The following is a 552,674-nucleotide window of genomic DNA, read 5'->3' on the forward strand; positions in this document are numbered from 1 at the left end:
ATCCCCTATGTGGAAGGATTTGGCAATAGGGTGGGATGGTGGGGGGGAAGGGGAGTGCGGAAGGAGGGGAGGGAGAGGGAACTGGGATTGACATGTAAAACAAGCTATTTAAAATAAATAAAAAATTATTTCTAATGATATTCTGCTATACTCATAGTTTGGTGCCGAGCCCAACTGTCATCAGTGAGGCTTCACCCAGCAACTGATGGGAACAGATGCAGAGAACCACAGCCGAACATTAGGCCAAACTCAGGGAATCCTGCAGAAGAGGAGGAGGAAGGATTGTAAGACCCACAAAGAAACCCATAGAACCAACTACCTGGGCCCATAGAGGCTCACAGAGACTGAACTGACAACCAGGGAGCCCCCATGGGACTGTCCTAGGTTCTTTCTATATTAGAGCTGTGTAACTTGGTCTTCGTGTGAGACTCCTAACTGTGAGAGCAGGGCCTGTCTCTTACTTGGTTGTCTGCTTTTGGGACCCATTCCTCCTGCCAAATTGCCTCATCTAGCCCTACTAGAAGAAGAGGTGCCTAGTCTCACTACAACTTAATATAACCATGGCTGTCTGATATCCATGGGATGCCAGCCTATATGAATCTTAAGAGAAACAGTGGAGGAGGAGCAAATGGCAGGAAGGGGAAAAGTGGGGGTAAGGAACTCTGAAGAGAGGAGCTAGGAGAAACTTTGGTTGGAATGTAAAAACAAATAAATAAAAAGAAAGAAATAAAATGATTTTACACAAAAAGAAAGAAATGATGATGAAGATTCTTCTTCATCCTATAGTATAGACGCATGAATCTTTGGGTCTGAACCCTTCACATACCTGACTGTAGTCTCTGCTGCTTGAATGAGGTCAGGCTGTCACCCATTTCTTCTTCATCTGGGTTCTTAGTAGGAATCATCACATGTGGCTTCCTAGACACAGAGATTTTTTTCCCTCAGATGTCAGGAGAAACAGGAAACCAGGACTGTGTACATGATATCCTGACATAAAATCCAACTCATCTGAATTTGAACTCATGCTTCTTCCCTGAAACAGAATTCTATGAAGGCCCCCATCTTCCCAGGCATCAATGTTGCCTGAACAAGTTCATCTCAACCCTTTCTTTGCTTTAATTTGAATGTGTCCCCCAATGTTTACTTATTAGAAAATTAATCCGCAATGCCACAGGGCTGATAGGATGAAGGAGAAGACACAATGAGGTCACGAGTGCTCTGCCTTCATGAAGGGGTTAATGTCATCATCATAGGAGCGGATTCCTGTGGCCTGACAGGACTTGTCATTAAAGCCAGCTTGGCCTCTCACTCTCATCCTTCCCAGCTGCACAATCAGATGGAAGAGGAAGAAGGGATTCTCTAGATGCAGGGTCCATGCCCTGGCCCTTACCTCTATCCAGAACTGCAAGAAATAATCTCAGTTCTTTATGTTTGGTGCCCAGTGTCAGACATTGTGTCATAGCTGCACAAAACAAATAATCACTCACCCTGAATTCTAATTACCTAGACAGTACCTTCTAACTTCTAATTTCTCTCCTTTCTGTTCTCCATTCTCCCCCTCTGCAGACTCCATTCTTGTCCCAGGATGGAGTGAGCATTGTCCTGAACCACTGCAGCATCCTCTGGCAGGTATCCCTGCTTCTGATCTGGTCCCTTCTAGCCCATTTTCTACATAGTATCTGACCACAAAAAGTGGGTGGAGATTCCATTTCATGACTCTTGAAGTGCTGAAATGCCTCTAATTTCCTCTGGGAGAAACAGAAGGTTCTTAGGATGGTTCACAGTTCTTTCTGCGACTCCTATCCCCCTCCAGGCCCTCCTATGTCACCCTTTCCTGCTCAAATCTAGACCAGTGGCTCTCAAATCACTGTGCTTAAATGTCACCTGGACAGGTGGCTAAATTAGAAAGCTCACTGAGGAATCCTAGCACTCGGGAGGCAGAGGCAGGCGGATCTCTGTGAGTTCGAGGCCGGGCCAGACCGATAGCCTCTGAAACAATACAGAGAAACTCTGTCTCGTAAAAACCAAAAAAACTGGGTACTGGTATGCAGAAGACTGCAGATAGATCCATGTTTATCGCCTTGTACAAAACTTAAGTCCAAATGGATCAAAGATCTCAACATAAATCCAGCCACCCTGAAACTTTTAGGAGAGAAAGTGGGAGATACTCTTCAACAAGTTGGTACAGGAGACCACTTCCTAAACCTAACACCAGTAGCACAGCCACTGAGATCGACAATTAACAAATGGGACCTTCTGAAACTAAATAGCTTCTGTAAGGCAAAGGACACAGTCAAAAAGACAAAAAGGCAGGCCACAGAATGGGAAAAGATATTCACTAACCCTACATCTGACAGAGGGCTAATCTCCAAAATTTACAAAGAACTCGAGAAGCAAGTCTCCAAAACACCAAAGGATCCAATAAAAAGGTGGGGTACAGAACTAAATAGAGAATTCTCAATAGAGGAGGCTAAAATGGCCAAGAGACACTTAAGAAAGTGCTCAACATCCTTAGCCATCAGGGAAATGCAAATCAAAACAACTCTGAGATACCATCTTACTCCTGTCAGAATGGCTAGAATCAAAAACACCGAAGACAATTTATGCTGGAGAGGATGTGGTGAGAGAGGAACACTCCTCCACTGCTGGTGGGAGTGCCGACTCATACAGCCTCTTTGGAAATCAGTATGGAGATTCCTCAGGAAAATGGGAATTAATCTACCACTAGACCCAGCAATTCCACTCTTAGGCATTTATCCAAATGAGGCAGGTTCATACAACAAGGGCATCTGCTCCACTATGTTCATAGCAGCATTGTTTGTAATAGCCAGAACCTGGAAGCAACCTAGATGCCCCTCAACTGAAGAGTGGATAGAGAAAATGTGGTACATTTACACAATGGGGTATTACTCAGCAGGAAAAAACAATGGAATCTTGAAATTCGCAGGGAAATGGATAGCACTGGAAGAAACCATCCTGAGTGAGGTAACCCAGTCGCAAAAAGACAAACATGGTATGTACTCACTCATATATGGATTTTAGACATGGATCAGGATAGTGCCAGTCTGCACTTCCACAGATAGAGAGTCTGGGAAACAGGAAAGAACCTAAAAGATATGCATATATGCATAGTACCCAAGAGAAGAGGATTGAGACAAGATCCTCTGAATGGATGGGGAACACGGCGAGGGGTGGGGGGAGTGGGACCCGGGAAGAATAGAGGGGGTAAAGAGGAAGGGAGTTGGTCATGGGGGAACAGGAAGCTGAGGGGGTGGGGGTAGAATAGGGGGAAGAGGGAATCATAGGATCGAAGACAGATCAGGCACCAGAGTGACCTCGAGTGATCCAAAGGTATAACATCAATTGGCAAGCTAAGCAATAGTGGAGGGACCACCTCGAATGCCCATTCCTGATAATGAACTTGATGTCTATAACCATCCGGGAGCCTTCATCCTGTGACTGATGGAAGCAGAGGCAAACACACAACTAATCACTGAACTGAACCCAAGGAACCCAGTGACAGAGAGAGAGGAGTGATGAGCAAATTGGCAAAGAATGGGCTGGCAAAACCAGCAGAGACAGCTGATCTGAACAGGGGAGTGCTCTTGGACCCCAGACCGACAGTGGGGAGGCCAGCATGGGACTGATTTGGACCCCTCAAATGTGAGTGTCAGTGAGAAGGCCTGGGCAACCTATGGGGCCCTGAGCTGTGGATCAGTGTCTATCCCTGGTATACAAACTATCTTCATGTGCCTATAGCACAAAGAGAGATGCTCTCTCAGCCTGGACTCTTAGGGGAGTGCCTTGACCCTACCAAGAGTAAAATGACAGACTCTAGATATCCCCTATGTGGGAGGATTTGGCAATAGGGTGGGAGGGAGGGGGGGAAGGGGAGTGCGGGAAGAGGGGAGGGAGAGGGAACTGGGATTGACATGTAAAACAAGCTATTTAAAATTAAAATAAAAAATGATAAAAAAAAGAAAGCTCACTGAGGAATCTGCTCCATCAAAGACTCTGAGTCAGCAGGGATGGAGTGGAGCCTAAGAACTTGCATTTCTGTGGAGCTCTCAGGTGATGGCAAAGGAGTACAGATAGTCTCACACATGGTTTCCTGTTCCTCAGTGGAGCTGCTCTCTCTGCTTCCTGATCCTCTGCCTCTGCTTGGAAATTTCTTCTTCTTGGATCAACCCCATATTTCTCATCTTTGGGAGCTCACCTCAGCTTTGGGTGAGGTCAGACAGCCAACCACTGCATTCACAGGGTTTTCAGGTATAATTCTGTGGGCTGTGGGGGAGCAAGTGTCCCTCACTGCTGGTATCCAGTAATAAAAAATGATGGGCCATGTCTGCCTTGTTCATTGATGTGCCCTCAGACCCGAAAACAGAGTATGATGCACAGTTGGTCTTTCTAGAATATTTGTTCAATGAATGGATGACTGTCCTATGTCTATAGGACCCTTCATTTCCCATGTGGCACAACAAGTAGGAACTTGAGGACAGATGGGGTTCGTGAAATTAACTAAACTGGGAGAGAACATGGGGCTTCAGCACAGCTCCTAGGGATGGAAAATGACTTTCCTGACCTGAGGCTTTATATCCCACAGTACAGTGTGTGTGTGTGTGTGCGCACGTGTGTGTGTGTGCGTGTGTACATACTCATGTGTGTATGAGTGCATGTGAGCATGGTGGTTTGGACAGTGATAGCCATAGTGTTTTGCTTTTCTCTTAGAGTTTTTCCTGTATCTTTTTAAAGTGTGGTTTCTGTTTTCAGTGTTGCAGTGGTTGGGTTTACTGGTGCCTACCATTGTCACACTTACTGTACCCAGAGGACTTAACCACTAACTTACCTTTCATATATACTCTTTTTTTTCCTGTGGAAGAACTTATGTAGGCATGTTATATGATTACATTTTTATTAAAAAAGGAAAAAAATCATACAATCTCCCAACACACAGAACCCTTCCTCACTTTGGTTGCTGTGGTTCCCTGGTTTCTTCCTGGCTCATTTTGTCTTTCCTATAGCTTCAGGACCCTTTTCCCACCTCAGCTCTGGAGCAGACACATAGGGCCTGGTTTGGCCAGTAGGAGTTCTGTGTCCACCACTTACCATGTGCTGGAGATGAGCAGCTGTGGATTCTCTGCCTCCAGAGCCCTGAGCTCCATCATCACCTGGTCACTGAGAGGGGCCTGGTCCAGCCTGCAAGCACAAGAGGGGGCTGCTTGTTCTGGGATCCACCACAGGATCATGAGACCTCAGGGTCCAGGATACTGGATCTGTTGTCTGTAGATGGAGTCAGTGAGGAGACTTATTAAGGCTTCTTCTTGAGCCAAAACCAGGACAAAGGATGGAGAGCAGCAGGGTGAGCAGATGGAGATGTGGAGATCTGAATCCTGAGTGAGGACCTTTGGAACATTCCAGAACTGAAATGAGGAGCTGGCCCTTTATAACCTTCCACACAGGTCAGTCATTGGAAACAGACTGTCCCAGGGAAGGGAACATGGCCATAGATGAGGGAACTCAGGTTGACAAAGAGCCACAGAGTAGCCATCATCATTCCTAGTAGCTGGAGGTCATGTCCCTAACTCCATTAGGGATTCTGTACAGAGTATTTCCACAAGCCCTTATAGTGAAATCCCATGGCCCCCCAAGTCTCCAAGCCACTTTCTGTTCCAGAGCTTTCCCCAACTCTGCCTTTTCCTGGGCTGTTGTCCACAGGTCGGCCCAACCAAGCGCTATTTCTCTATCAGACCTCAGAAAAGCCCTCCTGGGTCATTCAATAAAGCAGGTCTTCTCAGAGCATTGGATTCTCATCATACTGTTGACCTTACAGCATTCAACAGAGCTTGTCAATACTGAATCATGGCTCATAGGTGACCTATGTCTGTCTCTTCCCACACAGCTTTAGGAGGACAGAGCCACATGTGTTTGATTGTATCCCTCGTGCCTGGACCAGGGCTTGGCACACAGGGGCCTGATATGAATGCATGCATGCTTCATGAATGAATAAATAATAGTAGCACTGTCCTGGAATAAGGCAAACCTGGGAGTCTGCTAGGATAATAGCCTTGCTAATGCAAATAATTGTACAATGCTACCCACCTGGTATCATCTTTGTTTTTACATATGTATATATTGTGTCATTATAAGCCATGGGATGGGTATGACATTCCATTTGATAGATGAGGAAACTGAGAAGAAAGTGACTTACCCAAGTCTCAGGGTGTTAGTGGCACAGCTGGTCAGGAGTCAGGCTGTCTACACATTATCTGTTCCTTTTTTCCTATGTCTTGTCATCTAGTAACACAACTGTGTCCCTTCCCCTGCCTCCTGCCCAGAGGGACTCTTGGGGGTCTTACTTACCTCAGGATTCTGAGATTGCAGGCAGGATTCCTGAGCCCCTCACACAGTAGCCTCACACCATGGTCACCCAGGTCATTCAGCTGCAGGTCTAGCTCAGTCAGGCTGGATCTGGCCTTGAGCACTGAGGCCAGGTCCTCACAGTGTCTGGATGTGAGGCCACAGTTGACAAGCCTGCGTGGGAGATGCTCACCATCAGCTCTCCAGGGCTCACTGCTCTTGGGAACTGAGCTCAGGTCTCCTTTGGTGAGCCTGGCACGCTGTGTTAGCAGTGCTCAGCTCTCTGGGGTTCCTTTTCTAGTCTGGGTGTGTAATTCCATGCTTCCCACAGCTGAGCATAAGGAGCAGTGGAGAACAGCTTGGGGACCACTGCTCTGTTGCTCCTGGCAATGGCAGAGCTCCACGAGGCCCAGGACAACTCACTGGTCTATTTCAAGAGCCATTTCAAGTGACATTCACCAGACATAGAATAGGACATGATCTCACTTGCCATGTGAAATCTTAGTAAAGATGACATCTATAGAAACAGAGTAGAAGGCTGGTTACAATAGCAGAGAGCAGGAGGAAATGGGGAGATGTTGTCCTTGGGTCTGGAGCTTTCTTCCTTCCTGCTTCACTTAGCCTCTTCCTCTGTGTTCTTCAGTTCTCCTGTGGCCACTTCCTCAGGAAGTTTGCTCCACTGGAGACTTTATGGGTCTGTTTTTAGCAATAGCTAGTGGGGCTCCTTGATGAATGTCAGTCTCCCATGGTCCCCAACAACAGAACCCATTTATTTATCATAACATTCTGACCTCTGTTACAAGTGCGATCAAGAGGGTTTGGTGAATGTTTGATGAGTACCAAGCCTCATCCTAGATTCCGCTTTTGTGTCTGCTCTACTGCTGTCCATCCCTGCTTCAGAGGAGAACCCAGGCCAGACTCACCACAGTGTCTTTAGGTGGCATCCAGGGTATCTCAGGATCCTACAGAGATTCAGTAGTGCAAAGAAGCTCAGTGGATTTCCACTTAGGTCCAATTCCTCCAGGCTTCCTGTGAACTCAAGTGTAGAAAAGAGAACCTGCCAACTGGCATTAGTGATTGGGGTCCACCTGGACCTGAGGGAGACAGACACAGAGAAAAGGAGGGAGAAGGTATGAGGGATGTGACTCATGTATGCATGATCTGAGGTGCACAGCCCCACACAACAGATTAGGTTTCTCTTGCCTGAGCACCAGGCCTCCATATGTCACCCCCAGCTTCTACATGCCTCTTCGCCCCAACATCTGGGTCCTCTCCTCTGGGTGGTTCCTCACCTACATCCTTATCATAGCATGCTGTGTGTTCATTTTGTGTGTCTGTTTCTGACTCAGTCTAGGTGTCCCATAGGGTATGAACAGGTGAATGACATATTTTCTTTTTAGTCGATAGTGCCCAGCACAGGGCCTGGTACGATGGAGGACCTTGGTAATTCAGATAGCTGTCTTCCTTTTCATGTGAATGTACCTGGTCTCCTTTGGAATACAATTCTTTTTTTTTTTTTTTTTTGGTTTTACGAGATAGGGTTTCTCTGTATTGTTTTGGAGGCTGTCGGTCCAGCCTGGCCTCGAACTCACAGAGATCCGCCTGCCTCTGCCTCCCGAGTGCTGGGATTAAAGGAGTGTGCCACCACCGCCCGGCTTCCTTTGGAATACAATTCTAAAGTCTCATAAAAGAAAACTGGAAAGGGGAGATGGGAAGAGAGCTCAGGAGAGGTGGTTGAGAACAACTGTGTGATGGGATGTTGACCATCATTATAAACATGGTTATAAACACCACAGATACGTTGATTCACATGTCCCCCACATCTTTTCAAGAGGAGGGGGAAATGGAGAGATAGATAGATAGAGGCAGGGAGAGACAGAGACACACAAGGAGACAGAGAGAGACAGACAGAGAGGTAAATATACACAGACAGACATAGGCAGAGAGTCAGAAAGAGACACATATATAGAGAGACAAACAGATATACACACAGACACAGAGAGACAGACAGACACTCAGAGTGAGAGACTGAGAGAGAGAAATCATCCTGAGTGATAAGGCATTCCTTTAATGCTAGAAACCAAGCATACAAAGGCAGGAGAATGGTGAATTCTAGGCCTGACTAAGCTACAAATCTGAAGGGGCTGGGAGTAGTTCTGTGCCTGATGTGTGCAACATTAGATCCTAAACACTCCAAACAAAACAATGAAACACACTAAAACCCCTCACGGATCTCAAAACACATATTAGAAATGGCCAACTTTGGATGAAACAGAAAGTATATGATGTTTTAACTTTACAAAATCAAAGAATGTTAGGGAAACCAAACACTAAACTTTTAAAAAGCTTCATTTATTCTTTACTTTATATGTGTGCTTGCATGCTGCTTCTCTGTGTGCATTATATGCATGCAGGAGCCTGCAGAGGCTAGAAGCAGGCACTGAATCCCCTGGGACTGTAGTTAAAGGTGGCTGTGAGCCAGCTTCGTGGTGCTGGGAATGGACGCACCCCCTCTGAAAGTGGTCTCAAATGCAGAGCCACCTGCCGAGCTTTCACAGGACGGCGGTTTTGATGCATGTTAAGTATTTACACTGACTGAAAAAGGAACTTCAGAATGTGCTATTCAAAGAACATGAGGCGCCATTTATGAGCCATAATACAGAAGTTGCTCACCCTGCTAGTTTTGATTCCTTGACTTTGGTCAAGGTCCGTCTCTGTTTTCCTTGTGCACAATGGCCTCCTTTAGGATCTCCCTGTGCTTTGTCTGACTTTTCCCCTCAATTTTACTTTCTCACTAGCAGCCAATACCTTTCCTTTTTCCATGGGGTTGTCCCCAGACTCCTAAGGCCACTGTCCTTTGCAAGCAGGCTGGCGTTCCTCACTGGTCTCTGTCTCTGTGCCTACTCAGAATTCTTCTGAAGCTCCACAGCAGGCCACTCTACTTGTAACCTCTGTATCAAGACCCTTCAAGGCTCACTTTTTATGACCATAGACACCAAGAAACAACTTATACTGGCCAAGAACAGGAAAAAATCCAATTCACTAAGGTATTCTCCTGAGGCAATATCAGAAGATTATTCAGAAAGGTAATGTACTAGACCTTTAGTAACCAGAGAAGACAGCCTTGACTCATAAAGAAAATAAATGTGAATATAAGATAAGAGATATTGTGTGGCTCACTGTTCCCATATAAAAGCATATAGAGAAAAGATTAAAGGGCATATCACATTTTTTTTCTTTCATGTTGTGGATCAAACCCAGGTCTTGGGCGTATTAGGTGTGGTGTTTTGAATGAGATGTAACCCAGTCATGGGCATTTGAATGCTTGGTCCTCAATTGGTGGAACTCTTTGGGGGAGCTTAGAAGGTGTGGCATTGTGGGAGGAACTATGTCACTGGGGGTAGGATTTAAAATTTCAAAGCCTTGAGACATTCCTAGCACACTCTTTCTGCTTCCTGCTTGTGGTTCAAGAAATGGGCTCTCAGTGCTGCCCCAGTACAACCCTTCCCTCTGCCATGGACCCCATCCCTCTGGACCATAAGCCCAAATAAACTCTTCTATAAGTTGCCTTGGCCATGGTGTTTTAACACAGCAAAAGAAAACTAGCCAACACACCAGGCAATCTCTTTACTAAATGAGTAACTATGTAGCCCAGGCTGGCCTGGGACTTCCTTCTTTCTGAGTTTGGGAAGACAGGTGTGCACGACCAAGCTCAGCTACCCCAATTCTTAATGCTTTCCTCTCTGAGGAATGGAATTCTGGAGGATATTAATTTTTGTTGTTTTGATAACTGATAAAATTCTCACTCTTCTACAGTAAGCATGTGTCTTTTAGTTCATCCTATTAATTTAAAATGAGAGTCATTTAGATTACTTCCTATATGTGTGAAACACAGCTTGATTACATTATTCTCTTTGACCCATTTTCTTTTCTCTCCTCATCCTCTTCCTGTTCTCTAACCTTTGATCTACTACTTTTAAGTTATTTGTTTTTCACATAGCTCTTACTGTGTTCAGACTGGTGACAAAGTCCTCAACTCTAGATAACTGGTATGTTCCTGGTTATTGTATGAGTCATGCCCTATGTAATTAGGGTATGTGTCTGTCTTCTCTCCCAGTGTTGAAATCCTTAAGGCAGAAACTGAATTTTTCCTCTTGTGATTGACTGGCAGGGCCTGGCATGAAATCAGTGTTTAATGAATCATTTATAGAGGAGAGAGACAGACATTGATCTGGGGTCACCACTTCTGCATAGTGGTAGGGGGAACCTGGAAGGAGAGATTTACATTGGCGCTAAGATTGGTGGGAAGTTAGGAGTCCTTCAGGCAGAGTGCCAGGGCCACACCATCTTCACTGACACATACAAGGAAGTCTCTGGGCAGGGAAAACATTAGGATGGTCACACATATGCCTCCTGAGGTTAGTAGGAAGTCACTGTCACTGGGGATATGGGATGGTGAGTGTAGGAGCTGAATGAGTGGTTTCTCATAAGTAAAAGATGCTAAGAGAGAGTACCAGGAACTGTGGGCCAATTGAACCTCGTGAAGTGTGAAGATTTGAATCAGAGCAGGTGGGTGGTCCTCACTGAGGCATAGGGAGAGATAAAAGCTCATAGCCCCAACACATAGCACACAGAGGCAAGCAGAGAAAGTGGTCAGATTCAGCAGCTGGATGTCACTGGTGACCTGCATCCTGCTGCCCTGGATCCAGCTAAGAGTGCTGCTGGTGCTGAGAACATGTGTGCTCATGGGATCCACAGGGAAGCTGGAGAGAGGGCTGTGTCTGGATACTCACAGAACCATCCTAGGGGCAGTTCGCATTGGTCCCTGCTGTTCACAACTATTCATCTGAAGCCTCTTCATATGGCGGCAGAACTTAATGCAGAAAGTGACCACCATGAGGTCCATGTCTGTCTGGACCACCATGTACTTCACTCCTGTCTGGAACACTGGGTGTGTCACATCCACTGGGGCATGCAACCTTGTTCCTTGATAAGTGTGCATCACTTCTGTCAGGACCTCCTCATCCTGGATCTCATACAGACAATGGAGTAAATGCAGAGAATATGGTTGATGACAAAGGGTTTCCTCTAGGAGGTGCCACCTCAGGTTCAACTTTGTCTCTGAATTCAACTTGCAGGTAAAGATCTTCTCTATTTCTCTAATCCCCTGTTTACTCAAAAGACCAAATAGGAAGCCCATGGTGGGTGCCTCAAGCAGGTCATGTCTCCCATATAATTTCTTCAGTTGTTCTACAATACTTTCCACATAACCACTTCTCTCATTATAATGTAAAATGTAGGACATTGTTGCAAAGAACTCCTGGAGATACAAGTGTGCAAAGCTGTAACTCAGAGAGCTAGGATGCTTCTGCAGGACACCCATCTTCAGGAAAGAGGCAATGCCATCCTTAGTTAACCCTTGGATCTGAAGATCTATTTCACTGAACTGGGTCTTTCTTCTCCTGATCCCCTCAGCAGCCAGTGAGCATAACTCCCTGAGCTGGGTCCCCAGGGCACCACCTGGAAGAGTCTGGGAAAGGTATTTCAGGCAGAGGTCTGTGGTGGTCCGTGAGGTCAGTGAGAGGTTTCTCCCCTGCTCCATCTGCTGCTTCAGGCAAGAGCAGACTAGCCAGGACACCCAGGGCACCACACACAGTGTTGAGAGCACTGGGTTTGATTTAATCAAGCTAAAAGCTGCAGTTGCTTCTCTTTTCTCTGTGAAATATTTGTAGATATATTTCTTCTGTCCAGACTTGGAGAAGCCTAGAACTTCCACCCAACGTGGCTGCCCCAAAGAAGGAATGAACTTTTGGAGATCTGTGGTCCGAGCTGTGAGGAGCAAGGACGCCCCAGGCAGGACAGATTTCCCCAGCAAACTTCCCAGCAGTCTGTGCACTGGCTGTGGCTGATTCCAGTGCAGACAGAGCTCAGGATTCTTCTCCTCCAATACCCAAGCTGGCTCATCTATGCCATCCAGGATGAAGAGCAGCTTCTCAGGGTGAGACAGGATCTTTCTGATGGGAGCTGCGGGCACAGGCTGGTCTTTGCTTATGAGCTCAGTCAGACTCAGCTGCTTGCACTGGGCCAGCTCTCTGCAGCTGAAGTAGAAGACATGCTGGAAGCGATGCCTGTAGACCTGGCCTTCCTCCCAGGCTCTCCTCACCTGCTTGGCTAGTGTTGACTTCCCAATCCCAGCAGCTCCCTCTAATATGACTAATTGAGGCTCTTCTTGGGTATCTGGAGTTGGGCGAAATAAGTCTTGGATCTCAATCAGATGTTTTCTATCCTCTCCTTTGCTTTTATGCCAGCTTTTCCTGGCTAAGGTCTCCAACCTTCTTGGATAAGATTTTTGTAGAAGTAGTAGCTTTGTGAAATTTTGGAGCAAATCCTTTGTTTTCCAGGACTCAGTCTGGTAAAGATTCTCTCTTCTTCCAATCTGATGCTTGTCTGAAATGAATCATAAATTAGGGAAGAAAGATGGAGCACAAGTGTACACAGTAGAATTATTTTTTTGATTCTTTCCTTTCTTTCTTCCTTTCACCCTTCAATAGCTGGATGAATTTAGGCATCTGTCTAAGCTGTACAACAGACTGATTGTGGGTGCTGGAATGTCCTGAACAGTGCAGTGCAAATAGTGTGAGCTTTAGAACAGAAGTACCTCCTTCAAGTTGTCACTCGACCTATAATAATTCTGTATGACCTTCATCCACACACAAGATAATTGTAAGTGTTTGCTCTGTGTCAATCCTGGTCTTGGGTCTGAGAATAAAGGGAGAGTTCACAGACACAACTCATTCAGTCTATGCAATGATCCACCAGCTCCCCTGAGCTCAGTTTTCCCATCTGTAATTTTGGGGCTGTGGTTTCTCCTGCAGGAGGTCATGGAGTACTGGGGGGGGATTTCAGACAGCGGAGTCAATTTCTGCTCCTGACAGATCCCATTGGGTCCCCACTGTTGCCATCCTGACAACACAATTTTGTAAGTTCTGAGATTGTGGGTCTGAAGGCATAATCTTGGGATGCTTTATAGTTTGTGTTTCAGGTCATGGACTTGCCTCTGTCCCCAGGACTGGCAGCCCCAGGCTTATTTTGTACTGCCTTCCAGATATTAATGGTAACAACAAGCCTTGTTTGTGGCTCCTGTTTGGATGTATTTTTGTTCCCACTGAAACTCATGTAGAAACTCACTTGCCAGTGTAGCAGTAAGAGGATAAGGGTCTAGTGTGTTTGGAGTCATAGGGGCAGGGCCCTTATTAATTGATCAATGCTTTTGTTTTAAGAATGGGCACGCTTTCAGGGGAAGGGGTTCCTTTTCTTCCTGCAGGCACTGGCTTGCCTGTATACTTTTTTTTAGCTAGACAATTTAGCAAACTTTTATTGAAGCCTACATTGTGGTACAGAAATAAATTTCAAACTGACTAAAAGTTCAACACCAATGAAGAGAAACTATGGCACCGAAACTTCCCCTTCAGTAATCACACTAGGATCACTATTCCAAAACTTCCCCTCCTGTAATCACACTAGGATCACTATTCCAAAACTTCCCCTCCTGTAATCACACTAAGATCACTATTCCAAAACTTCCCCTCCTGTAATCACACTAGGATCACTATTCCAAAACTTCCCCTCTTGTAATCACACTAGGATCACTATTCCAAAACTTCCCCTCCTGTAATCACACTAGGATCACTATTCCAAAACTTCCCCTCCTGTAATCACACTAGGATCACTATTCCAAAACTTCCCCTCCTGTAATCACACTAAGATCACTATTCCAAAACTTCCCCTCCTGTAATCACACTAGGATCACTATTCCAAAACTTCCCCTCTTGTAATCACACTAGGATCACTATTCCAAAACTTCCCCTCGTGTAATCACACTAGGATCACTATTCCAAAACTTCCCCTCCTGTAATCACACTAGGATCACTATTCCAAAACTTCCCCTCGTGTAATCACACTAGGATCACTATTCCAAAACTTCCCCTCCTGTAATCACACTAAGATCACTATTCCAAAACTTCCCCTCCTGTAATCACACTAGGATCACTATTCCAAAACTTCCCCTCCTGTAATCACACTAGGATCACTATTCCAAAACTTCCCCTCTTGTAATCACACTAGGATCACTATTCCAAAACTTCCCCTCCTGTAATCACACTAGGATCACTATTCCAAAACTTCCCCTCCTGTAATCACACTAGGATCACTATTCCAAAACTTCCCCTCCTGTAATCACACTAGGATCACTATTCCAAAACTTCCCCTCCTGTAATCACACTAGGATCACTATTCCAAAACTTCCCCTCCTGTAATCACACTAGGATCACTATTCAATCTATAGTTTGTTTTCTAAGTTTTCCCCCTATGCAAATTTCAACATTAGAATTCATAAATTCTACCAGATTGGGGAATCAGACCTCAAACCAACAAAATCTACTGGGTTACAAAATCCAGATTAAGTAAGCACCGGTACTTTAAATGGCAGTTCAAAACATTAGGTGCTATGCTCAATACAGAATCAAACAGATAAAGCTGACTGGAGGCTTTCCCAGGGAAGCATTCAGTCAAAAACATGTTTAAAGTAAAAATCTAGATAAGTTCCAACCACTTGATTCCAAATCAAGTAGATTCAATTTTTAGAAATGCTAAAAATGTGTTTCATTGTAAAGGAACAAAACATCACTGATCAGTTCAGAAACTACCAAGAAAACAGTACAAGGGCAATAGAAAATTCAGTCCATTTTGCTCTTCTCCCAGCTGTATAGATGCCATAATATTGCAAATGCCATGAACATGCTGACCCTTGAAAGCCTGTATTTCTAGTTCCCTTACCTATTTCAGAATATTCTGTTGTTTTGTGTGTTCATACATTTGCTACCTGGCTGAGTAACCTGGATAGTCCTCACTCTGGGCAGTCATTCATTTGATCATGTGAACACCATGGTAAAAGAAGACCACACAGGAATGGGTGAAGTCAGAACAGCTCACAGGAGTCACAAAAACACACAACTTCTAAGTCACAGATGGAAACGCTACAGACTCTCCTTGGAGTCAATTTTTCCTTTAGTAGAAGTCGGTAGCAACAGGTTAAAAGTTGACTGCATGTACTGGGGTCAGAATGTCCAGGATCAAATATCTGCTTTGACTTAGTGGACTTCCTCCTGTCACTCACTACTTAATAAGTTTGTGAAAGCATGGCAGGAACTCCATTAAAGTTGATTAAAGTGCACTGCATAGCCTACTGTTTTCATAAAGTGATTTTTTAAGTGGGTTCTCCCTGCTAACCACACCTGGAGAGAAAATTCTTTTCATTTGATACATTTAGTTTTGTCATTTATCTTTCACAGTTCATGTCAATAAGAAGGCAAATTCTTATGTCTAAAAAAAAATAAGCCAGGTACCATCTCCAAACTCCCTCCAGCGGGGTACTTGTAAGCCCAGTGTAACAGTGTATTGATTTAATGGGGGGGGTGGGTTGAAGGAAGAGGGAAAGAAAGACACAGTTGGTGAGAGAAGAAATCAATCATAGGGCTATAAATACAGGAACAACTACTAAATGGTAGAATACAAAACAATAACTGGAATCAGCATTTTCTTGCAAGGACTCAGCTTGTAGAAGAAAACCTTTAATCACCATAGCATAAAACACCTATATGAAGTAAAAATGGGTTTTGAAGCCGGGCGGTGGTGGCACACGCCTTTAATCCCAGCACTCGGGATTAAACTCTGTGAGTTTGAGTCCAGGCTGGACCAACAGCCTCCAAAACAATACAGAGAAACCCTGTCTTGTAAAACCAAAAAAGAAAAAAAATTGGTTTTGAAAAACGTTAGTAGAGAATATGCTCTAGAAAGTGGAGGTAAAGATGTAAAAATTTTGGCAGCAATTTAATAGAACAGTCACAGATGGTCAGGTGAGGCCAGCATGTAATGAGGACGAAAGCTTTGTCTGTGGGGGATTCTGGACGATGCCTGCAGAAGTATTGCACTATACATAAAGCAAACTGAATCATTTTCACAAGTGTTGTAAAGATTCATACAATCAAAGTTCTTTTCTACACGCACTTGAATTCCATAGCAAGAGTGGCTTAGAACACCTAAACACAGAAGAGAGCACTCATGCAAGATATCTAACTCCTTGATATAATAATGCATACACTTCAAAATGGTTACACCCAGGGCTTTCTGCAACCACATGGTGGTGCCCATGAAATACCTGGCCCCCACAATCAACATCTAGAAAGCAGCCAGGACCACCTGTGTGTTTTCTCTTTTTGCGATTTTTCTTCTTCATTTTTCTTAATCAACTCTGCTGTTGTTGCTGCTTCTCAGCAAAACTGGTAAAAGCAAGATTATAATTATTGAACATAGCACTCTGGCAATTAAGACGTTTAAAACCTTTAATCTTCTGGGGGTGAAGAAAGCACTGTGCAACATTTAGAACTCTGATCAACAACCTTTCTGATCAGGTCATCATAGGAGGCCCTTCTTAGGTTTGTTTTGACGCTAACATAAGAGAATTCTGGTTCTGCAGTGACCTGAATAGTTCAATATGTCCCATCTGATTTCATTCCATTCATTGAGTAGCCACAAGGATTGAACAGTGTGGCATCCACGACAGAGCCTGGTATCAGATCACAAATTGCACTCTCACAAGTGACATCCTTTGTAGTCCCACCACCTTTCATGTAGAACTGGTCCATAACAGCTGGGTCGAGCTCACTCATCAGAATTGCCAGGGTTTGATCTGGCTGATTGATTACTTGGCTCTCTGGGAAATCCAAAGTATATAAGTACCAACAGTCAGAAATCATATGTCCCATACAATATGCGGCTCCATTTGGGAAAACTGCATTAAGAAACTCCATTTCTTCCTGGAAATTTTGGTGTGGGTACCCTTGGTGAGAAGGCTTCATGAAATTCTTACGAGAATAAAAGAAGCTTTGAATGGAGTCAAACCCATTGTAATCCCTAGCAAGCTTCAACAGGGGAGCCGGTGCTTTCAGTAACTGGGTGGTACCACATCTCTTCAAAATCAAACATCTCTTGGAGACAAACATACGTCTTCATCACACGTATGATTGAGCATTGCACATCCTTCAAAAGGAAATCCCACACAGATCTCAAGATGGTGCCAAGATCCCCAGATCCCTGGCTTGTGTCGGAATGCTGCCTGGAGAACCAGATCCCTTGCAGTTTCTCCGTCCCTTTGGAAAAGTGTGCAGCTTCTATCACCATGAGACTAGTGAACAACCAACAACCACAGAAAATATACTAGATTAAATCTCTTCTTCCACTGCTCCCACCACCGATTGGGATGTTCCAGCTACGTTACTAAAGTTCAGGTTCCTTTTTTTGCTATAATTTTATATTAACTTAAAAAAACTAATAAAAATTTCACAGATGTTTTTGCGAGCAAAATTTAAACATGAGTTTGTTGGAAATAGAGGCAGATATAGTTCAGTCTCTTGTAGTCTGTTGCTTTCCCATTAGAGAAATTTGAGTCAGTGCTAGCTAATTTTGCTAGCCACACTGTGTAAGTCTCGTTTTTTTAAAAGCTGAGCAGTCATAGTCTCTACTTGGACTTCCAGACACCAGAACTATAATTTAAAATACATGTTCTAAATAAACAACAAAAACCAAACCACTGGGCATGATGTAGTCCTATAATTCATCCTGTAATTGATAATATGTAACAGAGAAGCCATTTCAACCACCCTGCATGCCAGGAACCTCTAATCCAATGAGCTGTTCAGTTACAGTGACTTCTTATTCCTCAAATCTTCATAGTTGCAATTTTTGTTTCCAAGGCTACTGAATTCCACAGATGTTATTGCATTTGTGTGTTTCTATAGATGCCTCAAGTCCTTCCTATTTTTCTTTTTCCCTTTCTGTTCTGAATGGGGGAGTGGTGGGACTGATTAAGTGAGTTGATGTCTTTTAAGCCTGGGTCATATTTTAAGTCCCTGGATTCTACAAGCTTACTTCAAGCTGGCAGTAGAAGGAATGCTTATTTTCCGAGTGTAGCTCAGATTGTGAAGGTGGTATCTTCTGCTGCGCAGAGGCAGTATTGCTCAAGGTCAGGCCCTTGGCACTCATAGTCTGTACTCTCCTGGCTTTAGAGTAGCTGCCCTCATTGCTCTGATGTCAGAGAGAGGGTGACAGAGGTGTGAAGTGTGTGAATTGCGACAGTGAAGGCTGAATACAGTTCTTCGACTTCTCTATGCCTTGCTTTCCTTGTCCCCAAGGTGAGAAAACAGCCATTTCCCTCTCAAGTGTGTGTGTGTGGGTGGGGGGGGGAGGATTTAAGCACAAGTGGGCAGCCAGTGAAGCCCTGGACACAGGGCCTGACGTGAGTGGGTTCTCAGCAAACACCTGATGACCCTGTGACCAATGGGAAGTGAGTGATGAGGGATCCTGTGCTAATGGATTCTCCTGCCTGTCAGTTCCCTGCCCAGAGAGCCAGCTGTGTTCTTGTGCTGGCAAAGACACTGTCCTCAACTCCAAGAGCCTGGTGGTAGTGGTGCCCTGCCCAGCAGTGAGATTCCAGGGACAGGATTTCTAGGGTGGTGCCAAGGGCTTCCAGGTCTGGGGTGCTACACCTGTGCACATTTCCCCAGGGGACTGAATCTTTGCTCACACCTTTGTGGCTCCTTAAGGAGCTCATCTCACCTGAGCAGTGAATTTCATCTTTCAGCTGGAGGCCACCTTGTCCTAACAGCATCCTGATTGCAGTGCTACAGGTTGGGAGGAGGTTCCCAGTTCTCAGACAACCCCTTTGATGGTTGACTCGTGGTCTAGAAATTCATGGTCTGGGGATGTGGCTATAAAAGTTTGGTGAAGGTGTTGAGTATGGCTTCCCCAGTGAGAAAGAACAGGGAAGAAACAGCCAGTTCCCCGACACCCACTGTGCTTCAGACACTTACATTTTGAACTCTTACAATAATCCTGTGAGATGGCATGAGGGCTAGTATTGTCAATGTCACAGAAACAAGGCACCTAGCAGAAATGTCCCGGGGAGGACATGTGATGGATAGGTTATGTGGCACTATTTGAGGCCTGGAGTCTTGGACCGAATAAAAAGATAAAGTGAGCTGAGCACCAGCATTTGGTGGGGGATGCTCTTCTGTATATATCTTTTTCTTATTGGTTGATGTACAAGTACAAGAAGCTTACAGAACACCAAATAGACTGGACCACAAAAGAGTCTCCTTGCCACATAATAATTAAAACACCAAATATACAAAGTAAAGAAAGAATATTAAGAGCAGAAAAGGAAAAAGACCAAGTAACATATAAAGGCAGACCTGTCAGAATTACACCTGATTTCTTAATGGAAACTCTGGAAGCTAGAAGGTCCTGGATACATGTTCTACAAACACTAAGAGACCACGGATGACATCCCAGACTACTATACCCAGAAAAGCTTTCTATTACTTAGATGGAGAAAACAAGACATTCCATGACAAAACTGTATTTAAACAATACATATCCATAAATCCAGTCCGACAGAGAGTACTGGAAGGGAAACTCCAACCCAGGGAAGTTAACAATACTCACAAAAATGCAGGCAATAGATAATCCCACTTTACCAAAAGCCAAAAGAAAAAATGGATGGGGGAGTATCCACACATAATGCCACCACCACCACCAAACCCAAAACAAACAAGAATTAACAATCAATGGTTATTAATATCCCTCAATATCAATGGTCTTAACTCACCTATAAAAAGACACAGGCTACTAACAGAATGGATAGGAAGACAGAATCCATACTTTTGTTGCATACAAGAAGCATACCTCAACTTCAAAGACCGATGTAAACTCAGAGCAAATGGTTGTGAAGATATTTTCCAATCAAATGGACCTAAGAAACTAGCTATTATAGCTATCCTAATATCTAACAAATTAGACTTCAAACTAAAATTAATCAAAAGAGATGAAGAAGGTCATTTCATATTCATCACAGGAAAAATCCATTAAGATGAAGTCTCAATTCTGAAAATCTATGTAACAAATACAAAGGCACCCACATTTGTAAAAGAGACATTACTAAAACTAAAATCATATGTAAAACCCCACACACTTATAGTGGGAGACTTCAACATCCCACTCTCACCACTGGACAGGATTACCAGACAAACTTAACAAAGAACAAAGGAACTAACAGAAGCCATGAATCAATTGGGTTTAAAAGATATCTATTGAACATTCCATCCAAACACAAAGGAATACACCTTTTTCTCAGTGCCACTTGGAACCTACTCTAAAATCGACCACATACTCGGCAACAAAACAAACCTCAACAGATAAAAAGAGATTGGAATGACCCCACATATCTTATATGCTATAAAGTTAGAATTCACCACCAACACAAATTGCAGACACCTTACAAACTCAAGGAAATTGAACGATGTGCAATTGCATCATTCCTGGGTGAAGGAAGAAACAAAGAAAGAAATTAAAGACTTCCTAGAATTCAATGAAAATGAAGACACAACATACCTAAACTTATGGGACACTTGGAAAGCAGTGCTAAGAGGAAATTCATAGCACTAAGTGCCCACATGAAGAAACTGGAGAATAGTTACACTAGAGAATTAATGGCACAACTGAAAGCTCTAGAACAAAAAGAAGCAAACTCATCCTGGAGGAGTAGACCCCAGGAAATAATCAAATTGCGGGCTGAAATCAATAAACTTAAAACCAAGAAAATAATACAAATAATCAATGAAACAAAGAGTTAGTTCTTGGAGAAAATCAACAAGATAGACAAACCTTTATACAAACTTACCAAGAGGCAGAGAGTGAACATGCAAATTAACAAAATCAGAAATGAAAAGGGGAACATAACAACGGACACTGAGGAAATCCAGAGATTCATCAGGTCACACTTTGAAAACCTGTACTCCACAAAATTGGAAAATTTAAAGGAAATGGAAAAATTTCTAGATATATATCACTTACCAAAATTAAATCAAGAACAGATAAGCAATTTAAATAGATGTATAACCCCTTATGAAATAGAAGCTGTCATCAAAAGTCTCCCAACCCAAAAAACCTCAGGGCTAGATGGTTTCACTGCAGAAGTCTACCAGAGTTCGAAGAGCTAGTACCAATACTCCTCAAAGTGTTCTACACAATAGAAACAGAAGGTTCATTGCCAAACTCTTTTTATGAGGCTACAATTATCTTGGTACCCAAACCACACAAAGTCACAACTAAAAAAGAGAACTACAGACCAATATTCCTCATGAACATTGATGCAAAAATACTCAATAAAATACTGGCAAATCGAATCCAAGAACACATCAGAAAAGTCATCCACCATGATCAATTAGGCTTTATCCCAGGGATGTAGGAATGGTTCAACATAAGAAAATCCATTAATATAATTCGCCATATAAACAAACTCCAAAAGAAAAACCACATGATCATCCCACTAGATGCTGAAAAAGTCTGACAAAATCCAACACAAATTCATGATAAAGGTCTTGGAGAGATCAGGGATAACAGGAACATAACTAAACATGATAAAGGTAATATACAGCAAGCCCACAGTCAACATCAAACTAAATGGAGAGAAACTAAACTTAATTCCTCTAAAACCAGGAACAAGACAAGGCTGTCCACTTTCTCCATATCTCTTCAATATTGTACTTGAAGTCCTAGCTAGAGCAACAAGATGACAAAGGAGATCAAGGGGATAGAAATTGGAAAGGAAGATGTCAAACTTTCACTATTTGCAGATGATATGATAGTATACTTAAGTGACCCTAAAAATTCTACCAGGGAACTCCTACAGTTGATAAACACCTGCAGCAAAGTGGGAGGATACAAGATTAACTGAAAAAAGTCAGTAGCCCTTCTATATATAGATGATAAATGGGCTGAGAAAGAAATCAGAGAAGCATCACTCTTTACAGTTGCCACAAACAACATAGAATATCTTGGGGGTAACTCTAACCAAACATGTGAAAGACCTGTATGACAAGAACTTTGGGTCTTTAAAGAAAGAAATAAAAGAAGATACCAGAAAATGGAAAGATCCCATGCTATTGGATAGGTAGTATCAACATAGTAAAAATGGCAGTCTTATCAAAAGCAATCTACAGATTCAATGCAATCCCCATCAAAATATCTGCACAATTCTTCACAGACCTTAAAAGAACAATACTCAATTTCTTATGGAAAAACAAAAAACCCAGGATAGCCAAAACAACCCTGTACAATAAAGGAACTTCCTAAGGTATCACCACTCCCGATTTCAAACTCTACTATAGAGCAATAGTAATGAAAATAGCTTGGTATTGTCACAAAAACAGACATGTAGACCAATGGAATAGAATTGAAAACCCTGATATTAATCCACACAGCTTTGATCGCCTGATTTTTGACAAAGAACCTAAAATTATACAATGGAAAAAAGAAAGCATCTTCAACAAATGGTGCTGGCATAACTGGATGCTGACATGAAGAAAATTGCAGATATATCCTTATCTATTGCCATGCACAAAACTTAAGTTCAAGTGGGTCAAAGACCTCAAAATAAATCCAATCACACGGAACCTCTTAGAAGAGAAAGTGGGAAGTACCCTTGAACAAATTGGTACAGGAAGTCACTTCCTGAACATAATGCCAGCAGCACAGACACTGAGATTGACAATTAATAAATGGGACCTCCTGAAACTGAGAAGCTTCTGTAAGGCAAATGGCACAGCCAACAAGATAAAATGGCAGCCCCCAGAATGGGAAAGATTTTCCCCAACCCTACATCAGACATATGGCTGACTTCTAAAATATACAAAGAACTCAAGAAGCTAGTCACTAAAACACCAAATAATCCAATAAAAAGTGGGGTACAGAACCAAATAGTGAATTCTCAATAGAGGAATCTAAAATGGCTGAAAGACACATAAGAACATGCTCAACATCCTTAGCCATCAGGGAAATGCAAATCAAAACAACTCTGAGATACCACCATACACCTGTCAGAATGGCTAAAATAAAATACCAATGACAGTTTATGCTGGAGAGGATGTGAAGAAAGGGGAACACCCCCCTTCATTGCTTGTGGGAATGCAAAATTGTACAACCACTTTGGAAATCAGTATGTTGGTTTCTCAGGATAATGGAAATCAGTCTATCACAAGATCCAGCAATTTCACTCTTGGGCATATACCCAAAAGATGCACATTCATACAACAAGGATGTCTGTTCAACTGTGTTCATAACAGAGATTTTTTTGTAATAGCCAGAACCTGGAAGCAACTTAGATGCCCCTCAACCAAAGAATGGATGGAGAAAATGTGGTACATTTACAAAATGGAGTACTATGCAGTTGGAAAAAACAATGAAATCTTGAAATTCACAGGAAAATGGATGGAACTGGAAGAAACCATCCTGAGTGAGGGAACACCATCTCAGAAAGACGCCCAGCCTGCAGGGCCAATCAACAGGGACCCTAGGGGAGGGGGTGAGAATGGGGGGACAGGAGATTTGAGAGACGGAGACAAGACAGGATTCTGATCAAGTCTCATTTATTAAAGTATCAACAGGACTTAAGTAGGGCAAGTGGCAGAAGGGCGGGGAGCAGAAGTTCTCCTTCGCAGGGTATATTGCAAGGAGACAAATCTTGTGGCTGGGGCAGTTGGGACTGCAGGCAGGCCTTGATGATATGCTTTACAGGAAGATAAGCAGAGATGGAAAAATAGAAACTTAACTAAGTGTTAGTCTCTAAGAGTGCAGTAGGAATATTAAGATGGCTTTTATTATGCTATCCTTATTTAGGGCCCTCCACAGAAAGACAAACATGTTATGTACTCACTCATATATGGATATTAGACATAGAGCAAAGAACTACCAACCTACAATCCACACTTGCAGAGAAGCTAAGAAACAAGGAGGACCCTAAGAGAGACATTCATGGTCCCCTGGAAAAGGTGAAAGGATCAAGAGCTCCTGAGAAAATTGGGAGCACAGGAGGATGGGGGAGGGAGGAAAAGGGGAAGTGGAGCGGGGAGGAGAACATGACTGATCAGGAAGATTGAGTTGGGGGAAGAATAGAGGAGAGCAACAAAAGAGGTACCTTAATAGAGGGAGCCATTATAGGTTTAAAGAGAAATCTGGCACTAGGGAAATGTCCAGAGACCCACAAGGATAACCACAACTAAGAATCTAAGCAATAGTGGAGAGGCTACCTTAAACGCCCTTTCCGTATAATGAATTGATGACTACCTAGAGCCTTCATCAGGTAGCTGATGGAAGCAGAAGCAGACACCCACAGCTAAGCACCGAACTCGTAGAATCCAGTTATAAAGAGGAAGGAGGGATGAGCAAAGGGGTCAAGACTATGCTGGAGAAACCCAGAGAAACAGCTGACCTGACAAAATGACACTACACAGACCCCACTCATAAAGCTGGGGAACCAGTATTGAACTGAACCAAGCCTTCTGAATGTGGGAGTCACTTAGCAGGCCTGGATAGTCCATGGGAACTCTGACAGTGGAGCCAGTATTTATCCCTAGTACACAAATGGACTTTGGGAGCCCATTCCCCATGAGGGATACTCTCTTAGCCTAGATACATAGGGGAGGTCCTAGGCCCTTTCCCAAATGATGTGACAGACTTTGTTGATTCCCCATGGAAGGCCTCACCCTTCCTGAGGAGTGGATGGGGTATGGGATGGGGAGTAGGTGGGAGTATGGGAGGATGGGAGGGAGAGGGAACTGGGATTGATATGTAAAATAAGATTGTTTCTAAATTTAAAAAATTTACAGTAAGAAAGGCTTCAACAATTAAAACTTCAAATCCCTGAATAAACAGATTGAGGAAAACAGTAGAAAATGGAAAGCAGCCCCATACTTGTAGATTGGTAGAATATAGTGAAAATGACCTCTTTACCAAAAGCTATGAACAGATTCAATGCAATCCCAATTAAAATGACAACAACATCTGTTAGAAAGTTTTAAACATTTTTTCCTTTTTAAGAAAGATTATTTTATTTCATGTGTAGGAGTATCTTGCCTACATGTATGTGCATGTATTATGTTTGTGCCTGGAGCCCATGGAGGTCAAAAGAGAACACTGAATCTGAAACTTGAGTTACAGATGGTTGTGAGTCACTGCGTGGGTGCTGGGAGCTAACGTTGGACCCTCTGCAAGAACAAAAAGCGCCCTTAACCACGGAACAATTTCTCCAGTCTTTGCACCCACCATTGCCTCCCCCTTTTGAGGTATAGTATGTACATAGCTCTGACTGTCCAGAAACTAACTGTGCACACCAGCCTGGCAATGAACTCTCAAAGATCCAACTTCTTCTGTCTCCTGAGTACTGGGTTTACAGATATGTTCCTCCATGCCTACTTTACTACAACATTCTTCACAGAAACAGAAAAAAAATCCTGAAATTCATATGGAGTCACAAAAGATCCCAGGGCGCCAAAGCAATCCTGAGCAAAACACTGCTGGTGGGATTACTGTCCCAAGTTTCAAGTCTTATTACAGTATTATAAAGGAAATCATTACTTGGCAGGTAAATGGATGTTTCTAGAAAATACTATGTTAAGTGTGGTAACCTAGGCCTAGGAAGACACACTCATGTTCTCTCTCACTTGTGGTTCCTAGCTTCAAATCTTCAGATGTTATCGTGTAACCTGGACTTACTGCAGAAACAAGGGAAGAGAAAAGGGACCATGGGGTGGGAAGGATCTCTAGAGACGGGAATGGAATGATACAGGTTTTATGAAGGGGAAATGGGAAAAATGAAGTGGGGGGTTTAACTGGGGAGAGGTGAGGGAGGAAAATGTAGAAGTAGAGTGAGGAAGGATAAACAGTGCTAAGGATATTTCTTAGGGAAACACATTGCTTTATGTATACTTAAAAATTACATACAGTACTTCTAAGTGTATGCATATACACATATGTACACACATGTGCACACATATTAATGAAGATATTCCATTTGGGATGATATTGCTTCATGAAAGCCATAGACTATCTAATATAACCTCTAGAAAAAGGTATTAGAAACCTTTTCAGCTGTTAGTCTAGGGAGTACAGGGGTGTCCTAAAACAATAGTGGCAATTGCTGTTGCCATTAGTTGTCTCTTAAAAGTTGAATGTAAGTCCTTATTGCTGAAAACACCTTACACTTTGACACAGGGCTTAGATTCAAAGTATATCTGATCCAGAAGCCTTCTCCCTGAGGACCAGCTTTCTTTGTTCTTCAAGCTTCAATAGCATGCCCTCTTATCCACAAAGGTCTTACCCATCATCAAGAAGCTTCTTTTGAAGCAGATGGAGACCATTACATACAGTCATAACTGGCTAAAATACAGAGAATAGTTGACTGGTGAGATAAACAACTCCACTGATACATCTACAATACAACTCTTACATATAATGTTCAGGGAACATTGTGGAAGAGGAGGGAGAAAGATTGTAAGAGTCAGAAAACTAGGAAGTTTCCTGTAAGTTTGTGTCTAAAGATATGGCAGGGAAGCTGCACCCATTAAATATCAACAGTGTGGCTGCTTAAAGAAGACATGACCAATGACCATACCAGTTGATATTATATTGTGAATGGGAGCATCTCACAGTCCCCATCCCTAGATGAGGCAGGGTCCTTCCCTCTTTGTAGGTCCTTCTGAAGGGAAGAGAACTTCTTGGAATTCCAAGACCTGCACAATCTTGTGATTTCAGAACTCACTCATATTTTGAGTTGAATTGTGGGTGCCATGTGGACTAGGCTCACTGCTGACCATCATGGGTTTCCAATTTCTTTATGTGCAACTTGAGCACTACAGAGCCAAGAGGGATTATTTCTAGCCTGTGGCTCTTAGCATTCCTCAATAGTTCCTCCGACCTTCTATTTTAGTTACCTGTCCGTGGTCCCCATACAGGTGGAGGCTCACCTGTGAAGAACCACCATCCAAGTCGACTAGAAGCCCCAACCCCAGGTGTCAGCTCAGCTTACATTTGGTTCTGAATCCAGACTCCTTGGGTCCCATTTAACAAGCCCCTACCTGACATCAGCGTTTGTCTCAGATTTTCAAGGCTTGAGCTCAGTAGCTGTAAGGAGCCTTCGAGGATATTGTGATCCATGAAGTGTTTCGTCGTTGAGCTTGGAAATGATGAAAAAAGGCCTATGGGAAGAGACATTGTGTGATTGTCAGAGAAGCAGCAGTAGGAGTCAGGGTAGCAAGGCTGGGATCCTATCTGTTTACCCTCATACCCTTCTCTACTCTCCAGGAGAGAATGATGCTCTTACACATGCTGAAGTGTCACGTTCCTGCACTGTAAACATGAAGTTCACACAATATGTTGGTCTACTCTAGTCCCTTGTGTGAATCTCCATTCCTCTCTGAGCCTCAACTCCCTCATGTGGGTGTCCTACGTTATATCCCACAAGAATAGGTAGCATCTTACTGTGTACTTTAGGTTTGACTTGAGCTCACATTCTTCCTGCATTAATTTCATTCATTCTGATACTTTAGGAATGTGTCCAAGACCAATTAGCCTTTCTATTTTTATGACCTTCTGTTTTTTTAGTGTTTGATTTAAAACTTCCATGTGTATATACTGTTCATTAGACAGAGAGATTCTGAGAAACTTCTTGAGTGCTCAGGTACATATTTCAAATAGTAGTTGACAGTTATTAAGTGACATTCTAGGGAGGAAGGTGAGAAACTTCAAAACACAATTTTGATACACACATAAATTTGAGCATGAAAGTTCTGGATTGAGTAGAATTGCTTTAATGGAACAAGTTGGAATCTGGGAATAGTGAGGGAAAGAAATGAGAGAAGGAAACTGTTGGTAGGATAGGAAGAAGCTTTGTAGCAAGAGAGACATGAACAGACTAATCTCTGCTACAATATCATCAGTGGAGTCTTCCCCATGTCCAAGAACCCACCTGTGCGCAGCGTGAACGCGTGAGATCTGCACCTGTCGGAGAGGTGCAGTGGATCGAAGGGGGAGCAATGTGACTGCTCAGATAATGAAACTGAGACACTGTCTGTCGAATGGCTTTTTCTAAGACACACGTCATATGATGCCGAGGTGACAACTATGTTGACGGCTTTTGACTTTGTATTCTTCATTCTCAAGCCTTGTTGTGCATTGGTTAAGAATGAACTTGGAAGGGAAATATAAGAGCTAGACGTGGGCAAGATTTTCACAGAGTCACAGCAGGAGCCCACTTATATTTTGGTCTGAACTGTAGGTGCCATTTGGGCTAGGTTCACTGCTGACTTCCATGGGTTCCAGTTTCTTCATTGTCAAATGCAACTTCAGAACTACAGAGCCCAGTGGTATCATTTTTAGCCTGTGACTCTTAACATTTCTCCAAGGCTCCTCTGACCTTACATTTAAGTTGCCTGTCCCAGGTCCCCATACAGGGAGAGGCTCACCTGTGAAGAACAACCATCTCTGTGTGAACTAGAAGTCCCATTCCCAGCTGCCAGCTCAGCTTATGTTTAGTTCTGAATCCAGACTAGTCAGCTTCCCATTTAAAAAGCACCTTACCTGACATCAGAATTTCATCCAGATTTTCAAGACTTGTATTCAGTAGTTTTAAGGAGTCTTGGAGTGTAGTGGGATCCATGTAGAGCATGATTGATAAGCCTGGAAACAATGAAGAAATGGCATTGACAAGAGTCAGTGGTTGTGTGGCTGTCAGAGAAGCAGGGTCGAAGTCAGAGTAACTAAACTGGGGTCCTACCCCCTTACCCCCATACCCTTCTCACAGCCTCATGATGAGAATGATGCTTTTACATTTGCTGCAGGCACACGGTCCTGCTCTGGGACCATGAAGTTCACACACATTGCTTGTCTACTCTAGTCCTTTGTGTGAGTCTCTATTCTCCTCTGAGCCTCAGCTCCCTCATGAGGGTCTCTGACCTTCTGGCCAACAGGGATAGGTATCATCTTACGTGTAGTTCAGGTTTGCCTTGAATTCAGATTCATCCTACTTTAATTTCATTGGTTCTCATACTTTAGGGATATGTGTGGATCAGCTAGTGTTATTTTTGAAGACTTATAATTTTTCTTAGTGTTTGATAAAAATTCAAGGTATATATAGTATCCATCAGATAGAGAGATTCTGAGAAACTTCTTATGGACTGAGGAACATGTTTTGAAAAGTAGTTTACAGCTACTAAGTGGCATGCCAGGGAGAGGAAGGTATGAGGCTTTAAGTCACAGTTTTGATACGCAATGAAAATGGGCATGGCAGTTTGGGATGCAGTAGAGTTGTTTTAATGGAACAACTTGGAAGCTGAGAATAGTGAGGAAAAGAAATGAGAGAAGGAAACTTATGGCAGCCTAGGAGGAAGCTTTGTGGGGAGAGAGTCAGGAACAGTCTAGATGGTTACAATATCATCAGTGGAGTCTTCCATAAGCCCCATGTGCCAGGGCCTTCTTGGGGGCAGCATGAACACGTGATATCTGCACCTGTCGGAGAGGTGGCAGTGGAGCAAATGGGGAGGAATGTGAATGCTCAGATAATGAAACTGAGACACAGACTGTGGAATGGACTTTTCTAGGATACACATTAAGTGATGTTGAGGTGACAACTAGGTTCAATGGCTTTTGACTCTTTAGCCTTCATTCTCATGGCTTAATGTTGGAAGGGAAGACATTGGAGGAAGAGACATAGGTTAGTCCTGTGGGCAGGACTTTCACAGAGTAGCAGGAGAATGAAAATGGAGGAAATCATTTCCAGGGCTCCTGTTGTTCTATATTAAAGCCCTGCATGTGTATCTATGTGCTGTGAGCACGGATAAGTTAACATCTTCTCTAGACCTTGTGCATTGGAGAGAGGTGGCTACTTTGATGCCTGAGAAGGGGAAGAGGGAAGGGTGTGGTCTGTGTAAGTTGAAATAAGGGAAGTCAGACTGCAGCTGAGGCAGGAGCCTTCTTCTACTTTGGGGTTCATCTCAAGGGTGACCCTCTTGGAACTTCAGACCTGCATGAGCTGAATTCTGGGTGCCATTTGGCCTACGCTCACTGCTGACCCCATGGGTACCAGTTTCTTCATTGTCAAATGCAACTTCAGCACTGCAGAGGCAGAAGGCATTGTTTCTAGCCTGTGACACTTAACATTCCTCCATGTCTCCTCTGACCTTTTATTTTAGTTGCCTGTCCCAGGTTCCCAAACAAGGAGAGGCTCACCTGTAAAAAACCTCCATATATGTGGACTAGAAGTCCCATCCCCAGTTGCCAGCTTAATTTACATTTAGTTATGAATACAAACTTCTCAGGTTCCCATTTAACAAGCCCCTTACCTGGCATTAGGATTTCTCTCATATTTTCAAGTTCTGAGCTCAGTCGTCGTAAGTAGATTTTGATGAAAGTGGCATCCGTGAAACATGTAATTTCCGAGGCTGGAAATGATGAAAAAAGGTCGTGGGAAGAGACAGTGGTGTGTGATTGACAGAGAACCAGCAGTAGGAGTCAGGGTAGCAATGCTTGGGTCCTATCTGCCTATCGTTACACTCTTCTCCACATTCCCATAGTGAAAATGATGCTCTTACACCTGCTTCAGGGACACGGTCCTGCACTGGGACCATGATGGTCTCACACCTATGCTGGTCTACTCTAGTCCTATGTGTGAGGCTCAATTCCATTCTGAGCCTCAGCTCCCTCAGGTGGGTCTCTTGACCTGTTTCACAGGGATAGGCAGCATCTTAATGTGTAGTTCAAACTTGCCTCAAACACAGTTTCTTCTTGCATTAATTTCACATGTTCAGAGTTTATAGGAATATTTCCACTACCAGTCAGTATCTTATTTTTGAAGCCTTATGATTTTCTTTAGTAGTTAATCTAAAACGTCAAGGTGGATATAGTATCCATCAGATAGCAATTCTGAGAAATGTCTTGGGAACTCAGGAAGATATTTCAAACAATAGCTAACAGTTATTAAGTGGCATTCTTAGAAGGAAGGTGAGAGTGTTTAAAACACTGTTTTGATACACAAAGAAATCTGAACATGTAAGTTCTGGATGGAATGGAATTGTTTTAATGGAACAACTTGGAAGCTGGGAATAGTGAGGAAAAGAAATGAGAGAAGGAAACTGTTGATAGCATAGGAGGAAGCTTTGTGGGGAGCGAGACATGAACAGTGTAATCTGCTACAATATCATCAGTGGAGTCTCCCTAAGCCCCATGTGCAAGTACCTTCTTATGTGCAGCTTGAAGATGTGAGATCTGCACATGTTGCTGAGTTGGCATCTGAACAAAGGGTGAGCTGTGTCAATGCTCAGATATTGAAACTGAGACACAGACTTGGAATGGCTTTTTCTAAGACGCACATTAAATGATGCCTAGGTGACAACCAGGGAAAATGGCTTTTGACTCTGTAGTCTTCTTCATTCTCAAGGCTTAACATAAGCTTGGGAAAGTATGGGCTTTGAATGGAAAGAAAAGGGTTAGGTGTGGACAGGACTTTCACGGGCTAGAGCAGGATGAGGAGGAAGAACTCATTTCCCAGGCTCTTGTTCTAGATTCTATTCCTGTGTCTGTGTCTATGGTCTGTGAACTTATACAAGTCAACCTCTTTCTCCAAAACGTTTGCACTGGAAGGCAGTGACTACTTTGATGTTGGAGAAGAGAAAGAGGCCAGGATGTTGTCTGCATAAGTTGAAATATTGGAAGTCCTGAGGCAGGAGCCTACCCTCTCCTTGGTGCCACGTACAGGAAGAGACCTTCCTGGAACTTCTGGAGCTGCAGTAACCCTGGGATTTCAGTTCCCTCATATATAAATATTGGTTTTACGAGACAGGGTTTCTCTGTATTGTTTTGGAGGCTGTCAGACCAGACCAGCCTCGAACTCACAGAGATCCGCCTGCCTCTGCCTCCCAAGTGCTGGGATTAAAGGCGTGCGCCACCACCGCCCGGCTTCCCTCTTATATTTTGAGTTGAACTCCAGGTGCCATTTGGACTAGGCTCACTGCCGATCCCCATGATTTCCTTCATGTGTCAAATGCAGCTTCAATACAGCACAGTCCAGAGGCATTATTTCTAGTCTGATATGCTTAACATCCCTCCATGTCTACTTTGACCTTCCATTTTAGTTGCTTGTCCTAGGTTCCCATAGAACTATCGTCTATGTCTCTAGAAGTTGCATTCCCAGCTGCCAGTTCAGCTTGTTAGGTTCTGAATCAAGAGTCCTCAGGTTCTCATTTAACACTATCCTTACCTGACATTACAATGTGTCTCAGATTTCTGAGGTTTGAGCTCAGTAGCTGTAAGGAGCCTCGGAGCAGAGTGGGATCCACGTTAGGTGTGAATGCTGATCCTAAAAGATGAAGGTTCATGGAAAGGGACAGTCATTATGTGATTGTTAGAGAAGCAGCAGTAGAAGTCAGGGTAGCAAGGCTGGGGTCTTACCTGCTTACCCTCATACCCTTCTCCATCACGGAGAGAATGATGCTCTTATACCTGTAGCAGGGACACAGTCTTGTTTTGGCACCATGAAGTTCTCACACATATGCTGGTCTACTCTAGTCTTCTGTATGAGTCTCCTTCCCTCTCTGAGCCTCAGCTCCCTCATGTGGGTCTCTGACTTTATGTCCCACAGGGATAGGTAGCATCTTATGTGTAGTTCAAACTCGCCTCAATCTCAGACTCGTCTTGCATTAATTTTGTTCATGCTGTCATTATAGGAATATATCCATGACCAGTAGTAACCTTATTTTTGATGCCTGTGATTCCTTAGTGTTTGATACAAAACTTCAATGAGAGTGCACTGTCCATTAGTCAGAGAAATTCTGAGACAATTCTTGTGGGCTCAGGTAAATATTTCAAATAGTAGCTGACAGTTATTGAGTGGCATCTTAGAGAGGAAGATGAGTGTTTGAAACACTGTTTTGATGCACAATGAAAATGAGCTTGGCACAAACATGACGAACATCCCACCATCTTAAATCTTGTAATTCATATCACAGCTTCTAGACTAACTTAACTCACTTGTCCTTTTTTCCAGCACAAAAGGTGTTATCTATACTGTTAGGCATCACTACATATACAAGATACAATAATAAATAATGATAATACTCTGATTTGATCTATTTTGCATATAAGTTTGAAGTACAGACAATTGATAATAAATATAAACTTATTGAAAAAAAAGAAAATGAGCTTGGAAGTTCAGGATGGAGTGGAATTGTTTTAATGAAACAACTTATAATCTTGGAATAGTGAGCAAAATAAATGAGAGAAGGAAACTTACGGCAGTCTAGGAAGAACCTTTGTGGAGAAAGAGACATGAACAGTAACCTAAGCCTCAATATCATCAGTGGAGTCTTCCCTAAGTGCCTGTGCAAGGGCCTTCTTGTGTGCATCTTGAAGATGTGAGATCTACAATTGTTGGAGAGGTGTCAGCAGAACAAAGGATGAGCAGTATCAATGCTCAGATAATGAAACAGAGATACCCTCTGTGGAATGACTTTTTCTAAGACACACATTAAATGATATTGAGGTGACAACTAGGGGCAATGGCATTAACTTGTTGTCTTCATTCTCAAGGCTTATTGAGGAAGAGACAAGGGTCAGGTGTGGGCAGGACTCACAGAGTAGCAGCATGATGAAGGAGGAGGGAGCCATTTCTCTTATTGCTGTAGATTCTAGCCCTGCATGTATCTTTATTTGCTGTGAACCAGGACAAATTAACCTCTTTCTTTTTTTATATATATTATTTTCCAGTTTAAATTTAGATAAGAAACAAGGTTGCTTCACAAGTCAGTTCCAGGTCCCTCTCCCATTCCCTCCCCTCCTCCCGTACCCTCCCCCCAACCCCCCCCCCCGTTATCCCCTCATTCCCCCAGGGAGGGTGAGGCCCTCCATGCGGGTGTCCATAGTCTGTCATTTCATATAGGGCAGGGCCTAGACCCTTCCCCAAGAGTTCAGGGTGAGAGTGCACCTCACATTGTTCTATGGGAGTCCAAAGTCCGTGTGTATACTTGGGATGGGTACTGATCTGCTGGCCAAGGCTCAATAGATTACCTAGGCCTCCTCACTGACACCCAGATTCAGGGGGTCTTGATCAGTCCCGTGCTGGATTCAAGAGTTAACCTTTGTCTGGTCAGCTGTTTCTGGGGGTTAAGCCAGCCCAGTCTTAATCCCTTTGATCATCAGTCCTCCCTCTCTGTTACTGGCTTTCTTGAGTTCAGCTCAGTACTTAACCAAGGGAGTCTGCCTCTTCTTCTTCGACCAGCCACTAAATGAAGTTTCTGTTTCCCAGACTCTCTGGCCATAGGATTGTAGGCTGGCATCCCCAGATCTATGTCTAAAATCCATATATGAGAGAGTACATGCCATGTTTCTCTTTTTGTGACTGGGTTTTTTTTTTTTGGTTTTTATGAAACAGGATTTCTCTGTATTGTTTTGGAGGCTGTCGGTCCAGCCTGGCCTCGAACTCACAGAGATCCGCCTGCCTCTGCCTCCCGAGTGCTGGGATTAAAGGCGTGTGCCACCACCACCTGGCAAGTTAACCTCTTTCTTAAGACCTCATTCACAGGAAAGAGGTGGCTACTTTGACGATTGAAAAGAGGAAAAGACAAGCCTGTGTAAGTTGAAATAGTAGAAGTCAGGCTGAAGCTGAGGCAGCAGCCTACCCTCTCCTTGGTGCCATTTACAGGAAGAGACCTTCTTGGAACTTCTGGAGCTGCAGCATCCCTGGGATTTCAGAACCCACTCATATTTTTTTCTGAACTCTGGGTACCACTTGGGCTAAACTCACTGCTGACTGCCGTGGTTTCCAGTGTCTTCATGTGTCAAATGCAACTTCAGCCCTGCAGAGCCCAGAGGCATCATTTCTAGCCTGTGACTCCTAGCATTCCTCCACGACTCCTCTTATCTTCTACTTGAGTTGCCTGTCCCAGGTCCCCAAAGAGGTGGAGACTCACCTGTGAAGAACCACCGTCTATGTTGACTAGAAGTCACATTTCCAGCTGTCAGCACAGATATATTTGGTTCTGAATCCTGACCAATCAGTTTCCCATTAAACACATTCCTTACCTGACATCAGAATGCATCTCACTTTTCTAATGCTTGAGCACAGAAGTTGTAAGGAGCTTTCGAGGGTACTGTGGCCCGTATAGCGTGTGATTGCTGATCCTGATGGAGAAAGGGCCATGGGAAGAGAAAGTGGTTGTGTGATTGTTAGAGAACCAGTAGTAGGAGTCAGGGTAGCAAGGTTGGGATCCTTCCTGCTTACTCTCTTATCTTTCTCTGCTCTCTCATGGAGAGAATGATGCTCTTACACCTGCTGCAGGGACATGGGAAAATGAAGTTCACACACCTATGCTGATCTACTCTAGTCCTCTTTGTGAGTCTTCATTCTTTGCTGTGCTTCAGTCCCCTCAAATGGGTTTCTGAGTTTCTATCCCAGAGGGCCAGGTACGATCCTACTGTGTAGTTCAGGCTTGCCTGGAACTCAGATTCTTCCTGCTATAATTTCATACATTCTGAGATTATAAGAATATGTCCATGACCAATTAGTAATCTTATTTTTGAAGCCATATATTTTTTTCTTAGTGTTTGATATGAAACTTCAAGGTGAAAATAGTGTCCACCAGACAAAGTGATTCTGAGAAAGTTCTTCAGGACTTAGGGACACATTTCAACTAATAGCTGGTAGCTACTAAGTAGCATCCTAGGGATGCAGGTGAGAGTCTTTAAAACACAGGTTTGATACACAATGAAATTTGAGCATGGAATTTTGTGATGGTGTGGAAGTGTTTCAACAGAACAACTTGAAATCTGGGAATAATGAAGACAAAACTGGTGGTAGCATAGGAGGATCCTCTGTGAGAGAGACATGAACATGAGGACGACTCAGTGGAACTCACTGGGGTCAGCCACTCAGCTGCACAGCAATCTATGGTGAAGTTAGTAAAGACAGGTATATAGAAAGGTAAGCTCCCAGAGAATAGATAGATGGGATGATTTATGTTAGGAAAAGCTGGCTGGACACAACCCATGCTAAGGTCATGCTTTCATCAGTCAGAATGAGACTCTGGATTTACTTGGGAGCTGGGTAGCAGGCCTCCCAAAGGGCCAAACAGTAAAGAAACAACCTATAACAGAGATTCTGACAAATTTCTTTGAGGCTGAAGCACACATTTCAAGTAATTACTGATGTTAGTAAGTGACATCCTTGGGAGGAAAGTGAGAATCTTTAAAACATAGTTTTATATCACAATGAAATGAAATGTAATCATGGAAGTTCATGTTGGTGTGGAATTGTTTTGAATGGAACAACAGGGAAGTTGTGTGAGACACATGCAATTCCTTTTAAAATGTCCTTAGATACAATGGCTTTATTCCTGTCACTAAGTAAAATCAGCATGACCATCAAAGGCAATGGACTTTGATTCTATAATCCACATTTTAGCTTTATGAGGGGTAAAAAGAATGAACTTTGACACTGAAGACAAGGATTAGGCAGGACTTTCACATTTCAGCAGGAGGTTGAAAGAAGTCCAGGGACCGAGTGTTCTAGACTCCAGTCCTGCTATGTGCTGTGAGCATGGACAAGTTAACTCCTCTCTCTATGGAGTTGGATCCTCTGTTGCTTAAGAAGAGGAAGAGGCAGGGGTGTGTGTTGAGGCATAATATTTTTGTACATTGTGATGATGTGTCCTTGCCAAGGTGTTTTCTGGTTGGTTTAATAAAGAGATGAATGGCCAATAGCATGGGCCAAAGAGGTTAAGTGGTACTTCAAGGTAGAGAGGAAGAAGAAGACATGAATCTAGGTGCAAGAGAGTTGCCAGAAGAAACGGGGACCAAATAGGAGGTGCATGATGCAAGACAGATAAAAAGCCATGAGGCTTTAATCCCAGCATTTGGGAGGCAGAGGCAGGTGGATCTCTGTGAGTTCAAGGCCAGCCTGGTCTATAGAGAGAGTTCCCAGACAGCCTCCAAATAATACAGAGAAACCCTATCTCGAAAAACAAAACAAAAAGCCATGAGGCAAAACAGATTAATATAAATGTGTTAATTTAAGGTATAAGATCTAGTAGGGCAAGCCTAAGCTGTAGGTTGAGATTTTATGATTAATAATAAGTCTCTGTGTCTTTTTTCTTTTTCTTTTTTTTTTGTGAGCTCAAAGCCAAAAGAAAAATCTATCTACAGGGTGGCTAGGGTAAGTGAAAATGAAATCAAGGAAGTCAGTAGAAGAAAAAAAAACTGAAGCTGAGGTAGGACCTCTTCTCAGGGTCCATCTCAGGAAAAGAAACCTTCTTGGATCTCTAGGACCTCCAAGACACCACACTCCCACTTCAGTGCCCACTCATACTTGGAGCGCAACTCTGGGTGCCAGTTTGGCTAGGCTCAACATGCCGACACTCACGGTTTCCAGTTTGTCCTTGTTTCAAATGCAACTTCAGCATTGCATAGCCCAGGTGGAACATTTCTAGTCTGTGACTCTTAGCCTTCCATCATGGCTTCTCTGCTTTTATTTAAGTTCCTTATTCAGGTTCCCATACAGGTGGGAACCTTATGTTGTGACGAACTGCTGTGTAAGTGAACTTTAAGTTCCTTTCACACCTCCAATATTAGTTATCTTTATTTCTGCATACAGATTGCTCAAGTTCCCACTTTACAAGTTTTTTCTTTCAGTCTGTGAGTGATTTGAGATTCAAGGTCTAGCCCAGTAGTTCCAGTGAGATGATCTGGCTAAGGAACTCCATGTTAAGACCCCACCCCCACCCATAGCCTGAAATGAAGAACAGCCTCTGGGAAGGGAACAGTTGTGTGGTTGTCAGAGAGGCAGAGGTAGGAGTCAGGGGATCCAGCTTGTGCCCTTCCACCTTAACCCCCATAGCCTTCTTCAGTGTCACATAGGAAGAATGATGCTTTCAGAGTTTCTGTTGAGAAATGGTCCTGTTCTGGGGCCATGAAGTTCACACATCTGTCCTGTCTCTACACTACTCTTTGGTGGGGATCTTTAGTCTTCTCTGTGAGCCTCAGCTCTCTCATGAGTGGCCCTCAGCTTCTGTCCCACAGGGCTGCAAACAACAATGACATCTACAGCAGCAATTGCGTGGATTTGTACTTATAGTAGTGGAACATTAATTGAATATTGTGCTGCTTCATATTCAATGTGGATTATCACTTTACTCCCACAGCCCAAGGAAACAGGTTTTTACCCTCTTCTTGTTTCCCAGATGGAGACATGGAGGCTGAGGGCTCTAAAGTGACTTGTCCAAGAGGGTATTGCCATGACTGCAGTCTACCTCTGCCCAGCTCTAAACTCAGGTCTTGTAACTCAAGTGTCACCAACCCCTTTTTTTTCTGGGAGCTGGCTGGAACCCTGTGCTCACCTCTCTTAGAGCCATTCTGACTGCCAGCCTCTCCCCACTTCTGCATCTTCAGAGTGCTCCTCCCCAGGGCCCTGAGGATGTACTTCTGCAGAAGAGGGTGGGGCGCTCAGGTTCACTTAGGGTTTCTACATGTCTCCTGGGTCCAGACTCCTCTGGGCTTGTGAATGTTTCTGACAGAGGTTAGCCTGCTATGGAAACACTGACAGGAGGGCTCAGTGAGGATGAAGGGGTCACAGTAGTTGTGGGTTGGGGTACTTGGTGTACTTACCTAGCATCCAGTCCTTCTCTGACTTGGCTTTGATCCTCTGCATCTTCAGGATCATCCGCTTCCTCTTGTCATGGATGGGGTCCAAGACCGGTTGACCCTTATGCTGAGCCTCCTCAGTGCCATCCACTGTCTTGAACTGAGCTTCTTCCATGGTGACAGAGCCCTCAGACAATGCTTGGCTGTGCAGCTCACACTGGTCCTGCTTCACGTCTCCCTTCTGATGCTGCTCCAAACAGGAGGCCAGGGCATCCTTGTCTCTGATGGCCGTTTCTGCTCTGGGAAAGGATGTGTGATCAGGATTGATGGAGGAGAGTTGGAAATAAAAGAAAGGGCAGAGCAGCATCTACAGGGACAGACTGTCCTGTGATTAGAACCCCTGAAGGACTCCAGTCTCTCCTGGGGATGGAGACTGTGTGTTCAGGTGCAGGGGCTTGGGCTTTATAGGGCAGAAGAGGGAACTCTGGGAGGAAGGTTTATCAGTGGATGCGTTCTTTACAGTTTCATGAATGATGCCATCGGATGTTCTCATTACTGTGCTGGCCTCTCCTGTCAGGCAGGTGTGCTAATCATTATGCTGAATTGGGGGGGCACTTAGCTTGTCTAAAGTTTCTTCTTTTAGGTCATGAAGGTCATTTATCTGACCCGAGGTCTGATGAAAGGAATGGGAGTAGTCTCTCCTCGCCTGTTTCCTGCTGAAGGGGCATGATGTAGATGGGGCTAGGCTCTGTCCCTAGGGCTTAATAGGGCAAAGGTTGGGTTGACTTTGTGAACCAGCAAAGGAGTTTTAACTTGATCTACCACAGTAAATTCTGTGATTGCCACCATTTTCTCCTGGAGAAACCTTTGGAAACAACTAATAGACAGGGGCCACAGTGAATAAGATGAGTCTGAAGACAGGGGACCCAGTCAGCCCCTAGCCGGGGTAACCATTGTCCTAATGTGGACCTAGTGATAGCAGTGATTTGATCAGGAGGAACTTGTGTAAAACTTTTAAAGATAGGGTAAAATGCATATAAAGATAAGGAGGATTGGAGTGATGAAGGGAAGGAGCCAGAGTGGAGGGAAGGAAAGCCCATCCTTAGGAAGATGACTGTCACTGAATCTTTCTCTGGTCCTTAATTAAGTCTTTGACCCTCTCGACCAGCTTGGGTTTGTTTGTGTAGAAGCAGCCCTGTTCCTGGAGGAGATCACAGTTCCCACCACTAGCAGCAGACAGGAGATCTAGGTCTCCTAACTTTGAGAACCACAGTAGCAAAAACTTGCCTCAAGCATAGCTGTGGAAAGTGATGGAGAGGGAGGAGTGGGAAAGTGGGCATCTGGAGAATGGAGGGTGGGGAAATGGAGGGATGGGAAAGTAAGAAGAAGGAAGGATACAGGACATGGAGCAAAACAGCTTGGAAGATTAGAGGATGCTAATCAAGGGAGAAGGAGGAAAGGGGTGTTGGGATTACAGGGACAGGAGCATGAGAGGATAGGAAGACAGAGATGGAGGATACAGGGATGGAATGTGCAGGACACTCACTATTCTGTGTACCTCATCTTCATCCTTTCCTAGTGTCCCACTCGAAGGAGATCAATCCTTCAGACATCACTGTGACAGAGGGTGAGGTGGGGAGAGGTAGCACGGAGGGGGACTCAAGAGTCCAGTTTAAGTTCAGGGTAGGCCCTATGAAGGAATCTTTAGAAGACTCCTTTCCCTGGCACCACATGGGGGTGGGGTAGGAAATCCAGAGACAGCTAAGCTGGAAGGACAAACTACTCAGAGAAAACCAAAGAGCCACATGGACAAGTGTGTGGGGAGGTTAACCTGACCCAAGACTTTCTCAGAGGCTCTGATGAAAGGACAAATGGAACATTAGATTTGTGTCCTTGTCCAGGAGTGGACTTGGTGAGGCTGGTCTGATAGTGGAGCCAGTGCCTTGGAGGAATTGAAGTTGTAGTTTCTGGGGACCCAACTCGTCCCCCAGGCTTGTGGTTATCAGCCCTAAGGCAGCAGTGTCTGAGAGATTCTGTTGTTTTCCCAAGCGTTGTCTGACTTAGCTCTATGCTGACCTTTGTCATCTTCCCTTCCAAACAGCCTATGTGATGCTGTACTTTTTAATAAAGTTGCATGGCATAAGCCATGAGATCATGCAAGACATACTACTCTCAGCTATTGCTTTTACCTTCTTTATTTACATTTCTCGTCTTCCCTATTAATAATACCTTGTCGTTCATGACCCTTGTTCCTGCAGCTTCAGGTCAGACAGGAGAGAGGAGGGTGCAGGATAGCCTATGACAGGAGCAGGCACATGAGGCATACAGGTGAATCCAGCAACCTCCCACCCACCAGAGTGGGCCATTAGAGTCTCTGTTGGTCCCACTACTCACCCTGCTCTTCTACTGATGTGTGCGTCCCTGGCCAAGGCTCCTCGGCTGGAAATCATCTTCTGTGAAAGTGAAAGAGACTCTGGCTCCTCCAGGAAGTCAGGCATCAGAGTCTGCGCAGACGCTCTTCCTCTGAATCCTGGGAGTGGAGGTTGAAAGTTATTCAGCTCATTTCCTGTTGCGAATTTTCTGCAAGTGCCTGGGCTGGACAGTCAGGCTTGAGAGCTTCCTCCATTCTTGCAGAGGCCCCGCCTCCTGAGTGCAGGACTCAATGTCTGAGCCTCACTTCTACTAAAGTGGGGCCTCCCAGGTTTGCCACAGGTCCCAGTTCGGCAGAAGCTCCTGGATCTCCCAGATTTGTGGATCTCAGCTCTCTCCCTCCTCCCTGTACCCTGCCCAGCCCACAGGCTCTTCATTTCAGGGAGTGGCTCTCAGGCCCCCAAAGGGGGTCATTCTCACTCCTGGACTCTCCTAATCTTAAATCTGGTATTTGAATCCCACTAACATCTTTTTTTCCTTTTTGGGGTGTGGTATATATTGTTTTAAATTAGATCATCTTTGTTATTCAAGAAAAACATCATAATTTCAAGCTGTGTTTCTGTCATACGAAAACATTGTCAGGATACATGATTACTGTAAAACATCACAGTTGGTTTCATAAATCTTATTCTGTGACCCCAGTAGTTTGAAAACCACACACTTGCTACATGTGCTTTGTAGAACCATTTCTAACTTCTCTTGAACTATTTAGACTTAAGACAAGGAATGAAACATTAAATAAAATTAAATTTCTTGATTTTAATAGCCTGGTAATATGTTTTAAATGGCAGTTCATTATATATTTTTTCACACTCAGTTTGTATCTGCATCATGTGTGTAGCCTCATTTGCATTTGCTCAAATATTTGTTGACGAACTGTTGTGTAATTTTCCTGGGAGATGTAAAATTGGCATCGACCTCTAACTTCTGATCTCTCCACTGCCCAAAGAATGACACATTATCTCAGAGACATTTACAGGAACCCCTCTGCTGAAGTTGCTCCACCGTTTCCCACCAAGCTCTTATCTTTGGGCCTGTCTGCTCTAGAATTAGTATAACCTTCGGTTCCCAGTGCCACCTAGTGTCAAAACAGCAGAGGTGACTCCAGGCTCACAAAGCTTGGGCTCATGTATAGTCTGCCCTTGCCTTTTTCAGGAGTTCTGCTATTTGGGCAAGCACTGCCTATCTTGGGAAGGTTTGCTTGTTTCGCTACAGTCAGGTATGTTGGGAGCCACAGTCAGGCTTGCTGCACAATGGAGATGACAAGGATTCAGAGGCCTGGGTCGTTCACCAGCTGTGCCCAGACCAAGCGTATCTGCCACATCTGGAAGGAAGCACAGCACACTGGTTAAAGTGAAACATACTTCCTGCATGACCACAGCTTTTCATGCAACACGAACCTGTGGCAGCTCCTGCCACTAGAGCCTATGGACAACTGTATAGGATGAAGAATTGACATTGTGATGAAATGGTAAAAAAGTTATTGGTACACTTCTAGGATCTGATGACTTTGTCAATATGGTGTTGGAAGATGCCACAGTTGGAAATAAACCAGAAAGAAGAAGGATACAAAATTAGACCAGTTGGTACTAAATGGAAATTATGTGACAGTACAGGCTCCTGGAGGAGAAGAGCCTGAAGTAGCAATGGATTTCCTTGAGTTATGCTAGAGTCTGTTTTCTTTTAAACTGTTAATATTTAGATCCCACAAAGGGAAGTTTCCATTAAAGGGAAGTATTTTGAACTGTGTATCAGGTCCAAAGTAATTCCTTCTCCCAATTTCTTTTTTTAAAATTTTCTTTTAGGGTTCAGTCGACTTTATTGATTAAACAATAAAAGGTTAAGGAAACCACGTTACCTGTGACTCCCGAGGCATTATCTGCAGACGTGAAAATCACTTTCCCTTCCCCCAATTTCTAATGCCCATTTTACTCCTAGGGACCATTGCTTGGCACATGCCGATTCTCGAGACCATGCGAATATACATAGTTCGTGGTACTGCCAGAAATCATGTAGAAGCCCATGATCCATGCTCTCACTGTCTGTAAAGGGCAAGGAAGCTACTTTTGCAGTGGTATTGATGACTGAGAATGCACAGCTGAGGAAGAGGGACATAGAAGGCTTCTGTGACAACCCTACCACCACTCTACCACCCCCAAAAGTAATAGCAATGTAAAAAAAAAGTAAGGTCTGGTTCTCCATAATTGGTGAGTTCTGCTGGGAGTGTGGGTGAAGGTCTCAGTTTTCTTTCAGCGGGTGGCCACTAGGAGTTTGACCATGCTCCAGTGAGTATATGGGCAACAGAAATTGGACTCATATTTTCCTCTTCTCTCTCTCTTTTTCTTTTTTATTCCTCCGTTCTTTTTTGTCTCTTTCTCTCTCTCATTCTTTCTTTCTTCTTTTTTTTGTGGGAGAGGCCATGGGGGTGGGGATGAACATGGGAGACTGGGAAGTAAGCGTAATTGGGGTGATTTGTGGAAATTCCCTAATAATCAATGCAAATACATAGAAAAAACAAAAAGGAACCTGTGTGAGGCTTCAGGAGCCAAAGATTATGGTTTTTAATTTTGTAATGTTTCTTCGCGAAGACACAAAATGTTAAATAAAAAAATTCTGTGATGTAAGGAAGAGCCAGGCAAGAAAGTACAGCCACCTCCACCACCACCCACTAACAAAGGAGGTTCCCTCAGATCCCTGTGGTGACTACTGGTGTCAGGTCACACTGATAAACATGTTTTACTGAGAGCTAAGCCATAGTTGGTAACCTGACACAAAACAGTGCTCATCAATGGGTATTTATAGAAAAAAACTGTTCCCCCAACAGACAGCCACTTAAGTAAATAGTTTGCATTTTGCAATCTAATGTCAAATAAGTTTCCCATATGTAAGAGACTGACTTTACAACATTTAAAAATGACAAACCCTTAATCATCTTACAGTTCAGTTTTTAGAAGTTTTACTGTGTTTTAATTGTGTTTAATTATCATTAACATGAAAGGTGTAAACTTGTCAAAAACTCCTTTGTTTTCATTGTGTAAATTGTATTTCTCCCAAACCAGTGGCTTGTGGTGGATGAAAGTGGACTGTAAAATCTCCATTTGTAAACACTTACTGTTCCTTTGGACTTATTAAAGATCTGACCCTTGCTGCAGAGTCAGGAGTCTCTTGGTGACACCACAGTGTGTTTGCACTAAAATGACCATAGCTATGCAGGCTGCACAGATCGATTCTTGAGACCCCAGCACAGAAAAGGCGTCATAACATTTCTTGGAAGGAAAATTCATACTGACACATTCTGTTCTCAACTATTTTCTGTGAATGTGCCCATATCTGACTGAATCCGCAAATCCTTGGCCACTGTCCAGGTGACATGTCCTCTGGAGGAGTCAAGTTGAGAACCTCAGTTAGGGAGACTGTGTCAGTGTGGATTTGTTGATAGACACCGAGTCTGTCCTGTCCTGGCTTGTTTCTCAGAGCATCCTAAGGGCACCAGTGAGGAGGCATGAGTTACCTACAGCACCCAGTGATCTACATTCCCCCAAAAAGCCAGGAAGAAAGTGATGTGAACTTGTTTTTATATGACAATAATTGATGATATCAAATTTAGTAGACCTAAATATATTTTATTTTTATGGATTTTAAGAAGCTAAGAATTAAATTTATGTGTATAAATTGATACTGTTGTTGGTTGTTTTTACTCTTAGTCCTTATGGCTCTTTCTGGGGGTCCTGCCACCCAGCTCCCAAGTAAATAACACGGAAGGTTATTCTTATAAATGCCTGGCCTTAGATTGCCTTGTTTCTATCTGGCATTTCCTAACCTAAGTTATCCAGTCTTCCTTTTGCCTCTGGGGTTTTACCTTTCTCTGTGTTTATATATCTTTTCTTTATTTCTTTATTTCCTACTTATGCTCTGTAGCTGGATAGCTGACCCCTGAATCCTTCTTCCCCCTCCTCCTCTCTCTCTTTCTCTCTCTCTCTGTGAGACAGGGTTTCTCTGTGTAACAGTCCTGGCTGTCCTGGAACTCACTTTTTAGACCAGGCTGGCCTGGAACTCACTGAGATCCACCTGCCTCTGCTATGATTAAAAACTCCTCTGTCTTTGATTCTTCTTTCCAGATGTCTTCTCTTATTATTTATTCTCGTTTCCTTCCAGCCACACTTATCCTTTCTCCTGCCTTGCTATTGGCCATTCAGCTGTTTATTAGACCAATCAGGTGTTTTAGACAGGCAAAATAACACAGTTTCAGAGTTAAACAAATGCAATATAAAAGAATGCAACACATCTTTGCATCATTAAAACAAATGTTCCACAGCATAAACAAATGTAACACATTCAACTAATATTCTACAACATGATAATTTATCATTTTCTCTTATTTTTTAGATAAACCCAGTGTTATATCTGTTGTACACATTTAATAACCTTGACTTTGCATGTAACACTTAATTTGTTTAGTTTTATTTCTAAAATCCTAATGAAGTCAAGATAGCATAAAGGGAGGTCAAAACTTGGAATTATCTCTTGTCAAATATAACCCTGGAGGGTAAAGGTGAGAAGTCTGTGCAGAAGTTGCCTGCCTGTGGCTCAGTGAAGGGCAGGTACTGTGTTCTGAGACAGAGAGAGGGGGAGAGATTCAGAGATTCACACAGGCAGAGCTAGGACACCTGCAGAGTCCAGAGGAGAAGATGGGAGGCACAAAGAAGCCAGGGTAACAATTCTGGCCTTGGGCCTGGCAGGGAGCATAACAGAAGCTTGATCCAGAGGGAAGCCTGGTGGCCTGGGGGATGAGACTGGCAGGCCTATCATTTTGGCAAACACACAGCTTGAGCCCCAGGTCCTACTCTGGCAGATAGGTGATCAGTAGAGAGTCCCATTTTGTCCTTGTTTTATAACAATTAAAAATTGTGTGAAAAAATGTGTCTGTGTGTGAGTGTGTGTGCATGCGTTTTTGAAAGTGCATCTGTCTGATGTGGGTGCTGGAAATAGAACTCTAATCATCTGCAAGTGCTCTTAATCACAGAGCCTTCTGTCTGCCCCCCATTTTAAAATTTACATAAGTTCCTTTGCCTGCCTGCCTCCCTCCCTCCTCCCACCCTCACTCCTTCCCTCCCTCTCTCCCTTTCTCTCTGCCTTCCTCCATCCCTCCATCCCTCTCTCCTCCCTCTACCTCTTTCTTTCTTTCGACAGGGTTTCTCTGTGTATATGTTGTGGATATCCTGGAAGTTACTTTGTGGACCAGGCTGACCTTGAACTCACAGAGATCCACCTGACTCTACCTCCCAAGTCCTGATACTAAAGGCATTCACCACCATCCCTGATAACACACAAGGTATTCCCATCAGGGAATCAGATAGGCTGTCTATAGATTTTCCTTTTTCCTTCTGTTCTTTTAGTTCCAACCACCGGTCTCATCCCCAGTGCTACAGCAGCTCTTATATGATGACCTCTCTTCACTGTCCCTTTCTTTCCTCATTTCAAGGGGACTAAATTAGCAAATCCTGGTGAACACTCTGATCTCTTCCTCACTGTGAACTCACTTGCTGGCTCCACTGGAAGTTTTCTGGATGCTTATCCCACATGAATGCCCCGGCCCTCGGGGTCATCAACGGGGACCCTAGGGGAGGGAGTGAGAATGGGGGGACAAGAGACGCAAGAGACAGAGACAAGACAGTATTCTGATCAAGTCTCGTTTATTGAAAGTACTAACAGGGCTTAAGTAACGCAGGTAGCAGAAGGACAGAGGAGCAGAAGTTTTCCTTGGCAGGGTATGTTCCAAGGACACGAGTCTGCAGCTGGGGGAGTCTGGAGTACTGGCCAGGTGGCAGAAGGGTGGGAGAGCCTGGACTGCAGGCCTTGAAAATATGCTGTACAGGAAGATAAGCAGGCACAGAAAAATAGAAACTTAACTAAATGTTAGTCTCTAAGAATACAGTAGGAATATTAAGATGGCTTCTATTATGCTATCCTTATTTAGGGTCCTCCACACATGAACATCTGGCTGGGGAAGACCAAGAGGGAACATCTGGGCCCCCAAGAAGTGCTCTGGAAACCAGGCCCTCAGAAAGACAACTCAGATGTTTATTGGTTTATAGATTTAAACATATGGCCAAAGGAAGGTCAGGCAGAGCCAGGACTCAAGGGAGAGTGCTAACCTCTCAGCCACCAACATGCCAGGATCACACAGAGACCCTGTGAGCCTTTTTAAGGAGGTCCATGATCAGGTAAGGATGGGTCTCCTTCAGAGCTTGGTAAACTAGGTCTTTGCAGGCCCCAGTCCAGGACCGGCTGAGGCTAAAGAGCTTCCTCATCTTGTCTTGGTTGGTGGCTTCAGCCCGCACTGCCTCATACTCCTCTTCACTCAGCACCTGATCAAGCAGCTTGTCCAAGACAGGGTCCACGGATGTCACTCTGGCCACCAGCTGCTCCCGATGCTGGTCCAGGAAGTGTAGTGAGGCAGGAGCATCTAGGGGTGAAGTCGGAACTGGCACTGAGCATAGAAAGGCTCCTCCAGTTCTCCCACTGGCTGCCCACTTCTTGCTCTATTCAGGCATCTCATCTGCACCCTTGGCTCCCTTCTTCCTCTGGAAGGTCATAGGAAAAAATATCTGTGTAGGAGGAAGTCTGATGCCGCCATTAAACATGTGACTTACTAAGTCTATGCCGCCATTAAACATGTGACTTACTAGAGGCGCATACAGATGAGGTAATAAAAGGGCGGTTTACCACACCGCTAACCACACCCACTTTAGGCAGGACTAAAGACGTATACGGCTGGACGTAAAGACGTATACGTACGTAGGGGGGAACTACGTCACTAGCCAGGCCCACTTTTGGGCATGGCTAGGGGCGTTACGGGGGAAGGCATAAAAGACAGCGCACAGGAAGTCTCGCTCTCTTTTCCTGGAGTTCGGCTTCCGGTCCAGTCGCTAGCTGAGATCTGCTGGGCTTCTCGGGGTTTGGTATCTTGTGAGTAATTTTCTATATAAAATACTTAGCCTTATTTTCAGTAATTGTGTGTCGCGTATCGTTACAGCGTCCGTAAAGCCAACATATCTGTACCTTCCTGAGGCCAGCTATTAGTCTGACACTCTGCCTAACCATGAGGAGGTGTTCTTGGTGGGGTGTTCATTTTGGAAGTGGCGGAGTTATTGTCAACAGGGGTTACAGCAAGGGGCATGAGAGGAACTCTGCCCTGGGCATGCACCTCTCCTACTTGTTCTGGTGAGGTTTGCAAAGTGAGGCTCCCCCTTTTTTTACTGCCCTTCTCTCAAGGATCTGATGATCTTCCAGCAGAATATTTTTGGTTTATCTGTCCTCATATAGTTGTTAGTTACCTTTGCGGGCTTCACGGAACATGAGCAGTGCAGGTCTGAGGTCCCCTGGAAGAAAGGAGAGATGATGCATCTGTAATGATGCCTGTCACCAACACTCAGTATCTTTGTGACTCCCCTTCTCTTGTGCCTGAGATTTTGAGAATGAGCTACAAAAATTTGGATACAATCATGAAGGCGAACATTTCCTTACTAATAGGGAACCTAAGCACCAGGCCTATCATCAATGAGATAGCAGACATGTGAGCGAGCAATGGACATTTATCCCACATGATTACAACCTGAATTTTATCCAAGACTGAATTCCCTGTGGAGAACTAACTAAGTCCTTGTTGGCTTAAATCATTTGACATTTGATTCTGGATCACAAACCATTTTCTTGTCTTTGTTTGACCTTGTACACCAACACGCCACAAATGTGTGTTCTTGATTTGAGGGCAGAATCAAGAGGAAGCAAGACTGACATCATGGGAACAGTGAGTGAATTTTAGAATCAAGTGGAGGAGGTTAATAAATTTCAGCTCATAAATAAGCCCCAAAGTTTTGAGAAGACTCTAAATTCACTGTGTTCTAACAGTTTAGGAAAGTTATCTCAAGGACCCAGTTTGTAGTATTGGAAGCCCTGGTTCCATTTGTATAAAGGATGATATTTCTTACATTCCATGCTAGCTGGACCATCTTAATGCATCCATGCTTGTAGATAAACTGGAACATCTAATGAAGAAAGTGACTGAGTGACAGTGAATTTAAAAATCAAAACGAGGCCTCAGCAGCTTATGAAACCTTGGAGAGTAGATCAGTATTAATTCCTGGCATACAAATGTACTCTGGGAGCCCATTCCACACGGAGGGATGCCCTCTGAGCCTGGACACACAGGGGAGGGCCTAGGCCCTGTCCGGGATTATATGATGGACTCTGAAAATCTCTCATGGAAGGCTTTACCCTCCCTGGGTAGCAGAAAAGAGATGGAGTGGGATGGGGGGTTGGGAGGAATGGGGGGCCAGGGGAGGAGGGGAGGGAAAGGGAACTGAGAGTTACATGTGTAAAAAGTTAAATAAAATATAAATAAATAAAAAAGGAAAAAATCAAAATGTAAGATTGGGGACAAAGAGTGGCATGATTATAATCTTCCATATTTTAATACTTTCCAACATGGAAGGGACTAGGTGTTAACAAGTCAAAGAATAGAATTAACAAAACCACGAGGAAGATATTGGCTAAATAATGGAAAATTGCAACATTGCCCCTAAACTAAGCATCACACTATGAGGTGGATATGAACAGTATTTAGCCTTTCTAATCATCCTACCAGTTATTCATTCTGATCTTCAGTTTATAGTTGAGGAAGGTCAGACTCAAATGAGGTAAGTCATTTTCCAAGACTACCTGAAGAGTAAATGCTGGAGTAAGATTCAAACTCTGTCCTGATACTGGGGTAGTCCAGTTCCCCACCAGTGGCTCATTCAAACCAAGGCTGAGCAAAGCCTATTATTTAACCACATGTGTAGCCTGTTTCTAGAAGCTCAGGAATAGGAACCACACTGTTTGACAGCTGACTGGGGCTGGGTATCCCCAGATACTCTGATAAGGGGAACTAGGTTTTGGCGTTGTGGTTGCTAGACTAAGACTGTACTGTCATTTCACTTAAGAAAATTTCATTTTTTGGTTTTCTCTTGGCATTATAACCTTGAAAATATGAATGAGTTACTAGCCAACAATAAAATAAAACAATACAATTTTTTGGAGGGACACATAACCATGGAAATGAAAGCACTCTCTAAAAAACTTTAAGATATATATGACAGGAAGCAATTGAAGAAGGCCTTCGAAGATGGAAAGACGTTCCTTGTCCCATGCTCATTGTTTGGAAGAATTAATATTGTGAAAATAGCCACCCAATTAAAAGCACACTACATAATAAGTGTAGTCCCAATCAATATGCCAGGGACATTCTTCACAAATACTATGGGAAAAATACTAAGGTGCATCTGGAACCACTAAAGATGTAGGATGTCCAAGGCAATTCTGATCAAAAACAGTTTTATGGAAAGCTTCATCACACTTGATTTCAAACCAATATTACAGCCATAGTAGTAAAATCGGTATGGCATTGGCACAAAAGGACGTGCAGATCAACAGAATAGAATAGAAACCTAGATAAAAGTCCACACGACCATAGACACATGACCTTCAACAAAGAACCCAAAAATGCACTTTGGAGAAAAGACAGCCTATTAAACAAATGGTTCTCGAAAACTAGATAGCACTGTGTGGAAGAATTAAACTAGATGCCTATATCTCACCTTAAAAAGTCAACACTAAATGATCAAAGATCTTAATGTGGGACCCAATACCCTGGACCTTGTATAGCAAAAGTAGAGAAAACATTTCAACACAGCAACGTAAGTCAGGATTGTGTGAATCAGACTCTGGCAGCACTGAGAGTATATATAGTACTTGATAAATTGGATGTCAGGACACACAAAAAAATTCTGAAAAAAGAAACTCAACTGAGTGAAAATGCAGTGAAGAATGGGAGAAACTGTTTTCCAGCTAATATCTGACAGATTAGTAACAGGGATTATATATGGAACTGAAAACCTAACCAAGAAAATAGCACAATTCTGAGATTTGCCCTAGGATAAGTAACAATAGAATTCTTAAAGGAGGAAATGCACATGGCTAGGAAGCACTTAGCTATTAGGGAAATACAGGTTAAAACACTTATGATTCTGACATAACCTCTAGGCTCTAACTGCCCAGAGCATATCAGTACTCCATCCCCACCTACGGAAGCCCCAGACACCTGGGGGTAACCTCCCCAGACCTCAAACCATCCTGCACCACATCTGCTGCCATTGAAGCTTTGGCCCTTCCCCCAATGGGAGAGGTGAGTGTCTGGGTCACAGGCTGCAGGTCCCTAACCTCTAGGCCCTAATCACTCTGGACATGTGGCTCTCCCTACCAGTACCCACTGAAGCCCCAGAGACCTGGGGGCAGCCTCCCCACATTCCTAACCATCCTGTACTGCATCTGTCACCATTGGAGCCTTGGATACACCCACACTGGAAGAGCATCTGCCACCATTGGAGCCTTGGACCCATCCCCACCAAGAGAGGAAGAGGGACTTCCTAAGCCACAGGCCCCACCTACACCAGTTGGAGGAAGAAAGACCCCCTGAACCACAAACCTCACCCGCACCCACTAGAGGAAGAGACGGTAGACAACAATATAAGAATACATTCAACAACATTAAGAGCAATATGACACCACTCAACAACATTAAGAGCAATATGACACTACCAGAAACTAAGGGTTCTATTCCAGCAAGACCTGAACATCCCAACACAGACAGAGCAGAAGAAAGCAACCTAAAAATACTTTAAGAAGATGATAGAGTTCCTTAAAGAGGAAATGAGAAACTCCCTTAAAGAAATGGAAGAAAAGACAAATAAACAAATGGAAGAAAAGGAGGAAAAGACAGACAAAAAAGGAAGATATTATCAAATCCTGCAAAGAAAGCCAAGAAAGCTAAGAAAAAGCAATCAAACCTGTGAAGGAAATAGGACAAAGAGGTCAAGACTTGAGGCAATAAAGAAAACAGAAATTGAGGGAATGCTGGAAATGGAAAATATGGGTAAATGATTAGAAACTATAGGTGCAAGCATAACCAACAGAATACAAGAGATGGAAGATAGAATCTCAGGTATTGAAGATACAATAGCGAAAATAGTTTCATTGACCAAAGAAAATGTTAAGTTCAACAAATTCTTAACACAAAATATTCAGGAAATCTGGAACACTGTGACAAAAAAACAAATGTATGAATAATAGGTATAGAAGTTGAAGATTTAATCTCACTTGTATGTGGAATCAAAAAAAGACTGAACTCACAAAAACAGAATAGATTAAGAGTTACAAGGGATTTGGAGGGTGATAGAAAATGGAGGAATGGTAGTCAAAGGATAGAAACTTTCAGTGAAAATGTTTCAGTTCTGAAAGCCAAGTATATGGGATAGTGTCACAAAATGTAGTGAAGCCTGCATTTCCTAAGAGCATAGAAATGACCTTTTCTTTGCATGTATGTGACTTTTTAAAACCTAAACTATGTAGTTGTGCTAATTAGCTTGAATGTGATCATTATTGTAAAATGTATACACTTATCAAAGCATTATTTTGCAAATGAAACATAAAAAGAATCACTTTGTATACCTTAAATATGTACTTATTAATCATAATTCAATAAATATAGAAAAACTAAAAAAGAAGTTGAAGAAGTCCAGCTCAAAGGCACAGAAAACATGTTCAAGAAAATCACAGGAGAAAACTTTCCCAACCTAAAGAAGAACATGCTGATGAAAGTACAAGAAGCTTGCAGAACACCAAATAGACTAGACCACAAAAAAGTTTCCTACTCACATAATAATCAAAACACCAAACATACAGAATAAAGAAAGAATATTAAGAGCTGCAAAGGAAAAGAGGCCAAGTAACATACAAAGGCAGACCTATCAGAATTACACCTCACTTCTCAATGGAAACTCTGAAAGCAAGAAGGTCCTAGATAGATGTTCTACAGACACTAAGAGACCTTGAATGCTAGCCCAGACTACTATATGCAGCAAAGTTTTCAATTCTATAGATGGAGAAAAAAAATTTCCTGACAAAACCAGATTTAAACAATACATATCCACAAACTCAGCCCTAAAAAAAGTATTGGAAGGAAAACTCTAACTCAAGAAAGTTAGCTACACCCACAAAAATGTAGGCAAAAGAAAATCCCACATTACCAAAACCCCCCAAAAAAGGGAAACACACACACACAATACCACCACCACCACAAAATCCAAAAATAACAGTAATTAACAATCACTGGTCATTAATATCTCTTAAGACCAGAGATCTCAATTTGCCTATAAAATGACACAGGCAAACAAAATGGATCCAAAGATAGAATCCATTCTTCTGCATACAAGAAACACACCTCAACTTCAAAGACAGTAAAGGGTTGTAAAAATATTTTCCAATCAAATGGACCTAAGAAACAAGCTGGTGTAGTTATTCTAGTACCTAACAAATTAGACTTTAAACTAAAATCAATCAAAAGAGATGAAGAAGGATATTCCATATTTGTCACAGGAAAAATCCACCAAGATGAAGTCTCAATTCAGAACATCTATGCCTCAAATACAAGGGCACTCAGATTTGTAAAAGAAGCATTACTCAAGCTTAAATCACACATAAAACCCCACACACTAATAATGGGACACTTAAACACTCCATTCGCACCACTAGACAGAACTACCAAACAGAAACTTAACACAGAAATAAAGGAACTAACAGAAGTTATGATTCAGTTGGGTTTAACAGACATCTATAGAACATTCCATCCAAACACAAGAGAATATATCTTCTTTCAGCATCTCATGGAACCTTCTCTAAAACTGATCACGTACTTGGCAACAAAGCAAACCTTAACAGATACAAAAACTAGAATAACCTCTCTTCTAAGCATGGCGAGACCATGGCCATCATGAACTCATAGCACTTGCATCTACTGTCTCTGAACCCACGCAAGTAGGGCCTGCCCATCAGTCAGCTATGCTTGGGGAAGCAGATCACAGGGACAGTACCACTAACTGCTGAAATATTGACAATTAATAGATTATGGGAAAAGGGATGTATACCATTTGTCTGTACCCACTGGTGAATTCCCTCAGTTCTATTGGGTAGTTCAAAACCCACAAGCACGCAGATCATCCTAGTTAAACTCTGAGAAACACAAAGCGACACTTTCTGAATGTGGGGAAGAGATTTGTAGAAGCTGGCAGAAGGAGGGAGGTAAAATGGTGTTCAGGGTGGAGTTAATAGAATGCATTATATGCATATATAAAATTGTCAAAACAGAAAACATGTATGGATTAAGCCTGAGAATCTCATGATGGCAAAGTCCCTTCATTTTAACTGTTCACATTTAAATATGAACTGGTGTCAGATGTCTGAAAATCTGTCATTTCTAGGGCACTGGGGAAAGAAATCAGGATATAGGACTGAGAAAATGGGGCTTAGGATATGCTGTGGTTTGTATGTGCTATTTTCCCTGATGAATGACCATGTGTTGAAGGATTAGTCCTGTAGAGGTGACTGCATATGAGGACTGTGATATTAAGAATGAACACACACAGCAGTGCATTCATAATTGCATGAGTCCTGAGAATGGCATTGGAAACCACATGAGAGTACAGTTGGAGGACTTGGGTCGCAGGAGGCATGTCCTGTGAGGAGTATCTTGCATGGGCTTCCTGCCTCTTCCTTCTCCTCCTTCTCTCCTCTCTCCCTGTCCTTTCCTCTGCCCCACCTCCTCTTCTGTTCTCCTTCTCTTCGCTTCAACTTTTCCTTCTCCTCTCCTCCCCGCTTGCTCTCACTCTAACTCTAACTACCTGATTGGGATCTAGCAAAGCCCACATGACTAATCTATTTGGTGGCACCAAGAATTAATGACAGCTTACCTTTCCCTACTCATTGCCTTTCTTCAACCTTTTGGGTATTTGGACCTAAAGTAATTTTACCTGGTTTCAGCAAGGCTTCCCATATGAGATTCTTATGCTTCTTGTCTCTGATTTGCAGATTAATTTCTGAACCCATGTGACCAACGTGGATCTCAGAGAAGAGCTGGGATTCCCCAGGGCTCCTGTAGCAGAGCTCTAGTTCCTGGACAGTGAAGAAGAGTGAGAGGGGGAGGGAAAAGGAGAGGGAGAAGGGGAGGGAGAGGGAAAGCAGGAGGGAGAGGGAGAGGGAAATTGTGTGAGAAATCTCTCTCCTCTCACATGAACAAGTGCTTTCCACACTCCCATACTTTCTTGCACACCCCATTAGACACTGGCTGTCTTTTGCACTGAGATAATGCACAGCCTTTGAATGCACACCGTTACTCAGAAGGTTGGAACATTGTGGAAGAGGACACAGAAAGAATGTAGCAGCAGAAGATATGGAGAATGCTTATGGACCCAGGGGTGACCCCCACCTCGCTGGTTATTTTCTCATCACTCTGACAAAAATGTGACAAGAAGCAACTAAGGAAGTAAATTATGTTGTTAAGTTTTATGGTGGGGAAGATACATAAGCTGGGGCTCCATTCTTGGTGGCAGCAGTTTGTGGCACAGCTTGTTATATCCCAGAGGATCAGGAATCCAAGTCTGAGGTGCAGAGCAGGACATGGCTGTAGCCACCCAAGGCCTATCACTAGTGATCTGCCTCTGTTGTTCAGTGCTCACATATTTGTTTCCACAACTCCCTGAATACTATCACTAACTAGTATTCAACTGTTAGCATTTATACCAGCAGGAGACATTTCAGATTCAAACCATGAAGAGGGTGAGCTCATCCTGAAGGTCCTGCTCATGCGTCTTCAGCCATGGCTTGCTGCCCATGTTAGTTTGGTCCCCTCTCTGTTCCAAATGAATCTAATTCCTCAAATCCCCTGGCCATCTGTATTCCTGTGTGGTCCCTTAAGTTGCTTTCCCCCTAACTGGGATGTATTCTTACTCATCCCAAATCCCAGTAGTTTTCTCCCCAATCTCAGTTTTCTGCGAAGCCCTGTACCTGCCCCACAGGTTTCTCAAGCCTGGCATCTGACCCTGAATAGTAGCAAACACCTGGATGCTCACCTTTGGGATGATTTTCAGCTTCTTGGAGGCAGACACAATGAAGCGTGAGCCTACATAAAGACAGTCTACTGGGGGTAGCTTGTGTATTCGAACAAACTGAAACTTCATTTCTTCCTCATCAATGGCCTAGGGAACATTGAGGACAGCAATTAGGTAGATTCCTGATCTACAACATCTATCTGGTCTGAATAAGGTGAGGTGGTTGATCACTACATTTGTGGGGGATGAGGTGGTGACACCTCCTGGGTAACCTTCTGCCTGTGTCCTGCAACACAGACTGTTAGAAATTGGCCTGTCATGTTCACTGTGGGAACAGAGTCCCTGCCATAGAGGAAAGGATTTTGGTACATGTTGGACATAGAGAATTCCCATCCTTTTGATTGGCAGAAAGTGGCTGTAGAAAGTCACGCAGAGATAAAGGAGCAGTAAAGGCAGTTGGGGGAGACTCTGGTGTAAGGGGGGCAGGAAGAAAGCAGAAGTACAAACACCAGTATTCTCTTTATAGAACTGCTTACCCACTCCATGTGTGGAATCCCTCCAAGGGGCTCCCTAGCTGCATCTCAGGTTTCCTGTCTGCCCACCCTGGCCCCACTTTTGTTGTCCTCTGTGTCACCTTCCGAATGGTGCAGTCGTTGGGGATCAGGTACAGATGAAGGGTGACCTCCTTGAGATTGAGGTGGTAGTAGATCAGTGTGATGGAAGTGATGGGGATGAAGTGTCCAAAAGCAGGGATCATTCTCACTAGAATTCCCACGGAGGAGAAGCTTGGGTTTTCCAGTACTGCATAGTGCTGCTCCACCCTGGCTGGAGTTTCTAGGATCATCCCTTCTTCTTGAAAGTGAGCCACATGGAACAAGGAGGTGTCCACTTCTCCCTCTGTGAAAGAGCAGATTCAAAGGTACAGAGTTAGTGTTTCCATTGATCTATGCTTGGCTGGAAAAATAGCACCCTAGGATTTAGATTGACTGTGGTGCTTTGAATGGGAAAGGCCAGTATAGTTGGTGGGACTATTTGGGAAGAAGTAGGAGGTGTGGCTCTTTTGGAGGAGGTGTGTCACTTAAGTTGGTTTCAATATTTCAAAATATTGTGCTGTTTCCTGTGGGAACACCAGACCTTGAGCAGAGACCCACTTCCCCTTCTGCCTGGGAGTAGGCAGCTGTAAGACAATGTTTAGTAAAAACATGTTTACTAAAAATGATACAATAAGTTCCTGGAAAAGGCCTTCCCACGGAAACTGCCCTGACCTTCACCTTGTCAAAAGACTAACCATACCTTCAAACCCACACACATCCACCTCTGGTGTCAGAGCAGAACCAGCCAGGGTAGAGGAGAGAGCAGAAGCTTCTCTGGTGGGAGCTTTTCTTAGGAGGTTTTCTTGAACCTTTTTGGAGCCTGTTTAAAGTTTTCTTTATATCATTGAACGAGTCTCTGTGTTGTCAATCCCCGACACCCTCCGCACGTTCTCGGACACAGGCCACGCAGCAGACGTGACAATTGGAGGTCCTACCGAGATTGTGAAAGCGAGGTAAGAGGACGGGGTCGTCCCTTTTGCCAGCCAGGGACAGATGGAGGAAAATAGGAAAAGAAACAATGGGAAATAGTCCCTGGAAGTTTAAATTACAGTATCACGTAAAAAAGTTGCTTGAAGAACAGGGGACTACAACCATGGCAGGCTTTTTTAAATGGATTGAATGAGGGAGCCCATGGTTCATTACTGGGGAAGGCTTAAATGTCCCAGATTGGGAGGATGTTTGCTATGATATTCAGAGAGCCGGGTGTTGGTGGCATACGCCTTTAATCCCAACACTTGGGAGGCAGAGATAGGAAGGAATGAGGCCATCCTGGTCTATAGAGCAAGTTCCAGGACAGACTCCAAAAGGACAGAGAAAAACCCAGTCTCAAAAAAAAAAAAGAAAAGAAAAAGAAAAAAAGAAAGAAATGAAAAAATAAAGGGTAAAATAAGAAATAAAATAAAAAATCTCCAGTCTTTCGCCTGTTCCACTGAGGTCAGGAAAGTAAAGGGGAACTGAGAGATCTAAAAGGCTGGCCAGTAAGGCTATGCAGATGTGTTAAAAAAGGGTACCAAGCTAGGGGTACCGGATTAAATCTCCAGGCCTTCGCCTGACACCAAGGTCAGGAAAGAAAGGGGACCCTGAGAGATCGCCCTCAGTTGAGGGGGTGGATTGGATTAAATCTCCAGTCCTTCGCCTGACACCAAGGTCAGGAAAGAAAGGGGAACCTGAGAGATCACCCTCAGTTGGAGGATGGATTAAAAGTGGGTGAATTGAAAATTGGTAACGGTTAATAAAGGAGGTACTGGTATTAAGTAAAAGAAAAAGAAAAAGAAAAAGACAAAGGTATATGGAATGGAAATTTTTGTTTACGTTTAAGTTATATTTTGTGAGTCATCTCTAAAAACTTTTGGCCAAAAGCCTGGCCTCTACACCTTGCATCTACAGAGTTACAAGGAGTAGGTACAGCTGTACCCCATGACTGTAGCTCAAATGGAGGAATGATAAAGAACATACAGGACTTTTTAACCCTTTTAGTTCAAGGATTGGCTGGAGTTGTTCTTTTACATAGATTTCAATTAAGGGAGCTTCATTGCAACAGACTAATCATGACCTAGGGAAAAAGGATGACTGAAAGATGCATGTATGTTCTGAATGTTTGGTGTGGCCACACCGGTATGTACGAAATGTGATTGTGAATGCGTGAGTGTGAACTACTTATATGATTAAAAGGATACTTAAATCCCTTCAAAAATAGTTCAGAAGCTACCTAGATTACTTTATACATAGCCAAAAGGAACATCCAGCCAGTCTGTTAATGTTTTAACAGAAAAATTTAAGATGCAAATGAGGCCTTGTCAGCTAGTGAGAGCTCTACAGGTTAGATTGGGAAAGACTGCTCACAGACTTCAAATAATTTTCAAAAGTTATTTGGACAGAGTATAGTTTACAATCTTTGAGTGATTTTCAGAAGTTTTTGGGAAATATTTAATGGATATGTCCTTTTTAATGGGCATCTACAAATAATCTAAGTAGTAATCCCAATTTACCTAGATAGTTAACCAAGGAGGGTAGACAAATCCTTCTACTGTTATGGTCCAGCTTCAACAGTTCAAAAATTTTTTTTAGAAAATAAAAAAGGGGGAATAATGCCCCCAGTCCCCACATGACTCATCAAATAATACACTCCTCATTTAAAATTTTTATAATGTGAATGCCAGTGAGCTTCAGACAGATTCTGGCATGATGAAACTTGAGCAACCATTGCTCAGGTCAAATGGAGACATCCATACACTAGACAGTGGAGGAGACCCTAATTTGGAGTCGAGGGCATGTTTGTGTTTTCTTGCAGGAAAAGAATAAAGCTTTGGCAGCTGTCAGACCATTTAGTGAGATGCATGGAGCAGAGAAAAACTGGACCTGAGACCATGGGAGCCTACCTAAGCCAGTTTGAGTGAGATCTCCTAAATCAGTGTTCCTGACCCTTGATGTCATCGAATCTAGAGCCCAAGAAAGAAAGAAAACAGTCGGTTCGAGATTTCCAGTTTCTCAACAGACCTGCTGGATCAACCTTCCGGACCCATGAGTTTTCATCGTGAAGCCAACAGAGAAAAAAGGACCCATTTAAAGCATTTGGACATTGGTATGGACTATGATGAGTGGCAAAAGCCTCTTTTCAGTATTTGAACAGGACATGGTCACTTGAAATATCAGACTTGATGGTTCCTGTTTCTGGAATCACGACTAGGCCAGTGTATTTTTCTGGAGAAATACAACTTGTCCTAATGCAACAACTATTGTTCATATTTTTCATAATTCTACATGTGTAACATCAATGATTGTGCCCAATGTATCTGTGCAAGTGCACTTTCTAAATACTTTCCTAAGCAGATCTTGAAATGATTGTAAACTTTATCAAATTGTAAATGTAAATCACATGCGGGTTACCCTTGTAATAGATGAAGGCTGGTAGAATGTTATGGCCCAGATCTGGTGATGGGTATGGTGATGGAGAGGCACTATGTCGATGGGGGTCCTGGAAATGGTGGTAGTGGCAGTAGGCATTCTGGCTTTATGCCGAGCTCAAACGTGCCTTGTTCCAGAGGCAAGAGATCCGTAACCAAGTATTGCTTAGCTTAGCCCATGGCAATCCCGATAGCCATGAAGGTTGGTTACAGATGATTTAAGGTTGGGGTGTCTCCGACGACGGGCAACCTGTGCGGAAGACCCCTCCCACCTAAGACAGGGGTTCAAGGTCCCCCAAAGACGGGAAAGGGAGGGTGACCCTACTTGACCTAAGCCAGGAGTGCCTCATTTGAAAATAAAAAGGGGTGAATTGTGGGAACACCAGACCTTGAGCAGAGACCCACTTCCCCTTCTGCCTGGGAGTAGGCAGCTGTAAGACAATGTTTAGTAAAAACATGTTTACTAAAAACGATACAATAAGTTCCTGGAAAAGGCCTTCCCACGGAAATTGCCCTGACCTCGACCTTGTCAAGAGACTAACCGCACCTTCAAACCCACACACATCCACCTCTGGTGTCAGAGCAGAACCAGCCAGGGTAGAGGAGAGAGCAGAAGCTTCTCTGGTGGGAGCTTTTCTTAGGAGGTTTTCTTGAACCTTTTTGGAGCCTGTTTAAAGTTTTCTTTATATCATTGAACGAGTCTCTGTGTTGTCAATCCCCGACACCCTCCGCACGTTCTCGGACACAGGCCGCGCAGCAGACGTGACAGTTTCCAGTTTCCATTCTTTCTCCTCCTTGCAGATAAAGATATAAGCTCTCAGCTACTGTTCCAGTGCCAATCCTGCCTGCTCCCTGCCATGATCCTTGCCAGGAAGGTCATGCACGGACTCATCCTCTGAATCTGCAAGCTCCAATAAAATATTTCTTCTGTAAGTTTCTTGGTCATGATGTTTTTGCTAGCTTTTACTTATGTTTTGATGGTTATGAGAAAACCAGTGAACAAAAAAATCTTAAGTTTTATTTATAATTCCCAGTGAAAATGCAGCAGACCAATTGACCATTTCATTACCATTAATTCACTGGGGAGGTGAGTGTGACCGGTTGCCAGTGGTGACTCTTGCTGACTGCCTCTCATTGGAGCAGCTTTGGCTTTGCCCCCATCTAGCTGCTGGGAGAGCATTCACAGTAGACCGGAGGTTCTTGATGATCTCATCCGTGAGGCTGTACAGAATATACCCTCAGTGCTATTGTCAGTGAGGTGTTGCCATCAAGCAGCCTTGGTGTTTTGGGATTGGCAGTTTCCACTACTATGTTGTTGCAGGATGGAGTTTGCTGTAATGAAAGACACTCCAGGGCACATACCTTTGTCCACTGGTTGCATCCATGGAATGGTTAATGTTAAATGTGACCTCAATGAAATCTGGATTCACCTTGGATGCAGACCTCAGGGCATGATAGAAGGAGATTATCTGGATTGGGTTAATGATTTTTGAGGACCTACTCTCTGTGCTATCCATGGACTAGGATTCAGGTCTGTGTGAGGTGGAGGTCACATGAGCACAAGCATTCACTGTTCTCTGCTCCCTCTGTTGCCACAAGGTTACCAGACACTGCAAACTCCATGATCTCAGACTTCCATGTCATGATGACTTGCTCCTTTGAACTGTGAGGTGAAATAAATCTTTTCTCACTTTAGCTTCTTTGGTTATGTATTTTATTTGAGCTACAAGTAAAGTAACCTGAATAGAAAATTTATACCATTGCTGTAATAAACCAGATCATGTGGTTCTTAGGCCTTTGGAAGTGTTTTGCAGCTGGGATGTGGAAGAGTTTGGTATTTAGGGATTTTCTATGATGAGAGCAGAGATCATGGGGGACATTCTGGTGGAAGCAGGGAGGACAAGAATGCTGAGAGCAACAGTGGAGGTCAGATCATGACACTTTCAGAGAGTATCAGGTTTCTATTGGGAACTGTACAAAGATCTATTCCTGTGACAATTTGGCTAAGAATCTAGTTTCATTGTGTAAATGTCCTGAATATGAGTGAAGCTGAATTTAAAAAAAGACTAATTTTGGCAGGAAAAGTTCCAAGACAGGAAACATTCACCCTGATTTAAAAAAATCGTCTGTGATTGTTAGAGGTCACCATCACTGAAGGGGAAGCTGCACTGCACTGTGGCAGTAGAAGGTGTCCTGAGCGCAGAGTCTCACTCTTCGCAGGTTTAATCTAGTGAGGATCCAAAGTGTGTTAAAGGCAGAAAGCCTTAAGAGATGGTGTTCCCTGTTCCACAAATGTAAACACCCAAGGAAGTGTTTCCATATGGCCAGCACATCATACAGCTGTTGTCTAAGGCAGCAGGGCTGGACGGCATCTCAAGTTGTCAACAGAACTTGAAAGTGTCCTCACTATAGTTTTTAGACATGGATGATGCTAGATTGATGGGTCACTGAGTCATGCTGCACAGTTGCAGATAGCAGCTGAGGTGAGGCAATGCGCAAGGAGGTCTTAGGAGGTCTTAGGAGGTCATCTATGAGCCTTTGAAAATGAAGTCTAAGGTGGAATGGAAATCCTGGATAATGCAGAAGGCAAAACCACATATTTTATCTTCTGCTGAATGAAGCTATAGTTAAGGAGTAGAGACATGGCCCAAGAAAGAGGCTATGCATACTTCACGTGGTAGAACTGGAGGGGTGGATCTACCTTTGGACTTCTGTGAATAATCTCAAAAGCTGCGTGGCTGGACAGGAAGCTGAAGGATTTGGTGTTCATGATGATGAAGTTTTGCCTTGCTGTGGTTTGATCAGTCCTTGGTATTTCCTGATTCCTCGGTTTTTGAATGGCAGTGTTTATTCTGTGACATTGAATGCTGAAAGTATGCACCTTGTTTTTTATTTATTAGGAGCTCATAGTGAAGAGATTGCCTTGAATCTCAGATAAGTAGCGGTCTTTGTGGATTTTAAAACTGTTGGAATTATTAAAGAGTTTGGGGACCTTTGAAATTGGAGACATCAGGTATAAAGTTAGGATGTAAAGTGATGTGCTTGGGTGTCAAGTTGACAATGGGTAGAATGGTGATGGTGGATGTCACTTGTCAGCTTGATGCAATCCCTGCTAATGGAGGCACCACTCTGCAATCCACAATTTCTGTTCTTTCAGCACTGAGTTTGCTTCCAACTTGCACCATGACAGACAGTGATGCAGTGTATGTCTTTCAGCAGGGAGCATTTCTATTTCTGCTTTGGACTCAATAAGCAGCAAAGAGTGAGACAAATAAAGACCTTGCTACTCCAGGAAGTGGTACAACTTGAAATTTCAGTCAGTGATGAGAGGTAACATGTTTTTTTCAGATGGAGCTCCCAGCACTAAAATGTCTCCTGTGTGCCTGTTTGGGGACTTGAAAACCTTCCTTTACCTACGTCAGCTTCAACCCCAACTCCAGATCTGGCACAAATCCATTCTTTGTGTTTTGGCAACTTTGACAGAATCTAGGAAGATGCTGTACCTGTTCATCTTCCCTTCTTGCTAGGGTAAATGTTAGTCAAGACCTTCCCAGGGCTTGAATGGAATGCGGGGTGCTGGAGTTTTTATTGGTATTAACAGAAGTTTACACAAACATTAAAATATTAAGTTCTTTCATATTTCTCATTTTAGGTTTTAATACAGAACCCTACTACATATTTGTTGATATAAGTCATAATTTTCTTGCCTTAGCCTCCCAAATTCTGGCATTACATGCCTGTGCCTCCACCGGGCCCTGTGACTGTCCTTCCTACATGTATTACTGCTTCCATGCTCTGTAACACAATCATTTTCTTTCAACATTCCAGTGGGGCAACCGTCTGATCTGAGAGTGGGAGTAAGAAACGGAAAAGGCGGTGACCTGCAGAGAAGAAGCTTGAGTGGTGACTGGGGTAAGTATTGTTGGGGAGACCAGGAACTCTGTGTGGATCTGCTGGATTGGCCTCATTAGACACACTAGGAAGGCACCACCTGGGGAACAGTGCTCCTGGGTCAGTGTCAGGGGTTTGGGGCCTCAAGTATTTATGGATGTCACTATTGTTTATATTTGTTTTGTAAGTTTTTTTCCACTGAGTCCCCCTTGGTTTCTTCATCTTCATTGTTTTCTTTTTGTGTGCTTGCCATTAAATATGACTACCTTTAACCTAGAAGATGCTTAACTTGTTTTCTATTCACTGTTCTTCAACTGGCTGGAGCAGCATGTGTTTCTGTTTTACTTCTCATGACTTCTTCAGCTGTTGTGGTTCACTTCTTATGACTGCTCATCACTTTTATACCCTGAACAAGCACCATCTTCATTTGATGTGAGCTGGATTCTCCTGGTCTCTATGGTAGGCTTACTCCTGAACTCTTTTGAGGCAAGAAAGAAGTCAGTCTCAGTAGCCAGTTGTACAAAACCTGCTTCCTTGTGGTTGCTGTTGTTCCCCCCCCCCTGCTTTTTAGGCAGTTGGGCTGTATAGTTTAGCCTGCCCTTCAATTCTAAATTATCCTGTCTTAACTTCCACAGAGCTGTAGTAATGGCTTTCTATATGAGACCTTTCACTGGTAGCCTTGCATTTATTAAAATATCTTCTGAAAGACTTTGGAGATGACTGAGGTTGGGCTACTCTGTGAGCCTCCCTCTTTTCTTAGGAAGGCCCTCTTCCGTGGCACCAGCACACAGATGGAATCTATCGATATCATTTTCTCCCTCCTGCAGCAGTGTAATAGCTTACAGTGTTGGTAGACCATGGATACCCAATGATCTTCTTAGTTTCCTCAGTCTTCCTTTTGCATCAGTCTGTTCATATTGCACTATTTATTCTTGGTTTCCAGCTGAGTTCTTGAGAGATATGGCATGTAAAAAGCACTTAATAGAAATCAGTTAATATTGTCTCCAAGACATCACTTTCTGCTTAGGAAACTATTATGTAAAACAGAAATAAAGCCAAGTGGGAGACACGTACTTCAAAGATACATCAGACAAGCAGGGACGTCAAAACATCTTAGTGTCTCTCTCCATAATCTATTCTGCCTCACCTAGAACATCATAGACCTTTCCTCATCACCTACCATCCTACACTGCCCTATGTGACCTGTCAACTCCTCCCATTTCCACCCTCCTCCTTATGCTTCCCTTGGTTACCTTGGAGAGTCACAAAGTGAGGGAGGTACACAGCAGCCACAGCTCCCTGCTCAGTCTTGATGTCAAGCAGAGGCCCAGCCACTATGTGACTGTTCAGCAGGGGAGTCTCATTCAGGTATCGACTCCAGGAACAGAATTCAATCTTGATTGTCACTGCCCTTGTCACCACAAAGTGGAGTCCTATGTTGGGACAGTGGTAGGAGCCAGCCACAGGAAGCTGAACTCTAGAAGACAGAGAGGCAGACATAAGTGAACACCAGCTCTGCTCATCTGCTGAGTTCAGACCCAGTGCAGGGCTGGGGACACTGCAGACTTCAGCCAGATGACTCTGAGTTCTGGTTCCTCTGCTGTCTATAGGAAGATCACCAAGTAAGTCATTGAACTTCCAAATGTGTTTCCCCATCTGTACATAGATGTAATGACCACACCATCTCATAGAGTGAGTACTGAGTGATCTAGAACAAACCTACAGGTAACACACACCTGGAGCAGTTAGCTATCCTGTGATGATGATGAGTGTGATTAAATAGGTGTGTGTGTGTGTGTGTGTGTGTGTGTGTGTGTGTATGAAGTTCTTGGGATTAAGCTAGGACCTTGTACACACCAGGCAAGGGCTCTGTTACTAAGATACATCTTCAGGGTTTGGTGTTTATATTCTTAAAGAGTATATTTCCCAAGGATAAGGATCCATCTGCTAATATTAGTGATAAATCCTTGGCCCTGACACAGTGCTTCACCAAGATCTTTAGTGATTTTCTTAAGACTTCCTGTTTGGTGACAGGTGCATGGACAAATGTCATTTCCTATTTGAGTAAGTTAAAGTGACAGTCTCTCTGCCTGAGACAGTGACTGTGACTGCGTTGGAGGAGGGTAACAGGCTATGGAAGACACCATGACTGTGGATATAATCTCTCATTACTCATTGGACTACAGCTCTTGGAGGATAAAGCTGCAGTATGCATCTCATGTTCTCAGCTCCTATGGGTTCTTGGCACACAGTGGAAGTTAGTGAAGCAGGAGTGAAGAGACTATATGAATTTAAGGGAAACCTAAGAGACAGGAGAGACAACATATAATGAGGAGACAGATGCTGTTTATACTATGAATAGAATAACAGCAGAAAGTTCAAATCATGAGCAAAGTTGAGCACAGACTGGTTACATGGAATGAAGGACTGCTGTCAGCTCTGTTGACTTGGTAGTGGTGAGTTGGTCATGGAAGACGAGGTCCTGTCATAACTATGGGGGTGCATAGTGAAGTATTTTTGGGTGAAGTCACCTGATGTCTTGAACTCACAATACTGTGGCAGTGATGACAAAGGAGGAATGTGAGTAGTTGAAACAAACTTGGAAGAATTGTTGCTGGAGCTGAGTTATTGGTCAGGGAAGTTTTTGTACTCTCCAGTTTTGGAAATGTCTGAAAATTTTTATATAAAAGACCCCTATTTTCATAGTACTCCAAATTTTTTATTCCAGTCCTAGTCTTTCCTCTGGCACTGATGACTGTAGGAGAAGACACTGTAGAGACTAGGTGAAAAGTGTGGTTAGTGTGCTGGGGAAAGTCACCTTTTCCAGGCAGAGCTCACTCACCGGTACAGGTTTCTCTCTCTGTCAACCACCTCAGTAGCCACAGGCCCTGTAGGGCCCAAGAAGTCATCTTCAGTCCCCAGTGATTCCATGTGTTTGTGTCCTGTAGAGTCAGGAGAAGATGGATGTAAGGTCTATAGTGTTGCAAATTATGAGCAACATTCCTCTAGAAGACCAGACAGAGGTCACTCTGTTTTATCTAGTCTCATCTCCACAGCTTTCCCCAGTATTGGACCATGGCTGACTCTTTTCCAGGTTCTCCAGCCTAGGTCTTACAGGGAGTGTACCTTCAGTTTTTGTCACTGTTCATCAGATTACCTGCATGCTTTTCATTTTATATATTCATGTTATTTTATTGTCTTTCTGATGTGCTTTTTGAGCAAGCATCCTACCATAATACTTTCTCCCAAGTCAGCCTGTGTATTTTCTTTTTTACTGTTCTGTAAGTGTGTTGATTTTCCTAGCATGTCCTAAGTGGGCATGTTGAAAAGGATAAGGATATACCTCAAAATATAGATGAGTAGGGATAGGGAGATGAGTCCCAGGCAAGCAGCTCAAAATGAGACACAGAGTCCTGTTATAGAGCGGGATGTAAGCCAGAGACTTGAGAAAGGGACATAAGAACCTCCAATGCTGGGAAAGAAAGAAACAGTATTCCCTCTGGGTTCTAGGTGTGAAAGGTCTTGCAAGGGTGGTGCTCTAATTGGAGAGCCTGTACTGTCCCATGTCAGAGACAGTGGCATAGAAATTATTATTACTTCCAGAACAACTGTTGCAGATGTTACAATGTTGTTTTTTTATGATAGGGAAGTTGTACTAATGAAATCTCAACAATATCTCTGCCTCAACAAGAACTTCCCAATGATAGCACTATTTGACATTCTAATGTGGATGGGGGAATTCTGATAACGTTCTACTCATAAATGAAGAGCTATAGACAATTACTACCTGGTAGGAGAGGGATAAAGTCAGTCTTCCCCAGGAAGAGTTTCATAATAGATTATTCAGTCCCAACTGTTCAACTTGAAATATATAGATGACCAACACTAAATGTACTCATCATGTATTAATATATACATACATATACATATATAAATACACATATATTTAACAATAATATTTAAGAAGAGGTTATGAATTTGAGACAGAGTTTGCTGGTGGGACACAGGAGTTGTTGAAGTAGGCAGACTGAGGGCTGGAAAAGATGTAAATAATAGTACTTTTGTATTAAATTTTAAAAAGAAATTTCAAAAAAGAAAAAAAAAGATAACTTTTCCCACAGGTGCCCCATCATCTGCAATCATGATGCCCTCGGTCTGCACCCTTCACATACCTGACTTTAGTCTCTGCTGCTTGAATGAGGACAGGTTATCATCCATTTCTTCTCCATCCATGTTCTTAGTAGGTTCCATCACTCGTGGATTCCTACACACAGATATATTGTTTCCCTCAGATGTCAGGAGAATCCAGGGTAAACAGGGCTGTGAACATGATATCTCAACATAAAATCCAACTCATTTGAATTTGAAATCAGTCCCAGGCTTCTTCTCTGGGACAGAACTCTATGAAGGTCCCATCCTACTGGTCATCAAAGGGCTTGAACAGAGATCATCTCATCCTTTCCTTTAATTTGAATGTGTTCCCCAGTGTTTACTCACTTTACTCACTAAGTTAACCTCCAATGTCACAGGGCTGATAGGATGAAGGATAAGACACAATGAGGTCATGAGTGCTCTGCCTTCATGAAGGGGTTAATGTCATCATCACAGGAACGGATTCCTGTGGCCTAACAGGACTTGTCATTAAAGCCAGCTTGGCCTCTCACTCTCAGACTTCCCAGCTGCACAATCAGATGGAACAGGAAGAACAGTTTCTCTAGATGCAGGGTCCATGCGCTGGCTCTTCCCTCTATCCAGAAGTGCGAGAAATAATCTCAGTTCTTTATGTTAGGTGCCCAGTGTCAGACATTGTGTCATAGCTGCACACAATGAACTAATAATCACTCACCCTAAATGCTAATCCCCTATACAGTACCTTCTAATTTCTAATTTCTCTGCTTTTCGTTCTCTATTCTCCACCTCCACAGACTCCTCCTTGTCCCAGGATGGAGTGAGCATTGTCCTGAACCACTGCAGAATCCTCTGGCAAGTATCCCTGCTCCTTATCTGGTCCCTTCTGGTTCATTTTCTACATAGTTGCTGTCTATAAAAAATGGGTGGATCTGCCTTTCATGGCTGAGGCACTGGAATACCTCTCTTTTTTTCTGGGGAGAAACAGAATGTTCTTAGCATGGATCATCATTCTTGCTGTGACTCCTATCCCCCTCCAGGTCCTCCTGTGTCACCCTTTCCTGCTCAAATCTTGACCAGTGGCTCTCAAGTCACTGTGTTAAAATGTCACTTGGATTGCCTACTAAATCAGATAGCTCACCCAAGGATGCTGCCACACACAAGATTCTGAGTTATCAGGGATGGAGTGGGGCCTGAGAACTTGCATTTCTATGGAGCTCTGTAGGAGTGAACCCCACAAAGCTATCTGCCCATGAGGGAGGGGACATGTAAACTGACACAGGTAGATATAAAAGGAAGTGAAAGGAAAAGGAACCCCCCTTTTCTCTTGGAAGCCAGCCACGCTTCTAACTCCTAGCTAGTGCAACTCTCTCTCTCTGGTCAATAAATATATTGTTTTCCTTATAGCATTGAATATCCTCTTTAGAGCTCCCATGTGATGGCGAGGGAGAACAGGTGGTCTCACACATGGTTTCCTGTTTCTCAATTGAGCTGCTCTCTCTGCTTCCTTATCCTCTACCTCTGCCTGGAAATTTCTTCTTCTTGGATCAACCCCACATTTCTCATTTCAGGGTTTGCCTCAGCTTTGGATGAGGTAAGACAGACCACCACTGCACTCATAGGGTTCCCTGGCACAATCCCATGGACTTTGAGTGAACAAGTGATCCCCTACTGCTGGTATTCCCTAATACCAAATTATGGGCCATGTCTTCCTTGTTCATTGATGTGCTCTCAGACCGGAAAATAGTGTATGATGCACAGTGGATCTTGCACAAATGTTTAATCAATGAATGGGTGGCCATTCTATGTCTATAGAATCCTTGGTTTCACATGTGGCATGACAGCTAGGAAGTTGAGGACAGAAGGAATTCATGGTCATGAACTGAAATTGACTAACCTGGGAGAACATGGGTCTTCAACATAGCCCCTAGAGTTGGAAAATAACTTTCCTGTCCTGAGGCTTTATATCCCATAGTACAGTATGTATGTATGTATGTATGCATGCATGCATATATGTGTGTGCTTGTTTTGTGCACATAATCCTGTGTGTATGTATGTGTCTGAGCATTAGAGTTGGGACAGTGATACCCATAGTAGTTTTTGTTTTCTAAGAGCTTTTCTTAAGTGTGGCTCTATTTTCATTTTCCCCGTGGTTTGGGTTTCCTTGTGGCTACCATTGTCACACTTTATGTACCCAGTGGACTTACCTAATTCACCTTTCACAACTTTTTTTTCAGATGGAAGAACTTACGTGCATATGTTATATTTCTATTTTTCTAAATTAAAAAGATATACAATCTCCCAACACACAGAACCCCTCCTCATTTTGGTCACTGTGGTTCCTTGTTTCTTCCTGGCTCTGTGTGTCTTTCCCATCACCTCAGGACCCTTTTCCCACCTCTTAGCTCTAGAGCCGCCATACAGGGCCTGGGTTGACCAGTAGGAGTTCTGTGTCCATCCTTACCATGTGCTGGAGATGAGCAGCTGTGGATTCTCTGCCTCCAGGGCCCTGAGCTCCATCATCACCTGCTCACTGAGAGGGGCCTGGTCCAGCCTGCAAGCACAAGAGGGGGCTGCTTGTTCTGGGCTCCACCACAGAATCATGAGATCTCAGGGTTCAGGATCTTGGACTCTGTTGTCTGTAGATGGAGCCAGTGAGGGGCCTTAGTAAGGATTCTTCTGGAGGCAAAACCAGGACAAAGGACGGAGAGCATCAGGGTGAGCAGATGGAGATGTGTCCATGACACAGTCTAGGTGGGACTTAGTCACTATGCAGAGAAATCTGAAGTCAGGATAAGGACCTTTGTAACTTTCCAGAGCTGAAATGAGGGGTTGGTCCTTTATAACCCTCCACACGGGTCAGTCATTGGAAGCACACTGTCTCAGGGAAGGAAACATGGCCATAGATGAGGGAACTCAGGTTGACAAAGAGCCAAGGAGTAGCCATCATCATTCCTAGTGGCTGGAGGTCATGGCCATAATCCTAAAGGGATTTTGGACAGAGAACCACATCAAGTTCCCATGGTGAAACCCCATAGGGTTCCAGAGCTTTCCCCAAATCTGTCTTTTCCTAGGATGCTGTCTCCATGTTGGCCCAACCAAGGCCTATTTCTCTATCAGACGTAGGAGAACTCCCCCTGGGCCATTCAATAAAGCAGGTCCTCTCACAGCCTTGCATTCACACCATACTGTTGACCCCACAGCACTCAGCAGAGCTTGTCAATACTGAATCTGGGCTCACAGGTGACCCATGTCTGTCTCTTCCCGCACAGTTTCTGGGGGACAGAGTCACGTGTGTTTGATTGTATCCCTAGGGCCTGAACCAGGGCCTGATGGGAATGCATGTAGTTTGCATTAATGAATGAATAAATGAGTCCATTAGAATATGAAGCCCTGAGCCCATTAGAATAATAGCCTTAACTGGAGAGAGGCTCAGTGGTTAAGAATAATAGTCTTAATAATACACGGTGCCCAACCACCTACGTGGTATTATCTTTATTTTTACATATGTACTTTTTATGCTTCTAGAACCCATGAGGCAGATGTGACAGTCAATTTGATAGATGAGGAAACTCAGTTGTAAAGAATACAGGGACTTGCCCAAGTCATGGTGTAAGCGGCAGAGCTGTTGAGCAGCCAGACTGAGTATGCATTATCTGTCCCTTTTATTTTCCTATGTGTTGTCATCTAGTAACACACCTGTGTCCCTTCCCCTGCCTCCTCCCCAGAGTGAATTCCCAGTCCTTACTTACAGCAGGATTCTGAGGTTGCAGGCAGGATTCCTGAGCCCCTCACATAGCAGCCTCACACCACGGTCACCCAAGTCATTCAGCTGCAGGTCTAGCTCAGTCAGGCTGGATCTGGACTGGAGTACAGGGGCCAGGTCCTCACAGTGTCTGGATGTGAGGCCACAGTTGACAAGCCTGCATGGAAGATGCTCACCATCAGCTCCTCCAGGGCTCACTGCTCTTGGGAACTGGCTCAGGTCTCCCTTTGTGAGCCTGGCACGCTGTGTTAGCAGTGCTCAGCTCTCTGGAGTGCCTTTTCTAGTCTGAGTAGATAATTCCATGCTTCCCACAGCTGAGCAGCAGGAGCAGTGGAGAACAGTGTGGGGACCACTACTCTGTGGTGCTGGTTGTGGCAGAGCTCCACCAGGCCCAGGACAGCTCTCTGGTCTATTTTAAGAGCCATCTGAAGTGACATTCACCAGCCATAGAATAGGACTTGATTTCCCTTGTCATGTGAAATATGAATAAATATGGAGTCCATGGAAACAGAGTAGAAGGTATTTACAAGGGTAGAGAGCAGGAGGAAATGGGGAGATGTTGTCCCTGGACCTGGAGCTTTCTTCCTTCCTGCTTCACTTAGCCTGTTCCTCTGTGTTCTTCAGTTCTCCTGTAGCCACTTCCTCAGGAAGTTTGCTCCACTTCATGGGCCTGTTGTTAGCAAAAGCTAGTGAGGTCCTTGCTGAATGTCAGTCTCTCATGAGCCCCAAGAACAGAGTCCATTTGTTTATCAAGTCTGTCATGGTTATGATCAAGAGGGTTTGGTGAATATGTGATGAATCCCAGAACTAGCTTTTACCTTTCTTCTCTTGCCATCCTTCCATGCTTCCAGGGACAACCCAGGCCAGACTCACCACAATGTCTTTAGGTGACATCTAGGGCATCTCAGGGTCCTACAAAGACTCTGCAGTGCAGAGTTGCTCAGTGGGTTTCCACTTAGGTCCAGCTCCTCTAGGCTTCCTGTGCACTCAAGCATGGAGAAGAGAATCTGCCAACTGGCATTAGTGATTGGGGTCCACCTGGACCTGAGGAGAGAGAGGGAGAGAGAGAGAAAGGGTATGATGAATGTGACTCATGTGTGCCCCATATAACAGATTAGATTTCTATTGCCTGAGTACCAGGACTCCATATGCCACCGCCAGGATTCACCAGCTTGTACATGCTCTTTTGCTCCAACATCTGGGTCCTCTTCTCTGGGTGGTTCCTCATCTACATCCTAATCATGGCATGCTGTGTGTTCATTTTGTGTATCTGTTTCTGAATCAGTCCAGGTGCCCCACAGGGTGTGAATTTTCTTTTTTAATCTACAGTACCCAGCACATAGTCCGGAATAATGAAAGACCTTGGTAATTCAAACAGCCTCGTCATTTTGATGTGAAGTAACTGTTTCCCTTTTGAACAAAATTCTAGAGTCTAAAAAGGAAAACTGAAAAAAAGAGATGGAAGAGAGCTCAGAAGAGAGGGTTGAGAGTGACTCTGTGGTGGGATGTTGAGCATGGCCATAAACACTACAGTGTTGGTTTATTTGTTCCCTATATCTTTCCAAGAGAGGTGGGAAGAAGATAGATAGATAGATAGATAGATAGACAGATAGGTAGATAGATAGATGGAGAGACAGAGATACACACAGATAAAGCATGATAGAGAGAAATTGACAGATATACAGAGAGATAAATTGACAGACATGGAGACACACAGAGTGAAACAGAAAGACAGAGATAGATAGATAAAGAGAGATAGAGAGAGAGAGAAAGAGAGAGAAAGAGAGAGAAAGAGAGAGAAAGAGAGAGAAAGAGAGAGAAAGATAGAGAGAGAGAGAGAGAGAGAGAGAGAGAGAGAGAGAGGAGAGAATGTATCACCATGTCTGGTAAGGCATTCGTTTAATGCCAGAAACCAAGTCTATAAAGGCAGGAGAACAGTGAATTTTAAATTAGCCTAAGCTTCAAACTGCAAGGTGGTTTGGAGTAGCTTTGAGTATGGTATATGCAGCATTTGATCTCTTACACTGTAAACAAAACAAGGTAACAAACTCAAAATACAACCACAAGTACCAAAACTGGGATTAGAGATGGCCAACTTTGAAACAAAAAGTATAGGATATTTTCTTTCAATTTTACAAAACTAAAGAATGACAAGGAAAACAAATACTAAACTTTGAAGGATGGTGTTTTTTAGACACTTTATTTGCTTTTTACTTCATGTGGTATGGTAGTTTGAATATAATTGGCCTCCATAATTTCATAGGGAGTGATAATTGTAGAAAGTGTGGCTTTGTTGGAGTGGGTGCAGCCTTGTTAGAGCAAGTGTGTCACGGGGGGGGGCAGGCGTTGGGGTCTATTTTGCTCAGGATACCACTGAGGATGTCTGTTGACTTCATGTGGCCTGCATATCAAGATGCAACCAGAACCATGCCTGCCTTCAAACTGCCATGTCCTACCATGATGATAATGGATGGAACCTCTTAACTGTAGGTGAGCCACCACAATTAAATGTTTGCTTTCAAAGAGTTGCCATGGTCATGGTGTCTCTTTACATCAGTAGAAACTCACTCACCTGCCATTTTTGATTTTTGACTTTGGGGAGCTTCCACCCCTGTTTGTTAGTGTGAAATGGCCTCCTTGCTAACATCCCTACCTTTACTTTCTCACTAGCAGTCAAAGCCTCATGCTCTCCATGGGGTTGCCCCCAAGCTCCCAAGGCCATTGTCCAGTCAAGCATGCTGGTGTTCCTTGTTTCTCTTTCCCTAACTGATCTCTGCCTCTGTGCAGACTCAGAATTCTTCTGAAACTCCACAGCAGACCACTTCTGCTCGCAACATCTGTATCAAGGCCCTTCAAGGATCACTTTTTATGACGGTTGACACTCAGAAACAACTTATACTGACCAAGAACAGGAATATGATCCACGTCACTAAGGTATTTGCCCTAGGCAATATTAGAAGGCTTTAGTAACCTGAGAAGACAGCCGATGCATTAAGAAAATAATCATGAATATAAGAAAACAGAGATTGTGCGGTTCAGTGTTCCCATATAGAAGTATATAGAGAATTTTTTCTTTTATGCTGTGGGTAAAACCTAGGGGTTTGAGCTTATTAGGTGTGGTGTTTTGAATTAGATGTCACCCAGTAATGGACATTTGAATGCTTGAGCCTCAAGTGGTGGCACTCTTTGGGGAGGCTTAGGAGGTGTGCCTTTGAGCGAGGAAATAAGTCACTGGGGCCTGGAGCCATTTCCCATACACTCTTTATAGTTTCTGCTTGTGGTTCAAGAATGAGCTCTCAGCCGCTGCTCCAGTCAACATCCCTTCCCTCTGCTATGATGAACCCTGATACCTCTGGACCGTAAGCCCAAATAAACTCTTCTATAAGTTGTGTTGGCTATGGTGTTTTATCACAGCAAAAGACAATTAGTCAATAATAATCATCTCTTCTTAGTCCCTGATACTTTGAGATCACATCATACTATGTAGCCAACGCTGGGACTTTTTCCTTGTCTCAGACATCTGAGTTTGGGAAGATAGGTGTGCATGACCAAGCGCAGCTACTCCAATTCTTAATGTTTTCCTCTCTGAGGAATGGAATTCTGGTTGACATAAATTTTTGTTTTGATGATTGGTATAGCCTCACTTTTCTACATCTAGCATGTTTTTATTAGTCCATCTAATCATATAAAACGAGAGTCATTGAGACAACTTCTTCAATGTGTGTGACATAGTTTGATCCTGTTTGTTCTCTTTGATCCCTTTCCCCTCCTCTCCTCATCCTCTTCCTGCTTTCTTACCTTCAGTCTGCTACTTTTAAGTTATTTATTTTTCACATGGGTTCTTTCAGTGTTCAGATTGGTGTCAAAGTCCACAAATCTGGATATCTGTTCCTACTTATTCAAGAGTCTATGTAATTAGAGTGGCTATGTGATTAGAGTGGTTGTCTCCTCTCCAACTTGTGAAAACCTCAGGGAAGCAACTGTGTTTCTCCTCTTGTGATTGATTGGCAGAGCCTGATATAAACTCAGTGTTTAATGAATCATCTAGAGAGGAGAGAGAGAGACATATATTGATACCGAGTCATCACTTCCACACAGTGGTAGGAGACCCTGGAAGGGGAGGTCTACATTGCTGCTGAGATTGGAGGGAAGTTAGTAAAACTTCAAGCTCAGTGACAGGGACATGCTGCCTTCATTGACACAGACAAGGAAGCCATCTGGCCAGGGAAAATATGCCCCTTGAGCTGATGGTGGGAAGACCTCAGGACCAAGGTCACTGTCATGCAGATAGGGGACAGTGCCTGCAGAAGCTGAATGAGCAGAGAGAATGCACAGAGAGAAATCACATTAAGAGAGATGATCAGTGACTGTGGGCTATTTGAATCTTGTGAGGTATGAAGAAAATTTGAATCAAAGCAGGTAGGTAGTCCTCACCAAGGTCTAGGAAGATATAACAGCTCATAGTCCCTTGCATAGTCAGGCACACAGAAACAAGTAGAAAAAGTTTGTCAGATTCAGAAGTTAAATGTCACTGATGACCTGTATCCTGCTGCCCTGGATCCAGCTATGAGTGCTGCTGATGCTCATAATAACATGTGTGCTCTTGGTATCCATAGATACTCACAGGACTGTCCCGGGGTCCTTCAAGATTTTTCTCTGCTGTCCACCTGCATTCATCTGAAGCCTCTTCACATGGTGGCAGAACTTAATGCAGAAAGTGACCACCATGAGGTCCATGTCTGTCTGGACCACCATGTACTTTACTCCTTTATGGGACGCTGGGTGTGCCATATCCACTGGGGCATGCAACCTTGTTCCTTGATAATCATGCATCACTTCTGTCAGGACCTCCTCATCCTGGATCTCATACAGACAATGGAGTAAACCCAGAGAATACGATTGATGGTGCAGGGTTTCATCCAGGATATACTGTTGCAGGTACAACCTTGCCTCCCAAGGCAAACTACAGGCAAAGATCTTCTTCATTTTTCTCATCCCATTTTGACTTAAAAGACCAAATAGAAAGCGCATAGTGGGTGCCTCAAACAGGTCATGTCTTCCATAGCCTTCCTTCAGTGTTTGCACAATACTGTAGAATTCCATATAAACACTTCTCCTGTCATTAAAACACAAGATGCAGGACATTGCTGCAAAGAACTCCTGGAGACACAAGTGGGCAAAGCTGTAGCACGGAGAACTGGGCTGCTTCTGAAGGATACCCATCTTCAAGAAAGTGGTAATGACATCTTTAGCTAACCCTTGCATCTGAAGATCTCTCTCACTGAACAAGGTCTTTCTTCTGCAGATGCCCTCTGCAGCCAGTGAGCAGAGCCTTCTGAGATGTGTCCCCAGGACATGACCCTGAAGAGTCTGGTAAATGTATTTCAGGCAGAGGGCTGTGGTGGTCTGTGAGGTCAGTGAGAGGTTTCTCCCCTGCTCCATCTGCTGCTTCAGGCAAGTGCAGACCAGCCAGGAATTTGAAAACAAATTTCAACCAGCCTAAAAACATCCATGGCGTCTCTTTTCTCTGTGAAATATTTGTAGATATATTCCTTCTGTCCAGACTCAGAGAAACCCAGGACTTCTACCAAACAAGGCTGCTTGAGAGAAGGAACGAGCTTCTTCAGATCTGTGGTCCGAGCTGTGAGCAACATGGAAGCCCCAGGAAGGACAGATTTCCCCAGCAAACTTCCCAGCAGTGTGTGCACTGGCTGTGGCTGGCTCCAGTGCAGACAGAGCTCAGGATTCTGCTCCTCCAGCACCCACGCTGGCTCATCTATGCCATCCAGGATGAAGAGCAGCTTCTCAGGGTGAGACAGGATCTTCCTGATGGGAGCTTCTTGCACAGCCTGGTCTTTTGCTATGAGCTCAGCCAGACTCAGCTGCTTGCACTGGGCCAGCTCTCTGCAGCTGAAGTAGAAGACCTGCTGGAAGCGATCCCTGTAGAGCTGGCCTTCCCCCCATGCTCTCCTCACCTGCCTGGCCAGCGCTGACTTCCCAATCCCAGCAGCTCCCTGTAATATGACTAATTGAGGCTCTTCCTGGGTATCTGGGCTTGGGTTAAATAAGTCTTGGATCTCAATCAGATATCATCTGTCCTCTCCTTTAGTTTCATGCATGCTTTTTCTGTTCAAGGTCTTCCAGCCTCTTGGGCAAGGTTTTAGTAAAAGTAATAGCTGTGTTAAATTCTGCAGGAAATCCTCCATTTTCCCTGACTCGTTGTGATAAAGATTCTCTCTTCCTTCATTGTGATGTATTTCTGAAAAAAATCATGAATTAGGGAAGAAAGATGGAGAATAAGTGAACTCATTAGTGTTCATTGTTCTTTCATTATTTTTTCCTTCCTTTCTTCCTTTCACCCTTGAACAATTGGATGAATTTAGGCATCTGTCTAAGCTGTACAACATACTGGCTGTGGGTGTTGGGATATTCTGAACAGTACAGTGCAAAGAATGTGAGCTTTAGAGTGGAAGAATCTAGTTCAAGTCTTCACTTGTCTAATAATAATAATAATAATAATAATGATAGTAATAATGCTGTATGATGCTCATTCACACTTCAGATATTGTTATTCTGTGCCAGCCTTTCTCTTGGGGTTGAGAATAAAGGGTAAGTTCACAAATGCAACAACTCTGTCCTCATGCATTCTATGGGATGATCAACTAGGTTCTCTGAGCTTTGGCTTTTCCATCTATAATTTCAGGTCTGTGGTCATGGAGGTCTTGGGGTGCTGGGGGAGATTACAGACAGTGGAGTCACTGTTTGCCTCTGACAGATGCCATTGGTCCCCACCATTGCTGTCCTGATAACACCATTCTGTAAGTCCTGAGATATTGGGTCTGAAGGGATGGTTTTGGGATGCCTTAGAGTTTCAAGACATAGACTTAGTACCCTGTACCCAAGCCTGGCAACCACAGGCATATTTTGTACTGTCTTTCAGATCTCATCAGTAGCAACAGACCTTGTGTGTGGCTACTGTCTGGATGTTTTAAGTGTCCTCTGAAACTCATGATAAAACTAGTGTTGAAACTCATTTGCCAGTGTAGCAGTATGGGGGATAGGGTCTAGTGTGGGTGTTTGAAGTCATGGGGGCAGGCTCCTTATCTTCTACACAATCCCTATAACTTTCCTAGGCCTCCTCATTTAGGGTGTCTGGATCAGTCCCATGCTGGCCTCTCAGCAATCAGTCTGAGGTCTATGAGCTCCTCTTTGTTCAGGACAACTGTTTGTGTGGGTTTCACCTGACTGGCCTTGACCCCTTTGCTCATCACTCCTCCCTCTCTGCAACTGGTTTCCAGGAGTTCAGTGCAGTATTTAGCTGTGGGTGTCTGCTTTTATTTTTTATTCTATGTGTTTGGGTGTTTTGCCTGTATGTATGTCTGTGTACCACATTTGTGCAATACCCTCAAAGGGCAGAAGATGGCGCCAGATTCCCTGGACCTGAACTTCCAAACAGTTGTGAGCTGACATGTGGGTGCTGGGAATTGAACAGATCTTCCTGAAGAATAGCCAGTGCTCTCAACTGCAAAGCCACCTTTTCAATACAGAGCTCAATGCGCTAGCTTCAGCAATAAGGCAAGAGGAGGAAATTAAATGGTAACAAATATGAAAAGAAGTAAAATTATGTCTGTTTATACATGCTGGCATTATACAAAAGAGATTGCAGGAATTCCACCAGAAGACTTCCTTAAATGATCACCAATTGCATCAAAGTGGAGGATAAAATAGTTAACCTAATAAAAATTAGTAGCCATTCTATCCATCACCAACAAAGAAAGAAATCATGAACACTTTTTCATTTACAATAACCTCAAAGAAAATAAAATATATAACATTAAGCCTAATTAAGAGGTTAAAGGCTTCTACAATTAAATCTTCAAATCCGCGAATAAATAGATTAAGGAAAACAGTAGAAAATGAAAAGCAGTCCCATACGTGTAGATTGGTAGAATATAGTGAAAAATGACCATTTTACCAAAAGCAATTTACAGATTCAATGCAATCACAATCAAAATGCTTACAAGGTCTGTTAGAAAAATTTAATCATTTTTCCTTTTTAAGAAAGATTACTTTATTTCATGTGTAGGAGTATTTTGCCTGCAAGTATGTGCATGTGTCATGCTTGTGCCTGGAGCCCACGGAGGTCAGAAGAAAACATCGAATCTGAAACTTGAGTTATAGATGGTTGTGAGCCACAGCATGAGTGCTGGGAACTAACCCTGGGTCCTTTGCAAGAACAATAAGCACCCTTAACTACAGAGCAATTTCTTTGCATCCACCATTCCCCCCCCCCTTTTGAGGTAGAGTATATATATAGCTCTGACTGTCCAGAAACTAACTATGTACAGCAGGTTGGTGATGAACTCTCAAAGATCTGCCTGCCTCTGCCTCCTGAGTACTGGGTTTACACACATGTGCCTCCATGCCTACTTTACCACATCACTCTTTACAGAAGCAGAAAAAATCCTGAAATTCATATGGAGCCACGGAAGACCCCAGATAGCCAAAGCAATCCTGAGCAAAACAATGATGGTGGGATTACCATTAGAAGTTTCAAGACTCATTCCAGTATTATAAATGAAATCATTACTTGCATCTAAATATATGCATATTTACACACATGTGCACACACATATTAATGAAGATATTCCATTTGGGATGATATTGTTTCATGAAAGCTGTAGGCTATCTAATATTACTTCTAGTAACAGATATTAGAAATCTTTTGAGCTTTAGTCTAGGGTATACAAGGATTTACCAAAACAATAGAGGCTATGGTTGTTGCCATTAGTTGTCTCTTAGAAGTTGAAGGTTAAATCTTTATTGCTGAAAACATCTCACATTTTGACAAAGGACTTGGAGGATTCAAGGTATATCTGATCCAGAGGCCTTCTTCCTGAGGACAAGCTTTCTTTGTTATGGAAGCTGCTATGTGAAGAGCCAAGGGTGGAAAGCAAAGTAGTTGTCCTTTACTGGCTAGTTCATTAATTCAACACAATCTAGAGTCATCAGAGACTAGGGAGTCTCAACTGAGAAGATGCCTCTATAATATTGGGTTGTGGGCAAGCCTGTGGGATATTCTCTTAATTAATTTTTGATGGGGGAGGACCCAGACCAAGGGGCATAGTGCCATCCCTGGGCTTGTTATCCTCAGGTGTATAAGAAAACAGGCTGAGCCTGGCAGTGGTGGTGCATGCCTTTAATCCCAGCACTTGGGAGGAAGAGGCAGGCATATCTATGTGAGTTCAAGGCCATCCTGCTCTACAGAGCAAGTGCCATAGGTTCCAAAGCTACACAGAGAAATCTTGTCTTGAAAAACCAAGAAGAAAGGAGAGAGAGACACACACACAGAGAAAGTCTGAGCAAGTCATGAGGAGCAAGTCAGTAAGCAGCATTCTTCTGAGGCTTCTGCATCAGTTCCTCCCTCGAGGTACCTGCCCTGCTTCAGTTCCTGTCATGACTTCCTTTGATGATGCACTGTGATGTGGAAGTTTAAGGTGAATAGCAACCCTCAAGTTTCTTTGGTCATGGTGTTTCATCACAGCGATAGCAACCCTATGAAACCTATGAACCATGATTGTCAGCAAGCAAGCATCTTTAAGATGCAATGATGGAACTTATATATAGGTGGTAGCCAATAGCTGCCTAATTGGACTTAAAGGTCACTCAAAAGGAGGGAAATAATGCCTTGTTCTGTAGACCTAGTCAAGTATCCTTGACTAGTGAGGTCATGGATCTTAGAGGAGATGCTACTATTGTCACTATTGTTACTAAACTTGTCTAATCCCTCACTGCATTCTAAATACTTCACAGATAACTACTCTACCACTCTCTGCCTTACTCCCTTAAGGCAAGTTTTCTCATGAAACCTAGGCATAGACTGGTAGCCAACAAGCTTTGGTGTTTCTCTTGTCACAGGATGATGGCCACACATGGATTTTTACAGGAGTGCTGGAGATTCAAACTTAGGTCTTCATGCTTCAGCATCATACCCTCTTATCCACAGAGCTCTTATCCATCATCAAGACTCTTCTTTTGCAGCAGTTGGAGACCATTACATAAACTCATAATGGGTTAAAATGCAGAGAATAGTTGACTCATGAGATAAACAAGTCAGAGGTGAGTGTGGGCTCTGCTTCGGCCCAACTCGAGCCATCCCCCTCTTGGAACTTCCTGGACCTGCTCTGCATGTTGTGGACCTGCCCAGGCAGGACATACCACCTGGAGTCTGGCCACACCTCTGTCTTGGCACCCCTCTGCCCTCACCCTCTGATTGTGCTGAGTGTGAGCTTTGCTGGGGTCCAATTTCCACCACTGCTCCCTTGGAAATTCATGGGCTTGCTCCGAGTGTAGTGGACCCACTCTGGCAGGATGAACCACCTGGAGTCTGGCCACACCTCACTCTTGGTCCCCCTCATCCCTCAGTCCTCTGCCCTCCACTTGAGTCTTGACCCCCCCTAAGCTCTATGCTTGAGTGAGGAGAACACCAGGAGAGGCCAGACCATCCAGAGTTGCCAACACTAAAGTCTTGGCCCACTGACACCACCGGGAGACCAGAGGAGAGGGAGAGAACCCACCTGCATCCACTCGAAGAAGGGATGGGAAGACAACAGTATAAGAACACATTCAACAACAGAAAGACCAACATGACACCACCAGAATCTAGGGACTCTACACCAGCACGACCTGAACATCCCAACACAGATGAAACAAAAGAAAGACCTTAAAAACCACTATATGAAGATGCTAGAGACCCTCAAAGAGGAAACGAGAGAATCCCTTAAAGAAATGGACGAAAAAACAAACAAAAATACAGGAAATGGAGGAAAAGACAAACCAAAAAATGCAAGAAATAAACAAATCTCTTAAAAATACAAAGAAAGCCAAAAGATAAATAAGTCCACTGACACATCTACAACATAACCCCTACACCTAGTGTTCTGGGAACATTGTGGAAGAGGAGTGAGAAAGATTGTAAGAGTCAGAAGACTAGAATTCTGCTGTAAGTTTGTGTCTAAAGATATGGCAGGTAAACAGACCCGTGAAATCCCAACAGTATGGCTGCTTAAAGAAGACATGACCAATGACCACAACAGTTGATATTCTGTTGTGGATGGGAGTATCTCACAGGCCCCATCCCTAGATGAAGAGCTGTGGTCACTTAGTGAGTGCAGAGAAGAAGCATTAGTCTTTCACAGGGATGATCCAGTATTAGGTGGTCTCCGGAATCCGTATAATCATATAAATACAAGTAACACTACATGCACTCAGAAGTTGCATGTAAATATTTATTTGAATATATACACATATATGTGTATATGTGCGACAATAATAATTAAAGAAAAAGAGGGTCATGAATTTGAGAGGGAGCAGGGTGGGACTACAAGAAAAAGTCATTCTAAGAAAATGAGACAGAGAAACACCTTTTTGCTTAAGTTTGGTTTTCCTTAGAAAATTTCCTACTCTAATTCCACTAATGAGTTTTGTTTTAATATTCTATTCTTATGACCAGGGGTCAAACTCTATTGAAACACACATACACACACACACACACACACACACACACACACACACACACAGAGAGAGAGAGAGAGAGAGAGAGAGAGAGAGAGAGAGAGAGAGAGAGAGAGAGAGAGAGAGAGAGAGAGAGAGATGTACCTAGCTCCATTTGGCCAATGTTTGTCACCTCAGCTGGCCGCTTGTTTTTGTAAGCTGAAAATAATAGAAATAATAGTTATGAGTGTAAACAGTCAGATAAAATCAGAAGAATATTTCATGTGAGGAAAGTATATGACATTCAAAATTTAGTGTTTAGTGTCAGAGGACTGACCATGCAGGAAAAGAAGAAATCTGAAGGTAGGGGGCTAACAGAACATGTATACCATGAAAGGAGGGAGGCCTTGTGGGCAGAGGAAGAGGCCAGGAAGAGAGGGAGGGCAGAGGACAGACAGCAAGAGAGAACAACAGTTGATGATGCATATATACTAAAATGCCACGGAGCCCATCTCTGGATGCTAATCAAAACAGTGAAAGAAATAGCATGGCATTGTAGCCACAGCAAAACACCAAAATAAAACAAATAGTAATGTCCATAAACAGAGCATGGAGCACAGTTGGATCAGAGCATGGCCATTTGCTGTTCTGTCCTCTGTGACGGCAGAGCTGGATGAGTGTGACAGAGACCCACAAATCCTACAATATTAGCCATCATGTCCTTTACTCAGAGTTTCCCAACTTTTCTCTTGATATGTCAAAGCATGCCATGTGGATTGAGCATTTACTATGAGGTTGTTGTTGGATTTACATTATTCAGGCTCTGAGATAAGACACCATATCAGGACTTAGAGTCAATGAAAAGTGCTTTCTCTTCAATTGTTCTTTCTCTGCTGTTGATAAAAGCTAATAGAGAACCCATTTCCCCATCACCCTGCCTGACAGAATCCTGTAATCCACTGAGCTGTTCAGTTACAGCAACTCTTTAGTCCTCATAGCTTCATACTTGCTATTTTCATTCCTAAGGTTACTGTATTTCACAGATGTTATTGCATTTGATTGCTTCTATCAGATACCTCAAGTTCTTCCTGTTTTTCTTCCTCCTTTTCTGTTCTGAATGGGGAGTGTTGGAACTGATGAAGTCAGTTGATGCCCTTTAAGCCTGAATCATATTTTTAAAAGATTTTTTTTGTTTAAATTAGAAACAAGCCTGCTCCACATGTTAATCCCAGCTCCTTCTCTCTCCCTTCCTCCCCCACACCCAACTGCCCTCTCAATCCCCCACCCAATCCCTACTCTGTTCCACAGGGAGGGTGAGGCCCTCCAAGGGGGATCTTTAGAGTCTGTCATTTCATTCAGGACCGGGCCTAGGCCCTCCCCCAAGAGTGCCTGGATCATATTTTAAGGCCCTGGATTGTACAAATTTATTGCAGGCTGGCCATTGAAGGAATGTTTTTCTCTGAGTGTAGCTTAGGTTTCAAGGTGTCATCTCCTAGCCAAGAGAGGCAGCATTGCTCAAGGTCAGGCCCTTGGCACTCAGAATCTGTGCATCTCTGGATTTGGTGCGACTGTCCTCATTGCCCTAATGTCAGAGAGAGAGAGAGATAGAGAGATAGAGAGAGAGAGAGAGATAGAGAGAGAGAGAGAGAGAGAGGAGAGGAGAGGGAGGGAGGGAAAGAGAGAGAGAGAGAGGCGCGTTAAGTGTATGAATCTTGACAGGGAAGGCTGAACTACATTCTTCACCTGTGAGCATCAAATTTCTAAACCTTGTTCTTGTAATCCCCAAGATGAAACTGTAGTAGTCTTCCTCTCAAGAGTGTGTGTGGGATTTAAGCACAAGTGAGATGCAAATGAAGGCCTGGACACAGAGCCCTGGACACATGTGAGTGGGTGCTCAGAAAACACCTGATGACCCTGTGACCAATGGGAAGTGAGTGATGAGGGATCCTGTGCTAATGGATTCTCCTGCCTGTCAGTTCCCTGCCCAAAGAGCCAGCTGAGTTCTTGTGCTGGAAAAGACACTGCCCATAATTCGAAGGTCCTCCTGGAAGCAGTCCTGAGCTCAACAGCGAGAATCCAGGGGCAGGATCTCTAGGCTGCTCTCTAGGGCTCTCCAGGTCCAGGGTGCTATGCTGATACTTTGTCCCAAGGGACTGAATTTTTGCTTCACTGTAAGAAGCGCATATCACCTGATCAGTGAGATTAGACTTTCAGTTGGAGGCCACCTCATCCCAGGAGCTTCCTGATTGCTGTGCTATGAGTTGGAATGGGGTTTCCCAACCCTCAGACACCCACTCTGATGTTGGAAGATTGGATGTGGTTGGAAAAGTTTGTTGAAGGTGTGAGTGGGCTCCCTCAGTGAGAAATGACAGTGGGGCTCTGTCAGTGAGAAACTACAGGAAGGAACAGCCAGTTGCCCAATACCCACTGTGATTCAGACTCTTACATTTTGCCCTCTCACTATGATCCTGTGAGATGGCATGAAGGCTAGTATTGTAAATGCCACAGAAACAAAGCGCCTAGCAGAAGTGTCCCTGGGAGGATGTGTGAGGGTAAGTGAGATCAAGTGAGGTGGGAAGGTTCACCCTAACTGTAGGTGGCACCATGCCAAGGGCTGGAGCCCTGAAGAAATAAAAAGGAAGAGTGAGCAGAGAAACAATACTCATCTCTTTCTGTTTCATAATTAAACACAGTGGGACAGATGTTTCAGTCCCTTGTTACTGAATTTCATTCATAAAATAGTAGATTCTCAATCTGTGGACAAAATGAACCCTTTGTATTTTAAATTGTTTTTGTCACACTAACATGGCAATTAATTAATACCCCAGGGTTAATAACTTTTAATGGAATTCATTTTGCAGTTTAGGTTGTTCTGGACCTCAGGCTCCTACAGTGTAATGTTCGGTAGGAAGACTGGACTTTGAAGGGAGAGACAAGACCCAGGAGAAGGCAGGATTTTCACAGAGCAGCCAAGGTTGAATGAGGAAGAAATCATTTCTCAGGCTCCCATTGTACTAGATTCCAGTCCTGCATCTGTGTCTATGTGCTGTGAGTTAGGAGAAGTTAGTTAACCCCTTTCTCTAGACCCTTGTGCAAAGGGGAACAGGGGCTACATTGATGCCTGAGAGGAGAACGAGGCAAGGTGTGGCCCGAGTATGCTGAGTAAGGAATTCAGCAGACGAAACTGTCTGAAGCTGAGGCAGGGGCCTGCCCTCTTCATAGGGTCCTTCTCAAGGGAAGAGGCCTTCTTGAAACTCCAGGAGCTGCATGGCCCTGGGATTTCAGAACCCACACACACTTTGAGTTTAATTGTGAGTGACATCTGGGCTAGGCTCACTGCTGACTACCATGGGTTTCCAGTGTCTTCATGTGTCAATTTCAAGTTCAGCACTGCAGAGCGCAGAGGGATCATTTCTAGCCTGTGCCTCTTAGCATTGCATCATGGCTCCGTTTACCTTCTGCTTTAGTTGCCTGTCCCAGGTACCTGAATAGGTGGAGACTCACCTGTGAAGAACCACCACCTATGTTGACTAGAAGTCACATTTCCAGCTGCCAGCACAGATACAATTGGTTCTGAACCAGACTAATAGATGTTCCAATTTAACAAGCCCCTTACCTGACATCAGAATGTCTCTCAGATATCCGAGGCTGGAGCCCATTCGTTGTAAGGCACCTTGGAAGGGAGTGAGATTCATGTAAGGTGTGACTGTTGAGCCTAAAAGTTGAAGAAATGGGAAGGGACAATGGTTATGTGATTGTCAGAGAACCAGCAGTAGGAGTCAGGGTAGGAAGGCTGGAGTCCTACCTGCTTACCCTCATACCCTTCTCTACTCTCTCATAGATGTTCTCTTATTTACACCTGCTGCAGGGACATGTTCCTGCCCTGGGATTATGAAGTTCACACACCTATGCTGGTCTACTCTAGTCCTCTTTGTGAGTCTCCATTCTTCTCTGAGCTTCAGCCCCTTCCCAGTGGGTTTCTGAGTTAATAGATGAGAGGGCCAGGTGGGATGTTATTGTGTAGTTCGTGCTTGCCTCCAGCTCGGATTCTTCCTGCATTAAATTCATATGTTCTGGGATTATATGAATATGTCCATGACCAGTTAGTAGTCTTATTTTTGAAGCCATACAATTTTTCTTATTGCTTGATCTGAAGCTTCAAGTTACATATAATGTCCATCAGATAGAATGACTCTGAGAAGGTTCTTCTTGACCCAGGTACACATTTCAATTAATAGCTGATAGTTACTAAGTAGCATCCTAGGGAGGGAGGTGAGAGTCTTTAAAACACAGTTGATACACAATGAAATTTGAACATGGAATTTTGTGATGGCATGGAAGTGTTTCAACAGAACAACTTGGAATCTGGGAATAGTGAGGACAAAATGAGGGGAGGAAACTGGTGTTAGCAAAGGAGGATCCTCTGTGAGAGAGACATGAACATGAGGAGGACTCAGTGGAACTCACTGGGGTCAGCCACTCAGCTGCATAGCTATCTATGGTGAAGTTAGTAAAGACAGGTATATAGAAAGGTAAGCTCCCAGAGAATAGATAGATGGGATGATTTATGTTAAGAAAAGCTGGCTGGACACAAGCCATGCTAAGGTCATGCTTTCATAAGTCAGAATGAGATTCTGGATTTATTTGGGATCTGGATGGCAGGCCTCTCAAAGAGCCAAACAATCAATAAATAACCTATAACAGAGATTCTGACAAATTTCTTGGTGTCTGAAGCACACATTTCCCGTAATTACGGATGTGAGTAAGTCACATCCTTGGGAGGAAAGTGAGAGTCTTTAAAACATAGTTTTGTATCACAATGAAATGTAATAATGGAAGTTGAGGATGGTGTGCAATTGTTTTGAATGGAACAACAGGGAAGTGTGTGAGACACATGTAATCCCTTTTCCAGTGTCCTTAGTTATAATGGATTTATTCCTGTCACACAAAGTACAATCAGTGTGGCCATCAAAACAATGAACTTTGCTTATATAGTCAACATTTTTAAAGCTTGATGTGGGCAAAAAGAATGAACTTGGACATTGAAGACAAGGATTAGAGAGGACTTTCACATTTCAGCAGGAGGTTGAAAGAAATATCTCTGATTTGGCATGCACTGAGTGTTCTAGATTCCAGTCCTGCTATGAGTATGGACAACTAATCTCTCTCTCTAGACCTTGTGCACTGGAGAGAGGTGGATCCTTTGTTCCTTAAGAAGAGGAAGAGGCAAGGGTGTGTGCTGTAGCACAATATCTTTGTATACTGTGACAATGTGTCTTTGTGAAGGTGTTTTCTAGTTGGTTTAATAAAAAGCTGAATGGCCAATAGCTTGGATAGAAGAAGTTAAGTGGGACTTCAGGACAGAGAAGAAGAAGAAGACATGAATCTAGGTGAGGAGAGATGCCAGAGGATACAGGGACCAAATAGGAGGTGCATAATGGAAGAGGGGTAAACAGTCATGAGGTAAAATATAGATTGATATAAATGTGTCAATTTAAGTTATAAGATCAGTAGGCATAAAAAGTGGGCTGCAGAACTAAATAGAGAGTTTTCAATAGAGGAGTCTAAAATGGCTGAGAGGCACTTGAGAAAGTGCTCAACATCCTTAGCCATCAGGGAAATGCAAATCAAAACAACTCTGAGATACCATCTCACTCCTGTCAGAATGGCTAAAATCAAAAACACCAATGACAATTTATGCTGGAGAGGATATGGTGAAAGGGGAACACTCCTCCATTGCTGGTGGAAGTGCCAACTGGTTCAGCCACTTTGGAAATCAGTATGGAGATTCCTCAGAAAAATGGGAATAAACCTACCACAAGACCCAGCAACTCCACTCTTAGGCATATACCCAAAAGATGCCCATTCATACAACAAAGATGTCTGTTCCACTATGTTCATAGCAGCTTTATTTGTAATAGCCAGAACTTGGAAGCAACCTAGATGTCCCTCACCCGAAGAGTGGATAGAGAAAATGTGGTACATCTACACAATGGAGTACTATTCAGCAGAAAAAAATAATGGAATCATGAGATTCGCAGGCAAATGGATGACACTAGAAGAAACCATCCTGAGTGAGGTAACCCAGTCACAAAAAGAGAAACATGATATGTACTCTCTCATATATGGATTTTAGACATAGATCTGGGGAGTGCCAGCCTACAATCCTATGACCAGAGAGTCTGGGAAACAGAAACTTCATTTAGTGGCTGATTGAAGAAGAGGCAGACTCCCTTGGTTAAGTACTGAGCTGAACTCAAGAAAGCCAGTAACAGAGAGGGAGGACTGATGATCAAAGGGATTAAGACTGGGCTGGTTTAACCCCCAGAAACAGCTGACCAGACAAAGGTTAACTCTTGAATCCCAGGCATCAGCCTGGGAATCCAGCATGGGACTGATCAATACCCCCTGAATTTGGGTGTCAGTGAGGAGGCCTAGGGAATCTATTGAGCCTTGGGCAGCAAATCAGTACCCATCCCAAGTATACACACGGACTTTGGACTCTCATAGAACAATGTGAGGTGCACTCTCACCCTGAACTCTTGGGGAAGGGTCTAGGCCCTGCCCTATATGAAATGACAGACTATGGACACCCCCATGGAGGGCCTCACCTTCCCTGGGGGAATGAGGGGATAACGGGGGGGGGGTTGGGGGGAGGGCACGGGAGGAGGGGAGGGAATGGGAGAGGGACCTGGAACTGACTTGTGAAGCAACCTCATTTCTTATCTAAATTTAAACTGGAAAATAAAAAAAAAGCTCAGTAGGCAAGCCTAAGTGTTAGGCTAAGCTTTTGTAATTAATAATATGATACCATGTCTTTTTTTTCTTGTGAGCTCCAGGCCAAAAGAAATATCTGTCTATAGGTGTACCCTGTGTAAGTGAGAATGGAATAAGGGAGTCACTAGAAGAAAATGACTGAAGCTGAGGCAGGAGCGTACCCACTTCTCAGGATCCATGTCAGGAAAAGAAACCTTGGATTTCCAGGACACCCAAGACTCCTTCCCTGTATCTTCAGTGCCCACTCATACTTGGAGCTGAATTCTGGGTGCCAGTTCGTCTAGGCTCACCATGCTGACACTCATGGTTTCCAGTTTCTCTTTGTGACAAATTCGACTTTTGCATTGCATTGCCCAGAGGGAACATTTCTAGTCTGTGACTCTGAACCTTCCTCCATGGCTTCTCTGCTTTTATTTAAGTCCCTTATTCGGGTTCCCATACTGGTGGGGACCTGTATGTTGTAAACAACCACTACCTAAGTGAACTTTAAGTTCCTTTCACACCTCCAATTTCTGTTCATCTTTATTTCTGCACCACAGACTGCTCGAGTTCCCACTTTACATGTTTTTTTTTCAATCCGTGAGTGACTTGAGATTCAAGGTCTAAACCCAGTAGTTCTGGTGAGAAGATCTGGCTAAGGAATTCCATGTTAAGACCCCTGCCCCTCTACCATAGCCTGAAATGAGGAAGAATGGGCTCTGGGGATGAAACAGTTATGTGGTTGTCAGAGAGGCAGAGGTAGGGGTCAGGAGAGCAAGCCTGGCGTCCTTCCTGTATACCCTCACAGCCTTCTTCACAGTCACTTGGGAAGAATGATGCTCTCAGAGTTCCTGCTGTGAAATGGTCCTGCTCTGGGACCATGGAGCTCACACATCTGTTCTGTCTCTACACTAGTCCTTGGTGGGAGTCTCTAGTCTTCTCTGTGAGCCTCAGATCCCTCATATGGGACTCTGAGCTTCTGTCCCACAGGGTTGCAAACAACAATGATAACAGCAGCAGCATTTGCATGGACTTGAACTTAAAGCACTGGAACATTAATTGAATATTGTGCTGCTTCATATTCAATGTGGATTATCACTTTACTACCACAGCCCAAGGAAACAGGTTTTTACCCTCTTCTTGTTTCCCAGATGGAGACTTAGAGGCTGAGGTCTCTAAAGTGACTTGTCAAAGTGGCATTGCCATGCCTGGAGTCTGCCTCTGCCCAGCTCGAAAGGCTGACCTTGTAACTCAAGTGTTACCAAACCCTTCTTTTGGGAGCTGGTTTGAACCCTGTGCTCACCCGTCTTAGAGCCATTCTGAATGCCAGTCTCACCCTACTTCTGCATCTTCAGAGTGCTCCTCCCCAGGGCCCTGAGGATGCACTCCCATTGAAGATGGTGGGGCACTAAGGTTCACTTAGGTGTTTCTATATGTCTCCTGAGTCCAGACTCTCCTGGAACTGTGAATGTTTCTGCCAGAGGTTCTCCTGCTATGGAAACATTGCCAGGAGAACTCAGTGGTGATGAAGTGGTCACAGTAGTTGTGGGTTGGGGTCCTTGGTGTACTTACTTAGCATCAATTCCTTCTCTGCCTCAGATTTGATCTCCTGCAGCTCCAGGTCCATCTGCTTCCTCTTGTCATGGGTGGGGTCCAAGACCTGTTGACCCTTATGCTGAGCCTCCTCAGTACCACCCACCTTCTTGGGCTGAGCTTCTTCCGTGGTGACAGAGCCCTCAGACGATGCTTGGCTGTGCAGCTCGCACTGGTCCTGCTTCACTTCTCCCTTCTGTTGCTGCTCCAAACAGGAGGCCAGGGCATTCTTGTCTCTGATGGCCGTTTCTGCTCTGGGAAAGGATGTTTGATCAAGACTGATGGAGGAGAGTTGGAAATAAAAGAAAGTGCAGAGCAGCATCTACAGGGACAGAATGTCTTCTGATCAGAACCCCTGAAGGACTCCAGTCTCTCCTGGGGATGGAGACTGTGTGTCCAGGTGAAGGGGCTTGGTCTTTATAGGTCAGAAGAGGGAACTCTGGGAGGAAGGTTTATCAGTGGATGTGTTCTTTATAGTTTCACGAATGATGCCAATGGATGCTCTCTTCTTTGCTGGCTTTCCTGTCAATCATGTTTAGTGTGGAGAGGGGGGCACTCAGGTTGTTTCTTACTTTAGTTCATTAAGTTCATTTATTTGACTCTGAGGACCAATAAAAAGAAGGGGCATTTAGCCCCCCATTGTCTGCTTCCTGCAGGAGTGAGATAATGGAGATAGGGCTAGGCTCTGTCCCTAGGATTTAATTGGGCAAAGGTTGGGTTGACTTCATGAGCCAGGTAAGGAGTTTTAACTTGTTCTACCACAATGGATTCTGTGATTGCTACTATTTTCTCCTGGGGGAGCCTTTGTAAACAGTTAATAGACAGGGCTACAATTAGTAAGATGAGACTGAAGACAGGGGAACCAATCAGTCCCTATTCAGGGTAGTCATTGTCCTCATGTGGACCTGTGATAGCTGTAATTTGATCCAGTAGGAACTTGTGTAAAAGTTTTAAAGGACAGGGTAAAAAATGACAAATAAAGATAAAGAGGAGTGGACAGATCTAGGGGAGGAGACAAAGTGGAGGGAAGGAAAGCCCATCCTTAGGAAGATGACTGTCACTGAATCATTGTCTGGTCCTTAGTTAAGTCTTTGGCCCTCTCGACCAGCTTGGGTTTGTTGGTGCAGAAGCAGCCCTGCCCTGTTCCTGGATGAGGGCACAGATCCCACCACTAGCAGCCGATAGGAAACCTATGCCTCTTTAACTTTGAGAACCACAGCAGCAAACACGTGGCTCAGGCCTTGCCATGAAAAGTGATGGAGAGGGAGGAGTGGGAAAGTGGGCATCTGGAGAATGGAGGGTGGGGAGATGGAGGGATGGGAAAGTAAGAAGATGGAAGGATGCAGGACATGGAGCAGGATATCAGGGAGGATTAGAGGATGCTAATCAAGGACAAGGATTGTGGATGGAGGAAAGGGATGTTGGGATTACAGGGACAGGAGCATGAGAGGAAAGGATGACAGGGATGCAGGATACAGGGACGGAATGTGCAGGACACTCACTACTCCATGTTCCTCATCCTCCTCCTTTTCTAGTGTCCCACTCTAAGGAGATAAAGCCTTCAGCCATCACTGTGGCAGTGGGGAGAGGTAGCATAGAGTGTGACTCAAGAGCCCATATTAAGTTCAGGCTAGGCCTTGTGAAGGAATCTTTAGAAGTCTCCTATCCTTGTTTACCACACAGGTACCAATCCAGAGACAGCTAAGCTAAAGGAAACATTACTCAAAGAAAACCAAAGAGCCACAGGGACAAGTGTGGGGGGTTAAACTCACTCAAGACTTTCCCAGAGGTCACAATGAGATAACAAATAGAGCATTAGTTCTGTGTCTTTGTCCAGGAATGAACTTGATGAGGCTATCTGACACTGGAGCTAGTGCCTGGGGAGGAATAAAGTTCCAGTTTCTGGGGTCCTGGCTCTTTTCCCTGTGCTGTGGTTATTAGTCCTAAGACAGTTGTGATGGGAGATGTCATTCTGTAAATCTGTCTCTCTTATTGGTTCCTGAATAAAGCACTGTTGGCTAATAGGGAAGCAAGATAGGTGGGACTAGGAGTCAAGGAGGATTCTGGGAAAGAGAGGCAGAGTTAGACATAATGTAGGCCACCAGAGGAGTAAGAGGTCCGGACCTTTTTCTCCAGTAAGAGAAATACCTAGATTAGCAATTATGGGTTAATTACTTAAGTCAGAGCTAGCCATTAAGAAACAAGCAAATGGCCAACAGCTCTATGATTAATATAGTGTCCTGTGTGTTATTTGGGGGCTAAAGCAGCAATGGGATCCAGGCAGGATCCCACAACACAGCTATGTCTGAGGAATCCTGTGTTATCTTTGCACATTCTCTGACTAGGTCTCTGTTGTCCCCCACTGTCCTTAAAATAGCATATATGATGCTGTACTTCCCAGTAAACATGCTTGGCCTAAGTAGTCAGCTCATGCAAGACTTTTTGCTCTCAGCTGCACATGGGCAGTTCAATCGAATTCAAGCCAACTCAACGCTCTGTGGGATTTCCCTCTACATTCAACCTTGGCAGAGAAGCTTCTGTCTGCAGTGGGTCATAATTAATATAGAGACTCACAGTCAAAATGCTGATTAGGCATCAGTTGAGTGCTTGGCTCTAAGTGGGATATCTAAGTGGGGTCATGAAGGCTCTGGGAACATTGTAAAACTGGTGGAAGAAAGAATGAAAGAGCTGGAGGACAGGAAAGAGTGCTGTAAGATGTTGTGCTCATGCACTCACTATAGACAAAGCCACTTGGGCATGACTTGCACAACCCAGCAAAGTCAATCATTAGTCTATCAGGCAGTACTAATTGAATTCAGAGGTTATAAAACAACAAGGAAAACCAAACAAATCAACAACAACAACAACAACAACAAACAAAAAGCAGAAAGCACATGAAAATGGGAGCCAGGGGTTGGGAGGGTGTCTTGGGGAAACCAGTAGAAGGGATTTGGGAGTGAATATTATCAAGCTACAGTGTATAAAGACATGAAGATCTAAAACAAACAAACAAATATATAAATATATAAATAAATGTATTCTAGACCTGTATTCCCAGCCACAGCACCCATCCACTTGCTCACTCCATAGCTGCTTGCCAGGGATGCTGATCTTCTAGACACCCTCCCTCTCCAGGGGACCACTATGAATGTATTAACTTATCCTGGTGGTCTGGGGACATAAATATTCCATCTGTACTCTCTGGAGTACTGCCCTCCCAATACTGATAGGTCTGTAGTTGCTTCCCAGGGACCATGACCTCTTCCTAGTACCTCTTCCTTCCTTTGGAACTCTTTAGATCACAGACCCTTCTCCACCAGGAACCCTATAGCCCAGTCATGTGCCACAGAGCCGCAGATATGCTACATGCTGTTGTTGATATCATTTTAAGATGCCTTACATTTGTTTATGCTGTTTATGGAAAATAGCAAGGCGAAAGGATAGGTGAGGTTGGCAGGCAGAAAGAATAAATAGGAGGAGTATCTGGGAGAAAAAGATTGAAGCGTGAGAGAAGGAGGAGGACTCAAGGGGTCAGCCACCAAGCTATATAGCCAGCAACACAGTAAGAAAGAAAAATATACAAAAATAGAAAAAGGTGAAAACGTAGAGGCAAAATTGGATGGGTTAATTTAAATTAAGAAAACCTTGCAAGAAATAAGCTAAGCTAAGACCAGGCATTCATAGAAAGTATAAGCCTCTATGTGTGATTTACTTGAGAGCTGAGTGGTTCCCAAAGAGCCAAAGATTGAAATAAATAAACAAAAAACCAGTTACAACATGTGTTGTCCCCAGAACAGCCATCCTGGCAACTCTCATCCACCCATGGCTGCTTATACCACATTATCCTTCAGGTCCATTTTGGCTCACAGACCCTGTTGTTAGGTCTAGCCTAATGAGTTTGTCTAAATCTGCTTCATCTGCACCCTTCCCAATGCCCAGACCTGGCCCCAGGCCAGGCTGAGAAGGTCCACCTGCGCCCTTCCTAAGCCCAGGTTGAGGCAGGGTGGAACATCCTGTGTATAAGCCCAATGTTCTGTGTCCATATTAGAAACAGAACCATGAAAAAGATCCCATATACCCAGGTGTCATTGCAACAACGAGATGAAAGATCAAGACAGTATTTGACCCTTCCAATTCAACAGTCTCACAGACATGTTCTCCAGTGATAATAACTTTGATGAAACCTAGGATCAAGAATTTAGTTGAACAATCATAAACCTGGGATGTGACTGTAAAAGTTTGGTGAAGGTGTGAGTGGGGCTCTGTAAGTGAGAAACTACAGGAAGGAACAGCCAGTTGCCCAATACCCACTGTGATTCAGACTCTTACATTTTGCCCTCTTACTATGATCCTGTGAGATGGCATGAAGGCTAGTATTGTAAACGCCACAGAAACAAAGCGCCTAGAAGAAGTGTCCCTGGGAGGATGTGTGAGGGTAAGTGAGATCAAATGAGGTGGGAAGGTTCACCCTAACTGTAGATGGCACCATGCCAAGGGCTGGAGTCCTGAACAAATAAAAAGGAAGAGTGAGCAGAGAAACAATACTCATCTCTTTGTGTTTCACAATTAAACACAGCGGGACAGATGTTTCAGTCCCTTGTAGTTATGGAATTTCAGCCATAGAAGACTAGATTCTCAATCTGTGGACAAAATGAACCCTTTGTATTTTAAATTGCTTTTGTCACACTAACATGGCAATTAATTAATACCCCAGGGTTAATAAATTTTAGTGGAATTCATTTTGCAGTTTAGGTTGTTCTGGACCTCAGGCTCCTACAGTGTAATGTTTGGTAGGAAGACTGGACTTTGAAGGGAGAGACAAGACCCAGGAGAAGGCAGGATTTTCAGAGAGCAGCCAAAGTTGAATGAGGAAGAAATCATTTCTCAGGCTCCCATTGTACTAGATCCCAGTCCTGCATCTGTGTCTATGTGCTGTGAGCCAGGGGAAGTTAGTTAACCCCTTTCTCTAGACCCTTGTGCAATGGGGAGCAGGGGCTACATTGATGCCTGAGAGGAGAACGAGGCAAGGTGTGGCCCGAGTATGCTGAGTAAGGAATTCAGCAGACGAAACTGTCTGAAGCTGAGGCAGGGGCCTGCCCTCTTCATAGGGTCCTTCTCAAGGGAAGAGGCCTTCTTGAAACTCCAGGAGCTGCATGGCCCTGGGATTTCAGAACCCACACACACTTTGAGTTTAATTGTGAGTGACATCTGGGCTAGGCTCACTGCTGACTACCATGGGTTTCCAGTGTCTTCATGTGTCAATTTCAAGTTCAGCACTGCAGAGCGCAGAGGGATCATTTCTAGCCTGTGCCTCTTAGCATTGCATCATGGCTCCGTTTATCTTCTGCTTTAGTTGCCTGTCCCATGTCCCCAAAAAGGTGGAGACTCACCTGTGAAGAACCACCACCTATGTTGACTAGAAGTCACATTTCCAGCGGCCAGCACAGATACATTTGGATCTGAACCTGACTAATCAGTTTCCCATTTAACAAACCCCTTCCTTACCTGATATCAGAAGGTCTTAGTTTTCCAAACCTTTTTGTTTTAAAGACAAATTGGCGTGTAGTGGTACCCATGCAAGGTATCATCAATCCTGGGCCTATAAGTTGAAGAAAGGGACATGGGAAGGGACAATGGTTATGTGATTGTCAGAGAACCAGCAGTAGGAGTCAGGGTAGGAAGGCTGGAGTCCTACCTGCTTACCCTCATACCCTTCTCTACTCTCTCATAGATGTTCTCTTATTTACACCTGCTGCAGGGACATGTTCCTGCCCTGGGATTATGAAGTTCACACACCTATGCTGGTCTACTCTAGTCCTCTTTGTGAGTCTCCATTCTTCTTTGAGTTTCAGGCCTCCCACCAATGGGTTTCTGAGTTTCTATCCCGGAAGGCCAGGTGGGATCTTATTGTGTAGTTTGCCTCCAGCTCAGATTCATTCTGCATTAATTTCATACATTATGGGATTATAGGAATATGTCCATGACTAGTTAGCATTCTTTTTTTTTGAAGCCACACAATTTTTCTTAAGCATCCTATCTGAAACTTTAAGGTCAATATAGTGTCCACCAGACAAAGTTCTTCTTGACTCAGGTACACATTTCAATTAATAGCTGATAGCTACTAAGTATCATCCTAGGGATGGAGGCGAGAGTCTTTAAAAAACAGTTTTGATACACAATGAAATTTGAGCATGGAAGTCTGTGATGGCATGGAAGTGTTTCAACAGAACAACTTGGAATCTGGGACTAGTGAGGACAAAATGAGGGGAGGAAACTGGTGTTAGCATAGGGGGATCCTCTGTGAGAGAGACGTGAACATGAGGAGGACTCAGAGGGACTCCCTATGGTCAGTCACTCAGATGCACAGTAATCCATGGAGAAGTTAGTAAAGACAGGTATATAGAAAGGTAAGCTCCCAGAGAATAGATAGATGGGATGCTTTAAGTTAAGAAACGCTGACTGGACACAAACCATGCTAAGGTCAGAGCCAGAATGAGACTCTGAATTTATTTGGAAGCTGGATGGCAGGCCTCCCAAAGGGCCAAGCAGTAAAGATACAACCTATAACAGAATTTCTGACAGATTTCTTGGAGGCTGAAGCACACACTTCATGTAATGACTGATGGTTAGTAAGTGGCATCCTTGGGAGGAAAGTGAGAGTCTTTAGACATAGTTTTGTATTACAATGAAATGTAATCATGGAAGTTGAGGATGGTGTGCAATTGTTTTGAATGGAACAACAGGGAAGTGTGTGAGACACATGTAATCCCTTTTCCAATGTCCTTAGATACAATGGATTTATTCCTGTCACACAAAGTACAATCAGTGTGGCCATCAAAACAATGAACTTTGCTTCTATAGTCAACATTTTTAAAGCTTGATGTGGGGAAAAAGAATGAACTTTGACATTGAAGACAAGGATTAGGCAGGACTTCTGCATTTTATCAGTAGATTGAATGAAGTTTCTCTGATTTCCCATGCACTGAGTGTTCTAGATTCCTGCATTGGGTCTGTCTCTATGTGCTGTGAGCATGGAAAAGTTAACCTCTCTCTATAGACCTTGTGCTCTGGAAAGAGGTGGATCCTTTGTTCCATAAGAAGAGGAAGAGGTATGTGTTGTGGCACAATATCTTTGTATACTGTGACAATGCGTCTTTGTGAAGGTGTTTTCTGTTTGGTTTAATAAAGAGCTGAATGGCCAATAGCTTGGCTAGAAGAAGTTAAGTGGGACTTCAGGACAGAGAGGAAGAAGAAGACATGAATCTAGGTGAGGAGAGATGCCAGAGGATACAGGGACCAAATAGGAGGTGCATGATGGAAGACAGGTAAAAAGCCTTGAGGAAAAACATAGATTAATATAAATGTGTTAATTTAAGTTATAATATCTAGTAGGGCAAGCCTCACAAGTTATAGAGTGAGCTTTTATAATTAATAAGTCTCTATGTCTTTTTCTTGTGAGCTCCAGGCCAAAAGAAAAGTCTGTCTACATGAGTGGCCTGTGTAAGTGACAATGAAATAAGGGAGGTCCGTAGAAGAAAATGACTGAAGCTGAGGCAGGGCCCTACCCTCTTCTCAGTGTCCATGTCAGGAAAAGAAACCTTTTTGGATTTCCAAGGCCTCCATGACCCCCTCTTCTTCAGTGCCCACTCATACTTGGAGCTGAATTCTGGGTGCCAGTTCGTCTAGGCTCACCATGCTGACACTCATGGTTTCCAGTTTCTCTTTGTGACAAATTCGACTTTTGCATTGCATTGCCCAGAGGGAACATTACTAGTCTGTGACTCTGAACCTTCCTCCATGGCTTCTCTGCTTTTATTTAAGTCCCTTATTCAGGTTCCCATACTGGTGGGGACCTGTATGTTGCAAACAACCACTACCTAAGTGAATCTTAAGTTCCTTTCACACCTCCAATTTCTGTTCATCTTTATTTCTGCACCACAGACTGCTCAAGTTCCCACTTTACATGTTTTTTTTTTCAATCCGTGAGTGACTTGAGATTCAAGGTCTAAACCCAGTAGTTCTGGTGAGAAGATCTGGCTAAGGAATTCCATGTTAAGACCCCTGCCCCTCTACCATAGCCTGAAATGAGGAAGAATGGGCTCTGGGGATGAAACAGTTATGTGGTTGTCAGAGAGGCAGAGGTAGGGGTCAGGAGAGCAAGCCTGGCGTCCTTCCTGTGTACCCTCACAGCCTTCTTCACAGTCACTTGGGAAGAATGATGCTCTCAGAGTTCCTGCTGTGAAATGGTCCTGCTCTGGGACCATGGAGCTCACACATCTGTTCTGTCTCTACACTAGTCCTTGGTGGGAGTCTCTAGTCTTCTCTGTGAGCCTCAGACCCCTCATATGGGGCTCTGAGCTTCTGTCCCACAGGGTTGCAAACAACAATGATAACAGCAGCAGCATTTGCATGGACTTGAACTTAAAGCACTGGAACATTAATTGAATATTGTGCTGCTTCATATTCAATGTGGATTATCACTTTACTACCACAGCCCAAGGAAACAGGTTTTTACCCTCTTCTTGTTTCCCAGATGGAGACTTAGAGGCTGAGGTCTCTAAAGTGACTTGTCAAAGTGGCATTGCCATGCCTGGAGTCTGCCTCTGCCCAGCTCGAAAGGCTGACCTTGTAACTCAAGTGTTACCAAACCCTTCTTTTGGGAGCTGGCTTGAACCCTGTGCTCACCCCTCTTAAAGCCATTCTGAGTGCCAGCCTCTCCCCACTTCTGCATCTTCAGAGTGCTCCTCCCCAGGGCCCTGAGGATGCACTTCTGCAGAAGAGGGTGGGGCACTCAGGTTCACTTAGGGGTTTCTACATGTCTCCTGCGTCCAGACTCTCCTGGACTTGTGAATGTTTCTGCCAGAGGTTCTCCTGCTATGGAAGCATTGACAGGGGAACTCAGTGGTGTGAAGTGGTCACAGTAGTTGTGGGTTGGGGTCCTTGGTGTACTTACTTAGCATCAATTCCTTCTCTGCCTCGGATTTGATCTCCTGCAGTTCCAGGTCCATCTGCTTCCTCTTGTCATGGGTGGGGTCCAAGACCTGTTGACCCTTATGCTGAGCCTCCTCAGTGCCATCCACTGTCTTGGGCTGGGCTTCTTCCATGGTGACAGAGCTCTCAGACGATGCTTGGCTGTGCAGCTCTCACACTGGTCCTGCTTCACTTCTCCCTTCTGTTGCTGCTCCAAACAGGAAGCAAGGGAATTCTTGTCTCTGATGGCTGTTTCTGCTCTTGGAAAGGGTGCATGATCAGGATGGAAAAGCGTAGGAAATAAAAGAAAGTGCAGAGTAGTGTCTACAGGGACAGATTGTCCTCTGATCAGGACACCTGAAGGATTGAGGTCTCTCCTGGGGATGGAGACTGTGTGTCCAGGAGCAGGGGCTTGGGCTTTATAGGTCAGAAGAAGGAACTCTCTGAGGAAGGTTTATCAGTGGATGTGTCTTTTATAGTTTCATGAATGGTGCCATCGGCTGTTTTCTACTGTGTTGCCTCTCCTGTTAGCAGGTGTGCTTATCATTAAGCTAAGTTGGGAGGGGCACTCAGCTTATCTAAACTTTCTTCTTTTTGGTCATTAAGTTCATTTATCTGATCCTGAGGAGCAATGAAAAGAAGGGGCATTTAGCCTGTCATTGTCTGCTTCCTGCAGGAGGGGGTTGATGGTGGTGGGGCTAGGTTCTATCCCTAGGGCAAAGGTTGGCTTGATTTCATGAACCAGGAAAATAGTACTAACTTGATTTGATGCAATGAATCATGTTGTTGCTGTCATTCACTCCTGGAGACACCTTTGCAAACAGCTAATATACAGGGGCTACAGTGAGTAAGGTGAGACTGAAGGTAAGGGAACCAGTCAGCCCCTAGCTAAGGTTGTCATTGTTTTCATGTGGACCTGTGATGACAATGATTTTATCTAGGAGGAACTTGTGAAAATCTTTTAAAGTACAGTTTAAAAATGGCAAATAAAGATAAAGAGGAGTGGAAAGATCTAGGGGAGGAGACAGAGTGGATGGAAGGAAAGCCCATCCTTAGGAAGATGACTGTCACTGAATCATTGTCTGGTTCTTAGTTAAGTCTTTGGCCATCTCGACCAGCTTGGGTTTGTTGGTGCAGAAGTAGCACTGTTCCTGGATGAGGGCACAGATCCCACCATTAGCAGCTGACAAGAGACCTATGCCTCTTTAAATTTGAGAACCACAGCAGCAAACACTTGGCTGAGGCCTCGCCATGGAAAGTGATGGAGAGGGAGGAGTGGGAAAGTGGGCATCTGGAAAATGGAAGGTTTGAAATGTAGGAATGGGAAAGTAAGTAGATGGAAGGATGTAGGACATGGAGCATGGCAGCTCAGAGGATTAGAGGATGCTAATCAAGAGAAGGGTTGGGGATGGAGGAAAGGGGTGTTGGGATTACAGGGACAGGAGCACGAGAGGATATGAAGACAGGGATGGAATGTGCAGGACACTCACTACTCCGTGTTCCTCATCCTCATCCTTTTCTTGTGTTCCATTCTAAGGAGATCATTTCTTCATCTATTACTGTGACAGAGGGTGATGTAGGGAGAGGCAACACAGTGGGGATTCAAGAGTCCAGTCTGAGTTCAGGCTAGACCCTGTGAAGGAATCTTTAGATGTCTCCTGTCACTAGCATCACACACAAGAAACAAGCCAGAGACAACTAAGTCAGGAGGGTAAATTACTATAAAAAACCAAAAAGCCCCATGGACAATATTAGGGGTTAGGCTGACCCAAGACTTTCTCAGAGGCTTGATGAAAGGACAAAGGGAACATTTGATCTGTCTCCTTGTCCCAAAGTGGACTTCCCAAGGCTGGCCTAATGTTGGAGCTAGTACACTGCAGGAATGGAAGTTGTAGCTTCTGGGGGATTCAACTCTTCCCCCCTGGGCTGTGGTTATCAGTCCTAAGTCAGAAGTGTCTGAGGGATCCTGTTATTTTTTCAAACATTGTCTGACTTAGCTCTGTGCTGATCTTGGCTACCTTCCCTTGCAAATAGCCTATATGATGCTGTACTTTTTAATAAATTTGCATGACACAAGTCTCGAGATTATGCAAGACTTGCTTTTCTCAGCTACTGCTTTTGTCTTCTTTATTTTTCACTCCTCTTCCTCCCTCTTAATACCTCACTATTAATGGCCCTTACTCCTGCAGCTTCAGGTCAGACAGGAGAGAGGAGGGTGCAGGATAGGCTATGACAGGAGGAGACACATGAAGCATACAGGTGAATTCAGCAACATCACACCCACCAGATTTGGGCATTAGAGTCTCCAAGCAGGTGCTGGAGCCTAAGCCCGGGATACCAGCATGAGGTCCCTGTCTGTTACAGCATGTCTCAGTGGGGTCAGGCCAGCACTTATCTTCCCCCAACTCAAATGGTTTGGTGGACTCTGTTAGTCCCAGAACTCACCTGCTCCTCCACTGGGCACACTAATGTGTGTCTTCCTGGCCAAGGCTCCTCAGCTAGAAACCATGTTCTGTGAAAGTGAGAGACTCTGGCTCCTCCAGGAAATCAGGCATCAGAGTCTGCGCAGATGCTCTTCTTCTGAGTTCTGGGAATGGAGGTTGAATATTACCCCTCTCATTTCCTTTGTGAAGTTGCCAGTGCCTGCTCCCGGAGAGTCAGATTCCTCCAGGCCTGCAGAGGCCCCGCCTCCTGAGTCAGGACTGCTGTCTGAGCCTCACTTCACTCATCTCTAAAGTGGGGCCTCCCAGGTTTGCCACAGGTCCCAGTTCAGCAGAAGCTCCTGGATCTCCCAGATTTGTGGATCTCGGCAGTTTCCTTCCTCCCTGAAGCCTGCTCAGCCCACAGGCTCTTCATTTCAGGGAGTGGCTCTCAGGCCCCAAACCCTGGGTCATTTCTCAATTCTGGATTCTCCAAAATCTTAAATCTGGTATTTGGTTCTCGACAACATTTTTTTTTTCTGTAAGAGTGTGGTGTGTGTGCATGTTTGTGTGTACGTGGAGTCACATGTGTGGGCATGCTTGTGGCCTGAGACCTTATGGATTTGTTAGGTCTAGCTCGTCATCCAGATGGGGGTGCTCCCTGTTTCCTCCTCCTGAGCTCTGGGATTACAAGCCTTAGCCACGCCCAGCAGGCATCTGTGAGGATGCTGGGGATGAGAGCACATGTCCTCATGCTTGCAGAGCAAGTGCTTTATCCTCTGAGCCAACTCCCCAGCCCTCACACTGACTTTTAACAGATCTATAATCTGACAGCTGGTCCAGCCATCATCCTGGGTTTCTGCTCCAGGTTCCTAATTCTTCCTGCTGATGCTTTATATTCGGTGTCTAGAGGTAAGAATCACAATCTAATATATAAGTTTATTTTAAATTACCACTTTATCTCTATCTTGAAATCCTCTCTGTCTTACTCTGAAAGACACACTGTTTCCTTGAACTGGGTCACTAGACTCTACATGGCCCGACCCCTCCACCCTGCTCTATTTGTGTCGTTAGATCCTATTTCTCACTTTTCACTCAGTCTCTTGTGGGTCATCTGCTCTACCTTCCTTCTGCTCCACATTCCTTGAACCCACCAGGAATGTGTTCACCTCAGGACCTGTGCACTGGCTTCACCATTCTTTTGGAATGACTTTCTACTAGGTAGAAGCTTGCTACCCCCTTTCTGAAGCAGCACTGCCCTTACAAAACTTACCCTCCTTTATTCTTTGGTTTGACGCTTGCTACCACCTATTAGCACAAACTTGCTGTCTTCTGACACTTCTACTTCAAATAGAATGGAAAATCTGGGAATACAGGACTTAGCATATTTGTTGATTTTCATGGTCCCTGGTCCCAAGTTATTGTCTGACCCAAACATCAGAATAAAGGTCCTCACAGTCTCTGAGAGCTGGTTATTTCTTGATATTAACATTTATTTATTTGTGTTGTGTATGTGGTGTGATACATGATATAAACATGAGTAGAGCCCATGTGCAAGTCACAAGATAACATTCAAGAGTCAGTTTTCTCCTTTCACCATGTGTAAGCCTGTGACCCACGTCACAGCATCAGGCTTGGTGACAGGTGCCTGTTGTGTGAATCTCTTCCTGGGAAAACATGATTGACACAGGAGGGCCATGCTCATTGTGGGCAGTGCAATACCCAAGGAGGTGGGCCTGGGTTGTTAACAAAGCAGACCTAGCAAACCCAGGAGAGCAAGCCAGGAAGCAGCATCCCTCCTTGGCCTCTGCTGTAGTGTTGTGGTAAAATACTCCCTGATACGATATATTTTTAACATTCAGACCACTACAACTTCTACCTACAATGATTAAGAATTCCTCTTTCTCCATGCCCACAGCAGCGTTTGTCTTTTTGTTGTTTTGTGAATAGTCATTTTGTCTGTGCTGAGACACCATTGTGGTTTGAGTAAAAATGACTCCTCAGCTCATATGTCTGGATACTTGTCTTCAGTTTGTACAACTGTTTGAAGAGGATTTGAAGTGTGTCCTTGTTAGAGGAGGTGTGTTACTAGGGGCTGGCTTTGAGGATTCAAAATCCCACACAGGTCTTGTGCTCATGGATAAGGGTGCAAGCTCTCAGCTACCCCTCCAGCACTGTGCCTGCCTGCTTGCTGCCATGCTCCTAGACAAGATGGTCAGTGTCTCCATCCATGAATGCCAAAGGACATCTTTCAAATTTCATGTGGTTCTTTTTTTCAATTTTTCCCATTTTCTCTATCATTAGAGTCCTCTTCAGAGAGGCTTTGACTCTGCCTGCGTCAGGAAGTGCTTGTCCTACTCTCCCTATAGCAGTTCCAGGAATTCATGACCTGTGTTAATGTCTTTGGTGCACTCAGAGTTAGTGCACTGCAGGGTGAGGGGAGAGGATCATTCTTCTGCATGCAAGTATCCAGCTCTTCAGCCCCATTTGTTAGTAAGGCTTTCTCTTTGCTGATTAATAAATATTAATGCTAAGTAAGTACACCAAGGATCCCAACACACTACTGTGACCCCTTCATCACCACTGAGCCCTCCTGTCAGTGTTTCCATAGCAGGCTAACCTCTGGCAGAAACATTCACAAGCCCAGAGGAGTCTGGACCCAGGAGACATGTAGAAACCCTAAGTGAACCTGAGCGCCCCACCCTCTTCTGCAGAAGTACATCCTCAGGGCCCTGGGGAGGAGCACTCTGAAGATGCAGAAGTGGGGAGAGGCTGGCAGTCAGAATGGCTTTGACTCTTTTGCTGAGCCTCCTTGGTGCCACCCACCTTCTTGGGCTGAGCTGCTTCCATCGTGACAGAGCCTTCAGACGATGCTTGGCTGTGCAGCTCGCACTGGTCCTGTGTGGGGACACCAGACCTTGAGCAGAAACCCACTTCTCCTTCGGCCTGGGAGCAGGCAGCTGTGTAATGTTTACTGAAAACAATTCAGTGCTATAAAGCTCTTGATAGGGCTCAGATAAGGGCTTGCTCACTGAAATACCATGACTTTGACACCCCCTATGGCTAGATGCTTCTTCCTGTCCCCCCTGCTGTGTCTCCCCGATTCTGGGGCCGGAGATTAAACCACCAGCCAGGATGGTGAGAAGTCTGGAAAGAATTGTATGTAGATGGATGGCAGAAGTCCTTAAAAAGGGGAAGCGTTTTTTTCTTGGGGAGACTTCTCCAGAGACTTCTCTCTCCTAAGCGGACTTGGAATCTCCTCCTAAGCTGACTTGGGAAGCATAAAGTTTTCTTAAAGCAACCGGTGGTCTCTGTGTCATCTATCCCGACCACCTCGCTACATTCTCGGATGCAGGCCGCACAGCAGGTGCGACAGTCCTGCTTCACATCTCCCTTCTGATGCTGCTCCAAACAGGAGGCCAGGGCATTCTTGTCTCTGATGGCCGTTTCTGCTCTGGGAAAGGATGTGTGATCAGGATTGTGGGCACTTAGTACTATGAATTTTCATCTTAGAACTGCTTTCAGAGTATCCCGTAGGTTTGGGTATGTGTGCCTTCATTTTTATTGAATTCTAGGAAGCCTTTCATTTCTTTATTCCATCATATTTGTCATAGGAAAAAATCCATCAGGATGAAGCCTCAATTCTGAACATATATGCCCCAAATACAAAGGCATCCATATTCATAAAATAATCATTACTAGAACTGAAATAACTTATTAAACCCCACACACTTATAGTGGGAGACTTCAACACCCCACTCTCACCACTGGACAGGTCTACCAGACAGAAACTTAGCAAAGAAACAATGGAAGTAACAGAAGTTATGACCCAATTGGGTGTAAGAGACATCTATAGAACACCCCATCCAAACAAAAAAGAATATACATTCACAGTACTACATGGAACCTTCTCTAAAATCAACCACATAGTTGTCAATAAAGCAAACCTAGATACAAAAAATTGGAGTAACACCCTGTATCTTGTCAGACCACCACAGCTTAAAATTAGAATTCAACATCAACACAAATGCAGAAACCCCACAAACTCATGGAAATTGAACAATGCTCAATTGCATCACCCCTGGGTAAAGTCACACCAAGCTCTTATTATCTTTGGCACTGTCTGCCCTAGAATTGATATAAACTTTGGTTCCCAGTGCCACCTAGTGTCAAAACAGCAGAGGTGCCTGCAGGCTCACACTGTTCATGCATAGTCTGCCCTTGCCTTTTTCAGGAGTTGTGCTATTTGGGCAAGCACTGCCTATCTTGGGAAGGTTTGCTTGTTTCACTACAGTCAGGTATGTTGGGAGCCACATTCAGGTTTGCTGCAAGATGGAGGTGACAAGGATTCAGAGGTATGGGTCGTTCACCAGCTGTGCCCAGACCAAGCATATCGGCCACATCTTGAAGGAAACACAGCACACTGGTTAAAGTAAAACATAATTCATGCAAGGCCATGGCTTTTCATGAAATCACGAACCTGTGGCAGCTCCTGTTACTAGAGCTTATGGACAAGTGTATAGGATGAAGAATTGACATTGTGATGAAATGATAAAGAAATTATTGATATACTTCTAGGATTTGATGACTTTGTCAAGATGGTGTTGGAAGGTATCCCAGTTTGAAATTAACCAGAAAGAAGCAGGATACAAAATTGGACCAGACAGTACTAAATGGAAATTATATAACAGTGCTTGCTCCTGGAGAAGAGCCTGAAGTAACAATAGATTTCCTTGAGTTATGCTTGAATCTTGTTTCTTTTAAATTGTTAATGTTTAGATTCTATAAAGGGAAGTTTCCATTAAAGGGAAGTATTTTGAAGATAAGTGTCAGGTCCAAGGGAAACTCCAGTCCCCCAATTTCTAATGCCCATTTTACTCCTAGGGACCATTCATCATCATTGTCATAAGGGGTAGAAGGTTACCTGTGGTGCCTATCATCATACCTAGGCACATGCTGGCTTTCAAGTTCACCCAGTGTCTGTGACTCTGCTCAGGTCTTCTCTCTCTACCCCCAGCCTAAACTTCTCCAGTTCATAAGTTTCCCTTCCCCAGCTCCCCATTCCTGTAGAGCCCCATCCCTTTGGCCATGCACTTTCTTTTTTCTCTCTCTTTGTCTTCATCTTTTGGTTTTTCCCCTTTCATTCTCCCTGAGTCCTCTCATGACCAAGTCCAGTCTTCTGGCCATGTGTATTCTACTCCTCTCTCTCTCTCTGATCCAGACTCTTCTAGATGTCTCTGGCTGTCCTCTACCTCATATCTTCAGTAAAACCTTCCTTTCAACGATACCTTGGAGTTGCCCTGTCCTCAATTTATACAATATACAGCCGTTTTTCTAAGCTAATAATAGTTATTTTTGTAAAAACAGGAGTGTTCTTTTTCTTTTTCTCCTAAAAGTAATACCTTTACTTTTAGGAGAAAGAAAAGAAAAGAAAAAGGAGGGTGAAAGAGAGGTCCCACAGGAAATGGCCTGGGATGATCAACTCATCAACAGTCTTGGTCCAAATCCAGCACTTTGTGTCAGTCCACCCCAACATCTACTCCATCATAGAGCTTCTGGAGCTTGTGAAGGAGCCAGTACTGTAGACCAAGAGCCATACGAATACCATGACTTTAGGCAACAGCAGGATTCCCAAGATGAATCTCAGGAATGGTGCAGTATCTATGATGTGCCAGACTCCAGAAACCTAGAACCAGCCGATACCTTATTGTAATTAATATTTGCATGCATAGCTGTTTGAGCAAATATATACAATGTGACAGACTGCAGTTTCCAATGACACTATGATGAATGAGTATGTGACGCAGAAGTGGGAAAGATGGAAGCGGTGGGTATTTGGTGGAGAGAGGGAGAAGTAGCGACACCAGCTGTGACAGGTGTTGAGAGAAGGCTACAGTCGATGGAGGAACATATTGTTGTGTAGTCGGGTCAGCAGGATGGCGAAGAACAGCTCATTTTTTTGATTGGACCTCCTTGAAAGACCTCGATGGTCCATACTTCTCCTGGAGGCCATGTTGGTATTGGTGGTCAGTACTGCTGCCCGAGGCTATTAGGAAGTCCAAGGTCAAAGAGGATGCCCATGGTCTATGCTTCCCTTTGAAGCCACATTGTTGTCAGTGACCTATGCTGCCACCTTAAATCATGTTACCGTCCATGGTCCATGCTGCTGCTGAAAGCCATCTTTGTATCCTTGGTCCTACTGCAGTCAGGGGCTGTGTTGATATCCGAGGCCCATGTTATCATCGAGGGCCATGAAGATATGCATTGTCTATGTCACTTCCTGAAGACATGTTGATGCCCATGGGCCACTGACAAGGGTCATGTTGACATGGGTGGCCTGTGCAGCCACCTGGGGCCATGTTGATGTCTGTGGTCTGTGCTGCTGCCAGAGGCCATGTTGATGCCCTTTGCCTGTGCCATACTATGATGGCGTCTGTGGTCTTTGTTTGGGGGCTGTCCTGATGTCCCTTGTCTGCACTCCCATAGGAGATGGAGAGGAGGGTCTTGGCACATGCAGATTCTCGAGACCTTGCGGATGTTCACAGCTCGTGGTACTGCCAGAAACCATGTAGAAGCCCATGATTCATGCTCCCACTGCCTGTAAAGGGCAAGGAAGCTACTTTTGCAGTGGTATTGATGACTGAGGATGCACAGTTGAGGAAGAGGGACATAGAAGGCTTCTGTGACAGCCCCTACTACCACTTTACTACCCCCAAAAGTAACAGCAGTCTTAAAAATGTAAAATTTCGTTCTCCATGATTAATGAGTTCTAGTGGGGGTGCAGGTGGAGAAGGTCTCAGTTTTCTTTAAGTGGGTTGCCACTGGGAGTTTGACCATGCTCCAGTGAGTATATGGACAATAGAAAATGGACTCATGTCCTCCTCTCCTCTCCTGTCCTCTCCTCTCCTCCTCTCCTCTCCTCTCTATCATCCTCTCTTCTCCTCTCCTCTGCTCTCCTCTCCTCTCTTCTCCTCTCCCCTCCTTCTCTCTCTCTCTCTCTCTCTCTCTCTCTCTCTCTCTCTCTTCCTTTCTTCTTTCTTCCATCCTCTTTTCTTTCTCTCTCTCTAGTTCTCTCTCTCATTCTTTCTTCTTTTTGAGGGGGGCACAGGGGTGGAGGTGAACATGGGAAACTGGGAAGTCAGTGTGATTGGGGTGATTTATGGAAATTCTCTAATAATCAGTACAAATATTAAGTTAGAAAAATAAAAAGAAACTTATGTGAAGCATCAGGAACCAAAGGTTGTGGTTTTTAATTTTGTAATGTTTCTTCTGGAAGACACAAAATGTTAAATAAAACGTTTTACGATGTAAGGAAGGGCCAGGCAAGAAAATACATCCACTTTCACCCCCCGACATTAACAAAGAAGCAGGTTCCCTCAGATCCCTGTTGTGAATATTGGTGTCAGGTCACACTGTAAACACATTTTATTAATAGCTAAGCCACAGATGGTAACTTGACACAAAGCAGTGTTCATTAATGGATATTTATAGAAAAAAGTGAGTTCCCCCAGCAGACAGCCACTTAAGTAAATAGTTTTCATTTTACAATTTAATGTCAAATAAGTTCCCCTTTGTAAGAGACTGACTTTAGGACATTTAAAAACAATGAACACTAATCATCTTAGAGTTCAGTTTTTAGAAGATTTACTGTTATAATTGTGTTTAATTATGGTTAGCAGATCATAAACTTGTCCAAAAAACTCCCCTTTTCCCCATTGTGTAAAGTATGTTTCTCCCAAACCACTGGATGAAAGTGGACTTTAAAGTCTCTGTTTCTAAACATTTGTTGTCCCTTGGGACTTACTAAAGATCTGACACTTACTGCAGAGTCAGGAGTCTCTTGGTGACACCACAGTGTGTTTGCACAAAAATGACCATCGCTGAAATGATAATAGCTATGCAGGCTCACAGATCGCCTCTTGAGACCCCAGCACAGAAAAGGCGTCATAACATTTCTTGGAAGGAAAATTAGTACTGAGACATTCTGTTCTCTGTTTCCCTGTGAATGTGACCATATCTGACTGAATCCACAAACCCTTGGCCACTGTCCAGGAGACATGTCCTCTGGAGGAGTCAAGTTGAGAACTTAGGTTAGGGAGACTGTGTCTGTCAGTGTGGATTTGTTGATAGACACCGAGTCTGTCCTGTCCTGGCTTGTTTCTCAGAGCATCCTAAGGGCACCAGTGAGGAGGCATGAGTTACCTACAGCACTCAGTGATCTACATTCCCCCAAAAAGCCAGGAAGAAAGTGATGTGAACTTGTTTTTATATGACAATAATTGATGATATCAAATTTAGTAGACCTAAATATATTTTATTTTTATGGATTTTAAGAAGCTAAGAATTAAATTTATGTGTATAAATTGATACTGTTGTTGGTTGTTTTTACTCTTAGTCCTTATGGCTCTTTCTGGGGGTCCTGCCACCCAGCTCCCAAGTAAATAACATGGAAGGTTATTCTTATAAATGCCTGGCCTTAGATTGCCTTGTTTCTAGATGGCGTTTCCTAACTTTTGCCTCTGGGTTTTACCTTTCTCTGTGTCTGTATATCTTTTCTTTACTTCTTGCTCTGTGTAGCCGGTACCTGGGTCCTCCTCTCCTCCTCTCCTCCCCCCTCTCTCTTTCTCTCTCTATCTCTGTGAGACAGGGTTTCTCTGTGTAACAGTCCTGGCTGTCCTGGAACTCACTTTTTAGACCAGGCTGGCCTGGAACTCACTGAGATCCACCTGCCTCTGCTATGATTAAAAACTCCTCTGTCTTTGATTCTTCTTTCCAGATGTCTTCTCTTATTATTTATTCTCGTTTCCTTCCAGCCACACTTATCCTTTCTCCTGCCTTGCTATTGGCCATTCAGCTGTTTATTAGACCAATCAGGTGTTTTAGACAGGCAAAATAACACAGTTTCAGAGTTAAACAAATGCAATATAAAAGAATGCAACACATCTTTGCATCATTAAAACAAATGTTCCACAGCATAAACAAATGTAACACATTCAACTAATATTCTACAACATGATAATTTATCATTTTCTCTTATTTTTTTTAGATAAACCCAGTGTTATATCTGTTGTACACATTTAATAATCTTGACTATGTTTGTAATACTTAATTTGTTTAGTTTTATTTCTAAACTCCCAATGAAGTCAATATAGCAGAAAGGAAGGTCAAAACCTATCTCTTGCCAAATAAAACCCTAGAGGATACAAGGTCAGAAGACTAGGGAGATGCTGCCTGCCTGTGACTTGGTGAAGGGCAGGAGTGAGAATAAGGAAAATACTGTGTTCTGAAACAGAAAGAGAGGGGGAGCTTCAGAGATTCACACAGGTGGAGCTAGGACACCTGCAGAGTCCAGAGGAGAAGATGGGAGGCACCAAGAAGCCAGGCTAACAATTCTGGCCTTGGGATTGGCAGAGGGGAACAGTAGCTTGATCCAGAGGGAAGCCAGGTGGCCTGGGGGAAGAGACTGGCAGGCCTATCATTTTGGCAAACACACAGCTTGAGCCCCAGGTTCTACTCTGGCAGATAGGTGATCTGTAGGGAGTCCCATTTTGTCATTGTTTTATAAAAATTAAAAAAACAATTGTGTGTCTGTGTGTGAATGTGTGTGCATGTGTTTTTGAATATGCATCTGTCTAATGTGGGTGCTGGAAATAGAACTCCAATCCTCTGCAGTAGCACCAAGTGCTCTTTAACACAGAGCCTATGTCTGCCCCCATTTTAAGATTGTACATAGTTCCTTTTCCTCCCTCCCCCCTCTCTCTTTCTACAGGCTTTCTTGAACTCACAGAAATCCACCTGCCTCTGCTTCCTGAGTACCTGGATGAAGGGCGTGTGCCACCACAGCCTGGCCTCTATGGCTCTGCACTCTTAGTTTCAGGCAAGCTCTATTTGCTAAAGCACAAACAAAACTTCACCACATGTTTCTGTACTGTGTACCATGTTTCATCACATGACTTCCTTACACCATTGGTTCTGAGCACACAGAATGAGTTCTTTGCTCTGCATGATCAAGTACACCACACAACCCCTATGATTCTCCTGAAACAGTGTGGCTTAGAGTTTAGGCTATTGTTTGCTGCAGTTACAGCATTTTTCAGCACATGCATGATTTTCTGCTCTTATGGAATAAATGATAGCTTCATTATGGATTATAAAGATTTAAATATTTTACTATGTTTGTTCTTTAGCTTGTATCAAGTTACAATATCTTTGCATTGTTTTATGGGAAAATTCAGTTTTACACATTTATGTTTAGAGTTGTTGACTTGAGATTCACAAAGAGATGCTAAGTGTATTTTGGCTTGGGGTTAGGACAGAATTTCCACTAGCTTCTGGAATGTGCACTGCATGTCTGTGTAAAGTATGAGGGATACAAAAATCCACCAACTCTGAGAGACACTGAAGTTTCCCTATATCTACAGCATCAAGTATTCAACCAAGATTTAGATCCTCATACAAAATAATCAACTACATCTATCTCATTAGTTTGCAAATCTGTTTTCAATTTTTGTTAAAATTATATATCTTTTGTTAAAATTATATTACAGCAGAGTTGTTTAAAATACATTTCTTTAAGATTTATTTTTAGAAAAATGTTTGAATTATATTTATACAGCTTTATGTAAAAAATTTGAGGTTAAAATGTTTCTTATGTGTTTCAATATTTTTCCTTTTATTGAAAACATATTATTTTCTCTTACAATATACCCTGAGAATGGTTTCCTCTCCCCTAGTCCTCTCAATTCCTTCTCCAGCCTCCTCCATATCCAACCCCTTCCTGTTTTTCATTAGAAAAAAACAGCTTTCTAAGAGATGGGGAATGTTCTTCTGTGTATATGTTTGTCTTATTGGTTAATGAATAAAGTACTGTTGGCCAATAAAGAAGCAGTATACGTGGACTAGGAGTCGAGGAAGATTCCGAGAAATGTAGTAAAGAGGAGTTGCCATGTGATCCAGGCAGGAAGTAATGTAGCAGGGCAGAATTAGTATATAAGCAGGGACAAGCAGGAAATTGCTCTCTTCTCTTCTCTTCTCTTCTCTTCTCTTCTCTTCTCTTCTCTTCTCTTCTCTTCTCTTCTCTTCTCTTCTCTTTCTCTTCTCTTCTCTTCGGAGATGCAGAACAGACACTATGTAGACCCCAATGGAATAAGAGGCTTGGACCCTTTTTCTGGTAAGATAAGGCCACGAGGAAAAAGATTAATAGTTATGGGTTAAGAATAAGAAACCCAAGTCATCAGCCAACAGCTTATAACTAATATGGTGTCTGCATGTTTCTTTGGGGCACAGAAGGGCAGTGGGACCTAGCTGGGCCAGAGAAAACTCACGTTACATCTAAGAGATAACAATAAAATAAAACAAAACATAAGAGATAAAACAAAAACCGGGCCTCACTATCCTTGGTGAGTGGGTGGGGAGTGGGTTGGGGGGGTTGGTGGGGAGCATGGGAGGATGGGAGGGTGAAGGAATAGGGGACTGATATGTAAAATAAGGTTGTTTCTAAAATTAAAAAACCAGCACGTTGCATCTAAGTTGAGTAAGGCAAACCAACAGAAGGAAAAGAGGCCCAAGAAAAGACACAAGAATCAGAGACCAACTTGTTTACACAAAATATGTATGCAGAGGACCTGGTGCACACTTAAGCCCTGTGCCTGCTGCTTTAGTCTCTGTGAATTCATATGAGCCTTGCTCAGTTGATTCACAGGGCCTATTTTCTTGGTGTCCTCCATCCCCTCTGGCTCTTACACTCTTTCCACTTCATCCTTTGCAGTGTTCCCCCAGCTCTTCGGGAGGGATTTAATAGAGATACCACATTTAGAGCTGAGTGTTGCAAGGCCTCTCTCTCTCTGTGTAATGCTTGGCTGAGGGTCTCTGTGTCTGTACCTCTTCTATGAATTTTAGGTTGGTTATCATTTATTTAACAGGTAATATCGACATATAAGTGAATACATACTGTATACATTTTTCTGGGTCTGGGTTACATCATTCAGAATGATTTTTTTTTCTAGTTCCATCTACTTGCCTATAAATTTGATATCATTTGTTAACAGATGAGTTATATTCCATTGTGTAACTGTACCACATTTTTACTATCTGTTCTTCTGTTGAGGGACATCTAGGTTCTTTCTGGTTCCTGTCTATTATGAGTTAAGCTTCAATGTCTCATGGTTGAGCAAATGTCCTTGTGGAAGGATGAAGCATCCTTCGGGCACAAACCTAAGAGTGGTATATCTTGAATTTGTGATAGATCAATTACATCTTTCTGGTGAACTGCCTTATTGATTTCCACATTGTCTGTACAAGTTTGAACTCCAACCAGCAATAGAGGAGTTTTTTCTTTATTCTACACCCTTGCCAGCATGAGCTGTCACTTGTTTTATTGAAATCAGCCATTCTGACAGATGTACGATGGAATTTCAAAGTAGTTTCGATGTTGAACATTTCTTTAAGCATTTTCAGCCATTTTAAATTCCTCTATTGAGAGTTCTCTGTTTAGATTTGTACCCCATTTTTTGAAGATTTAAAGTATTTTTAACATAATTTTTATTGATTCTTTGGGAATTTCATATCATGGACCCCAATCTCACACATTTCCCAGTCTTTCTATGTCTGCCCTTCATCTTTGTGTCTCCCCACTGCAAAAAAGAAGAAAAAACCCTTTAGGTCCTCCATCACCAGCCTTTCCATCACCTCTTCATCCATCTCAGGATTATTGGGATCTGTGGTATGTCACACAGTAGACCCTTATGTCCAAACAGCTTTACTGGGAAGTGTTCATTGCAATGAGTTGATGGTTCAAGGCCTATGGCTTCTGTTATACCATCAGTATTGGACCCTCACTGAAACTCCTCTTTGATGTGGTGCTGTTGCCCCAAGTTATGGAGATCCTGCTGTATGGTTTGGCAAGACATGTCCCTTCACCTGCTGTAGAAGGCCATGGGTGGGGTAGATGTTGGGTTGCTTCATCTCAAGCCCTGGGTGCAGGCCTGCGGGGGTAGCTGAGTTGGTCAGTCTGGGCCTCTGCAGGGACCCCACCTTCTCAGGTGAGAGTCAGAGCCAGACCTCCCTTGCCTGAAATAATGGCTGCCAGGAATGGGTGGAGCCATCTCTCCTGAACCCCTGCCATAGGGGGTCAGTTCTCAGGAGCCCATGACAGTGGGGAAGATCTCCCACTGTAGCTCCAGATAAGAGGCAAGACCAGTTCTCACAGGGACATCGAGGGGTGAGACCAGCTCTCCTGTGCTCAGTCTACCAGGACCATCTCTCCAGCCTCCATCAATGCCAGCTCTCCCTTGAGTGGCAGGACCAGATCTACTGGGTAGAGCAAGCTGAGTAGGCCAGGAAAACAGGTAAGCTAACTGAAGACCTTCAACACTCCCTCATCTCCAAATCCAATCCCCCAGTCTCATCCCTACCTCTGCAATTAGAGCACCTGTTGCATGCTTCCTTCCCCCTCTGCCCACATCTCCTGTGCATCCCACATGCCTTCCCCTCCCAACCCCTCTCTTCCCACTTATTGCTTTATCCCAGCCCCCAATTCCAGTAGGCACCCCCTGATAACCCACAGGCTGTTCCTGCCAGGGAATCAGGCATGCTGTCTATAGATTTTCCTCTTTTTTTCTGTTCTTCTGGTTCCAATCTGCCAGTCTCATCCCCAGTGCTACAGCAGACCCTTTGTGGTGACCTCTCTTCACTGTCCTGTCTGGGATTCCTGCCTGGGTCCCGTTGCTGCTTTAGCCCCCAAATAACACACAGGACACTATAATAATTATGAAGCTGTTGGCTGATTTTTTTTATGGTTTCTAATCAGCTAGCTCTGACTTAAATCATTAACCCATAATCACTAATATATATTTTTATAAGGACTTATCTTTTTGAGAACACCAGACTTGCATTGTTCTCTCCTCCAGGGATCACATCACAACGACTCTCTTCACTACATTTTCCAGAATCCTCCTAGACTCCTAGTCCCACCTATCTTGTTTTCCTATTGGCCAACAGTGCTTTATTTACATATACACAGAAGGACTCCCCCCATCATCTCCTATTTTCTGTCTAAATAAAAAGAAAGGTTTTAACTTTAACATAGTCAAATTATATATAACAGAACAGTTATCGAGTAAGAACTATAGTTACAATATTTAGTCCATTAACATTTAGTAAGATTTAAAGAAAGTATTTTATCATCTATCCTATCTGTGTGATTCTAAAGTCTTACATGTAGCTTATCTTTTATCATAACTAAGGAAAACTATGATTATCACTATCTGTATTTAACTCATCAAAGACCACAGAAGGATAATATACACACACTAGAATTGACAGAGACATCTTGCTACCTGGACAGTCACCAGAAGTTCTTCTGTAATGTTGGGGCATCCGTCTTCAGCCCATAGGCCACAGTGTGTCTGGAAGATTGCTCAGCAAAGCAGGAAATTTTAAACAGTCCACCAGCATTGGCAGTTTATTAGTCATTTTTTTGTGTCCTGTAGAATGTCTGGCAGACTCTTCCATGAAGCAGGAACCCTGTAGGACTATTTAAGTTTAGCAGTCACTTTCCTGTGGGTACTGCATGTTCATTTTATACAGCAACAGTCAAACAGTCCAGACAAGAACAGTTTCTTGTCCAAATGGCTAATCTTGCCATGTTGAAAGCAAACTCCGTAACGAGTTTCTTTGATGCCCATCTTCCTCTCAGATGTAATTGGTGTGCCAGGAGCAGACATTTCCCATTGTCAAGAAAAACCCTAAGCCATTTTAAATGTCATTTTTGAAGGTCTTTGAAAGGTTTGTAGACTATCTATCTCAAATATATTTCTGTACACCTAGAAAGCCTAACTAACCTAATTATAAGTTCTGCCTATTATAGGTAACTATCTAGAATCTGTATTTAATTATACATTACATTTTAAAAAGAACAGTATAAACACAACACTTAAACAAGAGAAGAAATATACATATCACAAAATTGACCTTAAATTTGTATCAATAAATGAAAATCCATTCAAGACAAAGTAGTTATTTTAATATCATATTCCCCTTTTTCCTTTTAGAAAGAGATTGACTATGATCATTACCATTTATAAGCAACCCTGTATAATTGAAAACAAACTCTGCCAAAAGAGCAGGTTGAACAAGGCCTGACTATAATTTCTGGCTCCACTGGATGTTTTCTGAGATGATCATCCCACATGAACATCTGGCTGGGGAGGGCCAAGAGGATCCCCAAGAGGTGCCTTGAAAACAGTGCTCCCAGAAAGGCAACTCAGATGGGCACTGGTTTATATATTTTATATATTTAAACTTAAGGCCAAAGGAAAGCCAGGCAGAGCCAGGACTCACGGGAGAGTGCTCACCCCTCAGCCACTAAGATGTCAGGATCCCACAGAGAGACCTCCTGACTGTTCAAGAAGGTCCATGATCAGGTGAGGATGGGTCTCCTTCAGAGCTCGGTAGACTTGGTCTTTGCAGGTCCTGGTCCAGGACTGGCTGAGGCTGAAGAGCTTCCTCATCTTGTCTTGGTTGGTGGCTTCAGTTCGCACTGCCTCATACTCCTCTTCACTCAGCACCCGACTATGCAGCTTGTCCAAGACAGGGTCCACGGATGTCACTCTGGCCACCAGCTGCTCCCGATGCTGGTCCAGTAAGTGTAGTGAGGCAGGAGCATCTAGGGGTGAAGTCGGGACTGGCACTGAGCATAGAAAGACTCCTCCAGGTCTCCCACTGGCTGCCCACTTCTTGTTCTATTCAGGCATCTCATCTGCACCCTTGGCTCCCTTCTTCCTCTGGAAGGTCATAGGAAAAAATATCTGTACCTTCCTGAGGCCAGCTATTAGTCTGACATGGTGCCTAACCATGAGGAGGTGTTCTTGGTGGGGTGTTCATTTTGGGAGTGGGTGGAAGTATTTCCAAATTGGAGGCAGCAAGGGGTATGAGAGGAACTCTGCCCTGGGCATTCACCTCTCCTACTTGTCCTGGTGAGGTTTGCAAAGTGAGACTCCCCCTTTCTCACTGCCCTTCTCTCAAGGATCTGATGATCTACTAGCAGAATACAGAATACTATTGGCTTATCTGTCCATATAGTTGTTACCTTTGTGGGTTTCATGGATCGTGGGTGGTGCAGGTCTGAGGTCCCCTGGAAGAAAGGAGAGATGGTGCATCTGTATGATGCCTGTCACCAACACTCAGTATCTTTGTGACTCCCCCTCTCCTGTGCCTGAGATTTTGAGAATGAGCTTCAGAAATTCTCATATAATCATGAAAATGAACGTTTCCGGACTGATCAAGACCCCCTGAATGTGGGTGTCAGTGAGGAGGCCTAGGTAATCTATTGAGCCTTGGGCAGTAGATCAGTACTCATCCCGAGTATACACACGGACTTTGGACTCCCATCCAACAATGTGAGATGCACTCTCACCCTGAACTCTTGGGGGAGGGTCTAGGCCCTGCCCTGGATGAAATGACAGACTATGGATACTCCCATGGAGGGCCTCCCCCTCCCTGGGGAAATGAGGGGATATTGGGGGGGTTTGGGGGAGGGCACGGGAGGAGGGGAGGGAAAGGGAGAGGGACCTGGAACTGACTTGTGAAGCAACCTTGTTTCTAATCTAAATTTAAACTGAAAAAAAAAAACAAAAAAGTAAAGCAAGTACATAAAGGAAGAAAACTACAATGAAGATCTGCAGAAATAGATGTAAATTATAACTCATTTTTTATGAGACCCACATTCTATTAAAACTGAATTAATATCACTTATCATTAACAAAGAGCTGTGAGAAAAAAATGAACGTTTTCTTACTAACAGGGAATCTAAGCGCCAAGCCTATTATCATTGAGAGAGAAGGTATTTGCTTGAGCAATAGACATTTATCCCACATGATCACAGCCTCAATTTATCCTAGACTGTGTTCCCTGTGAAGAACTAACCAAGTCCTTTGTTGGCTTAAATCATTTGACATTGGATTCTGGGTGTAAAACTATTTTCTTGTCTTTGTTTGGCCTCGTACACCCACATGCCACAATGTGTGTTCTTGATTTGAGGGCAGAATCAATATGAAGCAAGACTGAAATCATGGGGACAGTGAGTGCATTTTAGCATCAAGTATACTTCAGCTCATGTATAAGCCCCAGGGCTTTGAGAAGACAAGACTCTAAATTCACTGTGCTATAACAGTTTAGGAAAGTCATCCCAAAGATCCAGTTTGTAGTATTGGAAGCCCTGGTTCCATTTGTATGAAGGAAGGATGATATTTCTTACACTCTATGCTAGCTGGACCATCTTGGTGCATCCATACTTGTAGATAAACTGGAGCATCTAATGAAGAAAGTTATTGAGTGGCAATGAATTTAAAAATCTTTGGGGACAAAGAGTGGCATGATTATAGTCTTCCATATTTTAATTCTTTCCCTCTTGGAAGGGAATAGATCTTAATGAGTCTCAAAGAATAGAATTAACAAAATCATGGGAAGATATTGGCTAATAAAGAAAAATTGCAACATTGCCCCTAAGCTAAGGATCACACTATGAGGTGGGTATGAACAGTATTTAACCTTTCCACTAATCCTACCAGTTATTCATTCTGATCTTCAATTTACAGTTGAGGAAGGTCACACTCAAATGAGGTAAGTCATTTTCCAAGACTGGTTGAAGAGTAAATGCTGGAGTGAGATTCAAATTCTGGCCTGATGTTGGGTCAGGTCAGTTCTCCACTGGTGGCTCATTCAGGCAAAGGCTGAGCAAAGCCTATTATTTAACCACATGTGTAGTCTGTTTCTAGAAGCTCAGAAGTAGGAATCACCACTGTTTGACAGCTGACTAGGGATGGGCATCTCCAGATACTCTGATAAGGGGAACTTGGTTTTGGCATTGTGGTTGTTAGACTAAGACTGTACTGTTATTTCACTTAAGAAAGAGGAGCCAGTGTTTATCCCTAGTGCACAAATGGACTTTGGGAGCCCATTCCCTATGGAGTGCAGATACACGAAAGAGGGCCTAGGCCCTTCCCCAAATGATGTGACAGACTTTGATAATCCCCCTTGGTAGATCTCACTATCCCTGGGAGTGGGTGGGGGTGGGTTGGAGGGTCTATGGGGGGTATGGGAGGATGGGAGGGCAAGGGAATGGGGGGGATTGATATGTAAAATAAGATTGTCTCTAGAATAAAAAGAGAGAAAAAAAGAAATTTTCATTCTTTGGTTTTCTCTTGTCCTTAAAAGCTTGAAAATATGAACGAACTACTAGCCAACAATAAAATAAATAAAAATACAAAATTTTGGGACAGAAATATACCCATGGAAATGAAAACACTCCATAAGAAAAACTTGAAGATATATATGAAAGGAAGTAATTGAAGAAGGCCTTAGAAGATGAAAAGACATTCCTTGTTCCATGCTCATTGTTTGGAAGAATTAAAATTGTGAAAATAGCCACCCTATTAAAAACATAGCACATAATCAGTGCAGTCCCAATCAAAAATCCACATAACTAATCTGGCTATTTCATGACACCAAGAATTAATGACATACACCTTTACCCACTCATTGCCTTTCTTCAACCTTTTGGGTACCTGGATCTCAAGTAATTTTACCTGGTTTCAGCAAGGCTTCCCAAATGAGATTCTTATGCTTCTTGTCTCTGATTTGCAGATTAATTTCTGAACCCATGTGACCAACGTGGATCTCAGAGAAGAGCTGGGATTCCCCAGGGCTCCTGTAGCAGAGCTCTAGTTCCTGGACAGTGAAGAAGAGGGAGAGGGGGAAGGGGAGGGGAAGGGAAAGGGATGGGGAGAGAAAGAGAGAGAGGGAGAAATTGTGTGAGAAGCCTCTACTCACATGAACAAGTGCTTTTCACACCCCATACTTTCTTGATCTTGTACACCACATGAGACTCTGGCTGTCTTTTGCACTGAGGTAATGCACAGCCTTTGAATGCACACCGTTACTCAGAAGGTTGGAACACTGTGGAAGAGGACACAGAAAGAATGTAGCAGCAGAAGATATGGAAAATGCTTATGGACCCAGGGGTGACCCCCACCTCGCTGGTTATTTTCTCATCACTCTGACAAAAATGTGACAAGAAGCAACTAAGGAAGTAAATTATGTTGTTAAGTTTTATGGTGGGGAAGATACATAAGCTGGGGCTCCATTCTTGGTGGCAGCAGTTTGTGGCACAGCTTGTTATAACCCAGAGGATCAGGAATCCAAGTCTGAGGTGCAGAGCAGGACATGGCTGTAGCCACCCAAGGCCTATCACTAGTGATCTGCCTCTGTTGGTCAGGCCTCACATATTTGTTTCCACAACTCCCTGAATACTATCACTAACTAGTATTCAACTGTTAGCATTTATACCAGCAGGAGACATTTCAGATTCAAACCATGAAGAGGGTGAGCTCATCCTGAAGGTCCTGCTCATGCGTCTTCAGCCAGGGCTTGCTGTCCATGTTTTGTCCCCTCTCTGTTCCAAATGAATCTAATTCCTCAAATCCCCTGGCCATCTGTATTCCTGTGTGGTCCCTTAAGTTGCTTTCCCCCTAACTGGGATGTATTCTTACTCATCCCAAATCCCAGTAGTTTTCTCCCCAATCTCAGTTTTCTGCGAAGCCCTGTACCTGCCCCACAGGTTTCTCAAGTCTGGCATCTGACCCTGAAGAGTAGCAAACACCTGGATGCTCACCTTTGGGATGATTTTCAGCTCTTTGGATGCAGACACAATGTAGCGTGAGCCCACATAAAGACAGTCTACTGGGGGTGGCTTGTGTATTCGAACAAACTGAAACTTCATTTCCTCTTCATCAATGGCCTAGGGAACATTGCTGACAGCGATTAGGTAGATTTCTGATCTACAACATCTATCTGGTCTGAATAAGGTGAGGTGGTTGATCACTACATTTGTGGGTGATTGGTACCTTCTGCCTTGTGTTCTGCCACACGGGCTGTTAGAAATTGGACTCTTTAATGGTCATTGTGGGAACAGGGTCATTGCCATAGAAGAAGGGATTCTGTTACATGTAGGATATAGAGAATTCCCATCTTTCTGATTGACAAGAAAGTGGCTGTGCAGAGATAAAGGAGCAGTAAAGGCAGTTGGGGGAGACTCTGGTGTAAGGGGGGCAGGAAGAAAGCATAATTATAAACACCAGTGTTCTCTTTATAGAACTGCTTACCCACTCCATGTGGGGAATTTCTCCAAGGGGCTCCCCAGCTGCATCTCAGGTTCTCTGTCTACCCACCCTGGCCCCACTTTTGTGGTCCTCAGCATCACCTTCCGGATGGTGCAGTCGTTGGGGATCAGGTACAGATGAAGGGTGACCTCCTTGAGATTGAGGTGGTAGTAGATCAGTGTGATGGAAGTGATGGGGATGAAGTGTCCAATAGTAGGGATCATTCTCACTAGAATTCCCACGGGGGAGAAGCTTGGGTTTTCCAGTACTGCATAGTGCTGCTCCACCCTGGCTGGAGTTTCTAGGATCATCCCTTCTTCTTGAAAGTGAGCCACATGGAACAAGGAGGTGTCCACTTTTCCCTCTGTGAAAGAGCAGATTCAAAGGTACAGAGTTAGTGTTTCCATTGATCCATGCTTGGCTGGAAAAATAGCACCCTAGGGTTTAGAATGACTGTGGTGCTTTGAATGGGAAAGGCCAGTATAGTTGGTGGGACTATTTGGGAAGAAGTAGGAGGTGTGGCTCTTTTGGAGGAGGTGTGTCACTTAAGTTGGTTTCAATATTTCAAAATATTGTGCTGTTTCCATTTTCCATTCTCTCTCCTCCTTGCAGATAAAGATATAAGCTCTCAGCTACTGTTCCAGTGCCAAATCTTCCTGCTCCCTGCCATGCTCCTTACCAGGATGGTTGTGGACTCACCCTCTGAATCCGCAATCCCCAATAAAATATTTCTTCTGTAAGTTCCTTGGTCATGATGTTTTTGTTAGCATTTACTTATATTTTGATGGTTATGAGAAAACCAGTGAACAAAAAAAACCCTTAAGTTTTATTTATAGTCCCCAGTGAGAACAAAGAAGACCAATTGACCATTTCTTCACCATTAATTCACTGGGAAGGTGAGTGTGACCTGCTGCCAGTGGTGACTCTTGCTGAGTGCGTCTCATTGGAGCAGCTTTGTTTTGACCCAGTCTAGCTTCTGGGGGAGCATTCACAGTAGACTGGAGGTTCTTGATGATCTCATTCATGATGCTAAAAAGAATATAGCCTCAGAGGCTATTGTCAGTGAGGTGTTGTCATTTCAAGCCTTGGTGTCTCAGGATTGGCAGTGTCCACTAATATGTTGTTGCAGAATGGAGTTTGGCGTTATGAAAGAGACTACAGGGTACCTATCTTTGTCCACTGAAGACAATGCTAGATGCATCCATGGAATGGTTAATGTGAAATGTGACCTCAATGAAATCTGGATTCACCTTTGATGCAGGCCTTAGGACATGATAGAAGATTATGTTGATTGGGTTAATAATTTTTGAGGACCTACCCTCTGTTCAATCCATGGACTAAGATTTAGATCTGTGTGAGGTGGAGGACACCAGCATTCTCTCTTCTCTGCTCCTGCCTTGTGGTTTGCCACACAGGCTGTTAGAAATTGGACTCTTTAATGGTCATTGTGGGAACAGGGTCCCTGCCATAGAGGAAGGGATTTTGTTACATGTAGGATATAGAGAATTGTTGACACAAGTTTATCAGGCACTATAAGCTCCATGTTCATACTTCCAAGTCATGATGATCTGCTCCTTTGAACTGTGAGGTTAAATAAATCTTTTCTCTCTGAAGTTTCTTTGATCAGGTATTTTGTTTGAGCTATAAATAAAGCAAATTGAATAGAAAATTTATACCAGGAGTTGGGTTATTGCTATAATCAACCTGTTCATATGGTTCATAGGCCTTTTGAAGTGTTTTGCATCTGGAATATGGAAGGGTTTGGTATTTAGGGCTTTTCTATGCTGAGAGCAGAGATCATGGGGGACATTCTGGTGAAAGCAGGGAGGACAAGAATGCTGAGAGGAAAGATGACACTTTCAAAGAGTAACAGTTTCTACTTGGAATAGTCAAAGGAACTATTCATGTGACAGTTTGGCTAAGAATATAGTTTCATTGTGTAAATGTCCTGAAGGTGAGTGAAGTTGAATTTAAAGAAAAAAGACTAATTTTGGCAGAAAAAGTTCCAAGACAGGAAACATTCACCTTGATTAAGAAAAAAATCAGTTGTAATTTTTAGAGATCAGCATCACAGAACTGAAAGCTACATGGTACTGTGGCAATAGGAAAGTTGTCTTGAGGGCAACATCTCGTCCTTCACAGGCTTAATCTTGTGAAGATCCAAATTGAGTTAAAGGCAGAAAGCCTTAAGTGATGGTGTTCCCTGTTCCTCAAATGTAAACACCCAAGGATGTGTTTCTCCATTGTCAGCACATATTACAACTGCTGTCCAAGTCAGGGATGAGAGGTAACATATTTTTTTCAGATGGAGCTCCCAGCACTAAAATGTCTCCTGTGTGCCTGTTTGGGGACTTGAAACCCTTCCTTTACCTACGTCAGCTTCAGCCCCAACTCCAGATCTGGCACTAATCCATTCTTTGTGCTTTGCCAACTTTGACAGGATCTAGGAAGATGCTGTACCTGTTCATCTTCCCTTCTTACTAAGATAAATGCTAGTCCTGACCTTCCCAGGACTTGAGGGGAATGTGGGGTGCTGGAGTTTTCATTGTTAAATTGTAAGTTTACAAAAACATTTAAAACACCAAGTTCTTTCATTTCTTTATCAGTTTAGGTTTTTGATACAGGACACTACTACGTATTTGTTGATGTAAATCATAATTCTCCTGCCTTAGCCTTCCAGTTCTGGCATTACATGCCTGCGCCACCACCGGGCCCTGTGACTGTCCTTCCTACATGTATTACTGCTTCCATGCTCTGTAACACAATCATTTTCTTTCAACATTCCAGTGGGGCAACCGTCTGATCTGAGAGTGGGAGTAAGAAACGGAAAAGGCGGTGACCTGCAGAGAAGAAGCTTGAGTGGTGACTGGGGCAAGTGTTGTTGGGGAGACCAGGAACTCTGTGTGGATCTGCTGGATTGGCCTCATTAGACACACTAGGAAGGCACCACCTGGGGAACAGTGCTCCTGGGTCAGTGTCAAGAGCTCGGGGCCTTGAGTGTTTGTGGATGTTACTATTGTTTATGTTTGTTTTGTTTTTTCAACTGAGTCCCCCTTGGCTTCTTCATCTTCAGTTTTTCTCTTTGTGTGCTTTCCATTAAATATGACTACTTTTAACCTAGAGGATGCTTAACTTGTTTTCTATTCATTGTTCTTCAACTGGCTGGAGCAGCCCATGCTTCTGTTTTACCTCTCATGACTTCTTCAGCTGTTGGGTCTCACCTCTTATGGCTGCTCATCACCTTTATACCCTGAGCAAGCACCATCTTCAGTTGATGTGAGGTGGATCCTCCTGGTCTCTATGGTAGGCTTACTCCTGAACTCTTTGAGGCAAGAAAGAAGTCAGTCTCAGTAGCCAGTTGTACAAAACCTGCTTCCTTGTGGTTGCTGTTGTTCCCCCCCGCTTTTTAGGCAGTTGGGCTGTATAGTTTAGCCTGCCCTTCAATTCTAAATTATCCTGTCTTAACTTCCACAGAGCTGTAGTAATGGCTTTCTATATGAGACATTTCACTGGTAGCCTTGCATTTATTAAAATATCTTCTGAAAGACTTTGGAGATGACTGAGGTTGGGCTACTCTGTGAGCCTCCCTCTTTTCTTAGGAAGGCCCTCTTCCGTGGCACCAGCACACAGATGGAATCTATTGATGTCATTTTCTCCCTCCTGCAGCAGTGTAATAGCTTACAGTGTTGGTAGACCATGGATACCCAATGATCTTGTTAGTTTCCTCAGTCTTCCTTTTGCATCAGTATGTTCATATTGCACTATTTATTCTTGGTTTCCAGCTGAGTTCTTGAGAGACATTGTGTTTAAAAAGCACTTAATAGTTTTGTGCATGGCAATAGACATGGATCTATCTGCAGTCTTCTACATGCCAGCATCCAGTTATGCCAGCACCATTTGTTGAAATTGCCTTCCTTTTTCCATTGTATAATTTTAGCTTCCTTGTCAAAAACCAAGTGTTCATACATGTGTGGGTTAATATCAGTGTTTTCAATTGGATTCCATTGGTCTACCTGTCTATTTTTGTGCCAATACCAAGCTGTTTTCACGACTATAGCTCTATAATAGAGCTTGCAGTCAGGGATGGTGATTCCTCCGGACACTCTGGAAACAGGGTTGTTTTGGCTATCTTGGGTCTTTTGTTTTTCCATATAAAGTTGAGAATTGTTCTTTCAAGGTCTGTGAGGAATTGTGCTGGGATTATGATGCTGATTGCATTGAATTTGTAGATTTCTTTTGGCATGCGACTGATCCAGACCCCCTGAATGTGGATGTCAGTGAGAAGGCCTAGGCAATCTATGGTGCTTTGGGTAGTAGTAGATTAGTATATATCCCTGGCACACAAATGGACTTTGGGCACCTATCGCACAATGGGGAATGCTCTCTCAATCTGGACACTTGGGGGAGGGTGCAGACCCTCCCAGGAAAGAAATGACAGACTTTAGAGATCCCCCATGGAGTGCCTCATCCTCCCTGGGTGAACAGAGTGGGGACTAGGTGGGGGACTGGGAGGCTAGTGGGGGAGGAGCAGGCATGGAGGGGAGAGAGAGGGAGCTGGGACTGACATGTGAAGCAAGCTTGTTTCTAACTTAAATATAAAATAAAAAAGCACTCAATGGATGTCAGTTAATACTGTTGCAAGACATCACTTTCCACTTAGGGAACTTTATGTAAAATAGAAATAAAGTCAAAAGTCTGGGAGACACATGCTTCAAAAAGATGCATCAGATAAGCAGGGAAGACAAAACATCTCAGTGCCTACCTCTGTAATCTGTTCTGCCTCACCTAGGACATCATAGACCTTTCCTTATCACCCACCATCCTACACTGTCCTATATGACCTGTCATCTCCTCCCATTATCACCACCCTCCTCCCTATCCTTCTCTGGGTTACCTTGGAGAGGCACAAAATGAGGGAGGTACACAGTAGCCACAGCTCCCTGCTCAGCTTTGATGTCAAACAGAGGCCCAGCCACTATGTGACTGTTCAGCAAGGGAGTCTCATACAGGTATTGACTCCAGGTACAGAATTCAATCTTGATTGTCACTGCCTTTGTCACCACAAAGCAGAGTCCTATGTTGGGACAGTGGTAGGAACCAGCCATAGGGAATTGAACTCTAGAAGAGAGAGAGGCAGACATAAGTGAACACCAGCTCTGCTCATCTGCTGAGTTCAGACCCAGTGCAGGGCTGGGGACACTGCAGACTTCAGCCAGATGACTCTGAGTTCTGGTTCCTCTGCTGTCTATAGGAAGATCATTAAGTAAGTGTTTGAACCCCCAAATCTGTTTCCCCATATGTACATAGGGGTAATGACAGCACCATCTCATAGACCTGTGAGTAATGAGTGATCTAGAGCAAACCTACAGGTAACACACACCTGGAGCAGTTAGCTATTCCTATAATGATGATGAGTGTGATGAAATAGTGTGTGTGTGTGTGTGTGTATGTGTGTGTGTTGTATGTGTGAAGTTCTGGGGATCAAGCTAAGACCTTGTACACAGTAGGTAAGATTCTACAACTGACATTCATCTTCAGGGTTTTGTGTTTATATTGTTACAGAGTACATTTCCCAAAAATAAGGGCACATCTGCTAATATTAGTGATAGAGCCTTGGCCTTGACACAGTGCTTCATCAAGATCTTCAGTGATTTTCTCAAGGCTTCTTGTTTGGTGACAGGTGGGTGGACAAGTGTCATTTCCTATTTGAGTAAGTTAAAGTGGCAATTTCTCTAGCTGAGACAGTGACTGTGATAGTGTTGAAGGAGTGTAACAGGTTATGGAAGATAACATGACTGTGTATATAATCACTCATTATTCATGGTACTTTAATTCTTGAAGGCCAGTGTTGCTGTAAGCATCCTCATGCTCTTTGCTTCTAGTGGATTCTTGGCACACAGTGGCAGTTAGTGAAGTAGGAGTGCAGAGATTTAAGGAAAATCGAAGAGACAGAAGAAACAAAATATAATGAGGGGAAGATGCCATTTACACCATGAATAAAATAACCAGCAGAAAGTCCACATTTCAGAAAATGAGCAAAGTTGAGCACAGACTGTAGATGGAATGAAGGAAACACGTCACCTCTGTTGATGTGGTAATGGTGAGTTGGTCATAGTAGACGAGGTCTTGTCTTAATAACGGGGCAGAGGGGACTAGTGAAATGTTTGGGGGTGAAGTCACCTAATGTCCTGGAACCACAATACCATGACAGTGATGACAAAGGAGAAATGTGAGTAGTTGAAACAAATTTGGAAAAAAATGACTGCTGGATGTAGAAGACTGCAGATAGATCCATGTCTATCGCCATGCACAAAACTTAAGTCCAAAATGATCAAAGAACTCAACATAAATCCAGCCACACTGAACCTGTTAGAAGAGAAAGTGGGAGGTACTCTTGAAAGAATTGGTACAGGAGCCTGCTTCCTGAACATCACACCAGTAGCACAAACACTGAGATCAATTAATAAATGGGACCACCTGACACTGAGAAGCTTCTGTAAGGCAAAGGACAAAGTGAGCAATACAGAAAGGCAACCCACAGATTGGGAAAAGATATTCACTAATCCCACGTCTGACAGAGGATTGATCTCCAAAATTTACAAAGAACTCAAAAAGTAAGTCTCCCAAACACCAAAGGATCCAATTAAAAAGTGGGGTTCTGAACTAAATAGAGAATTCTCAATAGAGGACTCCAAAATGGTTGAGCGACACTTGAGAAAGTGCTCAACATCCTTAGCCATTAGGGAAATGCAAATCAAAACAACTTTGAGATATCATCTTACTCCTGTCAGAATGGCTAAAACCAAAACCACCAAATGACAGCTTATGCTGGAGAGGATGTGGAGAAAGGGGAATACTTATCCATTGCTGGTAGGAGTGCAAACTTGTATAGCCACTTTGGAAATCAGTATGGAGATTCCTCAGAAAAATGGGAATCAGTCTACCACAAGACCCAGCAATTCCACTCTTAGGCATATACCCAAAATATAGCAATTCATACAACAAGGATGTCTGTTCCACTATGTTCATAGCAGCATTATTTGTAATATCCAGAACCTGGAAGCAACCTAGATGCCTCACAACTGAAGAGTGGATAGAGAAAATGTGGTACATTTACACAATGGAGAGCTACTCAGCGGAAAAAAAAACAGTGGAGTCTTGAAATTTGCAGGCAAATGATGGCACTAGAAGAAATCATCCTGAGTGAAGTCACAAAAAGACAAACATTGTATGTACTCACTCATATATGGATTTTAGACATGGATCAGGGGAGTCTCAGCCTATAATCCCAGTGCCAGTAAGTCTTGGAAACAGGGAGGTTCCCAAGAGATATGCATGGTACCCCAGAGAAGTGGAATGAGACAAGCTCTCTTGAGTAGGTTGGGAACATGGGGGGAAGAGGAGAGGGAATCAGGTAAAAGAGAGGGGGAGAAGAGGAGGGGAGAAGAAGACATGGGGGAGCAGGAAGATTGAGTTGGAGGAAGAATAGAGGAGATCAGGATGAGAGATACCATAATAGATGGAGTCATTATAGGTTTGAGGAGAGAGATGACACTAGTGAGATTTCCAGAGATCTATAAGGATAGCACCAACTGGCAAACTAAGCAATAGCGGAGAGACTACATTAATAGCTCCTCCGTGATGATGCTGGAGTTGAGTCATTGGTCAGGTAAGTTTTTGTGCTCTCCAGTTTTGTAAATGTCTGAATTTTTTATGTAAAAGACCCCTATCTTTATAGCACCCAAAGTTTGTATTCCAGTCCTAGCCTTGCCTCTGGCACTGGTGATGGTATAAGACAGGGTAGAGACTAGGTGAAAAGTGTGGCTAGTGTGCTGGGGAAAGTCACCTTTTCCAGGCAGAGCTCACTCACCGGTACAGGTTCCTCTCTCTGTCAACCACCTCAGTAGCCACAGGCCCTGTAGGGCCCCAGAAGTCATCGTCAGTCCCCCGTGGTTCTGTGTGCCTGTGTCCTGGAGAGTCAGGAGAAGATGGATGGAAGGTCTTTAGCGATGCAAGTTGTGGGCCCACTACTCTAAGAAGCTCATCTCCCCAGCTTTCCTCAATAGTGGACCATAGCTGAATTCATTTCCTTCATTTCCACATTTTCCAGCCTAGGCTTAAGGTGAAGGTACATCTGCAGTTTTTATCACTGTTCCTCAGACTACCAGCATGATTATATATATATATATATGTATATATATATTTATTGTCTTCCTACCCTTCTTTCTGACCAACCATCCCATCATAATACCTGCCTCCACACCACCCCATTTGTTTTATTGTCTTTTTCTGTGCTTTTTGAGCAACTATCCCACCATAATACTTTCTCCCAAGCCAGCCTGTTTATTCTGAAAAAAATCATAAATTAGGGAGGAAAGATGGATCGTAAGTGAACTCATTAGTGTTGATTCTTTTTTTTCTTCCCACACTTCAGATATTTATAGATGTCTTACTCTGTGCTAGACCTGCTTTTTGGGTTGAGAATAAAGGGTAAGTTCACAAATGCAACTGTCTTCATGCAGTCTATGGGATAATCAACTAGATTCTCTGAGCTTTGGCTTTCCCATCTGTAATTTGAGGGCTGTGGTCATGGAGGCCATAGAGTAATGGGGGATATTACAGAGAGTGGAATAACTGTCTGATCCTGACAGATCTCATTAGCCCCCACCATTGCAGTCCAGATAACACGATTCTGTAAGTCCTGAGATTCTGGTTCTGAAGTGGTAGTTTTGGGATGCCTTAGTCACCTGTTCCCAAGCCTGGAAATCTCAGGCATATTTTGTACTATCTTCCAGATATCATCAGTAACAATAAGCCTTGTTTGTGGCTACTGTCTGGATGATTTTAGTGTCCACTGAAACTTATGATGAAAATAGTGTTGAAACTCACTTGCCATTGTAGCAGTATGGGGAAAAGGGTCTAGTGTGGGTATTTTAAGTTATGGGGGCAGTCCCCTTATTAACTGATCAATAGTTTTTTTTCTAGCAACGGGCAAGCTGTTACTGGAAAGGGTTCCCGTTCTCTTCTGCAGGCCCCTGCTTGCTTGTATACTTTTTTTGTTTTCTTTTTTTTGTATTAATTTATTTTTACATCCCAATCCAAGTTTTCTGTCCCTTCTCTCCTCTTCCACTCCCTCCTTCCTCCCCTCTGCTCTTCAGAGAGGGTAAGGCCTCTTTAGGAAGTCTACTAAGTCTGTCCCATCATCTCGTTGAGGCAGGACCAAGGCACCTCTCCACCCCCACACCCCTGTGTCTAGGCTGGATATCTCTCTATATAGAATGGACTCCACTAAGTCAGTTTGTGCCTTAGCGTTTGATTTTGGACCCACTGCCATTGACCTCATATATTGTCCCAGTCACACCATTGTCACCTATATTAAGGGAGTCTAGTTCGGTCTTAGGCAGGTTCCCCATTTGTCAGACCTGAGTCAGTGCTCTCTCACTAGCTCAGGTCACCTGATTCTATGGGTTCTCCCATCATAGTTGTAACTCCTTTGTTCATATTATCATTCTTCTCTCACTTCTGTTTTACTCCAGGAACTTGGCCCATTGGTTAATTGTGGATTTCTGCATCTGCTTCCATTTGTTTCTGGAAGAGGGTTCTAGCTTCTCTGGGGTTGTGAATTGCAGGCTGGGTATCTCCTGTTTTATGTATGGTTTCCACTTATGAGTGAGTACATACTATATTTGTCTTTCTGGTTTTGGGTTACCTCACTCAGGATGTTTTTTTCTAGTTCTGTTCATTTGCCTGAGAATTTTAGGATGTCATTGTTTCTTACTGCTGAGTAGTACTCCGTTGTGTAAATATACCACATTTTCTTTATCCATTCTTCAGGTGAGGGGCATCTAGGCTGTTTCCAAGATCTGACTATTACAAATAATGTTGCTATGAACATAGTTGAGCAAATGTCCTCATGGTGTGAATGTACTTCTTTTGGATATATGCCCAAGAGTGGTATTGCAAGATCTTGAGGTAGTTGATCCCTAATTTTCTGAGAAATCACCATACTGATTTCCACAGCTGCTATACAAGTTTGCCACTTCCACCAGCAATGGAGAAGTGTTCCCCTTTCTCCACATCCTCTCCAGCATAAGAAGTCATTGGTGTTTTTGATCTTAGCCATTCTGTCAGGTGTAAGATAGAAATTCAAAGTGGTTTTGATTTGCATTTCCCTGATGATCAAGGATGTTGAGCATTTCCTTAAGAATTCTCTGTTTAGATCTGTAACCCATTTTTTTTTCAAGAGACAGAGCAGGCCAAACCCTAGTTTATTTCAGTGTCAGCAACAGCTTAGCCAAGAAAAAAATGAACTCTACCCAGGGCTACAGAAGTCTCTACAGCAAGGCGAAGGGCTCAGCCACCAGGGATGCATGGCAGGCACTGCCAGGGTATTAAGCTAGGAAGCAGCAGGCGGTGGGGTGAGGGCCAGGCTTCACTTCTGGGCAGGCATCGATAGCCTGACCCTGCTCAAGCCTCTCTTCCATCTCAATGAGTAGCTTCACTCCATCCACCACCATTTGCACCAGCTTCATCTCTGAGAAGTCCAAGTGGTCCGAGTCGGAGGCATGGTGACCACAGCGGTGTCCACATCACCTGTGCCTCGCTTCTGAAACTGCAATCGTTTGAGCACCTCCGAGAACTTCTCGTGCTTCCCTGGTGGGACAGCTTGATGTGCACACCTGCCGGCAGTCTGGTGCCCAGGTTGGATGGACACGTGAGGATGTAGTCCAGGTGAGGGTTCCACATGAACCCGTAGTTCTTAGACTCGAAGAGAGTTTAAATCTGGGTGAGGCCAGCGCAGAATTGGGTGAACACTTCCTTCTTGTTGCTCCGCTTCTGCATGGAGATGACCGGCAGATGGTTCTCCTCGTTGACCCACACCAGGAAAGTCTTGTTATCATTGTGTCATATGCTGCGAGCATCCGGCCAGTCAGAGGCCATGCCGGAGACCAGCAGCAGAGGCAGCACAGGCTTGACGAAGAGGAAGTGGTCGTCAATGAGTTGCTGTTGCTCTGCTTCTGTCATACTCTTGAGCGCGTGGTACCTGCCCCACAAGTCTCTGTTCAGACTGAACTTCTATTGCCAGCTTCTCGTGCCCCGTGACTGCAGTGTGGGATGGGGGCGGGAGGTGGGAGAAAGAAGCCATGAATGGTGCGACCTCTGTGCACGCTTGAGCTCAGCACATAGTTGGGGTCCAGGTCATTACAGCCCTGAAGGATGTCTGGATTGAGGTCGGTCTTGTGCTCATCGCTGGAGGACTGGTAGCTGCCGTGCCGGTCCTTAACGATGGGGTCAAAGAGGTGGTCCTTGAACACTCCTCTTCGCCTGCCAACGCACCCACCGGCATGATGTACGGGTGGCCGGGAATGTCTATGCCAGTCTGAATGGCGTGGTCCAATGTAAAGCCGCTTGGCATGCACTTGGCACAGAGCTCGGCGTACAGCTCGGGGGTCAGCAACTTGGCCATATGGTTGTTATGGCTGGTTAGATCAGGGAACTCATCCTCAGCCCTGACACGCAGCTTCTGCTTATTATGGCTGTTGGAGAAGGGTATGACGGTAGGTGGGATGCTATCTGCTCCTTCGGGGTGAGTTTGCTTCTTTTTGTTCTAGTGCTTTCAGTTCTGTTAATTCACTAGGGTGAGATTTTTCCAGCTTTTTATGTAGGCATTTAGTGCTATGAATTTTCCTCTCAGCACTGCTTTCATTGTGTCCCATAAGTTTGGGTATGTTGTGCAATCATTTTCATTAAATTTTAGGAAGTCTTTTATTTCTTTCTTTATTTCTTCCTTGACCCAGTGGCGGTTCAGTTGATCATTGTTCAATTTCCATGTGTTTGTGGGCTTTCTGAAATTAATTTTGCTGTTGAATTCTAACGTTAAGCTGATAGGATACAGGGGTTTATTCCAATTTTTTTGTATCTGTTGAGGTACTGAGTATGTGATGTATTCTATCAGGTGCTGAAAAGAAAGTATATTCTTTTGTGTTTGTGTGGAATGTTCTATAGATGTCATAACCTCTGTTAGTTCCCTTATTTCTTTGTTAAGCTTCTGTCTGGTAGATCTGTCCAGTGGTGAGAATTGGGGTGTTGAAGTCTCCCCCTATAAGTGTGTGGGGTTTATCTGTGATTTGAGTTTTAGAAATGTTTCCTAAAGAATGTGGGTGCCTTTGTATTTGGTGCATAGATGTTCAGAATTGAGACTACATCTTGATGGACTTTTCCTGTGATGGATATGAAATGACCTTCATCTCTTTTGATTAATTTTAGTTTGAAGTCTAATTTGTTAGATATAAGGATAGCTACACCAGCATGTTTCTTAGGTTCATTTGATTGGAAAATCTTTTCCCAACCTTTTACTTGGAGGTAGAATCTGTCTGTGTTTCTTGTATACAGCAGAAGGATGGGTTTTGTTTTTGTATTCAATTTGTTAGCTTGTGTGTTTTTATAGGTGAATTAAGACCATTTATATTAATGGATATTAATGACCAGTGATTGCTAGTTCCTGTTATTTTTGTTTTTGTTGTTGGTGATGGCATTGTGTGTTCAATTCCCTTCTTTGGGGTTTGCTGCTTTGGGGTTTCTGTGTTCTTGTGGACATAGGTGATTTCCTTGGGTTGGCATTTTCCTTCTAGTACTTCCTATAGGGCTGGGTTTGTGGTTACATATTGTTTAAATTTGTTTTTATCATGGAATATCTTGTTTTCTCCATCTATGGTTATTGAAAGCTTTGCTGGGTAAAGAAGTCTGGGCTGGCATCCGTGGTTGCTTAGTATTTGCATAACAGATAAGAAGGACCTTCTGACTTGTTTCCATTGAGAAGTCAGGTGTATTTCTGATAGGTCTGCCTTTATATGTTACCTGGCCTTTTTCCTTTGCCGCTTTTAATACTTTTTTTTATTCTGTATGTTTATTGTTTTGATTTTTTGGGGGTCCAGTCTATTTGGTGTTCTGTATGCCTCTTGTATTTTCACTGGAATGTACTTCTTTAGGTTGGGGACGTTTTCTTCTATGATTTTGTTAAATATATTTTCCATGCCTTTGAGTTGAACTTCTTCTCCTTCTTCTATTCCCATTACTGTTAGGTTCAGGGATTTCATTGGGTCCTAGATTTCTTGCATGTTTTGTGTTAAGAATTTGTTGGATTTAAACATTTCTTTGACTGATAAATTTATTTCCTCCAAATTATTCTCATTGCCTGAAATTGTCTCTTCCATCTATTATATTCTGTTGTTTATGCTTGCATTTGTGGGTCCTTTCATTTACCCAGATTATCCATTTCCAGAATTCCCTTGGTTTGTGTTTTATTTATTGCCTCCATTTCAGATTTCATGTCTTGAATCGTTTACTTGTTTGATTGCTCTTTCTTGGTTTTCTTTAAGGGATTTGCTGATATCTTCCAGTTATTTTGTCTTTTCCTCCATTTCTTTAAGAGAATTTTAATTTCCTCTTTAAGGGCCTCAATCATCCTCCTAAAGTTATTTTTAGGTAATTTTCATCTACTTCATTTGTATTGGGTTTTGCTGTTGTAGCACCACTAGTTATTGCTCTTTATATTGTTAAGTATGTTCTTACCTTGTTGTCTACCCATCTCTTCCTCTAATAAGTGTAAGTTGATCTTGTGATTCAGGGATTCTTTCTTTCTCCAATTGGTATAGTTGGGGGCTGTGGCTTCGTTCTTCTCTTAATCAGGCACAAGAAGAGCAGAGCTTCTGGTGAATGATGTTCCTGGGGGTAGTGGGCCCAATGCTCAGGTGGTCACTCCTGGGGGTACAGATGGGGTTACAGCTCTGGTGGATGCTCTTCCTGTTGGAAGTGTAGATGGCGCTGAGGGTCCAGTAGTCAATGTAGTATTGGGGTATCTCCCACCAAGAAATGCCAGAGGATGCTGGCTGGGACATAGGTGCTCTTTCCTAGAGGAACTTTTTGCAATCATTTCTGGAAGCTACTGCTGGAAAACATTGCTGTTGCTTCACCCAGTGATCACACCTTGCTCCTTGGCCTGAGGCTGGGGCCTCCCTCTGCTGCTGCTTCTGGGCTGGGATTTGGACCTGCCACAACACTGCTCTGGGCCTGAAGCTCTGGTCTCCCTCTGATGCTGCTTGGGGCCTGAAGTTCAAACTTACCTCTGACTCTGCTCCTGGGTCTGAGGCTTGTGGCTCCTTTGATGCTGCTCCAGGCCTGAAGCTCCAGTCTTTCTCTGACACTGCTTCCAGGCTGAGATTCGGCTCTCTCCCTGACTCTGCTCCAGGCCTGAAGCTCTGGTCTCCCACTGAGACTGCTTCCAGGCTCTGATGCTGCTCTCACGTATGAGGCTAGTGTCTCCCTTGATGCTACTCCGGGCCTTAAGCTCCAGCCTCCCTCTGGCACTGCTGCTCCAGGCCTGAAGCTTGGGCCTTCCCCTAGTGCTCTTTTCTTAAGCAGAGCAGTTGTAGTCTTTGCTCTTGGATTTCCAGACTTCAGAGCTATAATTAAATAGACAAATTCTAAAAACACAAACAAAAACCAAACAACCAACGAAACAACCAACCAAACAAAAACTAGTTAGAATGGTCCTATAGTCCTGCAATTCATCACTCAGAAGGGAGAATCAGAAGAATTAGGAGCTCAGGGCCAGCATTTTCATATGGTGAGTTTGGAAACATCCTAGGCTACACTCAGTCAGTCAGTCAGTCAAACAAACAAACAAACAAACAAACAAACAAGCAAACAAGAATAACAAAAGTTACCCGTCTCTGTTTCTTGTCCTGCCAATGGAAAACAAGCTAACACATTTGCTCTTGATGTAACCTGCTCTTCCATATACCACAGCACACTTTGCTGCCTTCCTCTGTCTTGCCCTACACCTTGCTCCTCCGGCAAGTGCAGCTTTGGAGTCTTATTTTCAGTTTTGTACCTGAATACAAGCCTCATCTCATCATCTTCTTTGGAAGGAACTCAGGATAAGACAGATAGGAGGATACCCCATTGACCAGAATCCAAGTTCATCCCTCAGCTCCTGCCAGTTGCCAAAAGTACAACACAGCTGTCTGTCCTGCCTTGGCGAAGGTGTTGGAGAAAATTTGGTGATAGCACAGAGTGTAGCATCAGTTTACACAATTAGCCCTTGAGAGACTGGCTTTAGGGCCAAATTGTCTGTGAAATCAAGATCTATAGATCTGCTCTCATTGTCTTCTGTAGGACATCTAACATCTCCTGAGTGCAGTAGGTTGCTCACTGATGTCTGTGGCCAAGGTCTGCCTGGCTCAGGCCATGTCTTCTCAGGCGCCAAGAGAGGGCTCAGCTCTTCCCAGGCTGTGCTGTCTAAGGTCTTCCAGCTGGGAGGTACGTGTTGCCTTGCACACATCTAAATCCTTTTCACTTTGGTCACACTTTAAAGCATCTGGGGCAGCAATTTAATGAGTCTGACAAAAAAGCACGTGGACTAGATTTGGATTCCAAGATCGCCTGTACATGATGCATTTTAATTTTGGCCCCTGCTATTCCATGCTCAGAAAGTTGAGTCAGGGGATCCACAGAGCAGGGTGGCTAGTTAGACTTGCTTTATGGACAAACTCTGGGAATGGTTGAGATTCTCAGCCTCAAAGAATATGAGAGCAACTGAGGAAGATTGCAGATATCAATTCAGGGTACACACAAGCACACACAATAGGCCCCCATATATGTATGTCCCAACATGCAAACATGCACACACACATGTATGCATATCATACATATACACATAGAAAGAAGAAAAAGCCAATAAAAACTCCACGGAAAATGGATAGAAATGGAACATATCCTATTTAGTGAAGTAGTCATGCCCAGAGAGACAGATGCTATATTTTCTGTCATATGTGGATCATATGACATATGATTATATATTATGTATATGATCAATTTATTTTGACTAGTATGTTTAATTTGTTATTTTTAAAGATTATTTTAGGTTAAATTTTGAGAATTTTCTCTCCATACCATATTTCATCATTTCCACCATTCTTAGTCTCCCTTTCAACTCCTCCTGTGTCCCCTCCTTCCCTCTCAAACTCAGTTTCTTCTTTAATGATCATTACATACATACATAACACACACACACACACTGTGCAGAGTCTATTTAGTGTTGCTGTTACATATTTAATGTTGACCCCCTTGGGACTAGATAACCTATGAAGGACTCATCTCTGGAGAAGACTGAGTCTTCCTCTGTTAATAGCCATTAATTGCCTGTAGCTTTTTATCTAGAAATGTGACCATGTGAATCAAAGTGAGGTGAAGTCTAAAAGGCCTTAAGGGTTGCAGACAGAGTAGAAACCTTATGCTGAAAAATTGTTTAAGTTAGGTTTAAGTGGTGCAAGGTTGAAGTGAGGATAGAGATTGTGTGACAGGGGAGAGGAGTGGGTGGCCATGGGTAAACCAAAACTAACAATGTATGATAGATTCTATGGAAACACACCACTTTGTAACTTAACCAAACTATAAATTAAGTAAATGTAGGCTAGTGAGTAATGAATGCACTGTGTTTTCTTCCTGTGACATGAGTTATTAAAGAGAAATCCCAATGCCAAACATGGAGTCCCTCCCTAAGAAGTACTCTTTAGGGAGGATGCAGAGACTCCAAAACAACAAAGCCTGTTGCTGCTGCTCTTGGTAGTCTACTGGAACTAGAGTTAAGACCCTCTTGCTGAAGACACAACATACTTTTGTTACAGGAATTAGAGACTCCAAGCTGGAACAGACATGAAGCTTCTTCCATGCTGGGTAACTAGCAGATACTATGAGGATACTGGGGGAGAAATCCACAATGATATTACCTAATGGTGACCATGAATGCTGCAATATTGACCTGCCAAGTGAGACTTGCTCACAGCTGCAATAATGACATGCAAGTCATAGGGTAGCCATCTACCTCCTTATTAGATTTGAGTTATTTCTAATTAGATTTGAATTTAACCGGAGAGAATTAATGCCTGTAAACTTGGTCTAAAACCCATGCTCAGGAGGTTATAACCCTTAGGGAAAGATCTAGTGCTATTTTGCTAAATGGGTATATTGTTAAACTGCCTTCTGAATATTTATGCTTATACCCATAGATTAATGCTTCTCTAAACTGTAGGTGTTTGGTTTCATGCAGAACTGTGGAAGAAATAAGGTCACTCCAGGGTGAATTTTGTCTTAGAAGTAGCAGGGGAAGCCGGGCATTGGTGGCGCACGCCTCTCATCCCAGCACTCTGAGGCAGAGGCAGGCGGATCTCTGTGAGTTGGAGGCCAGCCTAGTCTACAGATTGAGGAGTTCCAAGACAGCCTCCAAAACAATACAGAGAAACTCTGTCTCAAAAAACAAAAAAAAAAAAAAGAAGAAGTAGCAGGGGAGCCAGTTTATGGTGAACTGACTACAATTACTTGGCAAAAGACCTTTTTTTTTAGTTGTTATGCAATTTACACCCTAGCAAGTCAACTTCCTCATACTAAAACCTCTTGTCTGAAGTTCCCCTAAGGAAGCAATTCAAAGACTTCTCAGTCACATGGCATCTTGGTTTTCCAAGTTCTCTGACAACCAAGTTTTGTAGAGACTTTGAATTCTTTAGGAAGATATCAGGTAAGATTCAAACACTTCAAACTGAAGGTAGCCATTTCAGAAGTAACAGTCACAAAAGGCAGTTTAATGCTCACGTGCTAGCATTCTGGAACTCAAGTCAGCTGCAAAGCTCTGTTGGATTTCTCTATACATTCAACCTTGGCCAGAGAAGCTTCTCTCTGCAGTGGGCCACAATTAATATAGAGATGCACAGTCAAAATGCTGATTAGGCATCAGTTGAGTGCTTGGCTCTAAGTGGGATATCTAAGTGGGGTCATGAAGGCTCTGGGAACACTGTAAAAGAGGTGGAAGAAAGAATGAAAGAGCTGGAGGACAGGAAAGAGTGCTGTAATGTGTGTTTTTCTGGATGTTACATGACTGTTGTGCTCATGCACTCACTACAGATGCAGCTGTTTGTGCATGAATTGCACAACCAAACAAAGTCAGCCATTATTCTATCAGGCAGCACTAACTGGATTCAGAGGTTTTAAAGAACAACAAGGAAAACCAAACAAATCAACAATGACAACAACAAAAACAAAAAACAGAAAGGACAAGAAAATGGGAGCCAATGGTTGGGAGGGTGTCCTGGGAAAATGAGTAGAAGGGATTTGGGAGTGAATATTATCAAGCTACAGTGTATAAAGACATGAAGATTTTAAACAAACAAACAAACAAATAAATATATAAATAAATGTATTCTAGATCTGTATTCCCAACCACAGCACCTCTCCACTCTGCTCACTCCACAGCTGCTTGCCAGGGATGCTGATCTTCTAGACACTCTCCCTCTCCAGGGGACCACTATGAATGTATTAACTTATCCTGGTGTTCTGGATATATATATATATATATATATATATATATACATATATATATATATTTCTAACTTTCTGGAGTACTGGTCTCCCAATACTGATAAGTCTGTAGTTGCTTCCCAGGGACCATGGCCTCTTCCTAGTACCTCTTCCTTCTTTTCGGATTCTTTAGATCACAGACCCTCTGTACCAGGAACCCTATAGCCCAGTCATGTGGCACAGAACTGCAGATATGCTACATGCTGTTGTTGAATATCATTTTAAGATGCCTTACCTTTGTTTATGCTGTTTATGGAAAATAGCAAGGCAGGAGAAAGGATAGGTGGGGCTGGCAGGCAGAAAGAATGAATAGGAGGAGTATCTGGGAGAAAAAGATTGAGGAGTGAGAGAAGGAGGGGGAGGACTCAAGGGGCCAGCCACCCAGTTACACAGCCAGCAGCACACTAAGAAAGAAAGAATGAAAAATATACAAAAATAGAAAAAGATGGAGGGTTAATTTAAGAGTTTGTAGGATTTCTGCGATTTGTGTTGTTGTTGAATTCTAATTTTAAAGCATGGTGGTCTGATAAGATACAGGGGGTTATTTTGATTTTTTTTGTATCTGTGGAGGTTTGCTATATTTCCAACTATGTGGTCTATTTTAGAGAAGGTTCCAAAGACCCTGATATCAACCCACACCCCTTTGAATACCTGATTTTTGACAAAGAAGCTAAAACTATACAATGGATAAAAGAAAGCATCTTCAACAAATCGTGCTAGAGTAACTGGATGCTGGCATGTAAAAGACAGCAGATAGATCCATATCTATCACCATGCACAAAACTTAAGTCCAAATGGACCAAAGACTTCAACATCAATCCAGCCAACTGAACCTCTTGGAAGAGAAGGTGGGAAATACCCTTGAATGAATTGGTATAGGAGACTGCTTCCTGAACATAACACCAGTATCACAGACACTGAGATTGACAATTAATAAATGGGACCTTCTGAAACTGAGAAGCTTCTGCAAGGCAAAGGACACAGTCAGCAAGATGAAACAACAGTACGCAGAATGGGAAAAGATATTCACCAACCCCATATCTGACAGAGGGCTGATCTCCAAAATTTACAGAGAACTCAGGAAGCAAGTCTCCAAAACACCAAAGGATCCAATTAAAAATTTGGGGTGCAGAACTAAATAGAGAATTCTCAATAGAGGAGTCTAAAATGGCTGAGAAACATTTGAGAAAGTGCTTATCATCCTTACCCATCAGGGAAATGCACATCAAAACAACTCTGAGATACTACCTCACTCCCATCAGAATGGCTAAAATCAAAACCACTAATGACAATTTATGCTGGAGAGAATGTGGAGAAAGGGGAAAACTCCTTTACTGCTGGTGGGAATGCCAACTTGTGCAGCCACTGTGGAATTCAGTATGGCGTTTTCTCAGGAAAATGGAAGTCAGCCTACCACAACACCCAGCAATTCCACTCTTAGGCACATACCCAAATGATGTACACTCATACAATAAGGACATCTGCTCAACTATGTTCATATCAGCATTATTTGTAATAGCGAGAACCTGGAAACAACCTAGATGCCCCTTAACTGAAGAGTGTATAGAGAAAATGTGGTACATCTTCACAATGGAGTACTACTCAGCAGAAAAAATGGAATCTTGAAATCTGCAGGCAAATGGATGGCATTAGAAGAAACTATCCTGAGTGAGATAACCCAGTCACAAAAAGACAAACATGGTATGTACTCACTCATATATGGATTTTAGGCATGGAGCAGGGGATTACTAGCCTACAATCCCACCACCAGCGAGTCTGGGAAATGGGGATAACCCTAAGAGAGATATGCATGGTAACCTGGAGAAGGGGTTATGGGAAGAGATCTCCTAATTGGATTGGGAGCCCGGGGAGGGGAGGGGAGAGGAAGATGGGAGAAAGATTATATGACATACTCTGAAAATCCCTCATGGAAGGCCCTTATCCTCCCTGGGGATCTGAAGGGAGATGGTGTGGGATGGAGGGCTGGGAGGAATGGGGAGGGGAGGGAAAGGGAACTGAGAGTATATGTGTAAAAAGTTAAATAAAAAAATGGGACCAGGAAGCTGCTATCCTAGTACCTGACAAAATAAACTTCAAACTAGAATGAATCTAGAGAGATAAAATAAGGACACTCTAATCAAGGGAATAATTAGGCAAGAAAATATTAGAATCCTAAAAATATATGCACCAAACTGTGGTGCAACAAATTTTGTAAAAAGAGTAGTACTGGAATGAAAATGCAGACTAACAAAAACTAAGAATAGCAGGTGACATCATAGTCCACTTTCTCTAACACATAGCTCATTGGACAAAAAAAAATTAACAAAGAAATATCATAATTAAATAACATTGTGGATCAAATGTTCTGACGGATATCTACAGATTATTCTATCAAAACAACAAAGAATATACTTCCTACTCAGCAGCCCAAGGAAGTTTCCCTAAAATAAACCCCATCCTGGGAAACAAATCAAATCTTAACCAATTCAGAAAAGTTGGAATATGTCAGCATATCCTGTCTGACCACAATGAAATTAAACTCAAAATTAATAGAAAATAAATCTGTAGTAAATATATAAACTCATAGAGATGAAACTACTCATTACTGAATAATGAATAAGATAAGGTAAAACAAGAAAGAAATAAGAAACATTTTGTAAGTAAATGTAAATGAAAAAAACCCCAACATAATAGATCAAAACTTCTGTTATGAGTTAAAAGCGTCCTATAAGGGAAATTTATATGTCCAAGTACCTACATTACATATGAGAAAGAACACAGATATATGGCTTAATGAAGAGATTTAAGAGCTTGAAAAACAGGAGGGAACCAACCCCAAATCCAGTAGATGGCAAGAAATAATAAAAGAACAGGCAGAAGTTAATGAAATAGAAACAAGGATAACAATACATAGACTCAATGAATCCAAGAGCTGGTTCTTTGAAACAATAAGAAAGATTGACAGACAATTGGACCAACTAACCAAAGGAAAAAAGAGGGGGGACCCAAATGTACGGAATCAGAAATGAAAAGGAAAACATTATAACAGACACTAAAAATTCATAATTTTGTTGGAAAATATCAAAAATACACAAAGTTCTGGATTCATGCAAATCCCCAAAGTTAAACCAAGAAGAGATTAACAAGCTAAACAGACAAACAGCAAATAGGGAGATTGAGACAGTAACAAAAAGCCTTCTGACCAAAATCAGGAACTAAGAGATGGGTTACAGAAAAATTTTACAAAACTCTCAAACAAGATTCACAACAACCATTTTAAGGTTATTCAAAGCAAGCAAGCAAGCAAGCAAACAAACAAACAAACAAAAAACCATCCCCAAAGAAACAGGAGGACTTCAAAACCCTTCTAAGAAGCTATCTGGCTCTAAAATGAAACACACACACACACACACACACACTCACACTCACACTCACACACTCTCACACACAGCAAACAAATGAAAACCTCTTAAAAACTACATGCCTATTTCCCTGATGAACATAGATGAAAAAATTCTTAGCAAACATATATGGTTATTGGAAAGAAAATGGCCAGCATACAGAGTGGCACAATTAGGAGGTGTGCCTTTGCTGGAGTAGGAGTGACCTTCTTGGAGAAAGTGTGTCACTGTGGGGGTGGGCTTTGAGGTCTCTTTTGCTCAAGCTATGTTCATGTGAACACAGACTCCTTCTACTGCCTGCAGATCAAGATGTAGAACTCTCAACTTGTTCTCCACATGTCTGACCGCATACCTCTATGTTCTACCATGATGATAATGGACTAAACTTCTGACACTGTAAGCCAACCCCAATTAAATATTTTCCTTTATAAGAGTGCCATGGTCATAGTGTCTCTTCACAGCAGTAGAAACCCTAAGATAATATGTAGATTAATTAAGATGATAAATCATATAAATGGGCTTAAAGAAAAAATTACATGGTTGTCTCAGTAGATGCAGAAAAAGCCTTTGAGAAAAACCCAAAATCTTCATGAGAAAAGTTGTAGAGAGAATAGGATCACAGGAACTATACTTCAACATAATGAATACTCTTTACAATAAATACACAAGTAGCCTTTGTAAATTCAGAAAAACCTAAAAGTAATCAATTTAAAATCGTGAATGAGACAGGGCTGTCCACTATTCCCACTCCTTTTCTTCATTTAAAACTTTCTTTTTTGGACTTAGTCCCACCTATACCCACCAGGAGAGGTGAGTGTGGGCCCTTATATGGTCTACATTTCCCTCACCCTCCTTGAAGTTTCCTTCCCCAGAGACTGTGTGCATAGTAGACCTACCCTGGTAGGCCAAACCATCCAGAGTCTGCCAACATTGCAGTCCTAGTCCTGCCTACACTCACTGGGAACAGGAGAGACCCCACCTGCACCCACTGGAAGAAGGGATGGGAAGATAACAATATAAGAACACACCCAACAACAGAAAGACAAATATGATGCCCCCAGAATCTATGGACTCTACAACTGTAAGACCTGAACATCCTAACACAAATAAAGTAGGGGAGAATGACATTGAAAACAACTTTGTGAAGATGATAGAGACCCTTAAAGAGGGAGTGAGAATATCCATTAAAGAAATGGAAGAAAAAAACAAACAAAAATGCAAGAAATGGAGGAAAAGACAAACCAAAAAAATCAAGACATAAACAAATCTCTTAAAGAAAGCAAGGAAAGCCAAGAAAAAACAACCAAACAAGTGAAGGAAACAATTCAAACAGTTCAAGTCTTGAAAGCTGAAATAAAGACAATAAAGAAAATACAGAATGAATGAATGCTGGAAATAGAAAAGCAGGGTAAACTATCAGGAACTACAGATGTAAGCATATCCAACAGAATGCAAGAGATGGAAGACAGAATCTCAGATGTTGAAGATATACTAGGAGAAATAGATTCATCGACAAAAGAAAACTTCAAGTCCAACAACTCCCTAACACAAAATATCCAGGAAATATGGGACACCATGAAAAGACCAAACCTATGAATAATAGGTATAGAAGAAGGTGAAGAAACCCATGGCAAAGGTGCAGAAACCATACTCAACAAAATCATAGAAGAAAACTTTCCCAATCTAAAGACAGACATGCCATTGAAAGTACAAGAAGCTTATGGAACACCAAATAGAGTGAACCACAAAAAGTTTGCCACATAATAATCAAAACCCCAAACATACAGAATAAAGAAGGAATATTAAGAGCAGCTAAGGAAAAGGGCCAAATAACATATAAAGGCAAACCTATCAGAAGTACACCTGATTTCTACATGGAAACTCTGCAAGTCAGAAGATCCTGGACAGATATTCTATCAACACTAAAAGACCACGTTTGCCAGCACAGACTACTACACCCAGCAAAGTTTTCAATCACTAGAGATGGAGAAAACAAGACATTTCATGGGAAAATCATACTTAAACAATAAATACCTACTAATGCAGCTCTACAGAAATTTCTGGAAGAAAAACTCCAACTCAAGGAAAAGTTAACTACAACAATAAAAACAGGCAATAGATAATCCTGCTTCACCAACAGCCAAAACAAAATAGGGGTGGAAATCAACAAACAATTCCAACACCACCACCAAATCCAAAACAAACAAGAATGAACAATCAATGGTCATTAATTTTCCTCAATATTAATGGCCTTAACTCACCTATAAAAAGACACAGGTCTGGACCGATAGCCTCCAAAACAATACAGAGAAACCCTGTCTCGTAAAAAACAACAAAAAAAGACACAGGTAACAGAATGAATACAAAGACTATCCTTCTGCTGCATACAAGAAACACACCTCAACTTCAACGATAGTACCTCAGATTTATGGGTTGGGAAAAGATTTTCCAATCAAGTAGACTCAAGAAACAAGTGGGGGTAGACATTCTAATACCCAAAAAATTAGGCTTCAAACTAAAATCAATCAAAAGAGATGTAGGAGGTCATTTCATACTCATCACAGGATAAATCCACCAAGATGAAGTCTCAATTCTGAACATCTATGTACCAAATACGAAGGCATTCACATTCGTAAAAGAACATTGCAAATCTCAATTCACACATAAAACATCACACACTTATAGTGGGGCATTTCAACACCCCACTCTTACCACTAGACAGGACCACCAGACACAAACTTAACAAAGAAACAAAAGAACTAATAGAAGTTATGACTCAATTGTGTTTAACAGACATCTGTAGAACATTCCATCTAAACACAAAATAATATACCTTCTTCTCAGCGCCACATGGAACCTTCTCTAAAATTGACCACATACTTGGCAACATATCTAACCTCAACAGGTACAAAAATTGGAATAACTCCCTATATCTTATCAGACCACCATGCTTTAAAATTAGAATTCAACAACACAAATTGCAGAAAACCTAGAAACTCATGGAAATTGAATAATGCACAATTGCACCATTCCTGGGTCAAGGAAGAAATAAAAAAATTTAAAGTCATCCTATAATTCAATGAGAATGAAGACACAATATACCCAAACTTATGGGACACTTTGAAAGCAATGCTAAGAGGAAAGTTCATAGCACTAAGTGCCCTCATGAAGAAACTGGAGAATAGCCACACTAGAGAATTAACAGCACATCTGAAAGCCCTAGAACACAAAGAAGCAAACTAACCCAGGAGGAGTACACACCAGAAAATAATCAATTGAGGGTTGAAATTAATAAAGTAGAAACTAGGGAAACAATACAAAGAATCAATGTAATGAAAAGTTGGTTCCAATCAAATGGACCTAAGAAACAAGCTGGTGTAGCTAACTTTATATCTAACAAATTAGAATTTAAACTAAAATTAATCAAAACAGATGATGAAGGGAATTTCATATTATCACAGGAAAAATTCATCAAGATGTAGTCTCAATTCTGAACATCTATGCACCAAATACAAAGGCACCCACATTCTTAAAGGAAACATTACTAAAACACAAATCACAAATGAAACCCCTCACACTTACAGTGGGAGACTTCAACACCCCATTCTCACCACTGGACAGATCTGTCAGACAGAAACTTAACAAAGAAATAAGAGAACGAACAGAGGTTATGACTCAAATGGACTTAACAGACATCTCTAGAACACTCCACACAAACACAAAAGAATATATTTTCTTTTCAGCACCTTATAGAACTTTCTCAAAAATACACCACATACTTGGTACTTCAACAGATACAAAAAATTGGAATAAACCCCTGTATCCTATCAGCTTAAAGTTAGAATTCAACAGTAACATTAATTTCAGAAAGCCCACAAACACATGGAAATTGAACAATGATCAACTGAACATCTATATCAAATGCGCCTTCAGCAGTGCAGAGCCCAGAGAAATCATTCCTAGTCATTGACTCTTAGCATTCCTCCACAGCTCCTCTGGTTTTCCATTTTAGTTGCCTATCCCAGGTCCCCACACAGGGGAAGACTCACCTGTGAAGAAAACATCACCTGTGTGGACTTAGAAGTCCCACTCACAGCTCTTAGCTCAGCTTACCTTTGGTTCCAAATCCAGAGTCCTCAGGTTCCCAATTAATAAGCCTCTTTTCACCCAATGTCGGAATTCTTATTGGCAGTGTATGACTGGGACTCAGTACGTGGGAGGAGACTTGAAAGATAGAGGAATCTACATCAGGTGGGCTTGTTGAATTAGGAAATGATGAACCAAGGCCTATGAAAAGAGACAACGTTTGTATTATTGTCAAAGAACCAGCAGTAGGAGTCAGGGTAGCAAGACTGGGGTCCTACCTGCTTGACCCCATACCATTCTCCATAGTCTCCTAGAGAGAATGAAGCTCTTACATGTGCTGCAGGGACATGGTACTGCTCTGGGACCATGAAGTTCACAACCTATGCTGGTCTACTCTAGTGTTTTGTGAGTCTCAATTTCACTCTGAGTTTCAGCTCCCTCATGTGGGTCTTTGACCTTCTGACCAACAGGGACAGGTAGCATCCTACAATGTAGTTCAGGCTTGCCTCAAGCTTAGGCTCTTCCTGATTAATCTCGCTGGTTCTGGGGTTATAGGAAAATGTCCATAAGCAGTTAATGATCTTATTTTTGAAGACTTATGATTTTTCTTAGTGTTTGATCTAAAACTTTAATGTGGGTATGGTGTCCAAAAGACAGAGATTCTGACAAACTTCTCAGGGTTGAGTTACATATTTCAAATAATATCTGGCAGAAATAAGTGGCATCCTAGAGATAAAGGTGAGAGTTTTTAGAATACAGTTTTGATACACAATGAAATATAAGCATGGAAGCTTGTGATTCATTGGAACTGTTTTAGTGGGACAACTTGGAAACCGGGAATACTGAGGACAAGAAATGATAGAATGATATTACTGGTAGCCCAGGAAGAACCTTTGTGGGAAGATGACATTAGCAGTCTAGTCTTTGCTGTAAAATATCAGTGGAGTCTTCCATAAGCCCCATGTTCAAGGGCCTTCTTGTGTGTAGCTTGAACATGTGAGATCTGCACATGTTAGAGAGGTGACAGGTCATCAAAGGGTGAGCAGCATCAATGCTCAGATAATGAAACAGAGACATAATCTGGAGAATGGCTTTTACTATGACACACATTAAATGATGCCAAGGTGAAAACTAGGTGCAATGGATTTTGACTCTATAGCTTTCATTCTGAAGGCTTCTTGTGGGGAAGAAAGTATGGACTTTGGATAGAAAGACAAAGTTTAGGTGTGGGCAGCACTTTTAAGAGTAGCAGCAGGATGAAATAGTAGGAAGTCATTACTCAAGTTCCCATTGTTCTAGATTCCATCCCTGCATCTTTCCCTATGATCTGTGAGCAGGGACAAGTTAACCTCTTCTCTAGACCTTGTGCACTGGCGAGAGTTGGCTACTTTGATGCTTGAGAAGAGGAAGAGGCAAGGGTATTACCTGAGTAAGTTGCAATAAGGGAAGCCAGACTGCAGCTGCGGCAGGGACCTTCCCTCTTTGTAGGGTCCTTCGCAAGGGAAGAGACCTTCTAGGAACTCAGGACCTGCACTACCTTGGGATTTTAGAACATATCCACATTTTGAGTTGAAATGTGGGTGCCATGTGGACTAGGCTCACTGCTCACCACCATGGGTTTCTGTAGGGGTGAGTCCACAAAACTCTTCATGCCCATAAGGGCGGAGATAGGGAAACTTAGCACAGGTGAGGATAAAAGAAAGTAAAAGAAAAAAGGAAGCTCTCTTTTCCTCAGGAAGCCTGCCATGCTTTCTGTCCCCCAGCTTGTATGTAAATAAATATATTATATTCCATATTGCATTGGCCTCCCGTCTCAGGTTTTCAGTTTCTTCATGTGTCAAATGCAACTTCAGCCCCGCAGAGCCAAGAGGCATAATTTCTAGCCTGTGACTCTTAACTTTCTTCTATGGCTACTCTTATCTTCCAGTTTAGTTGCCTGTCCCAGGTCCCCATACAGTTGGATCACCTGTGAAGAAACCTCATCTGTGTGAAATAGAAGTTCCATCCCCAGCTGTGAACTTATCTTATATTTGGTTTTGAATAAAAACTTCTCAGGTTCCCATTTAACAAGCCCCTTACCTGGCATTTGAATTTCTGTCAGATTTTCAAGTTCTGAGCTCACTAGTTGTAAGGGGCTTTTGATGAGCATGGGATCCATGTCATATACATTTTCTGAGCCTGGAAATGATGAAGAAAGGTCATGGGAAGAGAGAGTTAATGTGTGAGTCAGGGTAGCAAGGCTGGGATCCTACCACTTACACTCATACCCTTCTCCACAGTCTCATAGTGAGGATGATGTTCTTACACCTGCTGCAGGGACATGTTCCTGCTCTGAGACCATGAAGTTCGCAACCTATGCTGGTCTACTCTAATCCCTTGTGAGTCTCCATTACATTCTGAGCTTCAGCTCCCTCATGTGGGTTTCTGACCTTACTCCCCTAGCGACATATAGTATCCTACAATGTAGTTCAGTTTTGCCCTCTAACTCAGTTTCTTCCTTCCTTCATTCCCCATATTCAGGGTTTATAGGAATATTTCCACTACCAGTCAGTAATCTTATTTTTGAAGCCTTATGATTTTGTTGGTGTTTAACCTAAATCTTCAATATTGACGTAGTCTCCATCAGATAGCAATTCTGAGGAACTTCTTGGGGACTCAGATACATATTTAAAACAATAGCTGATAGTTATTAAGTGGCATCCATGGAAGGAAGGGAGAGTGTTTAAAACAGTTTTGATACACAGTGAAATTTGAGCATGGAATTCTGGGTGTAGTGGAATTGTTTTTATGGAACCACTGGCAAGCTGGGAATAGTGAGGAAAAGAAATGAGAGAAGGAAACTGTTGATAGCATGGGAGGAACCTTTGTGGGGAGAGAGGGAAGGAAACTGGTGTTAGCATAGGAGGATTCTCTGTAGTGAGAGAGACGTGAACATGAGGAGGATTCAGTGGGACTCACTGGGGTCAGCCACTCAACTGCACAGCAATCTATGGTGAAGTTAGTAAAGTAAGGTATATAGAAAGGTAAGCTCCCAGAGAATAGATAGATGGGATGTTTTATGTTAAGAAAAGCTGGCTGAACACAAGTCATCATGCTTTCATAAGTCAGAATAAGACTCTGGATTTATTTCAGAGCTGAGTAGCAGACCCTCAAATAGCCAAACAGTAAATAAACAACCTTTAACAGAAATTCTGACAAATTTCTTTGAGGCTGAAGCACACATTTCACATGATTACTGATGGTTATTAAGTGGCATCCTTGGGAGGAAAATGAGAATCTCTAAAACATAGTTTTGAATCACAATAAAATATAATCATGGATGTTCAGGATGGTGTGGAATTGTTTTAAACGGAACAACAGGGAAGTTGTGTGAGACACATCTAATCCCTTTTACAATATCTTTAGATACAATGGCTCTATTCCTGTCACACAGTAAGTAAAATCAGTGTGACTCTCAAAGGCAATGGACTTTGATTCTATCGTCAAAAATTTTAAAGCTTAATGTGGGGTGAAAAGAATGAACTTTGAAATTGAAGACGAGGATTAGGCAGGACTTTCACACTTTAGCAGTAGGTTGAAAGAGGTGTCTCAACTTTCCCATGGACCAGGTGTTCTAGATTCCAGCCCTGCATTTGTCTCTATGTGCCATGAACATGGACAAGTTAACTTCTTTCTCTAGACCTTGTGCACTGGAGAGAGGTGGATCCTTTGTTCCTTAAGAAGAGGAAGAGGCAAGGGTGTGTGTTGGGGGACAGTGTTTTTGTATACTGTGACAATGTGTCTTTGCCAAGGTGTTTTCTAGATGGTTTAATAAATGACCAATAGCTTTGGTGGAAGAGGTTAAGTGGGACTTCAGGGCAGAGAGGAAGAAGACATGAATCTATGTTCAGGAGAGATGCCAGAGGGCACAGGGACCAAATAGGAGGTGTATGATGGAAGAGAGGTAAAAAGCCGTGAGGCAAACCATAGATTAATATAAATGTGTTAATTTAAGTTATAATATCTAGCAGGGGAAGCCTAAGCTACAGGCTGAGCTTTTATAATTAATAATAAGTCTCCGGGTTTATTTTTTGTGTGTGTGAGCCTAAGGCCAGAAGAAAAATCTGTTTATAGGTGTGGCCTGTGTAAGTGAGATGAAATAAGGGAATTCAGTAGGAGAAAATGACTGAAGATGAGGCAGGAGCCTACCCTCTTCTCAGGGTCCATTTCAGAAAAAGAAACCTTGCATCTCCAGGACATCCAAGACTCTCTTCCCTGTGTCTTCAGTGCCCACTCATATTTATAGCTGAACTCTGGGAGCCAGTTGGGCTGGATTCACCATGATGACACTCACGGTTTTCAGTTTCTCCTTATGTCAAATGCATCTTCAGCATTGCATAGTTCAGATGGAACATTTCTTAGCCCTTGACCATGGCTTTTCTGCTTTTACTTGAGTGCCTTATTCAGGTCCCGTACAGGTGGGAACCTGCATGTTGTGAAGAACCACCACCCGAGTGAACTTGAAGTTCATCTCACACCTCCAATTTTAGTAAATCCTTATTTTGCATACAGACTGCTCAAGTTCCCATTTTACATTTTTTCTATCTGCGAGTGACTTGAGATACAAGGTCTAAGCCCAGTAGTTCTGGTGAGATGCTCTGGCTAAGAAATTCCATGTTAAGTCCCCCATAGCCTGAAATGAGGAAGAATGGGCTCTGAGAAGGAAACATTGTGTGGTTGTCAGAGAGGCAGAGGTAGGCGTCAGGGAATCTAATCTGTGTCGTTCCTCTTTACCCCACCCCATAGCCTTCTTCACAGTCATGTGGGAAGAATAATGCTCTCAGAGTTTCTGCTGAGAAATGGCCCTGCTCTGGGACCATGGAGCTCACAATCTGTTCTCTCTCTACACTAGTTCTTGGTGGGAGTCTCTAGTCTTCTCTGTGAGCCTCAGCTCCTTCATATGGGGCCTGAGAATATGTCCCACAGGTTTATGAACTATAATGACAGCAGCAGCAATTGCATGGGCTTGTATTTAGAACACCTGAAATTTTGGTGAAGATTACACTGTTTAATATTTATGTGGATTATCACTTTACTCCTACGGCCCAAGGAAATGGGTTTTTACCCTCCTCCTGTTTCCCAGATGGACAGAAAGATGCTTAGGTCTAAATGGGTTTTTACCCTCCTCCTGTTTCCCAGATGGACAGAAAGATGCTTAGGTCTCTAAAGTGTCTTGTCCAGAGTGGTAGGGCCATGATTGGAGTCTTCCACTGCCCAGCTCTAAAATCTGGGCTTGTACCTTAAGTGTCACCAAGGTCTTCTTTTAGGAGCTGGGTTGAATCATGTGCTCACCCCTCTCAGAGTCACTCTGAATGCCAGCATCACCCCAGTTCTGCAGCGTCAGAGTGCTCCTTCCCAGGGACCTGAGGATGCACTCCTGTGGAAAAGGATGAGGCGCTATGCTCACTTACGGGTTTCTACATGACTCCTGGGTCCAGACTCTCCTGGGCCTGTGAATCTTTTTGACAGGAGGCTAGCCTGCCCATGGAAACCTTGGCAGGAGGGCTCAGTGGTGATGACGGTGTCACAGTAGTTGTGGGTTGGGGTCCTTGGTGTACTTACCTAGCATCCAGTCCTTCTCTGACTGGGCTTGGGCTGTGATCTCCTGCAGCTTCAGGTCCATCTGCTTCCTCTTGTCTTGGGTGGGGTCCATGACTTCTTGACCCTGATACTGAGCCTCCTTGGTGCCATCCACTGTCTTGGGCTGAGCTTCTTCCATGGTGACAGAGCTCTCAGACGATGCTTGGCTGTGCAGCTCGCACTGGTCCTGCCTCACTTCTCCCTTCTGTTGCTGCTCCAAACAGGAGGCCAGGGCATCCTTGTCTCTGATGGCCATTTCTGCTCTGGGAAAGGGTGTGTGATCAGGATTGATGGTGGAGAGCTGGAAATAGAAGAAAGGGCAGAGCAGAGTCTACAGGGACAGACTGTCCTCTGATTAGAACCCCTGAAAGACTCTGGTCTCTCCTGGGGATGGAGACTGTGTGTCCAGGAGAAGGGGCTTGGGCTTTATAGGGCAGAAGAGGGAACTCTAGGAGGAAGGTTTATCAGTAGATGTGTTCTTTATAGTTTCATGAATGATGCCAGTGGATGTTCTCTCTACTGTATTGGCTTTCCTGTCAGGTAGGAATACTTACCATTATGCTGAGTCAGGGGGCACTCAGCTTTTCCATAAAATGTCTTCTTTTTGGTCATTAAGGTCATTTATATGACCCTGAGGACCAATAAAAAGAAGGGAAGTTTATTCTCTCATTGTCTGCTTGCAGGAGGGGATGATGAAGCTGGGGTTAGACACTGTACCCAGGGTTTAATGGGGCATATGTTAGGTGACTTCATGAACCAGGAAAACAGTTTTAATTTTATCTGTTGCAGTGGATCATGTTACTGCTGCCATTCACTCCTGAAGAAACCTTTGCAAACAGCTAACACACAGGGGCTACAGTGAATAAGGTGAGACTGAAGACAGGGGACCCAGTCAGCCCCTAGCCAGTGTACATTGTCCATCATGGACCTGTGATGCCCACGATGTGATCCAGGAGGAACTTGTGTGAAACTTTTAAAGGACAGGGTAAAAATGGCAAATAAAGATAAAGAGGAATGGAGTGATTAAGGGGAGGAGTCAGAGTAGAGGGAACAAAAGCCCATCCTTAGGAAGATGACTGTCACTGAATCTTTCTCTGAATTAAGTCTTCGGCCCTCTTGACCAGCTTGGATTTATTGATGCAGAAACAGCACTGTTTCTGGAGGAGGTCACAGTTCCCACCACTAGCAACATATGGGAGACCCATGTCTCTTTAACTTTGAGAACTACAGCAGTAAACACTTGGCTCAGATATAGCCATGAAAAGTGATGGAGAGGGAGGAGTGGGAAAGTGGGCATCTGGAGAATGGAGGGTGGGGAAATGGAGGGATGGGAAAGCAAGGGGATGGAAGGATGCAGGACATGGAGCAGGATAGCAGGGAGGATTAGAGGATGCTAATCAAGGACAAGGGTTGGGGATGGAGAAAAGGGATGTTGTGATTACAGGGACAGGAGCATGAGAGGAAAGGACGACAGGGATGGAGGATCCAGGGATGGAATGTGCTCCTCATCCTCCCTTTCTAGTGTTCCACTCTAAGGAGATCAAGTCATCAGACATCACTGTGATAAACGGTGAGGTGGGGACAGGCAGCACAGAGGGAGACTCAAGAGACCAGTCTGAGTTCAACCTAGGCCTTGTGAAGGAATCTTTAGAATTCTCCTGTCCTAGGTCACCACACAGGAACCAATCCAGAGTCAACTATTCTGGAAGGACAAATTATTCAGAGAAAATAAAGAGCCACGTTGACAAGTGTGGGGAGTTAAAGTCACCTAAGACTTTCCCAGAGGCCACAATGAAAGGACAAAGGGAGTGTTAATTCTGTGTCTTTGTCCAGGGTTGTATATGGTGAGCCTGATCTGACATTGGAGCCAGTGCCTTGGAGGAACTGGAGTTGTAGCTTCTGGGGACCCAGCTCTTCCCTCTAAGCTGTGGTTATCAGTCGTAAGGCAGTTTGTCTGGAGGATCCTGTGTTCTTTGCACATTGTCTGACTTAGGTCTCTGCTGACCTTGGCTGTCCCCTCTACCCCTCAAATAGCATATATGATGCTGTACTTCCCAATAAACATGCTTGGCCTAAGCAATCAGCTCATGAAAGACTTGAGGCTCTCAGCTGATGCTTTTGTCCTCTTTATTTCTCATCCCCAATCTTCCCATTTAACGCCTCTCCATTCATGAGCCTTATTCCTGCAGCTTCAGGTCAGACAGGAGAGAGGAGGGTGCAGGTTAGGCTATGACAGGAGCAGGCACAAACAGGTGAATTCAGCAACCTCTCACCCAACCAGTGCTGGCTGCAGACTCTCCATGTAGTGGTTAGAGCCTGAGTCCTGGCTTTCAGGACGAGTTCCCCTTGTCTGCCACTGTATGCCATCGTGCAGTCAGGCAAGAACTTATTTTTCCACAGCTCAAAAGGTTTGGTGGACTCTGTTGGTCCCACTACTCACCTTGCTCTTCTACGGGGCTCACTGATGTGTGTGTCCCTGGCCAAAGCTCCTCAGCTAGAAACCATCTTCTGCGAAAGTGAAAGAGACTCTGGCTCCTCCAGGAAGCCAGGCATCTGAACCCTGGGATTGGAGGTTGAAAGTTATCTAGCTCATTTCCTGTTGAGAAGTCTCTGTAGATGCCTGGGCCAGGGGAGTCAGGCTTGAGAGCTTCATTCAGTCCTGCAGAGGCCCCGCCTCCTATTGGTTGCAGGTCTCATGCCTGAGTATCACTTCACTCATCTCTAAAGTGGGGACTCCCAGGTTTGCCACAGGTTTGCAGAAACTCCTGGATCTCCCAGACTTGTGGATCTCTGCGGTCTCCCTCCTCCCTGCAGCCTGCCCAGCCCACAGGCTCTTCATTTCGGGAAGTGACTCTCAGGCCCCCAAACTTGCAACTCTTTAAAAATTATTTTATTATTTTCATTTTAAATAGCTTGCTTCACATGTCAATCCCAGTTCCCTCTCCCTCCTCTCCTCCCGCACCCCTCCCACCATGCCCCCCCAGCCTCCCATCCTATCACCACTTCCTTCCACATAGGGGATATCTAGAGTCTGTCATTTCGCTCAGGGCAGGGTCCAGGCACTCCCCTAAGAGTCCAGACTGAGAGAGCATCCCACTTTGTGTTATGGACACACGATGTCTGTTTGTATGCCAGGGATAAACACTGATCATACTGCCCAGGGCCCCATAGGTTGCCCAGGCCTCCTCACGGACTCTCACACTCAGAGGGTCTGGATCAGTCCCATGCTGGCCTTCTAGCTCTCAGTCTGGGGTCCAAGAGCTCTTTCTTTTCAGATCAGCTGTCTCTGCTGGTTTTGCCAGCCCATTCTTTGCCAATTTGCTCATTGTTCCTCTCTCTCTGTCACTGGGTTCCATGGGTTCAGTTCAGTGCTTAACTGTGGGTGTTTGCCTCTGCTTCCATCAGTCACTGGATGAACGTTCTAGTATGGTTATAGACATCAAGTTCATTATCAGGAATGGGCATTTAAGGTGGTCTCTCCACTATTGCTTATCTTGCCAGTTGGTGTCATCCCTTTTGATCACTAGAGGTCTCACTGGTGCCAGGTCTGTCTTCTAACCTATGACTCCCTCTTCCCCCCTATTCTTGCATCTTTTCTCACTTCTGGACACTCCTAAACCACAGATCTGGTCTGTGATTTTTACTAACATACTTTTTCCTGTTAGGGAGTGGTGTGTGTACATGTGGAGACATGTGTGTGCATGTGGAGACATGTGTGTGCATGTGTGTGATCTGAGAGCTTATGGATTTGTCTAGTCTAGCTTGTCATCCAGCTGGGGTACTCCCTGTTTCCTCCTCCTGAGCTCTGGAATTACAAGCCTTAGCCACGCCCAACAGGCATCTGTGAGGGTGCTGGGGATGAGAGCGCATGTCCTCATGTTTGCAGAGCAAGTGCTTTATCCTCTGAGCCATTTCCCTAGACCTCACACTGACTTTTAACAGATCTGTAATCTGAGTCTGCTCACTGTAGCTAAGGGACAGCTGGTCCAGCCAGCATCCTGGGTCTCTGCTCTAGGTTCCTAACTCTCCCTGCTCTTGCTTCACGGTCTATTCTCAGTTTTGAAGCCTTAATCACATATCTATCATGTAAAACAGTTTCTTAACTCAAACCTTCCTATCCTTCCACCCCACTCTGAGTGAAATACTGGCTCCTCTCAGCCGGTCACGCAGCTCTACATGAGTTACCCCATCCCCCCTGCCCTTTTCTGGCATAGAAGCCACTTTGTGCTCCTCACTCGCTCTGCTGTGGGTTACTGCTCTGCCTCTGTGTTCCTTGGACACGTGAGGAATTTGTGTTGCACTGGCTTCACCACTCTTTTGGAATGACTTTCTGCTAGGTAGAATCTTGCTAACCCTTTTCTGAAACACTGCTCTTCCAGATTTATCTTTCTTTATTCCAGCATCTCAAAGTTGATTTGTTTCTGTCACTTCTACCTACAAAGAGAATGGAAACTCTTGGAAGACAGGAGGAAGTGTGTTTGTTGATTGTTATATCCTATGGGTCCAAGTTAGTTCCTGACCCTCAATATCTGCCTTGAGGTGCTCACACTCACAGTCTCTGAGAGGTGGTTATTTCTTTAATATTAACATTTATTTATGTGTGTGTTTATGATATATACATATATATACATACATACATATATATATGAGGTGTGTGTATTGTGTGTGCATGGTATGTGTGTGGTCTGTTCTTGTGGTATATGTGTGTGTATATATGTTTGGTGTGTGTGTGTGTGTTATGTGTACTCATGCCATAGAGTACATGTGTTAGTCATAGGACAACATTTAGGGTTCAGTTCTCTCTTTCTACAACATGTAATCCTGCAGTTGGATTCAGGACATCAGGATTGATGGCAGGTGCCTGTTGAAAGGGAATGTATAGGCCTAGGACCCTCAAGACCAAATTATTAGACCAAGTTCTCAGCACAAAGGAGATTTATTTGCCCCAGAGGGATAGAGGGCAGGGATAAGGGGCAAAGACAGGAGACAGATGAAGAGGGAGAAAGGGAAGGGAACAAGGGAAAAGGGGCCAGGGTATAGGAGGAAAACAATGCCACCATTCACCATGTGACTTACTAGAGGCGCATACAGATGAGGTAATAAAAGAGCGGTTTACCGCACCGCTAACCACACCCACTTTAGGCATGACTAAAGACATATATGGACGTAAAGACGTATATGGATGTAGACGGTAAATTACATCACTAGCCAGGCCCACTTTTGGGCATGGCTAGGGGCGTTACAGGGGGAAGGTATAAAAGACTGAACAACGGAAGTCTCGCTCTCTTTTTCCGGCTCCTGGCTTCCAGTTCGGCAGCGGAAAACTACTCGGCTCATCTGGGTTACTTGTTTGGTCTCTTGTGAGTAATTTCTACAATAAATACTTATTTTTACTTTCAGTAAGTATGCCGTTTATCGTTGCAGCATCAAAAGATGGATGCCCCAACATTACAGAGAAACTTCAGGTGACTGTCCAGGCAGCAAGATGTCTCTGTCAATCCTAGTGTTTATATATTATCCTTCTGTGGTCTTTGATAGAGTTGAAGGCAGATAGTTATAATTATAGTTTTCCTTAGTTATGATAAAAGATAAGCTACATATAGAACTTTGGATTCACAAAGATGGGATGGATGATATTTTCTTTAAATCTTGCTGAATGTTGATAGACAAAATATTGTAACTGTGTTCTTACTTGATAACTGTTCTGTTATATATATATATATATATGTATATATATATATATAATTTGACTATGTTAAAGTTAAGACCTTTCTTTTGTTTAGACAGAAAAGAGATGATGGGGGAAGTCCTGTGTATATGTCAATAAATCACTGTTGGCCAGTAGGGAAGCAAGATAGGTGGGACTAAGAGTCCAGGAGGACTCTGGGTAGGAGAAACACAGGGAGTCAAGATGTAACTGCCATAGGGATAAAAAGCCCGGAAAGTTCTCCGGTAAGAGAAATACTTAGATTAACAATTATGGGATAAATACTTAAATCAGAGCTAGCCAGTAATAAACAAGCTAGGCCAACAGCTTCATAATTAATATAGCCTTCTGTGTGTTTATTTGGGACTGATGCGGCTATGGAACCAGGCTGGCGGGAAGGCTTCTCTTTACACCTGAGTATCTGTCCCTGAAGACAAAGGACTCTCTCTGGAAAGAGAGGGGACAGATGTGGCACATAGGAACATGACAGTTTGTAAAGGTACAAAGGGAAAACCCCTGTTAGGATGAGGTAATTAATTTTAATTAGGCATGTTAATTAGGTGAACTAAAGGGGACTTTGATTTCTGGGTTTCAGTATTTTCTTATCCTTTTCTCTATTGTGTTGTTTCACAATCTTAAGCAAATAAGGCAAAATATAATTTTTAAAATATTATATATATATATACAGTGCTCTGCCTGTGTGTATGCCTGCAGGACCAGAAGATGGCACTAGATCTCATTACAAATGGTTGTCAACCACTATGTGGTTGCTAGGAATTGAACTCAGGACTTCTGGAAGAGCAGCTGGTGCTCTTAACCACAGAATCATCTCTCCAGTCCTGCAAAAATAGATTATAAAGCCAATAGAGCTATTATTGCTAGAACAAGGGTACAATCACTAGAACAATAAATTTATTATGACGTGCAGGATTAAAAGAGGCTAAGGTATCTAAAATGCTTTCCATAGCATCTATTCCTGTCATATCAGGTAACCTTTTTTGAAAAGGTTTCCTTAATTTCTTGCTGTAAATCATAAATCATTTGAGAAGAATTAGGTTGACCCATGAAATGTATCTTAACCTTTTCCCAGTCATATTTGCTGCTATTGAACTTTAAAGGTGTAATACAATAGAATGTAACAGTCCAATCACATTTTAATTTTATCTATTCTGTCAACATATCTAACTGCTCTCCCATTGGTATTGCAGGTTGTCTGAAATCAGGTATATCATTAACTATGTCACTATCTCTTTCATCCTATTGAGTCCAAAGTTCAGTAGAATGGTTATGCCAGTTGTGAACAAACTCAGCAGTTTGACTTTCTTGATGAAGCACCTGTCCGGCTCTAGCAGCTATAGTACTTAATGTAATAGCTCCCATAATCACAACATTAATTGGTCAAATATCTAACAAGCTCTTCTTAAGACTCTTTCATCAAGCTTCTGTATTAGAATCATCACAGGAGAGCCTTGCCACAGCCTTGACAGCTTCACCAGCATCCATACTGCTGGCCTTGCTCTAAGAATGGGTGAACTTCCAGGGGCCACATCAAAGACATACTAGAATTAGCACATGTATGAAGAGTACAGTGGTCACAAGCGATACTAGAGTGTCCCGACCCAAAGGACGTCAACCTGGAGCAAGAGACCTAAGGACCGCGGATGGGGAGAAGAAGACGAAGGAATGACCACATGACAAGCAGCTGATCATGTGGAAAAATTTATTTTTCTCAGGGCAGTTAATATACTTGGTAGAGTAGGAGAATTGGAGGGGGGTGGGGGGCTAGGGGGTTGCTTTGAGCACCACCTGTGCATGTAGCAGGGTATTGTTTAAGTACATAGAGCAGGATATTAGCAAGGTAAAAAGTTCAGAAGGGAGAGGAATGGGTGGGCTAATGGCGGTTGTCTAGGTGATGGTTAGGGCTGGCTGAGTTTGGACAAGCTTTCTGGGTCATGGCTTTCCTATGTTCTACCTATGCTGTTTCTCTTCTGAGTACCCATAGAAGGCTCCTTTGTTAAGGCTAAAGGCCAATTAAGTAAATCTTTAGACTTTAGAAAGTACAGGTTTGGCTCCAAAAGATCAAAGTACCTGAGGCGCTCTCAACACTAGAGTTATTATGGTGTCGTCGTAAAGGTCCTTTTGCTAACAAATAAGGTAATACTACACATGCTACAAAGTGGTGACTCTGCTTTAATCTAGGAGACAAGTATACTTATCATCCTTAATGTTTAACTTTCCTTCCCATGCTTGAAGAGGGCTGAGGGCTCTTGCTAATTTCCACAAGTTAGGCTGAACCGACTTGCCAAATTGCAAAATTGCATGGATTCCAACTCCATGCCATCAAATAGGTTCATTAACAGTAGAATTAATTTCTATAGCTCCATTTGAATTATATCATTGCCATTTCAATTCTGAGTGAGAATATTTTCCCTGAGGGAAGTTACAAGGGCTCCAATAAATGGCATCTCCATGGGAGATATTCAGAAGCACCTGAGACTTCTCACTCTTACACTGCTGTCAATGTACCCAGTCAGATTCCTTGTTGGTAACCCACATCTCATAAATTGGCAGATTTATGGAACTGGTAGCATTAATCTCTTGTCCTCTAAAAACAGATGCATGAAGCATGTAAAACTTATTAAAATCCTGGGTAGTATTAACTATAGAGAACCACACTTGATAAGCTATATTTAGACATTGAATTCTATTTCCCATACGAATAGGAGTTCCTTGCACTCTCACAGTATAATTTCTGATTTTTTTCCTCTTCCAAAGGCTTAGCAGGTCCTCAGTTGTCATAAGGGCCAGGGAGCCAAGAAGATTCGTTAACCACTACAATATTAATCATATCTCCCTAACTTACTCCTATGTTAATCAGAGGATTAGGAATACAGGCCCACTGTGTATGGTTCCTGCTACTTGTACAGACAGCATCGCAAGGGACAAATTTTAGCATTCGAAGTTTTCCCAGACACTCAAAGTATTCTTTCCCCTTCATCAGACAGTTTCTTAAGCTGTTCCAGGTAGAAGAATCAGCCATCTACTTCAAAGGTTTTTTAAATCTTTCTTTCTCCTGCAGAAACATAAGCATAATATCAGTCCCATCATAACACCTTTCTCTTTTCCCGTGCTGATGCTAAAACATTCTTGTATTTCACGGACTGACCCAATTCAGAAGATTCCACCCACCCACCCCCAAATCCAATGCTTTTCAGCATGTTGTCCCTGCTTCAATAGTATTTAAAAATTTGAAGTGAGTAAAAAATTATTCAAGTTATCCTGGGGAATCCTCACATCAGCCTTCTGTTTAAAAAACATTTCTTTTAGAATGCAGTTAGATTTCTCAACAACTGTGGGTCCAGAGTGTGTATCAATGGTATGATGTCTATGTTTTAATTTTAAAATTCTGTTAAGGATTACTTTTTGCAGGTAAATGTTCTTGATTATACAGAGAGCAAGTAGGGAAGTTTTTTTAAATACTTTTTTTCCAGGCTGTTGTCAGATAATGGGGAAAAATTTAAGCCTTTTTTAACTTGATATTTTCAATGAAATTCTGAATGATATATAGTGGATAAGTTCTTCTCAGAATTGTTTTTTTGTGGTTGCATGAATAGCAAACCTAATTCTGAATTATCAAGAAGTAGTTCAGCAGATTTTATATGGAATGCAACCCCTTCTGCATATTGAGAATCAGTAACTATATTAAGGGATTCATTAAAGTCTAGTAAAACCATTAGAATGGCATATAACTCTGATGTTTGAACTGAAACATGAATTTTGAGTTATTTTACATGTTTCCTGCTTTATAATAAGTCATTCCTAAATTATTTATAAGTAGGCACTATAAAAGCAAATTTCTATCTTGTTCTTATAAAGGGTTAGTGAAGAAACAGTTTTGTAAATCAATAAGTACAATAGGCTCATCTTTAGGCAATAAAGATGATAAAGGAATTCCAGGTTATAAAGACTTCAGGGTTGTATTGTTTTATTTACAGCGCTGAAATCAGTTAAGATTCTCCATTTCTCCCATTTCCTTTTTACTACAAACACAGGAGAATTTCAAGAACTTGTAGTTCTCTCAATGTACTTACTATCTAACTTTTCTTTTGCTAGCTGCTCAAATGCCTGCATTTTTTTCTTTAGTTAAAGGCCATTGCTCCGTCCATTCAGGCTTATTAGTTAGCCATTTTAAAGGAGAAGCAGTTGGACTTCTGGCAGTGGCCCCTCTTTCAAATTTGGGTAGAAAAATCCTGCTTTGTCCTGCTGTTGGACAACCTGCATAGCTTGTGATTTTCTTTGATAATTCTTTGCAATACTTTTTCCTGGAATGTACCTTGTTTTTAACATCACTCTATGAGCTTTTACTTAAATTGTAGGAATAGTAACTTGAGTTCAACCAAGGGTCTCCAGAAAGAAGTCCAAAGAGTGACAAACAGATAAGAGCATACACAATGATATAGTTAAAATTTTTGATGGGTATTACATTGGATCTGTAAATTGCTTTTGGTAGGATGACATTTTTACTATGTTAATCCTACCAATCCATAGGCATGGGGATCTTTCCAACTTCTGATATCTTCTTCAATTTCCTTCTTCAAAGACTTGAAGTTTTTATCATACAAATCTTTCCCTTGCTTGTCTATAGTTACCTCAAGGTATTTTATATTATTTGAGGCTAAAGTCTTGTTTCCCTGATTTTTTTCCCAGTCCATTTGTCATGAGCATATATGAGGGTTACTGATTTTTGAGAGTTAATCTTGTATCCACCCACTTTGATGACAGTGCTTATCAGCTGTATTAGATACTTGGTGCAATTTTAAGGGTAATTTATGTATACTAGCATAGCATGTGCAAATAAAGATATTTTGACTTCTTCCTGTCGAATTTATACCCTCTTGATCTCCTTCAGTTGTCTAATTGCTCAAGCTAAGACTTCAAATACTATATTGATTAAGTATGGAGAGAGTAGATAGCCTTGTCTTTGTCTTAATTTTAGCAGAATTGCTTTGAATTTCTCTCCATTTAAGTTGATTGTTGCTGACTTTTTGGGGCCAGTCCCCAAACAGCACCAGGGTAAGTAAGAAAATCTGTGATGGTGGCGGGTGCTAGACATTTCTCTCTGAGGGAGTAAATAAGGAAACATGCTTTCATCTGGTAACTTAAGAAGAAAGGGACATGCACACACTTTCCTGATGGTGACCTCCCTTTTACTTCGACTTAAATAATCTCCTTTTCTTGAAAATCGCTCTTATCCTGATCACTTACCTATTTCTACATTCAGTTATATCTCTTTTCACATGACTACATATCTTTCTTTTACGTACATTTCTCTACTGCATCTCTTTTCTATATCACTCCATTCTCCTTACCCCCACACAGTTACAAATCTCCACACAGCCATAGCTATGTATCTCATTTATATATCCTGTGACTATATGGCACAACTTGACTATATAGCAGCCGCTCTTTCACATAGCTCTCTCACACACACGTGCACATGCACTTTTCTATCATTCATTCATTCATTCATTCTTTTTTTTGGTTTTTACGAGACAGGGTTTCTCTGTATTGTTTTGGCATTCATTCATTCTTTACTCACTCACTCTCATCCATTCTCTCATACTTTTCTCATGCTCCTTCTTCTTCTCTCACACATCTCTCTCCCACATCAGCCTTCCCTCAACATCTCCATTCCTACTCTGCTATCTCTGCTCTCTGCCTCCCTGCATTGCTGCCCTATGCATCTCCCATTGCCAAATTCTGGACAATTATATGTTACGCTTTAGGGCCTGACCCAAGATAAGATACATAGTTTCTCTTGGGCTAGGACTGTCATAAGGATTTGCCAGTGAGCTACCAAGGTCTTGCACATAGCTCAAAGTTGATGATGGTTCCAAGACATAGTGGAACAGATATCCTTGTTGTATGAATGTGCATCTTTTGAATATGTTCCTAAGAGTGGAATTTCTGGGTCTTGTGGAAGACTGATTCCCGTTTTCCTGAGGAATCTCTATACTGATTTCCAAAGTGGCTGTACTAGTTGGCACTCCCTACAGCAATGGAGGAGGGTTCCCCTTTCTCTACATCCTCTCCAGCATAAACTGTCCTTGGTGTTTTTGATTTTAGCCATTCTGACAGGAGTAAGATGGTATCTCAGAGTTGTTTTGATTTGCATTTCCCTGATTGCTAGGGATGTTGAGCACTTTCTCAAGTGTCTCTCAGCCATTTTAGACTCCTCTATTGAAAATTCCCTATTTTGTTCTGTAGCCCACTTTTTAATTGGATCCTTTGGTGTTTTGGAGACTCGCTTCTTGAGTTCTTTGTAAATTTTGGAGATCAGCCCTCTTTCAGATGTGGGGTAAGGGAATATCTTTTCCCATTCTATGGGCTGCCTTTTTGTCTTGTTTATTGTGTCCTTTGCCTTACAGAAGCATCTTAGTTTCAGGAGGTCCCATTTATTAAATGTGGATCTCAGTGTTTGTGCTACTGGAGTTATGTTCAGGAAGTGGTCTCCTGTACCAATTCTTTGAAGAATATCTCCCACTTTCTCTTCTAAGAGGTTCAGTGTGGCTGGATTTATGTTGAGGTCTTTGATCCATTTGGACTTAAGTTTCATGCATGGTTATAGACATGGATCTATCTGCAGTTTTCTACATGGAGGTATCTAGTTATGCCAGCACCATTTGTTGAAGATGCTTTCTTTTTTTCATTGTATAATTTTACCTTCTTTGTCAAAGATCAGGTGTTCATATGTGTATGGGTCAATGTCGGAATATTCAATTTGATTCCATTGGTTTACCTGTCTCTTTTTGTGCCAATACACAGCTGTTTTCAGGACTATAGGTCTATAGTAGATCTTGAAGTCAGAGATGTTGATGCCTCTGGACGTTGCTTTGTTGAACAGGGTTGTTTTGGCTATCCTGGGTCTTTTATTTTTCCATATAAAGTTAAGAAGTGATCTTTTAAGGTCTACGAAGAATTGTTCTGGGATTTTAATGGAGACTATATTTTATTGAGTATTTTTGCTTCAATGTTCATGAGTGATACTGGTCTGAAATTCTCTTTCTTAGTTGTATCTTTATGTGAGTTGGGTATCAATGTTGTTGAAGCCTCATAAAAAGAGTTTGGCAAAGACCCTTTTGTTTTTGTTGCATGGAAAACCTTGAGAAGAATTGGTATAAGGTGTTCTTTGAATTTCTGGTAGAATTCTGCAATGAGGCCATCTGGACCTGGGCTATTTTTGGTTGGGAGACTTTTGATGACTGCTTCTATTTCTTTAGGGGTTATAGGTTTATTTAAATTGCTTATCTTTTTGGTTTAATTTTGGCAAGTGGTATCTATCCTGAAATTTGTCCATTTCCTTTAAATTTTTGAATTTTGTGGAATACAGGTTTTCAAAATATGACCTGATGATTCTCTGGATTTGCTCAGTTTCTGTTATGCCCCCCGTTTTAAATTTTTTTAAATTTAAATTAGAAACAAACTTGCTTCACATGTCAATCCCAGATCCCTCTCCGTCCCCTCTTCCCCTGCCCTCTGAACCCCCACCCAATCCCAACTCCACTCTCCATGGAGGGTGAGGCCCTTCATGGGGGATCTCTAAAGTCTGTCATATCATCCTGGGGCAGGGCCTAGGACCTCCCTCATGTGTCCAGGCTGAGAGAGCATCACTCCATGTGGTATGCTCCCAAAGCCCATTTGGATGCCAGGGACAAATACTGATCTCTTGCCCGAGGCCCAAAGAATGCTGAGATCTCCTCATTGACACCCACACTCAGGGGGTTTGGATCAGTCCCATGCTGGTCTCTCAGCTATCAGCCTGGGGCCCATGAGCTCTCCCTTGTTCAGGTCAGCTGTTTTTGTGGGTTTCACCAGCCTGGTCTTGACCCCTTTCTCATTGCTCCTCCCACTCTGCAACTGGTTTCCAGGAGTTCAGTTCAGTGTTTAGTGTGGGTGTCTGCCTCAGCTTCTATCAGCCACTGGATGGAGGCTCTAGGATGGCATACAAGGTAGTGGTCAATCACATTATCAGGGAAGGTCATTTAAGGTAGCCTTTCCACTATTGGTTAGATTGCCAGTTGGTGTGATCCTTGTAGATCTCTGGAAATTTCACTAGAGCCAGATCTCTCTTCAAACCTGTAGTGGCTCCCTCTATTATGGTATCTCTCACACTGCTCTCCTCTATTCTTACCCCGATTCAACCTTCTTGCTCCCCCATATCCTCCTCTCCCCTCCTCTTCTCCCCCTCTTTTTCTCCCAGCTCCCTCTCCTCTTCATTTCTGATTTTGTTAATTTGCATGTTCACACTCTGTCGTTTGGTAAGTTTGGATAAAGGTTTGTCATCTTGTTGATTTTCTCAAAGAACCAACTCTTCATTACATTGATTCTTTGTATTGTTTTCCTAGTTTATACTTTATTTTTCAGCCCTCAATTTGTTTATTTCCTGGCATCTACTCCTCCTGGGTGAGTTTGCTTCTTTGTGTTCTACAGCTTTAAGTTGTGCTGTTAATTCTCTAGTGTGACTATTCTCCAATTTCTTCATGTGGGCACTTAGTGCTATGAACTTTCCTCTTAGCACTGCTTTCAAAGTGTCCCATAAGTTTGGGTATGTTGTGTCTTCATTCTCATTGAATTCTAAGAAGTCTTTAATTTATTTTTTTATTTCTTCTTTGACCCAGGAATTGTGCAATTGTGCATCATTCAATTCCATTAGTTTGTAGGGTTTCTGCAATTTGTGTTGTTGTTGAATTTTGTCTGATAAGATGCATGGAGTTATTCCAGTTTTTTTGTACCTGTTGATGTTTGATGTATTGCTGAGTATGTGGTTGATTTTTGAGAAGGTTCCATGTGGCACTGAGAAGAAGGTATATTCTTTTGGTTGGAATGTTCTACAGATGTTTGTTAAACCCAATTGGGTGGAGAAAGGGACTATGGTGCTGGCAGTCTCTGGGGGCACTGAATCCTGTCAGAATGGAATCTGCAGTGTGTAGTCCCTAGGTGGTTCTGTGCAGAACCCAGGAAGGCAGGCCGGAAAGGCCCATGCTTACCTCATCTGTCCCATGGGTGGAGAATGGGAGTTGGATGCTGGCAGTCTCTGGGCAGTCCCCAGTTCACAGCTGGTTGCCCTCAGAGCACTGGAAGGTGGGCTGGAGACTCTTTCTTAAATACACTTCATGAGTCTTGGGATTAAAGGTGTGAGCTCTAATTCTCTTTTATTATTTTTATTTTTTTTCCGAGACAGGGTTTCTCTTTTAGACTGTATCCCTGGGTGGCCTTGAACTAACAGAGATCTGTCTGCCTTTATCTCTTGAGTAATGGGATTAAAGGTGTGTGCCACCACCTCCTGACCTCTATAGCTTGTGGCTGATTTTGATTTCTGAATCCTCAGGCAAGCTTTAATAAATCATAAATAATATGTTGCCATACCAGACTAGATGGAGAAAAATGTCTCCCTCTACACACCTGGGAAATGGCTTCATATATTTGTCTCCATGGGCAACCAGCCTGTTTGCCCTGAAGCCTAAAGTTAGTTATGTGGGTATAAGTCTGTCTTTGTGACTGAAAATCCTATGTCAGTGTGAGTAATGTAAAATATTCTAATATTATTTCTATTCTTAAAAATTATACAGATAGTAGAAATTATCCTTATGACCATCCACAGCTATATTTGTGACCAGAAGATGGAATATTTTCACAAAATAAACATATAAGCAGTGGGAATACACCCAAAGCTTGCATTAGGGAAGAAATAAAGTACTTAGGGAAGCAATAATGTGACTCATGAGAGAAATTACAGACAGGAGCAACTGTCCATAATCATTTACCCTATGGCCTTGCCAGGTGGGCTCCCCACCAGGGAATCATGCCTCTGATGGGTTGACCTGCTGAACACTAATTGTTACCTGCTGTATACTCCCACAGCAGCTCTCAGTAGTTGATGTTGGCTGTGGGCTTTCTGTAAACTGCCTTTATTATGATTGGGTACGTTCTTTGTGTCCCTAATATCTCCAGAACTTTTATCAGGAAGGGGTATTGGATTTTGTCAGAGCCCTTTTCTAATCTAATGAGATGATCATGTGTTTTTTATATTTTAGTTTGTTTATATGGTGAATTACCTTTGTTTTCATATATTGAGCCATCCCTGCAACTCTTGAATGAAGCCTACTTGATCATCACTGATGAATTTTTTGATGTGTTCTTGGATTTGATTTGTAGTGATTTTAAATGTATTTTTGCATCTATGTTCATAAAGGAAATTGATCTGTAATTCTCTTCCTTTGTTGAGTCTTTTTTTGTAGTTTGGGTATCATGGTAACTGTGGCCTACTAAAATGAACTGAGGAATAATTTGAGTTGTATGGTGGTATTAAATCTTCTTTGAATGTCTGGTAGAATTCTACAGTAAAACCACCTGGCCCTCGGCTTTTTTGGTTAGGAGATTTTTAATGGCTGTTTCTATTTCACTAGGGGTTATAAGTCTGTTTAAATAGCTTATATGATCTTGCTGTAACTTTGGTAATTGGTTGGTGTGTATTGAGAAAATTATCCTTTTTTTAGATTTTTCCTTTTCTTTTTTTTCTTTCAGATTTTTCAATTTGGTGGAGCACTGCTTTTTAAAGTATGTCATTATGATTGATTCTCTAGATTTCCTTGGTGTCTGTTGTAATGTCCTTTTCGTATTAATTTGGCTATCCTCTCTCTTCTTTTTAGCTAGTTTGGATAAGGCGTTATATATCTTGTTGATATCTTAAAGTACCAACTCTTTTGTTTCATTGATTCTTTGTATTTTTCTCTTTGTTTCTATTTTGTTTATTTTAGCCATGAGTTTGGTTATTTCTTGCCACTTGCTCCTCTTGAGTATAATTATGTTTTTTTTTCTGTTCTAGAGCTTTCAGGCATGTTGTGAAGTTGCTAGTATTAGATGTTTCTTGTATTTATTTTTTATGTAGGCACTTAGCATTATGAACTTGCCTCTTAGGACCGATTTCAATGTGTCCTGTATGTTTGGGTATATTGTGTATTCATTTTCATATTCATTGAGTTCTAGAAAGTCTTTAACTTCTTTATTTCTTCTTGACCCATGTTTTTTATTCAGAAGAGAGTGGCTCAGTTTCCATGAGTTAGTAAACTTTCTATTGTTGTTGATATACACCTTTAATCCATGGTGGTCTGATAGGATGGAGGGCCTTATTTCAATTTTCTTGTGTCTGTTGAGACTTGCTTTGTGTCTGAGTATCAAGGTCAATTTTGAAAAAATTCCATGAGGTAGAGAAGAAAGCACATTCCTTTGTGCTAGACTGACAGAGGATCTACTCTCCTTCTCCTTGGGTCCCAGTACTCCAGCCTCGCCCCTGAGTCTTTAGCAGAACACCTGATGGTGATCCCATTCCCTTCACATCTCAAAGATCCTCTCCTCCACCCTTCTTCCCACCCCTCATCCCAGTATCCCAGCCTCCAAACCAGCAGTCTTTCATTCTCTGTGAACACACCAGCTGAGCAGCGAGAGATGGTAAGCTACCTGAAGACCTTCAACACTCCCTTCTCTCCTCCAAACCCAATCCCCAGTCTCATCCCTGTCTCTGCAACAGAACACCCATTGCATCCTTCCCTCCACCTCTGCCCACATCCCCAGTGGATCCCACAGACCTCCTCCTCCCAAATCTCCTTTCCCCACTTGTTGCTTTATCCCAGGCCCCTAATTCCAGTAGGTACCCCATGGTATCACACAGGCTTATCCTGCCAGAAAAGCAGGTGGCCTGTCTGTAGATTTTCTTTTCTCCTTCTGTTCTTTGTAATGGCCTTCAGTTCTAGATCCAGTTCACCACCTTCACTCCCAGTGCTACAGCAAGACCTTCTGGGGTGACCTTTTTTTTCTCTGTCCCTCCCCTCATTTCGAGGGGACTAAATTAGCAGACCCTGTTGTACACTCTGATCTCCTCCCTTCTGTGAACTCCCTCAGACTCTTAGCCTATCCGCATTCCTGAGTGCAAGCTCCCCATGATCAGAAATACATTTTCCTGGGAAGTGCCAGTGGCCAAACCATAGCAGGGCCATAAAATTTCCTACCAGGCAACAAGTGGCCATCACAGTCTGCTAAAATCAAGAGAAAAACAGAAACCAAGGAGCAAGACACATACCCAAACAAAACAAATCCAGACATCAGCACCTAGACTTATAATCATTCCAATTGTGGATGATTAGATGCCACCATAAAAATACAATCAATAACAGCCAGGTAAATATGTCTCCACTAGAGCCCAGCTATCCTGCCACAGTAGGCCCTGGATATTCCAATGCAGGTAAAGCACAATAAACAGACTGTATAAAGACAATGGGCATCCTCAAGGAGGAAATTAATAAATTTCTTTAAGAAATACAGAAAAACAGAAGTGGTGTGAGGAAATAAATAAACCCCTTTTATAAAAATCTGAAAAAGCACAAACAGTGGAAGAAAATGAATAAAATTGTTCAAGACTTGAAAATGTAATTAGACTCAACAAAGAAAACCCAAACTGAGGATGGAAAAGTTTGTGAACCCACTTTCCTTTCCTATTCATAAGACATTCAGTTTCCAGGGAAAATATCCTCTGGTTGTCTCCATTCCAAGCTTCCCAGTCCTGCTTGTACCATGATCTCGTGGGCATAAGATGGACAACTCAAGCCATAAGAAAAGGCTGGCCGGGCAGTGGTGGCGCATGCCTTTAATTCTAGCACTCGGGAGGCAGAGGCAGGTGGATCTCTGTGAGTTCGAGGCTGGGCTGAACCAACAGCCTCCAAAACAATACAGGGAAACCCTGCCTTGTAAAACCAAAAAAAAAAAAAAAAAAAAAAAAAAAAGGCTGGATAAGGCCTGAGTAAACTTGCCGGCTCCACTGCAAGTTTATTGAGATGCTCATCCCACATAAACATCTGGCTGGGGAAGACTAAGAGGGAACATCTGGGTCCCTAAGAGGTGTCTCAAAAACAGTTCTATCAGAAAAGCAACTCAGATGGCCACTGGGTTATACATGGAGAAACTTAGGGCCAAAGGAAAGTCAAGCATAGCCAGGAATCATTTGAGTGCTCACCCCTCAGCCACTAAGATGTCAGGATCTTACAGAGACACTTCCTGACTTCTCATAGAGGTCCATGATCAGGTAAGGATGGGTCTCCTTCAGAGCTCGGTAGACTTGGTCTTTGTTGTCCCAGCTCCAGGACCTGCTGAGGCTGAAGAGTTTCCGCATCCTGTCTTGGTTGGTGGCCTCAGCCCTTACTGCCTCATACTCCTCTTCACTCAGCACCAGACTATGCAGCTTGTCCAACAGAGGGTCCACAGATGTCACTCGTTTCACCAGCTGCTCCCGATGGTGGTCCACAAAATGTATCCTGGCGTCAGCATCTATGGGTGAAGAAGAGACTGGCACTGACCAAAGCAAGGCACCTCCCTGGGCTCTCCCACCGACAGCCCACTTCTTGGTTTTTTTTTCAGGGACTTTATCTGCAACCCTGGCTCCCATCTTCTTCTGGGGAGTCATTTGAAAAAAATTCTGAACCTTTCCTGAGGCCTGATATTTGTTTGACATTCTACCAAACCAGGTTGGGTGTTTGGTTTGGAAGTGGGTGGAGTTATTGTCTACATGGGAAGCAGCAAGGGGCATAGAGGAACTTTGTCCTGGGCTCGCACGTCTCCTGCCTGTCCTGGTGAGGTTTGCAAAGCAAGGTCCCCTCCTTTCTCACTGTCCTTCCCTCAAAGATCACATGATCTACCAGCAGAATATTATTGGCCTGTCTGGCCTCATATAGATGTTAGTTACCTTTGAGGGCTGCAGCAATCATGGCTGGTGCAGGTCTGAGGTCCCCTGGAAGAAAGGAGAGATGATGCGTCTGCAATGATGCCTGTCACCATCACTCAGTGCTCTCTGTGATTCTGTCACCATCACTCAGTGCTCTCTGTGACTCTCCCATCCATGCCTGCGATTTTGAAAATGAGCTACAGAAATCCTAACATAATCTGGAAGGTGAACATTTCCTAATTCACACAGGGAATTGAGTTACCAGGTGTATCCTCATTGATAGAGAAGACATCTGAATGAGCAATAGCTATTTCTCCCATATGTTCACAACCTCATTTTCATCCCAGATTGAATTCTCTATGGAGAATTGACTAAGTCCCATGCTGGCTTATATCATTTGACATTTGATCCTGGGTAGAAAACTTTTTTTCTTATTTGACCTTGCACACTCACATGCTACAAATGTAGTTCTTGTTTTGTTGCAGAATCAAGATGAAGCAAGACTGAGCACATGATAACAGTGAGAGAATTTTTGCTTCAAGTGAAGGAGGTTAGTACATTTCAGCTCTTGCCTAAGCCCCAATGATTTAAGAAGACCCTAAATTCACTGTGCTCTAACAGTTTAGGGAAGTCATCTCAAGGACTCAGTTCGTAGCATTGGAAGTCCTGGTTCCATTTGTATGAAAGCAGGACAATATTCCTTACATTCCATGACCATCTTGATACATCCTGACTTGCAGATAAAATGGAGCATCTAATCAAGACAGTGACTGAGGATAATGGATTTTAAAACCAAGATGTAAGAGTTGGGACACAAGAGGGGCATGATGATCATTTTCCAGTATTTATTTGAATACTTTTCCACAGGAGAGGGAGTAGATCTTAATGAGTCCAAAAGAACAGAATTAAAAAAATCATGATGAAGATCTTGACTTAATAAAGAAAAACAGCATCATTGCTCCCATCAGCTAATGATCACACTATGAGATCTGTATTAACAGTATTTAACCTTTCCAATCATCCTATCAGTTACTCATTATGATCTTCAGTTTATAGGCGAGGAAGGTCAGACTCAAATGAGTTAAGTCATTTTGCAAGATTGTCTGAAGATTAAGTGCTGGAGTGAGATTCAAACCCTGGCTTGATGCTGGGGCAGTCCAGTTCCCCACTGGTGGCTCACTCAGGCCAAGACTGAGCAAAGCCTATTATTTAATCACATGTAGCCTATTTCTAGCACCTCAGGAACAATAACTATTTGACAGCTGACAAAGGCTGGGCATCCCCAGATGTACTGATTAGAGGAGCTTGGTGTTGACCTTATGAGCAGTGGACTAAGACTGTACTGTTATTTCACTAAAGACATGTCACTATTTGTTTTTTTTCTTGTCCATGTCAGCTTGAAAATATTGATGAATTAACATTAGCCAACAAATAAATAAAAATACAAAATTTTGGGACAGAAAACCTAACCATGGAAATAAAAGCACTCTATAAGAAAAAAATATATATGGTAGAAATTGAGGAGGATCTTAGGAGATGAAAAGACATTCCTGAGGCTCATTTCTTGGAAGAATTAATATTTTGATTCTTAAAAGCACACTACATACTTAATGTTGTCCCAATCAACATGCTAGGGACATTTTTTCACAAATAATGTGGGAAAGATGCTGAAATACACATGGAACAGCTAGAGACATAGGATGTCCAATGTAATTCTGAACAAAAATGACTTTGCAGAAAGCTTTTTCACACCTGATTTCAAATCAATACTATAGTCATAATAGTAAAAACAGTATGGTATTGGCAGAAAAAGATGTGCAAATCAGTAACGTATAATAGCAACCCAGATAAAAGTTTACACAACCATATCTACCTGGCCTTTGACAAAGAACCCAAAATGTACTTTGTAGAAATGACAGCCTGTTAAACAAATGGTTCTGGAAAACTAGATAGCACTTTGTGGAAGAATTAAACTAGACTCCTATACCTCACCTTAAAAAGTCAACTCTAAATGATCAAAGACCTGAATGTGGGACCCAATTCTTGAAAACTTGTAGAGGAAGAGTAAGGAGAACATTTCAACACAGCAACATAATCACAATTGTGTGACTAAGACTCTGGTAGCACAGAAATTAAATCCAATAATTGATAAATTGGATCTCTAAAAAAGTTTTGAAAAGCAAAGGAAACTTGATTGAGTGAGGATGCAGTCAAGAATAGGAGAAACTATTTCCCAGTTAAAATTTGACAGATTAGTAATAGGAAAATATAAGGAGCTGAAAACACAAATAACAAGAAAATAGCACAATTTTGAGGTTTGTTGTAGGAGTAACAACAGAATTCTTTTTTTTTACTACTTTAAATTTAAATAGCTTGCTTCACATGTCAATCCCAGTTCCCTCTCCCTCCCCTCCTCCTGCACCCCCCCTACGATCCCCCCCAGCCTCCCACGCTATCCATACTTCCTTCCACATAGGGGATATCCAGAGTCTGTCATTCGCTCAGGGCAGGGTCCAGGCACTACCCTAAGAGTCCAGGCTGAGAAAGCATCCCTCTTTGTGTTATGGACACATAAAATCCATTTGTGTGCCAGGGATAAACATTGATCTACTGCCCAGGGCCCCATAGGTTTCCCAGGCCTCTTCACTGACTCTCACACTCAGGGGGTCTGGATCAGTCTCATGCTGGCCTCCCAGCTATAGGTCTGGGGTCCAAAAGCTCCCCCTTGTTCAGATCAGCTGTCTCTGCTGGTTTCGCATGCCCATTCTTTGCCAATTTGCTCATCGCTCCTCTCTCTCTGTCACTGGGTCCCATGGGTTCAGTTCAGTGTTTAACTGTGGGTGTTTGCCTCTGCTTCCATCAGTCACTGGATGAAGGTTCTCCCGCTGTGTTCCTAATTTGGAGATCTTGCCTCATTCCTCTTCACTGGGGTACCATGCATATCTCTCTTAGGTTCTATCCTGTTTCCCAGACTCTCTGTCAGTGGCATTGCAGACTGAAACTATCCTGATACATGTCTAAAATCCATATATGAGTGAGTACATACCATGTTTGTCTTTTTGCGACTGGGTTACCTCACTCAGGATGGTTTCTTCCAGTGTTATCCATTTACCTGCGAATTTCAAGATTCCATTGTTTTCTTCTGCTGAGTAATACTTCATTGTGTAAATGTACCACATTTTCTCTATCCACTCCTCAGTTGAGGGGCATCTAGGTGGTTTCCAGGTTCTGGCTATTACAAATAATGCTGCTATGAACATAGTGGAACAGATGTCCTTGTATGAATTTGCATCTTTTGGATATATGCCTAAGAGTGGAATTGCTGGGTATTGTGGTAGATTGATTCCCATTTTCCTGAGGAATCTCCATACTGATTTCCAAAGTGGCTGTACGAGTTGGCACTCCCACCAGCAGTGGAGGAGTGTTCCCCCCTCTCCACATCCGCTCCAGCATAAATTGTCATTGGTGTTTTTGATTTTAGCCATTCTGACAGGAGTAAGATGGTATCTCAGAGTCATTTTGATTTGAATTTCCCTGATGGCTAAGGGTGTTGAGCACTTTCTCAAGTGTCTCTCAGGCATTTTAGACTCCCCTATTGAGAATTCTCTATTTAGTTCTGTAGCCCACTTTTTAATTGGATCCTTTGGTGTTTTGGAGACTTGTTTCTTGAGTTCTTTGTAAATTTTGGAGATCAGTCCTCTATCAGATGTGGGGTTAGTGAATATCTTTTCCCATTCTGTGGATTGCCTTTTTGTCTTGTTGACTGTGTCCTTTGCCTTACAGAAGCATCTTAGTTTCAGGAGGTTCCATTTGTTAATTGTTGATCTCAGTGTCTGTGCTACCGGTGTTATGTTCAGGAAGAGGCCTCCTGTACCAATTCATTGAAGAGTATCACCCACTTTCTCTTCTAAGAGTTTCAGTGTGGTCGGATTTATGTTGAGGTCTTTGATACATTTGGACTTAAGTTTTGTGCACGGTGATAGACATGGATCTATCTGCAGTCTTCTGCATGCCAATATCCAGTTATGCCAGCATCATTTGTTGAAGATACTTTCTTTTTTCCATTGTATAGTTTTAGCTTCTTTGTCAAAAATCAAGTGTTCATAGGTGTGTGAGTTAAAATCAGGGTTTTCAATTTGGTTCCATTGGTCTACCTGTCTATTTTTGTGCCAATACCAAGCTGTTTTCAGGACTATAGCTCTGTAATAGTGCTTGAAGTCAGGTATGGTGATGCTTCCTGAAGTTCCTTCATTGTATAGGGTTGTTTTGTCCTTCCTGGGTCTTTTGTTTTTCCATATATAGCTGATTATTGTTCTTTCAAGGTCTGTGAAGAATTGTGCTGGAATCATGATAGGGATTGCGTTGAATCTGTAGACTGCTTTTGGGAAGATTGCCATTTTTATTATGTTAATCCTACCAATCCAAGAGCATGGGAGATCTTTCCATTTTCTGGTATCCTCTTTGATTTCTTTCTTTAGAGATTCAAAGTTCTTCATATACAGGTCTTTCACTTCTTTGGTTAAAGTTGTCCCCAGATATTTGATGCTGTTTATGGCTATTGTAAAGGGTGATGTTTCTCTGATTTCCTTCTCAGCCACTTTATCATCTGTATATAATAGGGCCACTGATATTTTTGAGTTAACCTTGTATCCTGCTACTTTGCTGAAGGTATTTATCAGCTCTAGAAGTTCCCTTGAGGAGTTTTTCGGGTCACGTATGTAAACTATCATAGCATCTGCAAATAATACTTCACAAAATTCGAAAATTTAAAGGAAATGGACAATTTCCTGGATAGATATCACTTGCCAAAACTAAATCAAGAGCAGATAAACAATCTAAACAGACCTATAACCCTTAATGAAATAGAAGCATTCATCAAAAGTCTCCCAAACAAAAAAAGCCCAGGTCCAGATGGCTTCAGTGCAGAATTATACCAGAAATTCAAAGAAGAGCTAATTCCAATACTCCTCAAAATATTCCACACAATAGAAGCGGGATGCTCACTGCAAAACTCTTTTTATGAGGCTATAATTACCTTGGTACCCAAGCCACACAAAGACACAACTAAGAAAGAGAACTATAGACCAATTTCCCTCATGAACATCGATGCTAAAATACTCAATAAAATACTAGCAAATCAGATTCAAGAACACATCAGAAAAATCATCCGCCATGATCAAGTAGGGTTCATCCCAGGACTGCAGGGATGGTTCAACATTAGAAAACCTATCAATGTAATCCACCATATAAACAAACTGCAAAAGAAAAACCACATGATCTTCTCACTAGATGCTGAAAAAAACCTTTGACAAAACCCAACACCCCTTCATGATAAAGGTCCTAGAGAGATCAGGGATAACAGGAACATACCTGAACATAATAAAAGCAATATATAGTAAACCAACAGCTAACATCAAACTAAATGGAGAGAAACTCAATGCAGTTCCTCTAAAATCAGGAACAAGACAAGGTTGTCCACTCTCTCTATATCTCTTCAATATTGTACTTGAAGCTCTAGCTAGTGCAATAAGACAACAAAAGGAGATCAAGGGGATACAAATAGGAAAACAACAGAATTCTTAAAGGAGGAAATACACATAGCTAGAAAACACTTAGCTATAAGGAAATACAGCTTGAAATTACATATGATTCCCGTCTCATGCCTTGAGAATGTCCATTATCAAGGATATAAATGATAATGAATGCTGGAGTGTATGTAGAGATAGCTGAACACTTATTCACTGCCTGTGGGAGTGCTAGCCTGTGCAGCCTCTGTTTAAAGCAATCTGGAGGCTTCTTGAGAACTAGAAATAGAACTACCATAAAAACAAACCTTACCACTCCTGGTAATATATCCAAAGAAGTATATATTCTACTATGGAGACAACTGCAAAGTCATGCTTCCTGAAGTTGTGTTCACAATTGCTAGGAAATGCAAGAAGCCTAGATGTCCTTCACAGTTAATTAGGTAATGGAGTGTGGCACATATATACCATGTTTTTTTTCAGGTGTGAAGAAAATGGCTTTATGAAAGTTAAATATACAACAGGAAAAATATGGAGGAAGATTAGCCAGGCCCCAAAGACAAAGACACAGCATCTTTCACATGCAGTTTCTATCCTACAGCCTTTACTTCTGTGGACTTAAGCTAGTGCTCCCCTGGAAACTAGAAGGCCAGAAATTGGGCAGGGACTTAGCGAGGGAAATAGGGTAGCGGCTTATTGGTAAAATGAGGGTAGAGATGGAATAGTGGGAGCAGAAATGTTCAAACAGCAAGAAGGGTGAGAAATGGAGGAGATAGGGGGTAGGTGGGATGGGTTACTGAAAATGAAGACCATATTTAAAAGTCACATTGACACCAGTACAAAAATAATAAAAGAGTTGAATACAAGACATCCTATGAGGATTGAAATGGGAAGTCTTAGAAGTAATGAGTTTCAAAAACAAAATGGGATTCCAGGTGTGGGATATCTCCATAGGAACCATTGGGCAGGGAGGCCCTGGCGGTTCCCATGACAATACAGGTGCATTTCGTTCTTCTTGGCTCCACATCAGAACTAGTGAATAAGAACTTATTGCTGAAGAAACCACAGATATTGAATATGTGGCTTAGAGAAGTCAAGCTGGAACTGAGTTGGAAGCTTCCTTTTGATGCTTTATAGTGTTAGGTGACGTTACGCAGGCTGCTGAGGAAGAAAAGGCGTCAACTACCTTCCTGCCAGGAAAGATGGTCCCATTGCTACAATAGTGGCACAAGGGTGATGGGGCGCAACCAGTAGCTCCCAGATTACACTTCTGGACCACTCACAAAACAGAATCCACCCATAGCACTTTAAACGGATAAAACAAACAAACCCAGGTCTTTGGAGGCTTTGGGCCCTTGAGAGAAGCTACTATTGGTGCTTAGCTAAACATAGATAGTGTCAATATCTATGTTCATACCACAGACAAAGGATCCTTTCAGGCTTCTCCAGAAAAGCCTCTCACTGCTGCGAATGGAGTTGAATGCAGATTATTGTGTCTGTGCAGGATACTGAGAATAAGGTATGGTTGAGCACTCATCCCTGTAAGTAGTTATTTATACCACACTCTTAAAGTTCTAGGATCATTGTGGAAGAGAAATTCGAAGAATATAGGAACAGAAGACATGGGGAAGGTTTGTGAAGATTATGGAGAAGAGGTTGCAAAGTGCTCTCTTCTAAGCATAACATGTCTCATAGCACCTGCACCTACTGTCTTTGAACCCACACATATAGGGCCTGTATATCAGTCACCTAGACATAGGGACAGTGCTGCTTAAATATTGGCAAATAATAGATTATGGGAGAAGGGGATCTATACAATCCATCTGTACCCACTGGTGAACTCACCTCTTTCTGCTGGGTAGTTCAAACACATAGGAACACAGATGGCCCTAGCTAAACTCTGAGAGTCACAAAGCAAAAGTTTATTAATGTGGGAAAGAAATTTGTTCACTTATAGTTGCTTGAGTCCTGAGAACACTATTGGAAATTACATGAGAGTGTATTGGAGGAGTAGAGTCACTGGAGTCATGTCCTATAAGAAGTATCTTGCATGGGCCCCCTACCTCTTTCTTCTCCTCCTCCTCCTTTCCCCTTCCCCCTCCTGTTCTCTGTCCCCCCCTCTTCTGTTCTCTTTCTCTTCTCGTCAACCTTTCCTGATCCTCTTCTCCCAGTTTGATCTCACTCTAACTCTAACCACCTGCTTGGGATCTAGCAAAAGCCACATAACTAATCTATTTCATGGCACCAAGAATTAATGACCATATAGCATTCTCCACTCATTGCCTTTCTTCAATCTTTGTGGTATCTGGACTTGAAGAAATTTTACCTGGTTTCAACAAAGCTTCCCATATGAGATTCTTATTCTTTTTGTCTCTGATTTGCAGCTTGATCCCTGAACCCATATGGTCAACGTGGATCTCTGAGAAGAGCTGGCATTCCCTGGGGCCCCTGTAGCACAACTCCAGTTCCTGAAGGGAGAGGAGGGGGAGGGAGAGAGAGAGAGAGAGAAAGAGAGGAATTGTGAGAAACCTCTCTCTGTTCATGTGAACAAGTGATTTTCACACCACCATACTTTCTTGATCTTGCACACCCCATGAGACTCTGGCTGTCTTTTGCACTGAGGTAATGCGCAGCCTTTGAAGCACAACTTTACTCAGAAGGCAGGAACACTGTGGAAGAGGACACAGAAAGAATGTAGCAGCAGAAGATATGGAGAATGTTAATTGACTCATCTTGGACTCCCATCATGCTGTTTCTTTCCTAATCACTCTGACAAACATGTGACAGGAAGCAACTTAAGGAAGGGTTTATATTGTTGTTTAGTTTCATTTTGGGTAATATAGAATCTGGGGCTCTATTCTTCATGGCAGGAGTTTGTGGCACAGCTTGTTATATCCCAGAGGATCAGCAATCAGTTAATAGAGGTGGGGGTCAGGGCATGGATATAACCCTCATGGCTTGCTACAACTCCCCAAATATTAGCACTAACTATTGATTAAGTGTTGAAACATTTACAACTGTAGGAGATATTTAGATTTAAACCATAACCAGTGAGGCCTCATCCTGAAAGTTCTGTTCATGCATCTTAAGTCAGGGCTTGCTGTCCGTGTTAGGCTGATCCCTTCTTTGTGGCATATTGAATGCTATTCCTTATTCTTGTGTGGTCCCTTAAATTGTTTTCCACCTAACTAGGATGTATTTTTACTCATCCCAAACCCCAATAGTTTTCTCCGCAGTCTCATTTTGCTGAAAAGCCCTGTACCTGCCCCACAGGTTTCCCAAGTCTGGCATCTGACCCTGAAGAGTAGCAAACACCTGGATGCTCACCTTTGGGATGATTTCCAGCTTCTTAGATGCAGACACAATGTAGCGTGAGCCTATGTAAAGAGAGTCTACTGGGGGTGGCTTATTTATTCGAAGAAACTGAAACTTCATTTCTTCTTCATCAATGGCCTAGGGAACATTGTAGACAGCAATTATGTTGATTTCTGATCTACAACATCTATCTTATCTGAATAAGGTGAGGTAGTTGATCAGTGTGTGGTGTGGGGTCAGGTGGTGACACCACCTGGACAGTCTTCTGCCTTGTGTTCTGCCCCACAGACTGTTGAATTATTGCCCCCTGTCATGTTCATTGTGGAAACAGGGTCTCTGCCATAGAGGAAGGAGTTTGGCTACATGTTGGATGGGGAGATTTCCCATCCTTCTGGTAGGTGGAAAGGGGCCATAGAAGGCTGTGCAAAGATAAAGGGGCATTAAGGGCAGTTGAGGGAGACTCTGGCATAAGGGGCCAAGAAGAGGGCAGAATCGTAAACACCAGTGTTCTCCTTACAGAACTGCATGACCACTCCAAGTGGAGAGTGTCTCCAAGGAGCTTATTATCTGTGTCTCAAGTTCTCTGTCTGCCCAACCTGGCCCCACTTTTGTGGTCCTCAGTGTCACCTTCCGGATGGTGCAGTCGTTGGGGATCAGGTACAGATGAAGGGTGACCTCCTTGAGATTGAGGTGGTAGTAGATCAGTGTGATGGAAGTGATGGGGATGAAGTGTCCAAAAGCAGGGATCATTCTCACTAGAATTCCCACAGGGGAGAAGCTTGGATTTTTCAGTACTGCATAGTGCTGCTCCACCCTGGCTGGAATTTCTAGAACGATCCCATGTTCTTGAAAGTGGGCCACACGGAATAAGAAGATGTCCATATGTTCCTCTGTGAGTGAAAAGATTAAAAAATGTAGATTTAACATTTCCATTGATCCATGCTTGGCTGGAAAAACAGCACCCTAGGATTTAGATTGACTGTGGAATAAAATGGCCACCGTAGTTGGTGGGACTGTGGGAAAGAGTAGGAGGTGTAGCCTTGTTGGAGGAGGTGTATAACTGTGGTGGACTTAGAGGTTTCAAAAACCTGTTTTATTTCTAGGTCTTTTTCTCTCCTCCCTGAAGGTGAATATGTAAGCTTTCAGCTGCTGTTCCACTACCAAGCTTCCTACTTTCTACCATGCTTGCTGCAGGGATGGTCATGGACTCTCCCTCAGAATCTGCTGGCCCCAACAAAATATTTCTTCTATAAGTTCCTTGGTCATGATGTGTTTTTTTAAGCTTTTGCTTATTTTTATTAATTTCACCAATATTTTTAAATTTTAAATTAGAAACACACTTGCTTCACATGTCAATTTTAGCTCCCTCTCCCTCCCCTCCTCTCCTGCCCCCTCCAACTCCCCAAACCTCTCACCTAATCCCCACTCCACTCTCCAAGGAGGGTGAGGTCCTTCATGGGGGATCTCTGAAGTTTGTCATATCATCCAGGGCAGGGCCTAGTCCCTTCCATCATGTGTCCAGGCAGAGACATCATCCCTCCATGTGGAATGGGCTCCCAAAATCCCTCTGAGTGACAGGGATAAATGCTGATCTATTGCCTAAGGCCCCGAAGAATGCTGAGGCCTCCTCACTGACACCCACGTTCAGGTAAGGAGTGGAGATATGGTCCAATAGAGAGGCTATGTGTGCTTCATGTGGTAGAACTGGAGGGGTGATCTACCTTTAGACTTCTGTGAATAATGTCAAGAGCTCCATAACTGAACTTGAAGCTGCAGGATTTGGTGTTTATGCTGATGGAGTTTTGTCTTGCTGTGGTTTGATCAATCCTTGGTATGCCCTGATCATTCCATTTTTGAATGGCAATGATTATTCTGTGCTACTGTATGTTGAAAATATATAACTTGCTTATTTTATTTATTAGGAGCTCATAGTGAAGATATTGCTTTGGAACTCAGATAAGTGGTTGTTTTTATAGATTTTAAGCTGTTGGAATTATTAAAGATTTTGGGGACCTTTGAAACTGGATTGCATTTTGCCTTATGATAGAAAACACACTTTGGAGATATGAGGTGGAATGCTAAGATGCAAAGTGATGTGCTTGGGTGTCAAGTTGACAATGGGTAGAACGGTGATGTTGAATGTCACTTGTCAGCTTGATGTGATCCCTGCTAATGGAGGTACCACTCTGCAATCCACCCTTTGCCTGTCCTTTCAGCACTGTATTTGCTTCCAAATTTGCCCATGGCAAACAGTGATGCTGTGTATGTCATTTAGCAGAGATAGTCTCTATTTTTCTTGGGTGATTGCTTTGGAATCAATAAGCAGCAAAGAATGAAACAATGAACTTGCTTGCTACTCCAGGAAGTGGTACAGCTTGGAATTTTGGTAGGTGATGCCAGGTAATAGTTTTACAGGGAGCTCCCAGCACAAAATGTTTCTGCTGCTCTGGTTTAGGGGCTTGTAACATTGGCTTTTCCCAAGTCAGCTTCAGCTCCAGCACCAGATCCTGGCACTTGCCCATGCTTTGTGCTGTGTACAGAACCTGGGAAGATGCTGTACCTGTCCAACTTCCCTTCTAGCAGTGGTAAATGATAGTCACCACCTTCCTAAGACCTGATAGGGCCATGTGGTGCTGGATTTTCATTGCTAATGGAATGGAGACATTTAAGATGACTTACCAAATTCTTTCACTTCTTTTCTCATTTTGGGGTTTTGATACAGGGTTCTACTGTAAATTTGTGGCTATAAGTCATACGTATTCTGCTTTAGCCTCCTGAATTCTGGAATGACATGTCTGTGCCACCACCTGGCCCTGTGACTGTCCTTCCTACATATATTGCACTGTATCATAATCTTTAAATATTCCAGTAGGGCAACTGTCTGATCTGAGAATAGGAGTAAGAAACAGGAAAGGTGGTGAGCTGCAGGGAAGAAACTTGAGCGGTGATTGGGGCAAGTATTGCTGGGGAAAACAGGAGCTCTATATGGAGCTGCTGGATTGGCCTCATTTGACACACTAGGAAGGCACCATCTGGGGAGCAGTGCTCCCGTGTCAGGGTTAAGGGCTAGGGCTTATCTGTTTGTAGATGTCATTATTGTTTTTATTTTTTTTGAGTTTTTTCAACTGAGTCCTGATTGGCTTCTTCATCTTCATTTTCTTCTTGGGTGCTGCCATTAAATATGACTATCTTTAACCTAGAGGATACTTAACTTGTTTTCTATTCATTGTTCTTGAATTGACTGGAGCAGCCCATGTTTCTGTTTTACTCCTCATGACTTCTTCAGCTGTTGGGTCTCACCTCTTTTATACCATGAACAAACATAGTCTTCCTCTGCTGTGAACTGGACTCTTCTGGTCTCTGTGGTGGGCTTTTTCCTGTGCTCCTTAACGTAGGGGAGGAAGTCAGTCTCAGTAACCAGTTGTGCAACACCTGGTTCCTTCTTGTTCTTGTCGCCTTTTCTCTTTTTAGGCAGTCTGACTGTCTAGTCTACCCTGCTCTTGAATTCTAACCCTCCCCATGCCCAGCCTGGAGAGAGCTGTAGTAATGGCTTTCTTTAAGAGATTTTCCTCTGGAAACATCGTATTTGTTAAAATAACTTCTGGAAATATTTTTAGAGATGACTGAGGTTGGGACATTTTATGAGTCCACTCTTTTCTTAAGAAGCCCCTCTTTTTTGGCTCCAGTGCCCAAATGGTATCTGATGATGTCATTTCTCATCCCAGAGCAGTGTAATGCCTCACAGTGTTGGGTACCAATTGATCCTTGTTAGTTTCTTAGTCTTCGTTTGCAACAAACTCTTCACATTGCTCAGTTTATCCTTGTTTTCTTGAGAGCTTTGGTGTGTAAAAAGCACTTAAAAATGCTAGTTAATATTGCTACTGAAACACTTACAGAACTCTTTTAGGTAAAATAGAAATAAATTCCTAAGGCTGGGGTACTTCAAAGAATGAAAAGTATCTCAGCATTCACTTCTATAGCCCACTCTGTCTCACTCAGGAAGCCATGAGACCTTTCCTCATCACCATCATCCTACAGTCTGCTATGTGACATGTCAAGTCCTCCCGTTAGCACCACCCTGCTCCTTATGCTTCCCTTGGTTACCTGGAAGAGCCAAAAAATGAGGGAGGTACACAGCAGCCACAGCTCCCTGCTCAGCCTTGATGTCAAACAGAGGCCCAGCCACAATGTGACTGTACTTCAAGGGAGTCTTTTCCAGGTGTTGGGTCCAGGTGCAGAATCCAATATCGATGGACACTGCCCTTGTCACCACAAAGCAGAGTCCCATGTTTGGACAGTGATAGGAACCAGGCACAGGAAACTGAACTCTAGAAGAGAGAGAGGCAGACAACAGTGAACACCAGTTCTGCTCATCTGCTGAGTGCAGACCCAGTGCAGGGCTGGGGACACTGCAGACTTCAGCCAGATGCCTCTGAGCTCTAGTTCCTCTGCTGTGCCTATGTGGATCCTTGACTAAATCACTTAACCCCCCAAATCTGTTTTCTCATCTGTACATGGGGACAATGACAACACCATCTCATAGACTTGTGAGTACTTAGTGATCTAGAGCAAACCTACAGGTGACACACACATGGAGCAGTTAGCTATTCCTAACTAATGATGAAGGTAATGAAATAGGGGTGTGTGTGGGGGGGTGGGTGGGGGGGTGGGTGGGTGTGTAGTTCTGGGAATCAAGCTAGGACCTTGTGCACAGTAGGGAAAAGCTCTGCCACTGAAGTAAATCTTCAGTTTTTACTGTTTATATTCTTAAAGAATATATTTCAGACTCCATGAATGTAGTGCCAGGCAGGAGGCCACAGAAATCACTGGGCCCTTGGATAATAGATCAGTGTTTACCATGGTTTATGAATGAGCTTTGGGAGCCCATTCCAAATAGAGGGATGCTCTCTCAGCCTGGACACATGGGGAAGGGCCTAGGTCCTGCCCTGGATGAAATGACAGATTTTAGAGATCCCCCCAAGGATGGCCTCACCCTCCCTGGGGAATGATGTGGGGATTGGGTGGGGGGCTGGGGGGCTGGTGGAGGGACAAGGGAGGAGGGGTGGGAGAGGGAGCTGGGACTGACATGTGAAACATTCACGTTTCTAATTAAATAAAAACATATATTGAGAGAAAAAAGAATATATTTCACAAGAATAAGAGTACATCTGCTAATATAGATGATGAATCTTTGGCCCTGATACAATTTATGAAGATCTTCAGTGATATTCTCAAGGCTTCCTGTTTGGTGACAGATGGATGGACAAGTATCAGTTTCTGTTGGAGGAAGTTAAAGTGACAGTTTTCCAGCTGATAGAGTGACTGTGACAGTGCTGGGGGAGGGTAGCAGGTTATGGAAGACCCAGTGACTATGCATATATAATCACTGTATATATATTATTCTTAGGACTATAATTCTTGGAGGCCAGGGCATCCTCATGTTCTTAGCTCCTAGTGGGTTCTTGGCACATAGTGGTTGTTGGTGAAGCAGGAGTGCAGAGACTATAGGGATTTAGGGGAAATCTAAGAGACAAGATAAACCAAATGCAATGAGAGAACAGATGCTGTTTACACCATGAATACAATAACCAGCAGAAAGTCCACATTCCAGGTAATTAGGAAAACTGAGCAAAGACTGTTTAGATGGAATGAAGGACACATGTCAGCTCTGTTGATGTGGTAATGGTGAGTGGTCATGGAAGGTAAGGGCCTGTCTTAACTACAGGTGAGGCATAGTGAAATGTGAGTAGTTGAAACAAACTTGCAAGAATGGTTGCTGGAGCTGCATAGTTGGACAGAGAAGTTCTTGTGCCTACCAGTTTTGTAAATGTCTGAAATTTTTCATGAAAAAAGACCCCTATTTTTTGTTTTTTGTAATGTTTTAATTTAAATTGGAAACATGAATGCTTCACATGTCAATCCAAGCTCCCTCTCCCACCCCTCCTCCCTTGTCCCTCCACCAGCCCCCCAGCCCCCCCAGCCCCCATCCAATCCCCACATCATTCCCCAGGGCAGGTGAGGCCCTCCTTGGGGGATCTCCAAAAGGACCCCTATTTTTATAACAACCCAAACTTTATTCCAGTCCTAGCCTTGCCTCTGGCACTGGTGATGGTATAAGACAGGGTAGAGACTAGGTGAATAGTGTGGCTAGTGTGCTGGGGAAAGTCACCTTTTCCAGGCAGAGCTTACTCACCGGTAAAGGTTTCTCTTTCTGTCAACCACCTCAGTAGCCACAGGCCCTGTAGGGCCCCAGAAGTCATCGTCAGTCCCCAGTGGTTCCGTGTGCTTGTGTCCTGGAGAGGCAGGAGAAGATGGATGGAAGGTCTTTAGCGATGCAAGTTGCAAATCCACTACTCTAAGAGGCTCATCTCCCCATAGCTGTGAACTATAGCTAAACTCATTTCCACATTTTCCAGCCTAGGCTTAAGGTGGAGGTACATCTGCAATTTTCATCACCATTTCTCAGACTACCAGCATGATTTTATATATAGTTTTATTGTCTTTCTACCCTTCCTTCTGACCAACCATCCCATCATAATACCTGCCTCCACACCACCCATTTGTTTTCTTTTTAAATTTTATTTATTCATTTTACATATCAACCACAGTTACCCTTCCCTTCTCCCCACCCCCCACCTCTCCCCACCTCACCCTTATCCACTCCTTTGAAAGGGTAAGGCCTCTCATGGTGAGTCAACAAAGCCTGCCACATTCAGTTGAGGCAGGACCAAGCACCCCACTAGCCTGCATCAAGGCTGAGCAAGGCATTCCAAGGCATTCCACCATATGGAATGGGCTCCAAAAGGCAGCTTATGCACTAGGGATAGATCTTGGTCCCACAAGCTGACCAGGCTACAAAACTGTTGCCCACATGTAGAGGGCTTGGGTTTTGTTCCATGAAAACTCTTCAGTTGTCAGTTTAGCGTCTGTGAGCTCCCATAAGTTTGGGTCAACTGTCTCTGTGGATTTCCCCATCATGATTTTTATCCCCCTTTTACTCATATAATCCCTCCTCCCTCTCTTCGACTGGACTCCTTTAGCTTGTCCTGGTGCTTTGTAGATCTCTACATCTGCTTCCATCAGTTACAGGATGAAGGTTCTATGATGGTAGTTAGGGTAGTCATTAATCTGATTAAAAGGGAAGGCCAGTTCAGACACCCTCTCCACTATTGATGGGGGTCTTAGCTGGGGTCATCCTTATGGATTCCCGGGAATTTCCCTAGCATGGGTTCCTCTCTAGTACCATAATGGTTCCCTATATTGGGATAACTCTTTCCTTGCTCTCCCACCCCATCTCTCTTCCAATTCCATCATCTTGTTCCCTCATGTTTTCATCCCCCATCCCCTCCCCTTTACTGCCTCCCAGCCCAGAGTTTACCCAGGAGATTTCATTTATTTCCCCTTTCCAGGGTGATCCATGTGTCCTTCTTAGGGTCCTCCTTGTTACCCAGTTCCTCTGGAGCTGTGGATTGTGGTCTGGTTATTCTTTGCTTTATATATTGTATCCATTTATGAGTAAAGACATACTGTGTTTGTCTTTCTGTGTCTGGGTTACCGAACTCAGAATGATTTTTTTCTAGTTCCATTAATTTGCCTGCACATTTCATGATGTCATTGTTTTTGCAGCTGATTAATCCTAGATGGTAAATACGTATCACATTTTCTTTATTCATTCTTTGGTTGAAGAAAATTTAGGTTGTTTTGAGGTTCTTCTAATGAAGAATAATGTTGCTATGAATATAGTTGTGCAAATGTCCTTGTGGTATGATTGAGCATCCTTTGGGTATAAGACCAAGAGTAGTAATGCTGGGTTTTGAGGTAGATTGATACCCAATTTTTAGAGAAACTGCCATACTGATTTTGAAAATGGTTGTATAAGTTTGCATTCCCACCAGCAATGGAGGAGTGTTCCCATTATTCCAATCCTATCCAACATAGGCTGTCGTTGGTGTTTCTTATTTAGCCATGTTGACAAGTATAAGCTGGTATCTCAAAGTTGTTTTGATTTGCATTTCCCTGATGACTAAGGATGTCAAGGAATTCCTTAAATCTCTTCTTACCATTGGAAATTCTTCTGCTGAAAATTCTCTGTTTAGATCTGTATACACTTTTTAATTGGATTATTTTATTTTAACCTCTAGTTTCTTGAGTTCTTTATACATTTTGGAGATCAGCCCTCTGTCAGATGTGGGATTGGGGAAGATCTTTCTCCATTCTGTAAGTTGTCATTTGTTTTATTGTGTCCTTGGCCTTACAGAATCTTTTCAGTTTTAGGTCACATTTATTAATTGTTGCTCTCAGTGTCTGTGCTGTTGGCGTTATACTTAGGAAGTGGTCTTCTTTGCCGGTGTGTTCAAGGCTACCTCCCAATTTCTCTTCTATCAGGTTCAGTGTACTTGGATTGATGTTGAAGTCTTTGATCCTCTTGGTCTTGAATTTTGTGCACGGTGATTGATATGAATCTATTTTCTATTCTCTACATGTTGATGTCCAGTTATACCAGCACCATTTGTTGAAGGTGGTTTCTTTTTCATTGTACACTTCTGACTTATTTGTCAAAAATCAGGTATTCATACGTGCGTGAATTAACATTAGGGTCTTTAATCAATTCTATTTGTCCATTTGTCTACTTTTATGTCAATGTCAAGCTGTTTTTATGACTATGGCTCTATAATAGAGCTTAAAGTCAGGGATGGTGATGTCTCCTGAAGTTCCTTTATTCTACAGGATTGTTGTAGCTACTATAGGTCTTTTGTTTTTCCATATGAAATTGAGTATTGTTCTTCCAAGGTCTGGAAGAATTGTTTTGGGATTTTGATGGGGATTGCATTGAATCTGTAGATTGTTTTTGGTAGGATTGCCATTTTTATTATGTTGGTCCTACCTATTCATGATCATGGGAGATTTTTCCGTTTTCTGATATATTTTTCAATTTCTTTCTTCAAACTTTAAGTTCTTGTCATGCAGGTTCTTCATTAGTTTGGTTAGAGTCACCCCAAGATATTTTAATATAATTTGTGGCTATTGTAAAGTGTCATGTTTCTATGATTTCTTTCTCAGCTCTTTTATCATTTGTATATAGGAGAACAATTGCTTTTTTGAGTTAATTTTGTATCCTGACACATTGCTGAAGTTACTTATCAGCTGTACAATTCTTGTGGTTACTTATGAATACTATCATATCATCTGCAAATAGTGAAAGTTTGACTTCTTTCCAGTTTGTGCTGCTTTAATCTCCTTTTGTTTTCTTATTGCTCTAGCTATAACTTTAAATACTGAATTAACTAGGTGTGAAGAGAGTGGAAAGTCTTGTCATGTTGCTGATTTTAGTCTAATCACTTTGAGGTTCTCTCCATTTAATTTGTTGTCGTCTGTCAGTTTGCTGTAAATTCCCTTTATTACATTTGGGTATGTTCCTTGTGTCCCTAATCTCTCCAAGACTTTTATCATGAAGGGTGGTGAATTTTGTCAAAGGCTTTTTCAGCATCTAATGACATGATCATGTGATTTTTTCTTTCAGTTTGTTTATACGGTGGATTCCATTGACATATTTTCATATGTCGAACCACCCTTTTCTAATTAGTCCATCTAGTGACATGATCATGTGATTTTTCTTTCAGTCTGTTTATATGGTGGATTCCATTGACAGATTTTCATATGTCTAACCACCCTTTTCTAATTAGTCCATCTAATGACATGATCATGTGATTTTTCTTTCAGTCTGTTTATATGGTGGATTCCGTTGACAGATTTTCATATGTCTAACCACCGTTTTCTAATTAGTCCATCTAGTGACATGATCATGTGATTTTTCTTTCAGTCTGTTTATATGGTGGATTCCATTGACAGATTTTCATATGTCTAACCACCCTTTTCTAATTAGTCCATCTAATGACATGATCATGTGATTTTTCTTTCAGTCTGTTTATATGGTGGATTCCGTTGACAGATTTTCATATGTCTAACCACCGTTTTCTAATTAGTCCATCTAGTGACATGATCATGTGATTTTTCTTTCAGTCTGTTTATATGGTGGATTCCGTTGACAGATTTTCATATGTCTAACCACCCTTTTCTAATTAGTCCATAGGTGTTGGTTCTCCTAGCGTGCCTCAAGTGAGCATGTTAAGACCAAAACATAACTCAAAAGATAGATGAGCAGAGATAGGGAAGTGAGTCCCAGGCCATAGCACCCCAGAATGAGAAAAGAGCTGGTATAGAGCCTGATGAAAACCACAGACTAGAGAAAGGGGCACGAGCAGCCCCAAGTCTAGGAAAAAGTAAGTCGTATTCTCACTGGATTCAAGTAATGGAAAGTCTTGCAGGGGTTGGTGCTCTTATTGGAGAGTCTGTACTGTTCCATGTCAGAGACAGAATGTTAGAAATGAGGACCATTTCTAGAGCATCAGTTACAGATAATTCTTTTTGTATATGACAGGGATGTTGCACCAGTCATGATGCTCTGGTTCTAAACCCTTCACATACCCAACTGTAGTCGTTGCTGCTTTAATGAGGTCAGGTAATCACCCATTTCTTCTTTATCCACTTTTGTAGTAGGGTCCATCACACGTGGATTCCTACACATAAAGATGTCAGGAGAAACCAAAGAAATTAGGGCTGTGTATATGATATCCCACATAAAATCCATCTCATCTGAATTTGAACTCAGTCCCATGCTGCTTCACTGGGACAGAACTCTACGAAGGCCCCAATCTTTCTGGGCATCAATGCTACCTGAATAAGTTCATCTCAATCCCTCCTTTGCTATAATTTGAGTGTGTTCCTCAAGTTTACTGTTTAGAAAGTTAGCCCCCAATGTCTCAGTGCTGATAGGATGAAGGATAAGACACAATGAGTTCATGAGTGCTCTGCCTTCATGAAGGGGTTAATGTCATCATCACAGGAGTGGATTCCTGTGGCCTGACAGGACTTGTCATTAAAGCCAGCTTGGCCTCTCACTCTCAGCATTCCCAGATGCACAATCAGATGGAAGAGGAAGAAGAGATTCTCTAGATGCAGGGTCCATGCCCTGGCCCTTCCCTCTATCCAGAACTGCAAGAAATAATCTCAGTTCTTTCAGTGTCCAATGTCAGAAGTTGAGTTATAGTTGCATTAAAGAACTTAATAGTCACTCACCCAGGATGCTAATTGTCTACACAGGACTCTAAATCTCTGTCCTTTCTGTTCTTTACTCTCCTCCTCTGCAGACTCCATCAATGTCCCAGGATGGAGCAAGCATTGCTCTGAACCACTGTCCCATCTTTTCACTGTTATCCCAGATGCTGATTTGGTCTCTTCTACCCTATTTTCTGCATAGTAGCTGACCGTAAAAAATGGGGAGAGATGTCACTTCATGGCAGATGAGCAGGAATGTCTTTCATTTCCTCTGGGGATAAGCAGAAGGTTCTTAGGATTGTTCATAGTTCTTGCTGTGACTCCAATCCACCTCCAGGCCCTCCCATGTCACCCTTTCCTGCTTAAATCTAGACCAGTGGCTCTCAATCACTGTGTTAAAAGTCGATTTCAGTGCGCTAAATCAGAAAGCTCACCCAAGGAAGCTGCTCCTCCTGAGCTTCTGAGGCATCAGGGATGGAGTGGGCCTGAGAACCTGCGTTTCTGTGGAACTCTCAGGTTTTATGAGGCAGAGCAGATGGTCTCACACATGGTCTCCTGACCCACAGTGGAGATGCTCTTTCTGCTTCCTTATGGTCTACCTCTGCTTGGAAATTTCTTTGGATCAACCCTACATTTCTCATCTTTGAGAGCTTGCCTCAGCTTTGGATCAGGTCAGACAGACCACCACTGTACTCATAGGGTTCCTAGATACAATTCCATGGAGGTTGGGGTCACAAGTGTCCCCTCACTGCATGTATTCAATGATACCAAATGATGGACCATGTCTGCCTTGTTCATTGACATGCCCTCAGACCCCCCAAAAAAGTGTATGATGCACAGTGGGTCTTGTACAAATGTTCAGTCAATGGATGATGGCCATCCTATGTCTATAGAACCCTTGATTTCACGTGTGGTATGACAGCTAGGAAGCTGAGGACAGAAGGAATTCATGGTCATGAACCTAAATTCATTGTGAGAACATGGGGCTTCAGTATAGCTAGCTCCTAGAGTTGGAAAATAACTTTCCTGTCTTGAGGCTTTATATCCCATAGTACAGTGTGTGTGTGTGTGTGTGTGTGTGTGTGTGTGTGTGTGTGTGTGTGTGTGTGTCCTGTGTGTGGCATGCACATAATCCTGTGTGTATGGATGTATCTGAACAATAAAGTTAGGACAGTGATACCCATAGTGGTTTTTGTTCTCTAGGAGTTTTTCTGTGTCTTCTGTAAGTGTGGTTTCTGCTTTCATTGTTCCTGTGGTTTGTGTTTCCTGGTGGCTACCACTGTCACTCACTGTGCCCAGAGGACTTCTAATTCACCCTTTTTACTTTGTTCAGATGGAAGAACTTATGTAGGTATGAGATAAGACTTTGCTTTTTTCTGAATTAAAACAATACAATCCTCCAGTACACAGAATCCTTCCTCATTTTGGTTGCTGTGGTTCCTGGCTTATTCATGGCTCTGTGCATCTTCCCCATCACCCCAGGAATCTTTTACCACCCCTCCTCTGTGGAACAGCCATACAGGGCCTGGGTTGACCAGTAGGAGTTCTGTGTCCACCACTTACCATGTGCTGGAGATGAGCAGCTGTGGATTCTCTGCCTCCAGGGCCCTGAGCTTCATCATCACCTGCTCACTGAGAGGGGCCTGGTCCAGACTGCAAGCACAAGAGGGGGCTGCTTGTTCTGGGATCCACCACAGAATCATGAGACCTTAGGGTCCAGGATACTGGACTCTGTTGTCTATAGATGGAGCCTTATTAAGGCTTATTCTTGAGCCAAAACCAGGACAAAGGAAATGTGTCCATGATACTGTCTAGGTGGGGCTTTGTCACTCTACAGAGAGATATGAAGTCAGGATAAGGACTTTTGGAAGTTTTGAGAGCTGCAATGAGGGCTGACCCTTTATACCTCCCCCCCCACAGGTCAATCACTGGAAACAGACTGTCCCAGGGAAGGGAACACTGTCGTAGATCATTCCTAGTGGCTGGAGGTCATGGCCATAATCCTAAAGGGATTCTGGACAGAGAACCACATCAAGTTCCCGTGGTGAAACCCCATAGGGTTCCAGAGCTTTCCCCAAATCTGTCTTTTCCTAGGATGCTGTCTCCATGTTGGCCCAACCAAGGCCTATTTCTCTATCAGACGTAGGAGAACTCCCCCTGGGCCATTCAATAAAGCAGGTCCTCTCACAGCATTGCATTCACACCATACTGTTGACCCCACAGCACTCAGCAGAGCTTGTCAATACTGAATCTGGGCTCACAGGTGACCCATGTCTGTCTCTTCCCACACAGTTTCAGGGGGACAGAGCCACGTGTGTTTGATTGTATCCCTAGGGCCTGAACCAGGGCCTGATGTGAATGCATGTAGTTTGTATTCATGAATGAATAAATGAGTCCATTAGAATATGAAGCCCTGAGCCCATTAGAATAATAACCTTAACTGGAGAGAGATGCTGAGTGGTTAAGAATAATAGCCTTAATAATACACAATGCCTAACCATTGACCTGGTATTATCTTTGTTTTTACATATGTGCATTTTATGTCATTGGAATCCATGAGGTAGGTATGACATTCAATTTGATAGATGAGGAAACCGAGTTTTAAAGAATACAGGGACTTTTGTAACAAGGGGGAGATCTTGGACCCCAGACTGATGGCTGAGAGGCCAGCATGGGACTGATCCAGACCCCCTGAATGTGGGTGTCAGTGAGGAGACTCAGGCAATCTGTGTGGTTTTGGGTAGTAGATCAGTATTTATCCCTGCCACACAAATGGACTTTGGGGACCCATCCCACAATGAGGGATGCTTTCTCAATCTGGTCGGCCCTCCCCAGAACTCTAGAGATCTCCCATGGAGGGCTTACTCTCCCTAGGGAATTGAGTGGGGATTGGGTGGGGGGCTGGGAGGGCTGGTAGGGGGGGAATGGGCGTGGAGGGGAGGGAGCGGGAGCTGGGACTGAAATGGGAAGCAAGCTTGTTCCTAATTTAAATATATGATAAAAACGTGTAAAAAACACATAATTTCTATAAAAAAAAAAGAATACAGGGACTTGCCGAAGTCATGCGTGTCAGTGGCAGAGCTGTTGAGTAGCCAGACTGACTAAGCAGATTAGTCTTGTCATCTAGTAACACACCTGTGTCCCTTCCCTTGCCTCCTCCACAGAGGGAATTTCTGGGCCTTACTTACAGCAGGATTCTGAGGTTGCAGGCAGGATTCCTGAGCCCCTCACATAGCAGCCTCACACCATGGTCACCCAGGTCATTCAGCTGCAGGTCTAGTTCAGTCAGGCTGGAGCTGGACTGGAGTACAGAGGCCAGGTCCTCACAGTGTCTGGATGTGAGGCCACAGTTGACAAGCCTGCATGGAAGATGCTCACCATCAGCTCCTCCAGGGCTCACTGCTCTTGGGAACTGAGCTCAGTTCTCCCTTTGTGAGCCTGGCATGCTGTGTTAGCAGTGCTCAGCTCTCTGGGGTTCCTTTTCTAGTCTGGGTGTGTAATTCCATGCTTCCCACAGCTGAGCAGCAGGAGCAGTGGAGAACAGCTTGGTGACCACTGCTCTGTTGCCCCTGGCAATGGCAGAGCTCCACGAGGCCCAGGACAACTCACTGGCTTATTTCAAGAGCCATCTGAAGTGATGTTCACCAGCTATAGAATAGGGAATGATCTTACTCATCATGTGTAATATTAGTACAGATGGAGTCCATAGAAACAGAATAGAAGGTGTTTACAAAGGCAGAGAGCAGGAGGAAATGGGGAGATATTGTCCCTGGACCTGGAGCTTTCTTCCTTCCTGCTTCACTTAGCCTCTTCCTCTGTGTTAATCAGTTCTTCTGTAGCCACTTCCTCAGGAAGTTTGCTCTATGAGAGACCTCATGGGCCTGTAGTTAGCAATAGCTAGTGGGGCTCCTTGTTGAATGTCAGTCTCTCATGAGCCCCAAGAGCAGATTCCATTTGTTTATCAAGTCTGTCATGGTTATGATCAAGAGGGTTTGGTGACTATGTGATGAATAATAAGCCTTACTCACAACCCGCCTTTTGTCTTTCTTCTCCTGTCATCCATCTCTGCTTCCAGGGACAACCAAGGCCAAACTCACCACAATGTCTTTAGGTGACATGTAGGGCATCTCAGGGTCCTACAAAGACTCCGCAGTGCAGTGTAGCTCAGTGGGTTTCCACTTAGGTCCAGCTCCTTCAGGTTTCCTGTGAACTCAAGCATGTAGAAGAGAACCTGCCAACTGGCATTAGTAATCGGGGTCCACCTGGACCTGAGGAGAGAGAGAGAGGGAGAGAGGGTATGAGGGATGTGACTCATGTGTGCATGGTCTGAGGTGCACAGTCCACACAGCAGATTAGGATTGTTATTCTTGTGTGCCTGACCACCAGACTTCAATATAGCGTCCTCAGATGATTCATCAGCTTCTACATGGTCCTTTGTTCCAGCATCTGGATCCTCTCCTCTGGGTAGTTCCTCATCTATATCCTTATCATAGCATGTCATGTGTTCATTCTGTGTGTCTGTTTCTGACTCAATCTAGGTGTCCCACAACTTTTCTTTTTAATCTACATTAACCAGCACATACTATGATATAATAAAGGACCCTGATAATTCAGACAGCCTCTTCATTTTGATGTGAATATATCTGATTCCCTTTGGAACTGAATTCTGGCATCTAATAAAGGAAACCTGAAAAGAGGACATGGGAAAGAGCTCAGGAGAGTTGGTTGAGAGTGACTATGTAGTGGATGTTGAGCGTGGCCACAAATACTACTAATGTGTTGGTTCATGATAGAAAGATAGATAGACAGACAGATAGATGGAGGGAGAGACATATGCACACAGAGAGATCATGTAGGCAGAGATAAATTGAAAGTAAGACAGACACACACACAGAAAGGAAGGGAGAGAGAGAGAGTGAGTGAGTGGGAAAGAGAGAGACAGAGACAGAGACAGAGAGAGAATATATCACCCTGCATGGTAAGGCATTCCTTTAATGCCAGAAACCAAGCATATAAAGTGAATTTTAAATCAGCCTAAGCTGCATACTAACGGGGTTGGGAGTATCTTTGAGTCTGGTATGTGCACCATTTGATCCCTAACACTGTAAACAAAACCGTGTAACAAACTCAAAATACAACCTCAAGTTCCAAAACTGAGATTAGAGATGACCAACTTTGACTGAAACAAAAAGTACAGGAGGTTTTCTTTTAATTTTACAGAACTAAAGAATGCCAAGGAAAACAAATACCAGACTTTGAAGGATGGTGTTTTTAAAACACTTTACTTACTTTTTACTTAATATGTATGTGGTAGTTTGAACGTAACTAGCCCCCATAATCTCATAGGGAGTGACACTATTAGGAGGTGTGGTTTTGTTGGAGTGTTTTCAGCATGGTCAGAGGAAGTGTGTCACTGTGTGGGCTGATTTTGAGGTCTCTTTTGCTCAGGATGTCTGTCGACTTCCTGTGGCCTGCACATCAAGATGTAGCCAGCACTCTGTCTGCCTGCACACTGCCATGCTCCCCACCATGATGATAATGTACTGAATCTCTGAAAGTGTGAGCAAGTCATCTCAGTTAACAGTTTTCCCTATAGAGTTTCTGTGGTCATGGTGTCTCTTCACAGCAGTGAAAGTGCTAACTAAAACAGTGTATGTTTGTATGCCTGCTTGTCTGTTTGCACTCATTGCATCAGAAATCTACAGACACTTGATACAGATAAAGGTGGTTCTGGGTCCTAGGAAGGGATGCACACACTCTGAAAGAACATCAGGATTTCTATCGTGACACTACTCTCTCAGCCCTCCAGGGATGGCAGATTTGATGCACGCTTAGTAGTCACACTGACTGAAAGCGGAACTTCAGAACTCAAAGAACATGAGGAACCATTATGAACCCCACCCTGCATTGTTCACTGTGGTAGTTTGAAAGAAAATATCCCCCAAAGGGAGTGGCAATACTGGGAGCTGTAGTCTTGTTGAGTAGATCTGGTCTTGATGGAGGAAGTGTGTTGCTGTGGAGGCAGGCTTTGAGGTCTTATACGTGCTCAAGTCATGCCGAGAGAGACAGTCTACTTCTAGTTGTGTGCATATCAACATGTAGCAGCTACCTCTCCAGCACCATGTCTTCCTGTACACTGCCATGTCCTACCATGATGATAATGTACTGAACTTCTTAATTTTAAGTAAGTCACCACACTTAAATGCTTGCTTTGAAAGACTTGCTATGGTCATGGTGTCTCTTTACATCAATAGAAACCCTAAGACATTCACCTGCCATTTTCGATTTTTGACTTTGGGAGCTTCCACCCATGTTTGCTTAGTGTGAAATGGCCTCCTTGTTGACCTACCTATCTTTACTTTCTCACTAGCAGTCAAAGCCTCATGCTCTCCATGGGGTTGCCCCCAAGCTCCCAAGACCATTGTCCATTGCAAGCATGCTGGCGTTCCGTGTTTCTCTTTCCCTAACTGATCTCTGCCTCTGTGCATACTAGAATTCTTCTGAAAACTCACATCAGACCACTTCTGCTCACAACATCTGTATCAAGGCCCTTCAAGGGTCACTTTTTATAACTGTAGACACTTAGAAACAACTTATATTGGCCAAGAACAGGAGAATGATCCAATTCACTAAGGTATTCTCCTTAGGCAATATCAGAAGGCTATTCAGAATGGTATTGTACTAGATCTTTAGTAACCAGAGAAGACAGCCTTAACTCATTAAGAAAATAAATGTGAATATAAGATAACAGAAATTGTGTGGCTCAGTGTTCTTATAATAAAAGTATATAGAGAAAAGATCAAAGGGCATATCACATTTTTTCTTTCATGCTGTGGGTAAAACCTATGGTCTTGGACTGATTAGGTGTGGTGTTTTTAGTGAGATGTCACCTAGTCATAGACATTTGAATGCTTGGTTCTCAATTCGTGGCACTTTTGGGGGAGGCTTGGGAGGTGTGGTTTTGTGGGAGGAAATAAGTCACTGAGGTCAGGATTTATGATTTCAAGGCCTGGAGCCATTTCCCGTACACTCCTTCTGTTTCCCGCTTGTGGTTCAAGAATGAGCTCTCAGCTGCTGTTCCAGTCACATCCTTTTCCTTTGTCATGATGGACCCTGATCCCTCTGGAACCATAAAATAAAATAAACTCTTCTGTCTTACAGTTGCCTTAGCCATGGTGTTTTATCACAACCGAAGAAAAGTAGTCAATAAAATAATCTCTCCTTAGTCTCTGATATTTTGAGACATTGTCACACTATGCAGCCCAGGCTGGACTGGAACTTCTGATCTTGTCTCAGACTTCCGAGTTTGGGAAGACAGGTGTGAATGACCAAGCTCAGGTACCCCAATTTTCAATGTTGTTCTTTCTGAGGAATGGGATTCTGGTTGACATAAAATTTTGTTTTGATGATTTGTATAGCCTCACTTTTCTACATCTAGTATGTTTTTATTTTTAGTCCTTCCTAATGATATAAAATGAGAGTTATTGAGACAACTTCCCATATGTGTGTGACACAGTTTGATGACATTTGTTCTCTTTAACCCTTTCCCCTCCTCTCTTCATCCTCTTCCTGTTTTCTAACCTTCACTCTGCTACTTTTAAGGTATTTATTTTTCACATGAACTCTTGTTGTATTCAGATTGGTGTCAAAGTCCACAACTCTAAATAACTGGTCTGTTCCTGCTTATTTTAAGAGTTGTGGCCTATGTAATTAGAGTGGCTGTCTTCTCTCCCAGTTTTGAAATCCTCAGGGCAGAAACTGTGTTTCTCCTCTTGTGATTGATTGGTAGAACCTGATATGAAGTCAGTGTTTAATGAATTATCTAGGGAGGAGAGAGACACATATTGACACTGAGTCATCACTTCTGCACAGTGGTAGGGGCCCCTGGATGGGGAGGTCTACATTGCTGCAGAGATTGGAGGGAAGTTAGTAAGACTCCAATTTCAGTGCCAGGGACATGCTGCCTTCATTGACACATGCAAGCAAACCATATGGCCAGGGAAAATATAGGGATGCTCATACATATGCTCCTTGAACTGATGATGGGAACACCTCAGGGCCAAGGTCACTGCCATGCAGATAGAGGGTGGTGCCTGCATGAGCTGAATAAGCAGCCTCTTAGAGAGAAATCACATTAAGAGAGAGATCAATGATTGTGGGCTATCTGAATCTTGTGAAGGATGAAGAAGATTTGAATCAGAACAGGTAGGTGTCCTCACCAAGGCCTAAGAAGATATAAAAGCTCATAGTCCCTTGCATAGTCAGGCACACAGAGGCAAGTAGAGAAAGTTTGTCAGATTCAGCAGTTGGATGTCACTGATGACCTGTATCATGCTGCCCTGGATCCAGCTATGAGTGCTACTAGTGCTCCTAACATGTGTACTCATGGGATCCACAGATACTCACAGAACTATCCTGGGTGCCTTCGAGATTTTTCTCTGCTGTCCACCTGCATTCATCTGAAGCCTCTTCACATGGTGGAAGAACTTAATGCAGAAAGTGACCACCATGAGGTCCATATCTGTCTGGACCACCATGTACTTCACTCCTGTCTGGAACACTAGGCGCGCCATATCCACTGGGTTATGCACACTTGTTTTTTGATAATTATGTATCACTTCTTTCAGGACATCCTCATCCTGCATCTCATACAGACAATGGAGTAAACCCAGAGAGTATAACTGATGGTGTAGAGTTTCATCCAGGATATACCGTTGGAGGTACAACCTTGTCTTCCAAGGCAACCTATACGAAGAGATCTTCATCATTTTTCTCATTCCCTTTTGACTTAAAAGACCAAATAGAAAGCGCATAGTGGGTGCCTCAAACAGGCCATATCTTCCATAGACTTCCTTCAGTGTTTCCACAACTCTGTAGATATCCATTCTCTCTAAGATGCAGGACATTGCTGCAAAGAACTCCTGGAGACACAAGTGGGCAAAGCTGTAGCATGGAGAACTGGGCTGCTTCTGAAGGATACCTGTCTTCAAGAAAGTGGTAATGACATTTTTACCTAACCTTTGCATCTGAAGATCTCTCTCACTGAACAAGGTCTTTCTTCTGCAGATCCCCTCAGCAGCCAGTGAGCATAACTCTCTGAGATGTGTTTCCAGGACATGACCTGGAAGAGTCTGGGAAAGGTATTTCAGGCAGAGGGTTGTGGTGGTCTGTGAAGTCAGTGAGAGGTCTCCCCCCTGTTCCATCTGCTGCTTCAGGCAAGTGCAGACCAGCCAGGACACCCAGGGCACCACACACAGTGCTGAGAGCACTGGGTTTGTTTCAACTAACTTAAAAACTTTAGTGGCTTCTCTTTTCTTTGCAAAATATTTGTAGATGTATTTCTTCCGTCCAGACTTGGAGAAACCCAGGACTTCTATCAAACAAGGCTGCCTGAAAGAAGGGATGAACTTCTTCAGATCTGTGGTCCGAGCTGTAAGCAACAAGAAAGACCCAGATAGGACAGTTTTCCCCAACAAACTGCTCAGCAGTGTGTGAACTGGCTGTTTTTGGCTCCAGTGTAGACATAACTCGGGATTCTTCTCTTCCAAGATCCATGCTGGCTCATCTATGCCATCCAGGATGAAGAGCAGCTTCTCAGGGTGAGACAGGATTTTTTTGATGGGAGCTGCAGGCACAGTCTGATCTTTTGCTATGAGCTCAGCCAGACTCAGCTGCTTGCACTGGGCCAGCTCTCTGCAGCTGAAGTAGAAGACATGCTGGAAGCGATCTCTGTAGAGCTGGCCTTCCCCCCATGCTCTCCTCACCTGCCTGGCCAGCGTTGACTTCCCAATCCCAGCAGCTCCCTGTAATATGACTAATTGAGGCTCTTCCTGGGTATCTGGGCTTGGGTTAAATAAGTCTTGGATCTCAATCAGATATCCTCTGTCCTCTCCTTTAGTTTCATGCAAGCTTTTTCTGTTCAAGGTCTCCCAGCCTCTTGGGCAATGTTTTGGTAAAAGTAATAGCTGTGTGAAATTCTTCAGGAAATCCTCCATTTTCCAGGTCTTAGTGTGGTAAAAATTCTCTGTTCCTTCACTGTGACATATTTCTAAAAAAAATCATAAATTAGGGAAGAAATATGGAGCATAAGTGAACTCATTAGGGTTTGTTGTTCTTTCATGTTTTTCCTTCCTCTGTTCCTTCCACCCTTCAACAGCTGGATGAATTTAGTCATCTGTCTAAGCTGTACATCATACTGTTGTGGGTGTCAGGATATTCTGAACAGTGCAGTGCAAAGAACATGAGCTTTAGAGGAGAAGAATCTGGTTCAAGTCTTCACTTTTATAATAATAATAATAATAATAATAATAATAATAAAGCTTCTGGTGTCCTTCTCAGAGTCACTTGAGGCCTGGGAACTGCACTCTGGGGGTCCCATCCCAGCAGGGTCCAGCCCACCCAGAGACTGCCAGCCTCCTAGTCCATTTCTTTGCCCACAGGATGATAAAAACTTGGGCCTGTGTCCCACTCACCTTCCTTTGCCCTGCTCAGAGCCACCTGATACCTGGAGACTGTGCACCAGGGATCACATCCCAGTGGTCCAGTCCATCCAGAGACTCCCAAGGCCCAGTACCAGTTTCGCCTCCACCCATGGGAAGAGGAGAGCCATAGAAATATTGTACCTGCTTGTACCCACTAAAAGGGAACCTTGCACCTGTACTCACCAGGAGAGGAAGAAACTCGTCCTGCACCCACCAGAAGAAGGGATGGGAAGAAGACAATAGAAAACACATTCATCAACAGAAAATCCAATATGTTACTACCAGAGTGTAGGGACTCTACACCAGCAAGGCCTGAACATGCCAACGTAGAAGAAGCAGAAGAGAATGACCTTAAAAAATTACAAGAAATCAACAAATCTCTTAAATAAAGCAAAAAAAAGTCAAGAAAAAGCAATCAAACAGGTGAAGGAAACAATTCAAACAGTTCAAGACATGAAAATTGAAATAGAGACAATAAAGAAAACAAAAACTGGGGAATATTGGAAATAGAAAAGCAAGGTAAACAATAAGGAACTACAGACTCAAGCATAACCAACAGAATACAAGAAATGAAAGAGAGAATCTCAGGCATTGAAGATACACTAGGAGAAATAGATGCAATGACCAAAAAAATCTTAAGTTCAACAAATCCCAGGAAATATGGGACACTGTGAAAAGACCAAACCTAAGAATGATAGGTATAGAAGAAGGTGAAGAAACCCACCTCAAAGATGCAGAAAACATATTCAGCAAAATCATAGAAGAAAACTTTCCCAACCTAAAGGAAGACATGCCAATGAAAGTGCAAGAAGCTTACAGAACACCAAATAGAGTGGACCAATCAAGTGGACCTGAGAAACAAGCTGGTGCAGCAATACTAATATATAACAAATTAGTCTTCAAATTAAAATCAATCAAAAGAGAGGAAGAAGGGCATTTTATATTCATCACAGGGAAAGTTCATTAAGATGAAGTCTCAATTCTGAACATCTATAACCCAAATACAAAGGCACACACATTCGTAAAAAATATTAATAAAGCTCAAATCACACATAAAACCGCATACACTGGTAGTAGGAGACTTCAACACTATGCTCTCACCACTAGACAGGATCTCCAGACAGAAACTTAACAAAAAACAAAATAACCAACAGAAGTTATGCCCTAATTGAGTTTTACAGGCATCTATATAGCATTCCATCCAAACACAAAAGAATATAACTTCTTCTCAGCTCCACATGGAACCTTCTCTAAAATCAACCACATGCTTGGCAACATAGAAAACCTACCCAGATACAAAAAAATTGGAATAACCCCCTGTAACTTATCAGACCACCATGCTTTAAAGTTAGAATTCAACAACAACAAAAATCATAGAACCCATACAAACTCATGGAAATTGAACAATGCACAATTGCACTATCCCTGTGTCAAGGAAGTAATAAAAATGAAATTAAAGGCTTCCTGGAATTCAATGAAAATGAAGACACAACATACCCAAACTTATGGGACACTTTGGGAGCAGTGCTAAGAGGAAAGTTCATAGCACTAAGTGCCCACATAAAAAAACTGGAGAATAGTCACACTAGAGAATTAGCAGCACAACTGAAAGCTCTAGAATAAAAAGAAGCAAATTCACCCAGGAGGAGTAGATGTCAGGAAATAATCAAATTGAAGGCTGAAAAATAAAGTAGAAACCAGGAAAACAATACAAAGAATCAATGAAACAAGGAGTTGGTTGTTTGAAAAAATCAACAAGATATACAAAGTTTTATCCAAACTCATGAAAAGGCAGAGAGAGAGAGAGAGAGAGAGAGAGAGAGAGAGAGAGAGAGAGAGAGAGAGAGAGAGAGAGAGAGAGAAAGTGAGAGAGACAGCATGCTAATTAACAAAATCAGGAATGAAAAGGGGTCATAACAACAGACAATGAGGAAATCCAGAGAATCATCAGGTCATACTTTGAAAACCTGTACTCCACAAACTTTGAAAATCTAAAGGAAATGGACAATTTTTTGGATAGATATCACTTACAAAAATTAAATTGAGAACAGATAAACAATATAAGCAAACTTATAACAACTAATGAAATAGAAGCAGTCATAAAAAGTTTCCCAACCAAAAAAATCTAGGGCTAGATGGTTTTAGTGCAGAATTCTACCAGAAATTCAAAGAAGAGCTAATACCATTACTCCTCAAACTGTTCCACACAATAGAAGCAGAAGGGGCATTACCAAATGATTTTCATGAGGATACAAATACCTTGGTAAAAAGCCCCACAAAGACACAACGAAGAAAGAGAACTACAGACCAATATCCCTCATGAACATTAGTGCAAAAATACTCAAGAAAATCCTGCAAATGGAATCCAAGTACACATCAGAAAAATCATCCACCATGATCAAATAGGTTTCTTCCCAGGGATGGTTCAACATACGAAAATCCATCATTGTAATCTACCATATAAACAAGCTGAAAAAGAAAAACCACATGATCATCTCACTAGATGCTGAAAAAGCCTTTGACAAAATTCAACACCCTTTCATGATAAAAGTCTTGAAGATCAGGAATAACAGGATCATGTTTAGACATGATAAAAGTAATATACAGTAAACTAATGGCCAAAAATAAAATTAAATGGAAAGAAACTCGAGCTGTTCCTCCGGCAGCATCAGGTAAACAGGCCGGCTTCCCGGCCAGTGTTCCCGGCCTGCAGATCGCCTGGGAACTGCACAGAGCTCTCAATCCTGGCGGGAGCCAAGCACTCCAGACTCCAGATCTTCTCTCCCACCAACGAGACCAGGAAACCAGAGGAGGCAGGGAGACCAGGGGAGTAGCTGTTCCGGATCAGGTACAACAGGACCCAGCATAGGGTCCAGGGGACCAGGTAGGAGGCTAAGCGCCCCAGATTCCTGTTCTTCTTCTCCACCCACGGGACCAGCATTTGGACAAGGAATAGAAGAACCACCAGATTATTGGACTTGCTAGCACCCACCAAAAGGGAACTCTGGTCCCCAGACCAGTAAGGGGCTCTTTCTGCACCCACTAGAAGAAGAGATGGGAAAGAGACAATACAAAAACACAGTCAGCAACAGAAAAACAAATATGACACTGCCAGATTCTAGAGACTCCACACCAGCAAGACCCCAACATTCTAATGCGAACGAAGCAGAAGAGAACGACCTTAAAAGCACTTTCATGAAAATGATAGAAGCTCTAAAAGAGGATATAGGAAAATCCCTCAAAGAAATGGAAGAAAAAACAAACCAAAAAATGCAAGAAATGGAAGAAAAAACAAACCAAAAAATGCAAGAATTGGAAGAAAAAACAAACCAAAAAAGGCAGGAAATGGAAGAAGAAATGAAGCAAAAAATACAAGAAATGGAAGAAAAAACAAAGCGAAAAATGCAAGAATTGGAAGAAGAAACATACCAAAATAGACAGGTAGACCAATGGAATCGAATTGAAAATCCGGGTATTAACCCACACACGTACGAACATCTGATCTTTGACAAAGAAGCTAAAAATATACAGTGGAATAAAGAAAGCATCTTCAACAAATGGTGCTGGCATAACTGGAGACTGGCATGTAGAAGAATGCGGATCGATCCATGTTTATCGCCATGCACAAAACTTAAGTCCAAATGGATCAAAGACCTCAACATAAATCCAGCCACACTGAACCTCTTAGAAGAGAAAGTGGGTGGTACCCTTGCACGAATTGGTACAGGAGACAGCTTCCTGAACATAACACCAGTAGCACAGACAGTGAGATCAACAATTAATAAATGGGACCTACTGAAACTGAGAAGCTTCTGTAAGGCAAAGGACACAGTCAGCAAGACAAAAAGGCAGCCCACAGAATGGGAAAAAATATTCACTAATCCCACATCTGACAGAGGGTTGATCTCCAAAATTTACAAAGAACTCAAGAAGCAAGTCTCCAAAACACCAAAGGACCCTATTAAAAAGTGGGCTGCAGAACTAAATAGAGATTTTTCAATAGAGGAGTCTAAAATGGCTGAGAGGCACTTGAGAAAGTGCTCAACATCCTTAGCCATCCGGGAAATGCAAATCAAAACAACTCTGAGATACCATCTCACTCCTGTCAGAATGGCTAAAATCAAAAACACCAATGACAATTTATGCTGGAGAGGATGTGGTGAAAGGGGAACACTCCTCCATTGCTGGTGGGAGTGCCAGCTGGTTCAGCCACTTTGGAAATCAGTATGGAGATTCCTCAGAAAAATGGGAATAAACCTACCACAAGACCCAGCAACTCCACTCTTAGGCATATATCCAAAAGGTGCCCATTCATACAACAAAGATGTCTGTTCCACTATGTTCATAGCAGCTTTATTTGTAATAGCCAGAACTTGGAAGCAACCTAGATGTCCCTCACCCGAAGAGTGGATAGAGAAAATGTGGTACATCTACACAATGGAGTACTATTCAGCAGAAAAAAATAATGGAATCATGAGATGCGCAGGCAAATGGATGACACTAGAAGAAACCATCCTGAGTGAGGTAACCCAGTCACAAAAAGAGAAACATGGCATGTACTCTCTCATATATGGATTTTAGACATAGATCTGGGGAGTGCCAGCCTACAATCCTATGGCCAGAGAGTCTGGGAAACAGAAACTTCATTTAGTGGCTGACCGAAGAAGAGGCAGACTCCCTTGGTTAAGTACTGAGCTGAACTCAAGAAAGCCAGTAACAGAGAGGGAGGACTGATGATCAAAGGGATTAAGACTGGGCTGGTTTAACCCCCAGAAACAGCTGACCAGACAAAGGTTAACTCTTGAATCCCAGGCATCAGCCTGGGAATCCAGCATGGGACTGATCAAGACCCCCTGAATCTGGGTGTCAGTGAGGAGGCCTAGGGAACCTATTGAACCTTGGGCAGCAGATCAGTACCCATCCCAAGTATACACACGGACTTTGGACTCCCATAGAACAAGGTGAGGTGCACTCTCACCCTGAACTCTTGGGGAAGGGTCTAGGCCCTGCCCTATATGAAATGACAGACTATGGACACCCCCATGGAGGGCCTCACCCTCCCTGGGGGAATGAGGGGATAACGGGGGGGGGTTGGGGGGAGGGCACGGGAGGAGGGGAGGGAATGGGAGAGGGACCTGGAACTGACTTGTGAAGCAACCTCGTTTCTTATCTAAATTTAAACTGGAAAATAAAATATAAAAAAAATGGAGAGAAACTCAATACAATCCCTCTACAATCTGGAACAACACAAGGGTGTCCACTCTCTCCATATCTCTTCAACGTTTTACTTGAAGTCCTAGCTAGAGCAATAAGACAACGAAAGGAAATCATGGGGTACAAATTGGAAAGGAAGAAGTCAAAGTTTCACTATTTGCAGATGATATGGTAGTTTACATAAGTGACCCAAAAACTCTGCCACAGAACTCCTACATTTGATAAATACCTTCAGCAAAGTGGCAGGATCCAAAATTAACTAAAAATAATCAGTAGCCCTACTATATACAGATGGTAAATGGGATGAGAAAGAAATCAGAGAAACACCAGCCTTTACAATAGACACAAACAACATAAATATCTTGGAGAAACACTAACAAAACAAGTGAAAGACCTGTACAGTAATAACTTTGAGTCCTTAAAGAAAGAAATTAAAGAAAATACCATGGTCTTGGATAGGTAGGATTAACATAATAAAAATAGCATTCTTGCCAAAAGCAACCTACAGATTCAATGCAATCCCCATCAAAATCCAAACACAATTCTTCACAGATCTTGAAATAACTATAGTCAACTTTATATGGAAAACCAAAACCCAGATAGCCACAAAACCCTGTACAATAAGGGAACTTCTGGAGGCGTCACCATCCCTGACTTTAAGCTGAATATAGAGCCATAGTCCTGAAAACAGCTTTGTATTGGCACAAAAACAGAAAGGTAGATGAATGGAATCAAATTGAAAACCCTGACATTAACCCACACACCTATGAACACCTGATTTTTGACAAAGAAGCTAAAGTTATGCAACAGAAAAGAAAAAGCATCTTCAACAAATGGTGCTGGCACAACTGGATGCAGACATGTAGAAGATTGCAGATAGGTCCATGTCTGTTGCCACACACAAAACTTAAATCCAGATGGATAAAGACCTCAACATAAATCCAGCTACACTGAACATCTTAGAAAAGAAAGTGGGAGGTACCTTTGAACGAATTGGTACAGGAGAATGCTTCCTGAACATAACACTAGTAGCACAGACATTGAGATTGACAATTAATAAATGGGTCCTCCTGAGACTGAGAAACTTCTATAAGGCAAAGGACACAGTCATCAAGACAAAAAAACGGCAGCTGACATAGTAGAAAAGGATCTTCTCCAGCCCCACATCTGACAGAGGGCTGATTTCCAAACTATACAATGAAGTCAAGAAGCTAGCCACCAAAACACCAAACAATCCAATCAAAAAGTGGGGTGCAGAACTAAATAGAGAATTCTCAATAGAGGAGTTTAAAATGGCTAAAAGACACTTAGGAAAGTGCTCAACATCCTTAGCCATCAGGGAAATGCAACTCAAAAGAACTCTGAGATACCATCTTACACTGGTTAGAACAGCTAAAATCAAAAACACCAATGCCAGTCTATGCTGGAGAGGATGTGGAGAAAGAAGAACTCTCCTCCATTGCTGGTTGGAGTGCAAACTTGTACGACCACTCTGGAAATCAGTATGGGGATTTCTCAGGAAAATGGGAATGAGTCTACCTCAAGATCCAGCAAATCCTCTCCTGAGCATATACCCAAAGAATGCACATTTGTACAACAAGGACATATGTTCATCTATGTTCATAGCAGTGTTGTTTGTAATAGCCAGAAACTAGAAGCAACCTAGATGCCTTCAACTGAAGAATGGAGAGAGAATATGTAGTACATTTACACAATGGAGTACTACTCAGCAGAAAAAAAATGGAATCTTGAAATTCTCAGGCAAACAGATGGAACTAGAAAGAACTATCCTGAGTGAGGTAAACCAGTCACAAGGACAAACATGGTATATACTTGCTCATATATGGTTTTTAGGCATAGAGTAACCTACGATCAACACCGCCAGAAGAGCTAGAAAACAAGGAGGTCCCCAAGAGAATAATTCGTGGGCCCCAGAAGAAGGGAAGGGGGATAAAAACCCCTGAGTAAATTGGGAGCATTGGGGGGAAAGGAGGGGGATGGAAAGAGGAGAAAGGGAGAAGAGAGAGGAGAACAGGAGAACTGAGACAGGGGAGGAATAGAAGAGGGCAAGAAAGGAGATGCCTTGATAAAGGGAGCCACTATAGGTTTGGAGAGAGGTCTGGCACAGGGGAAATGTTAGGGGATCCACAGGGATGACTCCAACTAAGAATCTAGGCAGTGGTAGAGAGGCTGCCTTGATGCCCTTCCCCTATAATAAGATTGATTCCTACCTTGTTTGCCACTCCTAGAGCCTTCATCCAGTAGCTTATCAAAGAAGAAGCAGGGCACCCACAGCTAAACAATGAGTTATACTCCTGGAATTCAGTTGCGGAGAGGGAGGAGGGATGAGCAAAGGAGCCAAGACAGTGCTGGAGAAACCCACAGAAACAGTTGACCTGACCTAGTGAGAGCATGGAGACTCTAGTTATAAAGTGGGGGAACCAGCATTGGACCGAACCAAGCCCTCTGAATTTGTGTGTGTCAACTAGTAGGGTGGGGCTGTCTATGGGTCCTCTGACAGTGGAGCCAGTCTTTATCCCTAGAGCCCATTCCCTATAGAGGGATACTATTGCAGGCCAGATTCAGGAAGGAGGGCCTGGGGACCTCCCCGAAATGATGTGATGGACTTAGATGGTTCCCCGTGGAGGGCCTCACTATACCAGGGGAGTGGGTGACAGATGGGTTGGGGGGGATTGGTGGGAAGCATGTGAGGATGGGAGGGTGAGGGAACCGGGATATGGATATGTAAATAAGAGTGCTTCTAAAAATAAAAAAAAGATAGTTACTGAAACTCAAAGTGTGACTAATAGCACCAACAGCAAACAACAAATTTATTACCTTTCTATAGTAACTTTAAGACTATTAATGGACTTCAAATGAAAGGAATCAAGAGAGATAAATAGGGACACTTCATTCTAATCAAGGGAATAATTAGCCAAGAAGACATTACAATACTAAAACTATCTGCACCGAACTGTGGTGCACCCATTTGTAAAAAGAGTAGTACTGGAATGACAGGGCAAACTATCATCAACCTAAGAGTGACAGGAGACTTCATACTCTGCTTTCTCTAACCCACAGCCCATTGGACAAAAAATTAACAGAGAAACATCACAATTAAATGACATTGTACATCAAATGTGCTTGACAGAATCAAGATATCTACAGAATATTCCACCAAACCACAAAGAATATACTTCCTACTCAGCAGCTCCAGGAAGTTTCTATAAAATAAACCACATCTTGAGACACAAAGCAAATCTTAACCAATTCAGAAAAGTTGGAATATGTCAGTGTATCCTGTCTGGCCATGATGAAATAAAACTTAAAATCAATAGAAAACAAATCTGTAGTAAATATATAAACTTATGGAGATGAAACTACTCATTAATGAATAATGAACGAGATAAGGAAAAAACCGGGTAAAGTTCCCAATGGGGGACCACCTAAGACAGAGGCCATAATTTCCGCCGTTCTTACAAAAATAAGAGGTGGAGATGTTGGGCCTAAGAAAGGCTTGGATGTGAGGCCTAGTGTAACCTCCTGAGCCTGGCTAGAGTTTAGCGACCTGTCTCTAACCTGTAACCTCAATGTGGGGGTGACTCAGCCAGATCTGATGCAAGATTAACCCCCTGCCTAGCTACCTGCCTGCTTGGTGGAATACCATTGGCCCTTAACTCCTCATGTCACCTTACCCTATTCTAAGATTCCCATCCCCTACCTCAGTCCTATATAAGTTCCTGCGTGTTAGAATAAATGGAGATCCTGCTTCGACAGAAAAAAAAGATAAGGAAAAAAACAAGAAAGAAATAAGAAAAATTTTGTAAGTAAATGAAAATGAAAATAAAACAGCCCAACATAATAGATCAAACCCTCTGGGATGAGTAAAAAGCAGTCCTATAAGGAAAATTTATAGGTTCAAGAACCTACTTTACATATCAGAAAGAGTACAGACTCATGCCTTAATGAAGAGACTCAAGAGTTTGAAAAAACAGAAGCAAACCAACCACAAATCCTGTAGACCTCAAGAAATAATAAAAGAACAGGCAGAAGATAATGAAATAGAAACAAGGAAAACAATACGTAGACTGAATGAATCTAAGAGCTGGTTCTTTGAGACAATAAGGAAGATTGACAGACACATGGCCCAACTAACCAAAAGCAAAATAGAGAGAGGACCCAAATGTACAAAATCTGAAATGAAAAAGAAACCATTATAAATGATACTAAAAAATTCAGAATGGTACAAGGAAATACTTTAAAGTCTTGTACTATATTTAGTTGGAAAATATAAAAGAAATGCAAAAAATTCTGGATTCATCCAAGTCCCCAAAGTTAAACTAAGAAGAGATCAACAAACTAAACAAATAGCAAATAAGGAGATTGAGACAGTAATAAAATGTCTTCTGACCAAAATCAGAAATTAAGAGATGGATTTACAGTAAGATTCTACAAAATTCTCAAACATGATCTACAACAACCCTTCTAAAGTTATTCAAAACAAACAAACAAAAAACCATTCCCACAGGAATAGGAGCACTTCAAAACTCCTTCTAAGAAACCATTAAAACCACACACACACACACACACACACACACACACACACACACACACACACACACACACACACACTAAAACAAATGAAAACCTCTCAAAAACATAGATGAAAAAGTTCTTAACAAACATATATGGTTATTGAAAAGAAAATGACCAGCATACAGAATTGAAAAGTTAGGAGGTCTGGCTTTGTTGGAGTTTGAGTGACCTTCTTGGAGGAAGTGTGTCACTGTGGGGGTGGGCCTTGAGGTATTTTTTGCTCAAGCTATGTTCATGTGAACATAGAATCCTTCTACTGACGGCAGATAAAGATGTAGAACTCTCAACTCGTTCTCCACGTGTCTGATTGCACACCTCCGTGTCCCACTACGACGATAATGGACCAAACCTCTGAAAGTGTAAGTCAACCCCAATTAAATGTTTTTTTATAAGAGTTGCCATGGTCATAGTGTCTCTTCACAGTGGTAGAAACCATAAGACAATATATAAACTAATTAAGATAATAAATCATATAAATTGGCCTAAAGAAAAAATTACATGGTTATCTCAGTAGATGCGGAAAAAAAAACTTTGAGAAAAAAAACCCCAAAATTTCTTCATGAGAAACATTGTAGGGAGAATAGGATCAGAGAACCTAAACTTCAACATAATGAATACTCTTTATATCAAATACACAACTAACATTTTCCTAATTGGAGAAAGACATCGAAGTAATCTATTTAAAATCATGAAGGATACAGGGCTGCCCACTATTCCCACTTCTTTTCTTCATTTAAAATGTTCTTTTTCTTTCCTTTCTTGACTTTTTTTCATTTTTATTTAAATTAGAAACAAGTTTGCTTCACATGTCAATCTTTGTTCAGGACGACTGTTTGTGTGGGTTTCACCCAACTGGTCTTGACCCCTTTGCTCATCACACCTCCCTCTCTGCAACTGGTTTCCAGGAGTTCAGTGCAGTGTTTAGCAGTGGGCGTCTGCTTTTAGTTTTTATTCTCTGTATATGAGTGTTTTGCCTGTATGTATGTTTATGCACCACATTTGTGCATTGCCCTCAAAGGTCAGAAGAGGGTACCAGATTCCCTGGACCTGAACTTTCAAACAGTTTTGAACTGACATGTAGGTGCTGGGAATTCAACCCAGATCTTCTGGAAGAATAGCCAGTGCTCTCAACTGCAGAGCCACCTTTTCAATTCCTTTTCAATACAGAGCTCAAGGTACTAGCTTTAGCAATAAGGCAAGAGAAGGAAATTAAATGGAGACAAGTAGGAAAAGAAGTCAAATTGTCTGTTTACACATGATATGACATTATGCATATGAGACTGCAAAATTCCACCAGAAGACTTCCTAAAATGATCACCAGTGCATAAGTGGAGAATAAAAATATTAACTTCATAAAAATTAGTAGCTATTATATCTACTGCCAGCAAATATGCTAAGAAACAGATCACAAACACTTTCCCGTTTACAATAACCTCAAAGAAAGTGAAATATATAAGAATAAGTCTAACTAAGAGGTGAAAGACTTCTATAATTAAAACTTCAGCTCCCTGAATTAATATATAGAGGAAATCAGTAGAAAATGGAAAGCAGCCCCATACTTGTAGATTGGTAGAATATTATGAAAATGAGCATTTTACCAAAAGCTATGTACAGATTCAGTGCAATCCCAATCAAACTGCCCACAACATCTGTTAGGAATTTTTTAAAACAGTTTTTCTTTTTTAAGAAAGATTATTTTATTTCACGTGTAGGAGTACTTTGCCTACATGTATGTGGGTGTATCATGTTTGTGCCTGGAGCCCATGGAGGTCAGAAGAGAACACTGAATCTGAAACTTGAGTTACAGATGGTTGTGAGCCACTACATGGGTGCTGGAAACTAAACCTGGGTCCTCTGCAAGAACAATAAGTGCCCTTAACCATAGAGCAATTTCTCCAGCCTTTGCATCCACTGTTACATCCACCAACTCCCCTTTTTGGAGGTAGAATATGTGTATAGCTCTGATTGTCCAGAACTAACTGTGCACAGCAGGCTGGCAATGAACTCTCAAAGATCTGACTGCCTCTGCCTCCTGAGTACTGGGTTTACAGACATGTGCCTCCATGCCTACTTTGCCACAACATAATTCACAGAAATAGAAATTAATATGGAGCCACAAAAGACCCCAGATAGTCAAAGTAAACCTAAGCAAAACAATGATGGTGGGATTACCAGTCGAAGTTTCAAGACTTATTACAGTATTATAAATGAAATCATTACTTTGCATCTAAATGGATGTAACTAGAAAATATTATGTTAAGTGTGGTAACCCAGGCCTGGGAAGACACACTCATATTCTCTCTCACTTGTGGATTCTAGCTCCAAATCTTCAGATGTTATTATGTAACCTGGACTTACTGCAGAAACAAGGGAAGAGAAAAGGGACCATGGGGTGGGAAGGATCTCTAGGGACAGGAATAGAACGATACAGGGTCTCTGAAGGGGGAAATGGGAAAAATGAAGTGGGGGGTTTAACTGGGGAGAGGTGAGGGAGGAAAATATAGAAGTATAGGGAGAAAGGATAAACAACACAAATGATATTATTTAGGGAACCACATTGCTTTATGTGTACTTAAAATTATGTATAGTACTTCTAAGTGTATGCATATACATGCATATGTACACACATGTGCATGCATATACTAATGAAGATATATTATTTGGTATGCTATTGCTTTATGAAAGCCATTGGCTGTCTAAAATTACCTCTAGAAAAAGGCATTAGAAACCTTTTGAGCTGTTAGTCTAGGGAGTACAAGGGTCTCTCAAAAAAAAAATAGAGGTGATCGCTGTTGCCCTTAGTTGTCTCTTAGAAGTTGAATGTTAAGTCCTTATTGATGAAAACACCTCACACTGACACAGCACTTGGAGGATTCAATGCATATCTGATCCAGAAGCTTTCTCCTCGAAGACCAGCTTTTTTTGTTCTGAAAGCTGCTATGTGACTTGTCAAGGGTGGAAAGCAAATAGTAGTTGTCCTTTGCTGGCTAGTTCATGTTAATTCAACACAATCTAGAGTCATCAGAGACTAGGGAGTCTCGACTGAGAAAATTCTTCTATAAGATTGGGTTGTGAGCAAGTCTGTGGGCCATTTTCTTAATTAGTTTTTGATGGGTGAGGGCCCAGTCCATGGTGTGAAGTGCCACCCCTGGGCTTGTTATCTCAGGTTGTATAAGAAATCAGGCTGAGCCGGGCAGTAGTGGAGCACGCCTTTAATCCCAGCTCTTGGCAGGCAGATGCAGGTGGGTCTATGTGAGTTCAAGGCCATCCTGGTCTACAGGGCAAGTGCCAGAGGCTCCAAAGCTACACAGAGAAACTCTGTCTCAAAAAACCAAATAAAAAGAAGGAAGGAAGGAAGAACAGATGGATGGACGGACGAATGAAAGAAAGAAAGAAGGAAAGAAAGAAAGAAAGAAAGGAAGGAAGGAAGCAGTCTGAGCAAGCCACGAAGTGCAAGTCAGTAAGCAGCATTCTTCTGTGGCTTCTGCATTAGTTCCTCCCTTCAGGTCCCTGCCCTGCTTCAGTTCCTGTCCTGACATCCTTTGATGATGAATTCTGATGTGGAAGTGTAAGCTGAATAGCACACCTGAGTTTCTTTGGTCATGGGAAGACACCTACCCAGTCATGATACATATGAACCACAATTATCAGCATGATACAATACTCCGAAGATGCAAAGGTGGCACTTATATGTAGGTGATAGCCAATAGCTGTCTAATTGGACTTAAAGGCCACTCAAAAGGAAGGAAATAATGCCTTGTTCTGTAGACCTAGCCAAGTACTCTTGGCTAGTGAGGTCGTGGATCTTAGAGGAGATTGTACTATTGTCACTCTATGAAACCAGTCTAATCCCTCACTACATTCTAAGTACTTCACAGATACCTACTCTACCACTCTGTTTCTTACTCCCTTGAGACAAGGTTTCTCAGTGACCCTGGACATAGACTCTTGGCCAAAAAGCTTTGGTGTTTCTCTTGTCACAGGCTCATGGCCACACATGGCATTTTTCAGGAGTGCTGGAGATTCAAAATTGTGTCTTCATGTTTCAGCACCATGTCCTCTTATCCACAGAGCTCTTACCCATCATCAGTAGCTTCTTATGAAGCAGATGGAAACCATTACACAAAATCACAACTGGTTAAAATGCAGAGAATAGTTGACTGGTGAGATAAACTACTCCACTGATACATCTATAATGCAGACCCTACATATAATGTTCAGGGAACATTGTAGAAGATGAGGGAGAAAGATCATAAGAGCCAGAAAATAGGATGTCTGCTGCAAGTTTGTGTCTAAAGATATGGCAAGGACGCACACCTGTGAAATCTCAACAGTATGGCTGCTTAAAGAAGACATGGACAATGACCACACCAGTTGATATTCTATTGTGGATGGGAGTATCTCACAGGCCCCATCCCTAGATGAAGAACTTTGGTGACTACCGCAAAGGAGCATTAGCCTTTCCCAGGGATGATCTTCTAATGGTTATCCAGTATTAAGTGGTCTCCAGAAGCCCTATAATCACATACATACAAGCAACACTACATGCATTCAGAAGTTTGCATGTAAATATTTATTTGAATATATATATACATATACATATATGTGTGTGACAAATATATTTCTTTAATTAAAGAAATATGGGTCATGAATTTGAGAGAGAGCAGGGTGGGCTATGTAAGAAAAAAAAGTCATTGTAAAAATGAGAAAGAGAAACACCTTTGTTTCTTAAGTTTGTTTTTTCTTAGAAAATTCCCTGCTCCAATTCCACTAAAGAGTTTTGTAGTGATATTCTTATGATCAGTGGTTAACAAATTCCATTGAAACACATATACACACATACACACACAAACAGAGAGAGAGAGAGAGAGAGAGAGAGAGAGAGAGAGAGAGAGAGAGAGAGAGAGAGAGAGAGAGAGAGAGAGCCTGGCTCTATTTGGCCAATGTTTGCCAACCTCATCTAGCCACTTGTTTTTTTAAACTGTAAATAATAGAAATAATAGTATAAACAGTCAGATAAAATCAGAAGAATATTTCATGTCAGGAAAGTATATGACATTCAAAATTTAGTGTTTATGTTGGAGGACTGACTATGAAGGAAAGGAATAAGCCTGAAGGAAGGGGGAGGTAACAAGAAAGGTTAACAGAACATGTATGTCATGAAAAGAGGGAGGGTGTCTGGGAGAGGAAGAGGCCAGGAAGAGAGGGAGGGCAGAGGACAGACAGCAAGAGAGAACAACAGTTGATGATGCAAATAAACTAAAATGCCACGGAGCCCATCTCTGGATGCTAATCAAAACAGTGAAAGAAATAGCATGGCATTGTAGCCATAGCAAAACACCAAAATAAAACAAATAGTAATGTCCATAAACAGAGCATGGAGCACAGTTGGATCAGAGCATGGCCATTTGCTGTTCTGTCCTCTGTTCTGTCTTTGAGACTGTGACGGCAGAGCTGGATGAGTGTGACAGAGACCCACAAATCCTACAATATTAGCCATCATGTCCTTTACTCAGAGTTTCCCACCTTTTCTCTTGATATGTCAAAGCATGCCATGTGGATTGAGCATTTACTATGAGGCTGTTATTCAGGTTCTGAGATAAGACACCATATCAGGACTTAGAGTCAATGAAAAGTGCTTTCTCTTCAATTGTTCTTGCCAGCATTAGTGGCTCACGCCTTTAATCCCAGCACTTGGGAGACAGAGGCAGGCAGATCTCTATGAGTTCGAGGCCAGCCTGGTCTACAGAGAGAGTTCCAGGACAGTCTCCAAAACAATACAGAGAAATCCTGTCTCAAAAACAAACAAACAAAAAAGAAAGAAAACAGCTAATAGAGAACCCATTTCCCCACAACCCTGCCGGTCAGGATCCTCTAATCCACTGAGCTGTTCAGTTACAACTCTTTAGTCCTCATAGCTTCACACTTGCTATTTTTATTCCTAAGGTTACTGCATTTCACAATTGTTGTTGCATTTGGATGTTTCTCTTAGAAACCTTGAGTCCTTCCTAATTTTCTTCCTCTGTTTCTGTTCTGAATGGGGAGTGTTGGAACTGATTAAGTCAGTTGATGCCCTTTAAGCCTGGACCATTTTTTAAGGCCCTGGAGTCTACACGTTTACTGCAAGCTGGAAGTGGAAGAAATGGTTTTCTCTGAGTGTAGCTCAGATTTCAAAGGTGGCATCTTCTAGCCTTGAAAGGCAGCAGTGCTCAAGGTCAGGCCCTTGGCACTCAGAGCATGTGCATCTCTGGATCTCTGGTTTTGGTGAGGCTGTCCTCATTGCCCTAATGTCAGAGAGAGGAAGACAGGGGTGTGAAGTATATGAATTATGACAGTGAAGACTGAATACAGTTCTACTGTCAGCCTTCAATTCTCCAAGCCTTAGTCTTCTGGTCCCCAAGGTGAGACAATAGCAGTCTCTCTCTCAAGAGTGTGTGTGGGATTTAAGCACAAGTGGGCAGCCAGTGAAGCCCTGGGCACAGGGCCTGATGTGAGCATCTGATGATCCTGTGACCAATGGGAAGTGAGCGATGAGGGATCCTGTGCTAATTCTCCTGCCTGTCAGTTCTCTGCCCAGAGAGCCAGCTGTGTTCTGGTGCTGGAGAAGACACTGTACTTAATTCTGAGAGCCTCCTGGAAGCAGCATTGAGCTAAACCGTGAGAATACAGGTGAAGGACCTCTAGGCTGCTCTCTAGTGTTCTCTAGGAGCAGGATGCTATGCTGGCACTTTGTCCCAGGGGACTGAATTTTTGCTTTACCTTAAGAAGTTCATGTCACCTGATCCGTGAGATTAGGCTTTCATCTGGAGGACACCTTATCCCAGGAGTTTCCTGATTCCTGTGCTATGGGTTTGAAGGGGTTTCCCAGCCCTCAAACACCCACTCTGATGTTGGAAGATTGGGTGACACTTGGCTTAGAAACTCAAGGTCTCTGGGTGTGGCTGTAAAAGTTTGGTGAAGGTATGAGTGGGGCTCTCTCAGTGAGAAACTACAGGAAGGAACAGCCAGTTCTCCAATACCTACTGTGATTCAGACACTTACATTTTGCCCTCTCACTATGATCCCGTGAGATGGCATGATGGCTGGTGTTATAAACTGCAGAGAAACAAAGAGCCTAGCAGAAATGTCCCTGGGAGGATGTGTGAGGGTAAGTTAGATCAAGTGAGGTGGGAAGGTTCACCCTAATTGTAGGTGGCACCATGGCAAGGGCTGGAGCCCTGGACAAATAAAGAGTGAGCAGAGAAATAGCACTCAACTCTTTCTGTTTCACAATTAAACACAGCGGGACAGATGTTTCAGTCCCTTGTAGTTATGGAATTTCAGCCATAAAAGACTAGATTCTCAATCTGTGGAAAAAATAAACACTTTATATGTTAAATTGCTTTTGTCACAATAACTAATACCTCTGGGTTAATAAATTTTAATGGGATACATCATGCAGCTTAGGTTGTTCTGGGCCTCAGGCTCCTACAGTGTAATGTTTGGTAGGAAGACTGGACTTTGAAGGGAGAGACAAGACCCAGGAGAAGGCAGGATTTTCACAGAGCAGAAAAGTTTGAATGAAGCAGGAATCATTTCTCAGGCTCCCATTGTACTATATTCCAGTCCTGCATCTGTCTCTATGTGCTATGAGCTAGGGGAAGTTAACCTCTTTCTCTAGACCCTGTGAAATGGGGAGCAGTTGCTACTTTGATGCCTGAGAGGAGGAAGAGACAGGGTGTGGCCCGAGTATGCTGAGTAAGTAACTCAGCAAAGGAAATTGTCAGAAGCTGAGGCAGGGGCCTACCCTCTACTCAGGATCCGTCTCAAGAGAAGAGACCTTCTTGGAACTTCAGGATCCACATGAAACCTGGGATTTTAGTCCACATTAATGTTATGAGCTCAATTCTGGTGCCAGTTGGGCTAGGCTCACTACTGATGCCATGTTTTCCAGGTTTCCCTTATGTCAAATGCACCTTCAGCAGTGCAGAGCCCAGAGCAATCATTCCTAGTCATTGACTCTTAGGATTCCTCCACAGCTTCTTTGATTTTCCATTTTAGTTGCCTATTCCAGGTCCCCACACAAGGGAAGACTCACCTGTGAAGAAAACATCACTTATGTGGACTTAGAAGTCCCACCCACAGCTCTTAGCTCAGCTTACCTTTGGTTCCAAATCCAGAGTCCTCAGGTTCCCAATCAATAAGCCTCTTTTCACCCACTGTCGGAATTGTTATCGGCAGTGTATGACTGGGGCTCAGTACATGAGAGGAGACTTGAAAGATAGGGGAATCTACATCAGGTGGGCTTGTTGAATTAGGAAATGATGAACCAAGGCCTATGAAAAGAGACAACATTTGTATTATTGTCAAAGAACCAGCAGTAAGAGTCAGGGTAGCAAGACTGGGGTCCTACCTGCTTTCCCCCATACCGTTTTCCACAGTCTCCTGGAGAGAATGAGGCTCTTACACGTGCTGCAGGGACATGGTCCTGCTCTGGGACCATGAAGTTCACAACCTATGCTGGTCTACTCTAGTGTCTTGTGAGTCTCAGCTCCCTCATGTGGGTCTTTGACCTTCTGACCAACAGGGACAGGTAGCATCCTACAATGTAGTTCAGGCTTGCCTCAAGCTTAGGCTCTTCCTGATTAATCTTGCTGGTTCTGAGGTTATAGGAAAATGTCCATAAGCAGTTAATAAACTTATTTTTGAAGCCATGATTTTTCTTAGTGTTTTATCTAAAACTTCAAGGTGGATACAGTGTCCAACAAACAGAGATTCTGACAAACTTCTCAGGGCTTAGGCACATATTTCCAATAAAAGCTGGCAGAAATAAGTGGCATCCCAGGGAGGAAGGTGAGAGTCTTTAGAACACAGTTTTGATACACAATGATATATGACCATGGAAGTTTGTGATTCAGTTGAATTGTTTTAGTGGAACAACTTGGAAGCTGGGAATACTGAGGACAAGAAATGAGAGAATGATATGACTGGTAGCCCAGGAAGAACCTTTGTGGGAAGCAAGACATGAATAGTCTAGTATTTGCTATAATATCATCAGTGGGGTCTTCCATAAGCCCCGTATACAAGGGGCTTCTTGTGTGCAGCATGAACATGTGAGATCTGCACATGTTAGAGAGGTGGCAGGTCATCAAAGGGTGAGCAGCATTAATGCTCAGACAATGAAACAGAGACATACTTTTTGGAATGGCTTTTACTATGACACACATTAAATGATGCCCAGGTGATAACTAGGTGCAATGGATTTTGACTCTGTATTTTCCATTCTGAAAGCTTATATTGTGGAGAAGGAAGTATAGATTTTGAACAGAAAGACAAAGTTTAGGTGTAGGCAGCACTTTTATAGAGTAGCAGCAGGAAGAAAGAATAGAAAGTTATTTCCAAGCTCCCATTGTTCTAGATTCCATCCCTGCATTTTTTCCACATGTGTTGTGAGCTTGGAAAAGTTAATATCCTCTCTAGACCTTGTGCACTGGAGAGAAGTGGCTACTTTCATACTCGAGAAGAGAAAGAAGCAAGGGCATTGCCTGAGGGAAGTTAGATTGAAGCTGAGGCAGGAGCCTGCCCTCTTTATAGGGTTCTTCTCAAGGAGAGAGACCGTTTTAGAACCCCAGGAACTGCATGACCCTGGGATTTCAGAACCCACTCATATTTTGACATTTGCACTAGGCTCACTGCTGACTACCATGGGTTTCCAGTTTCTTCAAGTTACCAAATGCAAGTTCAGCCCTGCAGACCCCAGAGGCATCATTTCTAGCCTGTGACTCTTAGCATTCCTCTACAGTTCCTCTGACCTTCTATTTTAGCTACCCATCCCTGGTCTCCCTACAGGTGGAGGCTCACCTGTGAAGAACCACCATCCAAGTGACAAGAAGTCCCATCGCCAGGTGTCAGCTCAGCTTATATTTGGTTCTGAATCTTTGGGTCCCATTTAACCATTTAGCAAGTTCCTTACCTGGCATCAGAGTTTGTCTCAGAGTTTCCAAGCTTGAGCTCAGTAGTTGTAAAGAGAGTTGGAGGGTACTGCGATAGACGAAAGGTGTCATTGTACCTCCTAGAAATGATGAAGAAATGATCATGGGAAGAGACAATGTGTGATTGTCAAAGAATCAGCCCTAGGAGTCAGGGTAGCAAGGCTGGGGTCCTACCTGCTTACCCTCAAACCCTTCTCCACAGTCTCCTGGAGTTTATGATGCTCTTACACCTGCTGCAGGGTCACAGTTCTGCTCTAAGACCATCAAGTTCACAGGCTATGGTGGTCTATTCTAGTCCCTTGTGAGTCTCCATTCTGCTCTGAGCCTCACCTCCCTTCTGAGGGTCTGCGACCTTCTGTCCCACAGGGATAGGTAGAACCTTATGTGTAGTTCAGGTTTGTTTGAGCTTAGATTCTTTCTGCTTCCATTTCATTGGTTCTTATATTTTAGGAATATGTGCAGGACCAGTTAGCTTTTTTATTTTCATAGCCTTCAGTTTTTTTTTAGGGTTTGATCTAAAACTTCAAGATGTGTATACTGTCCATTCGACAGAGAGATTCTGAGAAACTTCTTGGGTGTTCAGGTACATATTTCGAACAGCAGCTTGCAGTTATTAAGTGACATTCTAGGGAGGAAGGTGAGAAACTTCAAAATCCATTTTGATACACAAAAAAAATTGAGCATGGAAGTTCAGGATGGAGTAGAATTGCTTTAATGGAATAAGTTGGAAGCTGGGATTAGTGAGGGAAATAAATGAGAGAAGGAAACTGTTGGTAGGATAGGAGGAAGCTTTGTAGCAAGAAAGACAAGAACAGACTAATCTCTGCTACAATATCATCAGTGGAGTCTTCTCCATGTCCAAGAACCCACCTGTTCACAGCGTGAACACTTGAGATCTGCACCTGTCGGAGAGGTGCAGTGGACCAAAGGGGGAGCAATGTGACTGCTCAGATAATGAAACTGAGACACTGTCTGTGGAATGGCTTTTTCTAAGACACACGTCATATGATGCTAAGTTGACAACTACCTCAATGGCTTTTGACTCTGTACTCTTCATTCTCAAGCCTTGTTGTGTGATGGTTAAGAATGAACTTTAGGTATTTTAAGTGGTAACTTTGTGTGTCATTAAGAATATCATACTCTATTCTTTTTTCTTAACACTCATGGTTACCCAGACTTTAAATAATATATCTCATATCCAGGAAGTACTAATTGCAAAGATTGCTGACCACACCAAGTTATACATTGAAATGTCACCTTATTGCTCTGACCAAAGACTGCCTGTTCTGGTTTTAACTCATCTGTGAAGCATTTTCCCTGAACTCTTTTCTGAAAGATTCCTTCAAGCATGAGCAGCCTGATTTTCCATTTCATATTGATGAACAGACTGTTTAGAGAAAATGGGAATTTTACTGTGAACAGAACGGAGTGGGACAACAAAGATGGATGTTCACTTTCAGTATTGTATTTGAGAGGGAGAAATAGCACAGCTAGGAGCCTCTAACATTATCAAATGTTTTACATAGTCTGTTCATAAAATTCCCTTTTTCTGTTTGTAAGAAGAAAATGCTGTAATTATTTGTAATGACATTTTTTTTAAACCAGGCCAAAAAGGAAAAAAAAAAGGTTTTGGGGAACAAGTTAACATATAAAGTGATTTTATAGAAAACAGAAATTGTCTTATATGTTTTGATAAGCAGCAGTGCCAGATTTCATTTGTAATACAGCTTGTGTTATTGGAAGAAAAGGATTCTGTAATTGTCTAAATGAATTATGTTATAAACGCAAAGAGGAGAATATATTAAAAACCATATTTTTCTTAAAAAATTAACTTTAAAGGGAAAGACAAGGGTTAGGTGTAGGTAAGAATTTTTCAGAGTAGCAGCAGGATTCCTGAACAGCAAATACTTTCCCAGGCTCTGTTCTAGATTCCAATCTTGCATGTGTCTCTATATCCTGTGAGCTAGGACAAACTAACCTCTCTCTGTAGACCTTGTGCACTGGAGAGAGGTGGCTACTTTGATGTTTGAGAAGGGGAAGAGGCAAGGGTAGGGTTTGCATAAGTTGAAATAAGGGAAGTCAGGCTGAACCTGACTGAGGCAGGAACCTTCCTTTTCCCTGAATACAAACTAGTCAGGTTCCCATTTAAAAATCCCTTACCTGACAGCAAAATTTCATTCAGCTTTTCAAGACTTGAATCCAGTAGTTGTAAGGATTTATGGAGTGTAGTGGGATCCACGTCCAGCATGATTGTTAAGTCTGGAAACAGTGAAGAAATGGCCATGGGAAGAGACAGTGGTTGTATGATTGTTGGAGAAGCAGAAGTAGGAGTCAGGGTAGCAAGGCTGGCGTCCTACTTCTTACCCTCATACCCTTCTCCACAGTCTCCTGGAGATGATGCTCTTACACCTGCTACAGGGACATGGACTTGCTCTAGGACCATGAAGTTCACAACCTATGCTGTCCTACTCTAGTCCCTGTGTGAATCTCCATTCATCTCTGAGGCTCAGCTCCCTCATGAAGGTCTCTGACCTTCTGACCAACAGGTATCAGTAGCACCTTATGTGTTGTTCAGGTTTGCCTTGAGCTCAGATTCTTCCTGCATCCATTTCATTGGCTCTTACACTTTAGGAATATGTGCAGGACACGTTATTTTCTAAGCCTTATGATTTTTCTTAGTGTTTGATCTAAAACATCAAGGTATATGTAGTATCCATCAGACAGAGAGATTCTGAGAAACTTCTTAAGGGTTGAGGTACATGTTTTGAAAAACAGCTGACAGTTACTAAGTGCTAGGGAGAGGAAGGTAGGAGTTTTTAAACCATGGTTTTGATACACAATGAAAATGGGCATGGCAGTTTGGGATGCAGTAGAGTTGTTTTAATGGAACAACTTGGAAGCTGGGAATAGTGAGGAAAAGAAATGAGAGAAGGAAACTTATGGCAGCCTAGGAGGAAGCTTTGTGGGGAGAGAGTCAGGAACAGTCTAGATGATTACAATATCATCAGTGGAGTCTTCCATAAGCCCCATGTGCCAGGGCCTTCTTGGGGGCAGCATGAACACGTGAGATCTGCACCTGTCGGAGAGGTGGCAGTGGAGCAAATGGGGAGGAATGTGAATGCTCAGATAATGAAACTGAGACACAGACTGTGGAATGGACTTTTCTAGGATACACATTAAATGATGTCAAGGTACAACTAGGTTAATGACTTTTTGCTCTGTACTCTTTATTCTCAAGGCTTACTGTGGGAAAGGAAGAATGGACTTTGAAGGAAGAGACAAGGGTTAGGTGTGGACAGGACTTTCACAGAGTAGCAGGAGGATAAATGTGGAGGAAATCATTTCCAGGGCTCCTGTTGTTCTATATTAAAGCCCTGCAATGTGTCACTATGTGCTGTGAACTTGGATAAGTTAATCTCTTCTCTGTATAGAAACCTGAGGGGGGGAAGAAGCAAGGGTGTGGTCTGTCTAAGCTGAAATAAGGGAAGTCAGGATGAAGCTGAGGCAGGCGACTTCTTCTACTTGGGGTCCATCTCAAGGGAGGAGACCCTCTTAAAACTTCAGGACCTGAATGACCCCTGGGATTTAAGAACATACCCATATTTTGAACTTAATTCTGGGTGCCATTTGGGCTAGGGTCACTGCTGGCCCCAAAGGGTACCAGTTTCTTCATGTGTCAAAAACAACTACAGCATTGCAGAGCCCAGAGGCATCATTTCTAGTCTGTGACTCTTAACATTCCTCCACGGCTCTTCTTATCTTCCACTTTAGTTGCTTGACCCAGGTCCCCTCACAGGTGGAGGCTCACCTGTGAAGAACCCCCATCTGTGTGGACTAGAAGTCCCATGCCCAGCTGCCAGCATAGCTTACATTTGTTTTTGAATACAAACATCTCAAATTCCCATTTAACAAGCATCTTACCTGACCTTAGAGTTCGTCTCAATTTTTTAAGTTCTGATCTCAGTAGTTGTAAGGCGCTTGTGATGAGAGTGAGATCCATGTAGCATGTAGTTCCTGAGTCTGGAAATGATGAAGAAAGATCTTGAGAAGAGAGGTTGGTTGTGTGATTGACAGAGAACCAGCAGTAGGAGTCAGGGTAGCAAGGCTGGGGTCCTATCTGCCTATCCTCATATCCTTCTCCACAGTCTCATAGTGAAAATGATACTCTTATACAGGCTGCAGGGACATGTTCCTGCACTTGGAGCCATGAAATTCACAACCTATGCTGCTCTACACTAGTCCGTTGAGTGAGTCTCCATTTCACTCTGAGCCTCAGCTCCCTCAGGTGGGTCTCTTGACCCATTCCACAGGGATAGGTAGCATCTTAAAGCAGAGTTCAAATTTGTCTCTAGCTCAGTTTCTTCCTGCATTAATTTCACATGTCCAGGGTTTATAGGAATATTTCCACTACCAGTCAGTAATCTTATTTTTGAAGCCTTATGATTTTCCTTAGTGTTAACCTAAAACTTCAAGGTGGATAGAGTGTCCACCTGATAGCAATTCTGAGAAACTCCTTGGAGACTCAGGTACATATTTCAAAACAATACCTGACAGTTATTAAGTGGCATCCTTTGAAGGAATGTGAGAGTGTTTAAAACACTGTTTTGATACACAAATCTTGGTGTCAGTGAGGAGGCCTCAGCAATCTATGGGGTTTTGGATAGTAGTTCAGTATTTATCCCTGGCATACGAATAGACTTTGGGAGCCCATTCCATGTGGAGGGATGCTGTCTCAGCCTGGACACATTGTGTGTGTGGGGGTGGGAGCTAGGCCCTGCCTCAGATGATATGACATACTTTGGAGATTCCCCCATGGAGGACCTCACCCTCCCTGGGGAACATAGTGGGGATTGTGTGGAAGGTTGGGTGGGTTGGTGGGGGACGGTGGAGGAGGGGAAAGAGAGGGAGCTGGGATTAATATGTGAAGCAAGCTTGTTTCTAATTTAAATAAAAAAGAGACAAAAAAGAAAAAATGGTAAAAGAAAGAAAGAAAGAAATCTGAACATGTAAGTTCTGGATGGAGTGGAATTGTTTTAATGGAACAACTTGGAAGCTGGGAATAGTGAGGAAAAGAAATGAGAGATGGAAACTGTTGATAGCATGGGAGGAAGCTCTGTGGGGAGCGAGACATGAACAGTGTAATCTGCTACAATATCATCAGTGGAGTCTCCCTAAGCCCCATGTGCAAGAACCTTCTCATGTGCAGCTTGAAGATGTGAGATCTGCACATGTTGCTGAGTTGGCATCTGAACAAAGGGTGAGCTGTGTCAATGCTCAGATATTGAAACCGAGACACAGACTGTGGAATGGCTTTTTCTAAGACACACATTAAATGATGCCTAGTTGACAACCAGGGAAAATGGCTTTTGACTCTGTAGTCTTCATTCTTAAGGCTTAATATAAGCTTGGGAAAGTATGGGCTTTGAATGGAAAAAAGGATTAGGTGTGGGCAGGACTTGCACGGACTAGTAGCAGGATGAGGAGGAAGAACTCATTTCCCAAGCTCTCGTTGTTCTAGACTCCATTCCTGCATCTGTGTCTATGGTCTGTGAACTTGTACAAGTCAATCTCTCTCTCCAAAACTTTTACACTGGAAGGCAGTGGCTACTTTGATGTTGAAGAAGAGAAAGAGGCCAGGAGGATGTTGTCTGTGTAAGTTGAAATATTGAAAGTCCTGAGTCAGGAGCCTACCCTCTCCTTGGTGCCATTTGTAGGAAGAGACCTTCTTGGAACTTCTAGAGTTGCAGAATCCCTAGGATTTCAGTTCCCACTCATATTTTGAGCTGAACTCTGGGTGCCATTTGGACTAGGCTCCCTGCTGACCCCCATGATTTTCATTGTCTTCGTGTATCAAATGCAGCTTCAGCATTGCAGACCCCCAGAGGCATTATTTCTAGTCTGGTATGTTTAACATTCCTCCACGTCTACTTTGACCTTCCATTTTAGTTGCCTGTCCTAGGTCCCCACATAGGTGGCGGCTCACCTGTGAAGAATCACCATCTATGTTACTAGAAGTCGCATCCACAGGTACCAGCTCAACTTTTATTTGGCTCTGAATCCAGAGTCCTCAGGTTCTCATTTAACATGCTCCTTACCTGACATCAGAATGTGTCTCAGATTTCTGAGGCTTGATATCAGTAGCTTTATGGAGCTTTGGAAGGCAGTGACACCTATGTAGGTTGTGAATCTTGAGCCTAAAAGTTGAAGAAAGGGTCATTGAAAGGGACAGTCATTGTTTGATTGTCAGAGAACCAGCTATAGGAGTCAGGGTAGCAAGGCTTGGGTCCTACCTGCTTACCATCATACTCTTCTCCACAGTCTCATGGAGAAAATGATGCACTTACACCTGCTGCAGGTACGCAGTCCTGCTCTGGCACCATGAAGTTCACACATATATGCTGATCTACTCTAGTCTTTTATGTGAGTCTCCTTTCCTCTCTGAGTCTCAGCTCCCTCATGTGGGTCTCTGACTTTATGTCCCACAGAAATAGGTAGCATCTTATGTGTAGTTCAGACTTGCCTCAATCTCAGATTCTTCCTGCATTAATTTTGTTCATTCTGTGATTATAGAAATGTGTGTGACCAGTTAGTAACCTTATTTTTTATGTCTGTGATTCTTTAGTGTTAGATCTAAAACTTCAATGTGTGTTTACTGTCTATTAGACAGAGAAATTCTGAGAGAATTCTTGGGGGCTCAGGTAAATATTTCAAATAGTAACTGACAGTTACTGAATGGCATCCTAGGGAGGAAGATAAGAGTGTTTGAACCACTGTTTTGATGCACAATGAAAATGAGGTTGGAAGTTCAAGATGGAGTGGAATTGTTTCACTGGGAATAGTGAGCAAAAGAAATGAGAGAAGAAAACCGATGGCAGTCTAAGAGGAACCTTTGTGGGGAGAGAGACAGGAACAGTCTAGTAGGGTGCAATATCATCATTAGAGTCTTCCCTAATCCCATGTGCAAAGGCCTTCTTATGTGCATCTTGAAGATGTGAGATCTACACATGTTGGAACAGTGGCAGAGAACAAAGGGTGAGCTGTATCAATGCTCAGATTATGAAACTGAGACACTGTCTGTGAAAAGGCTTTTTCTAAGACATACATTAAATGATGTTGGGATGACAGCTAGGGGCAATGTTATTGACTTGTAGTCTTCATTTTCAAGATTTATTGTGGGGAGAAAAGAATGGACTTGAAGGAAGAGACAAGGGTTATGTGTGGGCAGGACTTATACAGATTAGCAGCAGGACGAAGGAGGAGGAAGTCCTTTCCCAGGTTCTTATTGCTCTAGATTCTGGCCCTGCATGTGTTGTGAACCAGGACAAGTTAACCTGTGTCTCAAGACCTTGTTCACAGGAAAGAGGTGGCTACTTTGACGATTGAAAAGAAGAAGAGACAAGCCTGTGTAAGTTGAAATAGTAGAAGTTGTGCTGACGCTGAGGCACCTCTCCTTGGTGCCATTTACAGGAAGAGACCTTCTTGGAACTTCTGGAGCTGCAGCACCCCTGGGATTTCAGAACCCATTCGTATTTTGAGCTGAACTCTGGGCACCATTTAGGCAAAGCTCACTGCTGACCCCATGATTTCCAGTTTCTTCATGTGTCAAATGCAACTTCAGTCCTGCAGAGCCCAGAGGCATCATTTCTAGCCTGTGAATTCTAGCATTCCTCCATGGCTCCTCTTATCTTCTACTTTTGTTGCCTGTCCCATGTCCCCAAAAAGGTGGAGACTTACCTGTGAAGAACCACCATCTATGTTGACTAGAAGTCACATTCCCAGCTGCCAGCACAGATACATTTGGTTCTGAGTCCTGAATAATCAGGTTCCCATTTAACAAGCCTCTTACCTGATATCAGAAGGCATTCCACTTTTCTAATACTTGTGTACAGTAGATGTAAGGAGGTTTCAAAGGTACTATCATCCACATACGGTGTGATTGTTGAGCCTGGAAATGATGGAGAAAGGGCCATGGGAAGAGACAGTAGTTGTGTGATTGTCAGAGAACCAGCAGTAGGAGAAGGGTAGCAAGGCTACTTGCTTACCCTCATACCCTTCTCTACTCTCTCATGGAGGGATTGATGCTCTTAAATCTGCTTCAGGAACATGTTCCTGCACTGGGACTGTGAAGTTCACACACCTATGCTGGTCTACTCTAGTTCTCTTTGTGAGTCTCCATTCTTTTCTGTTCTTTAGCTCCCTCAAATAGGTTTCTGAGTTTCTATCCCAGAGGGCCAGGTAGGATCCTACTGTGTAGTTCGGGCTTGCCTAGAACTCAGAGTCTTCTGGCATTAATTTCATACGTTCTGGGATTATAGGAATATGTCCATGACCAGTTAGTAACCTTATTTTTGAAGCCATATAATTTTTCTTAGTGTTTGATCTGAAGCTTCTAGGTGAAGATAGTGTCCATCAGACAGAGTGATTCTGGGAAAGTTCTTCTGGACTCAGGTAGACATTTCAAATAGTAGCTGATAGTTACTAAGTAGCATCCCAGGGATGAAGGTGAGAGTCTTTAAAACACAGTTTTGATACACAATGAAATTTGAGCATGGATGTTTATGATGGTGTGGAAGTGTTTCAACAGAACAACTTGAAATCTGGGAATAGTGAGGACAAAATGAGGGGAGGAAACTGGTGTTAGCATAGGAGGATCCTCTGTGAGAGAGACATGAACATGAGGAGGACTCAGTGGAACTCACTGGGGTCAGCCACTCAACTGCATAGCAATCTATGGTGAAGTTAGTAAAGTAAGGTATATAGAAAGGTAAGCTCCCAGAGAATAGATAGATGGGATGATTTATGTTAAGAAAAACTGGATGAACACAAGTCTTCATGCTTTCATAAGTCAGAATGTGACTCTGGAATATTTGGGAGCTGGGTAACAGCCCCCCCCCCAAAGAGTCAAAGAGTAAAGAAACAATCTATAAGTGAGATTCCGACAAATTTCTTGGAGGCTGAAGCACACATTTCAAGTAATTACTGATGGTTAGTAAGTGGCATCCTGCTAGGTCTTGGTGGCACATGCCTTTAATCCCAGGACTCAGGAGGCAGAGGCAGGTGGATCTCTGTGAGTTCGAGGCCAGCCTCGTATACAGACGGAGTTCCAGGACAGCCTCCAAAACAATACAGAGAAACCTTGTCTCAATAATAACAAACAAAAAAAGTGACATCCTTGGAAGGAAAGTGTGAATCTTTAAAATATAGTTTTGTATCACAATGAGATGTAATTATGGAAGCTCAGTATGGTGTGGAATTGTGACAGAGAGGAGAGAGAAAGAGAGAGAGAGAGAGAGAGAGAGCTTAAGAAGAGAGTGTGTGTTGTGTGGTGGCATAATATTTTGGTATACTGTGATGATGTGTCTTTACCAAGGTGTTTTTTGTTGGTTTAAGGAAGAACTGAATGGTCAAATCTTGGCTGGAAGAGGTTAAGTGGGACTTCAGGGCAGAGAGGAAGAAGACATGAATGCACTTGCAGGAGAGATGCCAGAGGGCACAGGGACCAAATAGGAGGTGCATGATGGAAGAGCGGTAAAAAGCTTCGAGGCAAACCATAGATTAATATAAATGTGTTAATTTAAGTTATAAGGTCTAGTAGGGCAAGCCTAAGATATAGGCTGAGCTTTTATAATTAATAATAAGTCTCTGTGTCTTTGTGTGTGTGTGTGTGTGTGTGTGTGTGTGTGAGTGAGTGAGTGAGTGAGTGACAGAGAGGAGAGAGAAAGAGAGAGAGAGAGAGAGAGAGCTCAAGGCCAATAGAAAAATCTGTCTGCAAGTGTGTACAGAAGTGAAAATGATAAAAGGCAAGTCAGTAGACGAAAATGACTGAAGCTGAGGCAGGGGCCTACCATCTTCTCAAGGTCCATAACTGGAGTCTGCCTCTGCCCAGGTCTAAAATCTGGACTTGTTACTAAAGTAACTCAAGGCTTTTTTGGGGAGAGCTGGTTTGAACCCTGTGCTCACCCCTCTTAGAGCCATTCTGAGTGCCAGTCTCTCCCCACTTCTGCATCTTCAGAGTGCTCCTCCCCTGGGGCCTGAGGATACACTCCTGCAGAAGAGGGTGGGGCGCTAAGGTTCACTTAGGGGTTTCTACATGTCTCCTGGGTTCAGACTCTCCTGGGCTTGTGAGCATTTCTGATAGAGGTTAGTTTGCTATGGAAACAGTGACAGGAGGGCTCAGTAGTGATGAAGTGGTCACGGTAGTTGTGGGTTGGGGTCCTTGGTGTACTTACTTAGCATCAAGTCCTTCTCTGCCTCAGATTTGATCTCCTGCAGCTCCAGGTCCATCTGCTTCCTCTTGTCATGGGTGGGGTCCAAGACCTGTTGACCCTTATGCTGAGCCTCCTTGGTGCCATCCACCTTCTTGGGCTGAGCTTCTTCCATGGTGACAGAGCTCTCAGACGATGCTTGGCTGTGCAGCTCGCACTGGTCCTGCCTCACTTCTCCCTTCTGTTGCTGCTCCAAACAGGAGGCCAGGGCATCCTTGTCTCTGATGGCCATTTCTGCTCCAGGAAAGGGTGTGTGATCAGGATTGATGGCGGAGAGCTGGAAATAGAAGAAAGGGCAGAGCAGCGTCTACAGGGACAGACTGTCCTCTGATTAGAACCCCTGAAAGACTCTGGTCTCTCCTGGGGATGGAGACTGTGTGTCCAGGTGCAGGGGCTTGGGCTTTATAGGGCAGAAGAGGGAACTCTGGGAGAAAGGTTTATCAGTGGATGCGTTCTTTACAGTTTCATGAATGATGTTGGCTTTCCTTTTAGGCAGATGTGCTAATCATTATGCTGAGTCTGGTGGTGGGGGCGCACTCAGCTTGTCTAAAGTTTCTTCTTTTAGGTCTTTAAGTTCATTTATCTGACCCCAAACCTGATGAAAGGAAGGGCTGTTTCTTGCAGGAGGGAAATGATGGAGATGGGGCTAGGCTCTGTCCCTAGGGCGGAATAGGGCAAAGGCTGGGTTGACTTCATGAACCAGGAAAGGAGTTGTAACTTAATCTATCACGGTTATTTCTGTGATTGTCACCATTTTCTCCTTTAGAAAACTTCAGAAACAACTAATAGACAGGGGTTATAATGAATAAAATAAGACTGAAGACAGGGGACCCAGTCCTAGGTCACCACTCAGGGACCTATCCAGAGCCAACTAAGCTGGAAGGACAAATTACTCAGAGAAAACCAAAGAGCCATAGGGACAATTGTGGGGTGGGTTACGCTGACCCAAGACTTTCCCAGGGGTCACAATGAAAGGATAAAGGTAACATTAGTTCTGTATCTTTGTCCATGGGCAGAATTGGTGAGGCCAGTCTAACACTGGAGCCAGTGCCTTGGAGGAACTGAAGTTGTAGCTTCTGGGGACCCAGCTCTTCTCTCTGGGCTGTGGTTATCAGTCCTAAAGCAGCTTGTCTGGAGGATCCTGTGTTCTCTTTGCACATTGTCTGACTTAGGTCTCTGCTGACCTTGGCTGCCCCTTCTACCCCTCAAATAGCATATATGATGCTGTACTTCCCAATATACATGCTTGGCCTAAGCAATCAGCTCATAAAAGACTTGCGGCTCTCAGCTGATGCTTTTGTCCTCTTTATTTCTCATCCCCAATCTTCCCATTTAACGCCTCTCCATTCATGAGCCTTATTCCTGCAGCTTCAGGTCAGACAGGAGAGAGGAGGGTGCAGGTTAGGCTATGACAGGAGCAGGCACATGAGGCTTACAGGTGAATTCAGCAACTTTACACCCAACCAGAGCTGGCTACAGACTCTCCAAGCAGGGCGGGAGCCTGAGCCCTGGCTCTCAGAATGAGTTCCCCATGTCTGCCACTGCATGCCATCGTGCAGTCAGGCCAGTACTTATTTTTCCACAGCTCAAAAGGTTTGGTGGACTCTGTTGGTCCCACTACTCACCCTCCTCTTCTACGGGGCTCACTGACATGTGCGTCCCTGGCCAAGGCTCCTCAGCTGGAAACCATCTTCTGCGAAAGTGAAAGAGACTCTGGCTCCTCCAGGAAGCCAGGCATCAGAGTCTGCGCAGATGCTCTTCCTCTGAACACTGGAGTGGAGGTTCAATATTATTCAGCTTATTTCCTGTTGTGAAGTCTGTGCAGATGCCTGGACCGGGGTTGGGGGACGCGGGGTGTGTCAAGCCAGGCCGGCAGAGGTCCCGCCTCCTGAGTCAGGACTCATTTCTGAGCCTTACTGAACTTATCTCTAAAGTGGGGCCTCCCAGGTTTGCCACAGGTCCCAGTTCAGTAGAAGCTCCTGGATCTCCCAGATTTGTGGATCTCAGCTCTCTCCCTCCTCCCTGCAGCCTGCCAAGCCCACAGGCTCTTCATTTCAGGGAGTGGCTCTCAGGCCCCAAACCCTGGGTCATTTCTCACTCCTGGACTCTCCCAAACCTCAAATCTTGTCTGTGATTCCCACTAACAACATTTTTTATCAGTATGTGGTGTGTGCTCATGTTTGTGTGTATGTGGAGTCACATGTGTGTGTGTGTGTGTGTGTGCATGTGGAGACATGTGTGTGATCTGAGAGTTTATGGATTTGTCTAGTCTAGCTCATCATCCAGCTGGGGGTACTTCCTGTTTCCTCCTCCTTAGCCACGCCCAGCAGGCATCTGTGAGGATGCTGGGGATGAGAGCACATGTCCTCATGTTTGCAGAGCAAGTGCTTTATCCTCTGAGTCATTTCCCTAGACCTCACACTGACTTTTAACAGATCTGTAATCTGAGTCTGCTCACTGTGCCCAAGGGACAGCTGGTCCAGCCAGCATCCTGGGTCTCTGCTCCAGGTTCATAACTCTCCCTGCTCTTGCTTCACGGTCTATTCTCAGTTTTGAAGCCTTAATCACATATCTATCATGTAAAACGGTTTAAGTCACCTCTTAGCTCAAACCTTCCTATCCTTCCACCCCACTCTGAGTGAAATACTGGCTCCTCTCAGCCGGTCACGCAGCTCTACATGAGTTACCCCATCCCCCCTGCCCTTTTCTGGCACCAAAGCCACTTTGTGCTTCTCACTCGCTCTGCTGTGGGTTACTGCTCTGCCTCTGTGTTCCTTGGACACGTGAGGAATTTGTGTTGCACTGGCTTCACCACTCTTTGAAATGACTTTCTGCTAGGTAGAATCTTGCTAACCCTTTTCTGAAACACTGCTCTTCCAGATTTACCTTCCTTTATTCCAGCATCTCAAAGTTGATTTGTTTCTGTCACTTCTACCTACAAAGAGAATGGAAACTCTTGGAAGACAGGAGGAAGTGTGTTTGTTGATTGTTATATCCCATGGGTCCAAGTTAGTTCCTGGTATGTGTGTGGTCTGTTTTTGTGGTATATGCATGCGTGTCCACATTTGGTGTGCGTGTGTGTGTGTGTGTGTGTGTGTGTGTGTTATGTGTACACATGCGATTGAGTGCATGTGCTAATCATAGGACAACATTTAGGATTCAGTTCTCTCTACCATGTGTACCATGTGTAACTCTGCAGTGGAATTCAGGACATCAGGATTGATGGCAGATGCCTGTCAAAAGAGAATGTATAGACTCAGGACCCCCCAAAACCAAGTTCTTAGACCAATTTCTCATAAAAAGAAGATTTATTTGCCCCAGAGGGATAGAGGGCATGGATAAGGGGCAAAGACAGGAGACAGATGAAGAGGGAGAAGGGGAAGGGAACAAGGGAAAGGGGCCAGGGTGTTTGTCCCTGAAGACAAAGGACTGTCTCTGGAAAGAGAGGAGACAGATGTGGCACATAGGAACATGACAGTTTATAAAGGTACAGGGGAAATCCCCTGTTAGGATGAGGCAATTAATTTTAATTGGGAATGTTAATTAGGTGATCCAAAGGGGACTTTGATTTCTGGGTTTCAATATTTTCTTAGCTGTGTATTGGTAGTCAGCCTCAAGAGGAAAGATTGGCCAGATAAGGAATGGATACTGGGGGCTAACTTCAGGAATATAATGAAACAGTTTTTAGTAAGGCAGAGGGAATTGGGGAGAAGGGCAAAGCCTGTAAGACCTACATGCTGGAGTGGGCCTGGATAAGGTAACTCAGTAGGAGAAAAAGGATCCCAAGAGAAAGCAAAGGTGTCAGAGACATCCTGGCTCCCACTGTTAGAAGTCCCACAGTAACACCAAGTTAACAACCGTAACGTACACACACAGGACCTAGCTCGGACCCTTATAGGCTCTGTGATTGTTGCTTCAGTATCTGTGAGCTCCCATGAATCCTGATTAGTTGATTATTTGGGCCATGTTCTTGTGTCTGAAACATTTTTTATACAATACATTTTTGTTCAATAGATTGTTTTAAGCTAGAACATATTTGTTTAAGCTAGAACATAAGTTATTCAAGAAATACATTTAAATGATTGGAAACTCTTACTATAGGATAAAGGCACTGCCAGTATAGGTGATTATGGCGGCTTGAAAGAAAATGTCCCCCAAAGGGAGTGGTCCTATTAGGAGGTGTGGCTTTGTTGGACTAGGTATTGCCCCGCTGGATGAAGTGTGTCATGTTTTGGTGGGCTTTGAAGTCTCCTATTTTCAAGCTATGCTGATGAATTCACTTCATGTTGTCCGCAGGTCAAGATGTAGTATTCTCAATTCCTTCTACAGCACCATGTCTGCCTGCATACCATCATGCTCTACCATGATGATAATGGACTGAACCTCTGAACTGCGAGCCATCCTCTGAACTGTTTTCCTTTATAAGTGTTAGCAGGCTTATGGTGTCGTTTCACAGCAATAGAAACCCTAAGATAGTGATTAACTTACCACAAGGCATCATGGTTAGATTTGTAAATCTTAGTCTGTTTTGATAATGTGTGCTCTCAGAAGGCTGAAAATCACAAAAATGCTACATGCCCTTTGTATAACGTCTCTTGGACTTTTTAGACTTACATAAGAAAAGAAACAATAAGTAAAATTAAATTTTTGAGTTTAAATTATCTGATATGGTTTAAGTGACACTTGAGTTTATACTTTTTTCACACTTAGTCTGTATCTGCATCTACTGTGTAGTCTCATTTATGTATGCTCTAATATTTATTGATCAATCTTTGTGTGATTTTTCTTGGGAGTTGTAAATTTAACATCTACTCCTAACTTCTGACATCTCCACATTTCAAAAAATGATTCACTAAGATCATCTTTATGAATATAAATGAATTTATTAGAGATTACTCACTGAAGAATGGAAGACCACAAACATTTGCATGGACCCCTCGCCTGAAGTTGCCCCACCCTCTGTCACCAAGTTCTGACTACTTTTGGCTCTGTCTACCCCAGAATTGATGGAAACGCTTGTCCCCAGCGCCACCTAGTGTAAATGCAGCAGAAGTGACCCCAGGCTCAGACTGCTGGTGTTATGTCTTTATGTATACTGTGTCCTTGCACTTAAAGGGGGATCTTTTGGTTTGGGCAAACACTGTCCATTTTAGGAAGGGTGTCTTGTTTTGCTGCAGTCTGGAATGTCGGGAGCCACCTTTAGGCTTGCTGCAAGATGGAGGTGACGAGTATTAACAGGTCTGGGCTCATTTCCTAGCTGATACACAACCCAGTCCAAGCATGGCTGTCACCCCTTGAAGGAAGAATTGCACACTTAAAGTAAAACATATTTCTGGTATGCCCATGGTGGCTAGCATGACCACATACCTGTGGCAGCTCTTGCCACTAGAGCTTATGGTCAAAGTGTATGGGATTAAGAGCTCACAGTGTGAAGAAGAGTGATAAAGAAATTGTCTGTACACTTGTAAGATTGGATGACCTTGTCAATATGCTGTTGGAAGATATTACAGTTTGAAATTACAGCAGAAGGAAGAAGGATACAAAATTATATCATATTTTACTAACTAGAAATAATAACAGTGCTGCTTCCCAGAGAAGAAGGGCTGAACTGGCAAAAAGTTTCCTTGAGTCATGTTAGATTCTGTTTTTTCAAACCATTAATTGTTGTGCCCAAACTCTGAACCCCAAAATCACCAAGAAATACTATCTGATGCAAAAATAAAGAGTCTTTACTTTATTAACAAGTTAACTGTATTAACTCGGTTCCTCTGTCTGTCAGACACATTGGGTGGAGCAAGAAGGACCCGGTGGGACCATGGGGCAGGGAATATATTGGGATAGAGCAAGGGGGAGTGTCTGGGGTCTGCAACAGCCTCAGAATTGGTGCACTTCTGGATGGGCAACCTGTTCTGTGTTGATTGGTCAACTGAAGTTGCAATCAGGTTGCTATGGCCTATATGCCCTCCCAGGCGGTTGCTATGCTCTGCATTTCACTGTTACATTAAAGAACATCTAGAGCTCAACAGCTAACTTCTGATTGGTTCCTCAACACATGGAGAGCAAGGTCAGGAAAGCTTGGGAGCTCAGCACATGTTGCTGAGTTAGGGTCCTACATCTTACTGGGTCTTTTCTGTAGCCTGTCATAGCTGCCAAAGCAGGGGGCTGGGGGGATCTGGTCCCTTCATAATGTTTAGATTTTATTACTTTGAAAGCATACACCCATTTTCTAGTCTAATCATGATAATTTAGGAATAAGAAAAGTTTATATATATATATATATGTATACACACATACATATATATATGTATATATATATATATATAGACTAAAAAATAAAAATGACTTCGGTTAAAAAAAAGTAAAACACTTAAGGTGTCAAGAACCAAAGATTATTATTTTTAAATTTGTAATGTTTCTCTTGGAAGACACAGTGTTAAATAAAATATTATAACAAGGCAGGAAAACACAGTCAGCCCCCTTCGCCAGACTCAAGCAAAGAAGCAGGTTCCCTCAGCTCTTGTTGTGACTATTGGTGTCAGGTCACATTGAAAAACTCATTTTTATTGACAGCTAAGCATAGCTGGTAACTTGATAGAAAACAGTCTTCATTAAGGGGTATTTGAAGTTAAAAAAAAGAAAAGAAAAGCTGTTCTCCCAGCAGACTGCTACTTGAGCCTATAGTTGATGTGTTTTATTGTGCTCTGTTTCTCCCTCTATCATAAAAAGTTATCTTATAACTTTAACAGCAACAACAAAAATTGAAGTAAAATATTGCAATACATTTTAATTCAGTATTTAGACAGTAATAACTTTTAACCACTATCGTCAGCATATACATTCCTGAGGAACCGAAACTGAAACTCAGTAATTGGAACTTGAGACTCCTGGGCCTCATTTGGCAATGACATCTATTTTATTTCACTCTTTTTAGAACCTATTTTTAACCATCTTAAAGATCAGTTTTCAGAGTTTTACCATTTCATTGTGCTTATCATTAACACAAAAGCTATAGACATAACAATAAACTTTTTTTTCATTATATGAAACACATTTTCACTTTGTTGAGGCTCATGGGAGGCCTGCCCCATTCTGATTGGGGATGGAGGAGAAGTGGATGGGGGTTGTTGAGCAGAGGTAGAGGGAGGGGACAGGAAGAGAGGAGGGAGGTGATACTGTGGTCAGGACATGAAATAAATGAAAAATTTTAATACAATTGTATAAAAATTGGACTTTTTAGTGGAGAAGACTCCATTAAAAGTAGCACCTATGCCGGGCATTGGTGGCGCACACCTTTAATCCCAGCACTCGGGAGGCAGAGGCAGGCAGATCTCTGTGAGTTCGAGGCCAGCCTGGTCTACAGAGCTTGTTCCAGGACAGCCTCCAAAACAATACAGAGAAATCCTGTCTTGAAAAAACAAAAACAAAAACAAAAAACCAAAAAAGTAACACCTATAAGAAAAACAAAGAAATAGACAAAACCCACATTTTCCTCAAACCATTGACTCGGTGTTGGATGAAAGTGAATTTTAAAGTCTCTGTTTCTAAACACGTCTTGTCCCTTGGGACTTATTTAAAGATCTGATCCTTGCTGCAGATTCAGGAGTCTTCTGGTGACACCACACTATGTTTACACTAAAATGATCATAGCTATGCTGGCTACACAGATAACCTTCTTGAGACCCCAGCACAGAAAAGGTATCATAACATTCCCTGTCAATTTGCCCATTTCTGACTGAATCCACAAACCCTTGACCACTGTCCAGAGAACCTCAGTTAGGGATACTGTGTCAGTGTGTATTTGCTCCTGGATACTGAGCCTGTCCTGTTCTGGCTTGTTTCTCAGAGCATCCTAACCACGCCAGTGAGGACGCATGAGTTACCTAGAAACTTATATTTAGCTATTGATATTTGAGTATTTTCTCTTATTTACAAATAACCCCAGTGTGTTATATCTGTCTTACACACACAACCCCAACTATGCTTCTGAAACACCATGATTCAGAGTCCAGGTTATTGTTTGCTGTGATTACAGCATTTTTCCTGTACATACAAGATTTCCTGTTTTCATAGAAACATGATACCCTAAGTATGTAATATAAAGATTTAACCGTCTTCATGTTTTCATGTTCTAGCATGTAAGAATCAACGCTAACCAAACAAGTGAATGACCTGTATCGTAAGAACTTTGAATCTTTAAAGAAAGAAATTAAAGAAGCCCTCAGAAAATGGAAAGATCTCCCATGCTCTTGGATAGGTAGGATCAATGTAGTAAAAATGGCAATCCTGCCAAAAGCAATCTACAAATTCAATGCAATCCCCATTAAAATCCCAGAACAATTCTTCACAGACCTTGAAAGAACAATAATCAATTTTGTATGGAAAATCAAAAGACCCAGGATAGCCAAAACAACCCTGTTCAACAAGGCAACGTCCGGAGGCATCACCATTCCTGACCTCAAGCTCTATTATAGAGCTATATTCCTGAAAACAGCTTGGTATTGGCACAAAAATAGACAGGTAGACCAATGGAATCGAATTGAAAATCCGGGTATTAACCCACACACGTACGAACATCTGATCTTTGACAAAGAAGCTAAAAATATACAGTGGAATAAAGAAAGCATCTTCAACAAATGGTGCTGGCATAATTGGAGACTGGCATGTAGAAGAATGCGGATCGATCCATGTTTATTGCCATGCACAAAACTTAAGTCCAAATGGATCAAAGACCTCAACATAAATCCAGCCACACTGAACCTCTTAGAAGAGAAAGTGGGTGGTACCCTTGCACGAATTGGTACAGGAGACAGCTTCCTGAACATAACACCAGTAGCACAGACAGTGAGATCAACAATTAATAAATGGGACCTACTGAAACTGAGAAGCTTCTGTAAGGCAAAGGACACAGTCAGCAAGACAAAAAGGCAGCCCACAGAATGGGAAAAAATATTCACTAATCCCACATCTGACAGAAGGTTGATCTCCAAAATTTACAAAGAACTCAAGAAGCAAGTCTCCAAAACACCAAAGGACCCTATTAAAAAGTGGGCTGCAGAACTAAATAGAGAGTTTTCAATAGAGGAGTCTAAAATGGCTGAGAGGCACTTGAGAAAGTGCTCAACATCCTTAGCCATCCGGGAAATGCAAATCAAAACAACTCTGAGATACCATCTCACTCCTGTCAGAATGGCTAAAATCAAAAACACCAATGACAATTTATGCTGGAGAGGATGTGGTGAAAGGGGGACACTCCTCCATTGCTGGTGGGAGTGCCAACTGGTTCAGCCACTTTGGAAATCAGTATGGAGATTCCTCAGAAAAATGGAAATAAACCTACCACAAGACCCAGCAACTCCACTCTTAGGCATATATCCAAAAGGTGCCCATTCATACAACAAAGATGTCTGTTCCACTATGTTCATAGCAGCTTTATTTGTAATAGCCAGAACTTGGAAGCAACCTAGATGTCCCTCACCCGAAGAGTGGATAGAGAAAATGTGGTCCATCTACACAATGGAGTACTATTCAGCAGAAAAAAATAATGGAATCATGAGATGTGTAGGCAAATGGATGACACTAGAAGAAACCATCCTGAGTGAGGTAACCCAGTCACAAAAAGAGAAACATGGCATGTACTCTCTCATATATGGATTTTAGACATAGATCTGGGGAGTGCCAGCCTACAATCCTATGGCCAGAGAGTCTGGGAAACAGAAACTTTATTTAGTGGCTGATCGAAGAAGAGGCAGACTCCCTTGGTTAAGTACTGAGCTGAACTCAAGAAAGCCAGTAACAGAGAGGGAGGACTGATGATCAAAGGGATTAAGACTGGGCTGGTTTAACCCCCAGAAACAGCTGACCAGACAAAGGTTAACTCTTGAATCCCAGGCATCAGCCTGGGAATCCAGCATGGGACTGATCAAGACCCCCTGAATCTGGGTGTCAGTGAGGAGGCCTAGGGAATCTATTGAGCCTTGGGCAGCAGATCAGTACCCATCCCAAGTATACACACGGACTTTGGACTCCCATAGAACAATGTGAGGTACACTCTCACCCTGAACTCTTGGGGAAGGGTCTAGGCCCTGCCCTATATGAAATGACAGACTATGGACACCCCCATGGAGGGCCTCACCCTCCCTGGGGAAATGAGGGGATAACGGGGGGGGGGTTGGGGGGAGGACACGGGAGGAGGGGAGGGAATGGGAGAGGGACCTGGAACTGACTTGTGAAGCAACCTCGTTTCTTATCTAAATTTAAACTGGAAAATAAAATTAAAAAAAGAATCAAGTGAGCATATATTTGCATTGTATTATGTGAGAACATTTGATTTTATGAGTTTGTGTTTTGAGTTTCTGACTTGAGTTATATAAAGAGATGTTAAGTGAATTTTGGCTTGAGATTAGGAAAGAATTTCTACCAGATTCTGGAATGTTTACTGCACATTTGTGTAAAGCATGACAGATGCAAAATATCCATCAACTCTGAGAGACACTGAAGATTCCCTATGTCTTATAACATCAAAATAATCAATCAAGATTTAATTTCTTTGGCAAAAGAAACAAAAACATGTATTTCAATAGTTTACAAATTTGTTGTCATTTTTTTAAAAATGGGAAATTATATTACAACAAGAGTTGTTTAAAATAAATTTCTTTAAGATTTATTTATAGTGAAAATGTTTGATTTATATACTTATATATCTACATACCCAGAGTTTTATAAAAATTATTTGGGAAAAACAGTTTGAAGGTAGGAGATGTTTGAGAAGTCCCCTTCCTTTTTATTTTTAAGACATTTACTTTCCAGGGAAAAGTACCCTGTCTTTGTCTCAATTTCCATGGCTCCCAGTCCTGCTTGTATTATATGGGTAAGGTTATCTCAAGAATGTCCACTCTGGCCATGATAGCAGGCTGGACAAGGCCTGAATACACTTGCCGGGTTCAATGGCAGTTTCCTCAGATGCTAATCCCACCTAAACATCTGGCTGGGTAAGGCCAAGCGGGAACATCTGGGTTCCCAAGACGTGTCCAGGAAACAGTGCAATTAGAAAGGGAACTCAGAGCATGGGAGAGCCTTCCATTTTCTGGTTTCTTCTTTAAAGACTCAAAGTTCTTGTGATACAGGTCTTTCACTTGTTTGGTTTGCGTTACCCCAAGGTATTTTATGTTGTTTGTGGCAATTATAAAGGGTGATGTTTCTCTGATTTCTTTCTCAGCCCTTTTATTGTCTGTATATAGCAGAGCTACTGATTTTTTTTACTTGATCTTGTATCCTGCCACTTTGCTGAAGGTATGTATCAGCTGGAGGAGTTCCCTGGTAGACACCCACAGCTAAACACTGAACTGGACTCCTGGAACCCAGTGACAGAGAGGGAGGAATGATGAGCAAAGGGGTCAAGACCGTGATGGTGAAACCCACAGAAACAGTTGGCCTGACAAGGGGGAGCTCATGGACCCCAGACCAATGGCTGAGAGGCCAGCATGGGACTGATCCAGACCCCCTGAATGTGATGTCAGTGAAGAGTCCTCGGCAATCTCTGGAGCCTTGGGTAGTAGATCAATATTTACCATGGCATACGAAGGAACTTTGGGAGCCCATTCCACACGGAGGGATGCTTTCTCAGCCTGGACACATGGGGGAGGGCCTAGGCCCTGCCCTGGATGAAATGACAGACTTTGGAGATCCCCCATGGAGGGCCTCACCCTCCCTGGGGAATGGTGTGGGGATTGGGCAGGGGGCTGGGAAACTGGTGGAGGAGCAAGGGAGGCTGGGTGGGAGAGAGAGCTGGGATTGACATTTGAAGCAAGCTTGTTTCTAATTTAAACTAAAAAATTATATAAAAATGAAAAAAAAAACAACGGAAACTCAGATGGACACTTGATGGGGATGTCCTTCTGTATGCTGTAAATATATGTTTCTTTTATTGATTGATGAATAAAGCTCTTTCATACAACGAACAGGCAGGATTTTGCAGGGGATGAGGTGGGGATCAAAACAGGGATAGAGAAAGGTAGGAGGTAGAATCAAGGAGACACCGTGTAGCTACTGGGAAGGTAGGATGCCTGGGATTTTCCAGTAAGCCAAGACTACATGGAGATACATAGATTAATAGAAATGGGTTAATAATGAAGAAAGTTGGCCAGTAAGAAGCCTGAGTCATTGGCCAAACAGGTTTTTAATTAATATAAGCATTTATGTGTTCATTTGGTACTAAATTGTTGTGAGACCAGGTGGGACAGAAACTTCTGTCATTAGACACTGGTTTATAGATAGGGAAATTGAGGGTCAAAGGAAGGTCAGTCAGAGCCAGGACTCAAGAGAGAGTTCTCACCCCTCAGCCACCAAGATGTCAGGATCCCACCGAGACACCACCTGACTTCTCATAGAGGTCCATGATCAGGTGAGGATGGGTCTCCTTCAGAGCTCGGTAGACTTGGTCTTTGCAGGTCCTGGTCCAGGACTGGCTGAGGCTGAAGAGCTTCCTCATCTTGTCTTGGTTGGTGGCTTCTGCCCGCACTGCCTCATACTCCTCTTCACTCAGCACCCGACTATGCAGCTTGTCCAAGACAGGGTCCACGGATGTCACTCTGGCCACCAGCTGCTCCCGATGCTGGTCCAGGAAGTGTAGTGAGGCAGGAGCATCTAGTGGTGAAGTCGGGACTGGCACTGAGCATAGAAAGACTCCTCCAGGTCTCCCACTGGCTGCCCACTTCTTGTTCTATTCAGGCATCTCATCTGCACCCTTGGCTCCCTTCTTCCTCTGGAAGGTCATAGGAAAAAATATCTGTACCTTCCTGAGGCCAGCTATTAGTCTCTGGCATGGTGCCTAACCAGGAGGAGGTGTTCTTGGTGGGGTGTTCAGGTTGGGAGTGGTGGAGTTATTGACAGAAAGGGGCATGAGAGAAACTCTGCCCTGGGCATGCAACTCTTCTACCAATCCTGGTGAGGCTTGCAAAGTGAGGATCTCTCCTTTCTCACTGCCCTTCTCTTAAGAGTCAGATGATCTACCAGCATAACACTATTGGCTTCTCTGACCTCTTATACCCATTACTGACCTTTGTGGGCTGCAAGGATCATGAGTGGTGCAGATCTGAGGTCCCCTGGAAGAAAAGAGAGGATGCGATGCATCCGTAATGATGCCTGTCACCAACACTCAGTGCATTCTGCAACTCCCCCTGGCCCCCATCCATAAAGACAAGGACTGAGTGACCATGAATTTAAAATCCAAAATTTAAGATTGCAGACACAGCAGGGCCATGATTATAATCTTCCAGTATCTTAATCCTTTTCCACATGGTGGTGTATAGATCTTAATGAGTCTCAACGAAAATAATTAACATGTCGAAGAGGTTGGCCTAATATAAAAAAACAACATTTCTCCCATCAGCTAAGGATCACACTATGAGATATGTATGAACAGTATTAACTGGTCCAACCATCCTATGAGTAATTCATTCTGATCTTCAGTTTACAGGGGAGGAAGGTGAGACTCAAACGAGTTAAATCATTTTCCAAGATAGCCTTCAGAGTAAATGCTGGAGTGAGATTCAATCCCTGCCCTGCTACTGGGGAAGCACTCCACTTGTGTCTCACTCAGGTCAAGGTTGAGCAACGCCTATTCTTTGATCACATGTGTAGGCTGTTTTTGGAAGTTCAGAAGCAGAAACCACCTTGGTTTGATAGATGTCAAGGACTAGGCATCCCAAGAGGTACTGGTTAGGAGAGCTTTGTTTTGGCATTATGGGTACTGGACTAAGACTGTTTTGTTGCTGCACTTGAGAAATGTCAGTATTTGGTTTTCTCTTGTCTACAAATAGCCAACAAACAAAAAAATAAACTCCAACATTTTGAACAGAAAACCTAACCATGGACATGAATACATGAGAAAAATTAAAGCTATCCATCAAAGAATGAAATTGAGGAAGACCTTAGAATATGTGAAGACATCCCTGCCATGGTCATTGGAAGAATTAATATGTGAAAATAATCACATCACTAAAAACATACTCAGTGCAGTCCCAATCAAGATGCTGGGACATTCTTCACAAATACAGTGGAAAAATGCTGAGATACAACTAGTATCACATGAGACATATATGTGCAAGATACTTCTGAATAAGACAATTTTGTGAAAACATTTATTACACCTGATTTCAAACTAATACTACAGACATAGTAGTAAAAACATGGTACTGGCAAAAAACAGATATGCAAACCAATGGGATAGAATAAAAGGCCTAGATAAAAATCCATGTAACCTTTGGCTTTTGACAAAGAACCCAAAATATACTTTGGAGAACAGATAGCCTGTTCAACAAATGATATTGAAAACCTGCATGGAAACACATGGGAGAATTAAACTAGATGCCTATATCAATCCTTTAAAAAGCCAACTTCAAATGACCAAACATTTCAATACCCTGAACCTGGTAGAGTAAAAGTAGGGAGAGCATTTCAACACAGCAGCACAAGTCAGGATTGTGTGAATAAGAATACGGTAGCACAGAAAGTAAATAAAATAGATGAATGAGGTCTCCGGACATTAAAAAAAGTTCTTTATAGCAAAGAAGACTCAACTGAATGAAAGTGCAGCCAAGAGCGGAAGAAATTATTTCCCAGTCAACATATGACAAAACCAAAAGATCCAAATATCAATAAAATAACTGAATTCTAAGATTGGCCATAGTAGTAACAGAATTCTCAAAGGAAGAATTACACATGGCTAGCAAACACTTAGCTATTAGGGAAACACAAGTTTAAATCACTTATGATTCTATCTCATTTGTGGTGATTTGAAAGAAAGTGGCCCCCAAAGGGAATGACACTATTAGGAGGTGTGACTTTGTTGGAAGAAGTGTGTCTTTGTGTGGACAAACTTTGAGATCTCTTTTGTTCAAGCTTCCCTCAGAGCGACTGTCAGTTGACGTCCTGTCGCCTGCAAGATGTAGCACTCTCAGCTCAGCACCACATCTGCCTGCACACTGTCATGCTCTCTATCATGATGATAATGAACTGAACCTCTGAAACTTTTATTGATTAGTTGTTTTCCTTATAAGTGTTGTGGTGGTCATGGTGTCTCTTCACAGCAATAGTAAGCCTAAGACAGAAGTTGATACCAGGGACTGCAGTATTGCTGTGACAGGACTTACTATGTTTTTGTTTGAAGTAATATGGTCTTTGGGAATACAATTAGAAGAGCAGATAAGTGCTGCTTAATGGGCCATACTAGTAGGAGCATAGAAGAGAGTGGTATGATTTGATGAATTGTTTGGGGGCTGATTCAAGAAGCCTCAGAGACAAACTTTAGAATGTCGTCTAGAAATTGTTCTTCTATATTTTAGCAAATGATGTGGCTGCTTTTTGTCCCTATCCCAAGAGTCTGACGGAAGCTAAATATCAGATATCAAATATCAGAATTGATTCTGTTGGCAGAAGAAATCTCAAAATGGCCTAGTATAGATTCTGTTGTGGTATATTAGTGGTGACTCTAATGAAGATATATAATGAAAAGGAGCAAGCTGAACAAGGAAAAATATTTGAGAAAAACAGTGTCAGGAAGTGCAATGGAGCTATATCCTCCATTTAAAGAGATAGATGCATTTAAAAAATGGAATAACGAGAGTGGTGACCTGAGGGTAAGATTCCACACTATTAAGTTTCCATCTTGTGAAAAGGAACTGAGGAAAACGTTAGAGCTGGATGTGGTGGGACACACCTTTAATCCCAGCACTGTGAAGGGAGAGACTGGTTAGTTTCTGAGTTTGAGGCCAACCCTGTTCTACAAAGCAAATTTCAGGACAGCCATACTTAGTAAGTGAAAGACAGAAATAATGGGGGTTGTCTTTTTGTGTATATGTTTCTCTTATTGGCTGATGAATAAAACACTGATTGATTGATTGATTGATTGGCCAGGCAGGAAGTATAGACAGGACTAGGAGATGAGGAAAATTCTGGGAAACATAGGCAAACAGAGTCATCATGTAGAGCCCGGGAAGAGAGGACACACAACACATACTCTGATAAGCCAAGACCATGTGGAAATACAAAGATTAATAGAAATGGGTTAATAATTAGTATAGAACTACTAAGCATTAAGAAGTCCAAGCCATTGGCCAACAGTTTTATAATTAATATAAGTCTTGTGTGCTTATTTGGGGCTCTCAAAGGCAGCGAGACCCTGCCAGGATAAAGAACCTTTCATTACACAGAAAACTGGTGGAAATATAATTGAATGAGTGGGCCATGTTCCATCCCCAGTAAGCAGAAGAATTTGGCAACTTTGGCCATGTGTTTCTGGCTTTAGAGCTAAGGATGAAGAAACTGGACAATAGTTATACTAGAGAATTAACAGCACGGCTGAAAGCTCTAGAATACAAAGAAGCAAACTCCCCCAGGAGGAGTAGACGCCAGGAAATAATCAAATTGAGGGCTGAAATCAATAAAGTAGAAACCAGGAAAACAATACAAAGAATCAATGCAATGAAGAGTTGGTTCTTTGAGAAAATCAACAAGATAGACAAACCTTTGTCCAAACTTACCAAACAGCAGAGAGTGAACACGCAAATTAACAAAATCAGAAATGAAAAGGGGGACATAACAACGGACTCTGAGGAAATCCAGAGAATCATCAGGTCATACTTTGAAAACCTGTACTCCTCAAAATTCGAAAATTTAAAGGAAATGGATGACTTCCTGGACAGCTATCATTTGCCAAAAATAAATCAAGAACAGATAAGCAACTTAAATAGACCTATAACCCCTATGGAAATAGAAGCTGTCATCAAAAGTCTCCCAACCAAAAAAAGTCCAGGTCCAGATGGCCTCAGTGCAGAATTCTACCAGAAATTCAAAGAACAGCTTATACCAATTCTTCTCAAAGTGTTCCACACAATAGAAGCAGAAGGGTCTTTGCCAAACTCATTCTATGAGGCTTCAATAACCTTGATCCCCAAGCCACACAAAGATAGAACTAAGAAAGAGAACTTCAGACCAATATCCCTCATGAACTTCGATGCAAAAATACTCAATAAAATACTGGCAAATCAGATCCAAGAACACATTAAAACGATCATTCACCACGATCAAGTAGGTTTCATCCCAGGGATGCAGGGATGGTTCAACATACGAAAATCCATCAATGTAATCCACCATACAAACAAGCTGAAAAGCAAAAATCACATGATCATCTCACTAGATGCTGAAAAAGCCTTTGCAAAACCCAACACCCCTTCATGATAAAGGTCTTGGAGATATCTGGGATAACAGGAACATACTTAAACATAATAAAAGCTTTATACAAACAGCCAACATCAAACTAAATGGACAGAAACTCAACTCAATTCCTCTAAAATCAGGAACAAGTAAAGGCTGTCTACTCTTTCCATACCTTTTCAAAATTGTACTTGAAGTTCTAGCCAGAGCCATACGACAACAAAAGAGGATCAAGGGGATACAAATTGGGAACGAAGAGGTCAAACTTTCACTATTTGCCGATGATATGATAGTTTACATAAATGACCCAAAGAACTCTACCAGGGAACTCTTACAGCTGATTAACACCTTCAGCAAAGTGGCAGGCTACAAGATCAACTCAAGAAAATCAGTAGCCCTACTATATACAGATGATAAAAGGGCTGAGAAAGAAATCAGAGAAACATCACCCTTTACAATTGCCACAAACAACATGAAATACCTTGGGGTAACACTAACCAAACAAGTGAAAGACCTATACCGCAAGAACTTTGAGTCTTTAAAGAAATAAATTAAAGAAGCCCTCAGAAAATGGAAAGATCTCCCATGCTCTTGGATAGGTAGGATCAATGTAGTAAAAATGGCAATCCTGCCAAAAGCAATCTACATATTCAATGCAATCCCCATTAAAATCCCAGAACAATTCTTTACAGACCTTGAAAGAACAATAATCAATTTTTATGGAAAAACAAAAGACCCATGATAGCCAAAACAACCCTGTTCAACAAGGCAACGTCCGGAGGCATCACCATCCCTGACCTCAAGCTCTATTATAGAGCTATAATCCTGAAAACACCTTGGTATTGGCACAAAAATAGATAGGTAGACCCATGGAATCGAATTGAAAACCCTGATATTAACCCACACACGTATGGACATCTGATATTTGACAAAGAAGCTAAAAATATACAATGGAATAAAGAAAGCATCTTCAACAAATGGTGCTGGCATAACTGGAGGCTGGCATGTAGAAGAATGTGGACCGATCCATGTTTATCACCGTGCACAAAACTTAAGTCCAAATGGATCAAAGACCTCAACATAAATCCAGCCACACTGAACCTCTTAGAAGAGAAAATGGGTGGTACCCTTGAACGAATTTGTACAGGAGACAGCTTCCTGAACATAGCACCAGTAGCACAGACAGTGAGATCAACAATTAATAAATGGGACCTCCTGAAACTGAGAAGCTTCTTTAAGGCAAAGGACACAGTCAGCAAGACAAAAAGGCAGCCCACAGAATGGGAAAAAGTATTCACTAATCCCACATCTGACAGAAGGTTGATCTCCAAAATTTACAAAGAACTCAAGAAGCAAGTCTCCAAAACACCAAAGGATCCAATTAAGAAGTGGGCTGCAGAACTAAATAGAGAATTCACAAAAGAGGAGTCTAAAATGGCGGAGAGGCACTTGAGAAAGTGCTCAACATCCTTTACCATCCGGGAAATGCAAATCAAAACAACTCTGAGATACCATCTCACTCCTGTCAGAATGGCTAAAATCAAAAACACCAATGACAATTTATGCTGGAGAGGATATGGTAAAAGGGGAACACTCCTCCATTGCTGGTGGGAGTGCCAACTTGTTCAGCCACTTTGGAAATCAGTATGGAGATTCCTCAGAAAAATGGGAATAAACCTACCACAAGACCCAGCAACTCCACTCTTAAGGCATATATCCAAAAGATGCCCATTCATACAACAAAGATGTCTGTTCCACTATGTTCATAGCAGCTTTATTTGTAATAGCCAGAACTTGGAAGCAACTTAGATGCCCCTCAACCGAAGAGTGGATAGAGAAAATGTGGTACATTTACACAATGGAGTACTATTCAGCAGAAAAAAAAACAATGGAATCCTGAGATTTGCAGGCAAATGGATGACATTTGAAGGAACCATCTTGAGTGAGGTAACACAGTCACAAAAAGAGAAACATGGCATGTACTCTCTCATATATGGATTTTAGACATAGATCTGGGGAGTGCCAGCTTACAATCTCATGGCCAGAGAGTCTGGGAAACAGAACCTTAATTCAGTGGCTGATGGAAGAAGAGGCAGACTCCCATGGCTAAGCACTGAGCTGAACTCAAGAAAGCCAGTAACAGAGAGGGAGGACTGATGACCAAAGGGATTAAGACTGGGCTGGTTTAACCCCCAGAAACAGCTGACCTGACAAGGGTTAACTCTTGAATCCAAGGCTGATGCCTGGGAATCCAGCATGGGACTGATCAAGACCCCCTGAATGGGGGTGTCAGTGAGGAGGCCTATGTAATCTATTGAGCCTTGGGCAGTAGATCAGTATTTATCCCAAGTATACAAATTGACTTTGGACTACCAGCCAACAATGTGAGATGCACTCTCACCCTGAACTCTTGGGGGAGGGTCTAGACCCTGCCCAGGATGAAATGACAGACTATTTCACCCTCCCTGGGGAAATGAGGGGACATTGGGGGGTGGGGGGAGGACACAGGAGGAGGGGAGGGAATCAGACACGGACCTGGAACTGACTTGTGAAGCAACCTTGTTTCTAATTTAAAGTTAAATTTAAACATAAATAATAAAAAAGAAAAAACAAACAAACAAAACAAAACAAACAAAAGAAATGATCAATGGACAATCATAGCAATTATGGACACCAAAAGTAAAAAAAAAAGAAATGAATTACAGAATCAAGCCATTGAGGCCAGACATATGTTAGAGGTGTCCCTGAATGGAGGCTGAGTAGGGAGGCCATTGCATGAAGCTATGAAGTTGAAGCCTGCATTGCCTTGGAGAACTCAAAATGTTAGAGATGCCAGGGTGGAGGTGACGAGTATGTCTCTATAAGTAGATATTTATATCAGCAACGGGAAGCTCTAGGAACATTGTGGAAGAGGAAGTGTAAAGAATGTAGCAACAGAAGACATGGAGAAGGGTTGTGAAGTGTTATCTTCTAAGTGTGACATGACCACGGCCATCATGAACTTGTAGTAACTTCACCTACTGTCTCTGGACCCACACAAGCAGAGCCTGCCCATCAGTCAGCTAGACAGGGGGAAGCAGCTCACAGGGACAGTGACACTTCCTGCTAAACCACTGGCAAATATTATGCTATGGAGACAAGGGAGGAATACATCCTATCTGTATGCCTGCTGGTGAGCTCTCTAGGTTTTACTGGATAGTGAAAACCCAGGGACACACAGATGGCTCCAGGTAAACTATGTGAGACATAAAGCAAAACTTATAAATGTGGGAAAGAGATTTGCACAAGAGAAGAGGGAATGGCCAGAGTAGGAGGGAGATAAGAAGTTATGTTTAGGGTGGAGTTCCTAGAATGCATTGTATGCATGTATTAAATTGTGAAAACAAATTTATTTAAAAGTTATGTATGGATTTGAGATCGAGTATCTCATGGTGGCAAAATGCTTTTATTTTACAGCTGAGTTATTATGTGAACTGGAGCCAGATGCTTTGTGCATCTCAAGATCTGTCACTTCAAGGGCAGTGGAAGAGGAAATCAGGACACAGAACTGAGAAAATGGGGTTCATAGTATGTGATGATTTGGATATTATGTATCCCATGACGATGGTCATGTGTTGATTGATTAGTCCTGCATATGTATTAAAAGGTGACTGTTCCTGTGGGCTGTGAATTTATGAGTGAAACCATACACTAATGCACTGATAATTGTGTGAGTGCTGAGAACAGAAACTGTATGAGAGTACACTGGAAGAAGTAGGTCATTGGAGGCATGTCCTGAAGAGAAAATTTTGCATGAACTTTCCTCTCCTCTCCTCTTCTCTTCCCTCCCCTCCTTTTCTCTTCCCTCCTCTCCTCTTCCCTCCCCTCCCCTCCTCCCTCCCCTCCCCTCCTCCCCTCTCCTCTCCTCTCCTCTTCTCTCCTTTCCTCTCCCCTTCTCTCCTCTCCTGTCTTCCTTTTCCCTCCCCTCCATTTCTCTCTCCTCCTCTTCTCTCCCCTCCCCTCCTCTCCCCTCCCCTCCTCTCCTCTCCTCCCCTCCCCTCTCCTCCCTTCCCCTCTCCTCTCCTCTCCTGTCTTCCTTTTCCCTCCCCTCCTTTTCTCTTCCCTCCCCTCCTTTCCCCACCCCTCCTCTCCCCACCCCTCCCCTCCTCTCCTCTCCACTCCTCTCCCCTCCTCTCCTCTCCTGCCTTCCTTTTCCCTCCCCTCGTTTTCTCTTCCCTCACATCTCACTCTAACTCCTGCTCCCACCTCTCTGCTTCAGAGCTACCAGATGAACAGTCTCTCCTTTCACAAGCTCCCAGTCCATGGTATTGTTTCTCATCAGGATCAAAGAGATAGAGGCAGCTGACAATGGACTGAAACTTAGTTCTAAGACCATGAATCAAAACAAACCTTTCTATTTTTAAGTTGTTTTTCTCATGTTTATTCACAACTGGGAATAGCTGACTAATTCAACATATGAATCTAGCAAAATCCACACATCTGGCTATTTCAGGACACCAAGAATGAATGACAATACACTTTCCCCTACTCGTTGACTTCCTTCTGGCTTTTGGGTATCTGAACCTAATCTAATTTTACCTGGTTTCAGCAAGGCTTCCCATATGAGATTTGTGTGCTTCTTGTCTCTGATTTGCAGCTTGATTCCTGAACCCATGTGGCCAAGGTGTATCTCAGAGAAGAGCTGGGATTCCCCAGGGCTCCTATAGCACAGCTCCAGTTCCTGTAGAGAGACAGAGCTGCAATGTGAGAAGCCATTACTCATTCTAAGAAAGAGGCTTGTCCCCACCCCCATACTTTCATGATCTTGCACACCACATCAAACACTGGATATCTTTTGCACTGAGGTAACCCACAGCCTTTGAAAGCGTATCTTCACTCAGAAGGTTAAAGACCCAGCTAGAAGCCCATCATACTGTTTCTTTTATCATCACTCTGACAAAAACCTGATGGGAAGCAACTAAGGAAGGGTTTATGTTGTTTAGTTTGTGGTGGGAAATGCATGGAAGCTGGAGTTCCATTATTAGTGGCAGGAGATTGTGGCACAGCTTGTTACAACCCAGAGGATTGGGAATTCGATTTTGAGGTGGGGAACAGGGCATGACTTTAACACTCAATGCCCACCACTAGTGGCCTGCTTTTGATGGTCACATCTCACATATTTGTTTCCTCAACTCCTCCAATACTAGCTCTAACTGGGGATCAGGTGTTTTAAAATGTACACCTGTAGGAGACATTTCAGATTCAAACCGTAACAAGTGAGAGCTCATCCTGAACATCTTGCTCATACGTCTTAAGCCAGGGCTTGCTGTCCATATTAGGCTGGCACTTTCTCTGCCATATTGTATCCTATTCCTCAATTCCCCCAGGCCATCTATATTCCTGTATGTCCCTTAAATTGTTTTCCACCTAACTAGGATGTATTCTTACTCATCCCAAATCCCAGTAGTTTTCTCCCCAATCTCAGTTTGCTGCAAAGCCCTGTACTTGCCGCACAGGCTTCCCAAGCCTGGCATCTGACCCCGAACAATAGCAAACACCTGTATGCTCACCTTTGGAATGATTTCCAGCTTCTTGGATGCAGACACCGTGTAGCGGGAACCGATGTAAAGAGAGTCTACTGGGGGTGGCTTGTTTATTCGAATAAACTGAAACTTCATTTCTTCATCATCAATGGCCTAGGGAACATTTACAGTGACTTAGCTAGATTTCTGATCTACAACATCTCTCTGATCTGAATAAGGTGAGGTGGTTGATCACTGCATGTGTGTGGGGTGGGGTGGAGGTGATATCTCCTGGGCACCCTTCTGCCTTGTGTTCTGCCACACAGACTATTGAATTATTGGTCCCTGTCATGTTCATTGTGGGAACATTGTCCCTGCCGTAGAGGAAAGGATTTGGCTACATGTTTGATGTGGAGATTTCCCATCCTTCCGATAGGTGGAAAAAAGGGTCATAGAAGGCTGTGTACAGATAAAGGGGCAGTAAAGGCAGTTGGGGGAGACTCTGGTGTAAGGGGGGCAGGAAGAAAGCAGAAGTACAAACACCAGTGTTCTCTTTATAGAACTGCTTACCACTCCATGTGGGGAATGTCTCTAAGGGGCTCCCTAGCTGCATCTCAGGTTTCCTGTCTGCCCACCCTGGCCCCACTTTTGTGGTCCTCAGTGTCACCTTCCGGATGGTGCAGTCGTTGGGGATCAGGTACAGATGAAGGGTGACCTCCTTGAGATTGAGGTGATAGTAGATCAGTGTGATGGTAGTGATGGGGATGAGGTGCCTGACAGCAGGAATCATTCTCACTAGAACTCCCATTGGGGAGAAGCTTGGGTTTTCCAAGATTGTGTAGTGCTGCTCCACCCTAGTTGGCATTTCTAGGATCATTCCATGTTCTTGAAAGTGAGCCACATGGAACCAGGAGATGTCCACCTGTCCCTCTGTGAAAGAACAGATTCAAAGATGTAGATTTAGTGTTCCCATTGAACCATGGTTTGCTGGAAAAATAGCACTTAGGATTTAGAATGACTATAGTGGTTTGAATGTGAATGACCAGTATAGTTGATGGAACTGTTTGGGAAGAGGTAGGAGGTGTGGCATTGTTGGAGGATGTGTGTCACTGGGGTGGTTTCAAAAGCTTTTGCTGTTTCCAATGTCCTATCTTTTTCCTCTGTGACAATAAGTAAGTTCTCAGCTACTGCTCCATTGCTATGCCTGCTCATTTTCTGTCGTGATCCCTGCCATGATGGTCATGGACTCACCCTCTGATACTATGAGTCCCAATAAAAAAGTTTCTTTGGCCAGTCAGTGGTGGCACATGCCTTTAATACCAGCACTTGGGAGGCAGAGGCAGGCAGATCTCTGTGAGTTCAAGGCCAGCCTGTCTACAAAGGGAGTTTCAAGACTGGCTACATAGCTACTGTGAAACCCTGTCTTGAAAATCAAAAAAAGTTACTTTGATCATGATTTCTATTTAGTTTGTATTCATTTTTGATGTGTATGAGAAAAACTATGACCAAACTTAAGTTTTATTAATTAACCTCCAGTGACAACACAGCAGAACTATCAACAGTTTCCTCATTATCATTTCAACATGCCAGGGAGGGGAGATTCTGCCATGGTGACTCATGAAGACTACCCCTCATTGGAGGCAGTTTACCTTTGACCCTCTCTAGCTGCTAGGGAAGCATTCACAGTGGAGTGGAGGTCCTTGATGGTGTTATCCATGGTGCTATAAAGAACACAGCCTCAGCGTCCACTGTCAGAAACTGAACAATCAGCACGTTCTCTGAGGTGCTGCCATCATCACCAGCTTCAGTGTCTTGGGATTGGCAGTGTCCTCTATATTCTTAGTTGCAGGATGGAGTTTGCTGTTATGAAAGAAACCCAAGGGTACCTTTGTCTACTGCAGACAACACTGGGTGTATCACTGGAATAGTGAATTTTAAATGTGAACTTTATGAAATCTAGAATCAGCTTGGATATAGACCTCAGGGCATGATAGGAGGACCATTTTGTCATGGCTATGTCTATTCTGTACCATTGTATGTTGTGAGTATATAACTTTAAAAAATTTTTATAGGAGCTCATAGTTAAGAGATTGACTAGAGTTTGTTTTGAGAGGCAGACTTTGTGGACTTTTAAACTGCTGAAATTATTAAGGACTATAGGGGACTTTTGAAATTGAATTGTAATTTGAATTGTGAGACAAAACTGAAACTTTGGAGATGTGAGAAAGAAAGTTACTAATTAAAGTGATGTGCTTGGGTGTAAGTTGACAATCATGATGATGAATCTCACTTGCCAACTTGATCCCTGCTCATTGATGCACCACTCTGCAATCCATCCTTTGTCCTTTTAGCACTGAGTTTGCTTCCAGCATGAACTATGACAGACAGTGTTTCAGTGTATGTCTTTTTTCAGAGAGCATTTCTATTTCTCTTGGGTGACTGCTTTGGAATCAATAATCACCAGGAAGGGAGACCATGAAATTGTTCCTGCATGAAGTGGTACAGTTTAGGATTGTCATCAACAATATGCTAACTAATAGTTTCATCTGGAACCACATAGCACTAAAATGCCATCTGTGTGACAGTTCAGGGCCTAGAGACCTTGACTTTCTCTAAGTCAGTATCATCCCCAACACCAGATCCTCAAGTTGCCCATGCTACATGTTGTGCTAATTTTCACAGAATCCCATAAGATGCTGTACAACTCCAACTTCCCTTCTTGTTAGGGTAAACATTAATCATGATGTGGGGCAATTTCATTGTTAAGATAAGAAATTTAGTCCTATCATTCAGACAGCAGGTAAGAGTCCTCCTGGCAGGTTGCTCTACCACATCTGCCACTCATTGGATCCTGTAATCTGCAAGACCCACTCTGCCAAACCTACTGAAGCCATCATCCTCTCCCTAGCCTACCATTCTCCATAAGATTGGCAGCTTCTAGAGGTACATACACCACCTGCACCAATTGGAAGAAGAGCAACCTCCCCTTCAAGAGCCCTCTCCGGCAACTTCAGCAGATCCTATAGGCAGAAACGCCACTGTAGTGATAGATTCGCCTCTGCATTTGTAGCACTGACCATGCCTTTTGGGCGTGGTCACAGGTGCGGACATGACCGGTTAAAATGATAAGGATCAGGGTCGGAAGATCCCTTCGGGTCTCGGAGAGCTTCAGGGTGTCAGGGTCTGTATCCTTGGAATGGGATTGCCATGACAGTCCCTTGTTTCTTGTGTAAGTTCTTTTCCCCCAATAAACTCCATTTCATTTTCATGCCTTCATGCCACTCACACCAGTTGGAAGAACAGATACAAGCAAAACCCACACCAGTTGGAAGAACAGACTCCATAGGCAGAGGCACAACCCACACCAGTCGGAAGAACAAACTCCATAGACACAAGTAATGCCCACATCAGGCAGAAGAACCAGACAATAGACTGGACCTAGAGATCCAAACCACAACAAACCTCAGCTGAGACAACCCAACTTGACCTAACAGCCAGACAATCATCTGAACCCTTGGCTACTCAGATCAAAGACAATAAAGGGAACAGATCATAAGGGAACATAAGACTCATTCAACAAAGCTTTCACAAGAATCAACACCTGTACTTATAATTATTCCAAACCCAGATGGGTAGACAGCAGTGTAAGAAAACATTCTGGCTGCGTGGTGGTGGTGCACGCCTTTAATCCCAGCATTCAGGAGGCAGAGGCAGGTGGATCTCTGTGAGTTCGAGACCAGCCTGGTCTACAAGAGCTAGTTCCAGGACAGCCTCCAAAACCACAGAGAAACCCTGTCTTGAAAAATAAAAAAATAAAGAAATAAAAAGAAAATATTCAACATCAAGAGCAGTATGATATCACCAGAACCTAGTGGTTCTAAAACAGCAAGACCTGAACATCCCAATGCAGATGAAGCAGAAGAAAATGACTTTAAAAATAGCTTTATGAAGATGATAGAGGCACTTAAAGAGGAAATGAGAACTTCTCTTAAAAATAGAGGAAAAGACAAACAAGAAATCAATAAATCCCTTAAAGTGAGCCACGAAAACCAAGGGAAAAAACTATCAAATAAGTGACAGCAACAGATGAAGACTTGAAAATTGAAATTGAGGCAATAAAGAAAATATAAACTGAAGGAATTCTGGAAATGGAAAAATCTGGATAAATGAACAGGAACTACAGATGCAACATTTTTCATTTGAGAAGCATCTGGATTGTTTTCAGGTTCTAGTTATTATGAATAATGCATGAACATAGTTGAGTAAGTGTCTTTGTGGTATGACTGAGCATCCTTTGGATATATGCCCAAAATTGGTATATCTGGATCTTGAGGTAGATTGATTCCAAATTTTTTAAGAAACCACCATACTGATTTCCAAAGTGGCTGTACAAGTTTGCACTCTCATCATCAGTAGAAAGGTGTTCCTCTTTCTCCACATCCTCTCCAGCATAAGCTGTCATCAGTGATTTTAACCTTAGCCACTCTGATCAGTGTAAAATGGTATCTCAGAGTCATTTTGATTTGTATTTCCCTAATGACTAAGGATATCGAACAATTCTTTAAGTGTCTTTCAGCCATTTGAGATTTTTCTATTGGGGATTCTCTGTTGAGATATGTACCCGATTTTTAGTTGAATTGCATGGCATTTTGATGCTTACATTCTTGAGTTCTTTATATATTTTAGAGATCAGTCCTCTGTCAGATGTGGGGCTGGTGAGGATTTCTCCCCCTCCCCACTGTAGGCTGCCATTTTGTCTTATTGACACTGTCCTTTGTCTTACAGAAGCTTTTCAGTTTCAGGAGGTCCCTCCCCTTTATTGTCAATCTTAGTGTCTGTGCCAATGTTATTATGTTCAGGAAATAATCTCCTGTGCCGATGTATTCAAGGCTACTTATCACCTTCTCTTCTATCAGGTTCAGTGGAGCTGGATTTATGTTAAAGGGTTTGATTCACCTGGGCATGAGTTTAGTGCAGGGTGATAGATATGGATCTATTTGCATTCATCTATATGTCAAAATCCAGTTATGCCAGTACCATTTGTTGAAGATGCTTTCTTTTTTCCATTGTATAATTTTAGTTTCTTTGTCAAAAATCTAGTGTTCATAGGTGTGTGCGTTTATGTCGGGATCTTTGATTCAATTCCATTGATCCATGTATCTGTTTTTATGCCAATACTGAGCCAATACTATAGCTCTATAGTAGAGCTTGAAGTCAGGGACGGTGATGCCTCCAGAAATTCCTTTATTGTACAGGATTGTTTTGTATTCTTTTGTGTTTGGTTGGGATGTTCTATAGATGTCCATTGCTATTAAGGGATATCAATGACCAGTGATTGTTGATTCCTGTTATTTTTTGGTGGTGGTAGTGGTGTGTGTGTTTCCCATCTTTAAGATTTGCTGGTGTGGGATTATCTATTGCCTGTGCTTTCCTGGGTATCTATAATCTCCTTGGGTTAGAGTTTTCCTTCTAGTGCTTTCTGTAGGGCTGGATTTGTGGAGAAGTATTGTTCAAATCTGGTTTTGTTATGGAATATCTTGTTTTCTCCATCCATGTGATTGAAAGTTTTCTGGGTATAGTAGCCTGGGTTTTCAATCATGGTCTCTTAGATTCTGCATAATGTTTGTCCAGGAACTTCTAGCTTTGAGATTCTCCACTGATAATTTGGGTGTCTTAGATAGGGTCATTCTTGTGGGTCCCTGAGGTTTTCCATGGCACCAGGTTTTCCCCTAACCCTGAAATTCCCCCCATCAAGACTACTCTTCCCATCCATTATTCCTCTAATACAACTCCCACACCTAGCCCACACAATCTGCTCCCTCTAGTTTCCATCCCTCCATTGCTCCAATCCCTGTTGCCGGTTTACCCAGGAGATCTTTTCTGTTTCCCCTTTCTAGGGAAATCTATGCATCCATCTTTGGGCTGTCCTTTCTATCTAGACTCTCTGGGGCTGTGAATTGAAGGTTGGTTATTCTATATTTTATTCTTAATAACCACCCATGAGTGAGTACATACCATGCTTGTCTTTCTGTATCTGGGTTACCTTAATCAGAATGAATTTTTGTAGTTTCATCCATTTGCCTGCTAATTTCATGACGTCATCATTTTTTTTACAGCTGAGTAGTACTCCATTGTGTATATGAGCCACACTTTTTTTAGTCATTCTCTGGTTTGTGCTTGTTTTATTGCATCTTATTATGCTGTGTTTGGTTGATATCACTGTGAAGCCTGTTCTTTCTGAAGGGAAACAGAGGAGCAGTGGATCTGGGGTAGAGGGTGAATGGCAGGTGGGAGAACTGTGAGGAGCAGAGAGAGTGGAGGTTGTAGTTGGGATGTATTGTATGAGAGTAGAAGAAATAAAAAGCAACAATCTTCTGAAGGAATCTTTGGAGATCATTGAGGTTCGGACACTTTATGAGGCCCCCCATCTTTTCCAAGGAAGCCTTTCTTGTTTTGCTCAGTTCTCAAATGGAATATGGTGATGTCGTTTTCTCCCTGCCTGTAACAGTGTAATGGCTCACAATGTTGGTAGACCCTGGGTACCAAATGATCATTATTAGTTTCCTTAGACTTATCCACTTTGCAACAATCTCTTCAAATTTCTCAGTTATTCTCAGTTCCCTGCTGGATCCCCGAGGGACATGGTGTGTAAAGAACACTTAATAATCGCAAGCTAATATTGCTACTGAGGATATCACTTTCCACTTAGGGACTACTTTAGGTAAAACAGAAATAAAGTCATAAGGCTGGGTGACATGTGCTTCAAAGAAGATACATTAGACAAGAAGGGAGAACAAAACATCTCAGTGTTCACCTTCATGACCTTCTCTGCCTCGTTAAAGAAGCCATGAGACCTTTCCTCATCACCATCATCCTACAGTCTGCTTTGTGACATGTCAAGTCCTCCCATTAGCACCACCCTGCTTCTTATGCTTCCCTTGGTTACCTTGGACAGCCACAAAGTGAGGGAGATGTACAGCAGCCACAGCTCCCTGCTCAGCCTTGATGTCAAACAGTGGCCCAGCCACCATGTGCCTGTGCTGCAAGGGAGTTTCATTCAGGTATTGGCTCCAGGCACAGAATCCAATATCGATGGTCACTGCCCTTGTCACCACAAAGCAGAGTCCCATGTTGGGACAGTGATAGAAACCAGGCACAGGAAACTGAACTCTAGAAAAGGGAGAGGCAGACACCAGTGAATACCAGCTCTGCTCATCTGCTGAATGCAGACCCAGTGCAGGGCTGGGGACACAGACTTTAGCCAGGTGGCTGAGATATGACTTCTCTTTTAGCTGCATGTGGATGCTTGACTAAGTCATTTAGCCCCCAAATCTGTTTCTTCATCTGTGCATAGGGATAATGACAACACTGTCTTATACACCTGTGAGTACTGAATGATTCAATGCAAACCTACAGCAAATACACACCTGAAGCAGGTAGCTATTCCTATGATGATAAAATAGGTGTGTGTGTGTGTGTGTGTGTGTGTGTGTGTGTGTGTGTGTGTGTGTGTGAATTTCTGGGGATCAAGTTAGGAGCTTGCACACTTGACAAAGGCTCTACCATTGAGGTACATCTTATGTTTTTAGACTTTTTGTTCCTGAAGTATAACCCAAATATAATGAGGGGACTGATGCTGTTTACATCACAAACAAAGTAATCTGTGGAAAACCATAATTGAGATAATAAAATGAAGGACTCGTATCAGCTCTGTTGACTTGGTAATGGTGATCTGGTCATGGAAGATGAGGTCCTGTCTTAACTACACAGAGGAGCATAGTGAAATGTTTGTGGGTGAAATCCTCTGATGTCCTGCACTCACAATACTGTAACAGTGATGACAAGGGAGGAATTTGAGTAGCTGAAACAGACTTGGAAGAAATGGTTGCTGGAGATGAATAATTGGATGGGGAAATTCTTGCGCTCTCCAGTTTTTTAGATGTCTGAAACATTTTATGAAAAAGACCTCTAGTTTTATAACAATCCAAAATTCTTGTCTTCTGCATTGGTGAGGCAAGGAGGAGACACGGTAGAAACTAGGAGAAAAGTGTGGTTAGTGTGCTGGGGAAAGTCACCTTTTCCATGCAGAGCTCACTCACCTGTAAAGGTTTCTCTCTCTGTCAACCACCTCAGTAGCGACGGGCCCTGTAGGGCCCCAGAAGTCATCTTCAGTATACATTGGTTCTGTATGCTTGTCTCTTGGAGAGTCAGGAGAAGTTTGATGGAAGGGCTCTGATGGTGCAAGTTGTGAGTACCCCTGCTCTGAAAGAGGTCAGGAAGTGGTCACTCTGTTTCCCCAGCCCTCTCTAGTGCTGGTCCAAGGCTGAACTCTTCAGGTTGACCAGCCTAGGCCTCAACAGAAAGTATGTCTACAGACTTTATCATTGTTCCTTTGGCTGCCTGCATGATATATATATATATATATATATGTGTGTGTGTGTGTGTGTGTGTGTATTATATATATATATGTATATATAATTTTGTATTATTTTCTTAACTACTGCTTGCTTTCTGAGCAACCTACCACTCCAATATCTGCTCCCAATCCAACTGTTGTGTTTCATTTCCTATTGGTTCATACCTGACTGTAGTCTCTGCTGTTTGAATGAGGTCAGGCTATCTCCCATTTCTTCTTCATTCATGTTCTTAGTAGGTTCCATCACATGTGGCTTCCTATACAAACACAAGTTCTTTCCCTCAGATGTCAGGAATAGCCAGGGAAATGAGGATTGTATACACAATATTCCCCATAAAATCTAAGTCATTTGAATTTGAACACAATCTCATGCTTCTTCTCTGGGCTATATCTCTGAGAAGGCCCTCATTATCCTAGGTGTCCATACCCCAGAACTGGGATCATCTCAATCCTTTTTGATCTAGTTTGAATGTGTTCCTCAATGTTTATCCATTGGAAAGCTAATCCGCAATGAACAGTGTTGAGAGGACAGATGGCAGGACACAATGGGATCATGAGTATTCTGCTTTAAAGAAGGGGTTAATGTCATCATCAGAGGAATAGATTCCTTTGGCCTGACAGGACTTGTCACTTTCAGTCTTCCCAGTTGTGTAATCAGATGGAATAAGAAGAAGGGCTTCACACAAAGAGAACTTCAGACCACTATCCCTCATGAACATTGATGCAAAAATACTCAATAAAACACTGGCATATCAGATCCAAGAACACATCAGTAAACTCATCCACCATGATCAAGTAGGTTTCATTCCAGGGATGCAGGGATGGTTCAACATACGAAAATCCATCAGTGTAATCCACCATATAAACAAGCTGAGAAATAAAAATCACATGATCATCTCACTAGATGCTGAAAAGAGCCTTCGACAAAATCCAACACCCCTTCATGATGAAGGTCTTGGAGAGATCCGGAATAACAGGAATATACCTAAACATAATAAAAGCTATATGCAGCAAACCAACAGCCAACACCAAACTAAATGGACAGAAACTCAACGTGATTACTTTAAAATCAGGAACAAGACAAGGCTGTCTGCTCTCTCAATACCTCTTCAATATTGTACTTGAAGTTCTAGCTGGAGCAATAAGACAATGAGGAGATCAAGAGGATACAAATTGGAAAGGAAGAGGTCAAACTTTCACTCTTTGCCGATGATATGATAGTTTATAAAAGTGACCCAAAAAAACTCTACCACGGAACTTCTACAGCTGAAAAATACCTTCAGCAAAGTGGCAAGATACAAGATCAACTCAAGAAAATCAGTAGCCCTACTATATATAGACAAAATGACTGAGAAAGAAATCAGAGAAACATCACCCTTTACAATTGCCACAAACAACATTAAATACCTTGGGGTAACACTAACCAAACAAGTGAAAGACCTGTATCACAAGAACATTGAGTCTTTAAAGAAAGAAATTAAAGAAGCCCTCAGAAAATGGAAAGATCCCCCATGCTATTGGATAGGTAGGATCAGCGTAGTTAAAAATGGCAATCTTGCCAAAAGCAATCTACATATTCAATGCAATCCCCCTTAAAATCCCAGCACAATTCTTCACAGACATAGAAAGAACAATTCTCAACTTTATATGGAAAAACAAAAGACCCAGGATAGACAAAACAACCATGTTCAACAAAGCAACGTCTGGATGCATCATCATACCTGACTTCAAGCTGTATTACAGAGTTATTGGCCTGAAAACAGCTTGATATTGGCACAAAAATAGACAGGTAGACCAATGGAATCTAATTGAACACCCCGATATTAACCCATGCACTTATGAACACCTGATATTTGACAAAGAAACTAAAATTATACAATAGAAAAAAGAAAGCATCTTCAACAAATGGTGCTAGCGTAACTGGATGCTGACATATAGAAGACTGCAGATAGATCCATGTCTATTGCCATGCATAAAACTTAAGTCAAAATGGATCAAAGACCTCAACATAAATCCAGTCACATTGAAACTCTTACAAGAGAAAGTGGGAGATACCCTTGAATGAATTGGTACAGGAGACAACTTCTTGAACATAAATCCATTAGCACAGACACTGATATCAACAATTAATAAATGGGACCTCCTGAAATGGAGAAGTTTCTCTAAAGCAAAAGACACAGTCAACAAGACAAAAGGGCAGCCCACAGAATGGGAAAAGATATTCACCAACCCCACATCTGACAGAGGGTTGATCTCCAAAATTTACAAAGAACTCAAGAAATAAATCTCCAAAACACCAAAGGATCCAATTAAAAAGTGGGGTACAGAACTAAATAGAGAGTTTTCAATAGATGAGTCTAAAATGGCTGAAAGACACTTAAGAAAGTACTGAACATCCTTAGCCACCCTGGAAATGCAAATCAAAACAACTCTGAGATACCACCTTACTCCTGTCAGGATGGCTAAAACAAAAAACTTCAATGACAGTTTATGCTGGAGACGATGTGGAGAAAGGGGAACACTCCTTTACAGCTGGTTGGAGTGCCAAGTAGTATAGCTACTTTGGAAATCAGTATGGAGATCCCTTAGGAAAATGGAAATCAGTCTATCACAAGACCCAGCAATTCCACTCTTAGGCATATACCCAAAAGATGCACATTCATACAACAAGGATGTCTGTTCCACTGTATTCATAGCAGCCTTATTTGTAATAGCCAAAACCTGGAAGCAACCTAGATGCCCTTCACCTGAAGAGTGGATAAAGAAAATGTGGTACATTTACACAATGAAGTATTATTCAGCAGAAAAAAAGAAAACAATGGATTCTTGAAATTTGCAGGCAAATGGATGGCACTAGAAGAAACCATCCTAAGTGAGGTAACCCAGTCACAAAAAGACAAACATGGTATGCACTCTCTCATATATGGATTTTAGACATGAATCAGGAGATTGCCAGCCTTCAGAGTGTCTGGGAAACAGAACCTTCATCCAGTGGCTGATGGAAGCAGAGGCAGACACCTACTGCTAAACACTGAACTGAACTCCTGGAATCCAGTAACAGAGAGGAAAGACTGAGGAGCAAAGGGGTCAAGACTGGGCTGGTGAAAACTAGAGAAACAGCTGACCTAAATAAGGGGGAGCTCTTGGACCCCAGACTGATGGCTGGGAGGCCAGCATGGGTCTGATCCAGATCCCCTGAATGTGGGTGTCAGTGACAAGGCTTAGGCAATCTGTGGGGCCTCAGGTAGTAGATCAGTATTTATCCCTGGCGTACAAATGGCATCCCACATTGAGGGATGCTCTCTCAGCCTGAACTTTTCGGAGAGGGTCTAGACCCTGCTCTGAATGAAATGGCAGACTCTGGAGATCCCCCATGGAGGCCCTCACCCTCCCTGGGGAACGGAGTGACAACTGGGTGGGTGGCTGGGGGGGCCTGGTGGTGGTGGCAGGGGGAGAAGGTGAGTGAGAGGGAGCTGGGATTGACATGTGCTACATACTTGTTTCTCATTTAAATTTAAAAGTCTGCAAAAAAGAAGGGCTTCTCTAGATGTAGAGTTTATGCCCTTGCCCTTCCCTGTATCCAGAGGCAAGAAATTACCTCAATTCTTATTTAAGTGCCCAGTGTCAGACATTGTGTCAGAGCTGCACAAAACTAATGTCATCATGCACCATGAATGCCAGTCACCTAGACAGTATTTTCTAATTTCTAATTTCTCTCCTCTCCACCTCCACAGACTCCATCCTTATACCAGGATGGAGCGAGCATTGTTCTGCACCACTGTGGCTTCCTCTGGCAGGTATCCCTGCTCCTGATCTCACCCCTTCTAGCTCGTTTTCTACATAGTAGCTGAGCATAAACTATCAGCAGGGATGCCCTTCCATCGCTGAGGTGCCAGAATGCCTCTCATTTCCTCTGGGGACAAACGAAAAGTTCTTAGCATGGTTCATCATTCTTGCTGTGGTCCCTGTTCCCCTCCAGGCCCTCTTATGTCACCCTTTCCTGCTTAAATCTAGACCAGTGCCTCTCAAATCACTGTGCCAAGATGTCACCTGGACAGCCTTCTAAATCAGAAGCTCACTACTTGAAACTGTCCTATCCAAGATTCGGAGTCAGGAGAGATGGAGTGGGGCCTGAGAACCTGCATTTCTGGAGCTCCTAGGTGATGGTGAGGCAGAACAGATGGTCTCACACATGGTTTCTGTCCTCACTCAATGGAGTTGCTGCTGCTGCTGCTGCTGCTGCTGTGTGTGTGTGTGTGTGTGTGTGTGTGTGTGTGTGTGTGTGTATTAGGATTGGGACAGTGGTACACAGTTTTTCCCTAAAAGACTTTCTCTCCTCAGGGTGGCGACTGCTTTCATTGTTCCAGTAGTCTGGGTTCAGTGCTGGCTACTTTTATCTACTATTATCACACTAATTATACCAGAAGACACTCATCACTAACTCAACTTATCATATTCTTTTATCCTGATTGAAGAAATTAAGAAGGCATGTTAGCTCATACAGGTATAATACACACACGTACACACATGCGCGCACGCACACACATGTACCCTACCTCACTTCACAACAGCCTACCTCACTTTAGTTGCTGTGATTTGTGATTCCTGGTTTCTTCATGGCTCAGTTTGTCTTTCCCATAGCCTCAGGACCCTTCCCCACCTCAGCTCTGGAGCAGACACATAGAGCCTGGGTTGACCAGTAGGAGTTCTGTGTCCATCACTTACCATGTGCTGGAGATGAGCAGCTGTGGATTCTCTGCCTCCAGGGCCCTGAGCTCCATCATCACCTGCCCACTGAGAGGGGCCTGGTCCAGTCTGCAAGCACAAGAGGGGGCTTGTTGTGGGATCCACCACAGGACCATGAGGCCTCAGGGTCCAGGGTCCTGGACTCTGTTGTCATAGATGGAGCCAGTGAGGAGCCTTAATAAAGCTTATTCTTGAGCTTAAACCAGGACAAAGGATGGATACCAGTAGCCTGAACAGAGGGAGATGTATCCATGACATAGTCTCAGTGGTGTTAGTCATTGTGCAGAGAGATCTGAAGTTTGGATGAGGACCTTTGGAACTTTCTAGAGTTGAAATGAGGGTCTTGTCATTTATATCCCATCATCACAGGTCAGTCATTAGGAAAAGAATGTCCCAGGGAAGGGAACATGGCTATAGATGAGGGGATGCTTGTTGGCAAAGGGTTGCAGAGTAGCTATCAGCATTCCCAGTGACTGGAGGTGATGGCTATATTCTCAAGAGGATTCTGGGAAAATCTTTAAAGTAAGCACATATTACTGGATCATGGGTATTCACCTTGAGGGAAAGAGCCTTGGTTCTGTTCTCATCTCCCTTGCCCTTTGCTTTAGTGCTAAGGGAGAAAGCCTTGTCCTTACACAGCAGCCACAACCTGAGGTCTGCTGGTCCCATTCTTGTTTTTTCAAGTTTCCGGGTTTCTGGGTGTTAGGGTAATGATCTTCTCCTGGTTTCCCCGCCCTCAGTCCATAACCATAGATATACCACTCATAGTGAAACCTAGTGACCCTCAAGGCCCCCAGCCTCTTTCTGTTCCAGAGCTTTCCCCAACTCTGACATTTTCTGGTCCCTGGCTTCATCCTGGTCCATCCAAGACCCATTTCTCCTTTAGTCTTCAGAAAATTGTCCTGAGACATTCAATAAAGTCACATCTATTACACCATTACATTCTCACAATACTGTTGACTCCATGGCATTCAGTAGACAGAGACGTGCTGACGGATGATCTATGTCTCTTTCTTTCCACCTAACTTCAGGAGGACAGAGCCATGTGTGTTTGTGACTGTATTCCTAGGGTCTGGAGCAGTTCTTGGTACACAGGGGCCCTGATATGGATGCATGTATATATGTATTCATGAATGAAGAAATGATTGAAGCACTGTCATGGAGTAAGGCAAACCTAGAGTCCATTAGAATAATAGAATAATATGATTACAGTCGTAAGCTACCTACCTGGTATCATCTTAGTTTTGTTTTGTTTTGTTTTTTGGTTTTATGAGACAGGGTTTCTCTGTATTGTTTTGGAGGCTGTCGGTACAGCCTGGCCTCGAACTCACAGAGATCCGCCTGCCTCTGCCTCCACTGCCCGGCCATCTTAGTTTTCATATATGTACATTTTATGTAATTACAATCCATTAGATGGGTATGACATTCCATTTAATAGGTGAGGACACTGAGTTCTAGAGAAGAGAGTGACTTGCCCAAGTCTCAGGGTATAAGTGGCTGACTCTGCATTGTCTGTCCCTTTTCTTTTCCATTACTCTTATTCTGCACACCCCACTTCCCTTCCCCTGCCTCCTGCCCAGAGGGACTCTTGGGGGTCTTACTTACCTCAGGGTTCTGAGGTTGCAGGCAGGATTCCTGAGCCCCTCACACAGCAGCCTCACACCACGGTCACCCAGGTCATTCAGCTGCAGGTCTAGCTCAGTCAGGCTGGATCTGGCCTTGAGCACTGAGGCCAGGTCCTCACAGTGTCTGGATGTGAGGCCACAGTTGACAAGCCTGCATGGAAGATGCTCACCATCAGCTCCTCCAGGGCTCACTGCTCTTGGGAACTGAGCTCAGTTCTCCCTTTGTGAGCCTGGCATGCTGTGTTAGCAGTGCTCAGCTCTCTGGGGTTCCTTTTCTAGTCTGGGTGTATAATTCCATGCTTCCCACAGCTGAGCAGCAGGAGCAGTGGAGAACAGCTTGGTGACCACTGCTCTGTTGCTCCTGGCAATGGCAGAGCTCAATGAGGCCCAGGACAGCTCACTGGCTCTATTTCAAGAGCCATCTGAAGTGATGTTCTACCAGACTATAGAATAGGACTTGATTTCACTCGTCATGTGAAACATTAATAAATATGGAGTCCACAGAAACAGAGTAGACACCTGATTATAAGGCCAGAGGGCAGGAGGAAAAGGGGAGGGGGATACCATTCCCTGGACCTGGAGCTTTCTCTCTCCTGCTTCACTTAGCCTCTTCCTCTGTGTTCTTCAGTTCTCCTGAAACCACTTCCTCAGGACGTTTGCTCCACTGGAGACCTCATGGGTCTGTTGTAAGCAATAGCTAGTGGGGCTCCTTGATGAATGTCAGTCTCTCATGATCTCCAACAACAGAATCCATTTATTTATCATAACATTCTGACCTCTGTTACAGGCAGAAGAATGCTGCCTGCAACCTCAGAATCCTGAGCTAAGTAAAACCCTCTGATCAAGAGGGGTTGGTGAATGTTTGATGAGTACCAAGCCTCACCCTAGACTCAGCTTTTGTGTCTGCTCTCCTGCCGTCCATCCCTGCTTCAGAGGAGAACCCAGGCCAGACTCACCACAGTGTCTTTAGGTGGCATCCAGGGTATCTCAGGGTCTTACAAAGATTCTGCACTGCAATACAGTTAATTGGATTTCCACTTAAGTCCAGCTCCTCCAGGCTTCCTGTGAAGCGAAGAGTGGAGAAAAGAATCTTCCAACTGGTGTCTGTGATAGGGTTCACCCTGGACCTGATGGAGAGAGATATGGTGATTTGGGTGAATGTAATGGGGGATGTGACTTCTGTGTGCATGGTCTGAGTGTACAGACCTACATAGCAGAATAGGTTTCTATCTGCTTGAGCGCCAGGCCTCCATATGTCACCCCCAGCTTCTATTTGCTCCTTTCTTCCAACATCTGGATCCTCTGCTCTGAGTGGTTCCTCATCTACATCCTTATCATAGCATGCTGTGTGTTCATTTTGTGTGTCTGTTTCTTACTAATCTAGGTGTCATCTTTTCTTAATAATCTAGAATGCCCAGCACTGGGCTTGGCACAAAGAAGGGCCTTTGTTACTCACACAGGCTCTTCCTTTAGATGTGAATGTACCTGCTTTCCTTTGGAACAGAATTCTAGAAGATGGAAAAGGGAGGGGGACAAGAGCTCAGCAGAGGTGTCTGTGCATGACTGTGATGTGTTGGTTCACATGATTCCTATATCTTTACAAGAATAGAAGACAACAGAGAAGGGAGAAAGAAGGGAAAAATGGAGGGAGGGAGGGAGAGAGAGAGAGAGAGAGAGAGAGAGAGAGAGAGAGAGAGAGAGAGAGAGAGAGAGAGAGAGAATTCCTTTAATGTGAAATACTAAGCAAATGAAGGGAGGAAAATAGTGAGTTCTAAGTCAGCCTAAGCTACAAATCAGAAGGAGCTGGGAGCAGCTCCAAGCCTGTATTGTGCAACATTATATCTCAAACATTAGAAAACAAAATGAAATAGCAAACTTAAAAAAAACCACAATTCCAGAAACACAGATGGAAAGTTGTCAACTTTTTTTTGAGACAGGGTTTCTCTGTATTGCTTTGGGGTCTGTCCTGGAGAGCTCACTCTGTAGCCCAGGCTGGTTTTGAACTCACAGAGATCTGCCTGCCTCTGCCTCCTGAGTGCTGGGATTAAAGGTGTGTGCCACCAATGCCTGGCTGGAAAGTGGCCAACTTTAACTGAAACAAAAAGTACAGGATTTTTCATTCCAATTTTACAAAAACAAAGAAATGTTTACAAACCAAATATTAAACTTTGAAGAATTGTGTTTCTAAAAGACTTTATTTTTACTTTATGTGTCCATTTATATTCCTTCCTTTCTGTGTCCACTATATGCATGCAGAATCCTACAGATGCTAGAAGCAGGGTCTTTAACCCTCGGGGACTGTTGTTAAAGGCAGTTGTGAGCCATCTGATGTGGGTCCTGGGAATGGATCTAGATCCTCTATAAGACCAGCAAGTCGTCTTAACCATGGAACCACTCTCCCGGCCCTCAAAGGATGACAGTTTTGATGTATGTTGAGTATTTGCACTGACTGAAAGTGGAACTTCAGAATGTGTTATTCAAAAAACAGTGCCATTAGGAGCCACACAGAGAAATTACTCACCTTGCCATATTTGATGGTTTAATGCCCTGGGCCGGTCCTTTCCCTTCCCTTGGCTTTGGCCAGTCTCCACCCCTGAAATCATTCCCTTGTGTGCAATGGCCTCCTGCCTGTCTCCCTGCCTTGTCTGGCTTTCTTTCCCTCTCAACTTTACTTTCTTACTAGCAGCTCAAACCTCTCTCTCTTCTATGGGGTTGCTCCATAATCCTAAGACCACTGTACTTTTCAAGCAGGCTGGTGTTCGTGGTTTCTCTTGCCCTATCTGGTATGCCTCTGTACCTACTTGGACTTCTTCTGAAGATCCACATCACACCACTTCTTCTTGCAACATCTGTATCAAGGTCATTCAAGATCACATGTTTATAACCATAGACACTTAGTAACAACCTTAAATGGCCAAGACCAGGAAAATGGTCCAATTAGCCAAGTTATTATCCCCAGGGAATATCATAGTGCTATTCAGAATGGTTACTAGACTTTTAGTAACTGGAGAAGACAGTCTTAATTCATTAAGAAAATAAACACGAGCATAAGATAACAGATATAGTGTGGCAGTGTATAGAAAAAAGATTGATATGTGCCAGAGGCCATTATCATTTATAAACAGTAGGTGGCAATTAGTATTCTAGGTGTCAACCCAGCAGAAAGAAATTCTCTGATGGGAAACCTTGTTCAAGCAAGGCTATGAGGCTACAGACTCCAGAACATCTTTTGCGTCTATATTACAGCAATTTTCCCCTAGTGGCTATGAGGAATTCCCTACTGTCTGTATCTAGTATGTGTGTATCTCATGAATACATCCCAATCTACTGGGCATTTTAATCTGTAGATTGTCAAGAAGGTGAACCCCCCTTAGCTGTATTGTCTAATGATATTAATAATGTTAGCTAATACAGGGTTTTCATGAATAAAAATGTATACAAAGAAATGCTAATATAGTCAAGGAGTGTAAGTCCCCCCCAAGAACTGTCTTGGGTTACAGCTTAGCCTGACATTATGAAAACAGCTGGAAGTCCCCAGCTGCCAAGATAGCTGTTTTAAACATTCAAAGTAGCTTTGGAGTAGACCAGGTGCCTTGCAAATGGGTTTTGAGATAAACTACTCCCAGGAAAATATAATGTTATTTACAAGGACATGTAGGCAGCTGTCTGGGTTGTTGAGCCAAGGTAAAAAGTGTGAAGCAAATCTCTGTGCCAGCCTCTCCGCTAGTTCTGGCTGACAATCTAGGACAGTGATTAACTCTCTGCACGCATTTCTACCGTCAGTTTTATCGCCTTGGTTCAATTATCATAGGGAAGGATTCTCTAACTGGCCAGGGCTACAAAAAATAAACTAACTTTATAGATCCATGAAAGAGTTACAAGTTTCTCTTTTTATGGTCAAGGATTACATACAGGACATGAAAATATATTTTAAGATTCAAAATGCTTTTAATGTCACTATATGCCTTGGAGAGTGCCACGGGAACTCATCTGCACTCATGCCCCTCCACCCCAGTCCTCTACCTTCTGTGGGGTGGGGGGACTCCCCGCCATACTGCTGTTCAGCAATGCACAATCCCTAATGACACATCTCTCTCCCTGACTTTTCTATGTTTGTTGATCACAAAATGTTAGTTTAAAATGTTTATACACTTAGAAACTTAGGATATAACAAGCAATTTTCTTATTTCTCATTGACACCTTAGCGAGTAGTAATATAAGGCTACCTCTGTAGATGATATAACAAAAAGACTTCTCTTTTTACAGTTGCCCACCAATTAAGGAATTGACTGAGACAAGTTACCTGGCTTTATTTCATGCAAGTCTGTCAGGATGATTCTGTTCCTTATCATTTACTAGGAAATGAAATATGACCTTCAAATGTAATGCCTCAAAGATTTTTGTAGGTATGTAAGGTGTAAGAACAAAGGAACAGTGGAGGAACAGCATGGGACACCATGAGAGGAGCATGAGAGAAGGAAAACATCATGTACAGTAGATTCAAAGGGAAAATCAAGAGTAAAGACAGAGCTAGAATGAGAGATAGAATAGAGAAAGCAGAGAGTGTAACAGAGGAACATTTTGAGAGAATGTAACATGAGAGAATAAAGGAGGAGTGTCAACTTGTATAGCCATTTTGGAGATTTGTATGGAGATTCCTCAGAAAAATAGGAATCAGTCTATCACAAGATCCAGCAATTCCACTCTTAGGCATATATCCAAAAGATGCCCATTCATACAACAAGGACGTCTGTTCTGCTATGTTTATAGCAGCACTATTTGTAATAGCCAGAACCTGGAAGCAACCTAGATGCCCCTCAACTGAAGAGTGGATAGAAAAAAATATAGTACATTTACAAAATGGAGTACTACTCAGCGGGGGAAAATGGAATTTTGAAATTTGCAGGCAAATGGATGGCACTAGAAGAAACCATCCTGAGTGAGGTAACCCAGTCACAAAAAGAGAAACATGTTATGTACTCACTCATTTTAGACATGGAACAGGGGATTGCCAGCCTACAATACCACTGCCCGAGAGTCTGGGAAACAGGGAGGACCCTAAGAGAGATATGCATGAACCTTCATCCAGTGGCTGACAGAAGCAGAGGCAGACACCCACAGCTAAACACTGAACTGAACTCCTGGAACCCAGTTGCAAAGAGGAGTGATGAGCAAAGGAGTCAAGACCTGGCTGGTGAAACCCACAGAGGCAGCTGACCTAAACAAGAGGAAACTCATGGACTCCAAACTGGTGACTGAGAGGCCAGCATGGTACTGATCCAGACCCCCTGAACCTGAGTGCCAGTGAGGAGGCCTCAACAATCTTATGAGACCTTGGGTAGTAGATCAGTGTTTATCCCTGGCATACAAATGGACTTTGGGAGCCCATTCTACATGGAGGGCTGTGCTCTCAGCCTGGACACATGGGGAGGGCCTAGGCTCTGCCTGAGATGATATGACATACTTTGAAAATCCCCCATGGAAGGCCTTACCCTCCCTGGGGAATGGCAGGGGATGGGATGGGGAGTAGGGAAGATGGGGGAGGAGGGGAGGGAGAGGGAGATTGGAGTAACATGTGAAGAAATTTTTATAGTTTTTATTTCAAAAATAAAAAAGAATAAAAAACCCTCAAAATGAAGGAATTGATAAGAATAGTTGCATTTTTCCAAAAAGTCCCTCAGAAAAAGTCTTGGCTTGGAGACACTATGGAGTTTTCCATTGAGCCCTGCCTACAAGGGGTTGGTTCTTCTTGGGCTGCAATAAATAGCTATGCCCCAATTCTTTACTTCATGCTGTGTACAAAATCTAGTCTTGGGATTCCTAACTGTGGTGTTTTGAATAAAATATGACCAAGAGTCCTTAGCATTTGAATTCTTTGTCCTCAATTGGTGGTACTATTTTAGAATACTTAGCGGTGTGGGTTTGTGGAAGGATGTTACAGGGGGCAGGTTTTAAGATTTCAAAGCCTTGAGCCATTCCCAGTACACTCTTTCTGCTTCCTGCTTGTGGTTCTAGAATGAGCTCTCAGCTTCTGCTCTAGTCACATCCTTTCCCTCTGCCACAATGGACCCTGATCCTTCTGGACCATAGGCCCAATAAACTCTTCTATTAGTTGTCCTGTCCACAGTGTTTTATCACAGCAACAGAAAATTAACCAACACACCAGGCAATCTCTCTATCAATGAGTTACATCCTTAGCCAGTAATATTTTGAGACAGTGTCACACAATGGTAGCCCAGGCTGTATTGGGACTATTGGTCTTTTTGTCTCAGACTTCTGAATTTGGGAAGACAGGTATGTGCAACCAAGCTCAGCTACCCAAATTCTTAATGCTGTCCTCTCCGAGGAATGGAATTCTGGAGAATACTAATCTTTGTTGTTTTGATAATTGATATATTCTCACTTTTTTACAACAAGCATTTTTTGTTTTATCTTTTGAGGCAGGGTTTCTCTGTGTAGCCTTGGCTGTCCTGGAACTCACCCTGTAGGCAAGATCCACCTGCCTCTACCTCCTGAATGTTGGGATTAAAGGCATGCACCACTACCATCAAGCAACAAGCAAGTTTTTAATGAGGTCATCCTAATCACATAAAATGAGTCATTGATACAACTTCCCATATGTGTGTAGCGAAGTTTGTCCATGTATGTGCTCATTGACCTGGTTCCTTCATCTCTTCATCCCCTTCCTGTTCTCTAACAGTTGCTCTACTACTTTTGAGTCATTTACTTTTCATGTGGGCTTTTGCTGAGTTTCCCAGATTGTTGTTGAAGTTCCTGAACTCAAGAAATCTCCCTGCTTTAGCCTCCCAAATTATGGGATTCCGATCTTAAGCCAGAAAGTCCAACTTAGCTTATCTGTAGAAAAGCTTCAGTGTGTAAAAAACAGAAGACTCAAATAAAAACATTTCTTTTCTGAGATTCTCTCCCTTTGTGGTGCATTTGGATAAGCATTCTCTCCTGTGATACCTGGTGTGTGCCTGATCATTGTAAGTATCACTCCTTAGGTAATTAATGTACTTGAATACTTTACCCCTTCTTTTTGAGGTTCTCATGGAAGTATCTATATTTATCCTCTGTTAAATGATTGGTAGGGCCATAAATGAATGCTTAATGAATATTGATGGTGTGAATCATCTAGAGGGGAGAGAGACACACACCCTGATACTGGGTCACCACTACAGCGCAGTGGAAGGGAAGTTTGCCTTGCTGCTTGGATTGGCAGGAAGTTAGGAAGCCTCCAGGCTGAGCACCAGGACAAGACTGCCTTCATTGACACATACAAGGAAGACATTTGGGCAGGGAAAACAGTGACTCTCACACTTATGCATTCTGAGGAGTTGGTGGAAAGACCGTAGGGCCAAGGTTACAGTCATGTGGATAGGGGATGGTGTCTCCCAGAGCTGAATAAGCAATTTCTCAAAGCGAAAGCATGGCAAGAGAGAGGACCAGTAACTGTGGGCCATTTGAACCTTGTGAAAGATGAAGATTTGAATCAGAGCAGGTGGGTAGTCTTTACCAAGGCATAAAGAAAGATAAAAGCCCATAGCCTCATCATATAGTCAGGCACACAGAGGCAAATAGAGAAAGACAATTAGAATCAGCAGCTGGATGTCACTGGTGACCTGTATCCTGTTGCCCTGGATCCAGCTAAGTGTGCTGAGAATATGTGTGCTCATGGAATCCACAGGGAAACTGGAGAGAGGGCTGTGTCTGGATACTCACAGAACCATCCTTGGGGCCGTCAGCGTTGGTCCCTGCTGTCCAGCCCCATCCAGCTGAAGCCTCTTCACATGGTGGCAGAACTTAATGCAGAAAGTGACCACCATGAGCTCCACATCTGTCTGGACCACCAGGTGCTTCACATTTGTCTGGAACACTGGGTGTGCCATATCTGTCTGGCCACACACCTTTAATTTTTGGAGATTGTACATCACCTGTGTCAGGAACTTTTCATTATGAATCTCATAAAAACAGTGAAACAACCCCAGAGAATAGAGATGCTGGTGCTGGGCCAATGCCCTGGCTTTCTCCAGAATTTCCCATAGGGCGTGCCGAGGCAAGCGGGTGGCGAAGATCTTCTCCAGTTCATTCATCCCTTGTTCACTCGACAGGCCGAACAGGAAGTGCATAGTGGGTGCCTCAAAGAGGTCTTCTTTTCCATACACTTCTATCAGTGTTTCCACAGTTCTGTAGATTTCTTTATCACCATGTTTCTCATTATTCCCCAAAATGCAAGATATCGCTGCAAAGAACTCCTGGAGACACACCTGGGAGAAGCTGTAGCTCAGAGATCTGGGCTGCTTTTGAAGGACTCTGGTTTTCAGGAAAGTGCCAATGACATTGCAAGCTAACCCTTTCTTCAAGAGATCTCTTTCACAGAACAGGGTCCTTCTTCTCCAGATCCCTTCGGCAGCCAGCGAGCAGAGAGCTCTGAGCTGGGTCCCTAGGGCATAACCTGAGAAAGTCTGGGAAAGGTATTTCAGGCAGAGGGCTGTGGTGGTCTGTGAGGTCAGTGAGAGGTTTCTCCCCTGCTCCATCTGCTGCTTCAGGCAAGTGCAGGCTAGCCAGGACACCCAGGGCACCACACACAGTGTTGAGAGCACTGGGTTTGATTTAATCAAGCTAAAAGCTGCAGTTGCTTCTCTTTTCTTTGTAAAATATTGGTTGAGATATTCCTTCTGCCCAGACTCAGAGAAGCCCAGGACTTCCACCCAACGTGGCTGCCCCAAAGAAGGAATGATCTTCTGTGGATATGTAGTCCGAGCTGTGAGCAGCAATGAAGCCTCAGGAAGGACAGATTTCCCCAGCAAACTGCCCAGCAGTCTGTGCACTGGCTGTGGCTGGCTCCAGTGCAGACAGAGCTCAGGATTCTTCTCTTCCAGGACCCATGCTGGCTCATCTATGCCATCCAGGATGAAGAGCAGCTTCTCAGGGTGAGACAGGATCTTTCTGATGGGATCCTTAGCCTGGTCTTTTGCTATGAGCTCAGTCAGACTCAGCTGCTTGCACTGGGCCAGCTCTCTGCAGCTGAAGTAGAAGACATGCTGGAAGCGATCTCTGTAGAGCTGGCCTTCCCCCCATGCTCTCCTCACCTGCCTGGCCAGCGTTGACTTCCCAATCCCAGCAGCTCCCTCTAATATGACTAATTGAGGCTCTTCCTGGGTATCTAGACTTGGGCGAAATAAGTCTTTGATCTCAATTAAATGTCCTTTCTCTTCTTTTACACATTGGTGCCTGCTTTTCTTGGCCAAGTTTTCACAGCCTCTTGGGCAAGATTTTTGTAGAAGTAGTAGCTGTGTGAAATTTTGGAGCAAATCCTCTGTTTTCAAGGTCTGTGTGTGGCAAAGATTCCCTCCTCCTTGGTTTTGATATATTTTTGTAATGATTCCTAAAAAAGGGAGAGAAAGATGGAGCATATAGAGTTATTTGTTATTTCATTCCTTTCTTTCTTCCATCTTTCCACTCTTCAACAACCAGATAAGCATAGGTATCCCTCTAAGCTGTACAACAGACTGGTTGTGGGCCCAGGATATTCTGAACAGTGCAATTCAAAGAATGTGAGCTTTATAATAGAAGATTCTACTTAAAGTCTTCACTTGACCTACAATAATGCTGTGTGACCTTCATCCACACATCATATAATTATCAATGTCTTACTCTGTTGCAGACCTGCTCTTGGGTCTGAGAAAAAAGGGTGAGTTCACAGATACAACTTTGTCCACATTCAGTCTATGCAATGATCCAGTAGCTCCACTGAGCTCTGGCTTTCTCATCTATAATTTGGGGCTGTGGTTTGTCCTGTAGGAGGCCACAGAATACTGGGGAGATTACAGACAGTGGAGTCATTGTCTGCTCCAGATAGATCCCGTTGGCCCCCACCATTGAAGCCCTGACAATATCATTTTTTAAGTCCCTAGATTTTGTGTCTGATGGAATGGTCTTGGGATATCTTAGAGTTTATGCTTTAAGACATGGACTTGCCCCTGTCCCCAGCACTGGCAATCAAAGACTTATATTGTACTGCCTTCCAGATAACAGTTGATATCAACAGGCCTTGTTTGTGGCTACTATTTGGATGTTTTTGCCCCACTAAAACTCAGTTGCCAATGTAGCAGTAAGAGGACAAGGGTCTAGCACTAGTGTTTGGAGTCATGGGGGTGGACCCCTTATTAATTGGTCAATAGTTTTCTTTTAGGAATGGTCAAGCTATTGGGGAGATGGATTCCCTTTTCCTTGGGCAGGCACCTGCTTGCCTGTATACTTTTTTTCTCCCCTAAGCTGAGCAGTCATAGTTTCTACTTGAATTTCCAGACTCCAGAACCATGCTTTAATATACATGCTCTAAACAAACAAACAAACAATAAAAAATTAAAGCCACTGAGTATGATAGTGTTGTCCTGTAATTCATCTCTTAGAAGACAGAGGCAGAAGGATTTCAGAGCCAGCCTTTTTCCATATGATGAATTTGAAAACATCCTGGGCTAAAATCAGTCACTCAGTCACTCAGTCACTCAGTCACTCAGTCACTCACTCACTCACTCACTCACTCACTCACTCACTCACTCACATACATAACTACATAACATATTAACAAAAGATCCCCAGTCTCTGTTTCCTGTCCTGGCAATGGAAAACAAACTAACACACTTGCTCTTGATGTAATCTGCTCTACGGTTCACACAGCATAGTTTGCCGGCTCCCTGCTCCGGCCCTACTCCCACTTCCTTCAACCAGTGCCTCCAAAGACCTTCTCTTCACTTTTGTATCTGACCACAAACCTCATATCTGCATCTTCTTTAGAAGGAACTCATGACAAGGCAGATAGGATGATGCTCAATGAACCAGAAACCAAGCTCATCCCTCAACACCCAGGTTGCATAAAGTACAAGGCCTGTCCTGCCTTGGTCAAAGTTTAGGAGAGTATTTGGTGACCACACAGTTAACACAATTAGCCCTTGAGAATCTGGCTTCAGGGGCCAACTTTCTCTGAAATCAGGATCCATAGATCTGCTGTCATTGTCTTTTGTAGGACAACATCTAACATCTCCTGAGTGCAGTAGGCCGGCTACTCATGTCTGTGGCCGAGGTCTACCTGGCTCAGGCCATGTCTGCCAGAGGTTCAAAGGGATGGCTCAGCTCTTCCTAGGCTATGCTTTTCAAGATCTGCCAGCTAGAATGTATCTGTTACCATGCCCACATCAGTTCTGTCATACTTCAAAAGCTCCTGGGGCAGCAAGATGATTCAGAAGTTAAAGAGCTGTCAGCAGAATTTGGGTCCCACAACCCTATGCACATTCTATATTTGCATTGTGGCCTCTGTCACTTCAGGCTCAGTAAACTGAGAGAGATCCCCAGAGCAAGATGGCTACCTATATTTGCTCCATTGACAAGCTCATTCATTCTTCCTCAATGAATAAAGAGAGAGCAACTGAGGAAGATCCTGGACATCAATTTATGGAGTCCACATATACACACAGCACAACTCCCAACATATGTATACCCAACATATACAAACATGCATACACATATGTATCCACAACGCACGCATACACATAAAGTAAAAAGACCATTTTTAAATGTAAAGACAATGAGAAATATCCTAAGTGAGAAAAATACTGCACTTTCTCTATCATATGTGGAACCTAGCTTTATATATTTAGATTTATATATTTAATTTGTTTTTAAGTTTACGTTAGTTAATTTTGAGAATTCACTACATATATGCTATATTTACATCATTTCCACCCTTCTCTAACTTCTCTATCCCCTCTAACTCCACCTGTGTCCCCTCTTTCCCACTAAATTCGCCATATCTTTATTGATTTTTACATATATGCATACATACATACATACATACATACATACACACACACACACACACACACACACACACACACACACACACACCCTGCTGAGTCCATATAGTGCTGCTGTTATATATTTCATTCTGACCACTTGGGGATTGGAGAGCCTATGAGGGACTCATTGCTGGAGAAGACTAATCATCCTTTTCTTAGTAACCATTAATTGTTTGTAGCTTTTCATCTAGAGGTAGAACCACGTGAGATGTATCTGGAGTGTCTCTAGAGTTCAGGAAACTATATGAACCCAAGAAAAGGCTAAAGTAAGGGTCTTAAGGTATAGATAGTGTAGAACACTTGTGATTTGAAAGTGGGGTTCTTGTTTTATGTGAGGATAGGGATTGGGTGACAGAGGAGAAGATTTGGTGGGTATGGGCTAATCAAAACTAATAATTTATGAAAGATCATTATAGAAACCCACTACTTTATAAGTGTCCTAGATGGTTTTATGTGAACCTGAGACCTTTGAGAAGTAAATGTCTCTATAAGACCAGGGCTTAGGCAAATGTGTATAACATTTTCATAAATATTGATTGATGTGGCAAGGCTCACACCATTGGTGATGGTGGCATCCTTGGGATGGTGGTCTTGGTTATATCAGAAAGCCAGCTGAGCAAACCTTGTAGAGCAACCCACTAAGTAGTGCCCTTCTGTGGTTCCTTCATCAGCTCCTGCCTTCAGGTTTCTTGCCTTGTTTGAGTTCTTGTCCTGACTTGCTCTGAAGTTGAACAGTTATGATGAAGTATAAGACCAATAAGTTTTTCTTCTCCCAGTTTCTTTGGTCATGATGTTTTATCACAGCAATAGTAATGCTAAGTAACTAAGACTGTAAGTTAACAAAAAATATTACTTAAATAAATGCAGGCTAGTGAGCCATGGGTGCACTGTGCTTTCTTAAGAAGACACAAGTCGTTAAAGGGAAATTTCAATGCCAAGCATTGAGTACCTCCCTAACAGTTTTTTGGTCAAGGAGGATGCAGAGACTCCAAAAACAACAAAATCTGTTGCTGTTGCTCTTGGTAGTCTAGCCTGACTAAAGTGAAGAATGTATTGCTGAAGACACAATATACTTTTGTTACAGGATGTAGGAAAACCAAGTTGAAATAGACATGCAATTTTTTCATCCTGGCTAGCTTTCATAGTACTAGGTGTTATGATGCCACTGCAGAAGAAAACCCATCAATGCTATTACCTGGTGGTGACTCTGAAACCTGCAATAGTGACCTGCCAGGCAAGATATGTTCACTGGTGCAACAGTTGCATGAAGATTATAGTGCAATCAATTGCTTGCTTATTAGGTTTGAGGAATTTTCTTTCTTTTTCCTTCCTTCCTTCCTTTCTTCCTTTTTTTCGAGACAGAGTTTCTTTGTGCAACAGCCCTAGCATTCCTGGAACTCACTCTGTAGACCAGGCTGGTCTCAAACTCACAGATACCCAGCTGTCTTTGCCTTCTGAGTGCTGGGATTAAAGGCATGCACTACCACACCCAACAGCTTTGAGGAATTTCTGATGAGGTTTGAATTTCAAGGGAGGGATTTCATGCCTGGTACTGTAAATGTGGACTAAAAGACTATGGATTCAGAGATCATAGGTGCTATGGGAAGATCCATTGCTGTTGTTTTACTAAATGCATATATTGTTTAACTGCCTTATGATATTTATATTTATTCCTAGAGATTGGCATTTCTCTCAGTCTTGGCCAGAGAACTCTCTCTATGCAGCAGGCAGCAAGTAATGCAGATATTCATAGTTAAAATGCTGATTAAATGTCTGTTGTACGCTTGGCTCTAAGTGGGGTATCTAAGTGGGGTCATGAAGGTTCTGGGACATGGAAGAAGAGTTGGCAGAAAGAATGAAAGAGATGGAGGATAGGAAGGAGTGTTTTCTCTGAGATGTGTTTTGTTACATGGCTGTTGTGCTCATGAATTCACTATAGCTATAGTCGCTTAAACATGACTTTCACCATACCAAGCCAACAAGTTCAGTTATTATTCTATTAGGTAGCACTAATTATATTGAGAGTTTAAACAACAACAACAAACATGCAAATCAACAAGACAGCAACAATAACACAAAACAAAACGCAAAGGGAAAAGACTTGAAAATGGGGGCAGATGTGTTGGGAGGATGTCCTGGCAGAGTGAGAGAGAGTTGGGAGTGGGAGCCAAGAGGGGTCATTTCTAGCCTATGACATTTAACATTCCTCCGTGGCTCCTCTGACCCTCCATTTAAGATGCCTGTCCCAGGTGGAGGCTCACCAGCGATAACTGCCATCTATGTGGACTAGAAGTCCCATCCGCAGCTGCCAGCTTGCTTATGTTTAGTTCTGAATCCAGACTAGTCAGGTTTCCATTTAACAAGCCCCTTACCTGAGTTGAGACTTCGTCTCCACCGTTTATGACCTGAGCTCAGTAGTTGTGGGGAGCCTTGGTGGCTAGTGGGATAAATGTATGGTCTCATTGTTGAGCCTGGAAATGATAAAGAAAGGGACATGGGAAGGGACTGATTGTGTGATTGTCATAGAAGCAGCAATAAGAGTCAGGGTAGCAAGGTTGTGATCCTACCTACCTACTCTCACACCCTTCTCCACAGTCTTATGGATAGAATTATGCTCAAACATATGATGCAGGGACATGGACCTGCACTGGGACCATGAAGTTCAAACACCTATGCTGATCTTCAGTAGTCCTAAGAGTGAGTCTCCATTCTTCTCTGATCCTGAGCTCCCTCATGTGAGTCCCTGAGCTTGTGGTTCAATGGGATAGGTAACATCTTACTCTATAGTTCAGGCTTGCCACCAGTTCAGACCCCTCCTTCACTAATCTCACAGGTTCTGGGAGTACAAAAATATGTCCAGAACCAGTTAGTAATCTTATATTTGAAGGCTTATGATGTTTTTTGTGTTTGAACTAAAACCTCAAGGAGGATAAAGTGTCCATCAGACATAAAGAGTCTCACAACCTTCTTGGTGGCTCAGTTATATTTCAAATACTACTGAGAGGTACTAAGTAGAATCCTATGGAGGAAGGTGAGAGTTTTAAAAACACAGTATTGATACACATTGAAATTTAAGCTTGGCAGTTCCCGATGTAGTGGAATTGTTTTAGTGGAACATCTTGGAAGCCAATAATAGTGAGTAATATATTTGAGAGAAGTGTCCTGTTGGTAGCAAGGAGGAAAGTTTGTTGGGAGAGAGACATGAACAGTAATCTATGGTTTAATATCATCAGTGGAGTCTTCACTAAGCCCTGTGTGCAAAGTTCTTCTTATATGCAGCTTGAAGACATGTGATTTACACATGTAGGAGAGATGACAGCAGAACAAAGACTGGTCAGAGTCAATGATCAGATAATGAAACTGAGACACAGTCTATGGAATGGCTTTTTGTATGACACACATTAAATGATGCCAAGGTGATAACCAGGGGCAATGGCTTTTAACTCTGTAGTCTTCATTCTCAAGGCTTAGTGTGGGTTGTGCAAGAATGGTCTTTTAAGAGAAACACAACATATAGTAGCTGGAGAATGAAGGAAGAGGAAGTAATTTCTCAGGCAACCAGTGTTCTAGATTGCAGCCTTGCATCTGTCCCTATTTGCTGTGAGCTAGGACAAGTTAACCTTTCTCTTTAGACCTTGCACTGGAGAGAGGTGACTTCTTTGATGATTGAGAAGAGGAAGAAGCAGGGGTGTGGCCTGTGTGAGTCGATAAAAAGGAGTTCATGCTGAATCTGAGGAAGGACCCTTATCTCTCCTTCATATCCATCTCAAGGGAAAAGAACTTGGAACATCAGGACCTGCATGACACCTGGTTTTCAAAAACCATTCACATTTTGAGCTGAACTGTGGGTGGCATTTTGACTAGGATCACTAATGACCCACAAGAGTTCCAATTTCTTCATGTGTCAAATGCAGCTTCAGCATTACACAACCCAGAGGTAGCATTTCATATCTGTGATTCTTAACATTCCAACATAGCTTCTCTGACCTAACATTAAAGTTGTCTGTCACAAGTATCTATCAAGGTTGAGGCTCCCCTGTGACAACCACCATCTATATGGACTCCAAGTACTGTTCACTATTGTCAACTCAGCTTACATTTGGTTCTGAATAAGACTTGTCTGATGCCCACTTAAGAAACCCTGTGCCTGAGGTTGGAATTGATCTCTAAGGTCCGTTACCTGAGCTCAGTAGTTGTGAGGAACTTTGGCAAAAGATGGGATACATATAGGGTGTTATTGCTGCTCCTGGAAATGATGAAGGAAGGGCCATGGGAAGAGACATTGTTTGTGTGCTTGTCAAAGAAACAGCTGTTAAGAGTCAAAGTAGCAAGGCTGGTGTTGTACTTCCTTACCCTCATCCTCTTCTCCATAGTCTCATGCAGAAAATGATGCTCTTACAGGTGCTGCAGGGACATGTTCCTGCACTGGTCCTCCAAGTTTACATACCCATGGGGACTACTCTAGTCCTAATACGAGTCTCCATTCTTTTCTGAGCCTTAACTCCCTCCTATCTGTCTATGAGCTTGTGTCCTGCTGGGACAGGTAGCATTTTACTGCATAGTTCAGGATTGCCTTGAGTTCATAATTATCCTGCATTGATTCCAAACATTCTTTGATTATAGAAACATGTCTAGGACCAGTAGGTAATTTTGAAGCCTTATGATGTTTGTTTGTGTTTGACCTAAAATCTTAAGTAGAATAAAGTGTCCATCAGACAGAGAGAGTCTGACAAACTTCATGGATGCTCAGGTAGATATTTCAAATACGAGCTGAGAGTTACTAAGTGGCATCCTAGGAACAAGGGTTGAGAGTCTTTAAAACACAGTGTTGATATTTAAGCATGAAAGTTCTGCATAGAGTGGAATTGTTTTAATGGAACAACATGAAGGCCAGGAAGAGTGAGGAAAAGAAATGTAAGAAGGATACTGGTGGTAGCCTTTGTGGTAGGAGAAACGTTTGCGTCAAGAAAGACATGGACCACCCATATTCTCTTCTAAGAGGTTCAGTGTGGCTGGATTTATGTTGAGGCCTTTGATCCATTTGGACTTGAGTTTGTGCATGAGGACAAACATGGATTGATCCCCAGTCTTCTACATGACAGCCTCCAGGTATGCCAGCACCATTTGTTGAAGATCTTTCTTTATTCCATTGTATATTTTTAGCTTCTTTGTCAAAAATCAGATGTTCATATGTATGTGAGTTAATATCAGGGTTTTCAATTGGATTCCATTGGTCTACCTGTCTATTTTTGTGCCAATACCAAGCTATTTTCAGGACTATAGCTCTGTAATACAGATTGAAGTCAGGGATGGTGATGCCTCCGGACGTGCCTTGTTGAACAAGGTTGTTTTGTCTATCCTGGGTCTTTTGTTTTTCCATACAAAATTGATTATTGTTCTTTCAAGGTCTGTGAAGAATTGTGCTGGGATTTTAATGGGGATTGCATTGAATTTGTAGATTGCTTTTTGCAGGATTGCCATTTTTACTACATTGATCCTACCTATCCAAGAGCATGGGAGATCTTTCCATTTTCTGAGGGCTTCTTTAATTTATTTCTTTAAAGATTCAAAGTTCTTGCGATACAGGTCTTTCACTTGTTTGGTTAACGTTACCCCAAGGTATTTTATGTTGTTTGTGGCGATTGTAAAGGGTGATGTTTCTCTGATTTCTTTTTCAGCCCTTTTATCATCTGTATATAGTAGGACTACTGATTTTCTTGAGTTGAGATTGGTACAGGAGACAGCTTCCTGAACATAACACCAGTAGCACAGACAGTAAGATCCACAATTAATAAATGGGACCTCCTGAAACTGAGAAGCTTCTGTGCAAAGCTTGTGTGAAAAGGACACAGTCAGCAAGACAAAAAGACAACCCACAGAATGGGAAATGATATTCACTAACCCCACATCTGGCAGAGGGTTGATCTCCAAAATTTACAAAGAACTCAAGAAGCAAGTCTCCAAATCACCAAAGGATCCAATCAAAAAGTGGGCTGCAGAACTAAATAGAATTTTCAATAGAGGAGTCTAAAATGGCTGAGAGGCACTTCAGAAAGTGCTCAACATCCTTAGCCATCTGGGAAATGCAAATCAAAACAACTCTGAGATACCATCTCACTTCTGTCAGAATGGCTAAAATCAAAAACACCAACGACAATTTATCCTGGACAGGATGTGGTAAAAGGGGAACACTCCTCCATTGCTGATGGGAGTGCCAACTTGTTCAGCCACTTTGGAAATCAGTATGGAGATTCCTCAGAAAAATGGGAATAAACCTACCACAAGACCCAGCAACTCCACTCTTAGGCATATATCCAAAAGATGCCCATTCATACAAGAAGGATGTCTGTTCCACTATGTTCATAGCAGCATTATTTGTAATAGCCAGAACTTGGAAGCAACCTAGATGCCCCTCAACCGAAGAGTGGATAGAGAAAATGTGGTACATTTACACAATGGAGTACTATTCAGCAGAAAAAAAAAACAATGGTATCCTGAGATTTGCAGGCAAATGGATGACACTCAAAGGAACCATCTTGAGTGAGGTAACACAGTCACAAAAAAAGAAACATGGCATGTATTCTCTCATATATGGATTTTAGACATCAATCTGGGGAGTGCCAGCCTACAATCCCATGGCCAGAGAGTCTGGGAAACAGAACCTTCATTCAGTGGCTGATGGAGGCAGAGGGACACTCCCATGGCTAAGCACTGAGCTGAACTCAAGAAAGCCAGTAACAGAGAGGGAGGACTGATGACCAAAGGGATTAAGACTGGTCTGTCTTAACCTCCAGAAACAGCTGACCTGACAAGGGTTAACTCTTGAATCCCAGGCTGATGCCTGGGAATTCAGCATAGGGCTGATCAAGACCCCCTGAATGGGGGTGTCAGTGAGGAGGCCTAGGCAATCTATGGGGCCTTTGGTAGTTGACCAATATTTATTCCTGGCATACAAATGGACATTGGGTGCCCATCCCACAATGAGAGATACACTCTCACCCTGGACTCTTGGGGGAGGGTCTAGGCCCTATCCTAGACTATGGAAAACCCCCATGGAAGAATTCACCCACCCTGGGGAAAGGAGGGGCTATTGGGTGGGTGGTGGGAGGGCGTGGGAGAAGGGGAGGGAAAGGGAGAGGGACGTGAGATTGACATGTGAAGAAACCTTGTTTCTAATTTGAATTTAAATTTAAAAATAAATTTTTTTATAAAAAAAAGTAAGACATGAACACACTAACCTCTACTACAATATCATCAGCGGTGTGTTCTGCAAGCCCTGTGTGCAAGGACCATCTTATATACATCTTAAAGATGTGAGAGCTGTACAGATTGGAGAGTTGGGAGCAAAACAAAGGGTGAACAGCTTCAATAGTCAGATAATGAGGCTGAGACCCAGTTTGAACAATGTCTTTTTCCAAGACACAGATTAAATTATGCCAAGGTGACAACCAGGGCCAATGGTTTCTGACTCTGTAGTGTTCATTCTCAAGGCTTTATGTGGGTGGTTAAGAACTGATTTTGAAGGAAAATACAAAGGTTTTGTGTGGGCAGGAGTTTCCCAGAGTAGTACCAGTATAAAGGAGGAAGTAGTTATTTCTCAGACTTCCGTTGTTTTAGATTCGATCCTTGCATATGTCTCTATGTGCTGTGAGCTTAGACAAGGAAACCTTTCTGTCTAAACCCTGTGCACTGGAAAGAGGTGGCTACTTTGATGCTTGAGAAGACCAACAAGCAAGAGTATAGCCAGCAAAGAGTGAAATAAGACTACTCAGGGTGAAACTGAGGCCGGAGCCTTCACTCTCTCTGTGGTCCTTATTGAGGAGAGACACCTTCAAACTTCAGGCCCTGCATAACCCCTGGAATTTCAGAACCCACTCATATTTTGTGTTGAAGTCTGGGTAACATTTTAACTAGGCAAAATGTCTAATGCAACTTCAGCAATACAGAACAAAGAGGCATTATTTCTAGCTTGTGACTCTTAGCATATCTCCATGGCTCCTCTAATCTTATTTAAGTTTCCTGCTCAGGTCCCCAAACAGGTGGAAGCCCACTTGTGAGGAAAAACCATCTCTGTGGACTAGAGATTCCTTGCCCAGCTGCCAGCACAGCTTGTTTAGTTCTAAATCAAGACTAATCGGGTTCCCATTTAACAAGCCCATTACCTGGCTTTGGAATCCATCCCCGATGTTTATGACCTGATCTTAGTAGTTTTGAGGAGCCTTGGCGGGTATTGGGATTTCTGTAGGGTGTCCTTGTTGAACCTAGAAATGTTGAAGAAAGGGCCATGGGAAGAGACATTGTGTGATTGTCAGAGAATCAGCATTATGTAATCTTATCAAGCAAGGCTGGAGTCCTACCTAGTTATCCTCACAAACTTTCCCTAGTCTTATAGAGAGAATGATGCTCTTACAGGTGCTGTAGGCAAACTGTCCAGCACTGGGACCATGAAATTCATACAGCTATGCTGGTTTACTATAATACTTTGCGTGAGTCTCAGTTACTCTCTAAGTCTCATGTGGCTTTCAGAGCTTCTGTCCCCAGCAATAAGAAGCATCTTGCTGTGTAGTTGAGGCTCCTTTGATCTGCCATGTACATTGTCTGTCACAGGTCTCTATGAGGTGGAGGTTCACCTGTGACAACTATCATCTATGTGGACTAGAATTCCAATCCCCAGCACTAGTTCAACTTATGTTTGGTTTTGGATAGAACTCATCAGATTCCCATTTAACAACCCCTGTACCTGATGTCAGAATTGGTCTCCAAGGTCCATGCCCTGAGCTCAGTAGTTGTGAGAAGCCTTGGTGAAAGGTGGGGTATATATAGGGTGTCATTGTTGAGCCTGGAAATAATGAAGAAAGGGCCATGGGAAGAGATGCAGTCTGTGTGATTGTCAGAAAAAAAGCAATAAGAGTCAGAGAAGCAAGGTTGGAGTCCTACCTGCCCACCCTCAAACCCTTCTCCACAGTCCCATGGTGAAAATGATGCTCAAACACGTGCTTCAGGGACATGGTTCTATAAGGGGACCATGCAGTTCACACCCATATGTGGTCTACTCTAGACCTAAGTATGAGTCTCCATTCTTTTCTGAGCCTCAACTCCCTCATATGGTTCTCTGAGCTTTTGTTCCACAGGGATAGGTAGCACCTTACTGTTGTAGTTCAGGCTTGCCTTGAGCTCACATTCTTCCTGTATGAATTTCACACATTCTAGGATCATTGGAATATGTCCACAACAAGTTAGTAATCTTGTTTTTGAATCCTTATGAATTTTTTAGTGTTTGTTCTAAAACATCATGGCAGATGAAGTATCCATCACACAGAGATATTCTGGCAATATTCTTTGGGGTTGAGGTATATATTTCAATCAGTAGTTGACAGTTACTAACTGGCATCGTAGGGAGGAAAGTGAGAGTCTTTAAAATACCATTTTGATATACAATGAATTTTGAGTGTGGACATTCTGGATGGAGTGTAATTGTTTTAATGGGACAGCATGGAGGCTGGAAGGGTGAGGAAAAGAAATGAGAGAAGTATGCAGGAGGCAGCATAGAAGAACATTTGTGGGGAGAGAGACATGAGCAGTCTAATCTGTGATAGGATATCATCAGTGGAGACTTCCCCAAGTCCCAAGAGCAAGGGACTTCTTATATGCAGCCTGAAGATGTGAGATCTGCACATGTTGGATTAGTGGCAGCAGAATAAATGTGAGTAACCTCAATGCTCATATAATGAAACGGAGACTCAGTGTGTGGAATGGCTTTTTCTAAGTCATGCATTAAATGATGCCAAGGCGACACTAGTGGCATTGGGTTTGACTCTGTTGCCTTCATTCTCAAGGCCTTGTGTGGATTTGATAATAATGGGGCTGTAAAGGAAGATGCAAGGTTTAGATGTTGGCAGGACATTAACAAAGAAACAGCAGGAATAAGGAGGAGGAAGTCATTTTTCAGGCTCCTGTTGTTCTAGACTGCAGCCCTTCATCTGTCTCTATGTGCCATGGCTAGAACAAGATAACCTCTCTCTCTAGACTTCATGCACTGGAGGGAGGTGGCTCCTTTGATTCTTGAGTAAAGAGAGAAGGAAGAGTAAAGGGTATAGCCTGTGTAAGTTGAAAAAATGGAATTCAGGATAGGGCTAAGGTAGGAGCTTTCTCTTTTGTGTCCATCCCCAGAGAAGAGACCTTCTTTGAACTCCAGGACCTGTATGACTCCTGAGTTTTCAGAACCCATTCATTTTAGCTGAACTTTGGGCACCATTTGGGCTAGGATCATTGCTGAGTCCCATGGATCTAGTTTCTACATGTGTCAAAAGCAACTTTAGCACAGCAGAGCCCAGAGTGATCATTTATAGCCTGTGACTTAATATTACTCCATAGCTGTTCTGACTTTCCATTTAATTTGCCTCTCCCAAGTTTCTATACAGGTGAAGGTTTACCAGTGACTACAACCATCTATGTGGACTCAAAGTCCTATTACCAGTTGCCAGCTCATCTTACACTTGGTTCTGAATCCAGACTGGTCATGTTCCAATTTAACACGCCCTTTTCCATGCTTCAGAATTTGTCTTCGCTGTTTATAACCTGATTTGTGTACTTGTGTGGAGCCTTTGTAGGGTGTCATTGTTGAGCCTGGAAGTGATAAAGAAAGGTCAACGGGGAGAGAACGGTTATGTGATTGATAGGAAGCAACATTATGATTTAGGGTAGCAATGCTGTGGTCCTACCTGCTTACTCTCGTACCCTTCTCCACAGTCTCATGGAAAGAAAAATGTCCAGTCACCTGCTGCATGAACACAGTCCTGTGCTAGGACCATGAAGTTCACATACCTATGCTGATCTGCTTTAATCCTAAGTGCAAGTCTCTATTCTTCTCTGAGCGTCAGCTCCCTCATACAGGTCTCTGAGCTTCTGATCCACAGGGATCTGTAGCACCTTAATGTATATTTCAGGCTTGTCTCAGGTTCATATTCTTCATGCATTAATTTCACATGTTCTGGGATTATAGTAATATATCCTCGACAAATTGGTAATCTTATTTTGAAGCCTTATGAGTTTTTCCTTAGTGTTAGATCTAAAACATCAAGGTGCATTTAGTATCATCTAGCAGAGAGATTCTGACTAACTTCTTGGGGGCTTGGGTACATACTTCAATAGTAACTGACAGTTGCTAGGTGACATCCTATGGAGGAAGGTGAGAATCTTTAAAACAGTTGTGATATACAATGAAATTTGAGCATTGAGGTTCAGGAATAACATGAAGGCTGGGAATAGTGCAGGAAAGAAATGACAGAAGGAAACCAGTGGCAGTCTAGGACCTTTTGTGTGGAGAGAGACATGAGCATTCTAATTGGCAACCATTGTTGGGGAAGTCCTGTTATTTGCCTGTTATTTGTCAATAAAGCACTGTCTGGCCTATAGGGAATCTAGATAGGAGGGACTAGGAGTCCAGGAGGACTCTGGGAAGGAGAAACACAAGAGAGTTGACATGTAACGCCATGGGGGTAGGAAGCCCAGAACCATTCTCCGGTAAGAGAAATACTTAGATTAACAATTATGGGGTAATTACTTAAGTCAGAGGTAGCCAGTAAGAAACAAGCAAGGCCAACAGCTTCATAATTAATATAGCCTCCTGTGTGTTTATTTTGGACTGATGCGTATCTAGAACCAGGCTGGCGGAAAGGCTTCTCTCAAGGAAAAAGCTTCCCTTAACAGAATGGTTGTCAGAAGCGGGATTGAATTTCCACGCAAAACAACAAAAGCTTTAAAGGAATTTTAGAAACAGAAGAACAGAGAGAAGCACAGATTTTGGTAGCAGCAATTTTCTCAGGTGTGCTCTGTTTTGCTAGCGACAAACCGAGATTCACGTGGCGCGCTTACCGGAGTCTTCCTGACTCGGCATAAAAAGAAAAAAGAAAAAAAAAGAATAAAAAAAACAAGGTTGTTTTAAGAGACTCTGCTAACAATTGAAAAGTTGTACGTACAGCTGGAAGTGGCAGCTTTTGCTGGAGGTCAGCATGGACTGAGGCGGTAAGCTGGAGTCACGCTTACGCCTGCCATCTTGAAAAAAACCGGCAGTTTATAACAGCCGCGGTTTTACAGATAAGACACATGGCCAGAAAAATGTAAAGATTTACAGTAAAGTCAGACTTGGATGAACAAAACCTCTAAAGGATTACAGTGTGTTTAAAAATATACGTAAGATTGAGAGAGAAAATAAAGAAGCTGGCTGTGGTGGCGCACGCCGGTAGGAATTTCCCCAGAGGCAGAGGCAGGCAGGTTTCCAAAGAGAAACCCTGTCTCAGAGAAAAATAAATAAAAGTGAAATAAATAAAGTAATAATAGATAAATAAATAAGTCACGTAAAGATGGAAAATACACAGAGAGTCTGGATACTGCACGCTATTGTGTTTTTCAGTTTTTTGATTACTCAGGATGGAACTGCTAAAGTACACTTGATTATAAATGCTGCTAAATTAATCCAACTTCTATCTTTTGAAAATGCCTTGACTTCAAAATTTAAGTATAAGGAAAAGGAGATTTTGCTTATGTTTCTACAGAAAATGAAAAGCTGAGGATTCCTTCCAGGCTTCTGTGGTTTGACAAACCAAGACCCCCGGAAACAGTGGACCAGGTGTTCCAACTATTGAGACAGCTAAGATGATGCAGCTTTACAGACCCCCAAAATACGGACTTATACAGGTTTCTGAGTTTTGTCATGATCCCCATGGTATAAACAGCGCCCCCTTCCAGCAGGAAGCATTTTGGAATGAGCGACGTCCTAATTCCCATCTTGTTTATAAATCTTTGTTTTCATTTAAATGGGGTTGTTTATAATTGGCTAATGATCACAGCCAATCTTTTTAATGGTAAAAAAGGGAATTATGATATGGGTATTGTTTTTCATTTATTGATACAAATTCAAGGTCAATTTTGTGATATGTATATTTCTCCTCTTGATTAAGTATTGTGCTTATGCTGATCTTTTAAAATGTAATGCGTAATTAAATACAGATTATAGATGGTTACTTGTAATAGTCAGAATTTATAGTTAGGTAAGTTAGGTTTTCTAGATATACAGAAATATATTTGACATAGACAGTCTTCAAACCTTTCAAAGACCTTCAGAAAATGGCATTTAATATGGTTTAGGGTTTTTCTTGACAATGAGAAATGTCTGCTCCTGGCAGCACCAATTATGTCTGAGAGGAAGATGGGCATCGAAGAAACTTGTTATGGAGGTTACTTTCAACATGGCAAGATTAGCCATTTGGGCAAGAAACTGCTCTTGCCTAGACTGTTTGACTGTTGCTGTATAAACTGAACATGCAGGACCCACAGGAAAGTGACTGCTGAACTCAGTCTTACAGGGTTCCTGCTTCATGGAAGAGTCTACCAGACTTTCTGCAGGACACAGAAAAATGACTGACAGACTGCCAATGCAGATGGACAGTTTGAAATTTCCTGCTTTGCTGAGAAATCTTCTGGATACATTGTGGCCTATGGGCTGAAGATGGATGCCCCAACGTTACAGAGGAACTTCGGGTGACTGTCCAGGCAGTGAGATATCTCTGTCAATCCTAGTGTTTATATATTATCCTTCTGTGGTCTTTGATGGAGTTGAAGACTGATAGTTATAATTATAGTTTTCCTTAGTTATGATAAAAGATAAGCTACATATAGAACTTTAGACTCACAAGGATGGGATGGATGATATTTTCTTTAAATCTTGCTAAATGTTGATAGACAAAATATTGTAACTGTATTCTTACTTGATAACTGTTCTGTTATATATGATTTGACTATGTTAAAGTTAAGACCTTTCTTTTTGTTTAAACAGAAAAGAGGAGATGTTGGGGAAGTCCTGTTATTTGCCTGTTATTTGTCAATAAAGCACTGTCTGGCCTATAGGGAATCTAGATAGGAGGGACTAGGAGTCCAGGAGGACTCTGGGAAGGAGAAACACAAGAGAGTCGACATGTAACGCCATGGGGGTAGGAAGCCCGGAACCATTCTCCGGTAAGAGAAATACTTAGATTAACAATTATGGGGTAATTACTTAAGTCAGAGGTAGCCAGTAAGAAACAAGCAAGGCCAACAGCTTCATAATTAATATAGCCTCCTGTGTGTTTATTTGGGGACTACAATGCGGCAGAGCCCAGGCGGCTGGTGGGGGATAAACCAAAGCGGCTAGCAAAGGAAAAGCTTCTCTTAACAAACCATATCATCAATGGAGTCTTCCCTAAGTGCCATGTACAAGGACATACTTGTGTGCAGCTTGAACATGTGTGATCTGTGCATGTTGGAGACATGGCATTGGAAGAAGGGGTTACTGCTTCAGTGATCAGATAATGAAGCTGAGACACAGCCTTGGAAATGATGCCAAGGTGACAACTAAGGGCAATGACTTTGACTATGTAGTCTTCATTTTCAGGGCTTTATGTGGGATAGTTAAGAGTGGATTTTGAAGGGAAATACAAAAGTTGTGTGATGCAGGGCTTTCACAGAGAAGCAACGGGATGAAGGAAGAGGAAGTTATTTCTCGGGCTCCCATTTTATTAGATTCCAGCCCTCCATCTGTCTCTGTGCTTTGTGAGCTTGGACAAGTTAACCTCTATCTCTAGACCTTGTGCACTGTGGAGGGCTGGATCCTTTGAAGCTTGAGAAGAGGAAAAGGCATGGGTGTGGCCTTTGGAATTTGATATAAGGGAATTCTTGCTGAATCTGAGGCAGGAGTCTTCTGTCTCCTTGGGGTCCATCTCAAGGGAAAAGACCCTCTTGGAGCTTCAGGACCTGTATGACTCTTGGCTTTCACGATATACTAATATTGTGAGGCTCACTGCTAACCCACATTGGTTCCAGTTTCTTCATGTGTCAAATGCAATTTCAACACTGCAGAACCCAGTGACTCTTAACATTCCTCCATGGCTCCTCTGATCTGTCTTTTAAGTTGTCTGTCACAGGTCTCCATATAAATGGAGGTTCACCTGTGATAACCAACCATCTATCTGGAATATAATTACCATACACAGAGCCAGCTTAGCTTATATTTTGTTCAGGATACAGCCTTCTCAAAATCCCATTTAACAAGCCCTGTACCTGAGGTTGGAACTGATCTCAAAGGTCCTTGCCCTGAGCTCAGTAGGTGTGAGGAGCTTTGGTGAAAGATGGGATACATATAGGGTGTCATTGTTGCACCTGGAAATGAAAAAGAAAGTGTCATGGGAAGAGACATTGTTTGTATGATTGTTAGAGAAACACCACTAAGTGTCAAGGTAGCAAGGCTGGGGTCCTACCTGTTTACCTTCTTCCCCTTCTCCATAGTCTCATGCAGAAAATGATGCTCTTAGAGGTGCTGCAGGGACATAGTCCTGCACTGGTCCTCTAAGTTTACATACCTATGGTAGTCTTCTCTAGTCCTAAAATGATTCTCCACTCTTTTCTGAATCTTAACTCCCTCCTATCTGTCTCTGAGCTTGTGTCCTGCAGGGATAGGTAGCATTTTACTGCATGGTTCAGGCTTGCCTTGAATTCATACTTCTCCTGCATCAATTTTAAACATTCTGGTATTATAGAAATATATCTAGGACCTGTAAGTAATCTTATTTTTGAAGCTTTATGATGTTTCTTTGTGTTTGACATAAAATCTTAAGTAGGATAAAGTGTCCATCAGACAGAGAGAGTCTGACGAACTGCATGGGTACTCAGGTAGATATTTCAAATACTAGCTGAGAGTTACTAAGTGGCATCCTAGGAATGAGGGTGAGAGTCTTTAAAACACAGAATTGATACACATTGACATTTAAACATGGAAGCTCTGGGTGGAGTGGAATTGTTTTTAATGGAATAACATGGAGGCTGGGAAGATGGAGGAAAAGAAATGTGAGGAAATTGGTAGTAGCCTTTGTGGTAGGAGAAACTTTTGTGGCAAGAGAGACATGAACACACTAATTTCTGTTATAGTATAATCAGTGGTGTCTTCCCCAAGCCCTGTGTGCAAGGCCCTTCATATATGCATCTTAAAGATGTGAGAGCTGGACAGGTTAGAGAGTTGGGAGCAAAACAAAGGGTGAACAGCTTTAATTGTCAGATAATGAAACTGTGACCCTGTTTGAACAATGTCTTTTTCCATGACACAGATTATATTATGCCAAGGTGACAACTAGGGGCAATGGCTTTTGACTCTGTAATGTTCATTCTCAAAGCTTTATGTGGGTGGTTAAGAATGGGTTTGAAGGACAATACAAAGGTTTTGAGTGGGCAGGAATTTCACAGTGTAAAGGAGGAAGTAGTTGTTTCTCAGACTTCCATTGTTTTAGATTTGATCCTTGCATATGTCTCTATGTGCTGTGAGCTTAGACAAGGAAACCTTTCTGTCCAAACCCTGTGCACTGGAGAGAGGTGGCTACTTTGATGCTTGAGAAGACCAACAGGCAAGGGTGTGACCTGTGTAAGATGGTATAAAGGAAGTAAGTAGAAGAAACTGTCTGAAGATGAGGCATGAGTCTTCAAACTTCTTGGGGGTATTCTGGATGGGAAGAACCTCTTTGAACTTCAAGCCCTGCATTACCCCTGGAATTTCAGAACCCGCTCATATTTTGAGCAGAACTCCTGGTGCCATTTTAGCTGTGCTCCAGTTTCCAGATGTGTTCCAGCTTCCCTCTTTGTCAAATGCAACTTCAGAACTGCAGAGCCTAGAGGCATCCTTACTAGTCGGTGACTTTTAACATTCCATGGCCCCTCTGATCTTCATTTTAGTTGCCTGTCCCAGTTCTCATACAGGTGGAGTCTAAGCTATAAAGAACCCCCATCTCTGTGGACTAGAAGTCCCATCCCCAGTTGCCAGCTCAGCTCATGTTTAGCTCTGAATTTAGAATAGTCAGGTTCCCATTTAACAAGCCCCTTACCTGACTTGGGAATTAGTCTCTGCTGTTCATGACCTGAGCCCAGTAATTTTGAGGAGTCTTGAAGGGTAGTGGGATAAATGCATGATCTCATTGTTGAGCCTGGAAAGGATAAAGAATGGCTATGATTCAACTACTGTGTGATTGTCAGACAACCAGAAGTAGGAGTCAGAGTAGCAAAGATGGGGTTTTTCCTGCTTACCCTTATACCCTTCTCCACAATCTGCTGGAGAAAGTAATGCCCAAACATGAGCTGTGAGAAATGTAGTTCACATATCTATTCTTATATACTGTAGTCTTAAGCACAGTTCTTCATTCTTCTCTGAGCCTCAACTCCCTCATATGGGTCTATGAGCTTTTTCCACACAGGGGTTTGTAGCACCTTGATGTAGACTTCAGGCTTGCATAGAGCTCAGATTCTTCGTGCATTAATTTTAAACATTTGGGGATTTTAGGAATATGACCAAGACCAGTTACTAATCTTATATTTATAGCCTTATGATTTTCTCAGTGTTTTATCTTAAATGTCAAGGTGGGTATAGTGTTTATTAGTCTAATTCTAATAGTATTTATTAGAATTAGAGATTCTGATAATCTTCTTGGGGGCTGAGGCATATATTTCAAATAACAGCTGACAGTTACTAAGTGGCATCCTAGGTGCAAGGTAAGAGTTTTTTAAAAAACAGTTTTGATATATAATTACATTTGAGCATGGAAGTTCAGGATGGAAATAAATTGTTTTAAAAGAATAACTTGGAATCTGGGAATAGGAAGTGACAGATATGACAGAAGGAGAATGGTGGTAGCTTAGGAGGAAGGTTTACAGGAGAGAGACATAAAACTGACTAATCTCTGCTACAATATCATCAGTGGAGTCTTCCCCAAGCCCTGTGTGCCAGGGCCTTCTTGTGTACACCTTGTAGATCTGAAATCTGCATATATTGGGAGGTGGCAACATCAATCCTCAGGTCATGAAACCGTGACAAAGTCTGTGGGATGTCTTTTTTCATAACCCATTAAATGTTGCCAAGATGACAACTGGGAGCAAGCTTTTGACTCTGTAGTATTCATCCTCAAGTCTTAATGTGGGGTTGGGTAAGAATGGACAGGTAGAGAAAGAAAGCAGTTAGATGTGGGCAGGATTTTCACAGAGAAGCAACAGGATGAATGAGGAGGAAATCAGTTCCCAGGATCCTACTGTTACCAGGATCCTATAGGTTCCAGCCTTGCATCTGTCTCTGTGAACTTGGACAAGTTAATCTCTCTCTCTAGAACTTCTGCACTGGAGAGAGGTGGATCCTTTGATGGATGCTTGAAAAGAGGAAGAGACATGAGTGTGGCTTACATAAGATGATATAAAGGAATTCAGGGTGAATTTGAGGGTGGAGCCTTCTCTTTGGGATTTATCTCAAGTGTAGAGAGACCCTCTTGGAATTTTAGGATATGTATGACCCCTGGATTTCAGAATACACTAATATTTTGAGCTGAGTTCTGGAAGAAATTTGAGCTAGTATATGTATAATTTCTTCAAGTGTCAAAAGTAACCTCAGCATTTCAGAGTCCAGAGGCTTCATTTCTAGCCTGTGACTCTTAACATTCCTCTATGGCTCCTCTGATCTTCTGATCTATGTTGTCTGAGAAAGGTCTCTATACAAGTGGAGGCTCACCTGTGAAAACCATCATCTATGTGAACTTGAATTCCCATCCCCAGCACCAGTTCAGCTTATGTTTGATTTTGGATAGAACTCATCAGATTCTCATTTAACAAGCCCTGTACATGGTCCATTCCCTGAGCTCAGTAGTTGTGAGAAGTCTTGGTGAAAGGTGGGATATATGTAGGGTGTCATTGTTGAGCCTGGAAATAATGAAGAAAGGGCCATGAGAAGAGATGCAGTCTGTGTGATTGTCAGAAAAAAAGCAATAAGAGTCAGAGAAGCAAGGTTGGAGTCCTACCTGCCCACCCTCAAACCCTTCTCCACAGTCCCATGGTGAAAATGATGCTCAAACACGTGCTTCAGGGACATGGTTCTATAAGGGGACCATGCAGTTCACACCCATATGTGGTCTACTCTAGTCCTAAGTATGAGTCTCCATACTTTTCTGAGCCTCAACTCCCTCATATGGCTCTCTGAGCTTTTGTTCCACTGGGATCGGTAGCATCTTACTGTGTAGTTCAGTACACAGTACTGAACTTGCCTTGAGGTCACATTCTTCCTGTATGAATTTCACACATTCTAGGATCATTGGAATATGTCCACAACAAGTTAGTAATCTTATTTTTGAATCCCTATGAATTTTCTTAGTGTTTGTTCTAAAACATCAAGGCAGATGGAGTATCCATCAGACAGAAATGTTCTGACAATATTCTTTGAGGTTGAGGTATACGTTTAAATTAATAGCTGACAGTTACTAACTGGCATCGTAGGGAGGAAGGTGAGAGTCTTTAAAAACAGTTTTGATATACAATGAAATCTGAGCATAGAAGTTCTGGATGGAGTGTAATTGTTTTAATGGAACAACAACATAGTAGGTTGGAATAGTGAGGAAACACATCAGAGATGTATACTGGAGGCAGCATATGAGGGGCATTTGTGAGGGGAGAGACACAGTCTCATATGTGATACGTTATAATCAGTGGAGTTTTCCCAAAACCCCGTATGCAAGTGTCTTCTCATCATTGCCCATGTTCATGGCTGAGACTGGGAGTATGGATTATAAAATGGCAGGTAGGATAATTAAAGATACCAATGAAAAAACAGAGAAAGAGAATAGAGTTGAGAAGATATCCAATGAATACTGAACCCCCATGTCTATTGTGCACAGCTTTTTTATACCCATCTCAAAAGAGGGGGAGAAGGTGAAATACTTCCTTACCAAGATGCAAAGAACAAGCAAGTGTGATTACCTTCTCAGTGCCCAAGACATCAAGTAGCTATCTCCTGTGCTAAGTATTTTATTGTTCAAGCAGGATGTGCAGTGACCACACCAAGTAACTATATACTGAGTTAAGTGTTCTGTTGTTTAGGTATGACACTCAGTGACCACACCTTAAACCAAACATATTGTTGCATATACATCTTAGGTCAGACATCTTGTTTCATGTTGGAAGAGCAAGGGCAGGCAAAAACTCTCTGACTTTAAGTCAAAATGGAATGATGTAAATTCTGTGTGTTCCTATACCTTCTTGTGTGCAGCTTGAATATATGATATCTACAAATGTTGGAGAGGTGGCAGTGAAACAAAGTGTGAGTAGCCTCAATACTTATATAATGAAAGTAAGACACAGTCTTCAGAATGTCTTTTACCATGACACAGATTAAGTGTTGCCAAGGTAACAACTAAGGGCAATGCATTTTGTCTCTGTAGTCTTCACGCTCAATTTTAATGTGATGTTGGATAAGAATGGACTTAGAAGGAAAAGAGACATGTTATGTGTCCACATGACTTTCATAGAGTAACAATAGGATGATGAATGAGAAGGAAATCATTCCTCAGTCTCTCACTCTTCTAGATTCCAGCCCTGAAATTTTGTCTATTTGCTGTGAGCTAGGACAAGTTAACCTCTCTCTCTAGACTTTGTTGGAGAGAGGTGGCTACTTTGATGCTTGAGAAGAGGAAGAGGTAAGGGTGTGTCCTGCATAAGTTGAAAGTAGGGAGGTCAGGTTAAAGCTGAGGCAGAACCTTTCCCTTTCCTTGGGATCCCTCTCCTTGGGAGAGTCCTTATTTGAACTCCGGGACCTGTATGACCCCTGAGATTTCAGAACTCACTCATATTTGAGCAGAACTCTTGGTGCCGTTATAGTCAGACTCACTGCTGACCTAGATAGGTTCCAGTTTCCAACTTTGTCAAATGGAACTTCAGCACTGTAGAGCCTAGAGGAATTCTTACTAGTCTGTGACTCTTAACGTTCCTCCATGGCTCCTCTGATCTTCCATTTAAGTTGCCTGTCCCAGGTGCCCATACACATAGAGGCTAACCTGTGAAGAATCACCCATCCCCAGCTGCCAGCTCAGCTTATGTTTGGCTCTAAATCCAGAGTCCCCAGGTTCTCATTTAGCAAGTTCCTTACCTGACATAAGAATTGGTCGCCACCGTTTATGACCTGTACTCAATAGTTGTGAGGAACCTTGGCATGTAATGGGATACATGTAGGGTCTCATTGTTGAGCCTGGAAATGATAAAGAAAGGAACATGGGAAGAGACAGTGGTTATGTGATTGTTAGAAAAGCAGCAGTAGGAGTCCGGGTTTCATGGCTGGTGTCCTACCTGCTTACCTTCAAACCCTTCTCTACAGTCTCATGGGGAGAATTGTACTCAAACATGTGCTGCAAAAACACAGGCCTGCAATGGGAACATGTAGTTCACACACTTTCCCTGGTTCTACACTAGTCCTAAGTGCGAGTCCCTAGTCCTTTCTGAGCCTCAACTCCCTCATGTGGGTCTCCGAGTTTGCGTTCCACAGGGAAAGATAGGTAACAACATCTTAATGTGTAGTTCAGGATTGTCACAAGTTCAGACTCCACCTGCATTATTCACACAGGTTCTGGGATTATAGGAATATGTCCAGGGCCAGTTAGTAAACTTATTTTTGAAGCCTTATAATGTTTGTATTTGATCGAAAAACCTCAAGGAAGATAAATTGTCTGTCACATAGAGAGAGTCTGACAAACTTCTTGGGGGTTCAGGTAGATACTTCAAGTACTAATTGAGAGTTACAAAGTGGAATCCTAGGGAGAAGCATGAGAGTCTTTAAAACACAGTATTAGTACACATTGAAATTTAAGAATGAAAGTTCTGGATGGAGTGGAATTGTTTTAATGGAACAACATGGAGGCTGGGAAGAGTGGACTTTTGGGGGAAATACAAGGTTTTGGTGTGGTCAGGTCTATCATAGGTTATCAGGAAGATGAAGGAACACCAAGTGATTTCTCAGGATCCCATTGTTCTAGATTCCAGCCCTGTTCCAGTTTCTGTTTGCTGTCAGCTTGGACAAGTTAACCTCTCTCTCTAGAACTTGTGCACTGGAGAGTGGTGACTCCTTTGGTGTGTGAGAAGGGGAAGAGGCAAGGGTGTGGCCTGTGTAAGTTTACATAAGGGAATTCATGCTGAAGCTGAGGCAGCAGCCTTCTCTCTCCTTGGGATCTATCTCAAGGGAAATGACATGACTGGAACTTCAGGACCTGCATGACCCCTGTTTTTGAGAACTCACTCATGTTTTGAGCAGAACTGTGGGTATCATTTAGACTAGTCTCACTGCTGATTCCCAAGGATTCCAGTTTCTTCACATGTCAAATGTAACTTCGGCACTGCAGAGCCCAGGGGTGGAGTGTCATGTCTAGCCATCTCCTCTGACCTCACACTAAATTTGCCTGTCCCAGGAGTCTACAAAGGTGGAGGATCCCCTGTGACAACCATCATCTATGTATACTCGAAGTCCCATTCCCAGCTGTCAGCCCAGCTTACATTTGGTTCTGAATACAGACTTATCAAATTCCCATTAAACAAGCACTGTACCTGAGGTTGGAATTGGTCTCCACGGTCCATGCCCTGAGCTCAGTAGTTGTGAGGAGGCTTGGTGAGTAATGGAATACATGTAGGGTGTCATTGCTGAGTCTGGAAATGATGAAGAAAGGGTCATGGGAAGAGACATTGATCATGTGATTGTCAGGGAAGCAGCAGTGGGAGTTAGAGTAGTAAGACTGGAGGCCTACCTGTTTACCCTCATACCCTTTTCCACAGTCTCCTGGAGATAATGATGCTCTTACAGGTACTTCAGTGTAATGGTCCTACTCTGTGACCATGAAGTTCACACCTGTGCTATACCATTGTGTGAGTCTCCATTCCTCTCTGAGCCTCAGCTCCCTCATGTGTGCCTCTAAGCTTGTCTCTCACCCCTTGGATTCAGATTCCTCCTAAATTAATTTCACAGGATCTTGGATTAAAGGACTATGTCCCTGACCAGTTAGTAATCCTATTTTTGCGGCCTTGTAATTTTTCTTTGTGTTTTATCTAAAACTTCTAGGTGGATAAGTGTCCATTAGGCACAGAAATTTGCTGTGGAATATTAATTAAAGATGTGTTACATTTGTTTATGCTGTGAAACATTTGTTTAAAGATGCAGAGATGTGTTACATTCTTTTATGCTGCATTTATTTAACTCTCTGAGATTGTGCTACTTTGTGTTTAAAATACCCCCATCTATTCAATAAAGAGCTGAATGACCAATAGCTAAGCAGGAAAATGGATAGATGGGTCTTACAGGCAGAAAGAATAAATAGGAGGATAAATATTTGAAGAGTAATCAGGGAGCAGAAGAAAAAGGAATGGAGGACTCCAAATGTCAGCCTCACAGGTACACAGATATCCATGGAGTAATTAGTAAAGAAAGGTATATAGAAAGGTAAAAGCCCAGAGGTAAATGATAGACAGGGTAACTTAAGAAAACTGGCTAGAGGGAGAAGGAACTGGGATTGACATGTAAAACAAGCTATTTAAAATTAAAATAAAAATTAAAAAAGAAAACTGGCTAGAAACAAGCCATGCTAATAAATAAGACATTAATAAATAAGAATAAGACTCCATGGATTTATTTGGGAGTTGGACAACAGTCCCCCCAAGTAAGACAACCAGCAACAGAGATTATGATAAATTTCTTGTGTACTGAAGTACACATTTCAAATAATTACTGATGGTATTAAGTGACATGCTAGGGAGGAAAGGGAGAGTCTTTAAAACACAGTCTTGATTTTCAATGAAATTTAATCATGGAAGTTCAGGATGGAGGGGATTATTTGAAATGCAACAACAGGAAAATTGTGTGAGACAGGTCTAATCCCCATAAAATGACTTTAGATACAATGACTTTATTCCTAATACAAAGGAACTGAAATCAGTGTGACCACTGAGGGCAATGGACTTTGCTGGATTAGCTGGACCACAGCCTGTAAATCATTTTATTGAATGTGTGTGTGTGTGTGTGATATGTGATAATATATGAATGAATTAATATTTAATATATATTCATTCTATAAATTCTTTTACTCTAGAGAACCCTAATTAATACAGCTAGTTTACCTATCTCACCAGCCTGGAGTACTTCCTGTTTCCTTTTCCTGGGCTCTGGGATTACATGTATATATCCATGCCCCACATGAATTTGTGAGGATGCTGGGAATAAGTGTGAACATACTCATGCTTACATAACAAGCACTTCATCCACCTCCCCAGCCCTGATACCATCTTTTAAACAGATCTGTAATCTAACCCTTTTCACTGTGCCCAAGGAGACTGCAGGTCCAACCAGGATCTTGGAACTCTGCTCTAGATTCCTGACTCTCTCTGCTGATGCCTTATGGTTTACTCCCAGTCTTGAAATCATAATCACATTTTAATAGGTAATTTAGTGTAAATAGTCTCCTCACCTATATCTTTCAATCCTCTCCACCTAAGTCTCAGTGAAACATAAATTCCACTGGTTCACAAGGCTCTACCTGATATGCCCCATCCCACCCTGCCCTCTTTTTGTCATTAAATCCTCTTCATGCTCCTCACTCACTACGCTCTACCTTCCTATTCCTTGAAGGCACTAGGAGCATACTCACCTCAGTAGCTTTGCACTCACTTCACTATTCTCTTGGAATGACTTTCTCACCACTCAGATGCTTGTAATCTTCTTTCTGAAGCAACACTGCCCTTCCAGAATACCCTCTTTTATCCTTCTGCTTGACACTTGCTGCTACCTAACCCCACAAACTTGCTTTCTGTCACTATGCAAGCTCTTGGAAGACAGGAAATAGGCTGTTTTGTTGATTGCTATTATATAAAAGTGAAGACAGTACTGCTCCAAGATATAGATGAGGTTAAAGGTCTTACTATGCATATGAGGGAGAGCACAGTCAGGGGCATCCGGAAGAGTTTGGAGCAGGGAGAGAAAGGAGTGGAGTAAACATGGCCAGCAGGCTGGACAGGTACATGAGAGGAGGGAGGAGGGAGCAAGAGAGGAAAAGAAGAGAGAGCACATAGGAGAGAGGGCCAAAGAGGGGACAAAAACAACTGAGAGATTCGAAGAGAGCCAAGAGAGAGCAGAGAGTGCATGGTTGAAATGTAAGGGTTATATAAAAATGAGAACCTGGGAGAAGGGAAGCTGCGGTGATGTGAAAGAAAATGTCCCCCAAAGGAATAGACACTATTAGGAGGTGTGGCCTTGTTTTAGTAGGTGTGGTCTTTTGGAGGAAGTGTGTCACCATGGAGATGGGCTTTGAGGTCTCATATATCCTCAAACCATACCTAGTGAGACAGACTACTTCTTGTTGCCTGTGAGTCAAGATGTAGGACTTTCAGCTACTTCTGCACACCACTATGTCCCACCATGATGATAATGGACTAAGATTCTGAAATGTAAGACACCCCCAATTAAATGTTTTCTTTCATAAGAGTTGCAATGTTTCTCCAATTTCTTTCTCAGCCTTTTTTATCGTCTGTATATAGTAGGACTACTGATTTTCTTGAGTTAATCTTGTATCCTGCCACTTTGCTGAAAGTATTTATCAGCTATAGGAGTTCCCTGGTAGAGTTTTTTTTGGGTCACTTATGTAAACTATCATATCATCTGCAAATAGTAAAAGTTTTATCTCTTCCTTTCCAATTTGTATCCCCTATATCTCCTTTTGTTGTCTTATTGCTCTGGCTAGAACTTCAAGTACAATATTGAAGAGGTATGGAGAGAGTGGACAGTCTTTTCTTTTTCCTGATTTTAGAGGAATTGTTTAGAGTTTCCATTTAGTTTGATGCTGGCTGTTGGTTTGCTGTATATAGCTTTTATTATGTTAAGTTTTTTTCCTATTATCCCGGATCTCTCCAAGACCTTTATCATGAAGGGGTGCTGGATTTTTCAAAGGCTTTTTCAGCATCTAGTGAGATGATCATGTGATTTTTGTTTCTCAGCTTGTTCATATGGTGGATTACATTGAGGAATTTTCGTATGTTGAACCACCCCTGCATCCTTGGGAAGAAACCTAATTGATCATGGTGGATGAGTTTTTGATGTGATCTTGGATCTTGTTCACCAGTATTTTATTGAGTACTTTTGCATCAATGTTCATGAAGGGTATTGGTCTGAAGTTCTCTTTCTTAGTTGTGTCTTTGTGTGGCTTGGGTATAAATGTTACTGAAGCTTCATAAAAAGAGTTTGGCAAAGATAATAAAAGGGCTGAGAAAGAAATCTTAGAAACATCACCCTTTACAATTTCCACAAACAACATAAAATATCTTGGGTTAACCCTAGCCAAACAAGTGAAAGGCCTGTATCGAAAGTACTTTGAGTCTTTAAAGAAAGAAATAAAGAAGACACAAGAAAATGGAGATATCTCCCATGATCTTGGATAGGTAGGATCAACATAGTAAAAATGGCAATCTTGCCAAAAGCAATTTACAGATTCAATGTAATCACCCATTGAAATTCCAGCACAATTCTTCACAGACGTTGAAAGAACAATTCTCAACTTTATATGGAAAGACAGAAGACCCAGGATAGCCAAAACAACCCTATTCATCAAGGCAATGTCTGGAGTCATCACTATCCCTGACTTCAAACTCTATTATAGAGCTATAGTCCTGAAAACATCTTGGTATTGGCACAAAAATAGACAGGTAGACCAATGGAATTGAATTGAAAACCTTGATATTAATCCATGCGCATATGAACACTTGGTTTTTGACAAAGAAGCTAAAATTATACAATGGAAAAAAGAAGGCATCTTCAGCAAATGATGCTGACATAACTGGATGCTGGCATGTAGAAGACTGCAGATAGATCCATGTCTATCGCCATGCACAAAACGTAAGTACAAATGGATTAAAGACCTCAACATAAATCCAGTCACAATGAACCTATTAGAAGAGAAAGTGGTATAGGAGACTGCTTCCTGAACATAACTCCAGTAGCACAGACACTAAGATCAACAATTAATAAATGGGACCTGCTGAAGCTGAGAAGCTTCTTTAAGGCAAAGGACACAGTAAACAAGACAAAAAGGTAGCCCACAGAATGGGAAAAGATAGTCATTAACCCTACATCTGACAGAGGGCTGATCTACAAAGAACTCAAAAAGCAAGTCTCCAAAGCATCAAAGGATTCAATTAAAAAGTGGTCTACAGAACTAAATAGAGAATTCTCAATAGAGGAGTATAAAATGGCCGAGAGACACTTAAGAAAGTGCTCAACAGCCCTAGTAATCAGGGGAATGCAAATCAAAACAACTCTGAGATACCATTTTACTCCTGCCAGAATGGCTAAAATAATAAAAAAAACACCAGTGACAGTTTATGCTGGAGAGGATGTAGAGAAAGGGGAACACACCTCCACAGCTGGCGGGAGTACCAACTCATACAGCCACTATGGAAATCAGTATGGAGATTCCTCAGGAAAATGGGAATCAGTCTATCATAAGACCCAGCAATTCAACTGTTAGGCATATACCCAAAAGATGCACATTCATTCAACAAGGATGTCTGTTCCACTATGTTTATAGCAGCAGTATTTGTAATAGCCAGAACCTGGAAACAACCTAGATGTCCCTCAACTGAAGAGTGGATAGAGAAAATGTGGTACATTTACACAATGGAGTTCTATTCAGTGGGAAAGAAACAATGGAATCCTGAAAATTTCAGGCAAATGGATGGCACTAGAAGAAACCATCCTGAGTGAGGTAACCCAGTCACAAAAAGACAAACATGGTATTACTCACTCATATATGGATTTTAGACATGAATCAGGGGAGTGCCAGTCTACAATCCCACTGCCAGTGAGTCAGAGAAACAGGAAGGACCCTAAGAGAGATATATACATGGTACCCCAGAGAAGGGTAATGAGGCAGGATCTCCTGAGCATATTGGGAGCAGGAGGAGGAGGGGGATGGGAAAGGAAGCCAGGAAAAAGAGAGGGAGAGAAGAGGAGGGGAGAGGAGGACATGGGGGAGCAGGAAGGTTGAGTTGGGGGAAGAATAGAGGTGAGCAGGATGAGAGATACCATAATAGAGGGAGTCATTCTAGGTTTGAGGGGACATTTGTCACTAGTGAGATCTCTAGAGCTGAGAGGGGCCAGGATGCTGTCATGAACTCTGTAACTGGTACTTGTGTTACTGAGAGAGCCTGTAGGGCAGCATGTGATTTGGTATGTGAATAGGCCCCACAGTTAGTCATTTGTTCTGAGTTTCTTTTGTACCTGATATCCTTTTGCTTAAGTTAGTGCATGACCCACAATATCAGCACAAGGGTGCTCACTCTCTGACAGGTGGTTATTTTTATTTTGTTAAATTGAATGTGTGTGTGTGTGTGTGTGTGTGTGTGTGTCCCCTCCTTTGCTCACCCCTCTCCAATGTTCTGCCACACAGATGACCTCACAGTTGACATAAACCAACTTTATGGTGGGAATAGAGGTCTATCTAGAGAAGAAAGGAGTAGAGGGAATTACAAGCTGGGCATGGAACCATCCCATCCTTGGGGCTCAATAAGGGAGCTGCAGAATGTTGTTCAGAGATCAATGAATGAGCAACAGTTCAGGAAGCCTTGGACTGCGATTGAGGCTCAGCAGAGAGTAGGATCATTTACCCGTGTCAGAGTCTTCTCTTAGGTGAGGATCCCTCTGAGGGGTTCTACATTTGTTTTGTGTTTCCTGTCAGCCCATGATGGCCCAGCTGTTGTTGACCTTAGTGTCACCTTCTAAATGGTACAGTAATTGAGGATTAGAAAGCACTGGAGTGTGAATCCCTGGAGATAAAATTGATGGTAGAACAACGTGGTAAAGCTGATGGGAAAGAAATGCTGCTATGGTTGGAAGTGTTGCCCTTATAAATGAAACCCAAGGGGCATCTCCTGGCTTGTGAGGACACAGGATGGATCCCTATTAAGGGATAAGGTCCCTTCCATACACTACTGGAACCTTAAGCTTTCAAAAATTTTAAGAAATGAATCTGCTATGCAATAATAAGTGAACTACACAGTATGCATTGTTTTGTTATAGTGAACTAAGATACCCAGCACAGGGAAAGGGGATGTGCCTGGATAAGGTGCCCAGTGAATAATGCTGATAGGTTTCAATTAGGCAGATAAAGAACAAGGAAAAGGGGCAATGAGAAAATCTCATCAAGGGTAGCCTACATTGGTCTGACATTTGGCCACCACCAACACACTTCATTGGAGGAAAACCTCTTCCTTTGCTGAAAGCTAGTTGAGGAGTTAAGGTGACAGTTACTGGGGACAGTTTTAGATACCATAGATATTCACAAGGCTTTTCATTGCCATATCCTACCCAATTGTTCCTGTAGGTTTGAGAGTTTCAGGCTTCCTAGACTTTTTCTGTCCATTGGAAGAACAAGCCAGCACTGGCACAGAAGTATGGAGACTGTGGTTCTCTGAGAACATGGCAGGGCCTGACCAAAAACCTCTTGGGAGTGTTCCCCTAGAACCTTCCTGGGTTCTTGTGTTTGGGATGTGGACAGATAGAAGAGGGGGCAGCTCAGAGACAGAATGAAGGTGCTGCATGGAGGACATGGGTCTCCAGAGCTAGTTTGGAGTCTTCCCTAGCTTTTGTGAAAGTCTGGGGGCAGAGAAATTGGCACCACTTCAGGCGCAAAAGGCCACCAAAGGATCCTGTAATAAAGTCCTTTGATGTAGGAGTGAACCCCACAAAGCTATCCGCCCATGAGGGTGGGGACATGTAAACTGACACAGGTAGATATAAAAGGAAGTGAAAGAAAAAGGAACCTCCTTTTTTTCTCCTGGAAGCCAGCCATGCTTCTAACTCCTGGTTTGTGCGACTCTCGCTCTCTCTCTGGTAAATAAATATATTGTTTTCCTATAGCATTGACTGTCATTAATACTTTGATCCTCCAGAGATCCAGCCCTTTTCTGTTCCAGAGTCTTCCCAACTCTGCTTTTGGCTGGGCTGCTGTCCCACCCATCTTCTGTTTCTCCTTCAGACCTCAGAGAAGTCCTCCTGGGTCTTCAGAAAATCCTTCCTTTCCCACAGGCCTAGTTTAGTTTCTGTTCCTATGATAAGACATTAACAAAAAAGAAACTTAAGGGAGGAAAGCATTTGGTTTATAGGTACAGTCCATCATTCAGGAAAGCCAGGTAGGGACCTAGAATCAGGAACTGAAGCAGAGACCATGGAAGAATGCTCCCGACTGGTTTGGTCTCAGTGACTTGCTCAGCTTGTTTTCTTATATAACACAGGACTTTCTGCTCAGGGGAGATGCATCTTACAGTGGGTTGGGCCCTCCCACATCAAACATTAATCATGAAAATGCCCACAGAGGTGGCCACAAGCCAATCTGATGGAGGCAATTACTCATTTGAGTTTCCTTTTTCAGGACTTCAAAGTTTGTGTCAGGTTGAGTAAAGTTAACCATATCACCTAACATACCCACAATAGTGTTTGCCCCAAATTATTCAGAAGAACTTGTCAGTCCATAGGTGGATGATGAGAGGGGATCTATGTCCATCTCTTTCCCATTAGAGTGTAAACTTCAAGAAGATGAAACCATGTGTTATTTATTACATCCCTATGTATTTAGTCAGGATTCTCTAGAGTAGCATAACTTATAGAATGACTCTCTCATATACAGAGAAAGAAGATATATTAGAATGACTTACAGGTGGTAGTCCAACAATGGCTGCCTATGAACAAATAGTCCAAGAATCCAGTAGTTGTTCAGTCCACAGGGCCGACTGTCTCAGCTGGTCTTCAGTAGATGCCAGAATCCCAAAGAAGTCGGCTCTCATGCCAGTGAGGGAATGGACTTACTAGTGAGGCAAGAGTAAGCAGGCAAACAGCGAAGGTTCCCTCTTACAGGTTCATACAGGTTTTCCAGCAGAAGGTGTGGCTTAGATTATAGGTGTGTCTTCTCACTTCAAAAGATCTGCATTAATGCTGTGTCTTTCTACCTCAAAGATATGGATTAGAAGTTGATCTTTCCAGTTCAAATTAAGCAAATTTCCTCACAGGTGTGCCTGGCTATTTTTGGGTTTTAGTTACTTCCAAATATAGTTGATTAAAAATGGTCATCACAAGTCCACATCTTGTCAACTTGACACATAATCATAAATCCTTATGTCATGATTAATTTCAAAAGGAAAAAAATCAGGTCATAAGTATACCTAAACATGATATAACTATGCTATATATAACTAATTGCAAATGCATTATATATTTAACTAGGTCACAAGTATGCAAACAATGAATAATTATCCCTCATCCAACTGTAAGCATATTATAAATTTAAAATAGTTGGCAACACCATTTGAGGGATATTCTTTTAGTATCTCAAACTTAAATATGGTAACCATTGATATTGTCTTAATTGATGTTACATCACTTGAAAAAGACATTAACGAAGGAAGACACAAATATCTGTACAAACACATTCTTTACAAAATACAGCAGAAACATTCATGTCAATTATAATCTTTGGTTCAGCAACTGATCACATGGCCTCAGCTGGTACTTATAACTACCTTCCTTTACTACCCATTCTTTGTTTCCTCCACCCTCAGTAAGCCACTCAACAAGTCTTAGCTCTTTTCCTGAAGGAGTTGCCCATACTTTCTTCAGTCATGGAAGAGTCTGTGCCCTTTGTCATCCTGCCTGGATTAGGTTGTTGTAGCTTCCCAAACTTTAATCACAGGACATGGTAGCACCAAGAGATGTCCTAAAGGATCTCCTGCACTCCAGATATATTTTTTACCTCCATTGTAGAGAAGCAATTAAATTTCCCCATGGTAATCTGGATCAATCACCCTCTTAACATTGTTATTTATTTCTTAGCTTGTTGGTTTAAGGGTATCCGAAGCCCAAGTGGTCACAGGGAAGTCTTAGCTGTCTCTTCAATGGAATGTTTGGCAGGAGTACTCTTCCTTCTGAACCCAAAACTTCTAAGACAGTAGAATTTGAGGTGGTGGGAATAGGAAGCAAAGCTTTTTTTCTAGTGGTTTCTTAGTGTTGATAGTTGCCACGGACCACCCCAGCCAGGTATGGGGGTCCCTGGGATGAGGATTCTCGAAGATTAGGTGGGTAAGGTTTCGGGGTGACAAACAGAAACAAACACAGAGGCAGTTGGAATAAAAGTATTTTGCAGTTCTCAAGCAAGGCTTTTTATAATGAAAACAAATATCATCTCAGGGGTTGTGTTCAGTGAAGCAATACCTAAATCTCATCATTACTAGGCACAAACACACAACTTATCCAACAATAGATCAGAAAATCATTCAGGGCTAAGCGCAGCTAGCTGTACTTTTTTGTTGTTGTTGCTGTTTTGTTTTGTTTTTCGAGACAGGGTTTCTCTGTATTGTTTTGGAGCCTGTCCTGGAACTCACTCAGTAGACCACGCTGGTCTCGAACTTGCAGAGATCCGCCTGCCTCTGCCTTCTGAGTTCTGGGATTAAAGTCATGCACCACCAATGCCCAGCTGTAACTACCTATTTCTAAGATCAGGTTAATAAATTTTTATGGTCAGTTATTGCTTGACATCTGTTACCTAGTTCACAATTGTTTGATATCTGTTACCTAGTTTTTGTGAGTCTTTGAAATACTGAGTTAATTTGACTTTTTCTTATTTAAAGCTTTCTTATTAAAAAGCTTTCATTACCAAACATTAAAACCACTCTTGATCACACATGTACAGCTACATGAAATTTTATTGTTGGGAAAGTTTTTATCAGTACTATTACTATTTACTTATGTGAATGCATGAATGATTAGAAAAAGCACTGGTTTTCCTGGAGACTGGGTCATGGTCAGTGATCATGTCTCTGGGGACAGTTCTCATTTATATCTTTTGTGTGAGATGTCAGCATAGACTTTCAGGAACATTTTGTTAATATGAGAAAAGAATAGAATAACAGAGATGGCCATGGAACTATGGCTCAATAGTTTTCTCTGGCCTAGAGTTCCACAACCATTCCCAGGAGACCTCCTTCATTTGAAGTTATTACCTCAGTCTGTGGAACTTGTCACACAGAATCTACTGGATTTGGTGTGGCACATTTCCACCTTTTGATCCCTGGGCCTGTGTATCCTGGCTATGGAAGAAACTGTACCATATATTGGATGCTGATTCAAAGCATTTACCACCTTCTGGAGAGCCATGCCTCAGCATTCCAGATTACTTCCACACAAATGGCACTGTAAGTGTGACTTCAAAAGGCATTTCATTATTCTATCAGGCCAGCTGCTCCAAGATGATGGAGAGCGTAGTAAGACCATGGAATTGTATGGCCCTGAGACAACTGTTACACTTCTCTGGCAGTGAAGTGAGTTCTTTGGTCAGAAGCGATACTATGTGGAATAACGTGATTGTAGATAAGGCATTCTTTAAGTCCATGGATGGTGATTTTTGCGGAAGTATTATGGGCAGGAAAGTCAAATCCATAACCAGAATAAGTATATATCCCAGTAGGGACAAAGTGTTGTCCTTTCCATGGAGGGAGTGGTGCAATGTAGTCAACTTGCTATCAGGTCATTGGCTGATCACCCCAGAGAGTGGTGCCATATCTGGGGTTCAGTTTTAATCTCTAATGTTGACAGATCTGGCATTCAGTAGCAGCAGTAGCAAGGTCATCCTTGGTGAGTGAGAGCCTGTGTTGTCAAGCCAATGCATAACCTCCATCCCTGCCACAATGGCACTTTGTTCATGGACCCACTGGGCAATAACAAGAATGACTGGAGAAATAGGATGCCTGTAATATTAAGACACAAGGTGAGCTCTTTAGCAGGTCCCATCATGGGTGAGGGGAAAACGGTGGGTAGGAGACAGACAGAGACCTGGAGATGAGGCTTAAGTGGAAAGTTTATTGGTAGGAGGTAAGAGAGTAAGGGGAAGAAAGAAAGAAGAGAAAAAGAGAGATATAGAGAGGCACAGAGAAGACAGAGACAGTTCCCTCCACAGAGAAACAGTAGGAAAGAGATGAGAAAGGAAGTGGGCAGAGTTTGATTCTTTTTAAAATTTTTTATTTAAATTATAAATAAGCTTGCTTCACATGTCAATCCCAACTCCCTCTCCTCCTCCCCTGCCCCCTGCCAGTCCACACAACCCCTCACCCAATCTCCCCACTCTGCTCCCCAGGGAGAATGAGGCCCTCCATGGGGGATCTCCAAAGTCTGTCATATCCAGGACAGGGCCTAGTGCCTCCCACCATGTGTCCAGACTGAGAGAGCATCCCTCCATGTGGAATGGGCTCCCAAAGTCCACTCGGATGCTAGGGATAAATACTGATCTATTGCCCAAAGTCCCAAAGATTGCCAAGGCCTCCTCACTGACACCCAGATTTACGGGGTCTGGATCAGTCCCATGCTGGCCTCTCAGCCATCAGTCTGGGGTCCATGAGCTCTGCCTTGTTCAGGTCAGCTGTTTCTGTGGGTTTCCCTAGCCAGTTCTGGACACCTTTTCTCATCACTCCTCCCTCTCTACAACTGGGTTCCAGGAGTTCAGTTCAGTGTTTAGCTGTGGGTGTCTGCCTCTGCTTCCATCAGCCACTGGATGAAGGCTCTAGAATGGCATATAAGGTAGTTGTCAATCTCATTATTGGGGAAGGGCATTTAAGATAGCCTTTCCACTATTGCTTAGATTGTTAGTAGGTGTCATCCTTGTAGAGTTTGCTTCTTAAAGAAATCTTCACACCTGAGTACAAAGCCAGGGTACTGCCTCCCAACTGCAGAGGGGTGAGGTGCTGTGTCAGGTTCCCAAGGTGTAGGGCCAGGTTTGCCTGCATTACAACACTGTTCATAGAATGGGTTATCCTACCTACTTGATTATTGAATTCTTCCTCTGCTGATATCACCCTTTGTAAACAGAGGCAGAGTTTTTCTATTCTGACTGCTAGTCCCAAATAATCCCACAAAAGTATATTTCAATAAAAATATTCAGCCTATAGCTCAGGGTTATTATTAACTAGCTCTAACAATTTAAATTAATCCATTTTTAGTCTATATTTTGCCTTGTGGCTTTGTAGCTTTACCCATTCTCCAGCATGTCTTGTTCCTCTGATGGCTAGCTCACATCTTTCTGACTCTATCCTTCTTCCTCTCTGTATTTTTAGTTTGGCTTTTCTGCCTAGGCTTATTCTCCCTTGCTACAGGCCAAATCAGCTTTATTATCAACCAATGAGTGTAATACATATTCACAGCATACAGAAGGATTATCACAAAGCATTTCCCCCTTTATGTATAATAAAAAGGAAGGTTTTAAGTTTAACATAGTAAAATTACATATAACAAAAACAGTTATCAAGTAAGAATTACAGTTACAATATCTAGTCTATTTGAATTTGGCAAAATTAGAGCAACTATTTAATTCTTTATCTTGCTGAGTTTAAAGTTTTATATCTTTTATTATAACTAAGAAAAACTATAATTATAACTATCTAGTCTTTAACTCCATCAAAGACCTGAGAAGGAAATAATATTATCTGAGTAAGTAAGAAGTGCAGGTGAGAAAATTCCAAAAAAAAATATGAGAAATGACAGAAACAGATGACTGCCTGACCAGTCACCCAAGGTTTTTCTGTAAAGTTGGGGCATCCATATTTGGCCTACAGTCCTAGAATATCTGACAGACTTTCCTTTGAAGCAGAGAATTTTGAAGGACTGTCCTATCTTGTCATGGCAAAGCTTGGCAGTCACCTTTCTTATGTTCCGCTGGTTAAGTTTGGGCAGTAACTGTCAGCAATTGAGTCAGAGGCAGTTTCATTGCCCATATGTCTAGGCTTTGACATAAAGAAAACAATCTCCATGCATAGTTTCTTTGAGTCCAGCATCTTCTCTGGAGTATATCAGTCCTCTCGGTAGCAGACATGTCTCACTGTCATTAAAAGTCTAAGTTATTAAAACATTTTAAATGTCATATTCTATAGGTCTCTGAAGTGTCTGAAGACTACTTATCTGAAATGTATCTTTGTATACCTAGAAAACCTAACTAATATGACTTATAAGTTTGACTGTTACAGGTGACTATTAATCTGTATTTCTTAATTATACATTACATTTTTAACTGAGCTGCATAAACAGAATACCTTAAACAAGAGTGGAAATACACATACAGTATAACAAAATTAACCTTAAATGTGTATCAATGAACTAAAATCTATACCAATGTAAAATATTTTGAGTTAACAATTGTTTTTTGATTAGATTTAATAATCTACCCTTTCCCCTTCATTTCTATAACATATACCCTTTTCTTCTTTTATAAAGAGATTGACAATGACCAATAACAATTTGTAACTAGCACCCCTTAAACAAAAACAAGCATTTATAAACAATATTTTGGGAATTTGGGTATAGTTTTCTATACTACTTCCTGCTGATTGGTGAGTGCTGGTGACCTTTGAGGGACCCTGAGAAAATTTGGAATTATGGTTAAATCCTGATTGGAGTATTCTGTGAGGTTGGATCATCTCAGCCAGCAGTCTAGTGAGGGTATAGGTGCATGCGTGGCAGCAGACAGCATTATAATTGGAGTATAAACCATAGGCATTTGGGCAACTTCTTCATATAACTTGATGCGCCTTCAGGACCTCTTGAATCATGTATATACCATTTCTATTTGATAATGGACTGCTGCTATGCACATCCTACTTTATGAGTTGGTGGGTCAGATAACACCCAGATCATGATGGGCAACTCAGGTCACATGGTGGCCCTTTGTCAAAAATACAGTTTCCACTAAGGCCCAACTGCAGGCCCAAGAACTAGCTATCTTTCAAAGGGAGAATAGTTGTCTGAAGATGATGCTAGAGCCTTGCTCCAAAATCCCAAAGGTCTTTTCTGTGACTCACATATAGGGCCTGCCAAAGACTCAAAACAGCTTTCCTATCTGCCACTGACATCTCAAGTTGTCATGTGGTCTGGTGGATCCAAGTGGTAGAATGGCCTGCATGGTGGCCTGGACCTGTTGAAGAGCCTTCTCCCATTCAGAGGCTCACTCAAAGCTAGCAACTTTCCGGGTCACTTGGTATATGGGCCAGAGTAACACACTCAAGTGAGGAATAGAGGAATGTGTTGTCCCAGAATCTAAATAGGCCAACTAAATTTTATGCTTCTTTCTTGGTGGTATGAGGGGCCGGGTACAATAATTTATCTCTAATATTACAAGGAATACCTCTGCATACTCACACCACTGGACTCCTAAGAATTTCACTGAAGAAGAAGCCCCTTATATTTTTGGTTGGATTTATTTCCCATTCTCTGATGTGCCTATGTTTTCAATGAATACAAAACATTTGCTACTTCCTGCTCACTTGGTCCAATCAGTATAGTCATCAATACAATGTGATAATTTGTGAAAGAGATAGATAACCAAGCTCTGTTCTAATTAAGTTATGACATAGGGCTGAGAGTTAATGTATTCTTGAGGTCAAGCTGTAAAGGTATACTTCTGACTTTGCCAACTGAAAACAAATTGCTTCTGGCTGTCCTTGTGGATAGGTACCAAGGAAAATGCATTTGCTAGATCAATAGCTGCATATCATGTCCCAGTATGTACTAGTCAGTCTTTTTTAATTTTTATTTAACTTAAAAACAATCTCATTTCACATACCAATCCCAGTCCCCTCTCTCTCCTATTCTCCCACTCCTCACAACATCTCCTCATCCCCCCACCTACTCCTCAAGGAAGGTGAGGCCTCCTATGGGGGTCATCAAAGTCTGTCACATCATTTGGGGCAGGACCAAGGCCCTCCCCACTATATCTAGGCTGAGAGAGTATCCTTCCATAGGGAATGAGCTCCAAACGCCCATTTGTGCAGTAGGGATAAATACTGGTTCCATTGCCAGAGGCTGCATAGACTGCCCAAGAGTCCAGTTGACACGCATGTTCAGGGGACCTGGTTTGGTCTTATGCAGGTTCCCCAGCTGTCAGTCTGGAGTCCATGAGCTCCCACTTGCTTAGGTCAGATGTTTCTGTGGATTTTCCAGCATGGTCTTGACCCCTTTGCTCATCACTCCTCCCTCTCTACAATTGGATTCCAGGAGTTGGGCTCAGTGCTTAGCTGTGAATCTCTGCTTCTGCTTCCATCAGCTACTGGATGAAGTCTCTATGATGGCAGGTCAGTGGAAGGGCATTTAAGGTAGCCTCTCCACTATTGCTTAGATTCTTAGTTGGGGTCATCCTTGTGGATTCCAGGAGATTTCCCTAGTACCAGGCTTCTCCTTAAGTCCATAATGGCTCTCTCTATCAAGGTATCTCTTTCCTTGTCCCCCTTCTCTGTTCTTCCCCCAACTCAACCTTCCTGATTCCTCATGTTCTCATCCTCCATCCCCTTCTCTGCTCCTCTTTCCCCTACCACTCTCCCCCCTCACCTTACTGGCCAGTCTTATGTCAACTTGACACACAAACTATAGTTATCTGAAAGGAGAGGACCTCAACTGAGAAATGCCTCCATAAGTTCCATCTGTAAAGCATTTTCTTAATTAGTTAATGATGGGGGGGGGAAGCCCATCTCATCGTGGGTGGTTTTATCCCTGGTTCAACAAGAAAGCAGTCTGAGAAAGCCAGGGGCACAATCCAGTAAGCAGTACTCCTCCATGGCCTCTGTATCAGCTCCTGCCTCTAGGTTCCTGCCCTGTTTGAGTTCCTGACCTGACTTCCTTAGGTGATGAACAGCAATGTGTAAATGTAAGATAAATAAATGAACAATTTTCTCCCCAACTTGCTTTTATGGTCATGGTGTTTGTGGTAGCAATAGAAACCCTAACTAAGACAGGGAGGTTTGCTAATCTTCTCAAGTAAGGGCACCACATCTGGTACAGTAGCCACAGTCAGGGTTACTACTTGATTGTGTCATTCTCCATGATCTGCCTTTTTTTTCTACACTGGTCAGATAGGGGAATTAAAGGGAAATGTAGGAATCCTCACTCTGCATCTTTCAAGCCCTTGATAGTGGCACTGATTTCACAGTTCCTCCAGAGATGTGACACTATTTTTGATTCACTATTTTCCTTGGCAGATACAACTCTAAAGGCTTTCGCTTAGCTTTTCCATCCATAATAGCACTCATTCCACAGGTCAGGGAACCAGTGTGAGAATTTTTCTAACTTGTAAGTATATCTATCCCAATTAAACATTCTGGGTCTTGGGAAATAAGAACATGATGAGTTTGTGAACTCACTAGACCTATTGTGAGTGGTAATTTAGCCCAAACTTCATAAACTCTTACTTTAACTGGAGGGTGACAATGTTTCTTAAGATCTCACAGAACTGCCGGGTGGAGGTGGCACACACCTTTAATACCAGCACTTAGGAGGCAGAGGCAGGAAGATCTCTATGAGTTTGAGGCCAGCCTGGTCTACAGAGCAAGTGCCAGGATAGTTTCCAAAGTTACGCAGAGAAACTCTGTCTCAAAAAACAAACAACCAAAGCCAAAACAAAACAAAACAAAAATTTCACAGAATCAGCATTGATTCCAAACCAGTATCTAATAGATCTTGGAAAGTCTGGTTGTTTCCTTTCCCCCAGTCTACTCTTACCCTAGTAAAGGTCTGTAGATCCTTCTAGGGAAGGACTGGAGAATGGATAACAGCAAAACTTTTAGAAATCTTACCAAGGTCCTTCCTCAGTGGAACCTGGCCATCCTCTAATTCAAGGGGTTCTGGGTCTACAAACTGGCTGAAATCTGGAAACTGGTTCACAGGCTAAGATGCCCCTTGCCATGATCCAATGTAGCCTTTCTTTCATTTGATTGAGAATTTTTCCACTTATTCATGTCAAACAGAATTGCAGTAGGCTTCTTAACTATTTCGTGCTTGGAAACACCATGACTGATTAGCCAGAAGCTAAGCTCCATATGAGTCATGTCAACATAAAATTCATTTTGCCTGAGCTGACCATTATGGGTCAGGCTATTATTGACATTGTCTTGTCTATGCTGCCCATTCCAATAATGGCTACTTCTGAGTCCAATTAAACCCATTGCATTTAATTCATCCAAAATAGCAACAGTGTCTCCAACACTAAGGTCTGGCATAAGAAATGGTGCAACAACAAAAACCTGCAAATGCCCCTCTCATTATTTTGCATCTTACAGCATTTTCGAAGGGCATGTCTTCTGGGTCCTTCTGGAGGAGTATATTTTATACAGTATACCCAATCTAACAATGCAGTTTCTCCAAGCCTCAAGCCTCACTCAACACTAAGTCAAGGCTCATCAGGGATTTATTAGAACAACTTAAAGGCTGTGGTCCAATTAATTCAACAATGGACACCCATGGATGGAAAGTCCAAGAAGTGAGTAGTTGCTCAGCCCACAAGGCTGGATATCTTAGCTGATATTCAGTAAACACTGGACTTCTGAATAAATAGACTCATTGTAGTGAAGAAATGGACTTTCTACTGAGGTGATAGCAAGCAGACAAACTGAAAAACTTCCTTCTTCCTTGTCCTTATATAGGCTTCCAGGAAAAGATGTAGCCCATATTATAGGTAGATTTTCCTGTAGGGGAAACACCTACGCAGTTGCAGCCTATTCCTGAATGTCATCACATAGCCTTAATCTGCCTTTTGTCTTCAGCACCTTCTGTTACACACATGTAAAACATGTATGAGTGTTTCCCAAGGTTACAAGGTTACAAAGCCTATACAAAACAAAATTCAGCACACCGTGGTACTCCTTATTGAGAATTTGCATTTGGCATTGTCCCATTAGAAGTTTACTTAGGAAGTTTTTTGGGGATGGAAATCAACTTGCTAAGGTGTAAATTGGAGAACAATAAAAAACCTTTGGCTAAGGGAAGTAGGTTCAGTCCACAGAGACAAATCAACCCTGCAGATGGAAAAGGCAAAAATAATCCTTGTGGTGCCTGTGTACTTCTTTCCTGGACCCTACTGAATGAACACCCACACCCAAAATACAACATATTGGCACACCAATGTGGAGCACAAGGAAGGACAGAGGATCAGGACATCTTGGGGACTGGACAAAACTTTAGTCTCAGAGTAAAAGAGCTCCAGGATTGGCAGGGTCATGGGAAACTTCCCATCTCAGCAACAATGGTATGCAAGGTTATTAAAATGCCTGTTAAAAGGAAATGGAGTGAAGGTGAAGGAAAAACAGTTTACAGAGCTTTTGAAATTAATTAAATGTCATTGCCATTGGTTTCTGGAAACTCCTCATGTTCAATTAAAACTGACAGTATGGAAGCAAGAGTTGAGAGCTTTGAGAAGAGCTCATCAGAGAGGAGAGCCCATACTGTTAAAGATTTGTTCTTTATGTAATTTAATTCCAAATGCTCTGGAGCTGTTGCAGAGTGAAGTGTCACTTAAGGCTGGATCTGATGTAGAACCAGAAAGGAAACAGACATTCAGACTAGAAATTGTCGGTCAGCAGAGGGGAATGTGCTGTTTTGGAGGACAGTGAAAGTGAGGAAAGCCAAGACACTGGAGATGACTCTCCTCCTTCTTCATCAGATGAAACACATTTAGAAATTAGAAAGGCTGAAAGGCTAACTGCTCATTTAAGAATACAAGAGCTCCCGAGACAAAAGATAAAAAAGGAAACTCCCCAGTGGCGAAGAGGGAAAGAAAGAAGATAAAAAATGAAATCTTCTTAGTAATAAAAAGGGAAGGAGCAGGGCAGTGGTGGCCTTTAATCCCAGCACTTAGGAGGCAGAAGCAGGCATTTTTTGTGAGTTCCCAGCCATCCTGGTCTACAGGGCTAGTTCCAGGACAGCCAAGGCTACACAGAGAAACCTTGTCTCAAAAAAAAAAACAAACAAAAAGAAAGGAAAGAAAAGAAAAGAAAAAAAGAAAGGAGAAAGAATTAAAAAGAAAAATTTACCAATGGAAAGGGAAATGTTCAATTACGAACCTATGGTGCCATCTTATGATGGATTTTATGAATGGTTGCCTAGGGTCAGAAGAACAACTCCACAGGTGTTTCCAGTTACTGTACAGCAAATGACTGCTCATAGTCAATATCCTCATTGTTATGTTCAGATTAATTGGAAATCTAGAGATATGACAGACCTGAAAAGATTAAAGGAAGCAGTAGTGGCATATGGGATGCATTCTCCTTATGTAAGACAGGTTTTAAATAACTGGGCTACTGAGAATAGAGTTTTCCACAAGATTGGGAGGACCTTGTTGAAGCTCTACTAGAAGCTAGTCCTCAATTACAATAACTTACTTTGTGGATAGAGGAAGCAGCAGCCATGGGGATATTGTAATCAGACTAGAGGAGTGAATATAGAAAAGGATCAATTATTAGGAGAGGGTCAGTATGCTAATTTGCAAAGACAAATACAGTTTAATAATGTTATTGTAGTGCAGTATCATCTAGTGGCTTTAAGGACCTGGGATAAGTTCGAGGAGCCAGGAAATAGATCTATCTCCTTCAGAAAAAATCATACAAAGTGCAGGAGAAATCTACACTTATTTTTTGCAAAGATTAACTTTAGCAGTACATAGAGCAATGACTGATCCAGATGCTTGAAAGTTTTTAATCTAACCTTTAGCTTTTGAGAATGCTAACATTCTCAAATGTCAAAAGGCCCTAAGCCCCTGAAGGCTCAGGGAACCCCTTTCAAGGAATGTATTAAAGCTACCGCTAATAGTGGATCCACAGAGTACAATGCTAATGTAGCTGGACGAGCTATAGCTAAAGCTCTCAAATCTCAGAATACAAGAGGCTTTAACTGTGGGAAATTGGGACATTTAAGGAAAGATTGTTATCATTGTGTTACTAAAATGGATATGTCTTTGGAGAATAATCAGAATAGAAAGCCTCAACATCCAGGAATTTGTAGGAGATGTGGGAAAGGTAAACATTAGACTAATGAATGTAGATCAAAGAAAGATATTCATAGCAGCCCTTTATCTTTAGAATACTGGATGTTGGGCCTATCTCAGGGGCCCAGGAACAAACAACATGAGATACCAGATTCCTCTTGGCAATGCAATGGCTCATCAACTGAGTCATCAGGGGACTGTAGACTGAGCATTGGAGATTAATGCATGCTACTTCAGGGAGTGTAACTTTAGAATTGGCAGTGGGCAGACATCTAAGCTTGTCACTACAAATTCCTTGTTATAAGATAGCCACTGCAGTGGTGGCACATACCTTTAATCCCAGCACTTGAGAGTCAGAGGCAGGGGATCTCTGTGAGTTCGAGACTAGCCTGGTCTACAAAGTAAGTTCCAGGACAGTCAAAGCTGTTACATGGAGAAACCCTGTCTCAAAAAAAATTAGCCACTGGGGTGTATGGTCCCCTTCCCCAAGAAATAGTAGGAATGGTTTTATGAAGAAGCAGTCTAATGTCTCAAGGATTTATTGTACACCCAGGAATTATAGATGAAGATTACCAGGAAGCAATTAAAATTATAGCATATGTAAATAAGACTATGCAAATAGAAGCTGTTGATAGAATTTCTCAATTGTTACTACTCCCATGTCTAAAAGGCAAAGCAACTCCAGTAAGTAGGTCAGGAGGTTTGGGAAGTACTGAAGAAAAAAAGGTATTTTGGCAAATGGTCATCAATGATGAAAGGCCTAAATGAAAAGTTAAATTAAAAGGGATTGAGAGCGAAGGACTATTGGATTCTGGTACTGATGCATCTATAATTTTACAAGAATACTGGGACCCCAACTGGTGTCTAGAAGAAGTCTCCACTCAATTGGAAAACAGAGTGTAGAATGGATTAAATGTATAGGGCCTGATATTGGGAACATTGGGGGAGGGGAGAGGGAACCAGGAAAAAGAGAGGGGGATAAGAGGAGGGGAAAAGAAGGCATGGGGGAACAGAAAGGTTGAGTCGAGGTAAGAATAGAGGAGAGTAGGATGAGAGATGTCATGATAGATGGAGTCATTATAGGTTTGAGGAGAGCGCTGACACTAGTGAGATTTCCAGAGATCTACAAGGATAATACAAACTAAGCAATAGCAGAGAGACTACATTAATAGCCCCTCCCTGATGATAATGTTGATGACTACCTTATATGCCATCCTAGAACCTTCATCCAGTGACTGATGGAAGCAGAGACAGATACCTACAGCTAAACACTGAACTGAATTCCTGGAACCCAGTGACAGAGATGGAGGAGTGATGAGCAAAAAAGGCGTCAAGACTGTGCTGGTGAAACCCACAAAGACAGCTGACTGGACAAGGGGGAGCTCTTGAGCCCCAGACTGATTTCTGAGAGGCCAACAGGGGACTGATCCAGACTCCATAAATGTAGTGTCAGTGAGGAGGCCTCAGAAATCTCTGGGGCCTTGGGTAGTAGATCAGTATTTACGAATGAACTCTGGGAGCCCATTCCACATGGAGGGATGCTCTCTCAGCTTGGACACATGGGGAAGGGTCTAGGTCCTGCCCTGGATGAAATCACAGACTCTGGAGATCCCCCTAAGGAGGGCCTTACCCTCCCTGGGGAATGATGTGGGTGAGGACTGCGTGGGGGTCTAGGGGAGGGCTGGTGGAAGGACAAGGGAGGAGGGGTGGGAGAGGGAGCTGGGACTGACAGGTGAAGCATGCGTGCATGTTTCTAAGACATAATTAATTTTAATAAAAAATTTTAAAAAATGTATAGGGCCTGAAGAACAACTAGAAATGTTAAAAGTCTTGTGTGACCAATATAGTCATAAACCTATGGGGGAGACATTTGTAACAACAATGGGGAGATCAAATTAATATTCCTACAATTTCAGAAATGGCTCATAAATTGATGTTTAATGTGGGATATAGTCCTGGAAGAGAATTGGAAAGAATTATAAGGGAAAGTCATAGGCTATGCAGGTTGTACAAAAGCAAGATAGAACAGGAATTGGCTACTCAAATTTGGATTGGGGTCACTGCCAATAGCCCAACTGTTCTGCTTTAAAATGGCTAATTAACAATCCTGTATGGGTAGTAGAGTGGCCCTTAACTAAAGAAACATTGCAGACTATTGAGACTCTAGTAAAAGAAAAGTTAGATGCTAAGCACATCAAAGAAACTGCCAAGCCTTGTAATTCTCCTATATTTGCATTAAAAAAGAAATCTGGAAAATGGAGGATGTTAACTGATCTAAGAACCATTAATAAGATAATTAAACCTATGAGATCTTTACAGCCTTGAATGCCATTACTTTCTTTATTACCTAAAAATTGGCCTATTATACTTATCGATTTAATAGATTGCTTTCCTCAGTCTAGTACTTATTATATGAATATTTTATTGTCTGCTTCTGATACAGATATCTTAGAAAAAATGTTTAATGTGGCACATAAAATTGTAACCTGTTAGGTACTACAGGTTTCTCCTGAAAAAATGCAAAGAGGAGATTCTCTTAGCTATTTAGGATTTAAATAGAGTAAACAGAGAATTCAGCCACAAAAGGTACAGTTTAGGAGATATCAGTTGCACAGTCTTAGTTATTTTCAAAAATTATTGGGTGATATTAACTGGTTTCAGCCTACAATTGGATTATCTACCCCAGAACTGAGTAATTTGTTTTAAATCTTGCAAGGTGACTCAGATTTAAGCAGTCCAAGACAGTTAACAGCTGAGGCTAATTAGCCCAAGTAGAACAAAAATTACAGAATGCCTACATGGATCAATTGGATCTCACAACTGAATGTATTTTAGTAATTGTACCTTCCAATCATCTCCCCACTGGACTCATTATGCAGAGGTAGTGTAATACTTTAGAATGGATTTTCTTAGTTCGAAAACAGGGTAAAAAAATTAAAAACCTTTATAGAGAAAGTTTCTGAAGTAATTGTAAAAGGGAGAATGAGACTCTTCTGTGGCAAAGAGCTTGTTGTAATTTCTCCAGAGAAATTAACAAATATTCAAAAAGTTAGTCGATTAAGTTTATTGAAAACAACTGAAAGGTTTCTTCCCCATGTGGTGAAAAGGGCTCCTGTTTCTGGGCTCTTATGTTTTATATGGATGCAAATAAATTGGGAATGTCTGATTATAAAGCAGGGAACATCAGTAAGGTTGCTCAAAATCCATATGATTTGGTTCAAAACTCAAGAGTTGTGTGCCATTCTGATGGTTTTGTTAGACTTTTATGAACCTCTTAATATAATTACTGATTCTCAATATGCAGAAAGGGTTGTATTACATACTGAAACTGTTGGACTTTTTCCTGATAATTCAGAGTTGACTTTGCTATTTGAGCAAGTACAACAGGAAATTTGAGAAAGAAATTGCCCACTTTATATTACCTATATTCAGACTCACACTGGGTTGCCTAGACCTTTAGCAAAAGGAAATGAAAAGACTGATAAATTGTTGATAGTAAATGTGTTGGAAGACTCGGAATTTCATAAGAAACATCGTGTTAATAATAACGACTTAAAGAAAAAAGTTCCCTTACTTGGCAACAAGCTAAGGAAATTATAAAATACTGTCTTTCTTGTTCTTTGTATAATCCTTCACCTGCAAGAACTAATCCTAAAGGAACACAAAGAAATGAAATTTGGCAAATGGATACATTTCATCCAGCAGAATTTGGAAATTAAAATATATTCATCATACCATTGATACATGCTTTGATTTTCAATAGGCATCTACCTTAAGTTCTGAAAGGGCAGATTCTATAATTACACAATTGTTAGAAACAATGACTGCAATGGGCATAGTGATGGAAATTAAAATTGATAATTCCCTAGTTTATGTTTCCAGTAAAATGAAATAATTTTTATGTGTCACAACATCACACACATTACAGGGATACATTGTAATACTACAAGACAAGCCATTTTTGAAATGTCTAATCATACTCTAAAGGAGGTGCTTACTAATCAGAAGGGGGATATGAGGGCCCCCAGTAATAGACTGCATAATGCCTTATTAGCCTTAAATTTTCTAAATGTCAATGAAACAGGGACAACCACAACTGAAAGGACCACGGGCACAAAACTGCTGAATTAAATCAGTGTGTACTACAAGGATGCTTTGACATCAGTATGGAGTAAGGGGGAGGTGTTATGGTGTTACAATGGGGTCAGGGCTATACTTATGTTTTCACAGGAGATAAAAAATTGAGTCTGGGAAACAGAAACTTCATTCAGTGGCTGATGGAAGAAGAGGCAGACTCCCTTGGTTAAGTACTGAGCTGAACACAAGAAAGCCAGTAACAGAGAAGGAGGACTGATGACCAAAGGGATTAAGGCTGGGCTGGTTTAACCCCCAGAAACAGCTGACCTGACAAAGGTTAACTCTTGAATCCCAGGCATCAGCCTGGGAATCCAGCATGGGACTGATCAAGACCCCCTGAATGTGGGTGTCAGTGAGGAGGCCTAGGTAATCTATTGAGCCTTGGACAGCAGATCAGTACCCATCCCAAGTATACACACGGACATTGGACTCCCATAGAACAATGTCAGATGCACTCTCACCCTGAACTCTTGGGGGAGGGTCTAGGCCCTGCCCTGTATGAAATGACAGACTATGGACACCCCCATGGAGGGCCTCAGCCTCCCTGGGGAAATGAGGGGATAATGGGGGGGTTGGGAGAGGGCATGGGAGGAAGGGAAGGGAAAGGGAGAGGGACCTGGACCTGACTTGTGAAGCAACTTTATCTAAATTTAAACTGAAAAATAAATTTAAAAAAAGAAAGCAAAAAAACACATAAAAAGAAGATATACCTATAACTTCAATATTTCTCCTAAAAAATTGTGAATCCCATCAATATTGAAGAAAATTCAACATAAGCAAAAGGAATCTCCCCGAAGCTGTAGCTGCACCGATGCCTCTGCAAAAGACAAGACACTGGAGACCTTTGGAGCAAACAGCTAATCCTCCCATCTGGGGGCAGTTTAAGGATTGGTGTGACAAAGGGGAGCTTATGTTTCACATGACTCAGGATCCTTTGAATGCTACAAATTTATTTCTTGCCATGCTTCCCATGGTAATGGTGCAGTTAAAAGGGATAGATTGTATTTGTTGGACTTTTATTCCCAACTCTTCAATTAATTTAGCAATATGTTGGGGAAATATAGATATTCCTCTGGTGGTTAATGAATCTTCTTGGCTACCTGGCCTTACAACAACTGAGGTCCTGCTCAGCCAATGGAGGAGGGTAGAGTGATTGGGAATCACACTGAGGAAATACAAGCAATTCCTGGGGCCTTCCATGTGTGTTCCTCTTATCTATGGAATTGTTGAGAAGCATAAATAGGAGGGGAAGAGGGAAAGAGAAAGAGGGCAAATGATAAAATGAAAGGAAAAGTATATGATTTGCATATATGAAGAATACTAGGGAGTGCCCCACAGTAAAATAGCTTGAGAAACATGACAGCATCTCTAATAGCAAACTGAGAAATGTACAAGGAAAATCAAAACCCTTACAAAGTTTAGATGCATGAATGATGATTAGAAAGCAAAAACTAAAAAAGATTAAATAATCTCAGAAATTACAAAAAAAACACCTACAAGAACCAAGTAAGTAAACAAACAAATGATGGAGCATAATAAACACATGTTAGGCTAGATGATAGCACATTGGCTGATATTTCCTTCTTGGTGTTATGAGTTTTGAATTCTTTCCCTTCCATTGATGTTTCAAGTATCTAATTACTCTGCTGGGGAAGGTGTGCCTTGTAATTCCAGTTTAGACCTACAGAGCCATATATGGGATATGTATTACATCAGCACCTTTGATTCCTTTGTTACTAGTTAAGACTTGTCACCTTTTGGAGGAAGTTTCTGGCACAGCTGCACTGAGTTGAGTGGTGTAATTCTGAGTTCCCTCCTGAGTACTTTCTCTTACTTATATTGGTACTTATATTGGTGGGGTGAGTGAGAGCCCTTGATCTCATCAACAGTCACTTGTTAAAGTTTTTAAATTTACATTTATTTTGAGATTATAATATAATTACAATATTTCTCCCTTCCCTTTCCTCTCTCTTAATCATCTCATATGCTTCTCATTCTTTTTCAAATTGATGGCCTCTTTTCACACTGATTGTTATTACATACATATGTCCATATATATATACATATACATATATATGAAACTTGTTCAGTCTGTATAATACAACTTGTATGTAGTTTTTCAAGGTTGACCATTTTTCAATGGAGAAACAACTGGTATGTTCTTCCCTGGGAAAAATCACCTATTCTGTTCCCAGCTTTCCTCAGTTGCCTATAGTTCTTTGAATAGGGCTAAGGTCTCATGGGTTTTTCCCTTGACCACTTTGACATGTCCACTGGTATTGTATTTGTTTTGCTCACATTTGGCCAATCATGTTGGTGAGACTTTATGGGCATATCTTCTAAGATTACTTAGAAACACAATCGCACAACAAACTCTCTGGTCCTCTGGCTCTTACAGTCTTTCTATCCTCTTTTCCACAGTGTTCCCTGAGGTGTACATACTAGAGTGTTTTATAGATGTATCCATTGGATCTGAGCTCTGCAACTCTGCATTTTAATTGGATGTGGTTTTCTGTAGTGATTTCTGTCTGTCTCAGCGACAATGCTGGTATTCTATGCTGCCAGCAGGTGAGGGAAGGGACTTTGTAAGTTGTTGCTTGGTGGTGCCCATAGACCTCAGCCAGTCCCTACACTCTGCTTTAACTTTGGCACCTAAAGGGTCAGTAAAGGGGGAGACACGCTTCCTGGGAATTTTCCATGCCCTAACATGGCTTACCAATTCACAGCTCCCAGGTGCTTCCTGCAGAGATCTTACCTGGATTAGTAACTTCATTTTCAGTTCTTATCTCTTGCAAAGAATGGAAATATGATTATTTTGATTGTTACTTTCACATGGTTTTCCTGATAATGTTTCATTGCTATTATTTTATCCAGCAATCCAACATTTTGTGATATTGTATATAAAACTCTGGTGAAATAATTTTACAGTCTGGGACTCTGGTAAGTCATTGAAACTGCCTGGACAGAAGGTAGATGAAGACAGAGCTGGGAAACCACTCAGTGGCATACCAAGGGCTAGAGACCTGCCTCTCCTTAGATCTCTGGCAATCTTCTTTGCTTTCACATAGTAAAGAGGATCAGTGGTATTTTTGTTGTTGTTGCTGGCTTGTTGGTCCATCCCCTCTCTTTTCTTTTTCCCCTGGTTATGGACACCATGGTCACTATTTTAAGATGATTTTCTGTTCTTTTCAGCCTGGCTTATTTCAGAGCTCTCAGAGTGGGTAGCACTGCCTCCAGTCCTGGTGACATCTACTTGCACCTGTTTTTAGCTAGTATTCTAGTATTATGACTGCATTAAAAACTAAGAATGGTGCCTTATGTTACAGTCTGTCATTCTGTAATTAATCCACCTTCTAAATATATTACAATTATTTTTTGTGATTAAATTTGTTTTGTAAAAGATGGGGGGCATGTAACTACCTTAAGTTGACATAGCATGCTCACTTCTGACCCTCTACTTTTACTTAGGGAAGCTCTAAGATATACAAAATTTCTACCTTGCTTATTTCTAAGGATGCACGTGGAATTAATGTTACCATTTTTATGCTCCATTTTGTGTCTAATATAGTATGAGTAAATTTAGCTGCTTATAAGGCATCCCTGGCCACAGACACAAAATACCCAGCATAGGTGTTATGCATACATCTCAGACAGAAATTTGTTTATATATGGAGCAGCTGAGAGCTAAAGCAAGGTCAAGCAAAATCATGACTTGAGGTGAGCACTCAGACCTCAGTTACTGAACTATTAGGATCCCCAACTCCTGGAATCTCTGCTCCATTCCTCCAAGAGCTCCATAATCAGATGAAGATGGGTCTACTTCAGGTCTCGGTAGAGTTGATCTTTGCAGGTCTTGTCCCAAGCCCAACTGAAGCTGAAGAGCTTCCTCATCTTATCTGTCTTGGTGGCCTCAGCCTGCACCTCCTCATACTCCTCTTCATTCATCACCAGACCATGCAGTTTGTCTAAGACAGGGTCCACTGATGTCACTCGAGCCACTAGTTGCTCTCAATGACGGTCCACAAAGTGGAGCAAGGCAGAGGCATCTAGGAGAAAAGGTGAGACTGGTGATGATCAAAGGCTTCTGGGTAGGCTCTATCTGCCATTATCCTCCATTTCTTTTTGTATGTGTTCATGTGTGTGCATGTGTATGCATATGTGTGCATGTGTGTGTGTGTATGTTTGGATGAGTGTGTGGATACAGGTACATGCACATGTGTGTGCACATGTATGTAAAAGTCAGGAGTATTATTTTCCAGGGTGCTGAAAGTTTTGAGATGGGGCCTACATTGGCAAACTAGTGATCTCTAGAGCTCTACCTGTGTCCACTGACACAGAGCTGGCATTACAAGCATGTACCATGATGAATGGCTTCATTCTGATCCTGGACATATACCTCTCCATCCCCATACTGGTGAAGTTTTCAATGACAAAGTCCTATTTTCCCTCTTCCCTCCCCTTCAGCAACAGAGAGCACACATTGGGATTATCAAGGACTCCTGCTGCCTGTGTCAGTGGTTTCTGACCTGCAGGGTTTGGGATATTCAGTCTTGGTACAGATCTGAGGTCTCCTGAAGAAAAGAGGAAATGAAGAAGAAGTTATTTATTTTGAAATAGGATCTCATTCTATAGTTCATGCTAACCTGGAACTCAGTATGTAATCTAGGATGACCTTGAACTACTGATGTTCCTCTTACCTCAACTTTGCCAGCATCGAGATTACAAGAGTGAGATGAGTCACTATGCTTGACTCTTATGAAGTACCTGTAACAGTTCTAGTTCTGAATGTACACCATATACCTTGAAATATCCATTCACTTATGCAATTCTTAGTTTTTGAGAACATACTTTGGACAATATCTTTTAAAATCTAGAGTAAGGATAGGAAGGGCTCTTAGACTTGTTCAAGGTAAAACCCCTTCTTTAAGTACATGGGGGAAAGTGAGGCCCAGAGGCTGTGATCATTGACAAATAGAGGCAATATGAAGGAACAATACAAATTTCTACTATAATTGCCTTACTTTTATCCTGTCTTGGCCTGAGCTGAATCCTTGGTGGAGAATCAACCAAGTCCCTTTTCAATGACTTAAACTGTCGCGCCTAACCTCGACCAGCAAGGAAGACACAACGCCCAGACTCTTCTTTAAGCAGTTTATTCAGGAACCTTGAACAATCTTCTTCTCCCAGGGAGCACCGGGGAGCGCCAACCCACAGCTTAAAAGCCCTTGGGCAGCCAACCCCAGTATGCCACATGGAACATGCAGATGTAGGTCCACGTATGCAGAAGCAAGCCTGATATCCAGCCTTAACCAAATACAGGTGTTTTTTTATCACAGAGAGCACTTGCTGTCCAGCTAGCAGACAGCTGAAGCCAGCGCCATCTTAAGGGTGCGGCACTCGCAGCTCTCTACATTAAACCATCTGGTATCTTATTCTCAGCAGAAATCTACTTACTTGCCCTTGTTTGGTCTTTTATACTCACACACTGAATATGTGTTCTGGATTTGGCATCAGAATCAAGGTTAAACTAATGACATTACATGGAAATAACAAGAAAATTTCAGTATGAACAACAACAGTGAATAAATAGATTTAAAAATTACTCGCTAAAAGAAGAGGGAATTCTCCATAGAGTATGTAGCTTATGTGAATACAGCTTGAGAATTTGAACAGATCCTAAGTTCAGTGTGACCTAAGCGCAGGGAGATGGACACAAGTGGCCAGTGAATCTGAATTGTTTCCCAAATAGACAAGAATAGATTTCTGTGAGCTCCAAGGGACACAATTGAGACTGATTGGGGGTGGGGATATTGGAGTAATACAAAGATAAAAACAACATTTCTACTGTTAATGCAAGGCCATTGTATGAGACATGTACAGCAGGGCTGGTCATTCCTGGAGCGCTGATTATCGGGGTGGGTTGGAATTTTGTGTGCATGTGAGTGCTAGAGCCAGAGACTAAAATTATATTATTTAATTTGCTCTTAACCACCTGAAAACATATATACTGATCCAGGATTGAGTATCAGATGTTGTAAACACTGACTTAACTCATTAACAACCAAAATCATTTAGGCTTTGTTCCTTTATTTTATAGCCAGTACATTAGTAGGCACTCTTCCAAAGGCCTCATAGCTGTCAGAATCTGTTAATTTCAGGGCAATGTAGAAGTACTAGAGAATAGGAAAGGGGAAAAGGGCCCTAGAATCATAGTATTTTGGGTTTAAATTTGATTCACAATAGCTATTGGGTATCTTGAAAAGCCATGTAAGTTCTTTGGAATATTTAAATGAGTCAATAATGATTTTACCCAATCTCTGAATTCTCTGGGATTGTTCTATTCTTAACTGGTTTTAGCAAGGCCTCCCATACTTGACTCCCACTCATCTTGTGGTTTGTTAAGAGAAGCTTTTCCTTTTGCTAGCCGCTTTGGTTTATCACCCTTCAGTCGCCTGGGCTCTGCCGCATTGTAGTTCCCAAATAACACACAAGATGCTGTATTAATTATGAAGCTGTTGGTCTTGCTTGTTTCTTACTGGCTAGCTCTGACTTAAGTAATTACCCCATAATTGTTAATCTAAGTATGTCTCTTACCGGAGAGGTTTCCGGGCTTCCTACCCCAATAGCGTTACATCTCGAACGCTCTTGTGTTTCTCCTTCCCGGAGTTCTCCTGGACTCCTAATCCCTCCTATCTTGGTTCCCTATAGGCTCAACAGTGCTTTATTGACATAAGACTTCCCCAACAGTGGTTCAATTGGATTCATATGTCTGAATCCACATGATCAATGTTGATCTCAGAAAAGAGCTATGCTTCTCCAGGACTACGATAACTCAGCTCTAGTTTCTGGAGAAAGAATCAACATGTAAAAAACAGGATTTTTCAGGGCATGGCAGTGCATGCCTTTAATCTCATTACTTGGGAGGTAAAGGCAGGCACATCTCGATGAGTTTGAGGCCAGCCTGATCACATAGTGAGTTTCAGGACATCTTGAGCTACATAATGAGACTGTCTCAAAATTAATCAAAAACACAGATAAAGGAAAAGCAAAAGTACCAGCTACTGATCATAGTGCAAGTGAGGTTCCCCCCAGCACCTTCTTGGTCTGGCTCAATCCTGTAGTGACACTGATTATCTGCAATACTAAGTTCAATCATTACCACCAAATTATATATCCTGACTCAGAAGGATGAGTACAGATCCTACAGATGAGTTAGAACTCATTTTAAAAGAGGTACTCACACACTATAAAACAGATCTTTCTAATTCCATTATGAACCGATACTTCTTCCTCTTCCTCCCCCATCTTAAATGCAAAGCCTGCTTAGCTGAATGGACCCTAAAACTGATCAATCATTATACATAGACGCTTTCCTCTAAAACCTAAGACAGAACTCTTGATTCCCTATTATCTCTCAACCACACTTTCCCCTCAAACTTAGTAAATGAGTGATGTCTCCTCAATGCTCAGGCCCCATATCTAGTCACCATTCTTAACCCCTCTCCTATATGCTCCCAAATAGCTACTCCACCAAGTTATTCCTTTGTCTACAAAATATATTTGGAGACCTACAAACACTGATATTCCTTTTTGGTCTTAGCATCTGTCAGGCCTACTGAAATATAGTGGCAAAGGGTTCATATTTGTTGAAAACAGATCACATCCCTCTTATTCTTTGCTAATAACTAACAGTGCAGAAAACACCAAATACTCATTTTGAGGTTCATCTTTTCCAACTGTGATGGTTAGCTTCAACTGTTAACTTGACTTAACTAGAATCACCTTGAGAGAGAGAGTTGGAATGATTGTTTACATTAGGTTGGCCTGTTTTACATGTCAATCCCAGTTCCCTCTCCCTCCCCCATCCCCAGCCCCCTACCGTCTGCCCCCCATCCCATCCCCTTTGTGCTCCTCACTGATGACAGTGCAGCCCAGTTGCAATAGAAGATCCCAGCATTTTAGAGATACCAGTACCAAGGAATAACCACCAAGAATAGCGGTAGCAGTGGATTGGAGCCTGCCTGACCTTAGAAGACAAGCTGTGCATGCTGCAGAGGGCAGAGCCTGGGAAGTGACCAAGCCCTTTGGAGGAGACCAGAAGATTGTGAGGAGACCCTGGACAGTGGGTGCTGAGTTATTTACACAATTGCAGTTTGATTTTTGCTTTGTTCTGATTGTGACTGTGCCCTGGCTCTTCCCTCTTGAAGTGAGAAGGTATTTAATTTAATTTTGATTTTTACAGGAGGCCACAGCTAAAAAAACTTCGAATTTTTAAAAGCGATTTTGGATTTTTAGGGAGATTGGATGTCTTAAAGAAACCAATTTTAATGTGTTTGAATTTGTAAAGACCGTGGGAATTTTAAAGTTATTTATGTTTTTAATGTGAGAACTTGAGGATGAATAAGAAAGTAAAGGTATGGCTTAATAATGATGCGTTTGTGTGTAAAGCTGACAATGGGTCAGTTGTGCTGGCTAGTCTTGTGTCAACTTGACACAAGCGACAGTTATGTGAATGGAGGAAACCTTGAGAAAATGCCTCCATACGACCCTGCTGTAAGGCATTTTCTTAATTAGTGATTGATGGAGGAGGGCCCAGTTGTTTTCATCCCTGTGCTGGTGGTCCTGGGTTCTAGAAGAAGTGACTGAGCAAGTAATGAGGAATAGGTTAGTAAGCAGCACCCATCCGTGGCCTCTGTATCAACTCCTACCTCCAGGTTCCTGCCCTGTTTGAGTTCCTGTCCTGACTTCTTTCAATGATGAACAGTGCTGTGGAAGTGTAGGCAAAAAAACAAACAAACAAAAACAACAACAAACATTTTCTTCCCAACTTGCTTTTGGTCATAGTGTTTTGTCACTTTTACTTAAGCTCAGAAATATTATAAGGCTGGGAGACACATGTTTCACAAAAGATGTCAGACAAGACTGGGTAAAGGACATTTCTTAGTTTCAACCTCTGTGACCTTCCATGTCTTGCTAGGGAAGCCTTACCCCCATCACCCACCACCCTATATGCCTACTTGGACTTCTTATCATCACCACCCTCCTCTCTATCCTTCCTTTGGTTACCTTGGAGGCCCACAAAATGTGGAAGGTACACAGCGGTCACAGATCGTTGTTCAGCTTTGATGTCAAAAAAAGAGATCCTGCCACCATCCAACCATGCTCCAGAACATCTTTGTCCCAGAACTTTTCCCAGGCACAAAATTCAATCTCAGTTGTCAATGTTCTTTTCACCACAAAGTGGAGACCTATGTTAGGATGGTGGTAATAGCCAACTACTTGGAAGTGAACTCTAAAAAACAGAAAGAGAAGCAGGAACCACGATATACAAACTCATTGAGATATGGGGACTAGACATAGTAAAAGAGGACACCACCAACTTCAATAAGAAGTCTTTGACTTTGAATGTTGGGTGTTCTGCACTGTATGTGTGGATCCCTGATAGAGCCATTTCCCTCATGTGTAAATAGAGCACTTATCTCATAGAGTTGTGATAATAAGTGATGTAATAAAAAACATAGCTTAATAACTCCCTGGGTGTAGTTAGTTACTTCCATGATGATGGTAAACTAGACAAGTTTTGTGATTTTTAACTGGTCCTCTCATCATTAACCTAATAACACCTATATATTAATATCAGCAATTATAGTCCTTTGGAACTGAAAACAGTGCTTAGGTGACTCTTAGGTGACTCCCCCAAAACTCCTTATATAGCAAATACTAAGATGCTAGGATGTTAGCTCATGTGTGTAAATAATGAATGATATCATTGCTCAACTAAGAGAATCTCTATGACAATGTTTAGTAAATGAACAAGTATTATGTAAGAAATTCTTATTATTATATTAGACATTGATTAATTTTATAACTATAAACCCCTGAATAACAAGACCACATTATAGTAGGTTTCCCAGCCATTAATAGGGTATTTTGCACATAAGGTCTATTAGTACAGAAGGAACATATAAACTGTAAGAGTTTAAACAAAATTTATAAGACATGACAAATCACATAAATGAATAAATCATGTTTGTATCATAACTATAATAATCACCAGAAAAACAACATTTCAGACAACTGAGCAAAGTTGAAAGTAGACTGTGTTTGTCTATATGATATGTAGAACTCTCATCAGCTTTATTACATGTGGTAATGATATACTGTTGATGGAAGGCTAAGTCTTATCTTTTTTTTTTTTTTGGTTTTTCGAGACAGGGTTTCTCTGTATTATTTTGGAAGCTGTCCTGGAACTCTGCTTGGTAGACCAGGCTGGTCTCAAACTCACAGAGATCCACCTGCCTCTGCCTCCCGAGTGCTGGGATTAAAGGCTTGCACCACCAACGCCCGGCTAAGTCTTATCTTAATTTGGTGAAATATTTAAGGTTGAGATCATTCATAACAGTAATGAAAAAGGAAGAATGACAGTAGTTAAAAGGAACTTGGAAAAATGGTGCTGAAGTTGGATAAGAAGTTCTTGTATGTTCTAATAAAAGCCTCTTTATTTATTAGAAAACACACATGTTCAGTAGTTCAGTCTTGTTCCTGCTTTCTTGATTAGCAAGAGAAGAGGAAAAAGTGGGTACTGGATGGCATGTAACATTTTAGGGAGTGGAATGGGAAGGTACTCACTTACCGATATAGGTTCCTTTCTTTGTCTACAACCTCAGTAAACACAGGCCCTTAAGGGCAATTAAAGTCTTCTTCTGCCCCTAGAGGTTCCATAGGCATGTCTGTCAGAGAGTTAGGAGAAGACAGACCAAAAGGTTCCACCTATGACACTTGCAGGGGCCTTTCTCCTGAAAGAGACAGGGCAATGGCTAGTCTTTATTATCTAGGCTGGTCTTACCAGCCAGCCGTCTACTGCTAGACTGTGGTTGGGCCCTTCTGGATACTGGTCTTCTTGAGTTGTGGCAATGGTGTGTCTGCAGTCTCCATTTCTGCTTCAGGAGCTGCCTATCTGCTTTCTGAAGACAAGCACTCTGTTGTTCCTTGTCCCAATTTCTACCCATCTCTCTTTTCCTACTGGCCCCAAAGTGTTACTCTCTCCAGCATTTCCACTGTGGTCATATTGAGAGAGAGGAACCTACCTTGGAGATGAAAAAGTGATTTCCAGATTTTAGACGCCCAGAAGGAGGGATGGGACTCTGATGAAGAGCTAGACCCATGCCATAGACGTCGGAAGGAGGCAGAACAAGCTCCTGTGACGGAGAGAAATGGAGTTCCCTTTATATTTTAGGAGAAAGTAATCATGCATATATATATATATATATATATATCTCCATTCTAGATGTGAATGCAGGAGAGGAAATAGAAGGAATGATGCATTATAGCCAACCCTTCCATGGCCCATCAGGATGCTCCCAGTCCATTCCCTTCAAACACTCCCTTGTGTTTTCTGCCACTTGAACAAAGTCTTGCTATCACCCATCTTTCTTCCAGTTGGGCCCTTAGAAGCAACCATCACACTTGGATTCTTACATGTAAAAATTTCATTATTTTTCAAATGTTGGGGAGACTCTAAAACTATCTACATGAAATTCCCACTGAAAATTTGAGTCATATGAATTTGAACTCAGTCCCATGACTCTTTTTCAACCCCTGTTCTTTGTGAATGGTCCTCCCCCCACCTACATTTACCTCATAAATGCATCCTACTCACTTCTCCAGGATCTATGCTTTAAAAATGTACGCCAATATTTATGCATTGCAAAGATAAGCCTCAATGCAGCAATGTACTGAGACAGGAAGAACAGGATGTGACAAATAGATTTTTGGCATCATTGCAGGACTGGGTTCCTTGTAGTCAGAGTAGGAATATTTTAAACATTTTTTTGAAATAGGTGTTACTGTGAGTCCTGACTGACCTGGAAATCAATTTTTAGTTCGGGCTGACCTTTGACTCAAAGAGATCCACCTGCCTCTGACTCCTGGGTGTTGTGATTAGGTGTGTGTGCATCACCATGCCCATCTAGAGTAGTGTACTTATCAAAGGAAGTTTGGCTCCCTTTTGCTCTCTTTTGCATGTTTTTCTCCCTTCTTTCATGGAATTATACAGCATATACCCTTCAGATACCAGCCCTTGGACCTTGAACTTCTCAATCTCCAGAACTGTAAGAAAAAAAAACAGTGTCCCAAATTCTAGGTCCTAATCCCCAGGGCACACCCTATGGCACCTCCCTCCCATCTCAGCTCCAGAAGGAAGCTGGGCCCTGACCCCAACTCTGGCAGAACTCCACTGCTATGGTGCAGACCCCAGCAGCCAGCCAATGTAGGGCAACATCAAGATCTGAACATCCCAATGAAGATGAAACAGAAGAAAAAGATCTTAAAATAACTTTATGAAGATGTCTGAGACCTTTTAAGAAGAAATGAAAATTTCCCTTAAAGAAATCAAGGAAAAGACAAACAAAAATTGAAATAAATCAATAAATCCTGTCAAGAAAGCCAAGAAAACAATCAGACAGGTGAAGAAAACAGTTCAAGACTTGAAAATTGATTGTGAGCCTAGCCTTTAATGGCTGAGCCATCTCTCCAGCCTGAAAATTGAAATAGAGACAATAAAGAAAACACAAACCAAGGGAATTTTGGAAATGAAAAATCTGGGTAAGCAAACTGGAACTACATATGTAAGCATCTTCAGCAGAATATAAGAGATGGAAAAGAGAGTCTCAGGTGTTGAAGATAGGATAGAGGAAATAGATTCATCAGTCAAAGAAAATATTAAACCCAAAAATTCTTAACACAAAACATTCTGGAATCTGGGACACAATGAAAAGACCAAACCTAAGAATAATAGGGATAGAAGAAGGAGAATTCCAACTCAAAGGCACAGAAAACATATTCAACAAAATCATAGAAGGAAACTTTCCCAACCTAAAGAAGGACATGCCTATGAAGGTACAAGAATATTACAGAACATCAAATAGACTGGACCAGAGTAAAAGTCTCCTCACCACATAATAATCAAAACCTTAAACATACAGAATAAATAAAGAATATTAAGAGTTGCAAAGGAAAAAGACTAAATAACATATAAAGGCAGATTTATTATAATTACACCTGACTTCTCATTGGAAACTCTGAAATCCAGAAGGTCCTGGACAGGCATTTTGCAGACACTAAGAGACCATAGATGCCAGCCTAGACTGCTATACCCAGGTAAAACTTGAAATCACTATAGAGGGAGAAAGCAAGATATTCAAGGATAAAACTAGATTTAAACAATACTTATCCACAAATCCAACTATACAGAAAGTACTAGAAAAATAACTTTAACCTAAGGAAGTTAGCTGGACCCACAAAAACAAGCAATAGATAAACTCACACCAGCAAAGCCCAAAGAAAGGAAAGAAAATACACACACACACACACACACACACACACACACACACACACACACACACCAATAACAGAACCAAAAAGTAACAGGAATTGGTCATTAATATCAATGGAGTCAAACTGCCTATAAAAAGACACAGGCTAACAGAATGGATATGAAAAGAGGACCCATCCTTCTGTTGCAAAAAGGAAACATATATCAACTTCAAGATAGGCAGTACCTCAGAGTTAAGGGTTGTGAAAAGATTTTCCAATCAAATAGACCTGAGAAGCAAACTGGTATAGCTATCCTAACATCTAACAAATTAGACTTCAAACTAAAATTAATAAAAAGTGATGGAGAAGGATATTTTATATGCACCACAGGAAAAATCCATCAAGATGAAGTCTCATTTCTAAACAATTATGCCCCCAATACAAGGGCACCCATATTTGTAAAAGAAGCATTACTAAAGCTTAAATCACACATCAAACCCACATGCTAATAGTGGGAGACTTCAACATCCCACTCTCAGCAATGGACAGGGTTGCCTTACAGAAACTTAACAGAGAAATAGGGAACTAACAGATGTCATGATTCAAATGAACTTAACAGACATCTACAGAACATTCCACCCAAACACAAAAGAATATACCTTCTCCTCAGCACCTCAGAGAACTTTCTCTAAAATCAGTAACATACTTGGTTACAAAGCAAATCTTAACAGAGAAAACAAAACATAGAATAACCCCTGTATCTTATCAGATCACCACAGGTTAAAGTTAGAATCCAACAATGACACAGACCACAGAGAGCTTACAAACTAATGGAAAGTGAGCAACTCTCAACTGAATTACCACTGAGTCAAGAAAGAAATAAGAAAGAAATTAAAGACTTCTTAGATTTCAATAAAAATAAATGCACAGCATACCCAAACTTATGGGACACTATGAAAGCAATGCTAAGAGAAAAATTCATAGCACTAAATGCTTACATGAAGAATTTGGAGAAATCTCAAATTATTGACTTAACAGCACACCTAAAAGCTCTAGAACAAAAAGAAGCAAACTCATGCAGGAAGAGTAGTTGGCAAGATTAATCAAGTTGAGGGCTAAAATCAATAAAATAGAAGCAAAGAGAACAGTACAAAGAGTCAATGAAACAAAGAGTTGATTCTTTGAGAAAATCAAACTAACCAACAGAAAGACAATATCCAAATTAACAAAATCAGAAATGAAAAGGGGGACATAACACCAGACACTGAGGAGATCCAGAGAATCATTAGGTCAAACTTCAAAAACCTGCACTTCACAAAATTGTAAAAACTAAAAGAAAAGGACAATTTTCTTGATAGGTACCATATACAAAATTTAAATCAAGACCAGATAAACAATTTCAATAGATCTAAAACTCCTAAGGAAATAGAAGCAGTCATTTGGTTGTAGTCTCGAAACTGAAAAACCTAGGTCCAGATGGTTTCTGTGCAGAATTCTACCTGAGTTCTAAAGAAGAGCAAATACTAATAATCCTCAAATTGTTCCACAAATAGAAGGAACACTACCAAACATATTTTTATAAGGATACAAGTACACAGACCACACAAAGATGCAACAAAAAGAGATAATTACAAACCAGTCTCCCTCATGAACATTGATGCAAAAATACTCGACAAAGCCAGGCAGTGGTAGTGCACGCATTTAATCCCAGCACTCAGGAGGCAAAGGTAGGTGGATCTCTGTGTTTGAGACCAGCCTGGTCTACAAGAACTAGTTCCAGGTCAGTCTCCAAAGCCACAGAGGAACCCTGTCTCGAAAAACAAACAAACAAACAAACAAACAAACAAACAAAATCAACAAAATACTGGCAAACCAAATCCAAGAACACATCAAAAAATCATCCAGGATGATCAAGTAGGCTTCATCACAGATATGTAGGGGTAGTGCAACATAAGAAAATCTGTCAATTTAATCTACCATATAAACAAACTGAAAGAAAAGAAACACATGATCATACCATTAGATGCTGAAAAAGCCTTTGAAAAAAACCAACACTCCTTCATAATAAAAGTCTTGGATAGATCAGGGATACGATGAATATACCTAAAGATAATAAAAGCAATATATAGTAAACTGACAGCTAACATCAAATTAAGTGGACAGAAACTCGAAGCACTAAAATCAGGTACAAGACAAGGTTTTCCATTCTCTCTATATCTATTCAATATGGTACTCAAAGTTCTAGCTAGAGCAGTAAGACAACAAAAGGATATCAAGGGGATACAAATTGGAAAGAAGAAGTCAAACTTTCCCTATTTGCAGATGATATGATAGTTTTCATAAGTGACCTGAAAAATTCTACCAGGGAACTCATACAGCTGATAAACACCTTCAGTAATGTGGCAGGAAACAAGATTAACTCAAAAAATCACTAGCCCCCTATATACAAATGATAAATAAATATAAAATGATAAAATAGTCACAAGCAATATAAAATATCGTGATATCTAACAAAACATGAAAGACCTGTATGGCAAGACCCTTCTTCCTTGAAGAAAGAAATTGAAAAAGACATCAGAAAATAGATCTCCCATGTTCATGGATAGGTCAGATTAACATAGTAAAAATGGCAATCTTCCCAAGAGCAATCTACAGATTCAATGCAATCCCCATCAAAATCCCAACACAATTCTTCACAGACTTCTCAAAAGAACAATACTCAACTTCTTATGGAAAAACAAAACACTCAGGATAGCTAGAACAATCCTGTACAATGAAGGAACATCTGGAGGCATCACCATCCCTGACTTCAAGCTATACTATACAGAGCTATAGTAATGAAAAGAGTTTGGTATTGGCATAAAGACAGACAGGTAGATCAATGAAATCAAATCAAAGACCCTGACATAAATCCATACACCTCCGAACACCTGAGTGTTGACAAAGAAACCAGAATTTTATAATAGAAAAAAAGCATCTTCAACAGATGGTGCTGGCATAACTGGATGTCAGTAGGCAGAAGAATGCAAATAGATGCATAGTTATTGCCCTGTACAAAACTGAAGTCCAAGGGGATCAAAGGTAGTAAAAAGGTTACCTTCAGTGCCCTTCTCCTATAATGAGATTAAATGTCATCACAGAGCCTTCATTCAGTAGCTGATGGAAGCAGAAGCAGACATCCACAGTTAAACACTGAGCCAAACTCCTAGAATCCAGTTGCAGAGATGAAGTGATAAGCAAACGGGTCAAGACCTTGATGGGGAAACCCACAGAAACAGCTGACTTGAGCAAGTGGGAGCTCATGGACTTCAGACTGACAGCTGGGGAACATGCATAAGACTGAACCAGGCCCACTGAAAGTGAGAATCAGTTGTGGGGGTGGGGGAGTGGGAAGTCTATGGGGAATCAGTATTTAACCCTAGTGCATGAATGAATTTTGGAGCCCATTCCCTATGGAGGGATACTCTCTCAGCCTCGATACAAGAGGAAAGGCCTCAGTCCTGTCCTAAATGATGTGACAGACTTTAATGATCACCCATGGGAGGCCTCACCCTTCCTGAGGAGTGGATTGGGGTGGGATGGTGGGGGTAATGGGAGGACAGAAGGGAGAGGGAACTGGGATTGTTATGTAAAATAAGATTGTTTTTAATTTAAATACTGAGTACAGCTTATGTTGGAGACTGTGTGGAGTAAGGGGAACACTCCTCCACTGTTGGTGGGAGTGCAAACTTGTATAACCACTTTGGAAATCAATATGACAATTTCTCAGAATAATGAGTATCAATCTATCTCAAGACCTAGCTATACCAATCTTAGGCATATACTCAAAGGGTGCTTGATTATACCACAAGGACACTTGCTCAACTGTGCTCATAGCCGCATTATTTGTAATAGCCATAACCTGGAAGGAACCTAGATGCACCTCAACTGAAGAATGTACAAGAAAAGTGTGTTACATTTGCACAATGGATTACTAGTCAGCAGTAAAAAACAAACAAACAAACAACAGTGGCCTCATGAAATTTGCAGATAAATGGATGGAACTTGAAAAAAATCATCCTGAGTGAAGTAACCAAGACCCAGAAAGACAAGCATGGTGTGTGTGTACTCACTCATAAGATATTTGGAGTAAAGTTCAGGATAACAAACTTACCAGGAATCCACAAGGAAGACCCCACTTAAGACTCCCAGCAATAGTGAAGAAGGTGCCCGAAGTGGCAATCTACTGTAATCAGATTGGTGACTTTCCTAATTGTCATCAGAGAGCCTTTATCCAATAAGTTATGGAAGCAGATGCAGAGATCCACAGCCAAGCACTGGTCTGAGCTCTGGGAGTCCTTCTGAAGAAAGGGAGGAGAGATTGTATGAGCCAGGCAGGTTAAGGTCATGATGGGGAAACCCACAGAAACAGCTGACCTGAGCACATGGGAGCTCATGGATTCTGGACCAACAGTTAGGGAGCCTGCTCACTGTCTGGTGGCCAGTGGCTCTCAAACTCAGTGTGTTCAAATACTATCTGGGCAGTGTATTAACACAGATTCCATTGAAGGAAGTTAGCGCCACTTGAGTAACTCTTCTGATTCAACAACTATGGACTGAGCCCAATAAGCTGAATTTCTAGGGTGCTTCTTCTGGGTAATTCTAATACTGTGGATTCGTAAGAAGCACTACTGCACACACTGGGCTTCCTGTTTCTCAGAGGAGCTAAACTCCCTCTTACATAACCGCCTCTACCTGAAATGAATATGCATCTCTGTGTTCAGTCAGGCTGAGTATTGGGAGTCCAGGAGTATGCTGCTGCTCTGCTTATATTTACCTAGTTCTGAGACTGGGGATTTATAGGGTAAAGTGAGGAGATGAAGTTGTCAAGATTGTTTGCTTCTGAAAAATCTGTTAATTTCAAAGGAGTTCTTGTTATAATTTCCTATTCCCAGGTGGTATTTTGAAAGAGAATGGCCCCAAATACACTTATATATTTGAAGGCTTTGTCCCCAGGTGGTGAAACTTTGGGGAAGAATTAGGAGCTGTGGCCTTGTTGGAGGATTGTGTGCTACTGGGTTTAGGCTTTGAGATTTCAAAAGTCCATGCCATTTCCAAATTAGCTTTCTCTCTCTCTCTTGTTTCTAGACCAGATGTGAACCCTCAGCTACTGCTCCAGCCCATGTCTGCCTGCTTGTTGTCACGAACTCTAACTTTCTGTAACTGTCTGCCCCAAATTAAACTGTTTTTTAATAAGTTGCTTTTGCCATGGTGTCATATAAGTATAAATATAGAAAGTAAAATACCCCATGTTTGTTTATTCCTCAGTCTTCTGGGATTTCGGATTTTTACTGCTATCTTTCCATTTACTGTGTAATTGGTGCGTGGATTTCATTAGGGACATTTAAATTGTGTAAGTAAATAAAACTCAGAAGCCTGAGCCTGAGAGAAGCATCATCACAAATTGTAGAGTGAAAAACAAGAGGACTCAAACTCAGAAACACCCAATTAAATCAGTCATGTAGGGACCCTCTGCTTTATAAGAGGCTCTATGAGCATGGACTACTACTACACTGTGTAGCTAGCAGGAGGGCCCTTATCAAATGTCTGAGTGCCATCTAGTGGTAGCAAGTCAGGATAGAAAGACAAAACAACATTAAAGTGACAAAGGTGAATAGGACTTCTTACTTTTGAGTCTGGTAAAGTCTATTTCGCCAGCTAAAAGTCAAGACAATTAACAAAATTCACTGTGAATATTGCCTAGATGGAGCCAACATTCCTTATGTGCACAGATAATTCGAATAAGAGTGTTAAAATAACACCAAATCTTCCCGGCCTGTGTTCCAGAGCCTGCAGATCGCCTGGGAACTGCACAGAGCTCCCAATCCCTGCGGGAGCATCAGGTAAACAGGCCAGCTTCCCGGCCTGTGTTCCAGAGCCTGCAGATCGCCTGGGAACTGCACAGAGCTCCCAATCCCGGCGGGAGCCAAGCACCCCAGACTCCAGATCTTCTCTCCCACCAACGAGTCCAGGAAACTAGAGAAGGCTGGGAGTACAGGGAAGTAGCTGTCCCTCCAGCAGCATCAGGTAAACAGGCCAGCTTCCCGGCCTGTGTTCCAGAGCCTGCAGATCGCCTGGGAACTGCACAGAGCTCCCAATCCCTGCGGGAGCATCAGGTAAACAGGCCAGCTTCCCGGCCTGTGTTCCAGAGCCTGCAGATCGCCTGGGAACTGCACAGAGCTCCCAATCCCGGCGGGAGCCAAGCACCCCAGACTCCAGATCTTCTCTCCCACCAACGAGTCTAGGAAACGAGAGGAGGCTGGGAGTACAGGGAAGTAGCTGTCCCTCCAGCAGCATCAGGTAAACAGGCCAGCTTCCCGGCCTGTGTTCCAGAGCCTGCAGATCGCCTGGGAACTGCACAGAGCTCCCAATCCCGGCGGGAGCATCAGGGAAACAGGCCAGCTTCCCAGCCTGTGTTCCAGAGCCTGCAGATCGCCTGGGAACTGCACAGAGATCCCAATCCCGGCGGGAGCCAAGCACCCCAGACTCCAGATCTTCTCTCCCACCAAAGAGACCAGGAAACTAGAGGAGCCAGGGAGACCAGGGGAGTAGCTGTTCCGGATCAGGTACAACAGGACCCAGCATAGGGTCCAGGGGACCAGGTAGGAGGCTAAGCGCCCCAGATTCCTGTTCTTCTTCTCCACCCACGGACCAGCATTTGGACAAGGTATAGAAGAACCACCAGATTACTGGACTTACTAGCACCCACCAAAGGGAACTCTGGTCCCCAGACCAGGAAGGGGCTCTTTCTGCACCCACTAGAAGAAGAGATGGGAAAGAGACAATACAAAAACACAGTCAGCAACAGAAAAACAAATATGACACCGCCAGATTCTAGAGACTCCACACCAGCAAGACCCCAATATTCTAACGCGAAGGAAGCAGAAGAGAACGACCTTAAAAGCACTTTCATGAAAATGATAGAGGCCCTAAAAGAGGATATTGGAAAATCCGTCAAAGAAATGGAAGAAACAACAAACCAAAAAATGCAAGAAATGGAAGAAAAAACAAACCAAAAAATGCAAGAATTGGAAGAAAAAACAAACCAAAAAAGGCACGAAATGGAAGAAGAAATGAAGCAAAAAATGCAAGAAATGGAAGAAAAAGCAAAGCAAAAAAATGCAAGAATTAGAAGAAGAAACATACCAAAAAAGGCAGGAAATGGAAGAAGAAACAAAGCAAAAAATGCAAGAAATGGTAGAAAAAACAAAGCAAAAAATGAAAAAAATGGAGGAAGAAACAAACCAAAAAAGGCAGGAAATGGAAGAAGAAACAAAGCACAAAATCCAAGAAATGGAACAAAAAGCAAACCAAAAAATGCAAGAAATGGAAGAAAGAACAAACCAAAAAATTCATAAAAGGCAACAAACGGACGAACAGATAAACAGAAAATTGCAAGAAGCAATGCAAACGCTGCAAGGGTTGAAAACTGAAATAGAGACACTAAAAAAAACACAATCTGAAGAAAGGCAGAAAATAGAAAAGCTGGACAAACAGTCAGGCACTACCAATACAAGCATTACCAACAGAATAGAAGAGATGGAAGAGAGAATCTCAAGTGTTGAAGATACATTAGGAGAAATGGATTTATCAACCAAAGAAAACCTTAAATCCAACAAATCCTTAACACAAAACATCCAGGAATTATGGGACACCATGAAAAGACCAAACCTAAGAATAATAGGTATAGAAGAAGGAGAAGAAATCCACCTCAAAGGGGCAGAAGGCATATTCAACAAAATCATAGAAGAAAACTTTCCCAACCTTAAGAAAGACATGCCAATGAAGGTACAAGAAGCCTACAGAACACCAAATAGAGTGGACCACAAAAAAAATCCCTCGCCACATAATAATCAAGACCCCAAACATACAGAATAAAGAAAGAATATTAAGAGCAGCTAAGGAAAAAGGTCAAGTAACATATAAAGGCAGACCTATCAGAATTACACCTGATTTCTCCATGGAAACTCTGAAAGCCAGAAGGTCCTGGATAGATATTCTACCTACACTAAGAGACCATGGATGCCAGCCCAGACTACTATACCCGGCAAAGCTCTCAATCACTATAGACGGAGAAAACAAGATATTCCATGACAAAACTAGATTCAACCAATATGTGTCCACTAACCCAGCCCTACAGAAAATTTTGGAAGGAAAACTCCAACCCAAGGAAGCTAACTACAACCAGAAAAACATAAGCATTAGAGAATCCCTCTCTACCAACAGCCAAAAGAACAAAGGGGTGAAATTCCACCCATAATTCCACCAACAACAACCATCGCAAATCGAAGAAGGATGAGCAATCAATGGTCGTTAATATCCCTCAATATTAACGGCCTTAACTCACCCATAAAAAGACACAGACTAGCAGAATGGATTCGAAGACAGAACCCTTCCTTCTGCTGCATACAAGAAACACACCTCACCCTCAAAGACAGACATTACTTGAGAGTTAAAGGTTGGGAAAAAATTTTTCAATCAAATGGACCCAAGAAACAAGCAGGGGTAGCAATCCTAATATCTAACAAACTAGACTTTAAAATAAAATCAATCAAAAGAGATGAAGGAGGTCATTACATACTCATCACAGGTGAAACCCACCAAGATGAAGTGTCTATCCTGAACATCTATGCCCCAAATACAAAGGCATCCACATTCGTTAAAGAAACATTATTAGAACTTAAATCTCATCTAAAGCCCCACACAGTTATAGTGGGAGATTTCAACACACCACTCTCACCACTAGACAAGAATACCAGACAGAAACTCAACAAAGAAGCAAAGGGTCTAATAGAAGTAATGACCCAACTGGGATTAACAGATATCTATAGAACATTTCATCCACATAAAAAAGAATATACCTTCTTCTCAACACCACATGGAACCTTCTCAAAAATCGACCACATACTTGGCAACATATCAAACCTCAGCAGCTACAAAAACATTGGAATAACTCCATGCATCTTATCAGACCACCATGCCTTAAAATTAGAATTCAACAACAACACAAATTGCAGAAAACCTACAAACTCATGGAAATTGAATAATGCTCAACTGCACCATCCCTGTGTCAAAGAGGAAATAAAAAAGAAATTAAAGACTTCCTCGAATTCAATGAGAATGAAGACACAACATACCCATTCCTATGGGACACTTTGAAAGCAGTGCTATGGGGAAGTTCATAGCACTAAGTGCTCACATGAAGAAACAGGAAAACAGTTATACCAGAGAATTAACATCACAGCTAAAAGCTCTAGAACACAAAGAAGCAAACTCCCCCAGGAGGAGTAGACGCCAGGAAATAATCAAACTGAGGGCTGAAATCAACAAAGTAGAAACCAGGAAAACAATACAAAGAATCAATGCAACGAAGAGTTGGTTCTTTGAGAAAATCAACAAGATAGACAAACCTTTGTCCAAACTTACCAAACAGCAGAGAGTGAACATGCAAATTAACAAAATCAGAAATGAAAAGGGGGACATAACAACAGACTCTGAGGAAATCCAGAGAATCATTAGGTCATACTTTGAAAACCTGTACTCCACAAAATTCGAAAATTTAAAGGAAATGGATGACTTCCTGGACAGCTATCATTTGCCAAAACTAAATCAAGAACAGATAAGCAACTTAAATAGACCTATAACCCCTATGGAAATAGAAGCTGTCATCAAAAGTCTCCCAACCAAAAAAAGTCCAGGTCCAGATGGCCTCAGTGCAGAATTCTACCACAAATTCAAAGAACAGCTTATACCAATTCTTCTCAAAGTGTTCCACACAATAGAAGCAGAAGGGTCTTTGCCAAACTCTTTCTATGAGGCTTCAATAACCTTGATCCCCAAGCCACACAAAGATACAACCAAGAAAGAGAACTTCAGACCAATATCCCTCATGAACATTGATGCAAAAATACTCAATAAAATACTGGCAAATCGGATCCAAGAACACATTAAAACAATCATTCACCACGATCAAGTAGGTTTCATCCCAGGGATGCAGGGATGGTTTAACATACGAAAATCCATCAACGTAATCCACCATATAAACAAGCTGAAAAACAAAAATCACATGATCATCTCACTAGATGCTGAAAAAGCCTTTGACAAAATCCAACACCCTTTCATGATAAAGGTCTTGGAGAGATCTGGGATAACAGGGACATACTTAAACATAATAAAAGCCATATACAGTAAACCAACAGCCAACATCAAACTAAATGGACAGAAACTCAACGCAATTCCTCTAAAATCAGGAACAAAACAAGGCTGTCCACTCTCTCCATACCTGTTCAACATGGTACTTGAAGTTCTAGCTATTGCCATACGACAACAAAGGGGGATCAAGGGGATACAAATTGGGAAGGAAGAAGTCAAACTTTCACTGTTTGCAGACGATATGATAGTTTACATCAATGACCCAAAGAACTCTACCAGGGAACTCTTACAGCTGATTAACACCTTCAGCAAAGTGGCAGGTTACAAGATCAACTCAAGAAAGTCAGTAGCCCTACTATATACAGATGATAAAAGGGCTGAAAAAGAAATCAGAGAAACATCACCCTTTACAATTGCCACAAACAACATAAAATACCTTGGGGTAACGCTAACCAAACAAGTGAAAGACCTGTATCGTAAGAACTTTGAATCTTTAAAGAAAGAAATTAAAGAAGCCCTCAGAAAATGGAAAGATCTCCCATGCTCTTGGATAGGTAGGATCAATGTAGTAAAAATGGCAATCCTGCCAAAAGCAATCTACAGATTCAATGCTATCCCCATTAAAATCCCAGCACAATTCTTCACAGACCTTGAAAGAACAATAATCAATTTTGTATGGAAAAACAAAAGACCCAGGATAGCCAAAACAACCCTGTTCAACAAGGCAACGTCCGGAGGCATCACTATCCCTGACCTCAAGCTCTATTATAGAGCTATAGTCCTGAAAACAGCTTGGTATTGGCACAAAAATAGACAGGCAGACCAATGGAATCGAATTGAAAATCCGGGTATTAACCCACACACGTACGAACATCTGATCTTTGACAAAGAAGCTAAAAATATACAATGGAATAAAGAAAGCATCTTCAACAAATGGTGCTGGCATAATTGGAGACTGGCATGTAGAAGAATGCGGATCGATCCATGTTTATCGCCATGCACAAAACTTAAGTCCAAATGGATCAAAGACCTCAACATAAATCCAGCCACACTGAACCTCTTAGAAGAGAAAGTGGGTGGTACCCTTGAACGAATTGGTACAGGAGACAGCTTCCTGAACATAACACCAGTAGCACAGACAGTGAGATCAACAATTAATAAATGGGACCTACTGAAACTGAGAAGCTTCTGTAAGGCAAAGGACACAATCAGCAAGACAAAAAGGCAGCCCACAGAATGGGAAAAATATTCACTAATCCCACATCTGACAGAGGGTTGATCTCCAAAATTTACAAAGAACTCAAGAAGCAAGTCTCCAAAACAGCAAAGGACCCAATTAAGAAGTGGGCTGCAGAACTAAATAGAGAGTTTTCAATAGAGGAGTCTAAAATGGCTGAGAGGCACTTGAGAAAGTGCTCAACATCCTTAGCCATCCGGGAAATGCAAATCAAAGCAACTCTGAGATACCATCTCACTCCTGTCAGAATGGCTAAAATCAAAAACACCAATGACAATTTATGCTGGAGAGGATGTGGTGAAAGGGGGACACTCCTCCATTGCTGGTGGGAGTGCCAACTGGTTCAGCCACTTTGGAAAGCAGTATGGAGATTCCTCAGAAAAATGGGAATAAACCTACCACAAGACCCAGCAACTCCACTCTTAGGCATATATCCAAAAGATGCCCATTCATATAACAAAGATGTCTGTTCCACTATGTTCATAGCAGCTTTATTTGTAATAGCCAGAACTTGGAAGCAACCTAGATGTCCCTCACCCGAAGAGTGGATAGAGAAAATGTGGTACATCTACACAATGGAGTACTATTCAGCAGAAAAAAATAATGGAATCATGAGATTCGCAGGCAAATGGATGACACTAGAAGAAACCATCCTGAGTGAGGTAACCCAGTCACAAAAAGAGAAACATGGCATGTACTCTCTCATATATGGATTTTAGACATAGATCTGGGGAGTGCCAGCCTACAATCCTATGGCCAGAGAGTCTGGGAAACAGAAACTTCATTTAGTGGCTGGTTAAGTACTGAGCTGAACTCAAGAAAGCCAGTATCAGAGAGGGAGGACTGATGATCAAAGGGATTAAGACTGGGCTGGTTTAACCCCCAGAAACAGCTGACCAGATAAAGGTTAACTCTTGAATCCCAGGCATCAGCCTGGGAACCCAGCATGGGACTGATCAAGACCCCCTGAATCTGGGTGTCAGTGAGGAGGCCTAGGTAATCTATTGAGCCTTGGACAGCAGATCAGTACCCATCCCAAGTATACACACGGACTCTGGACTCCCATAGAACAATGTGAGGTGCACTCTCACCCTGAACTCTTGGGGAAGGGTCTAGGCCCTGCCCTATATGAAATGACAGACTATGGACACCCCCATGGAGGGCCTCACCCTCCCTGGGGGAATGAGGGGATAACAGGGGGGGATGGGGGGAGGACACGGGAGGAGGGGAGGGAAAGGGAGAGGGACCTCGAACTGACTTGTGAAGCAACCTTGTTTCTTATCTAAATTTAAAATGGAAAATAAAAAATAATAATAATAAAAAAATAACACCAAATCGTGCTTGAACTAAGTATATAAAACTTTTGACTAGGGTCTTCTTATTTCCCATTTGTATACCTTCATCTGGGAATATCACAAATAAAGTCACGAAATTTACAGCAAAAAATATTAACTGCTTTGTGCAACCATTGTGACCTGTGGTTTCACCTTGTCAGCTGCAGCCTTATCCAATGCACCCCAGGAACCACCCTATGATCTCATTTTATTGGGAGGGAAAGAGGGAGGGAGGGAGGGAGGGAGAGACTTTAAGTGACCAAATTGTATATTGACTTTGTTAAGACATGTAGACACTGTTATGATACACAATGATGAAAAACAACCTGGGGAGGAAATGATTTATTTGGCTTACACTGGTGTGGTGCACATGGAAGAGCTGAAGAAGCCGGATGCTGGGGTCTGTGGACAACGGCAATAGTAATAGCAAAAGACACACCCACTCAAGGACTAAGCTTGCAAGTGATTTCCTAGCATACACTCAAAAAGTGTCTCTCCCAATCAGATGGGACTTACATGCTGGAAACACCCTCCAGACACGCCTCAAATGTACCTTACTAATATCTTACTCATCTTTCTCTCCAATCACGTAACAATTGAGCTTTGTTAGACATGAAAGGGAAAAAGATCTGGATGGAATACTGTTTTACTGTAGATACTCATAGATAATGCATTTCAGATAATCAGATATTTGATAACTAGCCACTCACAGCAGAGAAAGCTGGAATATGGGGGCTATTCAGCACCTCACAGAACAGTGGGAAGTTCTTACTTTTACATATTTTACAGGAGAGGATTATCTGAGATTAGACAGGAAGGAACTCTGGATGTAGCAGATTAGTAAAGGATAGTATATAATGCCTTAATTAGGAAGGTTAACCCTATTGTTCCACCCCACCCTGGGATGCTGCATGCTAGAAACCAGCATCTTAGAGAAACAGTGCTTAGTTGATCTCTCTAGCTTTTTGAGGAATCTTCACATTGATGACACTAGCAACTGAGCTCCCTCCAGCAGTGAGTAAGTGTTCCCTTCTTGGCCTTTCATGCTTCATCTTTTGGGAATTCTCTGCTTAGTTTCAGGCTTCATTTTAAAAATTGTGTTGTTTGTGTTCATGATGTTTACTTTGTGTGTGTGTGTTTTGGAAGGGTTGGTTTTTTATTTATTTTTAAGTTTAAATTTAGATTGGAAACAAGGTTGCTTTACAAGTCAGTTCCAGGTCCCTCTCTGTTTCCCTCCCCCTCCTCCAGTGCCCTCCCTCCAACCCCCCCCAATATCCCCTCCTTTCCCCCATGGAGGGTGAGGCCCTCCATGGGGGTGTCCATAGTCTGTCATTTCATCCAGGGCAGGGCCTAGACCCTCCCCCAAGAGTTCAGGGTGAGAGTGCATCTCATATTGTTGGATGAGAGTCCAAAGTCCATGTGTATACTCGGGATAAATACTGATCTACTGCCCAAGGCTCAATAGATTACCTAGGCCTCCTCACTGACACCCAGATTCAGGGGGTCTTGATCAGTCCCATGCTGGATTCCCAGGCATCATCCTGGGATTCAAGAGTTAACCCTTGTCAGGTCAGCTGTTTCTGGGGGGTTAAACCAGCCCAGTCTTAATCCCTTTGGTCATCAGTCCTCCCTCTCTGTTACTGGCTTTCTTGAGTTCAGCTCAGTGCTTAGCCGTGGGAGTCTGCCTCTGCCTCCATCAGCCACTGAATGAAGGTTCTGTTTCCCAGACTCTCTAGCCATGGGATTGTAGGCTGGCACTCCCCAGATCGATGTCTAAAATCCTTATATGAGAGAATACATGCCATGTTTCTCTTTTTGTGACTGGGTTACCTCACTCAGGATGGTTTCTTCTAGTGCCATCCTTTTGCCTGCAAATCTCAGGATTCCATTGGTTTTTTTTCTGCTGAATAGTACTCCATTGTGTAAATGTGCCACATTTTCTCTATCCACTCTTAGGTTGAGGGACATCTAGGTTGCCTCCAAGTTCTGGCTATTACAAATAATGCTGCTATGAACATAGTGGAACAGACATTCTTGTTGTATGAATGGGAAGGGTTGTTTTTTAGTTAATAATGTGATGTGATGGCTGTTGTCTCATTGTCTCAGGACTGGCATGTTCATTCATTAGCAGGAACTGAGTATCTGGGAAGATATTAGACTAATCACTTTATTCCTTTAGGATGGGAAATTATGGCATGGAAGTGTACCTCCCCCCACAGTGACATATTCCCTCCAACAAGGACAGACCTAGTCATTTTTCAGTACAGTCCCACTAACTGAAGAATCTCCGCTTTCCTTGCTAATTTATTAACTTGAATCCTCTCTCTCCTTCCTTCAGCTAATTTGGCTAGAAGTTTGTTAGACTTGCTGATCTTTTTAAAGAACAAAATTCATTGCATCATCTTTTTATTATTTTCTATTCAATTAATTTCAGTTCAGATTTATATTATCTGTTCCATCTACTTCTCTTGGATATCATTCATTCCTATCTTCCCAGGGCCTTCAGTTTCAACACTAAGTTATTAATTTGAGATTTCTCAACTTATTTTTATTTAAAAATTTTTAATATACTTACATTATTATTCCCCATTTATTCCTCCAGTTGCCTTTGTTGTTTCATTACTCCAATCCCTCCTGTCTTAGTTAGGTTTTTATTGCTGTGATAAACCACCATAAATAAAAACAATTGGGGAGGAAAGGATTCATTTCTGCTTAGAACTCTAAAGTTACACTCCGTCTCTGAGGAAGGGCAGAGCAGGAGACAGGAATGAAGCAGAGGACATGGAAGAGCATGGCTTCCTGGCTTGCTTCCCATGGCTTGTTCACCTTGCTTTCGTATACCATCCAATACACCTGGCTAGGGAGTAGCACCATTTACAATGAACTTGACCCTCCCACATCAATCAATAATTAAGAAAATGCTGTATAGACTTGCCTACAGGCTGATCTTATGGAGAAATGTTCTTAAGTAAGATTCACTCTTTACAGATTCATCTAGGTGTGTGTCAGACAAAACAACAACAACAACAAATTCATTCAGCACACCTCCGTGTCCTCCATTCCACCTCCTTTCAAATAAATAGCCTCTTTTTCTTTGATTATTATTGTTTTTTCTTTGGTGTAATTTTTGAGACTAGGTATGTATCACTATGTAGACCAGGCTGGCCTGAGCTCTTGGGGATCTACCTGTCTCTGCTTCCCAGGTGCTAGGATTAAAGGCGTTCTTATACTACCAATTTAGCAAAACACCTGAAGTCTCTAGAACAAAAAGAAGTAATCACACCCAAGAGGACTAGATGACAAGAAATAATCAAGCTGAGGGCTGAAATCAATGAAATAGAACAATGTAAAGAATCAATGAAACAAAGAGTTGGTTCTTTGAGAAAATCAACAAGATAGACAAATCCTTATCCAAATTAACTAAAAGACACAGAGAGGTGTCTGCCTCTGCTTCCATCAGTCACTGGATGAAGGTTCTAGGATGGCATATAAGGTAGTTGTCAAACAGCTAAACATTGAACTGAACTCCTGGAACTCAGTGACAGAGAGGGAGGAGTGATGAGCAAAGGGGTCAAGACTGGGCTGGTGAAACCCACAGAAACAGCTGACCTGAACAAGGGGGGAGTTCTCGGACCCCAGACTGATGGCTGGGAGGTCAGCATGGGGCTGATCCAGACCCCCTGAATATGGGTGTCACTGAGGAGGCCTGGACAATTTACAGGGCCTTGAGCAGCAGATCAGTATTTATCCCTGGCATACAAATGGACATTGGTATCCCCCACAATGAGGAATGCTCTCTCAGCCTGAACCCTTGGGGGAGGGCCTAGGCCCTGCCCTGAATGAAATGACAAACTTTGGATATCCCCCATGGAGGGCCTCACCCTCCCTGGGGAACAGAGTGGGGACTGGGTGGGGGACTGGTAGGGCTGGTGGGGGTGTGGGGGAGGAGGGGAGGGAAAGGGAGCTGGGATTGAAAAGAAAATAAAAAAATTATAAAAAGACACAGAGAGGATATCCAAATTAATAGGATAAGAAATAAGAGGGACCTAACGAGAGATACTGACTTAATTCAGAGAATCCTAAAGACATACCTTTAAAGTCTGTACACTACGTAATTGAAAAATCTAAATAATTTTCTTGATAGGTATCACTTACCAAAGTTAAAAATCTAGATCAGATAAACAATTTAAACAGACCTATAACCCCCTAGTGAAATAGAAACTAAGGATTCAGGCATTATGTTGGCCTGCCCCTGTCACCTGGCAGAATGCACTCAGGCAGTACTCTGGTCAGCCCAGGTGCAAAGGACCCCTTTATAAGAAAGACCACTGCCCACTTACATTCTTTTTCCACCTTCTTCTCTTTGCCTTCTCCTCTCTTCTCACTATTTCCTTGGGGAAGACCGGACTTTTCCTGTCTCCCTCTTCTCTTCTGTCCTCTGTCTCTGTGTCTCTTTACCTCTTCTCTCTCTCCCCCTTCCCTTTCTAATAAAAGTTCTCACCAAGTTCTGTCTGCCTGGCATGTTTGTCCCCCTGCCTTGGTCAACTTTGCCTGCCATGGAATCTGAAAAATGTTCCCCACAAGTATTATCATAACAGAAACAGTCATTGAAAGTCCCTCACCAAAAAAGCCCAGGGACAGATGGTTTTAGCACAGAATTACACCAGACTTACAAAGAAAAGTTAATGCCATCACTTTTCAAGTTATTCCACAAAACAAGAACAGAAGGACCACTTCCAGATTCAATTTATGAGGCCGCAGTCACCATGATACCCAGACCACACAAAGATTCAACAAAGAAAGAATTACAGGCCAATTTCCCTAATAAACATTCGTGCAAAAATAATAAAATGCTTGCAAACTGAATCACATCAAAAAGAGCATCCACAACAATCAAGTAGGCTTCATTCCAGAGATGTAGGGATGGTTCAACATATAAAATTCAGTAAATGTAGTACACCATATAAACAAAATGAAAGAAGAAATACACATGATCATTTCATTAGATTTTGTCTTTGACAAAATTCAATGCCCCTTCATGATAAAAGTCCTGGAGAGATCAGGTCTACAAGGGACATACCTAAAAATAATAAAGGCAATTTACAGTAAGCCTGTAGCCAACACGAACTTAAATGGAGAGAAACTCAGAGCATTTTACTAAAACCTGGAACAAGACAAAGCTGCAACTCTCTCCATATCTATTCAATACAGCACTTGAAGTTTTAGTTAGAGCAATAAGACAACTATACTTCCTGCCTGGCTACATCCTGTCTGGCCATTGGCCAAAACAACTTTATTCATCAACCAATGAGGGAAACATATATTCACAGCATACAGAAGGACATCTCTCATCAGGAAAGACACATGCACAAACATACACACACACACACACACACACACACACAGAGAGAGAGAGAGAGAGAGAGAGAGAGAGAGAGAGAGAGAGAGAGAGAGGTGGAGGAGGAGGAGGAGGAGGAGGAGGAAGAAGAAGAAGAAGAAGAAGAAGAAGAAGAAGAAGAAGAAGAAGAAGAAGAAGAAGAAGAAGTCTCTATCAAGTCTCTCCACTTGGAGATTGGGGAACCCTGAGGAAGAGGGGGAAGAAAGCTTGTAGGAGTCAGAGGAAATGAGGACACAAGATGGCCAAACAAATCAACTAAGCATGTCTCACAGAGACTGAAATGACATGCATGGGTCTGTACCAGGCCCTCTGCATATAGGCTGTTAGCTGTTGATTTTGTGGGACTCCTAGCTGTGGGAACAGGTATATCTTTGACTCTTTTGCTTGCTTTTGAGGCTCTTTCCCTTCTATTGGGTTGACTTGTCCAGCCTTGATATGAGGGTTTTTGCCTTGCCTAGTTGTGTCTTGTTTTGTCCTGTTTGGCTGTTGTCTCTTGGAGGTCTGCTATTTTCTGAAGAGGAAACAGAGGTAGTGAATCTGGGGGAGAAGGGAGGAGTGGGAACTAGGAGGAATGGGGCGGGAGGGAAACTAGTTTAGATGTAATGTGTAATAGAAGAAATTATTTTTAATACATAAAATAAAATCTAAAAAAGTCTAGTTTGTGTGTGTCCATGCACACGTGTGTGTGATATGAAGAACTAATATAAAATCAATAGATCTTACATCTTTCTTCCATGATTCCTTCCATGTATCTTCCTGATAGCAGACAAAAGCAATTTTAGGATTTTTTTTACAGTCACGACAAATTGCTTATTTTTATTATACTGTAACCACAAATGTTTTTTCTTGTTATTTTTTGTTTTCTTTTTTAATTTTAATTAGAAACAAGCTAGCTTCACATGTCAATCCCAGTTCCCCATGGTCCCAATCCACTTAGGAGATCCTGTCCCATTCCCCTTCTCTGGGGCACCATGCATATCTCCCTTGGGGTGCTCCCTGTTTCTCAGACTCTCTGGCAGTGGGATTGTAGGCTGGCACTCCCCTGATTTATGTCCAAAATCCATATAAGTACATACCCTGTTTCTCTTTTTGTGACTGGGTTACCTCACTCAGGATGGTTTCTTCTAGTGCCATCCATTTGCCTGGAAATTTCAAGATTCCATTGGATTTTTTTCCCACTGAGTAGCACTCCATTATGTAAATGGACCACATTTTCTCTATCCTCTTTTCAGCTGAGGGGCATCTAGGTTGCTTCCAGGTTCTGGCTATTACAAATAATGCTGCTATGAACATAGTGGAACAGACATCTTTTGGGTATTTGCCTAATAGTGGAATTGCTGGATCTTATGGTAAACTGATTCCTGTTTTTCAGAGTAATCTCCATAATGATTTCCAAAGTGGCTGTATGAGTTGACACTCCCACCAGCAGTGGAGGAGTGTTCCCCTTTCTCCACATCCTCTCCAGCATCAACTGTCAGATCTTAGCCATTCTGACAGGAGTAAGATGGTATCTCAGAGTTGTTTTGATTTGTATTCCCCTGATTGCTAGGAATGTTGAGCACTTTCTTAAGTGTCTCTCAGCCATTTTAGACTCCTCTGTTGAGAATTCTCTATTTAGTTCTGTATGCCATTTTTTTAATGGGATCTTTTGGTGTTTTGGAGACTTGATTTTTGAGTTCTTGGTAAATTTTGGAGATCAGTCCTCTGTCAGATGTGGAGTTAGTGAATATCTTTTCCCATTTTGTGGGCTGCCTTTTTGTCTTGTTGACAGTGTCTTTTGCCTCACAGAAGCTTCTCAGTTTTAGGAGGTCCCATTTATTAATTGTTGACATCAGTGTCTGTGCTACTGGTGTTATGTTCAAGAAACAGTCTCCTGTACCAATTTGTTCAAGGGTACCTCCCATTTTCTCTTCTAAGAAGTTCAGTGCGGCTGGATTTATGTTGAGGTCTTTGATCCATTTGGACTTAAGTGTTGTGCATGGTGAAAGGTATGGATCTATCTGCAGTACATGTCAGCATACAGTTATGCCAGCACCATCTGTTGAAGATGCTTTCTTTTTTTCATTGTAGCAATTTCAGGTTTATATAAACACGTTCTTTATAACTGACTTCCTTGCAATGAATTGGAATATAAATAGCACTCAGCATTTAATAAAATGTCAAATAGAAATAAGTTTAATTGTACAAGTATTAAATCTTTTTCTTTGAAATCTAATGTTAATTTTCAAGACTTTGAAACCTTAATACTGAGTGATCTGCAATGTTTGCAACATGTTTTCAATTGCTTTAACAGAATATTCCTTTTTACCTGGAAACAGACAAACTGTTTATTACACTAATCTCCAAAATAGCATATTTCATTTTGTCCTTTTTTGTTTTCCCACTTGCTTTTGGGTTGGAGCCAGCATGATCTGCAAACATGTCAACCCAAACAGTTCTTTTTATTTATTTATTTATTTTAATTTTAAATAGCTTGTTTTACATGTCAATCCCAGTTCCCTCTCCTTCCCTTCCTCCTGCACCCCCACCACCCCCCTTATTGCCTATTCCTTCTTGTATTTTTGTTGCTTAGTTTCTTGAATGCTTGAAGTTTTTAAGTGCACTCTGGCTATATTTGACTTTTCACATTCCTGACAGTTTAAGTGGTTGTGTGGCATAGTCACCATTAGCTGGTCTAAACAAAAGACTGCTCAGTAAGGCAAACTTCTGCAAGTTCTTCAGCAATTTGTTTCAGATAGTCAATTAGCCCTCAGCTGGCCTCCACATTTTTCTCTTAGACTTTCCAAATGTCAATCTTATGCCTTCTGGTGGCATTGCTAATTAGATCTTCTTGCTAAATGTGAGTGTACTTCATACCTTTCTATAGCTTCTGATTTCATGCCTGATAATCATTTGAGTCTGTGACTGCCAGGGAACTATCTTCTTAACTCCCCAAAAGATGAAACAAAGCTAAACCATCCCAACCACAGTCCAGGTCTGGCACCATTACCTGCTCATATATGGTCTACATATTACTCCAAATGTAGAAACGCTGAATTACCGGGCAGTGGTGGTGCTCGCCTTTTATTCCAGTACTCGGGAGGCAGAGGCAGAGGCAGGCAGATCTCTGTGAGTTTGAGACCAGCCTGGTCTATAAGAGCGAGTTGCAGGACAGCCTCCAAAGCCACAGAGAAACCCTGTCTCGAAAAACCAAAGAAAAAAAAGAAATGCTAGATTATTCTCCAACTACAAAATTTGTTCACTATTTCATGAGTTTTCTTTTCTCAGTGTTCTCATTTTATCTCACATTTCTTTCCAAAATCACACTGTAGTATAATACTCTGTGACCTTTACCATCTTTCTACAACCTATAGAATTTAACCTTTTTTGGACTTAACAGTTGGCAATTTTTTTTACCATTCTATAGGTTGTCACTTCATTGAGTTAACTGTTTCCTTGACTATGCAAGGGCTTTTCAATTTTGCATAATCTCATTTGCCAGTTATTGGGTGTTATCAAGACATCCCTTAACTATGTCTATATCTTGATATGTTTTGTCTGCTTTTTTCTAGTGTTTTTAGAATTTTGAGTAGATTTTGTAATAGGTGAAAGATATGAATGATTTTTTATTAGTTTCTCCAGCATCGTTTGTTGAAAGGCTTCACCCCCCCAACTTATGCTTCTGATACCTGTGTTAAATGGATTGGGCTGTGTCTTGTCCTTCCATTTCTTGATCTTCCATTCTATTCCTTTGTTTTGTGTGTTTGTACCAATGGAATGCTGCTTTTGTTACTGTGACCTTGTAGTATAGTTTGATCTCATAGATGATGATGCCTCCAGCATTGTTCTCTCTGTTTAGTATTGTTCTGGCTATATCAAGGTATTAATATGTTTCTATAAACTTTAAAGTAACTAGTTCTGTGAAGAATTTCAATACAATTTTGATAGGCATTGCATGAATCTGTAGATTAGATTTGGTAATATGATCATTTTTCCCTGCAAGATTAATTCCTCCAACCCACCTTGGGAGGTAATTCCATCTTCTATTATTTTCTTCTGTTTATTTCTTCAGCATTTTAAGTTTTAACTGTAGAAGTCGTTAACCTTTTTGGTTAGGTTTGCTCCTATGTATTTTTTCAAGCTGTGCATGAATTTTTTCATGATTTCTTTCTTGGCCAGTTTGTTATAGGTATATATATGAAACGCCTCTTGGCTTTTGTGTGTTGATTTTGTATCTTTTGACTTTGATGGAAGTGTTTATAAGACTTTAAAGCTTTCTAGTGGGGGATTTAGGGACTCTCAAATGAGAGATTGTGTCACCTGCAAATAGAAATAACGCGACTTGTTTATTTCCCTGTATCCCTTTCATTTCCTTTTCTTGCCTTCCTGTTCTAGCTCAGACTGAGTACCACACTGAACAAAAGCAGAGAGTATGAGCACTCTTGTCTCCTTTTTGATTTTAGAGGAAATATTTTCAAGCTTTTATCAGGTTTTATTTGTATAATTGTGGCTGTAGGTTTAGCATCTGGACCAGTGCTAGGCCACATCTAAGCAACATCTCAACATGTGGTGCATGACCCCTTTGGGGACATATATCAGATATCCTGCATGCTAGATATCTTTGATTTGTAACAGTAGCAACATTACAATTAAGTATAACAGAGGTAAAATTACAGCTATTAAGTAGCAAAAACAATTTTATTGTTGGGGTCACCACAACATGAGGAACTGTTTTAAAGTGTTGTAACATTTGGAGGGTTGAGAACCACAGCTCCAGAGTGTAACTTCCATTATGTTGAGAGATGTTCCTTATATTCCTGGTTCTTCAGACCTTTCCTTATGATGCCATACTGAACTCTGTCAGATGACTTTGGGGCAGGGAAATAGTCATGTTTTCTGTCCTTAAGTCTCTGGGCTGTATTTATTTTTTGCAAATGTCAAGCTATCTGTGCATTCTGAGAATGAAACAAGCTTGGTTGCGGTATCTTACAATCTTAATGTGTTTTCAAACTTGCTTTGTAAATATTTTATTGATAATATTTGTGCCTTGTGTTCATTGTGGAAATTGATGTATAGTTTTCTTTTTGTTGTTGTCAGGTTCTTATTATGTTTTGACATTAGAGTAAAGCTGGCTTTGTAAAATGAATTTGGTACTGTTCTTTTCCTTCCTGTTTTGTGAAACATATCAACAAGTGAAATCTGGGATTGTGATACCTCCAGAAGCTCCATTACTGTTCAGGATTATTTTTTTCTATCTTGATGGTTTTGTGTTTCAGTATGGAAATTAATATTAGTTTTGCCAATTTCTGTAAAGAATCATATTGGAATTTTGATGGATATTGTGTAGATTGCTTTGTGTAGGATGGACATTTCCACAGTATTAATTCTTCTGTTCCATGAGCAAGTAAGTTCTTTCCATCTTCTTCTATCTTCTTTAACTTATTTCTCTGGTGTCTTTAAGTTTTCATTGTACAAGTATTTAATTCCCTTGTTATAGTTAGTATTTATTCTAAAACATTTTAATTTTAAGACTCCTGTCAATGAGATTGTTTCCCTAATTTCTTCCTCGGTGAATATGTTGTTGGTGTATAGGGAGGCTATTGATTTTGTTTGGTAGTTTCCTATCCTGCCACTTTGCTGAATGTGTTTGCCAACTGTCAGAGTTTTCTGGTGGAGTCTTTAGGGCCTTTTATGTACAGAATCATATCATCTGCAAATAAGAACATTTGGCGGCTTTTACTATTTGTAACTCCTTTATGTCCTTGTTTTACTGGTCCAGCTAAGACTCCAAGAACCATATTGAACAGGAGTGGAGAAAATGGACGTCCTTGCCTTATTCTTGATTTTAGAGGAAGTGCTGTGATTTTATCTCCATTTAACATGAAGTTGACTATGAGTCTTTTGTTTTATGCTGAGATACAGCTCTAGTATCACTAGATTCTCTAGGACTTCCGTCATCAAGTGATGCTAGACTTTCTTAGAGACCTTTTCTGTATCTAGTACGTTGACCATGTGATTTCTATCCTTCAGTGTATTTTTGTGGTAAATTACATCTATTGTTTTCCTTTTACTTATATTGAACCATTACTATACCTCTGGGATGAAGCTGACTTGATCATGACTGATGAACTTTTTGATGTGTTCTTGAATTCACATTGTAAGTATTTTATTGGGAGCTTTTGTTTTTACATTCATCAGAAAGATTAGAGAAGTATTTTCCTTTTTCTTTGATTTTTTATTTGGTTTTGGTAGAGGGGCAATATTGATTTAGTAAAAACAATTTGAACATTTGTACTTTATGGAATAATTTCAGCTACTTTTCTATCACTGTGACAAAACAGAATGGCCAAGGTAACTTATAAATAAAACAAGACATATAACTTGGGGGCTTATGGTTCCAGAGTGCTAGACTTCATAAACATCATGGCTGGAAGTGTGGCAGTGGGCAGGCAGGCCTGATGCTGAGAGCTTACATCTGATTCACAAGCATGAGACAGAGAGTTAACTGGGCTGGAGTGGGCTTTTGAAATCTAAAAGTGACACACCTCTTCCAGTAAGCACACCCCTCCCAACCCTTCCCAAACAGTTCCACCAGCTGGGCCCTCCTGGCAGCAGTGTTTTGTCTCACACAGATCTCACAGGGAGGATTTCTAAAATGGTGGCTAGGGCTTTCCAGGTCCTCTGTGCACAGCCTGCTCATCCGACCCCTGAGGATCTGAGTTCATCTATGCAGTGAATTTCAAAAGTGTGAGCAAGAAGCCACCCAGTCCCAGGAACTTTTCGATTGCTCAGTTTTGGTTGACACATAGTGGATGTTCCCAGGCCACAGATATTGGCCCCATGTTGGGGGGACTGAGAAATTTTTGGTCTGGAAAACTATACTCATGGGTCAGGAATTAGAAGAGCTTGGTTAAAGAGCAAGGAGGTAGTCCTTTGTGGGAAGGGGGAGGAAAGAAAAGATTAGCTACTAGACATCCATCTTACTCCAGGCAGTTCCTGGATGGAGCTCTTCACACCGCCTCACTAAATTTCATTTTAACTAAGTTACTGGTTGAGTGAGTGAGTGCATGTGTGGGTACCATAATGTGCCTGTGGAGGTCAGAGGATCACTTTCAGGAGCCGCTTCTCACCTTCCACCTTGATGAGGTCTCCATTTCCCATTTCCCCATAGGAGTTCTGGGATAACAAATGCATACTGCATTATCCAGCATTTAATGTGGGCTCTGGGGATTGAACTCAGGTCATTCGCATGTGTTGCAAATGCCCTTACCTGCTGAGCCATTTTCCTGCATGCCTCTGCTGTTTTTCTAAAAGATTTGGATCATGACCCTTCTCACTGTGCCTGGTCCAGCCATCTTCCAGTATTTCTGCTCCAGCGCCCTAACCCTCCCTGATGTTGCTGCTCTGTCTTTGATTAATCTTATGGTCAGAACCAGTTCAGGTCACTGTAGCCAAGCTCTCAATTGTTTCCCATCTCAATGAAATTCCTCCCAGAGGCTCACCAGGCATGTGACACGGTGCCATCCCCCCACCCCACCCTGCCTCTTTCCATTATTCCATCCTACCTCATTTTCTTCACTGTGCCTTGATCCTCTTGGTCATCCAATCCGTGACCACACCAAGAACACACTCAGTTCAGGGCTCTTGCTCTGACTCTGCCACTCTCTTGGAATGACTGCCCAGGTTGTCAGAGTCTTGCTCTGTGGCCCTCTTACAAAGCAGCGTGTCTAGAACTTTACCTCACTTTGATTTTTATGCATGACATTTTTTTCTTTGTGTTCTGTATTCAGATATCATACAAGCTTGTTTTTCTGGTTGTCATGTTCCCCTTGGCTGAGAAGGTGCACAGAGCATCAGAACTGAGATGCTCTCAGATCTTTACGTTTCATCCTTCTACGCAGATATGCAATGTGGCCAATAGATGGCACTCGAGTACTTTCTATGTATTGAATTCTCTTTTTCCTTTCTCCATTTTTTAAATTTAAATTAGAACCAAGCTTGTTTTACATGTCAATCCCAGTTCACTCTCCCATGTCTGTCATATCATTTGCAGCAGGGCATAGACCCTCCCCCATGTGTCTCTCTATGTGGAATGGGCTCCCAAAGTCCATTGGTATGCTAGGGATAAATACTGATCTACTACCAAAGGCCCCATAGATTGCCGAGGCCTCTTCACTGACACCCACGTTCAGGGGGTCTGGATCAGTTCTATGCTGGTTTCCAAGCTATCAATCTGGGATCGATGCGCTCCCCCTTGTTCATGGATCAAAGACCTCAACATAAATCCAGCCACACTGACCCTCTTAGAAGAGAAAGTGGGAGGTACCCTTGAATGAATTGGTACAGGAGACTGTTTCCTGAACATAACACCAGTAGCACAGGCACTGAGATTGACAATTAATAAATGGGACCTCCTGAAACTGAGAAGCTTATGTAAGGCAAAGGACACAGTCAACAAGACAAAAAGGTAGCCCACAGAATGGGAAAATATACTCACCAACCCCACATCTGACAGAGGACTAATTTCCAAAATTTATAAAGAACTCAAGAAGCAAGTCTCCAAAACACCAAAAGATCCCATTAAAAAATGGCATACAGAACTAAATAGAGAATTCTCAATAGAGGAGTATAAGTGCTCAACTTAAGAATGTGCTCAACATCCTTAGCCATCAGGGAAATGCAAATCAAAATGACTCTGAGATACCATCTTACTCCTGTCAGAATGGCTAAAATAAAATACACCAATGACGGTTTATATTGGAGAGGATGCCAAGAAAGGGAACAGTCCTCCACTGCTGGTGGGAGTGCCAACTTGTGCAGTTACTTTGGAAATCAGAATGGAGATTCCTTAGGAAAATGGGAATCAGTCTACCACAAGATCCAGCAATTCTGCTCTTAGGCACATACCCAAAAGATGCACATTCATACAACCAGAGCATCTGTATTGAACTCTCATATTCTGAAGTTGTCTTTGCAGAACTACTTTTAAAATAATGCATCTGTGGTCTCTACCAAAGTTAGTGTCCTGGTTTCTCTCCTTTGTTTGGTGCCAGGCATGGGATCCAGAGACTTATGTATACTACAGAAGTGAATCACTAAGCCATACCCAGGTCTTGGTAGCTTGAATAGTTACCCACAAGCAATCCTATGAGTTCCTTCACAACTTCTTGATTTGACTAGGGTTGACACAAGCAATTTTGTTTTGTTTCTGACAAAGTTGTGTTGTAGATATATTAGTAGGGACTGCATTCTACAACTTTGTATTTGATTTGTTGTGGGCTTTTCTATAATGGACTGCATCTGCTGCAAAGAGAAATGTTGGGTTTTATGAAGAGTGAGGGCTACATTCATAAGAACAAATATTTAAAATGTAGTTAAGGTTTATACTGGTTTAATAAAGTGGCAGTTGTTGGTTTTTCTCCAAGATCCATGGTTTCATTAACCCTGGGTGTTGGTCAGGTTTCTAGTACTAGGAATAATTTCCCTTGTTGAGTGGGTCTTTGTGGTTATTGATCATGTCTTACACTAGAGAACTGTTGGTTACCCCCAAGGAAAGTTGAAATCTCAGTTGTTTTGACTTGCGTTTCCATAATTGCTAGGAACAATGAACATTTTGAGATATTTCCTAATCCCTTTTTTTCTTTTGAAAACTCCCTGTCCAGACCCCAGACCCCATATTTTGAATTTTTTCTTTGTTTTTGAGTCTTTTTAAATATATTCTTGATATTAATCCTCCGTCAGATTCTCTCCCATTCCATGGGCTTCCCCTTTATTCAGGTGTTAGGTTTTGTTTGTTTGTTTTTTAGCTGTATAGAAGCCTTTTTCTTCTTAAGAAGTCTGTCTTGTCAATTGCTGGTCCTAATTATTGGGCAAATGGGGTCTTATTCAGGAAGTCTTTTTCTACACCTGTGTCCTATAGGGTACTTCTTTGTTTTCTTCTAGCAGTTTCTGTGCTTCAGGTTTTCACATTTAGGTCTTTGATCTTTTTGGAGTTTGTTTTTGTGCAAAGTGATAGATGTGATTCTAATTTCATTCTTCTGCCTGTGGGCGACCAATTTCCCTGGCACCATTTGTTAGGATGCTTTCTCTTCCCCAGAGTAGGTTTTTGGCATCTTTGTCAAATGCTACATGGTTGAGATTACATGCACACCAAAAGATATGCTAACACAGATGAGGAAGAAAGCTCATAGGGTCTCACAAAGAACTACAGGCAACTAAGGAATGCTGAGAGTGGGAGGAACAGGGAAGAGCACACCAAATGGTGAAAACATGTACATACAAGTAACATTATACAGTCTTAGAGATATATATATATAGATTTTAAAGCAATCCTGGTAAACATGTTTCTGTTCTCCATGACAGCATATGAAAGTTCTCAAGAGCATGTCAACAGTCTAAGTGAAGTTCACTGATTTTGATCGTAGAAAGCTTAACAATTTTATATTGCTGAATTATTTTTATTTTATGTACATAGCTGTTTTGCCTGCATGCATGTATTTGTGTATCCCACATGTGACTAGTGACTATGGAGGAAGGAAGAAGTCATTGGATTCCCTAGAACTGGAAATGCAGACAGTTGTGAGCCACCATGTTGGTGCTGGGAGTTGACCCTGGGTCCTCTGGAAGAGCAAAGAGTGTGCTTAACTGTTGAGCCATTTCTCCAGCCTACTTTACACATAAGCCTCATCTTTTTTTTTTTTTGGTTTTCTGAGACAGGATTTCTCTGTTTTGGAGGCTGTCGGTCCAGCCTGGCCTCGAACTCATAGAGATCCGCCTGCCTCTGCCTCCCGAGTGCTGGTATTAAAGGTGTGCGCCACCAACGCCCGGCCAAGTCTCATCTTTTATATACCTTACATAACTTACTCAAATCTTTGAAATTTCATTAGACTTTTAGCTTTTGCCATATAAAATATTCCTTGTTAAAAAGATCTCTATTCTGTTATCCTTTTAACATTGTATCCTCTTGTTTGCTGTCTCTTATTATCATGAGACATAGTAACATTAGCTAAAGATGTTGAAAATTTTCCTTAGAAGTATGTACTTCATCCTTTGGCAACTCTTTGTTTAGCTCCGTACTCAATTTTGAAATTGGGTTGTCTGTTTCCTTAATGCTTCTTTTAAAAAATTCTTTGTATATTCTATGTATTAATCTTTCATCAGCTGTATAACTGGTAAAGACTTGTATCCATTCTGTAGACTGCTTTTTATCACTCAAATGATTATGTCCTTTGATTTACAGAAGCATTTTAATTCCATGAGGTTCCATTTATTATTAGCCTTAATGTCTGTACTAATCATATCCTGTTCAGAAAGTCCTTTTCAGTGACAATGAATTCAAGAATATTCCCTACATTATCCCTTATCAGATTCAGGGTATCAGATCTTCTGTTGAGGTCCTTGATCCATTTAAAGTTTTGTGCAAGAGGAGAGATAAGATCTTGTTTCACTCTTTTCTATGTAGCTATTCAGTTTGGCCAGAGTTTAAATGTAGTTATTCCAGAATGGGGTGACAAATGCCTTTACTATACAACACAAGCTAAAATATAAAAGCTCAAGTACCAATAACTTTTTGAGTGTTTGGCTAGTGAATTCCCATAGATGCCCCCACCAGGCTTTATAGGATATTGTCGATGTTATATTCCAGACCTTGACAGTAAGACCCTTGCTAAAGACACTATAAACTTGAGTCATAGAACATGGAGAAATCAGGCTGGCACTAATACGAAGGCTTCATCCCTAATGGCTAGCTTTCATAGTGCTTTTAAGTGCTACATATGCTATTAGAAGAGGAAAGAAACCACTAGTCTTAAACAGTGGTAAATTCTGAGAGAAACTATAATGGCTGGCCTGGCAAGATAGGCCTACTGATGCCATAGTGGCACAAATGTCAAGGGAGTAACCAACCACTTTCTGGTTGGATTTAATTCTCACTCCACAAGATGAAATTCATATCTGGCTCTGTTACTGGGGTCAAGAACCTGTTGTTACACTAGTCATAAGTCCTTGGGGAAGACTTGCTACTCTTATTATGTTTTATTATTAAGCTAACTCCTAATGACTTGTCATTGCTATGTATTAATGTATCTCTTCATCCTCATCAGAGGAGATTCTTTATGCAGGGCATTGCAGTTAATGCAGAAATCCACTTCTGGTCAACGTACAGAGAATAAGAGACTGTGGGATTCTCAGACATAAATGGGACATTTATATTGCATCCTTTCCTCCCAAAGCTCAAGGGCCATTGCATTAGAGTGGCCAGAAAGACTTTAAATGCCAGAGGTGGTAGAGGACTACAAGGGAACTGTTTTCTGGACACAGGGGGGAGGGAATGGCATGAATGAATTCACAGTGATTATGACAGCGTGCACAAGACAGACAAAATCCCAACATGGAAAAGGGAGATGGACACATAAGTTCACACTCCTGGATGAGAAGACATTGACAAATGATAGATGCTGGCTGAGGGGGCAGGTCAGTTTTCTCTAAGGATATGGGCTCTGGTAGGTAAACCACCCTCCAGTGGAAGGCCACACATCAAAGAGAATATGGGAAGCACAAATTGGACTTTAGGGGTTTTAATAACAAAAAGAAGATACAAAATTTGGTGGGTAGGGAAGGAGGCATGGACCTGGGAGGCATTAGGGGAGGAGGGAGACTATGATCAAAATACATTACATGTGGTCATGAAATTCTTGAAGAATAAAAATATTTTTCCAGTTCTTTGAGGATTTTGTACAATGTACTCTTCTCCTAGATAAGCCCCATGTTTCCCTCCCAACTTCATGTTCTCATGTCCCACTGAATCTAATTAGTGCTGCCCATGTGTCAATGAGTGTGGCCCATCCCCTGGATTATGGTCAACCTACCAGGGACCATAACCCTAGAGAATTATTATTATTATATCCCTCCCCTAGCAACCACTAACTTTAAATAGACCCTCAGTAAGGATGAGATCTCATGATGGCCCTGGAATGTTGATTGTCTTGGTCTTGTGCAGGTCCTGTATAAGTAACCAGAGCCACTGTGAGTCCATGGCACCAAAAGTCCTGTCATGTTCAGATGATGTAGTTTGCCTCACTCATTCCAAACTTCTGGTAAAGTTGGGAGTATAATATTAATGTCCCACTAATGGTGTGTGTGTGTGTGTGTGTGTGTGTGTGTGTCTTCTGGGAGCTCTGTAGTTAAACATTTGACTCTTAGCAATGTACTTGCAAAGTTCAAAATTCATTCACACAGGTTACAAACTGTTTCTCCTATCTACTCCCTATTCACTTTTATTTTTCTTCATATATGCTGATGTGTGTTCTAACTTAATACAATTTTTATTTTTACCTTTCATCTTGGTATGCATATAAATATTGCATTGGGCCTCCTTAGAACAAGATGAGAAACGAGTGCATAGAATGGGTGAATTGAGTTTTTGTTACATTTATTTACTGATTGACTGTATGCTCAGGGGTGCATGCCACAGCATGTGCAGGAGTCAATTAGGTTTTTTTTCTTCCACCATAAGGGTCTCAAGGTTGATTTTAGGTCCTCAAGCTTGGTGGCACAAACTGTACCTTTGGAGGCAAGGAGGGGGCAGGTGACTAACATCTGTAGTGTTGGATTTGCTCCCTGACCAGAACCTGGGTATTGCCAGCTCACTTAAACTTTCCAACAGTTTCCCCAAACTGGGCAAGTCATCCAGCCTTATAGATGAGAACTGGCTCTTCAGGCCTCTGAAGACTGACCTTATGCATAGTTCTACCTCCAGTGTGCTCAGCAGTGTGCTTCCAGAATGATCAGCTGACGTCTCTGCCTCCAACTGATGTGTCCTGTGACTCTTTCATCCACTTCTAAAGGCCGCTAGGAAGCAGGTGACAGGAGAATCTCAAGCTTGCTCCGTGTCACACTGAGAACATCTGAGCATCTCGAGACTCACCTGTGTCCACTCCACTCAGTAGTCTGTTCCCATACCCTCCATCTGGAGACTTTTGAGCTAGAAAACAAAGAGAGTGTATCCAGCTCTGTGTATGCCCATCAAAGCAAAGGGGCTTTAACTTCAGCAAGAGGGACTGGGATTAGAGCCAATGTGGGACTTCTGCCCAGTAAGAGGTGCTAAGTGGAGACTGAGCCAGGGGAGGTGAGTGTGGAATTCCCTCAGAGGGGCCTTTCAGAGTAGGCCAAATCTCTAGATGTCTGGGGCTTAGTGTGGAAAATTAATGAGGCCCCTGGGAAAGTTCTGCTAAGCCTTCTTAGAAAAGGACAAATCCATGGTGTCAAATGGTCAGTAAGCTCCGTTACACCCAGCTCTGCTTTTACTTGACAAATTTTGGCTTGGGCCACCAGGTGGTGATAATTCAACAGGAATACGTTCTCTAGTCATGAGTAAATGCATTAATAGCAGGCTGGAAGGCTCTGGGGCCGAGATCTGGAGACGTTACTTGAATTTCAGAGGCCCACCCAGTCTTGTGGACTGCTTGAGGAGTGGCTTGGAGGCTGAGGTCTCTGTTTCTGTCTATGTCTTAGCCACATCAGAAGGACAGGACCTTGCTACCCAGAGCATATTGGGTGGTGAGACAACTTTCTCATGGAGTTGTGGATGTGTGATGCTGCTGAGTTCTGGCCTGTCTGGTTATATGACTTATTTGAGGCGGGGACCATACATCTGGTTAGTGAGTAGCACCTAATGCTAGTATTAGCCGTATACAGCAGAAGCTGGATGCCTATTTGTTGAATGAAGTGGAGGCTTCCTGGAGCTATCCAGGGTTCCTACCTTGTTCCAGGTTCTGTCTGTGGTACTTACTGTCATAAACCCGTGCAGGTGTGTTCGTGATTGTGCTGGCTGGTTTTACGTCAACTTGGCACAAACTAGAGTAATCTGGGAAGATGGAACCTCAACTGAGAAAATGCCTCCACTGGTCGGTGGGTAAGCCATTTTCTTAATTAGTTGTTGGTGTTTGAGCGGCCAGCCCATTATGGGTGATCCTGGGGTGTATAAGAAAGCAGGGTGTGAAACTCTTGGGGATGGGCCAGGGAGCAGCGTTACAGCATTCTTCAATGGCCTCTCCTTCAGGTCCTGCCTGTAGGGTCTTGTCTTGACTTTCTGTTCTGACTTCTCTCAATGATGAGCTGTAGCCTGCAAAGTGAAACACACCCTCTCCTCCCTAAGTTTCTTTTGGTCACTACAGCAGTAGAAACCTCAACTAAGACATTGGTTCTTTGTTGCTCTTTGTAATCTTAGGTTCCCATGTAGCTCAGCCTTAGGAGCTGGGGAGAGAATGTATGAGCTGGGAACACAAGGTGGAGCTAGAGGAGGGAATACAAGATTAAAGCAAGACTGGAGTATTTTGCCAAAAAGGCTCTGTGGGGATGTTGGTTTCTGTTGATTGGCCCAGGAGCCAGTAGATAAAGGGACCAAATATCAGTGGCATGCATGTATGTAAACCAGGGGGCAGAGACAGGGAGTGACTTGGGGAAAATGGCTCACCGTACATTGCTCTGGTATGCTCAGGAAGACTCCATGCTTGTGCCCATAATTCATCTGAGCCAAGCAACATCAGGCAGGGTGTTGGATGTCAAAGGTATGTCTCTTTCTTTTTACACAAAGCATAAGCAGCCATTCCCAGGGTTCTGACCTAGCGCCGGGCTCCACACCACAGAGGTGGTACAGTGAGAGCACAAAAGTCAGTGCAAGTTCGCTAGCCAGGTGCCCTGTGTCCCTCCCTCATTGTTCCCCTTCCGGGCTCTGTTTGTGAGGCAGGTGCTTCCCACGCTTCTTCATGTTTCTGCTCCAAGCATGCCCAGTTCTCCTACCACATAGGCAGCCAGAAAGATCTTTCTGGAATACAAACCCATCATGCCACTTTCTACAAGCTCCTTCTGTGAGACTCAAGGTCCTCTAACACAAGCCCACATTTTGCACCTAGTTTACATCCTCTTCTCTACTCTACATGTGTCTCATAGTGTCCTCGGAGCCATTGTGTTCTGTCACTCACTTGGTGCAAGTGATGTCACTGTTCCCTCTATTCAGAATTCCATTCTCCTGATACACCCATCTAAGATCCAGGAAAAAAATATGTTACCTCTTGCTGAAAGCATCTCCCATTTTCTCAAAGTGAATCCCATCTTTGTCCTCAAATAAATTATTTACTTCATGCTGCAGAGAGCTGTGTGCTTCTCTGCCTTCCCTGAACCCCATAGCACAGATCCCTGAGAACAAGAGTTATATCCTATTTCCCTCAATGTCCCCTTCCCACCACTGCCTAGTAGAGAGAGTATCTGGCACATATTCTTGTGCACAATAATACATATCTGGACAACTTACAATTAATTGATCCCTCAGGATGGATATAGGAGCCTTTCCTGTGGGGACAGACCCTTCAGTCCAGAAGATCAGTGGCTGGACAAGGACACAAGCAAAAGTTCTGACACACCAAGGAGAAGAGAGAAGGCATGAGACCCTCTGACATCCTGCTGTCCATCAGTTGCTAGATTGCTCACCACCCTTGTTTGTAAATCACCTGCTATCTTGCTCCAGTAAGCTGCCCACCATTTTGGCAGAAGATTCGAGAAGAATGATGGAGAAATGAGAATCTGTGGAAGCTCCCCTTCTCTCTGCTTTGGGGCAAGAGAGCACTTTCTGGGCAAGCTGCTGCACCTCCATAGCTACCTTGAGTCCTTCTGGACAGTCCCTCTTTCCCGTGTCTTATTTTTGCTGGATAATGTCACTCAGATTGACAGCCCTGGCTTCTGGGTGTTGTGCATTCATCACCTCATGTCCTGCAGGAATGAGAGAGATCCTGGTTTCCTGCTCCAGTTAATTTGGGATTGCATCACTATGCTTCTTTTTGTGTCTCAGGTTTTCCTAATTGGATGTGGCACATCCCTTTTATGAAGTTCCCTGTGGTTGAATACTACAGTGGTTTGGGCTTTGTTGACTAGCCCTTGAGCATTGCAGCTTTCTTTCTAAAATACAGTTGACTTTTAATTGACAAATAGAAGTTCTAAATATTTATAAGTTACTCTAGTCTTCTCGATTGTACCAGCCAAGACTTTAGTTCCAGGATACCTGAATCAACCTCTGTCCAGGTCTATCCATAGAGACCCACTGCACTGACCACAGTGCCCTTGCAAAGCTGCCATTATTAGCTCTTTGTGATCCAGTGCTGCTCCATGATGAGAAGTATGAAGGTTCCCATTGGGTCATTTTGGTGATTCCTTGGTTAAATGAATTCTTTCATGTCATTTGGTTCTTATGGAGGAGGATCTTGAATCCTAGAAAGATGGATGGGGCTTGATGCAGGACCAGACTTCACACATGTTCTCTACTTGCAGGATGCTAATTACCTTTTGGACCCTGGTACTCGGAAGAGGAATGTTTAAAACACATTCAGAGTGTGGCAAACTTCAGCAATTCATTATGCCAAGAGCCGGTGCCAATAGGAAATAAAAAACCCTTCCTGAGAGTCCTGGCTGAACTCCGCAATTGATCTCTGTGCAATTGTTAAGGGGAATGAATTGTCCTGTGTCCATTCCTGCTTTGGACTATGATAGTCACCTCAGAGCATTCCAAGGAGTCAGATTAGGACTGGTGCTCCAAGGCCAACCTGATGGGGGCACTAGGTCCTTCACAGGATGGCAGGATGGTGAAGAGAGGCTTCTTGGACTCTGAAAGAATAATTGAGGGGAGCTAGGACAGAAAAGTGCTGGATACACCAATCTGATGAAGCAGTGGGATCATGTACAAGCTTCTTCCTGGAGTGGAGAAATGAAAATACTGGAAAATTTAGTTTGACAAATATAAAAAGGTCATTTCTACAAAGGTCGTTGATGAATTAACACTTGAGGAGGGATGGAACTTGAGCATGCAGAGCAGTGATGCTTAGTTTATAGCATCTGGGCCTCCTGTACCAATAACTCATGGGTCAGGTTTGCAGGAAGACAGGGATAAAGACAGAGCTCTTCTGGGACTCTGGTTGTGGAGACTGGTCACAAAGTAGTTGCCTGTGGATCTATGTGATAACTGTTCTGATGTGTGAGCATGACCTATGGATGCTTGAAGGAGGAGCACCTACAAAAGTCAAGGTGGAAGGAGAAAGGTCTGTATAGAGTCTTGAAGGATGGAGAGGGGCTAAGGAGAACAGGAGGAGGCAATGGAGAAGAGGCAGCATAGGTGTCTGGAGAGAACCCTCAAAGACCTGAAGTGAGAGGGGCAGGAGACTGTTTGTTTTGAGTGCTGCCATGAATTGATGATGAGTCCAGGGGAGGTTGGAGGAGAGGGATAAGTGGTTGAAGATCATGAAAGGCATTGTGGGAGACTGGAGTCCTAAAGGGGGGAGCTGGTAGCACAGTATTGTGGAGGTCAATTCAATCAGAATTATGATTAAGGAAGATTTTTCTGGCTGCAATGGGAAAGTATGATCATATAAGGGTATAAATAAGGTGAGATGGGAGTTATTGTCACATTTCTCCGGGCAATTGTTTCCTGTCATCTCACACAATCAAGCTGTAACAGAAAGGTAGACAGAAGGGGACTAACCCATCCAAAGCCAGGATTCTTGGGACTCTCATGAATTTCACTCTGTCACAGAGAGACGGACTTTGGGGAGTTGCACTGGAGAGACAGCAGAACAGAGACGGTAGCTGGCCAGGCTCAGAGATGTGACTTCCAGGCTCACGTGTGGAGAGCTCTGTCCTCTGCAGTGCACTGCAGCCTGACCCAGCGTGACTCTGTGGGAGGAGGGCCTTGCAGGTGGAGGCAGAGGTTTAATGGCTGCTGCTGAGATGTGAGAGAGAGCATTTTGCAGGAATGTATGGAAAGGAGGCATCTCCATACAGCTAAATTCCTTTATTAACTTAATGACTCTGGCTACTTTCCTGGAAATGCAAGTGCTGTTTGGCACCATTGCCGCTGCTTCAGAAAGGGTGTCATTAAACTGAGGATATGGAGAAACGCACAATAGTGATAAACGAAGCTGCTGGGGAGATTGCACAGGCGCACGCAGACTTTGCAAGATCTCCAGAATGGAGAATTCTCTTGCTCTGAGATCTGAGCCCAGTTACTGGAACTGGAGGTGTAGAGGGTAACTCAAGTGATAGTCAAGGTAATCCCATCCATACAGGCAATGTTTGGTACTGTCAAGGGCACTAGTGTTAAGTCACTTAAAAGTTGAAGGACAGACTTCCAAGATGTAAAACCTTCCCTTCTCAGATTTCTCTGCCCTGATTTACCTTCAACTCATGACCCCCCTTTGGAGTGCTAGGAATTGGACTCCAGACCTTGCATTATGCTAGGAAAGAATTATACAGAGCTACACCTACAACATTGAGGCTAGGTTTTGAAGGACAAGAATTCAGTGCCCTGGCTTTGATTTTTAATTTTGTGTGTGTGTGTGTGTGTGTGTGTGTGTGTGTGTGTGTGTGCGTGTGTGATGCATGTTGTGGACACGTGTGTATGCATGAAGTGTGCTCAGTCATGAGTATGCGAAGACCAGAGAATGACTTTAGGTGCCTTCCTTTGTTTCTCTCCATTTTATTTTTGAGACAGGGTCTCTCACTGAGTCCGGAACTCATTGTTCTGACTAGCTGAGTGGGAAGTTGTCAGGATCCCTGTTTGTGCCTCCCCGGTATTGGGATTGCAGGTGCGTGCTGCCATGCCCTGTGTGTGGGTGTGTGTGTAAGAATAAGTATTGATAAACCATTGGTATTGCACATTTGTTTTATGTAATCTTATGACAGAACTCTAAAGAAAGTTTATATGTTTTAGGATACCTACACCATATTTTATTATACATTTACTAATTTTTCCAAAATATAATATCAGTCATATTCTCACTAATGATAAAAAGGAAGCCTGTTTACTCAACAGTATCCAGTATTGGATTTACTTGTTTTGTTATATTTGTTGATATAAAAAAACAGCCAACTATATTTGCCCATAATAATGATGTTCATGCCAAATAAACTAGGTCCCTTATTCACACTAAAGATATACACACAAAATAACAAAGACAAACATCCAAAGAAGAGATGGCAGAAGAATCAAAATCCAGATAGCACAGTTTTAACCCAAATGGGTATGTGGGAATCCAATTCAAGCATCTGCTGACTTGTCAATACCTCCTTTTTTCTTCCCATTTTAGAGATGAGAAAACTGAGACATAGAGGTATTCAGACATTAATAATCCAGAGAGGGAGAAAGCTTGAAATTAGAGGATCTATTGGATTTCTGGGTTTATACTGTTATGGGGCACCTTCTGTCTCTGAGTTTCGTTTCATTTTGAGAATTGGGTGTGGACACCTCACATCAATAAAACCTTCACTGGTAAAGTCAAATAAAAGTTTTCCTTTGAATTCATGGGATGCCAGATCCCCAGGAGTCACTGCTGCAGAAGGAATGGGACCTAGTGGCTTTAAAACCTCTATTCATCCTGGTCCCCTGCTCTGGGTAGGACATTCCTTTAGTCCTTACAGTAAGACCCTAAGGTGCAAAAGGTGGTCCAGAGAGGGCAGGAGCTTGTAAGGCCACTCAGCCGGTAGGCGGTGGACACAGGACTGAAGTCAGATTATTGTGCGTGTTCCCCTAACATCTGTCTTGCCAGCTAGGGAGGTGCGTGTAGGGGATTCACATGAAGTCATGTTTGAACTCAGCCCAGCTAGGAAGCATCCGTGGCTCCCCCACCCACTCTTGGCTCCCATCCCAGGCAACGCTTCCACATGGTTGGGTGCTCTGATAAAAGTTTTATTTTTCAATTACATGCTCATTGTAACAAATCCAACAACACAAAGGTAGACAAAGTAGGCAGAGAAAGGGCTCCCACCTCCGAGTCTCAGCCCTAGCTCTCAGCTTTGGCTGTGTTCAGTGCTGCTAGAGCAGGAAGCTCAGAGTCCAGCATCTCCAGGCCCCATTCTGTGGCTTACTGATGCGACAACTTGGGAACTATTGCTTCACTTACTTGGGCCTCAGTTTCCTCATCTGCAAAATGGGGATATAAGATTACTTATCTCACCAGTTTGCTGCTCTGTTTAAATATTTAGATGTGTGTCTGGAAAGGAACAACCGTTTGATAAACCATTAGCTATTTTTATTATCTATGGTGTACAAACCTAAAATATGTATTAACACTCTCCATGCTGTGCCAGAGCCTCCTTTTTACTTTACAATATGTTGACATCTCTTTCCAAGTCTGTACATATGGTGCTTCTTAAACAGCAGTGTAGGATTGTGTTGGTAGGATAGGCCACAATTACTCATTCTGATGTACATATTTAAATTATTTTCACTTCTAGTTATTCATCATATTTTATTGTTTAAAACAACTTTTTTCTTTTCCTAATAATGTATTTAACTTTATTTTATGTGCATTGGTGTTAAGCTTTCAGATCCCTGGATTGGGAGTTATAGACAGTTGTGAGTTGCTATGTGGATGCTGGGAATTGAACCCGGGTCCTTTGAAAGAGTAGCCTGTGCTCTTAATTGCTGAGCTCTGTCTCCAGCCCCCTCTTTTTATTATGTATATTTGTATGTGTCCCACAGGGGCTGAAAGAGGGCATTGGATCTCTGAGATGCAATTTCAGGCAATAGTGAGCTGCCATGTGGGTGCTAGGACTAAAACCTGGGTTCTCTGCAAAAGCAGCCAGTGCATTTAACCCCTGAGCCACTTCTCCAGCCAATTAAAGCAATTTTAAATTTAAATATATTTTGATCATATTCTTTCTCTCCCCCAAGTCCTTACAGATCATCTCCCCTTCCCTACCCACCCAACTTTAAGTTCTTTCCCAAAAAACAAACAAAATCCCAATACACCATTAAAAACCATTACAAGTGGATGGAAAGATGGCTCAGCAGTTAAGAGCACTGACGTCTCTTCGAGCGGACCCATGTTCAATTCCCAGTACCCACAGGGCGCCACACAGCTCCAGTTCCAGGGGATCTGATGCCCTCTTACGGCCTCTAAAAGCACCAAGCAACCAAGTGGTGCACACATGTAAATGCAGACAAACATTCATACCCACAAAATAAAATCAGATTAAAATTCTATATAAAAAGATCACAAACAGTATTACACTTCGTGCTTTATATAGTTTTATAAGTAGGACAAGGTTCTAAAGAAAAATTAAAGCATTTTAGAATATATATGTAAAATTTTGTCGTACATTTACAAAATTTTACCAAAATATGGTGCCAGTAGTCTCACTGATGTTGTAAATAAGGAAGACTGTTTCTACAACCCTATCCAACACTGGATTTACTAATTTGTTCCTATTACATTAAAGAAATGCCCAACTAAGTTTGTCCATAATTCAGGCAGTCAAACAAAAGTAAGTTAGGTAACTACTTCACACTACAAATATATGTGCACACAAAACCAAAGACACAAACATTCAAAGATAAACATGACAAAGGAATCATCATCTGTCTGAATAACACAACTTTTAAATGTGTGGGAATACAATTCAAGCACCTCATGACCTTATGATACCCATAAAATTTCATCCTATTTTAGGATGAGAAAACTGAGGTTTAGAGGAATTAAGAGGTTTGCCATAGCCAGACAGCTGGTAAGTGTCAGAATTTAGAAGCAAATCCCATATCATCCAGACATCAGCGTCTGACCTGTGTGGAGCCATGCTCCATCCATGTAGCAGTCTACCTCTGTGCAGGATCTGAAGAATTTGAATCCTCGAAGCATGGCAGTTTTTCTAGCCTGGGATGCAGACCTCCAAGAGGCTCATCTCTGCCACACTTTCTGCAAACCTTAGGCAGTTCTCCCATCTGAAGTGCAAAGGGGCTGTGTGGAGATAGGGAGATATCTGGGCTAGCAGAAAACATTCTTGTTCCTCTTTGCTCCTGAGGATGGACAGAGTAGGATGCAGGCGACAGGCCAATTCCTCTTCACACTGCATTAACGTCCTGTACATTTATTTCAAATGGTCCATAACTCCTGCTTTCATTTCTGAACATGCCTATCAGTGTAGTAAATCCTGAGCACTCTGTCTTTTTTTTCTTGTAACAAAATAGAATCAGAGGCTATTGTGTTCAAAAGCTAAGTGTCCATAAATCAGAGCCCCTTGAATTGGAAGATGTATGTGGATCCATGAAGACATGGCTTTGAATTATTTATCAAGAAGGGGTGCTACATGGAAACTCAGGCTCATTCAGCTCCGTGACAAATTGGATGGTTTCTTAATACTGTCTTTGCAGTTAAGAGGGAACATGACGTGACTTTAAGGGACCACTCATCATTTAGTATTTTCTCACCCTTCCATTCTCCTTATGTCACAAGCTGCATCACATGCTGGTATTCAGAGATCCCTCAAGCATCTTCATGGGCTAACTAGAGCTGCCTATCTTGCAAAAATGTCAAACAATCAGAAATAGTGTGCTATTGAGTGTGATAGCTAATGCTGATTGTCAACTTCACAGGATGTAGAACTGTCTAGGAGACACACCTCTTTGCTTGTTGATTGAGGGTGGTTCTAGATTGGGCTGATTAAGATTGGAAGACCTACCTTAAATGTGGGTGACAACATTCAGTGAGCTGGTCCTATGAATGAATACAAAGACTAAAGCTGAGCATCAGTGTTCACAGTTCCCTGCTTCCTGACTGTAGGTGCAATGTGACCAGCTGCCATAAACTTGCTGCCATGTCTCCTCTGCTAATGGTGGACTGCATCCTTGAATTGTGAGACAAACCAACTCTTCCTTCTTTAAATCATTTTTGTCATGTATTTTGTCTTGGCAATGAGAAAAGTAACTAATATAAAAAATACATTCAGAGAGTGTGGTTTGGTTTTGCAATAAATTCGACCATGTGGTTCTTTGCCCTTGGGGACTGTATTGCTAGAGGGATGTGGAAGAGTTTGAAACTTTAGGCTTAAAAAGCCCTAGTATGCTGTAAGCAGAATTTGATGGACCGTTATGGTGGGAGTTTGGCAGTCTAAAATGCTAGAATTGCGGACAGTGGAGGTTCATGAGGTTCAGAGTGATATACAGAAATAGCATAGAGGCCATTCCTATTATAGTCTCCCCTCTGTCCATGTCTCTGTCCATCTGTATGTCTGTCCATCCATCTGTCTGTTTGTCTCTCTCTGTCTTTCTGTGTATTTATGTACGTGTGTGTGTGTGTGTGTGTGTGCGTGTGCACACAGGTGTGGGGAAATGTGTGCACTTGTAAGCCAGAGGTCAACTTTGGAAGTTGCTCCCCAGGAGCCATCTACAATTTTATTTTATTATTTGTACAAAGTTTCTCATTGCCTTGATACTCACCAACTAGGCTAAATTCCCTGATGGTGAACTCCAGGCATCCATCTCTTTTTACTTCTCCAGTGCTGGGATTACAAGCACACATCACCATTTCCGAATTTCATTTTTTAATGAGAATTCTAGGAACTGAACTCAGTTCCTCAAACATGTGTGGTGAATACTTTATCCAATGAGCTATCTCCCCAGGCCACCACTCATATCATATTCTAGAGAAGAATTTGGCTACATTCGGCTCATGGCCTAGTAGACCAAGTAAGGCTAAATCAAAAAGTCATGGACTACTTTGTTAAGTGGAGGAAATGTCAAGGCTGTGGAATGGCTTCTGTCCGCTGCTTTCGACAGTGAGAGAGATCAGCAGTGAAACAGAAAGACTAGAATGGATAAAGCAAAAGGCAAGGTAAATAGAGTGAGTTTAAAGTCAAAGGTGAAGCAGTTCCATAAGCATCTGTAATTGGTGAGACTCCTGATATTAAAGAGAGACCCATTTCTGCTTACACCAGGGGAACAGAAAGGGTGTCTCTACATCAAGACCCTACCTATGGAATCCTCCATCCTGTGACAATGAAAAGGGAAAAACACAGGAGAATGCTGCTCAAGGTGTTTCTGACCCAAGGAAACCGCCTAGGCTCACAGAGGCCACTGCAGCTTTGATCCAAGGGGTCCAGGCTACATCTGCAGGTTGTAGCAGACTTTGGGGGCATTGCACATGTAACTGTGGTCTTGGAAAGCAGGGGTCGTGGAGTCTGACTTCAAGGTTCCCAAGAACTGTTGGGGCCAAACAATATGTGATAGGGTAAGAATCCCTGCAAGGAGACTCTGCAGGGGCCACTGTGTGGATCTATGAAGGTCATGCCTAAACTGCATGGTGACCTGAGGGTGTTGGACATTCCAGGGGTACCTGCCAAAGAAATATGCAGCCAGCAGAGTTGGACAGACAGATGCCCAGCATGGAACTGCAGGATTTGGTGTTCTTTCTGTTGGAGCTCATTTTGCTTTGATCTGAGCCTTCCTCAATATGCCCCTTTTCCTTTTGAGTAAAAAGTGTTTTTTTTCTGTTCCATTGCATGTTAGAAGTGCATAACTTTTTTTATAATACAGGGACTTATATTTAAAATATTTCCCAAGTTTCAGAAATGACAGCATTTTAATTTTTTTAGAAGTCTTGTAACTTCTAAAGACTAGGCAGGCATTTGAGTTTGAAATGAATGTAATTTTGCACTATGAGATGATTAGGAGTTATGACTTAAAGGTGATGTTTAGGTGTCAGATTGACAAGGGATGGACTTAATGATGGCTAACATTAATTGTTAATTTGAGAGAACCTATAATTACCTAGAAAACTCTTGGGTGTGTCTGTGAGGAAGTTTCTATATAAGTTAATTGAAATGAAATGAGCCACCCTCATGGGCTGAGGTTCCAGATTTGTTAAAATGAAGGAAGCCAAGCATCAGCACTGCTCTCTCTGCTTCCTTAAAATGGACACCATGTGACCAGCTGTTTCCTGCTTCTACCCATGATGCTTCCCACCATGATGGACTGTATGTACAAATTGATCCAAAATAAGTTCCCCCTTTCTTCAGTTGTTTGTTTCAAAAGATTTGCCATAGCAATGAGAGAAAAATAACACATCCTGGATGAGGGATTGACTATTTCAGTGTGTGGGTGGGGGGAGGGGGCATGTCTGGCCAGTGCAACATGCCTGGCTTATAATACTTAATTTTCAGCATAGTATGTGATTATGCTTCTGTGGGTGGTTTGGATGAAGATTCCTGAGGCAGATACCTTATTGATTTTGAGGGTGACACAGACCTGGGAGTTACAATGAGCACCTCGTGGTTATTCAGCATCTGAAAAGATTTTGGTAGGTTGGCAGGCTTACCAGAAATGAACAAGATGCCAAGACATAAGGATAAATTTAAAGAGTTACTAATAGATTGTGCATGAATCAATGACTTATCTGGCTGGAGTGATGGGGAGGGAGAGTCATCAGTGAGTGAGGTGTTGAGTGGGCTTGTGTATGTGTTCTGGCTTTCCATATGCCCAGATTCAGAGAATCTTGGAAGCTTGTCTTACAAGACTTAGGAACACGGACCTTTGCTCATCCATTCCTCCTTGGTTGCAATCATGTCTTCCACTTAGTAGGCTCTCCATTGTATTTGCTGATTATGAACAAGCACCCTGCATTTACTTCAGAATACCTTTTGCTTCAAACTAATTTCTTCTTTTTCTGTAGTTCTGGAATTGAACCCAGGGCCTTGTAATGCTAGGCAAGTACTCTACTAGTGAGAAACATCACAAGGCCCTTTGAATTATTAGTTTATGAGACTAAACTCAGGAATCAGCAACTTCTAGGGCACTTGTCCTTGCAGCTGATATTACAGTAGGATATTGTGTTGGTTGACTCGTTGTCATGTAGCCCATACTGGCCTCAAACTTGCTTTGTAGCTGAGGATGGCCTCAAACATCTGATCCTCCTGCATCTACTTCTCAAGTGTTAAAATTATGAGTGTGCTACCATGTCTAGTAATATGGTGCTAGGGACTGTACTCAAGGCTTATGGGAATGCTAGGCAAACGCTCTACCAACAGAGCTACATCTATGTACACTGATATTTATTATAGTATTATTTATGCTATGAACATATCATACAGCTTTTACTATATTTCCCCATCACATGGAAAGCTGGGAAATAACAGGGATGGGCTTTGATTAACCTCTGACTCATCAGTACATCCTGAATTCTTGATGCTCAATGTAAGTCCATGGAACTAATGGGTGAGAAGTGCTGGCCCATGACTGTTTAATTTCCAACAAATCTCAATGGCCTCAGAGTTGGAGATGGGACAAACAGGCAAAGACCTTGACTACAGTGGGTGAGAATATAGTGAATGAGTTCAAGAGATCCCAGGGTGTGGTAGGTAGGACAGAGTTTCAAAGGGGATAAGTGAAGCAGGAGCTGGGATGTTGGCCAGATGAAACAAGTAGAGTTGATTCCCAATATCAGAGCATCCTTTGAGCTTGGAGGTAGACTCAGGTCTTCTGACTCTAAACCTAGTCCACTGTGCCCATGTTACAGCCATGTGTGAGGCATAGGAGGTGGAGTTCAGGACTTTGTCAGGTCCCTGGATCTGAGAGAAAGTGGCATGGCATGGAATGTCAGTAGAGTTCGACTGTAAGCCAAGGTGCTAGAGAAATGGTATCTTAGGTATTTGATATATTGCTAAGAAGCCGAGCAGTGGTGGCGCACACCTTTAATCCCAGCACTCAGGAGGCAGAGGCAGGTGGAACTCAGTGAGTTTGAGGCCAGCCTGGTCTACAGAGCTACACTCCCCCCAAAAGAAACCTATCATGAGATAGGTGTAGGCATACATTAAAGAGTCCCTAGACTGTAAATGACAGAAACCAATACCAAACAGGATTAAGTCAAAGAGGCAACGAATTATCTTCCAATGTTCTAGAAGGGGTAGATTAGCTAAGCTGAGCAGGGACACAGCTGAGTCTAACTACAACCAGAACAGAGATTTTCTTTTCTTTTAATCTTTTAAAATTTTTAATTTATTTATTTTATATTCCAACTGAAGCCTCTTCTCTTTCCTTCCCTCCCACTGCTTCTTCCTACATCCTCCACCCCCTCAATCCATCCCTCCTCTGTATTAGCTCAGAAATGGGCAGGTCTCCCAAGGGCTTCAGCAAAGCATGGCATAACAAATTGCTCTAAGACCAAACTCCTCTCCCTGTATCCAAGCTGGGCAAGGAAATCCAGCATGAGGAATGAATTCCCAAGAGCCAGTCAAAGCATCAGCCCCTGCTCCCACAGACTTAGCTACACAGTTTTCACATGTATCCAGAGGGCCTGGGTTGGTTCCATGCAGGTTCCCTGGTTATCCCTGGATTTTAATGCCAACAACTCATTCTCCCCTTCCCTCCTTTCTCCCTTCCCTCACTTATCCCATCCCTCCCTTCTCCCATTCCTCCCTTCTTCCATCCTTTGCCTCTTGGGCATGTTTGTTCCACTCATTGTTTCCATGATGACTACTTTCTTCCTGTGCAAGTCACATGGGCAACCATGAGTCTTATTTCCCACAGTTTTAGGCACTAAAGGGTATGGTTCCTTGGAACAACATTCAGTTTTAAACCTCCAGTGGCATCAAGGTTCTTACTCCATGATCACCACATGCCATGAGGTCAGAGCCCATAGAGTGGTAAAGAATAGACACTTAGTAGAGAGCTATTCTCCATTTATGAGACTTCAAACAGCAGTTGTGATGACTGTGACTGAGGACAGGAGACAGATGCCTCACACTGGGAATTCATAGGCTTACCTGCTGGGAAGTCTGAGTGTGAAATGATGCCTGTGTCAGGTCAACCCAGTGGCTCTAGTGCAGTTTTGAAGTTCCCTCCCTGCCCTGTCTCTGTCTTCAGACTGCTTCTTTTATGAAATCAAAACCAGGCTTCAGTTCCAGCTACCTATCTATGTAGAAAATCTGAGAGGAAGAATAAACCTTCTAGAAGGTTTTTCATAATTACTAAAAGGCTTTATTACCTGTTTCTCCAAGAGAATCTCACTCCGTGTTTCCTTGGCTTGAACTGGGCCACATATCCTTTTTCAAACAAATATGTATCAAGGAGAGTCTACATAGATGGGTTTAGTTCTTCCCATGAGTGAGTCTGTAGCCAGGAGACTGGGATTGCCCTTTTGGAACTATTATAATTCTAAATTTCTTGAGTATTAGATAGTGGGAGCTAATAGTTGGCTTATACCGTATAACAAAATACCTAAAAAATCAGGAGCCAAAAATATATTCTATTTACTTAGAATTTTCTTAGTTAGCAGTCTGGACTGTGTTTGACAAATGGTTCTTCTGTTGAACTTGGATCTCCTCTGCATCTGTGGGCAACAGATGGGTTGGTGAGAGTTGAACTCAGCCTATACTGAGTGGCTTGGGTAACTAATACCTTCTCCTCATAATTGTTATTTTCTAGTAGGCTACTCTAGATTCACTCATGAAATTAACTTGAGGTTCCCAGACCTATCAAAGAGGATAGGTCCAGTACATAAACACGTTTCAAGTATTTTCCTACCTTCCTGATTTACATTTATCACTGTACTTGTATTAGAGCAAGTCCAGCATCAGGTGGGAGTAGGATAACTCAACTGGGCACACATGAGACAAAGGGAAAAAATAGGATCCATAAATGTGTCTCATCAAAGAGAACCACGAGGCTGGGAGAAAGCAAGTTTTGATGATAGGACAAAAAGGGAAGGAATGTTCTAGAGAATATGAGGGTAAAAGAGACAGATTATACCACACAGGACTAGTGGGTGAAACATTTGGATGCAGCAAAAATTCGGGGATGAGAAGGCATGATTTCGTGAGGCAAGAGGACAGAAGGACACAGGAGTTTGCATTTGGACTGGAAAGAAGATCAGCTTACATCTGAGCAGTGCCAGGCTCAGAACTAAACATGGAACAGGTATTGTCTCACTTAATTCTTGGGTTTGCAGGTGAGGAAACAGGTGTAGAGAAGTTCAGCAACTTGCGTAAGGAAGTCTGGCTTCAGACTCATTGTCTCTGAGTGTCAGGTCTAAAGAAGGTGATAGCTGATTGAAGCTAGATGGTAATCAAGAAAGGGGGGAACTGGTGGAGCATGAGTGCTGATGTCACCTCTGTGCTGGGCAGAGTGGGCCTGGTGTGAAAAAACAGAGCATTGAGACCCATGTCCAAGTTCTTAGAGGTCATGGGTGCAGGAGCCAAGGCTCCTGAGTGTTGGGACAACAGCAAGAGGGCAAGGGGGTATGTATGGAGACGTACGCTAGGGTTTTATAAGGCCACCATAATAAGTACGTGAGGGCTTAGAACCACTCACCAACGATTTAACTGTGCATTTTAATTTCTCTACAAAGTACTTGGGGATAGATTTAGGAGTTTAAGAAATTGAGGATAATCAATAATCTTATATGTGCTTATTTGCTAACATACACACACACACACACACACACACACACACACACACCCAGGATCCCAGGATACAGGCAACCTCAGTAAGGTCTGATCTCAAAGCCCACTCTTGTTTTTAAAATTAATTTTTATTTAAATTTAAAACAATAGTATTTCACATACCAATTCCAGTTCCCTCTCACTCCTGTCCTCCCATTACCCCCACTATCCTCCATCCCACCCCTATCCACTCCCCAGGGAGGGTGAGGCCTCCTATGAGGCATCATCAAAGTCTGTCACATCATTTGGGGCAGGACCTAGGCCCTTCCCTGTGTATATAGGCTGAGAGGGTATCCCTCCATAGGGAATGGGTTTTCCCAGCATGGTCTTGACCCCTTTGCTCATCACTCCTCCCTCTCTACAACTAGATTCCAGGAGTTCGACTCAGTGTCAAAGCCCACTCTTATCCACTGTTCAGCCAGCACCAAGCTTGTTAGCATTGGACAATCAGTGCTTGTCACATGTGCTATCCAGTCCCATGAGGGACACAGATGAAATAGGCCCTTAGGTCTGTGCAAAATCAGTGTTTGTGTGACACAATGAAAGCCCCAGTGATCTGGAGGAGGACTGAGGATTGTCAGTTGCTTCTCAGGGTTGAAATTTTGGGACAGCCCAGTAAGAGGTGAGGTAACTTCCTTAAGGCCTCAGAAGACATCAGAGTAGAGTTCAAGTGGGAAGACAATTTTGTGTATCTGGGACTAATCTGCAATTGAATTATGGGTGTGAGGAGGTGGCATGGTAGCTGATGACAATGGACATTCACCATGTCCACACCACATGTGCTAGAGTAAACTGTTTTTCATCACTTTTTCTTTCCTCTTTGATCTCTAAATCACAGGGAAATAGGTGAGAAACAAGTGCATGCTATATGATGCTGAGACCCTGAGACCTTAGGTTGTTACACAGCAATAGCTAGCTGATATACTTATCGGTATCTGAAGTGGAAGGCCTCCATAACAAACCCTGAAATATGTGGCAGTAGCTTTGAGAGTGGCTGGCAGGTGGTGAAAAAGTCTTGCAGAAGCCTGGCAAAATGACACATTATGCAATGGCAAAACATTTGGTAGACTGTCACTTGCAATAACCCACAAGGTAAAAAATGTGCCCAAGGCATTTGTCAAGTTAGATGAAGGGATTCTGTGGCAGAATGTTGAAAGTGGGAGCTGGCTGCTGCTAATCACATTTGAAAGAGGTAGACTTGGGTAGGAATTGGCTAGTTTGCAAGCAGAATTCCAAGGGACCGTAGATGGCTCTGGAATTGTAGATTGAACAAACAAAACATTTTCTCATTACACAGGAGCCATGGCCTCTATGTAGCCTTGAAGTGAGACTGGGGCTTTGCCTCTAAGATTTTGTGAGTTGCTGTGCAGTGACAGCTAGCTGAACGCTGCTTTGCTGGTCATTAAACACGCTTCATCTCATTGGACCCTTGTAGTAGTCTCAGAATACAGATGCCGCCACTTCCATTTCAGTGATGGAGAAACTAAGGCTGACAGAGGTTTTGAAATACAACCAAGGTAATTCAGCTCAGAGTAAACCAGAATTAGAGTTGAGATACAATTATAGATTTGACTCCACAATACATACTTCATCCTGGAAAACTGTCCCGCCTCCTGTGCTGAGATTTCCCATCCTCTACTGCCAAAATGTGAGTGTAGGGTAGGACAGGTGGACAGGACCCCAGAGATGATCATACCCTATGCCTGGAGAATGCAAGGGGGAATTAAGGTTGCTGAGCAGCTGACCTTCAAATGGGGATATCTGTATAGGCCCTGTGCAAACACAAACACCTCAAAAAGAAAAGGTGGGGGAAGGTCAGTGAGGATCAGAATGACATAATTGTTGTGGCACTGGAGCTGGAGATGGAGGAAGGAGTATGATCTGAGGAGTGTACACAGCTAAGAAGCTAGTTAAGGTGAGGAAACAGATCTCCCTTAGAGTGCCCTGCCTGAGTTTGGATTTCAGCCTGCTAATGGAGTTCTCACACACACACACACACACACACACACACACACACACGCGCGCGCGCACACACACACACACACACACGCACACACGCATGCACACACACTCTTCTGGCATTTGAGTAGAGACATGTTTGTATTGATTTGTGTTTATAGATCTCTGAGGCCATGGTTATGCATGCACAAGGCATTGTAGAACAACCCCATACCTTTACAAGTTGTGTGTGCATGCACACACGTATGTGTATGCTCATAATTCACTTGGGGGCTTCTGGACTGAAGTCAGAACCTGTCTACTCCATCTCCATGGCCCCTTCCTGATAGGGGCTCTGGGCAGAGAGGTAGCACAGAAGCCCTTAGCAGGAACCATTAATTTGCTCTCTCTTGCCCAGGGCTGGAGTAAAATGAAGTTTGTTTTCCATTTCTACACCAGAAGAAGGAGTGTATTGATTTTTTTCTCACTTCTGATTGCTCACATTACAGGCTTGTTTCTAAATTATTGACACTTGGATCATTCATTTCACTGCATAAACATAGTTTACAAGTCACTTTAGTCCCTTTGAGACATAGTCCTGGGTGGACCCCAAAGAAGCCCATGTTGTAGAGCAGTGTTCTCTGCTCCAAGAGCATCCCCCCGAGGGCCAGTTCAGCTGTGCATGCCCCCTTTAATTATTAATTTACTAACTTGCCTGTTAGTTTTTGTCAACTTGACACAAACTAGAGTCACCTAGGAAGAGAACCTCAGCCAAGGAACCTCCCTCATCAGATTGGCCTGTAGGCAACCCATATGGGTCATTTTCTCCATTAATGGTCGCTTTATAAAGGGGGGGCCCAGTCCACTATGGGTCGTGCTACCGGTGGGCATGCGATTCTGGGTTGTGTACGAAATTGGGCTGGTCGATCCATAAAGAGCAAGCTAGTCAGCAGAACTCCCCCGTGGCCTCTGCTTCAGTTCCTGCCTCTAGGTTCCTGCCTTGAGTTCCTGCTCAGATTTCTCTCAGCAGTCAGATATGATGAGGGCATCTAAACCAAATAAACCCCTTCCTCTCTAAGTTTCTTTTGGTCTTGGTATTTTCTCACAGACACAGAAAGCCAAGTAGGACGCTTACCCATTAATTTCTTCAGAAGTAGTGCTGAGGGCTAGCGGTCTACAGATTGCAGTCACCGAGAGTGTGGCTGAGGGCACTAGCAAGTCCCTTATGGAACCAATTACCCTAGAACATGTTGTACTAGCTATGTGGAAGCCCTCCACAATCCTTCTCAGTAAGTGGTAAAGAAATTCAAAAGATAGGGAGAGGAGGATGAGGGAACAGGTGGCAAGGAGAAGGGTGAAGAAGAGGAAAAGCCCTAGCTTGCCAGGTGCCTTCTCCTGTGCTGCCAGCCTCACCAGGCAAGGGCCTATGGAATAATCTCCAAACCTCCTTAAAGCAGGCAAGGCCAAGCTAGAGATGCTCAGGAGTCCATGGGATCCTGGGAGCTGCCTAAGACCTAGGGATGGTGAGAAAGCTGGACCACTTTTGGCCTGGACCTCAAAGATGATGCCCATCTCTTCAGGCAGTCCACAGCTTGATTACATCTCCCAGGCTTTTGAGCATCTGAGCTGGGAAGATGCCTCCCACCTAGTTCGGCACCTGATTATTTTCTCACATTCTGACTTGGACTTCAATGCAAGTTTCCTGTGGTGTTGTTTCTTTGAGATAGGAATCCAGCCCAAATCCCTGGGTTTGACCTCCTTAAAAGGGATTTCCTATGCTCTCCGCTGTCCACCACCATCACCTTAATTTCATAGATTATCAAAGTCCTACAAGGGAGTGGCTGGGATGGAAACAGTGACGACTAACAACGTAGATTGTCTGTCTGGGCCCTCTCCTCTGCCCCATGTTGAGTGCCTCCAGAAGTCTTGGTTGCACTCAACGCTGATTGCCTTATTTTAAAGTGCTGCAGGTCCCCTTCCTCCTATGGGTGGACTCTGCATGGACAGCTCAAGTCTCCACACTCTTGCACTACCTTCTGATACCCAGAGTGAGAAGACGATAAGGCCAAAAGCCATCCAACTAGTTTCCCACCATCCACAGGAGCCTTGCTTGTTCAAAGGAGGGTTGTTGATTCTTCCAGAAGGTCTTAACTGGTGAAGGCATGTCTGGGCCTAGAGAAAACACAGGAAATTCTTCTATAGAGCAAAAGCAGCGATGTTGCTCACTTCCCCCCCTAGCCATCCCTCCCTTGTCCTCTGACGAACTCCAACAGTATTCTGTGTGATAGTGGAACACTAAAGGGGTAGTTAAGTGTTAACAATGCCAACTAAAGGGCCAAGTGTTTTAGCTCATCTTGCACTAGGCTTAGCAAATAGGATGGAAGCAGAGCATTGCTTGTAAAAAAAAAAGTGCATTAGCAGGGGAAAAGCAGGGTGGCTTTCTTCTCCTTCCCTCCTGCTTCCTGCTTGCTTTTGGTCTGCAATGCAGACATGATGGCTGGAGCTTCAATAGTCATCTTAGGCCATGAGGAGATCTCGAGGATGAGATCTGTGGATGATAGATCTAAGGATGATGGTGCAGAAAAACTATTGATTCCCACTGCCTGTTCTAGGATTTCTTGTACATGAAAGTGAAATAAAGTGTTTCGGTTTTCTGTTACTGAATGCAATTACTGTAAGAGAATGTATACAATTAGCTCTACCCAAAACACCCTTAGTGGCCTATGCTTTAAAACCCTACTGATTTTTAAAAGTTCTGTTTCTACATCTCCAACATGTTCTTGCATTTCCAGTTGGGCAATAAGCCTCTACTTAGAACAATGGCTCTCAACCTTCATAATACTGTGACCCTTTCATATAGTTCCTCATATTGTGGTGATCCACAATCATAAAATTATTTTGTTGCTACTTCATAGCTGTAATTTTGCTACTCTTACGAATCGCAATATAAATATTATTTTGGATATAGAGGTTTGCTAAAGGGGTCACAACCCACAGGTTGAGAAACACTGACTTAGATAGTAACAACGCTGTGCTAGTCCACGTTCAGATCAAGGTTTATAACGTCTTGACAGTTGGAGGTAGTCAGGATATCAAATGGAGAAAGTCTTGTTTTAAAGCAGTAGCTGGAATAAGATCCAAACCCCATCAGGATTTTCTAGGGACTCCTCCAAGACAGGTAAAAGTTTAGAACAAAGTAACAATTAACAGAAGCTAAGAGCGCCTGGCAAAGAGGTTAGTCTGTGCAACCCAGAAGAGCCCAGTCCACTCCACAGAGGCTGTGCGTGATGCATGATATTGATTGTTGACTCAGTTGTGCCGAGAGCCACCTAGGACATCAGTAAAGCACACCAGGGTGTGTGTCAATTGTGGTATTTCCAGAAAAGTGTTAGATCGTGACTGAGTTAACCAATGGTTTAATCTGTTGATGGACTCAACATTTGATTAGACTTTTAAGAAGTGAAAACTTAGTTGGAGGTAGTGTTTAGATGAACTGTGCCTTTGATTGACACACCTTGGCCCCTCCAATTTCGATTGCTATCATTGCTCTACCCTGTGATCCAGGCCATAGTTTTTTACCTCATCACACACAGGCCCAGAAGCAGCTGACTAACATGACCATGAACCAAAACCTTTGGAACCACGAGCCCAGTGTAAAACCTTCTCTTACTTTGATTTCTCATCATTTTGCCATACTGGTGGACGTGACTAACACTTTGTGTGTGTGTGTGTGTGTGTGTGTGATCAAGGCTGAGCTTCGACACTCGCTTTGTTGTGTGGTTTATTAAGGACAGTGTGTACTCTGACTATTGGTGCTCCGCCATATTAACTATTTTGATAGCACCCCAGTACTGTGCAGTCTTTTAGGCATGTTATCTTGCCTTGATACTAATCTCTTCCCCTATCTAATCAGGATCCACGGAATCTGCCTGAGTTCAAATTCTGAGTTCACATAAATGATTTACCCCACACATGTGCAGGTCTCAGTAATACTAAAAATGGAAATTAGGACCTGCGTGTGTGTGGAGGGTCTATAGAGCCTCTCCTGTCAGGAATGAAGGCTTAGACCATTTTCTTCTTCCTCTCCCAGTGCTGAGAATTGAACCTACAGCCTCATACACGCTAGATACATGCTCTGCCACGGATTCATGTTTCCACGTCCATTTTTGCTTACTATTTCAGGATATTACTAAGAGTGTGGGCTGGCCTTAAGCTTACTGTGTAGATCTGAAACTCACAGTCCTTCCATCTCAGATCCCTGAGTAGCCGGCTTACAGTACCACTAGGTTGGGCTGAAGTTCAGGCTCTGTGTTGTTTCCTTTAATTTTCTCATTGGTTGTCTTCTCACTAGTTGGAAAGTGTCAACTTCTACTATCGCAGCGGCCACCTCTTTCCCTCAGCACAAAACAGCAGAGATGGCATCAATGTCCCTCCTTCTGAAGTCAACCTCCACTTGGCCCAAGCAAGTGCCCATCTCTGGCCTTTGCTGCTTGATCGTCTCCCTCAGTGGTTAAGCTGAGTATGGGAGACCCACTGGGGCATAGCAAGACCCCCACCACTTGTGGTTCTTGGTTTTCATTCCAGCATCACGATGCTTGGTCAGAGCGTCAATTATTTCATTCATGAAGTAAATGGGGGACCACAGAAACTTCAGGGGAACGTGAACTAGTCAAGAGAAAAAGTGAGGGCAGTAAAAATGCCACTTCAGAGGAAATAGGTTGCAGGAGGACAGGAGAGAACTTCTAAAACCCTGCCCACACCAAAACATCCACCCTGGCTTCAAACAAGTCCCTGGGAGTACTGCCCAATCTTCTCACTCCTGCGTGAACATGGAGAATTGACGTTTCTTCATGTGACACTGAGATCTCTGAAGTCTATACCACAGTATCCAGAATAAAGCCACTGGTCACTTGTTGTTATTTATACCTAACTTGAACAAAACGAAAGAGTTAATTGTTCTGTTACTCCTGTCCCCTTTTGGGTAGAGCAGAAGAAGGACATCATATCCCAGTAGAAAATTCTCATGTGCAGTGTTGAGCAATTGTGGCAGATTGCAGCCAGAACTTGCGAATTAGCATAAAGGTTTACACACACACACACACACACACACACACACACGCACGCACGCACGCACGCACATACACACACACACCAATCACCTCCTCTTAAAATTATTTGTTTTTATATATTTTTAATTTGAAGTGTAATTTATAAGGTGTAGAAAGCACAAATCTTGAGAGTATAGGTTGATGCATTTTTAATGTGTGTGTACAAATGTGACTACCATTCAAATTGATACGGGGAACATTTCCATCACTCCAGAAACTTCCCTTGTAGCCCTTGCCAGATGACCTACAATTCCTGCTCTGAAATGGGAAGCCTTGTCTGCCTGTTCTCCAGTTCATAAAAGGGATCTGACAGTACGTTCCCTTAACACCTAGTTCTTTTTCTCAACAAATGCTTGGCAGGCTCTCCTGGCCCACATGCACTTGTCTTACTTTATTGCTAGTCAGAGCAATGTTTTATCCATCCCCCACTGAGGAATGTCTAGGTTACTCCTAGATTTTACCTATAATTAAGGAAGTTGCTGAATGCTGTTTTAATGTCTTTCTCTGGTAAACCCCATGATGTTTTCTGGCTGCATCACTAACAGACTGCAGTGATGACCTGTGCCAGAGGTTTCTGGTAAGAGTTTTGAAGGAATGTTTGCAGCTAAGCCCATGCCTTCTGATACAGACAAGGAGGATGGTGAATGTTCAGTTTGTCTGTGAGGAAGAAAGAGACTTCAGTTTCACTGAAGGCACCCAAATTGCCTGTGATGTTGGGTTGGTTTGGGTGGCATGATGTGCTTTGTAAGGGATTTTTTTTTGTTGTTTTTCGAGACAGGGTTTCTCTGTGGCTTTGGAGGCTGTCCTGGAACTTACTCTGTAGACCAGGCTGGTCTCGAACTCACAGAGATCTGCCTGCCTCTGCCTCTGCCTCCCGAGTGCTGGGATTAAAGGTGTGCGCCACCACCGTCCGGCTGTAAGGGAATTATATATATATATATGTGTGTATGTATATATATATATATACATATATATATATGTGTGTGTGTGTGTGTGTGTGTGTGTGTGTGTATATATATATATATTTGTTTTGTTTTGTTTTATTTTGTTTTTTTTTGGTTTTTCGAGACAGGGTTTCTCTGTATTGTTTTGGAGGCTGTCGGTCCAGCCCAGCCTCGAACTCACAGAGATCTGCCTGCCTCTGCCTCCCGAGTGCTGGGATTAAAGGCATGCACCACCACTGCCCGGCTGTAAGGGATTTTTTTAAGATACATTTTTAGTGTGTCTGCATGAATATGTGTGTCCGTGTGTGCATATGTGTATCTGTATGTGCCTGTGTGTGAATATGTGTATGTACACATGAGTACAGGTCCCTGGGGAGGGCAGAGCAGGGCAGTTGTGAGCCTTCCATTGTGGGTGCTGGGAGAGAAGCCTTGAGGCTTCAGAAGATCAGTGTGGGCTCTTGCCTCCTGAGCCATTTTTCCAGATTCTGCTTTGTAAGGTTTTCATATGAGAACATGGTCAAACTGTAGGGAGTCTATGTCCCTGGAAAGCCCTGGCATGAACAGCTTGTCACTAGATGTTGGCAATGGTCCCATTGAAAGCAAAGGGTTTGCTTTATTGCCTATCTGTCTTGATGCTTTCTATTTCCTAATAATGCCCTCTTTGGGGTCCTACATTTATTAGAATATGATTTTAGGTGCTGTCTTCTTTCTGAACTATCACCTGTAGGTTATGGGATAGGTGATATCCCAGAAGTGGACATAATTTTCTGTGTGGTTACCTCAGCTGCCTTCATAGCCCCTGAATTGTGGGGGAAAGCCAGCTTCCCTTGATGGTGGATCCTACAGCCTTTAGGCTCCAGGTAGGTTTCTGATTCTGTATAGCCCAGATTCCTGGGCTTCTTCTTCACTCATGGGACCAGAACTAGGACCAGGAAGAGAAGAACAACCAGAGTATTGGATTTGCTTGCACCCACTAAAAGGGAACTCTGGTCTCCTAACCACCAGACCAGTAAGTGTCTCTTTCTGCACCCACTAGAAGAAGAGATGGGAAAGAGACAATACAAAAACACACTCAGCAACAGAAAAACAAATATGACACCATCAGATTCTAGAGATTCCACACCAGCAAGACTCCAACATTCCAATGCAAATGAAGCAGAAGAGAATGACCTTAAAAACAACTTCCTGAAAATGATAGAGGCCCTAAAAGAGGATATAGGAAAATCCCTCAAAGAAATGGAAGAAAAAAGCAAACCAAAAAATGCAAGAAATGGAAGAAAAAACAAACCAAAAAATTCATAAAATGCAACAAATGGATGAAAAGATAAACCGAAAATTGCAAGAAACAATTCAAACAGTGCAAGGGTTGAAAACCGAAATAGAGACAATAAAAAAATACAATCTGAAGGAAGGCTGGAAATAGAAAAGTTGGGTAAATGGTCAGGTACTACAGATACAAGCATTAACAACAGAATACAAAAGAAGGAAGAGAGAATCTCAGGTGTTGAAGATACACTAGGAGAAATTGATTCATCGACCAAAGAAAATCTTAAGTCCAACAAATCCCTAACACAAAACATCCAGGAAATATGGGACACCACGAAAAGAATAAACCTAAGGATAATAGGTATAGAAGAAGGTGAAGAAAAACACCTCAAAGGGGCAAAACATATTCAACAAAATCATAGAAGAAAAATTTTCAAACCTAAAGAAAAACATGCCAATGAAGGTACAAGAAGCTTACAGAACACCAAATAGAGTAGACTACAAAAAGTCCCCTTGCCACATTATAGTCAAGACCCCAAATATACAGAATAAAGAAAGAATACTTAGAGCAGCTAAGGAAAAAGGTCAAACAACATATAAAGGCAAACCTATCAGAATTACCTGACTTCTCCATGGAAACTCTAAAAGCCAGAAGGTCCTGGATAGATATTCTACCAACACTAAGAGACCATAGATGCCAGCCCAGACTAGCAAAGCTCTCTATCACTATAGATGGAGAAAACAAGATATTCCATGAAAAAACTAGATTCAAGCAATACATATCCACTAACCCAGCCCTATAGAAAGTTCTGGAACAAAAACACCAACCCAAGGAAGTTAACTACAACCAGAATAATATAGACATTAGATAATCCCACTTTACCAACAGCCAAAGGAAAAAAGGAGTGGAATTCCACACATAATCCCAACCACCAACAACCATTCCAAATCAAAGAAGAATGAGAAATCAATGGTCATTAATAACCTCAATATTAATGGCCTTAACTCGTCCATAAATAGACACAGGCTAACAGAATGGATTCAAAGACAGAATCCATCCTTCTGCTGCATACAAGAAACACACCTCACCCTCAAAGACAGACATTACCTGAGAGTTAAAGGTTGGGAAAATATTTTCCAATCAAATGGGGTAGCAATCCTAATATCCAACAAATTAGACTTTAAAATAAAATCAATCAAAAGAGATGAAGGGCCGGGCATTGGTGGCGCACGCCTTTAATCCCAGCACTTGGGAGGCAGAGGCAGGCGGGTCTCTGTGAGTTCGAGGCCAGCCTGGTCTACAAGAGCTAGTTCCAGGACAGCCTCCAAAAGCCACAGAGAAACCCTGTCTCAAAAAACCAAAAAAAAAAAAAAAAAGAGAGAGAGATGAAGGAGGTCATTACATACTCAACAAAGGTGAAATCTACCAAGATGAAGTTTCAATTCTGATCATCTATACCCCCAATTCAAAGGCATCCACGTTCATAAAAGAAACATTACTAAAACTCAAATCACATATAAAGCCCCACACACTTATAGTGGGAGACTTCAACACCCCACTCTCACCAATATACAGGAATACCAGACAGAAACTCAACAAAGAAGCAAAATTTTAATAGAAGTTATGACCCAGTTGGGATTAACAGACATCTATAGAACATTCCATCCACATAAAAAAGAATATAAATCCTTCTTACCACCTCATGGAACCGTCTCAAAAATCGACCACATACTTGGCAACATATCAAACCTCAGCAGGTACAAAAAATTGGAATAACTCCATGCATCTTATCAGACCACCATGCATCAAAATTAGAATTCAACAACAACACAAATTGCAGAAACCCTACAAACTAATGGAAATTGAATAATGTACAACTGCACCATTCCTGGGTCAAAGAAGAAATAAAAAAATTAAAGATTTCCTAGAATTCAATGAGAATGAAGACACAACATACCCAAACCTATGGGCCACTTTGAAAGTGGTGCTACTAGGGAAGTTCATAGCACTAAGTACCCCCATGAAGAAACTGGAGGATAGTTATGACTCTGAGGAAATTCAGAGAATCATCAGGTCACACTTTGAAAACCTTTACTCCACAAATTTCGAAATTTAAAGGAAATGGACAATTTTCTGGATTGCTATCACTTGCCAAAATTAAATCAAGAACAGATAAGCAATTTAAATAGATCTATAACCCCTATGGCAATAGAAGCAGTCATCAAAAGTCTCCCAACCAAAAAAAGCCCAGGTCCAGTTGGCCTCAGTGCAGAATTCTACCAGAAATTCAAAGAACACCTTACACCAATTCTTCTCAAAGTATTCCATGCAATAGAAGCAGAAGGGTCTTGGAGAGATTTAGGATAACAGGAACATACCTAAACATAATAAAAGCTATATACAGCAAACCAACAGCCAACATCAAGCTAAATCGACAGATACTCAACGCAATTCCTCTAAAATCAGGAACAAGACAAGGCTGTCCACTCTCTCCATACCTTTTCAACATTGTACTTGACGTTCTAGGTAGAGCCATATGAAAACAAAAGAGATCAAGGGGATACAAATTGGAAAGGTCAAACTTTCACCACTTGCATATGATATGATAGTTTACATAAATGACCCAAAGAACTCTACCAGGGAACTCTTACAGCTGATTAACATCTTCAGCAAAGTGGCAGGCTATAAGATCAACTCAAGAAAATCAGTATTCCTACTATATACAGATGATAAAAGGGCTGAGAAAGAAATCAGAGAAACATCACCCTTTACTATTGCTACAAACAACATAAAATACCTTGGGGTAATGCTAACCAAACAAGTGAAAGACCTATATCTCAAGAACTTTGAGTCTTTAAAGAAAGAAATTAAAGAAGCCCTCAGAAAATGGAAACATCTCCCATGCTCTTGGATAGGTAGGATCAATGTAGTAAAAAAGGCAATCCTGCCAAAAGCAGTCTACAGATTCAATACAATCCCCATTAAAATACCAGCACAATTCTTCACAGACCTAGAAATAACAATAATCAATTTTGTATGGCAAAAACAAAAGCCCAGGATAGGCAAAACAACCCTGTTCAGTAAGGCAACATCCAGAGGCATCACCATCCCTGACTTCAAGCTCTATTATAGAGCTATAGTCCTGAAAACAGTTTGGTATTGGCACAAAAATAGACAGGTAGAGCAAAGGAATTGAATTGAACACCCTGATATTAACCCACACATGTATCTGAATTTTTCAAAGAAACTAAAAATATACAATGGAAAAAGGAAAGCATCTTTAACAAATGGTGCTGGCATAACTGGATGCTGGCATGTAGAAGAATGAGGATCGATCCATGTCTATTGCCATGCACAAACCTTAAGTCCAAATGAATCAAATACCTCAACATAAATCCAGCCACACTGAATCTCTTAGAAGAGAAAGTGGGTGGTACCCTTGAATGAATTGGTACAGGAGACAGCTTCCTGAACATAACACCAGTAGCACAGACAGTGAGATCAACAATTAATAAATGGGACCTCCTGACACTGAGAAGCTTCTGTAAGGCAAAGGACACAGTCATCAAGACAAAAAGGCAACCCACAGAATGGGAAAAATATTCACTAACCCCACATCTGACAGAGGGCTGATCTCCAAAATTTACAAAGAACTCAAGAAGCAAGTCTCCAAAACACCAAAGGATCCAATTAAAAAGTGGGCTGCAGAACTAAATAGAGAATTTTCAATAGAGGAGTCTAAAATGGCTGAGAGGCACTTGAGAAAGTGCTCAACATCCTTAGCCATCCGGGAAATGCGAATCAAAACAACTCTGAGATACCATCTCACTCCTGTCAGAATGGCTAAAAGCAAAAACACCAACGACAATTTATGCTGGAGAGGATGTGGTGAAAGGAGAACACTCCTCCACTGCTGGTGGGAGTGTCAACTTGTACAGCTACTTTCGAAATCAGTATGGAGATTCCACAGAAAAATGGGAATAAACCTACATAAGACCCAGCAACTCCACTCTTAGTCATATATCCAAAAATGTCCATTCATACAACAAGGATGTCTGTTCCACTATGTTCATAGCAGCATTATTTGTAATAGCCACAACTTGGAAGCAACCTACATGCCCCTCAACCTAAAAGTGGATAGAGAAAATGTGGTACATTTACACAATGGAGTACTATTCAGCAGAAAAATAAACAATGGAATCCCGAAATATGCAGGCAAATGGATGGCACTAGAAGAAACCATCCTGAGCCAGGTGACCCATTCACAAAAAGAGAAACATGGCATGTACTCTCTCTCATATATTGATTTTAGACCTATATTTAGAAAGTGCCAGCCTACAATCTCATGGCCAGAGAGTCTGGTAAACAGAAACTTCATTCAGTGGCTGATGGAAGCAGAGGCAGACTCCCATGGTTAAGCACTGAGCTGAACTCAAGAAAGCCAGCAACAGAGAGGAAGGCACGATGAATGAAGGGATTAAGACTGGGCTGGTTTAGCCCCCAGAAACAGCTGACCTGACAAGGGTTAGCTCTTGGATCCCAGACTGATGCCTGGGAATCCAGCATGGGACTGATCAATAACCCCTGAATGTGGGTCTCAGTGAGGAGGCCTAGGTAATCTATTGAGCCTTGGGTAGTAGATCAGTATTTATTCCGGGTATACAAATGGACTTCGGACTCCCATCTAACAATGAGAGATGCACACTCACCTTGAACTCTTGGGGGAGGGTCTAGGCCCTGCCCTGGATGAAATGACAGACTATGGACACCCCCATGGAGGGCCTCACCCTCCCTGAGGAAATGAGGGGATATTGGGGGGGTTGGTGGGATGGCACTGGTGGAGGGGAAGGAAGCGGAGGGGAATTGACATGTGAAGCAACCTTGTTTCTAATTTAAGTTTAAATTTTATATATATATATAAATCAGTATCCCTACTATATACTGATGATAAAAGGGCTGAGAAAGATATCAGAGAAACATCACCCTTTACTATTGCTACAAACAACATAAAATACCTTGGGGTAATGCTAACCAAACAAGTGAAAGATCTATATCGCAAGAAAGAAATTAAAGAAGCCCTCAGAAAATGGAAAGATCTCCCATGCTCTTGGATAGGTAGGATCAATGCAGTAAAAAAGGCAATCCTGCCAAAAGCAATCTACATATTCAATGCAATCTCCATTAAAATCCCAGCACAATTCTTCACAGACCTTGAAAGAACAATAATCAATTTTGTATGGAAAAACAAAAGCCCAGGATAGGCAAAACAACCCTGTTCACCAAAGCAACATCCGGAGGCATCACCATCCCTGACCTCAAGCTCTATTATAGAGCTATAGTCCTGAAAACAGTTTGGTATTGGCACAAAAATAGACAGGTAGACCAATGGAATTGGATTGAACACCCTGATGTATGAACATCTGATCTTTGGCAAAGAGGCTAAAAATATACAATGGAAAAAAGAAAGCATCTTTAACAAATGGTGCTGGCATAACTGGATGCTGGCATGTAGAAGAATGCAGATAGGTTCATGGATCTATTTGGGGGTTTGTTCATGGCTCTTCATCTGAGGCTCATTTGCCATCTCTTCTATCTGAAAGCAGAAAATCCCTGTAGACCAGAGATCTACTGCCTTCTTCCTCCTCCAGGAAGATGCTCTGAAATGTGCAGGTATACAGGTATACATACAATCAGTTACTGCATAATGACAGTTTTAGTCAATGACTGCATATACTACAATGGTTCCATGGATTACTATAGAGTTGACAAATTCACATCACCTAGTGTGAATAGGCAACATAATGTCATAAAGCGATGTCTTTCTGGTGATGCTGGTGTAAATATGAATCTACAATGTGGACAGTATTATGTGAACACAACACATTGAATTATGTGCAGGACTGTGATACTTGATAGTAGATAGTCACCGTATTATATGTTGACTGTATGGTGTTTGTTTCCTTATTTTACACTTTACTCCTTCTACTTAAGAAACAGCCTGCCCTGTTACACTGGAAACAACCCACAGGCCTGTGTTTACTGATTCTCATGATTGGATCAAAAGGGCACACTAAACTAAGTGATTGACATTGACATTGACCCTCTGAGTTTGAATAAAAATACCATGTTTGTGCCATGATAAAAGTGACTAGCAACAGGCTGTCTGAATCCACACCACTACCCTTAAGTGATAAGTGACTGTGTATGTGCTTGTGCCTATGAAGCCAGTTTGATACAATCAGAGGAGGGGCTAGCTAGACACATATCAGGAGGCACAAGCCCTTATTCTCATGCACAAGCCAAAGGTTCTGTCCATGGCAGAATTTCATTTTTCCCCCACAGAGAAGTTTTTTTCTACTCTTAAGGTCCTTTGTCCATCAGGCCCATTTAGGATAACAAGGACAATTTCCCTTATTCAAAACCAATTGATTATAAGTGCTAATCACATCTACGAAATGCCCTCAGAGAAACACCTAGAATGGTGTTTGGTCAAACAGCAGGGCCCTACAGCCTAGCCAATTTGGCACAAAAAAAATTAACCATCACATATCCTAAATTAGTTTATCGGCTCTGTGAAGGAGAAAGAATCTAATTAAGCCTCTTTGTGCCTATGAAAACAAAAAGGCATTTGTTGCACAAGCCTGGTGACCTGTGTTCAATCTCCAGGACCCACATGAAGGTAGAAAGAGAAAACTGACTCTACAGGTTGTCCTCTCTCTCTCTCTCTCTCTCTCTCTCTCTCTCTCTCTCTCTCTCTCTCTCTCTCTCTCTCTCTCTCTCTCTCTTTTTTTCTCTCTCTCCCCCTCACACACACTAATAATAATATTAATACTAATAAGTAAAAGAAAAATTAAAAAGAACTCATATCTATTCAAAATAATTTGCACTTGGGGAAGTGATTATAGAATCCTCTCATTAATTCACTCAATCAATACCCTCTCCCAAACTGACATGAGCATTTTCATCTCTTATTTGGGGACAAGCGCTTCCAGGTGGTGGATAAAGTTTGCACCATTAAAAATAAAAAGATGAGTTTATTTCTTAGGTACTATGTGCCTCAGATAGCAACTTCCCAGAGAGTCCCATTACTGTAACTTATTTAGTGAGTGATACCTCCATCTGATACACTCGCACAATAGTTTGTGTCTCCTCCATTACTGTTCCCTCTCCACTCACCCACCTATCCACTTCAAATCACTATTCATCCATCCACTCACCCATCCAACTATCCACACCTGTACTGTCCTTCTACCTTCTTTTGAATAACCATACATCTACTTTCCATACATTGATTCATCTATTCATCCAGCCACTATCCTATCTATCCACATTCCTTTCCCTTCATCCACCCACTCAACTCTTCATCCCATAGGCATCTACAGATATTTACTAAATGGTTATCATGATGCAGCCACCATGCCACCATGCTTGATACCAAAGATGTAATTAAGAGAAACAGAAACAGTTTCTGCCCTAAGACAACTCACTGTCCAGAAGGTAGATATCAATGCAGACAGCTGTAAGATTGCAAATGAAATGACTCTTCTAATGATGTCATGAATCCTACACTGGAAGATACAACTGGGGAGTGAGGCAGGGAAGACTAGGCTCTAGCTGAGGTCCTTAGGATGAGAGTAGACTGAGTGAAAGCAGAGAGAGGGACCTATAAGTTCATGGGCAGAGGGAGCAGTGGTGTGGAGAGTAGATCAGCCCAGGGGAGGTTGTGGCACAGGGACAGACCATTTGTTTAGGGCTATCTTGGGAAGCTATAGTATTTTTTGAAAACAATCATAGATAGCATTTTAAGGAGGGGAATGTATGCTGGAATATGTGTTTTGCAAAGGTGGATTGAAGGAGGAAAAAGATACAGTGAGGAAACCACACAGGGGCTGACATAATTCACTGTTCTTGAATGTTTTGTTAAAATTATGGTGTCATATTTTTGGAATGAATACTTTCCAATGTAAATAATGGCTAGTTTTTTTGTATTGAGAGATATTTGATATTCTTTGAATTTTGAGTATTAAAACTGAGAGATGTAGGGTTGGTAACAATATTTGAAATTCTCAGGTAAATGGATGGCACTGAAAAAAAAACATCCTGAGTGAGGTAACCCAGTCACAAAAAGACAAACATGGTATGTACTCACTCATATATGGATTTTAGACATGGATCAGGATAGTGCCAGTCTGCACTTCCACTGACAGAGAGTCTGGGAAACAGGAAAAAACCTAAAAGGTATGCATGGTACCCAAGAGAAGAGGAATGAGGCAAGCTCTTCTGAACAGATGGAGAACATGGCGAGGGGTGGCAGGGAGTGGGAGCTGGGAAGAAGAGAGGGGGAGAAGAGGAAGAGAGAGTAGGTTATGGGGGAACAGGAATGTTGAGTAGGGGGTAGAATAGGGGGAAGAGGGAATCATAGGTTAGAAGACAGATCAGGCACCAGTGTGACCTCTAGTGATCTAAAGGGATGGCACCAATTGGCAAGCTAAGCAATAGTGGAGAGACCACCTCGAATGCCCACTCCTGACAATGAACTTGATGTCTATAACCATCCTGGAGCCTTCATCCAGTGACTGATGGAAGCAGAGGCAAACACCCACAATTAAATACTGAACTGAACCCAAGGAACCCAGTGACAGAGAAAGGGAGGAGCGGTGAGCAAATTGGCAAAGAATGGGCTGGCAAAATCAGCAGAGACAGCTGATCTGAACAGGGGAGAGCTCTTGGACCCCAGACCGACAGCGGGGAGGCCAGCATGGGACTGATCCAGACCCCCCGAATGTGAGAGTCAGTGAGGAGACCTGGGAAACCTATGGGGCCCTGAGCAGTGGATCAGTGTTTATCCCTGGCATTCAAATGGACTTCGTGTGCCCATAACACAAAGAGGGATGCTCTCTCAGCCTGGACCCTGCCCTGAGTGAAATGACAGACTAGATGTTCCCTATGTGGAAGGAAATGGCGATAGGGTGGGAGACTGGAGGGAATGGGGGGTGCAGGAGGAGGGGAGGGAGAGGGAACTGGGATTGGCATGTAAAACAAGCTATTTAAAATTAAAATAATAATAATTAAAAAAGAAAAAACAGTACATGGGGAGATTCTCTGTGGGGCTGCTGTGTCTGAATTTGTACATATCCCTGGAGAAATGACTGTGTCAGATCCATTTCTTCAGAGCCCCACATCCAGTGCAGGCCCTATAGACACCTGATGACTTTGAGATAACCAAGTATGAAGGAAGGGGGTGGCTTCCTTTCTATTACCTACCCTTTTTGTGAAGGGGGATGACTCTTGAAGACAGCACTTCCTAGCCTTCGACTTCCATTGCTTCTAGTAAGGCTAAGCCAAAAGTAGGTGCTGGTGGAAGATGGGGAGAGACAGAAGCTAGAGCATTGCCTTCTCCTTGGCTGCTATGCATGGAGTCTCCAGTAGGTGCCATTCCTGCTTTGTGGTTTTGGTTATCTAGGTCTCTCCTGGTCATTCTTTCTCTCTCTGTCTTCATAGACTGGGGTAGTGAAGCCTTTCTGCTGTTGCTTAACAAGTTTGCCTGGCTATCATGTTCTGTTTCTCAGTTATCCTGTCACCCATGGAACCAGAGGACCAGTGCCCTGTGTGCAGGTGCCTCAAGAAGAAGGCTCCTTCTTTTTTACTGAATCCTGATGAATACAAATTTTATGCCCCAGAATTCCTGGGTAATTATCTTCACACCGACTGCTCTTAGAAACTCCATTAAGACAAACATAGAAGCTGCCATTTGCACTGAGCTAAAGATGCTGATGTTCTTCTGGGAAGTAAAAGGGTAGGTAAGCATGTTGCAGGGAGAGAATAGATGAGATTGGGAGGAGGAAGTATTCCTAATAGTAACTCCCAATAACTGGACCAACACTGTGCCTTGAAGACCTTGCAGACATTCACTGTTCTTAAAAGAAGCCCCATTGCCCTCATTTTACAGATGAGTGAGCAGAGACTAGTAAGTGAAATTGAACCTCTAGCATGGTACCCTCCAAGGTGCATGGCCATTCTGTGCATCACAGCAAGAGAGGTGCCATCGCAAGCAAATAGAATGTTTTTTTAGTTATGTATATACATCAGGCATCATGGTACATGCTTGTAGTCCCAGTACTGAAGCTGAGGTACAAGGATTGTCATTTTGACATCATCTTAGGCTGGACTTATCTCAAAAATAAAAAAATGTAGTAAGCACATATTTAAAAATTTATTTATAAACATATTGGTAAGATTAATAATTAGTAAGCTTAAATATATTTAAAAAACCTAGTCAATCAGGACTTGCTACTCAGCAGTGGAAATGTTGTATCCTTAATGTCCAAACAAGTCCAATGATGTCTGTGTTGTTACACTCTGAGTTTAGAGGCAAGATGTCAGACTGCACAACCAAGGGTCTGTGTGACATCCACGGACACTCACATATCACACTCATTGTCACTTTAACAGTGGCACACAACTACATTTTAGGGGACATGCCACAGTAAGATCCTGGCCTGATTGTCCAGGAGACTTTGTCTTTCTCACAGGTCACAGAGCAAACACTGTGAGAAGCAAACCAATTAAATGAAGAAAGAGGAGTGAACAGAGAGCAAAGCGGGTGCTTGCGGTGTGCACGGTAGAGAAGCTAGACAGGAAAATCAGGAAAATGAGTCTCAAAAGCCTTTGAAACATTTAACCTTTCCTTGGGAGGACTCTGTGAAGAAACCTACCTGGGAGTTTAGTATTTTCAAAAAGCCCTTTGATAAATGAGAAGAGCAGAGAATTATTGAGAATAACCTGGACCAAACAGAGCATTGAGGACATTACTATGGCCCTTTTCAAGGAGGTGGGAAGACAGCTCAGTGGTTAAAACTTGATTTTGGCATATAAAGGCCAATCACCCGTAATCCTTATGCTGGGGTGATGGAGACAATGAAGTTCACTCGCCGGTCAGCCCAGCTGAGTCTGTGAGCATCAGATACAGTGAGATATCCTCTTTTAAAAAGTAAGGCAGATAGTCATAGGTTTCAGCCTCTGGCCTCTATACAGATGGTCATACACGTGTGTGCACATCTGGATACACACATGCAGTCCATGAATGTGTACCCACATAAATACCATACACACCACACACACACACACACACACACACACACACATACACACACACTCCAAACAATACTTAAATGAAATGAATCTGTTTTTGCATGTGATGTGTTCTCCACACTCCTCTGTGTGAGATTAACATTCTCTCTGCTGCAACCTGTTATTCTCTTTGTGGCCAGCTTGACTAAGTGGCCAGGTGATGTCTGATTTCCAAGGCTTCACCATAAGTCTGCCACACACTTCTGTTTTGCTACCTAGAGATACTTGCTCTTGAGACCTAGCCATGACAAATTCCAAAAGAGACCATGTATAGAGGACACATACAAATATTCTGGCCAATGGTCCACAACTGGTCTAGCTAACAGTCAACTGATCTTAACCACTGAATACATAAGTAATGATGCAGCCAGATATTGCCAGCCTCATCCACTGAGTTCCCCCAACTGGTGGGTCTTCCCAGCTGAGTCTCCAAGATTGAAAGAATAAGCAAGTACTTTATCTGGACTCTCTTAACAGAGTAGAATAAAGCATTTGCTTTAATGCCACTAAGGTTTAGGGACTCTGTTAGACAGTCAGAATACTGCATTTACTTTGGGACCATGACTGTCCTCCAGCATCAGGCTCTGTGAGGCCTGCTTTCTGCTCCAAACTCTGTTCTTGTACAGTGGACACAATATCCTTCAGTGTGCTCCCATAATCACTATTGTGGTTCAAATGTGAAGTATCCTAAATAGGTTCATGTGCATAAATACTAGGTCCCAAGATAATGGTGGTGTTTTAGAAGGTTGTGGGACCTTCAAGGGGTGGAGCCTCAGTAAAGTGAGCAGTCTCTTAGGTCCTGCAGCCTTGTTCTACTTCCTGCCCATTCTCTGCTTTTTGACTTGAGACACAATGTGACAAGTTTATCTAAGCTCTCAATACCACATCTTTTCCACCATGATGGACTGAACCTTCAATCTGTGAGTCAAAACGAACACTTCCCCTTCTAAGTTCCTTTTTCAAAAATTTTGTTATAGTAACTAGTACAGTAATGTCCACCCTCCCGACACACACACAATAACCACCTTACTGAGATCAACCAGAGGAGCCAGGCTCACCTCAAGGTTTCTCCAGCCACATGGCGCTTAGGAAGTGCTATAACTTTCTGAAGTGGTCTTTTACATTCTGAAGGTGACAGGCAGTCCTTTCTTTTCATGACTGTTCTGCTTCGATTTTGAGCCTGACTGCTGACAGCCCTTCTGGATGCAGTGTGTAAAGCTGCTTGAGTTGGGGACCTTTCCCAGTTTAGTCTCAGCTGAAGCAGGGCACTTCGAGCTGTCCATCAACAGCCACATCCTGATGTACATGCAGATAGTAAGTTGGACTGCACAGCACCTAGAAGACAGCCCTTGAGAAGTTGTCCCTAGCATCGTGGATACTCCATCATCAACAGTGTTTGGAGAGTCTCTGGAGAATTGGCATCCTTGACAAAACACACTGAAGTGTTGTTCCCTTCACACACGCCGATAAAAGAAGGCAAGTCTGGATTTGGGGCACATCTTTCTGTGATGGCAAAACATTATCTCTTCTTTATGAATAATAGAAGACGCTTGGCTTGTTCATAATTTTTTAAAAACTGTAGTCATAGTAACGTGTGTTGCCTGTTAATATGAGATCTACCACCCGCTTCTTAAAGACAACAGATTAGTTTTACAATGTGTTCTTATGCCCCCAACAGAGCAATCTCTATTAGATTTACAACTCAACCAAAGTAAGCTACAGGAAAAAAGTTGACTTTCCTAGTAGTGAGATTTCTGGCTACAATCCTTGTGGGGTGACAAAAGTTTACAAAACAGACAAATCTTCCATGAAAAGAATCATGGGTGACTATGTACAACCAGAGTGAGGGGTGTCTGCCCACATAAGCCACTTTCCAAAGGAAAGTACTCAGCTTTCATGAGAAGCACACAAAACATGAGAGAGACATTGCATGTGTGTCTGAGCCCAGGTGCCCTTGCCTCTAGTGTGAAGGTGGCCTTGCTTCACATCTGTTAAGGGAGAGAAAGAGTCTTTTGCGGACAGAGAATCCTGGCATCCCAGTATCTTGTTCACTAGAGAGAGTGGTATAATGGAGCTTTGGTGGTCCCTCTGTTGGGTGAGTTCTCATGACCTCTCCAAGGTTCTATGATAAATTATTATGAGGACTAAAGTGGATCCAATCTACTGAGTGTGTTCCCATGGAGCCTTTGGCATGAAGGCTAGACAGAGATAGGCACAAGTTGCTCAGTTGAAAACTTCTGACTCTTCATCAGTATCCAGCCAATGGGCCTTGGTTCTAGAAGCATTTGTCCATTCACACTTTGCATATGTTAAAGAAGTATTTTCATTCAGAAATATAAGCATGAAGAAGAGAGATACTCACTCATGATGCAACAAGACTCTCATGTGAGATATAAAAAGCGACAGGCAGATAAATCATTCAGGTAAGGAGATGTGTGTGTGTGTGTGTGTGTGTGTGTGTGTGCACGCGTGCATATGTGTTACTAACACCAGCAGCACAAAGACATCCTCTTTGAGGAGTGATATTGTAGAAAATCTGTATTATATTCTGTAGCAATGAAGAAGATGTAGGGAATAGAGCTCCAGGCTGGAGGAACAGCAAGTTCCAAGGCTGAAGACAGGAAAAGCCCTGATGTTTTAGAGACTTGCTTGACTGCAGAATAGAGGAAGAGGAACCTGAGTTTTCAGAAGGACTTGCTGCAATGGTGAGATGTGGGAGGCTGGAGGTATTTCAGCATTAATAGCCCAAAGCTGCAGGTGGTTTTCAGGAGACAAAGCCCAGTTCTATTGCAGAGTGCTGGCAGGAGACCTCTGTTGGCAGGATGATTTCAGGATCCCTCTCTAGATCAGTAAGTAGTGAAGGTCAAGAGACACAATACACAGGACACAAGTATCTCAGCCCCCAGCTCACAGAAAGTTCTTGATGTGTGCTGTCTTCCATTTGTGTTGTTTAGCCTAGGTTTAAATTACATCCACTCTCTTCTGTTTTCCATTCTGTAGCTATCTCTAACCCAATCTACATCTCTTTGCTTATCTTTCTGTTTTTGTCCTTCTTCTGCTCCCTCCCTCCCTCCCTTCCTTGCTCCCTCCCTTTCTCCTCTCTCTCCCTCTCTCTTTCCCCTCCCTCCCTCCCTCCCTCCCTCCCTCCCTCCCTCCCTCCCTCCCTCCCTCTCTCTCTCTCTCTCTCTCTCTCTCTCTCTCTCTCTCTCTCTCTCTCTCTCTCTCTCTCTCTCTCTCTATTTGCTTTTTAAAAAATTCCCTTTCTGCCTCTCCCTCTCCTGCCAGACTGAGAGCAGCTGTGTGCTCAGCCTAGGAGTAGGCAGCTCTCCATGGTGCTGACTTGGATGATGGGTCCCAGGCTTCCACCCTTCACTAGAGACCAAAGATGGATGGTGGTGTTTTCCCCTGAGCAGCCAATCAGCAAGGACTCTTCATCTGCTGCAGCAGGTAGAGGAACCTCCCTCTCTGGAGCCTTTGGTCATGATAGCAGCTGCCTTTCCACCCCCTCATGCAGGAACACTTAATCCTGCCTTGTCCGGGCCCATATGGCCTCTGCGGGGGCTGGAGCAGGAGGTGCTTCCTGGTCTCTGGACTGCATCGAAACAGATTGGAAGAGGATTTATTTCTCCTGCTCCAGTGGTGCAGAGCGGCTCCCTGGTGTGGTGTGGTGTGGTGTGTGTGTGTGTGTGTGTGTGTGTGTGTGTGTGTGTGTGTGTATTCTTCAGGAAATACAGGCTCTTTCTCCATGGAAACTCTGCAGAACAGTGGCAAAATGAGTGTCACTTTATTCCCCAAAGGTTAAGAAAAGATAGAGGTAAAGTGATCTGAGAAGGTGAAATGGTAATCTTGGGGTTAAGGGTAGCATGGTTTCCCTTCTCCAATATAAGGTATAAAAATGTCTTCTCATACTTACTTACAGAAACATAAGGGGACTTGGCAGCTGAGCACTATGTACAGACCAATAGCTTAGGATTTGGAGTGGTTTTTAGGCTCAGGTTCTGTGCTGGGTGCTTTACATGTATTATTGCGTACTTTTCTTAAATCCTAACAAGTAGGGTCCACTTGATGGCTGAAGGAGAAACTGAGGCAACTGATGGATCACATATACCTCCCCATGTGGGAGCATGTGCATGTGTGCACACACACACATATACACATGTACATAAACATGCACACATGCATACACATTTGGCTGACTGCAGAACTAATGACACTTTCCTGTGCTCTGTTCCTCACTCTGCCTTGGAAGCTGAGCTCTAGCTGATGTCCCTGTAGCCAGTTGTCTTGATGGCCTATGAGAGTCCTGAGCAGATGGCAGGGCTTGAGTTGGCAGATATCAGGATGACACCCAGGCCCTCACCTTGGACACCCCAGAGGACACTTAGAGAGAAGGGTCTTGAAGTTCATTACCCCTGGAAGAGGCCATCTGCTCAGTGATCAACTACGACTTTCTCCAACACTCTTAGGCATCAGAGGTTAAGGAGACCAGGTGTCCAATGTCTTATTTGTCTAGAGAGGGCAGAGTTATTTTTGAAGAAAGGAACTTCTCGAATGCAGGAGGTCCTTCTCACTGCAATAAGGCTCTAGCCCAAATCTAGTGTTGTGCAGAAGGTGGTGCTTTTCCAATGTTCTTGTTTTACATTGTGGTACTTGAACTTAGGTTCTTGTGCTGTCTAGGCTTGGTCACTTGATCATTGAGTAGATTACCAGACTCTTTGCCTTCAGTATACAATGTCAATTTCCAGTTCCAAACCACATCCAACTAATGGACTTTTTCCATGCCTTCAGAGTCAGGTTCAAAACTCTAAGTACAATCTATGGTGGTTTGAATGAGGAATGTTCTCCATGGGCTCATGTGTTCCAACACTTAGTCCTCAATTGGTGGTGTTGTTTGAAGCTGTGTAAGAGATCTGGCCTTGCTGGAGGAAGGACATCAGTGGGGTTGGCTTTGAAAGTATACAACCTCATTCCAATTCAAATTCAGTCTTCCTGTTTCATGTTTGCAGTTGGAGACATGATCTCTCAGATTCCTGCCCCTGCTGCCATGCCTGCTGCTTGTGGCTGTGCCTCTCTGCCGTGATGAACTCTTAGCCCTCTGGAACCATAAGTCAAAATAAACATTTTCTTCTATAAGTTGTCTTTGGCTATGGTATTTTATCACAGCATCAGAAAAGCAATTCACACACAACCCTTCTGGAAGAGGCTTAGGAGACGCAGCAGGGAAGAATTCAGAAATGAGTTGAGCTTCTGCAACTTGGATGTCCAACTTTGTAAGCATGAATTTGGTCACACTTCTTACTTTCAAATCAGAGTGGGCTGGGTTCCTTGCTTATCATATTTTAAAAATAGTCTCAGCAAATGAAAAGATGTGGAGATTTTGGATCATTTATACTAAAAAAAATCCTTGGTGTAGACTCAATCCTAAACAGTCGAGAAGTCAAGCTGCCTCCTTAGACTTGAGCTAGAACCATAGCTATGACCAGCCTGCTAGCATGTAGAGTTCAGCCGTCCCTGGTGCTGTTGCTACATGGGGTGACTGCTGAAAGCTGGTCCAGCACACTGAATCAAGGTGTTTAACACCACCAACTGTGTGTGTGTGTTTGTGTGTGTGTGTACATGTGTGCACACACAGGCACAAGCACATGCGGAGGTCAGAGGTCAGTGTCAGCTGTCTTCCTCAATTGCTCTCCATCCTATCTTTTGAAAGGCTCTCTCACTGAACCTAGAGCTCACTGTTTTGGCTAGACTCACTGCCTAACAAACTCCAATAATCTTCCTGTCTCTGCCTTCCTGATACTGGGAATTCAGGCATGTGACTCTATACTCATCTTTTAACATGGGTGGTGAGGACTGAATTGGCATCCTTATGCTGATTGAGAGATGGACACAGACACCTGGAGCTTGCTGCAGGGGTGACAAGAGCCTTCTTTTATTTCAAGAACCCCCTTTATCTGTGTGTCAGCCAGCACTAGCATACCCTAGCAGAAACATCTAAGTTCCACAGAAGGACAATGTAACAAGCACTACGTACAGCCATAGGAACTGGGAAGACCTCTGGTGGGCTTGCTGCTTGTGTGCCTGATGTTGGGTCTGAAGTCACTGCAGGCTGGCAGTGTGATTGCTGGATGAGCACTCAGAGAGACAAAAGACAAACTGGAATCATGGAGACAGCTGCACCCTATGGTGTGCATAGCTGGCTCCTACAGCTCTGAAGAGCTCTTTATTAAATTCCAGAGTCTTTCTGATCCAACTGTTAAACACAGCCATTACTAAAAATTATATTATGTAAGCTTGTAAGTAAATCAATCACATTAAAAGCAACAATGGCAAATACTTTAAAACTCATCACTTCCTGATTATTTTGCTAGGTCTTATTGCCTATATGCTTGAGTTTATACTTATGTGTTACCTCTGCATGGTGGAAAACAACATAACACATTCAACTGCACATCTGCTTCAGATCCATGAATGATGGTATCAAATTGGTGACTTGCAGTTAACCCCAATAAGAGCAGTTATACCAGAGACACTAGCAAATACAACGAATTGGGAATTGACTTATTTATTACTCCACTGATAGACACATTTCAATGAGTTGGCAAGATGGCTCAGTGGGTAAAGAAAGGTGCTTGCTTCCATGTCTGAAAACCTGATTTTGATCACTGGAACTTACACTGTGGAAGGAGAGAACTGAACCCTGCAAGATGTTATGTGACCTCACATGTGTGTCATGGCATGCACATCTACACAGACAGATAAAAAGACACACACACACACACACACACAGAGGAATACACAGATAAGTAAGTAAGTACAATACTTTTTAAAAGGAAAGTAATAAATGTTAGTCAAGCAAATAGAAATTTATAAGAAATTCAAAGAATCAGAAAACTTTGTAGTCATTATATAATGAGTAAAGGAAACATCTGATGGAATTCCAAACTATCCTTTCAGTTTAGACAAGAAAGAGCTTACAACATTGGCAAAACAATAAAGTTCTAATATGTATGCCTTTCCTTTTTGTCTTATTCAAAACAAATAAAAACGCCAGTCAGTGTTCATATTAGAACTTCCCCCCAGAGATCTGGCTGTTACACATGCACCAGAGGTATTGACCAGGTTCCACAAGGACTGTAGGATGTCTGGGCACGCTTCTTGCTGTCTCTAATCTTGGTGACACACGATTTGAGAGGAAATCTTTTGGTGCAGAGTTAAACATATACTTGTCCTAAAATAAGGATAAGGGGTTTGGAAGATGGTTCAGTCCATAAAGTTTCTACTGTGCAGGATTAATCCCGATCTTCAGCAGAAATCTGGGCATGTTTTGTGTATCCATAACCCCAGAACACAGGGAGGCAGAGACAGGGGGCTTCCTGCAGGAATCTGGCCATTTAGTTCAAGTGAATCTGTGTACTTTACTTTCAGTAAGAAACTCTGCCTCAAAACAAATCAAACAATGTAGAATGTAATCAAGCAAGACACCTGTTGTCAACCTCTGACCTCCAAACACATGTATGTGTACACACACACACACACACACACACACACACACAAGAACATACACACAAACTATCTATGCCCACACCCAACCACACAAGGAAAACACCCAAGGAGACCTGACAGAAGCTGGATGAGGTAGAGCCCTGTCAGCACCCCCACACACACATACACAGCAGAAAGGTGAGTTAGCAGTTGGGAGGTGTGATGTTATGTGTAAGGTGTGACATTGCATTTTGTCTTTCACCTAACCTTTAGAGAGGAGATGCCATGCTTCTTCTCTCTCACCTACTCCTGTGACAATTTCTCTTGGAGTGACCTAGAATATAAAGGGGATTCTGAGGTCTATAGTTCCCACTGAAATAAACCAACATAGCACCACATGGCTTTCCTGTGTCTACGACTGGAAACATGACTGGGATGTGGGTTTATGTGTGAGGCAGCTGTCCCAAGGTCAGGTGGATCCCAGGGTTGGCTGTTGTCATACATCATGCAGGTCATACAGGTCTGTGCACGCACCTGATAACCTGGTTCAGAGCTCCAGTGCCTAAGTTCCTCCTTCAGAGTCATCCCTGGTCAGAAGATGCATGTTCATTCTTGCCCTTGGTTCCAATCCATCCTTGGTGGGGAGAGATGGCTAGGATCAGGGAGGAACTTTTGGTCCTTTAAAAGAAAAGCTATATTCCATTCATTCACCAAACACTGAGCTAGGCCACACATGGGACCCTGAGAACTATGAGATGGATCCAAGCAATCCCACCTTCAAGGTACTCACTGCCTAAGGAAGACAGGAGGAGAGGTTTAGAAGTATGACATCAAGCACTCCAGGAAGGTTACACACTCTCTATGCTCCTCCAGAGACAGCAAAGACTGGTCACTATATGCCCACCCCCATGGCACAGTAATTCTCACTTTGGGCTCCAGGGCCTGTCCAAGATGTGTGTCTTTCCGCTTGTCCCGTATCACCCAGCACATTCTGCTTTCTTAGTGTCAGCATGCTCACACACTCCCTCAGTCTACAGTGTCACCACTTTCGTTCCCTTACAGAGAAGACGTTTTCCCAGGTCCTGTTCAGTGGTGCATCCTCCAGGAAACAGCCCCTGTTCCCAGCAAAATGATCGTAACTTTTGGGATTCACTCTCACATCTTACACCCTGTCTCTATTGAACATCACCGATGGCGTGTTGGTTTGCAGCCTTTTACAGGCAACACAGAATGTCCCAGGCACTGTGCCAAGCACATTATGGGCATTGTCTCCATTTAATTCTTCCATGAATTCTGGGAGCATGTGTTCTGAATGTCTTCACAGTAAAGGAAATGGAAGCTTAGGAAAAGGCAACATGGCATCCCCAAGGACTCATAGCTGCTAAGCAGCAGAATGAGAATTTGAACTCACGCTGTTCTTAGCAATTAATTAATTAAATAATTATGACAAGGTTGAAGTAGGTACCCCAAGGTGGACTTGTGATCCTCCTGCCTCAGCTTCCACAGAACTGGGAATATGCATGTACGTCACAATATCTGACTAATGCTGCAATGTACATCAGCATATCTGACTAATGCTCTTCTTCACTTCTAAGGTTAGGACGAGTGGGTCTCCACAAACACCAGCTGCCTGGGCTAAGACAGCAGAAGAAGTAGGAGGGTGACGGACTCCCATTTGGTGACTCAGAAGGTGGAATGATGGTAGTCTTATGGCCTAGGCACCCCTCAGAAAGAGCTTTCTACAGGGTCACAGTCATTCAGAAAAGATGGCTCAGCTGAATGGAAATGAGGGCTGTCCCAGCTATGGCAGGAACCAGCCCCAGCATTTGGCAGGGAAATGGTTCCAGGCACAAGTCTACCTCCCACCTTCTTAGACTCACACAGGAAGGCTGTCAGCCTCACTCGTCACATCTGACTGAGCGACAGCAATGGCATGTGTGTGGGAGGCACTAACGTGGGGATCCCTTAATAGAGACGGTGTCTCTCAGCCCTGAGGCTTGACACCCACTCTGCATGGACCGTGTCACTGCAGAGTGCAGCACCTTCCCCTGCAGGGACTAGGAGGGGGGCAAGTAAGGCACTGGCTAAATGGAAGGGGAAGTCAGGAACCCTGTAACTGGTATGTTATATTTGAGTGCTGTGTTTGAAAACCAGCATTCCTGTGAAATGGCCATGATGAAATACTGCACCATTTTAAATTGAGATGACTCCAAAAGGCTTTCCCTGGCTTTTGAGAGGCACATCTGTGAGGTATGACAAGTTGGTCAGCTGACCTCCCAACTGAGCTTCCAGGGAATAGAGAATCTCCTGTGTGTTTGATCTTGAACCAGCAGGACCAAGCTGAACTTCGCTCACTCACTCACTCACTCACTCACTCACTCACTCACTCACTCACTCACTCACTCACTCACTCACTCAGACTGTCTAGGAAGAAATCTGTGCAGTAAAGCCTATCAGTAAAAATTAATGGCTATTTATTTATTTCTTCCTTTCTGGTCTGCACTCTCTACACATTAGTTTAGACTTCCTGACAATTTTGAAAATTGCTGCTAAGTATAACTGCTCTGATCTTCTTCCTGATTTGACTGGGAAGGATGCTAAAATATAATTATCTAGAATGTTCACTTGGAGTTTTTTGTATGACCATTTTATTAGGAAAGGGAAATTACATTCTATTTGTATTTTGTTCAGGGTACCCATCTATTGAAGGTTTCATAGACCCTGCTCCTTAATGGTTTTTACTTGGGAGAGGGTAGAGGACTTTTGACTGTTCACTTCATGTTCTTGGTTTTACTGGTTTTTTTGAACGTTTTATCTCTTTCTCAGTTAGTTTTCTATTAAGTGAGAGAGAGAGAGAGAGAGAGAGAGAGAGAGAGAGAGAGAGAGAGAGAGAGAGAGAGAGACTGCAGTGCCTGTAGGAGCCAAAAGGCATTAGACCCCTGGAGCTGTAGTTACAGATAGTTGTGAGCTGTGTGATGTGGATGCTAAGAACTAATTTGGGTCCTCTCCAAGAGCAGCAAGTGCTCTTTGCCACGGAGCCATGCCTCAACCCATTTTTTCCTGGCTTCAGGAGTTAAATAAAGAACTCATTTATTTTTAATCTTTGTCGATTTTTAACAAATATGTTGAAGGGTAGATTTCTGCTAGGAATGATGTTAATCATGCCCCACAAATTTCACATGAAGTGTAGTCATTGCCACTTGCTTTAAATATTTAATAAATGTTCCTTATGCATTCATTTTTCACTTGTATCGTCTTGGAATGTGTACTTTTATTTTTAAAATGTATTTTAAGCTACCTTCTTATAATCTCAGCAATTTTTTGGAAAACACACTGTGTGACATAGACTCTTTGTAATTTTTTGATAGTATTTTTGTGAACTAAATGCAAAGTCAAGTTTTATATGTGTATTCTGGACCTGAAAAGAATGAATACCCATGCTTTACTGAAGCAGGGCTCCCTATTTATCTATTACATCAACTCTGTTAATTATGTGCTTCAGATAATCCATAGCATTGTTGCTTGGTCTGTTTCTGGGAGAGGGCACTAAGCCCTTTCTGCATGACTGGATGTTTGCAATATCTCCCTGAAACTCTGCCAATTTTTGCTTCCCATATTTAATATAGGGTATTTGAATTTATAGAACTTCATGATTATTATGTATGTTTGGTGGATTGTGTTCCCCTTATCGGTGAGTATAATAATGAGTTCATACTGAAGCTTTTGTTTTACACTTTGGCTCCCTATTAGCATTGCCAGATTTCCCTTCAAGTTTGTCTAGGATATTTCCTTTTCTGGTTCTTTACTCCGACTCTCTCTGTCCTAGGAAAGTAGCATGCAGCTAGATTTTTAGAAGTCTGATCTGATAGCCTGTCCTGAAATTGCTGAAGTCTATTAGTCACACCTCATGGTGACAGCTAGTGTGTAAGACTGTCTTAATTTGTGGTTTGCTTTAGTTCTGTTGTTCAAGTCTTTGCTAGATTGACAATATTTACTTTCACTCATTTCTTTCCACTTTTCATGACTTGGAAACTACAAACTGGACTCTTCTAACTTTGTCATGAGCTTTACATTTTTAGTACTTCTGTTTGAACATCCGTATTTGTGACAAAATCAAAGGTTAGTCTGCGAGTAACTACTTAACATACTGTAGCTAAACTCTCAGTCTTTTTCCTTGTTGTTAGGCTGAAATCTGGATGGTGTTGTAGTTTAGTAATTATGCAGTAGTGAAGTAACAATTAAAATTTTAAATTACATTTAGTGTATGTGTGTGAGTGTGTGTGTGTATGTGTGTGTGTGTGTGTAAAGGCCACAGCATGTGTAAAAGTCAGAGACAACTTGTGGCAGTCAGATTTCTATTTCTACCATGTAGGTCCCAGGGATCCATTCAGGTTGTTGGGTTTGTCATTAAGTGCCCTTGCTAGCTGAGTCATCTTGATGGCCCATTACTTAGATAATAATTAAGTTTATTGACATAGTCTCATGATTTCTATGCTTCACTTTATTTTTTTATGGGTTTTACTTCTGGTTTCTCTTTTCTCCTCACAAGTTCATTCTTCAGTTTTTCTTTCAGTTAATTTATCGGCATGATGGTCTTTTATGTCTGAAAAAGCCCTGATTAAACTTTCATCTTGAGTGATAGTTTAGCTGGGAATGTAATTCTAGGTTTCTGATGATTTCTTCTTAGCCCATGATAGAAAGACGTCACTGCCTTTTGTCCTCTCTTGTAAAGAGAAGCTTCAACAATTATATTGTTTTGTAGATTATTTGCCTTTATCTTTCTATCTAATTTAAAAACAACTTTCCCCCTTTTATGTTCTTATGTTTAACTGTGACACGGTGAAATAGGTAGATGACATTGCCAAAAAAAGTCACAGAGCAAGCCAGAGGTCAGATAGGTTTAGGTTCAGGCTTTCATAGCAACTTAGTCTCCTGAAAAATTCACTCCAAGAAATCAGCATTCCCCAGTAACCTACAGACCTTGTTTTAGGCTCCACTTCTTTTATTAAGAATTACATGCTGGGGTGTGGTGGTGGTGGCAGACCATGCCTTTAATCCCAGTACTCTGTGGCAGAGGTAGGTATATCTCTGAGTTCAAGGCCAGTCTGGTCTGCAGAGCAAATTCCAGGACAGTTAGGGCCACACAGAGAAACCCTGTCTCAAAACACAACCAAACAAAAGATTTACTTGTGTTATGTGCATGAGAGAGAGAGAGAGACAGAGAGAGAGAGAGAGAGAGAGAGAGAGAGAGAGAGAGAGAGAGAGAGAGAGAGAGAGAGTCTGAAGAGGCCAGAGGGTTCAGATCCTCCTGGAGCTGGAGTCACAGGTGGTGTGAGCTAGATATGAGTACTGAGAACTGAACTCAGGTCCGATGATGCAGTAGAAAGTACCTGCATAACCACTGAGTCATGTCTCCAGCCTCCTAGACTCCACCTCTTAAAGGATCCACAAGCTGTCAGTATGGGGTCCCTTTGGGAGACAAAGAACAGTCCTCATTTCCCTTCTCCCTCATATTTGTCTTGTGTAGTCATTGTCAGTCCGACTGCTGAGATCCCTTGGTGTCTTTTAACAGTTAAAACTTTGGTTCTTGGAGGAGAAAAAGGAAGATGAAAATGAAGAGCCTGGAGCTTGACTGGTCTGCCCAAGCTCTGGCTGGAAGGCTGTATCGCCACGCTGCCCACCTTTCTCACACAGCCATGACCCTGGCTGGGCACATTGCAGTTTCTCCTTTCTCCTGACATGGGGACACATCCCGGAGGAGTTGGATAAAGAATCCCTCTATCACACATAGCTATTTTTGGTCCCATAGGAAAGGACTTGCAATTCGCCCTATCTTTTCTCTTTGTCTTTCTCTGCCATTTCTAGACCAGAAAGACATTTATCTTGCATTTGAAAGTGGCTGTCTTCTGAGGCCCCCACTATTTATATTTTATCTGTGAGTACCATGTGTTGGGATCAGAGGGAGCGCTTAGAGCAGGAACTTAAAGCAACATCTTGCCTGTAAGGTTCTTTCAGAGTTTATACTGCACTTGGTTTTCACAAAAATAATATTGTAACTAAAACATCCTAGATAATAAAATAATCTGTCTCCCCAGATTGTTTTGAAGATTAAGTAGGACTTTCCAAAATGAGCACTCTCTGCAGAGTCTACCACAATCAAAATCAGCTATTACTGCAGGAGATTCTGTTGTCTACCTTCCCCCATGCTCCTGTGTGCTCACCGTTCAGCTTTCCCCCATGCTCCTGTGTGCTCATGGTCCAGCTTCCCCACCCCCCATGCGCCTGTGTGCTCACCGTTCATCTTTCCCACATGCTCCTGTGCGCTCAAGGTTCACCTTTCTCCCATGCTCCTGTGTGCTCATGGTTAAGCTTCCCCCATGCTTCTGTGTGCTCATGGTCCAGCTTCCCTCCCGCCCCATGCTCCTGTGTGCTCACCGTTCAGCTTTCCCCCATGCTCCTGTGTGCTCATGGTCCAGCTCCCCACCCCCCATGCTCCTGTGTGCTCACCGTTCACCTTTCCCACATGCTCCTGTGTGCTCACGGTTCATCTTTCCCCCATGCTTCTGTGTGCTCATGGTCCAGCTTCCCTCCTGCCCCATGCTCCTGTGTGCTCACCGTTCACCTTTCTCCCATGCTCCTGTGCGCTCATGGTTAAGCTTCCCCCATGCTCATGTGTGCTTGTGGTTCAGTTCCCCCCATGCTCCCATGTGCTCATGGCTAAGCTTCCCCCATGCTCCTGTGTGCTCATGATTCAGCCTCTCCCCCCACCGTGCTCTTGTGTAGGTTCAGCCTTTCCCTCATGCTCCTACTCCCCCACTCCTTTTGTGCTAGATAGTTTTATGTCAACTTAGCAGAGGCTGAAGTTATTGGAGAGGAAGGAACCTCAGTTGGGAGAATGCCACCGGGAGATTGGGCTGCAGGCAAACTTATAAGGTATTTCTTAATTGGTGATCAATGAGGGGGTACCCAGCCCATGGCAGGTGGTGCCATCCCTGGGCTGGTGGTCCGGATTCTGTAAGAAGGAAGGTTGAGCAAGCCATGGGGAGTAAGCTAGTAAGGAGCACTTCTCCATGGCTTCTGCATTGGCCCCTGCCTCCAGGTCGCTGTCCGGTTTGTCTTCCTATTCTGACTTCCTTGGACGATGACTTGTCAGTGAAATAAACCTTTTTGATCATGGTGTTTCATCAGACCAGCGGAAAGCATAAACAAGTCACCACAGGTCCTCTGGGGTCAGCCTTTCCTCCTGGTGCCTATGCACTCTCTGTTCAGCCCTTCCCCCACGTGGCTCTGTACTCTGGGTTCAGACTTTCCCCCTTAACCCTGCAAATTCTGAGTTCAGCCCAGCCCATCTCCTAGGGGACTCCGCCGGGCTGCACCTGCTCTGCCTCAGGCCCTGCTTCCATCAGCCCACTGGTTTCTCTTGGTGACTTTTCCCCTTATGAAGGTTTTCTAAGTTTGACTCTCCGTAATTATTTTTGGCTCACTTATTAATAATAATTTGGAAACACAACTCAAGAAGGAGTGCTAAGTCATTGGTGTAAGCCAGCCTGTGCTATTTTTGGTATGACCTTGGGGACAAACACTAGACTCAGATCTCTACAGAGGCCTGGGGCTAAACCTTAGCTCTACTGCTGACTGGCATTAATGTTTCTTTGGGCAAACGGTCTTGTTCTCTGAATGAACTTTCCAATCTATGAATGGAGGTCGGAGTACCTGCCTGATAGGGCTTCTGTGTAGGGGCAAAGACACTGGATCCCAATCTCTGTTGTAGCCAATATACTACAATGTAGTACTAGTCAAATAATTCTAAATATGGTCAGTCCTTGGTATCTTTGGAGGATTGATTCCTATACTTCCTCATGACACCACAATTTATGGCATCCTTTCTACAAAATGACATTGTATTTTCGAATAACCTTCGTGTGTTCTTGCATGCATTTTAAGTCACCATTATGTTGCTTATAGTACCTAGTGTGATGTAAATACTAGATAAATAGCTGCATTGTACTGATTAGAAAAATAAGAAAAAATTTGCATGTGTAATACATACAATTTATTTTAGAATATTTTCAGACTAACCTTGGTTGAATCCATGGTGTGAAACACTTGGATACAGAAGGTGACAGGTGTGAAACCCAAGGATACAGAGGGTGGAGGGTTGGTGTGGCCTGTTAGTTTGGTTGTTATTATGTGGGAAGATGCATGGGAGCCCTCTCCTCTCATCACTACGGGCAGATGAGTGTGTGTGTGTGTGTGTGTGTGTGTGTGAGAGAGAGAGAGAGAGAGAGAGAGAGAGAGAGAGAGAGAGAGAGAGAGAGATTTGAAACAAGAGACTAACATCTGAGCTTAGACTCTTTACTCTAAGAGACTGTCATTCACAACCAGAACAGTGAGTCAAATGCTTCTACAACATATGCCAGAATCGTTTTTCTCAAAGGACAAGGTCAGTGTTGTATTAATAGAAGGAATGATCATTTGTCATGTGGGAAAAATTATCACCTGCTATGATGCAGTATGGCTGTGACTTACATAAGCTTGTGAGGTAATTGGCCATGGGACACCTGAATAGAGATTTGGGGCCCATTATGTTTGGCTGATTCTTTTATCTATAAATAGATGTTTCACTTTGAATAGTTTTAGGTTTACAGAAAAGTTGCAACAATATACTCACCCATGGCCAATTTCTCTTGGTCACACTCGGCTTTGTGACTCATAAGGTTGAGGTAGAAAAATGACTGAGTCACTGAGGAAGAAGTGTTGTGGTTTGCATGTGGTTTGTTTCCCCTGGTTCATGTGTTGGATTCTTGATCTCCAATGGGATAGAATTAAGAAGTGGTATACTTAAGAGGTGGGGTCAAATGAGAGATGCTTGGTTTACTGAGGGCATAACACTGGGAGTGTTAATACCAATCTCATGGAATGACTTAGTCTGTTTGGGAGTCAGTGGTTAGACTCCTTCCCCACTGTCTATCTTGCTATGTGATCTTTCTTTCCTCATCATGACGTCATCTGTCATGTTGTGAACTGATGAGGTCGCTTGGGCTTACACTTCAATTCTCAAAAGTACATCTCTCTATTTTTAGTTATCTAGTCTTGGGTAAGTTTTTTGGGGGGGTTTCTTTTTTTTCAAAATGTGCTCTCTCTGTGTAACCATGGCTGTCCTGGAACAGGATCAGGCTAGCCTCAAGCTCAAAGACCCGCCTGACTCTGCTTCCCAAGTGCTAGGTTTAAAGGCATGTGCCGCCATCACCCAGCTGGGTATTTTATTATAGAAACAGAAAATGATTCATACAAGGGACTAGAAGTTGGGAAGGAGGAAGGGTGAAGGAGAGGGTAAGTAATATCTCCAGATGTAAGAAGTGGGAGCAGATTGAATTCCCCAAATATCTAGCCCTGTCTCCATCCCACACAGGTAATCGAAAACCCATTTGGAACATACTAGGAGGGGCTTTGCAGCACTGGGTTTATATTTCTTATTATTTCCGTAGCAGGTCGCATAGGAAATGCCTATTACTAAGTGGGATGTTCCCAATTGACACTAAAGTGCACTTAGAAAAAATCCACCTTTAATGCAAAAAACTCAAAGGATGTTAATATATGCATTACATGTATAATAATCCACCTTTCAAAGCCCTGCTTTGAGGTGTGAATCTGTCATAGAGACTTGCAAATCCTAACAGGGCAATCTTACCACCTGGAGCTGTTTCTGTGCATAGTCGCAAGACAGCTATATGAAAAATTAAAGTTCCTTATTCCGGTTGCTCTTGCTCGCTCTCTCTCTCTCTCTCTCTCTCTCTCTCTCTCTCTCTCTCTCTCTCTCTCTCTCTCTCTCTCAATTAAAGTTCCTTATTCCGGTTGCTCTTGCTCTCTCTCTCTCTCTCTCTCTCTCTCTCTCTCTCTCTGTCTGTCTGTCTGTCTCTGTGTGTGTGTGTGTGTGTGTGTGTGAGAGAGAGAGAGAGAGAGAGAGAGAGAGAGAGAGAGAGAGAGAGAGATATGCCTGTACGTGGACTTACATGTACATGTTGTGGTTGTCTGAGAAGGACAGAGGGGAGGTGGATTCTCTCCACTGTGTTTTTGAAACACAGTTTCTCTGTGCTATGTACTCTAGGCTAACTGGCCCATGAGTTTCCAGCCCACTCTCCTGTCTCCACCTCAGGCCTTGCTGTAGGAGTTACAATGTGTGACAGCACATCAGGCTTTTCATACTGTCTCTTGGGATCAAACTCAAGCTGTCAAGTTCTACAACCAGCACCTTTGCCCTTTGATCCATCTCTGTGGCCCTATGAGAAATTTTTACTTGAGAGTAATCATATTTGCTTAGTTAGCATTGTTTTAACCCGCTGTTGTAAATCCTCTCTGAGGTCCTTGCAGACCTTAGAGGGAGGAATAAGGGGCTCCTGAGAGGAAGGTCTGTGTGGGTTCAAGAACTGGAGTCAAATGGGTACCTGGACAGGAACCAGCTGCCCAACTAATGTGGGGCCAGCTGGCTAGCTGCATCAGGGCCAGAGGGAGATGACTGCTGCCTCCTGAAGATCCTTACCTGGGCACCTCCTGCTTCTCCCAGGATAACAGAGATGTCCTCTGTGTTGAGCTTTCTGTGCGCATCTCCTTTGGGCTTCAGCGCCTACAAATCATTCCTTCCTGGAAACTGCTCAGGTGATTCTCCAAGGCCCTGTAGGAAAGTGACTGACAAGACAATTTGGTCTGACAATTTCGTGAGCTGATTTGTCCGCTGAACTGGTCTTGTTTAGGTTTCTGGCAAACTGGATTTGAGGAGGGGAGGGAGCTGAAGGCATCCAGAGGGAGGGAGGATCTTTCCCTGGATGGTCTGAGGGGAGAGTGGTGCAGCCCCCCCCAGGAAGCTCCAGGACTGTATAGATAGGAGGTTGGGAGGTCTGCCATTGTCCTCATAAAGATGATGTGTTAGTTGGGATTCTCTAGAGGAATAGAATGGAAAATGGATATATCAAAAAGGATGTTATTAGATTAGCTTGCAGGATACTGACTGGGCAGTCCAACCCTGGCTATACTCACCCTGGGGAGGCTGGGAAACCAGTAGCTGTTCACTCTACAGGACAAGATACCTCAGTAGTTCCCATGGGGCACTGGCGACCTGGAGGGCTTTGGTCTCTAGTCTATGCTGGAAGACCGGAGAAGCTAAGTTCTGATGTCAGTGAAGCATGGCTGAAGCAGTAGCAGGACGGCTGCACTCTCCAAACGAGTGCAGAGCACACAGGCAAAAGTGCAAGGCACACAGGCAAAAGTAGCAGTTTCTATCCATCTGTGTCTCCATTAGAAGGTGCTCTTTGCTCTGGAGGAAAGATCATCCTACCTCAGTGAGTCCTTCTAGAAAATTCCCTGGCAGATCTTCTACCAGGCATTTCTCTTAGTTGATCCCAGTTAAGTTGTCACTAAGTTTAACCATCACAGTTGGAAGCACCAAGTCTGGCTGCTTTTAACAGAGTTGCATGGCTCACCCTATGGTACCTGGACTCCCACTGACAATGTGCCCCTGGACTGATGGGAAAGATTAAAGCAGCCTTTGCCCGATATTTTCTTTAGTGTGTGGAAAGGAAAAGTGGCCAGTGTCCTTTCATTTATTAAATTTGTTCTTTGGCATAATCACACATAAATCCAGTGCATTCTGACTTTTCTCACATCCACCCTACTTCCCCTCCCTCCCATCCTTATCAACCCCCTTTCCTAGCTACAAGTGTCCTTTCTCTATTTATGTACTTTTGTGACCCAGTGAGTTTAAAAAGGGCTGTCCGTGTGACCATGGGTTTGTAACTTTCTGTGGGAGCCCTGTAAGAGATTACACAAGTTCTGGCAGTGGCTTCCCATTATCCGAGTCTATCAGTGGCCAGTAGTTTGTTGCAGGTGGGGTGAGGGCTCTTGGACCTCTCTCCTGTCCGTGTGTGTTCTTGGTCAGGCTTTGTGTAGGCAAGTGTGGTTACATGGAGCCATTATTGGAGTGGTGTAGCCTGTTGGGAAACAGTGAGTATATTCAAGTGTCCAGTAATTTCCTTTTTTAGAACTCATGACACATGTGCATGTCACTCAACTGTGGGCCTGGGGAGTGTCCTAGATGCCACTTCCATCTACTCCACACCTCCAGCTTGCTAATGGAAGTGATGAAGAGTTTACACCATTGAAGGTGCAATTGAGGCACAGAGAGAAATTGTGGTTCTGGAGGCAAGCAAGTTAGACTTTATATTATTTCTGGATCTTAAGAGCAAAATGAGTCTGTTCCTGGCACAGGCCACCTGCTCCCTCTGAGCTGAAGCTGTCCCATGGATGGCAGTTTTTGCTTGGATTCTCACTAGGGCTGTTATGAGGGCATGACAAGTCTGGAGATGTGGGGATACTTTGTAATCCCACAGGGTGTGATGGACAGTGAGGGATGGAACCTGAGGTCCTGCCACCTGTTGACGTCAAACGTCATGCTCCTTGTCAAGGCATCTTCCAGGTATTCCTCGATCTTAGCTTCTTGGCATGGGGTCCCAGCATCTTTGTGTTCATCCTTCTCCTGCCCTGTTCACACTCTCAGCCCTCCATGGGCAGAGAAAACTCTTGGCACCTTCTTAGCTCCACAGCTGAGACTCGGTTTCTAAGTGGGTTCCTTCCCGGGACATGCTACAGAGAAAGCTTGCAGGAGTTATGTCTTTGCATGTTAGCATGCATAAGAATGATACCTTCCCAGAAAGGAAAACATCTCTTGTTTTCTTCCAGTAAATCAAGGTGGGAGGTGCATTTGTTTAATGGCCCCTGTCCACAGCTAATTCAATTTGGTAAGTGACTTGGGAAAATGCTGACCTGACACTTTGGAAAGTGGACTCCAAGGAAGGGGCCTGGGAGACAACACATGTAGGACTGTGAGCAGAAGACCCAGCAGTAGAATACACATGTGGACCAGGGTGTCCTGTCCACTCTCATGTGCATGTGTGGGAGAGGCTTTCCCTTCTGGATCTTAATTTGAATTTCCCACCCATACAGCCATTGACTGTCTGACTATTAGAACTACAACTTCAAGGTCCAGAAAGTAGACACAATAGTTAATGAACAATGGTCACATTTCTCCTGCTTTAGCTTCCCTAGTGCTGGGATTTGTAGATATTTGCCACCACACCCAGCCAAGAAACTTCTTAAGTTAATGATCTCCAGACAAGAGAATCCAAGGTGGGTGATGCAGGTGAGCCCAGTGTAATCACAGGAGTGATAAGAGAGGCAGGGAGGCCAAAGCAGAGTGAGGTTGTAATGATGGAGGCAGAAGCCTGGGTGATAGGCCTTGGAGACAGCAAGGCAGTCATGAATAGGAATATAAGTAGTCTCTTTAAGAGAGAGACAAGGCAGATTGAGTCTGGCCAAACCCACTACAAGTGAGACATCCTCAGAGGAGACAAGCCCCAACAACACAGTGATGGGGGTCACCACACCCCAAAGAGATCTATGTGTTTTTAAACCAAGTTTTGGACCCCCAGGAGAAGTATTTGAGCCACGTGGGCTCCTCACAGTCTGGTGCTCTAGATGCAGGCTGACAAGTGCAGAGTGCAGCGGGACTCTTAGCCACATTGATCCCGACACTAAGCTCCTATTAATGGAGTCAGAGGAGGCAATTGCTTTCTTGGCAGCCACAGGCTGCTGACAGCTCACGCAGACCTTACAGTCAGAGACACCCTGATGACCCTGCAGAAGCAGCTAGGAGCATGAAACTTGCATTCTTCAGCCTCTGAGCCCAGTGTGGCTGCCCACTGGCCTGCCATGTGGGCTGTCACTAAATCTGCCAGACTGTTCTATGATGAGGACCCTCAGCTGTCTGTCCTACACTGGGCCCTTTAATGGACCTAACCTGCCTAAAGGCAGCAGGGACCTGTGGTAGGCTGACTGACCACAGCACTCCCTCCCTCCCTTGGCAATGTTGCCACTACACTGGCCCTCTTTGCTTTTTGATCTCCATGGCTTGTGTCTGTCCTCTGTACACGGAAGCCCTTCTGATCTGTTTTGTATGCCTTCTGGGTCCGGTCTTCTCAGATTCACTCCAATGGGCCTGGTTTGAGTTTTGACTCCTGATTTTGTATACCTTGGCCGGGGCTCAAAGCTACCCCTTTCTCTTGCCACATGAGGTCATCACAGGCAAGGACCCTTCCTTGGCCCCCAGCTGTACCCACCCAATCATCAAGGTCTGTCATCTGTGTATCCATGATGCTTTTCATCTTTGTTAGTTTCTCTCCATTGATTCTTGGCAGGATGCTCCATTATGCCACTCCTCACTTGTGAACCTGGTCCATCAAGGAAGCCCAGGAGGTGTCACCATCTGTCTCATTGACTTGGTGGACATTCTTATCCATCTACAGACCACTGGAAACTGGTTAAGAGTTCAGTTCTCATGGGCTGGGTGGCAGAACAGTGGGCAAAGAGGCCAGTTTATGAGTTCAAGTCTTCATTCTGCTGTGTGATAGCAAAGTCCTTTGTTTCATGAGAGCTGATTCTTGTAAGGGTTCATTGTTCATGACTGTGAGGCTCAGAGAGATAGTAAAGGCTTCTCTGGGTGACATTCCCCGCTGTTTTGCACATAGTGTGGCCCACCAAAGCCCTGGCTTGTCATAGCTGAATTAATAAGCTCTTTGTAGACCATGTTCTAAAACCATGAGTCAGGTGCTTGAGCCCATTCTATCCTAGTTAACTGGACAATTGCTTCATGTCACCATTGTGCACTATTATGTCCTCTTGCATAATGCATGATCTTTAAAAGAAAAAATTAGGATATGTCAAGCTTCATGGCACAGGAATCCCAGCCCAGGGCAGCTCAGAGCTTCATGTCCAGTTCTTGCTTCACAGAGGCAGCTCAGGGTATGATGTGTCTGTCTAGGGCATACATCAGGTGGAAGGTACCCCCTCAGAGAGTCTTCTTCCCTCAAATCTCTGTAAGTTTCCTCAGGTTTGTGAAAGATTCGATAAATTCTCTGGCCTGAGGAGTAGGGTCTACTTCTAGAGATACTCTGAGCTCTTGGCCTGCCCATGGAGAAAGACCAAAGAGCAGAAGGGTCTCATAGACCCCCAGAAGTAGTAATGGAGCAACACACTAACAAGAATGCAGTTACTAATGTTCCGTGTCTTCTGTCCCATGATGTCATAATGTCATCCCTTTAACCTTAACAGGAAGGCCCCTCTTATGGATGTAGAAATAGGCTTGGGCTAGCCTGGAATTTAAAAACACTGTTCCCAGAATGTGTGACCATTCCATGTGCCATGCTACCCACCCTCAACCTGTGGTTCTGTCTGCTTGGCATGCATGAAGGCTAACAAGAGGGTCTTTGTGCCCCTATGCATGGACCAGCCACTCAAGCCACCTTTTTGTGACCAGCAGGAGGTGACATAGCTGTCCCTGTGGGAGCAGTGGCTAAGAGTTGGTGATCAGGTGTGTCCAACCTTTTGACATTGCAACACAGTGTTGTCATCTACAAGCTTTCACTCAAAAACTGCACAATCAAGTCACAAATGAGTCACAAAAATAAAAATTAAAAAAATAAGACTTCACAATGTCCTAAGCTTATGATTTTGTGTTTGCATTTATGGCTATTTTTGGTTGCCTGAGTCTGCAGGTTAGACACAAATTTAGTTGCATGATACTCAGCAGCCTGGTCAGTGGCTGGGTGGTCCTCAATGGAGTATCTACTTCCTTGAGCCCACCCACACTCATTTCCAAGGTGTGCCCCTGGAAGTCCGCCCATCCTTTTATTCTCTGCCCCCTTCTCAGTCCCATTCTCTCCCTTTGTCTTTCACCTTCCTTCCCTTCATTGCCTTCTTTTGTCTGTTACTCTCCCCTTTCTCCTCCTGCTCTCCTCCCTCCCCCCCTGCTTCATGCCCTCAGCTCCTCACTAGCATCATAAGGACCTGGCAGGAGGCAGAGCCAGCCTCGCATGTGGCAGAATAAATGCTGAGCTGTGACAATCCTGTCTGCCTCAGAAAAGAGAGGTTTTATGTAGTTTTTGGCATTTACAAATCCTTTGTGAAAAGGTCACTCTGTTCTTGGAATCTTTTATTAATGCTGAAGACTGGCCCCGGAAATGTCATGTCTTTTTACCATGATATTTACTCAAAAAAGTATGACTAAGCATCGGAAATTCTATCAGCAGCTCGACCCTGGTCAGCTGGGGACTCTGTGGGGATAAACAAATGCTGCTTTCCCTGGAATGTGGGTGCTCCCATCTCTGAGAACCCTGGATGGAGATGAGGGAAGGACAAGGATGGGTGGTACCTCGGTGTGCACTGCTGCTGTCCCCATAGCCCCAGAGGACAAGCAGGGCATCTGAGCTGGAAGGGAACATTCATATATGCAACTCTAAATGCCCACTTTATGGATGTGGAGACTGACACTGAGAGGGGAGCACCTGCAGCTTCAGCTAGCAGGTCAAGTGCAAAATGGAGACTGAGGGCTGAGACATCTGCTCCTGTGCTGCTGGGCAGGGTGCTTCACTGCGGTCCAGTGCAGCCTTCAGTGGAAGGAACACAGGTCTGAGCCACCCTATCCCCTATTGCCTCTGCTGTCTCCCTGATTGCTGCTTGGAGCAGCAGACATCTTTCCTCAGAGCCCTGTTGCCCTTTCAGATGGTCTCAGGGACTTTGGACATGGAGGGTCAAGATCTATTCCATCATCTTTTGTCTCATATTGCCACAAGACATTCAGCAAGCTGGGGACTCTGACATCAGTCACTTGCTTCCTCGCTGTCTCGAGGCTACAGGTCTAAGATTGAGCTCAGCATGGCTGAGTGCTGGGCTCTATTCCTGGCCTGCAGATGGATGCTTCTCACTGTATCCTCATATGACCTCTTCTTTGTGCTTGTCACGGTGGGGAGAGGATGCTTGCCCTGTCTAATGTCTCTCCTAATTGCATTCGTCGCATCTCAAGAGTGTCACCTTCAACCCTGAAAACCCCCAAAGCCCTCATTTACACCATCATCACACTGGCTGCTAGGGTTTCAACACATGAAATTTTGGGCACACTCTGTTATCACTCATCTTTTTACAGGGACAAGGAAGATGACAAGTAAACTGTCCACTGTGTGTCTGAACATGCTTTGTTATTATTTTGCCTCTAGATGAAGTCTGGGAAGGAAGAAGAACCCAGATCTGCCTGCTCAGTTCTTCAGAGGAGCTTGCTTCTCGGGGAGGAAGGCAATCCTCAATCAAGGAGACCAATAGGCAGAGGAGATTGCCAGTTATTTTAGAAAATCCCATTTTCAACTATCCATATTCTCTCATCCATTTCAATGGTCTGAACAGACTGTGACATCAGAGGTTGAGTCCACCACAACCTCCTACTCCTCTGGCCATAGTTAGTGCTTCAGGCTGAGGGTGTGACTCCTGCATGGTTAGTCAGTGCTTCAAGGACATTTGCACAGACTCTGAGTTCCTTGTGGATTTGAACCTGGAAGGATTCGGCATCAGTTAGTGGTAATCTAAAGTGAGGCAAGCTTACTCTTCATGAGGTTAGAGTTTAGTCTGCATTCCAACAACCATACCTGGGACCCAGAGGTCTCAGTATACATTTGTCAGGTGTGTATTTTGGAACGCCTATATCAGTCACACATGAAACAAGACTAAAATGTTGACTATGTAAGCCCACCTATTTCTTCTTTTACTTAAGGCAGTTTCAGTCAGATTGTCTGGTCGCTTGCAACCTAAGTTGAGTACAGTGTGAAGTTAAAGAAGGGAACTGACTCTACTCTGATCCAGGTTGAAGAACGCAAAGGATCTCTTCTAGGGAGCTCCCTCTGCTGGTGGCCATTGGAAAACCTATTGGGAACAAAATCTCTAGTGGGTTCCTTATGACTCACTGGATTAGGGAGGACTTAGCACTTAGACTTTCCTGCATATCCTGGGGAAAGGAATGGCCCAGAACTCACATTCTTCCTGAAAGGGGCATTGCTACCCAAACCAATGGCATCCACACATGACCAGGGTTTTCTCTCGTCCACTGACAGGATGCTGGCTCCATCTGTGACTTATGACCAGCAGGGTGGGAAGGGAGCACTTGTGGTGTGGACCATGCAACGTGAGTCCATCCATGAGCAGCACTTCCATGCGCTGTTGGGCAGAGCCTGCTCCAGGAAGTTTGCTTGTTTATGGAAATCCACCTCCTCTGGGCCTGGGCTACTTTATCTTGGCTTAGAGAAGATTTACAGTAATGAGGGGCCGTGGATCTTGGCATGCCATATTCTTTAGGGCCAGTGCAGAAAAGCCCAGGGAAGTAGAACCCTATGGCAGCCTGGCCTCTGCTGTTGCAGGCCTTCTTTAGGGACAGTGGGTACTGACAGAGCCTGGAACAACAAGGCAGGGTCCCACTAGTAAACGGCATCACCAGCCCTGCTGCTGCCCTTCCTGTCTCTGTCTCATTCATTCAGTGAGCAATAGAGAATAGGCTGAACAGCACCCCTCCTCCTTTAGGAAAAAAATGAGGAACCAGGCCAGGCTGGGTGACTCAGAGGTATTTTCAGACACATATTGGTTTCTTGGTGTGAAAATAGGCCCAGGGAGACAGGAAATGTTGCTCTAATAGGATAAGGGCCTGCCATTATTTCACAGTGAGTGGGACGAGCCGTACTAACAGAATAACATACACTTCCATCATAGGCTAGAATGTGACGCCTTCAGAAGGAAATCAGTTCTTCGGTGGAAAGAATGACTCTGCCCTTAAATTGTCATTGGGAGATTGTGGATGGCCTTCTTGGTTGACAGGATGAGCCCCACATAGAAATGAAGCCTGTTCCTCAGACAGAGGAGGGAGGACAAGTCCCGTGACATCTAGCTGCAGTGTAGTAGGCTATGAGCAGGAGAAAGGGCAAGATTCTAGAACTGCTCAATGGACAGTCCAAAGGAAGGGTGTGGGCACACCCTGTAGATAGGGTCAGACTTACTGGTAGGGCCAGGCAGAAGCTACAGAGAGACTGGTGGGAGGGAGAAATCAAAAAAGGAGTGTCTAAATGAGATCTTACTCCTTTTCCTCTATCCTGTGACACGTTAAGGTCAGGATGCAAGACTAGAGGTCCCCACAGTGCTGTGTGTATCAGGTGCCCTGCAGGGCTTGTGAACTGTGCCTTGCTGGGCTGCACTCGAAGACTCTCACACGAATCAGGTCTGCCAAAGGGCCTGAGAAATGGGATAACTGCTAAGTGTTGCTAAGGTTGCTGATCAGAGGCACACACTTGGAGAGTTGCTGGCCCTATTGTTGAATGCCCTGCTGCTGCCGGCTGTCTGTATATGCTTAAACTCTTCAGGTAAGAGCTGCTCACTCGGCCTTGCAGAGAGTGGCCTAAGAAGATAGACTATTGACAGGGGAGAGTAGGGTGGCCTTTCTTCTCTCAGAAAACAGACTGACTACAAAAGGTTGATTCCTAAGTCACACATGGCCCCAGCAGACAAAGGGCCTCCCTTTTTGTAGGATGTATAAAGAAGGCTCCCAGCTTGGGTGGTTCATTCCAAGCATACCTTGCACCCTGTGCTGATGTTTCTAGAGGGTGCAGCATGTTGAAGTGGGACGCAGCCCAGGAACATAGCCCTCTGTCCAGGAACTGGTGTCAAAGTCCATGCCTCTCTTGCCTTCTCTGTGCTGTGTGAAATGGTGTGGATGACACTTGATCTGCAGTGCCTCGATCTTCCTATCTACAAAATGGAGCAGAGAACTTGCCTATTTTGTGGTTCACAGAGATTGCTTTGGGAGAATGAGGTCATGGATTCGAAATTAATATAAAGCATGGGCAGTGATAAATCACAGTCAGTGTTATTCACTATATTCTGGATCAGAGGATTGCTCCCTCCAACAGATGCTCAAGTCTCTTACATAAAATGGGATACTGTTTGCACAGAACATGCAGACATCTAAACTATGGGCTACTTAAATGTCCATTGCAATGTAAATTACGTGTAAGTAATTGTTAATATTGTATTGTTTGGGGCAATAATAGGAAGAAAAACCCTCTACTTGTTCAAGACACACAATATTTCATTTCTGAATGTCTCAGATCTATGGAGGGATAAATCCACCAATGTGAATGGAATCCATGCCTCTGAAGACTGACTATGGTTATTAATATTATTTTTAACTTTCTGGAGCTCCAGTGGCGCAGTTGGTTAGCATGCGGTGCTTACACAACATTACTTTTAGCCAGGGGACAAGTGAGAAAAGGGGGTGTTTGTTGGGGAAGTCCTGTTATTTGTCAATAAAGCACTGCTGGCCAATAGGAATCTAGATAGGTGGGACTAGGAGTCCAGGAGGACTCTGGGAAGGAGAACACAGAAAGTCGAGATGTAACGCCATGGGGTAGGAAGCCCGGAAACTTCTCCTGTAAGAGACATACTTAGATTAACAAGTATGGGATAAATACTTAAGTCAGAGCTAGCCAGTAAGAAACAAGCAAGGCCAACAGCTTCATAATTAATATGGCCTCCTGTGTGTTTATTTGGGACTGATGCAGCTCTGGAATCAGGCTGGCGGGAAGGCTTCACTCAAGGAAAAAGCTTCTCTTTACAGGTGTTATGTGGGGCAGCCCTATATTCCATAAGGCTGGTTTCTTTTCCTTCTGTCCATATTTTCAGAGAATTCAGATTTTAAAAATAATTGCACCAGGCAAAAGTCCCCACTTGAGCTATGTCCTGTGCTGGCTGTAGCCAGGACTCCCATGAATAAGGAAGATGGGAGTGAATTCTTGGAGTCTAGGAAATGTTGGCATGTTCTGGGTTCAAATTGTGAAAATGTTCCTTCATTTGAGGTTTGATGTTAATATCAGAAAGTTCTGGCCTATGACAGCATCCTCAGAGATTACCCAAGTACAAGGACAAGCAGCCAGCATTGTATTAGCCCTGTCTCATTGAACCTCTTCTATCTAGTGGGAGCTTCAGAGCTTAACTTCAGCTTTGAAGCCAAGCACTGATGTACCCATTTCAGAGATGAGGAGGCTGAGGCTCATGGGGTTAAGTTTCTTGATGAGAGCTATAGTTAGTGGGGCATCAAAGTCTTTGCTCTTTGAGGGTGTCCCTCTGCTTCCAGACACCAAACTCTAAACTTTGTGGGGTTGAAGAACTACAGCAAGGAGCTGCTATCACAATATCCCTCCATTGCTTTTTTTAGTACTCAGAACAATTCTCTTGATCCTTTTATTTTCCTAGTTGAGCAAATATCCAGCTATCTGTCTGTATCGACAGTGACAGCCTAGCCTATATGGCTCATCAGTGTCCTGTCTGTACCCTGGATGACAGATCCTCAGACCCAAGTGACCACAGATACCTGAAGATCAGAGGGAAGAGGTTTCTACAAGTCTTCTTGATTTGTTTTGTTTTGTTTTTCCTCATTAGTCTACTGCCTGGGAAAATTCCCAGCTTGTCCCCTCTCCCCACCCCCAACCCATAGCCACTTTGTTGCACTGGCATAATTTCTTACAATAACATTAACATATCACTGGAGCTCATTACCTTTGGTGTGATAGTTCCCTATTGAACTGTGTCAGACTAATTATGTCAGTTCCTTTTCATTCCAGTTTAGTGCTTCTCCAGAGAGTCACAGTGCAGCGCTGGTAATAATAATTAAACTGCCGTCTAATGCTCTACTGGATGGCCAAACCAAACAGGGAAATTCCTTGCTGAAGATGGGACTCACACAGCTCCACACTTGATGCAATTTGCTATTTTAAAAGCCATTCCCTGGTGGCCATTTCTACGTGACATTGCAGGGCTGGCATTGTCGGGGAATGAGAGGACAAATCAGAGAAGGAAATAACTTCACAAGACCTGAAGTAACCAAGAGGCAGCTCAGGTGCTTTCCACTGGCCCAGGGAGCCTTGGAGTTCTGATGGGGACCATCTGGAGCCAAGCTCAGCAGCTTAGCCTGTGGAGGGAGGTGAGAGTACAGGAAGAGGCCAGGGTAATGAATCAGGACAAGCCAATATCAAATGCTTAAAGCTCTGTTGCCAGTGTCAGCTGAAAGAGCCCCGGGAAGATGAATGAAAATGAAGTCATTTTCACCTTCCGATAGTAGTCTGGGAAAGCTCTTTCCTGGAGCTCAAGTGGAATATGCCTTTGTCTTTTTGCATAAAGGGAAGGAATGAACCTCGCACTTTGGCAGGAGTGTGACAGAGGGTTGATGCTCTTTACCACCCAATGGGGTACAAATCTGTTCTGAGAACCCATCACCCATGATTATGATTCTAATAATATCAGCTGACATCAAAGAGTGGCTACTTTTTAAGGCATTGACTTGAGCTTTCACTTAAGCCCCAGAAAGAACTTTATGGGAGAGTGTCTCATAGCCTCATTTTGTAGATGAGAATCTGGGGTAAAGGGAATTAAGTAACTGAAAGTCACCCCTAGAGCCTCCATATTTGACTACAAAGGCTAGAATATCCACGAAGTTATATTCTCTCATCATTCAACCAAACGATGAGATCAGGATCTTCTGTCCTCCCACTTTGAGTTCTGTCCTCAGATACTTTGTGAGCGCGGTGGACACTGCCTCTACTTTCTTGGGTCAAGAGTCAAGAGATAATATCGGTACAGATTGGACCATTCTGTGAGAGGTGAGGATGGAAGCAAAGAGAAAATGACATTCACTCAATCACGGTGGCTTGTTACACGCCTGCTCTACTGGGTGCAAGGGCTGCTGTGACCAGCAAGAACTGCCACTGAGTTTGCTTTCCCAGGATCTTCAGCTCATTTTGTAGCACATGGACTAAGACAGGATATTGGCACCAAAAGGTAGATGGTTCTGTGCAAATATCTAACAGTGTGAAGTTGGTCCTCAGACAGGGCACAAGGTAGAGGCTGGAAGAGTGGCGGGATGCACGCTAGTGAAAGCCTACATTGTTGTAAATGGACTGCTAAAGGTGGCTCTGGTGAGGACTTGGAGGAAACATGGAGAACTACAAGGAAAGCAGTGGCCTTAGAGTGTATTTGAGACATCAAGAATGTGAGTAGAAGCACAGATGGTTCTTAGCCTGTTTTGTGCTGTCTCACAAAGTACCAGAGACTAGGTAACTTGTAAAGAAAAGAAACTTATTGTAGTTCTGGAGAATAGGATGTCTGGTGCCAGGGTCTCAGAATTTGGCTTTCTTGCTGCTTTGTCTCATGGCTGAAGGTGAGAAGGTGGCAAGAGAGAAAGGGCAAGAGAGTGCTGAACTTGAATTTTCAACAGGGAACCCGCTCCCATAACAGCTTCTTCCCACTCTAAAGCATTTGTCCTTTCATGAAAGTGGCCCAAACACCTCTTGTTAGCACTACCTCCAGCTAGTGGCACACAGGGAATATTGTTTGTAACCCATGGGCACTGGGCACACATTCCTATCAGAGTGGGTGGCACAGGCCATTCTGATGAGGCCTTAGACTGAAGTGAGCATGCTATTGAACAGGGAGAAGCAGCCAGTCTTGTTACCACTTGTCCAGGAACTTGCCTGAGCTGTTCTTAGGGTTTTGTGGAAGGGAGAGCTTGTAAGAACCCAAATTGGATGGAAATTTGGCTGAGAAAATACCAAAGCAAATGTTGAAGGAGTGTCTTGGCATCTCCTGATTGCTTATAGTACGATCCAGGAAGAGACAAATGGGTCAAAGACAGAATTGAAAAACCTGAAAGGAGGCCAAACCTAGAGATTGGGAATTCCCAAGATGAACTGCAAAGGATGAGAAAGTTTGTTTGGGACAGTTTGTGGCCATCTGATAAAAAGGTTAAAAAGTCGTCCAAATAGAAGCCAGAGGTTATCATTTAAGGACCATCCACTTGAGGCCCAAAGAGCACCCTGAACAACACAAGCTGTTGCTATTACTCTTGGTTGCCTAAAATAAGGAGATGGGAAAATGCTATTGCTGAAAATATTACTTTGAATGTAGAACTTGAAGTCAACACTGATTGATAGGTAACTCCCTACCTGATAGCTAGCTTACATAGTGCTGTGTAGGCTGCTGGGGAGGAAATACATAGTTTCACACAGCATTGGACCCTGCATGCTACAATACTCACCTGCCTGATAAGATATACCCACTATTACATATTGGCATGACAGTTATGGAGTAAACCAGTTACCGTGTAAATAGATATTAGGCTTGCTTCCTGGTAGAAATCTCATGCTTGGTATTGTTAACCTGGTCATAAGTTCATGACTGGGGAGATTATAGGCCCTAGGTCAGCCTACTGTTGTTATCATTGTAAATAGTCATGCTATCAAACTGCCTTCTAAATATTTCTGCTTATGCCCATCAATTTGTGTTTCCCTGACTTTAATCAGAGAATCTTCTTCTTGCAGTGGGTAATGGGTAAGGCAGAGACTGATAAGTGGTCAAAGTGCTGACTGTAAGTAATTGTGAGTGCTCAATTGTGGGAGGGTCATCTCCTTCCATCCAAGGCTCAGAGAACATGGTGAAGAGTAGATGGAAAGAATGTCAAAGCAGACAGATGAGGAGAGCTATGAAATGCTGACTTCTGGACATGCCATGGCTGTTGTACATATCAACTCACAGCACTTGTGATTACCTACACAAGATTTGCATAAGATCAAGCCAGTCAAAATGCTAGCATGAATGGGGGTTGGCAGAGAAGCTATTAGCAGTTGATGGTAGTTGAAGAAGGGAAAGTCACTCTCCTTTGGAGACATGGCCATACCCCATACAGGTATCATTATTGCATATAGGATGTTATAAATAATAAAAAAGAAGACATGAAGTTGGGCAGGTGATGGGTATGAGGCACTATGGAGAGATGGAGGGAGGTAACGGTAGAGGGATATGATCAAAATTCATTGTATAAATGCATGAAATTTTCAAAGAATAAATAAAAATACTATTTTAAAAAAGAAATCTTATGTAAAGCACTTAGCATAGTGCTGAGTGAGTGTAGTGTTATGCTTATATTCCAAAATAAACTCACCAAATTTAAAGTATTTTGGGAGAAAAAAAAAGATGCACAAATGACTAGTTGCAGTCAGATGCTTTTCCAGAGAGAATGTTAGAAAGCAAACTAAGAGTTTGGGCTGGTTTATAGTTTGATGAGTTCAGTGGTTGCCAGCAATTATAATAAATTGCTTAAGATCTCAAATACTGGAGTTGGGCTGCATGAGCTAAAGTGTTACAAAGATGGATAAATCAGTTTGAAAACATGTATCAATTCCTTGAGATATTAAATGCAGAAAAGAGGTAGTTTCACTGTAGAAAGCTCTTTGCATTAAGTGCTATACTTCATATGAATGAGTTAAGTATCTGGCATATTGCAGGAATTATTAATAAAGGGACCCAACCACGGGATGGGGGTTCCAGAGACTGCAAGATCATTTCAAAGGAGAGGACACAGGTACTTGTAGGAGGAAGTCTGATGCCGCCATTAAACATGTGACTTACTAAGTCTATGCCGCCATTAAACATGTGACTTACTAGAGGCGCATACAGATGAGGTAATAAAAGGGCGGTTTGCCACACCGCTAACCACACCCACTTTAGGCAGGACTAAAGACGTATACGGCTGGACGTAAAGACGTATACGTACGTAGGCGGAACTACGTCACTAGCCAAGCCCACTTTTGGGCATGGCTAGGGGCGTTACGGGGAAGGCATAAAAGACAGCACACAGGAAGTCTCGCTCTCTTTTCCTGGAGTTCGGCTTCCGGTCCAGTCGCTAGCTGAGATCTGCTGGGCTTCTCTGGGTTTGGTAACTTGTGAGTAATTTTCTACATAAAATACTTAGCGTTACTTTCAGTAATTGTGTGTCGCGTATCATTACAGCGTCCGTTGAAGCCAACAGGTACTGTTGGTCACTCCAGCTCCACTGACTCCAGTGGGCCCCATGGTGGTATGGGCAGTCACCTCTCCAAGAGTCCCAGGTGGTTGACTTTTCAGGAAGCATGTGCATATCCACAGTGCATGGAGCCATGGCCACAGGGCTGCCTGTCTGAGAATGGAGCTGCTGGGAGATGTGGGAGTAAAACCCAGGTACAGAACTAGAGAGCTGCTGCCAGGCCGTCATGCAGCAGGATGAATGGCTGTCTTCAAGAGCCCAAGACAGCAGAGGCCCAACATTCGATCCTAGCTCCAAAGAACCACAGGCTTGTCACTCCAAACCCTGAGAGCTGTGGGCTTGTACTAATTCAGCAAAGTTGTAAGAGCAGGGCCACCTGGAACTTTGGGGACAAGTCCCTACCCTGTAAGGCTATGTATGGGGCTAGGACCTCCACCAAGTGGGCCAGAGGAAAAAGCGTTGATCTGAAGATAATTTTCAAGTTGTAAGGTTTTGTATTTGCTTTAGACCCATCACCCTATCCTAGCTATATATCCTGTCTATCTTCAATCTATCTACCTACCATCTATCTATCAATGAGTGAATCAATCATTATCACTAGGTGGCTCAGCCTGATTTTGAAGTCATGGCTCAAACACTTCTTTGGTACATGTCATGCACCCAGCCTTCCTGTCCTTCAATGCCTCCCGTTTTAAAACAGCAATCTCTGTCCTGCGCGGACTACCATTATACTTTGGAAACACTGATCTTGTTTGCGTTCACAGGCTAACTTGAGTTTTACTTTCATCTGGTTTCGATGATAATCAGATAACACTTAAAACTTCAGTTCTGTTAATTGATCCTGAAAAGGGTGCAAACTTATAGTTCTGCTAGGATGCAATATTTTTCTCAGAAGGACACACACTTTGGGGATCTGAGGGTGGAATACAATGGGATGTGTTGAAGTCTTAAGCCCAACACACTAGCATCAAGAAGTGAGGATTTGGGGGGTGGTGATTAGATCATGAGGATAGAACCCTGTAAATGAGAGTCATGCCCTTAGGGAGGAGATCCCATGGTGTTAGGGAGATGGCTTGGTCAGTAAAGTGCTTTCCATGCAGTCATGAGATCTTGAGTTCAGATCCTTGGCACTCATGTAGAAGCACATGGTGCAGGGGTGCACACCATGTGCTTGGGGAGGGGTGAGACAGGAAGATCCCTGGAACTTTCTGGTTAGTTCAGCTTAGAAAATCTCCAGATTCAATGAAAGACCCTGTCCCAAAAAAATAAGGCGGAGAGTGACTGAAGATGACTGATGTTGACCTCTGACCTCCACGTGTGCACACACATGTGTGCACAAACACATCTGTTCACCTTTGTGCCATGAAGATACACTGAAAGAACAGCCATCTGAAGTGGAACGCGGCTCCTCACCAGACACTGAACACACCGGGCCTTGATTTTAAACTCCCAAGACTTTAAAACTGGAAGAAACAACTGTCTATTGAGTAAGCTGTCCAGATGCTGACTTTGTGTTTTAGCAGTCCAGTTTACATGTTAGAGCATCTCAGACACAGCATTAGGGAGGGAACTTTGGGATCAGCATGCTGGGAAATGGTGGTCGGTCAGTCTCCTGAGATGTGTTATGCTTTGAAACACTGCTGCCTCTGGAGTAGCATCTCCTAGAAAGGGAGAGGGATATGATAAAATGCAGATTTCTGGGTCCCACTGGCCTTTGACAGTGGAAACTGGATTCACTGCCTATAGTATTTTTTTCCTGGGATATGTTCTTGATAATACTAAATTTATAGGGATTGGTTACTTGACAACAGGAAATGTATAAACCAATACATTTGGGTAATTCTGAGTAAATTGCAATTCATATATGTATATATGTATGCATTATATATATTTATTGTATAAGTGTTTTGCTTACATGTAGTCTGTGTACCACTTGTGCATCTGTTGCCTAAAGAAGCTAGAAGAGGACATCAGATTCCTTGGAACTGGAGTTATGAAAGGTGGTGACCTTAACCCAGGTTCTATTCAAGAGCAGCAAGTACTCTTGATTATAGAGCCATATCTCTTAGGATTCTTATAGTTTAAATGCAGCACTTATCAGGGTCTTTCTCCAAAGCCTTGTAATGCCTTCCCCACTTTCTCTTGTGGGACTGTTTCATGGAATCGTTGTTCCCAGGGAGAATGTGAGCTAGGCCTCCCAAAGTCACACCCCCCAGCAGCTGGGCAGGTAGAGAGGATGACGGACTCAAATGGGTGTGAGTTAAGGGAGTGGTAAGGGCTTGGGGGAAATGTGCCCCACACCCTACTTGCAGTCAGTATCCACCCACAGTCTCGGAGGTTTGAGTCCAGCTGCCGAGATGCTTGGAAAGAGATTCTTCCTCAAATGAAAGTAGAAGAATCCTGGGAGGCTGCAGGTTGGAGGTGAGCATGTAGTCAGTGTCTGCTGAGCTCTGAGTAGGGCCTGGGAGGTGACAGAGGCTGGCAGAGTGTGCTTGCTCCAGAGACAGCTTCCCCAGGGTGCCCAAGGGCCAGGGAGGTACACAGTGAGGGGCTGGAGTTGCCACTGGGAGCACTGGCTCTTAGCTGTTTCTCTATCTCAAATGAGCATATGGGGAGGGAGCCTAGGCACATGGGGAGCCTGGGGATCTTGCTAAGCTGCATGTTCCAACATAGTAGGTATGCAGTGATCCCAGTTCCTGGAGGTGTCACAATGTTGAGCACTGACTAGGACTTTAGGGTCTAGGCTGGCCAGCCCAAGAGCAGCTCCAGCCAGGTCCTGATTCATGCTAATTGTGCTTTGTTCTGAGCATAACAAAGGACTTATTTTCCTCATGGTGAACAGTGGTGAGGTATGGATTGTGCGTGTGGGGGAAGGTGTCTCTAGTCCATCAGAACAAAGGAGGGAATGTGGTTCTGCTTCTATGTCGTAAGACTGGGAGAGTGGCACAGGCGAGGGGTGTTTCTATGTCATCACAATGGAAGCAGGGAGGAGCACAGCTTGGCCTCTATTTCATGAGAATGAGTTCAGCCCCCTTTCTGGAGTAGGGGAATCATAACTTCAGAAATGTGAGGACCCGGATTCCAGAACCAGCTTGGCTCGCTGTTTGATTGTCAGCTCTGCTGAGTGAACTTGGCTAAGGGGGCTGACCTCTCTGAACTTGGCCCTCTAGTCTTGAAATAGAAAAATGATGGAACATGCTTGAGGCTGGTTAGGGAGATTATGTGAGCTAATACCTAAGGCTTGTAGGATGGTGTCTGAGACTCTCCTCATTCTCTGAGTCCTGGCCCCAATGGCTGAGGGCTGGAGCACTTATTCCCATGACAAAGCATAATGGCTACAGAAACGCAGGAGGGAACGGAAGAATGCCATCTTCAGTGACAGATCTGGAGTTGCAGTTCCAGCCCTGCTCTGTTTCTTCATCTGCAAAATGGAGTAATAGTAGCAGAAATGAAGTTTAGCTAAACGTGCAGGGTGTTGATGTGCATAGTTGTATAAAACCAACCTAGTAAATAGCAGTGCAGCGGCAACAGTCTGGGTCTCTTAGAGAATCACATTTACCTTTTTTTGGGGGGGAGGGGTTATTTAACAAACAGGTCTCCCTAGGAAAATACAATAAACACAGAAACAGCTCCTGGGAGATGAAAACCACATGGAAACACCATTTCATACCCACTCCAGCGACTAGAAACAATGACCCAGATAATGGAAAGTCTTGATAAGAATGCAACACACAGGTGGCTGTTTGGACAAACACTGTGGCAGTTCTTCAAAACGCTGAAGACAATCCTCATGACCTAGCAATTCCATGCCTGTATATCTACTCCAGAGAAATAAAAATATACTACCTATGAAGAGATAAAAATGTACCATCCCTGCAGTAGGTGCTGCATGCATGTGCTCATGGGGGTGGGATTCAGATGAGCTGAAAATGGCGAAGTGTCCAAGTGCCCACTATCTGGGGAAAAGCCAAATGTGGCATATCCATACAATGGAAGTGTACATGAAAGTAAAAAGGACCTAGGTCCTGATATAAGCCCTGACACATGAACGTCAAACACATTGTGCTAAGTGAAAGAGGCCACACAGAAAGCCCCACATGCTGTATGACATCATTCTCAGGAAAGGTTCAGAACAGGCATATGTACAGAGATAGAAAGTAGGCTACTGGCTGGTGGTGCTTGGTGGTGGGTTTCAGGAACAATGGAGTGAGTGCTAATAGGCACAGCCATTCCTTTAGGGAGGGATGGGAACACTCTAAAATTGGATTGTGCTGCTGGCTGCACAGCTCTGCAATAAACCAATGATCAGGGAATTGTGCCCTGAGAAAGGTGAATTTTATGGTAGGTAAATTAGACACCTCCATAAGACTTTTAAAAGAAACAGAAGAGGCACCTTGAAACTCTGAGCAGGATGCATTCTTCCCAAGGCTGCCCCAGAAGAGCCTCTCTCCAGCCAGAGGGGCCAGCATTCTTCCCACAAAGAGTGACCTCAGACCCTGAGCAGACCTGTTTTCTTTCTCTCATCTGATCTGAGCGAGCATCTCACACAGCGTCAATCTCTGGGGGCAGAAGTCTAACTTCTTTATTCACAGTCAAAGGCGCAGAATCTGGGTCAGTAGAAAGCATGCTTTCTCCTGAGGATCAGGGTCAGGGAGCAGGCATCAGTCGCACGAATGATAAAGGAGGGCATATGCATGCAGCAGCATGCTGGGAGGGTGGGGGGAGCAGCAGAAACGTGCCATCTGCCTCCTGACTCGGGACTGCTCCAGCAAAGGGCTCTATCAAGGGCAAGCAAGTGAGGCAGGAGAGGCTTCTGGGGAACAGACGCAGAAGTCTTTGCAGCCCTGTGGCTTGGGGAAGCAGAGGGTACACATGATGGGCAGGCACAGGGAGAGTTCAGACCAGGTCCCATGTGCCTGAGATAAGCAGTGATAGGATTGGGCTGAGCACAAACTGGCACTGAGCTGTCAGGGGCAGAAGAGGGAGGGGCCTGGGTTTTACTTACAATCCTGCTATAAAGGTGTCTTAGCTGTGACAAAGCACCATGACTGAGGCAACTTACAAAAGAAAGTGTTTAATTGGAGTTACAGTTTCAGAGGGTTAATGCACATGATGGCAGAGCAAAGGCGTGGTGGGAGGACCTGCGATCTCACAGCTTGATTCCACAGGTATAAGGCAGAGAGAGCTAGCTGGGAAGGGCGTGCACTTTGAACACCTCAAAGCCCACCCCTAGCGACACACCTTCTTTGACAAGGCCACACCTCCTAATCCTTCCCAAATGATTCCACACACAGGGGACCAGATATTCAAACATATGAGCCTATGCAGGCGATTCTCACTCAAACCACTACAGAAGCCATTCTAGAGCAAGGCTTTTCCCTCCAGAAGAATTACCCATCTTCCCACAACTTCCTCTGAAACATGTTGTCAAAAGTTTTTAAAATTTTAAATTACGCGTATTTATGTGCATGTTAGTGCAAGTGCCCACAGAGACCAGAGAAGGGCATCAAATCCTCTGACGTTGGAGTTACAGATGATTGCAAGCCACTATCATGGGTGCTCGGATCAGAACTGGGATCCTCTGGGAAAGCAGTATGTGCCCCTGAGTACTGAGGCCTGATAAACACTTAAACCATTTTATTTTTATTTGTGTATGTGTTTGTGTTGTGCGTGTGTGCGTGTGTTGTGTGTGTGTGTGTGTGTTCAGAGGTCATTGGTCAACTCCGGGTGTTTGGCTCAATTTCTGTCCTCCTAAGTGTATAGTGGAGTTTTCAGAGTTTGCACAGGTTGAACCAGTCTGCAGATGAAGAAATGGTGCCTTTCTGTATACCTTTCTAGCTTCTTTGCATAAGCACTGTGGGGGCTGCTGGTACTATGCCTTCCTCAGAATTGCCTGTTTGTATGTTCTGTGTGAATGGAATTGGCGCCTTTGCTCTTCTGGGTCCAGCTTTTTTTGGTTCAGTCATATGCTTGTGAGGTTCATCCAGGGTGTTGTGTGTAGTTGTCACTTCAGTATTGCCTTGGTGTGATATACTCCATCATTTGAACACATTGCACACTATTTAGCCATGTGACTCCTGCTAAAATGTCTGAGTGGCTCCCAGTTCAAGGCCATTATTCTATGTTTAGTGCCACTACAAGCATTCTGGTGACTGTTGCAGGGCAAACACATTTGTGGTGGTAGTGGAAATCTTGAATCATAAGTGTTGCTGTTGGTTTCTTGTTCCTACAGGTCCCACTGCCACTTTAGCCCCAAATAAACACACAGAGACATATTAATTATTAAACTGTTTTCCGGTGGCTAGGCTTCTTATTGGGTAGCTCTCTCTTATTTATTATCCCCATTTCTATTAATCTAAGTATTTCCACATGGTCTTATCTTACCAGAGAACACCTGGTATATCCTTTCTTCCAGGTCCTTACATGGTGACTGTTTCCTCTGCCTTCCTTTCCCAGAATTCTCATCTCCTATCCCTGTCTATCCTTCCTGCCTGGCCAATCAGTGTTTTATTCATCAACCAATAAGAGAAACATGTATGCAGAAGAACATCTCCCATGGCATAAGGTCTGCACAAGCTTGAGAAGACATGGTTCACCAGTGTTACTGAATGTCTGGAGAAATTTAAATGACCAACATAGTATTATGGAAGAGACTAAATCTAACTCCTGTTTCCTGCAAGGGGAGGCATGCATGGAGTACTGCTGTGGGAAGTTACATTTCCCCAAATGTTCATTGGTTGAGACCTGATGAAAAGTGCCTCAAATGACTGTTTCAAGAGGCAAGAACTTACAAGAGGTAAATGATTAACACAAAGGGGCCACTTAGGGTGGTCCTCCATCCAGTCTGACTAGTGCCCTTATAAAAAGGTAAGATTAGAACACACAGAGCCATCAGGTGGACCACAACTGAAGACACTGGGACTTAGGTTTCTGAAGGTCTGTCCTGAAGACTTTTTCTTCCCACTGGTAAATACTTTATATTCTTGGCAGTTGGAGGAGATCTGCCATGTTGTCTTCTGTCTGCTTAAAATGTCATAACAAAACACCCTAACAACAACAACAACAGCAACAACAGGCAGCTTGATCATAGCCATTGATTTCTCACAGTTCACGAATCCAAATGTCCAGAATCAGGGGAACCTCATCAGGGCTTCTTCTTGGCTTACTGATACCCATACCCTCACTGTGTTCCAATGTGGGACTGTCCTAGCATGCTTTCTGTTGCTGTGACCAAAAGCAACTCGGGGAGAAGGGAATTTATTTGTGTTACGTATTTCAGTCACAGACCATCACCAAGTGAAGCCAAGACAGGGACTCAAGCAGGAACCTGGAAGCAGGAACTGAAGCCCAGACCAGGAAAGAATGCCAATTACTAACCTGCTCCTCACGGCTGGATCAGCTTGCTTTTGTATACAGCACCGGACCACTTACCTGCTTAAGGATGGCACCAATCACAGTGGACTAGGCCCTCCCACATTAATCATCAATCAAGAAAATACCCCCACAGACTCGCCTACAGGGCAATCTGATAGAAGTATTTTCTCAATTGAGATTCTTTCTTCCCAGGTAACCCTAGCTCGTGTCAAGTTGACAAAAAGCTAAGCAGTACAAGGCAGAAGGGGAAATCCAGCTTTCTGGTGTCTTTTCTTATAGATTGTTGTATCAATTACTTTTCTGTTGTGTTAGCCACCAGGACCAAAAACAATTTATGGGGTAAGAGTCTATTAGATGGGGAGACAAGGCAGCAAGCAGCAGGCGTGGTGGCAGAGCAGGAAGCTGAGAGGGCAAATGAAAGTAGGGTGAATCTGTATAGCCTAAATGCCTTTCCCTAGTGACATCTCCACCAGCAAGGTTATAACATCGAAACTTCCCCAAACAGCAGAGCCAACTGGTAACCAAGCCTTCAAATACCCCAGCCAACAGGAGGCATTTCTCATTTAAACCACTGCAGGTATTACCTAATAATTAATATCCTCTAAGGCAAAACTATTCATCTTTGAGGGACATCCTTTAAGACACAAAGTGGTCTAAAGGGAGGTGAAACATGACATTCTGCAGGGAAGCTTGCTGAGCTCAAGAAGCAAACAACTCAGAGGCTTCTGGAAGTTCCTGAAACTGACCAGATTATAAGCTGTAGGGCCTTCCAAGAGCCATTCTGCTTCCTGGAAGAAGCAGAGATCAGATGAGCTGCCTGGAAGAGTCTCAGCCCAACTGGACCACCTGGAGAGGATGTTCCTCCGCCTGCTGAGCTGCCTGCAGGCTGTGCAGGGAGTCCTCGGTTTCCAGCTTCCATGAGCTGTCACCCATGCTGTGATGGACTGGGATGCACCTGTCTTCGAGTCATTTCTACTCTTGTAAGTAACCTCAATAAAACTCATTGGTTTACCCAGTTGCACTTGGTGGTATAGGCCTGTGGTCAGTTCCCTGTCTGTGATGAGTAGACATTTGTTCATAGCTCCTTAGGAATTGTGTGGCACAATATAGGGCCCTTCATCTCTCCAGACCAGAGTCTTGATTTCATGCAATGCTGTCTTCCAAAGAGGACCAGTCTCAAATATCACACAGAGAGTTATCACCTCAGCACTGGAATGGGGGCACAATAAACACATAATAAGACTCTCTGAAACAGTCACTTTTGCCAAGCTCATTGTAGTTTACAAGGGCCATTTCCCTAGGCTGTCTCACAGGAGAGCCTACTTAGGAGGGGGCTGAGAGTCCAGACCTTTGCCCTGCAAGCAGGATCACCCTTGTCTGCATCAAACTATAAAGTCAAATCCATCCTTTTGCAAATAGCAAGGTACTGGGGCTGGGCGGCATTTTCTAGCACAGGGCAGAAGAGGAAAGGAGGCATGGCTGAGTGAAGGATTGCACACAGACAGACTCTGGCTGAGTTGTGCAACTTCCGATGGACCCAGAAAGGATAAGGCTGACCTGGAACCAGGCCAGCACTGGGGCTCTGGGGCTCTTCAGGTTTAAAGACCCTGAAAATGTCCTAGCTTTCTTAACTCTGCATCACTAACATCTCCCAGCGCCCTCACAGTCTCTCTTTCACCAGATCTCTTCGCCATTTACCGAGGACTACAGTGCCGCTCCACCCACGCAGGTCCCATTCCAGGAGTGATTGATGACCACTGGACACACACAGATGGACGCCGAGAGCCGCGTCTGCTTCTTCTGTGAGCCTCGGTGGCGGCAGCGACGCGATTTTTCATGTGCATGTTGGCTTCTGAGTCCTCGTTGGGCTCCCGAGCGTAACCAAATCCAGACAGGCTCCGTGAGATGAAAAATAAAGTGCAGTGTTTATGATGCCATGAAATGCCTTCTTTTTCCTCCTAAAAAAGAAACGTATTTATTTCTGTGCGTGTATGGGTTTGCGGCGAGTGCGGAAGGATTAAGCCTTTGAAACTGTCGATTTATATCCTTGAGTAATGTGAGGTCTTTGTCTTGCGGGAGAGAGCTTTCCAGAATGGAAAAGTGAGAGTCAGGCCCTCTGCTCCATCTTGGGGAGGAGGGGCTCATTTGTTAAGTATTTAAGGAGCATCTACTGGCCAAAGCTGGGGCACAGGAGGCTCCGGGAGAGGTTCCATTGTGGCCCTGGAGAAGCCAGTAGTCTACAGGGTGAGTGGTTCCACCTACAGGGAGTGGAGGGAAATCGCTGCAGAAGGGCAGGAGAAGGCATATTGGAGGATACAGAGGAATCAGTCTGTGGGGGTAGCAGCAGGAGTGGTATCCTCAAAAAGGGAGGTGAGTGGTACTCAAGTAGCCATACTCAAGGTACCTAGCTCTGGGTTCAAATCCCAGCCTTGCTCCATCTCGGCTATCCGGCCAAATGTAGAATGGGGGAGAAGCTGTGACCTCCTCAGTGGGGATATGGAAGGGCAGTGCTATTACCGCAAGGAGTGGGCACAATGCCAAGCACGCAGGAAATGCTTGTGAGTCATCACCTTCTTACTTTCTTGAGTCTTGAGTAGAGAAGGGAACAGAAGGGAGAACAGAGTAAGGCAGAGCCTGACAGGGAGGTGCAGACCCCATCTTTCAGAGCTCATGACATAGGAAGTGCAGGTCTCAGGGCATGGTCTGACTTCTGCAGAGAGAATCAACTGGGCAGTCCAGAGAGACACTCTCTTGAGAGATGTGTTCCCAAGAATTCCAGAGTGAGGGAAGGTCTCAAAGGGTCATCTGAGTGTGCCCAAATCACAGAGAAGGAACCCACAGACAAGGGAGGGGTGTGTCCAAAGAGCCTGCAGGAGGCCCTGCCAAATGTCTAAAGGAGCTGAGTTGAGTAGGCACTGGGCCTTTGCTGAGGAAGCCACTGGGGTAAGGTAGTGGACCCAGGGGAAAGACCAGTGCCTATGCTGAACCTCTGTAAATGGGGCAATTTCCCGAGTTTGGTGCTATCTGTCTTTATGGAGTGTGGATGATGGGGATAAGTGCAAGAAGAGAGATGGGCTGGCAAGTGTTGACCATCAAGAGCAGCATGGGAAGGGGAAAAAGATGAGGGTGTCTAGGAACCTAGAACAGGGCAACCTAACTCAGCAAGGGAATGTGGCCAAGTTCACAGAAAAGAGCCTATACAGAGATACATACTCCAGGAGTTGGCAGCAAGCAAGGACTCAGGCAGAGTGTCCCAGGGCAGGAATGAATGTGGGTATAGGCTTGGAGGGTGGAGGCAGCTCCTGACTGTGCCCCCAGGGCATGAGTGAGGCTTTAGGCCATGGAAATGAGAGTCAAGAAGGGAGATGAAGATGTGACCTTGGGTGGGGGTCTGGGAGAGGTAGGTACTTTAGCAATCAGAGACCTGGCTCTGGGGAGTGAGCACAAAGAACACATAGCTTAACCTCTCTGAGTAGGATCCCCTTGCTATGTATGGAGTTTCTTGTGAGGACATCTGCAGGGTCTTAACCCAACCACGGAAGGCTGAGATGGGTCCTAGGAAAGGTAAGTGTGTTGCTAGTTTCCCAGCCTCCCAGAATCCTGGAGACAATCAGACACAGCAGGGAGTCTAGTCAAGCAGGAACTCATTTACTGTCTTTTAAAGGAAAAAAAATACGTGTGTGTGGGGGGGCAGCCAGCCAACAGTTTTAAAGGTCAGCCTATCATGTGCCTAGGCGCCCTATGCTTTACCTAGTGAACAAGAGCTGTTCATGGAGTGATCTCACCTGGTTCAATCTAGGCAACCAATCTTTTTTTTGTAAACAACTCAGGACTTGCCCTCTTTACTTCCCCTCAGCGCCATCTTTGACGGGCTTGTGTGCCCTAGAAACATCCTTTTGTTTGAACAGATATTTACTGAGGGCCTCCTGGGTGCTGGGATATCTAAGTTGCAGAATAAGAGACATAATGGCCCTGACCTTATGGGGACACAGACCAGAATACAGCGAAAAACTGGAGCATGGAGAGGGCAAGCAGCCATAGGTTGCAGGTCTGGGAAGTTATATGGGATAGTCAGGGAAGAGAAATTACCTACAGAGTCCTTACTCAAGAGACAAACATTGTTAGTATATTGGTGTATCTCCTTTTATTCTCTTTTGAAAAGCAGGATGTTTTAGTTGTATCCAGGAGAAAAGAAAAACTCTGATGACTTGGAATATACAGACAATCAATGTTATTATGTAACAGAAGAATATAGGTCAAGATAAACTGGTTAGCTCCCAAGTTCTCCCCAGTATAAGCTTTTGCAAACCAATCATGAAACAGAGACCCGTGACAGATCACTAAATGCCAGTAAGTCTCTGTGTTACCCCTTGATGTTCATCTCACTGTTCTGCCACCTGGCTCCATGGTCACTATGTGTTTTGGACAAACATTCCACTTAGTAAATAGTTATCCATCACACTCTGAAAACACATACACAGTCGCCACATTTGGGAGGCAGAAAGGCAGGAGGGTAAGTAGTTTAACATCATTTTTGGAAGGTGAAAGAATGCAGTGCTTAACATGGCCTTCTCACTGGGGTAACATCTGTTCTCTAGGGGAAGTTGTTGGCACAGTCCTCATCTGTGGGGAAATAAATCTCAGATCTTCCATTTGTAGAGACAGTTTGGGGAGGGAGAAAGATAAGAGAGGCCATTCAAGGTCAGGCTCTGTTGATGTAGGATACCACAAGATTCACAGTGATGCACTACTTTTTCTCTGACAGGGAAAGGGTTGGAGGTTGTGAGTTTGCCGTCATAAAGGGAGGGAAGGTGAGTTGAGGGGAAGAGGCACTGATCACAAGCTGGAGATGTGATGGTCAGAGAGATCTTGGGGACAGAGTCACCAGTATAGGTTTTCGGTTTTTGTGGTCTTACAGGGCTGGGGATAGAACCCAGGGCCTGTCTTGTTTAGGAAGTGCACTACCATTTCCATTCCCAACCCCTGTGTTTTCTTCTTGGACACAGGGTTTCATTATGTAGATAGGCCTGGCCTAGAACTGTAATTAAAGCTGGCCTTGAATTTGAGACCCTTCTGCTTCAGCTTCCACATGCTGGAATCCCAGGTACCTGGTTCCATTTTTGAGTATACCATTCAGTGTTATGGTGCATGTTCCCACATTAGTGTGACAGTCACCAGCACCTACCTGCAGACCAGGTTATCTTTCATAACTGACACTCCACCCTGATAAATACGAACTCCCCACTGTCCCTCCACTTGCCTCACAGCCCCCACTCTGTGCTCTGGTTCTGAGACTGATGTCTCTCAGCACCTCACATAAGTGGAGCCACAGTATTGCCTTTTGGCTTATTTCACTTAGCGTAATAAATTCGATATTGATCATCCTTCATCTTATATTTTGAGACAGAAGCTCATCAGGCTGGCTAGACTGGCTAGCCAGTGAGCCCACTGATGAGCTCTGCCTTCCAAGCGCTGAGGTTACAGAGGGGCTCCATGGTTTGACTTTTGCATAGGTGCTGGGGATCTGAACTTGAGTCTTCACATTTTTGCAAACAGCTCATCACTACCTTTTAAAAATAAGAGGCTGTGTCTTTTGGTCTCCCATGCCACGTGTTTCTTCCACCAGCAGGAGCACTTCTGGTGAACAAAGGCGTGCTGAATCAGAGTGATGTGGGGATAGTCTGTTCTCTGCCTGTGTGAATTTGGTGGACCCAGGAGTTCTGGTTTTCCTGGCTCTGAGGAAAGCTTGGTTGTGCCTCTGTTTCTTGATCCTCCCCAGGGTCTTAGCTTGGGGGACCCATGTCTGGTGTCCTCAAAAGGCTGTTATGTTCCATCATGTCCTGTACCAAGAACTATTAGGAGTGGGAATTGCTGACTCCAAAAATGGCCATTTCCAACCAAGACTGTAAAATGGACAAAAGGAGATGCGGCAAATGAGCGCACCCTCAAGTGGGATTTGTGTCTGTCCCCAGGAGCATTTAGACACAGTTCCCTCTGCTTTTCCTCCAGACATCTGATGCACTATGTTTTTCACTGTCTCTGGTGGACTCTTCGATGAATCCTTTTTCAGCATAACTTCACGGGAATTCTTCACACTGTCACACTCTGGCTGTAGAGTAAACAGTGATACAGACTCAGAGAAGGAATCACTTTGCTCCTCCAGGGGCTGGGGACTCTGGGAGCAGGAGCATCTACTGAACTGAGTGCAGTTTGTGCATCTGGACTCTGTATGGATCATGAATCAGACCCAAACCCTCATGGTCAGCAAATGGAAGACCCTGGGGAGTGAGAGCAGCCCCAATAGTGAGATCTAGACAATCACCCTGACACAATATAAATAGGAGGCTCTACTATATCACACCAAATTCTGCACTAGGGCACTTGCATAATGAGAGTGATCAGGGCTTAGTGACCTCTCTCCATGGTCCAGGTGGTAGTCTAAGCACACTGCATTCATTGACTCAATTTAATCCCTTCAGTGGCCCTGGGATTGTAATGATCCCCACATTGTAAATGGAATCATGGAGCCTCAGTGGCATTCTGTCTTCCAATTTCATACAGCTAGTATTTGGGACATAGTTTGTGAACTTGGGCATACTGAAACCTGAGTCTGGGCTCATGTGTGACTTGCCATTTGGCCCTACCTGAATTCCTGGAGGATCTGGAAATGTAATGTGTAACAAGGAAGACAGAGCTGATGGGAACCACAAAGATGGCTGGCTGCAGCTGCACTGGCATGTTTGATTGCTTCCCATTAACCCTCTAAAGCATGCTTGGGCAATGTACCTCAGCATTGTGTTGGAGTGTGCAGTGCTGATAGGTAGAGCTAGTTAGTTCTCTTGTCTTGGTGCCTGGGAGAAGACTGTAGCCTGAAGGACTCTGGGTAAATTTGGTTCTGAAAAGAGGGGGAAAGGTAATCTATACACAGACTGAGCTAAGGTTTACAGTTCTGGAACGCCTATCACTCAAGTGAGCAACAATGAAGTATTTCTGAGTGTTGGTGCCCAGCTCATGAACGCAGCCTTCTAGCTTTGCCTCCCCCTTGGAAGGTTTGGAATTTCTTTTCCAGTACCTGGTTCTTGCAGACACTGCGGGTTTGGCAACTGACCCTACAGGATAGTCATTTTATGCCTGTCTGAGACCCAATGGGGATCCTGAGGGCCCCCTTCAGCCCATACCCACACTCACATCCACATCAGACTGCTTGCTCAAACTGCTGGAATACTGAGTCATGCATGGTTTGGGCCCAGGGTCCTAGAGGAGACAGCAGGAAGGCCTGGTCCAGCATTCCTGGTGAAGCATTATGATTTCTCTGATAACAGCTAGCATTGACAGCTTGGGCTTCCACTCTTTCCCATAAGATCTGCTGTGAAGCCTTACATGCCTGGCTGATCAAACAAAAACTTCAGCAGGGAATAGCAAGGCAGTTACATGGCAACTGCTTCTATCACAGTGCGGTAGCAGGAATTCTGTAAGGTCAGTAACAAAGATGCATCTCAGAGACCTGTTATGATACCAGGATGGCCTTCCATGTAGAGCCTTTTCCCACCCTTAGAGCCAAATGCTAAGCAAAAATCTCATGACTTGAACCTAAAATATCTCCCATAGGCTCCTATTGTGGGATGGTTACTTCCCAGGTGGTGATGCTGTGGAAGGAGACTGTGGAGCCTTTAGGAGGTAGGAAATGCATGACAGCTGTAGGTCAATGGAGGTGGACCTTTGAAAGGGACAGTTGGGTCCTGGTTCTTACCACTGTGCTAATAGTCCAATATAGAACAGCCTCTACCATATGTTCCATCAGCCTGAATTCCACCATACCAGCCCCACCATGATGGACTGACACTCTCAAACTGGCAGGTAATCACTTCCTCCCTGATATTGTTTCTGTCACATATTTTCTCATCATGACACAAGAAGTAACCGATGCAGAATCTACAGGTGATTAATGACGATGAACTAGCCAGATGGATGATAACTTCCAGCCACAGCAACGATGGAATCATGAACCATAAAACAGGAAGAGGATGGTCAAGGCAGCTGATGGGGATGCTCTGGAAGTAAAGCACACCCGAGACTTTGGGAGAGGATTGTTGGCTCATCCCAGCACAAAAAAAAATTGGGAAATGATCTCCCAGCCTGGTGGTACTTCCTACTTTCCATGTCTATTCCTTTACTTCTTTCTAAAAGCTTTATTTTTTAAATGTGTGTAGGTACATAAGTATAGGTGCCTGAGGAGGCCAGAAGGAGGCATGAGGTCTCTTGGAGCTGGAGTTATAGGTGGATGTCAGCCAACTGATATGGATGCTGGCAACTTAATTCTGGTCCTCTGCAAGAGCAATAAGAGCTCTTAACTACTGAACCTTCTCTTCAGCCCATCTTTCTATACTACTATCTCCTTATCTTTTTCTCAGCCAAGGGAGGAGAGCAGACCCTTTACACAGATGAGGGTTAGGGGAACACTGAGATTTACCCAGGGTTCCACAGCTAAGTTGTGCAATTCAGGTTCAAACTCAGCTCCTCACCTGCCTGGACAGACGTCCTTTCCCATGACTCTGCATAACACTTGACACTGTGTGTGACTTCTGAACATCAGAGATGGGGAAGTGGGTCTCTGCTGGGTTGAATATTAGTGCCTGTAGCTATTTGGTGTCTGAATACACAGGAAACTCTTGTCAGAAGGCTTTTGAATAGGTGCTTCCGGGAGACACCACAGTGCTTATCAGACTTCCTGATGATGATGCCAGGAGGGACAACCAGTAACATGTTGGCTGGAAGAAGGGAGAAGACCGCAGAACATTTGATGTCTTCATGGCGCCATGGACTGCTGAATCAAACCAGCTGCAGAACCATGGGCAAGTTGCTTACTGAGAGCAGATGTTCACTGAATGTCCCCTCCTTCTCCTTTTTTCCCTCTGGGAAAAAAAGGGTGTGTGTGGGGGGGGGGGCTATCTTCTAGTGTTTAAAGCTTCATTTGACTAAAGAGGTGCTGTCTGCACCATAACCTGGTTGCTACCAGCTGAGCCCTGCAGACTGCCAGCCTGGGCCCCTTTCCTGTTTCTTTCTTTCTTTTTTTTTTTTTTTTTTTTTTGGTTTTACGAGGCAGGGTTTCTCTGTATTGTTTTGGAGGCTGTCGGTCCAGCCCAGCCTCGAACTCACAGAGATCTGCCTGCCTCTGCCTCCCGAGTGCTGGGATTAAAGGCGTGCGCCACCAACGCCCGGCTCCCTTTCCTGTTTCTACTGGATAGTAATTTCCAGATCTCAGGCAAGTTGCACCTTTGAGTCTCTCCTATGAAACAGGTCACAGCAGCACTGATCCTCCAGGACTGCTATGAAACCTACTCTGAATGACGGACAGATGCTCACATGCTGTGAGAGTATCCTTTGCTCTTGGGATCCCAGAATGTAGAATGGAGATCAATTCAGTGGTTCACAGTGGGTCAGAGCCGTGCCCCATGCATGTCCTTGAGAACTGCTCACACCTTTCTCCTGATGAATGCATTTCTGTCAAACTTCTGTGCCTCCAAGGAGAAAAGAGAAACCCCTTAAAACAACTTCCACAGTCAGCTCATGTGGCTGAGGACAAGGCAGACTCATTTTGCATCCTTTGATTTCTGGCTCACTGCACTCCTCCTGTAACAACCTTTGAGATTCCCTGCATGCACTGTGCTTTCCGCCTCTTGGCCTTGGGGCTTTTGTCCATGCAGTTTCTCCAGCCTAGAACATTCTTCCCTCCTCCTGATATTTCCCCAGGGGGTCTTTCAGTTTTCAGCTTAAGCATCAAATTTTCAGTGAAAACTTCCCAGATCCTCCAAGTGAAGACAGTCCTTATTCTAGTCTTTCTTTGCCTCTCTTTGCATGCCTGTGGCATTACGGACTGAACCCCGGGCCTTGGCCTACCACTGCACCCACTTGTGTTTAACATGCCACTGATGGTGCCTGCTTCTAGGATCCCTGCCGTTGCACACTCACCCAGCCTCAAAGGTCCACAGAGCAGTTCTGACAGCAAGGTCACTAGAATCTGGAGGCTGTACACCCCTCTCTTGCAGCTAGCTGACTTAAGATCCCATTGCCAGCCTTGAACTCACCAGCAATCAAGGGCAGGAGCCTGGTGAGTTTCTCCCCTGCCAAGACACAAACCCCTAGGAGGTGCGCCGAGTTATTTTTGAGTCTTCTGTGCACAATCTTATCCCTCGTTTCCAGGAATTGCATTGGCACCAGAGGATCTTGCAAGCTGCAATTTACTAGAACAAAATCAAATCCCTAGTCAGATTCAAAAAGCAATGAAATAAATAGAATTGCATTTCTCATTTTGCGTCAAGACTGGGAGACACGCCCATGTCCAGCTCCAATGCACCTTGTTTGTCATCCTTTCAGAGAGACTTCCTTTAACCAGGACACTGGGGGAAAGAGGCTAACAAAAGCTCCCTTTCCCTCCCGGGGCTTCTGAAGCCAACTGCTCCCCTTGTTTGTTTCTTCAATCTGCAGACTGCTCCTCCCCAATCCTTTCCCCTACTTGCTTTTCTCAGGAAAGAGCAGGAACTGAGCATCTAGAAAAGCAGGCTTCCATGGGAGAGCTGGCTGGGTGTTTTCCAGCGGATGGAGAGAGGCCTTTCTCCACTGCAGGCTAGAGCACAGAGTCCATGGCACAGATGGGGCTGAGGGCCTCCTCTGCGCTCTTCTCTTTTCACTGTCTGGTCATTCCATGTGCTGACCTCACCTGGACGCCCTCACTTCCTCAGGACGTGGATGGTCTTGGAACATCCAGGTTATTATCACTGTTTCCAGCCTCAGCTCCACCCCGCACTGTCCAGCTTCTTTGTACATAGCCAGAAATAAGATTTCAGCACTCTTCTTTTATAGCTCCTAGTGGGTCAGGCTCTGGCCATCAGTCAAAACAAGGTGATCACTTTTCTCTTTGAGAAAAATGGGGGCTTGGAGGATGACACTTGTGACATCACAGTCTAACTGAAGATGCTGTGGCCCAGAGAGGCTTAGTACCTTGCCCAAGGTCACACAGCAAATTATACCCAGGGCCTCAGTTCTCCATTTTCTCCACAGAGCCCAAGATTCAAGTGAGCCCTTCTAAGCTGTGTCCTTGGCAGGGGAAGCGGAATGAGACATCTGGCAGGGCTGAGCTCTGTGGCAGGATGACAAATGGCTCCCTTGTATTGCTAGGAAGTGGGTTCTGGGAACCAGGGCAGCAGGCAGAGCCATTTGTCCACCTCCCGGTCACCAGTGCAGGGAGTGACAAGGAGCAGGCTATGGGTTTCCCAGCTCATTACTGGCAGGGCCTGTCATCGAGCAACCAGCGCGTCAAACAGGAAGTCGAGCTGCTCCTGAGGCTGAGGCTAGGCAAAGAACATCCTTTTCATGGAAACTGCAACAAGAGCTTCTCAGCCTTGCAACCTCACGCATCTAGATATGTGTAATCTCTTAAGCACTGTAATATGCGGGCTATGGTTTGATGAATTCTCGTTCCCAGATGATGAGAGGGCGCTCAGCAAGGGCCTGTCAAAGCCTTGAGGCATTTCTACTGTCTTCCGAATTCCTTTTCTAGAAATGTACCCTATGAGATAGCAGAGGTGGAGACAAAGATGTATGTATGCTGTGGCACTAAATTAGATCCAGTCTTAACAGTCTACCATTAAGTTGAAGCAGTAGACTGTGGTGTCTCCATCTGGTAAATTATGAATCATTAGAAAATTATGGAAGGAATTCTAATGAAAATGGAAAATGCTGGTGATGGTAACAAGTGGGAACAGCAAGACACCCAGCTGCAGATGCCGTGACCTTCCAGGAGCTAAGCTACACTTTCATCTCCGCGACTATGCTTAAAAATTCCTTAAATTATGTGCATGTGTGTATTCTGCATGTATGTGCATGCGATTGCAGGTGCTCAGAAGAGGGCAATGGATGTCCTGGAGCTGTTGGGAGGTGCTTGGTATGGTGCTGGGAACTATAGTGCTCTGGGAGATAACTGTATGCTATATGCTATATGCTATATGCTACTAGTGGCTCATTAGTGGTCTCTCTAGCCTTCCTCTCCCAATGGCTATGCTTTTATCTCTATTTAATCTTGGAGGGGAGGGGAGGCAAAAGAGAACATGTCAAGTATGAATAGTCTTTTCTTTCTGAAAGGGAACCATTGGGTGAATTAAACAGTTTCCCTACTTTTTCATGCTGGTCTTTCTGACAACTTTAAATGAACTAATTGTACCACCTCCCTCCCTACCTGCTGGAGTCACTTGGGTTTGCAGCCCCCAGGGTAGATGCTAGAATGGGGCTTTTGGTCCTCTGCAACACTGGGCTTTCTCCCAAACCCTGTTTCATTACCATACTCAAGGCTCCACGAAGAAAACCCTGGCCTTCTCTGCTTGTGTCTTCCTCTCATCTGCCTATCTCGGGCTTCTCCAGCCGTGTGAAGCAAAGGGCCTCTTCAGCACAGTCTGAGCACACCTGACTTTGCGTCCCACTTTAAGCAGACCCCTCTGCTGCTCTCCTAGGAGCCGTGTGTTTCACATCCATCTGCCTCCCATTTCCTGGTGCCCCCATCGTGTTCTGTGATTGCTCGTTATATTCTGGGTAATCAGTCAGAGACTCAGAGAGGTCCAGGCTGTTGTCCTTGGGGTCACGAGCTAACAAGAGAAGCAGAACTGACCCCAGAACTCAGGTCTTCTTCACCCTAAATGTCCATAGGCTTTCTCTGCACTGACTATCTCAGTGTAGGAGAAATTCAGGATGTTTTATATATTTGAAAGGCTTAAGACAATAGTCTCATTGATAAAAACTAATGGATATGGCTGGAGGTGACTGAGGAGGTGGCATTTAGAAACACATCTGGCGTATCCCTTTTTCTGGAAAGCTGACTCTTCCATGGGTATCCTCTTGGAGGCCAGGGAAACCCACTCGGGTAAGCACTCCTATGCATGCTAGTGATCCAGCCCACTGGCGTTGATTTCCGTGTGTCATGTGACCCCAGATACACTCCCAATTTCCACCCCTGCTCTGGGGCTTAGTTGCCTTGTGACCTGAGACCAGTTACTTCATCACTTTCATCCTGATTCCTTATTTGTAAAGATGCTTATGACTATAGTTCCTAGACTCATGGCACCATGGAGAGGACTGATGGAGTCAATCAGTGTAAAGCGCTCACAGCAGCCCCAGGCACACCTCAAGCCTGATACAAACGCATCTGTGACTGCCAGTTTGTCCCAAGATGTGGACAAAGGGACATAGCATGGATCACTGGGAGGCTTGGCTCTGTCCTGACAGTGCCTGACTGTCCCCCTCCAAGTGTGGGATCATCCAAGGAAAGTCTGCCCTGTTGCTGTCAAGGGGCTAAGTGTTTTGAGTAGATGGAAGACTGAGGGGAGTCACAGCCTCCTCTTGTCCTCTGCTCTTCTCATTGAGCAGCCTGGCTGCTGTCTGTGTGCTGAGGAATAGAAATGGGCCCATCCTGCACCCCCGATCCCCACCGGGCCAGCTGTACTCCATTTGCAAAGTCCAAAGCCCAACTCCAGTGGAGCTTTAAGTGAGCTGGTCAGACCCCAGTCCCGGAGAGACTGGGTCACTAGGCACTTCAGAGTGGGCGGTCTGTAAACAAATGTCGAGGTCGGTTGCTCCCAGCTGGGCTGCAGGTAGAAGACAGCCAGAGAGACTGTGGTGAGGATGTGACATGAAATCAGGAAGGTCCTCAGGAAGTGGCCAGAGCTGGGAGAACAGCGATCCTCAGAAGGCAGTCCCCAGGTCTGAAACCATCCACTGAGGGGTGGCATGGAAGGGTGGCAGGAAGACTCCAGGGAGGGACTAACACAGGACCTTGAGTCGCTCAGATGAGGGAATGGGAAGCAAGAATCGCTTTCCCTGCGGTGGACTTCAAAGAGCTAACCCAAAGCCCCGGAGTTGTTCCCGATCAGTCTCCCTGTGGGGCTGGTGGGTGTTCCCACTATCCCAGCCTCTGGGATTTCCCACCTCACAGAGGAAGCTGGCAAGCCCAGCTCAGGCCAGCTGCAGAGCCAGCAGGGGCCTGGAGCTGGAATGCAGGCTGGGGATTTTGCAGTGGGGTATCAAGCAGATCAGTGCCTGGGGCGGCCCCTTCCACGGAGTTTGCAGCCCAGCCTTCCTGGGCTTCTCAACTCCACACCATCTGCTCTGTCAGACCCCCTGTTTAAATTCTCCGCGTGTCTCGCCTTGCACAAAATAATTAGCATCCATTTGTTCCTAGTGCTCGCTCTGCCACATTACTCATTGCAGGAGCTTTCAGCGAGGCTCACAGACGCTCCCATTTCAACGCGAAGTTGAAAATGGCTTAAGTGGGACTCTGGGGGTCCCACTCACTTCGGCTTGCTCACCAGCATCTGGCACTGGCTTTCCTTTCCTCCCACGTGGTTCTTAGTTGCCTTCTGCAGGGCCTAATGGTGAGGAGGGAAATGAGGCACTCGGGCAAGAGGAAAAGGTGGCTTCCTTGGAGCCTTGGACTCTGGAAAGCTAATCTAGGAGTGTGTGCCTTGGGTAGACATCTAAGGCAGCCGCCACTTGGGCCCTTCGGCAGGCCTTGGACTTTGGTAAGAAGCATATGGGTTGAGTAGTAGAGAGGGAGATTGAGACACCCCATCCACCCCAACTCAGGCATGAAGTCTGCTGTAGAGAAAAACTTTGTGCCATCTGCAACTAGCATGCCCCATCACAGAGCAAGCACCAAGCTGGACGGGTGGTGCAGAGCACTTTGGCTTTTCTAGATAGCCGCGCCTCTTGCTTTCTGAGAACTCAGCTAGCTACTCCAGTCAGACTACAGATTCCTGCCAGACAAGTCAAGGAGGAGCCTCCTGGGTTCCCTGTGAGGACAGCCTGGACCTAGCAGCCAGCCATGCCTCCTGCTCCCTGCTCTGCAAAATGATGCCACTTAACAAGGCTTTCAATCCCTTAAGCCAGTGGTTCTCAACCTTCCTAATGCTGCGACCCTTTCATACAGTTCCTCTTGTTGTGGTGATGGCCAACCATAAAATTATTTTCACTGCTGTTTCATAACTGTAATTTTGCTACTGTTACGAGTCGTAATGTAAATATCGGTTTTCTGGCGGTTTCAGATGACCCCCGTTGAAAGTGTCAATGGATGCCTCAAAGGGGTGGAGACCCACAGGTTGAGAACCACTGCTCTAAGCTCTTGCTTGCAGGCAGTGTGAAAGTCCCACAAGAAACAGGAGAGACAGAGATGGAGAGACTCACTTCTTGGCTGCTCTTCTCTCACATGTAAAATATAGAATGCCAGGTTGGACCAGATGACCTCTAGGGGGCTTACCACACCCTATTTCTTCCCGGGGCTGTGTGCTTATCCTCAGAGGGGGCCCAGCATGGAGTGGTGCTGGTGGACACTGGATCACCACCACAGTGTGGGGGGTGTGGGGCAGCAGCATGCTGCTTATCTGAATGTAGGGAGGAGCTGGTTTTCTCATTCTGACCTGTGGGGATTTAAATTTCCTTCTCATTTCCAACAATGAGTGGGAATCCCCTTCTCACCTGTTTCACAGCCATCTTAGTGGGACATCAAATAAGAAAATTGCTGTAGAAATGCCCTGGGATTTAGTGCTGTGGCTTTGCTTCTCAAAAAACAAACAAACAAAAAGCCAAACAGCAGCAAAAACCTAAAAAACAAAAAAAGGAATGACAAAAAACTCCATGAAATCCAAAGACTTAATAGTGGTGAAGCCTCCTCCTTGCCGGCCCATCTCCCACTTCTCTCTAGAGACAGCCTGTCATCAACCCCTCCCTTGAGATTATTTCCACATCCCATACCCGTACATGCGCTGTGGCATATGAAACCTAAAGACACACATCTGTAAAATATGGATGCCTTTTAGAGAAATTCAGCTGATATCCATTCCCTCTTCCTCCCAAGAACACGCCCCCACCCAGGTGGTGTTGGCCTTGACTGTGGCTTGCTCTGGCTAATAGGGTGTTAGCCATGTCACATGAACAAGGATTTGAGATGTGTTTCCTTGGGGTTTCCTCTCTCATGCTTCAGTCTTGACCCTGAGAAGGGAAGCAAGCCCCAGGTAGATGACTGGTCCCAGAAGAATGACAGGCAAGGTCAGAATTGTTCTAGTTTATCTGTGGAGGTCCCAGACTGCCCCAAGTAACTGTATAAGCTTAGTGCCTGATAACAAGTAGTTATTGTTGTATGCCCCTAAATTTAGAGGTTGTTTGTTACATAGCAATAGCTGACTACTATAACATATAAGCTCACTTTCAAAAATTTCTTTATGGAAGTATCCTGAGGATACTGTTCTGATTCTCACCACTGTTGTGGAACACCTCTTGTCTCCTGTGCCAGGGGAAACTTGTGATGCTCCTATACTCCAGCAGGGACTGGTGACTTGTCCCTCAGCCTCAGGACCACAGTGTTTGTTCCCCATTCCAGTGGCAAGAAGCCCATGTGTACTACAGGCTCTCAGATAAGACGCTAAAACTGAATCACAGGGTGAGAAAACGATTTGCCTGTCAAATCCCCTTCTGTCCTCCTGTTCAATCCAGGAGGAAGCCGGGGTTGGGTGCACATAGATTTTAAGGCTCCTATGCAGCCCAGCTGTTAGTTTCCATCTTCACAGAGGTCTTCAGAGCCATCAGTGGGCAGCAGTGTCTACCTTATTCCATGTTCATATTTAAATCAGCTGAATTGCTCTTAAATTGTCAGTTTCCATGCATGCATCGCACACCTGAGATCTTAGAGTGTGTACACGTTATAGAATGCTAAGTTGGGCTAATTAACGTATGCATTTGCTTGCATACTTCTGACTGTGATTCTTAATCATTTTCAAAGTACAGGACAGTGTCATTAACCAGCCATCATTTTATACACTGGAGCTTTGATATTTTTCCTCCTGCCTAACAAGTTCTACACCCTTTGGCCAGCATCTCCCTGGGTGGGCTCCCATAATAATTTATTTTTACTAGTTAATTTTGTTTTGGGAATAATGATCTTGGTTTTCAGTTTGGGGAGAAAGATCAAATAACTGAATAATTTCAGTAAAAACAAAAATCTCAGTCAGATTCATTAATTTATCAAAGAAAGGAAGAACACCAACCAACCAACGAGGTCTACACATCATCCTCAATTCAGCCCCCACTAGTATTTTGCACAACCACTATAGTTACTGAAATAAGAAACTTCTGCTTGTTACTGATGACTAACTAGACTTTATTCAATTTTTCCAGTTCCTACTAATGTCTAACTTCTGGTCTGGGATCTAACTTGGAACCCTGTTTTGGTAATCACACATGTTTAGTCTTCTCCAGTTTCTGACAGTTCCTAAACTTCGCCTTTCTCAAGTCTTATGAAGATCATGGAGAAATTTGTAAGACGCTGTTTCATTCAGGCTAGTCTGTCCTCTCAGGCCATCTCTGGAAGCTGTGATTAGCCTTTCTCTCTGCATCATGTCAGGGGTGCCTGTAATGTAACTGTCTCGGGAGATCTTGTCAGGTCTGAGGCAAGGGAAAAGCTTCCCTAGGCAGAGGCCATCTTGTCCTTTGATGACTGACAGATTCCCATCCCTGACTTCTGGGGAAGACTGGCCATTCTCAGCTTGTGATCCCTCCTGGTTCAGCTGTGCGGTGTCCTCTGTGGAAGTCAGTCCTCTGCTAGGAACACCTGGCTCCCCGCTGTTTGTCCTGAATGGCAACCCAGTTAGACCCTAGTTAACTTTAATTCAGGTGCTTTCCGAGAGGCATTGACTGGTGCTGGTTCAGATTGAGACAGCTGTTAGTTCCCAGTTATCCGTGGGAAGCCTTTGAGGTTAGAATACACAGACATACCAGGCAGGTGGGAGTCAGTGTCATCCTTGATGCCAGCATCTCTACCGCTCTTCTTTCTATCCCAAAGAGATTCTCCTGACTGATCCTGCTCACCATCTGCTGCCAAACCATCCCTATGCTTGTCTTTCTTCCTTTTATGTTCATGAAAATGTGCTGTGAAATTCCAGCCATGATTTGAAGAAACACATCCGGCCCCTTCCCCATTCAGACTGTGGGTTCATGAAGACCTCAGGGGTTTGGAATGGTTGACAGCTCCATCCCAGGCAGCCCGTGTTGGCCTAGGTCTTGGATAATATCATCCTGAGGAGAAAAGCCAATTACTGTGAGCTATGACTAATTAAGTACCACAGAGGGCGAAATCTCAGAAGCAAATGCCTAGCTCTCCCTAGGGTCTGTGTAATGAGATGGTGGCTGAGACAGTGGCTCCCCAGGGAATACTTTTGACAATTTCAAGGCCTGAAACGGATCCTGACACACAGCTTACCAAGGCTGGATTCCAACATCACCTTCATGAACTTCTGTCTTACCCATTGACTGGTTTCATATGCTAGCAAGGCTGACAGATGAAAGATTAAAAAATAAAAGCGTTTTTTTCAATGAGTCAATCTTTCATCTTTCTCTTTTGTGTGTAAAGTCCTGATTCAGGCACTAGAAATACACAGAAAACTTTGAGGAGATTCAGCAAGTAGATCTGTCTGGGAATTAGGCAAGTAAGTATATAAATACCATTGAGTGAGCTGTTAGCCCAGCAGATGTTTACTGTGGACAGTCAAGCCACAGTCTCTATCCTTCTGCATGGGCACTCAAAGTCCCTTAAATGCAATGGCCTAGGACAGATGCAGAAGCCCCCTACATCTTCCCATGTGTCTTAAATCCTCTGGATGGCTTTGATACTTACTATGTGTGGCAGCCATTGCAGTTACTGCTGTGGGACAGAGTTGACTAAGCTGTGCACACCGTTCTTGCCTTCTTGGTGCTGGTCAGTGAGTGAGCATTCCAGATCATGAGGATGGTCAGGATTTAAAATAAGGCAGGGGGGCCTCATCCCATCGTGGTGGGGAAGCAGGGCTTCCAAGTTAATCTGGAGAATCTTTCACAGACGTGTCCAGAGATTGTAAATCCCATCAAGTCAATAATCAGAATCACCTATTACATATGTCATCTCTAAATGTATATACACGTACATATACATGTAAAACCTGGAGTCCACATGTGAAGAAGACATATGACGATTATCTATGAGTTTGTGTCTTATGACTGAGGAAATGGAGGCACTGAGAGGTCAGCAGTTTTCACGATGCTGTACAGGGTGTGAATCTGGGCTTTCTGAATCAGGATTCTGTCCTCACAATATATATATACACACACACATATTCACACATACATACTCACATATACACATATACACACACATACACACATATACATACACAGGTGTGTGTGTGCACACACACACAGTGTTAATTCCAGTGAGAATAAAACCATTACTACAATTTTTGAAGCAAGCTTTATTAAATACTGGCCAAGTCCATGGATTCCCAGAGTATGAGAGTTAATTACATTAGCCAGGGATTTATAAAGGCAAAACCCACAAGGCTATGCACTTCCCACCTTCGTTCAATCAGGGGCAAATACACCCTGACACACTTCCTGCCTACATGTGATTAAGCATATCCTGTGCAGAACATGCGTGACCTGTCCTTATTCCTGGCATGAATACCGTTGCGTTTTCAGGACAGAGATGGCCAGATTGCAGCAGTGACAAGAACAGAGTAAAACCTTTCGGCGGGATTCACCTTAATGGAATCCTCAGGATACTCTGTCTCTCTAGATAACTCCCAGCACTGCTCCTTTGCAGACCATTTGCTTCACCTGTGCTTCTCTCTATGGCCCATAAACCAAGCTGAACCAGTGGGTTTGATATTCTTTAGACACAAACGACCCTTTCTGAATAACAAGCTGAGCCAGTGGGTTTGATATTCTTTAGACGCAAACGACCCTTTCTGAATAACAAGGAGGACGCGCCCTTCAGAGGAATTTATGATCCCCCTTTTGTGCACCTAGCTTCTAAGTGGGACACTCCCCAGGAAGTGACTTCTCAACTTCTCCCCTGGCAGACAGGCTGTCTGCTAAGCAAATAAAGCAAATGGGCTTCATTTTTTCAAGCCCTTGAGTCACATATCTTACTCAAACCCTGACCTCTGCTGCATTGGTGGAAATCCCTTTAGCAGTAAGAGCCCTTGGCAACAAGCAGATTCAGGGGTGTGAGGGACACTTCTTTCTAGATCCAATGAAACAAACCATTTAAGCAGCCTATAAGAATCTTGGAGAATATAAGCATTGGACCTGCCCCTGCTGGTGTTCACTTTCTGTCTTTCTAGTCACCGTTGTGGAGAGTGACCCTGATGCTGCTCCTCACAGACACAGCAGACAGTAAACAGCAAGGAATTCCAGTCCAGTAAGGGGACTTTCAGCTGATGGGCTGCAGGCCACATCCAGTCTGTCATATTTGATTAATTTTGTATCTAGCTTCATTGCGGCTCACCCTCATCTCAAAAGTGTCCTTCACATGGGACAAAGGAGGAAGCAGAGAGGACAGATGCACACATGTTTAAGAATACACGAATGTCCCCAAAAGGGGGCTGGTGGAGATTTACATTATTCCCAGAGTCACAATGTTGCCGCAGGTGCACGTTCACTGCGGATGGGGTGAATGAGGTACCCCAGCCACTTTACATACTGTCAGTCAGCAGAGTGATGGAAAAAGTGCTGACCCACTTAGCAGTGATATGGGCAGGTGACAGCCAGTGCTGGAGCTGGTACAGTCTGGCTGGAGGGATCACGTCTCCAGGCTGTCTGTCTGGGGCTCTGAGATCTCTATGTGGCTGACCTTGTGACTGAAGGTGACAGATGCAGTTCTCTGGCCAAGAGCTACTTAAATAGGTCAAGGCAAAATTCAGCTCTACCTGGTGCACTTGAATTCTGGGTCCCTTCTCTCTAGACATGTGCTGTCCTCTTGCTCCTGTTTGGCCGAGGAGGCTCTACCTAACACAATAATTTTTTACTGAGCAGTGGTGTGGCAGGAACCTCTTGTTTGTATAATATTTGGCTGAATTCTGGTTTGAGTTGTAGCTCTATGGTGTGTGTGTGTGTGTGTGTGTGTGTGTGAGAGAGAGAGAGGGGGGGAATAATGGTGAACATGGAGGGATGCTGAGGTTGTATTCTGATCATGGTCCCAGACTGAGACCTGAATCTAATCACAACTGAGCCTGGATGGTGGTCTCTGAGTGAGTCCTGATCCTGGGCCCCATGTTAGCTGTTTTCCTCATTGCTATGCCCAAACACCTGACAAGAACAACTTAGGAGAAGAGTTCATTTTGGTTAGTGGTGTGTAGGTTCAGTCCTTCATGGTGAGGAAGGCATGGTGGTGGGAACAGTTTACTTTAGTGGCTGCAGAAGCAAAAGGTTTCTTGGTCACAAGGATTAGACAGGAGAGTCTGGGCAGGAAGTAGAGTCAGTGTATAAATCTCAAGGCCTGCCTCCTCAGAGAGCCACTTCCTCCAGCTGGGCCCCACCTTTCAAGGTCCTGCAGCCTCTAAAAATGGTGCCACTTGGGGGATGATCAAGTGTTTGAATGTAGGAGCCAGAGGTGGAGGCGGGATGGGGGAGGGGGTGGGGTGTGGGGATGTGGGAGTATGGGGGTATGGGGCATGGGGGTGTGGGGGCATGGGGGTGTGGGGTATGGGGCATGGGGGAGTGGGGGTATGGGGCATGGGGGTGTGGGGGTGGGGGTATGGGGCATGGGGGTGTGGGGGTATGGGGGTGTGGGGGTATGGGGCATGGGGTGTGGGGGTGTGGGGTGTGGGGTGTGGGGGCGGGCATACTTCAATCAAACCCAATCATAGTCTCAGATTGAGTCCTGATCATGTTCTCAGACTAACACTTATCTCAGGTTAACACTGTGACAGAAATATCAGGGTTGGTTTGCATAGGTTACCCTCACTTCTGCAGTCACAGGTTAGACCTGAGCAGGATATGAGGAGGGAGGAAGTAGAATAAAGGCACTTTGCACGCAAACAAAGACAGTGCCAATTAGAGCAGCTTGTATCCTCGGGTTTCAAACTCAGAAAAAGCCAGTGCGGTTTGAGGCAGAGCCTAATGAGGTTTCCAGAGCTGCGCTTTATTTCCTTCAGCTTGTAGAGGTTATTGTGTTTTGCAGGAAAATTAACTGGCAATTAAATTTCTGAAAAAGTGTTTGAAACTCCTGCAAGCTGTGCCTCATTGTTTTGCAAGATTGGGTACACAATGTAATATTTCCATCTGCAAATTAATTTTCCCTCACAGCTTCTGTCATAACTGCAACACCATTTACTTAGTCATTCATTCAGCACCTAATTCAGTGCACATTTACTGTGTACCTAGTATGAAGTGGGCAGTCTGAGGCAGACAGATGTGGGTCAGAGTATCTGCTCCCCAGGCAAGCTCTGTCTAGAGGAGGGCAGGATTTTCTCAGAACTAAAGCTGCAGGAGGCAGAATTCAATGGCTCCGTTTTAAGGAGTGGAGAGGAACCCCAGACTTCCGGATGAGGGAGGGTAACTCCTAATTTCGTTTCAGTGAACTAAGACTAGGAAAGAAAACTGAAGGTGATTAGGAACTAATGTTTATTGAGTGTCCACTGTATGTTGAACTTTGTGGTGGAAATTCGTATATAGGTTGCCTTCTCACTCAATCTTCAGGACATTCTTGTGAGGTGAGGTTATTGTCCCATTTATAGAGAAGGAAATGAAGGCTTATACTGTCTGTGTACTTGCTTGATATCATGTAGCCAGCAAGATGAAACATTTCCTAATTAAAACATCAATTCTTACAACTTACTGAGTATTTATTTATTTATTTATTCATTCATTTGTACTGCTGAGAGGGAAGCCCTGGGACTCGTGGAGCCTAGGGAAGCAAACATTCTATTGCTGGCCTACATTCTCAGCCCTGGATATGCTGATTTTCTAGGTTATTCACTGTCCCCATTGCTATGACAAAAAGAAACTTAAGAGAGAGGGGAAGATTCTGTTTTGTCTAACACTGGGTACAGTCCATTACAGGATGGAAGGCATGGTGGCAGGATCGTCTCTGGTCAATCAACTCAGCCAGGAGATTTTCTACCTCCTGTTAATAGTCATATTAACCCATTTGTCTTTCCCAAAGGAATCTATCCTACCCCTGCTTTGAGTTACTCCCCACAGAACCCACCCACATTCATGTCCATCCCACAGATAAACCACTCCCTTCTCCCTGTAACTTTGTTCAGCCAGTTTAATTTGCACAGCTCCAAGCAAAAACCACAAGAACAGAGGGAGTTTTATTTTTTCTCTCCATATACCATTCAGCCTTAATCTCCATCTCTGGATCCTCAGTTTCTATACTTGTTAGGATTTTCCAAGAATTGTCTCTATGAAGGTTTTCTAGGCCAACAAGAAATTCATAACTAGTTACCAAGAAAAAAAGATTTCTGTTAGCTATGTAGGTACACAAAAACCTCTGTAAGAGGTAGGGCAGGGGAGACACAGCTACTCAAAGGAACATGTATTTTTAGGCCAGCTACTATCCATAGACTCTCTGGGCTTAAGGAAAGCTATTCCTTAGGGAGAGTAGAGCAAAGAAATCACAAAGCTTTTGTCAAAATATTTGGCCACCAAAAATTTTACTGTTTGCAGTAACAAAGACAAACGCATGACTGCTACAGCGTCTGTTCTTCAAGTAACAGGCTTTACTGGTTTGCACAGAAGTCTGGGGATAAGGAACTTTTAGAATGTTCCTGGTAACCAGTTCAAGGTGATAGATAATGCATATGCAGCCCCTGCCTCCTCCCACTGACCTGACTCTGAGAAACACTTCCTAGAAGCTTCCAAAACATTCTAGAAGGAGGAAGAGATGCTGTCTACAGGAACCTCGAGAAAGTCCCTTAGATTGAGCTGGGGAAATACTATAAAGCAGTGTCAAGGACTGGTTTCAAAAGGATGGCTAAGCCTGGGCATTGTGACACCAGGTGATAGCCGTAAAGCTCCACAGGGGATTGATGGGAGGTACCATTCTTTGGTAGGTATTATAGGAAGGTATTGTATTTCAAGAGGGAGATGCCAGTGCGATTGCTCAGATTAGAGAGGAAGAAGAGGGTCTGGGATGGTTGATGACACCCAGACTAACCATCGAGCCCTGTGCCCAGACATGCAGCCAATGACTCTCCCCAAAGTGTCACCACCATGGCATCCTCAAATAGAAGCTGGGACATTGCCTTCCTATGAGTGTTTATAGCTATATTGCACATGGCTGCCACAGAGCTCTTTGCGCAGGTGTGATTACAACCAGAAGGCAGCAATGTGTGAGAGAAGCCAACTCCGAGGTCAATGAGTGAACATTTGAAAGAACACACAGAAAGACTTTGAAGATCATGAATTATGAGCCTAAGAGGGGCATGAACTTTATAATTTGATGAATCAGCCTCATGCCTTGTGTTATTATTATGTTGGGCAACACCCCTTGTCGGTGTTTGATCACTAGGTGTCCAGCTGGCAGCGTTATCTCAGAAGCCTGTGTCAACTGTAGGAGGGTGGAGTCTTGCTGAAGGAAATAGGGAATGGCTTTTGAAGGTTAAGCTGGCCCTTGATTTGGCCTTGCTTGATTGGTTTCCTATTGCCTCTGTGATATACAGAGTCCCAGCTTCTTTTACCCACCATGGACTCTCCCCTGTCTTACCTTCTGAAATCCCTCTAAAATCCCAGCCAAAACATCTTCTGTCAGGCATTTTGTCATAGTGAGAAAAATAACCCAACTCATGTCCATATCAGCATTGTTTTCAGTAGCGTAAAGGTGGAAACGGGCCAAGAGGCCACTGATGGATGAATAGATAAACAAAATATAGCATATTATTGTAATATAATGAGATTCCACCTAAAATAAATAAGTAAATAAATAAAGCCTGCTGAGGTCTCAACATGGAGGAAGTACAAAGACAGTAGCTGAGTAAAATAGCCCAGTTAGAAAACCACAGACAGCATGAGTGGTCACATGACCACCTGGAGTGGTCAAGCTCACAGTGAAAGAGGTAAAATCGTGTTCCCAGTGGTGGGCATGGGTAGGTCAGGGACTGTGAAGTTAGTGTTTGTGGGTGCAGAGTTTCAGCTTGGAAGACAGAGAAGCTCTGGGGGTGAATGAGGTGATGGCAGTCAGCACAAGCTTGAGTGTCCCGAAAGCCACCGGAATGTGTGCTCAGCATGGCCAGGACGATAAAATTTCATGCCACGTGCATTTTTGCACAATTGGCAATCTGAGGTAACCAAGGAAACTACAACAATGTCTTTATAACTGGGTCTCTTAAAGGTTGAAATTCCCTTTGTGGCTGGAAATTCTCTCGAAGCTTCAATTAGGTTCCTCCTGCTGTTATCAGAAACTCACATGCCTGGATACTTTCCCAGGGACCATGTGTCCACCAACAAATATCTTGATAAGTTGGGAAGGAAAAAAGCCACAGGGATGTCTTGGTCCAGAGCAGGAATAGTAGAGTAGGATGAATTGAAGAGGGTACCCAAGGGAAGGAGTTTCACAATGGCTTCCCAAGAGGGAGAGGATCATAAGAAACTTAAAAGTGCATAACACAGAAGCCAATGAGCTGCCCTCCCTCCTCTGGCCAGCCCACCTGACTGTCTCTGGAAGGGACACTCACTGTGCTCTCCTTTTGCTAAATAAAGGTATAAGGAGACCATGCGTCTTTCAGCTGAGTTCCTTAACTTGGACAAGGACCAGGGAGAAGCCTTTGCCTGGTAACAGTACACACTCTTTTTTTCTTGCGCTTTCTCTTTAGGTGGAATGTAACATGTAAAAAAGGACCCAGAGACAGACATTGGAGTTCAAACTTCAGTCTGAAGATCAGAAAAGCAAAGCAGCTGTGCACTAGCTCTCACTCTATCTCAGACAGAAAGGGCTGACCAACGAGCTCTTCATCAAACCTCAGACTGGCTCATCTCCTCATCATGGCTGGAGAATCCTGAGACTTCAATGTATTCCTGTCCTCAGTGAGGCTGGAGAATGAATGCCTGATACTGACTACTTAAGACCCTGATCCTGTTTTTTATACCACTCTAGAGCTGGAATTAAAGGCATGTGATCCCAGGTGCTGAGATCATTTTTGTGTGAGCAGTTTCTCTTTAGGACTGGATCATTCTTGTATAGATCTGGGTGGCCTTGGACTCACAGAGACCCATCTACCTCTTAATCCTAGGAATAAAGGTGTGTACCACCACCTCCTAGCTTCTAGCAACTGGGATTAAAGATGTGTGCCTGGCTTCTATGGTTTGTGGCTGACTTTGCTTTCTGAATCCTCAGGCAAACTTTAATAAATCATGAATAATATATCATCACAGTGGCTCTTCCAGAACTTTGGTTATTATATCTACAAATAGTTGTGTCTTTTCCTCAGAAGAAAGAAAAGTGGTCAAATGTTCACAAACTACTGGGCTCCTAAAAACTAAGTTCCCTTCGGTATTTTCTACAACTTTCAGGGGGGAGAAATACAGGAAAAGGTACTTAATTAGAAGAGTAATAATGAGCATAGAGGCAACCCAATTAAATTTGGAAGAGATACCAGTGAAGGTGGGGTGAGGATGGAAGGGGAGGTGAGGGTAAACACAGGGTGAGGAGAAAGATGAATACAAAGGAGATGGTTTCAAAATTTATTGATATCAACTTCAGCTTGTATCATGCTGGGAAAAATGTAAGTTTAAGTAGCCATGCTGAAAAGCTAAGAATAATGGATGGGAAAATAAATATAAAATGAAATTATAAACAAAAAAGAGAACACAATCAAGTTTGATCAATTCTACAAAAGCTAGAAAGGAGAAAATAAAAACAAATGAACAAACAAGAACAAGCACACATGAAAAACAAAACCAATAAGTCAAACAAACAAAAATAAGAAGAAATAAGAAGAAATCCAGAAAAACAGAAAATCTTGTAATATTCAAGTAGCCATAATGGGTTAGAATGACTTATCAAAAGACAGTGACTCTTAGATTGAGGAAAAACCTCACACTATCCAAATATTTGGATAGTTGTTCACATGAGACAATATTAAAACAAAATGGCAAAGAATGATGAAAACAAAAATAAGACAAATAACTTTGTGAAATAATAATTAGCCTCAAGGCTGAAAAGATGGCTCAGTGGTTAAGAGCACTTGCTGCTCTCCCAGAGTCTAGAGTTTGGTTCCCAGCACCCATATTAAGTGGTTCATAACCACCTGTAACTCCAGCTCCAGGAGATCCATTATCTTCTTCTGGCCTCTGTGAACACCTGTATGTGTGTACATGCATGCAAATAAAAAGTAACATACATCTGAAAACAAAAAAATCAATATCTAACACAACAGAACTGTAAAATGTTTTCTTTCTTTGTTTTAGAGACAGGGTCTTTCCATGAAGCCTGGGCTGTGCTGAAATGGGATATTTTGATTATCATATAGATAGTGTACAAGCTGGGTGGTTAAGGGTTTTTCCAGTATATACTGTACTTTGACCATATTTCCTCTCATCTCTTCTCTCCTCCTGCTTGTCATTTTCCGTTTCCTAAACATGTTTTCTAATGTCACATAATATGCCTATGAGTCTCTCTTTGTGTGTCTCTGTCTGTCTGTCTGTCTGTCTGTCTGTCTCTGTCTCTGTCTCTCTCTCTCTCTCTCTCTCTCTCTCTCTGTGTGTATATATATAAAATCTAGGTTTCATATTTGAGAAAAAACATGACATTGTTCTTTCCAGGTCTATGATTTCATGTATTATGATGATCTCCCAAAACCTAGGTTTTGTATTTGAGAGAAAACATGACAATTGTCTTTCTAGGTCTAGTTTATTTCATATGATGGTCTTCAGTTGTGTCCAGTTGCAATTTTCAGCACAACAGAGAACAAACTGGGGCACTGTTTACAGTCAGAAAGATTCTAGGAATGTATAATTAAGGCTGCGGATCACTGTAAGTGTGAACTTTAGGTGCCAGCTTGAGTCCCTGGAATGCAGAAAAACATAGTTCTGGGTATGCCTGAAAGGAAATTTCCAGATGAGACCAGTGTGGGAACCAGAGTAGACCAGGGAAGGGAAATCCTCCAGTTGATGGAGAGCCAAGGAAGGGAACATGTCTGTCTCCTGAAGCTGGACACTCTCCTCTTTCTCCTTTCCATGGACATCACAGCCCCAGTCCCTCCAGTCCTTACACTCCAGGACTTGCCCCAGTGGCCCTGTGGGCTTGGTCTGAGAGTTAATTATACCATCTGCTCCCTGGGTTTGGAGGCCTCTGGGATGAACAGGGAATCTAGCTTGCAGATAGCCTGCAAGGTAATTCCTGGGACTCTCCTATCTCCACAATTGCAAAGCCTAACATCCTCTCTTATATTTGCATACATGCCTCCCATCAGTTCTATCTGCCTGGGAGAACATTTTCACATCTAGGATGCATCAGTAACACAGGCATGACATACTGAAGCGAAGCCATAGAAACAACAAGGACTAGTGCCCAGAGTCTCCACAGTAGAGATGCTGAGAGAGAAGTGGGAGGGAACAAGACAGAGTTTCATGCTTCTTTTGTAAGTTGACATATCAAAGATACAAAAAGTAATTAAGGAAAAAGGTTAGTGAATAAAAAAGGCTTGATTTTGTAGCTTTGTGCCTAACAGAGAATAATAGTTTTCCATCACACCACTTGCAATTATGTCTCAGATTAAAAATCAACTCATCTTGGGCCACAAAGGAAATCACAATAAATTCTAAAGGGCAGAAACAGGGCATTTTCATACACTGACTGCAACAGAGTTGGATATTAAGAACAAAAAGACAACTTAAGCATCTCACCTACTTGAAGGTTCCAGAAAATACATACACACATTTTGAACTGAAGGGTAAATTATAATGGAGATTAAAATCCTTTTATATAATGATAAAAATATAAACAGAACAAAACAATCTACAAGTCATAGAAAAAAGTGATATTCTAAGGAAAGCTTGTAACTATAAATACTTTTTAAAAGAATAAAAGAGAGTTTGATGTAAAATTATCTCTCAGCTCAAAAACAAAACAAGAAAAATTACAAAATAAAATTCTAATCCCTATTTAAAAATAACCACTTAACACTAGATACAATAGCAAACTTCCTTCATCTTGTGAAGGATCTTTATTAGAGACCTGGGAAATGTCACCTTTAGCACTTTCTAAGTACAGGGATAAGGATGTAACCCCTGCCACTCAACACATTCTTCTTTGCCTCTGGTCTGCGGTCCTCAGTTCAGTTGTCTATTTAGAACTCTTAACAAGATGGTGATGTAGGAACTCTACCCCTGTCCCTGTCCATGTGAATTAGAATCTATGTGGAGTTGGTCTGGCCATCAGTGCTTCACAGAGCACTCTAGGAGAACAGAATTAAAAATAGCCCCTGATAGAGCAAACTAGACAAGAAAAAACAGATCTGTCGGTCTCTCCATTATCTATCATTCATCATCTGTCTGTATCCACTTCATTTGTCATGCATCTCTCTGTATAGCAACAATACAATTCAGAAGGTTGGAGTTTCAGGTCTATCTGTCCCTGGTAAATACTGCCTGGGTTCTAACTCTGCTTAGTGACCTCAGTCAGGCATGATTGTGAAGCCTACTTGCTATGCTGAGACCCATTTGTGTCTTCTCTCAATTTCATGGACAAGACCTTAAAGCCGTTAGCACTCCGGACAAGGATGGTGGCAGACACTGCTCTGAATTCTACCTGTGTTGGCAGCTTCAACCTTTTGCTGGTGAATCCTAGTCTTAAGTTTTGGAAAGTCTTCTGTTTCTCAATGAACACTTGTAACTATTTTCATCTGAGATATCTGATAGTTGACTAATTGGGATTTTCAACCCTGGGAAGATCTTAGTATTAGTATTCTCAGTCCACTTATTCTGCAGGCTATAGGCAGACAGCATCTTCTTCAGTGATGCATACTACATTCATTCCTGCTTTGCAGGATTTTGATAAAAGTGGCAAAAGGTGATTTGCTCATCCTGACTTTCTGGAATTTTCTTTATCATTTCCTTTATTTCATTCACATAACATGAAACTTGCTTTCTAAAGTAAAAAAAAAAAAACTGACCTGGAGTTGCCACACCAAGACAGAGGTCCCAACCTTTCAGCTTGTAGTATCTGGGTTCTTAAGAGCTGCTGTTACCTGTTTCTCTGCTAAAGGCTGTACCTGTTGGGATGAGCCCAGTATACACATTGAAAACCTGTGTTAGGAGTATCTGGTCTTATGAATGGGAAAGCTCCTCCCCCACACAGCCTCAATTCTCAAGACTTTCTCTTTGTTTTCTTGCTCTCTCTGTTTCTTCTTTCCTCTGCTCCTCCCCTCCTTTCTCTCTCTCTCTCTCTCTCTCTCTCTCTCTCTCTCTCTCTCTCTCTCTCTCTCTCTCTCTCTCTCGACAGGGTCTCACTGTGTAGCTGACTGTCTTAGACAAGACTGTCTGTAGACAAGACTGGCCTCAGACTCACAAATATCAGCCTGCCTCTGCCTCCTGAGTGCTGGGAATAAAGGTGTGCGCTACCATAGGCAGCTTTGTTCTGTCTCTTAAGGACTAGTTGTCTACTGAAGCCTCTCACTTGCATATTAGCTGCACACTAAAGTTGGTCAGCAAGACACAGGCCCTCCTTCCTTGAACATGTCCTAGTTCTAAGATAAGGGAGATAACATCTGGAAGGATGCTGGCCCCAGATGCTGACCACAGCAAAAGTCACATCTCATTTAATCATCAGACAGGTCGATATCTTTTCTCCTTCTCCTCCTCCTTTCTTTGTCTTTCCCTTCTGCCTCCTCCTCCACCTTTCTCTACCTCCCTCCCCTTCCTTATTCACCTCTAGTTTCTACTTCCCCTTCCTCCACTTTCCTTTCTGGCTTCTCCTATTCCTTCTCTTCTTCTCATGCTCCCCCCACCTCTTCCTCTTCTGTAGTCCAGGTTCACCTTGAACTTCTGGCCTTCCTATCTCAGCATCCTAAATACTGGAATTTCAGGAATTATACCACCTTACCGTGTCTACAATGACATTTTATAATAGACACTTGAGCATCATAGGTTTATTATCTACAAGTGGCCATGGAACCAATTCTGTTTGTATTGAATGATGGCTATATATGTACATGTATACATATGCTCTAGATATATGGTCACCAAAAGTGAGCGTAGTTGTAACCTTAGGGGAAGGATTTAGGATAAAGCTTGTTTGTTCTGCTTCATCTGTGATGTATCAACTTTCTATTTGTCCATGTGTAATTGATTTATCACCAGAAGGTCACCTGGGTCTTGTTAACACTGAGGATACAAGCCAGTGTATCTCAGCAGAGTTGACTTGGCCTCTGGTCCAGAGTTAGTAGACCTGGCCTCCAACCTCTCCCCAATTTCAGGCGACAGTCAGGCCTTTTAAGGCTGTCTGCATGGACAAAATGGATATCTAATGTTGCCATATCTAATTGCACTGTATAATCATCAGGATTGTATCATCATCCACCATTGTGTAATTATAGCATAGTATGGCACTTTGGAATGTTTACTATTAAATGTAGAAGTAAGAGCAAAAGTACTGAGTGTAAAAGTACCAATTTAGTACTTGTGAAATGCCAAGTACAGAGCTTGACATTAAAAGCTCACACTCAGAGTGCCAGAGCTGAGTTTGTAACAGTGCTGAAGACTGAGCCCAGGTCCTGGAACATGCTAGACACTGTACCACCGAGTGACATCTCCAACCTTTACAAAGTTGAATTTTGAACACAGTTCTCTGGACTCTAAGCTCTGAACCTCTTTGTGCAATTTAGTTTTTTGTTCACTTGTCACAAGCTAGAGTTATTTGGGAGGTGGAACCTCAATTGAGAAAATCTCTCAATCAGATTGGCCTGCAGATGAGTCTTTAGGGCATTTTCTTGGTAATGTTTGATGTGAGGGGATGAGGCTCACCCAGGGCAGGGCCATCCATGAGCAGGTATCTCTGAGTCATATAAGAAAGCAGACTGAGTTATCTTTCAGTAAGCAGTGTAGTTTTATGGTCTCTTCTTTAGTTCTTGCATTGTTGGATTCCTGCCCTGACTTCCCTGGACTCTCCCTATAAACTGAAGTAAACCTTGTCCTTCTCTGTGCTGCCTTTGGTCAAAGTATTCACCCCAGCAACAGATAGAAACTGGAATACCTCTCATGTACTCTGAGAACACATAGTTGCCTGTCTCCATTTCTAGACTTCCATTTCTTTTTTCTTTTTTTTTTTTTTTTGCCCAGGTCTGAACCTTCTAATTGTATAATGAGCAGTGACACCCCATCTCTTCTCCAACTCCCCTTCTAGATAGAACATTAAGCAGTGAACATAAGGCGTACAAGAACCTGACTTAGCTGGAAGGAGGGCACAGTGAGAAGAGGCTTTGACAATGACATTTGAAACCATGTATCTCCTGCCGAGCCAGACAGACTGTCTCAGACCCCTAGGAGGAAGATGTAACACAGGCAGTCACTTGGTGGAGTAGAAATTAAGTACAGTTCATTAAAACACAATATTTAGGTATAATAATTCTGCAAGAGCAGCTTTGAATAATTGAAGATGCATTTAATCGACTCTATTACTCTGGTGTGAATACTAAGAGTGAGGCAACAGCAATTTTTAAAGTTGAGCAAATACTGATTCACATGTTTTCATCGTAGAAGATGCATAAGGCCATCTCAAGCATCTCTGGCTTTTTCATTATTCTATGCCCACTTCTTGTACCAGTTTCTACCCAACACACACCATTCCTGATGCAATAGATCGATCCTACAGCAATAGACCTGGGGTATCCGTGTCATGTCCATACAATTTCTAAACTATCCGCTTCATACTAATTTAATTATGTCCACACAAAGGATTATTTAACCTTTCAAAGTAGAAGTTCACATTCCTGAATCCTGTGACAAGTCCAAAAATAATATTGCATTCTTCTTATTTCTGAGACTAGGGCTGGCCCTTGGTTCAATCCCATTAATCAAGAGCTTTGTGTTGTGCTAAATGGTGACCTACTTAAGCTTATAGGTTACAACCCACCACTAAGGGAAGTCAGGACAGAAACTCAAGCAGGAACTTGAAGTCAGAACTGATTGCTATTCCACACAGTATCACCTCCAACCAAGAAACACATCAAAACCCAGGAAGAATGATAGAAACCATGGAGGATGCTTAGCTAGCATTCCTACGCACATCAGGTTCACCTGCCCAAGGTATTGTATTACCCATAGTGGGTTGGTCCCATATCAATCAACAATCAAGACAGTCCCCTGTAGACCTGAGCACAGGCCAATCTGATCTGGGCTGTCACTGAATTAAGACTCTTGGGTAAATCAATAGTTAAAGTGGAGTAGGACAAGGGCAAGTGTCATAACATCCTCAGGGTATCAAGTCTCTAGCCCTTGAGATCCAAGTTCAGCAACTAGAAGAGAGGGGAGGAAAGATGACCCCATTCCAAGCCCACACACTTTTCATTTTTCACTCTGCCCAGGCCCCATTTGGAGTCACGTCAGATACACTGGACAGAAGAAGGTGACCCTCCCTCCACTTTGCTCACACTCCCATGGCAGGTCCCTTGCTGTCAGAGGCCAGAACTGTGAAGATCTCTCAGGGCTCCAAAGGCTCTTCTGTCTCTCTCAGTGTTTCACACAGGAAGGAACAGCCATCATGACGTCAATCAGATCTGGAGTCATGTGACCCACTTCTGTTGTGGGCCATCTACAACTGCTGTCAGTCAGGATTGCACTTGATTGTCATTTTCTGCCCTAAAGCTAGAAATTCTCCAATGCACCTGTGTATGCAATCAATTTTATTTCTTATCTGCTCTCCCCTGCTAGCTTGCAAGCTCTGTAGGGTCAGCTGTTTTATTATTATTTTGTTCACTAACAAATGTCCAGTACTTGTCATATAATTTTTGTGGGGCAATGCGAGGCATTAATAGGTGCCAGTCTGTACTCCCCACCCATCACTCATCCTCCTCTCCTCTGCTGCATTAGCCAGAGTGTGGAAGGTCACAGGCATGAGGGTTTACTCTGAAACCTTAGGGGTTTACTGTAAATAGAATTTGTTACCCATTCACGGTGTGTCCAACCAGTCAGTAGTGGGGGTGGGGTGTGCACAGTCTTCATTTGCAGTGGTGCTAGTCACTGCAGAGACCAGGATAGACAGCTGGGTCACACACTGGCTTTTCTATGCTTTAGCCCACAGGGACACAAGTCACTTCAGCTCACAGCTTATGCTCACACATGGTGAACTGCCTTGCGGCAGGGAGAGCCAGAGGGAGTGTGAGAAGGAGATGGAATGTGGACATAACCTCTCTGTCTCTTCCATAACCTCTCAGGCCCTTTCTGTTTGTAGAAAACATATACAGCACAACAATGGTTTGGCTAGCAGTACAATGTTTATACCCTGGTGGTCCTGTAAGACTCTGATGTACCTGGGTCTGGGGACATATCTCAGCTGGTAAAGCACTTGCCTACTGTATCGATTTGCTTTCTGTTACTGTGTTGAATACCACAACCAAAAGCAGCCTAGGAAGGAAAGGGTTAATTTATCTGACACTTCCAAATCACAGCTCATCAGTGAGGAAAACTAGGGCACAAACCCAGGGCAGGAACTGAAGTAGAGACTATGGGAGTGTGCTACTTACTGACCTGCTTCCAGGTTCCCATTCAGTTTTGCCACCTTTGTAATAAAAATCAGGGCCACCTGAACAGGGGGTGTTACCACCCAAAGTGAACCAGGCCATCCTCTCAGTCATTAAAGAAAACACCACACAGACTTGCTGTGGTGGTTTCAAGGAGGATGTCCCCTAGGCTCTTATATTTTAAGACTTGGTCCCCAGTTGGTGGAACTGTTTGGGAAGGATTAGGAGGTGGGGTCTTGTTGTAAGCTCTTAGTCAGTCCTCTAGCACCATGCCTGACTGTGGCAATGTTCCCTGTCAGGATGGTCATGAACTCTTGGAGTCCCTAATTAAACACTTAGTTTTATTATTTGCTTTAGTCATGATGTCTTAGCATAGCAATAGAAAAGTAACTGAGATACTTGCCCACAAGTCAATCTGATTGAGGTAATTCCTCAGTTGAGCCCCCCCTCTTCCCCAGGTGACTCTCATTTGTGTCAAGGTGACAAAAACTAACTAGTAAACTTACTAACAAGCACGAAGCTCTGGGTTGGATCCCCAGTATTACACCAAACAGGACATGGTGGTATTCACCTAGAATCCTGGTATTTGGGGGGTGAAGTCAAGAGGATTAGAAGTTCAAGGTCATGCATGGCTCTGCAGTGAGTTTGAGACTTGCCTGGGCTACATTAGATCCTGTTTCAAAACAGTAAAAATGATTATAATAGATCTTGAAAATTCCTATTGTCTAGCAATAGGAGAAAGCCATTATAGTGCAATTCCTCACTTTTTGTGGTGATACTGGGTAAATAAATTTGCTGTGTTGCCAGTTATATAAACAGTATAGCACAGAACATCACATACAGCACATGGTAATTGATGATAATGGTAAGCGACTGCATTGTGCAAACGTCTTTACTATGCCACACTTTTTTATTTTAGAGAGTGGCTCTGGATCTGCTGGTTGGAAGAAGATACTGTGAGAAAGTGTGCTGAGTCATACCACCAGCAGCACTCAATTTTACACACACACACACACACACACACACACACACACACAGAGAGAGAGAGAGAGAGAGAGAGAGAGAGAGAGAGAGAGCGCACATGAGCCCTATAGCCTAAATATACAGTTTAGCTACACCGTCTTGATGACTTTATGATGTCACAGTGATAGAACTGCCAAACAGCGTATCATGCTGCATGTACCTCCTGTCACTAGCAATGCTCATACCCACCCACACTCATTTACATACGTGATACTCAAGCCCCCCATCGCTCTTACCCATAGCCACCCAGATTCAGATCCAACTCCTGTGGATCTGTGCAGTATCTACCCATGCTCTATTACCTCTGTATCCACCAGGCTCACCCAGACCTCTCGGATCTATTCCTAGTCAGCCACGGGTGATTGCAGTTTTTCTTTTTCTCAAACTAAATGGCCGTTTGACACATAGAGACCTCCGTGGGTAGAGTACTGCATATTTTGGGATATGAGCAAGCCTTTTAGTATGTCCCAAATTGTTTTAGACTCCATGCACCAGCAGCCACATCTGTATTAATTATTGATTGTGGAAACACTTTGCATTTAAAGAGCTGCACATCTGTGCCCACTAGAAGCAGTGATGTGCATTGCTATGTCAGCATGCCATTTGCTTCATTCATTATGCAGGTTGCAGAGAGTGCTGGGGCACATATGGTTTCAAGGGTTCTCTGTCATAATGCTTTGGCCTGGAAGCTGGAGCTCCCGAGGTAAATGAGTGTGAGTGAGTGCAGGGGCAACACCCAGGGTTTTCTCTCTCCTCTCCTCACTGGTAGCAGAGAGAAGCCAAGCCAGTGGTGTGAACGTACTGCCTTACTCTCCCAGGAACTGCATCTGTCCGGAAGCCTCAGTATAACTGTACTTCAATTTAGTTGCTCTCTTCTCATGGACAAACCCCATTTGCAGAATAGACCTTAGCTTGCAACTAACAGGAACAGATATCTAGAGGATGTAATCCATTATCTGGCCTGCTGTGGTCTGCTCAGCTCCAGGATTTCATTTCACATGTGAGGGTCCCCTCAAGATGCTAATATTATGCCGAGAAGTTTCTGAAGATGAAAAGGGATCACTAGGGAGCTCCGTCAGAGGTGGGCAAAGCCTCCCAGGTATCTGGATGAAAGGGTGAAGAGAACAAGCCCCAAGCTCCAGCACCTTTCTCCTGCCCTCTCTCCTCCGACTGTGACACTGCCAGACCATCTCAAGGACACTCAGCCTGGGTCTGTCTCTACTAAGGGCAGTGAAAGTTCATTCAAGAAGCCAAAGATGCTTCCTAGATGTCTCAGAATAGTCTACCCAAGCCTACTTTTTCCTTCCAGGCTGAGTCAAATTGGTTGAAGCCTGCCTTCCTAGTGACATGTGAATGTGACCTGTGATTGAGTGCCACCCCCGCCCCTCAGATTTTCCTTACACTCAGATACGGACTCACTGAGAGCTATTTTTGGCTAATACTGAGCACATATGAGTGGTCCAGTGCCACCAAGCAGTGATGTCAGGGATGACCACGTCATCTACATGTGAGTACAACCTGCTCTTCAAAGCGCTACCAACTGACTCTGGGCACTGTCCCTTCCACTGATGTTCCCACGTTCACTGCTCCAACTTAGAGACCCCTCTCAGCATTCCTCTCATAGGTTCTCACGTGCTTCTGTGTACATACAGCCGGGGTCTTTCTCCCCCACCGCTCTCTCCTTTGATCCTTTCTACATTGCTCACCCTCGACCATGCACATGTGCTCCAGGATGCCCAGTGGATGCCTAAATCTGTGGATCAAAAAAGACCCTACAATACTGTGCTTTTTCCAGTGCAAACTTCCCTGAAACAGAGCTTACTTTATTTTGTTTGGAGGTCCTGGGACCTTGGCTGTGCTATACAGATACTGTACCATTGATTTAGAGACCCACCCCCATGAAGATTAAGTTGATCAATTAAATACAGAACATGATAGAAGACAATGAGCACTAATAAAACTGAACAATTATAACAGTGTAGTATAAATCACAGTCACTGACAATTTACATTGTTTACTTTATGACAGTTCCATTTAAGATTTCTGAACAACTGAAATTATGGGAAGTGAGTCCATGGATCAGGGAGGAGCACTGTATGTCTTTCCTTCTTACACAGAATTCCTTTGGTATTCTAATCTCTATTTTCTAAGATTTATTTTATTTTAAGTGTACAAGTCTCTTGCCTGCATATATGTGAACTACACACGCATGCAGTGCCTGTGGAGCCCAGAGAAGGTCATTGGATCCCCTGGAACTGGAGTTTTGATCTTTGTGGATCTGCCATGTGGATACTGGGAATCGAACCTGGGTTCTCTGGAAGAACTGTCAGTGCTTTCAACTTTTGAGACATCTATCCAGCCCCGGTGCTCAGGACTCTGACAAGCTCATTTCCAGCTGTGGCCATGTATGTCTCTTTTCATATCATCTAAGTGTATAATTTCTATGGATTTGGTTCACCCTTGACATGGGAAGGTGATGTTAGAAGGTCAGTACCTCTTGAACTTGAAGATTCTTGGGTTCAAGCTATTTGTCTTAGCTCTGCTGATTTCTGGGTCATCCTCTCATACCTCTCTGTTCTGTCATTCAGCTTCCTGGGGTTGCTTTTTGGATTTCACCTGAACTAACCAGGCTTCACCCCATAAGTGTGCAGAACCCCAGTGGGACAAGGTTGTTTGTGTGAAGCACAATTTGCTAAGGTTTTAGGATGGTGTGGGCAAATTTCCTTTGAGAGCAATCCATATACAGGAATTTCATTGTCAGGCCTGGATCTACGCTTCTTTTCCTAGTGCATTGGACTCCAGGTTCCAATGCACACCCCACCCCAACATATACCATACAGAGCAGATAAGCTACAATTCTGTGGGAGTCCAGACCTTCTTGCTGGTGCACCAAGAGTCAAAGCCAAACACACTATGATCTTGAACTTATGTTGAAGATAGCATCCCTGTTTTCATTCCCACACTGGCAACTTGATTTTGCCAAACTACAGCATGTGTGGGAGGTTGGTGGCAGAGGGAGAGTCTTGGAGCCAGAGAAGGAGCTGACTGAGTGGCCCAAGGAAGCAAGCTGAGGTGGGTGAGGTGACCTGGGTGAGGGGATGGAACCCAGGGATGATGGGAGTCTACAAAGCCAGACAGGGATTGCTCTTGGAAGCTGTGACTTTGTGGCCTGATGGCAGTGTGGGCTCTGCCTGGCCACAGCCAAGTGCTGAACCAGCACACTCATCCCGGCTCTCAACTCTAGACACAAAGCCTCTCTGACACCATGGGGGACTGAGCCACTCCTGATGGCAAAGGGAGTTGTTCTTCTAAACTAGCAGATGGCTTGTGTCTGCTGCGGAAGGATTCCCAGTCCTGCTTGGAACTCCGTAGGATCCTACTGATGTTCCCAAGAGCTTCTGTGAAATTCTCAGATAATTCTCAAAATAAAATTAATTCTGATACATTTCTTTTTAGAAATGATAAGTGCCAGACAGACTTGTATGAAGAAATGTTGGTTACAGAAGGAAGCCATGAAATGAAGACAGCACCTCACCCCTCTGCTCCTGAAGGGGCAGGCGAGGGACCCTCCACAGCAGCTGGGTCCCCATATCTATCTGCGAGGACCTGCAGATGCTGTCACTAGACTTTGGAGGGTGTCCCAGGCCCTAGCTAGGCTCCTTAGGTACAGTGCTGGTCCCTGCTGCTGCTGAGATATGTGCTCCTCAGACCACAGCCTGGGGACATCTAAGCCAACACCCGCTCCTCCCTCCTTCCCAGCTTTCTGCTGGCTCCTGTCATCTGCCTGAGGCTAATATAACCCACTGTCCTCTCTCTGCCTTTCTCTTGAATTCTTTTCCCAGGTCTTCCCTCCCCCCTTAGCTTCTCTAGCCTCCGTACCACCCCCTTTCCCTTCACCTCTCTTTTTAAAGCTGTTGTCTTCCTTTCTCTCATTTCATTTTACATTTCAGAAAACCCCATCTGGCAGACCCGAAAGAAACACGTGAAGCCTCTAGCCAAATCCCAACCATCCTCCCGAAAGCACATCCCTCACCTCCGTTACTTCACTTCTTTCTTGATTGAGACTTTGGTCGTTTTCTCTATTCTGCTCTCTTACCTTATCCCTCATCCTCCTCTTCACTCCCCTCCTCAAGGGACAGTGGGCAGGGCAGAGTGGCTCACATCGTGGCAGCCAGGAACCAGAGGTGAGCTTTGTATGAGCTGGCTTTCTTTTCCCCCCGTTATTCTCCTCAGGTGCAAGCCTGTGGGACGGTGTCTTCCATGATAGGGGTGGGTGTTTCCTTCGTAGTTAAACACCTCTGACCCAGGTGTGTACTTCACCAATGCCCTAGGAGACCCTCAATCCAATCAAGTTGCCAATGAAGAGTAATCAGTATTAGTGTCACACTCTCCGGTTTCCTGGGACATGACTATATGTCAGACCACCACTGTGAGGCACTGTCACACATTGTGTTAAAGCTGTGGGCACTATGGAGGAGGACTGAATGATGATACTGTAGAACAAACAACTTCAGTCTGACTATTAGACACCTTTAAATGGAAGTTTCTATTTAAACCTTTGCATTCTTTTAATTTTGAAACATTTCTGGACTTAAAAGAAAAACAGCCTTTATGAGACAGTATAAAATAGTTCCATAAACCCTTCACCCAGATTTCTTAAATGTTAACATCAGACACGAGCAAGGGCCGTTTTAGGAACAGGCAGTTAACATTCACACAGTACTATTATCTAAACTGTAGACCTTTCCAGAATTTCCTGCTGGTCCCATTAATGGCTTTGCTATGGCCTAGAGTCCAATTCAGAATGCTGTATGACATTTCATTGTCACAGCTCCTTGCTTTTATTTAATTAGCCCTGGTTTGTCTTGTATGCCTTAATACTTTAGAAGAGGACTGCTTTACTAGTCAGTTTTCTGCCTCTACAATGAGATACTTGAGGTAATTAACTTATGAAGAGGAAAGGTTTACTTGGGCTCACAGTGAGGGAGCTTTCAGTCCATGATTGACAGGTCCCATTGCTTTGGATCTATGCGGAGGCAGCATTTCTTAGCAGGAGCACACAGCAGGAGTTACTTACCTCATGAGCCAGGAAGCAAAGGAGAAAAGAGATAAGGACTGGTGTCCTTTCAAAGGCACAGACACATTATGTAAGACAAGGTCTCACTATGCTGCTCAAGCTGAATTTGAACTTGAACTCCTCCTCTGGAGATCTGGGATTGCAGGAGTATTTATCATACCCTGCAGTGGGCATATAGTCTGTCTCAAAGTTGTGCTGACCTGATATTTTTTCATGATTAACCCAAATATGTGTTTTGGGCACAAATACTACCAAAGTGACTTTATGCCTTTCATAGCACTTGTCAGGAGACACATGAAACAAACTGTCCTTTGGAAAGGTTAATCATTGGTATGCCATGCCCACCGAGCTCCTTCATTCTGATGTTACTAGTTTCTGCCTGACATTTAATCTAGAGCCTGTGTGAGGAGGCTGAGGTTCTCTATGCATCCTGGGCTTGTCAGCTTATTTTAGTATCCATAAGTGAATCTTGACTGAAGAGTTATTCACAAGGTGTTTGACAGCTCCTGTTTTGTTTCTAAGGGAAGCCTTTCCCTTTCCCCCATTTATTCATGCATTTATTGTATAGGTGGAGTAGCCTTTATCTGAAATGCTTGAAGGTAGAATGCTGGGGCTTAATTTCCCATAGGTTTGGAAATATTTGTGCTATGTATAATGAGAGATCCTGAAGCGAAGACCCAAGTCTATTCACCCAGTTTATTTGTATTTCATTCACATCTTGTATATATCACTTAATGGTAATTGTGCATGATGTTTTGATGTGTGGAGTCTGACCTGTCACATGATGTCAGGTATGAATGCGACACTTGTGGCCATCAGTGTTAACACTCACAGTGTTTCACAGGTTGGGCGTTTAGGATTTCAGATGTTCAAATTAGGGATACTCAATCTATGTAAATGCTTTTTTATTTCTATGAGCCTAAGTAATGTTTTTATTAATTCTATGAGCAGAGGTTCTCAACCTGTGAGTTGTGACTTCTTTGGGAGGGAGCTGAACAGTAAGTTCACAGGGGTCACTTAAGACCATCGGAAAACACAGATATTATATTATGATTCATATTAGTAGCAAACTGTTATGCTATGACGTAGTAATGACAGTAATTTTGTGGTTGAGGTCACCACAACACGAGGAGTAGTATTAAAGGGTTGCAGTATTAGGAAGGTTGAGGACCTCTGGCCCTACTCCAACTACCTTGTTTGTTGCTTGTGGCAGACCTGGTAGCTCACTTTCCACCATTCTATCATCCCTCACTTATAGGTAAGGTCATGATGTGTGACAGCCATGTTGATTTAGGATGCCAATCCCAATACTGATGCCAAGAGTTGATTCTGGTTTCTTTTTATCTGAGAAGCTTCTTGATCTTAGCTCTTGTTACAGTGTCACACTCAGTTAACCTGGGCTTAAAGCTAGTCATTGTAAGGTATTCCCTTGGGAAAGGCATTGGTTTAAGACGGCCTGTTATTCAAATTGGCAAATTGGGCTATTGAGATGTGATGGGGGTTAGGAGAAGGGAGGCTCCGTACTCCGTACTGACCTGATATATATATATATATATATATGCTTAACATCCTTCCTTCCTTCAGGTAGATGGATAGAGAATGCATACTCAGAACTGTTGCAGCCATTTTGACACAAGGGAGACCTGAGGCTGAAGTTCATGTAACATCATGAATGGAAGGAAGTTCATGTAACATCATGAATGACAATTCCAAATAACCCTGAAACTTGACCTCAAGAACTTCCAGGTTCATGTTCTGATAAATCCTTGCAGTCTGCGGCAATTTGAACAGCTTCTTGGCTTTCAGTATAGATATTCCCTGCAGGATCCCCATCTGCAGACTTCCATGTGACTTAGCTCTTCCTGCCTTTGTCTCTTGAGAACAGGATTGCATGAGTGTGCCACCACACCCTCCAGTGCCCAGCTGACTTGTTCAGCCAGCTGTGCTAGTACGACTTTAACTGAGAACGTGTGGGGACCTTGGAATAAGACTATGATGGTTTTCAAATGCGTTCAACATCCCTCAGAAGTTTGACCTTTGACAAGCTTCCTGAAGACTGGGAACAAAACAAATCAACCTCTTCCTTTCAGGGCTCTTGCGAATGCATCAATATATACAACATCCAGCATACAGCTGGACCTCAGGCAATTTTGTCAATGCTTGCCTCTGCTCCTGCACCATCATCTTTGGCCATTCTTTACTGTGCATTGGGCCTTAGAGAAGACTCTGGTCCTCCAGATCTCAGCATCTCAAATTTAGAACCCCAGTGAGTTCCTGAGAGGAAAACAAATCCCAGTCGCCAGAGGAGATGAACAGCTCAGCCGTTTGCTAAAGCAAATATTAGTCCAGCACTGTCCTGGGGGAGGGCACGCAGCTCTAGGAACTGTTTATGTTCTGCAGCTCTGCTGGAGCTGATGAAGCTTCAGAGACAGGAACACTGTTCTGAGATGGTCCTCTCCACTGTCTCCCATTCCTCCTGTGCCCACATTTACCCCCTCTCTGGCCCTGTGTATCTTTGGGCTTGTGCTTTAGCTGCAGGACCATCCACACCTTGGGGCATACCTGGCCCCTTTTGGTCTTGGCCAAATCTAGTTTAGAGATGGATTCCCCAATCAGATGGGCTGTTAATTCAGGTAAACTCTTAGAGTGGCAGGATGGAACTGAACTCCTATGTACAGGGTTTGTGAGCCTCCATACTACCAACATTGAAATATATTTATTTAAAAATTTTATTTTCTGTGCATATATGTGACCTCACATATGCATGTGTGTCATGTATGTGCAGGTGCCTTCTGGTGCCAGAAGAGAGCATTGGAGTTACAGGTGTTTGTGAGCTACATGTTATGGGTGCTGGGAATTAAACCTGGGTCCTCTGCAAGAGCAATAAGTGCTATTAACCTCTGAGCCATCTCTCCAGGCCCACTATTGACACCTTGATTAATAATTTCCTGTAGTGAAAGGCTGTCACATAGCATAGGCATTTAGCAACATCCTTCATCTTCCTCCCACTAGACATCAGTGGTACACCCTTCCCCCAGTTGTGATCACCAAAACCAGCAGCTAAAATTGCCCAAGCATACTAGTTGAGAATCAGTGTTTTAGTAGGAGGCAGAGAAGAATGCTGCATACTTGGCTGGTTAACTTAACCTCTCTGGGCCTCAGTTTTTACCCTCATAAATTTAGAACCATAATACAATGGGAAAGCATAAGGGAGAGAAAGGAGGGTCAGACACTGGCTCCTGGGCTTCTTGAAACATTGTTAAAATGCTTGTATAGACAAGTGGAACAGGAGAGGACTCCATCTTTCCTGGACCCAAGACATGTCTGTCAATCGCCTCTACTCTGTCAAAGAACTAATGGCTTGTGAATGCTGGCCTGGGTCTGGGTTGTGGTCCTGCTCTCCACTGTCTCTAGCAGCAACACAGGACCTGCAGCAGAGCTTGTGACAAGGTTCTTGGCTGCTTTTGGAGGTGGGGGGGGGGGGAGGCGGCGGGGGGGGAGTGGGAACTGGGGGCGGGGAAAGTCCTCTGAACTGTGATTCAGTTGCTACTACAAGCCTTTACCAAATCCCTTTTGGTCCTGAAAGACCATCTCTCCTCAGTGCTGGGATTTACATGTTCATCTGCTCAAAGTTGCCTTCTCTTCATTCCCAGAGAGTCCCTGACAAAAGGTTCTGAAACATCTGTTCCTGCCCGGGACCTCTCTCACCACCCTGAAGACAGTTTGGTGATGCCTCCCACTCTCCATATTGCCACTGTGGTCTGCCCAGAGCCACTTCCAGGCCAAGGCTGTAGACATGCAGAGTGCCTTTAGACAGAGTGGAGAGGACTGGAATGTCTTGGGTCACTGAAAGAGGAAGTCTGTTTCTTCTGACATGACCAGCTCCATCCACATCTGAGGTTCTAGGGCTGATTCCCAGTCATACGTCACCCTCCCCGGTGGCTTGCTATTGCTTCTGAATCCTAATGACTGGTTCAGGAAGCATCGTGTCCCCTCAATTAGTTCTATTAACGGAGGGAGGACATCTCAGTAGGTGTACACCTGGACAAGGTCTCACAGAGTCTGGAGGGAAGGGATACGTGTTTCCTTGATGGGGCTGACAACTAAGTACGGAAGTCAAAGGGAATGTGGTGTGTCTGAAAGGAAGAGAACCTAAGCCCGTAACAGGAGGTGAAGTGGAGACAGGGCGCTCCCCCAGTCCTGCAGCCTTCTTCTCCAGCCAGCTTTGACCTGGGGTTCACCCTCGATGGCCTGGACTGTTCCTGTGGGTTCACTCATGTCTCCTTGTTTTAATCAGGCTCTGTAGGAGCAGCAGGGTGATTTTTCTGGAATGTTCACACGATTGTATCACAGCCTAGCTGGGATCACATTAATGTTTACCACGGTGTTATCTGTAATCACAAAACACTGGAAACTGTTGGGAAATGTCAAAAGAATGGTGGCGCATAGAGGGAGACATCCAGCACCATTAAAACCCACGTTTTGAAGGGCAATTTAGAGACACGGGAAAATGCTTGCAGCACAATGAGAAAAATACTGGTTCAAATTATTTGGCAAGATACATATTTATACATTAATGTAATTTTAAGATTGGAAATTGCATATATACATTTATAAAAGTAACAAAAGTTATCCAAGTTCACAAGATGCGGGTGATTTTAAAATTTATGCCATCAGAGACTATCTCGCTTACTTTTCATCTCCAAGTATAGAAGAGAACCTGGTACATAGTAGGTGGTCATTATAAGGCTTGATAATGGAAATTAAGTATTTAAAAATATTTTCCAAGTTTTGTTGACAAGCATTGTTCTGTTTAGCACTCTGCTATACAAGGAGATGCTGAGACACAGCCCTGAGTTCCCTTGTGTACTTGGGAGGTGATCTAAGATAGAGTGGAGGAAGGGAGACGGGGTGGGAGAGGGATCAAACCAAGTGTGCTACCTCCTGGGAGCTCCAGGAGACCATGTAGACATGAGGAGGTCTGGGACTCACCCTGAAGCTCCTCCCACCATGTGTGAGGGCTGCACAAGGGGGCTGAGTCCTCAGAAGCTAAAGACGACAAAGCTGTGCACAGAAGGGGTGAAGAGGGTACAAAGGTACTCACAGCCTCTGCCACGAAGATACTTAGAAATAGTAAGAAAATAAAGCAGGGGATTAATGTGGCTGTTCACAGGCTGAACTGACTGAACCTCAGTCTCTCCAAACTTATTGCTACATGGTCTCACTCTCTGAAAATAGTAGGAAGGCACTAGAGCTATTCCCACCCTGCAGGCTGTGTGAGCACCTGGCCGTCAGGTAGCTGCATCTGAAAGGGTAATGACAGGAGGTGATTGGTGACAGGAGCTCAAGTTGGGTTTTTTTGTCTTCTTTTGTTCTAATATTTTTAAATGCATTTATTTATTTTATGTGTGTGAATGTTTCACTTGCAAGCATGTCTGTGCAACACGTGTGTGCCTGGTGCCCACAGAGGTCAGGAGAGGATATCAGATCCCCTGGACTATAATTAATGATGACTATAAGCTGCTATCATGTGGGTACTGGTTACCAAACTTGACTGCCAGAGCAGCAAGTGCCGTTCACTATGAACCATGTCTTCAGGCTCTGTTTATTTTATTTTATTTTTTACATATAGAGGCCACGGATCTACATTGGGCATCCTCATTATTGCTCAACTTATTTTTATTTTATTAATGTTTTCGTATTTTTGTACATTCTATTTTGATCATTCCATCCCTCTTCCAAATCCTCCAGACCATATCCACACAACTTTGTGTTCTCTCCAGAGTTTCTAGAGTTTTTAAAAATTATGCATGTGGCCGGGCATTGGTGGCACACGCCTTTAATCCCAGCACTTGGGAGGCAGAGGCAGGCGGATCTCTGTGAGTTTGAGGCCAGCCTGGTCTACAAAGTGAGTTCCAGGACAGTCTCCAAAACAATACAGAGAAACCCTGTCTCGAAAAACCAAAAAAAAAAAATTATGCATGCGCACGTGTGTGTGTGTGTGTGTGTGTGTGTGTGTGCATATGTATGATAGATGTCCATGAAAGCCACAGGCATCAGAGTTCCACCAGAGCTTGAATTAGAGGAAGTTGTGAGCTACCTGACATAGGTGCTGGGGACTGACCTGGCATCCTCTGCAAGAGCAGTCCATACTCGTAACTGCTGAGCCAATTTTCCAGGTGTGTTCTCATTAAAAACAAAACACTGAGTTCCATAAATGCTTCCTATATACTTTTGGGTGTGTGTCCATTTACTGGAGCATGTTAGACTAACCAGGAACCCCGCCTTTAAAAAAATTAACTCTCTCAGTGGCAATCACTTAACCAGTTGCTCCTCAGTTAGAGGTGGGATTTGTCTGGCTTGATCTTGCACTGGTCTTGAGCATGCTGTCAAAACGTCTGTGTGGATGTGAAGCTGCCCCGTTGTGCCCAAAAGTCATTTTCTTAGAGTCCTTCACCATTTCCCTTACAGCCTTCCACAGTGGTTGCTGAGCCTTGTCGTAGAGGTAGGGTGTAATGCAGATGTTCCACTTAGAGTTAAGCACTCTGAATCATTTATTCTCTGTGAGCCTCTGTGTCTCTGCATCCACCACCGTCTACTGAACAATAGAAGCTTCTCTGGTGAGGTTTGAGGGATCCATTCATCTATGGACATAAAGAGAAGTCTGGTATGAGGTTTTCTGTGGGTTGGGCCTTGAATCCAACCAGAAAGTGGTTAGTTACTTCTACAACATTTGTGCCATTATCACACCAGTGGGCATGCCTTGTCAGACCAGTTATTACTATAGCTTGCAGTCCACAGCTGAGTAAATTTAATGATTATTTTCTCCTTTGGTAGCATGGATGACACCTCCCAGCACTATGAAAATCAATCAGTAGGAATGAAGCTTCCAGGCCAGTACCAGCTTGATGTCTTCATGTTCTGTGACTCAAGTATTAGGTGTCTGCAACAGTAATGTCTTACCAACTATGCTAGTTAGGTGTCTGTACTGGCTGGTTTCATGTGTCAACTTGAGATAAACTAGAGTCATCAGAGAAGAAGGAGACTCAGTTGAGGAAATGCCTCCATGAGATGCAGCTCTAAAGCACTTTCTCAATTAGCAATCAATGGGGGAGGTCCCAACCCATTGTGGGTGGTACCATCCCTGGGCTAGTGATCCTGGGTGCTGTAAGAAAGAAGACTGAGCAAGCCATGTGAAGCAAGGCAATAAACAGCACCCCTTCCATGACCTCAGCATCAGCTCCTGCCTCCAGGAACTCCTATGCTGACTTCCTTTAGTGAGGAACAGTGATGTGGAAGTACAAGCCAAATAAACCCTTTCCTCCCCAGCTTGCTATTTAATCATGGTGTTTCCTTGCAGCAATAGAAACCCTAAAACAATGTCTCTAAAGGAACAGCATGGATAGAATGAATACACACACAATTTAGTAGAATGGCTTACAAGTTGTGGTGCAGGTAGTCCAACTATGTCTCATGACAGGAAGACCATGAATCTGGTAGCTGTTTAGTCCACAAAACTGGTAGTCTCAGCAGTTATAGTCTGGTGCTGGAGTACTGGAGGATTCTTGGAGAGCTGCTGGTTTTCAGTCTAAATTGGAATTCTGAAAAGTTTGAATTTAATATTGGCTTAAGCAGCAGCATAGACGAACGATCCATCAAGAGTGAAGGTAAGCAAGCCAAAAGCAAAATTTCCTTCTTCCATGTCCTTTCATGTGGGTTGCCACCAAATGGTGTGCCTAGATTCAGGATGGGTCATCTCACCTTAAATGATCCATTCAAAAAAATCTCCCACAGGTTTGCTCAGCTTCTTGGGATTTTAGTTGATTCCAGATGTACCCAAGTTGACAACCAAGATGAACCATCACACTATCAAGTTCTGGAGGGTAATCAATAGAAATGGCAATAACATGTACTATTTGGGGACCTAGGGGACTCTGCTTTCCAGCACATCAAATAGAGGTAAATCATTGTTGACACTGGGGCTTTTATTTATTAGCTTGTTGTGTCTAATAGAGTCATTGTTGCCCTATTATAGGGTAACTTTATTTAGGCTTTTTTAGCATAAGTATATGTTTATGTTTCAGGAAGATTCTACAGCAGTACTTTTGAATATGGCTTTACAAGAAAGCCTTTAGTTTTGGTTATCCCTCCGTTATCCTACTTTCCCAACCCCCAGCACATTTAAACCTTCCTTCTGTATCATCCTCCTCCTTCCCATTTATATAACTACATTCTACCCCTACATTGACAGACTCCCATTACCATGGCTTGTCACTAATTTCCTGACCTCTATGTTCCAAATGAGACACAGAAATTTGAAGATTCAAATGTTGCACCCACGAATGAGAGAAAACGTGATGTTTGTCTTTCTGGGTCTGGGTTTTCTCTACCAGAATGTTTCTGATACCATCCATTTATCTGTAAATGTCATTTTTCTTAGTATCAGATCAATATTCCATTGTATAAATGCATCGTATTTTTCTCATATATTCGTTCACTGATAGGTGTTTAGTCTGTTTTCATCTCCTGGCAATTGTGGATGGAGCAGCAATGAACTTGGATTAGAAGGAGTCTCTGCAGTGGAGGTAGAGTCTTGTGGGTTTACCTCCATCAGTGGAAGATCTATGTCTAGCTCTTTGAGGAACATGCACACTCATTTCCAAAGTTGCTGCACCAGTGTGCACTCCCACCAGCAATGAATGAGTGTCCATTTCCTTCCACACATGACAGCATTTTTCATAGATTTTTAAAAAATCTTAGCCATTTTGACTTGGATAAGATGAAAATCTCAAAGCAGTTTTAATTTGCATTTCCCTGATTGCTAGGGATGTTAAACATTTTTAAAGAAACATTTCCCTACCATTTATATCTCATTTATTGAGAACTCTGTTCAGCTCCATGGCCTATTTTCCCATTGGTATTTTTGGTTGTTTTCATGTCTAGTTTTTTTTAGTCCTTTGTATATTCTAGATACCAACCCTCTGTTTAATGTGTATCTAGTAAAGCCTTTTTCCTCTTCTGTAAGCCACCTCTTCACTTGAATGATGGTGTGCTTTGCTGTAAGGAAGTTTTAGGTTTACGTGGTTGCATTTGTCAATTGGTGGTGTTCATGCCAAATGGTTAAGAATCTCAGCCTGAGACCCCACACCCTGAACAGGCACAGGGAAGAGCCTTCTGAGCAGGACCCTAGCAGAGCTCAAGTTTTTATTTGTACAAAGCACCTCCATCCTCTGTGTAAACAGATACCTGGAACCTTGAGGTTGGCCCCATTTGATGAAATTATAGGCTGACTCAAGCTGAAACTGAGCCACATCTTCTGCCATATACAGAGGCAGTACATACCACCTGGGGTTACTGGGAGCTCTCTGGATAGTCATATGACTCTATGTTCTTTGGCTTTAGTGAGTGACTTCATCTCTCTAACTTTCATTTCTTCATTTGTAACTGGGGCTGATAACAGTGTTTTTCTCATGTGGTCTGAGGATTGCAGTAACTTTGAATGCAGGGACTAACCACATGCCCAGAAGGTAACAACCTTTCCATACATGTTAACTGCTGTTAAAATAATGGCACTGCTGTTGTTTACTGTTAGTAGAGAGCAAATGACTACTTCCTGGCAAAGGCCTCAGCTATCAGAGCTATTGCTGAGCACTAATTGCTAAAGTCAATAATATTTCCAAATGAAAACAAATCTAGGAGCATCCCTAATTCCATCTAGATGCAGAAACAGTTGCCTGCAAACACACCTGGAAATTGACACACCTGACATCTCTGTCCTAGTCTGAAGTTTTGGTGGCTGCGGGAGGGGGCTCAGGACCTGGTCCCTAGGAATAAGGTTCCAGGGACTCTGTTGTAACCAGCCATCCCAGCTTGAAAAAAATCTCAGCCCTGAAAGCTCTTTATCTCAGGAGAACTCTGTTCCCCAGACAAACAGGCTGGTCAGTCATCCTGTAGGACTATGGCATGGGTGTGGTAGCTTACTCACTTCTAGGCTAGAACCCCCTAGACAGACCCACCAAGAAGCATGGGTTGATAGCACTGGGTACAGGGTCAACTCTGCTTCTAGCATTTTGTCTGTTTTGAGTACCAAGGACTTGTACCTGAGAAAAACACCCTGGGGTGGCATCTGAAGAGCCTGTCACTCATGTTGACCCTCTGACATGATCCAATGGCTGTTCTGCCAGGATTCGCAGTACAAAGTTGACAGGCAGGGTGGGAGGAAGGTAGGGGGAGGGCACTGAAGTGTGGCACTTCTTAGTGGGAGCTATGCAACCCAACCTGACCTCCATCGTTCCCTGGTGATGAGTCCTGGGGAGTCACAGCATGTTCTGGGGAAAGCCACAGCTCACAAGTAGGTAGAGCCTCTGCCTAAAAATGCCTAAAGAGGTGCTTTGCACACTCCAGGTTTGCAGGTCCTTCTCTGATGCCTCAACATCCATAATCAGAGGGAAGAAGTAGAGAGAGTGAGAAACACTCTTTGGGCCATGAGAGGGAGGCGGGGAGGCTCAATCTGAGTCAGAGTCACTGATGGAGACTAAGCTTGACTCTGATTCCCTAATGGAGGTTAAGTTTGGGTTCCTCAGCCCAGGCTGGGACTCACCTCTCATTGGCCACAGGCTGAACACTGATTCAGATCTGACCTTTGACTCTCATCAAAGACTGTGAATCTAGCCACAGCCTGACCCCTTGACTTTTGACCCTAGGCAGCTACTGCCAGCTGGTCATGGCCTTTGCCTGCGTGTCTTCTTTCTTCCAAGAGCAGATAACACAGCTCTGTGCTCAGGTACCAGCTCAGCCGCTTTCCAAAGTGTCTGTCCATGTCCCAATTACCAGTAAATTGCTAACACTCGAAGCAACTCTCTCTGCATATTAATATGACCAAGTGCAGGCTCCTCAGGTAACCCAGGCCCACTGTCTGCCCGCCAGTGTTATTTGCTCTGCAGAACCAGGTAATTTCCTTGCTGGATTTTAGTGGGAACTTGAAAAGCGGTGTTAGGTTCCTCTGCTCTTAATTAGGGCTGGACTCCCTTCAGTAAATCACCCATCATTATCAATGAGTTCATAATTTTATATTCCAGACTTAGAGACTGATGATTGAAGAGAAAGTCAGGAGGCTGAGGTATGGATGCGACCTCCGGAGACCTAGGATTTCTTTTAATCTCCGTAATTCATTCCACAGTGACCTTTCCTATAGTTGCCCTGAGACACCCTGAATTGTAACATCCCTTTCTTCTCCCCTTGACCAGCATCATGTGTAGCAGTGGCCCATCCTCTGCCTACTGGGGAGCGTTTGTGGTGGTGTTGAGGGGCTTTGCTTAAAGAGGAAGCACAGGGTTTCCTTCTCTCTTCCTTGCTTCCTTGTTCTGCAAGGTCTACGGTGGCATCAGAGCCCACTGCTGGGGGATAGCTCATGAGACTATGTCCAAATCAGGCCAGGTTAGTAGATGCTTAAGCAATATCAGATTCCTGACCCCTTGCATATTACACAGCTAGTGGCTCATCTGCATCTATGTTCATTTCTCCTGGCCATAGAATGTAGGCTCTTCTTAGTAGTGTGGTAAGGGAAGCATCTCTCTCTGCTTTCAGATGTGTCTCAGGGCTCAGCCCCAAGAGTGGCCATTAATAAGCAGTGACTTGTGTGGTGTCAGTGATTCTCTGCCCTGAGGGGCCCTCAGGAGAAGGAAGGAGCTCCTACTTGCAGCTGTTCATCCAGAGAGGGCAACAGTGAAGCAGCCAGTGTTCAGCATCACACCTAGATGAAATGACCACGCAATGAGTGAGTTACAGATGGGCACGGTCACTCGCCATGTACCTGGAAGACAGACAAGTGTCATAAAAACACTCAAGACTTTCCATTTTATTATGCTGTTACAGAAGGCCATTTTCATACAAGGATATAGGATACTTGGAATGTATTCCTCTCCCCTCCCTATCCCTTCATGTTAGTTCCCTTTGTTCCCCTAGACAATTTGACTCTTTCCATTATCTATACATATGTGATTTTATGAATCCATAAAGTATAGGACCCATGGATGAGAGAAAGCATGATATTTCTTTTTGAGACTGACTTCACTTATTTTCGGTCGCATCAAATGTTCTTTAAAAAGTCAAAAAGGTATAATTTCTAATGGAGAAATCTATATTGAATGAATCACCAGAGAACTTTCTCTTTCTTCTCTGCCTTTCCTTCCTTCCTTCCTTCCTTCCTTCCTTCCTTCCTTCCTTCCTCTCTTCCTTCCTTCCTTCCTTCCTTCCTCCCTTCCTTCCTTCCTCCTTCCTTCCTTCCTTTCCCCCTTTCTCCCTTTCTTTCTTTCTTTCTTTCTTTCCTTCTTTCTTTCTTCCTGTCTCTCCCTCACTCACTCCCTCTCTCCCTTCCACCTTTTCTTTGTTAAACTTAGTTTTAATTGTGTGTATATATGTGTGTACGTGAGTGCAGGTGTCTTGGAGGTCAGTGGAGGGCATTACACCCCTGGAACTGAAGTTATAGGCAGTTGTGAGCTTTTGGAATTGGGTGTTAGGAACTGAACTCAGATCCTCTGTAAGAACATTATGTGTTCTTAATCCCTGAGTCATCCTTACAGTTCCCAGAGAACTTTCCAGATGGAGGTTGCTGGTTTGTACAAGTCTGAGACAGGGAGTGCTCCACCCCACCTAGCTCCTGGTCACAAGCCTCCATTGAATAGTAGGGTCCACTCAGATCCTCAAGTGGCAGGTAGAGGTATCTCATCTTGGCTCTGCTCCCTAGCACTCCCTACTGTTAACTTAAGCCTCACTACAGGAGGTGGAGTGGTCAGAACAGTGAGACTGGAGTTTGAAGATCTGAGTATCACTCTAGTGAGCCACTACATGACTCAAGACAAGTGACATAACCAAGTACAAACTTTCATTGCCTGTTATCATTCTGTTTCCATTCCTAGGGTGTTGGGGGAAACCCAAAACTAGGAGAGGTCAGGGCTCTTGGTTCCTCGGTGGCTCAGTGCTTCTAAAGTCATTTCCTCTGTATAAAGGACCCAACAAGCTGAAGTGTGAAACTTGTTGCAATGCCCTTTTCTAAAATGCCAGTGGCTGGGAACTCTGACCATAACTCAGAGTGCATTAGAACTCAGGGATTCCCCTGAGAATCACATCAATTCTGGAAGGATGCTTTCCTCTAACAAATTTAAATCAGCAGCATCCTACTGCAGTCCACATTGGTTTTAGACCTGCTGAATGTTAAACAAATTGAGGCATTGACCCATTCTGTCTCTGACGCATACAACTCAAGCACAAGCAGCTTCCAGACTCACATTCGCTCCCTGGCTGTCTCTGTATGGCCCACAATGAGTGGTAAGAGTGAAGCTGCAGAAATTTCCACGTTGAGGTGAAGGACAGACCTCTTAGCCTCAGTCCCTGTTCTCTCATCTGGGGCTCGGCCCTTGCTCCACTGCAGACTCAGATCCTGTGAGGTGTTTAGGATCTGTCCTGAGGCCAGCTAGAGGGGATCTTAAAGTGTCCCCCACATCCTTGCTGGAGGATGCAGACTCGGGAGGCTCTTTGCTGGTACACTTGTGACTTGTGACTTATGCAGGGGTTCCCATCAGGGCCTTTGCCATGCCATGTTCCCCGTGGCTGTGGCCCCTTCTCAGTGGCCCCACTTCAGTCCAAAGTCAACTCGTAGTTCTCTTAAAGCTCTAGACTTTTTTGGATTGTTCTGATCTCAAATTCTTTGCATGTTTTGGTTCCTCTGGGTGCCTGGAAGCTGCTTGTCACTTGATCCTAACCTATTTCTGTTTTGATCTTCCCTCACCGTGTTGTTCTGAGTGAAGGCACTTCTACCAGCACAGAGCAGACACAGGGTAAGATACAACTGCCTGACTGGATAAATGGCCTGGTGAGTACATGAAATGAAAAAGCCATGGTGAATTGGACACATGGATAATGCAGGCATTGGCATTTTGACAATGATCAACTTGCCTTGCACCCCAGGGTCCCTTCTCTGAATTTAGTGTCCTCCACTGGTACCCCTCTGTACCAGGACCCTGCCCACCTGCCTGGACTCTCTGTTCAGGTGTCTGGGTTTCTAGTCCTCACCAACCTCAATTCTGGACTATCTTGTGCCACTTCATTCAGGGGGGCCTGTCACAGTCAAAGTCAGGGTGGGGCATGTGTGACTTAGGGCTAGTTCAGGAGATACAGAGAGAGAAATGCTGAACGTTCAGGAGATACAGAGAGAGATGCTGAACGTTCAGGAGATACAGAGAGAGAAATGCTGAACGTTCAGGAGATACAGAGAGAGATGCTGAACGTTCAGGAGATACAGAGAGAGATGCTGAACGTTCAGGAGATACAGAGAGAGATGCTGAACGTTCAGGAGATACAGAGAGAGAAATGCTGAACGTTCAGGAGATACAGAGAGAGATGCTGAACCTTCGGATCAGCCAAGCTGGCATGCACACTGCAGCCTTCATTCAGCTCTCCAGGGGATGGACTCTGTGCTCCAGAAAGCCTGCTTTGCTTTCTATGAACCCACAATCGGAGCTGCAATGTGGCTGGTAGAGTCTCTGGAAGTCAATAGATGAGTGGCAAAGGAAAGGAGCCAGCTGATGCAGAGATAGCGCCCAACACCACACACCGAGATGGAGGTAATTCTAGCGGGTCTTTAAAGCTCAGACATAGGAAGGACCCTGGTGGAAACAGGAAGCTCTGGGTTGGACACTTCTGCTGGAATGTGCTGCTGTGCTGGGGCGTGGCATCTCCTTCTGAACACCTGCTGGAGGGGAGCAGGGATCCCACTCCTGCCTCTGCACTCCTCCCCCATAAGTGTGAAAACAGGGCTTTGGGGGTCTTGCGTTCCCTTTCCAAGGGGCTTTCTAGTCCTAGGAACTTTCTGCTTGTCATCCCGGATGCATCTGTTACCTGCTTACTTCTCTGACTCTCCTTAAAATGCTCCCATCTGACCTCAGGCCTGGCTCTCACAGCCACTGTTGGGGTCTCATGAGTCCTTCCTATGTGGGGCATTTGAGGGGACCTGGAACATTCTGTGAGACTGCCCCTATGGTTGAGCATCTAAAGATCCCTCAGCACCTCTAAGGCAAAGCCAGAGGTACTCGTAGCCACAGCAACTCGATCTCCCACCCTGTACCTCTTTATCTTTACTATCTTGAGTAAAATTGCAGCACATAGAATTATCCTTTATCTATTCTAAAGCACATGATTTGGGGGCATCTCATACTTTCCCAATGTGTGTACCCATTGCCTATCACCTCTGTTTATTTTCAAGACAGTTTCATTTTCATCAAAAGAAATCTGATCTTTCTCCATTGCTCCCTCCCTAATCCTTCTGTCCTTGGAGACTTTTATGTTCTGGGCACTTCATGTGGACAGGATCTATGATGTGGTATTATGACAGGTTTCTTTCAATGACTATGATGTTTACATGGTTCATCCATGTTGGTTTTAAACTATATCCATGCTTCATTCATTTTTATGTTCAAATAATATTTCATTGCATGGGCAGATTGATTGTGCTCATCCATTCATTAGTCCACAGACACCTGGGTGCTTCCAACCTCGGCTATTGTGGATAATGTTGGGCTACTCTCTGAAGCCTCATACGTAACTTTCTTTGGCTTAAACCAAAGAGACTGGTTGGGTCGTACAATGGATATTAACCTCCCGAGGATTCATCTAGAGCCCAGGTCCTTGATCCCCTGGACCTGCTGATTTTGTCTTCTCTCATGCAGTGCATACTCTATGCTTTAGCTGTCAAATTGTCCTTCCATCCTCTTCTCATCAATTTTACCTACTCTTCTGAAAGAAGATGTTGCTCCCTCTTCTGGACTCTGTGGTTGCTGATGCTACAACTCTGCTAAAGCATTGTAGCTCCTTATCTGTTGGCTCTCCCCTCCAAGCCAAACTGGCCATGATTTGAGCATGGGGACTGAATCTGGTTCATGTCTGCTTCCCTTGTACCTAGATTAGTGTTTCCAGTTGTTTCCATGGAGACTGAATGAATAGAGGGTCCATGTGTGGGGTATGAAGTTAATATGCAGGTTTCAGGAGATCGTGGCTGAGCTGCTGAGGGTGTAAAGTGTTCCCACAGAAGCTGCCTTGGTTTCTGAGCATCCCAAACATTTGTTTTCCTTCTTCTTGGTGTGCACTAGCCACTGTCAGCTTCAGGCTGCCATTGTCACGCTTCGTTAGGACTGCTTTGTTGCTATGTGCAGCAGTAGTCACCGTTGCTAGGTTGGCTTTTGTTTCATGTATGTATGTATGTATGTATGTATGTATGTATGTATGTATGTATTCAGCATTTCCCCCCTGGCAAATAATCAGCGTCCAATTAATTCTGAATTTCTCATTGTTTGCTCCAGCTGTCAGGCTCCTCGCAAGAGCAAGGAATGACTGTTCAGTGTTTTCCTTATAATGAACCGTGAGAGTCAGCGGGTCACTTCTGACTCTGAGGAGTGAGAAAGGGAAAGCAGGACAGTGAGGGAGACACAAAGAAACACAGAAACCAGAGGAAGGCAAAGAGGAAGACAGAGAAAGCCAGGGCAGAAGCAAACACTAGACAAGAAGCCTTAGACACAGAGTCACAAAAACAGATAGATGCACGTAGTGCACAGAAACATGCATGCAACACCCCCACACTCAAACCCCTCACAGCACACTCTCCTAACACACTCAACCCCTCACAGCACACTCTCCTAACACACTCAACCCCTCACAGCACACTCTCCTAACACACTCAACCCCTCACAGCACACTCTCCTAACACACTCAACCCCTCACAGCACACTCTCCTAACACACTCAACCCCTCACAGCAACTCTCCTAACACACTCAAACCCTCACAGCACACTCACCTCCTAACACACTCAACCCCTCACAGCACACTCTCCTAACACACTCAACCCCTCACAGCAACTCTCCTAACACACTCAAACCCTCACAGCACACTCACCTCCTAACACACTCAACCCCTCACAGCACACTCTCCTCCTAACACACTCAACCCCTCACAGCACACTCTCCTCCTAACACACTCAACCCCTCACAGCACACTCTCCTCCTAACACACTCAACCCCTCACAGCACACTCTCCTAACACACTCAACCCCTCACAGCACACTCTCCTCCTAACACACTCAACCCCTCACAGCACACTCTCCTAACACACTCAACCCCTCACAGCACACTCTCCTCCTAACACACTCAAACCCCTCACAGCACACTCTCCTAACACACTCAACCCCTCACAGCACACTCTCCTAACACACTCAACCCCTCACAGCACACTCTCCTAACACACTCAACCCCTCACAGCACACTCTCCTCCTAACACACTCAACCCCTCACAGCACACTCTCCTCCTAACACACTCAAACCCTCACAGCACACTCTCCTCCTAACACACTCAACCCCTCACAGCACACTCTCCTAACACACTCAACCCCTCACAGCACACTCTCCTAACACACTCAACCCCTCACAGCACACTCTCCTCCTAACACACTCAACCCCTCACAGCACACTCTCCTAACACACTCAAACCCCTCACAGCACACTCTCCTAACACACTCAACCCCTCACAGCACACTCTCCTAACACACTCAACCCCTCACAGCACACTCTCCTCCTAACACACTCAACCCCTCACAGCACACTCTCCTCCTAACACACTCAAACCCCTCACAGCACACTCTCCTAACACACTCAACCCCTCACAGCACACTCTCCTCCTAACACACTCAAACCCCTCACAGCACACTCTCCTCCTAACACACTCAAACCCTCACAGCACACTCTCCTCCTAACACACTCAACCCCTCACAGCACACTCTCCTAACACACTCAACCCCTCACAGCACACTCTCCTCCTAACACACTCAAACCCCTCACAGCACACTCTCCTAACACACTCAACCCCTCACAGCACACTCTCCTAACACACTCAAACCCCTCACAGCACACTCTCCTAACACACTCAAACCCTCACAGCACACTCTCCTAACACACTCAACCCCTCACAGCACACTCTCCTCTAACACACTCAACCCCTCACAGCACACTCTCCTCCTAACACACTCAACCCCTCACAGCACACTCTCCTAACACACTCAAACCCCTCACAGCACACTCTCCTCCTAACACACTCAACCCCTCACAGCACACTCTCCTCCTAACACACTCAACCCCTCACAGCACACTCTCCTCCTAACACACTCAAACCCTCACAGCACACTCTCCTCCTAACACACTCAAACCCCTCACAGCACACTCTCCTAACACACTCAAACCCCTCACAGCACACTCTCCTAACACACTCAAACCCCTCACAGCACACTCTCCTAACACACTCAAACCCCTCACAGCACACTCTCCTAACACACTCAACCCCTCACAGCACACTCTCCTCCTAACACACTCAACCCCTCACAGCACACTCTCCTCCTAACACACTCAAACCCCTCACAGCACACTCTCCTCCTAACACACTCAAACCCCTCACAGCACACTCTCCTAACACACTCAAACCCCTCACAGCACACTCTCCTCCTAACACACTCAAACCCCTCACAGCACACTCTCCTCCTAACACACTCAAACCCTCACAGCACACTCTCCTCCTAACACACTCAAACCCCTCACAGCACACTCTCCTCCTAACACACTCAAACCCCTCACAGCACACTCTCCTCCTAACACACTCAACCCCTCACAGCACACTCTCCTAACACACTCAAACCCCTCACAGCACACTCTCCTCCTAACACACTCAAACCCTCACAGCACACTCTCCTAACACACTCAAACCCCTCACAGCACACTCTCCTCCTAACACACTCAAACCCCTCACAGCACACTCTCCTCCTAACACACTCAAACCCCTCACAGCACACTCTCCTCCTAACACACTCAAACCCCTCACAGCACACTCTCCTCCTAACACACTCAAACCCCTCACAGCACACTCTCCTCCTAACACACTCAACCCCTCACAGCACACTCTCCTAACACAGTCAAACCCCTCACAGCACACTCTCCTCCTAACACACTCAACCCCTCACAGCACACTCTCCTAACACACTCAACCCCTCACAGCACACTCTCCTCCTAACACACAGCATCATTCTCCCTATAGATGACTCCCCACTCTAACATCCACAACATGCCACATGCATGCCAGTATGAAACGCAGACTGAGTTTTGTAGAGACACAAAAGGAAGGAAACGTGGCTGTGAGAGGAAGACAGGGAGGACACAGAGAGAAGGTAACACACACTGGAGGACACCCATGAGGGCCTGTGCAGCTGTGATGTATGTATTGGAGACTCTGTGCCAGCATTATACCCACACTCTTGAGGCCCCACACCTGAGGCTACAGTAGAAGCACCCCTTATCTTATCCCTTCACCACTCACAGCTCTCTCTGCCACAGCATCCAGGGCTGCTCTTGTGGAGCGTTGAGGCAGGAAACTGGGGCTCAGCAGAAAACACGAGTGTGTTTTAAAGCCAGGCTCTTAGCCTCCCATATTTACAGGCTCCCCAGAAGACCTGCTCCTCAATGTCAGTTCTGCCACTCAGGCCCCTCATCCCCTCTGTCAGCTCCATCAGGTTGGGGCGAAGGTTCTAGGTCCTCACACAACTCCATCTCTCCCAGCCCTCTGCTCTCACACTCAGTCAAGCTCCCCAGCCCATGCTAACACAATGGTTTCCTTGCCACCTGTTTCTCTAGGGGACAGATCCCCATTCTTTGGAAGGCTTTACTATGCCAAGCTGTAAGTTAGCTTAAGCAGAGCTAGAGGAGGAGAGTTCGTGTCTTTGTCTTGTGTCACTATGGTGCAGCTATACTGGGTTCAATCAAGGGACAAGGGCATGTTGTAGTCGATGTCATATGATACCCTGTCCATTCCCAGGAAAGCTGTGACTGGGTGGGACACTGTGGTGTCAAGGAGGAGAGAGACAAATTGCTTCTTTCTCTGTATCTCTGGCCCAGGCTTACTTGGTCTTGCCATCATCATGCAACAACTGAAGTTTCACACAGGCTTGTCTGACATGTGATTTTTCTTCCTTACAGATAGGTTCTGCTAACCTCCCCTATTAAGACAGATTTATTTATTTCTTTATTTATTTTTATTTATTTATTTCCATTGCTGAATCTTTGGGATCTGGTATATAGTAGGTACCTAATAAGTGCTTACTGCACGGACAATTGCAAGTCTGTATCTTAATTTCCAGAATATTCTTTCCTGGCACTGGTAGTGTGGGGCATTTTGCAGAAGTCCAATGACCACCACAGTCTCTTTGAAGAACGCTACAGGTGGTGCAGTGGTCTTTGATCTGTGTTCTGGAAAGATGGCCCTGGCAGCTGCATGGAGGCAGACTGGGGAAGTGATGCTGGAGCCGGAGGCCAGAGCCGTAAGGACAGGGTGCTACCCAACCCCTAGTGGATCTGCAAAAGTGCTGTCAAAACAGAAAGCGCTGTGAACTTTAACAGCACTGTCAAGTTCACAAACTTTCTTCTTCCCTTTTTTTTCAACTAAACAGCTTGCTTGCACGGCTGGTTTTTGCAAACTCCCAGGGCACCCCTGAAGTCGGTCAATATGGCATTATTGTCAGTTGGGGAACAGTAAACCTTTGAAAAATGCCTTTTGCATTCTGGATTTATGGCAAGCGTTTGAACTTGGTGAGTCTTGAGCAGCACTCGGAAACACAGTGTTTTGATTTTCCTGATAACTTCCTGAGAATCATTGGAATTGAGAATTCAAGAGCCCAGATGGATTTTTCCCACAGGCCACATACTTGTCGAGATGTGTGATTTATTTGAGTCCTTCAACACGGGATTATGGAGCAGGTAAATGTGCCCACTCAGTTGTTCTGAGAAGGCTTGGTCCTGTGGGTGATGGGTCCACTCACATCCCTACGCCAAGAGTCATATCAGCACACAGTTGCCCTTGGGAGACTCAAGGGTCCTCTACGCCTTGCGCTGATCTGTTTCTACTTCCTTCCACTGCTCACTAATGGATGAAGCTAAACCAGACCATCGACTTTCAAGCACCCTTCAAACCTTTTATAATTTTTTGGATTTGAGGTTTAGTTGTCAGTGCCTTGAATTAATTCAAACCTTACTAGTCTGTTTCCCAGAGCTGGCTCCTGGGGGCTCAGTGTAGGTGGTATGCCAATCATTTTTCTCATCGCTATGACAAAAGACCTGACAGTATCAACTTCACAGAGAATAGGTTTATTTTGGCTCATGGGTTTGGAGGGGTTTCAGTCCCTGACAACAGGAACATAGGCTATTTACAACACGGCAGACTAGTGAGGGTGGGGACCAAGGACAGGCATATCTGTCAAGCCTACCCCCACCTGTGACCTGCTTCCACCAGCCACACCCCAGGGAACAAGAGTTCAAAATGTGAGTCCTTACAAGACACATTAGATTGAACAAATGTCACTTTGGGGCCCTGCCACGCAGTTTCCAAAGAAATACGTGGAGACTTATTCTTACTTATGAATGCCCAGCCCTAGTCTGGCTTGTTTCTAGCTAGCTTTTCTTCTGATAATGGTCTGTCAGGTATTCTAGGGGCCTGCGTATGCTGAGATGCAGGATGCTCAGACCACTACCCAATTGAGAGAGTGAGGCCCTTCCTCTTAGTTTTAAAGGATCACATCTGCACACCTAAGCCACACTCTAAGGTACCTCAAAGAAGATGCCACTACAGTACCCATTGTCCATTGAGCACTTAACCCTTTCAGAAATCCAATCAGGTATTATCTGTCCTATGAATGAGGAAGAAAATGAGGCTAAGAGATTTGTCTGATGTCTTGTCTAAGGTCACAAAACTATAAGTGACAGAACTAGGATCCCACTGCTAAACCAACTCTAAAGCTAACATGTTTTTTCAATTTCTTTTCAATCATTCAGTCCCTTCCTTGATTAGACAAGTTCTTACCAAGCCCTTAGTCTGATTCCAACGTCCATGGTTACAAATATGCAACACTCTATCTGGTTTCACTTTGTTAATTTTATCACAGAACCAGAAGCCCAGAAGACCAACATTTTGCCCAAAGTCGTGCAGTTTTGCGGCAGAATCAGGCTGTAAAGTCAGCTACAGTTAACGATGGCTTCACGGCCATGGCTGCTGAAAGAATATATATATATATGTATATATATATATGTGTATATATATATATATATATGTGTATATATATATATATATTTCCTTAGCAATCTCAGGTCAGAAAGATCCCAAAGCAAAAACTCCAAGATCTTTTAAATGTCGTCTACGACCTTAAGGCACCACTACAACTGCATCCTATTGGTTAAAGCAAATCATTGTGAGCCTGGATTCTCGATAGAGAAATAGACTCCGCCTCCTGTGGCACTGCAGCGCCCCCTTGTAGATGAACACAGAGAAGCTGTTGGGATCATCTAGGAAAACTCCAAGCACTTGTATTTCTCAGCCCAGTGCTTTTGCGCCTTTCTGTGCAGGTGACAGCCTTTCATTTCTCTTCAGCTCATGCCTAATGTCCTTTTATTTTGCTACATAGTCCCAGTTTACCTTGGCACAGATACCCCCGCTCCTCTTCCCAGAAGACAGCAATTACAGTCATCTATCAGGGAGACTGCAAAGCATCACAGCTCACTGTGGCTTCCTTTTCCTAGTCCCTGGAGCATGGATAAACTGGTCCCAGACCTGGACATGTTTGGGGTGTTCCTTGTGTTTCTGTACTTAACAGGCTGGTTGGGTCAAGACAGCCTCACCTCATAGGTCTGGCTCTTGATGCCCTGCCCTACCAAAGGTCCTACCTCTGCAAAGAAGTTGCTTTTCCTGGCACACTTCCAAGTTCTGAAGTGCCGAAACTCTGGGCAAGGAGAAGATGAGCTCAGGAGAATGAGGGGCGTGGCTGAGTGGCCAGGCCACTGAGAAAACTGTAAATCTTGGTTTCCTTATTTTTAAGTCTAAAAGGGGACTTGTCGGAGGAATGGCTTGCAGCATGGCAGCCACCTTGGAGAGGGTGAAGTCTTTACTAAGTGTTTTCATCAGACCATCCCCATGAGGGGCTCCACCTATGACCTTCTGCAACTCAGGACTTTGGTACAATTTGCCCAACTGTCACACAGAGAGACTGCAGGTGGGAATTTAGGATTTCTTTGCTGCCGTGGCTGTGGGTGTGATCCAGATGATCACCTTTTGCTATTTCTTAAGGGAAAACGTTACAGGCAGTAAGTAATTTAGGAGCTGCAGTGTCCAAAGTCCCAGGCAGGCTGCCACTACCCTGTGGGAAATTTTCCAAGTTGTGCTGCTAATAGCCACCATCCTGTGGCATTCTTATCCATCCAGCTCAACTCTCCAACACGTTAGTAGTAAGCCATGACTTCATTTCAGGAGGCATGAAAGGAAGGCACTAAACTGTGAGGTAGAAGGAAACAGAATGACAGACGCCTGGGAGAGGATTAATGAGTCAGACATGGAATCAAGGGTGTAGGGGAAAAGAAGGGGCTGGGAGGGGAAGGAATCCACCTAGTATGTGCTGAAATCCTAGAGGAGGAGGGTGTCAGACATCTTCCTCTATCACCCCCACCCGCCCTCACCTTAATGCCTTGAGACAAGGTTTCTCTCCCCAGAACTGGACGCTCCCAATTTTGACTTGGCTGATGGGTCTGAAATGACAAAAATCCAGATTTAAGGGATTTTTAAAGTGTGAGGGGCAGGGCTGGATGTTCAAGGTCATGGAGAGTTTGGCTAGCAAGATCTTGGGATTCACTGTCTCTGTTCCAGTGTTGGAGATTCAAACTCGGGTCCTCATGCTTGCTCAGGACGCACTCCTACCCACTGAGCCGTCTCCCTAGCCTTATTCATTTGCTTACTATTCACCAAAATCTTGAGTTAAAGCTTATTGTTCTCACAGAACAGTTAAGTAACATAGGCTTGGAGTCTCAGCTGTTGAAGATTTGAGGAATGAGAGTCGAAATGAATAACTGCAGCATCAGCAAGCTTCTCACCCACAGAGTTACTGGTAGAGCAGGAGAGACAGGGAGCTGTGTCCATTGCAATCATCTGTTGTGCAAGTCAGTGCTCAAGCCCCTACTTGGAGATAAGAATTTTCCTTGCAGTTTTACAAATAAGGGCATAATTTGCTGAAAGACATGTGACCTGCAGCTCACAGGCAGGATCTAAACTAGAGAGAGTTTCTGTGACTCAGAGGTTCCCACGAGGTCCTTTCAGTTGCATTGTGATAACTCCTGTGTGGGTGGCTTTAGATTGAATACCAACCTGAGGAGAAAGCAATGGTGGAGAACATTCTGAGGTTTAAGTCTTGGAAGGGAGTCCTTACTCAGAGAGAGGGAAGTTGGGATGGGGTGAGGCAGGTTTGGCCTCAGCAGGCATTTGGGCACTTTCCATTCTGCTGGAGTCCAGAGATAACGGAATCTTCAGGGTTGTACCTGGCCTAAAACAATGGGAGTAGAAACCAGGAAGGAAGCAGAGAAAAGGCTTGGAGGAGAGCAGGCAAGAAGGGGCTGAGGAGGTGGGGGTGTGAGAGGAGATGTAAGCAGAGACACTGATTGATCAGGCTTCAGGGGGAGGAGGGAGAGGCTCCTAGGACATTGATGTTGGAGCAGGAAGGAAGACAGCAACAGGGAGGTCAAGGGCAGGAGAGGTGTGGGTAGGAAGTGGTCTAGCTGCAGAGGTGGGAGGAGGAGGGAGAGGTGTACTGGAAGCTTTGGGGTTGCCCCCTGGTGGTTGGGAACTAAGTGGTGGCTTGGGGAGCTGGAGACAGAAGCGAGCTGCAGATGCCTGGAGCAAGGTTGTGTGGGAGTCTCCGGCATAGGCTGTCCCTGAGCTCTTGAACCGGGATTCTATAGACAACACCCTTTATGTGGCAAGTTATTTTTGCTGTGAAGCCACGTGGTTGCACCAGGTAATTATAGGGTAAAAGAAATTAAGAAAGACATAATTTTTCTCCATCAAAGCCTGTCTGTTTTACATCCCCACCTCACTCTGGCAGGCAGCCTTCCTGCCTTTGCAGGTGCCACTTTGATTTCAGTCACGTAGGAAAGGAATTTGAAACACTTTCAAAGCGATTAAAGAGAGGAAGCTATTGGAATATGACTAAATGCAATAATCACATTAACTGTTTATGGCCATCGGGCTTTCAGGACCAAAGTCCTTGGGTTGGCCTGTGGAGGGGCTGCGTTGCTGGGAATGGCAGCAGAAGTGGCAAGGGTAACTCAGGGCCAGGTGGAGAGAGGGGCAGGTGGAGGATGACTCTGGGCCGGTGCAGCAGAAGGTGGAGGAGCAGGTGGGGGACAGCAAGGGCAGGTGCAGTGGCAGCAGAGGAGCAGGTTGGGGACAGCCAAAGGACAGATGTGGGTGGAAGGCAACTAATTGAAGTTTTATCATGACCCCAGTGTGCTGAACCCTTGCCAGTCACCCAGAGTGTTGGCCTCTGTCCTTTGCAAAACCCCTGGCTATTGTGATTCTAGCGATGAAAACAAAAGGGTGAAATACCGGACTATGGAGTCAGTCCTGTCCACGTGTCAAGCCACTGGCTGGATCTCCAGCCTCACTTATTGTAATTACTTATTATGGCACCAAAACATTTTTTCATATCTAGCAGTTTGACCTATGGTTCTAAACCTGGACTATGTGTGTCAGGGCAACAGTGGCAAATTGCTCTTCAAAGGCTCCAGGACCAGAAGGAATGGCTGCTCCCTGGGGTGCAGTTCAGAGGCCTCAGAGACTGCAAAATTCATAAGCACTAAGTACTCTCGGGTTGAAAAATGGAAAGCACTCAAGGAACGGAGAACCAAGCAGCTAAGTCCATGAAGAGACTCAGATGTGGTGTGGTTTCGTCTCTCTCCTTGATGGGACCCTGCTGTGGTCATGGCAACAGCTTTTCCCTCCTAAGCAGACTGCCGAGCTTTGACTCATACAGGTCCCAGGTCATGCCTCTTGTCTTCTCCACTTTACACTTCCAGGAACTGGGGACAATTTGTATTAGTCAAGTGCAACTTGAAGAAGAAAACCAACACAGGATACAAACTGACAGGGTTGTTTCCTGATCCTGATCTCTGTGGCTTTAGGGTCTGGTAAGTCAAGCCAACAATCAACAGGGCAGCCTGTCAGGAGGGAAAGGATGGAACTTGTCAGCATGGACAAAAGCTGGCAGAATTTCTTCTTTCTGGAAAAGTCTGAGCTTTTTTCTCACAAGGTTTTCAACAGATAGAACACTATGTTATCTAAAACTGTCTCCCTTACATAAAGCCAACTGATCATGGACTTTAATCACATCTACAAAATACCTTCACAGCAATATACAGATTAGTGTTTGAATAACTGGGTGCTATAGCCTGGTCAAGTTGACATACACAAATGGTTGTCACTTATCCTCTCCCTGCTGCATCTCACTAGCTAATGAGGCACTTGAATGGAGACAGGAGGTATGGGCTGGAGCAAGAGAAGAGGGAAGATAGCAGAAATTAGCTCAATGACTAGAGGTCTGGACAATAATTTCTTCTGGCATCAGCTGCAGACTATATCTGACCCTTATCACAGGGATTTCTCAGAGCTTTTTGGACTCCTGATACCATCTACTTTGCTGGGCTGCACTACACAGCACATGGTTCTAAGACTCACTGGCTTGGAACCAGAATTTATTACTGTGGTCATGGGCCTGCAGGTTGGTTAGAGTTTGGCTGACTTAGACTCTGCTTGCCTGTGGGGGCTGTTTGAGACTATGGCTCCAGCTGGCCATGGCTCTAGGTTGTGGATTTGGTTCATAGTTGCTTCTGTGTCTAATTTCTGGTCCAAACATAGGTTCAATAGCTGCCCAAGCAGATTCTTTACATAATGGGTCATTGTGATGACCCATTATGTAAACACAGGAGGGGGAAATCTTAGCATCAAATAAGGATGTTTGCAGCTTTGCCCAGCTCATCTACATCTTACTGGCATAAGACACCCCCCAAATGGCCGAAGACTGTTACTGGCCTTGGTTGAAGTCATTTTGATCATACAATATTCCCTATAGTCTCTGGACAGCTTGATTCAGTAATTAGAATGTTCAGAGGAATCATGGGAGTCAACTACACCCACCAGCAGTCGCAGGAAGGCTGTGACTGCATTTTCCCACCGTTAAGCAACCAAGGATTGTGCCTATAACTCAGCATGTTGCATGAAGCCTGTCTCTACTAGGTGTCTACTCTCCATGGACCATCTAGAGCCTCCTCTTTGACTTCTGATTCCTGTTATGTTCATTACACATTTTCTGGGCTCCTTGTTGCCCCTCCAGGCAGCCACTAGGGTAGTTTCTGCTAAGACCTCTCCTCAGCTCCCTAAAGTACTTTCACAGCCCCTTCAGCCATCCCTTTGCTCATTTGACACATTCATGAGTCAAAAGCCAGTCTGTTATGTCCTTAAGTCCCATGGGGATTTATAGCAATCAGTATTGAGTCCCCTTTCTCTAAAAGCCCCCATCCTTCTCTCATGAGACCCCTTGGGTCTCCATGCCTGGCTGAGCTCCATTCATGCAAGAAGGCTTAGTTGCCAAGTTTGGGATAATTGGGATTTTATTTTCCCCATCTAGTCATAATCACTTTTCTTTTCCTCAATCAAGCATGTCCCCTGTGCTGCCTGGGTTTTTGCTGGACACCACGTTTTCTATCAGCTTCTTTGTGCTTCTCTGAGCTGGCTGCCATGGGAGCGGCTCATTACAGTTGCTTATTATCTTGGATTCTCTTCAGTTACTCAGTTAGTTTATTCTCCTGCATGAGGACCAAACTGTTGGCTTCTTTGAGGTTCAAATCTAGAGATAGAGACACAGTTCACAAGAGAACTGCAAGATCAGGATAAGAAGTCCTTACTGGTGCCTGAAGGCATGGTTTATACCGAGTCCCATGGAGGATTGCTTTGGGCAATCACTGGGTGAATGTGAGCACTGATTACATCTGCAGGTACCAGCCGAATGAAATGAAGTGTAACTTGTGTAACGTTAGTCAAATTTAAAGGATTGTTATTTCTACTGGGTAAGATCGCTACTTCTCAGCATAAGACAATAACCTCTGAGGTCAAATCCAAATTGCTTGTTTTATGCTTCTGTGAATCTCAGTACAATACAAGAAAGCTCTTGATGGAGGAAGCAGGTCCCATGGACAGCCACCTGTGCCTCTTCACTGGTCCCTGTGACCCCTCTGAGTGGTGGTCCAGCCTGGCTCAGCTGTGAACTTAGTCTGTCATCTGTCACTGAAGGAAGCTGGTCACCCCCAGGAGAAGGGGAGAGCTCACATGGATCCCCAGCCCCGTTCTGATATCAGAGGGCTCTTTGGTTCTGCAGGTTCTTCTAGACTCACAGGGTCCATACTGGCCATGACCTCACCTTGCTCTGGCTGGTCTCTACATCCCTCACATCCCGTGCGGATGAACTCATCTTTGAAGGTGCCATGATGCAGTCGTTGCTTTTCTTGCTGCTGCTTGATACTCAGTCACCTGTTTGCTGTTGCACTTGTCACATGGAGAGACAATGAATTGTTTGCCCCTCTTTCCTGCTTCCAAGCTGTGAGTAACTCCAGGCTTAGCTATAATTGATCCCTCATGACCCCTGATGGACAACACAAGACCAAGCCATGCCAGAGGAAGTGCTGGAGGCAGAAAAGAAAGAAACCAACACCCCACAACAACATTCAAGTGGCCTCTCCTGGAAGTCAGGCTAGGACATAGCCTGTCACAATATTCTGTATAGAAGCTGAGTGGTAATTGATTTCCAAAGATGGCCTTGTTCAGGGTTCCATGGGAATGTTTCTTGTTGATGAACTGGAGATTGTTCTTGTGTGCAGATGGTGCTGGCCAAGTGGCCCATGGCTCTATTTGCCTGGTGGCCAGCAGGGTCCACTGAGAGCTGACCAGGCCCTGGAAGAAACTGGATGAGTGGATGAGAGTCTGGCAGCAACGAACTGTCAAGCATCTCAGCAACGAGTTGACTCCCAAGAAGAGATAAATGTCCATCCCAGAGGCAGTCAGGGTATATGCCACCACTCAACCATCCATCTCAGGGACAGCCCAGCTATATGCCACTGCTCAAATGGTGGGGCTTGGGTTTGTGAGAAGCTGGCTCAGACAGCTATGGTTCTTGGAATGGTTGAAGGCTTGAATCCTGTCCTTGATTGTCATGTCTTTCACTGTGATTTTGAACAGTTCCTTCCCCAGGATAGATTACAATTCACTAGTTTTTAATTTTTTTTAAATTCTAATAAGGAAGACCCTGAGAAAGCTACCTTTCCTGCAAAGCAGACTGGTCATAGTTTTACTTCATAGAGCTATTGTGAATATTAAATGACTCCACACACATGTATTTTTCCACATGCACACAGACATGCACACACACACACACACACACACTTTCTGAGACGTAACATGTGAAATGTAAATATCTACTGTAGGCATTATGTCTTCATCATCATCACTGGGCTACCACATTAGTCTCAAATGTGTCTATGGACTGAAGAAGGCATTTGAGAGAAACTCCCAGAACATGATCTAACTGAAAGTCACGTGTCTGTGGTACATATCTGCAAGTGGACATTATTTATCTTGGGGGATGTTTGTCTCTCCTTCTCAAACAGTATTCTGGCTATTCTTTTTAGTACTAGAACATAATTCTTAAATGAAATATTAAGTTAAGTTGTATTTGAAAACATGTCCCATCTGGCAAAACAAGAAGCTAGCTAGAGCCTGTATGACACACTCAGATGTCACTCAGGCCACTCGCTCATTCTTTGCACCCCTTACTGATGATGACAAAGACACGAGGAAGTTCCTAGTACAGTATAGGTGAACTGACCAAGATTATGCGGCTGTCCCTACCTCCTGGGATTCTAGAAGCAGGTGCTGGTGCTTGACTAGGTTTAGATGGCTGTCCACCCAAGGGGACAGAAAGGGATTGATGGTGTTTCTAAGTGAATTTCTCCAATGCAGGACCAGAGGCAATGGTAAAAGTTTAGTTCAATGGAAACCTTACTACACATGGCACTAAGGAAATATCCATCCCAACCATCATGGCCATCTCTCATGCCCACCAACATCTTTTGCACACCTATGAAGTCCAGACACAATGAAAAGTCTTCTTCTGGGCCATCTCATTCTCTTCTCAAAAGTGCAAGTGGTATATGATTAACTCAGGCTACAGAAAGAAAAACTGACAGCTGGAGAGGTATGCAGTGACTTGGCTAGGGTCTCTCAAGAAGCTGGAATTTATCTCCAAAGTGAGGCTTCCAATCTTACGTGGTGCTGCCATTGTGTTCGGGCTATTCCCAGGGCTGATAATAAGTTCTTAACTCAGACCCCCAGTGGTGCCTCCTGGAGAACAGGGTGCTTCTGCTCCTGTCTTCTCTCTGACTCTTGGCATGGCACCTGACTCAGTGCCCACTGAGTGCCTACTGATTGATGGATGGGCTTGTGAATTTGTCTAGAATTACCCAGGAAAGCTTGTTAAACACCCAGAATGCATTGCCTGCCTCAACTCCAACATACTAGTTCAGAACTTAGGGGGAGATCTGCTTATTTGTTTGCTTATTTATCTGTCTGTCTCTATTTCTCCCAGACTTCCTCTTCTTTCCTCCCCCTTCCTCTGTCCCTCTGTCCCTCCCTCATTCACTTCTTTCTTGTCCTGAGATTCCAACCCAGAGCCTATCTGGGCAGATCTTCTAGCACTAAGCGATGTCTCCAGCCACTGAAGTTTGGTGCAGGGAGTGAAGGCTGTGTTGCTCAGGTTATGCTCAAGCCTGCAACACCTCCATGTGCTGGTATTACAGGAGTGTACCACCGCACACTCTAAAACCTGCCTTTTAACCTAGTACCTAGTAACCTTTGCTGCTCAGCCATGCCCCCCACCCCACCTGCTGCCCTCCCAAAAAACTGCCCACAGGAAAGTGGACTTTGCTCATCACCAGGGCAGAAGACTTGGTATTTTATTCTCTGTGCAAATGGGGAACCACTGAGAGGATGTGAGGAGAGGGTAGGAAGTCGTCTGGGGCTATGCTTTATAAAATCTGCCCAGTGACTCTGCCCCTCCCCACAGCCCTTTGGGTCAACAAGGCTGATTTTGAAAGAGAGATTCTTGACAGACATCACTGCGCTGCAGCTGTGGCAGGCCTGCTCCTTTTCAGTCTTTGCTGCCTCTCTGACAGCAGGCAGGCCATTAGGGGCTCCCTGGCCTTCCGTGATGGCTTGTTAGCACATTTAAGCCCTTTGTAGGAGGCTCTCCTCTGTGTAATTGGGCCCTCACTCTGCTGCGCTTCCTGGCCATAGTGCTTGTTAGCTGTCAGGGGAGGCTGTGAATTTGTGGAGTAGCCAACGAACCTTATTTTTTATAGCCAGCCCTGCTGGGTGAGGGCCCCATGGAAACACAGGGGCATGCCTTATTGAGGAGGAGAGGGAGAGGAGGAGGAGGAGGAGGTGGAAGTGTGGATCAGCTTTGGGTTGGGCAAAGTGACAAAATGGGGGTCTCACCAGAGGTCTGCACAGAGCTCAGTTCAGTGTGGTTCATGCTCAGGAGACAGTAGCTACCCTGGGGAATGATCATCTGCTTTCAGTCCCGTCACTCCTTCCTTGGACAGTTTCTTCAAGGCTTACTTGGGTAGTTTGGAAGCTTGAAGATAGTAACTCCATAGAAGGAAGCCAGCAGCAGTGCGGAATTAGAACCTAGCTTGTCTGTGGCCCTGGAAGGAAAGAAAGAAATCTTTCTTTCTGACCAGTTTGAAAAGAAATGCTATGTGCCTAACTCCTAGGTCTTGGCTTTTAGGAGAGAGCCCTCCCGTGTGTGTTCCTCCCCCTGCCTTCTTGTCTGATCACCAGAAAACAAAGTGTGGTCTCTGCAAAGCTACCTCAGACCAGGGATTTCAGTAAAAGTTCTGTCTGATGGTATGAGACAAGTCTTTGTCAAAGAGAAACAAAAGAAATAGGAAAAAACAAGGAGGTGTTGCGGTCATTCTGGGTCCTCAAGTCTGCCAGTGACCCTCCAATGGAGCTAAGACAGAGAGACAGCAGGACCAAGAATGGTGATATTGGGCAGCACACAGGCCTTCAGTGAGCAACAGGCAGCCTGAAGGGCAGATGTTCAAAGCTAGACTTTGCTTACACCCGTGGCTCTCTGTGAACCTCTTCTGCACACCCCTACATGCATGGCCTCCCTTCTTGTGTCCTGTGCTGTGCCCCAGAGGATGGCCTGTAAGGGGAAACACACTAACCATGGTTCCTTGCTGAATAGCTTATTTGATGGGACATCTATGGAAAACAAGCTTTTTTGGTGACTCTAGATTTCATTGGGTTACTCACCTGACTTCCTCCCTCTGCCCTTCCAGCTCCATGATGGCAGTGTCTTCTCTGTGGCTGGGATGTTTGTCACTCCCACCCACAATACTTTGAGATGTCTGTTAGATTTGGGTCTCTTCCTTCTCTTCATCTAAGTTGAGTTCTGTGTCCTGCCAACACATGACTGACAGTACTGTTCTCTGGGCTTTGCCACCTCGAGCAAGGCCTCTTTCTGCTGATGCTAGCTTGCTCTGACCTTAGGGAAATTCTGGCCTTGGCACAATACAGGAGTGGGGTGGAGGCTGCGAAGGAAGCACGTGCTCAGAGCACGGCATGGGAGACCTGATTGTCGTAACTGAAGATCCTTTAGACTAAGGAAGGCCCGGAGCAAAACTGCCAGAGGAAATAATCAGTTGGCTTTTACAGTGGTAAAATGGCATTTCTAGTCAGACAAGCCATAGGCTACTTGGAGAATTTTTATGTGCAGAACATTCCCTTGGAATCCAGAAGTACAATATGAACAATTAAGGCCACCATGACAAGTGACAGGACTGAGAGGCCTGTGGAAGGAGATGCCAGGGGAAGGTGTGTCTGGGAGGGTTCTTAAGAGAGAGCAGACTCACACACCCTGAGAGAACATTCTGGAGATGGACTCGTAGAAGTCATAGTGAGAAAGATTCAGAAAGTTCTTAGTCCAGAAGCTAGGAGCATGTTCCCTGTGGGGTGTAGTATTATCTGCTTCTGGGACAAGACGGGACTAGAGGAAGCTATTTTCCTCTCTCCCAACACCAGCTCCCTCAGGCATAGGTATCCCTGGGGCATGGGATCTGGCTGCTGCTGGACACATGGGAGCTTTTATTGAAAGATGTAGGCCAGGAGCTGCTGCACAGGATTAATTTGGCCAAAGAGGACTGAAGTTTATAAAAGAAGATACTTCACCTTTGGCACGGTTCTGCAATCTCACAAGCATACTATCAGCCACTCAAGAGGAAACCTGTTGATCTCCATCCAACTCTGTATTGTCAATTATATTCTCTGCACCAAAGTTGCCAATGGCATAGACTCACCTGACTGGGATGGATAGTGGAGATTCAGGATGCTATTTGCCCCCCAGAATGAATTCCATCTTCACCAGGCTGAAGGCAAAGCAGACATCTATGAGCGGATCCTAGTTTTCCATTGCTTTCTTTGAAGCCAGACAAAGATGTTGTCATGAGGATGAGGTGGTCACCCCTGTGTGGGCACAAAGAAGGTAACCAGATCATGAATATGGGCACTGATATTTCCACAGACTACTCCAGAGTTCTCAGTGCCTGTTACCCCTGGCATTTGGGTCTTTGAGCACACTGATGGCCTATTTGTGGTTCTCTTGCTTTGATAGGACATCACAACATATTTGAGCACATGTGTGGTATGCACATCTGGGTTGTGGAACACACCTTAGCAATGAAGATCAGGAGGGAGGAGAGGTTCCTGACCCTATTTTGGCCAGTTACTCCTCTAAGAGGCCCATTGGAGACAGTCTCCCAGGACCCTTGCTGCTTTAGTTCATCCTTTGGTCCAGCTGCCAAATGATGCTAAATGTCTACTGGGTTGGTTCTGTGCCCCCTGGCAAAGGGCTGGGGAGAGTCCCCCTTTCCTTTCATATCTGTTGGAAAGTACTGCCAATTCTCTTGTTTTCTTAATTTGTGCAACACTCTCTACTTGCCTGTGAAGAGCTCCTCAGAAACACCCTCCTCATTACAATGTTAAATTAAAATTTAGTAGATGAGGCACATAGCAGAATAAACTTTCAATTAAAATATACACACTGTGTTGTGTGCAGGGAAAGTGGAGAGAACTCCCCGTGCCTTTGCAGTGAATGTGCTGGAGATTTCATTTTGCTATGACATCTCCTTGGAATTACACTGCTAATTGATCACATTGTGTCTCTCTGTTATTTAAACTTTCAATAAAACGGAGATTAATGGAAGGTGTGATCCTCCCGGGCAGAACAAATATTCCCATTGCTCATGTCAGGTACAGAAATGAAAGCACTCGGCTAACAGCATTTTTGCATTCCATCTGAGCACAGGAAGTTAATCATGAGAGATTCAGTGATTCCTTAATTGCTTGAGTGAAAAAAATTTCCTACCCCATTTCTCACCCCAAATAGCTGCCTTTGTCAGAGTGGAGTGAAGTGGCCAGCTGAGAAACAGAACCAGGCTTCAGAGCCCAGTGTGGCTGGTATCTGTGTTCAAGGACATCATCCACCATGCTGTCTGAGAGCCAGTGTGCAGATCAAAAGGGACTGGAACTGGGAAGGGTCATGAGTCAAGGGCACTCTAAACCGAACTGATTTTGATAAGCGTGGAAGTGAGGTAATGGGGTGGGGCAGACTTTGTGGCTTGAGACTACTAGGTGAGAGAAATGTATGCCATGTCAAGAAGCCAATTATCTAGATATCAACTGTTTATAAATTAGTGATCATTGACAGGATCTTTGGGAGTACCACGCTTTAGTTTTCCTTACTGTTCTTGAATAATAATTGTCACTGTTTCTAGGATCATTGTGGTTTGTCTTGGAGACTGATGTGAAACTCTCCAAATGGGGTTCAGTTCCTACCCCTGCCCTGCCAAGTATTGGATAGCATCGTTATTATGTGTCAAGCTGTCACTCCTCTCTTTTCCATAATGTCTATGACAAGTTTAAAGGCCCTAGAGCACATCCTGTGGAATCAGTCCATGAGATGTTGATTCCCAATCACTGTGTCTCCTCATCTCTATTTCCTTCATTATGAGGTGGGGATGGTGACTCCTGTCTCCAAAGATGCTGTATTACAGCATGGAGGAACAAACAATGCGAGGGAGCTAGGATGACTGGGCTCCCTGTTTTAACCCAGGTTCTGTGGAACTGACCCTCACTTCTAAAGTAGCTAGTCCACAGCTCCCTAACCAGGAACTTTCTCAGGGGCAGTGGCAGCATGTGATGGAGGAGGAATGTTCCTAACACAGTTGACCAGGAAGCAGAGTGGGAGGCAGAAAGCACCCAGAAGTCACAGACCCCTGTCAGTCATGAATGATCACCTTCTTGTTGAAGGCCAGGCTCCTGAAATATCCAGGATCTTGCCAAACACCACCAGCAGCTGGGACTAGGCACTCAAAACAGAAGCCTGATTCAATCCACAACATCCCTCATCTGCCATAGTGGTCAGAGGCAGAGCAACTGGGCTGTAAGATAAGATAGGAGGGTCACACCCTCAGATCTGGGCTGGTACAACACCCAAGTGGAGCCAAAGTCTCTAGAACAGGGATTTTGATTAGAGTACGGATCATCTGGCCTTGGGTTCGTCCAGCCTCCCAGGATATTATTTAGCCATGGCTACATGTAGATAAGGTAGGACAGGATCATGGAAACCATGAACACCTCTGACGCACCTTAAAATTCCCATAAGTGGGGTGTAAGCAATGCAGTCTTGGTCAGTACTAACCGATGGCTCTCAGGAGGGGTGGGATGAGATCCCTGATATCAATGTTTGCTACTTCTGTGGTGTGACCAGGTGTAAGTTACCATTAAGCTTGGGAATGTCTTGACCATTTATAAGTTGTCAATAATAGCACAATTGGAAGTCACAAATGTATGAGCTTCACACCCTTCAGACTTGCCTTTTTTCTCCTTTAGCATGGCCTCCCTCAAGGTTTAAGCAACAAGGCAGCCTGGGTTCACTGCCTCAGAGGAGGTACATGGGGTGGGGGTTGGGGGAGTAGAAATAAAAAGTATTCTGAATTCTCATCCCAGATTTTATGTTCTCAACCAATGTAATCAGACAGAACTGAAAGCTCTTTGGGACACTTAGACACATGTGTAAGACGGGGAGGTGAGAGAAGTGACCACCACCTCATCTTTAGAGCAGCCATCTCTACGTTCTAGGTTCTAGGGAAAGCAAAAACAATGGAAGAAAAGCTGAGTAGAGAGGCCTCTGTCTCCCAGATAGAATTACCCTGGCCCCTGCCTTCTAGAAAGACCTGCAGAAGCAGTGCAGTGTGGGAACAGAGGCAGCCCTGTCATGCTTAAGTAAGTTACAGATAAGGTAAATGAAAGGTCTGAAGACTTGGAAGAGCCTGATACATGGTACATGTGAGGAGCAGAGAGAATGATGGGAATCACAGGGATGCTGCATGGTTGGTGCACATGGCTGTGTCACCTCTTGCTACACGGGGATGTGATTGTGGTGAGAGTGAAGGGGCAGGCCTCTGGCTTGACTGCAGACTACGGAGGTGGAAACTAAATACAATTACTGAGAAATTAAGTTATCCATATTTTTAGGCCCTAGATTACAGGTTGTGATTGGAATTACAAACCTCCACTGTAGAACATTTTCCTGTAAAGGATCAGATGTTAAGTGTCTTAGGTGTTGAGGACTTCAGACAGTGATACCAACTCCCCCTCTTCTTCCATTTGAAAAATGTAAAGAGGCAAGCATGGCAGTGCAGGCCATAGTCCCAGGCCCTGAGAGGCAGAAGTGGGAGGATCAGGTCATCTTCAACTTCACAGCATGCTAAGGTTCAGCCTGTGCAACATGGGTCCTGTCTTTAAAAAGCAGAAGAGAAAGAGAAGGAAAAGGAGGTGGAGGAGGACAAGGCCTGCAGCTTTAGGCCTGCTACTGTAGCATGAATCAGCTCTGTCTGGGGCAGAGGGATCAACAATACATTCTGTGTCTTGACATTTCTCAATTTAGGGTACCCGGCTCCTCCCTGCTTCTTGTCATGGAGGCTATGTTGGACTAGATCACATGATGTAACATGCCACCCCTAAATACTCAATTGTTCTGAGTATTCAACTGAGATTCTTCAGGGGGACTGCTGGAGAAGTGCTCTGAAGGCTGACCTCCTAAGAGGCTCCTCTCTCTCTCTCTCTCTCTCTCTCTCTCTCTCTCTCTCTCTCTCTCTCTCTCTCTCTCTCTGTCCTCCCTCTCTATCTCCCTTCCTCCCTCCTTCCCTCTCTCCCTCCACCTCAGCTGCAGAGTCTAGAAGGAGGCTTCTCCTTCCCCCTAAGGCTCCATTGTACTTAGGTCTCTCACTGTTTCTAATATTCTCCCCTCCCCACACCTTGAGGCCCTTTTATTCTGATAAGCCTCATTGAAGGTAATTGTATGTCAGTTTCCTTTGTGAACTATGCCAGACAGTTTGATGTCAACTTGACACAAACTAAAGTCATTTGAGAGGAGGAAACCTCAGTGGGGAACATGCCTCTGTAAGACTGGGCCATGGGCAAGCCTGTAGGGCTTTTTCCTAATTGGTGATTGATGCAAGAGGACCAAGTCTATTGTGGGTGGTGCTTTCCATGGGATGGTGGTCCTGAGTTCTATAAAAAAACAGACTGAGCAAGCCATGATGGGCAAGGTAGTAAGCAGCATCCTCCGAGGCCTCTGCATCAGCTCCTGTCTCCAGGTTCCTGCCCTATTTGAGTTCCCATCCTGGCTTCCTTAGATGATGAACAACAGTGTGGGAGTGTAAGCCAAAGAAACTCTGTTTCATCATGGCAATACTAATCCCAACTAAGACATGGGCCAACTGCTACTATCCATCTTTTTCTATAGGGATGTGGCGAGAATCTATCTATCTATCTATCTATCTATCTATCTATCTATCTATCTATCTATCTATCTCACAGATTTGGCCCAGTGGCTGATCCTTTCATCTCTTTGTGAGAAGCAGATTCTGTCAGATCCTGACTTCTCTCCAAGGCTCTAGCCCACTAGGTTGCTGTCTCCATAAAACTTTCTCTAGGCAACTGCAACTTTCTTGTATTTCATTAAGCCAGGGCATCTTATGCAATGAGAGCCAGTTAGTACAAAATGCATTTCCTTCCCGGAGGGAAATACTCTTTTTTTGTGGCTTGAGGCCACAAATGAACTTTACATCTAACTGTCAAGTATTTCCCCAAACTCACTTTTACAGTGCTAGGGATGGAGGATGCGGCTTGGACATACTAGACAAGCACTCTACTACTAAGCTGAATTAGCCCCTGGCTTGTAAAACACTCTTTGCATGGCAGGGAACCTGCTATTCCTTTTGCCTTTGGTCAACACAGGGGCATCATCCTTCACTTCTAGAGTGTTCCTAAGCAAACACAGTGGGTTCACAACTTCAAGAGCAAAACCAAAAATTGCAGCTAGCACACATAAGAGGAAAGAGGGCATTTTATTGCCTTCAGGTAGGAGGGAACAACTTCCAAAGATGGCATGCTTTCCTTGATAAGAGAAAAAGAGAGGAGTTTATTAGGGGAGGTCTATATATATTTGTATGGAAGAAGCACTTTGGGGAGGGCACTTTCTACATGTGCTCAATTTAAGATACATACTTTTGCTTCTGGTGATCTGTGCACAACTAGCTGAGGCTAGAGGACTGCGCAGTGCAGCTCCCATCCCAGTAGGAGACAGCCCGCCCAGAGACTGCCAGTGTCCAAGTCTCATTCTCCACCCATGGAACAGGCGAGGTGAGCATGGGCCCGTTTCCAGCCTGCCTTCTGGTGCTCTGAGCAGAACCACCAGAGACCTGGGGACTGCACACTGCAAATCCCATCCCGACAGGGTCCAGCCTACCCAAAGATTGTCAAGGCCCTGGTACTAGGACCACCTCCATCCATGCAAGAGGAGAGCCACCAGAGTATTGGACCTGCTTGCACCCACTGGAAGGGAACCGTGGTCACATATCCACCAGGAGAGGAAGAGATTCCTTCTGCACCCACTGGAAGAAATGATGGGAAGGAGACAATATAAAAACACACTCAGCAACAGAAAAACCAATATGACACCCTCAGAGTCTAGAGACTCTACACCAGCAAGACATGAACACCCCAATGTAAATGAAGATGAAGAGATAAACCTTAAAAACAATTTCATAAAAATGATAGAGACCCTGAAAGAGATATGAGAAAATTCCTTAAAGAAATGAAACAAAAAACAAACCAAATAATGCAAGAAATACAAGAAAAAAATAAACCAAAAATTCCAACAAATGCAAGAAAGGGAGGAAAAGACAAAAAAATTGTAAGAAACAATTCAAACAGTGCAAGGGTTGAAAGCTGAAATAGAGACAATATAAAAAACACAGTCTGAAGGAATGCTGGAAATAGAAAAGCTGGAAAACCAGTCAGGTACTACAGATGCAAGAGTAACCAATAGAGAGATGGAAGACAGAATCTCAGATGTTGAAGAAACACTAGGGGGAATAGATTCATCAACCAAAGAAAATCTTAAGTCCATAAAACCACTAACACAAAATATCGAGGAAATATGGGACATCATGAAAAGACCAAACCTAAGAATAATAAGTACAGAAGAAGGTAAAGAAAACCACCTCAAAGTGGTAGAAAACATATTCAACAAAATCACAGAAGGAAACTTTTCCAACCTAAAGAAAGACATGCCAATGAAGGTACAAGAAGCTTACAGAACACCAAATAGAGTGGACCACAAAAAAGAAAAATCCCTTTGCCACATAATAATCAACACCCCAAACTTACAGAATAAAGAAATAATATTAAGAGCAGCTAAGGAAAAAGGTCAAATAACATATAAAAGCAAACCTACCAGAATTACACCTGACTTTTCCATGGAAACTCTGAAAGCCAAAAGCAAAGCATGAGGCAGCCTGGCTTTTGGCAGAGATGAAACAGAAGCTCCAGCAGGCTAACCTTTTCCCCACCTCCATGCCACCCCGCCCTGCCCCGGCAGTCTCAGCCTACTAGTTGTCCATGTCATCAGAAACAGACCTCAAACTTCCTATTTATGACCAAGGGAAAGGGCACCCACGAGGAAGAGCTAAAACAGAGATTGTGAACAAATCAAGTCTTCTCCACTCTTACTTGTATCAATTTAGCATCCTTACTTTGTTAATTCCTGCCTTTGAGGATCATCTTCTGGGATGTAGGAAACTGATAGTTCATTATGGGGCTGGGCTATGGCTGGACCAGAGTTACTCCTGGGATGCCCTAAATGATTTCAGGGCAGCTAGAATTAGAAATGTCATTGGGGAAGCAGCCTGCCCAGGCATTTCCTTTGTCAATTGCCTTATTTCTTATTTGATATTGAAAAGCAGCCCCTGGGCCCAGATAAAGACATAGACAGCACAGAGGAGGAAGTGCCATGCCAGTATGAAGTTGGCATGAGACCCTGCTGTCCTTAGCAAGCACTCAGCCAGCCTCACTGAGAAAAGGTGCCAGGATGGACACTAAATCCACTATTGAGAGGAGATGGCATGAGTCGAGCTGCTCACCAGTGTGGACACTGGAGTGGCCTTAGTGTCAGGCAGGTTTTCTCTGAGAGAAGGGAAGGCCAGGAAGTATGGGTTGTGTGTGTGTGTGTGTGTGTGTGTGTGTGTGTGTGTGTGTGTGTGTGTGTTTTGCAAAAGAAGATGGTATTGGGTGTAAAGGTCAACTGTATCCTTCTTTGGTGTCTAAACCATTCAACCTCAGGCTACTGAAGACATCACCAGTCAACCCACAAGAGCTGCGGAATAACCTTTTTGTACACTGTGAAGACTTTTCACTTGGATTGTCCTACTAAAAAGCTGACTGACTGCTAGGTAGGCAGGAAGTATAGGTGGGACAGCTAGATCCAGAGAGGATTCTGGGAAGAAGAGCAGAGTCATGAGAGTGAGAGGAGTCGCCAGGATCTGCAGAGGGAGAGGGCATTCTGGGGGACAGGTAAAGCTACAAGCCATGAGGCAGAAGGTAGATTAATAGAAATGGGTTAATCTAAGTTTTAAGAGCTATTTAGTAATAAGTCTGAACTATTGGCGGAGCATTTATAATTAATATTAAGACTGTATGATTATTTGGAAGTGGGCTGGTGGAACAGGAAAACTCCACCTACACATAAGCAACCACCAACCTCTCAGGTTATGTGTCCTTAACTCCTGTGTGTTGGAATCTCAATTCCATCTTTTCAGGGACAAGGATGGTCAGCTGGGTGCTCAGCCCTGGAGGATTCACAGTGAAGATGGGTCAGGTGGTGTGGGTTGACAACATGCTGAGGAGTCCGTGCTTCTCTATTGGTGCTCCAGGGAGTGAACTGAAGGCTGAGCTAGAGCAGGCAGTGAAGGCTGCAGGTCGTAACAGCTGAGCACTCAAGTAGATAAGCATATCTGACACCTCTGAGCCCTGCTTATCCACTGTTTTGCAGACACCAGTGGCAAAGGATTTTGGAGCATGCTAGTGGAGTCTCAGCAACATTTATGTGAACAGTGTGCCTTCGATCTCCTAGGAGCCAACATTTCCTTCCACCTTGTGCATCTACAAGGGCTTGCTTATAAGGGCATGCTATTTAAAGGGGTACTTCCTTGCCCTCTAAACTCTGTTGATGATATTCTTCCCTTAGTGATTGTTAAAATAGACCTGACCACTCTCATGTTAAAAGCCTTTGCGTTTGGTGAGTTCAAGCTGGGCATAGAAAACTTTCATTTCTTAATCTTTGTCGTCTCTATGATTCTACCCTTTGTCTTGGTACACATGCAAATGCATCTCTCTCTCTCTCTCTCTCATTCCAGCTGTTGCTGCAACATACAAATGCTTCTATATTCCCTTTGCCCAGTGGCCAGTTGGTCATCATTCCTCTGGTCCATCTGGTCAACCCCTGTCTTTCTGATTAGGAGTGATGTTCTCCAGGCCACAGTCTAGGAAGGTTCCAAGGCTTTGAACATGCCGTTTCCTTTTCTTATAGTCAATGTCCTCTTTCCGATCTTGCTCATCCTTCCCAAACTTACTCATCTTCTGGCAAACATTTATCCTTTCTCAGGCCCCTGCTGACCTTCCGCCATCTCATTGATTTTGTCTCACTTCTCCAAGTCACCTTAGTTTCTCTTTTTTCCAAGGTAATACTAAATTCCAGCACCTTAAAATAAAACTTAACAAAATTTCAAAACTAAATTGATTATTTTCCTGTTACTAGGAAAGTATACATCTTTTGGCCCAACATCCTGTCTTTGTGTTTTGTAAGAATGCCACTTCTTATGTGTGACATAGTAAGAACTTTTTCTCTTCCAGTATGTGGATCAACACAATGAAATATCCCTTGCAGTTGACTGAACCATAGAACATCAATGTTCTGGATGGTATTCAGCTACTAAAAACAAAATAAAAACATTGTGTTCTTTGAAAGGCCTGTAAGATACTATCAAGCATAACAATTTGCTGAGCAATGTAAGTGGTATAAACACACACACACACAAAACAAACAAACAAACAGGACTGGAGAAAGTCAGTAAAATACTACGAAAGCAGGAGGACCTGCATTCAGATCCGAGGACACATATAAAAGCAGAGTACAGTAGTAGCACATGTCTGTAACCCTAGCACTTGGGAACAGAAGAGACAGTCTGATCACTGAATCTCACTGTCCAATAAATCTAATCAAGTCAGTGATCTCCAGGGTCAGTGAAGACACTCTGCTTTAAAAAATAAAATGGAGAATAACTGAGGAAGAAACACAGTGTTGACCTCTGATGTAAACACACACACACACACACACACACACACACACACACACACACATGAATACACCACACACACACACATCAAAACTAACTAACTAACTAAATAAATAAATGTAAATCCCCTATAACTACTTTGGTGTGTATTTACATAACAGAGGGAAGTTTGTAAGGTTACCCAGCAGAATGGTAACATCAGTAACTTGGAGAGAGAGATGCCAGATTGATGGGCAGGGGCTGGTGAGTTGGCTCAGTGGTTAAAGTGACAAACATGCACTTGAGAACCTGAGTTCAATGCCTGGATCCTACCCTGGAAGGAGAGATGAGACTCCTGAAAGTTGACCTCTTATCTCCATGTGGCACACCTGCTTGCCCCATCACAGTATGCATACATACATGTACAAACATATAATTAAATAAAAAGTTGAACAGATGGGTGAGGGAAGTTTATCAGTTTTTCTTTGTGAATCTCTTCATTCTTCAGTTTATTGCAATGAACACACACTTTCTATATAACTAGAAAAAATCCAATTAAAAGGCAAATGTTGCTCCTGTTGTAAAGTCTTAAATTCTCATCTAAAGTTGAGCCAGCTTGTGTCCTTTCTCTTCTAGGGATACAGATACAAGGGAACATAAATTTGTTCTCCTCAGAGACAACTACTCTAAAATACCCTTAGAAGAATCCTATTCACTACAATATACTTTTCAGTAAAACACAAGGAAATCTCATGCTCTGTGATGGACTGTGCACTTGAGAACTTGCTCCTCAATGCTCTTTATTGAACTTTTACAATTTTGTCAATTTGGTGGACAAAAAATACTTATGGTTTTAAATTATGGCTGACATTGAGTACGCGCATGAGCCATATGTATTTGTTTGCTCTGTAGACTGCTTTTCTGTGTCCTTTGCTTTTTCTGTTTACTGCTCCCTTCATTCATGATGTCAAATTTGTGTGCAGCCAGAACTATTTTTATTATTCTTTGGATGTCTGCACCAATTTATATTTTTAATTTTGAGGATCAGTATTGCTAGCAATTCATCTATTTTGTTCTTTCAAAACCAGACTCCTTGTTTCACTGGTTTTTTTTCTGTGTTGTTTTTCTGTTTGAAACTTATTGATTTTTGTTTTTCTGGTTATAGTATCCTCCCTTCTTCTTGTCTTGTGTTTATTCTGCTATTTTTGCCTTTGGCTCTTGAAATGGAGGTTTCGATGTTGATCCGAGGCTTCTGTGCACACATTTAGGACTCTAAACTTCCAGCTAGTAGTCTCAGTGTCCACACAAATTGGCGCCTGGTAGTTTCATCTTCATTTATTTGAGTGTGGTCTTTTTTATTTTCTTCTTTTTCTGGAGATTTCTGCTTTCACAACAGGTTTTTATAGATGTGCATTGTTTAGTTTTCTAGTGTTCAGAAATCTTCCAGTTATTTTTATCACACTGATTTCTAGTTTTATTCCATTGCACTCAGAAAACATTCTGTGTATGCTTTCAGTTCTCTCAAATTTGTTGAGGTTTGCTTTATGACCCATGATATAGTCTACCTTGGTATATGTTCCATGAGAATTTGAAAGGAGCATGTATTTTGCATTTTGAGTGCAATGTCCTATAAATGTTGATTAGTTCCTGTTGGTTGATAGTCTTCATTTAGTCTACATTCTTTCTGATTGTCTCCTAGTTTATTTATGAGTTGTAGAGACTAGAGTATCAAAGTCTTCAAATATAAGTGTGCTTCAAAGCCAGTGGCATGGCTTGGTGAATAAAGGTGCCTGTTGCCAACTCTGATGACCTGAGTTTGATCCCTGAGACCCATGTGATGGACGAAGAGAACAGAATTCACAGAGTCATCTTATGAATGTCACACATGTGCCATGGCATTCATGCTTGTGGATACACACACACACACACACACACACACACACACACACACACACATACATCATCATCATCAAAATAAAATCTATGTGCTTCATTGGTTTGTTTTTATAGTTTTCGCATCACATATTTTGTACATACAATATTTCAATTTATTCTTGAGCACTTCATAGATCTATACAATCTACTTTGGTCATATCCCCTCATTCCTCACACCTGTCCCTCTCTAACTTCTGGGCTATCACCCAACTTGTTCCTCTCCCAGTTTTACCTCATTTTCCTCCAACCTTCCTCTCCCCCTCCTCTTTATCTTCCTTCTTTTCCTTTCCCCTCCCTCACCCACTTCCTTCTTCTTTTATAATCTACTAAGTCCAGTTAGAGCTGCCCAAATGTATACAGGCTAACCACTGGCACATGGAAACCTATCAATACTCATATTCCTAAAGGAAACTGACTCTTCCTCTTCCAGAAGCCATTGCCTGTTATTAGATCTTTAGCCACGATTGTGAGTCCTTCATTTCCATGCTGAAATGTTGACTGACTTGATTTTGTCCAAGTCTTGAACAGTCAACCACAACTGCTAGCTTTATAAATCTTGTGCCTCAGTTTTTAAACATTTAGAAATGTTTCTTTTATTGTGCCATTCTGTCCCTCTTGGTCTCATCATTTTCTTTGCTCTAGAGTTTAGTTTATCTACTGTTAGTTAATTCAGACACTCCTAATTACTATTGAATCACATTTGAATGATTTGGATTTTCCACTATTTTACTTTCAATTTACTGACACCATCATATCAGAAGTGATTTTTTTTTGTAGAAAGAATGTAGTTGGGTCAAGTTTTAAAATCTACTTTGAAATTTGTCTTCTGAGTGGATGTCTTAGTGTTTGTGTTCCTGTAATAAGACACTGGAACCAAAAGCAATTTGGAGAGGAAAAGTTTTATCTTAACTTACAGTTCATATCACAGTCCATCACTCAGGGTAGGAACTCAAGGTAGGAACCTGGAAGTAGGAATGGGTGCAGAGGCCTTGAAGGACTGCTGCTTATTGGCTGCTCCACATGACCTGCTTAGCTGGCTTTGTTTTATACCCCAAGACCACTTGCTCAAGGGTGGCACTATCCAGAATGGTCTGGGCCCTCCAAATCAATCTCTAATTAAAACACCCCCAGACTTGTCTATAGACAAGCTTCTGGAGGGATATTCTCAACTAAGATTCCCTCTTCCCAGTTATGTCTGTGTCAAATTGACAAAAGCCAGCCAGCCCAATGTATTTGTATTATTCATACTTGGTATAATTTTTGGTGTATTGGGATTTACATGTCATTTTCTCTTTTCTTTGTTAAATCTGCTTTACATTTAAAAGAAATTATTCATCTGCCTTCCCAAATCAGCTTTCATATTTTCTACAGTGTTCCTAAAGGTCACTTGTACTAGGCCTACAATTATGGGCAAACAATTCTTTTCTTTGGGCATTTGAAGCACTCATTGCTATTACCTCCAGTTTCCATGGTTTCTGCTGCAAACTCTGCTGTCATTCATGTTGTTTCCCCTTGTGCTCATCGTCCCTTTTTCAAGATTCTTGTTTGAATTGAATTTTCAGAATGTGATTTTACTTTGTGTTTGTACCGATTTCTCTAGATTTGTCCTGTTAGATTTTTTATAGTTTACTGAATTTGTAAGTATGTGTCTTTTGTCAAATTTAGGATATTTCCAGCAATTTTGGAATAAATTTTGAACATCATCTTGTTCCTGTTCTTCTGAGACTGTGATGATATGAACGCTAGGCCTTTTGCGATGGCTGTACATGACTCTAAGGTCCAAAGATTTTTTTGAGTCACATATCATCTTCACTGTTCTTCTGGATAATTTATAGTATTCTCCACTTAAGCCCATAAGCTCTTTCCTGTATCTCCTCATCTTGCCATTAGCTGATCCACTGAGACTTTTATTGAAAGTATTTTACTTTTAATTCTAAAATTTCCATCTGAGTATTATGTATCTTTTCAGTTTATCCCTTGGAACTTTCTTTGTTGAAACTATTCTGTTCAGTTGTTTTCATTGTGTTTGTAGTTGCTCATTGATGTACTTCTTAAAACTGATTTAAAAACTGTGGGATCATTTGTCATGTCTATTCTATTCATGTTGCTGTCTGTTTTAGTTTCCCAGCACTGTGGTAACAAACTTCCACCCACCTAGGTCACTAACTGTAACCAGAAGCCTACAGTGGAGGTGTCAGAATTGGTTCTTCTAGGATCTGGCCAAGTTTCTCACCTAGTGTTGGATGACAACTGACAACTCTTAGCATTCCTTGGATTATAGATTGATCACTCCTCCATGATATAATTGTCCTTACATGATGGCTTCAAATCACTTGGAGTTGGAGTTAAAGGCAGTTGTGAGGCAACTGACATGGTGATGGGAACAAACTCAGGTTGTTGAGAAAAGCAGGTGCTCTTAACCACTAACCACTTCTCCAGTCCAACTCCCTCTTTAAACAGGGAAAACAGTCAGAATTGACTTCTATCTCATGACTTCTTCACAACTAATTATCTCCGCAAAGGCTCAACTTGGAAATAGATGCACAGAGTGTGGTACTTGGAACTAGAATTTCAATGCATGTTTCAGGTTGACATGGTTCAACACCTAAGAAATTTTATCATTTGCTTTTCATTCAGGTTGAGATTTTCCCACTTCCTACTATGACGACTAACTTCCTTGAGGTCTGGGAAGCTTAGATACTATGCTATGGAATTGTGCTCGTTAGTTTTTTGTCAACTTGGCATAAGCTGGAGTCATTTAGAAAAAGGGAACCTCAAATGAGGAAATTGTCTCCCTCAGATTGGTCTGTAGACATGTCTGTGGTACAGTTTCTTAATTGATGGTTCATGTGGGAAGGCCCATCTCACTGGGAGCCACAGTTACCCTTTGGTCTTGGGTGGTATAAGAAAGGTGAAACTGGATTAATCCAGGAAATAGCATTTCTCCATGATCTATGTTTCAGTTGTTGCTTCTGGTCTCCTGCCTTGAGTCCTGTCTTGACTTCCCTTCATGATGGACTGTAAACTCTAAGATAAAATGGTCTTTATCACAGAAATGAAAAAATAACTATACCAGATGATACCTTAGTTCATTTGGTATTGATATAACCGATTATCGCACCCTGGGGAGTTACAAAAGACACTATTTTAATGTCACAAGTAAAACTTAAGAAGCTGAGAAGTCCAAGATCAAAGGGCCAGTGTCTGGTGAGGGCCTTCTTATTAAGAGAGAGATGGAGTTAAAAAAAGAGAGGATGTGGAGAAAGAAGCAGGTTATGAAGGTTCTTTTATGATTACCTTTTTAATGGCATAATACACTCCCCCTCATTGTCTAGCACATCTCAACAGGCCTCACTTCCTAACACCACTGTGTGGGCAACAAGCCTCCAACACGTTTTGGGAGACATCATTCAAGTCGCAGCAGATGCTGATCTTTATTGGGCTTCTGTTTTATCTGCCTTCCTCTGCTATCACTCCATTGGGAAGGGCCCTAGAATTCCAGGTTCCATGCTTAGTTCCATCAAAGTCAGAATTGATGCAGCTCTCTTCTGCTGGTGTAAGTAGGATTTCTCAGGCTTCTACTGAAAGTACCATAGTTCTTTGTGTAGGGAACACAGGGCATGCAAACAGGTCTCATTGTATATCCTTTGTTATTTCTGTTATTGTTTGCACATTTTGGTTCTCCATTAATTTTTCTGATACCATCTCACTGGGGAGGGAAACCCTTACTGCTTGATGGGCTTTGATGGGATGGAAGTCTCAGGGATCCATGAATCATTTGCTGATGTACACAGGTTAGAGACCATAGTCTTTTTGGTGATACTTTTGCTCAGTAAAGGGTTCTATCAATATGTTCTGCATATTATCAAGTAGTTTCTTCCCCATTGGTGTTCAGGTGACTAGATACATGTGATCAAAGACAACTCAGGGATTTACTACTGTGTCATCCTATGGGCCTTGATGTCCCATGTCAATTTGTCCTCTCTCTACCTTCCAGACTATCATATGTCTGTGGTGTGTGTGTGTGTGTGTGTGTGTGTGTGTGTGTGTGTGTGTGTGTCCCAGGTATTTTAGTTGCATATATTGAGGAGAATGAGCAAAATCATACCTGTTTTATCTCATTGGAAGCAGAATTCTCTGATAGATGTTTGTAGTCTATTATTATAGTAAATTATGTAAGGATTTTTGCTGGTGTTGAACGATCCTTGTATTGTTAGAATAATTCCTAACCATACACGCTGAAGTCTTCTTTTAATGCACAAGTAAGTTTAATTTGCTAATGTTTCATTTAGAATTGCCACATCTGTATTCTTAAGTGAGCTGATCCTTGGCACAAGTGTGGGCAGGCATACCGTGTGTACAGGCATGCCTGGCACGTCTGCACACTGCCATTTTCAGGGGTTTATGTAACTGGAGAAGTGTTCCACATTCCCCTATGCTACGGGAGAGTTTAAACACTAGGAAGCATTCACACTGAATACCAAATAGCTTTCCCTGTGTAGCCTTTGACCTTGGTCCTGTTTCGGCACATCTTTCTGTACAATCAGCTTCTCCTCTGCCTTCCCCATCATCCTAGATTCTTGCTTTACATTCAGTCATGTTTGAAATATTTATTTTCCAGGAAAAAATCATTATTTCAAATTTACTGGTATGTAGTATTCTCTAGTAACCTTCAGTCTCTTTATAGGCACGTTTACTTTTTGAAATATTGAGTATTTGTGTTCCCATTCTTTGATTCTTTGCAAGCTTTCCAGAAGCTTGTACATTTTATTAGAATTTTCAAATAACCAGTTTTTAGCTTATTCAGTTCCATAGACATTTTAAATGCATTCTTGTTTGTTTTATACCACAAAGATTCAATCTTCCATTCTACCTTTTAAAAAATTCCACAGTTTATTATCTAGCTTTCTGGAGTGAAAGCTGGTCTTATTCATCTCCATTCATTCTTTTAGAAGCAACAATGTTTGGGGTGATCAGTCTTTCTTCGAGGTGAGCTTTGTTCCTCATTTTACATGATTTTTATATATAGCTATGTTTGTGTGTTTTTTTATTCCTTAAAAATTTCTTATGATGAAATGAAATAAATCATGAGTACTCCCCATTTCTCCATTTCAACTCCTCAACCCCTAATACCTTTTCTCCTAAATTCCTGTCTTTTTCTTCTTCTTCTTGATAACCTACTAAGTCCAACTGTGGCTGTTCATATGTGTATGGGTGTGGGGCTATCCTCTAGATCATCAGTTCTCAGCCTTCTTAACACTGTGACCTTTTAATACGGTTCCTTGTGTTGTGCTGACTCCCAACCATAAGTTAATTTTTGTTGCTACTTCATAGCTACTTTATAATTTTGCTACTGTCATGAATTGTAATGTAAATTTATTTTTTGAAAGAGAGGTTTGACAAAAGGTTTGCAACCCACAAGTTGAGAACCCTTGCTCTAGATTATGGAAGCCCTACCAGTGGTCCCACAAAGAAGAATGATTCTCCTTCCCCAGAAGTTATCCACTGCCCATAGCTCCTTAGCAAGGCAGTGGGTTTTGGAGACCCTCTCCCCCATCCATGCAGGGATTTCAGTAGACTTGATCTTAATCAGGTAATGCATGTAAGCACAGTTGTTGTGAGTTCATATGTTCAGTAACCATGTCATAGAATGAAGATAACACTCCAAAGAACTTCTTATATACTGTCTGGCCCCTCTTGAGTGATGTTTCTTGAGCCTGTGAGGGTTATAGTATTGATAAGGACACCCAGTTAGGGTTATAGGATTGATAAAGACACCCACTCGTCTTCTCCTCAGCTCACCGATCAGTTACGTGTTTGTGTCGACTGCTATGAAAAGAAGTCTCTCCAACCAAGGTACAGAGTTCCATCTGTCCCCACATTTTGTGTCTTTAATTTTGAAATGTTATGCAAATTTGAGTTTTACTTGCCATTTGATAGTGTTTCAAAACTTTTTGTGGGGGCTGAGCAGATAGACATCTCATTGGAAAGTGCTTGCCCCACAAATGTAAGGACAGGAGTTTGGATCACCAGAGCTCACAGAAAAAGCCAGGCAGGCAAGTCATCTGACTGTAAACCCATTACACAGGAGGTGGAGGCAGAGGATTCCCTGGCACACACGTAGACAAACTTGGGCACATATGCATGCACACACATCACACATACACATATACATGTGCTCATATACATAAGAACAGGAACACATTCATACAATACACACATTCAGGTACAAAACTAAAATAAAAATAAAATGTTTGTGTTTAGTATTTTATATTATACCTTTGTTAAGTAAGGAATACCTTATTCTTGTTCTGTGCTTTTGAAGCTTACTGACATTTCTTTATGATTATATTTTAGAAGTCCTATTTAAATATACAATGCCTTTCTTCTATCATCTTCTATAAATATCTTTGAATTGTATTTGTTAATTATGATTGTGATCAGGTTCTCTCTCCTTGTGGGTATAATTGGTGTGATAATTAAAGAGGGGCATTTTAATGCATCCAACCTGCTTACCTTCCAATTTTTTTGGTGTTTCTTCTGTATTTTAACTCTGCTCTTTGGACATGGCAGTTAATTCTCATCCATGGGATCCTGCCTTGCCCCCAGTGTAACCATCAGCTTATGCATGTATTTTATTTTTCTCCTGTCATTTTAATGTGACTTGTCAGGAAGTAGAGGTACCTATGAATATTCAACCAGCCATCTCCAACCTCAATTGCTGTAGTTTTTGTTTCAGTCATAAACACTAACTTCATCTTTCAGTTTCTATCACAGGAAGACTGAATGTTGAGGTTATTTTTCTACACACAAAGTTCAAAGAGTCCTTGAAGTAGTTTTGTGGTTGCCTTTGTGGAGCAAAATCTGTGTCATAATACGTGCCATTTCCATCCCAGACTAAAACAATGTTACCTGAAGTTATTTTCAGATTTCCAGATTCCGTGTACCGTCAGTTGCTCTCCTTACGACAGACCTTCCATATGGACACAGGCGGGCTCTTCCTAAAAAGACCACATCATTCTGTGTGCCTGCTTATCTGTGCATGCGCTTTGCTCCCTACTGTCTGGAGAACAGCAACCAAATCCTTGACTGAGCATTTCTAGCTCTAGCCTTCCTGATCCTCATTTGTCACTTCACTGCACTCTATGTTCCCTTCCCAGGCCTTTCCCTGTTCTCTACGGGGCCCAAGGCACATTTGCCATTCGTCTCCCTCCCTCCCTGTGCCCTGCTGTCCTTGGGGACCAACACCTCCTTCCTACATGCCTTCCTGGTTGACACATATCTTTCAAGGCTAGATCACACATGTGTTTCTCTGACACCTTACAAGACTAATGCAGGAAAGACCAATTGCTTCTATGTGGTATCCTCTGGTTCTTCTGTAACCTTCACCACTGTATAGCTTCTATTCGCCAGAGAACCACATGGCTGACTTATGCCCTGGCTTCTGTGCTTCTTTCTAAACCATGCTTGGCTCGTCTCTGTGTTTCCAAGGCTGCCAAAAGAGTCCTGCACATATGTGTTAGTTTTATGTCAACTTGACAAAAGACAGGATCATCTGGGAAGAGGAAACCTCTGATGGGGGATGTCCTTCAGTGTATGTTTCTCTTATTGGTTGATGAATAAAACACTGTTTGGCCAATCAAGGAAGGAAGATAGGCGGGGCTAGGAGACAAGGACAATTCTGGGAAAGGTAGGTGGAGCGGGTGCTCAAAGGGAGGACATGTAGTCACAAAAGGAGTAACAGGTCCGTGCATTCTCTGGTAAGTCAAGACCACGTGGAAATGCATAGATTTATAGAAATGGGTTAATAATTTTAAGACAGAGCTAGCCAACAAGAAGCCCTAGCCATCAGCCAACAGTTTAATAATTATATAAGTCTTTGTGTGCTTATTTGAGGCCTGGCTGGAAAGGAAACTCCATCTTACATGTAGGAGCTAAGAAGATAGGGAGGTAGTTAAGGACTAAAACCCCCAAAACTTCTAGTTCTGAGCTCAAACTAAGAGTATCTCCATTATTATTCAAATAAATGTGTCTGGCAGCAATCTGAACCAGTTTTCCTTCCAACCTCCAAAGGGTAGCTCAGTGGCGAGTGGATGGCTCTCAGCCTCTCGCTGTTCAGATGCTTTGGGATTATTGGCAGCATATGGGCTACTGAGCAAGTGGCTACGTTATAATAACATTTTCCCAGCCTATATTATACTTAAGAGTATTAAGTGCCATCTGACTTAAACAATATGGCTAGCAATAGTAAATGACAAAATAGCGAAGTGGTGAGTTTAGGAAGGCTGGGTCATCCAAGCTCTTTTATTTTCTCTGGTATTTCTACCAGCACACAGGTGCACATGGGCTCTATCATACTCTTCTCTTGTGATCTTCACATTCCTAAGTTTTCCTCTTCTAGGAAGATAATGGGAGGGTCTGCCTCAAAGGCCTCAGTGAAGGGCAGGTGCACACGCATGCAAAGAATTTAGCACAGCTCTTGACACATGGCAGCCAGCACTTGATAGAAATTAGCTGTGACAAAGTGATGTGCAGGGCTGTTGTGGTCATGTGTCCAAGTGACCCTGGAAGCCAGGGGTGGAGTGGATGCAGATAGTAGCTGCTTAGAATTCTTTCCAAAACCCAGCTTGTTGATGCAATGTTAAATTAAGGCCCATTAATTCACTGTGAAAACAAGCTTTCAAAGAGGCCTGGAATTTGCAGCTTCTCCTCCTGAATTAATGCTGCGTGGCACCACTTTATTTTAAGAATAATAAATGCTAGCTGTATGGTAGAGAAACCCCTGCTGCTGTGTTGGCGGGGTGGCCAGGCAGGGTGGCTGCTTGGTCTGTCTGCTCCCTGGCTGGAAGCCACAGAGCATTTTCCTGGCAGTGACTCAGCCTAAGGCTATGGCCCCAGCACTCTGTGTGGGTGTGAAGTGGGTACAGATGCCATGCTGTGAGGAGCAGGTTGTTGAGATAAGACTGACATGGCCATCTCAGCCAGGGAGTATATGTGCAGCAGCCCTGGAAATATCCATGGTGACGGAAGGGAGCTGAGCAAGCTGGCTGGAAGTATCTGATCAGACAGAGGGGCCGCCCTTGACTGGCCAGGATCAGAGGTCTGTCTGGGGGTGGAGTTGGGAGTGATGCTGGGTAGGTGACCTGGTCCAGCTTCTCAGTAGCCCTGTGCTTTGCTCTTGAACATCAGGGCTCACAGGCAATGTCATAACAGCATGCGCCCAAGCAATAACAACAGTGGGAGTGAAGGCAGGCTTCACTTGTTGTTCCATGGTCATTTGACAATGAGAAAGTGATGCTGCAAGAATCCCGAGTTCGAAAGCTGCCCACTCTTACTTCTTTTGTTTGTTTATGGAGGGAGTGCTCCCAACTCATGTGTGGGTGCGTGGAAACTAGAAGTTGACTTCCAGTGTCTTCCTCGACAGGGCTCTGCCTTATTTTTTGAAACAGAGTCTCTTCATTGAACCTAGAGCTTGGTGTTTTGGCTAGCTTGACTGGCCAGCAAACCCCTGGAATCTTCCTCCCTTCACCTCCCCCATCACTAGGGCTATAGATATATACCATGCTTGGCTTATATGTAGGTGTCTGGGCTCTGGATTTGGGTCTTCACACTTGCCCAGCAAGCACTCACTGAGCCATTTTTTCAGCCCCCATTGTGACTTATAAAAAGCTCACTTTAAGTTGTACATCACCACAGCCAAAAGAAACTTGGGAAATCCTTTAGTTCAATTGCCAAATTAAAGAAAAGTGTAGAATTCACTTTATTTGTATCCAAGTTACACATGTGCATAACCCAAAGAGCCCAATACATTATGTGCTTGTTATTGTTTATATAGAAACTCTCTGGGCCAGCAAGATGGCTCAGCAATAAAATCACTTGCTGCCAAGTCTGACTGGACTGAGTTCAATCACTGGAACCTACATAGCAGAGCCAGATAATCAACTTCTACAAGTTGTACTCTGATCTCCACATGTACAGCATGGTGCAGGTGCCTCCCTTATCCTCTACCCACATAAATAAATGCAATAAAACATTTTAATCCTCCTTTTTGTTCATTCCCAGAGTAATCCTTTACATATAATTCATAGGTTAGCTCCTTATAGACTACAGGTTGGGCGTCATCTTCCCTTCAGTTTGGGAATTCACATCCAGTATTTCCACCCACCCAATTATTTTTCCTCTATCCATATCCATTCTAAAACTCTAATTGTTGGTAGCATAGAGCTTGCAGCTTGCAATTCCTTGCTGTTTTTGTGGTCACTAGCCATCTATAAATAAGCAGTAGTTCCACTATGGGAACTATCTCCTGGGGATGATGGGATCTTAGCCCTTTCACCTCCCCTGACACCCTTCTCTTCCCAACAGACTGCAATTTCTCTGAGCTCACTCACTCTGGGCCTTGCCTTGGGTTTGGAATGCTCCAAAGACCCCCTGTATAGTGCTACCAAGGGAGGTGGAATCTGTAAGATGTGGGGCTTGGTGGACACCTTCAGGGAATTGGGAGTGTGTTTTTGAAGGCAGTGGTGAGGCCTGATTGATACAGATTCCTCTCTTACTGCCTCCAAGTTTGTCTTTTGATCATGCTTGCTCTAGTTTCTGTCTTTTACATTAAAGTTTTACTCACAAGCCCGGGGGCAGGACACAGTTGTTGCTTTCTGTTGAAAGCTGCCTGCTCAGTGAGTTGTACTTGTGGATAGAGCTAGTGATGGATAGGTTTTGAGGTGGTTGATATTGGGGAACTCTGGAGTTAGTATCTGTAGACTTTTCCTTGTGGGGTTGTCAGATGGGAAAGATGGTGGCTGGAAGGGGAGGGCACATAATGAGTACATGCATTGGTTACCTCCCTGTTTCTGTTTTCAGTGGGAAATGTCCATCATGGGCTCATGTGTTTGAACATTTGGTTTCCAGTTGATGGTGCTTTTTTGGGAAGACTATGGAACCTTTAGAAAGTAGAGCCTCACTGAGGGGAGAGGATCACTGGTTGTGTGTCTTGATATTTTAAAGTCAGGCCCTGTTCCTACTCATTGAGGCGATGTGTCCAGCTGCTTCAGGCTCCTAAGCTATGCTTTTGCTAGCTTGACTGACTACCCCAAAGAACTGCAAGTCGAAATAAACTCTTCCTCCTTTAGGTTCCTTCTTCTCGGGTATTCCATTGCAGTGAAAAGAAGTTGGCTAGTGCACCCACCACAGGGAATGTAAAGCAGGAAAGGGTTATTTTAGCTCATGGTTGCAAAAGGAATTGTCCATGGTTGTGCGGAACACCATGGCAGTGAGAATGTATGGCAGAGGAGAGCTATTTAACTTCATGGCTTACAGAAAGAGGAGGAGAAAAGGGAAGAGCAGAGATCCATTCCCACTGACCTAGCTCCTTCCTCTAGATATGCCCCCACTTTCTAAAGTTTCCTTAGCCCCCCCAAAATAGCTCCACCAACTGGGACCCGAGCATTCAAACCACAAGCCTGTGGAAACACTTCACATATTCAGACTGTATGTGTGTGTCATCTCTTACTAATGTTCCCTGCTCCCACCTGTCCTGGAGGCAGCTCTCTATTCGCCCTCTTTTTAATTTCTCCAGTGACTAGGCTGAACCTTCAGTTCTCTGCAGGGAAGAGCAGTGAGACCTGGGATCTCACTTCATAAATAGACAGACTGCCCTTGTTTTCTCTGCATTTTAATCTCCATTTGCAGAGTTATTATTTGGTAGTGGCAGGTGGTCGGAACTGTACACAAGGCTGCTTTTTGGCATTCTTTACTTTTGATTTTCAATCTCTAAATCTTTGCTTCAATTATATCCTCTCATTTACTAAAGAAAAGCTCTAGAATTATCCCTGAAAAGGAAACATTTTTGTTGCCCAAGTGGGATTTGAGGAGGAGCCGAACTGAACACACATGTTTCACTTTCCAACTTTAAAAGGGTATTAGTCTCCTTTCCTGTCTCCATGACCAGTACCTGTCCAGAAGCAGATGAAGGGAGAAGGAGGAAGTGGCTTATTTGGGCTCATAATTAGAAGGGGTACAGTCCACCACAGGGACCAGCAGAAAACTTGGCTGTAACCATGGTGGCAGGAGTGGACAGCAGGGACTCTTCCATCACATCGTGGCAGAACAGGAAGCAGCCAGGAGACAGGAAGTGAGGCCACTTTAGAAAGCCTGCAGGTCTTCTGCCATGCCAGTGATGCACGCTTTCCAGTGAGCTTCTGCCTCCCGAAGGCTCCACAAACTTCTATATCAGTGTCAGCAGCTGGAGACCAAGTAGTCAAACATGAGGCTAAGGGGGCACATTCCACATTCAAACCACAACATGTGTGTAATACATGTTTACTGTAGAAACCTTAGGAACACAGTGAAGAGAAAGGAAGCTACAGTCTGAACAACAATTCAGCAAGATCATTAGTATTGCAGAAGTTGGTCCTTGTCCCTCCAGACACATCCCTGCACACACACACACACACACACACACACACACACACACACACACACACAGAGAGAGAGAGAGAGAGAGAGAGAGTGAGAGAGAGAAAAGAGAGAGAGATCTAATAATAATGATATAATAATGATGATGAATAAAAATTGTTCCAGCAAGATGGCTCATTGGATAAGAGTGGTGATCTCAATTTTATCCATTTTTACCCCAGAACGGATTTTACCCCAGAACCCATGTAAAAGTAGATGGAAAAAATCAACTACATAAAGTTATCCTTTGACCTCTACACATGTACCCACACTTACGTTATACATACAAATCATGCACACACAATAACAGTAAATATAGAGAAGAAATTTTCTTTTAATATTTCATGTTTGTGGGTTATATCTATAAGTATATAAGTTATAGAACCTATTTCTAAAGTAACTTTGATACTTTGTTTTTCTTGATGAAAGATAACTTCATCCAGATCTAATTATTAGCTATTTGATTCTTTGTATTTTATTTTATGTGTGTGAGTGTTTTGCTTGCATAGTCTCTGTACCACGTGCATGCCTGGTGTCCTGGGATGCCAGAAGAAGAGATCTGGATATTGGGGTGGGCCAACTCATAACCCTGGTTCTGGGTCTAGATTACATTCTTAAAGCTAGCCACCAAGGACTATTCCCATATTTGGTCACTTTCTCCTCCTGAGGCTGGCCACCAAGAACCCCCTTTGGCTGCCCTAATTAACATGCCCAATCCTAACACCTCATCCTAACATGGAGTTTCCCTTTTTACCTTTATAAACTGCCATTTTCCTAGAGGCTATATCTGTTTCCTCTCTATCCAGAGGCAGTCCTTTGTCCCCCTAGGAAAAATATTCCTCCCTCTCCTCCCTTGTTCCTTTCCCCATATCCTTTGTTCTCTACCTCCTGACATTGTCTCTTATTCCTTGTCTTTGACCTTCTGGGGCAAATATATCTCCTTTGTGCTGAGAACTTGGTCTTGGGGTGTCTTTTGCCAATGCCAGTTCCTTCAGTAGCCAGTACTCTTAACTGCTGAGCCATCAATCCAACCCTGGCTGGCTGTTTGGGTTTTCTTT

General features: G+C 43.2%; 5 protein-coding genes and 3 pseudogenes across 14 annotated transcripts in view; 1 reads left to right on the top strand and 7 right to left on the bottom strand.

Moving 5' to 3' along the window:
* Window positions 1-41,444, bottom strand: part of LOC106020903 (NACHT, LRR and PYD domains-containing protein 1a-like) — a 65,662-nt gene extending 24,218 nt beyond the window's left edge. Inside the window, 12 exon segments of the mRNA XM_013111425.3 lie at window positions 827-918; window positions 5,107-5,196; window positions 6,361-6,531; window positions 7,281-7,451; window positions 11,151-12,804; window positions 27,384-27,503; window positions 28,885-28,983; window positions 30,645-30,743; window positions 32,558-32,656; window positions 35,377-35,475; window positions 38,953-39,227; window positions 41,323-41,444. Coding sequence (XP_012966879.3) covers window positions 827-918; window positions 5,107-5,196; window positions 6,361-6,531; window positions 7,281-7,451; window positions 11,151-12,804; window positions 27,384-27,503; window positions 28,885-28,983; window positions 30,645-30,743; window positions 32,558-32,656; window positions 35,377-35,475; window positions 38,953-39,227; window positions 41,323-41,426 — 3,073 coding nt within the window. The 5' untranslated portion in view covers window positions 41,427-41,444.
* Window positions 16,229-19,523, bottom strand: LOC110340444 (annotated as a pseudogene).
* A 35,297-nt stretch (window positions 41,445-76,741) lies between the features above and the next one.
* LOC106020916 (NACHT, LRR and PYD domains-containing protein 1a-like) lies at window positions 76,742-101,067 on the bottom strand. Its single transcript, XM_040748046.1, is given in 5 exon segments — window positions 76,742-77,602; window positions 77,605-78,362; window positions 87,231-87,329; window positions 91,943-92,212; window positions 100,917-101,067. Coding segments are annotated over 5 exon segments (2,139 nt in total).
* Window positions 101,068-107,450: 6,383 nt separating this feature from the next.
* Window positions 107,451-108,262, top strand: LOC121141203 (annotated as a pseudogene).
* Window positions 108,263-117,689: 9,427 nt separating this feature from the next.
* LOC106020915 (NACHT, LRR and PYD domains-containing protein 1a-like) lies at window positions 117,690-173,893 on the bottom strand. Of its 6 annotated transcripts, XM_040749059.1 has the most exons (13): window positions 157,467-157,605; window positions 155,009-155,289; window positions 151,487-151,585; window positions 149,435-149,608; window positions 137,633-137,971; window positions 131,380-131,479; window positions 128,404-128,627; window positions 123,611-123,873; window positions 123,023-123,148; window positions 121,938-122,079; window positions 119,441-119,485; window positions 118,707-119,017; window positions 117,690-117,884 (listed from the first exon to the last, which is right to left on the bottom strand). In XM_040749059.1, exons 2-12 carry the CDS (start codon window positions 155,280-155,282, stop codon window positions 118,725-118,727), a joined length of 2,079 nt encoding a protein of 692 aa, XP_040604993.1. In that variant the 5' UTR covers window positions 155,283-155,289; window positions 157,467-157,605; the 3' UTR covers window positions 117,690-117,884; window positions 118,707-118,724. The 6 variants fall into 6 exon arrangements, with proteins under 6 accessions (XP_040604993.1, XP_040604992.1, XP_040604991.1 ...); XM_040749058.1 differs by lacking the exons at window positions 117,690-117,884; window positions 157,467-157,605 and adding an exon at window positions 173,800-173,893 and having other exon boundaries at window positions 118,628-119,017; XM_040749057.1 differs by lacking the exon at window positions 117,690-117,884 and having other exon boundaries at window positions 118,628-119,017; window positions 155,009-155,284.
* LOC121132741 lies at window positions 133,901-137,407 on the bottom strand (annotated as a pseudogene).
* Window positions 173,128-237,232, bottom strand: LOC101837048 (NACHT, LRR and PYD domains-containing protein 1a). 5 transcript variants are annotated; one of them, XM_040749053.1, is made up of 20 exons: window positions 236,612-237,227; window positions 234,951-235,220; window positions 232,568-232,666; window positions 230,817-230,915; window positions 228,643-228,741; window positions 226,882-226,980; window positions 224,703-224,801; window positions 222,892-223,065; window positions 202,866-204,507; window positions 198,557-198,727; window positions 197,648-197,818; window positions 196,023-196,112; window positions 193,830-193,921; window positions 189,538-189,637; window positions 187,449-187,672; window positions 184,101-184,234; window positions 183,357-183,482; window positions 182,356-182,497; window positions 174,526-174,570; window positions 173,128-174,110 (listed from the first exon to the last, which is right to left on the bottom strand). In XM_040749053.1, the coding sequence occupies exons 1-20, from the start codon at window positions 236,637-236,639 to the stop codon at window positions 173,818-173,820; spliced, it is 4,197 nt and encodes a 1,398-aa protein (XP_040604987.1). In that variant the 5' UTR covers window positions 236,640-237,227; the 3' UTR covers window positions 173,128-173,817. The 5 variants fall into 5 exon arrangements, 4 of the variants coding, with proteins under 4 accessions (XP_040604987.1, XP_040604985.1, XP_040604986.1 ...); XM_040749051.1 differs by having other exon boundaries at window positions 183,972-184,234; window positions 236,612-237,226; XM_040749052.1 differs by having other exon boundaries at window positions 183,972-184,234; window positions 234,951-235,263; window positions 236,612-237,226.
* Window positions 237,233-246,885: 9,653 nt separating this feature from the next.
* Nlrp1 (NLR family pyrin domain containing 1) lies at window positions 246,886-369,801 on the bottom strand. The gene is given in 13 exon segments (XM_040748048.1): window positions 246,886-247,628; window positions 248,042-248,086; window positions 256,776-256,917; window positions 257,747-257,872; window positions 258,366-258,628; window positions 264,645-264,868; window positions 265,798-265,882; window positions 266,250-266,371; window positions 270,840-270,929; window positions 272,466-272,636; window positions 273,442-273,612; window positions 280,208-281,843; window positions 369,738-369,801. Coding segments are annotated over 13 exon segments (3,432 nt in total). The 3' UTR covers window positions 246,886-247,335.
* Window positions 369,802-552,674: the final 182,873 nt, after the last annotated feature.

This window comes from Mesocricetus auratus, unplaced genomic scaffold (genome assembly GCF_017639785.1).
Source record: "Mesocricetus auratus isolate SY011 unplaced genomic scaffold, BCM_Maur_2.0 Super-Scaffold_100007, whole genome shotgun sequence".
In the NCBI taxonomy this organism is placed as follows: domain Eukaryota; kingdom Metazoa; phylum Chordata; class Mammalia; order Rodentia; family Cricetidae; genus Mesocricetus; species Mesocricetus auratus.

Coding starts and splice junctions, on each gene's coding strand:
- LOC106020915 (XM_040749059.1), bottom strand. CDS start 155,282: ATGGCCATCAGAGACAAGGATGCCCTGGCCTCCTGTTTGGAGCAGCAA. Junction 119,486..121,937: donor GGAAGCCTTGCTGAAACCAG/GTAAAATTACTT, acceptor CCTTTCTTCCAG/GGGACCTCAGACCTGCACCA. Junction 119,018..119,440: donor GATCCATGAAACCCACAAAG/GTAACAACTATA, acceptor CTTCACCCCTAG/ATGCTCCTGCCTCACTACAC.
- LOC101837048 (XM_040749051.1), bottom strand. CDS start 236,639: ATGTCAGTGAGCCCCGTAGAAGAGGAGG. Junction 196,113..197,647: donor TGCAACCTCAGAATCCTGCT/GTAAGTAAGGCC, acceptor TTGTGCTTGCAG/TCTGGACCAGGCCCCTCTCA. Junction 174,571..182,355: donor GGAAGCTTTGTTGAAACCAG/GTAAAATTTCTT, acceptor CCTTTCTTCCAG/GGGACCTCAGACCTGCACCA.